The sequence below is a fragment of the Camelina sativa genome, chromosome 6 (assembly GCF_030686135.1).
Source record: "Camelina sativa cultivar CO46 ecotype springtype chromosome 6, ASM3068613v1".
Taxonomy (NCBI): Eukaryota; Viridiplantae; Streptophyta; class Magnoliopsida; order Brassicales; family Brassicaceae; genus Camelina; species Camelina sativa.
Genome location: NC_141885.1, coordinates 27,021,513 through 27,552,372, shown reverse-complemented (window position 1 = coordinate 27,552,372; position 530,860 = coordinate 27,021,513). Strand labels below are relative to the sequence as shown.

The 530,860-nt window shown below is 37.0% G+C and overlaps 102 protein-coding genes, 10 long non-coding RNA genes, 3 other non-coding genes and 15 pseudogenes across 291 annotated transcripts in view; 59 read left to right on the top strand and 71 right to left on the bottom strand.

The window, feature by feature from the left end:
* Positions 1-3,088, bottom strand: part of LOC104793522 (UTP:RNA uridylyltransferase 1) — a 3,257-nt gene extending 169 nt beyond the window's left edge. Inside the window, exons 1-6 of the mRNA XM_010519881.3 lie at positions 1,626-3,088; positions 1,082-1,450; positions 752-975; positions 595-658; positions 316-512; positions 1-231 (exon numbers count right to left, since the gene is read on the bottom strand). The exon at positions 1-231 is cut by the window's left edge and continues 169 nt beyond it. Coding sequence (XP_010518183.1) covers positions 1-231; positions 316-512; positions 595-658; positions 752-975; positions 1,082-1,450; positions 1,626-2,837 — 2,297 coding nt within the window. The 5' untranslated portion in view covers positions 2,838-3,088. The remainder of the gene's footprint in view (positions 232-315; positions 513-594; positions 659-751; positions 976-1,081; positions 1,451-1,625) is intronic.
* Positions 3,089-3,171: 83 nt separating this feature from the next.
* Positions 3,172-4,437, bottom strand: LOC104699465 (putative carboxylesterase 9). Its single transcript, XM_010414769.3, has one exon. The coding sequence runs from the start codon at positions 4,288-4,290 to the stop codon at positions 3,316-3,318; it is 975 nt and encodes a 324-aa protein (XP_010413071.2). The 5' UTR covers positions 4,291-4,437; the 3' UTR covers positions 3,172-3,315.
* Positions 4,438-4,902: 465 nt separating this feature from the next.
* LOC104793521 (putative carboxylesterase 8) lies at positions 4,903-6,364 on the bottom strand. The gene has a single exon (XM_010519880.3). The coding sequence runs from the start codon at positions 6,053-6,055 to the stop codon at positions 5,069-5,071; it is 987 nt and encodes a 328-aa protein (XP_010518182.2). The 5' UTR covers positions 6,056-6,364; the 3' UTR covers positions 4,903-5,068.
* A 927-nt stretch (positions 6,365-7,291) lies between these two features.
* LOC104793520 (receptor-like serine/threonine-protein kinase At2g45590) lies at positions 7,292-10,144 on the bottom strand. The gene has a single exon (XM_010519879.3). It carries the CDS (start codon positions 9,588-9,590, stop codon positions 7,500-7,502), a length of 2,091 nt encoding a protein of 696 aa, XP_010518181.2. The 5' UTR covers positions 9,591-10,144; the 3' UTR covers positions 7,292-7,499.
* A 9,337-nt stretch (positions 10,145-19,481) lies between these two features.
* Positions 19,482-22,342, top strand: LOC104793519 (cytochrome P450 76C3-like). The gene is made up of 4 exons (XM_010519878.2): positions 19,482-20,338; positions 20,476-21,007; positions 21,097-21,375; positions 21,808-22,342. Exons 1-4 carry the CDS (start codon positions 19,941-19,943, stop codon positions 22,141-22,143), a joined length of 1,545 nt encoding a protein of 514 aa, XP_010518180.2. The 5' UTR covers positions 19,482-19,940; the 3' UTR covers positions 22,144-22,342.
* A 412-nt stretch (positions 22,343-22,754) lies between these two features.
* Positions 22,755-25,121, top strand: LOC104793518 (cytochrome P450 76C2). Its single transcript, XM_019226870.2, has 3 exons — positions 22,755-23,369; positions 23,794-24,316; positions 24,410-25,121. Exons 1-3 carry the CDS (start codon positions 22,978-22,980, stop codon positions 25,022-25,024), a joined length of 1,530 nt encoding a protein of 509 aa, XP_019082415.2. The 5' UTR covers positions 22,755-22,977; the 3' UTR covers positions 25,025-25,121.
* Positions 25,122-26,219: 1,098 nt separating this feature from the next.
* On the top strand, positions 26,220-28,311 carry LOC104793517 (cytochrome P450 76C2). Its single transcript, XM_010519877.2, has 3 exons — positions 26,220-26,742; positions 26,986-27,508; positions 27,587-28,311. Exons 1-3 carry the CDS (start codon positions 26,348-26,350, stop codon positions 28,196-28,198), a joined length of 1,530 nt encoding a protein of 509 aa, XP_010518179.2. The 5' UTR covers positions 26,220-26,347; the 3' UTR covers positions 28,199-28,311.
* A 722-nt stretch (positions 28,312-29,033) lies between these two features.
* LOC104793516 (cytochrome P450 76C1) lies at positions 29,034-31,320 on the top strand. The gene is made up of 3 exons (XM_010519875.3): positions 29,034-29,611; positions 29,749-30,271; positions 30,507-31,320. Exons 1-3 carry the CDS (start codon positions 29,217-29,219, stop codon positions 31,122-31,124), a joined length of 1,536 nt encoding a protein of 511 aa, XP_010518177.1. The 5' UTR covers positions 29,034-29,216; the 3' UTR covers positions 31,125-31,320.
* A 391-nt stretch (positions 31,321-31,711) lies between these two features.
* On the top strand, positions 31,712-37,338 carry LOC104793515 (cytochrome P450 76C4-like). Its single transcript, XM_010519873.3, has 3 exons — positions 31,712-32,164; positions 32,531-33,044; positions 33,650-37,338. Exons 1-3 carry the CDS (start codon positions 31,767-31,769, stop codon positions 33,908-33,910), a joined length of 1,173 nt encoding a protein of 390 aa, XP_010518175.3. The 5' UTR covers positions 31,712-31,766; the 3' UTR covers positions 33,911-37,338.
* A 2,028-nt stretch (positions 37,339-39,366) lies between these two features.
* On the top strand, positions 39,367-39,723 carry LOC104699463 (cytochrome P450 76C4 pseudogene; annotated as a pseudogene).
* An 863-nt stretch (positions 39,724-40,586) lies between these two features.
* LOC104793513 (cytochrome P450 76C4) lies at positions 40,587-43,281 on the top strand. The gene is made up of 3 exons (XM_010519872.3): positions 40,587-41,076; positions 41,578-42,094; positions 42,359-43,281. Exons 1-3 carry the CDS (start codon positions 40,679-40,681, stop codon positions 42,974-42,976), a joined length of 1,533 nt encoding a protein of 510 aa, XP_010518174.2. The 5' UTR covers positions 40,587-40,678; the 3' UTR covers positions 42,977-43,281.
* Positions 43,282-43,671: 390 nt separating this feature from the next.
* LOC104774033 (BEACH domain-containing protein C2) lies at positions 43,672-59,131 on the top strand. 3 transcript variants are annotated; one of them, XR_015560053.1, is made up of 33 exons: positions 43,672-43,929; positions 44,297-46,359; positions 46,498-47,282; positions 47,871-48,611; positions 49,030-49,164; positions 49,419-49,523; positions 49,689-49,802; positions 49,905-49,981; positions 50,161-50,242; positions 50,595-50,918; positions 51,232-51,830; positions 51,955-52,039; positions 52,249-52,443; positions 52,639-53,187; positions 53,272-53,415; positions 53,492-53,971; positions 54,190-54,332; positions 54,686-54,755; positions 54,874-54,957; positions 55,111-55,167; positions 55,269-55,337; positions 55,417-55,503; positions 55,608-55,724; positions 55,880-56,029; positions 56,118-56,202; positions 56,293-56,413; positions 56,552-56,648; positions 56,734-56,847; positions 57,109-57,478; positions 57,552-58,294; positions 58,381-58,503; positions 58,674-58,873; positions 58,957-59,131. XR_015560053.1 is itself a non-coding variant. In XM_087455140.1 (32 exons), exons 2-32 carry the CDS (start codon positions 44,349-44,351, stop codon positions 58,719-58,721), a joined length of 8,904 nt encoding a protein of 2,967 aa, XP_087311266.1. In that variant the 5' UTR covers positions 43,672-43,929; positions 44,297-44,348; the 3' UTR covers positions 58,722-59,131. The 3 variants fall into 3 exon arrangements, 2 of the variants coding, with proteins under 2 accessions (XP_087311266.1, XP_087311267.1); XM_087455140.1 differs by having other exon boundaries at positions 58,674-59,131; XM_087455141.1 differs by having other exon boundaries at positions 43,791-43,920; positions 58,674-59,131.
* A 155-nt stretch (positions 59,132-59,286) lies between these two features.
* Positions 59,287-60,276, bottom strand: LOC104793511 (uncharacterized). Its single transcript, XM_010519870.2, has one exon. The coding sequence runs from the start codon at positions 60,093-60,095 to the stop codon at positions 59,388-59,390; it is 708 nt and encodes a 235-aa protein (XP_010518172.1). The 5' UTR covers positions 60,096-60,276; the 3' UTR covers positions 59,287-59,387.
* Positions 60,277-60,468: 192 nt separating this feature from the next.
* LOC109124789 (uncharacterized) lies at positions 60,469-61,707 on the top strand. The gene is made up of 5 exons (XM_010519868.3): positions 60,469-60,654; positions 60,741-60,823; positions 60,970-61,115; positions 61,215-61,350; positions 61,454-61,707. Exons 1-5 carry the CDS (start codon positions 60,498-60,500, stop codon positions 61,577-61,579), a joined length of 648 nt encoding a protein of 215 aa, XP_010518170.1. The 5' UTR covers positions 60,469-60,497; the 3' UTR covers positions 61,580-61,707.
* LOC104699461 (cytochrome P450 704C1-like) lies at positions 61,704-63,809 on the bottom strand. Of its 2 annotated transcripts, XM_010414764.3 has the most exons (5): positions 63,245-63,809; positions 62,883-63,167; positions 62,477-62,815; positions 62,164-62,364; positions 61,704-62,069 (listed from the first exon to the last, which is right to left on the bottom strand). In XM_010414764.3, the coding sequence occupies exons 1-5, from the start codon at positions 63,761-63,763 to the stop codon at positions 61,881-61,883; spliced, it is 1,533 nt and encodes a 510-aa protein (XP_010413066.1). In that variant the 5' UTR covers positions 63,764-63,809; the 3' UTR covers positions 61,704-61,880. The 2 variants fall into 2 exon arrangements, with proteins under 2 accessions (XP_010413066.1, XP_019082414.1); XM_019226869.2 differs by having other exon boundaries at positions 61,723-62,364; positions 63,245-63,796.
* A 218-nt stretch (positions 63,810-64,027) lies between these two features.
* Positions 64,028-66,204, bottom strand: LOC104793510 (cytochrome P450 704C1). Its single transcript, XM_010519869.3, has 5 exons — positions 65,530-66,204; positions 65,182-65,466; positions 64,743-65,081; positions 64,451-64,651; positions 64,028-64,354 (listed from the first exon to the last, which is right to left on the bottom strand). The coding sequence occupies exons 1-5, from the start codon at positions 66,049-66,051 to the stop codon at positions 64,166-64,168; spliced, it is 1,536 nt and encodes a 511-aa protein (XP_010518171.2). The 5' UTR covers positions 66,052-66,204; the 3' UTR covers positions 64,028-64,165.
* A 282-nt stretch (positions 66,205-66,486) lies between these two features.
* LOC104699460 (uncharacterized) lies at positions 66,487-69,515 on the top strand. 3 transcript variants are annotated; one of them, XM_087455137.1, is made up of 13 exons: positions 66,487-66,622; positions 66,717-67,029; positions 67,122-67,201; positions 67,305-67,327; positions 67,499-67,739; positions 67,824-67,919; positions 67,991-68,106; positions 68,197-68,277; positions 68,459-68,582; positions 68,710-68,759; positions 68,852-68,978; positions 69,085-69,182; positions 69,279-69,515. In XM_087455137.1, exons 2-13 carry the CDS (start codon positions 66,719-66,721, stop codon positions 69,393-69,395), a joined length of 1,464 nt encoding a protein of 487 aa, XP_087311263.1. In that variant the 5' UTR covers positions 66,487-66,622; positions 66,717-66,718; the 3' UTR covers positions 69,396-69,515. The 3 variants fall into 3 exon arrangements, with proteins under 3 accessions (XP_087311263.1, XP_087311262.1, XP_087311261.1); XM_087455136.1 differs by having other exon boundaries at positions 67,122-67,213; XM_087455135.1 differs by lacking the exon at positions 66,487-66,622 and having other exon boundaries at positions 66,684-67,029.
* Positions 69,516-69,535: 20 nt separating this feature from the next.
* Positions 69,536-71,373, top strand: LOC104793508 (serine/threonine-protein kinase Aurora-3). The gene is made up of 6 exons (XM_010519867.3): positions 69,536-69,916; positions 70,048-70,290; positions 70,406-70,501; positions 70,586-70,800; positions 70,903-70,975; positions 71,084-71,373. Exons 1-6 carry the CDS (start codon positions 69,788-69,790, stop codon positions 71,183-71,185), a joined length of 858 nt encoding a protein of 285 aa, XP_010518169.1. The 5' UTR covers positions 69,536-69,787; the 3' UTR covers positions 71,186-71,373.
* Positions 71,265-73,762, bottom strand: LOC104793507 (growth-regulating factor 9-like). 5 transcript variants are annotated; one of them, XM_010519864.3, is made up of 5 exons: positions 73,464-73,762; positions 73,116-73,335; positions 72,245-72,739; positions 71,972-72,160; positions 71,265-71,883 (listed from the first exon to the last, which is right to left on the bottom strand). In XM_010519864.3, exons 2-5 carry the CDS (start codon positions 73,333-73,335, stop codon positions 71,474-71,476), a joined length of 1,314 nt encoding a protein of 437 aa, XP_010518166.1. In that variant the 5' UTR covers positions 73,464-73,762; the 3' UTR covers positions 71,265-71,473. The 5 variants fall into 5 exon arrangements, with proteins under 5 accessions (XP_010518166.1, XP_010518165.1, XP_010518167.1 ...); XM_010519863.3 differs by having other exon boundaries at positions 72,245-72,745; positions 73,464-73,759; XM_010519865.3 differs by having other exon boundaries at positions 72,275-72,745; positions 73,464-73,759.
* Positions 73,763-74,625: 863 nt separating this feature from the next.
* Positions 74,626-76,529, top strand: LOC104793506 (fasciclin-like arabinogalactan protein 8). Its single transcript, XM_010519862.3, has one exon. It carries the CDS (start codon positions 74,993-74,995, stop codon positions 76,262-76,264), a length of 1,272 nt encoding a protein of 423 aa, XP_010518164.1. The 5' UTR covers positions 74,626-74,992; the 3' UTR covers positions 76,265-76,529.
* A 483-nt stretch (positions 76,530-77,012) lies between these two features.
* Positions 77,013-82,065, top strand: LOC104793504 (uncharacterized). Of its 2 annotated transcripts, none has more exons than XM_087455134.1 (13): positions 77,013-77,531; positions 77,630-77,808; positions 77,903-78,006; positions 78,173-78,253; positions 78,365-78,465; positions 78,571-78,657; positions 78,802-79,004; positions 79,410-79,611; positions 79,705-79,755; positions 79,865-79,963; positions 80,068-80,127; positions 80,325-80,446; positions 80,704-82,065. In XM_087455134.1, exons 1-13 carry the CDS (start codon positions 77,277-77,279, stop codon positions 81,869-81,871), a joined length of 2,712 nt encoding a protein of 903 aa, XP_087311260.1. In that variant the 5' UTR covers positions 77,013-77,276; the 3' UTR covers positions 81,872-82,065. The 2 variants fall into 2 exon arrangements, with proteins under 2 accessions (XP_087311260.1, XP_087311259.1); XM_087455133.1 differs by having other exon boundaries at positions 77,025-77,531; positions 80,322-80,446.
* Positions 82,066-83,287: 1,222 nt separating this feature from the next.
* LOC147943043 (uncharacterized) lies at positions 83,288-83,765 on the top strand. The gene is made up of 2 exons (XR_015560363.1): positions 83,288-83,435; positions 83,536-83,765. It is a non-coding gene; the product is annotated as an uncharacterized LOC147943043 (long non-coding RNA).
* Positions 83,766-86,661: 2,896 nt separating this feature from the next.
* LOC104793503 (protein LITTLE ZIPPER 1-like) lies at positions 86,662-87,400 on the top strand. Its single transcript, XM_087455132.1, has 2 exons — positions 86,662-86,791; positions 86,930-87,400. Exons 1-2 carry the CDS (start codon positions 86,694-86,696, stop codon positions 87,108-87,110), a joined length of 279 nt encoding a protein of 92 aa, XP_087311258.1. The 5' UTR covers positions 86,662-86,693; the 3' UTR covers positions 87,111-87,400.
* Positions 87,401-87,791: 391 nt separating this feature from the next.
* LOC104793502 (4-hydroxy-tetrahydrodipicolinate synthase 2, chloroplastic) lies at positions 87,792-89,817 on the bottom strand. Its single transcript, XM_010519859.3, has 3 exons — positions 89,333-89,817; positions 88,954-89,037; positions 87,792-88,844 (listed from the first exon to the last, which is right to left on the bottom strand). Exons 1-3 carry the CDS (start codon positions 89,416-89,418, stop codon positions 87,917-87,919), a joined length of 1,098 nt encoding a protein of 365 aa, XP_010518161.2. The 5' UTR covers positions 89,419-89,817; the 3' UTR covers positions 87,792-87,916.
* A 2,783-nt stretch (positions 89,818-92,600) lies between these two features.
* On the bottom strand, positions 92,601-94,278 carry LOC104793501 (AT-hook motif nuclear-localized protein 22). The gene is made up of 2 exons (XM_087455131.1): positions 92,939-94,278; positions 92,601-92,825 (listed from the first exon to the last, which is right to left on the bottom strand). Exon 1 carries the CDS (start codon positions 93,917-93,919, stop codon positions 92,954-92,956), a length of 966 nt encoding a protein of 321 aa, XP_087311257.1. The 5' UTR covers positions 93,920-94,278; the 3' UTR covers positions 92,601-92,825; positions 92,939-92,953.
* A 6,858-nt stretch (positions 94,279-101,136) lies between these two features.
* On the bottom strand, positions 101,137-103,534 carry LOC104784793 (LOB domain-containing protein 18). The gene is made up of 2 exons (XM_010509871.3): positions 102,817-103,534; positions 101,137-101,733 (listed from the first exon to the last, which is right to left on the bottom strand). The coding sequence occupies exons 1-2, from the start codon at positions 103,186-103,188 to the stop codon at positions 101,317-101,319; spliced, it is 789 nt and encodes a 262-aa protein (XP_010508173.2). The 5' UTR covers positions 103,189-103,534; the 3' UTR covers positions 101,137-101,316.
* A 4,106-nt stretch (positions 103,535-107,640) lies between these two features.
* On the top strand, positions 107,641-111,198 carry LOC147943042 (glutathione S-transferase T3-like). Of its 6 annotated transcripts, none has more exons than XR_015559522.1 (9): positions 107,706-107,841; positions 107,951-107,997; positions 108,121-108,171; positions 108,277-108,388; positions 108,478-108,555; positions 108,679-108,797; positions 108,901-108,935; positions 109,052-109,347; positions 110,827-111,198. XR_015559522.1 is itself a non-coding variant. In XM_087453989.1 (3 exons), the coding sequence occupies exons 1-2, from the start codon at positions 109,306-109,308 to the stop codon at positions 110,703-110,705; spliced, it is 936 nt and encodes a 311-aa protein (XP_087310115.1). In that variant the 5' UTR covers positions 109,170-109,305; the 3' UTR covers positions 110,827-111,198. The 6 variants fall into 6 exon arrangements, 2 of the variants coding, with proteins under 2 accessions (XP_087310114.1, XP_087310115.1); XR_015559521.1 differs by having other exon boundaries at positions 109,046-109,347; XR_015559524.1 differs by lacking the exons at positions 107,706-107,841; positions 107,951-107,997; positions 108,121-108,171; ... (1 more) ...; positions 108,478-108,555; positions 110,827-111,198 and having other exon boundaries at positions 108,676-108,813; positions 109,052-109,293.
* Positions 111,166-111,653, bottom strand: LOC147943041 (uncharacterized). The gene is made up of 2 exons (XR_015559525.1): positions 111,516-111,653; positions 111,166-111,364 (listed from the first exon to the last, which is right to left on the bottom strand). It is a non-coding gene; the product is annotated as an uncharacterized LOC147943041 (long non-coding RNA).
* Positions 111,654-113,867: 2,214 nt separating this feature from the next.
* LOC104699456 (LOB domain-containing protein 19-like) lies at positions 113,868-114,833 on the top strand. Its single transcript, XM_087455927.1, has 2 exons — positions 113,868-114,277; positions 114,376-114,833. The coding sequence occupies exons 1-2, from the start codon at positions 113,969-113,971 to the stop codon at positions 114,637-114,639; spliced, it is 573 nt and encodes a 190-aa protein (XP_087312053.1). The 5' UTR covers positions 113,868-113,968; the 3' UTR covers positions 114,640-114,833.
* A 5,782-nt stretch (positions 114,834-120,615) lies between these two features.
* LOC147943040 (uncharacterized) lies at positions 120,616-121,806 on the top strand. The gene is made up of 3 exons (XR_015558876.1): positions 120,616-121,028; positions 121,136-121,222; positions 121,388-121,806. It is a non-coding gene; the product is annotated as an uncharacterized LOC147943040 (long non-coding RNA).
* Positions 121,807-123,925: 2,119 nt separating this feature from the next.
* LOC104793499 (protein BRI1-5 ENHANCED 1) lies at positions 123,926-126,539 on the top strand. Its single transcript, XM_010519856.3, has 4 exons — positions 123,926-124,454; positions 124,879-125,421; positions 126,018-126,213; positions 126,321-126,539. The coding sequence occupies exons 1-4, from the start codon at positions 124,250-124,252 to the stop codon at positions 126,457-126,459; spliced, it is 1,083 nt and encodes a 360-aa protein (XP_010518158.1). The 5' UTR covers positions 123,926-124,249; the 3' UTR covers positions 126,460-126,539.
* A 91-nt stretch (positions 126,540-126,630) lies between these two features.
* On the bottom strand, positions 126,631-126,703 carry TRNAK-CUU (transfer RNA lysine (anticodon CUU)). Its single transcript has one exon. It is a non-coding gene; the product is annotated as a tRNA-Lys (tRNA).
* A 982-nt stretch (positions 126,704-127,685) lies between these two features.
* LOC104793495 (putative protein S-acyltransferase 14) lies at positions 127,686-130,605 on the top strand. The gene is made up of 8 exons (XM_010519850.3): positions 127,686-128,143; positions 128,310-128,535; positions 128,619-128,710; positions 128,982-129,105; positions 129,200-129,285; positions 129,389-129,454; positions 129,541-129,667; positions 130,426-130,605. The coding sequence occupies exons 1-7, from the start codon at positions 127,934-127,936 to the stop codon at positions 129,664-129,666; spliced, it is 930 nt and encodes a 309-aa protein (XP_010518152.2). The 5' UTR covers positions 127,686-127,933; the 3' UTR covers position 129,667; positions 130,426-130,605.
* LOC104793496 (uncharacterized) lies at positions 129,691-131,882 on the top strand. 2 transcript variants are annotated; one of them, XM_010519852.3, is made up of 7 exons: positions 129,691-130,218; positions 130,426-130,766; positions 130,852-131,018; positions 131,098-131,178; positions 131,266-131,341; positions 131,449-131,514; positions 131,620-131,882. In XM_010519852.3, exons 1-7 carry the CDS (start codon positions 130,040-130,042, stop codon positions 131,751-131,753), a joined length of 1,044 nt encoding a protein of 347 aa, XP_010518154.3. In that variant the 5' UTR covers positions 129,691-130,039; the 3' UTR covers positions 131,754-131,882. The 2 variants fall into 2 exon arrangements, with proteins under 2 accessions (XP_010518154.3, XP_010518155.1); XM_010519853.3 differs by lacking the exon at positions 129,691-130,218 and having other exon boundaries at positions 130,457-130,766.
* Positions 131,793-132,862, bottom strand: LOC104793498 (uncharacterized). The gene is made up of 2 exons (XM_010519855.3): positions 132,711-132,862; positions 131,793-132,593 (listed from the first exon to the last, which is right to left on the bottom strand). The coding sequence occupies exons 1-2, from the start codon at positions 132,768-132,770 to the stop codon at positions 131,985-131,987; spliced, it is 669 nt and encodes a 222-aa protein (XP_010518157.1). The 5' UTR covers positions 132,771-132,862; the 3' UTR covers positions 131,793-131,984.
* Positions 132,863-135,518: 2,656 nt separating this feature from the next.
* LOC104793493 (pentatricopeptide repeat-containing protein At2g45350, chloroplastic) lies at positions 135,519-137,457 on the top strand. Of its 2 annotated transcripts, XM_087455130.1 has the most exons (2): positions 135,519-135,968; positions 136,088-137,457. In XM_087455130.1, the coding sequence occupies exon 2, from the start codon at positions 136,102-136,104 to the stop codon at positions 137,410-137,412; it is 1,311 nt and encodes a 436-aa protein (XP_087311256.1). In that variant the 5' UTR covers positions 135,519-135,968; positions 136,088-136,101; the 3' UTR covers positions 137,413-137,457. The 2 variants fall into 2 exon arrangements, with proteins under 2 accessions (XP_087311256.1, XP_010518149.2); XM_010519847.3 differs by having other exon boundaries at positions 135,589-137,457.
* A 71-nt stretch (positions 137,458-137,528) lies between these two features.
* LOC104793494 (uncharacterized) lies at positions 137,529-141,134 on the bottom strand. Its single transcript, XM_087455129.1, has 4 exons — positions 140,203-141,134; positions 139,432-139,692; positions 138,330-139,226; positions 137,529-138,246 (listed from the first exon to the last, which is right to left on the bottom strand). Exons 1-4 carry the CDS (start codon positions 140,627-140,629, stop codon positions 137,759-137,761), a joined length of 2,073 nt encoding a protein of 690 aa, XP_087311255.1. The 5' UTR covers positions 140,630-141,134; the 3' UTR covers positions 137,529-137,758.
* Positions 141,135-144,420: 3,286 nt separating this feature from the next.
* Positions 144,421-146,370, bottom strand: LOC104793492 (uncharacterized). The gene is made up of 8 exons (XM_010519846.3): positions 146,028-146,370; positions 145,824-145,928; positions 145,595-145,742; positions 145,417-145,506; positions 145,261-145,315; positions 145,046-145,168; positions 144,899-144,955; positions 144,421-144,794 (listed from the first exon to the last, which is right to left on the bottom strand). The coding sequence occupies exons 1-8, from the start codon at positions 146,093-146,095 to the stop codon at positions 144,670-144,672; spliced, it is 771 nt and encodes a 256-aa protein (XP_010518148.1). The 5' UTR covers positions 146,096-146,370; the 3' UTR covers positions 144,421-144,669.
* A 47-nt stretch (positions 146,371-146,417) lies between these two features.
* LOC104793491 (uncharacterized) lies at positions 146,418-148,647 on the top strand. 2 transcript variants are annotated; one of them, XM_010519845.3, is made up of 6 exons: positions 146,418-146,672; positions 147,025-147,233; positions 147,329-147,472; positions 147,680-147,888; positions 148,099-148,357; positions 148,437-148,647. In XM_010519845.3, the coding sequence occupies exons 1-6, from the start codon at positions 146,447-146,449 to the stop codon at positions 148,563-148,565; spliced, it is 1,176 nt and encodes a 391-aa protein (XP_010518147.1). In that variant the 5' UTR covers positions 146,418-146,446; the 3' UTR covers positions 148,566-148,647. The 2 variants fall into 2 exon arrangements, 1 of the variants encoding a protein (XP_010518147.1); XR_015560047.1 differs by having other exon boundaries at positions 146,447-146,672; positions 147,329-147,500.
* Positions 148,593-151,288, bottom strand: LOC104699455 (UDP-glucuronate 4-epimerase 4 pseudogene; annotated as a pseudogene). Its single transcript, XR_015560046.1, has one exon. The product of XR_015560046.1 is annotated as a UDP-glucuronate 4-epimerase 4 pseudogene (transcript).
* A 234-nt stretch (positions 151,289-151,522) lies between these two features.
* Positions 151,523-154,401, bottom strand: LOC104793490 (3-phosphoshikimate 1-carboxyvinyltransferase, chloroplastic). Its single transcript, XM_010519843.3, has 8 exons — positions 153,746-154,401; positions 153,414-153,658; positions 153,163-153,316; positions 152,688-152,902; positions 152,487-152,604; positions 152,130-152,340; positions 151,985-152,046; positions 151,523-151,901 (listed from the first exon to the last, which is right to left on the bottom strand). The coding sequence occupies exons 1-8, from the start codon at positions 154,085-154,087 to the stop codon at positions 151,683-151,685; spliced, it is 1,566 nt and encodes a 521-aa protein (XP_010518145.1). The 5' UTR covers positions 154,088-154,401; the 3' UTR covers positions 151,523-151,682.
* Positions 154,402-154,782: 381 nt separating this feature from the next.
* On the bottom strand, positions 154,783-157,623 carry LOC104793489 (transketolase-2, chloroplastic-like; annotated as a pseudogene).
* LOC147943039 (F-box protein At1g30790-like) lies at positions 157,590-158,921 on the bottom strand (annotated as a pseudogene).
* A 2,036-nt stretch (positions 158,922-160,957) lies between these two features.
* On the bottom strand, positions 160,958-163,124 carry LOC104793485 (DNA repair protein RAD51 homolog 3). 2 transcript variants are annotated; one of them, XM_010519841.3, is made up of 9 exons: positions 162,958-163,124; positions 162,701-162,798; positions 162,484-162,607; positions 162,355-162,388; positions 162,192-162,262; positions 161,883-162,109; positions 161,635-161,766; positions 161,470-161,536; positions 160,958-161,371 (listed from the first exon to the last, which is right to left on the bottom strand). In XM_010519841.3, the coding sequence occupies exons 1-9, from the start codon at positions 163,067-163,069 to the stop codon at positions 161,196-161,198; spliced, it is 1,041 nt and encodes a 346-aa protein (XP_010518143.1). In that variant the 5' UTR covers positions 163,070-163,124; the 3' UTR covers positions 160,958-161,195. The 2 variants fall into 2 exon arrangements, with proteins under 2 accessions (XP_010518143.1, XP_087311199.1); XM_087455073.1 differs by lacking the exons at positions 162,701-162,798; positions 162,958-163,124 and having other exon boundaries at positions 162,474-162,634.
* Positions 163,125-163,193: 69 nt separating this feature from the next.
* Positions 163,194-166,388, bottom strand: LOC104793486 (putative tRNA N6-adenosine threonylcarbamoyltransferase, mitochondrial). The gene is made up of 14 exons (XM_087455072.1): positions 166,234-166,388; positions 165,908-166,118; positions 165,759-165,803; positions 165,441-165,515; positions 165,086-165,182; positions 164,902-164,992; positions 164,767-164,816; positions 164,479-164,669; positions 164,296-164,381; positions 164,091-164,166; positions 163,931-164,014; positions 163,735-163,849; positions 163,564-163,652; positions 163,194-163,466 (listed from the first exon to the last, which is right to left on the bottom strand). Exons 6-14 carry the CDS (start codon positions 164,943-164,945, stop codon positions 163,299-163,301), a joined length of 903 nt encoding a protein of 300 aa, XP_087311198.1. The 5' UTR covers positions 164,946-164,992; positions 165,086-165,182; positions 165,441-165,515; positions 165,759-165,803; positions 165,908-166,118; positions 166,234-166,388; the 3' UTR covers positions 163,194-163,298.
* Positions 166,389-166,426: 38 nt separating this feature from the next.
* LOC104699453 (uncharacterized) lies at positions 166,427-167,849 on the top strand. 3 transcript variants are annotated; one of them, XR_015560049.1, is made up of 5 exons: positions 166,427-166,551; positions 166,706-166,756; positions 166,844-166,902; positions 167,005-167,490; positions 167,589-167,849. It is a non-coding gene; the product is annotated as an uncharacterized LOC104699453 (long non-coding RNA). The 3 variants fall into 3 exon arrangements; XR_015560050.1 differs by having other exon boundaries at positions 167,576-167,849; XR_015560048.1 differs by having other exon boundaries at positions 167,005-167,849.
* Positions 167,850-171,003: 3,154 nt separating this feature from the next.
* LOC104793480 (cytochrome P450 704C1) lies at positions 171,004-173,063 on the top strand. Its single transcript, XM_010519835.3, has 5 exons — positions 171,004-171,600; positions 171,680-171,964; positions 172,024-172,362; positions 172,454-172,654; positions 172,759-173,063. The coding sequence occupies exons 1-5, from the start codon at positions 171,079-171,081 to the stop codon at positions 172,945-172,947; spliced, it is 1,536 nt and encodes a 511-aa protein (XP_010518137.2). The 5' UTR covers positions 171,004-171,078; the 3' UTR covers positions 172,948-173,063.
* Positions 173,064-173,587: 524 nt separating this feature from the next.
* LOC147943038 (uncharacterized) lies at positions 173,588-176,129 on the bottom strand. Of its 2 annotated transcripts, XR_015560052.1 has the most exons (7): positions 175,652-175,832; positions 175,277-175,381; positions 175,052-175,124; positions 174,855-174,947; positions 174,462-174,512; positions 174,204-174,359; positions 173,588-174,117 (listed from the first exon to the last, which is right to left on the bottom strand). It is a non-coding gene; the product is annotated as an uncharacterized LOC147943038 (long non-coding RNA). The 2 variants fall into 2 exon arrangements; XR_015560051.1 differs by lacking the exons at positions 173,588-174,117; positions 174,204-174,359; positions 174,462-174,512 and having other exon boundaries at positions 174,586-174,947; positions 175,052-175,184; positions 175,652-176,129.
* Positions 176,130-177,237: 1,108 nt separating this feature from the next.
* Positions 177,238-184,378, bottom strand: LOC104793481 (uncharacterized). 50 transcript variants are annotated; one of them, XM_087455085.1, is made up of 29 exons: positions 184,221-184,378; positions 184,041-184,119; positions 183,779-183,937; positions 183,593-183,673; positions 183,435-183,510; positions 183,243-183,323; positions 183,087-183,161; positions 182,856-182,905; positions 182,708-182,773; positions 182,366-182,432; positions 182,157-182,215; positions 181,897-181,975; positions 181,591-181,646; positions 181,362-181,460; positions 181,224-181,262; positions 181,079-181,127; positions 180,920-180,978; positions 180,737-180,803; positions 180,523-180,609; positions 180,342-180,422; positions 180,185-180,259; positions 180,007-180,087; positions 179,869-179,923; positions 179,126-179,731; positions 178,810-178,955; positions 178,627-178,726; positions 177,871-178,508; positions 177,702-177,758; positions 177,238-177,608 (listed from the first exon to the last, which is right to left on the bottom strand). In XM_087455085.1, exons 4-7 carry the CDS (start codon positions 183,664-183,666, stop codon positions 183,132-183,134), a joined length of 261 nt encoding a protein of 86 aa, XP_087311211.1. In that variant the 5' UTR covers positions 183,667-183,673; positions 183,779-183,937; positions 184,041-184,119; positions 184,221-184,378; the 3' UTR covers positions 177,238-177,608; positions 177,702-177,758; positions 177,871-178,508; positions 178,627-178,726; positions 178,810-178,955; positions 179,126-179,731; positions 179,869-179,923; positions 180,007-180,087; positions 180,185-180,259; positions 180,342-180,422; positions 180,523-180,609; positions 180,737-180,803; positions 180,920-180,978; positions 181,079-181,127; positions 181,224-181,262; positions 181,362-181,460; positions 181,591-181,646; positions 181,897-181,975; positions 182,157-182,215; positions 182,366-182,432; positions 182,708-182,773; positions 182,856-182,905; positions 183,087-183,131. The 50 variants fall into 35 exon arrangements, with proteins under 50 accessions (XP_087311211.1, XP_087311228.1, XP_087311237.1 ...); XM_087455097.1 differs by having other exon boundaries at positions 179,623-179,731; positions 180,197-180,259; XM_087455077.1 differs by lacking the exon at positions 183,087-183,161 and adding an exon at positions 182,997-183,086 and having other exon boundaries at positions 179,623-179,731; positions 181,885-181,975.
* A 438-nt stretch (positions 184,379-184,816) lies between these two features.
* LOC104793483 (protein GRAVITROPIC IN THE LIGHT 1) lies at positions 184,817-187,030 on the top strand. The gene is made up of 2 exons (XM_010519839.2): positions 184,817-185,146; positions 185,440-187,030. The coding sequence occupies exon 2, from the start codon at positions 185,501-185,503 to the stop codon at positions 186,782-186,784; it is 1,284 nt and encodes a 427-aa protein (XP_010518141.2). The 5' UTR covers positions 184,817-185,146; positions 185,440-185,500; the 3' UTR covers positions 186,785-187,030.
* A 324-nt stretch (positions 187,031-187,354) lies between these two features.
* On the bottom strand, positions 187,355-190,966 carry LOC104793484 (methionine aminopeptidase 1A). 3 transcript variants are annotated; one of them, XM_087455071.1, is made up of 15 exons: positions 190,330-190,966; positions 190,052-190,102; positions 189,761-189,946; positions 189,585-189,660; positions 189,274-189,321; positions 189,127-189,171; positions 188,948-189,047; positions 188,772-188,827; positions 188,647-188,688; positions 188,487-188,548; positions 188,298-188,396; positions 188,111-188,184; positions 187,955-188,024; positions 187,796-187,861; positions 187,355-187,712 (listed from the first exon to the last, which is right to left on the bottom strand). In XM_087455071.1, exons 7-15 carry the CDS (start codon positions 188,966-188,968, stop codon positions 187,549-187,551), a joined length of 654 nt encoding a protein of 217 aa, XP_087311197.1. In that variant the 5' UTR covers positions 188,969-189,047; positions 189,127-189,171; positions 189,274-189,321; positions 189,585-189,660; positions 189,761-189,946; positions 190,052-190,102; positions 190,330-190,966; the 3' UTR covers positions 187,355-187,548. The 3 variants fall into 3 exon arrangements, with proteins under 3 accessions (XP_087311197.1, XP_087311195.1, XP_087311196.1); XM_087455069.1 differs by having other exon boundaries at positions 188,776-188,827; XM_087455070.1 differs by lacking the exons at positions 187,355-187,712; positions 187,796-187,861 and having other exon boundaries at positions 187,926-188,024; positions 188,776-188,827; positions 190,330-190,964.
* A 5,036-nt stretch (positions 190,967-196,002) lies between these two features.
* On the top strand, positions 196,003-198,595 carry LOC104793479 (putative pectinesterase/pectinesterase inhibitor 17). Its single transcript, XM_087455066.1, has 2 exons — positions 196,003-197,077; positions 197,749-198,595. Exons 1-2 carry the CDS (start codon positions 196,231-196,233, stop codon positions 198,432-198,434), a joined length of 1,533 nt encoding a protein of 510 aa, XP_087311192.1. The 5' UTR covers positions 196,003-196,230; the 3' UTR covers positions 198,435-198,595.
* A 2,081-nt stretch (positions 198,596-200,676) lies between these two features.
* Positions 200,677-201,483, bottom strand: LOC104793478 (auxin-responsive protein SAUR36). Its single transcript, XM_087455068.1, has one exon. It carries the CDS (start codon positions 201,331-201,333, stop codon positions 200,863-200,865), a length of 471 nt encoding a protein of 156 aa, XP_087311194.1. The 5' UTR covers positions 201,334-201,483; the 3' UTR covers positions 200,677-200,862.
* Positions 201,484-203,299: 1,816 nt separating this feature from the next.
* On the top strand, positions 203,300-205,728 carry LOC104793476 (Golgi SNAP receptor complex member 1-2). Its single transcript, XM_010519831.3, has 6 exons — positions 203,300-203,768; positions 204,247-204,443; positions 204,856-204,945; positions 205,064-205,135; positions 205,222-205,351; positions 205,452-205,728. Exons 1-6 carry the CDS (start codon positions 203,636-203,638, stop codon positions 205,547-205,549), a joined length of 720 nt encoding a protein of 239 aa, XP_010518133.2. The 5' UTR covers positions 203,300-203,635; the 3' UTR covers positions 205,550-205,728.
* Positions 205,729-213,062: 7,334 nt separating this feature from the next.
* Positions 213,063-219,143, top strand: LOC104793475 (axial regulator YABBY 1). Its single transcript, XM_087455061.1, has 7 exons — positions 213,063-213,458; positions 213,582-213,740; positions 213,852-213,984; positions 214,532-214,580; positions 218,217-218,292; positions 218,676-218,753; positions 218,879-219,143. The coding sequence occupies exons 1-7, from the start codon at positions 213,345-213,347 to the stop codon at positions 218,951-218,953; spliced, it is 684 nt and encodes a 227-aa protein (XP_087311187.1). The 5' UTR covers positions 213,063-213,344; the 3' UTR covers positions 218,954-219,143.
* LOC104746297 (DEAD-box ATP-dependent RNA helicase 20-like) lies at positions 215,066-216,984 on the bottom strand. 5 transcript variants are annotated; one of them, XR_015560045.1, is made up of 6 exons: positions 216,668-216,950; positions 216,189-216,445; positions 215,864-216,046; positions 215,691-215,774; positions 215,534-215,577; positions 215,066-215,413 (listed from the first exon to the last, which is right to left on the bottom strand). XR_015560045.1 is itself a non-coding variant. In XM_087455065.1 (6 exons), the coding sequence occupies exons 1-3, from the start codon at positions 216,751-216,753 to the stop codon at positions 216,011-216,013; spliced, it is 387 nt and encodes a 128-aa protein (XP_087311191.1). In that variant the 5' UTR covers positions 216,754-216,984; the 3' UTR covers positions 215,066-215,445; positions 215,534-215,577; positions 215,691-215,774; positions 215,864-216,010. The 5 variants fall into 5 exon arrangements, 4 of the variants coding, with proteins under 4 accessions (XP_087311191.1, XP_087311190.1, XP_087311189.1 ...); XM_087455065.1 differs by having other exon boundaries at positions 215,066-215,445; positions 216,189-216,453; positions 216,668-216,984; XM_087455064.1 differs by having other exon boundaries at positions 216,189-216,453; positions 216,668-216,984.
* A 1,061-nt stretch (positions 219,144-220,204) lies between the features above and the next one.
* Positions 220,205-220,824, bottom strand: LOC104783069 (14 kDa proline-rich protein DC2.15). The gene has a single exon (XM_010508153.3). It carries the CDS (start codon positions 220,769-220,771, stop codon positions 220,367-220,369), a length of 405 nt encoding a protein of 134 aa, XP_010506455.2. The 5' UTR covers positions 220,772-220,824; the 3' UTR covers positions 220,205-220,366.
* Positions 220,825-221,418: 594 nt separating this feature from the next.
* Positions 221,419-223,231, bottom strand: LOC104793473 (autophagy-related protein 8e). The gene is made up of 5 exons (XM_087455060.1): positions 222,910-223,231; positions 222,677-222,734; positions 222,475-222,530; positions 221,907-221,959; positions 221,419-221,813 (listed from the first exon to the last, which is right to left on the bottom strand). The coding sequence occupies exons 2-5, from the start codon at positions 222,714-222,716 to the stop codon at positions 221,594-221,596; spliced, it is 369 nt and encodes a 122-aa protein (XP_087311186.1). The 5' UTR covers positions 222,717-222,734; positions 222,910-223,231; the 3' UTR covers positions 221,419-221,593.
* Positions 223,232-227,442: 4,211 nt separating this feature from the next.
* LOC104793472 (scarecrow-like protein 27) lies at positions 227,443-230,078 on the top strand. The gene has a single exon (XM_010519827.3). It carries the CDS (start codon positions 227,943-227,945, stop codon positions 229,884-229,886), a length of 1,944 nt encoding a protein of 647 aa, XP_010518129.2. The 5' UTR covers positions 227,443-227,942; the 3' UTR covers positions 229,887-230,078.
* A 2,074-nt stretch (positions 230,079-232,152) lies between these two features.
* On the bottom strand, positions 232,153-234,484 carry LOC104793471 (phosphatidate cytidylyltransferase 4, chloroplastic). The gene is made up of 7 exons (XM_010519826.3): positions 234,106-234,484; positions 233,607-233,896; positions 233,324-233,514; positions 233,076-233,200; positions 232,866-232,999; positions 232,656-232,771; positions 232,153-232,570 (listed from the first exon to the last, which is right to left on the bottom strand). The coding sequence occupies exons 1-7, from the start codon at positions 234,376-234,378 to the stop codon at positions 232,479-232,481; spliced, it is 1,221 nt and encodes a 406-aa protein (XP_010518128.1). The 5' UTR covers positions 234,379-234,484; the 3' UTR covers positions 232,153-232,478.
* A 1,253-nt stretch (positions 234,485-235,737) lies between these two features.
* LOC104793470 (vesicle-associated protein 1-2) lies at positions 235,738-238,458 on the bottom strand. The gene is made up of 8 exons (XM_010519825.3): positions 238,149-238,458; positions 237,957-238,027; positions 237,756-237,837; positions 237,490-237,605; positions 237,231-237,389; positions 237,040-237,090; positions 236,481-236,558; positions 235,738-236,197 (listed from the first exon to the last, which is right to left on the bottom strand). Exons 1-8 carry the CDS (start codon positions 238,195-238,197, stop codon positions 236,084-236,086), a joined length of 720 nt encoding a protein of 239 aa, XP_010518127.1. The 5' UTR covers positions 238,198-238,458; the 3' UTR covers positions 235,738-236,083.
* Positions 238,459-240,110: 1,652 nt separating this feature from the next.
* LOC104793469 (SPX domain-containing protein 3) lies at positions 240,111-241,924 on the top strand. 2 transcript variants are annotated; one of them, XM_010519823.3, is made up of 3 exons: positions 240,111-240,737; positions 241,125-241,275; positions 241,374-241,924. In XM_010519823.3, the coding sequence occupies exons 1-3, from the start codon at positions 240,531-240,533 to the stop codon at positions 241,748-241,750; spliced, it is 735 nt and encodes a 244-aa protein (XP_010518125.1). In that variant the 5' UTR covers positions 240,111-240,530; the 3' UTR covers positions 241,751-241,924. The 2 variants fall into 2 exon arrangements, with proteins under 2 accessions (XP_010518125.1, XP_087311185.1); XM_087455059.1 differs by having other exon boundaries at positions 240,186-240,737; positions 241,139-241,275.
* Positions 241,925-242,654: 730 nt separating this feature from the next.
* LOC104793468 (zinc finger protein ZAT4) lies at positions 242,655-244,255 on the bottom strand. The gene has a single exon (XM_010519822.2). The coding sequence runs from the start codon at positions 243,883-243,885 to the stop codon at positions 242,872-242,874; it is 1,014 nt and encodes a 337-aa protein (XP_010518124.1). The 5' UTR covers positions 243,886-244,255; the 3' UTR covers positions 242,655-242,871.
* A 2,695-nt stretch (positions 244,256-246,950) lies between these two features.
* On the bottom strand, positions 246,951-248,712 carry LOC104699452 (expansin-B4-like). The gene is made up of 4 exons (XM_010414755.3): positions 248,428-248,712; positions 248,129-248,241; positions 247,637-247,830; positions 246,951-247,408 (listed from the first exon to the last, which is right to left on the bottom strand). Exons 1-4 carry the CDS (start codon positions 248,573-248,575, stop codon positions 247,084-247,086), a joined length of 780 nt encoding a protein of 259 aa, XP_010413057.1. The 5' UTR covers positions 248,576-248,712; the 3' UTR covers positions 246,951-247,083.
* Positions 248,713-249,164: 452 nt separating this feature from the next.
* LOC104793467 (putative expansin-B2) lies at positions 249,165-250,723 on the bottom strand. Its single transcript, XM_010519821.3, has 4 exons — positions 250,531-250,723; positions 250,296-250,408; positions 250,023-250,210; positions 249,165-249,810 (listed from the first exon to the last, which is right to left on the bottom strand). Exons 1-4 carry the CDS (start codon positions 250,721-250,723, stop codon positions 249,477-249,479), a joined length of 828 nt encoding a protein of 275 aa, XP_010518123.2. The 3' UTR covers positions 249,165-249,476.
* A 1,341-nt stretch (positions 250,724-252,064) lies between these two features.
* LOC147943037 (uncharacterized) lies at positions 252,065-256,609 on the top strand. The gene has a single exon (XM_087456267.1). It carries the CDS (start codon positions 252,068-252,070, stop codon positions 256,607-256,609), a length of 4,542 nt encoding a protein of 1,513 aa, XP_087312393.1. The 5' UTR covers positions 252,065-252,067.
* An 8,362-nt stretch (positions 256,610-264,971) lies between these two features.
* LOC147943036 (uncharacterized) lies at positions 264,972-265,947 on the bottom strand. Its single transcript, XR_015559598.1, has 2 exons — positions 265,472-265,947; positions 264,972-265,382 (listed from the first exon to the last, which is right to left on the bottom strand). It is a non-coding gene; the product is annotated as an uncharacterized LOC147943036 (long non-coding RNA).
* A 2,747-nt stretch (positions 265,948-268,694) lies between these two features.
* On the top strand, positions 268,695-273,008 carry LOC104699450 (protein neprosin-like). The gene is made up of 8 exons (XM_087456266.1): positions 268,695-268,702; positions 270,112-270,274; positions 270,482-270,568; positions 271,617-271,796; positions 271,886-272,029; positions 272,131-272,181; positions 272,278-272,424; positions 272,533-273,008. Exons 1-8 carry the CDS (start codon positions 268,695-268,697, stop codon positions 272,899-272,901), a joined length of 1,149 nt encoding a protein of 382 aa, XP_087312392.1. The 3' UTR covers positions 272,902-273,008.
* A 369-nt stretch (positions 273,009-273,377) lies between these two features.
* LOC104793465 (cyclin-U2-1-like) lies at positions 273,378-274,618 on the bottom strand. The gene is made up of 2 exons (XM_010519820.3): positions 274,001-274,618; positions 273,378-273,894 (listed from the first exon to the last, which is right to left on the bottom strand). Exons 1-2 carry the CDS (start codon positions 274,393-274,395, stop codon positions 273,627-273,629), a joined length of 663 nt encoding a protein of 220 aa, XP_010518122.1. The 5' UTR covers positions 274,396-274,618; the 3' UTR covers positions 273,378-273,626.
* A 2,816-nt stretch (positions 274,619-277,434) lies between these two features.
* On the bottom strand, positions 277,435-279,606 carry LOC104793464 (putative transposase-like protein At4g04430). 2 transcript variants are annotated; one of them, XM_010519816.2, is made up of 6 exons: positions 279,365-279,606; positions 278,803-279,098; positions 278,587-278,719; positions 278,205-278,504; positions 277,912-278,124; positions 277,435-277,785 (listed from the first exon to the last, which is right to left on the bottom strand). In XM_010519816.2, the coding sequence occupies exons 1-6, from the start codon at positions 279,389-279,391 to the stop codon at positions 277,540-277,542; spliced, it is 1,215 nt and encodes a 404-aa protein (XP_010518118.2). In that variant the 5' UTR covers positions 279,392-279,606; the 3' UTR covers positions 277,435-277,539. The 2 variants fall into 2 exon arrangements, with proteins under 2 accessions (XP_010518118.2, XP_010518120.2); XM_010519818.2 differs by having other exon boundaries at positions 278,803-279,003; positions 279,365-279,552.
* Positions 279,607-281,532: 1,926 nt separating this feature from the next.
* LOC104793463 (protein transport protein Sec61 subunit beta) lies at positions 281,533-282,805 on the top strand. The gene is made up of 2 exons (XM_010519815.2): positions 281,533-281,669; positions 282,337-282,805. The coding sequence occupies exon 2, from the start codon at positions 282,359-282,361 to the stop codon at positions 282,605-282,607; it is 249 nt and encodes an 82-aa protein (XP_010518117.1). The 5' UTR covers positions 281,533-281,669; positions 282,337-282,358; the 3' UTR covers positions 282,608-282,805.
* A 268-nt stretch (positions 282,806-283,073) lies between these two features.
* Positions 283,074-285,496, top strand: LOC104793462 (RGS1-HXK1-interacting protein 1). Its single transcript, XM_010519814.3, has 9 exons — positions 283,074-283,434; positions 283,525-283,591; positions 283,697-283,774; positions 283,869-283,921; positions 284,015-284,098; positions 284,604-284,656; positions 284,748-284,812; positions 284,910-284,968; positions 285,132-285,496. The coding sequence occupies exons 1-9, from the start codon at positions 283,168-283,170 to the stop codon at positions 285,219-285,221; spliced, it is 816 nt and encodes a 271-aa protein (XP_010518116.1). The 5' UTR covers positions 283,074-283,167; the 3' UTR covers positions 285,222-285,496.
* Positions 285,497-285,890: 394 nt separating this feature from the next.
* Positions 285,891-287,286, bottom strand: LOC104793461 (GATA transcription factor 2-like). The gene is made up of 2 exons (XM_010519813.3): positions 286,876-287,286; positions 285,891-286,709 (listed from the first exon to the last, which is right to left on the bottom strand). Exons 1-2 carry the CDS (start codon positions 287,092-287,094, stop codon positions 286,137-286,139), a joined length of 792 nt encoding a protein of 263 aa, XP_010518115.2. The 5' UTR covers positions 287,095-287,286; the 3' UTR covers positions 285,891-286,136.
* A 4,433-nt stretch (positions 287,287-291,719) lies between these two features.
* On the bottom strand, positions 291,720-293,134 carry LOC104793460 (metalloendoproteinase 4-MMP pseudogene; annotated as a pseudogene). The gene has a single exon (XR_015559558.1). The product of XR_015559558.1 is annotated as a metalloendoproteinase 4-MMP pseudogene (transcript).
* A 556-nt stretch (positions 293,135-293,690) lies between these two features.
* On the bottom strand, positions 293,691-298,306 carry LOC104793459 (elongation factor G-2, mitochondrial). Its single transcript, XM_010519810.3, has 18 exons — positions 297,793-298,306; positions 297,452-297,673; positions 297,220-297,341; positions 296,963-297,113; positions 296,601-296,672; positions 296,368-296,463; positions 296,216-296,304; positions 296,012-296,078; positions 295,703-295,741; positions 295,557-295,617; positions 295,356-295,465; positions 295,184-295,258; positions 295,014-295,082; positions 294,805-294,926; positions 294,585-294,710; positions 294,270-294,491; positions 294,122-294,182; positions 293,691-294,029 (listed from the first exon to the last, which is right to left on the bottom strand). Exons 1-18 carry the CDS (start codon positions 298,192-298,194, stop codon positions 293,871-293,873), a joined length of 2,265 nt encoding a protein of 754 aa, XP_010518112.1. The 5' UTR covers positions 298,195-298,306; the 3' UTR covers positions 293,691-293,870.
* Positions 298,307-298,418: 112 nt separating this feature from the next.
* LOC104793458 (F-box protein SKIP23 pseudogene) lies at positions 298,419-299,925 on the top strand (annotated as a pseudogene).
* Positions 299,926-300,008: 83 nt separating this feature from the next.
* On the bottom strand, positions 300,009-300,086 carry TRNAR-UCU (transfer RNA arginine (anticodon UCU)). The gene has a single exon. It is a non-coding gene; the product is annotated as a tRNA-Arg (tRNA).
* Positions 300,087-300,224: 138 nt separating this feature from the next.
* Positions 300,225-302,273, bottom strand: LOC104793455 (cell number regulator 6). Its single transcript, XM_010519809.3, has 4 exons — positions 301,931-302,273; positions 301,171-301,285; positions 300,711-300,979; positions 300,225-300,629 (listed from the first exon to the last, which is right to left on the bottom strand). Exons 1-4 carry the CDS (start codon positions 302,039-302,041, stop codon positions 300,390-300,392), a joined length of 735 nt encoding a protein of 244 aa, XP_010518111.1. The 5' UTR covers positions 302,042-302,273; the 3' UTR covers positions 300,225-300,389.
* A 62-nt stretch (positions 302,274-302,335) lies between these two features.
* LOC104793454 (uncharacterized) lies at positions 302,336-306,222 on the bottom strand. Its single transcript, XM_010519808.3, has 9 exons — positions 304,536-306,222; positions 304,176-304,263; positions 303,978-304,053; positions 303,759-303,881; positions 303,517-303,594; positions 303,145-303,248; positions 302,880-302,967; positions 302,701-302,799; positions 302,336-302,604 (listed from the first exon to the last, which is right to left on the bottom strand). The coding sequence occupies exons 1-9, from the start codon at positions 306,070-306,072 to the stop codon at positions 302,512-302,514; spliced, it is 2,286 nt and encodes a 761-aa protein (XP_010518110.1). The 5' UTR covers positions 306,073-306,222; the 3' UTR covers positions 302,336-302,511.
* Positions 306,223-306,601: 379 nt separating this feature from the next.
* LOC104793453 (carotenoid cleavage dioxygenase 7, chloroplastic-like) lies at positions 306,602-309,272 on the bottom strand (annotated as a pseudogene). The gene is made up of 6 exons (XR_015560043.1): positions 308,464-309,272; positions 308,199-308,327; positions 307,983-308,114; positions 307,601-307,876; positions 307,066-307,482; positions 306,602-306,973 (listed from the first exon to the last, which is right to left on the bottom strand). The product of XR_015560043.1 is annotated as a carotenoid cleavage dioxygenase 7, chloroplastic-like (transcript).
* A 3,678-nt stretch (positions 309,273-312,950) lies between these two features.
* Positions 312,951-317,080, top strand: LOC104699449 (putative helicase CHR10; annotated as a pseudogene). The gene is made up of 14 exons (XR_015560042.1): positions 312,951-313,157; positions 313,349-313,426; positions 313,519-313,670; positions 313,783-313,914; positions 314,139-314,319; positions 314,437-314,572; positions 314,669-314,786; positions 314,907-314,996; positions 315,081-315,188; positions 315,271-315,705; positions 315,776-316,400; positions 316,480-316,625; positions 316,708-316,872; positions 316,962-317,080. The product of XR_015560042.1 is annotated as a putative helicase CHR10 (transcript).
* A 283-nt stretch (positions 317,081-317,363) lies between these two features.
* On the top strand, positions 317,364-321,043 carry LOC104793452 (uncharacterized). Its single transcript, XM_010519806.2, has 9 exons — positions 317,364-317,587; positions 318,130-318,192; positions 318,419-318,545; positions 318,706-318,961; positions 319,107-319,235; positions 319,343-319,392; positions 319,485-319,582; positions 319,671-319,958; positions 320,347-321,043. The coding sequence occupies exons 1-9, from the start codon at positions 317,552-317,554 to the stop codon at positions 320,818-320,820; spliced, it is 1,521 nt and encodes a 506-aa protein (XP_010518108.1). The 5' UTR covers positions 317,364-317,551; the 3' UTR covers positions 320,821-321,043.
* Positions 321,044-321,046: 3 nt separating this feature from the next.
* LOC104793451 (E3 ubiquitin-protein ligase BRE1-like 1) lies at positions 321,047-327,601 on the top strand. Of its 3 annotated transcripts, none has more exons than XM_010519805.3 (19): positions 321,047-321,718; positions 322,149-322,310; positions 322,466-322,544; positions 322,654-322,881; positions 322,956-323,117; positions 323,536-323,729; positions 323,808-323,891; positions 324,019-324,138; positions 324,236-324,422; positions 324,512-324,672; positions 324,784-324,855; positions 325,097-325,173; positions 325,534-325,728; positions 325,873-325,945; positions 326,038-326,124; positions 326,349-326,486; positions 326,560-326,762; positions 326,848-327,013; positions 327,154-327,601. In XM_010519805.3, the coding sequence occupies exons 1-19, from the start codon at positions 321,602-321,604 to the stop codon at positions 327,283-327,285; spliced, it is 2,637 nt and encodes an 878-aa protein (XP_010518107.2). In that variant the 5' UTR covers positions 321,047-321,601; the 3' UTR covers positions 327,286-327,601. The 3 variants fall into 3 exon arrangements, 1 of the variants encoding a protein (XP_010518107.2); XR_015560040.1 differs by having other exon boundaries at positions 321,152-321,718; positions 326,021-326,124; XR_015560041.1 differs by having other exon boundaries at positions 321,170-321,718; positions 324,516-324,672.
* A 10,386-nt stretch (positions 327,602-337,987) lies between these two features.
* On the bottom strand, positions 337,988-339,080 carry LOC104793450 (ethylene-responsive transcription factor ERF034 pseudogene; annotated as a pseudogene). Its single transcript, XR_015560039.1, has one exon. The product of XR_015560039.1 is annotated as an ethylene-responsive transcription factor ERF034 pseudogene (transcript).
* Positions 339,081-344,485: 5,405 nt separating this feature from the next.
* On the top strand, positions 344,486-346,610 carry LOC104793449 (UPF0481 protein At3g47200-like). The gene is made up of 3 exons (XM_010519803.2): positions 344,486-344,806; positions 345,138-345,985; positions 346,063-346,610. The coding sequence occupies exons 1-3, from the start codon at positions 344,553-344,555 to the stop codon at positions 346,377-346,379; spliced, it is 1,419 nt and encodes a 472-aa protein (XP_010518105.1). The 5' UTR covers positions 344,486-344,552; the 3' UTR covers positions 346,380-346,610.
* A 2,146-nt stretch (positions 346,611-348,756) lies between these two features.
* On the bottom strand, positions 348,757-349,770 carry LOC104793448 (uncharacterized). Its single transcript, XM_010519801.3, has 2 exons — positions 349,564-349,770; positions 348,757-349,222 (listed from the first exon to the last, which is right to left on the bottom strand). The coding sequence occupies exons 1-2, from the start codon at positions 349,698-349,700 to the stop codon at positions 348,979-348,981; spliced, it is 381 nt and encodes a 126-aa protein (XP_010518103.1). The 5' UTR covers positions 349,701-349,770; the 3' UTR covers positions 348,757-348,978.
* A 732-nt stretch (positions 349,771-350,502) lies between these two features.
* On the bottom strand, positions 350,503-352,840 carry LOC104793447 (thylakoid lumenal 15 kDa protein 1, chloroplastic). Of its 2 annotated transcripts, XM_010519800.2 has the most exons (9): positions 352,476-352,810; positions 352,228-352,356; positions 351,630-351,725; positions 351,468-351,540; positions 351,302-351,363; positions 351,092-351,173; positions 350,915-350,975; positions 350,742-350,804; positions 350,503-350,662 (listed from the first exon to the last, which is right to left on the bottom strand). In XM_010519800.2, the coding sequence occupies exons 1-8, from the start codon at positions 352,599-352,601 to the stop codon at positions 350,753-350,755; spliced, it is 681 nt and encodes a 226-aa protein (XP_010518102.1). In that variant the 5' UTR covers positions 352,602-352,810; the 3' UTR covers positions 350,503-350,662; positions 350,742-350,752. The 2 variants fall into 2 exon arrangements, with proteins under 2 accessions (XP_010518102.1, XP_010518101.1); XM_010519799.2 differs by having other exon boundaries at positions 350,503-350,804; positions 352,476-352,840.
* A 4,715-nt stretch (positions 352,841-357,555) lies between these two features.
* Positions 357,556-359,407, top strand: LOC104699448 (homeobox-leucine zipper protein ATHB-4-like). Its single transcript, XM_019246448.2, has 4 exons — positions 357,556-357,764; positions 357,965-358,320; positions 358,466-358,545; positions 358,902-359,407. The coding sequence occupies exons 1-4, from the start codon at positions 357,689-357,691 to the stop codon at positions 359,221-359,223; spliced, it is 834 nt and encodes a 277-aa protein (XP_019101993.2). The 5' UTR covers positions 357,556-357,688; the 3' UTR covers positions 359,224-359,407.
* A 10,103-nt stretch (positions 359,408-369,510) lies between these two features.
* Positions 369,511-377,028, bottom strand: LOC147943034 (uncharacterized). Of its 2 annotated transcripts, none has more exons than XR_015559517.1 (3): positions 376,928-377,028; positions 376,771-376,840; positions 369,511-371,453 (listed from the first exon to the last, which is right to left on the bottom strand). It is a non-coding gene; the product is annotated as an uncharacterized LOC147943034 (long non-coding RNA). The 2 variants fall into 2 exon arrangements; XR_015559518.1 differs by lacking the exon at positions 369,511-371,453 and adding an exon at positions 374,589-376,619 and having other exon boundaries at positions 376,928-377,010.
* On the top strand, positions 369,593-373,859 carry LOC147943035 (protein ARABIDILLO 1-like). Its single transcript, XM_087453987.1, has 11 exons — positions 369,593-370,966; positions 371,061-371,219; positions 371,300-371,380; positions 371,642-371,773; positions 371,851-372,066; positions 372,144-372,238; positions 372,500-372,563; positions 372,664-372,839; positions 372,941-373,168; positions 373,253-373,337; positions 373,436-373,859. Exons 1-11 carry the CDS (start codon positions 369,593-369,595, stop codon positions 373,610-373,612), a joined length of 2,787 nt encoding a protein of 928 aa, XP_087310113.1. The 3' UTR covers positions 373,613-373,859.
* A 6,647-nt stretch (positions 377,029-383,675) lies between the features above and the next one.
* Positions 383,676-388,934, top strand: LOC104793444 (B3 domain-containing protein REM22-like). 19 transcript variants are annotated; one of them, XM_087455049.1, is made up of 20 exons: positions 383,695-383,770; positions 383,919-384,063; positions 384,185-384,232; positions 384,321-384,378; positions 384,465-384,537; positions 384,630-384,703; positions 384,810-384,942; positions 385,025-385,073; positions 385,214-385,283; positions 385,602-385,668; positions 385,757-385,857; positions 385,975-386,130; positions 386,240-386,313; positions 386,571-386,814; positions 386,939-386,986; positions 387,118-387,184; positions 387,513-387,703; positions 387,828-388,197; positions 388,281-388,390; positions 388,506-388,934. In XM_087455049.1, the coding sequence occupies exons 17-20, from the start codon at positions 387,623-387,625 to the stop codon at positions 388,755-388,757; spliced, it is 813 nt and encodes a 270-aa protein (XP_087311175.1). In that variant the 5' UTR covers positions 383,695-383,770; positions 383,919-384,063; positions 384,185-384,232; positions 384,321-384,378; positions 384,465-384,537; positions 384,630-384,703; positions 384,810-384,942; positions 385,025-385,073; positions 385,214-385,283; positions 385,602-385,668; positions 385,757-385,857; positions 385,975-386,130; positions 386,240-386,313; positions 386,571-386,814; positions 386,939-386,986; positions 387,118-387,184; positions 387,513-387,622; the 3' UTR covers positions 388,758-388,934. The 19 variants fall into 19 exon arrangements, with proteins under 19 accessions (XP_087311168.1, XP_087311173.1, XP_087311176.1 ...); XM_087455056.1 differs by adding an exon at positions 386,427-386,470 and having other exon boundaries at positions 383,711-384,063; positions 385,757-385,822; positions 386,032-386,130; positions 387,526-387,703; XM_087455051.1 differs by adding an exon at positions 386,427-386,470 and having other exon boundaries at positions 383,719-384,063; positions 386,571-386,715; positions 387,526-387,703.
* A 28-nt stretch (positions 388,935-388,962) lies between these two features.
* On the bottom strand, positions 388,963-391,935 carry LOC104793443 (pentatricopeptide repeat-containing protein At2g44880). The gene is made up of 3 exons (XM_010519795.2): positions 389,774-391,935; positions 389,310-389,652; positions 388,963-389,214 (listed from the first exon to the last, which is right to left on the bottom strand). The coding sequence occupies exon 1, from the start codon at positions 391,783-391,785 to the stop codon at positions 389,992-389,994; it is 1,794 nt and encodes a 597-aa protein (XP_010518097.2). The 5' UTR covers positions 391,786-391,935; the 3' UTR covers positions 388,963-389,214; positions 389,310-389,652; positions 389,774-389,991.
* A 115-nt stretch (positions 391,936-392,050) lies between these two features.
* Positions 392,051-393,989, top strand: LOC104793441 (putative ribosome biogenesis protein RLP24). 2 transcript variants are annotated; one of them, XM_010519791.2, is made up of 5 exons: positions 392,051-392,184; positions 392,561-392,672; positions 393,125-393,238; positions 393,338-393,474; positions 393,598-393,989. In XM_010519791.2, exons 2-5 carry the CDS (start codon positions 392,592-392,594, stop codon positions 393,746-393,748), a joined length of 483 nt encoding a protein of 160 aa, XP_010518093.1. In that variant the 5' UTR covers positions 392,051-392,184; positions 392,561-392,591; the 3' UTR covers positions 393,749-393,989. The 2 variants fall into 2 exon arrangements, with proteins under 2 accessions (XP_010518093.1, XP_010518094.1); XM_010519792.3 differs by having other exon boundaries at positions 392,072-392,184; positions 392,571-392,672.
* A 46-nt stretch (positions 393,990-394,035) lies between these two features.
* On the bottom strand, positions 394,036-395,849 carry LOC104793442 (uncharacterized). Of its 4 annotated transcripts, none has more exons than XM_087455038.1 (4): positions 395,125-395,543; positions 394,735-395,025; positions 394,434-394,659; positions 394,036-394,356 (listed from the first exon to the last, which is right to left on the bottom strand). In XM_087455038.1, exons 1-4 carry the CDS (start codon positions 395,236-395,238, stop codon positions 394,292-394,294), a joined length of 696 nt encoding a protein of 231 aa, XP_087311164.1. In that variant the 5' UTR covers positions 395,239-395,543; the 3' UTR covers positions 394,036-394,291. The 4 variants fall into 4 exon arrangements, with proteins under 4 accessions (XP_087311164.1, XP_087311163.1, XP_010518096.1 ...); XM_087455037.1 differs by having other exon boundaries at positions 394,735-395,028; positions 395,125-395,536; XM_010519794.3 differs by having other exon boundaries at positions 394,036-394,659; positions 395,125-395,849.
* Positions 395,850-396,034: 185 nt separating this feature from the next.
* Positions 396,035-396,580, bottom strand: LOC147943033 (uncharacterized; the record flags this gene model as incomplete). The annotated part of the gene is made up of 1 exon (XM_087455058.1): positions 396,035-396,580. A coding segment is annotated over one exon (330 nt), but the record flags the coding sequence as incomplete, so codon positions are not given.
* An 860-nt stretch (positions 396,581-397,440) lies between these two features.
* On the bottom strand, positions 397,441-398,554 carry LOC104793439 (ethylene-responsive transcription factor 13 pseudogene; annotated as a pseudogene). Its single transcript, XR_015560038.1, has one exon. The product of XR_015560038.1 is annotated as an ethylene-responsive transcription factor 13 pseudogene (transcript).
* A 2,991-nt stretch (positions 398,555-401,545) lies between these two features.
* On the top strand, positions 401,546-405,531 carry LOC104793437 (nitrate regulatory gene2 protein). The gene is made up of 4 exons (XM_010519788.3): positions 401,546-403,101; positions 403,192-403,376; positions 403,469-403,692; positions 404,462-405,531. Exons 1-4 carry the CDS (start codon positions 401,928-401,930, stop codon positions 405,246-405,248), a joined length of 2,370 nt encoding a protein of 789 aa, XP_010518090.2. The 5' UTR covers positions 401,546-401,927; the 3' UTR covers positions 405,249-405,531.
* Positions 405,532-406,079: 548 nt separating this feature from the next.
* LOC104793436 (serine/threonine-protein kinase D6PKL1-like) lies at positions 406,080-410,002 on the bottom strand. 2 transcript variants are annotated; one of them, XM_010519786.3, is made up of 3 exons: positions 409,248-410,002; positions 407,335-408,793; positions 406,080-407,229 (listed from the first exon to the last, which is right to left on the bottom strand). In XM_010519786.3, the coding sequence occupies exons 2-3, from the start codon at positions 408,747-408,749 to the stop codon at positions 406,329-406,331; spliced, it is 2,316 nt and encodes a 771-aa protein (XP_010518088.1). In that variant the 5' UTR covers positions 408,750-408,793; positions 409,248-410,002; the 3' UTR covers positions 406,080-406,328. The 2 variants fall into 2 exon arrangements, with proteins under 2 accessions (XP_010518088.1, XP_010518089.1); XM_010519787.3 differs by having other exon boundaries at positions 409,231-409,561.
* A 3,981-nt stretch (positions 410,003-413,983) lies between these two features.
* Positions 413,984-415,502, bottom strand: LOC104793435 (uncharacterized). Its single transcript, XM_010519785.2, has 5 exons — positions 415,289-415,502; positions 414,938-415,058; positions 414,763-414,833; positions 414,562-414,648; positions 413,984-414,461 (listed from the first exon to the last, which is right to left on the bottom strand). The coding sequence occupies exons 2-5, from the start codon at positions 415,035-415,037 to the stop codon at positions 414,129-414,131; spliced, it is 591 nt and encodes a 196-aa protein (XP_010518087.1). The 5' UTR covers positions 415,038-415,058; positions 415,289-415,502; the 3' UTR covers positions 413,984-414,128.
* A 4,651-nt stretch (positions 415,503-420,153) lies between these two features.
* Positions 420,154-421,918, bottom strand: LOC104793434 (phospholipase A(1) DAD1, chloroplastic). The gene has a single exon (XM_010519784.3). The coding sequence runs from the start codon at positions 421,744-421,746 to the stop codon at positions 420,394-420,396; it is 1,353 nt and encodes a 450-aa protein (XP_010518086.1). The 5' UTR covers positions 421,747-421,918; the 3' UTR covers positions 420,154-420,393.
* An 8,944-nt stretch (positions 421,919-430,862) lies between these two features.
* Positions 430,863-432,101, top strand: LOC104793433 (uncharacterized). The gene is made up of 2 exons (XR_769296.3): positions 430,863-431,002; positions 431,153-432,101. It is a non-coding gene; the product is annotated as an uncharacterized LOC104793433 (long non-coding RNA).
* A 1,074-nt stretch (positions 432,102-433,175) lies between these two features.
* On the top strand, positions 433,176-435,793 carry LOC104793431 (uncharacterized). 4 transcript variants are annotated; one of them, XR_002032460.2, is made up of 5 exons: positions 433,176-433,331; positions 434,232-434,306; positions 434,401-434,551; positions 434,760-434,928; positions 435,385-435,793. It is a non-coding gene; the product is annotated as an uncharacterized LOC104793431 (long non-coding RNA). The 4 variants fall into 4 exon arrangements; XR_769294.3 differs by having other exon boundaries at positions 434,401-434,555; XR_015560036.1 differs by having other exon boundaries at positions 434,173-434,233; positions 434,401-434,555.
* LOC104793432 (flavanone 3-dioxygenase 3-like) lies at positions 433,190-435,611 on the bottom strand. Its single transcript, XM_010519783.3, has 3 exons — positions 435,360-435,611; positions 434,754-435,001; positions 433,190-434,649 (listed from the first exon to the last, which is right to left on the bottom strand). The coding sequence occupies exons 1-3, from the start codon at positions 435,609-435,611 to the stop codon at positions 434,073-434,075; spliced, it is 1,077 nt and encodes a 358-aa protein (XP_010518085.1). The 3' UTR covers positions 433,190-434,072.
* Positions 435,794-440,665: 4,872 nt separating the features above from the next.
* On the top strand, positions 440,666-441,839 carry LOC104793430 (uclacyanin-2-like). Its single transcript, XM_010519781.2, has 2 exons — positions 440,666-440,952; positions 441,201-441,839. The coding sequence occupies exons 1-2, from the start codon at positions 440,778-440,780 to the stop codon at positions 441,620-441,622; spliced, it is 597 nt and encodes a 198-aa protein (XP_010518083.1). The 5' UTR covers positions 440,666-440,777; the 3' UTR covers positions 441,623-441,839.
* A 1,777-nt stretch (positions 441,840-443,616) lies between these two features.
* On the bottom strand, positions 443,617-446,806 carry LOC104793429 (uncharacterized). Of its 3 annotated transcripts, none has more exons than XM_010519779.3 (10): positions 446,300-446,806; positions 446,092-446,218; positions 445,587-445,693; positions 445,412-445,480; positions 445,098-445,213; positions 444,963-445,017; positions 444,678-444,798; positions 444,405-444,452; positions 444,205-444,299; positions 443,617-444,108 (listed from the first exon to the last, which is right to left on the bottom strand). In XM_010519779.3, the coding sequence occupies exons 2-10, from the start codon at positions 446,174-446,176 to the stop codon at positions 443,998-444,000; spliced, it is 807 nt and encodes a 268-aa protein (XP_010518081.1). In that variant the 5' UTR covers positions 446,177-446,218; positions 446,300-446,806; the 3' UTR covers positions 443,617-443,997. The 3 variants fall into 3 exon arrangements, with proteins under 3 accessions (XP_010518081.1, XP_087311160.1, XP_010518082.1); XM_087455034.1 differs by having other exon boundaries at positions 444,205-444,326; positions 446,300-446,628; XM_010519780.3 differs by lacking the exon at positions 444,405-444,452 and having other exon boundaries at positions 446,300-446,632.
* A 2,327-nt stretch (positions 446,807-449,133) lies between these two features.
* Positions 449,134-451,217, top strand: LOC104793427 (uncharacterized). Its single transcript, XM_010519778.2, has 5 exons — positions 449,134-449,586; positions 449,662-450,066; positions 450,267-450,359; positions 450,457-450,596; positions 450,670-451,217. The coding sequence occupies exons 1-5, from the start codon at positions 449,158-449,160 to the stop codon at positions 451,115-451,117; spliced, it is 1,515 nt and encodes a 504-aa protein (XP_010518080.1). The 5' UTR covers positions 449,134-449,157; the 3' UTR covers positions 451,118-451,217.
* Positions 451,218-453,360: 2,143 nt separating this feature from the next.
* LOC104793426 (putative WRKY transcription factor 12) lies at positions 453,361-455,554 on the top strand. The gene is made up of 4 exons (XM_010519777.3): positions 453,361-453,944; positions 454,053-454,141; positions 454,410-454,580; positions 455,158-455,554. The coding sequence occupies exons 1-4, from the start codon at positions 453,708-453,710 to the stop codon at positions 455,318-455,320; spliced, it is 660 nt and encodes a 219-aa protein (XP_010518079.1). The 5' UTR covers positions 453,361-453,707; the 3' UTR covers positions 455,321-455,554.
* Positions 455,555-455,951: 397 nt separating this feature from the next.
* LOC147943032 (uncharacterized) lies at positions 455,952-456,576 on the top strand. The gene is made up of 2 exons (XR_015560035.1): positions 455,952-456,080; positions 456,206-456,576. It is a non-coding gene; the product is annotated as an uncharacterized LOC147943032 (long non-coding RNA).
* A 3,489-nt stretch (positions 456,577-460,065) lies between these two features.
* Positions 460,066-461,421, top strand: LOC104793425 (cyclin-U4-1). The gene is made up of 2 exons (XM_010519776.3): positions 460,066-460,573; positions 460,951-461,421. Exons 1-2 carry the CDS (start codon positions 460,233-460,235, stop codon positions 461,210-461,212), a joined length of 603 nt encoding a protein of 200 aa, XP_010518078.1. The 5' UTR covers positions 460,066-460,232; the 3' UTR covers positions 461,213-461,421.
* A 379-nt stretch (positions 461,422-461,800) lies between these two features.
* Positions 461,801-463,395, bottom strand: LOC104699447 (uncharacterized; annotated as a pseudogene). Its single transcript, XR_015560034.1, has 2 exons — positions 462,903-463,395; positions 461,801-462,834 (listed from the first exon to the last, which is right to left on the bottom strand). The product of XR_015560034.1 is annotated as an uncharacterized LOC104699447 (transcript).
* A 352-nt stretch (positions 463,396-463,747) lies between these two features.
* On the top strand, positions 463,748-465,759 carry LOC104793424 (uncharacterized). The gene has a single exon (XM_010519775.3). It carries the CDS (start codon positions 464,429-464,431, stop codon positions 465,611-465,613), a length of 1,185 nt encoding a protein of 394 aa, XP_010518077.1. The 5' UTR covers positions 463,748-464,428; the 3' UTR covers positions 465,614-465,759.
* A 205-nt stretch (positions 465,760-465,964) lies between these two features.
* LOC104793423 (uncharacterized) lies at positions 465,965-470,350 on the bottom strand. Of its 6 annotated transcripts, none has more exons than XM_087455026.1 (12): positions 469,892-470,350; positions 469,021-469,571; positions 468,847-468,936; positions 468,524-468,763; positions 467,995-468,216; positions 467,615-467,918; positions 467,199-467,512; positions 467,001-467,104; positions 466,800-466,903; positions 466,625-466,698; positions 466,459-466,550; positions 465,965-466,286 (listed from the first exon to the last, which is right to left on the bottom strand). In XM_087455026.1, the coding sequence occupies exons 1-11, from the start codon at positions 470,130-470,132 to the stop codon at positions 466,461-466,463; spliced, it is 2,334 nt and encodes a 777-aa protein (XP_087311152.1). In that variant the 5' UTR covers positions 470,133-470,350; the 3' UTR covers positions 465,965-466,286; positions 466,459-466,460. The 6 variants fall into 6 exon arrangements, with proteins under 6 accessions (XP_087311152.1, XP_087311154.1, XP_087311153.1 ...); XM_087455028.1 differs by having other exon boundaries at positions 466,448-466,550; positions 469,892-470,338; XM_087455027.1 differs by having other exon boundaries at positions 466,455-466,550; positions 469,892-470,338.
* Positions 470,351-470,776: 426 nt separating this feature from the next.
* LOC109133384 (F-box/kelch-repeat protein At2g44700 pseudogene) lies at positions 470,777-471,511 on the bottom strand (annotated as a pseudogene).
* A 1,116-nt stretch (positions 471,512-472,627) lies between these two features.
* LOC104793422 (small nucleolar RNA U3) lies at positions 472,628-472,846 on the bottom strand. Its single transcript, XR_769291.3, has one exon. It is a non-coding gene; the product is annotated as a small nucleolar RNA U3 (small nucleolar RNA).
* Positions 472,847-473,673: 827 nt separating this feature from the next.
* LOC104793421 (citrate synthase 4, mitochondrial) lies at positions 473,674-483,852 on the top strand. 50 transcript variants are annotated; one of them, XM_087455007.1, is made up of 37 exons: positions 473,674-474,276; positions 474,401-474,464; positions 474,558-474,639; positions 475,980-476,075; positions 477,049-477,148; positions 477,282-477,321; positions 477,423-477,503; positions 477,593-477,656; positions 477,744-477,816; positions 477,910-477,955; positions 478,036-478,172; positions 478,364-478,432; positions 478,570-478,631; positions 478,775-478,819; positions 479,196-479,258; positions 479,339-479,401; positions 479,490-479,525; positions 479,631-479,707; positions 479,804-479,853; positions 479,935-479,977; positions 480,071-480,197; positions 480,323-480,390; positions 480,522-480,594; positions 480,705-480,755; positions 481,039-481,069; positions 481,194-481,315; positions 481,428-481,496; positions 481,566-481,623; positions 481,713-481,782; positions 481,949-482,092; positions 482,372-482,465; positions 482,550-482,620; positions 482,695-482,746; positions 482,839-482,886; positions 483,074-483,184; positions 483,262-483,346; positions 483,457-483,852. In XM_087455007.1, exons 1-7 carry the CDS (start codon positions 474,202-474,204, stop codon positions 477,446-477,448), a joined length of 483 nt encoding a protein of 160 aa, XP_087311133.1. In that variant the 5' UTR covers positions 473,674-474,201; the 3' UTR covers positions 477,449-477,503; positions 477,593-477,656; positions 477,744-477,816; positions 477,910-477,955; positions 478,036-478,172; positions 478,364-478,432; positions 478,570-478,631; positions 478,775-478,819; positions 479,196-479,258; positions 479,339-479,401; positions 479,490-479,525; positions 479,631-479,707; positions 479,804-479,853; positions 479,935-479,977; positions 480,071-480,197; positions 480,323-480,390; positions 480,522-480,594; positions 480,705-480,755; positions 481,039-481,069; positions 481,194-481,315; positions 481,428-481,496; positions 481,566-481,623; positions 481,713-481,782; positions 481,949-482,092; positions 482,372-482,465; positions 482,550-482,620; positions 482,695-482,746; positions 482,839-482,886; positions 483,074-483,184; positions 483,262-483,346; positions 483,457-483,852. The 50 variants fall into 50 exon arrangements, with proteins under 50 accessions (XP_087311133.1, XP_087311108.1, XP_087311129.1 ...); XM_087454982.1 differs by having other exon boundaries at positions 477,282-477,328; XM_087455003.1 differs by having other exon boundaries at positions 477,282-477,328; positions 480,323-480,414; positions 480,953-481,069; positions 481,949-482,038; positions 482,839-482,987.
* Positions 483,853-484,061: 209 nt separating this feature from the next.
* Positions 484,062-485,217, bottom strand: LOC104699446 (F-box/kelch-repeat protein At2g44700 pseudogene; annotated as a pseudogene).
* A 1,425-nt stretch (positions 485,218-486,642) lies between these two features.
* Positions 486,643-487,891, bottom strand: LOC104699445 (F-box/kelch-repeat protein At2g44700 pseudogene; annotated as a pseudogene).
* An 867-nt stretch (positions 487,892-488,758) lies between these two features.
* Positions 488,759-490,118, bottom strand: LOC104793418 (F-box/kelch-repeat protein At2g44630). The gene has a single exon (XM_010519772.3). The coding sequence runs from the start codon at positions 489,982-489,984 to the stop codon at positions 488,899-488,901; it is 1,086 nt and encodes a 361-aa protein (XP_010518074.1). The 5' UTR covers positions 489,985-490,118; the 3' UTR covers positions 488,759-488,898.
* A 29-nt stretch (positions 490,119-490,147) lies between these two features.
* Positions 490,148-491,896, bottom strand: LOC104793419 (rac-like GTP-binding protein ARAC9). 4 transcript variants are annotated; one of them, XR_015560033.1, is made up of 8 exons: positions 491,584-491,896; positions 491,392-491,479; positions 491,027-491,136; positions 490,862-490,925; positions 490,697-490,761; positions 490,552-490,617; positions 490,232-490,462; positions 490,148-490,190 (listed from the first exon to the last, which is right to left on the bottom strand). XR_015560033.1 is itself a non-coding variant. In XM_087454974.1 (7 exons), exons 1-7 carry the CDS (start codon positions 491,710-491,712, stop codon positions 490,361-490,363), a joined length of 624 nt encoding a protein of 207 aa, XP_087311100.1. In that variant the 5' UTR covers positions 491,713-491,896; the 3' UTR covers positions 490,209-490,360. The 4 variants fall into 4 exon arrangements, 2 of the variants coding, with proteins under 2 accessions (XP_087311100.1, XP_087311099.1); XR_015560032.1 differs by having other exon boundaries at positions 490,862-490,949; positions 491,584-491,877; XM_087454974.1 differs by lacking the exon at positions 490,148-490,190 and having other exon boundaries at positions 490,209-490,462.
* A 784-nt stretch (positions 491,897-492,680) lies between these two features.
* Positions 492,681-494,662, top strand: LOC104793417 (putative casein kinase II subunit beta-4). Of its 2 annotated transcripts, none has more exons than XM_010519771.3 (5): positions 492,681-493,206; positions 493,306-493,524; positions 493,607-493,716; positions 493,805-493,967; positions 494,129-494,662. In XM_010519771.3, exons 1-5 carry the CDS (start codon positions 492,981-492,983, stop codon positions 494,260-494,262), a joined length of 852 nt encoding a protein of 283 aa, XP_010518073.2. In that variant the 5' UTR covers positions 492,681-492,980; the 3' UTR covers positions 494,263-494,662. The 2 variants fall into 2 exon arrangements, with proteins under 2 accessions (XP_010518073.2, XP_010518072.2); XM_010519770.3 differs by having other exon boundaries at positions 493,805-493,970.
* Positions 494,663-496,225: 1,563 nt separating this feature from the next.
* Positions 496,226-497,556, bottom strand: LOC104793416 (FCS-Like Zinc finger 3). The gene is made up of 2 exons (XM_010519769.3): positions 496,919-497,556; positions 496,226-496,788 (listed from the first exon to the last, which is right to left on the bottom strand). The coding sequence occupies exons 1-2, from the start codon at positions 497,026-497,028 to the stop codon at positions 496,614-496,616; spliced, it is 285 nt and encodes a 94-aa protein (XP_010518071.1). The 5' UTR covers positions 497,029-497,556; the 3' UTR covers positions 496,226-496,613.
* A 1,653-nt stretch (positions 497,557-499,209) lies between these two features.
* On the top strand, positions 499,210-501,829 carry LOC104793415 (dolichyl pyrophosphate Glc1Man9GlcNAc2 alpha-1,3-glucosyltransferase). The gene is made up of 4 exons (XM_010519768.3): positions 499,210-500,351; positions 500,766-500,972; positions 501,073-501,310; positions 501,396-501,829. The coding sequence occupies exons 1-4, from the start codon at positions 499,626-499,628 to the stop codon at positions 501,749-501,751; spliced, it is 1,527 nt and encodes a 508-aa protein (XP_010518070.1). The 5' UTR covers positions 499,210-499,625; the 3' UTR covers positions 501,752-501,829.
* A 154-nt stretch (positions 501,830-501,983) lies between these two features.
* LOC104793414 (10 kDa chaperonin 2, chloroplastic) lies at positions 501,984-503,266 on the top strand. The gene is made up of 7 exons (XM_010519767.3): positions 501,984-502,182; positions 502,283-502,341; positions 502,440-502,490; positions 502,626-502,691; positions 502,771-502,821; positions 502,920-502,949; positions 503,051-503,266. Exons 1-7 carry the CDS (start codon positions 502,089-502,091, stop codon positions 503,117-503,119), a joined length of 420 nt encoding a protein of 139 aa, XP_010518069.1. The 5' UTR covers positions 501,984-502,088; the 3' UTR covers positions 503,120-503,266.
* Positions 503,267-503,992: 726 nt separating this feature from the next.
* LOC104793413 (protein TRIGALACTOSYLDIACYLGLYCEROL 4, chloroplastic) lies at positions 503,993-506,194 on the bottom strand. The gene is made up of 5 exons (XM_010519766.3): positions 505,697-506,194; positions 505,245-505,494; positions 504,752-505,151; positions 504,364-504,650; positions 503,993-504,260 (listed from the first exon to the last, which is right to left on the bottom strand). Exons 1-5 carry the CDS (start codon positions 505,966-505,968, stop codon positions 504,081-504,083), a joined length of 1,389 nt encoding a protein of 462 aa, XP_010518068.1. The 5' UTR covers positions 505,969-506,194; the 3' UTR covers positions 503,993-504,080.
* Positions 506,195-509,055: 2,861 nt separating this feature from the next.
* Positions 509,056-510,383, bottom strand: LOC104793412 (putative F-box/LRR-repeat protein At5g25860; annotated as a pseudogene).
* Positions 509,730-517,624, top strand: LOC104793410 (lysine-specific demethylase JMJ25). The gene is made up of 16 exons (XM_087454971.1): positions 509,730-511,792; positions 511,933-512,054; positions 512,204-512,303; positions 512,400-512,538; positions 512,666-512,729; positions 512,835-513,585; positions 513,681-514,010; positions 515,536-515,838; positions 515,965-516,037; positions 516,141-516,226; positions 516,361-516,480; positions 516,579-516,637; positions 516,742-516,849; positions 516,930-517,022; positions 517,122-517,199; positions 517,305-517,624. Exons 1-16 carry the CDS (start codon positions 511,439-511,441, stop codon positions 517,429-517,431), a joined length of 2,907 nt encoding a protein of 968 aa, XP_087311097.1. The 5' UTR covers positions 509,730-511,438; the 3' UTR covers positions 517,432-517,624.
* A 141-nt stretch (positions 517,625-517,765) lies between these two features.
* LOC104793411 (acyl carrier protein 1, mitochondrial) lies at positions 517,766-518,914 on the bottom strand. The gene is made up of 2 exons (XM_010519763.3): positions 518,610-518,914; positions 517,766-518,152 (listed from the first exon to the last, which is right to left on the bottom strand). The coding sequence occupies exons 1-2, from the start codon at positions 518,799-518,801 to the stop codon at positions 517,976-517,978; spliced, it is 369 nt and encodes a 122-aa protein (XP_010518065.1). The 5' UTR covers positions 518,802-518,914; the 3' UTR covers positions 517,766-517,975.
* A 38-nt stretch (positions 518,915-518,952) lies between these two features.
* LOC104793408 (ras-related protein RABH1b) lies at positions 518,953-521,669 on the top strand. The gene is made up of 6 exons (XM_010519761.3): positions 518,953-519,347; positions 520,011-520,081; positions 520,183-520,271; positions 520,456-520,567; positions 520,911-521,001; positions 521,226-521,669. The coding sequence occupies exons 1-6, from the start codon at positions 519,231-519,233 to the stop codon at positions 521,370-521,372; spliced, it is 627 nt and encodes a 208-aa protein (XP_010518063.1). The 5' UTR covers positions 518,953-519,230; the 3' UTR covers positions 521,373-521,669.
* Positions 521,670-523,507: 1,838 nt separating this feature from the next.
* LOC104793407 (uncharacterized) lies at positions 523,508-524,801 on the bottom strand. Its single transcript, XM_010519760.3, has one exon. The coding sequence runs from the start codon at positions 524,514-524,516 to the stop codon at positions 523,605-523,607; it is 912 nt and encodes a 303-aa protein (XP_010518062.1). The 5' UTR covers positions 524,517-524,801; the 3' UTR covers positions 523,508-523,604.
* Positions 524,802-528,445: 3,644 nt separating this feature from the next.
* Positions 528,446-529,105, bottom strand: LOC104793406 (F-box/kelch-repeat protein At3g06570). The gene has a single exon (XM_019226850.2). It carries the CDS (start codon positions 529,103-529,105, stop codon positions 528,446-528,448), a length of 660 nt encoding a protein of 219 aa, XP_019082395.1.
* Positions 529,106-530,860: the final 1,755 nt, after the last annotated feature.

Here is a 530,860-nt window from a genome sequence, read left to right as displayed (position 1 = left end):
TGGCCTTGTCCATTATTATTATCTTCAGGAAGATATGGTTCGAAAAGCTTGGCACATGGGTTACGATCTTGATGCATAATCTCTGCAGCTCGTTCGAACTCTTCTCTCAACACTCTGATACTGAACTTGTCCACGACCCTGCCCAGATCATGGCTCGTCTCAAACGGATCCTCTATGCATATCAAATGCCTATCGTTCCCCACCCTTCTCGTCCAGTCTTTCTCTCGCTTCCTGCAACACATACATTCATTTCATCTGAGATTGTTGCTTCACATATGTTAAAGCAAGTATATTTGAGTTTTTTAAATTTTGTACCCAAGTATGGATCCGGTGCGGACTGACACAACAGTATTGGCATAGTCGTGAGCATAAGCCCAGTAGTTGAAGAATCCCCACACCAGCTCAGCTATGGTCTCCCTGTTACTTGATCCAAAGTTCTCCAGTCTATCAACATCATCAAAGTATGAACACCGGATATTATCTACCCGAACTGAGTATGTAGGCTTCATTTCCTGCACCAAGTAACTCGTAGTTTATATAAAAGAAGACAATTCACATAAAGAGGGTATTGATACTCTATCCTACTCTATACACCTGTAAGCAAGGAAGAATTGGCGGCCTACGCAGCTGCAAGAAATGGATACACATCAGAACGTACCTGCAAAAGTTAAAAGTAATTGAAAGTTATCACCTGCAAGTGTCTTTTGTGAAATCGAAACAACTTCATTCAAATGTATGGTGAAAAACTTACGCGTAGCTGGAGAGTGTTCCTTGATAAGTCTCATTAACCCTTCTCGACTTTGCCCAATGTTTCACAATGAATGCCAACTGCCTTAAACGCACATCTATCCGTGAATAATCTCGCAGGAGCTTTGTGTTTACAACAGCCAACACATTGTTTATGCAGATGTCACAAGATATCCCAGTAACCGGATCCATAAGTTTTACTATTGGAACCCTAGCTCTTGTTAGTGCCTACACAGAAACATGTTTCATAAATATAGGCACCAGTTTTATACAGCCAAAGAAGTGCATTAATACCTAATCAACATGTTTACATAAGTAAAAGCATTTACTTTACCTGCACATTTTGGAGATTATCTGATTCCAAAATATCCGCCAGCTTTAACAACATGTCAGATTTGTTGATATCATCATCATCGATTGCAAGGCAAACATCAATGTCGCTCTTTGGAAAACCAAAAGAGTTAGCACATGACCCATAAAGATACAACTTTGCATGAGGCCATTCTTTGGCAACCAGATTCTCTAGCTGTGCCATTAGTTGTCTCTGCTTTTCCAGCTCCTCTTCTGCAGGAATCAGGGACTTGTACACTGCAATGAAAGGAGCATCATGCCTGTGGATGTCATTTCGACATGCCATATACATTTTCCTCTCTCTTAACCTTTGGGAAAGCAGCCACCGACCCCGATTGTCCACTCTCGATTCCTGATAACAAAATCCCAGTTAAAATAATCTTCAGAACCTAAAAAAGCATCCTTTCTAGTTCGAGAATAGATTACACGAGCTAAAAAAAAACCATCACTAAGTTTTCCCAACAAGTCATTAGTAGTATATAAGAACTGTTGATTTTAGCTAGGCATACATAAAAACTAAAACGTACCTTGTCTCGAGAAGTCTTGCTATTCTTCTTCTCATCTTTGGCGTCCTTATCGTCGGTTTCAGCTTCAAGCAATAAAGACTCAACAATATCTTCTCCAAAATCGTCAACCTCGTCAACACCAGGGCCAGAGTTTCCATTGCCTTCCTTCTTCCCCTTACTGAGCTGCCCCAATTCCTCTTTACGTTCAATTCTGCCACGAGCTTCCTTGTTCAACATTGATAAGGAATTTGCAGCATCAGCTGTTGATACAGAGTGTAGACTTGTACCCTTAGGTGGTCCAGGATGATCAATCTGTTGACTAAGATTGAACTTGCTCTCATTCTGAATAGATAATCCCCTTAACCTATCAGCCTCAGCATTAAAACTAGAATGCTCCCACATTGCTTTATCATGATTATTCCTCTGGAAACTATCATCACCCTTACTTGCTAAATTCATATTATCCCACCCTCTTTGGTTACTCGAAAAGCCAGGAGGAGGAGGAGTAGGAGTAGACTTGAAACCCCTGACGTTGTTCCCAATAGGACCCCAGTTACCTCTTCCGCTGTGACCTCCTCTGAGTTCATTGACATCGTGATTCCGATGATGAGACAAGTTTGGATCCGTGTTAGGATTCAAGACAACGGATTGGGGATGATTCCTCATAAGCTGTTCGTGGTGCTTAGAATCATACATCAAGTTCCCATTACGTAACCCATTAAGGCTTTGAGTAGCATCTCCCGAGAAAGAACCAAAAACAAGCTGCCGAGTCTCTGACTGCGGCGGTGGTGGCGGTAGCTGCTGTTGCTGAATCATCGACTGAATTGGGTGAGTTCCAGTACCAGGAAACCCTAATCTGTAAGCATCTTCCGGAGATAGCCTTTGATTACTATCGAATTGATTCGCAGTGAAAGGGTTGTGCGTGAATTGAGGAAACCCTAACAAATTAGGGGAAAGATTAGGATGAGGAGGAGGTGAAAAGGCGAGTGGCCAAGAAGAAGAAGGGTTATGATGACCACCGGGACCGTTGTTAGAAGAAGATTGCCAAATCGACGGAGGAAAAGGATTCACGGTAGGACCAACGGCTGCAATGGCCGGATCGAGATGCTGAGGACCCCCTTGTTGTTGTTGTGACGGCGAAGGTCTTGTGTTCTGTTGCAAAAGTGATAGAATAAAATCTCCGACGTTATCCGAAGGTGGAGCTGCTGAGTCAGCCCCACCACCGTCCGCCATGGAGTGAGACACTTTTTACGGCGAAACTGAAAACACTTTTTTGCCAAGTCGAAGACCTTTCAGTTTTTCAATGACCACTCCCCCAGATCTCTCTCTCTTCAAGGTTTAACGGATCTCGTGTGTTTTTTTTTCCTTTTTTTATGTATAGGAAACATGATACAGCCTCCTCACACATAAAATCTTGACCGTCCGATGTAATATTTTTTTTTTATTAATTTTTTTTTGTGAAATATTGAATCGAATGAGTGAACAATATTATTATGATTTAATGTGGTTTATAATGAATTTTTCGGTCTTTTTGTTCTTTTTTACATTTTACATACATGCTATATAATGTTTGACGCATCCAATTTTACTATTGATAAAAGTATATAACCAAATACATATAGTGTAACCATGTTCTTGTAATTGTCATATGTATGTATATAAAGAAAAATACTAATGGTTTATGGTTAGATGAAAACTTTAAAAGAATCATTTAATTGATAAAATCTCTGATCATATTAAGAAGAGCAACGGCTCGCCTTGGATCGACTAGCTCAATGCCATGGAAACCGGCGTCGTCAAACTTTGCTTCGACTCTAACTCCAGCTGTAACCAACAGATTCAAGAAATCTTGTTGCCTATCCAACGACGTGTCTCCACCGTAACCGATCACCAAACACCGTCCAAGACGTCCAACTTTCTCCTTCTGCGGCAAGTAACCCTTCGGATTACAGTACCTATGATCCCGATCGACACCTACAGGTAAAGATAGTTCCCACATGGCGTCAAAAGCTGGAACCGGCATTACCGGATCGGCGAAGTTCTTGAGCTCTGACTTCGTCCTCGTTTTGCCGCCAAAAAGCGGTTGGTAGAACACGCAACCGTCTATTTTCAACGGTGTTAAATCGCGGTCTAGCGACCTGAGTGCCAATTGGAAAGCGATGTTGGCGCCGTTACTCGAACCGCAGATGTAGCACCGCGAGAAATCGGCGTAGTCTCTAAGCCAAGGCTCGCCGTTGGCTGAGTCAACGGCTTGTTGTTTGACCCAAAGAAGGGCGTCTAGTGCGTCGTCGTATTGAGCTGGGAGTCTATGCTCAGGAGCTAAACGATAGTTTACGGATACAATGATCACCGTTAGCTCACTTGCCATTTGAGAGCAACCACGGTTATTCGCGGCGGAATCGGCCGGGTAAAGGACCCAACCGGAGCCGTGGAAATGGAGGATGATTGGGAGACGAGCTACTGCGTTATCATTGGATGGTAGATTGGTTGGTCGGAATATACGTATGGCTACACCGGTTTCTTGGTTAATGGTGACGTCTTTGGAGGCGGCGAGCTTGCCAGGGGAGGGATCCGTGTCGGGTTTAACTATCGGCCAGACGAAGTGGCGGGTGCAAGAGCCGTTGGGGTTAATTGTGATGTTGAGGTGTTTGTATGGATCAAATGCGTGACGAGACTCCTGGGACATGGTTTTGGTTTTTCCAAATTGTGTGATTAATAAGAGGTTAACTACGGGTAAAACTTTGATTAATTAAGATGAAATGTTTTTCTGTTCCTATTCTTTTTGTGTGTGTGTATTCTATGTTTAATGGAGCTTAATCTGTGATTAGGATGAATGCACGGATTGTTTGTGGTCATGATTTTACGCACTATAATCTTTTGTCTAAATGAGGAATCAATGTTCTACATTTGCTTGTGTATTTGAATGAGTAAACATCCCTTCAAACTAAATTAGATGGAAATTATATTAAAAAAAAATAGATGGAAACCATTTGCATTTCATTGTATACATGAAAATAATCAATTCAAATAGCTAAGAAACGTAATTTCAAAAAATCTGACAATCTAATCTCTGTACAATTTATAGTTGCATGAGGTGTACATCTAACATTGTTCTTAATGCAATTTCCAAAACAATATATGTAGATTTCTGATCGTCATACCAATATGTTAGTATGTTCACCTACCTACTAATTAAGATGTATGGTTTTGTCGGTGAATGTATATAACGTAATCCCACCGATGGATGATTCTAAGTGAACTCGGCACCTAATGCCTAAAACTTTTTGAACTAGTAAACTGATAAGATACGTCCAGTATTATTATTTCTCGCCTCGGGTATACATATTTTGATAGCAACATGCAGTACATAACATTTTTCAATTCGCCCACACATCATAAACTGAAGTATTTAGAACTTCACTCGAGTTAAAACATCGGAAAAACAAAAACATAAAAACGGATTACTACATGTTGGAGGATGAACCAGTTGAAGAACAACAACTCTTGATAAAGGCCTCAACGGTTTCGTATAAGGCCTTGGCTTTGTTCCCATCAAACAACTCGCAAGCATGAAACCCATCTTCATCAAACCTCGTCTGCACGTGCACCCCGCGTGCTTTCAGCATATCTGCCACGTGTCTCTGACTATCCACTAACGGATCTCCACCGTAACCGTTAATGAGAGTCGACGGGAAACGTCCCATCTTATCCTTTTCCTGAGGCCCACTGCTCTTGATGGGATTGCTGTACACGTGGTCACGATCTACACCGTCGGGTAAACAAAGTGACCACAGCAGATGAGTCGCTGGTAACGGACAGATCTTATCGTCTTTAAGCCGTGACTCAGAATCGGACGGCTCAACACCGCCGAAGAAAGCTTGGTTCATTATCAGCCCTTGGATCTTAACAGGAGAGAGATCTGTATCCACTACACGCAACGCCACGTTGTAGACGATGTTTCCTCCTGAGCTCGAACCCATGACGAAGCATTTCGAGAAATCCACACCGTCTTTCAACCACGTGTCGCAGTCACCACCGTTGGTTGCGCCACGAGCTTGATCACGGAGCCATAAGACTGCTTCGACGGCGTCTTCGTACGCCGCGGGAAGACGGTGTTCAGGAGATAAACGGTATTCGACGGAGAGGATAATGGTTTGGAGACGATCAGCCATTTTGGTGCAAGATTCATGGAACGGAGCGGAGGCGGCGCTGTAGAGAATGAATCCGCCGCCGTGGAAGTAGACGAGGATGGGGAGTTTGGACTCCGGCGGAATGTTCCGGGGCTTGAAGATTCGGATGAAGGTGTTGTTGGTTTGGTTTAGTGGGATGTCTTTGGAGTGCTCCGTTGGGGGCAATTTCGGGAACTCACGGTGTCTGGTGAGTGATCCATCTGAGTTTAGTGTTATGTTGAGGAACTTGTACGGGTCGCTTGAAGGTGGAGGAGCTTCCATGGATGATGCTTCAAAGAAAGAGAGAGTTAGATGTATTTTTTTTGAGGTGAGAAATGTGTGATTATGAAGATGAATTAGGTGAACTAAAGTATACGAGAGGTTGAAAAGCTCAACGTTTTCATTAAAGATTGGGACTTTTCATTCAAAGCTGTAGTTGGATTTGCCTAAAGAATCGTGCAAAATTTGCATATATCTCTCTCTATTATTAGTGTTTTAGATTAAGACTACTCTATACAGTGTACTATCGATTACGATTGAGACTATCGATTACGTTTACAAAAACCTAATATAACGGCTACTATATTATGTACCATAATAATCGACCATATAGTTAATGTGCATTTAAAAAAAAATCATAACTCCTTTCCAGAGCCGGACCTGAGGGCAGTGGGATGAAACATTTCAATAGGGCCCCCACATTTTTTGGGCCCATTTTTTTTTTGTGTGTGATTATATATGATTATTATATATGATTATATAGGAAAATTTAGCATAATTTGTTAAGTATATTTCATAGAAAATGTAAAAAAAATTACATATTTTTACAAAAACTCAAATTTTTAGTTTGTTTTTTGAAAGATATCACACTACTATGTTTGTAAAAATAAATTGTTTTAAATTATGTTGTTATGAATGCATATCAAATGAATGCATATTGTTATGTTGTCCAATGTACAGAGTATAATAACATAGATCAAGTGCTTTTGTATTTTTTGTCAATATGAACAAATTACTCGTAAGGCCGGCCCATCATAGGCAGTTGACCGCTTTGACATATATCTAAGGGTTGATTGTTTTGGTTAAATCTGTAATCGGTACGAGAATTTTTGAAATGAATGGATTTTAATTTTTGAATTTGAACCATGAGGATTATGAGAACATTTGCACAAGTACGTATACTCTGTCTTCTGTCTCCTATAAGTCATAAACTTTAATTGTGAAATACCATTGGTCCAATACCATATTTTAATTTTTGAGTTTGAGCCATGAGGACATTTGCACAAAGTAAATTCTGTCTCCTAAAGGTCATAATAACCTTTGAAATGTGGAATACCAATGGTCCAATACCATGCAAATATTCAGAGCACGACAAAGTGACAATACAAAAATAAAGAGAGTAGATTTGCTCCATACCCTTTTTTCGTACAGTGGGGGGAGACAGGGATGGCAAACATTTTTAAACTTGGTCCCATTTTGTAGTTTTTTCTGCATAGCATTCAGCAAAAGAAAAGGCAATTGAACTCTAAATCATGATCATCTTCTTGATGTCAATTGGAAATTCTTTATTGTCTACACTAAATATGTTAAGCAACTAGATCTTCATAAATATTTGCAAAAAGCTAATCTTATGGAATTTAAGAGTTCCTACAACTCGCAATTGGTTTAGTGTTTTGAACCGGGAAAATCTACACTTGATGACTGAGCTCAATACCAACCCCCAGTGTCACCGTGCTTTCCTCCTTGACTTAAACGGAAAACCCATAGGAGGCGAGGGAGAAAACTCAAACGGCAAGTGCGGAGGCTCAGATGCACCCGAAAGCATCTGAACAATCTCTTTCATCGTTGGCCTCTTAACCGGAGATCTTTGCAGACACAATAGTGCAATAGTAATACATAGAACCGCTTGCTCATTCTCCAAAGAATGTATAGATTTATCAACTAAATCCAACAATTTACCATTGCAAGCCAATTGCTTAGCCCATGATATCAAATTAGCCCTCTCAAACTCTGACATAGGCGATGCTGTCACTTGCAATGGCCGTCTCCCTGAGACAAGAACCAAAAGCAGAACCCCAAAGCTGTAGACATCACATGTCTCAGACAACACACCTCCACCGCCACATTCTGGTGCAATGTAACACACCGTACCTCTCATACTTGGTGTGCTGCTTACTCCACCGCTCTTCTGAACATTCACATCACACCATAAACCAGAATCCTGACTATTCTTTTTACCCATGGCTGATTTTAGCTCCCCGCTTAACCCATCTACCCACCAATCTATACTATTTCTCTTCTTCCTCTTGGTAGGGTTAAGATTCTGGTCACGAACAGAGGAAGCATCATCGTCTCTATCTCTATGAAACCAAGAGTCAATGCTTGAAATTGAGCTTAGCCCTCTTTTCATCTTCTTCTTCTTCTTCTTTCTAGTTAGCTCTTCACAAAACTCTTCCTTCCACCATTCTCTAGGCTTTCTCTTCTTATCTTTCTTCCTCTTCTTAGAGACTGATGATGACCCACCATCACCACCACTGTTGATCCATTCCTTATTGTCGTTAGGTCTCTCTTTCTTAATCTCACTCCCAATCCATTCCATCACATAATCCTTCACACTCCCTGATTCAATCCCTCCTCTGCTTCCACCATTGTTGTCCTGTTTCCACCACCAATCCCTCTTCGAACCAACTTTAAGCTTACTACTACTCCCCGGCGATAACCCCGATGCCGCTCCCGGTGACAATCCCGTCTCCGTCAAGACGCTAACCGCACAAGTTTCCGGCGACGGTATCGATGTCATCATCTCCGGAGATGCTACACCCACCTCCACCGTCAAAACACTAACCGCAGAATTCTCAGGCGAAAGTCTCGATTTTTCCCCCGGAGACACCACCGTCTCCGTCAAGACGCTAATCCCAGAATTCTCCGGCGAGAGATTGACAACATTACCTTCTTCAAACACAGTAATAACGCTTTCAGTCTCTTCAAGGATCGAACCATTATCATCAACAGCAACAACAACAAGATCCTTTCTCTTCTCATCTTCCTCAATCAGAATCCTAGTATCTAAATCCTCAGAGTTTACTCTGGCTAAACCGAAATCTCCAATCTTGGCTTTGAAATCAGAGTCAAGAAGGATGTTACTAGGTTTAACATCTCCATGGATGATGATTGGATCACAAGAATGATGAAGAAACTCGATCCCTTTTGCAATATCCGTAGCAATCTCAAACCTTTTGTTCCAATCCATAAGCTCCTCACATTTACGATCCAAAAGCGCGTCTTGTAAACTACGATTCGCCATTAGCTCGTAGACGAGGATAAGCCTCCGGCCACGACGATCGGATGAGAATCCGAGGAGAGAGACGATGTGAGGAGAGCCGATTAAGTGAGAAGAGAGAGAAAGCTCGTTGTGAAACTCATGCTCGCCTTGCAAAGAGCCAGCGGAGGTGTCCATGACTTTGACGGCGAGTGAATCGCCGCCGCCGTTAGGGAAATCAGCTTTGTAAACAGAGCCGAATCCGCCGTGGCCGAGGTGAGTCGAGTGGGAGAAAGAGTTGGTAGCGCGGCGGAGCTGAGAGTAAGAGAAGCGGCGGCATTGGTAGTGTTGAGGAGACTTGGAGTTGGAGATAAGATCGGAAGGAGCCGTACGGTTTTTGAAGAGTCTCCGGTAAAGAAGCAGAGTGACGAGGATGAGTAAAATTCCGGTTAAGGTAAGAGAACCGGCGATGATGAGTGGAAGAGTTTGGAAACGGTGATGACCGTGGGTGAAAGTCGTAGTCGATGGTAACGGCGGTGGAGAGTGACGAGATGGCATATTTTAGTAAATAAATGAAGTTAAAAGAAGTCTCATTTAATCGGGAGTTTCTTCCATTGAAGAAGAAGAAGGTGAGATGATAAGTTCTAACTGACAAAAATAATATTTTAACTGTATTTTTAATTAAGGGAGGATAATAAAGAGAGATGGTTGTGTCTGTGTGACTGACAGTGTAGAGTTATGGTGACGTGTCGGAGAATAAATGGGCGATGGTGACTATAAAAAAAGTGACAGTCATGTGAACGGATATTATTTGATTACGTCGTTTAGCGGAGACCGGTGGAGATAGTTTCAGTTTTCACCGAGTCGTGTGAGATTTTAAATGAGGGGAGCGTGAGTATCACGCGGAGAGTTTAGGTGAGATTCACGAGAGATTTGGCTCCCTTGTGAAGAGGTCCACTGTGGAACCCACGAAATTTAATTGGAGAAGCGATGGTTAAGTCAACCTCACTCGCCTTTTTTTTATAAAGGAAGCGTGGTGTAACACGCGCGTGCATCATGTGAGTTTTTTTTTGTTTTGGTTTGGAACTATGCGGTGATGATAATAAGGATCCGGTTAATTGGAGAAGCGATGGTTAAGTCAACCACGAAATTTAATTTGATTAGCTAGGACCATTGGTTTAACAGCTAGCTTGAGCATGTGCAATTGTGGATGATAACATAATCGGCAATTTTAGGATTAGACGTTCAGTTTTGTTATTAACTTGCTCGACTAAGATGTTTAATCAATTGAAAAAAAATCATATATAAATACTAGATGTAAGAAGAAAAGAAAAAAAGAAAAAAAAAAAAAACAAAAGGTTTGGTCTATATCGTGATGGTGGCGTCAGGGAAAGGAGGAGGCATTGTTGAGGGAGTAAACGTCTCATAACTCTCCCTATTCTTCTCCCTATTCTTCCCACTCTCACCTTTTATTATATGAGACAATTTTACCCTTACAATTTTATTATTAGATTAGTTTTTTTAAATAAAAAAACAAATCCAGCTTTCTTTCGATCCGAGAGACACCTGACTTGGTTACTCACCTCTCAATTCAGCCGCCGGCGATTCTTCCGTCGTCGGAGCTCCTACTGCTGTCGTTCTTCACCAACTCAAGTTGAATCAAGTTGTTCTTCAAAATGCAGGTGCGTTACTTCATATTAGAGTAGCTTTTGGTTGAATTTGTTTTTGATTTGTAAATATAGAAATTCAGTTGGATTTAGATCGAAGAAAGCTTAGCACATTGGGTGTTTTACAAAGGTTAATAGGTCGATTGAGCTATCTAATAGATAAGAAAGGGATTTGGCTTTCGATTTCAGTGAATTAAGGAGATTAGAACTCGTTTACCATTCGATTCGATTTTGATAGGAGAGAGAGAATGTGAAACTGGAAATACTAGTATATTTAGTAAAACTAGTAAAACTAGTTGTAGGACTAATTATGATTTTTTTATATTGGTTGGTTTGGCAGGATACAATATGCGAGAACATAAGCCTACATTTTAAATGTGAAGGTCGCATGTATAATATAATGTTCAAGAGGAATACAACATTGTTGATGTTAAAAGCAAGGATACAGAGGAAGCTTGGGTTTGTTGAAAGTGACGTTCAGTTGCAGCTGAGCTACAAGCCACTACTGGTAGAAACATTGAAGCATTGTGAGGTAAATGATGATGAGGATGTTAATGTTTATCTAGACTCCGTTAATTATGAGAAGCGAAGATGTATGTTGTTTGTGAATGTCATCCATTCCGAGCCACAACCTGAGCAAGTTCCCATAGTGCCCACAGTTCCCATAGTGCCCACAGTGCCCATAGTGGACCAAAGTTATGTTGCTATGAACTTTGAAAACCAACAAGAGAAGGATGGTGAAATCGGACCTAACACCATTGTTGTCTACGTAGGCAAAGAAAAGGCTGTAGAGGGTGATTCTAATAAAGAGGTTGAAGTTGAATCACGTGATGAAGGTGATGAATATATTGAGCCACGGCCTATTGTAGAACCGTGTAAGTATATTGAACCATGGGATGACGGTTTGGATCTGACTAAACTTCAAGAATTTCCAAACAAGAAGGCATTGCAAGATGTGGTGGATAGAGTTTCATTCGCTAACTGTTTTAGTTTTGAAATAGAAAAGTCGGACAAGGTGCGTTATGTGGTCAAATGTCCTAAAGAAGGATGTAACTGGGGTTTACGAGGTGGTAGGATTTGAGGTACATATATTTTCTCGATTAGACGGCACAACAAGATGCATACATGCTCTCGGGTTAGTCAAAGTTCAAGCAACAATAAGAGAAAAGGCACTCCACAATTAGTTGCTTCTCTTTTACATGGTGATTATCCAGGGCAAATGAAAACTCCACCTTCGACGGCGTTGAGAGGGAAAATTCAAGCTGTTACTGATTTGAAAGGTAGCCCAGAAGAAAGCTACAAGTTGCTGCGATGTTATTTGCACATGTTAGAGAAGGTTAATCATGGTACAAGATCATATGTGCATTGCAATGAGAATAATAAATTCATGTACTTGTTCATAGCTTTGGGAGCTAGCGTTGAAGGATTTAAAGTCATGAGGAAAGTTATAACTATGGATGCAACTTTTCTAAAGAACGGATGTAAGGGTGTTTTAGTTTTTGCGTCGGCTCATGATCCTAACTGTCACCATTATCCCTTGGCGTTTGGTGTTCTTGATGGTGAGAATGATGCAAGTTGGAATTGGTTTTTGGAGATGTTGAAAACCGTTGTTGGGGATTCTTCTGAAATAGTATTTATAACTGACAGAAATACAAGTCTCATAAAAGCCGTAGCTAATGTGTATCATCTGGCTCATCATGGTTTTTGTATATGGCATTTATCCCAAAATGTGAAAGGTTATGCTCGTAACGTCAACAAAGACGTTGTTGCATGGAGATTCAAGGAGTGTAGTAGGTTTTACACAGTGGCTGAGTTCAACATTGCTTACGCTTCTTTTACGACAAGATATCCTTCTGCTGCCAAGTATCTTGAAGAATCTACCCAGAAAGAAAGATGGGCAAGATGTGTTTTCTAGGAGATAGATACAACCTAGACACAAGCAACTGTGTTGAATCGCTGAACAGCGTGTTTAAAGATGCAAGGAGGTACTCCTTGATACCCATGCTTGATGCAATACTTAAGAAATTCTCTGAATGGTTTAATGGACATCGGAAAGATGTTGTGTCTGGATCAGTCGCAAATAAATTGGTGCCTTTAGTGGAGAATTACTTATATGATTTATGGGCAACTGCTGAGAAACTAAAGGTAACAGAGATAAATGGTTTCGAACTTGAATAAAATGTCATTGACAGTGACGTAAAGCTTTATTTGGTGAAGTTGCGATTGAGAAGTTGTAGTTGCAGGTTTTTCGATATACAAAAGTATCCTTGTGTGCATGCATTGGCGTCTTTCATTACATTCCAAAAATATGGAGGTAAGGATATCGAGTTACATGAGTTGTGTTCTAAGTATTATTGGACGGAGCTGTGGGCAATTGCATATTGCAGGACAATTTATTTAGTACCTGATAAGTCTCGATGGGATGTCCTAGATGAAGTCCAAGATATGCAGATCATTCCTCCGGTTCGGAAAATAAAAGGGAGTAGAAAGAAAACAAAAAGGTTTGCATCTGCTGGGGAAAAACGACCAAAAACTCGACCTAGGACGCAGAATAAAAGGCGCAGGAGACAAAAACTCCAATGGTTGTTATTTGGAGATTCTTCTAATGTTCATGTTTGATTCACCTCTTCATGTATCAATTGTGTTTGGTTTGACTAATCTCTACTTTTTATGGCATAACTCCCTCTTGAAACTTAATTTGAAGTCTATTAATATTTTCTTCTTTCAAAAAATGTGTTTATAAGATAGTAGAACTGGCACAACTAAGATAAAACTGGTAAAAATGGTAAAATTGGTACTACTGAAAATAATAAAATTGGTACTACTACCTAAAACCAGTGTTGACAATGAGTTGACAATACATATTGCATAAATGTTCTACATAGGTTTCTACTATAAATGAATAAATTCCAAAATATACTAATTTTAATTTATTTATGAAAGAATCTCAACAAGTGTTTCATTACACTTTTAATGTCTCTTTGTAAATAATAACCAAGTAAGCATGAAAAAATTATAGAATTATAACTTTTAACTTATGAAGTTGCAAAAAACTTGTAATTGTATGATAGTTAAGTTTAATCAACTGTAAAACTAGAAAAAGTACTGCTAAGGTTTAGTATAACTAATTAAAATGAGAAACCTCTAAAGTACAACTATGTTGAAGTTTAGTGCAACTGCATTAATCGGTAAAACTGTGTGTGAACACGAAGTATGAACACACAAATCTTTTACACGTGGCCATGCTTTCGTTTTCTCTTTCTATCACCGAATATTTTCTCCAAAGTGTAGACTCTCATCCGTTGTCTTCTCTCTCCTCATTCTCATCCATTCATTCATTTTCTTTGAAACTGAAAGTCTTCTCTCATCTTGAAAGTCGAATTCTAGATCTATAATTTCTATCCTTCTCAAACTATGGAACAATTTGAGGCCGACCCATACTATGCTGATCAGAAGAGGGCGAGGAAGTTAGTAGCGTTGCGAGAAGCCATAGCCGATGGTGATTTGGGCATGCCTTGAATATGCTCATGTGGCGAACGAATCGTCGAAGAGATCTCTGAAATAGAAACAGAGAAAAAGAGATGGTTTACTTGCGTTAAGTATAAGGTAAATTAAACCAAATAAAATTCAATTGAGAGATCTGAGTATGATGTCTGTTCGTTGATATATTTTGCAGGATGATGGATTGCACATGCGGAAAATTTGGGCTGATACAATTGAAGAAGAAACCTAAAGCTTAAGGAAGGATGTTGATAACCATTGGGAGAGATTGAAGGAATTCGACCCCCATCATACTCAAATCTATAATTTGCAGATGCAGCTTAAGGAGAAGAGTGACAAGATTGCCAAACTAAGGGAGGAGGTGGCGTCGCTTTCCACTCGAGTCGACCTCCTGGATAGATTGTGTTTCGATTGATATTATCTGAGTCGATCTTCTACGTTGGTTTAAAACTTGTTGAATCAGTTTATGTTTCTTATCTTTTATATGAATTCTCTTGTTGAATCAGTTTCTGTTTTTTTATCTTTTATGTGACTTCTCTTGTTGAATCATGTTCTATATTTTTCTATGAATTCTCTAGTTTTACGTAGTTTTACCAAAACGACGAACGACACATCCAAGAAAATAAAATAGTTTTACATAGTTTTACTAGTAATACCAATCCCAAATCCAACAACATAACGAAGTTTTACATAGTTTTACTAGTAACGATGACAAATCAAATAAAATATCATAGTTTTACTACTTCATAGACCTTTTTCTCTTCGTCCCTCTTCCTCCATCTTGGGAGCTACTCGGTTGCTCATCATCTACTGGCGCTTGACATGAAACCAAATATTGTTAACACCTTCTAGTATTACCAAGTTTTACTATAGTATTACAAAGTATTACTCTTGCTCTTTCACAAATACTTTCAACTTTTCGATCCTTTTTTCAAGCCCATCAAGCTTCGCCGAAATGTTCTCGAACTGGGTTTTCATATCCTGATTCATGGTCCTTAGATGATCCACCAACTCAATAGTATCTTCTCTCCGTTGTTCATTGGCGTCTATTTTCTCATTCGCATCGTTTTGTCCTGAACGAGACGCCACATCTGTTGTGTACATCTCCTCCAAAAGTACAGGTAGTCCTCTACGAAGGCGCCACATCCAACTGGCAACTACGACATCATGGGTATCGTCTTCCTCATCTCCTTCCATGATTAATTCGAGAAGAGGATTTTCTTCATCAATATGAGGGATCACACTAGCAATTGCCTGTGTAAACGACCTACTTTAGATACGTTACAAACCAAATTATTCAAATGATTAATAAATTCAATTGTTAGGATAACTAACCGTTGTTGTACCAAGTGTATCACCTATATGCTTTAGAGGAAAACCTTTCTGACCGGTACTCTTAAATTTCCTCCTGCACATCCTAAGACAACTTTCATCCGCCTCAAGAATTTCGTCAACGTAAGTGTTCCCCAAAATTGGAACTGCCTCAAATAGTAAAAACTATACAACAAAATAAAACTAAAATCAGCTTCACTTATAAGAACTATCAACAATGAGAAGACTTCAAATTTTTAACTAACTAACCTCCAATGGAATATAGAAACCTGGAACAGGCCATAACGCATCCTCTTTATGCACGACCCCTTTAAAATGCCTCATTGTATGGGAAATCTCTTCTAGCATGTTATTGAATGATAATCTCCCCCAAGGAAAAGACACACAAAAATCTAGATCATTCACTGCACTTACAACAAATTCATCGATACCCCAGCATCTTTCCCCGAGTATTTTGTATGGCCTACAATGATGCTTCCTAAAAAGTAGAGAACCGCCATCTTCAACCTATCACGAGTACGACCTGGTTCCATTACCTTTAGCTTTTCCCTCACATCTTGAAGTCTAACCCTTTTTTCGTAAAAAATACTTCCTTCGAAACTCGTTACCACCGGCTTCCTTTTAATTAAGTGGATAACACCGACAATTTAATCCAGATATCAACGCGTGTTCTCTCAGACCATAACGGATTGGAACACCATTCACAACAAACCATGCTTCCTTCTTTTTTTCAATTTCTGCCGTTCGAAGTAAGAGCAACCACATTCCCATAAGCTTGTGGTTTGGGTCCCTTGGCATGTGGAAAATGTGCTTGAATTGTGGATGTTTCTCAAACCAATCCCTCTCAAAACTAGTCAGTGGATGCTCTAATTTATCAAGCGTAGTCAAAGTTTCAGAAATATGACACCTTGTCGATAGCTTGATTATCTTGTTGTACTGACTAGGCTTGAAGTACATTCCTAAAGGTTGCATCGCTTCTTTTTCCTCCTCCGATTCCTGCAACTATATCAGTTTTACATGAGTTCTACTAGTTCTACACCACCTAGTTGTACCAGTTCTACTAGTTCTACACCACCTAATTGTACCAGTTCTACATCACCTAGTTGTACCAGTTCTACTAGATCGATTTCAAATTCTAATTTAATTCCGAATGACACAGACTAGTTGTACTTACACTTGCATCGTTGTGCTCCTCGTGCTCCCTCTCACTTTCGCTTGTAATCCTTCTCGAGTTAACTAACGAGTTCGAACTTCCCTCCTTATCTTCTTCTTCTTCTTCTCCTTCATCTTCTTTTTCTTCCCCTTATTCTCCTTCATCGTTTTCTTCTTCCCCTTCATCGTCTTTTTCTTCCCCTTCTCCACCTTCTTCTCCTTCATCGTTTTCTTCTTCCCCTTCATCGTTTCCTTTTTCTTCTCCATCGCTTGATTCCACAGAAGTAGATCTCTCGTTATCTCCTCCTTCTTCATCAACTTCTTCTCGATTACTTGATTCCGGAGTACCGGATTTTGCTTTCTCTCCTCCCTTCGCATTTTCTCCTTCGCCCACCGGATTGGGTTCCTCCAAAACTCGAGTTTCACTTTCTTCCGCCACCGTACTCAAAGCTATCTCTCTTCCCACTGTCGCCGGACTCAAACCCGACACACCTACTTCCGGCGAATCAGATTTTACTTTCGAACCACCATCTCCTTGTGAGATCTTCTTTTCTTTCAAACGATCACTCCTCCTCACACAACCCCCCCCCCCCCCCTTGTTTTCACCATCTTCTTACTCGATTTTTGGTTGATTTCAAACCCTAGTTCTACAGTTTCACCCAAATCGATTCGATTTTCTCGAAGAAAGACGAGAGAGGAGTGAGCGGTTTTAAACATAAATTTTATAGTTTTTTTTTAAAGATACTGATTCAGTTTTTTGGGTCTTAGATCTGATTTCGTTTGGCTGGGTGGATACTACCCATGTATTCTTTAAAATTATCTTAGTTTTCTTTGAACAATAATGTAAAAGACTCATTTCTCGATTTAAAAAAAAATCGAAAATATAGACCAAAAAAGAGAAGGACTTTTGAGATTGTCAGAAATGATTTAAGGAGTTCTCAAACAAAAACTCTTGTTGAGGTCGCTTTTTCGGGTGATGGGATTTTGACCTTTTCATTTTTTTGCCTCTTATCGTTTTGTTCTGACTCTTTTGTTAGATTTTCGAATGTGTGGCTTTGTGTTGGTTTACTTTTTTTTTTTTTTTTTACTTTTTACCCAGTTTTAAGGTTTTTGGACCCGGATTCACGCGCACGAATAACGCTCGTTGGTACAAAACAAAACTGTGGGATCACTTCACTAAAGTTCAACATCATTTTTACTCGCTGGCACCATCCTTTTATTTTTGACTTAGGGGGAAAAAACAAAAAACAAAAAGTCAAAGTTCATCTTCTTATTAGCTAATTAGAGAGCGATTGAAATGAGAAACAATGGTAATCCCACTTGATATTAGTGGGGTGGGTGATTTGTTTGTTTTAATATAACAACAAGGTTTGTATTAAGTATTTTTTTGAATAAAGAAGGGGTAAAGTTGCACTTAGGGGTTTGGGTTTGACTTTAGTAACATCGTCGGAAAGTTGAAAAGGGAATCTATGGAAAACAAAGCCTTTTGCAGGTTAAAATGCAGATTCAGATGTATTTTTAACGTCTGTTTTTATATATTTTAATATGGAGATTGCAGAAGACGAAGAAGAAGAAGAAGTGATGAGTATAACTGTATAAAAATGCTCGTGTGAGTCCACTATTTAACCTAAAACTACAAACAATAATTATCATTAGAACACTAATGTTTTTACTAGCCCGAACGTTATAGCCAACTCTTGTCGGGGCCCGTGACCGTGGTCCCCAACTTTCCACCACCGTTACATAAAAAAAAATATATCCTACTGATGTTCTTTTGTTTTTTGTGTTCCACGACCATCCGAGATTTAGTACTAACAGTTGATACTTGATAAGTAAGTAGTAGTAAAAAAACCCATTTGATTCAAGCTAATTTTTTTTACTATACTACCAACTTTGACCTTTTATTAAATGAGCACAACACCAGATAAATTTACCAATTAATTTAAGATTTTGCCTTTTTGCAGTTAAGAAGATAAAAGTTTGAGTTGTCTCATACATTATTTGACAAAAATATCAAGAGAAACAGTTAAGGGCATGTTTATAGGGAGATCAATTTAGGGTGTTTTTAGAGTATAAATATTGTAAAAATAATGTAAGATCAGTAGTTAAGAACTTTTGTTAAAAAGTTAGTTATTGGGAGAACATGTGTAAGATTTTAAGATTTAATAATATAATATTCTTAAACATATTACAATTATAATAATTTAGAAAATAACATTTTAATTGCAAACTCAAAAAACTTTAACTAAAATTCAAAATACAATACCAAATTTTTATGAAAAAAAAAATATTTTAAGTATTTTTATTTTTAAAAAAACAAACAAACATATTACTTAATTAATTAAACAAGACAAACATTTTATTTAATTAATACATAGATTAATGTCCAAATTTATTCCAAATATTCTCAATCAAATCTAGATTTCGCGAATGAAGAAAATGAAAATGAAACGAAGGGAAAATAATTCTTTCCAATCCGAGTGAGACACGTCTCACAAGATCAGGCCCAAGAACTGATCTAGAATAAGATAAAAAAGCCTGATCTAAAGTCCACTATTCATTAAATCTCATTTTTAAAAAGCCTAAGATCACCCCATCTGTTATCCCGATAAATATGGCCTAAGAGGGGCAAAAACCAGATTGAGCAGCTTAACCTAATATCAAAACAAATACAGCTAACAGTAGATAAAAGAGAGTAACGTACACCTAAGTACATGGTTACGCTGCCAAATACCAGTTAATGTGATGTGGGGTTCAACAGATGAACTATATATAATCTCAGCCGTATTATACCAACGGCTGCATACAATTTTGGCAGGCTGGTTTCTAATCTCCCATGTCTCATTAGATTAGAGTTCTAGAATCATATACTTTTTGCATATGTTTTAAATCCGAATAATTAATGACAAATCAACGTCCAATATACAAGTATTTTCTTCTCTTCATTTAAGCTACATTAAATGTTATCTTCTCTTCATTTAAGCCTACCAAAGTTAATATTTAATTTGTATCAAGTATTTTCCATGTATGCCAGCAATTTAGGTAAGTGTTATATACAAACATATACAACTGGCAACTAATACCGATTGAGGGTTTTGCATGCGAACTTGCTTCTCCATATTAGATAATATCTTTGAATTTGTTGACAATATTCATTAATGAAACTTATATTGATGAATATAAAGTCCATGATTGAGTTATATCTCCAGTTTCCTTATACTCAAAGAGTAGAAAAAAAGAAGAAAACGGTCGTCCAATGGACCTCTCACTAAATCAAGGCATGTCTCTGCCTCTCTATTTCCTATTAACATTCTTCTTTTTCTTATTTACTGCCACCTCAAAAAAGCGGAGGAGCTCTAGCCACGGCAAGAAGCTTCCGCCTGGTCCTCCGACATTACCATTGGTCGGAAACATATTCCAACTCGGACCCAATCCTCACCGTTCACTTGCTGATTTTTCAAAAACCTACGGACCTATAATGAGTTTGAAGCTTGGAAGGTTAACCGCAGTGGTTATATCTTCACCAGAAGCAGCTAAAGAGGCACTTAGAACACACGACAATGTCTTGTCCGCTCGATCCTTTAACGACCCCATTCGAGCCTTTGATCACCATAAACACTCCATTGTCTGGATTCCTCCCTCGGCTCGTTGGAGGTACTAACTCTATCTAAGATCAAGACTATAATTTGATTACTTTTCTTTTTAACTTTTTTTTTTTGTGTTTGAAGTCATCTGTACACCAGACTATAATTTGATTAAAACGAGTTATACGCTGTTGTATGCATCTTCAGGTTTCTGAAGAAAACAATATCGAGATATTTGTTATCACCCCAAAACCTAGACGCTATTCAATCATTAAGGATGAGAAAGGTGGAGGAACTAGTGAGCTTAGCAAACCAATTTAGCGAGAAAGGAGAAGCTATTGACTTGGCTCGTGCTTCCTTTGTCACAGCTTTCAATATCATCTCAAATGCTCTGTTTTCTGTAGATTTGGCGACCTATGACTCGAACTCGTCTCCTTACGATTTCTACGACGCAGTGGTCCACCTGTTGAAGATCTCCGGTAAACCCAACGTAGGAGACTATTTCAGGTATATGAGGTTTCTTGATTTGCAAGGTACTCGTAAAGAAGCAGTGCTCTGCATAGAGATATTGTTTAGTGTTATCCAAGAATTCATCGATGCTCGGATGGCCAAAAGATTGTCTCACACAGATACAGAGCTTAAAGAAGTTTCGAGTATTGATATGTTAGACTTCCTTCTGGATCTCACACAGCAAAACAAAGCGGAATTAACCATCAATGATATCAAACACCTGCTTCTCGTAAGTCTTCCACTAACACACATGGCATGATTAAGATATTATAGATATGCAGTATCTTCAGTTAATCCCCTTGTTTTTTTTTGTGATAGGATATGTTTGTTGCGGGCACAGATACAAGCTCTAGCACAATGGAGTGGGCGATGACTGAGTTAGTCCAAAGCCCGGAGAAGATGGTAAAAGCTCAGAGTGAGATACGGCAAGTAATTGGTGAAAACGGTGTCGTTAAAGAATCTGATATCCCGAGTCTGCCTTACTTACAAGCAATTGTGAAAGAGACTCTTCGATTGCATCCTCCAGCAGCTTTGATCCCAAGAAAATCAGAATCTGATGTTTCAATTTTGGGTTTCGTCATTCCTATGAACACCCAGGTTTATTTCATAGTCTTTTTTTAACACGCTAACATTAATTACCTCTTAGTAACCTAGGATGCACGTTAGTAGTCAGCTTTATTTTTTCGTTTTGATTGTTTAAGTTTGAATTGTTCGGTTCAAGACCCAACACTATTTGGTTGTTTTCGGTTTGAATAGAAAAGTTGAATTTGTTCGATTTGGTTTAGTTTTTAGGTTTTACACAGAGTAAAGTGGAAAAATATGTATTCTAATGATTCATTATGTAAGTTTTTTTTCCTGAAATTGATAATGTTAATCAAACATAGTTATTTTTTTTTCACACACAAAAAGAAAATGATATCAAACGTAAGTTTAAATTTGGTTGTTGTTTGTTTGGTTTGATGTATACATAGAATAGAACCAATATGATTTTTTTTATTTGGTTAAATAGTTCCTTCTCTGTTATTTTAGGTTTTGGTGAACGTGTGGGCGATAGGACATGACTCGAGTGTGTGGGAAAATCCAATGAAGTTTGAGCCAGAGAGGTTTTTGTTACGAGAAACCGATCTAAAAGGCAAAGACTTCGAGCTGATACCGTTTGGATCAGGACGAAGGATGTGTCCGGGAATCTCTATGTCTCTTAGGACAATGTACATGGTGCTTGCCTCTCTTCTCTATTCCTTTGACTGGAAGCTTCAAAACGGTGTCGTCCCTGAAAACATGGACATGAGCGAGGCCTTCGGTCTTACCTTACACAAGGCCAAACCTCTTTGTGCCGTACCCATCAAGAAAACTATGTCTATGTGATTTTCATATTTTTTTAAAAATGTACCTATGTTATTATAGATTCCTTGTGGGGCTAACTCCTATCAAAACATATACAGTTTTATGGACCCTTTCGTATGGCTCTGTACTCTATCCGTCGCTTAGACTGGGACCGACGGTTCTAAATAAAAATAATGTGTATTAATTCTACGTGTGTTTGAAAACATATCTATATTTTAAATTTTTTTGTCACCAAATACATATTTGAATAGATACTTAATATTTTGATAATATCATTGACTCATTTTTAGTTTTTTTACCAAAATCATTGACTCAAATTTTGTTCACATAAGGAAAAACCACAAACATTTTGTAAACTATAAATTGTTTACCAAAAAAAAAACTATAAATTGTTTTTTTTTCTGTAGAGATAATATCGTCAAATCTTGACCATTTATCGACCAATTCAATGTACAATCATGAAACTTTAGATCAACTGCTGAAATAATTGACTAAAGGGTATCTACAGTTTACAATAAACGGCGAGATTGAGTTGCTTAGGTACAAGAGCAAAAAAACATTTTCGATTTGATAACGAAATGGTTAAACTCATTCACGGATACGTGTCTCTTGTGATTGGTCGGTAGTTTTTTGTATTCACTTCATTGGTTGGCTTTAAGTGACAAGTGGCGCCTACTGGTATCAAATTTCTTGACCATATCACCCGGTAGGATGTATTTGGACCGTAAGCAGTATTTTTCATTTGGTTGAGGTATTTGTTTTTTATACGAATTTTTAAAGTATTTAAATGACTTTTTCGAAGCTTTGAAATTTCATCACGCATTGCAAAGAAAATATTACTTGGAGAAAAAAAAAATGATGGAAATTATCTTTGGAGAAGCTCTGTTTCTCCTCTTTTGTTTTATCTTATCAACTTGCCTTATCTTCACCACAAGATCCCGGAGCTCTCGCAAGGTTGCTCCACCGCCTCCAGGACCCCCGCGACTGCCCATCATCGGAAACATTCACCTTGTCGGTAAAAACCCACACCGTTCATTCGCCGACCTCTCAAAAACATATGGACCAATCATGAGCCTTAAATTTGGAAGTTTAAACACTGTGGTCGTAACTTCACCAGAAGCTGCACGAGAGGTTCTAAGAACACACGACCAAACCTTCTCTATCCGTAGCCCCCCTAACTCGATACGGTCCATTAACCACCACGAGGTTTCCGTTGTCTGGCTTCCACCATCGTCGTCTCGTTGGAGGTATAATTTAACATCGATTTTTAGTTTTTTTTTTTAATATTATTATATGCATGAGCTTTCCATCTCACTGATAAATCATTTTTCAAACCAAATAAATATATAAATCACATGATTATATGGGATCTCTAATTCTCTATGTATATAAATATATATATATTTTTTTTTTGGTGGAAATGTATGTAAATATATTGTGTGTGCATGTAGAAATTTTGCAATAATGTTTAAATTCAGTGACCAAAAATAAGGAAAACAATATTATTCCGCTTTTTCTTGGGTAAACTTGTTGCACTGTTTCATAGTCAAATTTGTACACTAATGAATTTCCGTGATTGAATTCCACATGTCAATTTTTGCACATTACGTATGTTTTTTTAATGTTGACTAACAATATGTGGTGATGTTTATTATGTTTTGTTTCATTTAGACTATTAAGAAAACTATCGGCAACGCAGCTCTTCTCGCCCCAGCGTATCGAAGCCACGAAAACATTGAGGGTGAACAAGGTGAAGGAGCTTGTTAGCTTCATGAGTGAAAGCAGCGAGAGAGAAAAAGCTGTTGATATTTCTCGTGCAACCTTCATCACAGCTCTTAATATCATATCAAACATTCTATTTTCTGTCGATCTCTGTAGCTACGACTCGAAAAAATACAATGGGTTTCAGGACGCGGTGATTGGTGTCATGGAAGCTATCGGGAATCCAGACGCTTCTAACTACTTCCCATTTTTGGGGTTTCTTGATCTGCAAGGTAATAAAGAGACTATGAAGGCTTGCTCGGAGAGGTTGTTTAGAGTTTTCCGTGGGTTAATAAATGCTAAGATAGAGGCAAAATCATTGCGTAATAACCCTAAAGATGTCTCGGACAGAGATTTCTTGGATACGCTTCTCGAACTTACAGAAGGAGATGAAGCAGAGCTCAACACTAACGATATTGAACACTTTCTCTTGGTAAGTCTTGCCATTTAATTTGTAGATTTTTAAAATCATGTGAATTAACACGTAAGACATCACTAAGACTTTAACTGTACGTATGTATATCAGGACCTGTTTGGAGCGGGCACAGACACAAACTCTAGTACTGTGGAATGGGCGATGGCAGAGTTACTTCGAAACCCTGAAACAATGGCAAAAGCTCAGTCTGAGATCGACCGTGTGATCGGTCAAAAAGGTGTTGTTGAAGAGTCTGATATCTCGGAACTACCCTATTTACAAGCAGTTGTGAAGGAAACATTCCGGTTACATCCGGCTGTTCCGCTTCTCGTCCCACGAAAAGCAGAATCAGATGTGGAGGTTCTTGGATTCCTCGTACAGAAAGACACTCAGGTTTTGGTGAACGTGTGGGCCATGGGACGAGACCCGAGCGTGTGGGAGAATCCGACCAGGTTCGAGCCAGAGAGGTTTTTGGGGAAAGAAATGGACGTGAGAGGTAGAGATTATGAGCTTACACCATTCGGAGCCGGAAGGAGAATTTGCCCGGGATTGCCTTTGGCTGTGAAAACAGTGCCTCTTATGCTTGCTTCTCTTCTCTATGCCTTTGATTGGAAGCTTCCAAACGGCGTCGTTTTTGAGGATTTGGACATGGACGAGAGCTTCGGTCTCACGTTGCATAAAACCAATCCGTTACATGCCATTCCCGTCAAGAAAACGCGCCATTAGTTAGAAACTTAGTCTTTTTTTCTTTTAAGTACGAACTAAATTTCACAAACAATACAATTATTTACCTGATTTAAAATAAGAAACATTTCAAATGTGATTCGAAGAAGACTTTAATTATGGAAAGAGGTCGACGAAGAAGAGTGCCAGTAACGTTATTAAATTAATCGTCCAATGCAAATGCCTCTCAGCGCATTGTATATACTTGAATGAAGAGTTGCGAATCACATTTTTGGTACCTCGAAAAGCGACGATTATAAGAGGACGAAAATTAATATAATTATTTTATCAACAAAATAAAATAATATGTTCTTAATATTTTCACAGTTTATTTTTCTTGCTATTGAAAGTTTGAGACTAGCTAAACCTTTTACTAAAACCTTCATATTAAATCAGAAATATGCTTTAGGTTTTGTTGTTCAAAAAAAAAAAGCTTTAGGGTTTAGGGTTCTTTATCCAACTATGGGTTCCAAACTTCCAATAAAAAGAAGAAAAAAAACGTGCGGAATATATAAGCCAGAAAAAGAAAAAGAAAAAACAGTTAGCTAGGATCAAAAGAGGAAAGTAACAAGGAAGTAGATGAGCTGTACATGAGATTTCGCGAAAAGGACAGGAATTTTGTTGAAATTTCTGTAATTGGCTTTGTTCTCTGCGGTATCCAATAATTCCAACAAGATAAGATTGCCTGAATATGACACAACACGAATTGAGCATGGATTGATCTTTCGGTTTGTATCTAATGAAATGGGAACATTGATTTTATTAGCAGGAATTGACGATAAGAAAATTATTATACGGCTTTGTCCTAAACATAGACTAACCGCCTTTATGCTCGTTCAATCTTAAATCTCGTGTGACAAAAAGTTTTATTTACGTAAATATAAAATAATTTTTGTATTTTCGTATCTAAAGCGTAAAGGGATACGAATATGTATACAACATCTAATTTTTATGTCATCAACTCATCATACAAGAAACAGAATACACAAAGTCTATAATTATCATTAGTTTTGTTACTTTACCCCAAAAACGTATACGATTTCGTCACGACTGTTCGCGTCCTTACTCACGTACATGTATGTTAAGTAATTATTCTATTCAGACTGGCGTTTGATCGCAATTGGAACCTTTGATTTTTTGTTTCGTGGCAAGTTGATGTCCACCGGCAATAATTAGAAGCCCATGTTGGATAGAAATTGGAGCTGCAAAATAGTTGAAAATATTATTTCTTTTTTTTTTGTCGACTTCAACTATTATTATATATACCTATACCATGCTTAGTCATTAATGTGTAGTTTTTTCTTTTAAATCACTTTAGAAACGCAAATGGACATCATCTCTGAACAAACGCCTATTCTCCTCTTTTGCTTTATCTTATCATGTTTTCTTATCTTCATCACCTCAAGATCCCGACCAAAACTTCGTCAAGTAACGGCAGCACCTCGGGGACCTCCACGGTTACCATTCATCGGAAACATTCATCTTGTCGGAAAGCACCCACATCGCTCATTCGCAGATCTCTCAAAAAAATATGGACCAGTCATGAGTCTTAAGCTTGGATTTTTAAACTCAGTGGTCATAGCTTCACGGGACGCTGCGAGAGAAGTACTAAGAACACATGATCAAATCTTGTCTGGCCGGTACGTAAATGCAGCGGTACAATCCAACAACCATCATGACTTCTCCGTTGCCTGGGTTCATCCTACGTCTACTCGTTGGAGGTAACCGATTTTTTTTTTTTTTCTTCTATAATTTCTCTTTTTAGTAGCTAGGAAGTTCCAGATCTATAAACATGATAATCTTTGGAATCCCGAATCTAAGTTATACTTGTAGTAGGTCCACAATTAGTAAAATTCTATCGCTTATTAAAAAACATCTTTTAAAGTGGTTTAAGCTAATAGCGCTTGAGCTTTTATTAACGGTTAATTATAGATCATCGTTTCTATTTATGTAATGTTTTTCAGAATGTTGAGGAAACTATCCGTGACTCAAATGTTTTCACCACAACGTATCGAAGCCACCAAAGCTATGAGGATGAAGAGGGCGCAAGAGCTTGTCAACTTCATAAGTGAAAGCAGTGAGAGAGAAGAAACTGTTGATATTTCTCGAGCATTATTCGTCACAGCTCTCAATATCATATCAAACATTTTGTTTTCAGTTAATATCGGTAGCTACAATTCGAAAGATTCCAGTGTGTTTCAAGAGTTGATGACTGGTGTCATGGAAGCTATCGGAAACCCAGACCTTGCTAACTTCTTCCCATTTATGAGGTTTCTTGACTTGCAAGGTAATAGTAAGAAGATGAAGGACTGCTCGGAGAAGTTGTTTCAGGTTTTTCGAGGGATATACAATGCTCGGATTGTGGAAAAATCATCTCGGACAAACGAGAAAGATGCTTCGAGCAACGACTTCATGGATGCACTTATCGATCTCCACCAAGGAGATCAACCTGAAATCAACACTAACGAGATTGAACACCTACTTTTCGTAAGTCTTAGCTTATTGCATAACATAATGTTATATTTATTCACAGATATATAATATGTGCTTGTATGTATTTGTTAGGATCTGTTTATAGCAGGTACGGATACAACGTCTAGTACAGTGGAATGGGCAATGGCAGAATTACTTCGATCCCCAAAATCAATGACAAAAGTTCAAGATGAGATAAATGGTGTGATGGGCCAACACGGTGTCATTCAAGAGTCTGATATTTCAGAATTGTCGTATTTACAAGCGGTCGTTAAAGAAACTTTCCGATTACACCCGGCTGCTCCACTTCTCCTCCCACGGAAAGCGGAAACGGACGTGGATATTCTTGGTTTCCTTGTGCCTAAAAACACTCAGGTTCTTGTGAACGTGTGGGCCATAGGAAGAGACCCGAATGTATGGGAAAACCCAAACAGGTTCGAGCCAGAGAGGTTTCTGGGTAAGGATTTGGACGTGAAAGGTAAAGATTATGAGCTTACACCGTTTGGGGCAGGACGTAGAATTTGTCCGGGAATGCCTTTGGCTGTGAAAACAGTGCCTCTCATGCTTGCTTCTCTTCTCTATTCATTTGACTGGAAGCTTCCAAACGGCGTCGGTTCAGAAGATTTGGACATGGACGAGACCTTTGGTCTCACATTGCACAAGACCAACCCGTTACATGCCGTGCCACTAAAAAAAGAGCCATAGGTTAATAATACGTTTTGTTTTGTTTGAATGTAATAATGGTATCACAAACCATATGAATAATCAATCACCAATAATAATAATAATTAATAATTTAAAGACATTGTTTCTGTCTTTTTCTGGCGTTTTTAGTCTAATATTGTAATAGTTTTTTTTTTTTTTCGTATATTGTAATAGTATCAAATAGTAAATGAAAGAAAGAAAAAAGTCCGAACATGCCGTCGATTGCCGACAAAAAAAAAAAAAAAAAAAAAAAAAAAAAAGAAAGAAAAAGTTAGGCTGAACAGAATGACAGAATCATTAAGAGGAAAATACTTTTTAATGTATCTATATAAGATTATATAGAATGGGCGACTTTTTGTTCAGTTGACAATACTATTGGATATTTAGTCAAAGTCAAGCTTTTATCAATGGGTTTATTAATTTATTTTTGTTGGTTGCCGTTTTAGTTTTAGTTTTTGCTAGATTATTCAGTTTTATTATTTTCTTTCATTTTTTAGTTTATTGGTAAACATTAAATGAGTATTCCCGTCCATTAAGATATAATATTTTGATATATTTTAGTCACATAATTAATTATATTTTACATTTAAATATAAAATTGAACCATTCATAGGAGAACAAGTGTAGATATTCCCAGAAATGGTTTGACAATCTTTTTTTATATATATATAACAATGTTCGCTGTGCATCCGTGCCACATTGTTTGCTCAGACGAAACGAAAATTCAATAGCTGGCAAGGTAGCACCCATTTTGTAGATATTTAAAACCTGACAATATTGTAGATATTTATATTTTATACAACAAAATATCAAAATGTAACCCAGCTGGCAAGCTAACACCGACTTGTAGGAAAAGGAACCGATCAATGCATTTTGTGGCTAGTCCTCAGATTCTCTCTATAATAAATATCCTAATTTAAACGAAATATATACATTATATGTGAGACAGAGGTTAATTTCAAATTAGATATTTGGATAACAGTTTCCTATTATTACTTGAGAGCCTAAAGATACAGAGATGGACATAATCTCAGGACAAGCTCTGTTCCTCCTTGGTTGCTTTATCTTATCATGTTTTCTTCTCTTCACCACCACACGATCTCGACAGACCTCTCGCAAGGCCAGCTCGCTACCTCCAGGACCTCCACGGTTACCGATCATCGGAAATATTCACCTCGTCGGGAAACATCCACATCGTTCATTCGCCGAACTCTCAAAAACTTATGGACCAGTCATGAGTCTTAAGCTTGGAAGTTTAAATACAGTGGTTATAGCTTCACCACAAGCTGCGAGAGAAGTTTTAAGAACACATGACCAGATTTTGTCTGGCCGTAGCCCCACTAACTCGATACGGTCCATCAATCACCAAGATGCTTCCCTTGTCTGGCTTCCTGCGTCGTCGGCTCGTTGGAGGTATAATTTTTAATATCGACTTTTTATTTTCACAAGATTTTGTTTCTTACAAGATTTGCAACAAGAGAATTCTTTTTTTGGTTAAAAAGCAATTAATAAAGACCCTGATACGATAACGTTGCTATGTTTTGTTTTAGGCTGTATAGAAGACTGTCGGTGACTCAGTTATTCTCACCACAGCGTCTCGAAGCCACGAAAGCCATGAGGGCGAACAAGGTGAAGGAACTTGTGAGCTTCATAAGTGAAAGCAGCGATAGAGAAGAATCTATTGATATTTCTCGTGCATCCTTCATCACAACTCTTAATATCATATCAAACATTCTGTTTTCCGCCGATCTCGGTAGCTACAACGCGAAAGATTCTACTAACGGGGTTCAAGATACGGTGATTAGTGTTATGGAGGCCGTCGGAAAACCAGACGCTGCTAATTACTTTCCATTGCTGAGGTTTCTTGATCTGCAAGGTAATAGGAAGACTATGAAAGCTTGCACAGAGAGGTTGTTCAGGGTTTTCCGTGGGTTCATTGATGCTAAGATTGCGGAAAAATCATCGCAGAGTAAGCCTAAAGATGTTTCAAAGAACGATTTCGTAGACAACCTTCTCAATTACAAGGGAGATGAAGCAGAAATCAACATTAGCGATATTGAACACCTTGTCTTGGTAAGTCTTACCTTACTGCAAATAATCATGTTTCTTATTATTAGATAATAGAATAATCAATTTTTGAATGAAATATTTTTAATTTTAGTATTTCAACAAATGATAGATCATAGAAAGACATTTTTTAAACTTTTGCAACATTACCTTTATACATACGGATATGGAATCGCATGAATTTATATATGCGGATCTGAAAGGTAGACCTCACTGACATGTGATTTAATTATATTGTCAGGATATGTTCACAGCAGGCTCGGATACAAGCTCTAGTGCCCTAGAGTGGGCAATGGCAGAGTTACTTAGAAACCCTAAAACGATGGTGAAAGCTCAGGCCGAGATAGATCGTGTGATTGGCCAAAACGGTACGGTTGAAGACTCAGATATCTCAGAACTGCCGTATTTACAAGCAGTTGTGAAGGAAACTTTCCGGCTACATCCGGGTGCTCCGTTTCTTGTCCCGAGAAAAGCCGAATCCGATGTGGAGATTCTTGGGTTCATGGTGCTTAAAGATAGTCAGGTTCTAGTAAACGTGTGGGGTATAGGACGAGACCCGAGCGTGTGGGAGAATCCTACCCGGTTTGAGCCAGAGAGGTTTTTGGGGAAAGAAATCGATTTGAGAGGTAGAGATTATGAGTTTACACCATTTGGAGCCGGACGTAGAATTTGCCCGGGATTGCCTTTGGCTGTGAAAACAGTATCTCTTATGCTTGCTTCTCTTCTCTATTCCTTTGACTGGAAGCTACCAAACGGCGTCGTTTCTGAGGATTTGGACATGGACGAGACCTTCGGTATCACTTTACATAAGACAAACCCGTTACATGCTGTTCCCGTCAAGAAACGCGTCATTAATTAATACATGTTGTGTATGTTATTATAGTTGTAAAAACAAAGAAGTAATCTCAAACTAGGATTTAAAAAAAAACCAATGATTCGTTTGCTTCCACGTTTCTTAATTAATGAAACCCTCTGTTTTTTTTTAAAAAACCCTCTGTTTGGGCCTCGGTATCAGCTTTAAACCCTCTGTTTAAAAAAAAAAAAAATAGTTCTCTCCTGAGATGGCTAGGGCTTGAAGAAGTCAAAAGTATCCATACTGATGATATTGGGCCTCGGTATCAGCTTGCAAGATGTTTCGGAGAAAACAACGAAGTTTCTCCAAACCAATGCAGATGACTGGACTAGTTAAAGGGTTAAATGTTTTTTCCTTTCCTATTTTGGTCCAAAATATATCTATTTTCTTTATTACTAAATTTAACATAATGCTAATCATTTGGGGGTACAAATCTAGCTTTATGAGCATTAAATAATTGGCCACGTTTGCGTATCTTTTATATAGATCGTATCTCTTTTAATTGAAAAATCAAAAAACATTTTTTGACTTTTTGTAATGCTGTAGGGTCCTTGAAAAAAACATCGTGTATCTATTTTATGACAAATGTGGGATTTCACTAGTAGAAAATCGGATACATCATCACTCGTATCATTGAGGAATCCACAGATGGAAATAATTTCAGAAAATGTTATGTTCTTGCTCTTTTGCTTTCTCTCGTCATGTTTCCTTATTTTCACGGCCACCACAAGATTCCGAAGGAGCTCTTACCGATCGGCCACACTACCTCCTGGACCTCCACGATTGCCGATTATCGGAAACATTCACCAAGTCGGTACAAACCCTCACCGCTCATTCGCCGACCTCTCAAAAACTTATGGGCCATTCATGAGTCTTAAGCTTGGACGTTTAAACTCAGTGATCATAGCTTCACCAGAAGCTGCAAGAGAAGTACTAAAAACACACGACCAATTCTTGTCTCCCCGTAAATCAACTAACTCTATACGGGCTGTCAATCACCAGGAGGTTTCCGTAGCCTGGCTTCCATCGTCTTCGGCTCGTTTGAGGTATATATAATTAGTACCTAACTTTTTCTTTATGGTACTATTATTTTCTCATGATTCTTTTTTTTTGCTGTTAATTAGAGATTCCATTGTTTCAAATGCAAAAAAACTTACTACTCTTCAACAACTTAAGTATATTATATATATATATATATATCTAATAAATTACACAATAATTACTATTATTCACTAGTGATAAACAATAAACACAAATTAGACTAGATTGTTTCTAGCTAGCTTTTCAAATGATTGTATATGTGTACTACCAAAATCTTGGGTGTTTAAACCTATAATAATTAAATGTAGAAAACAAAAACACAACAAAAGACCTATAAAAGCGGATCATTAACTGTTGTTATGTTTTGTAAGATTGTTGAGGAAATTGTCTGTGAGTCTCATGTTCTCCCCGCAACGTATCGAAGCCAGTAAGGCTCTGCGAATGAAGAAGGTGCAAGAGCTTGTGAACTTCGTGGGTGAAAGCAGCGAGAGAGAAGAAGCAGTTGATATTTCTCGTGCATCTTTCACCACAGTTCTTAATATTTTATCGAACCTTTTGTTTTCCGTCGATCTCGGTAGCTACGACTGTAAAAATTCGAATAAGTTCCAGGAAACGGTGATTGCTGTCATGGTTACTGTGGGAAAACCAGACGTTGCCAACTTTTTTCCATTTTTGGGGTTCCTTGATCTGCAAAGTAATAGAAAGGCTATAAAGTGTTGCACAGAGAGGTTGTTGAGGGTTTTCCGTGGGTTCATGGATGCGAAAATAGCATTGCGGAATGAATCTACTGATGCTTCCAACATAGATTTCTTGGATTCGCTTCTTGCCCTCACCCAAGGAGATAAGGTTGAGCTAGACAATCACGACATTGAACACCTTCTCTTGGTAAGTCATACCAGCATTAATTGAAATAGTCATTTTTTTTTTGTCCTGTAGTTTTGTGATGTCATCAATCGTAATATTCCAACAAATCTTAAGATGGAAATGTCGAAAGTATGATTTGATCTTCATGATTCACCTCTTCCACACTCTTATCAGACTCTTCTTGCCACTTGCCACTAGTGATGATTTCTTTACTAGTGGGGTCTCACATGCATTTGCAACCAATAAATATTTATCTTAAATATTAGATTTATTTAGGACCTAAACATGCATGTCAAAGACCATTAATGTTATCCTAAATATGTACATCAACATTAAAGACAATAAACCCGTCGTAGTTATAGATTTTTCGTACTAAATCCCATAGCCTATCGTAGTTCCCTACTCCCGAGGGGAAGTCGAATCCCCGCTGCCTCCTTGAAAGAGAGATGTCGGCATATCCAAATTATGTAACACTTTGGGAATATTTCAAGTATATATAAAGACATTTACAATGCTTTAGATGTATATTTTCTGTTTATTGAAGTTTTGAGACGAAATCGCATGAATATATATTATAGCGTTAAGAAATGTTGCCCTCATGACGGATATGTGATTATATGTGTCAGGATATGTTTACAGCTGGCACCGATACAAACTCTGGTACTGTAGAGTGGGCAATGGCAAAGTTACTTAAAAACCCTAAAACGATGGTGAAAGCTCAGGCCGAGATAGATCGTGTGATAGGCCAAAACGGTGTCGTTGAGGAGTTAGGTATCTCAGAATTGCCCTATTTACAAGCGGTTGTGAAAGAAACTTTCCGTTTGCACCCAGCAGTTCCCCTTCTCTTCCCGCGGTGTTTGTATTGGAGATTGCACAACACTAAGTAAATAAAGATTTTTGGGGGAAAAATGAAGTTGGTTCCTTTATTAACGATAAAAACATGAGGTCGTCACTAAAACGAGTCACGATTGAGCTCGTCAGTTCACAGGAGAACTAACAAGCTAATAATGACGAGCTCGGAAGCTAAAAGGAATTATACAGAAAACAATAACAGTTTCAAACGCAAAGTATTGCTCTCTGGGTATTGTTCGAGGGTCTGGATGGTGATCCCAATAAATGCTTTCTCCTTTTATAGGGGACTGTTGACCTAGGGGTGTCTAGGGTTTTCGTCGTGAATTCCCGAGATTGCCCTTTGCGGGAATTAGTGGACTTGTTCCCAATCTTGTCGGACCGAGATTGTAATTAATGAGTCTTGTTGGGCCGAGGTTGTAATTAATGAGTCTTGTTGGGCCGAGTGGCATATTGGGCGTAGCCCATATTCAACAATAGTCCCCCCTCTTAGTCCGGAGAGCGGCAGTTCTTCTGCGATCAACGGACGTGCTTGAATTATCTATTAATATGCTTGCTCGGCACAGATTACCTCGGGTCGCTTTTGGGGAACAAAATTGCTACAATGATTCTTCTGTAAATGCTAGGCTCGTCTTCTTGAGAGATACAATGAATATCCAGCGGCTTTTGCTTTGAGTGCAGTATTCGATAAATTTATGGAAAATGAGTAGGTCGTAGATCGAGGTGGTGGATTTTGGTTGCTCCTATCCAAAACCCTAACAGCCGCTGCCGAGAAAGCTTCTCATTGTGAGATCGCCTATGGTCGGTGATCGGCAGGATCTGCCGGTTAATCACCCTTGTTGGGGGCGCCGAGAGTTACAGTCAGTAAATCTGAGATCTGCAGTATCGGTGGGGTCGGCGAAAATGGTTGTTGTGAGGTATTGGAGAGCGGCAAGATGGTTCTCACGGGCATGAGAGTAGAGACGTGAATGCCAATTCTGTTTGCCCGAGCTCGACGGAGGTCGACACCGTTTCTGAGCGGAGGTCGACACCATTTCCACCGTTAACTTACGAGCCTTGCTTCAATTCAGTATTTGATGGTTCTGGTGAGATCGATCTGGACGAGATCGGCGTTGATTGTTTTAGAGGAATCAGAGGCGAGCTTGGCGGTAAGGTGGTTGAAGGTTATGAGCTCGGCGGATCGCGGGAGAGAGGTCGAGATTGGTTGAGCGGCAATGAGCTCGGCAGATCACATGAGAGAGTTTGAGATGGGTTGAACGACAATGAGCTCGGCGCGGTTGCTCGGCAATCTCCTGGACTAAGCTCGGCGCGGTCGCTCTGCCTTAGTCGTGAGTCCGTTCTAGTGGATTTTGAGGGTTGGCGTGACGGAGAAATTGAGATCGACCCAACATGTGTGATGTCAGGTCGGCAGATGGAGATTGGCAAGTGGAGATTGGTAAGTGGATATCGGCTATATGAGCAAAAGAGGTGGTCGGAAATATGAGCGAGAGAGGAGGTCGGCGACTTGAGGTTGAGGTCGCCACCAAGAGTGAGATTGAGGTCGACGAAGAGAGTGAGATTGTGGTCGGCGAGAGTGAGATCGTCATCGTCGAGGTTGAGATTGAGATTGCCACCGAGAGTGAGATTGAGCTAGGCGCCAATAGTGAGTTTGAGGTCGGCGAGAGTGAGATCGTCATCGTCGAGGTTGAGGTTGAGATCGACGAGTGAGATTAAGCTCGGCGCCGAGAGTGAGATTGAGCTCGGCTTAAAGTGAGATCATTGTCGTCGAGGTTGAGATCGTCGTTGTCGAAATTGAAATCGGCGAGAGAGATTGAGATTGCCACCGAGAGTGAGATTGAGGTCGCCACCGAGAGTGAGACTGAGGTCGGCGAGAGTGAGACTGAGGTCGGCGAGAGTGAGATCGTCGTCGTCGAACGGGATTGAGAGGTGAAGAGAGGTCGGCGGACAAGGATTGATGAGTGCTGAGGTTGGTTCTCGCAAGATCGGCGGATTGAGGTCGGCGAGACGCTGCGGGATGCCCCGGAGTTCGACAAATCCTCATTCCAGGTCGGCGCTTGTCCTACCATTGTGGCGAGCTCCGAGATCAACTCTTAAGATGGGTATTCATGATGTGCGCTCGCATTCCACGTCCTCTCATGGGAGCGGCAAGAAGATCTTTGATCGTCAATTTGAGGTCGACACATGTGATAGTGCGGGAGAAGGTTTTGAGGTCAGCACCAAGCTGCAGGTAGGCACAAAGCTGGAGGTCGGCACCAAACTTTAGGTAGGCGCCAAGCTGGAGGTCGGCACCAAAGTTAAAGTAGGCACCTAGGTAGAGGTTGGCATCAAGCTTGAGGTATGCGTCAAGCTAGAGGGCGATACCAAGATTGAGGTAGGCACCAAGCTGTAGGTTGGCGCCAAGCTAGAGGTCGGCACCAAGATGTAGGTAGGTGCCAAGAGACTCGAGTGTTAGAGTGTCGAGCGTGAGAGCGTCGAGCGTGAGAGCATCGAGTGTGAGAGCGTCGAGCGTGAGAGCGTCGATTGTGAGGGCGGCGAGCATGAGAATGGCAAACGCGAGAGAGTTAGCGTGAGAGCGTTTGACTGCGAGGGCGTCGAGCATTAGGGCAACAAGCGCGAGAGAGTCGAGCGTGAGAGCGTCGACTGTGAGGGCTGCGAGCATGAGAGTGGCAAGCGTGAGTGAGTCGTGCGTAAGAGTGGCAAGCGCGAGTGAGTCGACTGTGAGGGCGTCGAGCATGAGGGAGACATGCATATGAGCGTATGTTTGATATGCAGCAAGGCTTTGTGCTTTACTGGAATAAAGTGGTAGCCGAGACGGACTCGCCATACCTTTAGGTGCGGCTTTTGTGTCCGGTTTATCCTGTCGGTGTTTGGGATTGGGAAGAACTTGCAAGCCTGAGCTTGGCTTATTAGTTCAGGCGCCCTCAAGCTAGTGCGAGACTTGCTCCGCTTTTTTTTTGGTTTCGAGATGTATTTTACGGGGCGAGACTTCTCTCTGTTTACCCTGTTACGTTTTTTGAATACCAAATTTTTGGTTGGTAGTTGAGATGTGCTCGTCGTACCTTTTAGGTGCGGTCCTGGTATTCGGCTTACCCTGTGGATGCCCCGAGGTCGGCAAGAGTGTGCAAGTAAGAACTTGGCTTATTCAAACTTGACCGCCTGCTAGCTGAATGCGAGACTGGGCTCGGCTTTTTTGTGCGGATTATTTCACCGCTGCATCCATGTGGAACGCGTTTTAAATCGTACATCTGGCCAGGACGACAATGTAGAAGCTGGACACTCGTTAAGACGGACTCGTTCGAGAGAGCTTGTTTGTGATTAAATGTACTTTTGCGAGTGTAATTTTTATTTTTATGTTTTGTTATAGCTGTGTCTTGTAAAAGGCTGCCTACGTACCCTTGAAAAGGGATCAAACCATTCGTAGTTCAATTTGCGAAGAAAGAGCTCGGTATGACGAGCGTTCTTTTTTTTTTTTTTTTTGGCCCAAGGCGTCTTGTTATTTTTCGATTTGGCTGAGTTCCACGACCGGTTATCTTGATGGATGGTTTAACCTTGCGTCTTTCTATTTTTCTATCTCGATGTACTTGTTAGCCCGGTGCAGTGCATCGTTGAGAGTCAGAGGCTCGTATATGATAATATCATCCCTAAATCGAGACCCATATGCGAGAGCATTTCGGAGAGCTGATATTGTTGTGTCGTCAGCAATCGAGAGCTTCGAGACGATTCTTTTAAACCTCTCCATGAAGTCTCGGAGAGATTCGTCGTTCCGCTGTAACATGTTGCAGAGATCAGCGTTCGAGGCACCTCGAATAATAAAAGTAGAGTGATGTTGGAGAAAGGCGGTGGTCAGCTCGTGATAGCTCCTTATCGAGTTCGGCGGGAGCCGGGAGAACCACCCCAGAGATTCGTGGCTAGATTCTCGACGAATAGCTAGCAGCATCCAGCTTCGTACTCTTCGTCGCTGAAATGAGCTCGGCTGATTGCAAAACTCATTGAAGTTTAAAACGGTTTCGGATCATCTAATCCATTGTACGGGGTGAACTTGAACTTGTTTACGTAACGAACTTGAACGCGGGAGATCCGTGATGTAAACGGTGAGCGCTGGACTTCTTCGAGCACTCGATCAAGGTTGGGGGCGGAGCTCGTGGCTCGGTGGACTCTTGAAGATAGTTCATGGACCATTTCTTCTAGGCGTCGTATGGTTTCATCTTTGAGATCGCCCTCAGACAGTCGGATCGACAGTGTCGGAGTCGGCGGGCTTCCGCTCCTCTGGCCTTGGCCGTCTTGCTGCTCGTCATTTGGCTCTTCTCTACTGCGTCGATCAACGGATCCTACGATAATAGACGCCGGGCGGCGCCTGTGGTTGTCGTATCGGTCCTCCACCGATGGCTGTGGTGGGGGCGGATTCTCGTTCTCGCCGGCGGGGCTGCTGTCGTTTCGGCGCTCGCCCCTCCTTCGCTGGAGCTTGCTCATTTGGTTATGCGAGGCCTCTTGTGCGGCTGCAATCGCCTCGAGCCGTTCGTTTGTTCGTATTTCCTGGCCATCAAGACGATCGAGAATGATCTCCATCATATCATCGAGTCTGTTTCTCTGTATAGGTAAGGGGAGGGTGGCGTTGGGGAGAGTGGTAGCGTTGGTGAGAGCGGCAGTGAGGAGAGCGGCGGCGCTGGTGACCAGCTGGTCTGCGGCAGGTCCGGCTTCGGCGTGTGCAGCTACGAGAGGCTCAGAGGGCGCGTCGGGCGCTGGTGGAGAGATTGTGCTCGGTAGTGAGCCTTCGATTGGGCTCGACAGGAAGTTCGGCAGGGAGCTCGGCGGGGGAGAGTTCGTGTTCTCGTTTGCCCCCATCGCTGCTCCGTTGGCTGCTCTGTTGCTTCATTGAAGTTTTCGCTGGGGTTCGTCATGACTCTTGAGACTTCGAAGAAGTGAGGATCGTTAGTCTTGATTCGTCAAAAGAAACGCTTTACTCTTGCCCCACGGTGGGCGCCAATTGTTTGTACTGGAGATTGCACAACACTAAGTAAATAAAGATTTTCGGGGGAAGAGTGAAGTTGGTTCCTTTATTAACGATAAAAACGTGAGGTCGTCACTAAAACGAGTCAAGATTGAGCTCGTCAGTTCACAGGAAAACTAACAAGCTAATAATGACGAGCTCGGAAGCTAAAAGGAATTATACAGAAAACAATAACGGTTTCAAACGCAAAGTATTGCTCTCTGAGTATTGTTCGAGGGTCTGGATGGTGATCCCAATAAATGCTTTCTCCTTTTATAGGGGACTGTTGACCTAGGGATGTCTAGGGTTTTCGTCGTGAATTCCCGAGATTGCCCTTTGCGGGAATTAATGGACTTGCTCCCAATCTTGTCGGGCCGAGATTGTAATTAATGAGTCTTGTTGGGCCGAGGTTGTAATTAATGAGTCTTGTTGGGCCGAGTGGCATATTGGGCGTAGTCCATATCCAACACGCGGGAAGCAGAAACAGATGTGGAGATTCTTGGATTCATGGTGCCCAAAGATGCTCAGGTCATGGTGAACGTTTGGGCCATAGGACGAGACCCGAATGTGTGGGAGAATCCGAGTCAGTTCGAGCCAGAGAGGTTTTTGGGGAAAGATATTGACGTCAAAGGTAGAGATTACGAGCTTACACCGTTTGGGGCGGGACGTAGAATATGTCCGGGATTGCCTTTGGCTGTGAAAATCGTGTCTCTCATGCTTGCTTCGCTTCTTTATTCCTTTGAATGGAAGCTTCCAAGCGGCATCTTTCCTGAGGACTTGGACATGGACGAGACCTTTGGTATCACATTACATAAGACCAACCCGTTACATGCCATTCCCGTCAAGAAACGCACTATCAGTTAGCCATACTCTCTTCTGTTTGTTTAAGAGTTGTAAAACATATAAATTTTAAAAGTAAAAGAACATCATCACGAAGGTGTTTGTCTCGGTTGTTTAAGTTTGCAGATATCTCTACTCTCTTCCAGTGAATTGACTAGGGTTGAATAAGTCAAAGGTATCAATATTGCTATTGCGGCCTGCGTTATAACTTTAGCTAATACAATGCCAATACATAAAATGACTTCTTATACTTTTTTTCCATTTACATCGATCAAATCCCATAAATTACTGAGTTTTTAAATTCCACTAATGGTATATGTGACTAAATTAGCTTAAAAGGTTTTCTTTTTGTGATATGTTATAAAAGAAAGTAGAGGATTTGTTTTCTGGTGTCAGTTTAACCAATGTTAGAATCCCTGAATATTGAGGAGAGAAAGAGGAAACAGAGCAAGTTTCTCAAAGTAGACAAGAACTGAATTGAACTTTATTTACGTGAAACTTGTTATTTACATTAACGACATAATTGATTTATATAGAAAACAAGACGGACAGTACATCATAATGAGCTGTGTCTGTTTGTACTTGTGACTATTGGATGAAACGACACAAACCAAAACGTAAACGTTGCGACTTTGAAACTCAATTATCGACCAACAACCAATACATCGCTTGTAAGTGTAACCAAGTATATTTCTTATTAAAATTAACATGTAATAATTTCTTAATCCTTTGTTCAAAAGAAAAAAAAAATAAAAAAATCTTAATCATGCCACCTCTGCGAATCATTTAATAATTTTAATTGAAAAAAGCATTCGTTGACTTTTGTAAACGCTGTAGGGTCCTTGAAAAATCTACTTATGACAGACAAGTGGGATTCGCTATTTACTACTAGTAGAAAATCAGATCCATCGTGGATTTGGGATTGGCACCTAAACATTATAAATATGAGTTAATTAAACCAAATAATTTTATAACACAGATGGAAATAATCTCAGAAAATGTTATGTTCTTGCTCTTTTGCTTTCTCTCGTCATGTTTCCTTATTATTTTCACCACCGCAAGATTCCGACGGAGCTCTTACCAACCCGCCACGCTACCTCCTGGACCTCCACGATTGCCGATAATCGGAAACATTCACCAAGTCGGTAGAAACCCTCACCGCACATTCGCCGACCTCTCGAAAACTTATGGGCCAATCATGAGTCTTAAGCTTGGGCGTTTAAACTCAGTGGTCATAGCTTCACCAGAAGCTGCAAGGGTAGTACTAAGAACACACGACCAAATCTTGTCTGGCCGTAAATCAACTAACTCTATACGGTCCATCAATCACCACGAGGTTTCCGTAGCCTGGCTTCCATCTTCTTCGGGTCGTTGGAGGTATAATTAGTACCTAACATTTTCTTTTTTCCAACCAATACCTAACATTTTTTTCTTCCTATGGTATACTATTATTTTCTCATGATTATATTTTTCTGGTTAATTAGAGATTCCATTGTTTCAAATGCAAAAAACTTACTCTTTTACAGCTAAACTATATACTGTATATCGATATTTTTCTATTAAAAACCACAATAGTAGTTATTAATAAAATATGAGAAATAAACAATAAACACAAAGTTATACTAGATTGTTTCTAGTTATATTAGTGTTCACCGGAGTATTATCTACTAGATGAAAATTGTAAACGCAGACCTATTTATTTTGTTCCCTTGAGTTTGCCTTTACAATTTTCAAATGATTATAGTAGTATATATATATATATGTACTCCCAAAATCTTGTGTGTTGAAACTTTAAACCTATAATCATTAAATGTAAAAAATTAAAAAACGCAACGAAGACCTAAAAAGGGATCATTAGTTGTTGTTATGTTTTGTCAGGTTGTTGAGAAAATTGTCTGTGAGTCTCATGTTCTCCCCGCAGCGTATCGAAACCACTAAAGCTCTGCGAATGAAGAAGGTGCAAGAGCTTGTGAAATTCGTGAGTGAAAGCAGCGAGAGAGAAGAAGCAGTTAATATTTCTCGTGCATCTTTCACCACAGCTCTTAATATCATATCGAACATTTTGTTTTCCGTTGATCTCGGTAGCTACGACTCGAAAATTTCGAATGGGTTCCAGGAAACGGTGACTGCTGTCATGGTAGCTGTCGGGAAACCAGACCTTGCCAACTTTTTTCCATTTTTGGGTTTCCTTGATCTGCAAAGTAATAGAAAGAATATGAAGGGTTGCACTGAGAGGTTGTTTAGGCTTTTTCGTGGGTTCATGGATGCGAAAATAGCATTGCGGAATGAATCTACAGATGATGTTTCCGACATAGATTTCTTGGATTCGCTTCTTGCCCTCACACAAGGAGTTGAACCTGAGCTCGACAATAGCGAGATTGAACACCTTCTCTTGGTAAGTCCTACCAGCATTGATTCCACTAGTTTTGTGATGTCATCAATCATAATATTCCAACAAATCTAATTAGACGGAAACTTCGAGGGTACATTTGATCGTTTAAAAACATATGCAATACTTTTTTGGAACATATATTCTGTTTATTAAAAAAAAAGTTCTGTTTACTGAAGTTTTGAGATGAATTGCATGAATTGTTACATATACTTATATATAAAGTCTTCTGAAATGTCAGCGTTACTGATATGTGATTATATATGTCAGGATATGTTCGCAGCAGGCACGGATACAAACTCGACTAACGTAGAGTGGGCAATGGCAGAGTTACTAAAAAACCCTAACACGATGGCGAAAGCTCAGGCCGAGATAGAGCATGTGATAGGAGAAAACGGTGTCGTTGAAGAGTCAGATATCTCAGAGTTGCCCTATTTACAAGCGGTTATAGAAGAAACTTTCCGTTTGCACCCAGCTCTTCCCCTTCTCCTCCCGCGGGAAGCAGAGACGGATGTGGAGATTCTTGGATTCATGGTGCCTAAAGATTCTCAGGTTTTGGTGAACGTTTGGGCCATAGGACGGGACCCGAATGTGTGGGAGAAACCGACACAGTTCGAGCCTGAGAGGCTTTTAGGGAAAGAGATTGACGTGAAAGGTAGAGATTATGAGCTTACACCGTTTGGGGCGGGACGTAGAATATGTCCGGGTTTGCCTTTGGCTGTGAAGACCGTGTCTCTCATGATTGCTTCGCTTCTTTACTCCTTTGAATGGAAACTTCCAAATGGCATCATTCCTGAGGACTTGGACATGGACGAGACCTTTGGTATCACATTACATAAGACCAAACCGTTACATGCCATTCCCGTCAAGAAACGCACTATCAATTAGCCATACTTTCTTCTGTTTGTTTAAAAGTCGTAAAACATATAATAACTAATGATCCTATGAGTTTAAAAATAAAAGAAGAAAGATCATCACGAAGGTGTTTGTCTCGGCTGTTTAAGTTTGCAGATCTATTCTAGCTAGTGAGGTGCCTAGGTTGAAGAAAGTCAAGGTATCAATATTGCTATTGGGCCTACGTTATATCTTTAGCAGCTGATACAAGGCCCATAAATGTGACTCCTTATACTTTTTTGGAGTTTTTCCCTTTACATCGATCAAATCCCATAAATTTACTGAGTTTTTAAATTCCACTAATGGTATTAGTATTACATAAACTAAGCTGGGTTGAAAGGGGGTTTATGATATGTTTAAAAAAAAGAAGAAGAAGAGGATTTTGTTGTTTGGTGAAAGTGTAACCATGTAACCAACACACCAATCACCATTGACTTCCACCTAAACAAATATTACGATTGAAGTTTATGGGGTCAAAATTATAATAAATGTTTTTTTTTTTTTTTCCAATGCCCTAATAACACTTATTGAAAGACTTTGAAAGGTAGATTTAGAAAGTAATTACTTTGACCCAAAAAAGAAAAATATCATAATAATACTTAGTAAAAAAGAAGAAATACAAGTAATTAATTAGTGTTAACATATGGATAGCAAAAATACTTAAATGCTAAATCCCAAAATCAGTAAAAAAACCACAAATCTCTCTCTCTTCTTCTCTTCACTTCTCTCTCTCCCGCGCGCCCAAGTCGCCTCCCTTCGCTACTCTTTCTCCGATCGTCGTCTCCACCTCTCTTTTACTTTCGTCGTCCTCTCAAATCTTTCTCATTCTCCATCTACCTCTCTTTCGTTGCGCAGCCGGAGGATAGATTCTCTGTCCAGATTTGTTGGTCTGCTTCCGATTTATATTGGTTCACCATCCTTATCCGTACATCTCTCCGGTCCGATCCGTGCGTATTCTCTCTTTCCGCATTGATTTCTATGAGCATTTTCTTCTTTCATAGTTCTCGATGATTCCCGTGGAATGATTTTTTTTTTTATACGAATTTCAAAATTTTTCCTAATCGATCCTCGCTAAGATCTGATCTTCTAATTGAATCTTTGCTGTGCATATTATTATGTGATTTGCTCTTTTTTTCTCATGCTGTATATGTAACTCTTAGTAGATCCAAGTGAGTAGTATATCATAAATAGTTTATTTGGTTCAATCGTAGTGCCTTTGTTCTCAACTTTAGTTCTCATCTCCATGAGTGTCGATGCATTTGTCTCATTAGCTAATTTTTTTTTTTTTTTTTACTTAATTGGATGTTTAAACAGGTGGAGGTTGAGAGAATGGTGTGAATGAGTGTACTCTTTATAAGTTGATAGAATGGAAGAAGATGATGAAAGAAAGCTCGCAGAAGAAGCTGATGTTACTGATAACCCTGATATAGCTAATCCTTTGCAGAATCGGATTGAGGCATTTGATATAGGGGATTCTTATGGTTTTATTGCTAAGGATGATACGGCATTGCAAGAGATCAGTTCAGCTGATAGAGTCTTCAAGGATGATGATTTTGAACAAGTGTCTCTGGGAGATCAGGAAAAAGCTGTCAATGAATCACATGGTGAAATTAAGGAGCCTGGAAGCACTTCAAATTCTGATCTTGGGAGGTCTTCTTTTGGTGGCACTGAAGGAGTTACTAATCAGTTGTCCGGGACTCAGGAGATGTTTGATTTGATGCCCATGGATGATGTGCAAAGTGACCGACTTTCTAGCCCTGGACCTGAGAGAGACGCACCTGATCCTATGCAGCAGTCCCTGTCTGAAACTAGTCTGGATTCTTTCCACCATCCAGAATCTGGGTATTCCCCAGTTCACTCCCCGCAGAAACCCAAGCCAAAGGCTACGGTTCCAAATGTTTCTCCAGAGCTACTGCATCTAGTGGATTCAGCCATTATGGGGAAACCTGAAAGCTTAGACAAACTTAAGAATGTTGTCAGCGGTGTTGAGAGTTTTGGTGCTGGAGAAGAGTCAGAGGCCACTGCTTTCCTTGTTGTCGATTCACTTATTGCCACCATGGGTGGAGTTGAGAGTTTTGAAGAGGATGAAGACAGCAACCCTCCTAGTGTCATGTTAAATTCCCGTGCTGCAATTGTTTCTGGTGAGCTTATTCCTTGGCTTCCTGTTTTAGGTGATAGCGTTAATTTTATGTCCCCAAGGACTCGCATGGTTCGGGGTTTGCTGGTTATTTTACGGTCATGCACGAGAAACAGAGCTATGTGTTCCACGGCAGGGTTATTGGGGGTTTTGTTGCGATCAGTGGAAGAGATAATTTTCAAGGATGTTGATATGAAATGGAGTGCTGCTTCTGTTCTGTTACTATGCATCCAACATTTAGCTGGACACTCCCTTAGTGTCGATGATTTACACAGGTGGCTTCAGCTTATCAAAACAGCGATTACAACAGCGTGGTCAAGTCCGTTGATGCTTGCTTTGGAGAAGACAATGAGTGGAAAGGAATCAAGGGGACCTGCTTGTACTTTTGAATTTGATGGTGAAAGCTCTGGCTTACTTGGTCCCGGAGAAAGTCGTTGGCCCTTTACCAATGGCTACGCATTTGCAACATGGATCTATATTGAATCATTTGCTGATACATTAAATGCTGCAACTGCGGCAGCTGCAATTGCTGCTGCCGCAGCAGCCAAGTCAGGGAAAACATCCGCCATGTCAGCTGCAGCGGCTGCGAGTGCCCTCGCTGGTGAGGGTACTGCTCATATGCCACGTTTGTTCAGCTTTTTGTCCGCTGATAATCAGGGAATAGAAGCCTATTTCCATGCTCAGTTTCTGGTGGTTGAGAGTGGTAGCGGGAAAGGAAGAAAGTCTTCGCTGCATTTTACGCATGCATTTAAGCCTCAATGTTGGTATTTTATTGGTCTCGAGCATAGCTGCAAGCAGGGGCTTCTGGGGAAAGCCGAGAGTGAATTACGGCTTTATATTGATGGATCATTGTACGAAAGTCGTCCTTTTGATTTCCCTCGTATATCCAAGCCCCTCTCTTTCTGTTGCATTGGCACAAATCCTCCTCCTACTATGGCTGGTCTACAACGTCGTCGTCGTCAATGTCCTTTGTTTGCAGAGATGGGACCAGTTTATATATTTAAGGAACCAATTGGTCCTGAGAAAATGGCGCGCTTGGCTTCTAGAGGTGGGGATGTTTTGCCTTGTTTTGGGAATGGGGCAGGCCTTCCTTGGCTAGCTACAAATGACTATGTACGTAATAGGGCAGAGGAAAATAGTAATTTGGATGCAGATATTGGAGGATATACTCACCTGCTTTACCACCCTTGTCTGCTAAGTGGGCGGTTTTGCCCAGATGCTTCACTTTCGGGAGCAGCAGGTGCCTATATTTATACTCCATTTTTATTACAATTTTAGCTCAAATGCTCTTTAAATCTGATAACACTAAACAATCATTTTCATTTTCTGGCTGTAATTAGACCAAATTTTTTTACTTTGTATTTTTATCGTGGTTAAGGCACTCTAAGGCGACCAGCTGAGGTTCTTGGACAAGTCCATGTTGCAACGAGAATGAAGCCAGTGGAGTCCTTCTGGGCCCTAGCTTATGGAGGACCCATGTCCCTGCTTCCTTTGACCGTAAGCAATGTGCAGAAAGATAGCTTGGAGCCATGTCCTGGAAATCTTCCATTGTCTTTGTCCACAGTAACTCTTGCTGCTCCTGTATTTAGAATCCTATCAGTTGCTATTCAACATCCTGGGAACAATGAAGAGTTGTGTCGTAATCAGGGACCCGAGATTCTTGCTAGAATTCTGAGTTATCTTCTACACTCACTTGCATCCCTCGACAGGAAGCATGGCGGAGTGGAAGAAGAGGAACTGGTTGCTGCCATTGTTTCTCTTTGCCAATCTCAGAAGATCAATCATGTTCTTAAAGTGCAGCTCTTTCGCACACTTCTATTAGATATAAAGATATGGAGCCTATGCAATTATGGACTCCAGAAGAAGCTATTGTCATCCCTTCAAGATATGGTTTTCACTGAAGCAACAGCCATGAGGAATGCCGAAGCTATTCAGCTGCTTCTAGATGGCTGTCGAAGATGCTATTGGATGATTTCTGAGAAGGATTCGGAGACCACTTTTCCTCTTGACGGGAATACGCGTCAAATGGGGGAACTTAATGCTCTGATTGATGAACTTCTGGTGATTATTGAACTTCTAATGGGAGCAGCATCTCCTTCTTTAGCTGCTGATGACCTCCGTCAGTTACTTGGTTTCATAATTGACAGTCCACAGCCAAATCAGGTAATACGTTTCCTTAGTGTTATTTTTTCCCATTAACACCATTTGACAACGAAAATGGGGAAGTAAAAATTTTCTACCATAGCTTAAAAGATCATTTATAAAAGAACAGAGGGAGTATATGCCATTCAACTATTATATATAATAATTTAGTTTCCCTGAAAGTTTATTTTTCCAATTTTAGTGTACTCCCTATTCAATTACTGTTTGTCTTGGACGGACATTATCTCTAGCGATAAATATGTGTGTTTCACCTGTATTATTTTAGGTTAATTGCATATTTAATGCCAATTCATTTTTCGCCATCTTTTAGTTATGCCGTCCAGTCCTTGCATCTTAGCGCCATTTGCAGTTTGCTTGCACTATCACTAATAATATTATTTCCTGCGTGATAGTAGTCAGAATATGTATACTTCAATTCTGGAAAACCATCTTATAATAGTTTGCATGGTAAAATGTGGGTCAGTTCTAGATATAATGATCTAACAGATTGCATTTCCTTTGTGTTGGTAATTAGAAGAATGGCAATGAATCAAATTACTTGACAAATACGTGCTGTCTGACACTATTTAACCTTTTTCATATTTTTAGGTTGCGAGGGTATTACACCTTATGTATAGGTTAGTTGTACAGCCGAATGCTGCAAGAGCTCAGATGTTTGCAGAGGTATTTATAACATCCGGTGGGATAGAAACACTTCTTGTTCTGCTGCAGCGAGAAACTAAAACTGGTGAGGATAGTGTTTTAGCTATGGGTAAGAGTGGAACAAGGTTATCAACTGATCAAAGTGAAAAGAGTCAGAACAACGGGTCTGGTTCTGTAAAAAAGTTGGATTCCGGTGTTGACCCTTCTGGTCCTGATGGAAATTCTGTTGAGGATGATAATGTAGGGTCTCCGAATGAACCAGCATCAGATCCACAAGAAAATGAGCATGTATTTTCATCTGTCATTTGTGATAATGACTCGATTTCCATTACCAATTCCATAGATACGGAGAGAATATTGTCTGTTTCTGAAATTGGTGGTATAAGTCTTTCGATTAGTGCTGATAGTGCAAGAAATAACGTGTACAATGTTGACAATAGTGATGCTGTTGTCGTTGGGATCATTAGATTGATTGGTGCTTTAATTTCTAGTGGGCACCTAACATTTGATTCGGTTGCCCGTTCTGATTTGACAAGTAACATTCTGGGTAGTGGACTCCATGAAAATGGAGGAACGATGTTTGATGATAAAGTCGCATTGCTCCTATTTGCTTTGCTGAAAGCATTTCAATCTGCTCCAAACAGGCTGATGACTGACAACGTCTATACAACTTTGCTTGGAGCCTCGGTATGGCATGCTCTTGATACCCATTTTGTTTAATCATTTTATGAACAAAGTGATTGAAAAGTATATAGGGTATCTTTTCTGATTGCCATGGTACTACTTTCTTTGACTTGGGTGGAAAAAAGAGGGAGTATATAGCGTTTCTTATTATAAAATAGCGTTGGTATGTTTCTGCATGGTTCTTTCATGTCAACTTTGTACTTCTCTTATTTGTATACACGAAGGTGTGAAACTTGATGAAAGTTGGTTTTAAATCTGGCTCCCTAATATGCTCTGTGATACCATATATTGTCTATCATGATTTACTACGGCTGTTGTGATGTGTGGTTCACATTCATACGCCAGCATTGTCTATCATGATTAGTCTTTAAGATTTTGGTGTGAGGTTAAACTTATAGCGATCACGTGTGCTTTCTTGCAGATCAATGCTTCATCAACAGAAGATGGCCTTAACTTTTATGATTCAGGTCATCGCTTTGAACACTCCCAACTTTTGCTAGTCCTCCTGCGGTCTCTACCATCTGCGTCCATGGCTCTACAAAGCCGAGCACTTCAGGTATATGTCATGACTGTCAAGGAATAAATGTCGTTGTAAAGGTGCTTGTGATATTCTGGACCCTGGGTTAGTATAAGTGTACTAGGAAACAGTATGAGCATTTTGTTCCAAATAGCTGTCAATCTGTCATGAAATCTGATAAAACTTAAGATTAGTTGTCTGGAACTTTTATTCTGCGGACTTTCTTTAAAAGCGTTCACTTCCATTGTTCTATTCATTTGATGACTTTCTGAACTCCCTCTTTCTTTTTTCAGGATCTTCTCTTTTTGGCTTGTAGTCATCCGGAAAATAGAAGCAGTCTGACAAAAATGGAAGAATGGCCTGAGTGGATCTTGGAGATTTTGATCTCGAATTATGAGGTACTCATCCAACTCTAGAACCTAAACCTTTTCAATCACAATTTTGTATTGTCAGTGAGCCCACTAATGCCTTAAAAGAGTATATAATCAACTATGTTAGCTGGTAAGTTGTAGACAAAGTGCCAACAGCTCTGCCAAATTTTGCTGACTTTTGTGTGTACACAGAAAGATGCTGGGAAACAGTCTGCTTCAGCGGGTTCTTCTGAGGTAGAAGATCTAATTCACAACTTCTTGATCATAATGTTGGAACATTCAATGCGCCAAAAAGATGGTTGGAAGGTAGATATTTGTTTTTACTTTCTATTGGCTTACACCTTAGCTCTCTTCAAGCTCCATTGTTTTTAATTATTATTACTTCTGTCATATATTTCCTTCTTACAGGATATCGAGGCTACAATTCATTGTGCAGAGTGGCTTTCTATCGTTGGTGGTTCTAGCACTGGAGAGCAAAGAATTAGGTATTTCCATGTAACTCTTTATCACCTTTCCACGCTTATTTTGAATGACTTCACTTTTCCTGAGGCACTTTTGTACGGTTTCTATTTCGGTTTTCTGAAGATTGGTATGGTAGTTTTGAGTCATTATCTCTAGCATCCTGTCATTTTTTATTTTATTTTTTATCTTCTACTCTTTGAAGGCGTGAGGAGTCATTACCAATTTTCAAAAGAAGACTTTTTGGTGGTTTGCTAGACTTTGCTGCCAGAGAACTGCAGGCTCAGGTAACACCACTTTTCCTGCGTTTTTTTTTTCAAATCTTATAATATAACGAGAAACCAAAATGAATATTCTTTTATACCTTCCATAGTTTCACATATAGCCAACTCCTTCCATTCCTGTAAATACCTTTTTTCAGTGAGCTATTAAATGGCTATATAAAGTCTTTGATAAAGGAAATGTAGAGTTTGTTTTTACAAATGCACAATGTATATTTTCCAGGGAGTTTGCTTGCAAGAAACAATGCTGTAAAGCTTAGTGCTCTCATATTATTCTTTCATGCATGTGTGTGTGTTCACCCGTCTATTGGGATAGAACTAGATTTTTATCTACACAATCTTTTTTTCCCCTCAACAGACTCAAGTTATTGCTGCAGCAGCTGCTGGTGTTGCTGCAGAGGGTCTAGCACCAAAAGATGCAAAGGCTGGAGCAGAAAATGCTGCTCAGCTTTCTGTCTTTCTGGTGGAAAATGCAATCGTGATTTTGATGCTCGTCGAAGATCATTTGAGGTTACAAAGCAAACAAACTTGTACAACAAATGCAGTTGATGCTTCTCCGTCTCCTCTTTCTCTTGTTTCTCTTAAAAATCGTACAAGCACACTGACAGCGATCGGAGAATCGTCAGAGATTTCTAGCAGTCGCGCTTCACTGTCAAGTGATTCAGGGAAGGTCCCTTTGGATGTAAGTGGAAAACATTCTCAAAACACCTAATTTCTCTAATATGGACTTTCAATATTTTGTTTCTCACGTTTTCTTGTAGAAACCACGCTCATACATTTCATTATATTTTCATATGATGTTAATCTGTTCATGCTTCTCTTATGTTCATGATCAATTCGTCTCCTTGTTGGTTGGGTCAATACCTATTTTTTTTATTTTCTTTCATTGTTGTATCTTTTACGAGCATGCCATTTTCAATATCAAATTTTAATATTGTTATTTGGGATTCTTTTAAACATATATATATATATATATTTTTACTTTTCTTTTTCAGATACTCGCTTCAATGGCTGATTCAAGTGGACAGATTTCTGCAGTCGCAATGGAGCGCCTTACTGCTGCCTCTGCAGCTGAACCTTATGAATCTGTTTCCTGTGCTTTTGTTTCATATGGTAGCTGTGCCATGGATTTGGCTGAGGGTTGGAAGTATAGGAGTCGATTGTGGTATGGTGTTGGCTTTCCCCCTAAAACTAGTTCTTTTGGTGGTGGTGGCAGTGGTTCAGACTCTTGGAAATCTACTTTAGAAAAAGATACTCATGGAAACTGGATTGAACTTCCCTTGGTTAAAAAATCTGTATCCATGCTTCAAGCTCTGCTGTTGGATGAGTCCGGACTCGGAGGTGGCCTTGGAATAGGTGGAGGATCTGGTACTGGGATGGGAGGGATGACAGCCCTCTACCAGTTGCTGGACAGTGATCAGCCTTTCTTATGCATGCTTCGAATGGTGCTTCTGTCTATGAGGGAAGAAGACTATGGTGAAGATAATATGCTAATGAGAAATCTAAGTTCTGAACGTTCTTCCGGGAATTCAGGTACATTAGATAGCGGTTCTCTAATGTCTATGCGACAATCCCGATCAGCTTTATTGTGGAGGTAAACTCAGTGACATATTTTGTTGATCTCTTCATTGCCAATTAGATATCCATCTGCTTACATACTGTGTCAGCAATTTTGCACCCTGGTAAAGTTTGACTCTTTTTTTTTTCTTATCTCACAGTGTGCTCTCTCCTATCCTAAACATGCCAATATCCGATTCAAAGAGGCAGAGAGTACTGGTTACTGCCTGTGTTCTCTATTCTGAGGTTAGTTCTTCCCTAATCAGATTGGCATGCTTAATGATATTCTGGTCTCAAATCTCCATGCAGCGATTGGAAAGTTGTCATCTTCCCCTATTTTACTTCTGATGCTGTCCTTAGTGTTTTGGTTAAAAATCTGATGCTGTTCACTGTCCAGGGCCTTGTGTTTTTTCTTTTCCTTCTTCACTTTCTGATTCCAGCACAAATATGTGTAGGTATGGCATGCTATCAGCAGAGACAGAAGACCACTTCGTAAGCAGTATATAGAGGCTATTTTACCACCATTTGTTGCAGTCCTCCGGAGATGGCGACCTCTTTTGGCTGGCATTCATGAACTTGCCACTGCTGATGGTATGAATCCCCTTGTCGTTGATGATCGTGCCTTGGCTGCTGATGCGCTTCCCGTTGAGGTAGCTTAAAGCTGTTTACATTACTCAGTTGCTATCATGGTTCTATGTTTCTATAATGATTACTGTTTATTTCTAGTTGCCGAGATGCCATTTCAGCGCTTAAAAAATTGCTTACTTTTACCAAAGTTTTGTATTAGGTTTAGAATTTTTGATGCTTGATTTACTAAATTGAGTTATCCAATATTTTCTGTTTAGGGTGCTCTTTCTATGGTTACTCCGGAGTGGGCTGCTGCTTTTGCTTCACCGCCTGCTGCAATGGCTCTAGCAATGATAGCTGCAGGGGCAGCTGGCTGGGAAGCCCCGCCACCTCCTACAGCTTCACATTTTAGGCGAGACTCTTCTATGCTTGAGCGTAAGACTGCCAAACTTCAGACCTTTTCAAGCTTCCAGAAACCACTGGAGCCTCCAAACAACAATGCACCACCTCGACCAAGGGATAAAGCTGCTGCAAAAGCGGCAGCTTTGGCAGCTGCACGAGATCTTGAACGGAATGCAAAGATTGGTTCAGGAAGAGGTCTGAGTGCTGTTGCAATGGCTACTTCTGCGCAGCGGAGGAATATCGGTGACATGGAGCGTTTACAGAGATGGAACACTTCCGAAGCTATGGGAGTGGCATGGATGGAATGTCTCCAACCAATGGATACAAAATCAGTTTATGGAAAAGATTTCAATGCTTTGTCGTACAAATTTATTGCTGTGCTGGTGGCAAGTTTTGCTTTAGCACGTAACATGCAAAGATCAGAGGTTTGATTTCCACCTTGGCACACATTATAGTTTTTGAAGGGTGCATACTCTTGACTCTTACTTTTTGGTTCAACTTCTCACCAGATTGATAGGCGTATGCAAGATGATATCATTGCGGCAACTCGCCTATGCTTCGGAAGCCGTGGTTGGCGCAAATTAATTCGTTACTTGGCAGAAATGAGATGCTTTTTTGGGCCTTTTGGAGATGAAATATGCAGCCCTGAACGCGTAAGCCGTGTTTCTTTCTAAGAATCTGGAACATGTTAAGAAGTTTCTCAGTAACGTGATATCTTTAAACATGCAGGTTTTTTGGAAACTTGATTCTATGGAAAGCTTTTCAAGGATGAGACAGTGTATAAGGAGGGATTATTCTGGGACTGATCATCTCGGGTCAGCAGCAAACTATGACGATCAGACAGACACAAAAAGTGATAATGGTAGCAAGGGTTCTGCATCGAATCCTCCTGTTCTTGCTGCTGAAGTTATATCAATGGAAATAGCGTATGAAGATGATGAACATGGAGAGGGTGATCATCTTGATATCAAAGGCCATGCTGAAGAACATAGAAGGGAAAATGAAGAGAGAATATCTGGTTCACATGAGCATGCATCCAGAAATTCAGCAGGGACTAGTGATCCTCGAACTTCAAATGACCATGAAATGGTCCGAGATTCTTCAGCAGTAGCACCTGGCTTTGTTCCCAGTGAAGTTGATGAAAGGATCCTTCTTGAGTTTCCCACATCACTGGTCCGGCCACTAAGGGTTGTGAAAGGAACCTTTCAAGTATGTTCGACCGACTTGAATGTTTTGGATTCTCAACAAGTAGCTAACTCGAAAGTAGTTAATAAATTGGATAAGAATCAACTAGAGTACTTAGATCAAGTGAATTCAAGAATTTTGGCATGTAGACATTATATAAATCTGAATTGGCTCATAATTCCCATATATGCTTTTCTTGTATGGATTTTCTGGTTGCTGATCAAACTGCTGTGCCTTCTCAGATTACAACACGGAGGATAAATTTTATTGTTGACAACAGAGAAAGCCAGAATTTGACTGATCACTCATATGGATCCCAATCACGTGACCAAGAAAAGGATCGTAGTTGGCCAATGTCTTCTCTTCATCAGATTTATAGCCGGAGGTAAAGCTTCATCATTTAAATTCTGTTTAGCTCATGTATTCCTGTTCATTACTTCATTTAATATTCAGATGATCTATTGCTTAGAATTTAGAACTTTTATGTTTATTTAATTAAGATTCATCTAAAGAACTTCTGGAATGGTTTAGACGTGCTTATACTTTAGCAGAATATTTAATTTTTTTGTAGTATTACCTTTCTCTTACCCGTGGAGTTAATCAATCTTTTTCATCGTTACCTGATTTTACTTTTTCGGGAAGTTTTCCTCTTTCTGTATGAGTAGAGATTCCTTTTTGATCTCTCAGTATTAGCATATAAGTACTGATGATCTTTTCTTTGTCTATTTTTTTTCTCAGATATCTCCTGAGAAGGAGCGCCTTGGAACTCTTTATGGTTGACCGTTCAAACTTCTTTTTTGATTTTGGGGTACTGCATCTAAAACCCTTTCTACATACGATATATTTATCTTTCTGACCTTGCCAATCTCAGGTCTCCGCATGCTGTAACCAAATACTTTTCCCAATTTGCTTGTTTAACATCACAGAATACTGAGGGAAGAAGAAATGCATATCGAGCTATCGTTCAAGCAAGGCCTCCTCACTTGAACAATGTTTACCTAGCAACTCAGGTTTCTATTTTTCCCTTGCCAACTTCTTTTGTGTAGCTTTTGAATTACTCTTGGTCCATATTATTCTTCAATGGGAAATTGATAAAGCATATGACTAGGCTGAGTCACTTTTCGTCCTGTGCTGCAAATTTACATATATTGTTACTTTTTCAGAGGCCTGAACAGCTTTTGAGAAGAACTCAGTTAATGGAGCGATGGGCTAGATGGGAGGTACCAATAAACTGCACACTCAGATTTTTCATACATTTTTATATCCGTATCCAAGAATAACATCTGAAACAGAAAGATCTCCATCTGGATAATATCTGCAGATTAGCAATTTTGAATACTTAATGCAGCTTAACACGTTGGCTGGCCGTAGTTATAATGACATTACTCAGGTAGATCTTGTGCTCTTTAGCATATTCCTGGTGAGTATCAATGTCCGTTCTTCCTTGATAGATTTCTTATTCTTTGCAGTATCCTGTTTTTCCGTGGATTATTTCTGACAACAGTTCAGAAAGTCTAGACCTTTCAAATCCATCTACCTTCAGAGATCTTTCGAAGGTGGTATTCTTTGCAGTTTGTTTCCAATTTTAATTTCTTAGCCTGCATATGATGATTCATAAACCTAAAGAATCTTGTTTTGATGTGGGTCTGGATATGTTCAGCCAATTGGTGCATTGAACCCAGAGCGTCTCAAAAAATTTCAAGAGCGATATTCTAGCTTTGAAGATCCAGTTATTCCCAAATTCCACTATGGCTCACATTACTCAAGTGCTGGAGCAGTAAGTTATCTTCTCTATAATATCCTACCACTATTATTGCCATTCCCAATTTAAAGTTTGTGCACCTCTGACTCTTGGAGAGAAGACAGTGCATATTATTTTTGATGCAACTGGATGGAGTTTGTACACTTTTATCATTTATTTCATGTGTGCAGGTGTTGTATTATCTGGCCAGAGTTGAACCGTTCACAACTCTGTCAATTCAACTTCAAGGTGGAAAGTTTGATCATGCAGACCGCATGTTTTCAGACATTCCAGGCACTTGGAATGGAGTTCTAGAAGACATGAGTGATGTGAAAGAATTGGTACGTATTGGTTTTCCTAAAGCATCAAATGTATTTCTCTTCCTTAACAATTCAAGAACTTACCCTTATTGAGCCACTAAATTTACAGGTTCCAGAGTTGTTTTACCTCCCTGAGGTGCTGACAAACGAAAATTCGATTGACTTTGGTACAACACAGTTGGGAGAAAAGCTTGGTATTGTGGTTTCCTTCCTTGTCATAGCCAAAATTTATGCCTGGCATAATAAAAAGTGTGTTATCTGATGCGGTTTTTTTTATCTATCAGATGCTGTAAAACTTCCTCCTTGGGCCAAAAACCCAGTGGATTTTGTACACAAGCAACGAAGGGCTCTTGAGAGCGAGCATGTATCTGCACATTTACATGAATGGATTGATCTCATATTTGGGTAGGTCTTCTCCCTTGAACTGATGATATACTGCCAGCACATTTTTCCTTAACTTTGTTTCCTCCAGCAAAATAATCACAACAAAGTTTCTATGTAAGCCATTAAATTGTTCTACTTTTATTTAACTTATTCGTTCAGATATAAACAACGTGGCAAAGAAGCTATATTGGCAAATAACGTTTTCTTCTACATTACTTATGAGGGGACTGTTGATATTGACAAGATCACGGACCCGGTAAGGCAATTTTTGCTATACTGTTGTAGTTGCTCAGCTTAAGTATTGACGTGTTGACATGACTTGCCGTCTATGTTTGATGAAGGTTCAACAACGTGCTACACAAGACCAGATAGCTTATTTTGGGCAAACACCATCCCAGCTATTGACTGTTCCTCACATGAAGAGGATGCCGTTGAAAGATGTGCTACATATGCAGGTAACTGCTTTTGGTTTTGCAGTTTAGTAAATTCTTCTTTTAAACACCATTTCTTTGAGGGTGAGCTATATTCAAGGTCGATAGGTTCCTTACAACCTTTTATTAAAATAAATAGGGTTTTCCCTGTCTACTGCATGCTTTGTGAGTATGGGGGATTCTCGGGGAAATTAAGACCAAGAAAAGTCTTACGTAGTCTGTACTTTATTTTCTTCATGTTAAATTCACGACGTGTACATGACAGTTGTTTTGAATTTTTGTCAGACTATTTTTCGAAATCCAAAAGAAATAAAACCGTATGCTGTCCAAGCTCCGGAACGCTGCAACTTACCGGCCTCAGCTATTCAGGCATCTTCAGATAGTGTTGTGATTGTGGACATGAATGTGCCAGCAGCTCGTGTTGCACAGCACAAGTGGCAACCAAACACCCCTGATGGCCAAGGTACTCCTTTCCTCTTTCATCATGGGAAGGCAACAGCGACTTCAACTAGTGGATCATTGATGCGCATGTTCAAGGGTCCAGCTAGTTCTGGAACTGGTGACTGGCAATTTCCTCAGGCACAGGCATTTGCCGCATCAGGAATCAGAAGTTCCTCCGTTGTTGGTATTACAAGCGACGGGGAAATAATCACAGGTAATAAGCAAGCATTTATACGGTCCTAAGTTTGATGGTAATGTATTTACGGAAATCATGTGTTTGATAATAGGTGGACATGCGGATAACAGTATCAAGCTGGTCTCATCTGATGGAGCAAAAACTCTGGAAACAGCTTTTGGGCACTGTGCCCCTGTTACATGTCTGGCTCTGTCTCCAGACAACAACTTCCTTGTGACGGGTTCACGAGACAGTACTGTTTTGCTGTGGAGAATTCACAAGGCCTTTACTTCTCGAACAAGCGTGTCTGAGCCATCAACTGGCTCCGGGGCGCCCTCCTCCGCCAGCAACACGAATCTGGCCAACTCATTGGCAAACAAAGGCAAAAAGTGTCGTATTGAAGGGCCGATACAAGTGCTCCGTGGCCATCGAAGAGAAATAATTTGTTGTTGTGTCAGCTCAGATCAAGGAGTCGTTGTTTCGTCTTCTGAGTCCTCAGATGTTCTATTGCATTCCATTAGAAAAGGACGGCTGATCAGACGATTAGTTGGTGTGACCGCTGATTCTCTCTGCATTTCATCTGATGGGATTATAATGGCATGGATGAGTTTGGAAGGTTCTATTAGCGTGTTCACCATTAACGGGGTTCTGATCGCAAAAGCAAAACTTCCTTTCTCTTGTAGCATAAGTTGCATGGAAATATCTATGGATGGTCAAAATGCGTTGATTGGGATGAACTCATGTTCCAGCATGGACTTGTCGAGCAGTAACCATACATCAAAAGATGGCAACGAAATTGAAAGACTAGATGTTCCATCTCCTTCAATTTGCTTCCTCAACTTATACACACTAAAGGTATTATATGAATTCCTCGAAGAGATAAACTAAATCACGGGCGCTAATTTTCTGGTCTAAACAACCTGTTATGCTTTGTCTTGTAGGTATTCCATGTGCTTAAGCTTGGTCAAGGCCAGGATATAAGCGCACTGACTCTGAACATTGACAACACAAACCTATTAGTATCCACGGAAGATAAACAGTTGATAATCTTCACTGATCCAGCTGTAAGTTTTAATCATTTTGAGAGTGTTTAGGTTTAGATGAGTCAATTGCTATGAACTATTAGTAAGTCTCCATCAAAATCAGCATCCTTGATGGGTTCTACGTCAGTTAATCAATACACAAAAGTTTCTATGATTGTACATAGTTTATGATAAAACATGTATCCCTGCAGTTAAGCTTAAAGGTGGTGGATCAGATGCTGAAGCTCGGGTGGGAATGAAAGTATAGAATCAGACCTCATTGTTACACACGGCAAGAAAAAAAAATTGTCGGAAAATCTCAGGTTTGATTACTTGGAAGTCTAAGGTGAAGTAGCAAGCCGTGGAAATCTTAAACTCAAATTGTGAACATGTTTGTTCGTCTGTAACATATGTAAGTATGGTTAGTCCCAGTAAAGTGATTCCGTTTCATCTGCCCCCGTGACATTATTTTGTTCTGATTTCTTCGGTCAATAGTTTTTTTTGTGGAGATGGTTTATAGAGAGATCAAAGGCCTGTTGAGATTGGCGAGGTATACACACCGGAGCTTCCTTTTTTTTTTCTCCCCATTGAGTTTGTTTGTTGGTTATGTCTGTGATAAATTGGCCTCTTTACTGATGATTTTAATATATATTCATTTATACAGAGCAAATTTATTCCTCGTGCATTTATTTTGAGATACAAGCCAAAAAACTTCATTAGACTTTTATAGTAAAAAAAACAATTGAACCTCTCTCATCTCATGTTTCGAAGTTTTACTTCATTTTTTTTCTAATATGCCTTAAAAAGAGAAACTAACTAGTCATCTTTGTGTTCTATCTCCCCAACAAATTTAGCATTGTAATTCTACACGTCTGATACAACTTTAACATACACACGAGTTTTTAACTTTGACATAGTTTCCCCCCCTACAGAGCAGGTGGATACGCAATATTATTATTAAAGTTGTTTGCTTCCGCCCTCTGCACCGCCCTCTGAACAGCTCTTCTCAAGCTCCATTCATAACAGAACTCCAAAGTCAGCCTTAGCGCAGTTCCTAGACCAAGCACCACTATGACTCCAATAATGATGTTAACCGGAAGCGCAGAGACCCCAAGTGTAATGGATATTAACACATCAAGCATTAGACCACCAATGAGAATTGAGAACACAACCCAAAGCGGACTAAAACATCCTCTCTCACGCTCCTCTTGTCTATAGCTAGGATCAATCCTCCAAACCCAGTAATTCGTAGTTGGTTGCGTCTCCGGAGGTGTGACGTTAACAGCCACAACTTGACAGATCTCACACTGATTAGAGCCTTTAGTCCGAAACCAAGCATCAATACAAGACCTATGAGCTTTAGCAAGACCGCCACGACAATGACACCCAAGTTCAATCAAAGCCTCTTCTTTCTCTTGTTGACAAACCCTGCACTGCTCGTGAGAGCTGCTATTCCTAGACAAGCTAACCTTTTTCTGGATCTGAGACACTTCTGTCCCACTTGAATCTCCATTGCAGACAACGATGGTGAGGCTCTGCGCTTCATTCACAGACTCGCTCTGCTTCTGGGCATCCTTGTCCTGCTGCTGCTGCTTTTCAAGGTCACCACCGGAGCTGGAGGAGCTATTATGCATCTCAAATCCCTTATTCCCCCTCTCAATCTCTCAATTCCACAAACCCTAAGAATCCATACGAGTCACAACTCTCACAGATTGAGATTTGGCACTATGTATGGGACCAAGATGACAAAAAAGACAGAGAGATTCAACTTTATTTGACTTAGTTATGTTTCTTTATTCTCTTATCTCTCTCTGTTTTGTCTTTTGATAATTGATAGTTTAGTTAGTTAAAAATAAATGTTATTGGGCTTTATGTATGGGCCTGGACCGACCTTCGTCTTCTCCTGTAAGCTTAATAAATACAACAAAGTTATTGGGCTAAATATATGGGCCTGGGCCGAGATTCGTCTTCTCTTGCAAGCTTAATGAATACAACAAAGTTAGGTCTGCCTCTCGATTTGTTTTAGAGAGAGAGAGATGGGAGGGAAAGGGAAGAAGAGGAGAGAGAAAAACTATTTAGCTGCTCACGGCGGACCGGCCAGACTCCCGCCGCCGCCTGATCGTTCGAAACAAGATGCTCTTCCTTCTAAGCTCCGTATTCTCATGAACTACACCTCACCTTCTTCTCCCCACGGTAAAATTAACAACGATTTGAGTCTGAATTTTTGTGTTGTTGTGATTTCTTCTCTGTGACTGTTTTGTGTCGTCGTCCTCCTTCAGATTCGACTAAACAAGTTGTTGTAGAGAAGAAAGTAAAGAATACTAAAGCCGAAGTCGATGCTACTGTTACTGCTACTGCAACGGTATAGTTTTTCTAACTTCGCTTTTGTAAAATTTAGGGAACAATTAGATAAATCAATGGTGTTTTCTCATTGTCCTGTGAAGGACCTAAACTTCTATTTGCTTTTGGAAATGAATTAAGTGTATAATTAGAATGCGAAACCTTTAGGAGAGTGATGAAGATGATACAATGGTGACGAAGGGAGATGAGAAGAAGAAGAAAAAGAGGAAGAGAAACCAAATGAGTGACCTTCGTTTCGAGAAGGAGCTTGCTGAGTTGGATGGTCAGTCTAAAAGGAAAGAACGCAAGAAGAAGTAAGCTTAATTCATTTTATTCTTTAATGGCCAAATCCTTTGTTTGCTATGTGTTTATTGACTAGGAATCGAAATGTTCTACCTTTTTTTTTAATGCAGGTATTGGGAGGCTAAGAAGCAAAAGAAGAATCAAGTCAAGACTGAAGATACCCTCCGAGAAGACTTCCCGAAGCATGAACAGATCAGATTTGGCGATGTGGTGCAAGCTCCACCAAAGTTGGCTGTTGTTCCAAAGGTATAATAATAGTCTTGCTATATTGTTTCTAATTGTAAGAAAATTTCAGGAAAATAGGTTTTGCTATTTGTTCAAATGATTATATGTGTGTTACTTTTTGCAGGCAAGAAAGTCTACTTTAAGTGCGTCGCAGGAGAGACAGCGATTAGAGGCCATTGATGCTTACAGATCTCGCAAGGGATGGACTGAAAGACCAGGTACTCAGATTCCTGCCGTGGTCATGCAATAAGATGGCCTATGAACTCAATTTTGTAGTGCAACTTATCTACTTTTTTTTGTACTAGCTGGCTGTAAAATTATACGATATTATGTCCTTTTCTACGGATTCTAATATGATAGTTGAGTCATTCAAATATCTTTAAAAGAGGCTTATTTAGCACAAGGAAATTTTTGGATGTCTGATTCCATCTTTGTCGAGCATCTTTGTCTGACTCAATTTTTTACACATTAAGTTTTGAGGTTACATGAAACAGACACTCAGTTTTAAGGTTATATGAAACCAAACACTATTGGCAACTGTTCTGGTTAAATCAAATGTGTGTCCTTGGGATTGCACAGAGATGAAGTCCTCCTTTGATGTGAAGTGTAAGCATTCTCTTGTAACGGACATTGCACACCTCATCAGCCATTTTGAAGCGAAAGAAGTGAAGAAGGGCTATTGATACTATCTTCATTTGCCTGTAAGCGAAATCCTTGCCAAGACAGATTCTTGGACCAGCCTACATACACAGTAAAGAAAGAAAACATCTCAGGTACAAGGAACAAAATTCTTACTCTTAACCACGTAGCATGTCTGCAAGAGAGTGTACAAACATGAAAGCTTATGAATTTGAATGGTGATTCGGGTTGGAACACGCCGTCCTTAAGCCATCTCTCTGGCTTGAAATCCTCAGCATCTTGACCCCAAATGTAAGTCATCCTACCCATTGCATAGGCTATGTAGTAGATATTATCGCCTTTGTTCACTCTGTGGCCATCTGGAAGAATGTCATCACTATCTGCACACTTCATGTCCTTTAAAATAGACCAAGAAAGATTAAGAAAATCTTTGATCCCCATTATTTGGTTCCTATAGCTCCTAAAATGTTCTATCACAGAAGAATCTTTTAGGGTAAGGTTATTTTACCACAGGCACAGAAGGGTAAAGCCTCAAGGTCTCCGACAAGGTTGCATGGAGATAGTGCATCTGGTCAAGAGCCTCGTCAGTTATGCTTTCAGTGAAAACATTTATATCGGTTGTTTTCTCGTGAGTCGATGTCACATCTCTGATTTCTTGTACGATTTTCTCCTGAAAAAGTGTGTTTTTGCAGAGCATGTACAAGAACCATGAGAGAGATGCAGCGGTTGTGTCCTTCCCAACAATCATGAAGCTTAGAATTATATCTCTCAGGTACTTGTCATTCATGTTCTCCGGATCTTTCTCACTCTCCACAAGAAATCTCGATAGTATGTCCTCTCTAACAGCCTAAGGGCAAGCCAAGTAAAAAGTTAAAAACGACAACAAAAAGAGGGTAGGACTTTAGAGAACTTACAGTGTCCTGTTCCTTTGCAAGCTCTTTCCTTTTAGTGGTAATGAGACTGTAGACAAACTTGTCTATAGTAGCAATGCTCTTCTTGAGTCTAGATTGCGATCCAGTGTTGAAAAAACGTTTCAGCTTCCAAAGTGGATCGGTGAATCTGGAACTAGTTGCTACATTACCTTCATCAAAAGCTTTCATGAACTCTTCCCCTTCTTTGCTAAACCCATCCAAACATCTTAACTCCACACCAAAGCCAACTTTAAAGATGGAGTCCAGTGTAAATCTCATCAACATATCCTACAAAACAAAATAGCATCCTTGAGTTTTTGGAAATAATGAGTTTAGTGTGTTAACTTTGATTCGAAACTACTTACTTGAGCATCAAAAGCTTCTCCAGAGAGAGCAAACTCCGTGAGAAAACCTACAAGCTTTGACGCATTTCTCCTAAAAACAGAGCAGCTAAAGTCTCTTACCCTAGTAGAGAACTCAGAGCTCGCAAGCTTCCTCTGTTGTTTCCATTTCTCACCATCAACAGCAAATATCCCATGTCCCAAAAGATCCGCAAGATTTTCATTAGTACTTGGTCCTTTACTATAGTTATCAAATCTTGTCTTGAGAATATGCTCCACGTTACGAGGATCTGCAGTAAATATCTCGCTCTGTTGCGGACTCAAGAACCTGAAAGTAGGCTTTGTCCTCGCGATCTTTGTCTCGTAGTCATATAACTCATGGCTGTGGAAGAAAAGATCAAAGACCGTGGCATGTACGGGAGCATATCTCTTGTCGTTTCTTGATTTTCCGGTGAAGATTTTGATCGTGAGATAGATTGTGAAAGAAAGAACGATGGTGATCGCTGATAGTACTGTAAGAGCTATGCTCCTCAAAATCTCCATTCCTTCTTGTTGTTTCTTCGGAAGTCAACTACATTAGCTAAAGAACAAAGAGAAGAAAGATAGATACAGAGATATAATATTTTAACGGTCACAAGAACACAAGAAGTCAACCTATTCTTCATTCAGTTATTCTTGATTTTATTCGATTTGTATTTCTATCGGGAATGCTGAATTTGACATCCAAACAAATCGTGGTGAGTGAAACTGATTTTGTCGTGTTGATGTTTGCTCATGTAACAATAACAAAAGACAACTCATACTATATGAATAAGGGCCTCAACTTTCTTTATTAGCACGTAACCAAATAATACAAATATCTCTTGTTTTAACTGAGTATACTACAATACAGTATAGATATAAAAAGAGTTTCTTCGAGGTGTTCTTGCAAGTGTTCTGGTAGATTCAAGTGCTTGTCCTTGGGATGGCGCATAGATGGAGTCCTCCTTCGACATGAAGTGTAAGCATTCTCTTATAACACACATTGCTCTTCTCATCAGCCATTTTGAAGCGAAAGAAGTGCAGAAGAGCCATCGATACTATCTTCATCTGCCGGTATGCGAAATCTTTGCCAAGACAGATTCTTGGACCAGCCTACATACATAGTCAAAGAAAGAAAAAACCTCAGGCATTAGAAAATAATGTCTAACTCTAGGCCACATAGTTTGTCAGCAAGAGAGTGTAAAAGACATGAAAGCTTATGAATTTGAATAGTGATTCGGGTTGGAACACGCCGTCCTTGAGCCATCTCTCTGGCTTGAATTCCTCAGCATCTTGACCCCAAATGTAAGTCATCCTACCCATTGCATAGGCTATGTAGTAGACATTATCCCCTTTCTTCACTCTATATCCGTCTGGAAGAACGTCATCAATTTCTGCACACCTCATGTCCTTTGCGGAAGGACCAAAGATAGATTAAGAAAATCTTATGATGATCAATCACAGAAGAATCTTTAATTTTTGAAGAAATTGTTTAATTTACCACAGGTACAGGAGGGTAAAGCCTCAAGGTCTCAGACAAGGCTGCATGGAGATACTGCATTTGATCAAGAGCCTCTTCATTTATACTTTCAACGAAACCATCTACATCAGTTGTTTTCTCGTGACTTGATGTCACATCTCTTATTTCTTGTACGACTTTCTCCTGAACAAGTGGGTTTTTGCAGAGCATGTACAAGAACCAAGAAAGAGATGCAGCGGTTGTGTCCTTACCAGCAATCATAAAATTCAAAATTATATCCCTCAGGTACTTGTCATTCATGTTCTCCGGATCTTTCTCACTCTCCACAAGAAATCTCGATAGTATGTCTTCTCTAACAGCCTAAAGGATCGACAAGCAAACCATTTTTTTCAAAAGGTTTAAAAATGGTAAATGCTATCTTTAATTAAGAAGGTAATCTTAAGAGAGAACTTAAACTTACAGTGTTCTGTTCCTTAGCAAGATCGTTCCTTTTAGTGGTAATTAGACTATAGACAAATTTATCTATAGTAGCAATGCTCTTCTTGAGCTTAGATTGTGATCCAATGTTAAGAAACCACTTCAGCTTCCAAAGCGGATCCAAGAATCTGGAACTAGTTGCAACGTTACTTTCATCAAAAGCTTCCATAAACTCTTCCCCTTCTTTGCTAAACCCATCCAAACATTTTAACTCAACACCAAACCAAACTTTAAAGATGGCGTCCAGTGTAAATCTCATCAACATATCCTACAAAACAAACTCCGTGATAAATAATGAGTTTTGGTCTGATAACTTTGATTCGAAACTTACTTGAGCATCAAAAGCTTTTCCAGAAAGAGCAAACTCCGTGACAAAGTCGACAAGCTTAGATGCATTCTTCCTAAAAACAGAACAGCTAAAATCTCTTAAAACCCTAGTAGAGAACTCAAAGCTCGCAAGCTTCCTCTGTTGTTTCCATTTATCACCATCAACAGCAAAGATACCATGCCCTAAAAGATCCGTGAGATTCTCTCTACTGCTGTGTCCTTTACTGTACTTATCGAATCTTGTCTTGAGAATATGCTCCACGTTACGAGGATCTGCAGTTAATATCTCGCTCTGTCCTGGACTTAAGAACCTGTAAGTTGGCTTTTCCCTCGCGATCTCTGTCTCGTAATCATACAAATCGTCGCTGTGGAAGAGAAGATCGAAGACCGTGGCGTGTACAGGAGCATACCTCTTGTCGTTTCTTGATTTTCCGGTAAAGATTCTGATCGTGAGATAGATAGCGAAAAACAAAACGACAAAGATCGTTGTTACTACTGTAATAGCTACGCTCGTCAAAATCTCCATTTCCTTTTTATTTTTTCTTCCAAGTCAACGTCGACAGCTACTGAACCAATAGAATCTAACAAATAAACAGAGAGACAGAGATAATACTACAGTTGTACTGTTGTACTAATGAAAATGCTCTATACATGAACAAAAAAGACAAAACGAAAACGTAACCTCGGCTGTGTTCCTTCCCGTGACGCGTGTACTCTCTGCTGGATTCGATCGTTCAATTCTGGCGGCTCGTTTCTTTTTGGGCTCTTTTGTTGGGCTCTTTTCTCTTTCAGAATAAAAAGGTCTACAAAATAGGCCCATTCATTAATTAGGTGACAGTACCTTCCTTCTATTTAGAGGGCCCTTTGCTGGGTTGTTATTTGTTTTAATTTTTTATTCAGAATAGAAAAAGGCCTACCAAATAGGCCCATCACTCATTATACATGTGCCAGTACCCTCTTTCTTAGTTAGAGGGTTTTAGACTTTACCGTGTCTTCTTCTTCATCGTTTTCCAGTTGGGGTTTCAATTCGAGTTCATCAAATTTCAATTTTGATTCGATTCTTTTCGGAGATGAATTCAATTTCCCAGCAAAACATGGTGAGTGTAATCAATTTCATCGTCGTAATGCTTTTTATTTGCTTGATTAAAATCGCAAGTGATGATCGATTTCGTTGTCGTTGTTTTGCTTTAGATATGAGTTTTCTCAGAGGTATAATTGATTCGTTTAGCTCGATACTCAACGAAGAAACTAAGCACGATACGAACGTATCATCATCGTCGAGTTCGTCTGGCTCCATGAATGGTATCGATGGAGTTCCGGTTTCTAACGAAAGGGTTGCGTATAAGCTTAAAGGATACTTTGATTTGGGGAAAGAGGAGATCGCTAAAGGTGTTAGAGCAGAGGAGTGGGGTTTACATGATGATGCTCTTCTTCATTACAGAAACGCTCAGAGGATCATGAATGAAGCTAGTTCTACTCCTTCTCCTTCGTATATTAGTTTGAGGTAAGTTTGATTGACTTATATGTTAGGTTGAAAAAAGAGTTTTTTTTTTTTTTTTTTTTTTTTTAATGTGATGATTTTGATTTATATGGTAGTGAAAAGGAGAAGGTGAGATCGTACCGAGAGAAGATTTCTAAATGGCAAAATCAAGTATCTGAGAGATTGCAAGCTTTGGGTAAGCGTACAGGTGACAAAATTTTGATTTTTGACCTTTTTGTTACATATATATATGAAGAAGGACACGTAAATTTATACTGATGGTTGTTTGTTTTGCTTAGGTGTTGGAATGTCTGAGAATAAGGTATTTAATTATCTTGCTTCTTTCTTTTCATTATCCTAAATGTTGGAAGGAGACTGTGATGTTGGTAGATTTTTGAGTGATATGTTTCTGTATTAGGATTGATTGCTTCACTGAATTTGTTAAGGCATTTATTTTAAGCTAAATCCCTGTTTTTGATCCTTGCTTATGTAGAGAACCGTAGCATCTCCGTCTTCAGCTTCAGTTTCCTCTACAGCGTCAAGGTATAGAAGAAGTTCATTACAGAAGACTCCAGTCCCCAGAGGTGGCATTGCAATGGCAAGGAACACTAAAGATGCTGCTGCAAGCCCAAAACCTGTGAAAGAATCTGGAAATGTCCAGGATGATAAGTTAGTAGAGATGATAAACACAACAATAGTGGATAGAAGCCCATCTGTGCAATGGGATGATGTTGGTGAGTGTCATTGTTATGCACTTCTTCTTGTTTTTCCTTTTCTTGACAATATATGGGAAACATACTTATGCTTAATTATTGCAGCTGGACTCGATGGAGCTAAACAAGCTTTGTTGGAGATGGTAATTTTACCGGCAAAACGAAGAGATTTATTCACTGGTCTCCGGAGACCAGCGAGAGGTAAAATTTGCAAGCTTGGTTTCTTCTTAATCTTCTCGAGTGCCATCCTTGGTAAAATTTCTTCATTTCAGGTCTGCTTCTCTTTGGGCCACCTGGCAATGGAAAAACAATGCTTGCCAAGGCTGTCGCTTCTGAGTCACAGGCAACTTTTTTCAATGTCTCAGCATCTTCTTTGACTTCAAAATGGGTGTGTGCTTCTGTCATTGTACTCTTAATGCTTTTATGAAATTACTTTTACAATTCAAACAGACTAACTGGTTTTGCTGTACTGATTCAGGTGGGTGAGGCTGAAAAGCTAGTTAAAACGCTATTTCAAGTTGCAATATCCAGACAACCTTCTGTGATATTTATGGATGAAGTATGTACTTTTTCCCTTATCTGTCTTACAAGTTAATTATGCCGAGAACCTACTCTTCTTACCTGATTTCTAGATAATACCGTATAAGTTGTATTTGACCGAAGTACATCCTGAATCATTATAGTTCATGTTAAACATGTTGTCACTTGAAGGTCTGAATATGTTTTACTCTGGTTATCAGATAGATAGTATAATGTCTACAAGGTCGATCAGTGAGAATGAAGCAAGCAGAAGATTGAAATCAGAATTCCTTATTCAGTTTGATGGTGTGACTTCTAATCCGGATGATTTGGTGATTGTCATTGGTATGAATCCTGCTAATCTTGTCTTTATCAAACCCAATCTTCACTCTGTGTGCACCTCTGAGTATCAGTTGGCATATATTCAGTTTTTGCTTGCCCTAATCATGTATTTGGATGTAATGTTTTGCAGGAGCTACTAACAAGCCACAGGAGTTGGATGATGCAGTACTTAGGAGATTGGTAAGAACTAAGAACATTATCGTCACCAAGATTTTCATATCCACTAATTGCTAAGGAAGTATCTGATTATATGCATTTTATCACTTTGTTAGGTGAAGAGAATATATGTACCGTTGCCAGATTCAAAAGTCAGAACACTACTATTTAAAACTAAACTGAAGAGTCAGCCTCACTCTTTATCCAGTAGCGATATTGGTAAAATTGTCAGAGAAACCGAAGGCAAGCTCTATAGATTTTGTATAAGAAACACAGATTAGTTTATTATTACCACTGGAAGTGTTACAGTTTCGAGTCAAGTAACTAATAAGCTGCCTTCATGTTACAGGATACTCAGGAAGCGATCTTCAAGCACTGTGTGAAGAAGCTGCAATGATGCCAATCAGAGAACTCGGTGCAGATATTCTTACCATCCAAGCAAATAAAGTATGAAACCTCTTTTTAAATCTCTCATAAATCATCAGTTTTGAAGTATCTTTTTGAGTTTGAAAGGTTTGATCAATAAATGTGTAAATGTAACAGGTGAGACCGCTACGATATGATGATTTTCGGAAATCGATGGCAGTGATCAGACCCAGCTTGAGTAAAAGCAAATGGGAAGAGCTTGAACGTTGGAACTCAGAGTTTGGCTCTAATTAAAATTGTTTCTTGGATTGTTTGTTTACTGTTGTAAATTTATGGTATGGTGTAAAGCTAAGAAACAAACAGCAGAACAATTAAGGAAACAAATAAAATGTTTCTACTCTTAAAAGAAGAAAACTGATATTAAGATGGGTAATGTGATTTTGTGGTGCGAGTTTTAATCCGCCTTAAGGTCTAGCAAGTAGTCCCTCTGGTAGTTCCGAAATCAGAAAGAGTGCCGAGGGTAAAATCGTCTTTCCCTAGAGCAGGTTAGAGAGACTTACCACGAAAAGCTCAGTGGAAAGAATTTTGAAATTCAAAATTAGTTTCTCCGCTCTTCATCTCTCTCGCTCTATTATCTTAAACTCATCATTGCTCTTGCTCTCTCGCCGTCGTCTGAGTCGGAAATAATGAGTAAGAAATCGCCAGAATCTGACGCCGACGATAGTGAGAAGCCATGGACCCTGGCAGATTTCCAGATCGGGAGACCACTGGGAAAGGGTAAATTTGGCAGAGTCTATCTCGCTCGAGAAGTTAAGGTCACTCTCTCTCTCTCTCGTTTCCCTTCGATTTTGTTTGAAATTTTCTCTTGTAATTATGAGATTAAGGTAGAGGTTTATGTCAATTTGAGCTTTCGGAAACCCTAATTGGTTACGATTTGGGGATATAGAGTAAGTTCATAGTGGCGCTGAAAGTGATATTCAAGGAGCAGATCGAGAAGTATAAAATTCATCATCAGCTTCGGAGGGAAATGGAGATCCAAACGAGTCTAAGCCACCCGAACATTCTTGGTCTTTACGGTTGGTTCCATGACGATGAGCGCATTTTCTTGATCCTCGAGTATGCTGATGGCGGTGAGCTCTATGGCCTCCTCAAAAAGAATGGTCATCTCTCTGAAAAGCAAGCCGCCACTGTGAGTCTCTCTCCTCCTCGCCGCTTCCTCCTTTTGCCTTAAGATCTTTATCATTTTGTTTGCAATGTTGCTTGTTGTGGTGATATTTATGGCTTTTTTTTCTTAACGATTTCAGTACATTGCAAGTCTTAGTCAGGCACTAGCCTATTGTCATGGAAAATGTGTCATTCACAGAGACATCAAACCTGAAAACTTGTTGCTCGATCATGAGGTATCTTCTGTGTGTTTATTGGTTATATTGAGAACTCAGGATGTTGTTGATCATTAGTAGTATTGTGTCATAATACATACGCAGGGGAGATTGAAAATTGCTGACTTTGGGTGGTCAGTTCAGTCAAGTAACAAGAGGAAAACAATGTGTGGAACCTTAGACTACTTGGCACCTGAGATGGTCGAGCATAGAGATCACGATTATGCTGTTGATAATTGGACTTTAGGTGTATTGTGTTACGAGTTTCTCTATGGTCACCCTCCGTTTGAAGCCGAGAGTCAAAAGGATACATTCAAGAGGTAAGGAAGGAGACGACTAGACTTTTTATCTTTGTTGGAAATGACAGAAGAAACTTAAAACCTCAGCTCCTTGATGAAGTTGTCTATTTAATTGGTATGCAGAATTCTCAAGATCGATCTGACTTTTCCTACTGCGCCTAATGTTTCAGCAGAAGCCAAAAATCTTATCAGTCAGGTAACACACCAAGCTAAATCATTATACCAACAACGACTCTCTTGCTCTTGACTAGTTAGTTAGTTAGTTATTAAGCATTAACATGTGGTTGTTTAAAATCTTTTGCAGCTTCTTGTTAAGGATCCCTCGAAACGACTCTCCATTGATAAGATCATGCAACATCCGTGGATCGTCAAGAATGCAGATCCTAAAGGTGTGTGCCTCAGTTGATGCTATTCTCCCAATCTCAGGACAAAGTAGCTTTTATATGTAATCGAATGTTATGAGAAGAATCTCAGGACAACGTATCTTTATATGTAATCGAATGTTATGAGAAGAATGTCTTAAGAAGTTCAGAGAAAGTACATTCCACCATGTGATATATTATCTCATTTCAGCATATTATAATCTACGTAAAACTCGTGTCTATGTGATTTGACTTCTTCTAACATCTAACACTGAAAGATCCATAGATAGACAAACTAAAAGCATTAAAATCTTAACAATAGTTCTATGCTTCTAGACGCCTGAAGAAAATAATGACAATATCTCCTCATTGTCTTCTTCACCCCTTAAAGCTATGTCAGTAATAGTGGTGTCGGTACTGCAACTACTAGTGGTCTTCTCATCAGAAACTCGGGGCAGTGGAATACCCATGACTAAAAGAGAGAGCTTCTGGTCATCTCCATCTTTGCAAGTCACAGATCTAGCAGCTGTTTTCACCGTTAACGGGCTATAGCCGGCATTCTCATGTGCGATAGTAGTATCCACTGGATGCTTCTTCTTGATACCTCTATGCATGTGTTTATCGCAGTATTTCTGACCAGACAAAACATCTTTGCTGCATCTCCACCTCTTCCCATCTGTTCTTCGGCACCTTCCTGGTTCTTTGTCTGTTTCAACTCTTTGTAAACGAAACCCACCACGATCTACAACGGAGAAAGCAAGATAGAAGAACAAAAATGGTCATGAATATACATTGGAAATGATGGTAAGCCGAGGATTCAAAGGTATTACCTTGAAGAACAGTGTCTTGAGAAAAGTGGATACTATGAAACAAGCCACCATTAACAACATTCATATTCTTCCATTCTCTGCTTCTTGCAATTATTTCATTCTTCCTGTTGCCTGAGAATTGTGCACCTTGTAAGGAACTATCAGATACCTCGGGGAAGAACTTTTGAACAGAAGGTAAGCTCTCATCACCTAGTAATGAAACAATGGAACCTGGTCAAACAATGGAATAGTGAAGAAACGAGTTCTGTAGATATTTTTCTGGTATCATAATACCTTGAAGGGGAACAACACTAACACACATACTCGACTCTTTTTTACTGATTAAGTCATCATAACTCATCTCCATGTTCCTTCTGCTCCTGTCACCGTGACTCACACTTTCTTTTGTGGACTCGGAGATCACTAAAGACGGACGAATGACATTATCACAGGCTCTGGCACTAGGCAGTGAAGCAATGGTAACTACCTGGGCATTACTAGAACCCGACATTGTCTCATGAAGAAGAACACTCTCACTGTCGTTATTTATGTCCAAACCATAAGTGTTGTCGTGTTTTGTTAATGAAGCAGACGACGAAGCAACCTTATAAGATGATTCCACAAGCTTTCTTGAACGTTTACGGCCTCTATGCATGTGCCGTTCACAGTACTTCTCATACAGAAGGACCCTATTACTACACCGCCATTTCTTCCCATCAGTTCTCCTGCACCTTGTGGGTTCAGGTTCCACTGTGTGGATATGGTTCAATCCTTTATCACTACTCAACACTGCAACTCAATAACCACAAAATCAAATACAGACAAGAATCAGTTCAACTGTTAAAACAGAACAAAAGACTCTAATAAATTCAGAGGTAACTAAAGACTGTTGTGTATGTGAATCTTGTCAACTCCCCCAACTCAAAACCCAAGAACCAAAAACATGTTTTAGGAAATTGAATAAACACAATGAAACCCATTAAGCATTTCCACAAGAATACCCCAAAAAATTACAACTATTGAATTAGAACAAAAACTTCTCTAGATTCTAAGGTCCAAGACTTGCTATAGTAAGTGTATGTGAACAAATCTTCTAAATTATGATTCTTTCTTATCTGCTAGCTCAAAAATACTCCTGAAAAGACTAGAATTTCAAGTTACTTACGAGAAGAAGAGGGAGAGTTGTAGTTGGAGGATGAAGAGAGAGCAAGACTGTTCCAAATAGACACCACAAGGTGATGAGGCACACGAAGACCAGCCTCTATGTATCTATACACCAAAGTCTGCATCTGAAACTCCACAAACTGCGCCGCCTTCATCCACGGCCACTTCTTCCTCCTCCTCTCCTCTAACTCCTCATCCTGCTCCATTTTAGGGCTCTGCATCTTCACAACATAAAAATTGGTTTTTTTAATTTCTAGGGAAGATAATTTCAGTTCGAGAAAAAAAGGAGACAGCTTTTGAAACTAGCGACAAAGAGAAGCGAAAAAAAAAAAAAAAAAAAAAAACCTACCTCCCAAGAAGAAAAAAGCTTGAACACAAACAAACCAAACCAGATACTAATAAAATCTCTTCTCTGTTCTTCACTGTTTTAACACAATGAGAGAGAGAGAGAGAAACAGAGGAAGAGGTGAGAGTGTGAAGAGATTTAAAGGCAGTTGTCAGGTTTCTGACAAATGCGTCAGCGTCTTTCAGCCTTTTTTGAATACTTTTCGGACATTAAAAAAAAGTTGAGTTTCCCTCTCGATGCCACACACACAAACACAGACACACACACACACAGAGTGTGATAACTCTCTCTCTCTGCCCAGCTGCTCCACTACATCTCCACGTTCATATTCCTCTATAATATGGGCCCATCTTATCATAAAAGGCCCATTATTACTCCATTAAGTTGGGCTCTACTCTTTTTTTTTTTTTTTCTTTTAGTTATTCAAAACTTGTTGTTGGTTGTTCTCTGATTGGCTTTAAATTATAACATTCTGTTTCCCCTGTTGCCTTTACATCTTGGTCACATTTGTAATAACAATAATAAATCTATATTTTATCTTGGTCACAATGCAAAAAATACTTTATTTATAGTAATATACCAAAAAAGAGTTTGATGTAATGGTTACAAGTATTAGTATCATATATTCACTCACTAGTGGTTTCTCCAAATATTGTCCACACGTGGAAAGTAATGCTTTAACAGCTCAAAATGTTCGTATGATTGTGAGATGGAGTGATTCAATATTGGTCCTCACCGAGCTGTGGATAACCTATTTATATTTAAACCATGAACGTCGGCAGCCAAAAAATAAATATTACAAAACATGTATTTTATTTTTATACAAATTAATTTGTATTAACATCATTATGTATCACACGAAAGTTAATGCGAAATCATGCATAATTAAATTCAGATACATTACAACAATACTAACACAAACCATTAAGAGTTCATACATATTCTTTTTTTGTACGATACAAAAAGTCAGGTTCGAATCATCATCATTAAACTAAGAAGATACACATTCTAGTATCCAAGCCACTCATCCACAACCACAAACAAATTTTCGTATTTGGAACCAAGAGAAACGTTACTGACCATGCACATTATTTTAAACTCATCACAATCGATCGATAATAAATTAAGTTAGATTAAGAAAAACAAGAATCTAAAAGTGTTTTATTTAGGCTAGAAAATATCTGTGTAGATAGTAGAAAAAGAAGCCCAAATTATCTCAAATTGGAAAATTAAAGAACAAGACAATTAAATGGAATGGACTCTTTCTTCTTACAGCTATGTCCGAAAAAGAACACATGGCCCCCAATCCAACCCAACTCTCTCTCACTCTCTTATAAACAACACACATTTCAAAAATTAAAAAAAGGCAAAACTAACTCTAGTCATTATTCTAACCTAACCATGGTTAATAATGTTAACCGTAGTTAACAATGATCCTTCTCTTTCCTTTATTAAACTTCTCATCTCTCACTCTGTTTTCTCCACTTCCTCTGCTCCACACTTTCACTTAAACAAACTCAAACCGTCTCATCATGGCGGCGTCACAGTCACAGACCTTATCACTCCTCGCCTTCGTCACTTTCTCCATCCTCGCCTTCGCTTCAACCGTGAGTAGCCACAACATCACTCAAATCCTCGCTGATTCTCCTGATTACTCTTCCTTCAACAGCTACCTTACTCAGACGAAGCTCGCCGACGAGATCAACAGCCGCACGACCATCACAGTCCTCGTCCTCAACAATGGCGCTATGTCTTCACTCGCCGGAAAACATCCACTCTCCGTCATCAAAAGCGCTCTAAGCCTCCTCGTCCTCCTCGATTACTACGATCCTCTCAAACTCCACGGGCTCTCTAAAGGCACAACTCTCTCCACCACACTCTACCAAACCACCGGAAACGCTCCCGGAAACCTAGGGTTCGTCAACATCACCGATCTCAAAGGAGGCAAAGTCGGATTCGGCTCCGCCGTTTCAGGTTCCAAACTCGATTCTTCTTACACCAAATCCGTCAAACAAATCCCTTACAACATCTCCATCCTCGAGATCGATGCTCCGATCATCGCTCCGGGAGTTTTAACCGCTCCTGCTCCTTCCGCCGCCGTGTCGAACATCACCGGACTACTCGAGAAAGCCGGCTGCAAAACCTTCGCGGGTTTGCTTGTTTCGAGTGGAGTTCTCAAGACTTACGAATCCGCCATTGAAAAAGGCTTGACGGTTTTTGCGCCGTCGGATGAAGCTTTTAAAGCTGAAGGTGTACCAGATCTGACGAAGCTCACACAAGCTGAGGTGGTCTCGCTCTTAGAGTACCACGCCCTCGCTGAGTACAAACCTAAAGGCTCACTCAAGACTAACAAAAACAACATCACCACATTGGCCACTAGCGGCGTCGGAAAATTCGATCTTACTACCTCAACCTCCGGCGACGAAGTTATTCTCCACACCGGCGTTGCTCCGTCAAGACTCGCCGACACTGTGCTAGACGCGACTCCCGTTGTGATATTCACCGTGGATAGCGTCCTCCTCCCTGCTGAGCTATTCGGGAAATCTAAATCAATTTCTCCGGCACCGGCGCCTGCACCGGAAACAGCAGAGGCACCATCTCCGGCGGAAGGACCTTCACCAACCGCGGCTTCACCACCGGCACCTCCAACGGACGATGCACCGGATAGTGCTCCTTCAGACTCCCCGGCAGGTTCAGCAAAGAGTAAGTCGGCTAACGCGGCGGTTGGCGTGAGCTCACCGTCGTTGTTCACCTTATTGGTCACGTTCGCCGCCGTAACCGTCTCCGTGTCTCTGAGGTTTTGAAACCTTTTCGAATTCTCCGTAATTAATTACGCAGTCTGCCACTCCCTCCTTTTGTTTTTATTTTTTTATTTTTGTGGTTCTGTGTTGTTGAGTTGGGATTAGTGAGTGAGTGAGGTTTTTTACTTTTTAATCTTTTTTGTTAATCACATTTTGCATTATTGCTTTCAGTGTTTGATCTGCTCGATTATATTCTGGTTAGATCTTTGGCCTCCAAGCTATATTTTGGATAAAGCTTTCATATTATAATAAATTTTGTACCGACAAATAATGCAGCAAACTACTAGAAGTTTTTAACCTGTGGAGTTTAAAGTTTTATACTTTGAACTACTTTGAGATTAAAAACATCAATAGGTTAAGGTTTAGAATTTGATGTTCTCTCTCGTGACGTGATTGATTTAAAAAGATGCTCTAAATTTTGAGTTTTAGAAAGCAAAAGCAAATTGATACCTTCCTCCTTATTTACCTTCGCCGGCTTAAACTGTGTAATGTATTCCCGGGAAGCAACGAACAAAGCAACATTTCCACTTTTAGACTTTTTACTTGATTTAATTAATAAAACAATGAGAATATTCCAAATTAGTGGGTTACAGTAAACGAGACCGTTTTAATCATGTACAAATCAATTTAAACCAATGAATGGGTCTACATTACACGGACTGTCGAGGGTTGGAAAAAGCTGGCCCAGTTATATTTATTAATGAGAGCGAAAAGGCCCGATTTCTTTTTTCATCATTCTCTTGACACCGACACTTCTTTCAACAATGAAACAAACGTTTATATAATCTGAGAACACAAACCCTATCGTTCTCAACTTTATAAAAACGACGACCATTGTTTCTTTACTTTTTCCGAACGACATAGCGTTTAAGCATCAGTCGTCCTCGAGAAGCTTCGCTGAGTAGAAAATTGCAGAGAGACTCATTCTTCCTCAACTCACTGAACTATTATTATTATACAGTTTAGGGTTTCAAAATCCCCGCCAATTTTCTCACCTTCCACGATCGGAGCTCTAATGGCGTCTACAGCGGCTGAACAAGTCGAGAGAAAAATTGCGTCGGTAACATCAAACCCGAACCCGGATATCAAAGCGGCTGTTGCATCTCGGATCAATAGCCAAAGCGACGCTTCTCCATCTCCCTCGCTCAATTCCAAGGATTTCATCGTCTCCGTTGCTGCTAAAGTCGCCTCTCAGCCGTTGCAGAACTACGATTTAAACGTCTGGGGTGTCCTCACCGCAATTTCAAGCCATGCTCGCAAACGCCGGCAGGTTCGTTTCCTACTCTGCGTTTTTTGTTTTCTGGAACCTGCCCCTAATGTGATTCTCGTTTAAATTTTTTGATTTGATTCCTGATCAATGGCTTATAGGGCATAAATATACTATTGAGTTCTGATGAGCATTGCTTAGGACGGCTACCATGTCACGCCAGTTATCAGGTGGAATCAACTGCAATTAGTGGGAACCATTGTAAGATATACCGTAAGCCGGTAACAGTTGGTGATGGGGATAATACTTCTAGCTCTGATGTCTTTGTGGAAGACACAAGGTTAGTTAACCTCTCTTCTGTTTCAATTGCGTGATTTCATTTTCTATGCAGTTTATAAAACTTAAGCTTATGCCTACTACTCTCTTTTATTCAGCACAAATGGTACCTTTCTCAACTGGGAGAGGTTAGAAAAGAACGGCCCTGCAGTTAGGGTTCAGCACGGTGACATTGTATCACTTGCTGTTCCTCCAGATCATGGTAATAAGTTTTCTGTCCCATAACATTGTGAATTCACATTTTAACTTTTATAGGGGCTGGTTAAATAGATTTGATTTAATTGGTGTTGCTAATGTTTCCAATGTTATGCAACTTTTCTAGATCGATTAACATGTTCACACTAGACCCTTTGCATTTTTTTTTTCAGAAAAGGCCTTTGCATTTGTTTACCGCGAAATACTTGGTAATAATGCTGCTGTTTCCTGCATAAACAGAAAAAGAAAAGCAGGTATAAGTCACTTTACGTGTATATAGAACTAAGGAATGGCATGTCTTGAGGCATTATATAGCATGTGTTTAACTTTATTTACTTCTGATCTGTGTTTTTGCTATTGTGAAGAGGATGTTACTTGTGAAATTAAGAGGCAGAAGGGCATAGGCATTGGTGGTCCCAATCCAATATCTCTGGATGATTTTAAGAGCCTCCAGCGTTCGAACACAGTATGTTCATCATCTGTTTTGGTTTCTATTATAAGATGTAAGTGATCGTATCAATCTTGATGTCATTCTAACTCAACTTTTGTGTAAAATCAATGTTCTATGCAGGAACTGAGGAAGCAATTAGAAGCACAGGTGCTTACCATTGACACTCTGCGTAATGAGTCCCGCTCAATTGTGGAGCACCATGAAAGTGTATGTTGAGTTTTTGTCTTTGAATCTTTGTTGTGGCGCTTGTTGGTTTTGTTATAAAAAGTTCTGTTAAATTATAACAACAATCATGTTTGAGTAATTGGTGAATATATGAGTATCCTTACTGATATATCGTTACATTTGCAGGAAATAAAACAGATTAAAGAATCCACTGCAAAATCATTTCATAATGAACTGGTTGAGCTGCGTGATCTATTAGATGCTAAGCAGAAAGAACTGGCGCAGGTCAACAAATTATCAGCTGAACAAAAGAATTCCATAGATGAACTTGGTGAGAGGGTAAACGCTTCTTTGCAATCTCTCAGTGAAGCAAATGAAATAGTTAAAAGGTAAAGAAATGCTTTTCCCTTGTTGGTTGTTATTCTTATTTTCTTAAGATCATATTTTATGCTAGTACTGTGAAAACTTTAAGTTACCTGTCCCGAGAAATGATCTGCTTCAAACATCTCTACGTTGAGTCCGCCCTCAAAGTATAAACGTTAGAGGTAGGCATCTCTGAGGGTGAAAAAGTGAGGCAGCAGACACTTCGAATGGTTACTTTGGTCTTGTTTATAGCTTCAACATGTATATACACTGATTCTTTTGTTGTCAGTTGGTCTGTGATTGTTTCATGTTCAGAGAATTTTCTTCATATTGAGTTTTTGACCTTTCTGGAATATCTTATGTGGCTTTGCTTTTATAGCCTAAATGTTGCAAATATGTAACCCTAAGTAAAAACGACATATTTCTTTCAGTCAAAAGGCTTCTATAGCTGAACTGAAGACAGGGTTGGATGAAGAAAGAGATCAAAGAAGAGAGGAAAGAGAAACTGCCACTGCTGAACTTAAAGCTGCGATACATAGATGCCAAATTGAAGCTCAGGAAGAATTGAAAAGATTTTCTAATGCTGCTATGAGACACGAGAGGGAACAACAAGAAGTAATCAACAGAATGAAGGTATGAAAAGAATTAGCTGTGTTTAAATTAACTCTTCAGTCTTTTCATCATTATGTCCCTAAAATCAGACAGTTTACTTGACAAATATTTTAGGATTCAGAGAAGGAAAGATCAGTGCAAGTGGAAACTTTGATGTCAAAATTGGTATGTTCTTGTAACGTTTTTCATAATTAGCCTCTTGATCACACAAACCTTGTACTCCTATGTTTTTTTCATTTTGTTGTCATTTAAGAAGTTTTCTGGTGTTTTATAGGAAGATACGAGGCAGAAGTTGGTCTACTCTGACAATAGAAACCGTCAGCTAGAAGCTCAAGTTTCGGAGGAGCAGCTTGCTTCTGCTAATGCACAAAAAGTACCTGACCTGAATGCAATTTCTGTCTTATTTTGCATGGTTCATTTCTCTCTTTTATTCTGAACTAACGGCTTCATGTTTTGCAAAAAAAATTTTTTTTACAGAAAATAGAAGAACTTGACCTTGAAATAAAAAGACTCCAAAAGGATCTGGACAGTGAAAAGGTAAGAATGGAAACAATTTGTGTGCCTTATACTGTTTTCACAGTTTTTCATTAATGACATGCTTCTGTTTCCTACCTCTGATTTCTGCTATAGAATTATGATAACATGTTTTAAAGATTGTGGACTATAGCTAAGACTTCTTTTTGCGGGGTCTCCAGTATATGTTTAAGCTGAGACTGTCTTTGTTACGTTAGCAGGCAGCCCGAGAAGAAGCATGGGCTAAAGTGTCTGCTTTAGAACTAGAGATAAGTGCTGCTGTTCGAGACCTTGACGTTGAAAGACAGAGACACCGTGGTGCAAGGGAAAGAATCATGCTCCGGTAAGAACAGTTACATGTATGGTACAAGAACGTTAGGCTGCTATTTCTAGAGTGCATGGTTGGTTTGCTAACCTACTTTCTGTTTGATGGTGAAAAATTTAACGCATGCATTTTTTTTTTCGCGTTTAAGTTTGTGATTAGTGCCTCTGTAGTTTCCCTGGTTGGAAGGTAGTTTCTTGTTGACAGTGTTGCGTTAAGATGCACTTCACGCAAGTTCGATTGGTTTAACTAATTGAGGACAATGAATCTTCATGCAGTGAAACTCAGATGCGGGCATTTTATTCTACGACTGAGGAGATCTCGGCTCTCTTTGCAAAGCAGCAGGAACAGCTCAAGACTATGCAGAGAACTCTGGAAGATGAGGATACTTGTGACAATACTTCACTAGATATTGATCTTAATCCAATAACCAGAAGTCCCAACAGAGCTAATACTCAGGAAGATAGAAGAGCAACTTACCATTCAAATTGTGCTGCTAGGACGAGCTCGTCCACTTCAGGGAAAAGGTCTACCAGAAATGAAGTTTTGGACACGTCTTGTGAAGATGCAGATGCTACTCAGAAGCATGATTGTGAAATTATGAGTCAGGAAGGCCAAAACACTCAAGAAGCGGAGTATCCAAGCTCTGAAAAAGTCGTAAAGGATGTCTTTGGTTTAGATATAGAAGGTGTTGGTACAGCACCCACTTTGGGAACAGACCCTGTAGGAACAGAGCAAGTTAATGAAACTCAAAGTCCAGGAAATGATTATGAGAGAAGTGATCATCTGAGGAAGTCAATCATTTTAGCTAGTGATACAATGCAAATCGATTGTGAAACTCAAGCACATGACAGTGTTCAGAATCAGGATGATGGAGCTGTTATCTTGTTAAGGAACCCAAACGATCGAAGGGATACCCAAGACACAGAGGGCGTAGGCACTATAAGGACGTCAGATCTTCTAGCTTCGGAAGTTGCTGGGAGTTGGGCTCATAGCACAGCTCCTTCTGTACATGGAGAAAACGAAACCGAAAGAGGTAGAGAGGATGAAGAGAGTCAGACTCAAAGAATCAAGGAAGTGACTGTAGTACACGATTCTGCTGGTCAGGTAGGCGAAAGCCAAACTAAACCGACAAGTTCAGGAATCATGGTCACTAGGGAGGATGATGGTGAGCGTGGAGTTGTTAACGAGCCAATTGGGATCATTGAGCAATTGAAAACAAAACATGCTACTGGTTCGGACTCTGAGACAGAGAGTTGTTCTGAATCTGATGATGATCATGAGAAGGAAAAACACAGTCCTGTCTTTGATTCTGATACAGAGGGTTCCGATGTGAATGATGATAAGGGATCACACTCTTCAAAGCCTGATTCAGAAGGAAGCCATGAAGCTGACGGAGATCTGAAACAAGTAGACACAATGGACGAAGACGATAAAGCTACTTAGCAAGATTCCCTATTCAAGATCTCATTCTAAGTGCATTCATGAACTTACACTCTTTCCAAATCCATCTTGTTTTGTTTTCGTACACACTGGGCTTATTTTTCGTTTGATTTAGAAGTAAGGTGTAGATAACGCAGGGAAAATGGTGATGTTGTAATTTACGTGGAATGCAAAGCTAAAGTAGGCGATTAAAAGAATTGAAAGTTTAGGATGTGTCTACTTCACAACAAAGTCACTCCATAGTGTGATGCAATGATAGCAAAGGTAGAAATGAAGGGGGGCACGAAGGGGCTTAAGCTAAAGAGATGGGGCTAAAAATAGACAGCGGAAAGAGTTAGTCAGAGGAATCATCAATGGTTAATCTGAAATTAAAAGAGAGACTTTGATAGTGAGAGGACGAAGAGAAGCTCCTTTTTACAACCATTTCATCATTATAGAAACAGTAACAACTCGAGAGGACGAAGAGAAGCTACTTTTACAACCGTTTCATCATTATAGAAACAGTAACAACTCCAAAACTTATCAAAATCTTGGCATATCTCTTTAGTGGTAAAAACTCTTAGGATTTTGATTGAGAAGATCCATTGTTGTCTATGGAGATACTGAAAAGGATGGCTATAAATAAATTAGTAGTAGATATAATAATAGAGTTGTAAAGAAATAATAACAAGTATTGAACACTTTTTAGAGAAGCGTGGATGGGGGGGTTTCATTTTAGTGTTGACTATATCTCCTCCAATTCCATTGATGCCTCTTATTACTTGTTTGTCTTTGCATTTTAGTTTCCATGAAAATATCAATACTTGAACTGAGTAGTGTTTATAGTGGTCCTAGTCCTTGCCCTCATCAATTTATTCTTTTTTTCTCCAAATATATCATCAATACATGTAATGAGTAGAATTTGTTTTTGTCAATGAGTCGCTTGATATTTTTATTGAATGATTGTGAAATTTAGATTTATATAAATGTTCCACAGAAACTACTTTGAAGTGTTTTTTTTTTTCTTTCATAAATCTAATGTAGTAAATTTTTGTTACGAGGATGGTAAAAACAAAAATCTTCAGTTTGGAAAATATTGAGTATTTACTGATTGGGCTATAAGAAGAAGAAGAAGAAGAAACGGGATTGGGCATGTGCATGTGGGTTTGAGCATTGAGGAGAAGAAGAAAGGAAAAATAGCCCACAAAAATTCATAATCCATGATGATTGTTGATGATAATGATGAAGAATCCATCGTCGTCGAGTGGGGGAATGGGGTTATTATGGCAAATGGGTATGATGATTGTGGGAAGAAGAAGCCAAATCGGTGGTTTCGTTTTCCAAATTAAATGTGCTTTGGCTTTTGCTTCTACTCCTACTCGAGTACTCCATGACTTTTTACACTACTACATAAATACTCACTCATACATGTATAATATTGCTAAAAAAGTCACTGCACCCGATTCGGTTGTATCCATTTCACACTTTTTTTTTCCTCTTCCTTCCAAGTTTCAGAACCATTCCCTAAACCCCAACGCCCAACCTCCGCTGCCTCACGTGATCCATCACGAGCCATGATTTCCTTTTGGTACTTTTTTCACCTGATTCTCTTATTACTTCCCCCGAAATATTTTCATTTTATATACTAAAATCATCATTCATATGGATTGATGTTTACTGTTTAACAGTCTTCAAGAAAGCAGTCTAGGCGGCCGCCTAGGCGCTAGGCGCTCAGCAGACGTCTAGACGACCGTTTAGACCGCCTAAAATCACAAAATTTTTATTTTAATGTATGGTTTTATTTTTAACTACATATATTTAAAATTTTAAGTTTTATATTCATATAAATGTTTATATGTTATTAATCTAAATTAAAGAAATGTATTTTTACTAATTTTAGTTTATGATTTATTATTATTTATTTCTTCTAACATATATTTTTATATAATTTTACATATAATATCATATACATAATGTTCATATTGTAAACGCCTAAAACGTTTAAAATTCCGACTAGGTGTTCTAGGCGCTAGGCGCTAGGTCACCGTCCACATATCGCCTAGCGCTTTCTTGAACACTGCTGTTTAATATCAAAATTACCCATTTTTAAACGGGTTAAAAGATGAAATATACTATAGAATTGACTTAAGTGTATATTGGCTTTATATCAATATGTAGGTTATAAGAGATCATAAATTATAAATGTATATACGAACTACAGTTACATAATTACTACATGTGTGTTGCGTTTCATATATGTTTAGTTTATAAAATTTACCGAAAATTAATTTTTTTTTTTTTTGCGTATATGATTTCATAATAATGTGTATTTCAATCAAACGAAATGTGTTTTATCGTAGATTTTTAGACTGCTGTCCATAAAAGGAAAAGAAAAAGAGAGTGGTATTAGTTAAAAAATCTTAAGATTGATTACTGGACGGGGAACGACGACAACACATTGGTGTAAGTTAATGAAATCAACTTTAGAATTTAAGAGTGTATATTCAAAACATCATTTTGGAGGATTTGTGATTTTTTAAAAAATTCCCTGTTATTCAATTAGTGATTTTAAAATCACATCTCAAATCCATTGTTATTGAATATGGAATTTGTTAAAAATCATTCAAAATCACTCACAATTTACTGTTATTCAATCAACAATTTGCAAAAATCATAACAAATCCACTGTTATTCAAAACCAAATTCTACTTTTTTATAGAAAACATAATAGGGATTGTGAGAGACTTTGGGTACATTTTTGTAAGGGAAATCCTATTTAAAAAATCCCACCTTCCAAAGTGTGTTTTTGAAGGATTGGTTTAAAAAAAAACAAATTATAATTTTGCAATAAAAACAAATTTTGGGCTCTATCTCTATTATCTCAACCTCTGTTCTATTATCCTCTCTCGTTTACGGAAGTCTTTGTGAACCTAAAAGCAAAGATAATATTATTCAACACAATAATATTAGGAGATGATGTGTATATTGCCCAGACAAGTATTATTGTGTTGGAGACGATGTGTATATTACCGTGAATGAATCATAAAAGCAAAGATAATATTAAAAGCTAAGTTCTCTTTTATGATTCATTCACAATGTGTAATGCGGTTTTTGTAATGCTCATTTGGAGATGTGTGATCATTTGTTATTTTCATGTGAATATGTTTCGTTTGTCTGGGCTGCTCTTGCTACAGACCTTCTCAAGCGAAGCTACACAATGGATCGGACTGTTTACGGAAGTGTATTATGATTTATTCAGGGTAAATTTCTCTGTTTTTGAAATCTTTGAGTTATGTTATATTGTTTTATACGTATTTTATTGTTTTAATCTTTGTGTTATGTTATATGAACATATGTCGTTTCTGGACTTGAGAATCTCTTAAAACTCCAGTTATAAGTCTCACCAAATCTTATCAAATCACAAACTATTTTTTTTTTAAATATAAAATAATAATAAAACCACCCAACTACCTTAAAAACTCATTATAAATCTCCAAAAATCTTGAATATCATAAATCCTCCAAAATCATCCAAAATCCTATTTTGAATACACCCGGTCTTGTTGTTGTGATATGTATTTAACGGAATGATTAACCATCATTAGATATGACTTCAACGATTTGAAAATTCTGGATTTACACTCTCTACCTTGGATGCTTGGGTACGTAATCTTTTTCCCTTTTGAAAAAGAAGGGTAAAATTGGGATTAGGTTTTCAAAAAGCAATATATTAAACCGGAAAAAAAAAAACTTGTGATTATAAAAAGGTTAAGAGAAACACACTTGTACTTGTTAAGAAGATCGAGGTTTTGACGTACTCTTCTAACCTTTTTTTGACTGATTTGGCTCCTTAATAATCATGATTTGACCTTTTGGCAGTCAAAGAAATCTGCCAAATCGATTCATAAACTCAGATAATGAATCTTTATCCTTTTTGTTGTAGTAATTTTTGTAGGTTAATCTCGTCACATAGACGATATAAAATTACTTTCTTACTTTTTGGTGTAAAAAATAACCATTTATTGTTGTTGTAACGGTATTGAAGTAAAAGGAAAATATATACATGTATGCGTGTGTGTCAGTGTGTGTAACGGTAAAATATAATGTATGAACATATTTGGTTGAGCAAGGATAGAGACATAGCTAGAGTTAACAAGCCTGGTTTCCAAATTTGAGTTGAGTTAGGTCAAAGATCCATAAATTTCATTTTATATCTTAAAAAGCTTGTAATAGTAAATTTATTCGGTCAATATGTCTAGTGTATTATTATCATGTAGCCAAATGTTACGCAGATTTGACTAACTGTCACCTTGATTTAAGCTTTCGTACCACCGTCAACATGTAATTAAGTTGACAAACAAACAAAACTTATTATAAGTTATAAACCAAAATTGAATAGTTTTTTTATGTCGTGTGTTGTGTACCTTTTAACGGTGAGTTGTGCTTTTTAGGGAAACCTTTTAAATTATCTTCTAAATAGTTCGTTTAACTAAAAATCAATCAGTCAAAAAAACAATAAAAGATAGACTGATAGAGATATAGAGAGAGAGAAAAATAAAAGCACACTTTTTTTTTTTTTGATATACTTCTTCTTCTCTTCTTCGTTCATCCTCAAAAATTTCAACTTCATCTTCTCCCTCATCACATTTTTCCCTGTCCCTTTGTAATCATGATTCTTCTTTCGCCATCATTACCTTCTAAAGGAGTCTCTCTCTCCCTCTCTCTCTAAAAGAATAATGCAAACACAAACTTTCATCTATATAACGCGTCTATATCTCTCCCCCAACTCAACAAAAACGTCTCACTACTTCTTCTCTTTATCTCTTTCTCTTCTTCAAGCTCCAAAGATGTGTTTGAGTTCTTCAGAACCATTTCCAGACACACCCACGAGATTAGTTTTGTACCTGAAAACACAAAGTCACGTTCGTATCCCTCGTCTCTCCAGGTTTCAATCGCTCCCCATCATCACACATATATACACATCTAGGATATTATAATCGACTTTGTAATTTATTATATGTTCTTTGTCACTATGATGAGTTAATGTTCTGTTTTTTCTTTTCTTGTTTAATAAATATTTCAGGAGGAGAAGGATGTGGCGGGAAGAAAAGGAGATGGAGATGATCAATCAAAAGCTTTACATGGAGAATCAAAACATCATAAGAGAAAACGAGAAACTTAGGAAGAAAGCTCTTCTTCTTCACCAAGAAAACAAAGCTCTCTTCTCTTTGCTTCAGACCAAAAAACTCTGCTCTGTTCCATAAACAAAAACCTTAGACCATCACCATTCACCAGTCACTAAGATCATATTCTTCTTTCTTTACTGAATTAGTAATAATAAGATCTGAGGGCTCCAAGAAAAAGAAACCATAAAATTTTGGTTATTTAAAATAGTCTTCTATCTAAGTGGGGTTTATAATCAAGGGTTTAGTTATTTATTACTGGGTATACGTCTAATTTTTATGTTCTTTTTCTAGTTTAATCTCTCATGTAATCTCTCTGTGTCCCTGAGTTCTTTTGTTAATGGTTAAGTTCATCTATTTTTTTTTCCCTATATTTGCTACTACTCAACAGATCCATAATTGATGTATTCCTTTGTTTGGATAACATTTTACAAAAAAAAAAGATTGACTATTTCTTTTTTAAACCTCTCTCAATCGAAGGAGAAATTTTACACAGCTGGGTACGAACATCTCACGTGACGTGGGTACCCCAATCAACGTAGAGAATCACCTTAGTATTAAATTTTGGATTTTTGAGTATCCAACCAAAAATTTATGATTTTCACATGGCGCTGCCGTGACAGTTCCAAGATGGCGAAGCCATGCCGTTTCAACTCAATACATTGCAAAACATGCATGCCGTTTCGTCCTCATTCCAAAACACTTGAAACAGAGTATGTGCAGAGCATAACGAATCATCAGAGACCAAAACGAGATCAGAAATACGACGAAATCATTCCATGAGTTTCATTCATGAGCTATATAAAAACCAAATGATAGTATGTATAACCTTTGCTTCTTTCATTAAATACCAAACAAAAGGAACAAAGATCCGAAAAAAAAGTATGCTAATATCGACCGATAAGGATAAAATCATCATCATCAAGAGCCTGCACATCTTTCTCACCCACAAAATGCTCTCGTCCAATCTCCTTCACCAGTTTCACAAACTCAAGCCTCTTCGACAAAGGCAATGGGACGTACGGTAACCTGAAAACAGGCCTCGACACTCCAAGCTGAGCCAAAGCAGTGTTAACTCCAATCGGGTTTGGCTCATGGAATAGCCAAGCCATTAAAGGTAAAAGCTTTGAGTTCAAAGACGAGTTCCTACCTTCAAACATCAATTTCCTCATCAAACCCGGAACTAAGTTACTAGTAACAGATATAACCCCGGTTGCTCCATAGTCCCATCTAGAATCATGACACTCATCATCATTCCCACTCCACACAACAACTCCATTCTCAGTGTACTCTTCAACACGCTTGTTCCCAACACATTCCTTCACACCAGCCAAATTAGGATTCTGAGAAAGTTCGAAGATGGCACGAGGAGGTATATCCTGCCCTGTTCGACCAGGAACATTGTATATAATCGTCGGTCCCATATGAAGAACAGATTGGAAATGTGCTATTAGACCCTCAATCGAAGTCTTTCCATAGTAAGGGTTAATGTGAAGAGCGGCGTGCATTCCAACAGCGAACCCTTGTTCAGTGGCGCGGATAGCTTCTCTTGTTGAATTGCTTCCAGTGTTTCCAATGACTTTGATGCTTCCACCAAAACAGTTAACAGTATGGCCTATGAGCATAATGTGTTCGTCCCAGCTCATCAACTGTCCTTCACCAGTCGTACCACCAACAATAACACCTCCAGCGCCGTTTTGTATCTGAATGTTCACTAAGTCATCATAGGCTTCAAGGTCGAATCTTCCATCAGGTAGATACGGTGTTTTGATAGCTGTGATCACACGTAGAGCTTTAATGTCGTCTGTATTAGTCCTGACAAGCGAAAGAAACAAAACAAGTCCCAGGTATGAAATAAGCTTCCAGAACAGAGAGTATACTGTATATAATCATGGAGATATAACGTAGGGACCAGCACACAAACCTGTTTTTAACCTCCAAGCTGCGCATAGGGAGATGAAAATTGGGTACAACAGCTGCTTTTGGAGAGACCCATTTTGAGCTCCTTCTGTTGTTATATCAACACATTACAAACCACATTAGATTGACTCCATCAATATGCCGGACAATATTTCAATGATCATAAAGCGGTTTAATTGCAATTGATATCTGTTAATAGAGAAGTGAATCCCATGATGTAGAAAACTATCTAGATACAATAATCTAAAGCCAATTCCAGATATCAAGAAAAGCAAAAAAAAAATACAAAAGCTTTGCAGCAAACTCTGGAGAAGATTATATACTATGAGACAAACGTTTACATATCTGCAGGCAAAATATAACAAGGAAAATGAGAAAAGAACCTCTTGTCGCCATTGAATCGCTTTGGGCAGGGGAATTGTAGAGCAGAGTCCATAGAACACAAACCATAACCTTTTAAAGCAGCCATCTTTGAGAAAACAGAGAGGAACGAAGACAAAAATTTACCAACTCACAAGTCACAGCAACAAACCCCGCGACTCCTATGATCAAAACGTCAACAGAGAGAGGTGGTGTAAATCAAAAATCAGTTGGCGACGACGATGATGATGCTAAGGATGAAAATAGTTCCAATGATGGTTGAACAGAGAAGAGAAACAATCGAGCTCTGGTAACAATGGTGGATGAGCATAATGAGGAAAGACTCCGATAAGAAAAGAGCGAGCAGTGTGGATTTTTGTGTAACAAGGAAGAAGAGAGCGGCGAGGAGCTTCAGCTGGAGACGGAGGAAGCAAATATTACAAAGCTGCCCTTTAGGGTTTTTGTTTGTTTTGTCTCTCTCTATCTCTATCTCCTCAGATTTTGCCACGTGGATTAGTGATTCGATACACAAATTTAAGGTCCAATTTTGGTTTTTTAAGGTTTTTTTTTTAATATAGCATAATCCTCATGGTTATTGTTTTATGATTTTAATGGATTTGGAAATCCAAACAAAAATAATGTGTTATTTAATTATTGATTTTAAAATACTTATTAAAATTATGTGTTATTTGTTTTATTATTTATAAATACTTGTTAAAATTATATGTTATTCATTTAATGATTTGTTTTTGGATTTTAAAATCTATATTATGTTTTAAATAGCTTTGAATGGATTTGATAGTATAAAATAAAATGATTCAAATCCAAGATAAAACATGTTATTTCAAAATCCATATGGATTTAGAAATCATCTCTCCCGATAACAACTTCTTAGTTTAATATTATGATTTTTAATCTTTTTCATATTAGTACAGCATATTTATATCAATTAATTCAACGCACGTTCGTGTTCAAACACGGTCAAGGTTAATCGTGACTGCTCTATATGTTTTTTTTTAATAACCATATTTATAAACCTCAATTAATACTAAAACTCTCCCTCCTGAGCCCATTATAGGCCCAAAGTCCACAGGTTTAGACCAACCGACGAGCACTCTGATGAGTGATGACCATTACAGGCCCAACTTCCCCAATACTGAAGTCTGAAGCCCGACTCATACTTAATTACTGAGAATCTAATAATAATTTTAAATATCTACAAATATATATTTGCCTCCAAGATACCATAGAATAGATACATGTTTTTATTGTTAGGTTATGTATTTGTGGATGTGTATTTTGATTTGCTCAGTGTTGGTAGAATTCTAATGTATCAACTCATGTATAAGATTCTGAATCAATGAATGGATGAGGTGTTAAAAAAAAAATATACATGTTTTTTAATTATGACACTGATTACATGTCCAACAATAGACAAGATTTTGGCTAGTCCCGTTAGTATTCTAAACACAAATATTTTAACTTTGAAGTTAATAAACAAAGGATAATTTAGCAAAAAGTAACAAATTCAATTTCTAAACTTCAAACTGAAACATACAAATTCCCTAATAGCAATATATATGTTGATTCGGATATGAAATTTGCAGTTTCATGAAGAGATATCGACGACAACGGTGCACAAGGAACGTTATCTTTTGATTGGGAATCTCTAAGCAATATCCGGTTTGTTTTCAACATGAAGGGAGTTCAAATTGGAATGCCTAGGCAATATCTTTTTTTTTGTAGAATGTGAATTTTCATTAATGAAAATAAATTGTACTGGGTACAATGGCTTTAATACAGTAGATATTCCTCGCCGAAAAAATAAAAACGAGGATTAATCTGAAATACAAAAGCTTTTAGAGGAATCTAAGTCAACTCTGCATTGCGTTTTTGAAGTTCTTCCGATGCCTCTTAGTTATGATCGCGTCCCAGACCAGTCTGTCCATTTGCTTGAACAGGAGATGGGGAGGTGTGGTAGCACTGTTGTAAGGCATTTGCTTGAACAGGAGATGGGGAGGTGTGCCTAGGCAATATCTTTTGCAAGGCTAATGTTAGATTATCACTCTCTCTTTCTTTGTAATATGCATTTCGTTCTTTTTAACATATTTAATTAACAAAAGTTCTTATTTTGCCTTTGCAGCTTTAAAATTCGACATGCAGTTTCTCGATCAATAAGTTTGTTTTTCTTAGTTCATGGTTAATAAACATCCAGCCAAATTTGAATAAATATTTAGCCTCTTTCAAGGATGAACCATCAAAGAGGGAGGAAGATCAAACATTAGCATCAAATACTTAAAAGTTCCTTTCCACGTTTATAAATGAATAAATAAAATTCATATTCATACTTGACATAGTGACAGGAAGGAAATATAGACATCAATGTCATTCATTATGCATATACTCTCATAGTCTCATTGAGCCATATAAAATTATGAAAAATGGTTGCATCAAGCATTTACAGAATATTTTCATTTTTCAAAATCTTGATCGTCTGTTGTTTGGATAAATATCCTTGTGATTGATAATAGTTAAATTAGGATAACAAAAATGACCGATCGATCATATATAGATATATATAATCATGGGTTATATATAAAAAAGGGTGGAGTATGGTTATATAAATGCAAAAGGAGAGAGTGAGAGGGAATGAATGATGGGCAAAGTGGGAGGGAGGTGGCTTTGGAAGTAAGGAACTCTCTCTCTCTCTTTCTTCTCACACTTTCACTCATCGCCTCGTAAAGGAACTTTTCTTCTTTCTCTCTCAGAGACACGCACGTGCGTCGGTGCATCACCCAATGCTCTTCTCTTAATTGCTTTCTCATCTCTCAAGTTTTAGTCGTCGATGTATGTAATCATCATTTTCTTGTTCCAAGTTCTAGAATCTATTTCTACCTGATTTTCCTCTTGTATATGTAACCGAAAAATGATTATTAAAAATATTTTGAGTTTTAATACTACTTATATACAAAAATTTCCGTGTAAATGTGTAAATGTAAGTATATGCCAAATGCAATCACCTTGTTCCCAAGTCTTGTTCTTGTCATTATGCTTCTTGCCTCACCATTTTCTTACCAACCTCGGAACAATCATTTCTCTTTTTTTTTCCTTATTATTTTCCCACTTAATATTATAAATATCTATAGCCGTTTAATTTTATAAAAATAACCGTTGTAAAAATCTTTGAACGCAAAACTATACAGCCAATGTGATTGAGTTTATAACGGATATGAAAAATTCATTATTTGACCTCTTACCAAAAGAGTAACGGAAGAAAATAACAGCTTAACATTGTTAGTAACCTGTTTAACCTTTCATTGAAATCATAGCTTATGCTCTATATATAATTCAACATAGACGTAAAGCTAATAATCACCAACACATGAATATAAAAACTCATAAATCAACAATTTATAATCTCCTAGTCAACGCAAACACACAACCCTCCTCCCAAACCTAAAAACCGATCAATACCATGACCAAAACGATTCTCTTCGATTCACACGTACTACGAATCTGCGTCAAAGACTACAATTATCTTTAGAAAACAAAGAAGAAAGAAAAAAAAGGAAATTAAAATTTGACAGAAGAGAGATTATAAATTTAAAACAAGGAACGTATCTAAGTACTTGTTTTTTGGGGATTTAGAAAGATGGTCTCGGAGTTCCCCAATAAGCTTCAGCTGGCAACTGAACAGAATTCATAAGATTAGGAGGCAACCCTTGTATAAACGACGTCGGATCTTGCATCAACTGTTGTTGCTGCTGCTGCTGCATCTGATTCTGAGTCTGCGTTGGCGTTTGCGTCCCACCACCCATCGCTGCGTTTCCATCGATATTATTAGCAACCGCTCCAGCCGTTTGCTCTTCTTGATCATCTTCCTCTAACGGCAACCTCTCATACGCAGCGTTCCCAAAGGAAGCTGCCATAATCACCACAGGTCCTGAAGCCATGAGTGGACCAACCACGCTTCCTCCAACGACCTGTCCTTGACCACCGGCTAAGTAAATCGTTAGACCTGACGCAGCTGGTGGAGCCGGTGGAGGAAGGAAAGATCCCGAGAGAGAAAGAATCTCGAAACGTCCATGTAAGTTAACGACTGATGAGCCACCACCAGGTACTGAAGCCGGTTGTCTTATGGTGACGTTCGTAACGGCACCGTTTCCGCTAAGAACGCAGATGCCACGTTGGCGACGGCGAGCAAAGACGGTGACGCTCTCCATGACGTCACATCCGTTTGCAACTTCCATGACATGAGATTTGAGAGCGTTTGCGCTGTCCCGAGTAATGATGATTGGTGGTTTTGGTTTGTTCTTGGACCCCGCTGGTCTGCCACGTGGTCTTCTCGTGATATGATTATCACCTCCTCCGCCTCCGCCGCTTTCTCCGCCTGAGCCCGGAGTGTTTTGATCTTTCCCGGCAGAAGAGTGCTCGTTGGGATCGATCTCAGCGTCTCTGTCACGTTTTAGCCCGCCTATTCGGTGCTGGTCGATCTCGTGGCCGTGGTTCTGTTGCTGCTGCTGCTGCTGATGCTGGAATTGATGGTGTGGGTGAAGATGGAGATCTCTTGAGAGAAAAGGAGGAGGAAGAGAGCGAGAGACCTGATCCATTAATTATTTCTTGATTGGAAAGCAAACAATTGAAAACCCTAATTAATTAATAATCTCCTCTCTCCTCTTCCACTCAAATCAAAACCAATAGCTTAGCTTGACGATGATGTACAAAATAGAGCTCAATTCAATTAATGAAGGGAAGAAAAGATTGAAAAGTTTTAAAGAAGAGAGAAATTAATTAAATGGAAGAGAGGAACAACAAAGTCATGTACATGAAAAATGAAACTGGAGCTGGACTAGTTAATACAAGAAGATGAAGCTTTGTAAGAAGAAGAGAGGAGAGAGAGAGATGGGTTTAGGGTTAGGTCTGAGAAGAAGAGGAGGTTAAGGGTTAAGAGAGTATTCAGATGAAAGATGATGAATGGGTTTAGTTTTGGTTTAGATAGACAGCGTGCCGCATGGGCGGTGTGTGGGTCCTACCTACTGTGTCACTTTGTGGGCTCTACCTTTTTTTTTTCTCTTGTTTGTGTAATAATTTTCAGTTGTGTGTGTTTGTCTCCCTTTAATTGTAAAAATTAATACAAGGTTTTTTTTTTTTAATTCTTGAAAATATTGGATGAGGTTTACTAGATACTCCTATAGTCCATGGATGCGTGAGATTATATCAAACATTATAATGGACACACAAATTGAAGCGCACGAGTCTATAATCTATATTGAATCATAAATTGTTTAGTTTTTTTTTTTTTTTTTTTAATTAAGCTGATGATGATCCTGTTGCATATATGCATGATTTTGTAGGTGGTACATGCCATTGTGGCATTGTGTACGGTCTTTAACTACATTTTTTTTCAATTCACGAGTCTTTTTTTTTCTTTTTCTTGCCAACAATCACGAGTCTTTTCTTTTATACTAGTACTGTGTTTCTTGATGTAACGGTAGAACAATAAAAACAAAAAACAACAAAAATTTTATTCACACACATTCAAACTTTTATATAGAGAAACGGAGAAAATTATAATCTTCAGTATATTTTTGTATACAATAAGGTGGGTAGAATTAAGAAGCTTATCTATAGATATTTTCCTACACATATATTAATAAAAGAAAATTGTACTATATGCATGTGTCAGTTTTAATTTTGTGTTTATGTATGAGAAATTTCGATTTGCCTTGATAGGACAATTTTTAAATAACCATTAAGGAATAAGACTCCATTGCATAATACAATATTGCATACGAATTTTTTTCTTTGTTTTCACATTACTGATTTGTTTATTTTTTGTTAACAAAAAATAATTTTAAAACATACATGTGTCCGCATATAGTATATATATACGTACGTTAAGATTAATTAAAGTGCATGAAAGTTAGTGACAAATAATTAAGAGTTGAATTGGAGAAAAGAAGATGAAAAATGTGAAGAAGAGACGTTATTGTGGTTGGATGATGATTGATGACAGAAACAGTTTAAATTATATATTTCACTTAAATCTAACAGAACCACTTAATTCTATAATGTATATACATACATACTGCTGCCTTGAATTATACTATTCTGAAAATATGGATACTGTTATTTTATTTCATAAATTTTAAAAATAATATCTGTGTTCTTCAATTTATGTTTTAGTAATCAAATTTTTCTTTTATTTAACGTTTTGTATCAGAGTCAAATATACGTGTTACCAGTCATATGTTTGGTTTACAACATCAACTGGTCGTTGGCTAATAATACTACACGTTTAACATCAGTTTCAATTTAATTCGTTCGTTTGTTGTCTAATTCAACTCCATAAAATTTATGTAATTTTATATAGGGATATATATATATATATATACACAACTTTGATATTAGTAACCAATTAGACAAATCAAGTAAAATTGACTTTAAATTCCTTTTATGACCATAAAGCAAGTAACTAGTTACTTACCACTACTAGGACTAGTAGTATAGTATTATAATATGTATATATTCAGAGATTAATTATGTTGGGTCGACAAGGCAGATTCAAGCTCGTAAATCGCGTAAGCTTGGGGAAAGACTAAAGAGACAGGGAAGTGGAGGAAAGAGAGGATGACAGGCGCGTCAGACGCCGTTGGATGTTTGTTCCCGTCGGTTGCGATGCCTTCACGTAACAAGACCAGCCAGCGAGGACCAGCTCACACTCGCACTTGCAGCCGCTGGCTGACACGCGTGAAGGCCTTCATTTAATTGTGGTAACTAATTTACTTTTGAAAACATTGACTCAGTTTCAGGATGTGCCTGAAACTGAAAGATCAGATTCAGAAGGGTGGCTTTCACGTCACGATGCGGGGGAATATTTTTTTGGTCACCAACGGGTGTGTTTTCACAAAAATATATATTTTCTACATTCGAATAACTTACCTTTAAATATGTCAAAATTGTCAAATTTCCCAAGAATATGTAAAAGCTTCTTCAGTTCTTCTTGTACTTCTTCTCACCCCACCAATGTAACATTCTCCGGACAAGACATCTCAAAAAGTGTTTGACAGTGCCACTTCTCATGACTTTCTTGTTTTCCACTTTATTTGTTTTCCTATTTATATATACATTTTATTTTATTTTAACAAATAGTTAGAATCACGAATAACTACAAAAATATAAAAATGATGCATGTTACGATAAGAAATATCTCAACTCTATATACAAAAATAACATACGTTTTAGAATCGCTGGAATCGATTATGTGCTTAAAAAAGGTTTAATCAACAAATTTAGTTTTCATTACCAAAGATAGTACTACTCAATTAATGCTGGATACTGAAAGTTTGAAGCTTGTTAAACGTTGGGCAGATAGACCAGCATTAAAAATTGTGCTCTCTTGATTAAATCTTGTTTTACATGTATATCTAGCTTGAATAACTATTTTTATGCGATTCATTAATTATGTCGGATTATTTATATACTCTTTCCGTTTCAAAATATAAGATATTATAGCAAAAGCACGCATAATAAGAAATGTTTACTTTTAAAAAGTTTAACCAATCAGAAACAAGACTGCATAAAATAAAAATATAAAAGTAGTCTAAAAGTTACCACAAAAATTGAAAACATCTTATATTATGAAACAAGCAAAAACCTCTAAAATATCATATATTATGAAACGGAGAGAATATTAATAATATGGCGGTCTGTATATTAAAATTATGTATACATAAATAATACTATACACATGATCCCTTAAGTTTCATAATGTCTACCAAAAGGTCCTTAGCTTTTGTTTTCTCTTGATTCCATATTATATACTAGTACATGATATATAAAACAATATTCAACCAATATAAGAAAAACAAGGGTACGTATTCTTTATAGATATATGATGATTGGCGAACAACCTTGAGGAAATGCCTCAGTCTATATATATAACACCATTACAACTATATAAAAACAAATATGTGGGCTATATGTGTTTGTTATGTTTACATATAGTGTGTACCATGGTCGATAATGTTAACACATTTTTTATATTATAACGTTCATAAACATATGTCATCTAGGGGTCTTTCGGTGATCAGCAAAAGATCAAATACTAAGTATTATGCAAATATTATGAAAAAAGAGTATGGTTTATGAACGTCGGCGATCATCCCGCTAGTAAATAAATCCAATGTCGGCGACGGCGATCATCCGCTAGTAAATCCAAATTTTTGTTGTTCCACTTTTAATTTTCTTTTGCCATTCTATTTATATGGTGTCTTAAATCATACTTCCTCCGTTTATTTTTACTTGTCATTTTAGAGATAATTTTTTGTTTTTTATTACTTGTCGTTTTGTATTTGTAATGCAATTTTATATATTAAATTTTCAATTTTATTCCTAATTTTTAGATTATTAATTATTTATATTAAATGAAATAATATATTAATGAGAAGTAAAATAGAAAATTTAATTGTTTTTTAATATGTCTGAAATTGTCTAGAATAATAAATAATATAAATCAGAGGGAATATGTATTGTAATGAATACAAAATACGAATACGTATACTGCTCGTGTAATTAATCACAAAGAGAGAGAGAGTAAAATGTGTGTTGACCGCATGGGAAGAAGAGAGATATGTAGGTTGAATCTGAAACCAGGACGTGTGGGCGTGATTCTCACCCACCCCCCGCGGACATCGGACTAACCACTCACATCTCACGTTTTTTGTCTTCACTTGAAATCCAATTAGGATGGGCCATGTGGCTCTGAAACCCATGTTAAGATATTCTAAACTAATTGTTTTTTGAATAAACCAAAATCTGCAACCATTAATACCACTTGGATCATTACTCGCTAAAGCCTAATTAACATGTTATGTAAACCCCCATTTTGCAGTTATCAAGAAATTTTGAGAATAACTAAATCTTTTTTTCTTTTGCTTAAAGGAATAACTCGACATTTGGACTGTTGTGTCTGTATAATCTCTTAGCTCAGTGAAATGCATATGCTCATTAATGTTCACATCTTACCTTTTCTTATCCTGTGTATCCAGTTAATATTTTTCGAAAAGCTATGGACTGTTGTGTGTATTATCTCTTAGCTCTCAGTGTTATATTAAATCGAGACAGCATAATTGTATGTGACAATATAAAAAGAGGAAAGTAGTATTTCCAAATTGCTATATTAAAAGTATATATCCATTTATAAGTATAAGATTACATTGATAAACAATTTAGGAGGCATTTGATATAATTATATCTTCAAAATATTCATGAATATAATTCACTATGTAATCGGTTATTTAAAGTCACTCAACATAACTATAACGTAACCTTTGTAGTCTCTATAAATATGAAATAATTTTGTAAGCAAACGAAGAACAAAACATAAGCATTGACATGCAGTCTCTTTGGTAGGGTAATTTTGGAAACTCTGTTTTCAGAAAATTTATAAATCTTGTAGAAAGGATGTAACTTTCTCGATCAAATTCTCAAACTATGGAATATGAAAATATCGGTAAGTAGAAATGAAAAGCTAATGGTTTGATTAAAGTGAGAGATAAGGACGGACGTGTAATATAGACAAAAGCATAACATAGCTCGATGCATTTTTTGGCACCCAATAACTTTTTAATCTATTACGTAAATCCATATCGGAATTTGTCATATATGCTTTGCTTTTTTGGATATGTGACGTTATGTGTGTAATATATATATATATATATATATATATTAAGGACATATAACTCGCAATGGACAAGTTCTTTATGGCTAAAATGTTGAAGGAAGACAAAAGATATGTCATCTATTCAATTATATATTACAAGATATTACCAAATGTCATTTTCTAACCTAATCAATCAAGTTGGTGTTTATCATCACCTTAACAAAAAAAACATCATTCGTCTAAATCTTGCATACCATTCCATATTCACCCGAGACTTAACTCAATTGAAAGTTTTTTTTTTTTTTTTCCTATCTACGAAACAATTTATATAACCACTGAAATCAAGAACCGTCGTTTAAAAAAAAAAAAAAGTAATTATGCGATCCACCCTGAGTAATTAATTAATTATGCGAATGGACCCCAGGTCCACAGCCGAGGTTGTCATGTGATGGACAGCGATTAACTTGGAATTATTAATTTTCTTTGAATCTTCTTTTGAAACGAACATATGCCTCGAGAACTCGGTGCCAAAATGTCAACGATTCTCTTAACATCAACTTAAGCATCAAAGCACGACGCATTTGGATTATTTAATTAAAATGTTATTACAATCATTATCTTCTGATTAATTTTTGTTTATGTTGTGGGGCGTTGATTATGGTTCTTAGTTACTTATTTAAATCGACCGTAGAAACTATCATCTGTTCTCGTACGACATTATATTCAAATTTATGATAATTTATTCGAATATTTTGTACATAATGACAAACAAACAAAATTCAGAGATGAAGGTTGAATATTAACCAAAAAGAGTGATATGTGTAAATGGCTGTCTTTAAAAATTTACATTATTTTTGTTTTCTTCAGGAAAAAAAACAGAGAAAGCACATAGTTATCATATTATTTGAAAGAATAAAAAAAAATACACTAAATTTCAGTATAATTTCGTAGAGATTATGAAAAAAATAAAATTCTAACAAACATCGATAATTGAAAATTTGTTATTAGCAAATCTGATCAGAATAACGAAGGAAACATAGGTAGCAATTAGCAGAGAGAGACAAAGAGTCAAAAAGTTATATAATAACATTCAATATATAAGCAAATTTGGGAGATAAAGGTACAATTTAATAGTTATATCAAGATTTATAGATGCAAATATTTTACAGGAGAGAGCTCCGACATGTAAGGAAGTGCAAGCTTTGTTATTCTAATCTTGCAACATTCAACAAAATGATTGCGTTTGATGTCGCTTAATATTAAATATTATGCATGAGACGAAATAATTAAGAAAATAAAAAGTGAGTTCGATAACGAAACTAACAATAAGATATTTATATAGACGAAGTTAACTAATAACTAGCTTTCTATATAGTACTATAATTATACGAATTAAAGAAGAAAAAAACAGTTCACCTTTTTCCCCTGGCTTATTCATATAGTGATATAGATTGATTAAAAAGTCTCACGTACACGAGCTCTTTTATATAATTACATGAAAATTCCCGTCATGTATATGTGTACTATACAACATTGAACTAAAAAAATACTACTAAAATACGTCTACGTTATCGAATTTCGAAAAGAAAAAGAAAACGAAATTCCCGATCTATTAAACCATCATTACCAGTCATGAAAGTTTCCGACCTTATCAAGCTCAACCAAATCCATTGCGACTTGCGAGAGTATTAAAACTGGTCAAGGCCCAAAAGAATGCAGGACGAGTAAGAATGTATGTAGCACCAACAACAAAACAACACAAGTTTAAAATCGAAATTGTGTTGAGCTTGATAAGGCCGTGAATTCTCTTCTATGAAGAAAAAAAAAGCAATAACATACTCGTAAATCAGCTAGCGAATAAGTGTTGAAACAGTTAGTGCAAATTCACTTTTTCGAACTATTAGTCTATTGGTTGTGCTCCTTGCAAATTTTGATATCTGGATGATTCGTAGTTTAATTGTATCATATATGCTATAAGTTTACAACTCTAGAGTGTGAGGGGTTAAAAAAGAGCTTGACAACAACAACAAAATGAAGGTTAAAGCCCACGATAACAAAGGGCCTTGCGAGAAAATCCCCCAAGGCAAAAGTATGAACGAACTATGAAGATATCGACAACAATTTAGTAAAAACGTAAGATTGAGTTATATTCAGACTTAATAATAGGTGAAAAAATATAATGGCAAATTAATAAGATATAGTCGTAATAAAATGTAAATGTCAGACAAATTACAATCAACATTTCCTTATAATATTCAAAGAAAATTAAATTTTATTGAATAGTAATTTAATTTTCCTAATAACAAACAGGTAGATGTAACGATCAAAAGATTCAAAACCAACTCATCTAGACATAGACCGAGACGGCGAATCGTCGGTGGCTGCTGGCGGAGGAGATCCTTGTCTATGGAGGAGTTCATGTGCTAATGCATGAAGGTCACTGTTTTCACCACCGAGCCCTATGGCGGCAGCGGACGAAGATGACGATGGTACACCGTATTGCTGGCGTGGATCAACGAACCTTCGCTGTTGTGTGGCCCATGCCGAAGACGGTGTATTTTGATCGAAGATGGAGGCTAGATCGTAGGTCGAGGGTAAGGGTGAGACTGATGCAGGTTCGGTTACGGAGAAAGGCGGAGGAGGTGCGAAAAAGAGCGGTTGCTGCTGCGATAGAGGCTGTGGCCGCGTTTGTGGTTGAGGTAGCTCTAGTGATGCCAAATGGGCTTGTAAGTAAGAAACTTCTGCTTGTAGATTCACCACCTATGTATACATTTTACGAGTTAGAAAAAATATATAAAATGAAATCTCTATCTAATTTATGCCTTGCAATTTCAGGACATTACGTGAGGATGCGACTAATTTATGCCTTGCAATTTCTTGCCAACATAATACGGTTAGTTTGATAAGTGAAATTTCTATCTCTTAGTTTTTTTTTATACGTTTAACGTGAGAGTTTTAACTATTCTAAAAATGGTTTATACGTGTTAAATTTTAAAACTTCTGATTTCATGTGACTGATTACTTATCTAAAAGTTTAATTAATTACCCTTTTTATTCAGCTTGATTTACTTTATCATTCAGAAATCGAATTTCGAATAAATGTATTTTCGATTGTTAAGGTTGTTTAGCCACACATTTTATGTAAAGTATTTTAACATAGAGATAAATTTTTTAAATGACACGCATCGTATAGATTCATCCCCTTATCACATGAAATATGGACATGCAGTAACAGTTAATGAAACTAATTAAATGCGAAGAAACAAAATAATGTTTATACACAAAATAAATAATAATAATATAGTGGGAAATTCAAAAATTGGTGTATCTACGTATTAACACAAAAAATTGTGGCCCGACCAATTCCCGAAAACCAGCAAAGAAACAAAAACTCCATAATTTTGCAATGGGACTTGTCACGACCGTATCATTTTTATATAATTGCATAATACATTATTTTAAGTGATTTCATAAGTAATTAACCAGACAACCATGCCTTTTTTCCTTTATACTCAAAGTAGACGATTAGATAACCAAGAAAACTCAAGAAAGTGACAAACTCTCGAAAAACTCAAGACGATTTCATTTCATGCACCCAAAATATTGTTCATTTCTAACCTAATTTACATGACTATAAACTTATATATATATTCCCTAACGAAACTGAAGTTTTGCTACTTTGGAAAAGAAAAACGTAACTGTCATCAAAATAATTTTTGGTTAGTTTAATTCTTTTTTTTTTTTTTTGTTCAAAAGGTTAGTTTAATTCAAGAAGTATGTTTCACATATAGTGATTTCCATCGCATTTTAATAATTCTTGACGGAAAAAGGTTAATTAATTACCTGTTGCTGAAGAGCAAAGATGTGAGCGACGCAACCATAGATAGGGTCCCTTATCCGAGCCTGAGCTTCATAGCAAATAGTTACGACAGCATCGGACCTTCGATGAACTGGTATGTGCAAAAGAAGCTTCGAGACGTTACTGGCTCCGAACACTTTGTGCACCGCTGCAAAATAAGCCGAGCCTTGCTCGGAGTCGAAGTAGGGTGCAAATATACATCCCGGCACACACTTTCTCCTTAGAAACTTACAAGCACCACATGGGCCACCACCCCCACTGCCACTACTACTTCCTCCACCCCCGCTGCTACCTCCTCCACCACAACCACCACCTCCGCCTCCCACGGCAGTGATTGTGTTCCCACCACCGCTCATGATCACCCCCCCCCCCCCCCCCCACACAATTTAAACGAGTTGTTGCTCTCTTTCTCTCTTTTGTTTAGGGCGTTGAGAAAAAAAAATTGAGATTTAAGTTTGGTATTGTTTGAAGAAGAGATGAAGATTTGAGAAAAGGGAATCAAGAGAGGAGAATTAGGGTTTGGTAAGAGGAGAGAGTATAGAGAACAAAGTCTTTAAAGCTACGCGAGGACAAAGCTAACCAAAAAAAAAAGAAAAAAAAAAGAAGAAGAACCATCTCTCTCTCTCTCTCTCTTTTCTCTCTTTCTAGCTATCTCATATTTAGTTGTTTGCGTGAAGCAAACATGGGATAAGCGTCTTCTATTATTATTTCTCATAAGTTATATAACCTTTAATTACACAATTATATCATTTATAAATCAAAAGAGACATAAAAAGGGAAAAATCGTTTGATTATCTATTTCCCTTGGAACATCTCGTGATAGAATTTTATTTTCCAAGAAAAATAAAGTTCTTGCTTTCTCTCTATTTACTGTGAATTTACATGTGAATTTAATTCTTGGAGACATCTCACGACTTTAATCATATATATGAACTACGCACAAGATGGATAAATAAATAAAATAAATTTATATCATTAAATTATTTATCAAACTATGACTTGACGTCTAATTAAATTAGGCCATCAAAAATAATTATTTTTATAAAATGCAACCATTAAAAATTAGTACTATTTTATCCCAAATTTAATAGTCACAGTGCATAAAGAATGCTAGGTCTTAGTTAAATTCTTTAATGATTCGAATTTCCAAAATTTGTATTATCGGAATAATAATGCAAAAGCGTACGTACGTCACTGGTGAAAGACCTTCTCAAGTAAATGGATAAGAAAACAAAATCACTATTTAGCTAACGAAATAGTTAATTTGTTACGCATACTAGAGCATTAATTAACTATGTTAACTCATCCATTCCCATATTTACTTTACGTTCTCTATCGATAATTACCGTAAAATGTAAAAAGAAGGTTAATGGATTCGATTTCGGTTAAGTAACGAGATCCAAGTGAACCGAAGTAACCGGGAGTCAAAATGTCTAAAATCTCTCGGGTTGAAAGGAAACCAAAAAAAAGACGTAGCTACGTGTGCCAATAGTAGAAGTACACATGGCGATAGTGATTGTAACTGCCTAAAGCGAGTGAAATAAAAACGAATGACGTCATTCGTCACGTAGGTCCCACGCGCCGTTCCCTTAGAAAGTTAGTAACGCTCTTTTGCTTCTCCAGTGTCTCCTCCACGCGTCTGTTTTTTTTTTTAAATCAATTTTTTTTAATCTTTAAAATGTGTATATAAATTATAGTATAACTCATTTTATAAGTTAAAAAATGAATTTTGTTGTAATTAAGAAAATAAAAATAAAGTTTAAATTAAGGACGTTTAAGTTAAAAGAAAAAATGAAGGACGTTGATAATTGTGAAGGATGTTTCCATGAGGAAATGCTAATAATCAACGATGATTAATCAATTCAATAGTATCTAAAGCTTGCTCTTGAACTTTGAGAGTCATATATATTTCAAATTTTCAATTTTTAGTTTTAGGTAAAAAATATGGTCGACCACAAAATTTTGTTTTGGGCATGAATGCAAGAGTCAAAAGACGATTCTTAATTGCTACCATACATTTCATTCTTTTTCAGTTTTTTTTTTGTTAGTGATTGTACTTGTCATAAACATCTTCGAATTATATGTAATAGCGTAATAAATTAGAAATGAGATATATATTATACAGAAGGTGGAAGTGACATGGTACGTCAAATCTTGGGGATGTACAAAAAGAGTCGAACATTTTCGATCATACATAAATTATTTAATTCAGTATATTTTTCTCATAGGTTGTTTCTTTATAGCTCATTTTATGTTTTAATATACACATAACATACTCATGTTATCATTAATCACTTCACTTTTGTTGATGAAACTTTGTCTTCCACTCGTGCAGTCAAGCCCTAATTCGCTTATCTTAATTAACATTCTCGTCGAATTTGGTAAAGGATATACTATAAATATAATCTGTCTTACATTTTAATAGATGTAATTACACACATGCATTATTTAACTCATATTCATATTGTGGGTTGATCCTATCATCCTAATTCCTAAGACTCTATTATTCCTTTGAACTCTAAAATCCACCAGTCAAAATCTACTCAAAATAATATTAAAAAATTATCCGGTGTCGCCTAAAAACAAGGCAACACGATTTGTTATAAGAGTTTAAGTGGGAGCTGATGACACAGATATACTACTAATCTTTAATTAAATATGCTTAATATTTTAACAAAATGATCATCAGTACAATCTAGCTACGGTAATTTGACCCGGTTGGTCACTTACTCGTAGCAACTAACAAACTGTTTTTTTTTTTTTTTGCGTGTGCTAAATTATCTGTAAGAATTTATCGTAAAATATATGTATCGGACTACTTATTTAGCTGTAGGTTTCGGTTCAACCAAATATATATGGGTTACAAGGAAGCTTTTGCTCATCAGTAACAGAAAATCTAGCTAGCTATTACTAATCGGAATGAACTGTTAAAAGTTTCCAATGTCACACGTTAAGTAATTAAGGCCCAACGACTTTAGTCAATGAGTGGTTTGTCTCCGTATTTCATAAACTGACAAATGATTCCTTAAATGTAGAAATGTTTTTTTTTTTAAATTATATTTCAAAAAGTAAAAACTGTTTTACAACTAGTGCATCATTTTGATGATCTTTTCATAAAATAAGGCATTTTAAATTGTCAAAATCTAGTGCCTAGCCATGTAGAAATGTTGCCTTAGATTAAATTTGTATATTAAAAGTTTACATACTACTAGTATATATGCTTAAACTAAATTATAATTTATATAAACACAATCCCAAAATTCTTGTAACTTGTTTATGTAACCACAAACACAAAAACACACGCACACGCATACATATAAGTTCCTTTTAAAGTCCAATTGATGAAGAATAATAAATGACTAACTAGCAAGAAAATATGTACATCTTATTCATAGAGCTTCTTTCTCAAAATCATAAAACAAAAGTACGTAGGAGTATTTTGTTTGATATAATAATTGGCCCATGGTCGGATAATTTTCAGACAGTGGTTGTATATCAGACGTAAGACCGTTTTCGATCTATAGTTCTGGTCGCAAAATCAAATTCGACAATATTGTGGTCAAATCTCAAAATTCTTCATTATTTTTCTCGAAGCATATCATCATAATTTATGGGGCTTTATAATGATAATATATAAAAATAAAAATCTGTACAACAGAAAGATTTCAAGCAATCCTTTAATTAAGTAAATTGTACTATTGATCGAATAAATAATATAAAATATATAGTGTTTTAATGTTTAAAAATAAAAAAAGGAAGTGGTGCAAGATTAAACAATCTTCATCATCTTCTTTTTAAACAAATTTGCATATATGCACCTGAATTTTGCTTTTCTTATGGGCAAACTCTGTTTAATTAGTAATCACATAAACAAAGTCCACTCGAACCAAGTTTGACTGCAGATAAGTAGACTTTGTTCAGGTGCAGAAAAGTAAAGCAAAATTCAGGTGCATATATGCAAAATTGTTAACCATGATATCAAATGAGTTAGAACTTTCTTTTTCTTGAAAAATAAAATTTTCAAGAATTAGAATTCACATGTATACATAAAATACATAAATTCTTGGAAGATAATGATGTAAAATCATAAATTCTTGGAAGCTAATGATGTAAAATAGAGTGTAGAGAGTGAGAGAGTCTCTTATGGATTAGATTAGCAGACAAGAAACCGAACGGCGCGATTCTCTTCTCCAACGCTCTCGTTTCCTACTTACTCTTAATTAAATTACCCAATATATATATATATATATATTTATTTATTATGGATGCTGATTATTATTAATATTTTTTCCAAAAATTCATCTTGGTAACGTTGAATTTTGTCCATCTTTATTTTTAGGAAATCTATTTAAAACAGATCATAATGTATTTTCGCAGTAAATAAATATGAATTTAAACTAAAAGAACTATGGATAACGTGATTTTTATATATTTTTACGGGATTGTTAACTGGTTTTGCAAAAAAATAAAAAATGTCTGGTTGGCAAATATTGAACGAAACATAAGTACAATTGTGATCAATGCATTACAAATGTTAGACCATAGATACAATAAAAGGGGTTTGGTTATAGGCTCACTATTAGAGAAGGGATGGTGAGGTCAGGTAAGTGACTGATCGCTTAGAGCATGATTAGTGGGGAGTACTCACAAAGTTACTCCACTATTTGGGCCCCAAAATAATATTAAACAACCCAAAAATGGGTCCATTATCGAAGAATCGATACCCTGGGAAGGAGTTTGAGCAACACTTGAAGAACGCTACGTGGCGACTTGTGAATGGGTGTTTGTTAAATATAAAAGCGTTTTTTTTTTATTTTTTACTCATTTTCTTTTCTTTTCTTCCCCAAAGTCTCTCTCTCTTCTCTCTCGAGAACTCCGGCGAAAGAAATGGCGATTCATATGTAATCGGGAAAAGAAGAAAGAGAGAAGAATCGAGTTATCAATTGGATTAAGCAGTCTGCCCAAGTGATCTTCTTCATTCTTAAGGGTTTCGTTCCTATCCTTCTAGGGTTTGTTCTCTCTCTCTCTCAATCCAATTGCATCGCTCTGTTATTCTTTTTCTTAACGCGTCGCGTCTCTGATTTTTTTGTTTTGTTTCTTCGTCGTCTCTTGTTGCAGGTTTTTTAAAGCAAGTTTAATCTGATTGTCGCTCACACGGCCTCTAGGTGAGTTCCTCTTCTAGGATTTGGCTTTGATCTTTCGGTGATTGATTTATCGTGTTGCTTCCTCTGTTTTTTTTTTTACTAACTTGTTTCTTCTTCTTCTTCTTCTCCTTCTGTCTCTCGCAGGTGCTTTTTGGAAGCATGGCTTTCGTCTCTGAAATCTCAACTTCTTCTAGGGTTTGATCTCTAAATTGATTTCTATTACATAGGGTTTTTTTTTCATTCACTCGAATTCCTTATATTTACTCATATTTCTATTATTATATTTTTTTGTAAATCCAGATTGATTGATTGCGGAGGATAACTGTAGTATTGATCGATCGGCGATTGAGGAGGATACTAAGATCTCTCCCTGATGGTTTGATTGAGGAGGAGGGCACTAAGATCTTCTTGGGTTTTTATTCATTCTTGTCACTCTCTGTTTGATTTTAACGACTTCTTTTCTTTTTTGGGGGGGTCTCACTCTCTCTCTCTTTGTTGCAGGTCTTCTTTTGGAATTACTCCCGAACAGCAAGCTTTGTCAAAGGATGGATCACAACTAGCAGCAATATGAAGGGACAAGTAAGTTTGCAGCCATGAGCTTAGACTTGCTTATTATATATATGTCTTGTTATTTTGTTTCTTATCTCTTGTCTCTAGCTAACTTTTGGTATGCATGTTTTCTTTTCTTTTTTGTTGCATCAGCCTCAAGGATTTGTCTCTTGACTAGCAGATAAAGGCATCAATGGAGATGATGACTTGCCAAAGCGCAAGACCTTTTGTGGTTTCTGGGACTAAGATCTCTCGGTGATGGTTGAGAAAGAGTGGAGTCTTCTCTTTGTTTGTTTTCCTAATCTCTCCCATATTTACTCTCTTTTTTGATATAGTGAAATAACTGTTGATATGGCTTTTTTATTTTCCTCTTAGGAGTTGAAAAACCGACGACCATCATTGTGGCTTATGTAAGTTAACTGATTAACTATGTTCATCTCTCTTTCTTCTTTTACATGAATTTTGAGATTTACCAAGTTATACTACTAACCCTGCTTCTGATGATGTTTTCTCTTTCTAGTTTCAGCTGATTTGTGCACAGGCTCTTGGATTGCCATTAGAGCAGCCAAAGAGTGTAAACATGGAGAGGTTGCAAAAGGTGAAACTTCGTGGGGCTCTTTAAGCTCCTCTCGAAACCACCAGAGGTTTGCTTTTTATTATGAGATTATTCTGTTGTTCTTGTTAAGAGTACAATGTTTTTGTTTCTGTTTATGTGATTTATATTGACTATTTTTACATGTTTGTGCGAGGTCAAATGGAGATCATTTGGAATGATTATTCATGAAGCGGACTGCAGCGTTTTGGATTCTCTTATTTGAAAAGGTATGGTACGACAGCTTTCATATGTTGTTGATAGTTATTGTTTGCGATTGTGTGTTGGGATGAATTAGTGTTAGATTAGGTAATAGTCAAGTCAGGACATTGATGATTGCTTTTTTGTTTGTTGGAGTTCTTAAATACGAATAGTACTTGATTAGAGAGATACTTGTCGAGTAGGTTGTTTTAATGTAATAAATTTGTGGTTGTTGTAGTTAATTTACAACCATAAATTTGAAAACCCAAAACCACTTGAGCTCAATATAAACCCTCCATGTTAGCACTAACATAAACCATTAACTTTTTCTATACAAACCCTTTTCTTTTAACATCAGCTTTCACTAAAACAACCAATGGATCCTAGAAGCCTTATTCGTAATCCACATACATATTTTGTTGATCTTATGAATTCTCAAAAAGACTCTAACTCCCAAGATAATCCAATTCTTCCAAATACATTCTCTTCTCAGCCTGTCCACTTTACCCAAACCCTCTCTTCTCAGCCTGTCAACTTTACCCAAACCCTCTCTTCTCAGCCTGTCAACTGTGGGCCTAGATTCTCTTCTCAGCCGTTTCAGTTTAGGCCGGCATCTGAAGATGATGATTGTATCGAGGTTGAGGTTGATGAGGATGAAGAAGACGAAGGAAGGGGAATAAGAAAGCGGTGGACTGCAGAGGAGGATGTTAACCTCATAAGCGCTTGGTTAAACACAAGCAAGGATCCAGTTGTAAGTAATGAGCAGCGGCTACAAAGTTTCTGGAAGAGGGTTGCTGCCTACTACAAAGCTAACTATGGGTCATCTGTTTCAAATGCAAGAGGGCCTACACAATGTAAGGCTAGGTGGAGCAAGATAAACCATGGAGTCAATAAGTTTGTGGGCTGTTACGCACAAGCGAGTTCAAGAAGAAAGAGTGGAGAATCAGAAGATGATGTATTGAGCATGGCGTATGAGCTTTACAAGAACGACAAGGGCAAGCCATTTCTGCTAGGACATTGCTGGAGGGAACTGAAGCATGATCAGAAATGGATCACGGAGGAGTGTAGCCATAAGCGGACTAAACTCGCTTCAGATGGAGCAGGAGCATCCTCACCCGGAGAGTGCAATGATGGAGCTGAGATGAGGCCTCCGGGGGTTAAAGCTTCTAAGAAAAAAGGGAAGAAACCGGCTGTGACTATTGATGTAGAGGATGGTTCTGTTGGTAAGCTAGACAAGATCATTGCAATGAAAGAACAAGAACAAGCGGCTAAAGAGAGACACGGCAAAATGAGACTGCTAGACAGCCTCCTTAACAAGACTGAACTAACAAGTGCCGAACAACTTCTTAGGGACAAACTCGTTGACCAAATGTTGACAAACACTTAGGTTTGGGTTTAACTCTTTTGTGTGTAACTATCCTCTTTTGTGTTTAACTCTTGTTTTCATTAAACTTATGCTATATGTTGTTTGTTTAACACTTGTTTTGTTTTTTGTTCTTTTGTTTCAGGTTTTGCGACAACAAATTAAGGTGATACGAGAAGGGAAACATGTGTTGTCAAAGACATAGATGTGTTGTGTTTACACCCGTGGAGGGGTGTTGTTTTTAGTTGTTGTCTTGTTGTCTTGTTGTCACGGGTCTGTGAGTTGTTGTCTTGTTGTCTTGTTGTCACGGGTCTGTGAGTTGTTAACTCTTTTGTAACCCGTGGAGGGGTGTTTTGTAACACGGGTTGTGAGTTGTTGTCTTCTGTTTTGTTTTGGTTGTCTTGTGTCTTGCAAGGACAGTCACAGATTTGTTTGTGTTGTTTTGTCTTTTGTAAGGGTTGTATTGCCCACTTGGTACTTTGTGTTTGCTGTTAAGACTATATATTCACTTCTCCTACTCTTTCATCGTTTTACATCAATGCTTTCTGATTATTCTCTTCCGATTATTCTCTTCTCTTTCATCCTATCTTCACTTCTACTACTCAACCAAATAAAATTTCCTTTGCTCAACCTTTTCACTTCTACTACTCAACCAAATATACCTTGTAACCTAAACCCTTTTCCTATACAAAATAAATCACACTTCCCATAAGCCTTCTACTATATCCAAATTGCAAAAAAATGTCTAATTGGAGTTCCGATCAAGAAGTTGATGATATTGTAGAAGAGGAAGTTGATAGTATAGTGGAGATGATCCAATACAACTACACTCACCCATATGTACCACCAGCTCCAATAATCCGAAGAGTGCACATTGAGAGAGACCGTGAAGAAGGCCACACTCGGTTGTGGAATGATTATTTTAGTGATAATCCAACTTACACTAACGCTATGTTCCGTCGTCGCTTTAGAATGAACAAACCATTGTTCCTTCGTATTGTTACCGCTATTGAGAATGGAGTCCCATACTTCAGACAAAGGCGAGATGCTACTGGAAGGCTTGGTCTTTCTGCACTTCAGAAATGTACGGCAGCTATTCGTTTGATGGCTTACGGATATACGGCAGATGCGGTGGATGAATATTTACGACTCGCTGAAACAACCTCCCACAAATGCCTTCTACATTTTGTTGAGGGAGTTATAAATTTGTTTGGCGACGAGTATCTGAGAAGACCTACACCGGAGAAGGAAGCGGAAGTTCTCATGTCGATTTATCATATTCTACAGATATCCCAACAAATCTACATAATATGATGGGCATTCGAAATGATGTTCATGATACACAAATGCATGATCTTTTGCAAAAAGACTTGATTGAGCATATCTGGCAAAAATTTGGTGCAACCGCACAATAAATCTTACTCCAAACTATGTTTAATATGTATAATATTTTGAATTTTATAAAATATGTTTACTATTCCGTATTTTGTAAAATATGTTTAAGTTTGTAAAATATTGTTTTCTATTTTATGTAATATAAAAAATTTAAATAATTGTTTTATCATTTTAGATAATTAAAGTTTGATAATTAATAAATCAAAATTAAAAAATTATTATTTAAATGTTTGAGTAACCTCTTTGTAGTTCTCTAGTAATAGGATAATTTTACTTAGGTTCTCTTAGAGTTACTTAACTTAATTTATGATTATTTATATAATTAATTAATGTAAGAGTAACCATGGTGGGTTACTCCACTAATGATGGGACAGTGGGACAGTGAAGTCATAGAGAGAGAGGACGCGAGTCTTGTTTGGCCCACGTGTCTGGATTTTACGACGTGGCTTTGTTTTGGTGTAGTGTGATCTGAGAAGCAAAACGTACCTAGCGGTTGCTCTATCGATCTCGACCGTCGATTCTCTTTGCCTCTTTGACTGGAACTTTTTTAGAGAACAATTTTTTCCTCACTCGCCGCATTCAAGCGCGTGCTTTTCAGTGTAGTGTGTCCCCTTCTACAATTTTATCTTTTAATTTTTAGTTTCCATATGGTTGATAGAAATGGAAACATGATTTCTTGATTAACCTTTAAAAGAATTTTCTGAATAAATTGTTATACATTCTTTTCTTAGACTAAAATTTATTTTTCATTCGTAAAAAAAAAAAAAGCAGTGAAAAGAGAAGTCTGGATCGAAAGTGAGTTATGTCGGGTGGAACAGAAACAAAAAGGAAGGAGAGGCAATAAAGAAGGTCAAGATATTGGATTTTCAAATCTCCCTGCACGTATGCTAATCGCTTTGACTGTGATCGTGACCGTGATTGTGATAGTGGAGAATGGAAAAGAGAGATATTATTAACCTGTCTTGTCTTACTTACTTTACAAATGCTATACTTATTGAATACTTCACATGGTTTTTGTGTTTGTGTGTGTTTCAGTGTCAATTGTGCAACGTTTTGTCGCAGTCTGGTTTATCTAAACCAACCCTCGTGATGATGTGCTGTTATGTATAGGGTTATGGTATGAAATTATGAATCAGTCGACATTTCAAGATCTCTCTCCTTCCTACATTTTCAATGTCTATGAGTTCATGTGGGGATATCTATACATACATGTATACACTCAAGTCCGTCTACATACGTAAAGAAAGAGAGTGAGTGTGACAGGAGATGTGATAGTATGAAAAGAAATGTGCATGGGGAGGGCCCGCTAGGGCTAGAATATATGTACGTAATTTTTGAAAATGCAAAGGGTTTTTAGGGTTATGGACATTTGAGCTAGATGAATCGATCACACGTGGTTTGTGCTCTTTGACATCGATCTTTTCATCATTGCGTATATTCATATCTTCATGACAGTATACTAGTTTAGTTGCGTATACATACAATCTTGTGAATAATTGTCTTTGCTAGGCTTTCTTTAACTTTTACACTAAATATCTAGAACATGTTAGCAGAAGATCATTTATAACATCGAATTTTGGAACCCATATTAATTGTTCATACGAAGATATATTAGAATTTATATAGTACAAGAGTAGTATTCACGTAAAGACCAAGAAATAAAAAGATGTGAAATGAATAAATAAGCGGCCGATCATTCAATAGTATACAGAAACTTACATTGACAGTCAAAACCCAAACACTTTTCATTTATTTATATAAATGTTGAAATTAGTTCATCGAGTTGCCTTGATGTAAATAAACAACCCAACTCCTTCTGTCTCTCTCTCTCTCTCTCTCTCTCTATCTCTACTCCCCCCCCCCCCCCCTCTTTTTCTATCTCTCTTTACTTGATGATGACCGGAAACTTGAACGGCGGTGGAAGAGGAGGAGGAGAAGGACCGTGCGGGGCGTGCAAGTTCTTGAGGAGAAAGTGTGTGAAAGGGTGCGTTTTCGCTCCATATTTCGATGCAGAGCAAGGCACGGCGAGGTTTGCAGCGGTTCACAAAGTGTTTGGAGCCAGCAATGCCTCTAAAATGTTACTGAGATTGCCTTTGCACAAGCGATTTGACGCAGTGATCACGCTCTGTTACGAGGCCATGGCTAGGCTTCGTGATCCTGTTTATGGCTCTGTTGGCCATCTCTTCTCTCTTCAGCACCAGGTTCTTCATTCAAAACATCTTTTGTAGAACACAACTTAATGACTTATTATATATATATATATATATAGAAACTTACAAGCAAGACTGTGTGAATTTAGGTGATGAATCTACAAGCAGAGCTTGCTCATGTTCAAGCTCGTCTTTCAACATTTCAGCACTTTCCTCTACAGTCGCCACAGCTGCCGTCTATCGATCTTGCGCATAACAATGTATATCCGATGGAACAGCCGAGTAACTTGGATAGTGCGTGGGAAGAAGAACATTTACCTCAAGGTGGAATTGAAGATGGGGAATTCCAAGAACTGGCGATGCAGTACATCTCAAGGTACTTACCAGCGGTCAAACTTCCGGCTGGCACTTAGGTCAAACTACAAGTCAGACGTATGTATCATAGCAATGGAGAGTAGGAAAAAAAGGGACGAGTCTCCATTCCCAAAGTTGACCATTCCACTTAAGATCATTACTATGCCAATATGCCCATCTTAAGAGATATATATAGCTAAAATTATGTATGCATGTTAGAATTGGTTATTGCATGGAGTGTTTCTTCGATAAATCTGGTAACAGAGCAAACTCGTTTTAAGAAAGAAAACAAAAAAGATAAGATAAGATCTTATGCGTACCACTTAAGATTCAATTAGTGTAGAGCCACCAGATAGGTATCCAAGATGCAATGAAATACTTGTCGAGCGTGGAATACATATACCTATCTTTCTTGTAAAGAGAGCTTATATAGTGCACTGTACAATGAAACTAAGGTAGACTCATGCATAGAAAGGAAACGCATGATGAGTAACGCAGAAACAGAACCTGTTTAATTAGGGGAACTCGCCAAGAGATTAGAAACAGAGTCTTAAATAGAGAGACAGAGAGGGTATATGAAAGTGACATATTAACTCTTTCTCATGAAATAACTGCAAACACCATAAACTCACTAGAATAACAGATAACAGTTTCAATCCTGGTTTAAAGCATCAGTAGGATTCAGAGATAAACATATACTAATGGAGTTTAATTGGTCCAAACATATTTTAGTCCTCTCACAAACGATGAGGGGGGACTAAACCAAAGATTTTCGGAGTTTCATTGGTCCAAGTCCAAACTGATTGGTTTACAACAGGAAACAATTTTAGTTGCCGGAACAGTACTATAGTATAGTAGTGATGCTTCAAACAGTTAAACCAGACTGAGAGATACGAGATCCAACACCTTTGTTGGGCCTCGACAATTCAATACCACTTGAAGCCCAAACACAAAGTCAGCACAAGGTGACAAAGACAAAAGCAGTCTCCTCTTCAAAACAGATGAACGTTAGTAGTACGGTAAAGACGCTCCACTCCAGTGCAAACAGGTTCAACGTTCTGCAACCTCAAAGCGTTGAGTCACCAACTACAGCTGGAGGATAAGGTTGCTTTAGTTTGTGTCTAGATTGTTCTACACTTGTATATAAAAGAAGAGATGTAAAGATCTAATAAGACAGTCAAGCAAAATATAAAAGTGTTATTCAAGTTTCTCCCTTTGTCTCTCAAATTCGTTCATGGTATCAGAGCCACTGTAAACCTTCACAGGTAAAACAATGGCGACCTATCCTTTCCCGGATAATGTTCATGTTTCAAGTTCTGTTACACTGAAGCTCAATGACACCAACTACTTGTTGTGGAAGATACAGTTTGAGTCCTTACTGTCCAGTCAAAAGCTTATTGGGTTCGTCAATGGAGCTGTCACGGTTCCAGCCCAAACACGCCTTGTTGTCAATGGTGAAGCCAGCACCGACGTTCCGAATCCTGAGTATGAAGCTTGGTTCTGCACCGATCAGCTCGTCAGATCTTGGTTGTTCGGTACTCTATCAGAAGAAGTCCTCGGTCATGTCCACAGTCTAGCCACCTCACGTCAGATCTGGATTTCCCTTGTAGAGAACTTCAATAAGAGCAGCGTTGCCAGGGAGTTCTCTCTCCGTCGGAGTCTCCAGCTGTTGTCCAAACGAGATAAGTCTCTGACTGCCTATTGTCGAGAGTTCAAGACCATCTGCGACTCTCTAAGCTCCATTGGGAAACCGGTGGACGAATCTATGAAGATATTTGGGTTCCTCAATGGTCTTGGCAGAGAGTACGACCCGATTACAACGGTGATACAAAGCTCTCTGAGAAAACTTCCAGCTCCGACCTTCAATGATGTCATCTCGGAGGTTCAAGGGTTTGACAGCAAGCTCCAGTCCTACGAGAATACATATGCGACCACACCTCACCTTGTCTTCAACACGCAAAAGACAAATCCTTCTGATCCACAGTACTCGTCTACACAACGAGGGAGAGGCAGTCGCTTCAATCAAAGCAAGGGCAGAGGAGGCTACTCAACCAGAGGTCGAGGTTTCTCGCAGCATCAGTCCTCTTCTCAACCTACTGGACAAAGACCAGTCTGTCAAATCTGCGGTTGTGTAGGACACACAGCTATCAAGTGCTACAACAGGTTTGATAACAACTATCAAACCGAGGTTCCTCAGGCCTTATCTACTCTGCAAATCTCCGATGACACAGGTAGGGAGTGGCATCCTGACTCTGGTGCTTCCGCTCATGTCACTTCCTCTACAAACATGCTCCACTCTGCTTCTGCCTACACTGGGAATGATACGGTTCAGGTTGGTGATGGAACCTTCCTTCCTATCACTCACACTGGATCGACTACCATCTCTTCATCAAAAGGTACCATTCCTTTAAATGATGTTCTAGTTTGTCTAGACATAAAGAAATCTCTTCTATCTGTGTCCAAGCTTTGTGATGATTATCCGTGTGGAGTATATTTTGACTCTAATAAAGTATGTGTTATTGATATCAACACTCAGAAGGTAGTGTCCAGGGGTCCTCGTAGTAGTGGCCTGTATGTGTTGGAGAATCAAGTGCTTCAGACATTCTATTCCAATCGACAATGTGCAGCTAGTGAGGAAGTTTGGCTTCATCGACTTGGTCACTCTAACAACAAGATTCTCCAGCAACTTCAATCAAGCAAGGACATTCAAGTTAATAAGAGCAAAACAACCTCCATTTGTGAGCCTTGCCAGATGGGGAAGAACTCTAGATTAAGTTTTTTTACTTCTGATTCTCGTGTTTTGAAACCCCTAGATCGAATTCACTGTGATCTTTGGGGACCTTCACCGGTTGTATCGAACCAAGGTTTTAAATACATTCTCTCGATTCTCCTGGTTTTATCCTCTACGAGCCAAGTCTGAGTTCTTTACTGTCTTTACTGCCTTTCAAAAATTAGTAGAAAATCAGCTCAACACTCGTATTAAGGAGTTTCAGAGTGACGGTGGTGGAGAGTTCACAAGCAACCGGCTCAAAGCTCATCTCAGTGAAAATGGTATACATCACAGAATTTTGTGTCCTTATACGCCGCAACAAAACGGTATTGCAGAGAGAAAGCATCGTCATTTGGTTGAACTTGGTTTGTCAATGATGTTTCATAGTCACACTCCTCAAAAATTCTGGTTAGAGGCGTTCTACACAGCTAATCACATCATCAACGTGCTTCCCACCTCTGCTCTGCAAAATGTAAGCCCCTCTGAATCTTTGTTTCATCAAAAACAAGATTACTCGTCCCTGCGTGTATTCGGATCAGCATGTTATCCATGTCTGCGACCACTTGCAGAAAATAAATTTGATCCTCGGTCATTGCAATGTGTCTTCGTCGGTTATCACAGTCAATACAAGGGTTACAGATGCCTATATCCACCAACCGACAAAATCTACATCTCCAGACATGTTGTCTTTGATGAGGAAGTTCTTCCATTCAAAGCGAACTACAAACATCTGGTGCCGAACTACAAAACTCCACTTCTGCAAGCCTGGCATGCTACTGATCCTCCCTCCAAGGATCCAACACCTTCCTCTCCTCAATGTCTATCGAAACCTGTGTTTACTGAGGTTCAGAATCAGGTTCCAGCTGTCGAAGAACAAGGTCATATAGACAATGAGCATGATCAAGGAACTGGTCATATAGACAATGAGCATGATCAAGGAACTAATACAGAGGAGTCTGACGATAATGTTTCAGATCATGAACAGGTTGTTGTTGAAGAGCATGGTCAAGACCAGGACATCAATGCACATCCGATGGTAACTAGGTCCAAAGCTGGGATACACAAGCCTAACACTCGGTATGCTCTTGTTGTCGCTAAATCCATGCATAATGAGCCCAAAGGCATTGTCTCTGCTATGAAACATCCGGGGTGGAATGATGCTGTTATGGAAGAGATAAGAAGAATTTACCTGCTCAAAACTTGGTCTCTCACTCCTCCAACCGAAGATATGAATATCTTGGACTCAAAATGGGTTTTCAAAACTAAATTGAAACCTGATGGAGAGGTGGATAAGCTAAAAGCACGTCTCGTTGCTAAGGGTTTTGGTCAAGAAGAAGGGGTGGACTACTTAGAAACATTCAGTCCAGTGGTTCGTACTGCTACCATTCGACTCGTTCTCGACACTGCAACAGCACTTGGTTGGCCCATCAAGCAACTTGATGTTTCAAATGCCTTCTTATATGGTGAATTACAGGAACCTGTCTATATGTATCAACCAGCCGGATTTGTTGATCCGGACAAGCCTGATCATGTGTGTCGTCTCACAAAGGCTCTCTATGGGCTAAAACAAGCTCCACGTGCGTGGTTTGACACATTCAGTAACTTTCTCCTTGATTTTGGGTTTGTCTGCAGTATGGCTGATCCTTCACTCTACGTTGATGACATTCTCCTTATAGGAAATGATCAACAACTTCTACAACAGTTGCTTGAGTCTCTCAATTCTCGGTTCTCTATGAAAGATCTTGGTCCACCTCGCTATTTTCTTGGCATAGAGATTGAGACGACTAAGGATGGCATGTTTCTGCATCAAACTGCATATGCTTCAGATATACTCTTTCAAGCTGGAATGGCAGAATGTAACCCCATGCCAACGCCACTTCCACAACCGAATGACAAACCTGATACAAGACCATTCTAAGAACCTACCTACTACAGGAGCTTGGCTGGTAAGCTGCAATATTTAACTATCACACGTCCTGATCTTCAATACGCTGTGAACTTTGTTTGTCAAAAAATGCATGCTCCAACCAACTCCGACTTCAGTATGCTCAAACGGATTCTCAGATATATAAAAGGAACTCGTGCCATGGGTCTACCAATCAAGAAGCATGGCAATCCCACACTATCAGCCTTCTGTGACAGCGATTATGCAGGCTGTAAAGAAACCAGACGATCAACTGGAGGATTCTGCATCTTCTTAGGCTCCACGTTAATATCTTGGTCTGCCAAAAGACAGCCAACAATATCAAATTCCTCCACCGAAGCAGAGTACAGAACCCTCTCAGTTGTCGCAAAAGAACTCACTTGGATCTCATCTCTGCTCCGTGACATTGGTATATCCCAGTATCAACCAACAACGGTCTTCTGTGACAATCTTTCAGCAGTATATCTCTCTGCAAATCCAGCTCTTCACAACAGGACCAAACACTTTGATAAAGATTTTCACTACATTCGCGAACGAGTGGCTTTGGGGTACATCGAGACACATCACATCCCAGCTCATCTCCAAATTGCTGATATCTTCACCAAGTCATTATCCAAACCAATGTTTGATGATCTTCGACGCAAACTTGGTGTGTCCTCTGGTCCGACAACGCCCACGCCAAGTTTGAGGGAGAGTGTAGAAGACAAGGATCCAACACCTTTGTTAGGCCTCGACAATTCAATACCACTCGAAGCCCAAACACAAAGTCAGCACAAGGTGACAAAGACAAAAGCAGTCTCCTCTTCAAAACAGAGGAACGTTAGTAGTACGGTAAAGACACTCCACTCCAGTCCAAACAGGTTCAACGTTCTGCAACCTCAAAGCGTTGAGTCACCAACTACAGCTGGAGGATAAGGTTGCTTTAGTTTGTGTTTAGATTGTTCTACACTTGTATATAAAAGAAGAGATGTAAAAATCTAATAAGACAGTCAAGCAAAATATAAAAGTGTTATTCAAGTTTCTCCCTTTGTCTCTCAAATCCGTTCAATTTTGACCTTTTGTTGTTCCAAGCCAGCTAGCCATGATGCTCTGTTGCTCTCAACGGAAGATGCAGCCCAGTCCCAACGTAATATTTTGTTTGTTACCGTTGTGATAATTGATATATATATATATATATATATATTAAAAAGGAAATTAAACAAACAAAGACACATCTCTTAATTAATTTGCTTAATTATTAATTAATATATGACCGTTGTGATTATAAAATTTCCTTTTTTTATTTTGAACCGTTGAGAGAGCCCCCGTACGTGTGATTAACGCTTCCTTCTTCAATCGTCCTTTTTTGAGAGAGAGAGAGAGAGAGAGAGAGAAATCAAAACTCTCTGTTTCTCGCTTCTTCATTCTTCCTCTTCTTCAAAACCCTATATATATATATATCTTTTTGTAAGAGTATGTATTTGATGATCGATAATGAAGTAGTTCTGTGAATTCCGATGGATGACGATGCAATATCTCAGAGTATACATCGTTGGAAAAAGCCGATGATGATCGATCGATCTCTGCAATGATCTCCATCCATCCGAAGAGAGGAGGTTCTTTTAATAGCCCTAATCATCATTGATAAATTGGATCGTCGGTCGCGTCGGAGTGAAATAGATCCTGTAAAAAGAAGACTTATATTAAAACGACGGCGTTGTAAAAACATTGGGCTTTGCGAGTCATCGATCACCGAGTCGCGACGATGCTCTCAGGTCATGTATATCTATTATCTCTCTGTTGATTTTATTTTGTTTTTTAATGACTAATGTATCATTCTTTTGTGAGCAGTGAGTTAATTTTCCTTATTTTTTGTTTTCAGTTTAGTGGCTTCAGATTGGATGCAGACACAAATTAAAAGGTCGAGAGGTCCATCCTCTTTTTTCTTAAGATATCACAACACACACAGGTATACTCCCTTTTTCCCTTTTTTTCTTAAAAATAGTTTAAGAATAATGATTTTGATTTCTAAACTAAATGTATATGATTTTTCAACTGCTTTTTTTTATAATTGTTTAAAAATATTTTAATAAAATAAATATTCAAACTAATTAAAGTGTTACTCATCTTTGAGGAATGTGGACCGTGTGGTGGAATAAATTTTGAGGAATGTGAAGTGGTTTCTTAGAAGTGGAAAAGTTTATGACTATATATATACGTGCAAAAGACAAGCTTGACTTGTGTTCGAATGTTTGCATGGACATGGCGGCAAAGCACGCGCCCTGGTGGCCTGCAACGACGTGACCGATTGCGATTCTCACCACATCGTATTCACTTGCAACGCTATCATCGCCGAATACGGATCACGTGCGAAGTCAAGATCGAGTTACAAAGACGTACGCCTTATCCTCTACGAAAGAGGTCACGAGTCCAATATTAAGCCTGAAATTAAAGAGGTTAATTACTTCAATCGTATCATTAAACTCCACTTGGACCAAGGCGTGTAGATTTATCGGCATTTTTTATTCAAGAGTTAGACTAATTTAGTAATTTTACAATAGAAATCTTAAGTCATAATTACTAATTAAATCTTCCAATAACAAAATGGGTCAAAAGAAACCTTTTGCATGATAAATTTACTGATCTCTCATGGAAACGTCGAGAGTGATGACAGCTACATGCACTTGGACTTGGAGTTTCAATTTAGCCGAAAATGTGAGCCGGAAGTTTTTGACTGCCTCCATTTAACATATTTTACTTAAAAGAACACATTTTAAAATATATATTTGTTTTTCTTTTCTAAAACTATCATTTAGTACTTGATTTAAAAATTCAACCGATTACAAGAAAAAAACTGCATAAGACAAATATTCATAAAAAAATAAATTTATTTAAAGTGCATAATAATGTATATAACAAATTAAACCATAGTATCTAAAACATCCTATATATTGATTACTTTAAAGTTCAAATGGAGTATTTATATGTTACTTCAAATTTTTGTGTTTATAACAGAACTTTATTAATCAGAATATCATTGAATTCAACGGAAAACGCAATACCTTATGAAAATAACATTAAAGCATCTTGCTTTTTTCAATACATGTCATAAACTTATAAACAATACAGTATTTTGTAAAGTAATCAGTTTAAAAAAAACAGATACTCGGTAATTAGTTTGTCTGTATATATTATTAGGCCGTCAATAATACTCGAATTAATAATATAATCTTGAGTTCATATTCGTCTAATATTGTTTTATGGACGAAGCGTGATGTGAATTGTGAACCAGACCCAAAAGAATTATTTAATTTGTGTCATACGTCACGCGCATTCACTAATAAAGTAATAACGTCAATATATAAATATAGATAGCTGTGATCGATTTTTTTTTTTAATTTTTTTTGGGGGTCTCATATACTACTAATATATTAGCTGTAATCGATTTAAAATTGAATTAGGGGGTACTACTATACTTGTAAGGTTTAGAATAGCCATCTACGATATAGACTTCGGAACGTAGGGATCATCGATCCCCCTAAAACTATAGTACTGTTACTGTTGTATAGTCATAGAGGGTGTTTTATAATTAGACAAATATATTACAAAAATATGGAAATATCGAAGCCTCAAATCACCAATGTCAACAAGAAATGTTTTCTCTTTTTTTCCTAAAGATTATGTATTTTATAACGTGAAAATTCGTATCCGAAACTCAAATATCTTACGCATGCTTAATTAGATCAAAAAGTCACGATATCAATTAACTCAACGTTAAAAAAAAACTAAACTAAACGTAATACAGACATTTTTTTTTTGTTCAACGTTGTAATAAAACATCCAGATCCTTTGTAGATTGAACGAACGAACATTCAAATACTGTTCCGGATAAGTTTTAACGGATTACAAGAAAAAACAAAGTGTTCCCCTCTGCTTATTTGTTTTTGCTATACAGGCGAAAAAACGAAAACTATCAAATCATATAATTGATTAGAGTTTTTTCTTGATTTTTTTTGTCTTTCTTTTTCATTTGTTACTTTTTGTTTTTGTTTTTTTTGTTGTGGTTGTTGGAGGTTGAACTCTTAACTATTTAGTCTTACAAAAATAATATATGTAATGAAAACGAGTTTTTGTTTGGTATATATCTCTCATATGAAATTTCATACTATATATATATGCATACTTTTTGGACTTGGAACAAGAGCGTCTATGGAAACTGGAATTTCCTAGATTAGCAATTTAATTATAATTAATTCTAAAACTGTCTAAAATGAATGGCCGATCCAAAAGGTTAAAGTCAATTATACAAAGGAAGACAACGAGAAAAGGAAGAAAGAGAGGAAGAGAGTTCGCAACATCAACAAAGCAACATCCCGAAAATAACGGTAGCTCTGTGGAGACACACACACACACACAAAAAAAAAAAAGAGATAGTTGCAGGATCATGTGCCACGCCTACGCTTTCTATTCCATTCCATCTCATTCACGCGTTTTATTTCTTTCTTTCTCATTCATATTAATTAACTATATATATGTAATCACAATCCTGCTAATAATATCCCTTAATCTATGCCTAGAACATGCATACTACTATAATTTAATACATTAGATCGCACCACTAGAAGCCAAAAAAGTGAAAAACTATACTAGTAGTAAAAAAAGAAGAAGAGAAGAAGAAGCTCATGATGATTCGTACGAAGAGGATGAAAGAATGAAAAATAACGGAATCCAATAACAATGTTTGTAATAAACGGACATAGAATGTGAATTATTTATATAAATGATCTGTAAAAAATGTAGCATTCGATTATAACGGATATATAAATTAATATAATAAAACAAAAATTTGTAATAAAGAGAGAAGAGGGCAAAACGGGGAACCTGTCACGCGGATAGGTGTGAGAGAGTAAATGACGTAGGTTCCGTTATTTAAGAACCCCTTCTAGAGAGGTTCCCACACACCAGAAGAGAGAGAAAGAGAGAGATAGAGAGAGAGATGGGGAGAGATGAAGAAGAAGATGAAAACGGAGGAGGACGAGAGGGAACAAAGCTCGTGGCAGATGAAACGGTCCCGTCCTTGTTGTTGGACGGGACAGGGTTGGTTTGTGTTACGGGAGGTACTGGTTTCGTTGCTTCTTGGCTCATCATGCGTCTCCTCCAACGTGGCTACTCCGTTCGAGCCACTGTTCGAACCAATCCAGGTTCGCGTTCCTCTTTATTCAATTATCATCATTAATTTGTCAAAATGCGAATAAAATTGTTCTTGTCTTATATATATAGCTGATTGGTCCGTTTTAACATATATAAAGTACATAAATAGAAAGATTGATTATAGTTTAAAAATATATATATAGATATAACATTTTAAAGTTGATTTTTGGATCGACAAATTAAAATATATATTTTTATGGATGTGATGAATTTATTGTACTCAGCTGGAATTATCTGTCAGTTTGTAGGATCTTGAAGCTCCATAGCTATGTCATGTTACATGCATCTTCTTCTATACAAAGTCAACCATATTTTTCTATAATTAATAACTAATAACCAACCATACGATATAAATGTTATATGATTAATTTCATAATTTGTTTATATATCTATTGTATTTTATGCATATTACAGAAGGGAATAAGAAAGATACAAGCTACCTAACCGAACTACCATTTGCATCGGAGAGGCTTCAAATTTTCACCGCTGACCTCAACGAACCGGAGAGCTTTAAACCGGCGATCGAAGGATGCAAAGCCGTATTCCACGTGGCTCATCCTATGGACCCGAGCAGCAACGAAACCGAAGAGACCGTTACGAAACGCACCGTTCAAGGTCTCATGGGGATACTCAAGTCGTGTTTGGACTCTAAAACCGTGAAACGGTTCTTCTACACGTCAAGCGCCGTAACCGTTTTCTACAGCGGTGGGAACGGCGATGGAGGAGGAGAAGTGGACGAGAGCGTTTGGAGCGACGCGGAGGTGTTTAGGAATCAGAAAGAGAAGAGAGTGAGCAGCTCTTACGTTGTGTCGAAATTGGCGGCGGAGACGGCGGCGCTTGAGTTCGGCAATAAGAATGGATTGGATGTTGTGACTCTCGTTATCCCTCTTGTCGTCGGACCTTTTATATCTCCGTCGTTGCCTTCCTCCGTCTTCATCTCTCTCGCCATGCTCTTTGGTACTTAATTCTTATAACCAATAGAAAAAATATTTCTTCTCCATGATTAGTCTAGAGCTAATTATAAAATATCTAACAATAAAAATTTTAACTACTTTGATTATACGTAATATAATGTAGGTAAAGGTATTAAAATTATAAAACCTAATATTATAAACTTTTTTGTTTATCAAATAAAGTAAATTCATAGTACTATAGCTGGCTAGCTAGAGTAGTACTTAAATGGTTCACCATGTATCGTGAGAGACCGTAGCTCGAATTTTATCATTTATAATACTTATGTTTGAACTGCCTGCTACTTTGTAGACTGTTCTATATTTATGTTTGGATATTGTGACTATTAAAAATGTAAGTTTTCTAACTTTAATCAAAATATATATACGAAAAAATGAAGGAAATAAAATTCTACTTATAAACTAATAGAACTTGTTACAATATGAGTAAACAAGTAGTTTAACTATTAATAATATACCGATAGAATGCTTTTTTTTTATGTGCGTGTTAAAAGTTAAAACACGTGTAAACATGTGTTTTCACGAATAGTGTTTTGAGTCACACTATTCACAATAACAATTTACCCTTTTTCTTGTACGAAGGAAATTACAAGGAGAAGTATCTGTTCGATACTTACAATATGGTGCATATAGATGATGTGGCAAGAGCGATGATATATTTATTAGAAAAGCCAATCGCGAAAGGGAGATATATATGTTCGTCGGTGGATATGAAGATAGATGAGGTGTATGAGTTCTTGTCTACGAAATATCCTCAGTTTCAGTTACCTTTCATTGAGTAAGTAAAACTTTCACAAGTATAATATTAACTCCAAGACGTGAGCATATGTTGTTAATTTCTCTAGAGATTTTGATTTACTATGTGTTTTATGTGGGTACGTAAAGTTTGAAGAATTACAAAGTAGAGAAGAGGATGAGTCTCTCGACGAAGAAGCTGAGAAGTGCAGGGTTCGAGTTCAAGTATGGAGCCGAGGAAATATTCAGTGGAGCTATAAGGAGCTGCGAAGCCAGAGGCTTTCTTTAAAAATTCTTCGATGATTTAATTTGTGTTAAAATTTTAAATTTGTATATGAATTGAAAATATATATATATTTTTTCCCCCTATTGGCCATTTCCGTTTTGTTATTTTGTAGACGGAACGGAAAAAAAAATGCTAAACTCCATATTACATATTGGGTTTTAAAATAATAATAAACGCCCACCGTGGGGCTCGAACCCACGACCACAAGGTTAAGAGCCTTGCGCTCTACCAACTGAGCTAGACGGGCTTATTGTTAATTCCTCCATATGTAAACCATATTACCGCTATATTTTGTTTTCTACAATTTGAGAATGATCGTATTTGAAGATGTTAAGTATAAAATTAATGGTTAATCTCTATCAGGCTTCCTCAAACAATAGTATAGAGATTCTGTTTTCTGAAGATAGGTTCATATCCGTAATATCCGTAATGATATATCATCCAAATTTTTTAGTTAGCTCCAGAAAAAAAAAAACAGTAATCATGATCACCTTTAGTTTGATATACCATTAGATTCATCACAAGCATAAATTATTATTATGTAACAATAATCATGGTTTATTATTTTGAAATTGTAATTCTCATCACCTTTCATGCTATAAATAATTATTCACTCATCCTCCATCAGTACATCCCAACATTTAAAAGTATACTTTGTATTGATTTTCTTACATGCAAAACATTTGAAACGTTATGGTGAAAAGAATTTGTTTCTAAATTTTATTTTATATACATATATGTTGAAAACTTACATTTTTAAAGTTTCTTTAACATATTTTCAATTAAAATTTTATTAAATTGAAAACTTTAATAAACCTTTTATTGTTTGCCATTAAAAAAAAACACGACGATCAAAGTCATCCTGGATGCCCTCAACCGTAAAAATTGAAATCTACGAAAAGTTTATGCTAGAGAATGGAATAAAAGTAGACCGATCAACTACTCACGAATAATCAACCAATCTATTAGAACTTACGTTAAAAATTTAACTATTGTTATTACAGTTTTATTTATTTATTCTATATTTTACATATATTAATATTATACAACAAAATAGTTATTTTAGCTTAACCGGCGCCTGTTGAGCGTCTTATTAGTTTCTTGGTCTTAAGTTCGAATCCGATACTCTACGTATTATTTTTGCATTTTCCTTTTTTTTTTTTTTTATAATTTTTAATTTTCTTAAATTAAAATTTAAATATAATAACAAAAAGAAGGCCAAAATTTTTAGATACCTCTGAAAGCGGAAAAAAAAAAAAAAAAAAAAAACGTCAGGTTCGAAGCTTCGCCCTCGTTGATGAGTTCTGTATCTGACATATACTAACATAACATTCCACATTTGTCTCAATAAACCCTTTTGAATCATCCTCTCTTTAGATTTCAGATAGAATCCTCTTTCGAATTCGATTCCCCATTAGCAACAAACCGGAAAGATTAGATTTTATTTGTTTTGTTTCAAGGGATCGGTGATTTGAATATGCATAGATCTGGCACTACAATGGCGTGGAACGTCTTCAAATTCTGTACAGCTCTACGAGGGCTCGGTTCGATCATGATCCTTCTGGTCTTGGGTGTTGTTGGTGTAACATATTACGCCGTCGTTTGGACCAATTACGGACCGGCACTATCAGCTGGAGGGCTCGATTCTCTTGCTGCTCTTGCTATTATACTCCTTTTCCATTTCTTGGTAAACCCCTCTCATTCCACCTTATCTTTACCCTTTTGTTAATCCAACTTAAAAGCTTCCTACTTTGATGAACTCTTCATCTTTAATTTTGTTGGTTTCAAGTAAACTTTTGTGTTTGATTGCTGAGAAAGCTGTATAACAGTGTGTGTGTGTGGTATTGTTGTAGTTGGCAATGCTTTTGTGGAGCTACTTCTCTGTTGTGTTTACTGATCCTGGTGTTGTGCCTCCTAACTGGAGGTTAGCTTCAGACGAGGAACAACGAGGTGGCGAGTCTGATCTGTTAAACAGTTTGGAGTTTGGCGGGTTGCATCCCGATTCTTCCAACCAAAGAACTCGGTTTTGTAGAAAATGCAGTCAACCTAAACCTCCTCGTTGCCATCACTGCTCTGTTTGTAAGATCACACTATCTCTGTATATATCTTTATAGCATTTGTTAAAGGAGCAGGAAGCTGATTTGTTTTTTCATAAAATCTAGGTGGTCGATGTGTGTTGAAAATGGACCACCATTGTGTTTGGGTTGTTAGCTGTGTCGGGGCACTTAATTATAAGTATTTCCTTCTTTTCTTGGTAAGTCTACTTTGATCTATTTAGTCAGTTTCCCTTTTATGTTGTGATCTCTGTGCTTTGCTTTTCCCCATGGAAAGGTTCAAACTTTTTTAGTTCTCTCTCCTGATTTTAGAGTTGAATTTGTGCTTAGAGAGTTTCCTTTAATGTTGTTTATCAAAATTAGAAAATTTGTTTTTGGCATAGGATAGATTTATGTGTGTTTATGCAACCATATGATTGAAATTATTCCTCTTTGTGTCATAACTAAGTTTTGTGTGTTTCAAAAATGCAGCTTTACACCTTTTTGGAAACAACTCTTGTGACTTTACTTCTCATGCCGCACTTCATAGCATTCTTTAGCGATGAAGAGATACCTGGAACCCCAGGCACCCTTGCTACTACTTTTCTTGCATTTGGTACGTTTCCTGTTTCTGGTGTTACTATGTTTAATCGATTTTCTCGGTTCCACTTATCAATCCATCTCACAACGTCTCATCATCATTACCGCAGTTTTAAACCTGGCATTTGCTTTGAGCGTTATGGGTTTCTTGATCATGCACATCTCCCTGGTTTCCAGCAATACCACAACTATAGAGGTATATATATATGTTCTTGTCATTTTTATCACTATTCTCTTAATAGTTTAGTGCATCACATGGTTAAGATATATTTGGTGTATCTTATTGACTTTGTGAACAGGCATATGAGAAGAAAACAAGTCCAAAATGGCCATATGACCTCGGTCGAAAGAAAAACTTCGAACAAGTAAGTGTAGAATTGGATTGGGTGTCAAGTTTTGTACTTGTCAAGTTCTTTAGTTCTCTCTCATGTTGTAATCTCTTTTTGTTTAGGTATTTGGTCCAGATAAAATATACTGGTTGATTCCAGCATACTCAGAAGAAGATCTAAGACGAATGCCGGAACTTCAAGGGCTCGAATACCCTTCCAAACCGGACTTTGATTCCCAAGATTTCTGAAGTAAGAATACTTTCTTTACTGTAACAATACCCTTAGAGATGACAGTGACAGAGACTGAGAAAGAAAGACCATGAAAATGACTTTGGAGGAGTAAAACCTACTCTTAACTTTAAAAAGACTCAGCTTCCAGCTTACACATCTTCCCACGGATAGAAGAAAACGCTTAGACTAAGTGCAAAAATCAGATGATATTTTGTAATTTCCATGTGAATATTGATTAGAGTTAACAATGTTAGAGCACGTTGAAATAGAATCCTCCCTTTGGTTACGTTACTGATTTAATTTTCTTAAAAGTCTATTCCTTTTGTTAAAACCTTCAAGGCTTGCCATTTGATTTTTGTGGTAGTAAAAAATAAGTAAAAATTCACAAGGATGAAGAATGTTGAAGAAGCTTCTAGGTTATGGTGTAATGACACGTGTCATAATCTCAAACGTTCTTTTCTGTTAAAATTGGGGTTATATACATACAAAAAAAAAAAAAAAAAAAAAACAGAGGTACTCTGTTTGGGCTCTTCTCAAATACTCTCGCAAGTTCTCAAATTCTCTACAAGGTACCCTCTTTGCTGATGTCTTTGTTCGAACTCTTCGATTATCTTATAGATCTATAGGTTGTATAATACTCTATTTAGAGATTTAGTGAAAAATTTGTATTCTGTTTAGCTTGTTCATTGAGATTCGCCTGGGTAAAAAATTCAAAGATGGGTACAGAGAAGAGTTTCTGAGCTCATATTTACTGTCTAACTTGTTCTAAACAAAAGGACTGCAGAGAGAAAAGGAAAATTTGGGGAAATGGGAGATCCATTTGGTGGTAGGTTTGGAGGATTAAGAGGTAGCTTGTTTGGAGGAAGAGATCCTTTTGATGATCCTTTCTTCTCTCGACCATTTGAGGATTTGCTCCAACCAGCCAACAGTTTCAGTTCAGGTGCTTCCTTTAGTAATAATGCACAGAAGAACAGTGGTGGAAGAAGTGGGTTAACAATTGAAAAATTACCATCTGATGAAGAAGTAGAAGAAAAAAAAGATATTGGGAGTGATGAAGAAGAACATATTAGTTCAGTGAATCAACCATCTGTTGAGCACCCTGAAGATGATTCTGATGGTAACTACAGAAAGTGATTAGATAAACTTTGTTTACGGATTGTATCTAATTACAGCTTATGTGATTTGCTTGGTGGTTGTTGTAGCTGAGAGGAAGATTCAGAATGTGAATCAAAGGAGTGATTTTAATCGAAGAGAGGGTACGCAGTCTCGAGTTCACACGTTCAGACATCACACCTCTAAGGTTACATATGGTGGCATAGATGGTGCTTGCTATACATCTACTCGAACCAGAAGAAAAGGCAGTGATGGAGTAAGTTTGTTTCTCCTTTTCGATCCTTCCTTTAATGGAGGTTTCTAGATGGTGCGTATTAATTGGATTCTGTTTCTAGATGGTGGTAGAGGAAAGCAAAGAAGCTGACAAGACTACAGGTGAAGCGACTCATAGGATCTCCAGAGGAATCAATGATAAGGTGATTGATGTTTTGCTACATCACTTTTTGGTTCCACCAAAGTTAACTCTTTAGATGTGTCTGAGTCTGGTTGTTTGGTGTATTCAGGGTCATTCGGTTACTAGGAAGCTTAACTCAAGTGGTGGCATTGAGTCGACACAGACTCTTCACAACCTCGAAGAAGGTCTGCAGAAATGTACACAGCCTAATCAGTAAGTTAAGCTCTTTGAAGGAAAATTGCAAGCAGCTAAAGAAGTTTCTTTGGTTTTTTTTTTTTGTTTCTTGTTTCAGAAGAACTAAGTGGCTTTGAAGAAGCATGGAAAGGCAATTCATCTCTTACCAATCATGAATCCAGTGGTTAGCAAACTCTTTATCTCATCACTAATCTTTGATCTCATTCGGTACTAGTCCATTTTACTGAATTGTTTTTGTTCCGTACTATACTATACTACTATGTTGCAGGCTTTGATCAAAGTTTTGGAGGGTGGCGTCTCCCATCTCTGGACCAAACTCGTCGTCAAACAGACCAAACTCGGGCCGGTGTAAGCACTTCTGCACCAAGAACTAAGAAAGTTGTTCGAATCAACATTGAATGATAGAATCATCAGAAAAACATCTATCAAATATTCAATATCTTTATGTGTAATCAAATAATGTTGTAGATTATCTTTATTCGAGGATGATATAAGACAATTGATTATGAATAATTATTTTGAGTTTTGTAACTTTTTTTTTTTTGGACAACCAAGTTTTGGTAACGTATATACATCTTTTAAGACTCTACAAAATGAAGGGGGTGCAGAAACGGTAGAAGAGGAAATTCAAAATTAGCGTCTGAATAAATGCTCTTCTCCCGATTGATGATCCACGTGTCTAATCCAACGGCTAGAAATTTTCCTCGAGTCATTACGCTGGTGGCCACCAGTAGCACCCACGTGTGCTATATCCAACCCTATACCAACCGGCAGAATTACGGATCTCACTACACGTGTCCCTCCTTTTAATACATCGTGCCATTTAAACCCAGAGATCGCTCTCTGCGTGGCGTTTTTACACACCAAAACGGCACCTTTGCTGCTCAGCTTCGCAAACCTCAGCGTTCTAACGAACTCTCGCCGCTTCGAGTTCACCACCATGAAATCTACGCCGTGAAACTCCTCCACCGCGTTTTCCACTGAGTCGTCTCCGACCACCACAACCTCCGTAGACTCCGTCGAAACGACTCCTCTCATGGCCAGCACGTACTCAAGTTTAGATTGCTCGTCGGGTACTATACACACGTGTCTTCCGCACGTGTGAATTGCAGCGACCGCGAGTCCAACGCTAGTCGCGATAGGATCGCCGCGTGACCATGTCTCAACGATGAGTCTCGCGTTCCATCCAGCCGCTGTAGCTGATAAAAACTCCGCCACTCCTGATTCCTTGTAGCTCTTACACTACACAACACATATTATAACATTATTAGACATGCAAAACTATATAAAGACAAAATCATATAAGTATAATAACTAAGCATGTATAAAAAAACACATAGAACACAAAATATCACATACCAATTTGACGGTGTCGATGTAGGCGTCAGAAGCAGTTTCCGGCGACCAGACAAGCTTCATAGTGAAAGTGAAATGGAGTTTGATGATTTAGGAAAGAAGACGAAGTGGTTAGGTTTTATAAATGGACAAACCAAGCGTTGACATTTGCTTACACTAATAACAACGTGTCAATTGGTCTCATTGCTCCTATTTATTACTCCTTATTTATCCTTACCATCCTTTTTTTTAATAAACAAAAATCGGTTACTGGTTATTTCGTCAATCAATATAGTATAACTCTATTTTTATTTTTTATTTAATTCCATTCTATGCAAAAATCGAGAATTTATGTCGTCGATTTGCGTTACCCCATTCTTTTGACAACCTGTATTGTAAACCAAATCTATTTATATATACAAACTGTAAAAGTTATCTGTTTGTCCAAAAAAAAAAAAAACTGTAAAAGTTATCTAGACATGATAATTTAATTTCTGCAGGTTTTGTTAAAATACTACCTAGTTGAGTGCTTTATTTCATTTTCGTCAAAATGGTACGTAGAGTGTGAAAAAATACGTGTAGTAAATCAAAGAATAACTTCTGATTGCTGATATTGTGGACTTAGTAAGATAACTTGAATAATTACATGAGATGGGCAGCTACTTTCTTTGATTTTTCTTGTTCTTTTCTAAATTTTCAATCTTTGATTTTTAGCCTTTCTAGATAATTATACCGGTTCATATAGCTTTTTCTTTGGCATTCGCTTTCATTGTGCTAACCAACGAATGTATAATAGTTAAAGGTTATGTAAGAAGAATTAAACATATATAAACGTAATTTATCGCCGGCTAATTTGTTTTATTATGCCCGTATCACATAAGCTAACGGGTATGCGACAAAGACATCTATAAATTACGTACAAGATATTTGTTGAAGATATCTACAAATTATTAATTTAAGTTAATTATATAAGAAAAGACTTCTGTATAGTAGAAATTTGTCTTGGTCTTAGGTTTCAACGAAAAAAAGATGAAGCAAAAACTATAAAATCCCTGCCTTGATTTATCAAAAATGATCAAAATCCGCCAATCAGAGTCTTACAATCACTTTGTAATCCAATTATAAGGTGAAATAAATTTATTAAGCCAATAAATATCTCATGTTACCAAATATAATCATGATCAGTTCACTGATAAAACTATGCGATTTAACTAAGCCGTTAAAATCGCTGGAATTACAAATAATAAGTGTACATGTGCATGCATGTGTGCCAAAATGCGTAATGAATTGAAGCCCATGAGTACAATTTACGAACTTAATTTGCATAACTATAGCAACTTAAATCTAATACTCTTAATTTGCATAACCATAGCAACTTAAACGATCTAATAATACTATAAAGCTTGTTAGTATACTGTTTTGGTCGAGACATGCCTGTACCATGTCTCCTGAATTAGTACGAACAACCAAATAGAGAACAAATCAAACACTCTTAAGCTTAATCATTAAATTAAATCATCAACTCAAGTTGACATGATTTCACTTAAAAGTTAAAAGTAACGATCAAGTAGACGACAAAACAGCGCTTTAGTTTTAATAAAAAAGACGTACGCACGATATTTAAAATTGCAACTATGCATTGAAATCTTATGATATGAATAAACAAAAGTAATTTGATAAAGGAAAAAATGTACGATATATCGTACCACTCCATCCTGACTACGACTTATGCAAGAAGTCAATGCTTATCGCACTGCTTACTTATCAATTTAGAAAAATACTTGCTCTTTTGTATTCACTCCGTTCCCTTTCAACCAATCAGAATGCTATACCTAATATTTTATATAAAAAATAAATCAAAATTAAATTTAAAAGCAAAACTAATTGTGGAAACAAATTCTGTATACTTTTATTTAAAGAAAGTTAAATATTGTCTTGGTTTAGATTTTACAATTAAACGAGATTATATATCGGTTTGGGTTTATAAATGAGAATTAGGGTTTAGATTTTATAATTAAAACGAAATTATATGTCGGTTTGGGTTTACAAATGAGGTGGTTAGGGTTTAGATTTTACAATTTGAACAAAATTATATATTGGTTTGGGTTTACAAATGAGATGGTTAGGATTTAGATTTTACAATTAGAACGAAATTATATGTCGGTTTGGGTTTACAAATGAGATGGTTAAGGTTTAGATTTAACAATTAGAACGAAATTATATGTCGGTTTGGGTTTACAAATGAAATGTTTTGAGTTTACAAATGAGATAGTTAGGGTTTATATTTTACAATTACAACAAAATTATATATCGGTTTGAATTTATAAAAGAGCGGTTTAAGTTTCTAATTTTATAATAAATGTGTACAGATTTTATCTCCCTATTTTATAAGAGGGTGAATGAAGAGGTGAAACCCAAGTATTACTCATTAATTTATATCTTATTATCACTATCATTTTTTCTATTTTCTATACATAATATATTATTTCGTACATATTTGTTGGTGGACATATTATATAATCCAACTTAAACTCTATGATCCAATCCAATTCGTCTAGAGTGAGGAATATCCTTCAAATTCAAAAATTTGTTTATTCTATTATCTTATTTTATTATCTTTAATGTCTCTGTTAGTACGTATCATTTAATAATTAAACCCCAAATTAAAACAATTAAAACATATAGAATACGACAAAAACCTTTTACAAGTATTGGGCTTTTCGATAAGTATACTAATATAATATGGGCCTTAATAAACAAAATTTTAAACGACATCGTTTAAGTGATTCTTGTATAGAGACTTCAGATAGCCGTTAAAAAGATGATAAACCCAATCCGGTTTTATTTATGTATCTTCAACAGAGGAACTGGTGATGCTTGTTTTCGCGAGTTCTCATCATCCATGGAGTGTTCGATTTCAACCACTGTTCAACTCCTCGGATTCTGCAAAAATTCGAAAGATGTCAGCAAAATCCACGCGGGATTGATTACTTCCGGATTCATCAAAAACTCTAATCTCACTACGAGGATCGTTCTCGCCTTCGCCGCTTCTCGATATCCGTATCTCGCTGAGTTTGCTCGCTGTGTCTTCCACGAGCATCACGTATGTTCATCTTCACAAGGTGGAGAGGTGGAGGATCCGTTTTTATGGAACGCTGTGATCAAGTCTCACTCTCATGGAACAGATCCAAAACAAGCTCTGCTTTTGTTCTGTTTGATGCTCGAGAATGGTGTTTCCGTGGACAAATTCTCCATGTCTCTTGTTCTGAAAGCGTGTTCGAGGTTAGGTTTTGTAAAAGGAGGAATGCAGATTCATGGGTTTTTGAAAAAGACTGGATTTTGGTCGGATTTGTTTCTACAGAATTGTCTGATTGGTTTGTACTTGAAATGTGGATGTTTAGGTTTTGCACGCCAGATGTTTGATAGAATGCCGCAGAGAGACTCGGTTTCTTATAATTCAATGATTGACGGGTATGTCAAATGTGGTTTGATTGAATCCGCGCGTGAACTGTTCGATTTGATGCCAAGGGAGTTGAAGAATTTGATTTCTTGGAACTCTATGATCAGTGGATATGCTCAGACATCAGATGGAGTTGATATAGCGTCAAAGCTGTTTTCTGAAATGCCTGAGAAGGATCTGATTTCGTGGAACTCAATGATCGATGGATATGTAAAACACGGAAGAATCGAGGATGCTAAAGGTTTATTCGATGTGATGCCGAGAAGAGATGTTGTTACTTGGGCTACCATGATTGATGGGTATGCAAAGTTAGGTTTTGTTCATCAGGCTAAGACTCTGTTCGAGCAAATGCCTCATAGAGATGTTGTGTCATATAACTCCATGATGGCTGGTTATGTTCAGAACAGGTATCACATGGAAGCTCTTGAGATATTTAGCGACATGGAAAAGGAGAGTCATTTGTTACCCGATGAAACGACTTTGGTGATAGTTCTTTCTGCGATTGCTCAACTTGGCAGATTATTCAAAGCCATGGATGTGCATTTGTACATTGTGGAGAAACAATTCTTTCTAGGTGGAAAACTAGGCGTTGCTCTCATTGATATGTATTCGAAATGTGGAAGCATACAACATGCCATGTTGGTTTTCGAGGGAATCGAAAACAAAAGCATTAATCACTGGAATGCCATGATTGGTGGGCTAGCTATTCATGGTCTTGGAGAATCCGCATTTGATATGCTCTTGCAGATCGAGAGACGCTCCATAAAACCAGACGATATCACCTTTGTTGGAGTGTTAAATGCTTGCAGCCACTCTGGGTTAGTGAAAGAAGGTATTCTCTGCTTTGAGCTCATGAGGAGAAAACACAAGATAGAACCAAGACTGCAACACTATGGGTGTATGGTTGACATACTGTCGAGGTCCGGAAGTATAGAGCTAGCCAAAAACTTAATAGAGGAAATGCCAATTGAGCCAAATGATGTCATATGGAGAACGTTTCTCACCGCTTGTAATCACCACATGGAGTTTGAAACGGGAGAGCTTGTCGGAAAACACCTTATTTTGCAGGCTGGCTATAACCCGAGCTCATATGTGCTCCTCTCTAACATGCATGCTAGTTTTGGAAAGTGGAAGGATGTTCGTAGAATTAGAACGATGATGAAGGAAAGACAGATTGAGAAAGTTCCTGGATGTAGTTGGATTGAGCTTGATGGAAGAGTCCATGAGTTCTTTGTAGATAGCATTGAAGTTTCCAATACATTGTAGATAAACGATTGTTCAAGGGCTTAATCTTATTCTGCAATTCCTTTACATTGCCATACATGAAGACAATGTCACAACATATGCGCATGTTGGTTGGTTGGTTTTGTGCAGCTAAGATATGTCTGAAACAAAAAAACTTCCCACAAGATCACCTAAAATGTCTGAAAAGTGCTTGTTTTTACAGCCTAAGTACATCAGCTACAGTTACAAGGAGATAAGATTGTTACATCATAAACCGATTTTTCAGATCCCCTATACTGAACCTAAAACAGAGTTAACATCAGGGGACCGGTGATAGTCTAAAACCTTGGTGTGGACATCAAAAGCAAGAATCTGGTTAAACGGGAAACTAATAATTCGCCGCGAGTTTATTGAGTTCTTGCATAACATCTTCCATGGATGGCCTTTGGTTTGAGGATTCATGAGTGCAGAGAAGACTAAGTCTAGCGAGCAGAGCCGCTTCTGCTTCCGGAAAGTTCCTTCGAAGATTTGGATCCATGAAATCTTCATTCAGTCTTCCTGACTCTACAGCTTGCAAGATCATCAGATGGCTGATTTTGCTTTTACCACTGAGTATCTGCAGCAGAATCATACCAAAGGCGTAGACATCACTCTTATCAGTGAACCTTCCTGTAGTTATGTACTCAGGAGCTAAGTATCCCATTGCAGCACTTGCTTTAAGCTTGGAGAAAACAATATCATCCGTGAAAAGCTTGTGAAGACCTGAATCCGCAAGAGAAGGATTATACCAATGATCAATGAGAATCTTCTCTGCAGATAGATTCTGGTGAACTATTGCAGGCTTGTTCCCATTTTCGCCATGTAAGTAAACAATCCCTGAAAGAAAGATAACAAAAGAAGATTACACATACAAAAAAAACCGAGTTTAGTTTGAGAAAGAACGAATCGCAGAATCTAACCTCTGGCTATTCCATTTATGATGGAAACTCGAGTAGTCCATTCAAGAACCTCGGCAGTCTCATCCTTCACGTCAAGATACTGCAAAAGGTTACCGTTGGGGACAAACTCATAAATAAGGAAACATTCTCCGCGTCCTTTGGAGCAGCAAAACCCTCTCAACCTCACTAAGTTCTCATGCTTCAACAATGTCAGCATCTTCAACCCTTTGAGAAACTCAGTTTCATCGGATTTACAGCTCGATTTAGCTATACATTTTACAGCTGCAACAGAACCATCTCTTAGAATACCTTTATAAACAGAAGAGACATTACTCTTCCCCAACAAGTTAACCTCAGAGAAGCTCTGAGTAGCTCTCTCAATCTCCTCAAGATTGAACATAAAGCTCTCAAAGACTTCTTGAGACAATGCACTGTTGTTGTTACTGTTCTGTCCTCGTCCTAACGGATCCCAACCACTCGCGTACTCTAAGCTGATCAGTGGAGAGGAGCTTTTTCTTCTAGAAGCTTCTTTGAAATTGTACTCAGTGCTAATCCTACCGTCCATAGCATCAAGACTGCTTCCAATCTTCTGTTTCCTTCGTCTGTACCATGTGAATGTCGAACCACCGAAGATTGCAACTGCGAGGATTGAACCAGTGAGTCCCATGACGATACCGAAAGGTGAAGACTTTGAGGTTTTTGATGAACACCCGCCATTGTTGTTACTGCAATTGCTTCGTTGTAAATCTGCAGACTCTGGTTTGACGTCAACGGTTGTGAAATTCTTTGGGTTTGTTGGGTCTGGCCGGTCAAGGTTCGGACCGTTTAAACCGGTGCAAGCTTTCAAATCCGTGAATCCATCTCCGCATAAACCGTGATTGTTTGAATACTGGAATCCATTGTTTAGCCTCTTCAAAGCTTCATAATCCCCAAAAAAAATCAAGAAACAACAAGTGAAAAAAAAAACATCTTTTAATGAGGCTGTAAAATCCGATTTCGGTTTGGTACAGATTTTTGAATTGGTTATCAATTCAGATAAACCGGATTGGTCAGCCCTAATCTTTAAGTACTCTTAAAGAATCAATTAATAATCATAAGTACAATTAACAGAAACTTATATTACCAGAGGGAACGAAGCCGGAGAAAGAGTTATTGCGGATGTCGAGAACTTCAAGCAAAGGAGCACCGGCGAGTTTCACCGGAACAGGACCAAAGAGATGGTTGAAGCTCAAATCAAGCCTAGTTAACGTATTAATATCACCTAAACTCGCCGGAATGGCACCGGAGAGTTGGTTATACTGTAAAGCCAAGACAGTTACCTTCTTGAGAGAACCTAACTGCGTCGGTATGCTCCCACTTAACTTGTTGTAACATAACTGAACAACTGCAAAAAAAAAAAAAAATACACCCAACAAAACATAGTTTATTAGTAGATGCAAATTTTTATTCTTGAGCTTTGGTTTTTAGTTTTTAGTTTTTTTTTTTTTTTTTTTTTTTCTAATCTATGATCAAAAAGCCCGAATAAAATACTTTTTGGGGGTTTGCATAAAAAATAGTGAAGATGTACAAGGAAAAAAAAAAAAAGAGTTTCCCTAGTTTCTAGGAGAATCAAAAAATTCAAACTTGAATGGGTACTCAAACAAAAAGTTATTTTACCAATGTTATAAAAACTTGATTGGATGATTAGATGAGTTTTTTATAGAAAAAAAAAAATTAATCAAAAATCTATAACACCCATTTAAAACTAAATAAACTCATTTTAGCTTATTTAATAAACCAAACTTGACCCATTTAAGGTCTTTTGGCTGCAATAAATGAATTATTAGTGAATGAGTTTAATTAAAAACACATGCATATATATAAAAAGACCTACTATATATATACATATACATACCTTGAAGATTGTCTAAGTTTCCGATTTGAGGAGGGATTTCACCGGAAAGATTGTTGACATTGAGGTACAAATCCGTGAGGAGAGGCAAATTTGAGATAGCCTTAGGAATCTGACCGGTCAAGGAGTTGAAGTGAAGGTACAAACCGGTTAAGCTAGTGAGAAGACCGATTGAAGGAGGGATAGTTCCTGTGAGACCCATTCCTTGAAGAGATATGTTAGCAACACGGTGGTTTCCGTCGCAAGCGACGCCGTCGAATGAGCCTAGGGAGCAAGGGTCGGCGTCGGGAGTCCATGAAGTGAGGAAACGTTTTTGAGGGTCGAGAGAGGATTTGATGTCGAGGAGAATGTCAAGCTCGGAGGAGGAAGACAGTGAATGATGAAGGAAGAAGAAGAGGATGAGAAAGAGTGAGAGTGGAGGAGAGACCATGTTTGGTTTGGAGAGAAGAGAGAGAGAGAGAGAGTGTGATGAGGAAGAAAATGACTTTCTCTCTTGTGGTTTTGAAGCACAATTGTTTGTTTGTCTATTGTATTAGTAAAATATTATTCTTCTTGATTGTTAATAATACTGAAAAAAGCGTAAACCACAAAAGTGTAGATATCGTAAAAAATAATAATAATAAAGTTAGTTCAACAACGAAAATGTAAAATGATAAAATAAGCAAATTATATTAGAGTCATTATATTATCATCACATATTCATAACTCTAGTATTATCTATAGTAGTAATTAGTTCAAGAGAAACAATAAAAAAGACGTATTACTTATCAAAACCGATATAAAAATTTTATTTGCTCGTTAAAAAAAAAGGAAATCTCAAAAACTTTTACAACACTATTTTAGTTGTTTGTTCATGTTACATCAAGGTATTCTACAATTACATTCCTAATCTATCAAACCTTATATATATACAGTTTAACATTATTTTTGTGTGTGGATTGTTTTTGAATGATTAGTAAATATATTTAAGCTTATTTGGAATTGAAGGGAAACAAAAGAGGAGTCACGAAAACTGAAAATATAGAAGTCCACGAGTGAGTTCATTTCATTTTCAGTACTATCTACGGTAAAGACTACTTTTAAAGACTTTTCAGAGAAAAAACAATAATAGTTAGGCGAATCTTTAGCTTTTTTTTTCAAAATTGAAAATGATACCATTCTCTCTAGATTTAATGGTAAGAAAAGTTGTTTCTTTTTCAGTGCACCAGCTATATAAATTTGTACTTTTTATATCATTGTTTTAACTTTTCATATATCCATATAAAAGGTTATATGCTACCATTAGTATGTCTAAACCAAAATAGTTGGATACATGTTTTCTTATAAAATTTTATTTGTAAGTGAATTCATAAATTGATAATCAATCCACTTAAAAATTTGTATCATTATTCAAATAGAAAATGAAAATATTTACAAAAAATAAAATTTAAAAAACTGTGTGACTAGGATTCCTATAATTAACTAAATTAAACCACGACTTTGTCAGATTATCATCTGTAAAATGCCCTAAGGTATGACTTGTACAAGAACCTGATAACCAGCTTTACCTGTTTACATAGAGAATAAGGTACAAAGATAAATGGGATTTCTTGTGATTATAATTCCATTAAATTACTATATTTGAATGCAAATAATTGTTACATGAATAAAACAAGGAATAGCTTATATTCTATTTCATATATAAATAAAATAGAATATAAAGAGAAAAAGGCATCCAAGAGGCATGGGGCTAAGAGTACATCAAATGGGACAAAGAAGGTGATGGAGGCAAGTCAATAGAGAAGCAAACATGTGAACATTTCTTACTCAATTTTTTCTAAAACATTTTTTTTTTTAAGTTAAAAATTTTAAAACATGTGAACTCCTGTCTGAGTTAATGTTTTTGCTATCTTCTTGATCTGGTCATAGCAAAAGGTAAAATAGACCAAACACCTCGTTCTCCTCTAAGTATAACATGTGAATTTACAGGAACAAGAAAGACATAAAGCAAGAGAATAAAGCAAAAAGGCTATAAGGCTACACTTGAGATATATCTATATATATATATATATATATATATTCCATTTTCTCTGTAATCTTCTTACTTCGTGGGTAGTGGTGGATGATTTTTATGGTGAGGTGGTGGATGATATCTAGCTACACCTATATATATTTATATTATACTATATATATAGAATTAAATCATCAAGTGTTATCAAAAATATTGTGTGCATGATGATAACTTAATTAGTTCAGTCAATTCTCTATATGATGACAGTGTTAGACCATAGTTGAGTTCCTAAATTAACTAATTATGATTTTTTTTTTTTGCTAAGCAATATGATATATTTACTTCACTTATAAAACTATAATAATAGGTAAACACACTTGAAAGAAATATTTTATGACCAAACTAGCTGACATACATCTACTATATAATTAAATATACTCCTTATTGTATTTGCTACAGTATATAAGAAACAGTAGTGTGATAAATCCCTTGGACAACAAAAACAAACAAACAGTAGTGTGATCGATATGATTTAAAAGTCACGCCTTATATTTGGATCGTCTCCAGAGAAAACCCTCACACGTTATCTTAACCCAGCCTGTCCCATTTTGTTTGAATGTATGAGATCGATGTTTCATATTTTGTTACAAATTGAATAACATCAAATATATTTTTTTTTATGAATAATCATATGTTGGTACTTGGTAGGCACCGCATTTTACTGATATATCAATCCTTGTTTTGTTTTTGAGCAAAACTATGAATTTTGTTTTGTTATATATCGTGTCCATTTTTGAGTGGAACAATTGCCGTTTTTTCTATATTGAAAAATAGTGTTTTTTTTGTCCTTCTCGTATTTATACGTTGAAAACCGAAACTTAACTTATATGTGTTCGATGTGTTCTTTAATTTATTTAGATCTATAAAATTGGTCCAAACGCTATATGTTGTATAGGCGTGCCAATTAATTATCATGTGTGATCAAATGCATCAAAACAATTTTTCTTTAATTATAAGATTAATATACTGGTTAAAGTTGTTTCGTCACATATATCAAATTTGCGGTTCTCATTTACGTTAAATAGTTAAAACTATTTATAATTACAGTAAATAAGACTTTTTTTTGGTCATATTCATAAAAAGATAAGCTCCACTACAAAAAGTTCCACAAGCTGGAAAAAAAAAAATCACATTTCAAATTCAGAGAATTCAAATATTAAAAAGTTTCTTCTATCTCACCTAACACGGGAAGACAAAACGAAGTAGTGTCCATGATAGAACACAGAAAGACAGGTATATAAGCTCCATGATTACAATTTTTTTATACTGTATATAGAAATTATGCGAATAACAGAAACAATCAACTTCGTTCGTAGAAAACTTATATACTTGTGTCAAACAGATATCACATAACATAACTATTTAGAATAGTATGATTATGGAAAATACGTTCGCTTATTTGTGTAAATAGTTTCAACTCTCAGCTTTGTCAGATATTTCTGTTCTACTGTATGCCATATATATCTGCATAGTTAATTCGTAATGATAGATCACAATGTTCCACCCCAAAAATGATGTAGAGCACTAGAGCCCTAATAAAATTAGTTCAAAACATTTTTAAATTAGTCAATATTTTAGAGGAAATTTTTACAAGGTTTTTTGTCAGGTACTTAATTATTATATTGACTAGGAAATAGTACATAAGAAGAAAAAAAAAATATGATATGAAAGGTCTGCATCACGGACATCGAGTTTTTTGTTGGAGACCACAAAAAAACAAGCAAGTCGAAGACAAGATTCAAGTATAATGTTTCAAAAGCATACACTAATTTAATTAATGAAATTACGTCGTATTATATTCATTCTCTGCTCTAACTGAAGAGTCGAATACTGCTGCTTACAAAGAAGATATCACGTGACCGAGACAAATGTTCACTTTAAATAGTTAATTAACAGAGTAATCTCGTCGACAATACATATCTTTTACGAATTTGTTCTCTTTTTTGCTTTCACGGTTCTCACTCTTTTTTTTATTCTTGCGTTTCTCTAAACCTTTTAAAGAATCCATGCTTTTTTTTCATAAAAAAAATTCTGACATTATGATACAATCAAAGACTAATGATACATTAAAGATTTAAAGTAGTATTTGATAACTGCAGCTTAAAAGACTAAATCCAGCTTTAAGCATATGCATAATTACAACTTTTCAGAGCAAAGAAAAAGATCATTCATTGTTCCTCATATCTTTCGTATTGGGCCTTGAAACACTCCGTAAAAAGGCTAGTACACTTGGTTTCTTTTAGCACACATGGGCGCTCATGTCTTTCGACAACAAAAACACCATAATCTCGATTGTTCCGATAAACTGTCATATGTGCAATTGGAGACATTGAGACATTACATAATCAGAGTTCACAAGAATCTTCACAGTCATTGTCACAGAATCCTGTGAATCTTCGCATGATGTTGAATCGTATGAATCAGAAAGGTATGGATTGCCGATCAGGCCAAGACTCGATCTTCTGGAAGTAATCCACAGGCACTACACCATCAATGCCTTCAGTCAAAATCACTTTGTTGTCTGAGACGTAGAACGTAATCCCATCTGGATATATATATTCACAAGTATTACTGAAATGTTGGATCTTTGATGGACACAACACTTATTTTTAAGAACAGGGAATTAAGGTCTCATGCTAAAAGTAATACCTTCAAGAGCTTTCTTCATGTCGAGGAAGATCAAAACATTAACATTCCTTCTCATGCCTTCGCCAAAATCATGTAAAAACTTGGAATCAGATAAATGTGCATATTGCAATAATGCAGAACAAACAACAATAGGATACAAAATCTTACCACTAATCACTTCAACATCTGTTGGTAAGCCACAAGAGAAGTGAACATGCATTCTATTCATGCGCTTTAAGCCCGATGCCAAGATGGATTCCAAATTCTTCCTATAAGTTCCATGTACACACACTGCCATTACAGAAATTTCTAATTAACACAGAGCAACAATGCAAGTCATACATATAACAGAAGTCACAAGTAAGTGTCCTACTAGTTAGTACCTGGAGCTTCTTCTGGTGACAGTATTGGTTTAAGTAACTTTTCTGACTCCACCGTCTGCACACAAAGACCCAAAATAAATGGAAAGGTCTCAACTTTCAACACATAAGATGAAGATGAAAAGAGGTAAATGCTAAGAAATGTTTAAAGTTAATTACCGTGATGGAGTGGCCTTGGTTTGCACGGATCAAGAGCTCACCATTCTCTTCCAAGAGGCTAAAACGTTGTTTATTGTCTCTTCTCACAGCCTGCAAATTTAACGAAACCATTACAAAACTCAATTCAAACGAACTGCAATCGAAATTGCTCGTTAAGTGTTAAGAGAGTGAAACTGACCTCTCTGATTTCATCAATCGTGTGTGACTTCAATTGAACATTAGCATTCGTTTTCAAATTAAGCTTAAGTAAATCTTCAACTTTAACAAAACCATCACCTCTCATGTTCAATCTAAGCTCAGTAGCCATATGTCGCAAGATTCGTGTCCTAATTATACAACCAAATACGAGTCAAATCAAGCTATATATCTCTAAAATACATCTCGAATCAGTAACGATCGCAACTTACAAAAGTCTTCCAAGCGCATCAATATTATCTTCACCGCCACCGCCGCGGCCATGAGGTCTGCGTCGATCGTTCTCTTTATCATAGCCTGATGATCCTCTACCGCCGCTACATCAATCAAAATCCGAACACTAAACATCACATGAATCAATGAGGCAAAATCAAAAGAGATGTTGAGTTTTTAAATATTGAGAAAACTCGATTCACCTTCGGCTAGATTGAGCGAAGGAAGATAAATTAGGTTTTCTAGAAGAATTGGGTACTGAAGCATCCATGAAAGCAGAAGGAGCAGGAGACAATTTCGGGAAGATACAGGCACTACTGCTCAAGGTCAGAGCTTGAAGACGACGCCAAAAAAACCCGACCAGTGTGGTATATTGATACCATGATCACCGATTAAACCGGTTCATTATCGTGAGAGTTCGGTTTAAATCAACAAACATATCTATTGGGCCTTTTGTTTTCTGGCCCAGTAACAAGAGAAATTCGCGTCGTTTTTTGTAATTAGATGTTACATTAAAAACGTCACGTAGTTTGGATCCGTCTCGGTTCTGGCGGGTCTACTCAATCCTCCTCCTCCTCCTCCGATCAGCGATTGCAATTGAAGGTTTGTTTAAACGAAATCAATGGCTTCCCGGAGAGATTATCGGAGCATGAGATCGTGTAGCGGATGGCGTCGATTTCTCTTACTTATTCCTGTGCTCTTTGTTCTTCCTCATCTCTCGTCACTTGTTGATTTTTCTTCCGATTCGGTGAGGAACGATTTGCAAACCGTTCGTAGTAAGAAATTAAATCACCTCGTGCTCGGTCCTGTAGCTGGTCAAGGCTTGCCGGATCGATTACATTGCCGAGGTTAGATCTTTTGCGTATTCTCCTATTTTTAGGTTTGCTTAGAAGCTCACTACCTAAATTGCTAGAAGTTCGCAATTAAGCACTATTTTGGTATAGGCACAGATCTGAATCAATCAGCATCTTCGATTTGTGTTCAGAAAGTGATCTGAGTAATATTTTTAGTATAACTTGAGTGTAGAACTCAGGACTTTGTCTTTATGACCATTTGAATGAGATGTCATACACTTGGTTTGTTTTGGTTTGCTTCACAAACGTTGTACCATTGTTTTCATTCATTGGAATATCTCTCATTGTATGCTTTTTTAGGAACTGCAATTTGGGATGACAGTGTTGTAAATTGTCTTTTGTTTAGGCACCAAGGCTCTGAACAAGACTCACACTTCAACTTCTCATATGTCTGGTGCTGGAAATAGTGTTTCTTTTGTCACAGTGTTTACTATTTATAATACTACGGTAGATAATTTGAAATCCTCCAATATGGTTTCTGTTGTTGGGAATGTTACCTACAGCAAGCCACAGAGGTCAATGGCAGTTCTAAATGCCTTTGCCAACTTCATTCAGGTAACTAACATTGCTGAGTTTTCCTCTAAATTTTGAAACTTTTTGGTGTTTCTTAACTTCTGCGTCTTCTATCTGATACAAAATCTGGTTTTTAGGTGACTATGCCCAAGAGCAATGTTGTCATATTGACTGATCCAGCTTCTGATCTCTCCATCCAACAAAGCAATGTGGTGGTACAGCCTGTTCGGGGTGATTATTCACGGGGTAACCTGATGCTTCAAAGAATCAGGTCTTACATTGTAAGAGCAAAATCGCACTGATACCTAGGTAGAATAAATTTGTTGCGTTTGCCTATCTATCTATTTCTTTGGCATCCATTTCTTAAGACCCGGCCTAAGTTTCCTTTTAATTCGTTCGTAAGGAAGTGTTTAGTAAAGTACCTGAGTTGTTGAGAGTAAACAAATGCTCATTGGGTCATGATTCTTGTTAAAAAAATGATTCTGCAGGCCTTTCTTGAGATGAAGCTCGAGAGGAATGAGGGTGGGATAAACCACTATATATTCACTGATTCTGATATAGCTGTGGTTGACGACATCGGGACTATATTTGACAAGCATCCAAGCTTCCATTTAGCACTCACATTCAGGAACAATAAAGATCAGCCGCTGAATTCAGGATTTATAGCAGTGAGAGGCACACGTGAAGGGATCCTAAGGTTTGCATCTATCCTTTTCTCTCCTAGTTGAATTGAAATAGAATCTCTTATGCTAGTTAAGGAAATACGCGTTGTCTCTTTGGAAGCAGTATGTGAACCTGGTATGAAAATCAGCGTAGATGATCACAAAAAAACTGATTGTATCCTCTACTGAAAGTTATATACTCAGCATATTGATGATGACTTTGTCTTCATGTGATTCAAATGCAGGGCGAAAGTTTTTCTAGAAGAAGTCCTAAAAGCATACAAAACCAAATACATGAAAGCTTCGCGCATGCTTGGTGATCAATTGGCTCTGGTATGGGTTGTAAAATCTCACCCTTCCTTTGACGCAAAGAGATTTACAAAGCCACAAGCATTCACACAAGAAATAGCTGGAGCTTCAGTGCTATTTTTACCATGCGCTCTATACAACTGGACACCTCCTGAAGGTGCTGGTCAGTTTCATGGCATGCCATTAGATGTCAAGGTACACTCTAAATCCCTAACCTTAAAGAAACCATCACGAACCCTTTCATCATATTCTCACTACTGTTAATAAAACGCAGATCGTTCACTTCAAAGGATCAAGAAAACGCCTAATGCTCGAGGCGTGGAACTTCTACAAATCTACTTCAAACATTCCAGATATGTTATGTCTTGTTCTAGGTAGTGGAAGAACTAAATACGATTTCTAAGCCTAACTGTTGTCGAAGAATAGACTGTTTTTGTGATTTTCTCTTTTATTTAAATCAAATCAACCACTACAACAGTTACGTACCGGAGAAGTAAAATAAATAAATTAAATTAAAAATAACCGAATGGGTCTCTCTCTGTGTTCTTCTCACTCTCTGTTACAACAATCCCCCAAAATTACTCAAACAGAAGAAAAAGGAAAAAAAAAAAAAAAACAAAACAAAAATCAAAAGATCAATGATCGATCATCATCTAGCGGCGGCTTTAGAGTGACCGGAGGAGGAGTAATAACTCAAATACCATCTGACAAACTTCTTCAAACCGGTCTGGAGATCAGTGGTGGGTTTATAACCAAGCTCACGTTGAGCTAAACTAATATTAGCATGAGTAAACGGAACGTCACCGTTTCGTGGCATCTTAATCACATTCTTCTTCGCCTTCACTTTCAACTGCCTCTCCAATATCCTCACCAGATCTGAAACCGGCACCGGCGACGTGTTCCCTAGGTTAAACACTCTCAACTGCGCCGGACCTCTCTTCTTCCCTCCTGTCCCCGTACTCTTCTCCGCCGTATCAAGCGACGCTAAACATCCTTTCACTATATCGTCAATGTAAGTGAAATCCCTAGCCACCGTTCCGTGATTCGCCGATTCGAATATCGAAATCGATTTGCCTTTTAGTATATCTTTGGTGAAGAAGAAGTAGGCCATGTCTGGCCTTCCCCAAGGTCCGTACACCGTGAAAAACCTCAATCCGGTTAGTGATAACCCGTAGATGTGGTTGTAGGTGTGGGCGATCTCTTCGCCGGCTTTTTTAGTCGCGGCGTATAAACTCGCCGGTTGATCTGTTCTATCTTTCTCCGAGAAGGGGACTTTCGTGTTGAGTCCGTAGACGGAGCTAGACGAAGCCCAGACTATAGCAGGCTGTGGATTCGCGGATTTGCAGATCTCGAGGAGATTAACGAATCCGGCGATGTTGCTGTGAACATAAGAGCTAGGGTTTTCCATTGCGTACCGTACACCAGCTTGAGCTGCTAGATGCATAACGTGAGTGAAGGAGACGATCTTGAACAGCTTACGTAGCAATTCGACGTCGTTTATATCTCCTTCGACGATGAAGATACCGCTTCTCTCTAGCAAAGCTTGTCTCGCTCGTTTCAGGGATGGATCGTAGTAGTCGTTGAAGTTGTCTAGACCGATTACGCCGTCTCCTCGGCGTTTCAATGCGGCGGAGACGTGCGTGCCGACGAAACCGGCTGCTCCGGTTACTAGAACTGTGATTCCGTTGGTTGTTGAGGTTCGGATACGAGCAGAGGATCGGATACGTTTTTCCCAAGCGGGTCCTCCGTAGGTGTAGGTACGGAGTGAGCGGCGAGATGGATCGGAGGAGGAGGAAGGGGAAGGGTTGACGGAAGGAGGAGATCGGAGGAAGAGTAGAGAGATGAGACAGAGGAGGAAGAAGGAGAAAAATGCAAACTTTGTGAGATAAGATTGGAATCTGAGACGATGCAAGTATGAAGATTTCTCCATCTTGAATTTGCCTGGGCTTGAAGGTATCATCTCGTCTAGACGCGACATTTTTTTTTTTATCTCCTCTTCTTCTTCTTCTTCTCCTTCTTCTTCTTCTTCTTTTTAATGGCAGCTTCTTCTTAGAATCTTCAGGTTTCTTGGAGGGGGATTAAATTAAATGGAAGGTTTCTTTGTTATGACTCCAAAATGAGAAACACGAATATTATCTTTTTTATTATATTTATTATATTCGAGGATCAAAGTTTGTGTGTGTGATAAAAAAAAAGAGGGACACTGTTGTAAAATTTTTAAATTAGAACATGGGGATTGAAGATTTTAGAGATTCAAATCAAGGGAGAAGAAGAAGAAGAAGAGAGTCAAAAAACAAGTATTTTGATCTGTTTGACTTGAATTTAAATAAATAAAAAATGAATAGAAAAGATGGAGATTTCTGTTAATAATTGATAAGTTTTTTGACTGTAAAAAGTTGTTTGAATCTTCTAAAGAGACTTGAAATTTCTTTTGATTGGTGAATAAAAATACTCCAATATTTTCGGGAAGCCTCTGATCCCAAAAGGTTTTTGAATTTGAACCAAAAGTTTTCAACTTTTTGGTTAATAGGTTTGTTTTGCGGGGATAGTTGTTAAATAAGCAAAATGGACTCTAAATTTGAACAGAAGGTAGGTTGTTAGATGACCCTAAATCCTATGTTTATTCGTTTTCCCTGAATGGTGGTGTAAGAGATATTTTGGGCTCTTCAAACTTTGGTTTTAGTGCTTTCCTCTATAAAAAACACGATACTCTAAATTACTATACATTTCCAAGAAACCAATTCTCTAAATATGGCTCTTTTGTACAAAGCCATTAGGTGTGTGTAGGGTTAAAAATCATGGTTTAGTAGTGAGTTATAAACCAACTTTTTTTAAAATGGCTAAACAATAAAAGGTTGTTGGAATCACAAGATGTTTTTTTCTTTTTATTATTAGAAAAGGAACAAGTGAATCAAAGGGCTATAATGGCACTCAAGGACCCCATGTGAGGATTTTGATTACATAAGACAAGAACATGTCCTCTTTTTCTCCTTTATGAATTGGCATAACATGTCCCCGTGCCTTTGTCCCTCTTTCAGATGTATCTACTCCAAGATCTACTCTCTTGTCTCTTTCTCATTGCTGTTAAAATTCCAAGACAATACAATACTATACTATACCATTTAGCTCCCTCTTCTTGATTGTAAGGCTATGTGATTCGTCTGTGATAACGATTTGAATGTGTTAGAGATGTGGTTCTCGAGCGTTGCGTATTTTGTATGCGATTGTCCAAACGTGTAAAAAGGCAATAACACATTTACCATACAGAATCAGAACAGAGTTGATATCAAAACGGGCTAGGAGCCGAGGACAGAATTGGCTTGGTCAGCCCATCAAAACAACACTAAATACAAGTGTATATAAAGAGCAAAAACTGATTCAATGATTGCATCTCACTCGGTTCCAGTACACACACAAACAATACTCTCGGTTTCTAATAAATGTTACAGAGGCAAGAAACATGAAAAACAGATAAGTAAGCATTGGATCGAAAAAGTAAAGACAGTGGTGTTTAGATTGTTTAGTGCTTTGTGATTCTTTCAAGGACTTGGAAGTAGTCAGGGAAAGTTTTTCTTGTGCAACCAGGATCTTTGATGGTGACCGGAACATCAGCACAAGCTGCAAGAGAGAATGCCATTGCCATTCTGTGATCATCATATGTATCAATCTCCGCTGGTTTCAGCTTTTTTGGTGGAGTTATCACACAATAATCTGAACCTTCTTCCACTGTAGCTCCCAGCTGAACACAACAAGAGCAAAATTTGATGCACCGATTTACTTAGAACGAGCATTACAAACCGAGAAACGAGGTGGAAATCTTACCTTTCTAAGCTCTGTGCAAATGGCAATCATCCTTTCTGTCTCCTTTACTCTCCAGCTAGCCACTATATTGACCAAATATAATGAACTATTAAGTGACCATGAATATTGAGAAACACTAATCTAAAGAGGGTTTTTTCTTACTTACCATCTCTAATGGTTGTTGGACCATCGGCAAAGAGAGCAACGACGGCAAGAGTCATGGCTACATCAGGCATTTTGTTCATGTTGACATCAATAGCGCTCAAGTGTCTCATTCCAAAAGCATCTCTAGGTGGTCCTGTCACAGTCACACTGTTCTCTGTCCAGGACACTTTACATCCCATTTTCTCAAGAACCTCTGCGAATTTCACATCTCCCTTGAGACATCACAAAAATTTGAGTTTAGATTCTTCAAAATAAGTTCACACAACTTGACATAGCCTTAGAGAGACAAAAGTTTGAGCTGATCGAAATTGCATTATAAAATTAGTATCATCATGATGATTCAGAGTAGAGATATTACCTGCAAGCTGGTCGTTCCACAACCCTTAACAGTGACAGTCTCACCAGTAATGGCAGCACCAGCCAAGAAATAACTAGCACTAGAAGCATCACCTTCTACGTAAGCATTACCCGGAGACCTGAATCATTTCACCATTTTAGTCATTATATTGTCAATCTAAGGTTTGTGATTTCAGAAAAGGAAGAAAAGAATAACTCTTACTTGTATTTTTGCCCGCCCTTGACAAAGAAACGATCCCAGCTATCACTATGCTCGGCACTAACCCCGAAACGTTCCATCAACTTCAGTGTCATTTCAACATATGGAACAGAAATCAATTTATCGACTATCTCAATCTCGACATCTCCAAGAGCTAAGGGAGCTGCCATGAGCAGAGCAGTCAAGTACTGACTACTAATTGATCCCGAAAGCTTCACCTGCAAATGCAATATATGTCCGAGGTTTCAATCAAGAAATCATACAAGCAAAAAGGTAATTGAGAAAGAAAAGTAATCTTTACTAGATAAATCATTTCCACACCAAAACCAATTCCTTTGCTTTTAGGATCTATCCGCTAACAACAAACTAATAAATGGAATTTTGACAAGCTAAGCCTAGGATGAAAACACATTGCTGCAAGTGTTCATAAAATAAGTGTCGAGATTCAAAATCACACATGCCATTTGCAAGATCTCACCTTTCCCCCAGGAAGGCCACCATTAGCGTTGACACGAACAGGAGGGCAGTTAGTTCCAAGAGTACATTCAACATCAGCACCAAGCTGCTTAAGACCAACAACCAAATCTCCTATAGGTCTTTCTCTCATCCGAGGCACCCCATCAAGCACATAACTGGGATAAACAAATCAAAAAGATAAATGTATCAGCACAAAGCTCCATTCTATAAAAATCAAAAACTCACTCAGAAGCATCAACTCCTATAATCTACCTTGCATTGCCACCTGCAGCAGTAACTGCAGCGGTAAGTGGACGCATAGCAGTTCCTGCATTTCCGAGGTAAAGTTCGATATCACTCTTTGCATCTACGGAAGCTGGGAATATCCCACCACATCCTTCAACTACGGAACGATTGTTCTCACTGTCAGTTTCCACAGTAAGCCCTAGTTTCTTCAACGCATCAAGCATGTAATTGATGTCATCACTGTTCAACAAGTTGTCCACTACAGTAGTTCCCTAAAACATGACAGCCAAAATGGTAAAGTACCTATCTTTCATTCTCAAGCTAAGAAAAAACGAGAGAAATCCGAGAGATATGTATACCTCAGAGAGAGCGGCGAGAAGCAGAATCCGATTTGATAGAGACTTGGAGCCAGGTAGCTTAATCAGACCCGAGATTTCTCTAATGGGCTGAAGCACAATCTCCGACGCCTTCTCAGCCGTGGAAACAGAAGCCATAACCTTAACAGGACGGATCCTAGAACCCCCGTTTAGCATCATCATCCCAGTCTTCTTCAAACCCAAGGACGAAATCCGATAAGCACGAGGCTGCTGTTGCGTCTTCAACGAGACTGATAAGGGCGATTTGTGTTGATTGGATTTTGAAAGATTGGAGATAATGAATGGGTTTTGCACACCATTGCAGATTCTGCTAGCTTGTGCCATTGGAGAAAACTTGTTGTTAGAAAGATTTGATCTTTCTCAACTCTGCCTTGGTCTAATTACGCAGAAATTTCTTGGTCTAAATCTCTGATTACAGAAAATGAAATTTATAAACTTGTGTTTACTTTGGCGGCTTTACACTTTTTGGGGAGGGTTTGGGGGGGAGTTGGTAAGAGGAGAAGGCATCCATCAAAATCTTTCACCAACCCAACTCTTACGACTCTGGTCTGGTTTGAGAGCGTTTATCACACCCAATTATAACATGACACGTGTTAGTTAGGTGTTCACGTCAACAAGTCGAGAAAGCAAGTGGTGGTGAGAGAGAGGCTCTTTTGTTCTTTGGTAGGTGAGAGAAAGATGTTATTTTTAATTGGGCCTTCAGAAAGTTAATGGGCTTTTCTAACAAAAACCCATGAAAATTGGTTGGTTGACAATAACGACTTCTTCCTTTTTTTTAGTTGTGAATATTTGGAATTGATAAATGATAAGTTAATTAGGAAATTATGTTATGTGAATTAGGAAAATTTTGAGAACCAAAATGGAAATACATTTTTTTTGCGAAAAGGAAAAATTCAACCATAAAAAGTAAAACAAAGTACAGAATATATCGAAATAAATCAATACAAACTTATGTTAAATACAAGAAAACATAAAGCATATTTTGAAATTTCTTTATTTGGCTGTACGAAGATATGAGATACTCTGTTTAGATAAGCGACTTAGCTGCATCAACCATAGCTTCAACGGTGATACCAAACTCTTTATAAAGCTTCCCTGCTGGTGCACTTGCTCCAAACGTATCAATTCCAATAGATTTCCCTTTCCTTCCAACAATCTTTCCCCATCCAAAAGTTGATCCAGCTTCGATACTTACTCTAGCTGATACATCAGATGGCAAAACACTTTCTTTGTATGCATATGATTGCTCGTCGAATAGCTCCCAACACACAAACGAAACCACTCTCACTGTTTTGCCTTCTTTCCTTAACTCCTATGCAGCTTGAGCGGCAATCTCTAGCTCTGATCCGGTTCCAATCAAGATCACATCGGACTTGTTACCGGTTGAGTTGTCAGAAACGGTGTATCCACCTTTCTCGACGCTTTCAATTGATGTTCCTGGAAGCTGAGGCAGCTTTTGTCTAGATAAGGCTAAGACAGAAGGTGTCTTACGTTTTGTGACAGCGATTTTGTATGCACCGGCTGTTTCGTTCCCATCAGCTGGACGGAACATCATGATGTTAGGCATGGCACGGAAACTGGATAAGTGTTCGATTGGTTGGTGGGTTGGTCCATCTTCTCCAAGACCGATGGAGTCATGTGTCATAACGTATATAACACCAGCTTCAGATAAAGCTGAGATTCTCATTGCAGCTCTCATGTAGTCAGTGAACAAAAAAAAAGTTGCACAGTAATGGATGAAACCGGGGCTGTGAAGGGCAATGCCATTGCAGATAGCTCCCATTCTATGTTCCCTCACACCAAACCTAAGGTTTCTTTCTTCAGGTGTATCTTTTTGGAAGTTTCCAAATGCTTTAAGCAATGGTATTGGAAGATGCAAGGTCAGCACTCCCACCAAGGAAACCAGGCATAACTTTGGCAAGTGCGTTAAGACATTGCTGAGACAGGTTTCTGGTGGCATCACCTGGAGATTCTGGTGTATATGTCTGAAAGATACAAATAAAGTTGCATTGAGTAAACAATGCAAGAATACCAATTACAAGTTACAAGTTATACTTATTGGAAGTGCCTTCTCCTAACCGGTAGGCAATTCACCCGAGATAATAGATGTCAACTCTGCAGCTTCCTCTGGGTATTTCTTCTCATAAGCTGCAAACTTGGCAGTCCAATCAGATTCAAGAGCAGCCCCTTCTCTCGTGTGATGGCTCCAATGGCTAGAAAACGTAACAATTATAGTAATTTACCAAAGCAGAAACAGAAACAGAAGTGTGGTTATACTTACCTTTTGACATCCTCAGGTACTTGGAACGGCTCATATGGCCATCTAAGGTTATTTCTGGTACCCTAAACTTCTTCTTCCCCAAGCGCAGCTCCATGGAGACTGTATGAGTTTGCTTTGTTGGGAGAACCATAACCAATTGTAGTAGTAACCTAAACCATACCACAAAACAGAACATTAAAGGCCTTGAAGATCAATCAAACATTGCTTAATGAGTTCATAATGGCTAACCAAAATTGTAATGATACCTTAATCAAAGTGGGCTTGTCTTTTATAGCCTTAGCTTCCCTAATGGCAGCACAGATCTCATCATAACCATTGTTTCCATTCTTTACCCAAATAACATGCCATCCAAGAGCTTCAAAACGTTTGTCCACGCTCTCGGTAAAAGCAATATCTGTGTCTCCATCAATGGAAATGTGATTGTCGTCATAGAAAGCAATGAGCTTTCCAAGCCCCCAGTGGCCAGCCAAAGAGCAAACTTCATTTGAAATCCCTTCCATCTGACAACCATCTCCAAGAATCGAATAACTAACCCAAAATAGCAACATATAGATATCAAAACTCAAAACCAGAGAAAGATAACAAATTAAGCAAAAAAAAGATTCAAAAATCTTACGTGTAGTGGTCAACAATCTCATTGTCAGGTTTGTTGAATCTCAGCAAGAGCTAAACCAACAGCATTTGCAATACCTTGCCCAAGAGGACCTACATGTATGCAAAAGCAAACAATGCAAATTGCAACGATTGAAGGAGAAGAGAAGCTTCTTTAATCGCCATGAAACCGTAACAAACTAACCAGTAGTGACTTCAACACCAGGAGTCTCGAAGTTCTCCGGGTGACCAGGAGTCTTACTTCCCCATTGACGGAAGCTCTTCAAATCTTCTTCCTAATAAACAATTCCAACACTATTTACATCAATCCTAACTTATGTCTCTGATTCTGACGAAATTGATAATCAGAGGAAGAGATGACAAAACAAACCCTAACGCTGTCGTAGCCAGCAAGGTGAAGCAAAGCGTAGTGCAACATGCATCCATGTCCAGCAGAGAGAACGAAGCGATCACGGTTAAACCAGTAAGGGTTCTTGGGGTTATATTTCATGAATTCATCGTACAATATATGAGACATTGGAGCACAACCCATAGGAAGACCTGGATGACCTGATTTGGCCTTCTCAACCGCATCGATCGCCAGAATCCTGATCGTATTCACCGATTTATCAACCAGAGACGAATCAGTGGTAGTCTCGATCGCCTCTACGGCTGCTGCACGAACGAGCGCTGGGCGGAGAGAGTGACTGCTTGTGGAGACACTGCGTCGCACGGTTGCGATGGTGCGTGGGCAAGTGGCTTTGAGACCAGAGAAAGATGGTACGGAGACACGGTTTTCAGAGCCATTCTGAGAGATAGTTCAGGTTAGGAGAGCTTGAGAGAGTGCTAGAGAAGACGTAGAAGCCATTGATGCTCTCTGTTTGGATTCAGAAAGGACACAGTCTTGACGGCCGTGATCCTCTACGGCTTTAACAATTTATCAAACCTTGTATTTTTTTTTGTTTAATTTTCAACTAATCATTGAATTTTACGCTAATTACTAATTTTAGACCCTATATAAATAGTGAAGTGAACATTATGGAGATCGAGCGTTTGTTCACATCAAGAAGACATGAACATGATATTCTCAATGTAACCTGGAAAACACAAGATATCACGATCTTGCTTCCCAATTCCATGGACACTTCTAAACCCATCATCGGCGATCCCTTCGACTTGTGCACTTCTGCAACTCTCTTGGATCACATCGCAATAGAAAACAGAAAAAGGCTTAGATGATTCTAACCGGTGCGAGACCAACATGACTTCTCCGGTATGAATCTCTCCCGGACAAGATGGTCTCTTCTCCCTAAGTAAAGCTTCCCACTCACAAGGCACAGCGCAAGCCATGTTATTCCACAACTCCTCTTTCTCTTGAATCCACACACGCATCTCATTATACAAGTAATCACACTTTATTCCTCCTAAGTTCTCCTTGGTGATTTATAAAGTTCCAACATTTGATATCGTCTTTCGGTGGTGCGTTAATAAACATCATTCTCTCGAATCTAAGATCGAATCTAGCTATCTTCTTGCTATCTCCAACTCCGTAGTATATAGAACCATTGATGCAAATTCCGCCTTGTACATCTGTGTAAGGCTCTCCAGGGGAGTTCTCGACCCTTCTCCAAGATCTGGGTTGAGATCGAGATCCCAGTAATGTTAAAACGAGATGTTCTTGTTTTATGTCTGTTCTACCGCGTTTGTGCCCATCATACATCATCACACACAACACTTTGTATTCATCTTCCACCGGATCGTACCCGAGACGTGCGTGCGCGACTCTTCCGTTGGCTCTGAGTCTCTGACACGGGGCAGTGTCATCAACTGTCGCGTGGTGGGATTACAAATAGCGATTGATGAGCTACGTGTGCAACACACCAGCCCGTTCACGGGGGGATATGTGATGTAGTAGGGCCCGTAGGAGGCATCACATCTGTTGTTGTACTTGTAGCCGAGATCCGAGATCGTCATGTCGTGTCTGGCCACAACCGTGGAGGATTTGTCGTCGTGTTCAGGGGATGAGAAGATGAAAAGCTTCCCGGAATCCAAGTCTTCAAAGGTTACAAGGAGACGAGGCCGAGTCCTTGATCGGATAAGAAAGGCGTCGGCGAAATCTTTACTATGGATGGTAGAGAGCCACAGCTTCGACACGGATCGGAACCTCATGACAGATTTAGCCGGAAGCCTCGATAGTATCTGGAAGGTGAGCTTAAGGGGAAAGGTTGTCGTGGAGTTTCCTGCACGGTCTAGGTTAAGTGATGTACACGGTTGTGAATCTTGCATTGCGGCGTGGTAGTGATTGCCCTAGAAACATAAAATCCCATTCCCATAGATATATATATATATATATATATATATATATAACACAAGGCATATTTTACTTATTTCTTAAATAGAAAATGGAAGTTTCAGTGCCGGGTCGGTCTTCCTTTTTTTTTTCTTAGTTCCACATTTTATTTATTTATTTTGTCTATGGAAATTGCCAAATTGGAAAGTGTTACTGTGCTATACATGCATGCATGAACTTTTTTTGTATACGCAAATATTTTTGGTCCGCTTATTTCTTGTATTCGTTAATTTTATTATCAATCAAAGTATGTATATATACCTCTAAATGTTACTAATTATCGTTTTCAATAGTATTAGCAATCGTCATTAAATAACATAATTGTGTATTATTTATTACGTACTATCGTTGTATCACTATATATGTTGATGAGAGAAAATAATTTGAAAGATATTCAAAATTTAACATATTGAGGATAAGTTAAAGGGAATTACTCTTTAATTATTTTCCATAAAATTTTTCACAATTAAAAAATATACTTTTTTAATACTGAAAAAATACATTTTCCTAATAATACCTCACACACACACACAGGACACAGCAATCAATTAGACTACGAATTAGATAAAAGACTAGTTGAGAGTTAAGAGCACGTACGGACGATGCCTGACAGCCTCAGACGATAGAAGTTCAACATCGATCTTCTCTCTTTTGGTATGTAATGGCCACTTGATGAGACATTGAAGAAGGACGAGGGAACAAAAATTTATACAAAAATGCGTGCATATGTTTTATTTTATAGTATGCTCTTTAGTGGTAAAAGATCTCAGTTTTTGTCTAGAAATCCATATGCTTATATATATACAGACTTTATAAGTGGTGCACACAATAAAGTAAAATAAAAAGACATTAGTATCTCGTTTCTCGTCGTATGTATATAGTCATATCCCTTGCAAAATACACAAGTTTGAATGCTGTAGTTGTTAACGGCGGGAACAAATTTTAATCGTCACAGCAACATGAATGAATGAGAGAAATTCAGCTTTATGCAGGATATTAAAGTAGATGGACCAAAGACAAAAATTGTCAACTACTAAGGGCTATATGTTAAATTCTTGGTGTATTGATTGCACTTACGAATCCCTTGTATATATATCAGCTTAGAGAAAATGGAACAGTTAATATTGTAACTACCATTCATTTACCCATCTAGCTAGCCATCAAACGGCTATATGCATAACTTTTATTACATGGAGAGAAATGGATTTACGCTAGCATTGAAATTTTTGGTTGATGTTGAAAATTTTACCTATTTAAATGAATCAGTTATTATTTTGACCAACTCAATTCCCACATTTACCCATCTAGCCCATGAAACGGCTATGCTTAAATTTACATACATGAAATGAATTTATGTTGGGTCCCATTTATGTTCATATATACACGGCATTGAATTATTATTATTATTACTAATTACTAATTATATTGAAAATATAGCCATTTTAACGTGTACGGTGATTTTCTTGCCAGCTAACGTTCGCGATGTTTCTTCACAAAGAAAAAAAAAACGTTCACATTGTTTTTATTTATTTATTGTTCAAAATATATGAATTTGTAATCATTGCATACATGGTTGCCTTCAGCCTCGGCTTCATTGTATTCATTCATGTTGCTGTGACGATTAAATTTTGTTCCCGCCGTTAACAACTACAACATTCAAACTTGTGTATTTGCAAGGGATATGACTATATATACATACGAGAAACAAGATACTACTAATTAATGTCTTTTTATTTTATTTTATTTTATTGTGTGCACTACTTATAAAGTCTGTATAAAAAGCATATGGATTTCTAGAAAAAAATGAAAATATAGCATACATCATTTTAGAAAAAAAAAAAAAAAAAAAAAAAAAAGAGAGGAAGAGATTATGAATCAACCAATTAGATCTCGTCAAGCTAAAGAAAATCTGACCGTTGGATTCAGAAAGGACACAAACTTTGACGGCTGTGATCCTCTATGGCTCTAACAATTTAACGAACATAACTTTTTTTTTGGTTCAATTTTCCAAGTCAAAAAAGCCATGGTCATGACTGATAACAAGCAAAGGGTTGGTGAAGAACATAATTGCTTTAGATTTGAAGGTTGCAATTATTTATTTAGTCCGGTATTGACCAGTCTAAATCATGCACTTCAACCGAATCAAGAACCGAACCAAAACTAAACCGGAGAAAGCTTACTCATGTACTTTGTGCCTGTGTTGTGTGTTATTACATCATCTTGACTCTTTTGCTGCTTGAGGATGAGTTTCTCAGACCTCTACTAGTTACTGTGTATGAAGCCGAGGCTGAAGGCAGTGAAGGAGACTTATCAATATAGGCATAACGCTCATCACCGTTCCAATACAGAATGACTCGGTTGGTGCACGAATGAGACCAGCTATCGCCTGAAAACAGCACAAGATTGAACATTTAAGAATCATTACAAAATGAGTGCTGATGATTATATAGCAACCTAGAGACAGTAGATTTGAGTTTGGTTCACCTAATGCTAGAGCTAGTTGAAACGAGCCTTCAGTGTACTTTGTGGTCACCTGGTTTAGTAACACAACCTGAGATTGGATTATAAAGAGTTTATCATGGAACCTCCTCCACTTAAGTTAGTTCAGGATGTGTTGTGATTCAGATCACTTCTTGCAGACATTCTTACCGCAAGTGAGAACTTTTTGGCAAGCTTCATGAATTTAAGAGCCATTTCGCTGAGCACTCGAGTCCTCTGGACCAAGTCATCAAAGTCCTGACGGAAATGAAACGTGATGCTGTCAACGATTACCACTTTAACCTGCAATCATAAAAGATTCAAAGAGAGTCTTAGTGATCGTGGAATAATGTTTCAATAAACTTGTAGCAGCAAGATCAATGGATGTCAGAGTTGAACTAATACTCGTATATACCTACATCTTTATTTTCAGAGATGAACTTGTCAAGATGGTTAACCAAAGCGATTTGCTCGGTGTAACTGCAGACACGGAAGTAGAATATGTTCTCTAAGATATCTTTAGGTTTCATTTGAACTTGATTTGCTTTAAAATGTTTATGCATGTATCCTGTGTATTCTTCCATATCCTCTACACAAGCTTCTGCTATCTGTAAAGCACGTTCCACCATGAAGCTACCTTCTGTATCTGTAATATCCCCAGGCATCAACAACCAAAAAAGAGTAATCAACCAAGTCATTCATCCTCGTTTAACTAAAAGAAAACATACCGATATATATAGCTTTCCCTCCAAGACCACCAAACTCACGAGGAATCTGAACATTCACAGAGAGCTGGATCCTAAAAAAAATCAAAATCGAAGTTAACCTAAGAGCAAAAACCCGATACATTCACTCACAGTAGAGGAAACCAGAGAAGCGGATAATATTTACCCAATCTGAGTCTTGCCAATCCCTGGTACCCCACCTGGAGAAAGAAAGGATCACACTTCTTGTTGCCAAAATACAAGAAACAGAGAAAAGAAACAATCAAGATGTTATCAAGATCACACTTCTTGTTACCAATCTCTGTAACATCCCTACAGCTTATCCCACCACCCAAGATGTTATCAAGATCAGAACAAGATGTAGTAATCCGCGGCAAAGACTCCTCTTCGTGAAGCATATCCCAAGCGTTCTTTGCTCCTTTGTTTGTTTATAGATAACAAAACGTATCCTTTAGTGAAATCATCCATCATCATCATAAGAAGAAGTTCCAAAGGAGTTCATCAAACTTAGCATTGATGAGAGAACGGTTTCCATTGCAAGAATTGGATCCAGAGGATTGATTAGCCAACTTCAAAATCTCAAATGCTTCATCTTCTGTGATATTTGCATCTGCTCATAAACCCACAATAAGGTGTATATAAACCCTAAACATCATCAACCCAGGAGGAATCGATTGCGATTTACAGAGTTAATCATGAAACGATTCGAGATCTCCTTCAATTCCCCAAAATTAAAAACCCTATACGAAGAACAGATTTAGAAATTCACCTCGAGCGAGATCAGAAGAAGAGACGGAAGAAATCGAAGACAGACTAGTGTAACCGGCCGATATAAGCTTTCCTCTAATCGAAGACGACAACGCTAACCTCCATGCCTCCATGACTGTAGTCGATTTCGCCGGCGAGTTGCGCCGCCCAATTGAGAGTGTGTGTGTGTTGGCGCCAACTAAATAGATAAAATAAAAGTATAATGAACCGGACACGGTTTAGGTTAACCGGGACAAATAATTGAACGAAATTGATTCAACAGATTAACCGGAAATAGCGTTTGTTACTCGGTTACATAATATACACATTGAGAGACGAATAAAAGCTACAATGTTATGGAATTTATGAGACTATCTTTCTTGCTACGTTTTGTGTTTGTTGTTGAAGAGAATCATCTGCTCGGATGATTGAAGTAAGTGACGGGTGAATCCTCGCAGTTCTCATCGAACGAGCTTCGCTTCTTCCTTTTGCGTACTCCTCTCCAAGAGGCCACCTCGGTCGAAGATCATACTACATTCATTACATCAATCACAAAGTTAGAAACTTTTCATCTTTCTAAGCAACAGAATCTTTAAAAGTATCTCAGAGTTTTGTTTTAAAGACATACCACGTAATCATCTGGTTCAATTGTAGGTGGAGGTGGATCGTATCTTCCTACACGAAAATGCTCAAGACCAGTCCAAGCCACCATTACTCCTGGAGAGATTATTGAATTTGTTAATTTCTCTTCTCTGTATATCTAATTCGATCAGACAGGAGAATCTCACAATCCATTTACCATTGTCTGTGCAAAGGCTAGGAGGAGGGCAAACAAGTTTCAGGTTTTTGTTTTCAACAATGTGACTGAGTCGAAGTCGTACATACTTGTTTGAAGCAACGCCACCAGAGACTACCTGAAGATAAGTCAATATTAGTCTAGAAGAAGCGTTGTTCAAGCAACACGGAGGTTTCTTTTTCCTCATTATAGCCCTCACCATATGTTTTATAGAAGGCTCTAGTTCTAATGCCCAGTCTATTGCTCGCTCACACTTTTCCTCAAGATGCAAGACAGCTACTCGCTGGTTCATATAAATTGAACATGTTTAGAGATCAGCATTTTTCACAAGAACATTAAAAACACTGATTGATTTGTACCTGGAAAGAAGCGGCAATGTCAGCCCGGTTTCTTCTGTCTTCGTTTGTTGCAGAAGAGAGGGGGCATTTACAATCGCTGCACATCCAGCAAAAAGACCATCATTTTTTTTTAAACAAAGCTTTCTCAGATGCAACATAACTCAGTGAAACATTACATTTAAGACATCCTAAGCTGATTATAAGATCTAACTATTTAAAACATTACATTTCTTTGGCTTCAATGGCTAGCCTCACTTGTGTCTTCAAACCAGCATAAGAAAAGTTGCAATCTTTATGATTTTTCATTGGAACCTGATAAACATCGTAATGTAACATAAATGATTCTGACTTCGAGTAGAACAAGAATAGGTAAGTTGTTTAAACTAACCAGCAAACTAGTTTCACTTACATTAAACTTAACAGACTTGGCATCACCCTCCAGAGCAAGTTCTTCAACAGCTGGTCCGCCACTTCTACGCATATCAAGGCCGAGCCATTTTGCTGTCTTGTCAAATGCTTCACCTATAGCATCATCTACAGTAGTCCCAAGTTGTGTGTACTGACCCAGCTTATGAGCAAGAACAAGAAGATTGTGCCCTCCTAGACAGAAAAAGGGGCAGTACCGTTTAGACAAAACCTAAATACCATTGCGAAATTGTTTCTGCTTTAGAAAAGAAAAAAACAATAAGCAACGTACCTGATATAAGCAATGCCATAAAAGGAAAGCTTAATTCCTGTTCCACTAGTCTACAGAGACAAATCAAAAGCTGATGAGCCATTCACAAAACTCAAAGTGCGAGCAAAAACAAAAAGCGAGCATATTAAGCAAGACCTAGCTACAAGGGCATGAGCCTCCATGTGATGCACCCCAACCATCGGGAGATTGAATTCACCAGCAACTCTTCGAGCCTTCCGTACACCAACTGTATGACTCAGAAAGAAACACTTAATGAGGACTGTAACCGACACTAGTTATTTCAAGAGTACAAGAGTGAATACTTTTTACTCCAACTTACCACGTAAACAGAGGCTCAAACCAGGTCCAATGGTAACAGCAACAGCAGAGAGATCCTTCTCGGTCAAATTGGCTCTATCAAGGGCGTCTTGCACAACCTGGAACCAATATATCATCATTTATTGTCCGAATGCTGAAACCTATGCATATCTTAGGGTGGAAAGAAGCAGCTGGACCATTGTATATTGATGCAGGAGCATGTCATGGAATTCCGAACAAGGAAAGAATCAAGATACTAGAGAGGTATTGAGTAATGAGGGAAAAAGAAGTGTATAGAAGTATAACCTGATGGATAACCCGGTATTGAGTGTAGACTTGCAATGCTTTCTAATGAGGAAAAAGAGGGTGTATATTACCTTACCAATAACCCGGGAGTGTGCTTCTTCAGCCTGTTTAGGAGCGACGCCTCCATATTGAGCAAGCAGGTCTGCCTTATGTCGCCAATTCCAAGATCAGAACATGTAAAAACTTGACGAGTTACAGTATATAAAGAAAATAAACTTTGAATTCCAAAGAGAGAGAGAGAGAGAGAGTTAAAAAAGAAGTGAAAGGCTTTCTTAGAAAAAACAATGTCTTCAAGTCACATTAGTGTTGAGTCTTGTAAAACATGTAAAGGCACTGCCAAAGAATCTTCTAATAGCTGATAATAAAGCAAAAGGACTGATCTTTTTTACCTGAGAAGAAATGACTTGACTAAGAATTTCACCATTACCTCGCACCTAAAACCCCCCACACAAAATTCAGTTCACATAAGTGTAAAAGATAAGGGGGGGGGGGGGGGAAGAAAAGAACAAAAATGGTGATTAACTAAAAAGGGACTTACGATAGCAGCAGCAGTGTCGTCGCAGCTCGTTTCAATGCCCAGAACAACCAAATTATCATCAAAATAATTCGAATTTGAGAAAACTCTTGCTCCGGTAGAATAAAAACGCGTCCTTTGAAAATTGGGTGAAGGTGATGATAGTGGAGAGGTTAATAACGGTAAAGTTGGGGATTTGGTTTTAAGTTGATGGTGTTGTTGTTGTTTTGGTAATCTAAAGAGAGAAGGATTAGTCACTGCTAATAATACAGAGATGATTCCAGAAGGATAAATATTGAATCGGGAGATCGCCGGAGAAAGCGTAAAAAAAGAAAGGCGAACCATTTCACCTGTCTGTAAGTGAGCCCAAACAAAGAAAGAGACGAGACGGGGGAATTAGCGCTGTGCGGAGAAGATAGAGTTTTACAGTACAACAACAACAACAGGCGCGTGGTTCACTTCCGAGTAGGCTGCTGCCCAATCCCGGTTTAAGTCCAAACCGAATTCAATTTCGGTTTTGGGTGAACCACTGCAATTGGGGAATCAATTTCGGTTTTGGCTTCATTCTCGCTTTTGTTGATCCTCTCTCTCTCTCTCTCTGCTCGATTGATTGCGATACACAAAAGGGAGAGGGGAGCGATGTCGTTGCCACTACTACGGAAGCTGAGGTATTCTCTCAATCATTCTCATGTCACAATATTAGAGAACCCATTGTTGTAATTTCTTCACTAGATACTGACTGCTGTATGAGAGGAGGTTGATCCTGTGACATGACAGCTACGATCATCAGATATCATTTCTTGAATGCTGCATTTAGTGCAGGTTGCTCTCAACTCTGGGAACAAACAACCAAGAAGAACAGACTTTCTTCTGGTACCCTTGTTTTTTATACTACTACTTTCTCGTGTAAATTGGGAGATGATGAGACATGGATATTATTGGTTATTGGTTCTTTTGTAGCCCAACGCAAATGCTTTTTAAAGGCTCAGCTGTGAACTTCTCAAGAATTTTGTCCTCAGGTTAAGTATCCATCCATGTTTGCGTTTTCATACACTACTCAGTGTTCTTCTTAACTTTAACTCATGTCTTTTATCTTATGCGATTTTTATCGGCATTGGCAGAGGCTGTGCAGCACGCTGCTATAATCGCTGAGGCAATCTTCACGATTGAGAAGCTAACTCATTTAGAGAGGATTCTTCCCTGGTAACTAAGGTGGAGAGAGATAAGTATAAATCTGTCCTTGAAGATGCAGGACAGGTTCAGTGGAGGTATGCATGGTCACCCCTACAGACTTCAACTAATTATTAGGGAGGGAAGGTTTATCGGCTGAAGACTGAAGAGACGCTTAGGCTTTATAGTTACAATGCTCTTTGTTCAACATCTCTTTTCCCTGAAAACTTTTAGTACGTACTACAAGCCAGAGGAAGATAGCTTCACTCACGCCTTAAGATCTCATAACGACATGGCTTTACCACGCGGGTTTGCATTGGAAATATACTCTCTGTGTACTCAGGACCGCCTGTTATAGCCTTTCCAATTTAGAAACTGGGGATAGTCGTGCTCCTACTGGGGAACTGGTTCAATTCCTGGGTCTAGGAGTTCTAAGGGTATGTCTGAACCATCAATTTGTGTGCCTCCTTATAATCTATAAACGCTTTTACACTCTGGCATCATAATTCACTTTACATCTAGAGGTTCTCTACAGGTTGATGAATCGCTCAGAGCAGAGGAGATTGAGATTTACTATGATCCAGGAGAGCTGTTCGTGGGACTACTCAAGGGACCTTCTAATATCAGAGACCAAAACCACAGACGGTGGAGACAACACTGCAGAAAGCCCACTCACACAATAAGAAAAGTTAATGGTCTATAAAAATAATAGCAGAAAGGTATATTGTAAAGAATGATAGGATAGTACAACCGATAAACTACAGCAAGAACTAGAATAAGGCAGTTAATTTTATTACCTGGCTGACCAATTTCTAGCAGAGCACAACCTTTGCATCAACCCCTTTATGACGATCATCCATGAGAACCACGTTCAACATTTCGGTTGATAATCAGGTTCCAACCACATGGCCTGAAAATAGAAAAAAACAACAAAGACTCAGAGAAAATGAAACATGTATAGCTTACCATCTGACAGAGAAGAAAACCCAAAAAAAAATTATAGTTCTCTCATATACGGTAATGTGTATACCTTTTGTGATAGTATGACATGGCCAGCTGAGAAACATTACATTCCCAGCTGAGAAACATGTGTATACCTTTTGTGATAGTATGACATGTTCTTACCAATCTTCTACGCACTGAATCATCCAAATCCGGTGGCTTTTTAGTAGCTCCTGCAAAACATTACATCCAAGCGAATGATAAGGGCAAGCACAAACAGAACCTACCAACAGAGTGAAGATTATATTTGATAAAGACTGGAATCCTACCAATGCCAATCACCAAATCATCAGATGTAGCGGTCTCACCTGTTACATTTACACATCTACTGATTAAACCTTTCAAACTCAAAGACACTTCAAAAATTGATTCTCGAGACTTATATAAAAAGAAAAAGATTTATTACTTTATTTGCTTGGATGGTAAGAATATCTGCACCGAGTTCTCAGATTGGCATCATTGCAGCTTCTTCACACAGTGCTTGAAGCTCGCTTCCTGAGTATCCTGTAACATTAAGAAGCTTATTAGTTACTTGACTCAGAAACTGTAACACTTCTACTGGTGATAATAAACTAATCTGTGTTTCTTAGCAATTGGTGGATATGAAAATCCTGGTGACAGATAATGTTCTTACCAATCTCCTAAGCACTGCATCATCCAACTCCTGTGGCTAGTTACTTATTAGTAGCTCCTGCAAAACATTCCATCCAATTAAATGATTAGGGCAAGCACAAACAGAATATATATGCCAGCAGAGTGAAGAATGGATTTGATAAAAGACTAAGGAATCATACCAATGCCAATCACCAAATCATCAGGATTAGAAGTCACACCATCAAACTGGATAAGGAATTCTGATTTCAATCTTCTGCTTGTTTCATTCTCACTGATCGACCTTGTTGACATTACACTATCTATCTAAGAATCAGAGTACAGTTCTCTACATAAACAAGGATCAAAAATAGGATAATAGTATGCAATTAATGCCTTAACAAATTCATTGAAGCAATCAATCCTGATACAGAAACATATCACTTATAAAATCTACCAACATCACCATCACCTTCCAGCATTTAGGATAAAGAAAAAAGAGAAAGAAGCAAGACAGATACCTTATTTCTGGACACTCACAACACCGTTGATGCTAGAAACAAGCAAAACAGACATTAACAAATCACGTATGGTATTGAGAGAAGTCAACTTACATAGCTACAACCATCCCCTGCAACTAATCCTTAGATCACAGATCATAAATCGCTTGCAAAACACCTACAAAACAAAGAAAGAAACGTACGGTACAAAACAAAACAAAAAGACGTGTAAGAATAAGAACAAAACTCCTGCAGAAGTGTGTCCATCAAAGCCATCACTGATCGATAAAAGCATCATCCAAAACCTGAAACAACATAACGAAGAAGTAAAAATCACATGAACATAATAAAAAGCCTTAAAACGATTCAGTTTAGAAACTTAGAAACCAAACCCTAGAAGAGCAATATGAATGAGAGAGACAAGGATCAGTCAAAGCCATCACCGATCAAATCGTACGATCCTCCTCCACAAATCTAAGCAACAAAACAAAAACGACTAGTAATTAGTAACATGTAACTAAACAAACCACCAAATCAAAGAGAAAATTCAGAAGCAAAGAGAGATCCGTTTAGAGCAAAGAACCCGTGAGAACGCCTGAAGACGTAACCGACTGGAGAGGAAGGTGATGATCAGATCCATAATTCTCTTCTGAAACACCTGCAAGGCGAAGAAAGAAACGTAAGGTACAAAGCAAAATAAAAAAGAAGAAGTTATAGACGTTTTAAGAGGACGAAGAAAACAAGACATAGCACAGAGTAGAAGCGTGTCCATCACTATCATCATTGATTGATTAAACCAAACCCTAGAAAAAAAATAAGCAAGTGGATCGAGTCAAGAAAAAACATCAGAAACTAGTTTAGAAGCAAAGAAGCGAACCACCGATCGAAGCGACTGTACACTAGAGATAGGAACGAATACGAAAATTAAAAAAAAAAAAACAAAACAAAACGAAGCAAATCAGCGATCGATCGATCATAGCAATCATCAACCACGAGGAATCTAAAACAACAGAATCACACAAGTAAAAATACACTTTATTAAAAAGCAAACCGTAGATTCAGGAGTGGAAGCGATGATGATCGGATCATATAAGATTCGCTTCCAAAACACACACACCTGCAAGAGCCAGACAATAGAAACTTAACTTAGGGAACAAATAAAAAAAAACAGAGACTCGTTAAGAAGAAAGAAGAACTCAACTGAGGAGAGAGACCAACCCTAGAGGAATTCACAATGGAGTAAAGAACATAGAGATGATGATCGGTTTGAAACCAAAATCAGAGACAACAAAATAAAAAATTAACAATACAAGAAGAAGATGAAGAAGATAATGGGGTTTACAAATAGAGAGCGTTACATAATAATGAAGAGTGAAACATTTATTTATAGATAATGGACTCAGGACTCGTATATTTATTTCCTTTTCCTTTTTTTTTTACTACTAAGTAAATACGAATCCTAATTATATTTCTTTTTTTACTATTATTTTAGTTTCTTTGTTATTTCCTAATTTTCCTTTTCCTATGATTTTCCCTTTTTGTTTTTAATCACAATGGTTATTTCCTTTTTATCTAAGCTATTTTTTTTGTCACGAACAGATTTGAACCGTTAGATTCATCTCTAACTATTTTCTTTTCCTATTTTCATATTTTCCTATATATAAATGGGCTGGACTTACACTACTCCACTAACGTATATTGTGAGTTTGTGACTTACTAAAACGTTGTCGTTTAATTATTTTAAGTTTCTTTTTCAATTTTATAAGAGAAAACAGCCCACCAAATTGTATCCACCACAGAGAGTTACACGCGTGGCACTGGCATAGATCATCTTCATCGTATAAACAAACTGTTATCACCCATCATATAAAATATTATATCTTCTCTGTCTATCTCTTGGTTCAGTAGCCGTTGTCGTTGACGTGAAAGCAAATGGAGATTTTTAGGAGCATAGCTGTTGCACTAGTAACAACCATCTTCATAGTTCTTTCTTTCACTATCTATCTCACGATCAGAATCTTTACCGGGAAATCACGAAACGACAAGAGATATGCTCCGGTACACGCCACGATCTTCGATCTTCTCTCCCACAGTGACGATTTGTACGATTACCACACAGAGATCGCGAGGACAAAGCCTACTTTCAGGTTCTTGAGTCCAGGACAGAGCGAGATATTAACTGCAGATCCTCGGAACGTGGAGCATATCCTCAAGACAAGATTCCATTACTACAGTAAAGGACCAAGTACTCGTGAAAATCTTGCGGATCTTCTGGGACATGGTATCTTTGCTGTTGATGGTGATAAATGGAAACAACAGAGGAAGCTTGCCAGCTTTGAGTTCTCTACTAGGGTTTTAAGAGACTTTAGCTGCTCTGTTTTTAGGAGAAGTGCATCTAAGCTTGTCGGTTTTGTCACGGAGTTTGCTCTCTCCGGAAAAGCTTTTGATGCTCAAGTAAGTTTCGAATCAAAGATAACCAGACAAAACTCATTATTTCTAAAAACTCAGGGATGCCATTTTGTTATGTATGTAGGATATGCTGATGAGATGTACACTGGACGCCATCTTTAAAGTTGGGTTTGGTGTGGAGTTACAATGTTTGGATGGGCTTAGCAAAGAAGGGGAGGAGTTTATGGAGGCTTTTGATGAAAGTAACGTTGCAACTAGTTCCAGATACATTGATCCACTTTGGAAGCTGAAATGGTTTCTCAACATTGGATCACAGTCTAAGCTCAAGAAGAGCATTGCTATTATAGATAAATTTGTCTATAGTCTAATTACCACTAAAAGGAAAGATCTTGCTAAGGAACAGAACACTGTGAGTTCTCTCTACCATTTTTAACCTTTTGAAGAATTGGTTTGCTTGTCGATCCTTAGGCTGCTAGAGAGGACATACTATCGAGATTTCTTGTGGAGAGTGAGAAAGATCCGGAGAACATGAATGATAAGTACCTGAGGGATATAATTCTGAGTTTCATGATTGCTGGGAAGGACACAAGCGCTGCATCACTCTCTTGGTTCTTGTACATGCTCTGCAAAAACCCACTTGTTCAGGAGAAAATCGTACAAGAAATAAGAGATGTGACATCAAGTCACGAGAAAACAACCGATGTAGATGGTTTCGTTGAAAGTATAAACGAAGAGGCTCTTGATCAGATGCACTATCTCCATGCAGCCTTGTCTGAGACCTTGCGGCTTTACCCTCCTCTTCCTGTGGTAAAATAAACAAGTCCTTCAAAAACATTCTTCTGTGATTGATCATTATAAGATTTTCTTAATTTATCTATTGGTCCTTCCGCAAATTAAGGACATGAGGTGTGCAGAAATTGATGACGTTCTTCCAGATGGATATAGAGTGAGGAAAGGGGACAATATTTACTACTTAGCCTATGCAATGGGGAGGATGACTTACATTTGGGGTCAAGATGCTGAGGAATTCAAGCCAGAGAGATGGCTCAAGGACGGCGTGTTCCAACCAGAATCACCATTCAAATTCATAACATTTCATGTTTGTACACTCTCTTGCTGACAACTATATATGTGGCCTAGAGTAAGGCATTATTTTTTAATGCCTCGCCTGAGGATGTTTTCTTTCTTTGACTATGTATGTCGGCTGGTCCGAGAATCTGTCTTGGCAAAGATTTCGCATACAGGCAAATGAAGATAGTATCGATGGCTCTTCTGCACTACTTTCGCTTCAAAATGGCTGATGAGAAAAGCAATGTGTGTTACAAGAGAATGCTTACACTTCATGTCGAAGGAGGACTCTATCTATGCGCAATCCCAAGGACAAGCACCTGAATCTACCAGAACACTTGCATGAACACCTCGAAAAACCTCCTTTCATATCTATACTGTATTGTAATTCTTCTATTTTGTCTTTTATATAAGAGCGGAAACTATATTTGAATTCAAAATTCTCTTCAAGACGGCAGCACTTCATATGATAATGATGATTTTACCCTCTGCACTCTCGTTAATTTCGAAACGACCACAATGATCAGTTTTCTTCTTTGAAAAGTTGAAACATTTTTGATTGTTTCTTTATTTTTGGTTCTGTTTCTTAGGTTTCTTAGCTTTGCAACATACCTCAAATTTCCAACAGAAACAAACAATCCAAAAAGAAATTTTAATTGGAGCCAAATTCTGAGTTCCAACGTTCAAGCTCTTCCCATTTGCTTTTACTCAAGCTGGCCTGATCACTGCCATCGATTTCTGAAATAACTACTCTGTGAGCTTGCCTTTGGTTTCTCTGACAATTTTATCAATGTCGCTACCGGATAAAGAGTGAGGCTGACTCTTCAGTTTAGTTTTCTGTCAATGGTACATATATTCTCTTTATTAGCATAGCATCAACAACTGCTCCGATCTCAGCTCCAATCTCCTCTGGCAAGAACACGGCACAATTATCTCAGATCCAATCTCAGATTAACAGCGGCTCTTTTAGGTAAAGAATATTACTCTCTTATTTCCTTAATTTAGGTTTGTTACATAGTTTGCCTTATATAGGCATTACATTGTTAGGGTTTTACCCTTGACAGCTCACTACTCATATCACACATCATATGTGTCCAAACATTCAAACCTATTGCTGAGTTGTATACGATCCGTGCAGTCCTTCATTGCTTTCACTTTATTGTCTCTGATTTCGTCTCTTTGTGCAGGTGTAGTTAGCCGTTGAGAGGAGGAAGACTTTGTCTGCGTATTGGGCCTGACTGCACTGCTGGACACATTGGGCCTGTCTGCATTGTTGAACTTGGGCTTTTGCAATGCTGGACTATTGTTGGACCGAGGTGATGTACAGCCCATTGTCTCAGTCACTTCAGTCGTCGGTATCTCTTCGACTCCTTCATTCACTGTTTTACTTCTGTGAATCTGAGATTAGATCTGAGACAATTGTGCCGTGTTCTTGCCAGAGGAGATTGGAGCTGAGATCGGAGCAGTTGTTGATGCTCTGCTAATACTCTTCACCTAACAAAGTGATAAAATGCATATAATCTGATACTTTCCTTGGCAATTGGTGGATATGAAAATCCTGGTGACAATAATGTTCTTACCAATCTCCTAAGCACTGCATCATCCAACTCCTGTAGCTTGTTACTTGTTAGTACTTAGTAGCTCCTGCAAAACATTAGATCCAAGTAAATGATTAGGGCAAGCAAAAACAGAATATATATGCCAACAAAATGCTTGAAGATCGCTTCCTGAGTATCCTGTAACATAAAGGAAGCTTATTAGTTACTTGACTCGAAACTGTAATACGTCTGGTGGTAATAACTACTCTGTGTTTCTTATACAAAATCTATAGAGCTTGCCTTCGGTTTCTCTGACAATTTTATCAATGTCGCTACCGGATAAAAGTGAGGCTGACCAAGGATCAAAAAGAGGATTTTAGTATACAATTAATGCCTTAACAAAAACTTATGTTAAGAGGATAACCCTGGAGTGTGGTTCTTCAGCCTGTTTAGGAGGGACGAAAACTTATGTAACCTATTTCATCATTTTGGTAGTTACGTATGTCGCCAATTCCATAAGATCAGAACACATATAGGTGAAAAATTAGACCAGTTTTTATATAAAAGAAATGAACTTTGAATTCCAAAGAAAGTAAAAAGGAAGTGAAAGGATTTTAAGTCATGGGAGAGACGATATAAGCCTACTTTGCCCCGAGGTTAGGAGAATAGCATCAAATCAATTGAGGCACACACCTTTAGGATCTGCGTTCTTTCTTGACAATCCACGGATGTTGCATGATCTTATCAATGGAGAGTCGTTTCTGAGAGATCCTCCTTAACAAGAAGCTGCAACAGATTTTAAACATCCATATATGTTAATGCTTAATACCTAACTAACTAGTCAAGAGCAAGAGAGTCGTTGTTGGTATAATGATGTAGCTTGGGTGTACCTGACTGATAAGATGTTTGGCTTCTGCTGAAACATTTGGGGTAGTGGGAAAAGTCAGATCGATATGAAAAATTCTGCATACCATTAAATTGGACAAGCACAAGCTCATCAGGAGCTGCGGTTTTAAGTTTCTTCTGTCAATTTCCACAAAGATAAAAAGTTTAGCCGTCTCCTTACCTCTTGAATGTATATTTTTGACTATAACCAATATAAACACATAACATACCTCATGATCGAGCAACAACGTTTTCACTTTTCAGGTATGATGTCTCTGTGAATCACAGATTTCCATGACAATAGGCTCGTGCCTGACTGAGATTTGCAATGAACTCTGAAATCCAGGAAAAGATAAGAGAACACAAAGTTTAGGAAAGATCCATTTGATTTGTCCACAAAGATGAAGCAAGCTAAGCTAATTTAATCACTTGCACAGAAACAGATAATTCCAATGACAATTATCCAGTGCCAGAAACAGATAATGCAAATGTGGTTGAGAAGCACGCAGAACCAACATTGCAACGAAATGATAAATGATCTTAAGGCAGAATAATTGAGATAGGAGAGAGAGAGAGAGAGCAAGCGAGGAGGAGGAGAGACTCACAGTGGCGTCTTGCTTGCTTTTCAGAGATATGGCCATTCTCTTTGAGGAGGCCGGAAGATTAGAGCTCACCACCATGACCATGAGCATACTCGAGAGAATCAAGAAAAAGCGTTCATAGTCGTCATGGAACCAACCGTAGAGGCCGAGGATATCACTTTGAGCGCCAAACTATGAACTTGCTCTATATCATATATGTGAACAAAATCGCAACAACCAATTAGGTTCCTAAATTTCTAGATTTTGATGGTAAACATTGCTATCAACTATCAATTTTAAACATTATAGGTAATTCATTAAACACAGAGACATTTGTTCACCAAACCCGGCAAACAGGTCGTGATGGGAAGTAAGGAAGTGCTATTCTCATCTACCGTCCATATCAATCCAAGAATGTTAAAAAAATGAGAGAGAAGCTGGAATAATGATGGGATAGAGCAGAAACCGTTCCGGGAAGATCAACAAAAAAAAAAAATGGAAACAAGACTGCTATAACATAGTGTGTCACCATCTATCATGCACATATGGCCTTTATGCTTACCACATTGATCACATAAACTATGTGATCAATATGCTACAATAAAGCTCATATGTCTCATTTATGTGATCAATGTGATACCATAAAGACCATATGTGTATGAGAGATGTACACACTATGTTACCAAAACAGGCTTGTTTCCATCTTTTTTTTTTATCGAGCTTCATGAATATTAGAGCCATTTCGGTGAGCACTCGTGTCTTCTTCTTCTTCACCTTCAAAACCATGGCAGACCTGCACAACATATAATAAGAAACCATCATCGTTCGTTAGTTTACAGGAGTCTGAAAAATAGAAATCCTAAAAAAAATCCCCAAACCAAAATATTATGTAAACCCTAATAAAAATCCCCAAAGTCTGAATTACATTATTGAAACCACGACCCGCAAATAGAGAATTAGAAGATGGTTTGTTGAAGTGAAAACCCCAAAAAAGTAAGTTTCAAACCTTTTACAACGCTCCTCCGCTTAACTTATTCTATTATCATATATCCCCAAAATTCGCAACCAATTAGGGTTTCCAAAAGCTCAAATTGACATAAACACTACCTTAATCTCACAGTGACAGGAGTAAATTTGAAACAAAATCGAAGGGAAACGAGGGAGAGAGTTACCTTAACTTCTCGAGCGAGATAGACTCTGCCAAATTTACCCTTTCCCAGTGGTCTCCCGATCTCGAAATCTGCCAGGGTCCATGGCTTCTCACTATCGTCGGCGTCAGGTTCTGGCGATTTCTTACTCATTTTTTTTCCGACTCATACGACGGCGAGAGAGCAAGAGCAACGATGAGTTTAAGATAAGAGAGAGAGAGAGAAAGAGACGAAGAGCGAAGAAACTAATTTTGAATTCAAAATTCTTCTCTTCACTACAGAGACCAGAGACCGTTTCGTAAGTCTTCACCTGCTTTACGAAATGACGATTTTACCCTCAGCACTCTCTCTGAGGGTCGTGTCTCGTGTGCTAGACCTTACTAGACTTAGACTTGCTAGACTTGCTAGACTTGCTAGACTTAGACTCACACTCTACAATCACATTACCCATCTTAATATCAGTTTTCTTCTTTTAAGAGTGGAAAAAATTTTGATTATTATTTTTTTTTTTGTTTCTGTTTCTTAACTTTTACAACCATACCTCAAATTTACAACAGAAACAAACAATCCAAGAAGAAAATTTAAATTGGAGCCAAATTCTGAGTTCCAACGTTCAAGCTCTTCCCATTTGTTCTGTTTCTTAGCTTCACTCGAAACTGTAACACGTTTAGTAGTGCTAATAATTTAATCTGTGTTTTTTTATACAAAATTTATGGAGCTTGCCTTCGGTTTCTCTGACGAATTTATCAATGTCGTCGCTGGCACTTCAGTTTAGTTTTAAATAGTAGTGTTCTGACTTTTGAATCTGGCAATGGTACATGTATTCTCTTCTCCTAACCAAGTGATAAAATGCATATAAACAGATACTTTCCTTAGCAATCGGTGGATATGCAAATCCTGGTGACAGACAGAGATAACGTTCGTACCAATCTCCTACGCACTGCATCATCCAACTCCTGTGGCTTCTTACTTGTTAGTAGCCCCTGCAAAACATTACATCCAAGTAAATGAGTAGGGAAAGCAAAAAAAAACAGAATATATATACCGATGACAATCACCAAATCATCAAACTGGATAATGAATTCTGATTTCAACCTTCTGTTTGACTGATCGACCTTGTTAACATTATAACCAGAGTAAAACATTTTCAGACCTCCAACTGACAACATGTTTATCATGAACGATCTGTTCGAAGTTACGTTGTTGCAGCCTCTCTCTTTTCTTAAAACTTTTTCCTTATCTTGTTCATTATGCAACTTACGACCTATTTATACTTAGGTTAATGTTTAACCTATAGTTTGCAACAACACTAAACCCAACACTTAATGGGCTTGATTAACACAATAGCCCAATGGCCTTTATCCCTTAACAACAACAAAAAGTCTTCTCTTCCTCTTCTCTCTCAGTCTCGTGGCTCCTTCTTCTCCAATCTAAGGACTCTTCTGATTCTTTCTTCTTCTCTTTGTGAATCTTGTTACTCTTTCTCTCTTTCAAGTTTGAGCATTAATCAAGGTTTGATTCCAACACGATCACGATTCAGGTAGCAGTTCCGTCTCAAATACAACTTACATGGTATTGTCTAAAACTCAGGTAAGAGTAGGCTCTCTCTCTACCTAATTAAATTAACTTATACGACATAAAAGGGGAAAAGTACATACTTCTTCCATTAAAATCACAGAAGGTTACCTGGATATTGCAACTTGAAACAGCGTTTAACTAGTTGTTCAGCCCACCTGAATTAGTACAGAAAAATCAGTTAGTCTGTTTAAATATTTAGAAATATTTCAAGAAGCTTTAAGTGTGCACTAACATAAAAAGCACACACCCATTTTGACGACAAAGAAATTTTACCTCTAGCTGGTCTCCGGAGTGCAATGAACAAATCTCTTCGCTTAGCTGGTAATACAACCATATCCAGTAAAGGTTGTTTGTTTAGCTCCATCAAGTCCAGCTGCAATAATTAAGCAAAAGTGTGTTTCCACATATTGCATCAAAAATGGAAACAAGAAGACAAAGCATAACAATGACACTCACCAACATCATCCCATTTCACAGATGGGCTTCTATCCGCTATTGTTGCGTTTATCATCTCTACTAACTTATCATCGTGGACATTTCCAGATTTTTTCGCAGGTTTGCTTGCAGGAAACTGAAGCTGAAGATGGAGATGCTACGGTTCTCTACATAAACAAGGATCAAAAAGAGGATTTTAGTATATAGTTAATGCCTTAACAAATTCAGTGATGTAACCAATCCTAAACAGAAAAATATCACTTAAAAACCTACCAACATCACAGTCTCCTTCCACATGTAAGGATCAAAAAAGAAGAGAAAGAAGCAAGACAAATACCTTATTCTCAGACATCCCCACACCTACCACACAAACCCATGATGTACAGACACAGAGCTTCCACTTTGCAACATTCAAACTCCTATGCAAAGATAATTACTTCATCTCAAGCATAGGTGATTACTATTTAAACCATAGAAAAGATGCAGACTCAGTAACAGACAAGGGGAAAGAAAGCTGATCACATCTCCATGAAATATAGTAGTAACCAAAAGAGAAAAAGATAAACAAAAAACAAATAAAGTTACATCCCACGATGCCACTAAAACAAAAAAAAAGGAGCATGCGTCTTTTGCATTGTCAACAGAACTACAATGAAGGGAAGTATTATATACTGAATAAAAAGAAGCTATCACCACAAGCATATGTAATTGGGATCAAACACTAGGAATAGAATCATCCCTATTAAGACAACCATTGAGAATAGAATCAAACAATATGACTAGATGCAGCATAAGATAAGCAGAGGAAAATGAGGAAAGAGACCAGATAGTGACCTGATGCTTTTATCTTATAAAACCTCGACTATCTATAACAAAAGACAAGGCCTTCGACTTAAAACATAGATGTCAGCGTCACTAGAAAGATGAGCACATTACTTGAAACCTGAAACATCCAATAAAAAATGACTAAATCATGTTGAAAACTCCCTGATGGCACAGTCCAAACCTCAAAATTCAGTTAATAGAAAAAAGAAGAAGCTAGTGAGGAAAATATATGAAAACAAACTCGAAGAAAGCTACCTGAAGATGTAGCACAGAGAAGAAGAAAAAGATCCATCAAAGCATCCTCCACAATCTAAAATAACAGAGAGAAGAGAGGTAAAAATCGGATGAACATAATAAAAAAAAGCCTTGAATGATTCAATTTAGAAATCTAACCCTAGAAGAATAACATGAATGAGAGTGACAAGGATCCGTCATAGCCATCACCGATCAATCGTAGAATCCTCCTCCACAAATCTAAACCAACACAACAAAAACGACAAGTAAGTAATTACTTACAAACCAAACTGAAATTTCAGAAGCTAATAGAGATGCGTTTAGAGAAAGGAGGAACCCGTGAGAATGCCTGAAGATGGCGTAGCATGTAGAAGAAGGTAATGATCAGATCAATAATTTGCTTCCAAAAGACCTGCAAGAGGAAGAAAGAAACGTAAGGTACAAAACATATAAAAGAAGTAAAAAGATGTGTTAAGAGAGGTACAGAACAAAACCCCTGAAGAGTGAAGACGTTGCGCAGAGAAGAAGCGTTTCCATCAAAGCCATCATTGATTGATGTAAACATCATCCAAAACCTGGATGAAAAAAAACAGAACAATAAGTTAGAAACCAAACCCTTAGAAAAGAAACAAGCAAGTGAAAATCCATGTAATTTGAAGATACCACGCTTGTTACCTGGCCGCAAGCTTGTAGCTGTGAGTTACTATATACTCCATTCCAATTGGAACCCATGAGAACGCCTGAAGAAGAGCAGTCAAAGACCTGAAACAACAAAAACAACACAGAAACAACAAGTAAATAACATGTAGCTAGAACAAAAAAGCCACAGAAACAAAGTGAATATTCAGAAACAAATAATAGAGATGTGTTTAGAGGTACAGAACAAAACCATGAGAACGCTTGAGGACGATCAGTCAAAGCCATCAGTATTGATAGAGAAAAGCATCATCCAAAACCTGAAGCAACAAAAACGACAAGTAATAACATGTAATTAAAAGTATAAACACAACATAAACAAAGTGAACATTCAGAAACAAATAATAGAGATAAGTTTAGAGCAAGGAACCCATACAAACGCCTGAGGACGGTCAGTCAAAGGCATCACTTGTCGATAAAAGCATCATCCAAAACCTGAAATAACAGAGCGAAGAGGTTAAAATAGAGTGAATAAATAGAGTGACTAAAAATGATATGTTTAAAATGATAATCTTGGTGACGATAATGTTCTTACCATCTTCTAAGCACTGTATCAGCCATCTTCGGTGGCTTGTTAGTAGCACCTGCAAAACATTACATCCAAGCAAATGATTAGGGCAAGCACAATCAGAACCTACCAACAGAGTGAAGATTATATTTGATAACGACTGGAATCATACCAATGCCAATCACCAAATCATCAGATGTAGCGGTCTCACCTGTTACATTTACACATCTACTGATCAAACCTTTCAAACTCAAAGACACTTCAAAAACTGATTCGAGAGACTTATTTAAAAAAAATCTTTGTTTATTACTTTATTTGCTTGGATGGTAAGAATATCTGCACCGAGATTCTCTGATTGGCATCATTGCAGCTTCTTCCCACAGTGCTTGAAGATCGCTTCCTGAGTATCCTGTAACATAAGGAAGCTTATTAGTTACTTTACTCAGAAACTGTACCACTTCTAGTGGTGATAATAAACTAATCTGTATTTCTTAGCAATTGGTGGATATGAAAATCCTGGTGACAGATAATGTTCTTACCAATCTCCTAAGCACGCATCATCCAACTCCTGTGGCTTGTTACTTGTTAGTAGCTCCTGCAAAACATTACATCCAAGTAAATGATTAGGGCAAGCAAAAACAGAATATATATGCCAACAGAGTGAAGACTGGATTTGGTAAAGATTAGATTAGCAGGAATCACCATGATTCCAACACCTAAAATTTGAACACCATTGATGCCAGAAACAAGCAAAACAAACAACCGTCTATGTGAATTCACTTGTGCTGCTTCATATTTATATGTTAAAAGGTCAAAAATCAAAATTTTGTCACCTGTACGCTTACCCAAAGCTTGCAGTCTTTCAGATACTTGATTTTGCCATTGCAAATCTTCTCTCAGTACGATCTCAACTTCTCCTTTTCACTAACCATATAAATCAACAAAAAAAATCAAACTCATCACGTTAAACTCATTCCAACACCTACAAATACGATCACCGTCAGTGCCAGAAACAAGCAAAATAAAGCAGGCCGTGATAGCATTTAAATCATAGAAATAAGGCAAAAGCAGAGAAAGGCAAAAATAGAGATAAGGAGAAGGAAACCTGATCACATCTCCACCAAGTCCAGCTACAATAATTCAGCATAAGTGTTTTTCCACATACTGCAACAAAAAAAACAAAATAAGAGACATGAGAACAAACCATATACATCACCAGCAATAGCAAATCTCTGAAAGTCATTAGGGGGAAAGAGAAAAGATGTAACCTTACCTAAATAGATGAAAGACGATTAGATATCAGAAGAACCTTACCTAAACAGATGATAAACGAGAAGATGAGATTCAACATAGCATCCTAGTGCCTCGACCCGACGACGATCTGCATCAAATAGAGAAGATATCTTTTAGCTTATATACAAAAAAAAAATCTAACATAAAAATTTTGTCCAAAGAAAACATTAGCTGATCATAAAGAACACTAAAAATAAAACAAAGGGATAGAAGAGAGCGTCAAAGAGGTAACAGACTAACAGGAAGCGACGACATATCAAAGGTGTCCTTCAAAATAACTGACACATTAACAGAACAAAACAATTTGTGGTTGTAAATTTGTAATAGAGAAGATGATAGTAAAAGATGTAGCACAGAAGAAACCTGTAAAGATGACAGACCAGAAGAAAGATTTGCATATAACTATACTTGTCCCAGTGCCTCCACGATCTGCATCAAAGAGAGAGAAATATATTCAGATTTAAGCGTACCAAGAAAAACAAGTTAAAAAGAACGAAGTTAAAGAACAAACTCGTATAGGAAAGAATTTGAGGTGCATCTCTGTGTGCACAGCAAGAACATCTGGGAAACACAACAAAAAACAGAGGATCAACCATAGACAATATTAAATAAAACAACCGATAGGCAAAAAGGTTTATAGATGCGAGGTAACCTGAAAGTTAAACTCCCACACAGTAAAGAGAGACTAAGATGTTAATTCACATATATAGAACAAACAATCGGCTAAGAGGATGAACACTACCTGAAATTGTAGCGCATATAAGAAAAAAATGATCCATCAAAACCATCAAAGACCGATCAAAGCATTTTCCACAATCTAAAATAACAGAGCGAAGAGAGGTAAAAATCGTATGAACTTAATAAAAAACCTTTTAAGGATTTAGTTTAGAAAACAAACCGTAGACGAATCACATGAATGAGAGTGACAAGTATCAGTCAAAGCCATCACCGAACAATCGTAGAATCTTCCTCCACAAATCTAAACCAACACAACAAAAAAACGACAAGTAACATGTAATTAGAAAGAAAACAATCAAACCAAACTGAAAATTCAGAAGCTAATAGAGATGCGTTTAGAGCAAGGAGGAACCCGTGAGAATGCCTGAAGACGTAGCAGCATGTAGAAGGTAATGATGATCAGATCAATAATTCGCTTCCCAAAAGACCTGCAAGAGGAAGAAAGAAACGTAAGGTACAAAACATATAAAAGAAGTAAAAAGATGTGTTAAGAGAGGTACAGAACAAAACCCCTGAAGAGTGAAGACGTTGCACAGAGAAGAAGCGTTTCCATCAAAGCCATCATTGATTGATGTAAACATCATCCAAAACCTGGAAAACAAAAAATAAAAACAGAACAATAAGTTAGAAACCAAAACCAAACCCTTAGAAAAGAAACAAGCAAGTGGAAATCAAATGATCGATTCTAAAAAACACCAGAGACTAGTTTAGAAGACCAGCCACCACCAATGCAACAAAACAACGAGTGAAGATACTGTAATAGAGAGAGAAACGAAACCCTTGAAGACGTAGCACAGAGACGAAGCGTGTCCATCAAAGCCATCATCAGCGATTGATAAAACCATCATCCAAAACCTGAAAGAAAGAAAAACAGAACAACAAGTTAGAAACTAAACCCTAGAAAAGATGGCATGAACATAATAAAAAAGCGTTGAAGGATTCAATTTAAAAACCAAACCCTAGAATGAATGAGAGTGACAACGATCAATGTCAAAGCCATCCCCGATTGATATATCGTATGATCCTCCTCCACAAATCTAAACCAACAAAACAAGAAACAACGTAATCAGAAGAAAGAAAAACATCGAACCAAAGTAAAAGTTCAGAAGCAAATTGTGATGCGATTAGATAAAGGAACCCGTGCGAACGCCTTAAGATGTAGCAGCATGGAGGAGAATCAATATGCGACGATCTGATCATGGTTTGCTTCCGAAACACTAACACTCGGAGAGAGACTTCACAGAGAGGAACAAAGAAAAAATAAGAAAGATGTGTTGTGAAGTGGTGATTAGGGGTAAAAAAAAAAAGAGTGAGAGCATTATTTTATAGATGAGTAATGCAAGCCATCGACGGCTGAGATCTGATTGTACAAGTTTTAACGATCGAGATTAAACTTACAAAGTCGGTAGTCAAAACTAACTTTGACTTTTTTAACGCGTTTGTGACTTTTTTTTCCTTTTCCTTTTCTTGGTAAAATTGACCGTTAGCTATATTATTTCCTTTCTTCTTCTAAAGTTTAGTAAACATAAATAAATGCACTTTCCAAAGAATCTAGTACTATACTAGCTAATCTAGTGAAGGAAAGGACTACTGAACTTTACCTGAGAAAAAATGATTTGACTAACAATTTCACCATTACCTAACGAACGATAAAGAGAATGAAAGGACCAAATACTAGAGATTACAATTCGGATTTGAGAAAATTCTTGCTTCCCAATCCGGTTTATATTCGAGCCGATTTGAATTCCGGTTTTGGCTGGACCACAGTTACTGGGAACCCTCTGACTGGTTTAGAGGTTTTAAAAGCAAGTAGAAGAAATAATGAATGAGAGAGAGAGAGAGAGATACTTTACCAATTCGTTCACTTCCTAAAAAAGTATAATACCTTTCTCTCTGTATATTTCATTCACCTCCGGCTAAATCTCCGGCGAAGGATCCGACCGTGAGCTTGATGTTTCGTTCTCCTCTACTTATTTGGCGTGAAAGCTGATCAAAAGCTTAGTTGACTCTTGTCTCGCGTAACTTCTTTCGCTTGTCTGAAAAGTGAACACGGAACACATCCAGGTGATCTCTTTCGTTTCCGATCTCTTCTCTCTAGATTCAGATGTACTTCTTTGTCAATTGCTAAAATTTGTGATTAGAAAATTTAATCTGGGAATGTGCAGTATTAGAAAGATCTTTAGGGTTTTGATAAATTTCACATTTTTCACTTAGAGATCTGTAGTAAAACGAAGAAGGTCTTAACTAGAGAGTTTTGCTTTTGGTGAACTAGTTTTGTTTTCAAAATTGAGTCTCCTATGAACACAAGTTTGTTTCTGAGACAAAAAGAACCATTTTTTCTTTTTTTTTTTTTGCAGGACAAATTTGGATTAGAGGGAGAGGTTAGGAGAATACATTTATAGTTTGGTGGTTTCAAGTATGCTACCAAGTGGGTTGAAAGAAACCCAACTCCGTGAGAGCAACAACAACAACCAAAAGGTCCATCCTCAACCAATGGAAGAGTCTATCAATCAGAATCCTGAAGCTATGGAAGCTCTTATTTCCAATCTCTTTGGAAACATCTCTTCTTTGAAATCTGCTTATATCGAGCTTCAAAGTGCTCATACCCCTTACGATCCTGAGAAGATTCAGGCAGCCGATAAAGTTGTCATTTCTGAACTCAAGAATCTTTCCGAACTGAAGCATTTTTACAGAGAGAATAATCCCAAACCTGTTTGTGTCTCTCCACAAGACTCTCGTTTAGCTGCAGAGATCCAAGAACAGCAGAGTCTCTTGAAGACTTACGAGGTTATGGTGAAGAAGTTTCAGTCTGAGATACAGAACAAGGATTCTGAGATCACTCAGATGCTCCAGAAGATTGAAGAAGCTAACCAGAAACGACTTAAGCTTGAGAAGAATCTCAAGTTAAGGGGTATGTCTACTAACGAAGGTTCTGGTGGAGATAATGGGAATTTGCAATTTCCTGACTTAACCACTGAACTCTTCATATCTACTTACGAAACTGCTGCCAAAGCTGTTCACGATTTCTCCAAGCCGCTGATCAACATGATGAAAGCTGCTGGATGGGATCTTGATTCTGCAGCCAATTCCATTGAACCTGATGTTGCTTACGCCAAGAGGCCTCACAAGAAATATGCATTTGAATCATACATTTGCCAAAGGATGTTCAGTGGGTTTCAGCAGAAGAATTTCTCAGTTAACTCAGAGAGTACGACGGTTATGGCTGATGACGACACTGACACCTTCTTCCGCCAATTTCTTGCTCTGAAGGACATGGATCCACTAGATGCTCTAGGGACTAACCCTGATTCCAACTTTGGTATATTCTGTAGGAGCAAGTATCTCATCTTGGTCCACCCAAAGATGGAAGCTTCTTTCTTTGGAAATCTAGACCAGCGTGACTACGTGACAGGAGGTGGGCACCCGAGGACCGCGTTTTACCAGGCCTTCTTAAAACTTGCAAAGTCGATATGGATCTTGCACAGGCTTGCGTACTCGTTTGATCCAGCTGCAAAGATCTTCCAAGTGAAAAAGGGTAGTGAGTTTTCTGATTCATACATGGAGAGTGTTGTGAAGAACATAGTTGTGGATGAAAAAGAAGAGAACCCAAGAGTTGGTTTAATGGTTATGCCTGGGTTTTGGATTGGTGGCAGTGTGATTCAAAGCCGAGTTTATATTTCAGGTGTGAAGGTCCTTGAGTGAAGGATCTCAGGAGGAACTGTCACTTTGTTGTGCAACTTTTATTTCCTCTTTGTTATAATTTATATCCTTAGCAACCCTGCCTACCTGTATCATCTATTTATTATCCCAAAAAAAAAAGTTTTATCTTCACAATCCCTTCTCCCTTGAAACAAACTTACAAAAGTGTGTACGTGGGAAAAATGATATGAACTCTCACAAAAAGTGAGTCTAGTTCTTATAAGGAAATAGTTGTGCTTATTTCACAAAGTGATAAAGAGATGATCTGACGAGTGACTTCATTCATCCGTTGCGAGTCACCAAAAGTTTTAATTTTTCTGTTTTACAAATCTCCCAAAATCACCAAAAGTTTTTTCTTAAAATCTCACCAAATCACATATTATTTTTCTTTTTCTTGAAATAAAACTTCACATTGTATTGGCAATACACCCCCCTAAGTATGTCCCGGTGATCTTAGTCTTGTGATTTGTAATGTATCATCTTTTAGCCGACGGTAATAGATGAATCCTATCAGAGAATTATGGTTTCTACTTTCTACTTTGACAGATGATTAGTAGTAGTGAAAACTGTAGCTAGACAAAGCCGTTTTTTTACGATTCAGTCAGATAAAAACAGGTTTCTAAATAATAAAATTACATAAACAAAGACAACAAGGTGACAGATATCAAATGGTCTTGAATGGCAAAAAGATGACACTAATATTCCAAAGTTTACGAATCAAACCCAATGAATCACAAAAAGAAATAGGAACCATGCCCCTTAAATCACTAGGTAAGCCAAGGGTATACATCCGGCGATGAAGGAAGCCTCGCCGTTAAAACCTCAACACCTGTCTCCGTTACCAAGAGGGTATGCTCAAACTGAGCGCTGCGTTTTCCATCTGCAGTAACTGCAGTCCATCCATCAGGCCATGTTCGATCCCGCCATCCCCCTATATCATGACAATGTCCTTGTGTTAAGTAAATGGAGTAACAAGTTTAAACTTTTTAACGAATGGGAAAAAAAGAAACTCACCTGCGTTGATCATTGGCTCGATTGTGAAAGTCTGACCTGCTTTCATCACTCCAACTGCTTTGTTTCCTGATTTTGAGGTTAGGGACATTTACAATGGAATAATAGACTAACAAGACAACAACATACAATGTCACGAAATTCTAAAATAACAAAGGATACTTGCATAGTGAGGAATGTTTGGGGCACAATGGAAGAGATCTCCAATACCATGACCACAATAGGATCTCACCTGTTTAACCACAAGTAAGTTTTTTAATTAAGCAGACAGATGCTATGATGATCATAAACAGCCAAGAAAGAAAACCAAGACTTTACCACTGAAAACCCAGACATTGTAGCATGGCGGTTGACTATCTCTCCGATTTCACGAAATCTTACTCCGGGTTTAACTGAAAGAGACAAATCATAGAAAGCATCAGCATCTCTTCTCAATTTTTTTGACATAGACTACAGTCAAAACATTAAAGCTTAGAAGTTAGAACAGGTGTAACTTAGCACCTACCAATTGCTATGGCTCTCTCCAGGCACTCATATGTGCACTTAACCAGTTGACGTGATGCTTCGTCGACGTTTCCAACAAAGTATGTGTCATTAAGGTCACCTACCCAAACATCATTCCATGAGACAGCATATCTCAACAGGTAACATAAATAAGAAAAACTATCAATTTTTTTGCAGGAGATAATCTTACCATGGCAACCTTTATAGTAGACTGTTACATCAACATTTACTATATCACCATCTTCAAGTTTCCTGAAGCAATTAAAGCATGAGTGATTAGCGTAAAATTTCCTAAGTCCTTTTAGCTATGTTGTTAGAAAGGTTCAAAAAAGTCTAGATAAAAAGCATACCTCGCATCAGGAATTCCATGACAAATTACTTCATTAACAGATCTGAAAGGGAATATTCAGGACATACACTTTAGAAGTAGAGGGAAAACATGGTAGAGGTAATAATGTAGACACAAAAGAAGTACCTACGTGCAGCAAGATTTGGGAAAGAAATAGTAGTTGAGGGGCGACGGATATCCTCCTGCCAGAACATAAGATTATACAATAGTTATAGTGTTTCTGTGATGAACTTGAGTGATTGACTTTCGAAAAGGGTAAGATAAAAAATAAAAGTAAACAATAAATCCTAGAAGACACAAACCTGCTGCAATAGTTGCTTCATGAACTACTCGATCAATCTCATCAGTAGTCACACCGGGGCGAATCACCCTAGCGGCTGCATCCAAGACCTCTCTGGCAATCTGAGACCAGAAGATGTTGTAAAAAGATCAGTGGGAATCCAATGTCATTACATGAAAGAAAGAAAATAGCACTACTAACTTTACAGGTTTCTCGCAATGTCTGGATTTGTTCGGGCGTTTTTATCTACAGGACAACCAAAAGACATTGTTAGTGACCATGAGATAAAAAAATTTGTGTTCAGGACAATTGAATGAACAAAGGTTAATGTATTAAAGCATCACTAACCTCAACAACATGTTGTAGATCACTATTCGGCTCAATTTTAGGAGTCCCCTGAAGAAAATGGTAGAAAGGATAACATGGAATATTAGAATCTATAAACTCATAGCAAGACAAAGTAAAATCTACACAGACATAGTACAGGGAACTGTTTTATAACAACTCAAGTCAAAAGTACAAGTCTTGAGACGAAGCCATTATTAGATAAATAATCACTACACTATCAAAGTCGAATTAACTCGAGTTCAACGTTGCTAGTAGTAGGGTATTGGTGCAGCAGAAAAATAAATCCAGATCACAAAATGGTGGGCACTTACATCAATTGCCCAGTCAGGCTTATCAATCCCAGCAGGCACAACACGCTTGGTAGATATAGGATATTGCTTTAGGGGCCTACAAAACGCAAGAAGATATAAGAAGTCCAAAATCAGGAAGAAGTAACATTACACAACATCTAATCAAGAAACAACACTGGGAAATATTGGTTACAAACCCAGTCCAATCAAAGTGAGGAAGCTTAGGTGTTCTAGCTTGGCCTTTCTTCACGCAATAGAGCCAACCTTGAGAAATAAGATCAGAGTTCTGATCACCGGGAAGGGATTTGGCAAGTGAAGACAGCTGAGCTTTCACATGTACTGATTTGTGCGAGCTCCAAGCTGCCTTGAAACATTCTTGAGTGCTGTAACCATAAGAATGGAAAGATAAAAAAAAAAAAAAAAAAAAAAACTTTGGAAATAAATATAGACTCGCCAAGTAATCAAAATGGTTAAAGCCAGACATATACCAGAAAGAGGCTTCTTCACGAGGAAGCTTCAAGTCTATGCATTTCGGACACCTGCCAACATAAACAAACAGTTCATTCCAAATCAAGAGCCAACAAAAACAAACATAAAACTATATGCCCAAATACAATATCAATAACATCTGAAATCGAAGTGGGCATCAGCATCCCATCCCCCAACCTAGCTTAAGAGCAACAGTAATCGGAAAAATCGAAACTTTGGAGCTAAATCGACACAAACTATGCAAGTCAAATAGAAAGGAAGAAGGGTTTTTACGTACTGAAGATGGGCAGGCTTCTGGCAGCGAGCACAGGAAAGAGTCGCAATGGTCGATGCATCTGATTCACCGGCCATTCAATTTTCCTGATCGTTGTATCTAAAGCCTTGACAGTTCAATTAGAGAACCAGCTCAAAATCGCCGGTCTGAATTTTGGAGAGAGAGAAACAGAAAAGAGGAGACGAGAGAGAGACTCTAGGGTTTATCGAAGACTTGATGATGTTTCGGAAAATTAACATATCTCCAAAACGACGTCGTGTTAAAAAAATATATATATTCTCTGTTTAACTGGTTTTTGATGACACTACATAAAACCAAATAAACCAACCTAACCAAATTCTTTTTTTTTTTTTTTCTTCTGATGTCAAAAAAAACCAAATTATTTTTATTGGACTAAACTAATTATTATTTGAATGTGACAAAGGCTTTTTTATTTACTTCTATACTTTTGAATGTGCCAAGTCCATGGCCTGCCATCTCCAATACACAGTTACACACACTAGTAAACAAAAGATTAATTGACCATCTAAAACGATATTTAACAAGTGTAAAAAAACAATCAGTTAGACACATATGCTTACCCTTAGGCAAAAAGGTCAAATGCCCACAGCCACACACAAAAAAAAAAAAAAAAAAAAAATTAGGCCACATAATTATATAAAGATTAAGCTCATATGTTTAGTTTAGTATGATATAATTTGATTTTAATAGCATTTTGTTGGTAAATATTATATTCTATAGAAAATTTTATATCTTGGTTAGCAAAATATATATATATATATATATATAAATTCTTTTTTCTATTTTGGTTTTCAGTTTTTCACTATAAATAATTTTTTTATTCACTATTGTGATATTTATATAAAAAAATGTCGCCCTAAAGCCTCCTAGCACGGCATTGTTTCATGCATGCGGACTTGTCTCGTACATGTATTCAAATTTCAATCACGTGAAATTGATTTATCTCTTACAACTTGAAAGTAGGGCTGGGTATTTCGGTTTAAATTCTGGTTCGGTTAGGTTTGTTCAGTTTTGGTAAAACTCTAACCAAACTCAACCGAAGTTAGTTTGGTTTGGTTTGGTTTGTGTTCAGGTTAGTTTATGTTTGGTTCGGTTTGGTTTTAGTTTGGTTCGGTTTTAATTCAGTTTAAAAATCAGTTAATGTAATAAAATAAAATTGATTATGGTTTTATAATAGTTAATTAATCAAATAAATTAAAAAGCCAGAAAATTAAAACTAAATACCTAATATTAAATATAATTAAATCTATATTTATATTTAGGTTTTATTAGAAAAGTTAAAATAAAGTAAAATAAAAACCTAATGCAAGTGGTAATAGGTAAGAAGAGCACATACTTCTAAATTTAATAATATTGTTAATTAATTTAAGGAACACATTGGGTTATCGGTTCGATATAGTTTTAAACTGAACCGAATCGAACCATTTGGGTTGAGAAGAAATATAACCGAATGGTTGGAGTATATGAGAGGGTTTGGTTTGGGTCAGTTTGACGGTTAGTTTGGTTTGGTTCGGTTCAGTTCGATTTAAATGCCCACCCCTACTTGAAACCATCTAGATACTTGAAACCATCTAGAAAATAAAATGATCTTGATTTTTTGGATGTTAAATTTCCGATAATTGAAACAGTTTCCATTTTCGTAAATAAGAATTAAAGTAGATATTCATCTGGAACAAAAAAAAAAAGGTACACATGATTTACTTGAAAATCACGATAAGCTATCCAAGTTTATTAGGCTTTAGCTAAAATAAATTATATGGAAAGTATTAGTCTCATCGTGTCAAGCTAAAGAATTTGCAATATATATAGCGTATACAAATCAGTTTTAAGTTTTATATGTTAAATGATACCTAAAATTATTAGTGTATTGTGCTTATACACGGTTTAAGTACTCGGACAACAACAAATATTTGTAAAGAACAGTTTATGCGAATGGCGTTGGCAAATCGCAACACCTAGTTATGATTTGTAAATAAAAGATATGGATAACAACAACATAATCTAAAATGATTACCATCAAGGACCGATCGAAACGAAGACAGCCAAACAAAGTCTTTGCGGGCCTCGAACGGAAACTTGAATTATAAGTAATCACTAATCAGTACCTTATAGTCTTTATACTAAACTATTCTGGAAACCCGAATATTCCAATTTATTAGTTAAAACGAGAAAGTTTCAATTTAATATTTGTACGTCCTTTCGATAACGAGGTTTTAACGATCTTAATTTAAGTCTATCTATTATTGCTACACCTACTTCTCTGTACCTCTTTTCTTTTGCGTGAAAATTTTAAATACTAATGACGTCTTCATTTTATATAATAGATATGATTAACACATATGGTATATACTTATCTATTACTATAGATTAGATGGATTTTAACACATATATGCACTGCCGCATGTAGTTTAAAAATTGATCTTGATTGCTTAAAATAGGTCTGAACGAACATGACTCCTGTTCGTGTACATATTATATATAAATCGGCTTTGATTGTTTTTGAAATTTCTAAAAACCGGTTCATTCTAGAAAGGTCGTTTACAGATTACGTAAAGATTATAATTAGTTTTCGTTTTAAAATTTTGGTTTTTAATATTATTTTTCCTCTCTAAAATCGTTTAAATTTAAGCAAAGAATTTGTCTCTTCGATGGTAAAAGCATCATAATGTGTCCTATTAGGAGAATGTCAACAGAAAAAAAAAAAGAAAAAAAAAAAGTCCCCGTAGAGGTGAGAAATGTCGTCAACCAAACCGTTGTTTTTAAATGGTTTGTAAGTATATTCATGATGTAATCTTGTCAAAAGAGTATATTATGATAGTACTCAAATTGGTGATAACCTCTTCAGCATTTGATTTTTATTCTTGTTGTCTCTAAATAAGAAATTTCTATGGATAATCCATGAGAAGACTAATTAACGTCCAGAGTCAAATCATAGCGTTACTTCGTCCGCAATTATTTTATTCAAAAACAATTAATTTCGTTTACCAATAATAAAAGGAACGTGTTATTGTTTTGTGGTCGTGCTTAAAAAGTCAACATAGACCAAATGATAGTGTTGGTAATCTACTCATGGATTGAGACCTCTCTACGGTTTCTGCTAGTTTTTGAAACCTCGTTTCTTCCGTCGACGTTTCGTGTAACGCACACTTGCTTTGAACGAGGACGTTTCCCAAATCCGTAGTCTAATCTATGTACAACACAATTCTTTTTTGAAATTTGATATTAACCATAAACAAAATAAAACAAAAAAGGAGTCTGTGAGCACAAAAGAAAAATTCACATTTTGGTGTAATTAGAGATGCTTATAACTTATATTTTCTTTCTTGAGCAGGCTATTGCGGACCTCCCAACAATGACCACAATTTGTGATGTCTAAATCTTAGAGCATGTGCATTCATATAGATGGAAATGCTATTAGCCCGCATATATCATTGTCTTGTGTCCAGAGTCTCGACCAAGCGATGTTACATGTTTAATAACTATATACCGTGTTACTTTTATATATCAACGTAATAAATAAAATAAAACCCCATGAATCAACCTATAAATATTGTAAGTTTAAATTATCTAAACCATTCTTGAATTCCTTATTTATACTAGTTCTTATAGTGCCAATAACTTTACATATAATATGAAATGATATATAACTGATAAACATATCACGATCGATAAACATATAATGATATATAGAAGATACTTATAAATTTATCACATCGTCCAAGTCACACGCCAATTCAACTCAACCTACGGTATAAAGTAAGTTGTCTTGGATTTATATAAGCGATCTGAATTTAATATATATATATATATATATTTTTTTTTAATAAACTAAATATTTTTAAGAATAAAAAAGATTAACGTATGACTTTGACGATAATTGTGCCCAACGGTAATTACATATTTGTAACAACGCTAAACCTAAATAACAATATGTACATTACGTTAATTACTTATCAATTTTCATTCATTTTACTGTTGTCGGACAACTTTTCTAGTAATAGAAACATATATATTTTTCATTTTTTTTGGTAAAAGGAAATATATATAGGTGTGCATTGCATGTAACCAATTCTTCAACATGCAGCTTAATAAATAAGATTTTGGATGGATATGATCATTAGTATCTTTCTTTTTTTTTTTTTGCTTTTAAATATTAGATGGCCAACCTACCATCGACATAGTCTTACGTATCCTCGATTTGTTTGCTTTTTAAAAAAATAAAACACATACTAATTAAATGGTTGAATCTATTATAAACATGTTTCCTTAACAACTTAATTAGTTTAAGCACAGTTGACATACGTTTTAAAAAATGTTTTCCAGAGATCGTTGTTCCATTCTAACCACCAAAATGCCATATATCAATCTATCTATTCAAACATGAACTCTAGCTGGATTATGTTAGATATGATGATTATGTAGTTAGTTGGAAGAATTAATATGTATATGTTTTCCCATCTTTACCTTACTTTCATTGACTTAATCTAGATCAGTTACATAGTAATTGTATTTTTGTCGTAATAATATCAGTGGATACAAGCGTGGCTCGTTCACTTGGTAATTTTGGAAGGAATTGAGTTCTCTTGCATCCGAGTTCAAAGTTTCTACTGAAAAAAATGATTTACATCAAGTATATATTATCACATATTGGTTTCAGACTCAAGAAGATTATTAAGCTTAACTTAATATTCATACCAAAAAGAAAAGATTATTAAGCCTAAAAGGTGGAATTTTTTTTAATTTTGGTAGTTTTTGCGTATGACGAAAATATTAATTATACAACCATAAAACCTTTTAGAATAATCTTCTTTTGTAATCTGGTTATGTACACGAAAACTACCCAAAAAAAAAACAAAGTTCGCCAATTTTCAAACACTTATATATCACCTAGTAACAACATGTAACCCGTGATAAGATAAAACGTACAGAATATCTTTATTGTGAACAACAACAACAAAAAAGTATCTTTTTCGCCATTATGGTCTACTTTAACTTAATATTTATTTTTAAAAAGGAGAATTTGCAATAGACTTGTACAATTGGCCACGGCAAAGGAATCGTTTATTGATAAAACGATAAAACCAGTGAAACTTCGAAGTTAACGTTAACTGTTGATTAGTCTTTGTGGATAGCGATTACACAGTCTCTGCATTAATTACATACATATAATAATTTTTAATATTGTACGTCGCTACAAACTAATTAATTTGGCATGACTTTGAACTTTTTTAGTCTCCTTTTTTTAATAGACTTTTGAGAATTCGATTAAATCCCAAAGACGCGTTTATGCCAGTTATGTATTTATGTTATTGAATTTCAGGACTAAATAGATATAATCTAATAAACTAAATATATATAATCTAATAAACTAGAAGACATTATTAATTAATATATAAAAAGTAGTAGTATTACTATTAACTAGTTACGTCTTCTAGTTCATTCGTAAACCGTACCTATTATTTACTTGCGATCACATTTAATCTGTGTCTAAAATTGTGTACAAAAATCGGTTGTGGAGTGTCTTTTTTTCAGACTATTATTCAAAGTCACTTCAAATTGTATCGTAGTTGAATCACAGCGTATAACACACGTCAAAAAGGATAGCTCAAAAAAAAAAAAAAATCAACAAAGAGAATCTATGACGGCATGATCGTTACCACTCCATTTGTTGATAAACATATATATATATATACTTATATTATTTTGCCTTCGAGGCTTCAACTATAATGAAATCACATATTAATAAATTTATTTATTTGTTTAAATAGGAAAAAGCAAGTATCATCCCGCATCTATATAAGCACATCGATTCAATACATAAATCTCATCAATCCAATACCTTCAAACACAAACTTTTGTTTTCGCAAAACATTTGGTCTTATAATGGCTTTTCGAGCTTATATTACTACCTTTGTGCTCTTATGCATTCTCGTGGCATCGACCGTTTCCGGGTACAACCGGAAAGACGTGAAAGCGTGGTGTAGCCAAACTCCAAACCCTAAACCTTGCGAGTATTTCTTAACCCATAACTTAGACAACAAACCCATAAAGTCTGAATCTGAGTTCCTCAAAATCTCAATGAAACTCGCATTAGACCGAACCATCCTTGCGAAAACCCACACGTCTACACTAGGACCAAAGTGTCGCGACACCCGCGAAAAAGCAGCTTGGGAAGATTGTATCAAACTCTACGACTACACCATCTCTAATATCAACGAGACAATGGATCCAAACGTGAAGTGCTCGAAAACCGACGCGCAAACATGGCTCAGCACGGCTCTAACCAATCTTGACACGTGTCGAGCTGGGTTCGTTGATCTCGGTGTTACTGATATCGTCCTTCCTTTGATGTCAAATAATGTCTCAAATCTTTTATGCAATACACTCGCCATCAACAAAGTTCCTTTCAACTACACCCCACCGGAGAAAGATGGGTTCCCGTCGTGGGTCAAACCCGGTGACAGGAAACTTTTGCAAACCTCAACGCCAAGAGATAACGCGGTGGTTGCGAAAGACGGGTCTGGTAATTTCAAGACGATAAAAGACGCGATTAACGCTGCTTCCGGAAGTGGTAGGTTCGTGATATATGTGAAGCAAGGCGTTTACAGTGAGAATCTTGAGATTCGAAAAAAGAATGTTATGTTGAGAGGCGATGGTAAAGGAAGGACGATTATTACCGGAAGCCGAAGTGTTGGAGGAGGAACGACAACGTTTAATTCAGCTACTGTCGGTACGTAAAGTTACAAAACAACAAATGATTAACTTTGCTTATTTTCGTGAGATATAGTAAGGTTTAGTGTGTCAGCATTTGAACTGTTACGTGCATGAACACACCAAACAAGATAGCGAAATTGAAAATGATATAAATAAAAGAACCACGTCACTGCGTCTTATATTTTGTAGGTTCAAGATTTTGAATTTAGTCTTGAATTTTCTACAATCATAGCCGTAGGTCCAGATGTTTAATATTTTTCTTACAAATGAAGTGGCAATCTTATGATAGACATAAGTCAACGTAGTTTTTTTCCTACTAATGTTTCCTTGGTTATTTTGAAATGTACGCAATTCTCCATTATTACTCAATAATTTACAATATCATTAACATGACAAAATTAAATCTCTTAGATAATTACTGAAATGACATAATAGTTTCACAATTTCGTACGTTGTTATTGTCTTCCTTAACAAAATTATATAAATCACATTTTGCAAAATTATTGATAATATCAAAAATTATTGATAGTTCATTTTTAATTTGACGTTTTACAAAATTCTACCAAATTAAGTAAAGTTGCAATAGAGACATACTTTATGATAATGTATTAGATTTATAATCCCGTTTAATTAACATTCAATTAAAATGTAAAACAAGAATTAACGGTTTGTCTCACATAATTGCAGCGGCGGTCGGAGATGGTTTCATAGCTCGTGGGATCACGTTCCGAAACACGGCGGGTGCAAACAACGCACAAGCGGTAGCTCTAAGATCCGGGTCGGATCTATCCGTTTTTTACCAATGCAGTTTCGAAGGTTACCAAGACACACTCTACGTGCACTCGAACCGTCAGTTTTACCGCGATTGCGACGTTTACGGAACCGTCGATTTCATCTTCGGAAACGCAGCCGCGGTTCTCCAGAACTGCAACATCTTTGCACGTCGCCCACGTAGCAAGACCAACACAATCACTGCTCAAGGAAGATCAGACCCGAATCAAAACACGGGTATTATTATCCACAACTCCCGGGTCACCGCAGCTTCTGATCTTCGACCTGTTTTGGGATCCACCAAGACTTATCTAGGTCGACCTTGGAGACAATATTCTAGGACGGTCTTCATGAAGACATCTCTTGATAGTTTGATCGATCCACGTGGCTGGCTCGAGTGGGATGGTAACTTCGCTTTGAGGACTTTGTTTTACGCTGAGTTTCAGAACACAGGTCCAGGTGCTTCAACCTCCGCTCGGGTCACATGGCCTGGATTCCGGGTCCTTCGTTCTGCTTCGGAGGCTTCCAAGTTTACTGTTGGTACTTTCCTCGCCGGTAGCTCTTGGATTCCTTCCAGCGTACCGTTTACATCTGGTCTCTAAAAAATTAATATACATTATGATGCAAATTAAGCTGTATATACGACACAGTTGATTCGTCTATTATAAAGAATAAAGATTGCTTGTTTCATTGTAAGAAGTCTTTATTAGTTATTTCATGTATGTAATTTCATTTTCTTTATAAGGCCCATTAAACTTCTCTATGACCCAGTGTTACAAATACTAGCGAAGCTGGATTCGTTCAAAAAATTTGAAACCATTTTTTTTGGTTAATATGATGAAACATATATATATATATATATAAACTGTTTAATTATAACGATATACAGAGACGAGAGATCTCTTTTTTGCTATTTGTTTTTTAAAAAAAATTTGGTAGAGAGAAAACTCTCGTTATAAAAGAAAAAAGAATAAACTTAAATTATTAAATACAAATATGTCGCGGTATTGTAACTCGACGAGCATTCTCGGAAACAAGTTCAGCAACACAAGCCGGTCTATCCTACAACAAGTAAAACCCCAACCCCAGAAGTTCGCTAATCTTTTTTTGCTATTTATTATAAGGATGTAACTTATTTGTAAGTTTAATAAATTAATTAAAACAAATTCTCACTAACTATTTGCCTCGTGTAGGTACAAGTTGGGTTTATTTTCTTTGTATGGGACCCAAACAGCTAATGGTTACGACCACACATGCAAATTAATGTCAACTCAATATATAAATCTTAATATTGGACCAATCTATAACTCAACCTATGATGAAAATTGTCTCATTACAGATCTTCGACTATTACACCTGAAAAGGAAAGATCGCACCAAGCCACCAATAGATATATATACATATATATGGTCAAGTGGAGAAAGTCATTCCGAGAACCGTCGCATGTATTGTTTCCATAATTTAGTATCATCAATTTACACTTATTTCATTGTATTCAAGCAGTGCCCGAACCCGCACGTCGTTTTTTTTTTTTTTACAATCATACATGCATGATTGATTGTAACTTTTCAACATAAGAGTACCAATTTACCCTATTAGTAAATATGCATGTGAGATGAGTGTACGGGTTATTATTTTTGTTAACATTTTTGATTCGTCTTTGAGATTAATTGTGATAACATGTACTGCGTAAAGTGCATAGATTCTCACTACGTCAGCCATTTTTTTGGTAAAACACGGCTGCCTCTTTCTCTCAAGACTACGTTATGTAGATATATAGGTTGAAGGAGAATACTTATTGACAAATGACAGCTAACAAGTTCAAAACATTCTTCTGTCTTCTTTTTCACAAAACTAACTGCTAATGAATACATATACATGGCATCGATATCTTCAAATGCATATGACCACGGATACCTTAACGTGTAATGTTTTCTTCCAACCATCGTATACCTTAACGTGTAATGTTTTCTTCCAACCATCGTATTTGACTTTTTTAGCTGAAATTTTGGTTACTAATGTTCCTCAAATATTAGTGATGAAAAGCAGATAACGTAAAGTCAAATATTTAAACGAGCTAGATTCGTATATCAATTTCGTGCTATATAAATTTGACATTATAATTTTAATTATAATTAAGCACTTAACATCGGTGTCTTATGCACTCTACTTATGGACGAATCGTCAGTATATGACATAAGAAATTGAAATATCAATTTAGTATTCTCTCATAATTCATTTGATCACGAGTATCCAAATATAGTTTTCATGCATTCGTCATTATTTGTACGTTTAGACAGACCGAATATTTGTAACCAAAAAGTCACTTGGAACATGTTTAGTTAAGTGGTTTGTACTAATAATATTTTTCATAGTATAAATTTAAACAATTCATTGTATGAACATTAGAGACATATGTAACCAGAAGTCAAAAATATATAAATGAATTAGTTGTTCTTTCGGATATCAATCGCATCCCGACGCTCGTTTTAGATTTGAACATCTTTCACGTCAAAGTGTTTCGTATCCAAATCAGACAAGGCAACCACAAAAGCCAAAATGTTTTGTCGTCTAACCTAGCCACACTTAAATAGTATTCGAAATATATTTCTTTTGGTAGAAGTAGTACTATTCGATAAAGATTTAGAATCAAGTTAGTGGGAATAAGCAAGCAACAAACAAATCCTTGCGGTTGATAGCTAAAAAAATATTGAGTACGTAGACCACAGAATAGAATCGTGTTACACTTTTCCTTTGCTGTTCATCACCAATTCCATTTGATCTTTATATCAATGTCCAAAGATAATAAATATACCACTAAGTGTCCCCATGCTTATCACATCATTTATCAATAATCACAATTAGACTCAATAATTATTTACATTATCATCTTACTGTATAATTGACTATATATCACAAGAAAAGAGTAAAGTGACAAAAAGTAACAAGATAGGAAAATGGTAAATTAAAGGGAACAATATCTACTAAAAAAAGGTTGAAAATCCTAAGAACTTTTTCCATAAATTGTCTTCAATTGCGGCAAAGACGGCTCCATGGAAATATCCGAGAACTTGATCCGGATGCGATTCGGGTCTTGACCCGTTCGAAGTCAGAATACAAGCAAGGAATAGTGATACCACCTTCGTGGCAGAATCCATACTCTTTTTCGGATTCTTTGAGCAACTCACCGAACAGAGGATGGTTAAAGTAAACGATGGGTACCAAAACTCTGTGACAGTCGCCGTCTGTTTGACCCACGTAGATCGCCAAGTGCCCCTTTGGCACCGGGTCGGGTATGCATTCGGATCTTTCCGTAGACCTGAAATGTCTGAAACCTTGCTTGAGACGTTGTCCCCAGCTTTTGAGTTTTGCGAGTGGTCTCAGCTTGCAAGCTTGTCGTGTCGAGTGTACCCGGTTGTAACCAGAACGTTGGATTCGGGTATTCCGAAGGATCCATCTAGAGACTCGTCTCCCGATTCGAAACCCTATGATCTTCCTCATCTTCTTAGCTAACTTTAAAAACAGTATTGTCACAAAGCTATACTCTTTGAAAGATCTGAGACATATCGGAGGTTAAGAGAGTGAAACGAGACAAGAACTAACGAGTCAAATAAAGAGTGATTCATTTGGACGACAAGAAATAAAATTATCAATCACTTTTACATTTCTAGCAATTTCCCTTGTAAAAAATATGAAAAAAAAAATCAGAATCTTGACGGCGGAATAACCTATGGGATAAATCGACGGCAAGAATGATGTGAACGGAAAAGGGAGAAATGCTTTGTAGTTTGTAAACGTTAATAAAGAAGAAGAGGTCAAGAGATGAGTGAGTGAAAGACAAGAGGATTTTAATAAAGGAGTTTATTTATGAAGTCTAAAATAAATGAGCGGTTAGATGAAGACTTCATCCTTTTGACCGTTGGATTCAAAGCTAATTAAAACTGCAACATTTTCTATATATTGCTTGGCAAATAGTCCAAAGTCCAAACCCGAAGAATCTTACATTAAATGCGACACGTCCCACTTAACCGTTAGCCTAGGTTTATCGTCATCTATGAACGTTTTGGGATGGGTTATATCAACCACAAAAAATAAGTAGTATAGCGTATAAAAGCTTTAATTACACATATATTTACTCATGGTTGAGTTTGAATCTGACTGAATAAGTTAGTAAATAAAGGCCTAAAATAACATTTATTATTTTGGAAATGTTTTGTCGGAGCTTCAATACTGTTTAAAACTTTGAAGATGAAGACAGAAGACAAGTATGCCACCACACGTGTGCTGGCCAAGTGGGACAATTTTTTTTCTAACCTATTCGATAACACTTACACGAGATCAAATCCCCACCATCTCGTTTATCTATTTGTTAGTGATCATCTACTGTATTTTTTTCTTCTTTTAATCAGGGTGAGTGAGTGCCCCAGTGATCATCTAGTTGGCTGTGATTTTGTTAAAATATGCATAAATATAAAAATACGATCCAAAACAAAATGTGTACGGTGCGTCCTCTTGTTGTTACTTGCGTACGTTTATAATGGTTAATATAAAAAATCATATCAGGACAAACAAACTTTTAAGCAAAAGCGAATAAAGATAGATCTAGTTTTGAGTAATTGGGGGAGATTCACTAAACGTTATGGTGAGTGATTTTTCCCACGAATAATTTTCTCTATATTTTGATCTACTTTACACGTTCATGTTGTAATTTAAGATCGTGTGTTTGCTGTATCCAAAAAAAATCCGTTGAAGTTCAGAGAAATCAAAACAAAACTGAAAAAAAAAAACCCAAAAATTATCGACCAAAAGAAAAAAGCACATGGTATAATAGATCAGTATTGCACTCTAATGTCATATTAGCTAATAAAATTAAATATCAATTTTTTTTAATCAATGTAATATTGTACTTACACAATACACACTACATTACTAATAAAGCAAAAAACAAAACCCCGACAATGCATACACAAAAATCCAATATTCCTTAAGATCAATCTATGTTTTCAACCGACAGTTTTTTTGCATAATATATTAATCATACTTAATTGTTGCAAAGTCCGTATCCTAGCTAAAAGACGTTTAAACGTTCATAATGAGATATTACCAGCTGGAGAAGATATTCGTTTTTTCGTGATCATATTTTTTCTTTCTGCCCATCACTGTTTACCATAATAAACCCATATGGTTTTGTATATTAGTCGTCGCAATTAAATGTTACAATTGGTTATCAGTTATATAATCTACAGTAAAAAACCATGATTTGATCATAAAAAGTTAATTAAGCATAATTTGCGAATCACAAAGAAAAAAAAACAAATTGTTTTGGACCTTTCGATAATAATGGGAATCTGAAAGAAGTTTGTTCCAAACACAACACTTCTCTCGATCGTGATCGTATGGAATCTTTCCCTGTCCCCAACTCATCATCGTCGTGTTTCCGTACAGTTCGTCGTACGTACACGAACGTGTCACTCACTGGTCACCAACTTACTCACCATCGGCTTAAAAAAAATCAACTTAGCTAGCTACTCGAGAGTCAAATTAAGGCCTACCAATAATGGGCCTAAATAAGCCCATTATTTAAACCCCAAGAGTAAAAAGGCCCATAACTAGTCGGGCGAAGAAGCAGAGGAGGGAAGAGATCGGATCCTCTCTCTCGTTTCGTCGTAGCTTCTAAATTCATCAGTTTCAGTCAGAATCAGATCGTCGCTGTACGGATAGCTCCGGCATTGGTTCAAGGCGGAGCTGGCGAGTTTACCTGAGAACGGAGAGGTTACTGATCTGAATTACTGAAGATCGGAGAATGACAGAATCGAGTTTGGATCTGCAGGAATCTGGTTGGGAGGAACTTCGGCGGGAAGCTCGTAAAATCGAAGGCGATCTCGATGTTAAGCTCTCTTCTTACGCTAAGCTCGGCGCCAGGTTTACCCAAGTCGGTTCGTTCTTCTTCCTCTTAGCTTTGATCATGCTCTCTGTGTTAGAAGCTTTGTAATGTGATACGGATCGATGAATGAATTTTCGATATGATCTCTCCAACGGATTGAATTTTGATTGCTATTGTCTCTCATTCTATGTTACGATGCTTAATTCATATCTTTGCTGTAGAATGGATAAATCCGAATGTGTTTGTATATAATGTTCTCAGCGGGTTTGTAAAAATTAAGGTCAAGTAGTGCTGCAATTGATAGTGCTTTTCTCAGATTTTGTGTGATTTTTTTTTCAATGTGTAATCGACTCTGCAGAAAGGGTTTTGTGTTTAAAGCTTACTGTGTTTTGCATTTAGCTCTCAAGCTTTTAAGAATCGCATTGTTGTAGCACATATTGCTCTACTTTTTTAATGAGTCATTGGCAAAGTGTTGAAATGCAAAGTTCAGGTGCCTTTCTTTTACGAGAGTTCATATGTTTTGGTTTCAGGATATGTCGACGCTGGATCTCCAACCGTTGGATCTGGAAGATCATGGAAGTCCATGGAGATGGAAATTCAATCGTTGCTTGAGAAGTTGTTGGATATTAATGATTCCATGAGTAGATGTGCTGCATCTGCTGCACCCACAACGTCGGTTACCCAAAAGCTTGCAAGACACAGGGATATACTTCATGAATATACCCAGGTTTTCCAATTATCTAATAGCTAGCCCCTTCACCTAGATTTCTTTTGTTGTTTTCATAGTTTTTAGTGAATTCTGGAGTAACTGCAATGAATAGATCCGGCATCTCAAACTTGACAATTCTGATCTCAATGCTACTACTAATGCAACAATCTTCAGCTCAATACCTTTGTAGTATATGCATAGGGTAGATAAGTTAATAGATGTCTTTGCATCCACTGTTTTGGTACCATGCATCCAAGATTTAGTGATACAAGATGAGTAATTGCAGTCCCATTTTCTTGTAAAAGGCAAAAAACCTTAGCACCAGTGTGGCTTTTGTTTAGTGATAATTATGTTCCTGTAGTATCATGACGTTATTGTATTATCTGACATGTATTCCCTCCTATAATGTATATTCATGTATATTTTCTAGGAGTTTCGAAGAATAAAAGGAAATATAAACTCGATGAGAGAGCATGCTGAGCTTTTAAGTTCTGTCAGGGATGACATAAGTGAATATAAGGTAATGAGTCTCCTAAAGTATTTTCGTTTAGAAAACGAAATTTCTTATGATTGGAGATACGCATTCCTTCTATGCGCACATTTTGATTGAAAATTGGGTTCTACTTTTGCTTCTGCAGGCTTCTGGTAGTATGTCACCAGATGTGCAGGTGCTAAGGGAGCGAGCTTCTATCCATGGAAGTATATCCCATGTAAGATACTTTGTGTAGTCATGGCTATTAGTAGCCCTCTTTATAATGTAATTCGTATGATGAGTTTATGGAGAATTTGGCTGCAGATTGATGAAGTCATTGGTCAAGCTCAGGCAACAAGATCAGTTCTTGGCTCTCAACGATCTCTGTTTTCAGATGTTCAAGGAAAAGTAAAAAATCTCGGAGACAAATTCCCAGTGATTCGTGGCTTACTTGGTATCTCCATCAACCTCTCTATATGATATCTTCAGTTAATTAATCTCATTAACCTTCTATAATCCTTAAGCAAATTTTGCTTTGATATTCGATTTAATAGGTTCGATTAAAAGGAGACGTTCTCGGGACACACTTATCCTCTCTGCTGTTATCGCTGCTTGTATGTTGTTTCTTATCATCTACTGGCTCTCGAAATAAACAGTATGTTCATACACCTAAACTATAAAAATGACTTTGCCTCGGCATCTCTAGATCGAATTTTTCCAAGTTTTTTTCTTCTTGCTTTTGTGTTTTTTGCCATTTTGTTGGGTTATGTGTTTGTAGGACAATATTATACACCCTGAATTATAAAACAAAAGTAGCGTAAAATTCGAAAACTCAATTTTCACAACATCGAAGGTCAACAATCCATGTGACATCATTCAGGTACTTGCTTTTTTTTTACCACACGCTTAAATACTTCAATATGGTCCAACATACAATGTGGTCCAATACACACTATGCTCTGTTTTATTATGCTAGATTTTTATTACTCTCACAATCCTTTAGTTTGGTCCTCTCGACCACAACAAGTGTACGAAAAAGTAATCCAACTCATAAATCCATCTTTCAGCTTACCATTTACATCCACTCAGAATATCTAAAGGCCACCCTCTGTTAATTTTGGGTGGGGATACACTTCACTAATGATGATCGAGTCCTTGTATTTATTTCACTCCCTCCTATATGTCCTACGTATAGTTTTAAGAAGTGCTAATCAATGTGGTTCGTAACTTCGTACCGGTTTAGAGAATTTGTGGTGGGGCAAAGCCCACATATCAACTTTATCTAGCTTTGTTCAAAGAAAAACAAAAAAAAAAATATATATATCAACTTGACCTCTTCGTCTATAGCCAGGCCGGAAAGTTTTCGTCCCTAAAAGATATATGGTCTAGCGTGGACCTATCAAAAAGAAAATTGGATGAAAACGGTTAGTCCATTATAACACATATCTATAATCCAATCTATGAATAGATAAATAATCGACTAATAGTTATAGCGTATATAGTCTCGTACGTGAAAGATATAGGCTAAACGAGGAAAGTAACCAAGAGTTACTCCTACGCATGATTCGTTAACTAATACTAATTATAGTTTGAATATATTGTTTTTGAAGGGGTGGAGATTGAAATTTAGCTTTTGGCTTTTTGCTTTACATTGGCTGGACATAGGACTAGGAATCAGAGGCTCTTTTTAAAAAAATTAAAGCTTGTTAGATTCTACGCTTCCCAATGGGAGACCGTTTCTTACGAATTTTCAGACAATAAAACACTCGAAAGGATCAGAGGAGGTTCAGTTCCTCTTTTTGGTTAAAAGTGAAAAAATAATAATGATCATAATTTTTCTATAGTATAGTACTAAATTACTAATCAACCATTGAACCATCACCTATATTCGATAACTCATGGATCGGGGATTCAAACAATTAGGACCCTACCCCAAGAATTATTTTCTACACACCCACTTTAATTTTACATACTCCTCTTCTTTAATGAAAGGACGAAACTACCCCTCTAACAATTTTTAAATAAAAATCGAACATTCTAGGTGTACCAGTTGCACTCGTTGTACTAGTTGTACAACAGTTGTACCCCGCATAGTGGGATACGAACCATGGGCGCACGCACGTGCGCATGGAACTCGCAACCATTGAGCTACTGTGTTTTTCGTTGAACACTTACTGGTTTAATTATATTTAACTTTTAACAATCTTCATTAAGGGTAATATTGTCTTTTTAACATTGAGGAGTTTTTGAGAAAATATTTTGATCAAAGAGGGGATATGAAATTTTAGTCCAGGAACAATCAGACATATGGAACTCATATATAGAAACAACTCTTCTTCTATCTTTATTAAGACTCATAATTTTGTTCAAATAATTAAAATGTACAGAGATTTTTTAAATATGAGATTCATACTCGTTAATATAGACTTGGATTGTTAATTGCACAACATTCTTAATTTTGTATAGTAGATTGTAACTGCCAACTCAGAACATTAGCGGTATATTTTTCGTTTGTATATATAATAAATATATAATCACGTTTGAGTTTACGATTTGCAAACGATGTTATGTCAAAGACTGAATGTGTCTTTAATGTAACAAAACAGAAATATTATACTACTATATGTAAACACATACATAAATGCCAGCAAAAGAAGAAGCAAGTTATCGTTAATGTCGTCAATGCAATAAACACATTAGTATGGTTGAAATAGTATGGTCAAACCATTAAATGGTAAATTGAAAATAACTGATTTTTGAAGATTTATTCTATTGAACATAAAAACTAATGATTTATATATGATTGATTGACGAGGATCCACTCCTTGATGATCATTTATGAAAACAAGGAAGTGCAGCACTTCAATGTTCATTGATCAGAGATGAAATCGGACTCATCTAGTCATATTTTTGCATTCTTGCCTTGATTAGGCTTCGCTGAAATGTAGGACTAAGCATCAAAATATTAAAAAACGTAACTAATATGTATATCTATTAGACATATATTAAAAACTAATAAATATGGAGGGAGGGAGAGAGAGGCTTTAATATGTCCAATTTGGCATGTTGCTGTGCCCTAACAAGGAAATGTGAGGAGAGAAAATAATGTAGGTGGCAGAGAGAAGCCTGCGACATAACGACAAAGAGACGGACCATAGGGTCGGAGCCGAGGAGCCTGGACGCTCCATAAACATGCTTAACCTATTAGCCTACATGACTCTACCCTATGAGCTATTACCTACCTACTCTCTCTCTAGCTCTCCACTCCGTACTCTTCTTTAATTTTACTTTTCCACTCGTTGCAGTAAAAATTACTGTAGACAATTTTAAATACACATCCATACATCCTTGAGTTTTAAAAAAAAACAAATAAAACATTCGTACACACATAGGCTAGGTACTAAAGGGGCACGCACGAATTTAATTTTTTTTTTTTTTTCATTTAAACTTTTTCTAAATAGAATTGAATATTGATACACAAAATAATATTCTCTTCATTTTGTATTCTACTCCCTCTCTATGATAAAGATTGATGTTTAGAAGCTTTTACACATTTTAAGAAAACAATAATTACTGAGTTTAAATTTATTTTTTCTTTTGACTAAAAATATATATAATTTAATTTTAAACCAATAATAATTCAAAATTTTAAATATTTTCAATGATTACTTTTTGAAGTTTACAAAACTTCAATATTTGTGGGACAAAAAATATTTCAAAACATCAATCTTTATGAGACAGAGGGAATAATAGTTTTGATTGTAGTTGCACGATATCAAGATATGAATGAGTTCAAAGTTCAAACAACTGATTTTTTTCGTAGTTGGGGATAATATGGCTTTGATCAATACAATCGTTTTACAAGATATGGATTCATGAAACATCTACATATAGTATTGTCAAAGTGTAAACATTCCAAAAATTTATTCAAATAATTCATATTGTTATCAAAACAATATTACATGTGAACATCATTCTCATTTACTCACTTTTAGAGGTTGAATCCAGTCGTAAACTTTTTGTTTTACCCACACTGTCGCTTTCCTTGATATCCGAGAATTTGTTACTCCATAATTTACTGAGGCCAATTATATAAGAATTATGTAGAAAGCGGAATCTTACAAAAACCCATTTGCTTTTAATAGTTTTATGAGATTTTCACAATCGTAGTTTTGTATGAAAAGAAGACGGAAATAGAACTGAAGAAACCCTACAGTCTTCACATCTACGACCTTTTTGAAGCACAGAATAAGTAAATGCTTTATTCACACACATTTATGTATGGATATAGGAATGTGTGTATACTTTGAATAGCCATTATTCTTTGTTCTGCGCAACAGCCCATTTCTAACTCATCCCTGGTAAGTAGCAAGCGTAGGCACATTTTTTGTTTAATTTTTATAAACAACCGAGTTTCTGATTTTAGATGCGTACACTTTTAATCCGTAACTAGAATGGTTCATAAAATACTGTATATTTAACTGATCATACAAGTAGTCTTTTCTCATAGTCTTTAGTAGCTAAATTGAGTTGAGTGAAACAGAAATAATAAAAGTTACCCATGAAAAATATGAACACTTGGTTTTTATCTACTTGGTCATGTATGTTAATTTGAAAGCAAAATCAAAATTACAATAACCATTAAACCCTATCTATATATATACTCTATAGTCAAAAACTTTGCTTTAATATAACTGGTCAGCGAAGATTGAATCGTTTATAATAGTGAGATGATACATTAAATTTGTCAACATATGTTGATATTTCTTATGTAGTGATGGGCTTTGTCTAATTTTTTTTTTTGTGAACTTGATTAGTCTCTATTGATCTCTAAAGACAAATGATGGTTGACTTACATTGACACCAATCTTCACCCTCAAACATGTGGGGTTCAGTTATACCTTTACAATTTGGATGTTTGTGAAAAAACAAAATTATAATATATTAAGTAAAAGATAATATACTACTACTATTATTCTAAAAGGGAAGAAGTCCCCAGACAATCTATTATGTACACACCATTTGAAGAATTAAGTTCATTTTAATCAGCGCATATGAATTAACTGATCATACATAACATCATTGGCAAGTTAGTTACTTTTTAGAAAAGTAAGAACTCATCAAGAAAATTATTTCATAATCATCATTGCATATATATATATATATGAGAATAGATTAATTATAGCTTCCATTAAATTGTATGTACTTTCTCATTAGATGTACAAATAGATTGGGGGTTTATGGCAAAAGCTTTTCTAAACCAATCAGAAAATAAAAGAATAGGGGAATGTCAATGTCACCTATGATCTCATCAGTACACACATGCATATACACATATAAAATTCCAATACATCTATACGCACCTACATAGGTGTACGATCTCTAGAACTCCCATCGCCCAAATTGTAACAAAAGTGTGGGCTAACCCTAACAGTATATACGTTTCTAATAAAGCATGACCAACATTTTCAACTTTATATCTGCCTTTATTACACCCAAAATTATGCACGCCTATACTCAAAATTCCGCCTTAATTATAATTGCGTCTTTGGTCGACATTACCTATATATATAAATACCAGTTGCTATATTTCAGCCTTTAATTTCAGGGCTTGATTATTCATAATGTGCTTTGCGGTTACCGGATGTTATGGGTTACAAACCAAAATAATTTGCTCGTAAAATTAAGCAATATTAAACTCTTAAATGTTTTCTTAGACAAAAACTACGATTGGCAATAACACGACTAATCACGATTGATTTTGCATTACATAATCTAATTCCATGAGTTTGACTGGTATGTTAGTACAATAACAAAATAGTTATTAGGTGAATACATTTGAACTGGATAAAATATCGAATAATAATTGTAAAATATTGAAGGGCTAGTTTTATCAAATTAAACTTGATGAATACCGTTAAAATATAAACATGTTATATACCTTTCATCTCCTTTGATTGTTTGGATTCCTAGAAAATAGCCAAATATTATTTTCATTGACATGCAAGGAATTATGGTTGGACAAACATAAATACAAATTACATAGCATCATTTCGCAAGTAGATGCATAGATATTTTCTCAGACAACTATACTTGAAATGAGAATGGAATATTTTCGAAAAACATATGTAGGTTTCAAATTAATTACGTGTGGAGTTTTGTTCGTGGCTTTCACCAATATGGTGTTTCTATATGTACGTACATATACATGGCGCTTTTGAAACTATCATTCAGAAACAATACATTCATAATAATATATTTGTTGTTCCCTTTTTTAATTATATGTTAATTTCACAGAATTTATATTAGTATGATGATGTTCTGTTTTTAATCTGGATTCAAAAATCTGATAGAGTGCGTAATTGAGTTATATATATTAAAACAAAAAAACTCGATTAACCAGCATCCGGTTTAGAAGAAAGTTTAAATTAATTTACTTTCGCTATCAGGGAAAGTCTAGACTTGGATGATTCCAAATATTCAAATAAGGAGAAAAAACAATCATATAATTGACTAAAAAGGCTAATGATAACCAATCAATAAAAATGGAGCATCATGTTTATCTCTACATATACAGACATATATGATACATACAAACAGAAAATGTTTCTTAGTGTGTTTGATAGGACAAAAATTGAAATTAATAAAATGGAAAATAGAAAAGGAATTATATAGAGAAACGAGAAAAAAAAAAGTAATGGCAGTGGTAATTAAGGAATGACAACAACGGGTGAATGAGGCGACGCTTAATCACTCCCATGCACACGTCCCTTTCTTCCCCCCACCTCTGCCGCCCTCTCTCTCTCTCTTCTTCCATTGGGAACTGCGAATTCTATTGTCAAAAGCATTAAAACTTTTTCTCTTAAATATTTTTAGCTTCGTCGTTTCTAAACTTACGTACAACGTACATTACATGTGTCATCACGTGCAACGCCAACCCCAAAGCCTAAGCTCGCGAATCTTCTAATATTATGCCTCAATCGTCCCTCGTTCATACTACATCCTTACTCCTAATATTTCAAATTGTGAAAAGATCAAGTAGAGTTTTGTAGTTTAGTGATAATCGCTATATTGATCGAATCTCATACTTTTGTCGTAATTTATGTATATATGGGTATATTGGCATCTATAGATTTTATTTCTTAGTTACAAGAATTAATGTTTGTTCTAGTATATAGAAACACATGAATGCCAATTGCAAATATTCTAAACAACATTTTCATGTATTGGCACATTCTCTTTTAAGTTCATTGCAAATTTCAGTTTGTAATTGTTTGAGATCAGATAGAAAAGAGTCCGTCATTAAGCGGTATTATCCTTAAACTATTTTGTTATCAGTCTTGTCTCCTTGTGACCACAAGGCCATCTTCTTAGTGGTACAACGGAATTGTATGATTCAGTCTACGTTTTCTAGTAAGGGGGAGACCGCATGGTCAACCGAGTTTCTAATAAAGGCATTATCGAAAACAAAATCCGATATAAGATGTTGACAACATATATTTAGTAATAACTCGCATCCTTTGACTAATTAAAGAGTATAGTATATATGTTGCTATGATCTCAGTTAAAGAGTATGTTGTTATAATTAATTAAAATAAAATATAAAAAAGTAGACCAACTTTTGATTAATCTTATGGTAAATTTCCATAACAGAAAAACATACCAGCTTTTAATTAACTAAAAAAAAACAATACAATATACACAGAAAATTTAGTTACATTAGTTATTAATACTTATACACCGTCGCATTTATTACATCATTTAAATTTATTAGATTTGTATTATCGATGTACTAATGACCATTTATCGATTTGTATTCCGTTCATTCAAAACCTAAACTATGTACAGTATATTTTATTTTGCCCAAAGGAGAATTTCTAAACTCTGTTTTTAAACTCTCAAACTTAAATTTTTCCATTCTCATTTCAGCTTTAGATCCTACTTTAAGTTGCATATAGTGTCCAAAATGTTTTTTTTTTGGGCTGAATAAATTCTATATTTATCCCAAGAAAATGGAGAAGTTCTTAATAGAATTGTATAGGTAAATAAAATTTTAATACACAATAATATATACACAAGATTGCCCAGCTCTAATAGTTAAAAGTAATTTGAATAATTAGCTTAAGCAAAAACATTATTAGTAGACGACCTAGAGGCTACAACTAGAGCCTTGGTTGTTTTTTACCTCTAAATATATTAATATCTCGTTTTCCCTTCTCTCTCCTTTCACCTCTTCTCTCTCTCTCTATATCTTCCTTTGTGGTATATAATACACAGCAACCCAACAATCAAGCAGATCAGATCATGGTGGGGTTTTTTATTTTCTCCTTATCAAGAATCCTCTGATCAGTCAAATACCCATCAATCAATCAAATCTAGTGTCTTCCCCTTCCTCAGCTGTCTAAAAAAGATCAGCTTCTAATTTTTTCCTCTTCTTAACAAAAAAGATGTCTATGTCGTCTATGTCTTCCCCTTCCTCAGCTGTTTTCTCACCGGACCACCTCTCTCCTTCTGACCATCTCTGCTATGTCCAATGCAACTTTTGCGACACCATTCTTGCGGTAAATACTAACCTCACTTCGATAGTTTCTCTCCTCATTTTCTCTCCTCCATCTTCTCATCTTCTTCATCTACATCTAATTAGGGGGGTTTTTTAATTCACTGTTTCTTGTATGTGTTTATAGGTTAGTGTTCCCTACACAAGCTTGTTCAAGACCGTCACTGTTCGATGTGGTTGCTGTACCACTCTCCTCTCTGTGAACATGAGACTTGTCCTCCCAGCTTCTAACCAGCTCCAGCTCCAGCTCGGTCCTCACTCTTACTTCAATTCCCAGAACATTATGGTACATAACAACATTTAAACACATAACCTTATAGGATCTCATCTAGCTTATTGGAACTATATATTAATATATATGTCTCAAAGCCTCAAGGGTATATATATGTTATTGTAGGAGGAGCTAAGAGATGCACCGTCTAACATGAATATGATGATGATGAATCAACACTCTAACATGAATGACATACCATCTTTCATGGATCTTCATCAACAACATGAGATTCCTAAAGCACCTCCCGTTAACCGCCGTAAGATACTATTTACTCTCACTTTTTAGGATTTTTCAACTTCTTTGCAACCTTATTTATAATTTGGTTGTGATGATGAATCACCATTTAGACATGCATAGCCTTTTTTTTTTTTCTATTAACCGACACCGGATCTTGTTCAAACCCTAAAATCATTGAATTATGCATAGGAGGAGATCACCTAAGAGATAGTTTCTGTAGATTTAAAATATTCATCGACGACCCATGGCCTTTTGTATGTGTTGCTTGTCTACACATCCTGGATGGCTTTTAGCGTCTATAAACATATTAAAGTGACGATAAATAGAAAAGGGGAGATAGATTCATAGATCCCCCGGAAATCTAGCTAAAGAGAAAGAATCTAAGTAATATGTTAGAAGATGTGTTTGTCTTTCAAAAAAAAAAAAAAAGCATGATGAAGTGATGATGGGTTAGAGAGAGAAAAAATAAAAAGACAATGAAAGTAGTTTTAATGAGTGTTTGTCTCTTTCTGTCTGAGTTTTTGTTTTTTCGCTTTGTCTTTGCCGTTGAATTTCGCCATTGCCAGCTCCAGAGAAAAGACAGAGAGTCCCATCCGCATATAACCGATTCATCAAGTGAGTCTTATTTAATTTTTTTACAATCATTCGTATATTCTAATTCGTAATTGTCCCAGACATTTATATATCACTACAAGAAAACAAGCAAATAGCGACTGCACTATTAGTCACTATTTAGTCGCTAAACAGTGTGTTACGACTAAATAGCGACTAAAACCAGTAGTCGTAAATCGAGAGTCGCTAAAATAAATAGTCGTAAAATTAGTCGCCAAATAGCGACTACATTACGACTATTTTGCGTAGTCGTAAATGTAATCGTAATATAGTCACTAAATTTAACGACTACACTACGACTATTTTACGACTATTCTAAATAGTCATAATGTAGTCACCAAATTTAGTGACTAATTGAGGACTAATTTATGATTATGTATTTAAACAATATTGTATTTATACAGCATTATATATATATACTATTTTGATAATATATATATTTTATTAATTATTTTTAAATATATATAAGTTATTGGAATGAATTGATATTAAAAATAAAAAATACTATATTTATTATTATGAGACCATAATATCAAAAAAAAACTGTATTACAAAATAAAACTAAAAACATAGTTAAAAATAAGAATACAAAGAATACATCATACTACTAAAAAAAGAAAGTAAATATTGGAAATGCACAAACATCAAGGGTTAATGTTTGAAGCGACGGAGAAGGAGGTTGCTTTGCTTTCCCAAGAAGTCTTTTGCTTTTGAGATGAATGTTGAAGATTTTGACCTGAAGCAAACTGCAAAGACCGAGACAAGGAGAAAGGAAGCTGAGCTGATGGAAGCATTTCTTAAGGAACTTAAGGCGAGGGAGAATGAGCTCAGATTGCCTAATGACACCATCAGAGAGAAATTAGCTGAGCTGGAGAAGAAATAAGTTTGCTTAAATATACATAAACTGGATTTAACAAACACAAACGAGGGAGAATGAGCTCAGGCTGCTTACATACCTTGAAGCGAGGGAGAATGAGCTCAGGTTGCTCACATATACCTCCTAAACTCGATTTAATAAACCCAAACAACTTTGGTTAACAACTGTGAGTCTATATGGTCACATGAATTCTCTTATGAACTGGATTCCCTTGGACTTAGCTCAAGCAAATATACCTTAGCCCTGGAGCGCCCAACATGAGAAGGACGAAATAGATATTGCCTATTCAGGTTACTGACTTCAATAGTGTCCATTTTAATCTGTAACATCGAACAAGAACCAGGAAAAAGAACTTAACAGCGAACAAGAACCAGGAACAAGAACTTCACGAGCAGAACTCAAGCGTTACCTATAATTGGTTGGGCATTGACATGGACGATTGAAGGTAATAAGTAGGAAAGAGTCTTTCCAGAGCCAGTTTCAGCAATGCTAATAAGATCACGTCCCTTCATTGCCATTGGCTAGCCCTGAGATTGTATAGGCGTAGTAGGTTCAGTTAAACCAGCCTTCTTAATCTCTTCCAAAACATAATCTAGGCCAATCAAAAAACTCTTATCAGTAGATATATACAAAAGAACTTACATAGACATGTAAGTGAAACTGATCACAGTCTAAATCAAATGAAACAGAAGTCAAATCCAGTAGTAGTTCTTTTGGATATGAAATCAGCTTACCAGGAAAGCCAACATCACGAAAACTCTTGACAGGTTTGGTAATATCTCAACAACAGTAATTTCCCTCAGCTTACGATACTCTTCAACTTCTGCCTCAGTCATAGCCGCCACAGCCTGCGATTCGACATAGAAATTCTTCTCGAAAGGAGTCAAACCATCCAAATCTAGCTTCCTTGGAGAGTCATTGCCATCACTATCCTTTTTCATGCTTGATGTATGACTACATGAGCTTCCGTATGATGAAGCCCCACCAAACCCTGAGTCACTAAGAACACACAAATTTGAAAATGAAACAAACTCTTCTTCTCCAAAAGTAAACACCACAGAGAATCGAAAACGCTTAAAGCACACGAATTCGATCAAAATTAAGCCGGACTGGCTTCATACTCGGTACAAAGGAAGTGTATAGAGCAACTAAGTGGAAAAAAAATTCTGAGTTTTATCAATTTCAATACGAAAGCAACCACACACACACTTACCTTCGACGGTGTGTTGTATTCAGAGCGGTCAGCATCAAGTAATTTGGTTCGTTCTCGGAAGTAGTCTTTACGGGTAGGTTCCTCATGTTCAGGGATTCGACAGTGAATGAAGCCTACTCCAGAGCGTGAGTAATTACGAGATCTGAGATCCGCAAAAATGCTCTGGTACCAGATCTAAAAACTTGAGAGGATGAAAACAACGACAAGATGAAGATCGAATAGAATGAAACAGCGGGCGGAGGAGAGAAAGTTAATCGGCTAAAGAAGAGAAGGGGAGAAAGTTAATCAATCCCTCGTGAAGGAGACGAAAGAGAAACAAGAGCTGGAAAAAACCTTGTCCGTTGGATTAAATTAATCAACGGTTGATAGTGTAATCCATGTGTTTACATATCATCCAATAAAAAGCTTTCATTATTTAAAGAGTAATTTGTTGGATCAAAACATATATACTTTGCAATTCTGGGTTCATAATTCAGGAAATGACATTTGAAATTTATGATTTGGGACTTGGGGTTTTGAAATTTAGAAGAATATTAGACTTGATTTAGATTTAAAAATATTTTTTTTTAGGTTTTAAAATGACTAAGTTTAATAAATTTTGTAAGTATATAGTTTTTGGAAAGACTGATTTATATGTAAATACTAAATAGTTTTACATCTTGGTTTTATAGATATTCAATGGCTATATTTTGGGTGAATGATCTATGATTTAATTTCTATACATGAATTATAAAGGTTTTAAATTTAAGGTTAAGGGTTTTTGAGCATAAGTTTTGGGTTTGGGGTTAAGTGTGTTGATAAAAATATAGGATTTGGAAAACTATAGTTTTTTGGGGTTAAGTTTCGAAAAATTAGTTATATACATATATATAATGGTTATGGTTTGGTTTTATGGTTTTTGAATTAATTTATAAGATTAAGAATTTAAACTTCAAAATTTAGATTTGATGATCTAGGTTTTGAAGTTTGGTTAAGGGTTTGGGGGTATAGGGTTTAGGGTTAAGATTTAAGATTTGGGGTTAAGTTTTGAAAAATTAGATTTTCTTTTAAGCATTAAAGCTTGGTTTTATGTATATATAAGAATGGCTATGTTTTAGTTTTATGGTTTAAGAAATAATTTCTAATATTAAGAATTAAATATTCAGGATTTAAACTTTAAGTTTATAATTTAGGTTTTGGAGTTTGGTTAAGGTTTTGGAGTTAAATTTTGAAAATTTATATTTTCTTAAATAGTGACTGATATACGACTTATTGGCGACCTTTACCATGAGTTGCATCTTAGTCGTTAATTTAGCGACTATTTAACAACTATATGTTCTGTTATACAATATAGTCATAAAATAGTTATTAAATTACGACTAAATTACCGACTACGGTAAGTAGTAGCAAAATAGTGACTATTATACGACTAAATTTTTGTAGTCGTAAAATTGTCGCCAAATAGTCGCTAAATAGTGGCTAAAAATGGCGACTACATATGTCGTCGCCATTTGTAGTCGGAAAAAGCATGTTTTCTTGTAGTGTATGCCTTGTCACTTCTTTGTTTTAGGGAGGAGATCCAACGCATCAAAGCTGGTAATCCTGATATAAGCCACAGAGAAGCCTTTAGTGCTGCTGCCAAGAATGTAATCTTCCACATCCCAAAATTATATATTGGTTGAAATAAATGTCATCAACCGAAAGACTCCAAAACCCTTTGATTGTGTTCAATCTATATTTTTAAAAAACGCTAAAATCTAATTAAAACTTCTATTTCTAGGGCTTTTGTTGTTTCATTTGACAAGAGAAATTAAACGATTGATACAACTAACATCACAACTTGGTTAGATTGCAGGTAGAAACTAGGGTTTGGTTTAATGTATGCGTATATATAAATATATCTGCTTGTATATATATAGATAATAAAGTCATATGTAGGTATAGCTGAGATTAGGAGTAAAGAGTTTTTGTCGGGTTATAACACAAGTTGACATGTGTCTTGTACGTATGTTGTTTATGTGAAATGCAGTGGGCCCACTTCCCCCACATACACTTCGGGCTCGTGCCAGACAATCAACCCGTGAAGAAAACCAACATGCCCCAACAGGTAAACCCTAATCTGTCGACATACACCTTACATCTTTTTATATGTTTGTGTAAGATATCTACAATAATTCCAATTGAGTTTGATCATATCTTAAACATGGTGTAAATATATATATATATATATAGGAGGGAGAGGATAACATGGTGATGAAAGATGGGTTCTATGCTCCTGCGGCTAACGTTGGCGTGACTCCTTACTGAAAAGATAAATATAATCGATCGACAAGTGTGGGAAATTGAAATCCAATTTCATAAGGCTTATGATGTTCAAAAGTTGGGTTTCTTTTTCTTTCTTAAACTTATATAAATTAATATATGCATGCATGTGTCTTTTTTCTGTTGTTGTAATCAAAAATCTTGCTAATTAATGGGGCGCTGTTCTTATGTTACATTTCATCTGCAGTTGTTTCATTTACCACAATGTTTTATTATTTGACTCAGAGCCGAATTTTAAAATTATTATTTTATACCAAAATGTCTTTATTCATTTTTTACACCATCGATCACCACATATAAAAGAAAACTCAAAGGAAATTGTAACTGGCACTTAATTTTAAAGCTAGCTTCTTTTGTTATTTATTTCATATCATCGCAAACTTAACCTCCGGAAGGAAATATATAAATTTGCTCCCCTGAAACATGTAACCATGTGAATCTATCTAAATTTCTCCGTCCAAAATCTGCCACTCTTGAGATGGTCTTATTGGTCTAATGGTTTTAAATAAACAATTAAACAGTATATTAAATACGAACTGTCAAATGTGTAAGTCGTTGTGCAATAGAGGGAATATAAAAGTATAGCCGTTGTGTAGGTTCATGAGAGAGAGAAAAAAAACAAACAATATATAGTAAATGGGTCAACTGACTGTATGTAAATTAGGCCTGCTTATAAGTCGGCCCATTAAGGTTAGTGACGAGGTTTCCTTAGCTATTGTTAGACAATACTACATGGTGATCAAGAACCGGTGATGATAAATTGATGATCAGTGTCCTTATCAATCTCTCATAAGCGAAATCTGCCAACGGAAACTGCTTCTTAGAACTTTTCTCTTTAGTCTGCGATGATCTGTATTTCATTGTCTGATCACCGTACTATACATCTCGAACAAGAGTTCCAAAAGAAATGCAACGTTTCGTTACTTCTATACCGGACCATCCAATTTCTAAGTACTGTACATTATACCGGTTTTTTTACCCTATCGCTTTTCTATTTAATGTGGTCCATGTCAATCTGGACTTATTGGGTCATATGGGCCTATGCTGGGTTGGATAATAGTTAACCAATGGGAGACCACAAAGAGACCTTCTAAAGCAAATAGAGGCTTTGATGAAGCAAGAGCACTGGAGCGTGTGTCATTCATCTCTAATTCTCTATTACTGACCGTGACTTTATTATGGACGAGAGCTATCAAGTCAAAATCTAAGAGAACTTATTAGTATTAATAAAAGAGATACATTAAAAGATTTCATTAACAAGCTCAAAGATTACATCAAACTCAATATGAGAGAACAAAAGGTTGGAAATTAATTTGCATATTTCTCATAAAAACAATAGATAACAGTAGAAACAAACATAGCAAAGCCAAAGAGATTTTTCTTTTAAATCTCAAATCTTCAATCACATTGGAAACCGTAAGGAAGTTTCTTGCCACAATAGTTCAAGAGCAAGCTTAGATCAATTGGAACATTGAGATTAATCCCCACGACATTGGCTTTAATAGCGGTGCAGAGACAAACCGCAGCTTCGAGATTAGCAAGACCTTGAAGAAGTGAACAACAAGGAGTCTTAGGTGGAGAACCAATAAGAACGTTAACTAAACCCAATAAGTCTGCGCAAACACCTAGCTTAAGTGTGTCGGTAGGACAAGTGGGTTTAACCGCAGAGTCCTTCTTTGGAGACTTTGGGGGTTTAGTGGGTTTAGGAGTAGTTGGTGGACATTTTGTGGAGGTTACAAAAGTGAAGAAAAGAAGATTAAGTGTGAGAAGAAGAGCTGTAACTGCAAGAGCCTTAGAAGCCATAGAAACTTTTTAGTTAATGTTTTGGGATGAAATGTGAAGGAAGGAGAGATAGAGAACATGGTTTATATAGAACAAGTTATTTACATATACAGAGAGATAAAAAGTAAAGCATGTGAGTGACTGAAGAAAAATTGAGTAAGAAACAAAACTATCCAGCTAGTTGGCTTTTGCAACTTGAGGCCATGAGATTGATTAGACTAATTTTAGGAATTGTATATTTTTCTATCATAAATAAGGAAACGACAAGATGTTTCTCTTGTTTGTTTGCGAATGTAAAGGCTCCACAAACTTTGTTGAGCCAGAGTGTCTCTCTGGGAGGGATGTATCAGTTTCGGTGTAGATTATAATGTACGTTGTTTGATAAGACATTATTTTTGCATTGCATTAGTCCCCATTCCTTTAGATTTTTTATATATGAACTAAAAGTTTCCACATCCAACTGGACAATATAATCCCAAAAACAAAATCCAAAAAGTCTCATCATTACACTTTTCCAACATTTGGGTTGGATTGATCTGGTCTAGTATATCCCAACTTGTAGATACATTCTAGAGAGGTATCCAGAAAAAGATTCATGCAGCATCACCAAATGGTACCAGTCTAATGAACTCGTTTTAGAAGCCACAAAGAAAATTGCAAGATGATACTAATACCAAAGAAGAGAATATTTAAAAGATTAGTCTATGTACATTTAAAGAAGTAAAAGAAGATGGTAAATCACAAATTGTTTTGAGGAATGATAAGAGATTGAGCAAACTATAAATACAAATTGAAAAGATGGAAAGCAAATAAAAAGTGGCCGTTTCTCAGGTAAAGGGATTATTAGATTGGAGAAGCACCAAATGTGTTCTCGCCACTGTAAGTGATGTAAAGGAAGCCATCTTCGTCCTTCTTATCCTCGTAGACACTTGACATTAGCTCTCCAGTAGGAGGAAGAACATTGTCTACGAATATGAAGATAGCCTTCTCGGCGCTTAGTTTGATCCTCTTCCGAATCACATACACAAACTGACCAACTGTTAGGTCTGATGGCACAAGGTACCTACATTTATCAAAAATCCAAAAGTCAATTCAAAACTCCATACTAGTGTTCAACATTGAAACATAACAAGTTAACAAGATCAAAGGTCCTTACTTTTTCTTGTCTATATTTGGGACTTCACTTTTCTCAGCCTTTTCCACAATCACCTGCAACCAGTAAAAATAGTGATCAGAAACTTGAAGAAACAAACAACCAGTATTGGACTCTTAAACAATCAAGCTAATGTTATGTGTAACAAATTTCTTGGCAAATTATGAATTCCAATCGAAAAGGAACTTGTGATCAGCAACATACATCCATCCCCAATAGTCCCTTTATTGTTCCAATGAGATCATTAATACGAGCTAAACTACGAATTGCACCACAAAAGGTTCATGTTCTTGTTAGTGCAATTGAATGCACCATACATTGTGATACATACGCAAACACAAGTAAACCTTACAAGAACAGAACAAAACAACCGAAAAAAAAAAAAAAAAACAAACAAAGACTAACAGTATTGGATTCTCAAACAAACTAGCTTAATGTTCTGTAATAATTCTTCGCTGATTATGATTCCAATCCAAAATTTGAAACAAAAACACACGCAAACACAAATCCATCACCACAAGAAAACGTCACAAGAACAGAACAAAATCTAATAAAAAATCAAAGAACTAACCGGAATCCGGTCAGGGTACTTCTCCCTGATCCTTCCAGCTTCAGCCTTCCTCTTTTCTGTACCCCACAAAAAAAAAAATAATAAATAAAATAAAATCTCTAAAAATCTCAGATATTACACATATATGAACGCTTATTTTATATACTGAAACCAAAGCTAAGATAGACAAAAATCGAATCAAGTAAAGAAAAAAAAGACTAACCGAAATCGTTGTCCAGCTTAAAGCTGCTGCCTTTATTCATCTTTGCTTCTGGAAAAATCTATACAAACGGAGGAAAATAAACGAAATTGAGAGACACAAAAACCCTAATTTTGTTTCAGCACCCAAATCCAAAAGCCGCGTCTTTTTTTTTTATCGGAAGCTTTGGATACTAACTAATATTGAAGCAATTGAAACGAGACTAACAGAGAGATAGATATCAAAAGAAAACTTACAGAGATAGAACTTGAGGGAACGGATAAGGATTGAATTCTTGAAGAAGATACAAACAAAGTCAAAAAAGCAAACCTTTTTTTTTTTCGTCTATGATTGGATAACGTTAAGTGCGATGAATGATTACACCTGTATATTTATTATATACACCTTGCCGGGTGTCGTGTTTCGTAATTAGACACGTCAACTTAGCTTGTTCTCCAAACAAAAATCATTCCATTATTGGTACTTAAATAAATATATATTATTATTAATAAATAAATATAAAAAAAACATAAAACCAAACGAGAATTTTTTTAGTTCAATTTCTATAATTTTATCTTTGACTAGTTCTAATAATATTATTACGCAATGTTATAGTACTTATTTAAATTTCGATGTACAGTTTCTTCCTCAGACTCTTCCTTTTTAGTGGAGGGCACGTCTGTCTGGAGATTTGGTTTTCTCCCCTTGTTTCTTTTCTTACCTATGATGTTGATTTTTGTTTGTTATAAGTAATGCGAAATTACGCGATGTTTTATAGTTTTCACTTTTTGGCTCGGATACACGAAATCGAATCATAAGGATAACCAAGCTTTAATGGGCCAAATTAATTAATAAGTGGGCCTATTGTAGGTTTACCATGATTACGAGGTTCGGTGAGACTAAATATATAAGGCCCATGCCCAAAAATATATTTATCTAAGGCAATAATTTTTTCTTTTTTTTGTTAATTTCAATTTTTTTTTTTTCAACCATTGGGCCACAACTGGCCGACCTATTAATCAAATTCCTATATTCCTAGGAGTGGGAACTTGATCCCGGATATAATGGTGCCTTCTACAAATAGATTTACCTTCTGCCACTACACTAAAGTCACTTCACCTTTAATTTCAATCTTTTTGTCATCGTTTTTTTGTATTTGCTTCAATTCGTGGTGGTTATCTCAATAATACAATTTGGTTCAATTTACCTTTGTGATTCCTCGTTATCCTCGACTGTGCTGCAACCGAAAGAGCCACCATCTTTCTCCAGTCTCTCTAAATTGCTTACATTAATCTTTAGTTCATATTTTGCAACGAGCATATAATAAATTTTCAATTTGAATGTTTTTTTCCTACTTGTAATTTGTTTTAAATTTTATATGTGACTCCTCATCATCTTTGACTCTAAGGGAGCCACCATCTTCCTCCCGTCTCTCTCCATTGCTTAAACTCTCCATTGCTTAAATTTATCTCTAGTTCATGTTGTTCCATCTTCCTCCCGTCTCTCTCCATTGCTTAAATTTATCTCTAGTTCATGTTGTTCAACCATCATCTGATAAATTTCCAATTTGATGATTCTTTCCCACTCGTGATTTGTTTCAGTTTACCTATGTGACTCCTCATTATATCATCTTCGACTCTGCTGCAACCGAGGAAGCCACCATTTTCCTCCCTCAATAAATCTTGACTATATTTCATTTAAAAAAAAAAAAAAAAATCAATTCTTTTATCACACAATGATAGCAATCGTTTTGTGTATTTGCTTCAGTTCGTGGTGATTCATCTTATTTATACGATAATGAATAAATCGAAAAACATATTTTTTCGTTCTCTTACCAATTACATATGACCTAATCGAGTTATTTAACCAAAGTCTAACAAAAAGAGTTATCAAGACTCCAAAAACATAATAAAAATTTAGTAATAGAAATGTCAAGGGACATAAAACAATGAGAGATATATATATAATAGGAGCACTTGATCATTGCCAAATGATTAATGGAGAATGTATGTAATTGTGCATCGTATAGTTTTATAATTCAACTATGTCCCTAGATTTTAGCAATACTAATTAAGTTTTTTTAATAATGTATTAATCGATGATTATCTTTGTTGTTGTGTTGGTCGTTGTCTTAACAAAAAGAAACCATATATTATAACCATTTAGCAGCATTATTGTATTTTCTGCCATAATCATATAAATCCAAACATAAACATCGATACAACTTTCTTTATCAAAAAAAAAAAAAAAAGCATCGATACAACTATGTATGCCATTCATCTTTATTTAGTTTTTTTCATAATTTCTTTACGATATTTCTACAACAAGACCTAATTATCGATATACCGTTCCTATATACTAAATATATTTTTCTAAGTGATCGATAATAGTAAACTCTGCGCAAATGTTCCTAATTAAAGGTCTGAAGCCTGCGTGTATGAGAAATGTATAAGAAGTTAAACATTAACTTAAATAGATATTATAATTTAAATATTTAATATGAACACAAGTGGCACGTTAGTGGTGTCCCTTCTTTAGCTAGTCATCACCTCCAAGATTGAATAAGCAAGTTGGTAATTTGTATTCTAAAAATAACAAAAAGGCACGAAGAAAATAATTTAATGCTCTCTATACACATTTTGTTTTTAAAGACAGAGTTACAATTAGTAGTGGTGGAAACTCACATGGAGGTTTGTGATTTGTCTTGGGAAATAAACCATGTCTCTCATAATGACAATGCTCAAATAATAATATAAGTATGCATTTTTATAATAATCTGAATTATATATTTTCTGGTTCAAAACATAAATTTATGGTTAACTCATCAAGGCAACACTGATACACAATAATAACATAATAAGCATGTCTACTTTACATTCATACACAAGCAACCAAAAATTTCAATCTTGTCTTGGAAATCCAGCTGCACATCTCCTTGTTTTGATTTTTATTTACTCCACTTAATGTTTTTAATCACTTGTTTATTTGTATGTATATGTAATGACCACTTGATTTATTGGTAATGCTATTTTGTTAGATACGGAATAAACAAGATGTTAGCGTGATCCATGTTATGTCATCGAGGTGTTTCATTACCACGAATTTTCTTAGAAGTTGTTAACAACATATTGGGACCGTGCGATCAATTTGATTTGTGTTGGCAAGAAAAACACTGTTTTATTAGTAATTTTAAAATAAAGTTTGGTTTCCAACACCTAATGTAAAGAGTTGATTAAGAATGGACAAAAAAAAAGTCGATTAACTACTTAATGTACTTTAGTTATTTAAACACAATTAAGTAGAGTGGAAATTTTAAACTTAGCACTGTCATTTTCATTGACCAAAATTAATATACTACTATCAAAAAAGCATTTAAAATAAAAATAGTATAAAAACTACTACATTTTAAACAAAACAGTGGATATACTTTCAACATGCTTGATTGCTTTCGCACAAAAAAAATTCGCTTCACACTACCAAAAAAAAAAAAAATCGCTTCACAGATGGTTGCAATTATAAAATTTAATTTTCGTAATATATAATGGATAAAAGTAAGGTTCGAATAAAATAGGTTAGTTATTTAACTAGCACATGTTGATGATTAACAACTTTGAGTTGATTGCAAAAGAAAAAAAAGAGTTAAGTTTTTTTAAAATCACGAGTTAAAGTAATCGATAACACCACCACCATCTTAGAGTTAATTTAAAATAGAGAGAAAAAAAAAAGAGAGAAATAGTTCCAACACTAGTTAAGTTAGAAATAGAGGCGATGGGAGGATCTTTAGGGAGAGACAAAACAAAACATCTCAGCCGTTGAAAGATACTATTGTCTCGATGTTTTCAATAAAATCTTCAAAAAGCCAACACAGAGGAGGGAGACACTCAAATAGAGCACCGGTCCGTCAGATTCAGTTTCGAAAACCAGGCCCCAAAGCCACCTGCCATTGCTGTTTCCCCTGCAATTACCATATCGTCCCTATCTCTTTTCGTAGTCCCTTCCTCGAAACTAAGGGTACAATTGGGAATTACATTGATAATTAGTAATGAACCATCTGCGTCAGTTTCGTCTTTTTGCTCTGTTTCCTCGGCATATGTAAGATTTTCTTTAATTTTTTTTTTAAAAAACACTGTTTCAGTTTCAGATCAAATGACTTCTTCCTATTTTTTTTTTCTCTTTTATATCTTGGAAAAAGTAATTCGAAATATAAAGTACGTAAAAAAAAGGGAAAAACATTTGAATTGAGGGGTGGGTTTTTTTTTCTTTTTCTTCCGAAAGTAGTATTTTTTGTTTGTATGTTTGGAAAAAAATAAAAAATAAAAATGTTGGGAAAAAAAATCATGTGATATTTTGTATTAGATTACTTACTGAAAATTCGACTAATCCGTATAAGATCAATTTTATTATAAACAATCTCGACTATATTTTGTTATTAGCGTATTATCTTCTACCAAATCAATGAAAAGATAATGTATAACCAACTACAGTACTTTGTTGTTTTAAGATTTTACAAGTAGATAGAATTAGCTAGTAAACATTATAGTACATAAACCCCCTAGAATAATCGTACGATTGATAGAAGTAACATTCTAAATTTTTTTTTTTAGAAAACAAGGATTTTGAAAGTTTATTATTACGGCCAAAAAATTGAAGAGAGTAAGACAAATTGCAAATAGGGGGGAGACTGGAGAGTAGTGTCACGCGCTGCATATTGCGAAGAGAGGGGACTCGACAATGATGGCACAAGAACACGGTACATATATATGTAGATAAGTACATCCACAGACACAAGCCACACATAGAGGTCGAGAAGCAACCCAAAAAACACACACAGATACACACACAAAATAAAATAAAAATGAAAATTCCATTGTTACAAAAAACCAAAAGATTTAATAGTTAGAGAGGGAGAGACTGTAAATGTAAAATAAAAAAAAATAAAAAAAAGAGAGAGAGAGCATTGATGAAGACCACTTTTTATATATTGCACGCATCCATATAACAGCTACAGCATCAGAGAGAAATAAAGAAGAAGTGATTTTAGAGAAAGAAAGAAAAAAAAAAAAAAAAGTTGGGGCGCCAATTACAAGTTTTGAGCTTTGCATGTGTTTCTTTCTTCCGTACATTTAAACATCTCTCTCTGCACATAACCTCTCTCTCTCTCTTCTTTTGTTGTCTTTCTGTTCTGAGATCTCTCTCTCCTTTCTCTCTAGGGTTCTCTTTTTTTTTTTTTTTCCTTCTTCTGGGATTGTTTTTGTTATATTTGGGTTACTGTCTGTGTTGAGAGGAGGCGATGCCCTTATCCTTTGAAAGATTTCAAGGGGAGGGGGTGTTTTGTTTTTCTTCTTCTTCTTCATCTTTCTATCCAGATTCTCATAAAATCTGGTTAAACAATCAAGAAGACAAAACCGGAGTCAGAGAAGCTAAACAAGAAGAAGATCTTGGTTATGTTGTCGGTTCTTTTTTACCGGAGCCGACGTCTGTCCTCGACGCTTTAAGGAGTCCTAGTCCTCTCGCCTCTCATTCTTCAACCACCACCACGCTGTCTTCCTCTCACGGCGGTGGTACAACCGCCACCGCCGTTACCCCCGGTGATAATAAATGTAGTCAGATGGGTATGGATGATCTTGATGGTGTTCTCTCTGCTTCTTCTCCTGGTCAAGAACAGAGTATCCTGAGACTTATCATGGACCCGGGTTCTGCTTTCGGTGTTTTCGACCCGGGTTTTGGTTTCGGGTCTGCTTCTTCTGGCCCTGTCACTGATGATAATTCCAATCCTCTCTGCAGCTTCCCGTTTCAAGAGGTCACGAATCCGACGGAAGCGTTGATCAATCCAACGACGAGTCACTGTTTGTTCTCTTCTAACCCTCCGTTGTCTCCGCCGGCGAAACGGTTTAATTCCGGATCTCATCATCATCAACCCGTTTTCCCTTTCTCGGATCCGGATCCGGTTCACGACCCGGTTCGTCGTCAGCACCAGTTTCAGTTCCCGTTTCAGTTTCATCAACAACAAATCCCGTCTCCTTCTTCTTCTTCGGCGGCGGTGGCTATGGTTCCGGTTCCGGTTCCGTCTCCTGGAATGGCCGGCGATGACCAATCAGTCATCATCGAGCAGCTGTTCAACGCGGCGGAGCTTATCGGAACCAACGGAAACAACAACAACGGCGACCACACCATTCTCGCGCAAGGGATATTGGCGCGGCTCAATCACCATCTCAACAGTAGTAACCACAACCACAAGTCTCCGTTTCAGAGAGCGGCTTCTCACATCGCTGAAGCTCTCCTCTCACTCATCCACAACGACTCGTCGTCGTCACCACCGTTAATCACGCCGGAGAATCTGATTCTTCGTATCGCCGCTTACAGATCCTTCTCCGAAACGTCGCCGTTTCTCCAGTTCGTTAACTTCACAGCGAATCAATCGATTCTTGAGTCGTGTAACGATTCAGGGTTTGATCGGATCCACATTATCGATTTCGATGTTGGTTACGGAGGACAGTGGTCGTCTCTAATGCAAGAACTCGCTTCCGGAGGAGGTGGAAGAAGAAGAAACAGAGCATCGTCTCTTAAATTAACAGTCTTTGCTCCTCCTCCTTCAACAGTCTCCGACGAGTTCGAGCTTCGATTCACAGAGGAAAATCTCAAAACTTTCGCCGGAGAAGTCAAGGTTCCGTTTGAAATCGAGTTGCTAAGCATAGAGCTTCTTCTAAACCCAGCTTATTGGCCTCTCTCTCTCCGTTCATCGGAAAAAGAAGCAATTGCGGTGAATCTCCCGATAAACTCCGTCGTCTCCGGTTACCTCCCGTTGATCCTCCGTTTCCTCAAACAAATCTCACCAAACGTCGTCGTTTGCTCAGACAGAGGATGTGACCGTAACGACGCGCCGTTTCCAAACGCAGTGATCCATGCGCTTCAGTACCACACCACTCTGCTTGAGTCTCTTGATGCTAATCAGAACCAAGACGATTCGAGTGTAGAGAGGTTTTGGGTGCAACCTTCGATTGAGAAGCTGTTGATGAAACGTCAACGTTGGATTGAAAGATCTCCACCGTGGAGAAGCTTGTTTACGCAATGTGGGTTTTCTCCGGCGAGTTTGAGTCAGACGGCGGAGGCTCAGGCGGAGTGTTTGCTGCAGAGGCATCCGGTTAGAGGGTTTCACGTTGAGAAGAGACAGTCATCACTTGTCATGTGTTGGCAAAGGAAAGAACTTGTTACTGTCTCTGCTTGGAAATGTTAGATGAAGAATGAAACCTACACAAAAGAAAAAAAACCATTCAAGCTAATTTCTCTGTTTTTCTTCTTCTTTAATTTTCTCAGATTTTAAAAATGTTGTTATGTTTGTTCAATGGTGGTGTTCTTAGTTTCAGACTTGTGGTGTTTTAACATTTTAAGGAAGTAAGGATATATAATCAAAAGTCTCCTTTTGTTAGATTTTGTTTTTGCTCTTTCCGAGTTTATGCATATAAATCTCTTATCCAAAAATAGAAATATGCAAAAAGAGGTATGCTTAATTCAAATCATGTGGATTAGTATTTGTTATCAGGATCTTCATAGTCTACGTTACTCGAGTTTATGCATATAAACATTCTACTTTGGACTAAACTTGATTTGTGGAAAACTCTATTGAAGAGCCTATTCCATTGTTAAGGTTGAGGTCATATGAAAGGATCATACATCAACTTTGAATTAAAAACAAAATTATATTGTTATTATATTGTAATGTAGAATTAGTGAATACCCACGGTACATGGACATTAAGAACCAAAAAGTGAAAGCTAATTGAATTTATTCATATGGGTTATTGGAGCTTCCAAGGTTGAATGTTTGTTTAATCGTCTCGGGTCCCTAACGGATTTTTTTTTTCTTCTTTCCCTCAGTTATGGCCATGAAAAAGTTTATTTTTTTCTGTCATAAAAAGGTTAGCACTTTAATTTGCGTACAATGTTTATTTAGATGTGTAGGGATTAAATGTATTCCTACGCTTTTTTAGCTTTTAAATATACAAATGCATTATTGTAATACGACTTTTGTTCGTGAAATCACATGGTCCGAAAGTCATTGGTGCTTTGATATTATAATCTCTTCATTAATTAAATTGGACGGTCTTGATTTCTGACCAACCGCTTCATTTAACAAATATCAATATAGTTTTATTATGACGTCAAAGTATATTATTTAATCATGATCATAACCCGTAGTAGCTAAAAAACGTGTAATTTTTATAGATTGGCTGGATTAAAAACTACACAGATTAATGTCTGCTTATATCAATTATTGTCTTCCTTATTTTACTAAGATCTATATCTAATCCACTAGCATCTTTACCTAACTATTAAAACACTCAATAAAGTTTTGTTTTTCGGGTGCGGTTAATTTTATAAGAAAAGACAATGTTAAATTTTGTTCTGAATTTTATACTACTTTCGGCTTTTATTGCAAGAATAATTTTTACGAACAAAAAAATGAAATATTGAAAGACCTTTCCAAAGTCATGTTTAGAATTATTTTAAAATTAGAAAAAAAAAAGTAAACAGAAACGAAGAAAACAAATTTAATATAAAAAGATTGGTTGTGCCACCTCCTCTAGTAGCGGATCGAGGTTTGCATGTTACTTTGTATGAAATGTTTTTGTTTTGGTTGCCTAATTTCGAAATTATCAGCTTTTTGACAATATAAAAAAAGCAATCAGCTTTAACTTACAACTTTAAAAAACTAAAACAAAAAGACATATACGTCATCAATAAGATACATACTATGAGAATTTGAAACTAAGAAATATAATAACGTGAATTAAAACATGGAGCCAAACCGACAACAGACACTTTTGTCTCCATGACTGCCAAAGAAAGCTTCATAATTTTTTACTTTTAGTCATTAATTAAGAGAAACACCGGTTCATGCACACCCACCTACGTGCTTACATATTACATCTAAGTATTTCTTTTCTTTTTCTTTTATAGTAGAAATTTTATTACAAATATTTTTTCTTTGTGACAATTCATAAGAAAGGAATAAACTTTGATAGATACAAAATCTTAGGCTGATGCTCCCTCCACCAATGTCTTCGTCTTCCCAATCATTTCTTCCTTTTTTTTTTTTGGTTCTTCTTTAAAAATAAATTAATTTACCTTTTTATTCTCAACTCGATTTATAAAAAGTCTGCTTGGGAACAACGCATTCTCTATCAACCCCACATCATTTTTAGTCATCTTTTTTAAGTTTCTTTTTTCTCATGAACCTCTTTTTAGGTTTTATCCATTTTCTACGAAAGAAGACAAAAAAATAAACAAAACATAAAAACCAACAATAACAAAAAGTATAAATCAAAATCTTTATATTGTAGAAATAGAACTCAAAATTATAGATATCCAAAACAAAAAAAAAAAACATATATTGGGCAAGTTTGGATTGAGCAGCGTCAAGGGTCATGGTAGGTAGACCTATCAGTCAATTACCATCAAAATAATTGCAATTCAGCATTAATCATGTTTATGGTAGTTTAATAAAGTCAAAACTCTATACATTTATTCATAAATATAAAGAGTTCTTAATAAGCTTACAGTTTATCTAACAACTTAAAACATGAATATCACTGACTACCAAAATATGCACTCCTAAAGACTGCCCCTTTTGGGTCAACTATCTAACATAAACCAACGCAAACCGATTGTTACATCATACCAAGAAGCAACCTACCGGTTGCAATCAGACATAAAAAGACCCAGGCTCTGCTTTCACCTCCTACGGATCTCTCGAAGGCAACAACACTGAACACTGCCGTGGAAATGCTTGTAGGTTTCCTGAAGCTATGGAACATCCGGTAGACCAATCAAACTCCGTAAAGTCTTAAGGATGTTTTGATGAATGAATAAGCTAGTGCGCCGGTGAAAATGTAGCTATCAACTCTATCTAATATTCCACCTGCAAGGATGGAGTGAAGGAAATTAGCAGTAGCGGGAGTGAGAAGAATGGCGTTGATTTATGTATGAACTGGGGGTGACTTTACCATGTCCTGGGATGAGTGAACCAGAGTCTTTAACGCCCGCATCACGCTTGATCATTGATTCAGTAAGATCACCAAAGACCGACCCAAAGAAGTTGAGAAACCCAAAAGCTATTGAGCTGAGGAAACCAAAAACCAAATGAACCAGTTCAGAAACAGAGAGATAACGAGAAAAACCGAGTTTTGATAGACCAAAATGAAATCTCTGAGTACCTGAACAGAGATTGAGGCCAACTGAGAGATTTAGAGAGTATAATGGTAATGGCTATACAACCAACAAGTCCTACAAAAGTCCCTTCCCATGTCTTCTTGGGACTGATACTAGTAAGAGGTGTCCTACCAAAAGCCTGCACTTTTTATAGTTTAAAATCAACTTCAAAGTGGTTATAGAGTTATAAAAAGAGGCATCATTATTGGTGTTACCTTGCCACCGAGAAAAGCAAATGTGTCTGTCGCAATTACACCGCTAAAAGAAATCAATGTTGCCACAAGTCCAACTGTCCAATGAGCTTGACCACCAAGAAGAATTGGCCATGTCCTTCCGATACCTATTGAATGGAAAGAAAGAAAACAGGTTAAAAGGACATAAGAAGTAGGAGAGAGAGCAGAGAGCTTTGCCTCAATAAACTGAACATCTGAGATATAAAGGAGAAGAAAAGGCGAGAGCTTGCCAGTGTTGAGCGCAGGAGCAGCTAAACCACAGCGAAGCTTAACCCAGAAACATGGGAGATAACCACAGTAAAATAGACCAAACATTGTACTACTCAGCTGAGCAAAACGCGGGGAACCTCTCTGTACTAACAATGCTATTGCAACAACAAATGCTGCGGATGTCACCAATATATCAATGTTACCAAAGTACCTAAAAAAGATTTTCATGTTAAATAAGATAAGTCATATCACATTGATACCAAGATAAAGCTTCGAAGTAGAGAGCGTTTTAGCTAAACTCACAGAGTAAGTAATGGCATAAGGGCACATATAACTGAGCAAACTCGAGATACATATCGTGGAGGAGGTGTCATTCCTTTAGCTATGCCTCTACTACTAACGAGCTCGAAATATTCGCGGGAACCGATAAAAACAGAAGCTGCTAAAGCTACTGTGAAAACCCATCCTCCAGCTAACACAACACATCCAACAGGTAATCCAATACCAATACCAAAGATCACTCTTTTCTTAAGCTGGCTTGCTTTCTTCTGCTTATCTTCCACATTTTGCAAGTAATGGATTCTATCAATTCCCTAAAAAAGAATGAACAATTGAGGAATCATTGAGGGCTCACTCACTTGACAATGATCAAATCCCTAAGAGATTCACATCCCTAAACACTATCAAGTCACTTCTCAATTAAGCTTAAAAATTGAGTCTTTCTATCTCTCTATCTCGGCCAATGTCAACTTGCTTCATCTAAAGTTACAGATTCGAGGAGAAAAGAGCATAAAGTTATTACCTTTGAGTTGTCATCATCACCAAGCTGGTCCGATTCAGCTCGAGCAACGGCTGTGAGTAAACGCCGTTTAACTGAAACTCGACCAAGGCCTGAACGAAACAATGGTTTGGTATTATCGTTGACGAGACGTAGACTCGAATTTTCCGAGGAAAGGGGAAGAATTAGGGGTTTTCTAATTCTACGGCAAGGGCATGTACAGAGAGAAGTCGATAAAACCGGTTCAGCAAAAGACGCCATTGCTCCTTTCACCATGACCCCAATATTTAAACCCATATGATATGATGATATGGAAAGAAAAGACTCAAAAGAGTTAAGATGAAGTGAGTTTGTGTGTCTCTGGGATCATATTAATGTTATCTTATGTTAAATTATTTAATTTGAAATTAATCAATTATTACCACTGAATTATAGTATTTAAATACTACTTTAGGCTTTTCATTATAAATAAAATATACTTATCTCTTATATATTTCTTTAAAATTAATTTCTATTTTAATTCAGAAATTATTTATGAAAATAATTCATAAATACTTTTAACATTTTTTTTAACACCACTTTAAAATTTTAGTTTAAAACTTTAAATGTTAAATTTACAATATGTTTATTTTAAATGAACGGATAACCAAATCCCCCAAGGTTTTTGTTTTCAGACTAAAAGCCCCCAACCCCAAGGCTTTGTACTCAGATCAGCACCTTTCGGCATTAGAAAAAAACAGAGCAAATTACGAGATAACTCGGTGATGACTCGGCAGGATGGATGAGTTTTTCTCTGTTGCGAGTTTCCACAACGCCATCGATGATCGTTTTGATATAAGTCTTTGCCACCGGATCTTCTTCACTCCCGACGATCCAATATATTAGGACGACGACTTAGCAGCAGCTACTAAGAACCTCTCTGAGATCATAGCAGAAATCGATCCGGATCTGATCATCATCGGCTTAACCGGAGAAGACAACGAACTACTACTTCATCATCATTATGACATTATCGTACGTACTCTAACATGGTTTAGGGTTTTGAAGAATGAACTGGAAGAAGGGAAGAAACGTTAACTAACATCAGAGAGACACAGTTCTCTCATTTATAAATAAAGCAAAAATAATTTTAGAGGTTCAAAAGAAAATAGGAAATCTTCAAATTCACAACGGTCAGATTAGACTTCATAAGGAAATTTATAATTAAGATATAATGCGTTTGTTGTTATTTCCTTTGCCTGGTTATGATACTATGATATAATGTAGGAGCCAGCCATCTATTTCGCTTTGGTTAGGATCAGTGCTGCAATGACCCATTTATCCGAAATCTTGAATTCTGACCACTACATAATCCATGGCTCTGAGGGGAAGGAATGTGTTTCATGCTTGTTTGTTGAGGCGATAGATAGAGAATCTGCAGATATCAACCAAACACTTACGCCTTCACAAACACCACTTATATTCAGAGAAGCAAACAGGAAAAGAGTTTTGTCGATTATAAATGCAGTGAGAGGATTCATCGTATACCAGACTGTGTGTGTCAACGTGGCCGTTATGTCTCCTGTTCAAGAGCCCATCTTGTTTAGACTGTTTTTTTGTGTGTGTGTTTGGTGCTGTTCTTATGTGCTTATGGAATCACACAAGTGCGCTGTTTCCTTGGTCGTAAACAGAGTAACATTTATTTATTTGTTTTAAGGAAAACATTACAAAGATGTGACTAAGATAGAGAAAGGAGTTAGTGGAGAGAAGAGAAACAAACAAACAAGAGTCTTTGAGTAGAAAAAAGAGGTAAACAAAAGGCGCATGTGTAAAAAATTCTAAGTCTTTAACGAAAACGCAAATAAAATCCTCTAAACGTTCTAAGTTGAGATTTTTCATGTGAAGACGACGATAAAGACAGAAGAGAAGATGATGTGTCCTCCCTCCTCAACACAATTTTTTCTTTCTATGTCGATGCTGTTTAAGCACTTTGAGACTTGTGGGGTTTTCGAAACGGATAAGATCATGTGCTCTTCATAATGTATCCCATGATTAGACCGATTAGTCCGACCAGAAGAACGTACATTAATGGGATTCCCCCACTCTGACTTCTCTTGCTTTCCCGCTGCAACTGATCCTGCAATTTTGAATCTTTTTGTTATCAGAGAGGCTCTTGTTTCGCCAAACAAGAAGCAGAAGCTTATGGTATGTAGACTTAATTGAGCTTAAACCTAACTACTCATATAACAAGAACATGGCTACTTCTCTAGACCCATGTAAGCTAGTAATGAAAGTGCTTGTCATGTTGCTAATTATCAATTATCACCCATCGCAGACAAATATTTCCTTTGATTCTTAAAACAACCATCGGGAGGAATAGTTTCAAAGGATACAACAAGGATCCGGTGAAAGTTGCTTACCAATTCTTGTTGAAGCCTGTTGTTCAGTTGAAGCGCAGAATTCTTTTCCTCGGTTAGTCTTGTGACGAGTGCTCTTGCCTGATATCAAACAAATCGATAGGTGTCAAAATTACATGTAACAGAATGACCACTCAGGTCTTCTAACTTCAATGGTAAAATTGTGTCAATTAATATAGCTATTGAAGTAGGTTAGACTAATGCAATTGCATGCATAAACTGATTAGTAAAAAAAGCTAAAACTGCAGAGCAGAGGAAACCATATTCATCTAGACCACAGACCTCAATACTGCTAACACATTGGTCAAAGGTTCAAACAAAGTAAATATTTCACTTATAAACAGAAAGAAGATTAAGATAATTGGCCTAGTAAGTCTTGAGAATTTCACGTCAAGCAGTGTATAATACAACTGGAATGATCTGAACTTAAGCAAAAAGAGAATTCCATAGGTTTGAATGGTAAACTAATGTAGGTAGCGTAATGGTATAAAACTCATGCATTCTTATCAAGCCAAGGTAGCTCAGTTTTCATGAAAGTGTATCAGATGGGTTATTAAATTACCTCAGATGAGTTATCCTGAGCATCAAACCTGTCCGCGCTAAATCTTGGAGCCTAAAATTAAAGAGGATAACGCAAAGAAATCAACACAAGTACTAGAAAAGGAAAAGAAACATGTACGATATCTCTTCTTAGTTAAAGGTTCTATTTTTCATAATTAGCTATATAAGTAATAAGAAGAGATGTAAACTTACAGCAGTGAAGTCAGAAGCATTGCCATTATCAGAGACAGAAGCCCTAGGTGAGGAGCCCTCTTCAGATCCTTCTCGAACGGGTGATGGTGGTCGTGGTGGAGCAACATATACAACTTTCAATTTAGTCTCCTCAACTCGATGCCCTGCCTCTTTGCTAAACTGCAATGTTCATTATTACACACAGCGATAAGTAACCACATATTTCTATCATATATTCCAAATCAGAAAGTGCTCAGACAATAATAATGAGAATGAATACCATCTCATGAGTAACATCCTTGGGGGTGGCTCCGGGACTAGCGACTACACATTGAAGCAAGAACTTGTCTTTACACTGCATATCAGCAGGAGCTTCCTTTTGAGCTTGCATGGTCACTAATTTTACAAAGACAAAAACCGGTTAAAAAACCATCAATCCCATGATCCCAAAAACTAACTAGTAAATTCCTAATCTTCTGCCAATTGTTTTCCATTGAGATCAATAACGAAATGAAGAGACAGAGAGAGAGAGAGAGAGAGACAAACCTAAGACTTCAGAAGAGGATCTGGGATGAACAACACCGGTATTAGGCCTAACGCAATACTTCTTTGGATTCGTCGTCTTAACCTTTTTTATGAAAAAAAAAATTGACCCATGAAAACATTAAGATACACACCAAAAACATATCTTCAAGATAAAAAGAGAAAAATTTGCAAAAAGAGGAATTCAAAAAAGTGAAAATTCACCTTGAAGGCGACATAATTGTCAGTCTTGTTACCAAGATAGAGAGAACAAGAGATCTGCTTCTTCAATTCAACTAATATACATCAACAACGATTCAAAAACCATTAAACAAGAGTAATTTGAGGAAAACATTAGTTAGATCTAAATAAGACATACGCGAATGATTGAAAGAATTAGGAAAAAAAAAAGCTTACAAGGGAACTGAAGGTCGACAGGATCGATGGTGAGAAGCTCGTTACTCATTTCTGATGAGATCGCCGGGGGATGTTTTTATTCTCGATTCAATTGATTAATAACGAAGAAAATAAAAATCAAATCTTTAAGAAGCCAAAATGAATATTTGGTGCGGTGACTCTGTTCTCCGGTGGTCGTCAAACAACAGAGAGAGAGAGAGAGTAAAACACGTAGACAAAAGAAAGAAGAAGAAGAAGAACAACGTGGGACAGCAGCAACGTATGTCTTCGATCTATCTCTTTGCCGTCTCCTTAAAAATAATTTAAGACCGGAGGAAAAAGACTCACATAATATTATCATTATGCCCTTATTCGTCTGACTTCTCAAGGAGCGTGGTCAGGGGTATAATTGTCATTCCCTCTCGAATTCTTTTTCTAATCTTTGACCAGCGAAAAACCACGACTTTCGTTTTGATTGTATATTAAAAATAAATAAATAAACATTTAATGTATTTTGTCTTTCCCTATAGTCTCTTTTTTTCTTATCGATTCCTCCTCCTCTCTCCAAATATATAGCGCCTAAATCAATAAAATGGAAACTACATAATTGATCAAATTAGTAAGTATTCTCTACAATAAATTAATTAAAATTAATATTTTATAAATTTCAAAAAATAACCATTGAAAATATTTTGATTAGGTTATGGGAGTGTTTTCAGATCTATTAAGAAAAACCAAGTTATTTTAGTATGGTTTTTTAATCTATTTTTTTTAAATTATTTTTTTTTTTTAAATAATGTCTACACCTTGCACTGGATTTTGGACAAACTTTAATTATTTTGGCTATCCATTGTTGAAGCCCAATCATATACAATGGGAATTTTTTTTACCTTGGATGCGGTTACAAAGAAGAGCTTCGGATTTAGGGGTTTAGGGCTTTGTATCAATGTTTGATATCGCTAATTTGAAATTTATATAATCATTTTAAAATATATATCATTTTTTATCATTATATTAATCTTCTGAATTTCTTATAAATACAATAATATATTACAAATTGTTTTATAAATGCAAAATATATTACATGAATATATTGAAATTTGCATTTTTTTTTACCTATAAATTTGATATTAGCAACTTTTTAGCTGAGATATCATGTGACTATTAGAAAATTTTAGACACAAGATTTAATTCAGTTTTTTTTTGGCTATTTGTTGGACTACATTCTTTTTTTTGTGCAAAAAAAATTATTGATGAAAGAAAAGGTAAAGCAAATGTTATATTCTTACTCTTTCAAAATTAACGAACGACTGGACTTTGTCATGCATTTCCGTATGGTTTTTTGCATATCATTGTCTCCAAATAAATGAAGCTTATATATATAATATATTCCATCGATTTAGTATATTATAATATTTCAATACTTGTAATTTCAATGTTTTGTTTTATTATTCCATTGTTTCAAGGCCCAAATATAGAAGCTTATATATATTTCATTAGAGTTTAGTTTTTTATGGACTTATATAGTGATGGATTTGTTTGTATTTGGGCCTTGAAACAACGAGTCCATCTTAATGGGAATTGTACTACCAAACCTTTTCGTTGCTACAAAAACCAAACAACAACGGATGCTTGATTGATTCTCTTGGAATCTTTGAATTATCATCGTCTATTGACTTTTTTATAACTCCACGAAGATCTTATTATTTACCGTTTTAACCCTGAGTTCTGGTCACGGGTCCAGGTCATTTTGGTCACTTTCGTCTCCTCTAATCTCACAAAACATCCCGGCAATTTCTTCCTGTCTTTATGCACGACGGTCTCTCGAGTACGCGACTCTCTCACAGTCACATCAACAGCATGCATTTCTCAACAATTAATTAAAAGGATTAATAAAAAAAGTTGATCGAGGAATCAACTTAAAATTCTATAGTTTATACCTTCGAGAAATAAAATAAAAAGATAGCATGAAATCAACAAAACACATGTAATATACCAAACATACCATAAAAGGTCCGGTCAAAAATAAAATTAAAAAAAAAAAACCCAACAAATTTCAAACATAATACTCAAAGAGAGAAAGAAGTTTAGAGACCGAATATACCAAGGATTTTTAATCTTCTTCTTTTTTTTTTTTTTTTCTTTTTTCTACATGATCAAACAACAACAAACAATAAATCCATAACCTTTTAATTTTTATTCATCTCTCTTTATTACATGCCACATTCACACAACACATCGTCACGCCAAAGCTAAGCATATCCTCTTTCATATTCTTTTACACAACCACTATTTATATATCTCTATACTACCCTCTTCCTTCTTCCTCCAATCTCATTATCTTATTCGTTTCCTCCCTAACCAAAATAAAATATAATAAGAATTTGAGTTTATATTTTTTTGATGAAGTTTGGAAAGAGGATTAAAGAACAGATACAAGAGTCGTTGCCGGAGTGGCGGGACAAGTTTCTCCGTTACAAGGAACTCAAGAACCTGATCTCTTCTCCGGCTCCGGCTGAATCTATATTCGTTGGTTTGTTGAACGCAGAGATCGACAAGTTTAATGCCTTCTTTGTGGAACAAGAAGAAGATTTCATCATCCACCACAAGGTATGAATTATACAAAAACATATTAGTTTACCGAGTCAAACTGATCTAACTACATATAGTGTTTCAAAAAATGTAGGAGAAAATAATTCTTATTTTTCTACTGGTTGATATATATTATAACTATAAAATGTGAAAAATTAATCGATCTGAGGATGATTTATTTTATAAAAGCGAGACTGACATATAGAAATCATCCACCTAGATTTGTTTATTTGTTTTGTCTCTAATACTAACAGAAACTTGGATTATTATGTGTTATCTGGTGAATTTTTAAATGTATTTTTGTGGAAGTTTCTTTACATATTATTATAACAATACATATGTGAACTCAATCTTTTAGATAGAGTGGGATATTATTATAAATATGATAATATACAATATTTGTAGGAATTGCAATACAGGATTCAGAGATTGGTTGAGAAATGTGGAGACAATGAAGAAATGTTTAGATTGGAGATTGGTGAGATCAGAAAGGATATAGTCAATTTCCATGGAGAAATGGTTCTTCTTGTCAACTATAGTAACATCAATTACACTGGTGAGTGAGTGACTTTGCCAAATCCTTTTTTTTTTTAGCAAACTAAGAAATGTTCAAAATCTTGATGATTGGAGAGAAACACATGTATGTATCTATAGGATTAGCAAAGATATTAAAGAAGTACGACAAGAGAAGAGGAGGAGGAATAAGATCACCGTTTATTCAAAAGGTTCTTCATCAGCCTTTTTTCAAGACTGATCTTGTTTCAAGACTAGTGAGAGAGTGGGAGACGACGATGGACGCGGTGTTTCCCGCGACGGTGGCTGAGGAAGGTTACGAAAGATCTGCGGCTGTGACTTCGGCAGCGGCGGGAGAAGGTATATTTAGGAATACTGTTGCCGCGTTGTTGACAATGAGAGAGATGAGAAGAGGAAGTTCGACTTACAGTGCATTCTCACTTCCGCCGCTAAATATTTCGGACTCTGATCTTGTTCTCCGATCTGTTCACCTCTCTTCTCCCATACCTATTCCTTGATGATGTTGCTAATGCTAGCTAAGGTAGTTGTTTGTTCACTCAAGTCTATCTTAATTAGAACACAAAAAGTATATTCAGCTTAATTATCCAGGAAAATGGCATTTATCGTAATATTTATTTTTGTAACTCTCTTTTTTATTACCTTGGTATTATAATGAGCATATTTTTTTTTTACTTGACAAGAGTAAAACGCCTAATGATTGGGCCAATGATTTCTATATTGGGCCATATTTTACAGACAGACCCATAATGATTTCTATATTGGGTCACATGTCACTCAAGTTCGATTCGTAAGAAGTGTATTCTTTTGTTCTTTTTCTTTTTTTTTTTTGTCAAACTAATAAATTTATTTATTTTTGGCAATAAGCCCAGCATCACTTCGGTTGGCCTTTAGTTTACTTAATGACTTCTAATTTGTAAACAATAAAATCCTAGTAAGTAGCCCACCAAATTGCTTGATAGGACTAGTTGAACTATCACAACAACAACTCGAATCACAAACTTTGTTGATATCTATTGATTCTCGAGTGGTGATTATGATGAAAACATTAGTCATTGAGTTTGTTTCCAATCATAAGAAAAGAATAAAAGTATACGTGAAGAATAATTCTAAGTAGGTGGGTAGCTCACATAACCCAAAACCAAAGGGGCCAAATTTGATTCTACAGTGAAAATGATATAGAAACTAAAATAAGAACACCAATAAAGTTTTAATTTTCTTCTCTTTTTAGATTTGACTTTTTTTTTTCTCCCCTAATAGTAGGCGAAAGAGATAGACGAAGTGGGCACTCTTTAGTTCTCTAGCTTCTAAAATTAACAGTAATAACCTAAAATTGATACAATGTGATTAGATTATCTTTAAAACAAAAAAAAAAAAAAAAAAAAAAAAACTTCACAAATCCACTAAAGAAAATTAAAGCTCTCTGATTTAGGCCAACACGACGTGAGGCTAGTAGTAGTAATGGAAACAACTTGGCGTTAGAACATGTAAAAGTAGCCTCCTTTGATTTTTAGTTCGATCAAACCCCCCAAGAAAAAAAACAAAAAACAAAGAATAATAACAATAAAAAAGATTTTAAAATTTTTGACAACCCGAATCACGCAAAGTCTGTTACTTTTTTTCACCATTCATCGAACACCAAAGAGGTTTCATCTTCTTCATTAGGTGCAGGAAGATTAAGATCAATCGTCCCCTGTTTCATTGATACTTCTTCTTCTTCTTCTTCTCTATGGATTCGAACAATTTGATTTACATTCAATCTTCCTGGTCCGATACTGCTTCCGTGAGATCTCTTATGACCTCCAAGTGCTTGTCCTGAAGTGAAAACCCTAAAACAGATCGGACATTCATGAACTCTCTTCTCCGTGATAATGACTCCTCCATGAACGTACTCTGTTTTAGCTTGCTCTGTTTTCGTCGTGCATGCTTTGTTCTTCTTGTGGCTTGCTCTGTGTCCTCCTAATGCTTGATAAGATTTAAACTCTTTACCACAAGTCTCACACTTGAATCTACCTCTTCCTCCTCCTCCTCTGTTCTTGCTAGATTTGTAATCTTCGCATTCATGATCTGACTCGTCATCATCTTCTTCTTCTACACGTGTCTTTGTCTTCTTCCTCTTCTTGTGTTGCTTCCATTTGTCTCTAGATAGCATAATGAGACAAAAGGCGAGATCTTCCTCTGTCGTTGTATCAGAAGCTGAGCTGTGATTGTGATGCTCTGGCTCCGTCACTACTAACTCACCGGGTTGGCTCGTTTCAAGCTTCTTAAAGTCGTCGAAATCGAACGATCCAAGTTTCCGAGTCCGCTTAGATCGTCGCCGAGTTGGGTTAATCCTCGACGACTCGGTTTCGCTTTCAACGTCGTCGTCTTCCGCAAAATCAAACTCCAATCCATCATCATGAGTACTACGGTTCCTCTTTAAATGATCAAACTCATCAGACGAAGAAGAAGCATCATCCGACTCGGTGTCGTGGGCACTGAGTTGACTCGGCCGCTCCTCTTCTTGTTGCTCACCAGTTAACTCGTAAAGTTCAGGTTTTTCAGAAAGAGTAAGCATGTGAGATCTCATATGACCACCTAAAGCTCTTCCATTGATAAAGCTCTTGAAGCAAAATCTACAATTGTATCTCTCCATCTTCAACACGACGATACTTACACAAGTGAGAGAGAGAGAGAGAGAGAGAGAGAGAGAGAGAGAGAGAGAGAGAGAGAGCTGTTTTGTGGTTTATATCTCAAAAAGAAAAGAGTAGAGAGACTACAAAAAGAGAGAGTAGGTGACAAAAAGCATTCTTCTTCTGCAATGCAACCAAACGAACTAAAGAAAGAAGAAGACGAAGAGAGCACAAAAAAAATATAAAACTATTAAACTTAAATTTTTTTTTTTTTTTTTTTTAAACGCTCTTTCTCTCTCTGTATACTCTCTATATTTATAAAAAATCTTTTGAAACGGAAAAAAGAAAGAGTAAATATATTTGTTTCTGTGTTTGAAAATAATAATCTCTAATTAAAGCGTTTTGCCATGAAAGGGTGAAAGAAAGGACAATGTAACATGCGAGCTTTGCCCGTTTCTGCTTACTACAGGAAAAAAGTTACTTTGAATTTCCGAAAATACCCTTCTGCTCAATCGGATTTAAAATAGCAAAAGTTCTATTTTAAACACCTCCGAAACGAAATATCAGAAGCAACGCAGCTTAGTTTTACCTATTTTGGGAGGTATAGATAATTACTGCAAATACGCCAAAAATAATTAACTTCTACGAAGGGTATTATCGTCCTTTCCTTTTTTTTTTTTTTTTGGTTGTAACGACGAGTCGGAGAACAAAGGAACAAAGCGTTGCCCAAATAAATATGAGGGGGAGAATGTTAACATTTTTATTTGTTTTGATTCAGTTTGCGACAGCCACGTAGTTATTCAAAACGACGGTTTCGTGACTCATCCATCACCCACCAGTAACTTTATCTCTCTCTACTGTTAAAAACAAAATACTACTAAAAAAGTTGAGGTTTCGCCAACTGTCAGTGACGGTATCATCTCCTCTCCTCCTCCTCAGCTATGTTAAAAAAGCCGGCTTACTTAACATTTGATTATCTCATCTAATCTTAATTTAAGAAGTCCATTAATCCCTCGAATAATACGATTAATGGAGAATGCAACAAAACAAAACAAAAATGTGTTTAGTGGATTTTCTCCTTTGATTTTGGATTTTTCCAAGTTAGATATTTAATAATAAGAAAAAGTCAAGAATCCATAAATTCCGTTTTATCAATATAACACTGCCACACGTTCTTGTTTAAGATAGACATAACTTGAAGATTACACGGATTTGATTAGACGATAGATATGAGCTTAATTGTCGTTTACATACTACGAGTAACCAACAATTAAAAAAAAACCGCACAGCTATCCACTCTGAAAACAAAAATCATAGTTGTGTGAGAAAATTATAGTTGTATGAGAAGTCTGTCAGTTAGGCTTTGACCCAACTGGTTTATCTGGTAGTCAGAAATGCAGACGTGCTGACTACTCCCTGGCATTAGTCGGAAAACATTCCAAACTCAGGACAGACATTGTGGTGGTCCTTTAGGAAAAAATCTATTTTGAAACATTTCGGTGCGTTTTTACTAAAACTGACCGGATCAGCCACAAAAAAAAAAAAAAAGATTTAATTGTTAAGCTACAAACACATCTAATTTTGGACCCACACTAATATTGACGACTCTGGTTTAATACGAACCTAACCATCATGGCACTTTTAATTTCTTCTTTTTTCATAACACTACTGTATTAAACGTGATCAACAACGCACAACGATCATGTGATATTTGTCAATTCATCGAACCTGATCATTCCAAGATTCAATCATCCGTTAGTGCAAAACAGTTTGTACATATAGGAGTTTGAGTCTTACTTATAGTTATAACAACAATTAGTAATAAGTCGGATCACAAATACTTAAAACTAATTAATTAAAAGTTCAACGTTCCACAATTTTGTCGGTTACAAATGCATTCAAAGAACTTCCGTAGGAAGGTAATTTAACAACAACACACAAAGACTTTTTTTTTTTTTTTATTATTCTCACTGAAATTTGGAAACTAAATTTGTGGAAGCAATTCGTCTACGCAAAGTGTAAAGTTACGATTATTCTTCAATGGCATGACTTAATGGTGGTGCCAAACCACTTACGCCACTCTCTCTCTTAAAGGGCCAAAAAAACTCGCAACTCCTTTAATTCCTCTCGTTGACTCGTCTCATTATATAGTAGACCTTCAAATTAATATTTTCTTGTTAACTAAGTAGTATATGCAAGCATATGTGTTACTTATTATTGTCAGCATCTTACATCCTTAGATGGTGGTAGCTTCTTCTTCTTTTCTATACATATAGGTTTATCAATTTGGTCGATGAATAAATTGAACTAGCAATACTCTTGATGAAGTCAACTAACAAGAGGCGTAAAATTTACATAAAACATAATTGCAATATAGAGATTACGTAGGCTCATGTGTTGTTATTTATTATTTTCATAAATATTCAATTGAGTGAAGATATAAGTCAACTAAAATGGAAAAAAATAAATTTTTAAAAGTTGTCAATGGAGTGACAAGTATGGCCGGTTCTCCAAATCGCCTGAAAAGCGGCGTGAGCATTCGATGTTACAAGTCTTTTTTTGTCATCCAAATACGTTATTACGAGTTTAATTTACAATATTCGTTTGAAATTTATTTCTTTTGGTAACATTCGATGCTTCTCAACTTGCATAAAAAAAGTCCTTTGATATATAGGCCCATTAGAGATAGAGGGAATTACGACTTTGATCACTTAAATTGAATAGGCTAATCTCTCAAAATTTTATCATAGTTTGATTCGAAGTGATGTATCTGTTTGTATATGGGAAGTGAAGTCTGGCAGAGGTAGGATTTATATCTAGTCTATCTACAATACCAATTTCTTCTAATATTAATGGCAAAGGGTCTACGGTGTATCAATTTATTTATTTATGTTTTTTTCCAAATGTAGAATTAGGATTCGAATTGGGATATAATCTTGAGATTATTTGGAAATTAGAACAAATCAATTCTAGTAAAATGATTAGTCTAAGCATTCTACTTTTGCTTTCATGCTTTTTTTAGTATGCACTATGCAGAAATAAGTTGATGGATTTGGTATTCGTAAGTACCTCTTAACCAACTTGATAGTTATCATATTGGTGAAAAGAGCCCTGATTAATTAAGTCATGTATCTTTCCTATTATCCATTACTTTATATTATAAGTTTTCTATATCGTTTTCTGACTAGGAAAAAGTGTTGAATTACAAAATGACAGAAATTCTAATGAAAGTTAACAATTGAACGGTAAGTTTCGTCGGCCTTCCAATATGTCGGAATAACATTCTGAGCAACGACTACTTTATGAGACTCACGAGAGGTAAGTCTGATGTTGAATGGACCTTTTAGAGCACTTCCGGAGTTGATCTTCCATACGGCAGACCTCATTTCTTGCATGGGCATGAAGTTTCTGCCGGCCGGTTGAATCTCAACGGAGGCCAAATCTCCATCGCCATCTTCATACTCGACAACAAATGCAATGTAGTATGGATTTGCCCCAGCGTCCATTCGGAAAGCTATGTTAGTTCCTCGATATAAACACGCCGTGCTGATAATTAAAAAAATTAAAATCACAATTTGTATTGGTAAGAAGTAATAACAAATTACTTAGATATGAGAAATATTTTAATTGAATAAATTTTTGTTTAAAATAACAATAAACGTTAAAACTAGTTATTGTTGATTTATGAATTTTTTCTTGTTAAATTAATAATATTTAATACAATTTTTTTTTCAAAGACATAAAAATTATATAAAATTTTCAATGAGTATGTACCGTTTGTAGTAAACACGTAGAACACCAGCGGATCGAAGTCGATAGGCTTTGCCAGGTTTGGCTAAGGCACCCGTGGCTCTGCCGCTAAGATCGAAGTGGACTGCTTCGGAGGAGCAAGGACCACCGGGACACTCGTCGGTTATCGTCACCGTTATTGGTCTCCCCGAGCATGCTGGATTCCCGCTGCACACAATCTATATAATAAAGAAAATGTTGACATTTACAATATAGTTGATAAAATATAAAATCTTGTTGTAACCATATCATATACACTCAGACTTTCATATCTAATTTATTGTTTTCCTAAACAAATGCAATTTGACCACAACCAAATAACTTAATGTTCACTCTAGACTTATACGTTACCTTAAAAAAAATTAATTCAGCCAGCAAGAAAGACATTAATTCTTCTTTTTTTTGGGGCAAGAAAAGACATGAATTCTATGTTACATACATTACTATTGATCTTGTCCTATATATATTCATACGAACCCGATAACATGTTCCACATCCTGATCCATTGTTGAATAGTGAAGGGCCTCCGGCTGAAACCATCTCGTATAACGGTGGATTAGCAACCGCGGAACCGTACCCACAAGCTCCTCCTACATATATATATATAAGCATCATGTTCAAAGGAATTACTACTCTAAAAAATTATGTATTTATGCTTTAACAAATATGTAAGATTATGATACCAAATATAAAACATATATATTTGGTATTATAATACATATATACTCTAAAACATATATATATATATATATATATATATATATATTATAACGTACCGGTACTACCGGCGCCTTCAGGTTCACCGTACCAAGTAACACCGGCGGCCCCCCATCCAGCAACATCTATAGTCTCATTTTGGCAATAACAAAACTTTATTGAGACTGCAAAAAGAGCCAGAGCGAAATATTTATGTGATGATGCCATTGATCCAGCTACTTTGTTTTGTATAAACAAAATATAGTATAAGCGAATGAATCGTCAGATGACGGAGATTTTTATATTGGGTTTTGTGGAATACGCTCACGAGTACGTTTAACGAGTACGTTTAATGTTTAAGGAAATTGTATAGTGGCAAGATAGTTATAAGTGAATCTTGGTATATATATGGAAGTAAAGCTCTCTAATTTAAGGGAAAGTAAATTTGAAATGAAGAGAGTAAGATATGCATTGAAGAAAAAAAACTTATGTTAAGGAAAATTTGGCAGCCAAGTTCAAAGTATAATTTATGTCAAAGAAATTGAATATAATTAGTTAACTTCTTATAGATTTTTTGGTAGAAATAACATCATATTTTGGGTCCACAAATAAATAAATCCTCATATAAATTATAATTACATTGGTTATATAAGTCAATTTTCTAAAACTGCTATTTTCTAAAACTGATATATATGAACTATTTTATTAAGTTTGACAATTGACTAAAAGTTTTGGTAAATAATAATAATAATATAATTAAGCTTACAAAAATAATATATGATTTATTTCTGATGTTTGAAGATTGGTAACCTCTTAAAGCATAAAAATACTGTATATACCCTTTTTCATCTAAATATTGACTGTATGATATGAATGAATGTTACAAACCCTCATACAGTCATACATATCAGAACAAGAAATCTCATACTATTAGAAGTATGAAACACTGAAACAAGTTAAATCTGATACTAATATGAAATAAACATACATCTTCCACTAAAAACAAGGTATTATTGTGTCACTATACATACGGTATTGAACATTCAAGTAAGAGATATAACATTTTAATTTATCAAGAGATATATCATTTATCCTGTAGATATATAATAAGTACTTTTAGTTCCAGCGGCTACACTTGAAAGTTCACGTTCGATTTGTACTTGGCACCGGGTTGCCAGCCGGCCGGAATGACATCGGTAGCCACAACAGTCTCGCCGGAGTCCAGTGAAGTCACTCGAAGAGACAGCGGGGCCCGCAAAGGTGACGACACGGCCAGCTTCCACACGGCTCCCCATAAGTGGCTCATAGATATCCATGTGTCAGAATCTAGAGCTTGTTTGAGTTCGACTCGGCCAATTTCGCCGTCTCCGTCTTCATACTCAACCAAAGCCGCGAAGTAGTTAGCGTTTGAACCTTCATCCACTTGAAACGTCACCGTTTTCCCAATATAGTTGCACTCAACTCTACAAGCACAGAAACATTACACACGCATCAAAATTTAAACTATTTATCAAAAAAAAATTCAAATATTTAAACCTCAGTAATTATTATTAATAAAATATAATTTTCTTTTGCCCAAAAAAAATTTAAAATTTTCTCTTCTTTTTTTTTTTTTAAGAAAAAATAAATAAAGATATAATTAAGTTGTTAATGTGATCCTTAGATAAGTATATACTTTCTGTAAAGAATCTCCAAAACTCCGGCACCGCGAAGCTGGCTACTCTGACCAGAAATCGCCATGGCACCAAAAGCTGTACCACTCAAATCGAAATGGACCGACTCTGTAACGCATCCAGGACACTCGTCTGTAATCACCACCGTAACCGGATTTTTCGAACACTCCGATTTCGAAGTGCATTTTATCTGTATGTACAGATATGAGTATATAAGCTAATCTTGCATGTATTTCAAATCTCTTCTGCTTCATTCATTCTAATTAGTACGTAACCTGGTAACATGCGCCACACCCTTTCCCTGACTTGAATAACGAAGTACCTCCTGCTGATACCATTTTCGAAAACGGAGGTTGTGCTAGAGCAGTTCCATAACCACAAGCCCCACCTTCATAATAATTAATATACTTTTGGTTAGTAATTTAATTAAATATATCGCTAGTTACGTGCTTGTTTATCTAGAGATGTAATTGACATCAAACATGTATATATATATATATATATATATACCGTCGCTTCCGTATCCGTTGGGGTCACCATACCATGTAGCTCCGGCGATAGACCAATCAGAATTGCTGGTCGTGACGGCTGAAACGTTGAGTTTCTTGGGGCTAAAGCAATGAGTTAAGTTTAAGAGAAGACAAGTTAGAGCAAAGAGCACGTTCACGATCATGTAATATCGTACTACGACAAGAACTGCCATTGCGATGATAATAATAAGTAGCTAATGAGGATGACTTGTGCTACGTACGTACTTGTTGGACATGGGCTACGCCCCAATATGCCACTCGGCCCAACAAGACGAATTCTGTGATTCCGGCCCGACCAAAATGGATGCAAGTCATTAATAATCCGTAAAGGGCAATCTCGGGAATTCACGATGGGAACCCTAGAAACCCTCGGTCTACAGTCCACTATATAAAGAAACAGTACTCGTTGGAGAAAGGAGGGAGACTCGCGTACAATACCCCGAGAGCAATACTTTGCGTCTAAAAACTCTTGTTATTCTCTGTATAATTTTCTGTTAGCTTCCGAGCTCGTCGTGACTCACTTGATAGTTCTCCTGTGAACTGACGAGCACGATCTTGACTCGTTTTAGTGACGACCTCGCATTCCTATCGTTAATAAAGAACAAACTTCACTCTTTCTCCCTAAAATTGATATTTATTTAGTGTTGTGCAATCCCCAGTACAAACAATTGGCGCCCACCGTGGGGCGAGAGTAGAACACTTCCTTTTGACGAATCAATACCGACGGTCCTCACTTCCTCGAAATTTCAAGATTCATGACGAACCCTAGCGACGATCTCAACGAAGCAACGGAGCAACCGACGGAGCAACTAACGGAGCAGCGATGGGGGCGAACGAGAGCACGAACCGTACCGCCTCTACCCTCTTCAACCGTCTCAGCTGAAGGCCCCTTGCCGAGCACGACACCTCCGCCAGCGCCCGACGCGTCCTTCGAGCCTCTTACAACTGCTGCAGCCGGACCCGGACCTATCACCGACCAGCTGGTAACTAACGCCACCGCTCTCCTCAGCGCCGCCCTCACATGCACTGCCGCTCTCCCCAGCGCCACTCTCACCAACGCCGTCGCTCACACCAATGCCGCACTCCCCAATGTTTTGCCCGTCCAGAGGAGCGGGCTCGACGACCTGATGCAAGTCATACTCGATCGACTCGACGGTCAGGAAGCACGAACAAACGAACGGCTCGAAGCAATCGTGGCGGCACAAGAAGCATCGCAAAATCAAATAAGCAAGCTCCAACAACGACGGAGCGAGCGCCGGAGCGAGAACGACCATGGCGAGCAGCATGCGAATCCACCGCCCCCTGCGCCGCTGTCCATCGAAGAACGCTACGAAGGCCACAGACGCCGCCCAGCGTATATAGTCGTAGGATCCATCGATCGACGTAGCAGGCGGGAACCAGCTGACGAACACCAGGACCGTCAAGGCCAGCGGAGCCGAAGCCCACGGACTCCAACATTACCGGCCCGACGGTCTGAAGGAGACCTCAAGGATGAAACAATACGGCGCCTCGAGACGATGCTCCACGAGCTCTCCTCGAGAGTACACCGGGCGACGAGCTCCGCTCCCAATCTCGATCGAGTACTGGAGGAAGTCCAGCGCTCGCCATTTACAGTACGGATCTCCCGCGTTCGCATTCATTATGTGAACAAGTTCAAGTTCGCCCCGTATAATGGATTGGATGATCCAAAACCGTTCTTAACTTCAATGAGTGTTGCGATTGGCCGAGCTCATTTCAGCGAGGAGGAGTACGAAGCTGGCTGCTGCCAGCTATTTATTGAAAACTTGGCCCACAAGGCCTTAGGATGGTTCTCCCGATTCTCGCCGAACTCGATCGGAAGCTATCACGAGCTAACAACCGCTTTCCTACAACACCATTCCAAGTTCATGATTCGAGGTGCCTCGAATGCCGACCTCTGGAACATGTTTCAACAAAACAACGAGTCACTCCGGGAATTCATGGAGAGATTCAAAAGAATAGTCTCGAAACTCTCGATCGCTGACGACACAACAATCTCAGCTCTCCGTAATGCTCTTACTCACGGTTCCCGATTTCGGGAAGACATTATCATCCACGAACCCCTATCCCTGGACGACGCGTTACACCGCGCCAACAGGTACATCGAGCTGGACGAAGAAAGCGCATCGAGAGCGAACCGACCATTGCCAGAACCGCCAACCTCAAAGTTGGTCAAAGGAAAGGAAAAGGCACAGGATGAGCATCATGAGCCTCGTCAGCACTTCGACAAGGAATACGCTGATAAGCAGGAAAAAGCAAAGAAAGCTCAAGCCTTCGCTGTTAGCGATCAGGACCCCCAAGCGTCATCATCGAAACCCTGGAATAACAAATGGGTCCGGGACCCATCGGGTAAGGATGGAAAGAAGTACTGCAACTACCATAAACGAGCAGGGCATACCACTGAAGAATGCCGCACCCTCCAGCAAATACTGCTGGATAAATTCAAGGGAGGCCACATTGACGTCGAACACGAGCGACGACTAACAACAGCCCACAGGGATAATCAATTTTTTAACCCTGAGAACGAGAACCTCAGTAGGCAGTACAGCACAGCTCCCGCGCCACAACACAGCACAAGGGCCCTACCCCTGCCCCCGCCCCCAGCACCAACCCTTAAAAGGAACCCCGAGCCGGCCGACGACCCAAACGCTCCAGCTCCGCGTCAAAGAATTAATATGATTATGGGCGGCCTAACGACTTGCCGAGACTCAGTGCGTTCCATCAAAGCTTATCGGCGGGGACTAGAAGTGAAGCGGGACTGGATGGCTCAAAGTACACCGCCGACCACAACCTATGAGCCGATCACATTCACGGAAGACGATGCGTCAGGCCTAGCCGGGCCGCACAATGACCCCCTCGTGGTCGAGATGACAATTGGTGAAAGCATAGTCACCAAAATCTTGATTGATACTGGCAGCTCGGTAAACGTCATTTTCAAAGACGTACTAATTCAGATGGAGGTAGACCTGCGAACGGCCGATCATGACGTCCAACCCCTCACAGGCTTTGACGGCGACACGGTTATGACAGTTGGTACGATCATGCTACCAGTCTACGTAGGCGGAACGATGCACTGCATCAATTTTGCCATCATCGATAAACCAATCGTCTACAACGTCATCCTGGGGACTCCATGGTTGCATAAGATGAAAGCTGTGGCGTCGACGTACCATCAGTGCGTAAAGTTTCCAACCTCAAGAGGAATATTCACGCTACGAGGAGACCCGTTGATCGCCAGAACTTGCTTCATCATCGAACGACAACAGCGTAGCGCCCGCACCTTCGCAATCTCAGACCCCGCCAAGCAGCCAGATGGTCGTGTCCGTCCCAACACCGAGCTAATCATCCAGGTAAACATCGACCCTTCCAACGCGACTCGTTGCGTAGGGATCGGTGCCGACCTGCCGCAGACTATCAAGGACGAGCTCGTGAAGTTTCTGTCCCAAAACGTCGAAACTTTTGCATGGAGCATGAGCAGTATGACCGGAATCGATCCCAACATAACATGTCACGAACTCAATGTGGATCCAACGTTTAAACCGGTCAAGCAAAAGCGAAGAAAACTCGGACTAGAGCGTACGGCCGCCGTTAACGAAGAGATCAAAAAACTACTCACGGCTGGGTCCATCAGAGAAGTCAAGTACCCCGACTGGTTAAGCAACCCTGTAGTTGTGAAGAAAAAGAACGGCAAGTGGCGGGTGTGCGTCGATTTTACCGATCTTAACAAGTCATGCCCAAAGGACAGCTTTCCTCTACCAAGAATCGACCAACTGGTCAAAGCGACCGCGGGGAACGAGCTTCTATCGATCATGGACACATACTCCGGGTACAACCAGATAATGATGCATAAAAACGATCAAGAAAAGACGGTCTTTATTACCGATCAAGGCACTTACTGCTACAAGGTTATGCCGTTTGGCCTTAAGAATGCTGGTGCGACCTACCAACGCCTTGTCAACCGGATGTTTGCCGAGCAGCTCGGCCGAACAATGGAAGTGTACATCGATGATATGCTGGTGAAATCAACTCACGCTGCCGACCACGTTTCACATCTCGCTAAGTGCTTTGAAGTTCTCAACCGATATAACATGAAGCTGAATCCAGCTAAGTGCTCGTTCGGCGTAACTTCTGGAGAGTTTCTAGGATACCTCGTCACCAAGAGGGGTATCGAAGCTAACCCGAACCAGATTTCGGCGCTTACCAACCTACCATCTCCAAGAAATACTCGAGAAGTACAACGACTTACTGGGCGAATTGCCGCCCTCAATCGATTTATCTCACGATCTACCGACAAGTGTCTACCGTTTTACCAGCTGCTTCGCAGCAACAAAAAGTTTGAGTGGGATGATAAGTGTGAGTCTGCCTTCCAGGAGCTCAAAAACTATCTCGCTACTCCTCCAGTCCTAGCTAAACCTGATCAGGGGGAAACGCTTTACCTGTACATCGCTGTCTCCAGCTCGGCGGTCAGTGGTGTACTCATTAAAGAGGACAGGGGAGATCAGCATCCCATTTTCTATATGAGTAAAAGTCTCGATGGAGCTGAGCTCCGATATCCAACCTTGGAGAAGCTCGCCTACGCCGTAGTTATCTCGGCTAGGAAGCTACGTCCATACTTCCAATCTCACACTATTGAAGTCTTAACTAACCAGCCGTTGAGGACCATCCTGCACAGTCCGAGTCAATCAGGTCGCCTGGCCAAATGGGCAGTGGAATTAAGCGAATATGATATCGAATACAAGAATCGCACTTGTGCGAAATCTCAAGTACTCGCAGATTTTTTGGTTGAGCTCTCCCCTGAACTAGAATCAGGGGCTCCGCGCGCAGAGAACTGGTCGTTACACGTCGATGGTGCTTCCTCCCGACACGGCTCTGGGATCGGAATACATTTCGTTTCGCCGAGAGGAGAAGTACTCGAACAGTCATTCCGGCTCGCCTTTGCTGCCTCAAACAACAAGGCCGAGTATGAAGCCCTGATCGCAGGAATGAGATTGGCAGGTGGAATCGGGGTTAAGAAGTTACAAGTTTTTTGCGACTCGCAACTAGTAACTCACCAGTTCAGCGGCGATTACGAATGCAGGAACGACCGAATGGACGCTTACCTTAAGGTTGTCCAGGAGCTGTCCGGCTCATTTGAGTCGTTTGAATTGACGAAAATCTCTCGTAGCGACAATGCTCCAGCTGACGCCCTGGCCGTCCTCGCTTCAACATCCGACCCCGACCTCCGTCGAATCATTCCTGTCGAGAGTATTGATCAGCCGAGCATCAATCTCCCAACGAACATCGATCCCATTGGTCAAGATCATAAAAAGAAAAAGGTTATGGAGGATGCGAGCATCAACATTCCATCCTCAAAGAAACAAAGAACAGGTGAGGGTCCTCCCGTGCTAACATTGCGTATCTCTGAACCATCGGCTGGTGCGCCATCAACTTCTGTTAGACGCACGACCGAGCAAGAATCCACCGAGCTGATATCCAACGAACAAATAGCTGAAGAATCAGAGTCCGCCGAACAAGAATGCACCGAGCTGATATCCAACGAACAAATAGCTGAAGAATCGGAATCCGCCGAACAAGGATCCACCGAACGAATATCTGCCGAACGAGAAACAAGACAAGCATCTGCCGATCACGAGTCCGTCAATCAAGGGCAGACCAGTTCTGAACCAAAAGAACGATCATATGACTGGCAAGCAGATATCCGTTCCTACATCGCTGATGGCATTGCTCCGTCCGACAAATGGGAAGCTCGGCGCCTTCGGGCCCGCTGCGCACATTACACTCTCTTGGATGGTAACATTTTCCGCTGGACTGCATCTGGCGCACTTTTGACCTGCATCGGTCCCAAAGAAGTCGATGACGTAATGAGAGAAGTCCACGAGGGTTCCAGTGGAAATCATTCTGGGGCTCGCGCGCTCGCAATGCGCATACGCAACAATGGTCATTATTGGCCTACTATGAACGATGATTGCGAGAAATTTGTCGCAAAGTGCGAAAATGTCAGCGCCACGCTCCCATCATCCATGCGCCGACCGAGCTCCTAAGGACAACAACACCGCCATACCCCTTCATGAGGTGGGCAATGGATATCGTCGGACCACTCCCCGTTTCTCGTCAGAAGAAATACATCCTGATTATGACGGATTATTTCACGAAGTGGGTCGAAGCAGAAGCCTTTGCCAAAATCGGAACTGAGCAAGTCCAAAAGTTCGTATGGAAAAACATTATATGTCGACACGGACTCCCGTACGAGATCGTCACTGACAACGGCACGCAGTTTACCTCACTACAATTTGAAGGCTTTTGCGCGAAATGGAGAATTCGCCTGAGCAAGTCTACTCCTCGCTACCCACAGGGAAATGGACAAGCCGAGGCGACCAACAAGACAATCATTGACGGACTCAAAAAATGACTTGAGGATAAGAAAGGTCTCTAGGCTGACGAACTCGATGGTGTCTTATGGTCGCACCGTACCTCCCCCCGCCGATCTACAGGACGGACCCCGTTCTCCCTTGCGTACGGAATGGAGGCACTTGCACCAGAGGAAATTAGCGTGCCAACCCTGCGACGCTCTATGCTCGTCCATAATCCTGCTCTGAACACAGAAATGATGCTCGATACTCTAGATATTCTCGAAGAGGAGCGCGGCAGAGCACTCATCCGAATCCAGAACTATCAGCAACAAGCGGCGAAGTTCTATAACAAGAAAGTCAGGCCTCGCCACTTCGATGAAGGAGATCTCGTCCTCAGGAAAGTCTTTGAAAACACTGCCGAGCTCAATGCCGGTAAAATGGGCGCTCAGGAAAGTCTTTGATCTCCAAGGTTGTCACTCCCGGCGTCTACGAGCTCCTCACCTTGGATGGCACTCCCATCCCCCGTTCATGGAATTCCGGAAACCTGAAACGTTATTACCACTAGAAGACAAAGCATCAAAAAAAAAAAAAAAAAAAAAAAAACGCTCGTACTACCGAGCTCAACTTCTGTAATACGAACTACGAATGGCTTGATCCCTTTCCAAGGGTACGTAGGCAGCCCGTCAGAAGGCACAGCTATACCAAAAAAAAAAAAAAAAAAAAAAAAAAACGCTCGTACTACCGAGCTCAACTTCTGTAATACGAACTACGAATGGCTTGATCCCTTTCCAAGGGTACGTAGGCAGCCCGTCAGAAGGCACAACTATACCAAAAAAAAAAAAAAAAACAATAAAATAAAAACAAAAGTTTGAAAACTTTAAAACAAAAAAGAGCTCTCTCGAACGAGTCCGTCTCAGCGAGATGTCCAGCTCTTACATCGACCCTCTGGCTAAGGAAACGATTTAAAACGCGTTCCTCATGGATGCAGCGGTGAAATAATCCGCACAAAATAAGCCGACCCAGATCGCATTCAGCTAGCAGGCGGTTAAGTTTGTATAAGCCGGGTTCTCACTCGCACTTTCTTGCCGACCTCGTGGCAAACACAGGGTAAGCCGGACACCAGGGCCGCACCTAAAAGGTATGACGAGCTCATCTCGATTACCACCCTAAACATTTGGAATTCGACACACGTAATAGGATAAGCCAAGAGACGTCTTGCACCGTAAAGTACAACTCGATACCAAAGATAGGAAAAGCGCAATTTTATTCCATAACCAAAGAGCAAACAAGTTCAAAATGACAATTAACAAAAGGCCATGCTCGGCACAAGTTCAAAATAGCAATTAACAAAAGGCCATGCTCGGCACAAGTTCAAAATAACAACTAATGAAAGGCCATGCTCGGCATAGATTCAAAACAAAACAAGCAACATAAAGCCACGCTCGGCACAAGCATCGCGCACAGACGATCAATCATGTATCCCCAGATCAGCATTAGAGGGCACATCGAACTCGAGCTCATCGACCGTCTCCCGAAAAGTTCGGCAATCGTTACGTAAACCTTCCAACGTGTCCAGTGGAACGTCCACACCTCTAGCAGCCATGCTCTCGAGGTACGTGCAGATCCCTTCAGCACGGTTGCCCTCAACAAAGATATGGTCTGTGCACTCTAGCTGAATAATGTAACGACGCAATACGTCGATCCGAGTTCGGCAAGCATCGATCTCCGCATTACTTTCGAAAGGTCTAGTGTTAAAAGGTTCAAGATCACCCTCTTCGAGATTAGGAATCTCCACTGCAATCACTGCCGCTTCACGACGAGAACGCTCCTCCAGCAAACGATCCCATCTCCATTTCGGAACGAAGAACCCCTCTTCGATCATAGTTTCGAGATACGCAACAGTCCCATCCACACGATTAAACTGGAAGCATAGCTCGAACTTACGGCGCAAAGCTAGAGTGTAGGTTCTCAACCTCTGGATCCAAGCACGATAAAACTCGAGCTCGGAACGAATTACATCATCCGATCTCGCAGCAAGCCGCTCTCGCGCTCTTCTCAGCCAGGCCGCTCTCGTGGTTACAGGCATAATGCCAACCTCAAACCACTCAGAACCAAAAGAGAGATTTTTCCTCCTAAAAAAAAAAAAAAAAAAAAAAAAAAATGGTTAGAAAAGCGGAATGGCAAGAAATGAGCATTTGAGGAGCAATTTATAGAACAAAAGTTACAATTTTCAAGGTGAAGTGGCCAATACAGTGACCCTCGAAGACCACATCCATCAAACGATCAACGCATGTCAAAAAACGAGAGGATAAAACATAGCAAAGTTCCAAAAAGGAAAAGTACAACGCCTAAACGGCTCAATATCCGGTCAATCCAACGATAATGCAAGGTCCCAAAAAGAAAATACATCGCCTAAACGGCCCAACATCCGCTACAAAACGGGAATAGGTTCTAATAAAACAAGATAAAAGCAAGTCACTGCTCGGCAGCAACCTGAGCGCCCGAGCGCGCAGGTGCCCCTGCCATGACGACCTCCTCTCCTACAACCACGGGAACCTCCGCCGCCTGAAGGTTCGTAGGAACGATCGCGGTCTCTGGGAGAGCCTCGAGGTCGCTGTCCGAAACATCGGCGATATCGAAACCAAGAACCTTGTCCTCCCACATCTTCACGTCAGCCTCCAAGCCGAGCAAAGTCTTCGACGGAATGACCGTACCACTCTTCACCAGCTCCTGAAGACAATCATAGGTGCCGCTCACCTGGCTCAAAGTCAGAAGAGACTCCTGCGCCGCTCTGTTGTCAATAATATGCCTCCTCATCCTCTCAATACGAGACCTGTAGCCGGCAACCTCGACATCGATGCCATGCCGCTCCGCTTGCAGCTGCTGCAACTGCGCCTTCTGAAACGCGTGATCAACCTCGAACTGCTCAAGACGAGAGCGGGAAGCATCAAGAGAAGCCTTGAGATCGGCCACTTGCTTCCTGAAACCGGCAGTTTGCTTCGTGAGAACAGCAGAAACCCCTCGCTCTTTATCGAGATCCTGCCGAAGCTCCTCAGCCGATCTCCTCGATGGTTCAGAGGTACGAGAATCAGCAAGTTGCTTCTCCAGCTCGGCAATGCGACACTCATATGAGACGACCATGCGATTCACGCCACCACCATCCTGAAACGCAAGAAATAAAGAATCAAGATAATAATTGGGAAAAGTCAATCAAGAACATAAAGAGAAATACCAACCTGGAAGTGTTTCCGAGCCCACGACCGATACAGCTCGGGATCATAGAGTGAACCCACAGAGGGGAGCGGGTCGAAGGAGCCGCGAACCTTGCTAGCAAGCTCACCACAAGCAGTAGCGTTGTTGATAAACAACTCATCCTTTGTCTTGTAAGAAAAGGAGAACGAATCATCAATCTCAGTGGTGTCGCGCGGTATGCCATCCCTCCTAGATCTCTTGGATGATTCGGGCTCGGGAGCAACCACCTCACTATGAGAAGCTCTCTTCCTTGATGGAGTAGGACGTCCAGAATCAGCGACGACGATCGCTAGGGCATCAGAAGCCTCGCCACGTGACTTCTGCGCACACGGAACGACAACAGGAACCTTGGCAGCTCTTTTGTCGGCGCGGGTAGCGGCCACCTCCGCCGATCTCAAATCTCCTGCAACTCGCAGATCGACACCTCCGCCGGCTGACGGGTCAACGACTTCAGTGTCGGCAGCACGCGAAGAAGACCCAGCATCAACGGCCTTCTTGAACTGATCGGCGTATCGAGGAAGACGAGTGTTAACTTTTCCCATCCCTAAGCGCGGTAGACCTAAAAAGGAAAACAAAAGTGTGACGACCCAATAACCACCAAGGAGAGCAACAATCGATACAACAGAATAAGCAGGAAACTCACGAGATCTCTGAGTAATCGAAGGCCAATCAATCGCCCCTCTCGCTCTAAACTTCCTGAGATTGTCGAAAAAACCTGGAGGATGAGCACGCAAGCGAACGACAGGCTCTGCAAGCAACAACAAAAACAAGATAAGTGTTAGAAGCCAATCAAAGAAAATCAACAAGTAAGGATAAGAAACAGCAAAGCTACCGGGAACCATATTCCACACAGTAGCATAAAACATATCGAGGTTGTCAACCGACGTCTCATCTAGCTTGACAAAGAAAAAGTAACGCTGCCAATGACGAATCTTCTTCTCAGCTCCGGTGACGATCTGATAACCTGATTTAGCACTAGTATAAAAGTACCCCTGACTACCTCTGACTTTCGTAAACCTGGTAGCCTCCTCAAGGAAATGTATATCAACCTCTACGCCACAATCGGTACCCATTATCGCCAAACCAACTGCGTTGCGAATATCTCCCACAGAAAGCTGGGAGATAGCTATCTTGCGCCTCGCGCAGTAACGCGTCAAAAACTCCGGCAGAGGAAACCAAAGACCACAATCAGTAAAATAATGCTTATAGAGGGCAATAAAACCCGCTGGAGGCGTCCAAGGACGCTCGTGGGGTTCAGGAGATCGAAAAACCAAACCCTCGGGCATCTTACACCACCGCATCATCTCGGCAATGGTATCTGATGTGCACAACGAAGGACCGTGATCTGCCGGACCGGCTGAAAGACTGGCACCAATCGATGCAGCACTAAGACAAAAAAACAGCTGAACGAGGACCAGTATCCTCGGCCGGGACAACGACCATAGGACTCCCACCGGAACCACTGTCGCTATCTTCGCTGAATTCGAGAATATCAGCGAAATCGTAGTCGTTAGTCAAACTATCAAAATCTCCACACTCTGCTCCAATGTCAACACCAACGTCATCGGAAGCATTTTAATAGCCGATACCAGATTCCCTCGTGAAAGCGCGTCGGATCCCCGCAAGAGTTTTACCACGCGCATGTATTGGGACCTGCGGCCGAGATCTTTCGTCCTTCCTGGATGTCGGTCTGCAGCGGGAGAAATCAGAACCAGTAACGAGTTCATCGATGCCGAGCTCATCACTCCTAAGTTCATTACCATGGCCGAATTCATCGGTTCGATACTCTTCAATCACGGGCTCGTCGACGCCGAGCTCGTCGTCATTGCAAACCTCGTTATGCCGCACTTCGATCCTCAGGGAGGCAGTCCCGAAATTCTCGACACCACCTTCAAGAGCGGCGGACCTGCCGATCTCAACCGCATTCCCGAACCTTGTCTCAAGCCGACCTCCCATCATCAGATCGGCATCACCATCATCGGAACCAGCGTCGTCTTCACCACCGCAAAAAACCGCATCGGGCCTTGCCGACCTCGAAAACCCCGAATTGACGATCCGCACTTGACGAATGTCGACCTCCTGAGGCCGATCGCAAAAATAGAACCGACCATCGGTCTCGCTGATCTCGCCTTAGCAAACTCTGCGCGACGACCTCCGACTTCGCCACTACCGAGCTCGCTACCATATAATGGATCTGCATTCAAGTCAACAAATCCAATGCCGAGCTCGGCGATGCCAGTCCCGAATCTTTCGTCGACCTCGGTTCTCCTCGTGCCGAGCTCGGCAATGCCGATCCCGAATCCTTCGTCGACCTCGGTTCTCCTCGTGCCGAGCTCGGCGATGCCAATCCTGAATCCTCTGTCGACCTCGGTGCTCCTCGTGCCGAGCTTGGCGACGCCGATCCCGAATCCTCCGTCGACCTCGGTCCTCCTCGTGCCGAGCTCGGCGATGCCGATCCCGAATCCTTCGTCGACCTCGGCTCTCCTCGTGACGAGCGGGTCCCCCCTCAGATCCGAGCCGACCGCAACACGAGCAGCAGTCCTGATCTCGCCCGAGTCCAAGCTGATCTCCTCATCAAATTCCGTCGATCTCCGCCCACTGATTTCCGACGCACCTGCTTTCATGCTAAGCCGAGCACAACCGCCGAACTCTGAATTACAAGCATCAACGGGCGCCTGCCGATCTGAAGCGATCATCGGTGACCACGAGAAACCCAACAACGAAAACAGCGGCCGAGCTAGGTCTAGAGTGGGTGCAATCGAAAATAGAGAAAAGTACAGAGAGAAAGAAGTAAAAACCTGAAAGTAACAAGAGAAAGAAGAAATTACCTTTTATGAAGAGGAAGTAGCAAGTGAAGAAATTGAGAAGGAAGGGGATGCATAAATAAGTAATAAAATGGAAAAATTACTGTCAAATCCATCATCTCAATCCGCGATTCTCTTCTCTTTTTCGGGAAATTCATTGAAAGTCGCATTCAAGATAAAAACCGCAGGATTTTCCCAGTATCTCTCGAAAAACGAGCCCATAAGCAATCTGAGACGATCTGCGCCGAGCAGGCATATTACAAATAAATCAAGCATGCCCGCCGATCGCAGAAAAACTGACGCTCTCCAGACTAAGGGGGGGACTATTGTTGGACATGGGCTACGCCCCAATATGCCACTCGGCCTACAGTCCACTATATAAAGAAACAGTACTCGTTGGAGAAAGGAGGGAGACTCGCGTACAATACCCCGAGAGCAATACTTTGCGTCTAAAAACTCTTGTTATTCTCTGTATAATTTTCTGTTAGCTTCCGAGCTCGTTGTGACTCACTTGTTAGTTCTCCTGTGAACTGACGAGCACGATCTTGACTCGTTTTAGTGACGACCTCGCATTCCTATCGTTAATAAAGAACAAACTTCACTCTTTTTCCCTAAAATCGATATTTATTTAGTGTTGTGCAATTCCGAGTACAAACAGTACTTATACTAGTAATTGTAATTATTATTGGATCGATCGAATCCCGTGAAAGACTCTATTTACGCCCAACTGTTTTAATCCATGTGTCACTTTGTCTAAAAAAGTAAGTAACTAAAGACACGTGAAGTCTTTTTCCTATTTTTATTTTTTTTGGTTTTACTTGTAAGGGGGGTCCAAATTCCAATGTGACGGTTAACAGTTAGACCCATAGTTTACGAGGCTGAGTCATACGGTGTCGTATTGCGATATTAATTATTCTTTTCCCCCTAAATCAAGGTCATTTGGAATTATGTTGATGGTGAAATTTGTACGTTAATGTAGCCGTTAATGGTGGTTTGCTTGGTCGTTGAATCTTAATCGCACGGTTCAAAATATGCCTGTAAAAAGTTCTTTAACGTATTTGAAAATAATCGCAGATGTGTAACGTAATTCTTGGCCTGAATCAGGTTCGTCATGAAGATTTACTTAAATTAAAAAGGAGGAAAATAATATGAAATGTGGATTTCACTATTCTTCAGATTAACACTATTATAAAAAATTTCTATCTATAAATAATAAAAATACCGTTAAATTTTCACCGGTCAAAGTTGTAGAATTTATATTAATAATTTAATATACGTACTAGTATACTATTAATGGTGGGGTTTTTTTCGAACATTGATCAATATTTGTTAGGCGAGTGATTAGTGGTGGAAACGAGACTGAACGTTAGAGAAGATTGAGTCGATGAGCTAAAAGCTTATTGAGTTCATGGTTCGATTTGTACCGCTACGTAACGTCTTGTCGAAATTATATTTTCTAGAATCCACTAGATCGTAGCTGTTTTCACGAATTTATATACGAATTTAAGTATGCCAAAGAGAATATTGAAGTCCTGGTAAATATACGTATATTCACGCGAGGCAATTATTAGACATCATATCAACACCACCCATCGTAATCTTATCTTTAGCAATCTTTTTTTCTTTTTTCTTTTGTCAAACTATCTTTAGCTATCTATCTAGTTCGAAGGATTATAGATCAAATGATAACGTGGTGGCCGGAGATAGAGGTGGCCAGAGGTCGGCGGTGGTCGGAGGTCTGCCCTGGCCGGTTGACGGAGGTTGGATTGATTAATAGGGATGGTGTGTTGTTTTGACTTGAGGATACAATGGTCATTAATATACAAAATATACAGCATATGATAGTTTGATGGTTATAATAGTTAGATAGTGAATTAAAGATTTTTTGTTGGTTATTGGTGCTAAATTCCAATTATAAAATAAAAATACAACATAGAAAAAAAAGAAAGACATTACTACTACTCTATTTGACTCTGTTTTTTTTTGAAGTTTTTAGTATCTAATCTACCTACTCTATTGCTCCCCCATCATCATCATCATAATTAATTCCATACCTTCAGACTCTATACTGTAGACGACGAAGCGATGAGGTTTAACAGGCATACAATTTTTGAATTCTTCTTCTTCTTACTTTCTTTGTTTCTTGAGAGATAAAAAATATGAAACTCTTCTTCTTCTTCTTACTTTCTTTGTTTCTTGAGAGATAAAAAATATGAAACTCTTCTTCTTCTTCTTCCTCTTCTTCTTCTTCTTCTTGATTCCAACAACCACATCATTGTCAAAACTAATGCCAAACAAGAGCCTAACGATTGAAACTTCGAGCCAAGGGATTTGAAAAGTGGCATATGATAGATGGCATTAGTTTTGTGTGCGGAACACCATGTTGAGGGATGAGTCTTCGATTTGCCCTGCAAAAGAGAAAGACGAAAAGAGTGAGACTAAGATGATGAAGAACAAGAAGATCGGAAGTTAGTCGGAGAAGAAGAAGTGGTCGTACGGAGAAGAGAAAAGAGGAAGGAGAAGATTGCTATTTTGTTGTTGTGGATTAATAAGACTAATGGGCTGGAGTTAAGCCCATTTAAGGTTTGTGTATTTAGTGTTCTTTAGACTATTAGTAGTGTTAGGCCCAAAATAAGAGTCTTGTGTTGTTTACTTAGTTTAACTAAGGAAGTTGATGAAAACCTTAGTTAGACTAGAGTAGATAATAGTTGTTGGAGTTGTTAGTGGCTAATAGCTAAGGTAGGGTTGTGTAAGGTTGCTTGTGTCCAGAATTCTAATGTCTAGATATAATGATGTAATAGTTGCTAAGTCTAGAGTCTAAGTGAATGAGTGTAAAAGAAATCTACTATAAGTATGTAATGTGTGTGAAGTTGTAAAAGGATGAAAAAAAGAGGATGAATGAATGAGAGTTCTAAGAAAATTGAGTTCTTTGAGTGAAGAAAGAAAAGAAACAAACTTAAAATCAAAGTGAAAATGTCAACACACCAATCTGAATTGTGGCGGTGATAAAATTCGTACTTGGTTAGGTTAATATGAAGATTACATCTCATTGCATCAACATAAATTTGCATTTAAGAAACATCTAATTAACCTTATTGATATGAAAACATAAATTCACTACAAATAAGCAAAAACAAAGCAGAACATAAGCAAAAACAAAGCAGAACATAAGCAAAATATTTGGTAAACTATAATACATATTTTATTTTCATGTATGTATTCTATGACATAATAAAATAGTTGCTAATTATTACTTTTGAAAATAGTGTGATAAAAACAAAAGTACGGATACAAAACTCTCATGTATAATTTGAATAAATTAATAACCCTAGCAAAAAATATTAGTGGGGACAATTCGTCATTTAATGGACTCGAACCCCTTACCTCAAGGGAATTGAAGACAAATCTAAAGCCAGTTTGCCATTAGATTGGCAAAGGCTGATCTCCACCTTCTTGGTGAGTCTTCTTTTGTCTTGCTTTATCTATAAGTAGTCAATAGTCACTGAGACTGATATTAAAAGCATTTGGACATGGGAACTTTTCTCAGATAAGAAGAAAGATATAAGTGCTCTGATCATAGGATTGACTTTTGGAATCAGCGTTGTGCTTCTTCTGATCACTTTCCTGGTCTTTCTTATATGTTTGGTGATGAAACAAAAGCCAACATAAGCAACCGTAGTCGTAGAGCCTAATGGTATATACATCACTTTCACTTTGTAACCCTCAGTTCTTAGTTTAGTTTAATTTAGATTCAAATATTATCAGTACAAGGATTCTTATATTCCATATTTGTTTGTTAGTTGATGAAACAGGGAACGTAACACAGCGAAGGCTGTTTGTTTGTCTACTTGATTTCCATGATAGTATGTGAGCTTCCCGAGATCACTCATTTCAAACTTGGCGGTCATCTCCTCTTTGAATCTGTTAATGCGGTATAGATCAGTGCCTGTGACAAATAAATCATCGACGTACACCGCTATAACAAGAAGACCTCCTTGTTCCTCCTTTCGATAGAACACTTGATAAACTGCAATTATGTAAGAATATGATTCAACTTGTTGTTCCATGCTCTAGGTGCTTGTCGCAGACCATACAAAGCTTTGTTTAATTTAATAAACCTAGTTCTCACTTCCTTTCTTCTCAAAACCCTCTGGTTGCATCACATACACACTGTTTCTCTTAGTTCACCATGGAGAAAAGCCGTTTTAACATCTATATGATGAATCCCCCAGCCGTTAGACGCTGCAAGGTTGATAAGTAGTCGTATGGTTGATAAGTAGTAGTCCTCGAAATCTACACCATACCATATTGTTGTACATACCCTTTAGCATATCAACAAGTCCGACCTTGTATTTGTTGATACTTCCATCCGAGTTCCTTTTGAGCTTGAAGACCCACTTAAGACCAATCGGTTTTGCTCCAACCGGCAAATCAACAAGGTTCCCAAGTGTTCAACTTCTCTATTCCCTTGTCTCCTTAGCGTTGTAGAAACTTCTTGGCTCATTATTTATTTAAGCATAAAAGTAGCATCTCTCCTTATTCAGCCAGTAGAACATAGTCATGAAGATGCTTAGGTTTGTTGATCTATCTCTGTGATTTCCTCATAATCGGTTGTGGCTGGTGTTCCTCTTCAATCTCGGCTTCTCTATCGCTTCCAACTTCTCTATTGGTTTCAGGCTCATCACTTCTTTCTGAATCTGCACTCTCATTCTCTTCGATATACTCATCCCCACTCTCATAAGTCTGTTTCTCAAGATTCTCCCTTGCTTCTTCAATACCATGATTACCAAACTCACCAAGAGTGATGCAGTCACTACTCTGTTCTGTACTATTTTTCCTCCATTTCCACCCTTTAGTTTCATCAAAAATCACATCACGACTTACTATAATCTTTCGATATTGAGGATCAAAAAGTCGATAAGCTTTGGATCCCTTATGTAACCAGATGAACGATCATCCTTGATCTGTCATCAAGTTTCCTCAGCAATGGCCCCCGTCAATCTTTGCATAACTAATACACCGAAAGATTCTTAGATGATCAATATTTGGTTTCTTAGTTCTGAAAGCTTCATACAGAGTTATATCCTTGAGTGCTCTTGTAGTTAGTGTTTCATTTACTAACTGATCTTTTCCCCCTTCTTTCTTATATGCTTGTCACCGTGGCTACTTTTAGTCTGAAGTGATCCCCTTCTTTCTTAAAGGTATGTATGTTTAAGTATGCAAAGGAGGCAAATAAAGCTAAGAGTATAGATGGCTCATTCTCACCAGCTTGGATAGGTTTTGGTAATTCCTTTGCCGCCCAAGAGGAGGGTGACCAAGCCATGTCGCACAGCTTCTAGGCTATTTCCAGGGTAATCAATTTACTCTTGATCACTTTAAAACTAGTAACTGTAAATTTGTTACCTTGTATCTTTTTCTTTTTTGGAATTTTTGTAAACTTGATTTCTACCACGCCTCTCATTATTCTTAGGGATTCCTGCAATCTGATGATATTGAATATTGATTTTGTTGGTTTGATCTTCAATTATTTTATAAACCTTTGTTTCATTCCTTGACAGTTTCAAATATATGCTGAAATTGATTTTGTTGATTTGATCTTCTTTCTTTTATCAACTCTGATTCCTTCTGTGACAGTTTTTTTTTTGAATCTTTAATTTCTGCTGAGATTGATATCTTTGATTTTATGGAGCCTAATTGTTTGCTTCTTTGACACTCAATGAATGGAAATGTTTTTTGTTCAGCCTTTTTCCCGTTTTTACTAATTAATTTATGTTTCCTTATTTGACAGTTTTGTTATGCTGATATTAATTTCGTCGGTTTGATGATCCTTCTTTATTTTACAAACTCTGTTTCCTTTTTTGTTTGTTAACAAACTCTGCTTCCTTTTTTTTTCCTCAAAAGTAAATTTTATTAATTTAGCAAATGTTTTTACACAAAGCTTCCAATAACCAATTTGGCTTTACTACAAAATTAACATAATAAGCATTATCAATACATCCATACTTTGCTAATGCATTTGCTACACTATTACATTTTTTTTTTGCAAATTTGAAAGCAGTTTGTCGTAATAGTAGGTTCCACATTACAAATTCTGCTTCCTTATTTGACAGTTTGGAATCTTTATACAATACCTCCTATATATTAATGCTGAAATTGATTTCGTTGACTTTACCTTTTTCTTTAGTTTTGATTTTGTTGACTGAAATTCACTTCATTGATATAATTTTCTTTGATTTTATTAATTTTGTTTCTTCTTTGACACTCAATGAAATATATATACAGTAAAACCTCTATAAATTAATAATGTTGGGACTAAGACATTTTATTAATTTATAGTGATATTAATTTATCTATAAATTAATAATTATTATTTTATAGTGTAAATTAATAATTATTAATTTATAGATATATTTTTAATTGTTTATTTTTAAAAAAATTATGAATTGGAACAACTATAGCAAAATAAGATTAAACTTTCGGTTGTTATAAATTTTATGGTTTAGGAATTGAACTTGTAATATTTAGAAAGCACTATTTACAATAAATTACAAATATTATAGACAAATTGACTTATACACATGAGACACATAATTCAAATCTATGAATAATAATATCAATTCTCCTATTTTAATAGTCTGTCAAATTATCAAATTGTAAATGATGCATATCTAAAAATTAAAACTTTAAATTTTAATTATTTGTATGACATGTTATAAAATATTTTAGAGATATTATTATAGGTTGAAAATACAACATTACAATTGTTCTATAGAATTGAGCTTTAGGAGAAACATACACTATTATATCAGTATATATATATATATATATATATATATATATATAAATTTACATAATTATTAATTTATGATATTATTGGGACCATATTTTATAATGAGATTTCGAAAAAATTATTATCTTATTATCTTATCGAATATTGTTAATTTTTACACTGGTCCGACTTGAGACCAGCAAAATTTATTAATTTATAGTGTTTATTAATTTATAGAGTATTAATTTATAGAGGTTTTACCGTATATATCTATACAACCATATTTACCTGTTCTCAAATGCATATTTCAGCAGGCCAAAAAAAAAAAAGCGCATTGCTGTGAAATTACTGAAAACATAAAATGGCAGCCACTTCAGTTGTGTTTTTCGTATTGACTCTGTTAATAGGGTTTTTACGATAGTTGCAGATGCAGCACCAAAGAATGGTAAACTATTCGGAGAAGAATATGGTTTGGAGGAGATTGAGAAGCAACTTAAAGCTATAAACAAACCTGCAATTAAAAGTTTCACAGTAATTTAGTTTGACGATCTCTCTTTCTCCAATTATATTAATCGTGTGATTTTGTGCATGTGTTGGCTGTGTGTAACCTTCTTCCTGATTTTAAATATTAACTCTGACACGTTTCTATGATCTCATGTCGCCTCATTCTAGGATTTATTTTAGGTTCTTGTTAAAGATACTCATATTTTGTTTCTTTTGTCGATTCTTTTAAACCAGACAGACCGTGGTAACATCTTTGACTGCGTGGACATTAACAAGCAGCTTGCCTTTGATCACCCTTTGCTGAAGAATCACACCATTCAGGTTTTACTATTATCTTTTTATATAACACACTAGGTAACTACCCGCACTATGTGTAGGATAAATCGATTCAAAGAAAATTATTATAAGTAAAATTATTATTCTAGAACCAATATTTATTTGTGTCAAACATAATATGTAACTGAAGTTTTTTCTTTATTTATTCAAAGCTGTGTTTTTCGTGTAAAAAATATTTTTCATCTGTGAAATCTTTAAATGTGTAAGAATACATTTCACCCGTGTAATTATAACAATTTTTTCATAATCTAATAATCACTTATTTTAAATATATTATGATTTTTTTTTGGGTACTAAATTTATTTATAATGATAAGGGTTATTGTCTCATTCTTTTTTAATAGCACATAGATTAATGTAGAATTAGAACGTATATTCCTATTCAGTTATCAATATTTTCATTTTTAAATGAATAATCACACTAAATGTTGAGATTAATTAGTTTACATACTTAGATATATTATATAAATAATCACACATCATGATATCCCCTAATTTGTTGTGATTTTTATATTTATATATGAATATATATAAATCTATATTTATTGGGAATTAAGTTTCCTTTAATGAGTTGGAGATAATTCAGGGGTAATTTATTTTTCTTTTTATAATCAATTATAATAACTATTGAAAGTTTGTTATTTAAATTATTATGGTAATAATACTAACATAAAAAATAAAACATTTATATGATTTTGTTAATAAGTTATATGTTCTTTATTTTTATTAACTTTATATGTTTTTATAGCCTTTTTAAGTTATTTCTTAAAAATAATATAACTTTGACTTGTATATTTGTAAGTAAATTTTAGTGAAATTTTAACTTAAAATAGTATGCAATTATTTAATTAGATTTAATATGTGAAAATTTAAGGTTTTTTTTGCTAAATGTGTCTCGAGCTTCTGGCGGCGACACATCAGCTTTTTCAAGAAAGTGTTTCTCTGTTAATATATAGGGGATATGTGAATATAATGTATTTAGGTTGGTATTTATGTTGACACATGTGAACCACAAAAAACATGTATTTATGTAGAAGGTCCCAAATTTGGTTTCGAAAAGAAAGAATGCTCCTATTCGATTTGAGTGCCCACACGGGACAGTGATTGTCAAGAGAATTACAAAGCAAGATCTCCTTAGCGCACACAAATTGAAATCCACTGGATTCGAAAGTCTGAGTCTCCAAACCAATGGTATACGCCCAAATGGTCATCATGTAAGTCCTTTTAAGCTACCTTTTTTATATATATGCATGATCCAAATGTTGGTGTGATCCTTACTTCATTCCTTTTACCACTTACTTAGTCTGCAGGGCTAGGATACAGAGGCCAAGTTTCTGAAGCTAGTGGACATATAAACGCATGGAGTCCTGGTGTGTCACCTCGTCAATTTAGTCAAGCACGCGTTTTGGTCTCCAGACAGTACAATAGTATCCAGGCCGGTTGGCAGGTTCTAAAGTTACATTTCTCTCTACTTAAAATTTGCCAACTATATATTTATTTCATTTTCACAATTAGATGATTTTTGCTTATGTCAACGAAAACTCTCAGGTCTACCCAGCTCGCTGGGATAACGACACTCGCTTCTATACATACTGGACAGTAAGTTGGTTGTTCAAATTTGTTGGGTTGTTGTTTAGTTAAATATGTGTTGAAAAGTGTTTTTGGTCAAACACTTTTCATATGAACATTTTACAGGCAGATGGTTTCAAGAAGAGAGGATGTTTCGATATGCATTGTCCTGGTTTTGTCCAAATTAGCCGAACAAATCCACTTGGTACTTACGTTGATGCCTTTTCTGCACGAGATCACAGGCAGTATTACATAGATGTCAAGATAAGCCGGGTATAACGTTTAAAAAAAAAAAAAGGCATCATCTTAATTATCTTGTTATATTTTCATCAGTCCTAAATCAAGCTTTTATTTAACAGTAATATTGTAATTTTTAAATAGGATCCACATTCAGGAAACTGGTTGCTATTTTACGAGAAAGAGGCAATCGGTTACTGGCCTAAAGAATTGTTTACAGCACAAGGCTTATCTCAGGTAGCATCATATGCATCATGGGGAGGAGAAGTCTATAGCCCAATTGGTGAGAAGAGCCCACCGATGGGAAGTGGGAGTTTTGCACAAGAAGGGTACCAAAGAGCGGCTTTTGTCAATGCCATTAAGGTGAGGGATGGTTTATGGAGACTTACCAAACCAGTCGGTGTGAAGGTTTACGCGGATCAACCAAAATGTTATAATGCAAAATATTTTACGAGTAGTGATGGTGAACCTTGGACCACTTCTGTGTTCTTTGGAGGTCCTGGGGGTTGCTAATTAAGTTCAGTTCCTTATGGCTAATTGTATACTAATATCTTGGAGAAATTTGAAGAATTTGGATTAAGTTTATAATGGTTATTAAAATAATAAAAATATTATCTTTAAGTTAACGAGAGAGCCTTCTTGTGTTTTCTTGTATCAACATTGTGTCTTTTCTAGAAAATTATCTAGACGTATTCTGGTAACAAAATTTTCGAAAGTTGTCACTCCATGGAAATAATATTTTCCTTTATTAATCAATTTGTTTGATGATGACTTATGAGTTGAACATGACCCTAAAGATTACCAACAATCTTAACAAATCTAATGCATGACAAGTATTGTCTGAGGTTTCACAATCGCAGGCATAAATCTTAATCAATGGATTTGAGTATCTCTACAAACCAATGATTTTGTTTGTTTTGTCTAAACCAGTTTTAATAGTTCACATGTCTAAGAAGGTAGTAGATGACAAAAGAACAGATTAACAAAGATTTTCTTTTGCAAATAAAAACCATATTTTCTTAAAATTCAACAGATACATAGAATCTACATTGCTGATGCACAAAATACATACAACAGCAATCTCTATATATTTTCTTCTCTCTATTTACATTTTACATTACAAGAAAACCCAACCAACAAGGTAATCAAAAAGTCAAAGGCCCCTTCTCAAAAGCAAGAAGACAAAAAAAAAAAAAAAAAGATTTACGAAACAGAGTAATACTAGTTCTTGTTCTTGACTACAACAAGATTCGAGAAAATTGATGGTGTTTAGGATCTTGAACAGTTTGTCTGGATTTAATTTCCTCAGCGCAACGTAATGCCTTTTCAATCTGATAGCCTCCTCCAATACTAACTTCTCTCTCAAGGTGACTACAGTAACTCTCGAACACACTCACATTCACATGCAACTTAAATCCCATCAAGAACAAGAACTCTATCTCCAAATTGTTTAAATCTTCTGTCTCTAATCCTCCTACTTTCGCAAAGTATGAGTTTCTGTAATTCCTGTAAGAAACAAAGACAAAGCAAGATGAGTTCACAAACAAAACAGAGGATTTTTATCTATTTGGAAATATACAAAAAGTTGTTACTGGAGAGGTAATAAACTTACATATCTTCGACGTATTTGGAAGCGATCATGATAGTTGTGATGAGGAGACGATGTACATTGGTAAGACTGATTCTGAAACCTTGGTTATTCTGACAGAACCGGTCAATGTAGACATAAGCCACGACGTAAACCGATGGACCGGCTTTGGTGTACCGAAAAATCCTCTCAAGGTACGATTGAATAGTCATATCAGGAATCTCCCGGCAATCAAAGACACGTGTCTTACCAAAACCACCGTAGCTCCGGCTGATTCTCTCGTTCCAAGCCAAAGTCCGCTCGATCAGAGAAGAGAGAACAGAGATGACGAGAGGTGTGTTGGAGTTGGAGTCATCTTGGTAAGAGTATGAGTAAAGGTCTGATCGGAGCTTCCTAGGAGAAATCGCTAGAGAATCCATATATATATATATATATATATCGGAGAAACTTTATGGTTTTTTTCAAGAAACTGAAACTGAGTATGAAAATGGGAAGAGGTTTTGAGAGGCTTTTTATATACAGAACAGAACAGAGTGGTCAAGAAGATGGAGAAGAGTAGCTTTCCGATGTAGGGTAACTTCCTCACCTCTTCTTATTTTTCTAAAAAAAAAATTTATTTCTAATGTTTATAAGTTAGTAACTATATAGTATAGTGTGTGACTGTGTGTACTGAATATTTATTTAATAGTATTAAAACATAGCTCGTGCAACTACGAAAGTTCAGGTTTTATTTTGAAACGTAACAATATCCCAGATTTGGAATCTCTTTCGTCTAGATAAAGCAATTTAATTTTCACCTACTATAAGAAAACTTAACGAAACAAAATTAAATAAAGTTTGTTCTTTAAAAGCTTTTTGTTGGTTATAAATACAAAAACTCAACCAACGGTAGCGACTTGGTGGTAAAAAAGATGTGGTGTAAACTCACTCTTATTTGGATTTGATTCTTACACGTCAAAAGTATTACTATCATAAATTCATAATCTAAGTTCGTTAAAATATTTAGTGATCAAGGATCTATATATTCGACATGTATGTTCATCATAGAGATTTCAGATTAGTATATTTTGATCTAGACTATACCCCTTGTAATGTTGTCAAACAAAATCATGATCAGTTCATGATAAGACATGTTTGAATTCATTTTCGACTTTTCTACTCTCTTTGGAACGCAAACTTGTATAGTAGTAGATTTTATGACAAAATGAACATCTTTTTCAAAACATGATACAGTATTTGCTAGGCCACTGAAATAAAATAATGTAGTTGACGATTGTAATTTTTAATACATTAACTAAGAGTGAGAGGACACAGTAATACTACTACAGAATTTTATAATATGGGAATTTTATCGAAAAGAGAATCGACATAGGTTTTTGGAGTCATATGGAAGCTGTAGAGAAGTTACTACAATAAGTAATTAACTAATATTATTATTCAAACTGAACCAGAAAAAAATGTGTAAGAGCAACAGCTAAGCTTTTGGTTAGATATTACATATTTTATTCACATGATAGATATTAAATCAAATGAACCAAGTTCAAAATTAGGAAAATTAAATTAAAATAACGGAATCTGAGACTCAAATTTATGTAAGTAAGAAGACTCCGCCGACAGTCTATAGAAGACGGTGAAGAAGAGAGAGAGAGAGAAGGAGAGAGATGTCAACTCAACATCGGTGAGACTCTCTGGTGGAGCCGAAGGGTTTTAGGGTGATTGATTGGGGCTCACACACTCGCTCATGTTATTATTATTATTTACTTAAAGAGTGGTTTTTAACGCGTGTCACTGTTTAGACACACGTGTGAATTTCGTCAACGTCGAGCGTCGTGAGTGTGGGAGCTTTCGAAAGATCCACAAAGGACACTCTCACACGCGTGTACCGTACATCCATATATTTGCAGCATCAATATACCAATTGTAAAAAATCAAAATAAATCTAAAACGTAAGTTTTTTTTTTTTTTTTTTTGGGTCAAAAAAACGTAAGTTTTATCTAAAGGATATTGCAGTGGACGAAGCGGATTAATCCATTTTGCAAACATTCATAAATTTTGGTCTATAATAAATAAAAATAATAACTTTATGTAATTATGATAATAGACAAAGTATGTTATTATGATAATAGACAAAGAAATAAAAATAATAACGTACATCTTAAAATAGACTATTTGATTATGAAGTATTAATTTATGGGTTGAAAAGGGCGTCATGATTTCAAATGCTAATAAATAGCAGTGTGATTTCACTATCTTCGTCGTGCTGTTCTCTCTATTCAAAACGAAATAAATATGTTACTATTCATCCATATATACATAATTGTCATCCTTACCGCATCTCTGCTCGACAACTGCAACTCAAACTGCAGAAATAGTACAAGTTTCTGATCTTCGGGTACAAGTACAACCTGGTAACAAGATAAACTTGATGGTTCATTTTATTTATGTTCCTCTGGCTGTGGTGAATATAATTTAATACTACAAGTTATTTAAAAAAAAAAAAAAAAAGGAAGAATAGAGAGATTGAAAGTGTTGGAGGGACAAAATAAAGTACACGTAATAAATTGAGATAACCACCGCCACCGCACGAATTCGTTTGATAATAAATGTGCCCAAAAAAGGGACCCCGTTTTGATTTTATTTTCTTACACACACAAAACAAAATATCGTCCTGTCAAAAATAATTTACTACATCATCATTTCCTGAATCAATTATTTTTTTTCTTCTTTCTTTACTATTTGTACCTTCCCCCACCTTATTTATGACATATCCTTGTCATTTTGAAAGTAAGAGTATAGTGTGAACATTGATCTTCTAAATCAAATAGTATATATGAGAATGTGTGATCCATTCGATGATCCAAATAACGAGTATTTCGACAGTCTTTTTGGTCATAAAATTTCATCATTTATACTTTTAGCTTTTATCAAGTATTATATATACGGAAGGATTCATCAACTTATGAGAAGGAGGTTACTTGCACACGACAGAAATTCAAGCACGACGCTTCAACAACAAGATTCCTATCTCACTTTATGGTTCTTTCACTTTCATTTGTCATGAAAGATTCATTCACTACAAGAAAACATAGCCGTTTCCGACGGTGAAATCAGTCGAAAATCAGTCGGAAAGAGGCATTTCCGACCATTAACCGACCACTGTAAATCGGTTGGAAATCGCTGGTCGGAAATTTATTTAGTTAGAAATCGGTCGGAAATTTCCGACCGAATCGTCGGTTGAAATTCTGTTAGGTAAAATCGGTCGGATTTCGGTTAGAAAAATACCGACTAATTACCGACGGCGTAAATCGGTCGAGACTGTATTACCGACTGTTAACCAACCGTTTTAATTTCCAACCGATATTCCGACCAATTATTTTCCAACCAAAATATTGTCAAATTAATGTAAAATACCGAAAATAAAAATTAATAAAAAATAAAAAAATACTAAATTAATTAAATATCAGAAAATACCAAAAATATATAAATAGAAGTTATTGTCAATTAAACCACATTAATAGATTCTTATATTAACCGTAACTAATACAACCAAAAAACCAGCCAAACTAAAACACTTTAATTTTGAGTTTCATCATCATCTTCTTCTTCTTCAGCTGGAAGACAATAACATCCTTCAAGTACTGGATTGTCTTGGTATCTTCCTCTTTCTCTTTAACTAACTCAGAAATCTTGTTGTATGCTTCTTCTAACTTCTTTTCATGGTCCAAGCTGGGTAAGAAGGGAGCATCTAACTCTTCATGATCTGGGAGAAATCCAAATCCAAATCGATTACCCTTTTTTTTGGGTATTGCCTGAGAATCAACCAAGAATAATGTAAAAAATATGGAAACATCATGTTAAAAATCAAATAGTTAAGAAGTGTCAAGTTGATTTGGTATGGTAAAAAGCATGTTAAGAGAAAAAAGGAATCCCCGCACCTTGCGAACCAAATCGTTTATCTCAGGACAAGAGAGAGGCTGAACCAATCGATCTTCAAGTGGCTCTTTAGATTGGAGGTCATTCACCTGTTCTTTTAAAGTCTCCACAATCTGCTTAGCCTTCTTGTAGACAATCTTGCCAGTTTTCTTACTTTTATAAACATCCTCAATGAAAGCCATCATATTAGGCTCGACTCCACCATTTTCAACAGTCTTATATACATGGAAAAAGAACATGATTAATATGCATTTGAATGATAATTCTTAAGAAATGTAAAGAAATTCAAAATTACCATTTCATCTTTACGCCTATAGAATGATTTAGCTCCATTGAAGTGCACTGGAATTCCTTCACCATCTGGGTTGCTTCTCCTTTTTTGTGAGTTTGTTGATGCCAATCCTGCAACTTTCTCATCACACCAAATATTAATGTACCCCTTCCATAAATCATCTGTCATATGTATAGGTTTCTCTTTATTGCATTTCCATTTTTGTTTCCACTCAGCTAAGTTCTTAGAGAAGGAATAGGCAGCTTGTTTCTCAAACTCTATCTCAACTATTTTTGTTATGATGGGATCCCAGTTAAACTCTTGCTGAACAAAAAAAAACACATGAAGTAAATAACAAGAGAAACACATGATGTGAATCAAACATATATTATAGAAGAAATCTTACCGCAAAAGCTTGAAACCACCGTTTTTTAGTCTCAGGGGGAAGAGAACGATATGTCAAGCAAGCAGGTTTGACATCTGTTTTTTGCATTCTCAAGATAGACTTTGTAATTACACCATATGGATCACGCTTAAACCTACACAAAACCAGTTAATAACATCAATAACTAACCTAATCTAAACTAAGAAATCTTACATATAGGTTTAACTTATAATTTACCAAATAGCTCCTCGCTCCACTTTGGAATGAAGATACTTGAGAGTTTCACGTCCTGGAGCAATGAGAAGGTCCTCCACCGAAACTGGTGGAACAGAAACATTTGCATCGGCTGGTGGAACAGAACCGTTTGCATCGGCTGGTGGAGAGACATTGGTTTCAAAGTCTGGAATACTACCTGTCTGGTCTTCACTTATGATAGGCCTATAAAAAGTGTCATACTCTGGTGTTGAGCTACTATACTGTTGTGTACTAAACTGTTGTGACATATATTGAAGAAATGCATTACGATTGAAGTTCTACAATGAGAAAACAAAGCTGTTAGTAAAAAATAATTCAAAATAGAACAATTAGACATCAAATAAGAGAAGTTAAAATATGAGAAGCCTAAGTCCCATAATTCGCTTATAGAGAACAAATAATCTTACAGGGATGTTCAATTGCTAAGGTTGTAGCCTTAAAATTACAAATAATCTTACAAATAATCTCATGTGTAAAGAAGAACAACATGAAAGTGTAGCCTTAATCCAAATGGGAAGCGTAATAAGGGTAAATAAGGGTTTACCGGTGGTGGGACTGGTGGGTTCGTCATGGAGGAGCGGCGCCGACTAAACGGTGAAACGACGGCAAGCAAACGCCGAGTACGCGGCAAACAACGGTGGATCTGCGAAGAGACTGTGAAAAGAACTCCTAGGGTTATGAGAGAAGACGAAGAAGAAGAGACTGCGAAGAGGTGTGGAATCGTGGAAGCTTAATTAGGTTTATCCAAATATTAGTGCTTTTAGACAATAAAAAATGGGCTAAATCGAGAACACACTGGCCCATTAGAGGCTTTATACATTAAACAATGGGCTAAATAAGTTTAAAAGTATATTTACAATCACAAGAGATATTATATTTGGACTCGAGTACCAACCTTAAACTTAAACTAATTCTATGTAATTTCGTTTTCCTAAGTTTGAAAATTTTTATAATCAAATTCAGTGGATAAACGTGCTTTTTGTGTTAATCAAACTTCGTATATTACAATATAAATTATGTGAACCAAACATGACGAAACTCAATGATACACTTTATTACATCCAACAAAATGTTACAGAATTGAAAAAAAAAACAAATTACATTCCATTAATTAATCAGAATCAGAAGAATATTCAGATGATGATGCTGAGTCGATATATTCTTCAAATTCTTCCAGCTCAGCATCAGAATTTTCTAATATCTCGTCAAGTGTGTTTTCTTCTAAACCGATCAAAGCATTATTTTCCATGGAGATATCAGTAGAATTTAAAATTCCAGTAGAGCTTTGTTGCAACGGATCGACCGTTTACCGACCGATTCGCAAATGGTAATAAGTCAGTCGGAAATTGGTCAGAAATTTATAACCGTTTACCGACGATTAAAGCGGTCACTTATAACCGACCATTTATCGACCGAATTTAAAATCAGTTAGAAAGTTGGTTGGAAAACAGTCGGTTTTTACCAACGGATTTATTGGTCGGTAATTTCGTCGGTAATTTCCGACCGATATCCAACCATATGTATCTGTCGCTAATTTTCGACCGATTACCAACTGTTTTTAAATTGCGTCGGTTAACGGTTGGAAAATGGTCGTGTAATTAGCCGACCAATATATCAGTCGGAAATTTGGTCAGAATTGGTGATGTTTTCTTGTAGTGATTACTCACCCTGCTTTTTTCAGTCTTTGTTTTTTTATGTCTCTCTCTTCCCAAAGCTTAATAGTGCCTATGGTGCCTATGGCACTAGTGTAAACTTTCCTCTATATTTAATATAAGACCGAAAAAAAAATATATATATATATATATATATACCGAAGGAAAGAGTATACATATGGTAGTATATAGATTCAACAAAACAAGAGCATTACTGCTTTCCGATAGTAAATATACTATATAGCATTGATTGATTGGAACACATGAATGAAAATAAGATTTTGGAATGGATCGATACGTACGAAGGTAAAAAAACAGTCGCACAGTATATGTCGACTCTGTGGCCGTACACAAAAAAATGTCAGGCTTCCTTCCATAACCTTATGCCCCGATAGATATGCATCATTACACTCTCTCTCTCTCTCCCTCTGATTCACATATCTGTCTCCATCTCGAGATTCGTGTTCCAGATCTAATTAGAAGAAAAATAGATGAAAATGCTTTTAATGTCTACGTACTTTGGTACGTACGTACGTGCCCACGTACGAAACTTCTTTCATGATTCACATTTTTCCCCCTCCGGTTTCTCCATTAGTTGTTTTAGTATATTAAGAAGAAGGAATTAAAATCACCTATAAACTTTTTAAGAGACTTTTCTGGCTTAGATTGTTGTCCTTTGATTTAGGGAATCAAAAGTTATACTAATGAACATTAATTTTGCCTGTAAAATCATACCTTTCACTTCAAATCGTTTCTCATAAGACCTACAAATAAAGTGAATGATTACACACAATCAATCTTTTAGGTTGAATATAAAAAAATATGTCCCTACTTAAATTTAATTCTATTCAGCAAACATTTCTTTTAAATTCTTTAAATTTTTCTGTCGTGCAAAAAAGTCATGGACTTATAGACGAGTAAAGCGTTTGGGCTTTTTGGGCCTTAATTTTAGGCTCTAAATTAATTTATATCCAAACTCTCCCCCACTAACGCTTTAAGAAAAAGCTCTGATAGTTACGCTGAGGTGGCAATATGTGATTGGCTAAAACATTAAAAGGTGCGTGGCGAGTGTTTCTCGTCTTGCTATAAGAATTGTTAAAAAGAGTTGCGGTCAACTCCGAAGGTCTTCAAATCTCAATTCTCTACACGTCTCGTATCATTCTCGTCGTCGACATCAGAATTTCTAAGCCGAATCAGGTGTGAGTCTTTTTTTGTTATCGTTGTTGTTTTACGATCCATGTCTCTGATTGCTAGATCTATAGGTTATTATTAGATCAGGTGTTGTGCGTAGATCTGATAATGAGATCTCGATGTTGAATCGGTGTTTTAGGATTTTCCGATCTGGATTCGATTTTTTTTGCTTTTTTCATTCTAAATGTTGCCTACGCATATGTGAAATTAATGAATTTTGCTTGCTCATTGTTGTATTATGTCTCCATGTTTGAATTTTGACTCGCTGTGTGGATTATTTTGCATTGCTCCCATCTAATCTATCTTTGCATGCTAATAGTTTTGTAGAACCTATAATGAAATCGATACTATGTGCTTTGTGAGTGTTTCAATTTCAATATACATGTACCAAGTCTTAACATGATTGCCAGAGCTTATAGAATTGGGTTTAAACTCGAATTTGTGTTGAGTTTTAGCTAAACAGGGAATGGAACAATGTGCCAATTGTAGTTTAATTTTGGTTAACTTAGTTGTTTGTTTTGGTTAGGATGCAAATTTTAAAGGCTATAAAACGTAAAATATCTTAGCTTAATGGTGTTTAGATGTCTCCTTTCTATTTAAGATAAATCTTTTGCTTTCAATATTGTAATATACAAAGTTGTTAATGTCCTAACTTTCTTACACTGTATCTCAGATAGTAAAGAAGAGAAGCAAGAATGGTGGGAAGTGGTGCTCCACAGAGAGGAAGTGCAGCTGCAACCGCAAGCATGCGTAGGAGGAAGCCAGGTGGCGGTGCTAGTGGAGGAGGAGCCTCTGGTGGTGCAGCTGGATCCATGCTTCAGTTCTACACCGATGATGCACCCGGTCTCAAGATCTCCCCTAATGTTGTCCTTATCATGAGCATCGGTTTCATTGCTTTCGTCGCTGTCCTTCATGTCATGGGCAAGCTCTACTTTGTCAAGTGATGAGAAAGAGATTATAGTTTGAAGAAAAAAGACTCCCTAAGTGAATCCTAGTGATCAAAATATTAGACAGTGGTTTCAGTGAATGTTTTAATTTTGTTGTTTATTACCTGAGTATAAACGATCTCAACCATTCCAGTTTGTTGACATTCAAAGTTTCAATATTCTTCACACAAGTTATAGGCATGAGTTACTTATACACTTCTCAAGTGGGTACTGTTATCATAATTGTTTGAAGTATTCAACATGATCTTAAATACAAACGAGTGCAATAGTTGAGGCTTAACAGTTAGCACGACCCTGATTAACTAAAGATGTTAAAGTGTTCAGCCATACCAAAGAGCAATTAAAACAAAAGAAAGTCTCTAGAGTTAATTGAACAATTAAGAAATAAAGGGGAAATGTTGGAAATAATTGAAACTTCAGGGGCTTAAGTTGTCAATTTTGAAACAGGGCCCGGTTAAGTATATTCGGGTCATTAACTGATCCACCGGGTATTCTTCAGACCTTGAGCCAAGGAAGGAGAGAGAGGTCGCAACCCAGTTTTGGAGAGATCTTTTCTAATGACAACTTTGGGAGAATCATCCTCAGAGATGAACGACGCGAATCCGCCGGCGATTCCTCAATATTCGCCAGTTCATCCGCCGGAGTATCAGAAGATCGCAACGACGACGGTGGAAAATGCGGCTTCCTGGATCGATGATGCACTGCGTCAGGCGCTTGTGTACCAGAAGACGATCACGGAGACGGTGGATTCTACCATTGACGCCTCTAAAGCTCGATTGTCTCAAATTCGAGACACTTCTGTAGCTCACACGAGCCAAACCATCGTAAGCTTTTACTACGAGCCCCTAATTTTAATTGGAATCCAAGCGAATCTGGGAATTTCACAACATGTAATCGAGGTTTTTGTGATATAGGATTCTCTTCGAGAGATAGCTTGTGAGTATAACGTTTACGAACAAATGGTGTTTGGGAAGATTAAAGGTCTGTTCCACTTTCTTGGATACTTCGTGTTGACTATGTTTCATCTCTCTGCTCATAGGTATGTTTCCACTTTCTTGGATACTTCGTGTCAATTTTTGTATGCAGATGGTGTGAACGTTGCTGCATCTCATCCGGTTATATCAGGCACTTTGGCTTTTGGGGTTGGGATTTTTGCTCTGAGAAGTACGTTTTCTGTATATTCTTATCTCTCTAGAGTTCAATCTTCTAAGATGTTATGTTATGGACTCTTTTAGTGATTTTTCTTGTTTGTTTGCAGAGACGAGAAGACTTGTATATTACAATACTGTACGCATGTTTGTAAGTGAAGAGGTCAGTGTTGTGCAGCATTTGTTGAATGTATAAACTGATCTGTCTGTGGTTAAAGCTGGTTTTTGAGTCTTGACCTTATATTTTGATTTGCAGGCTTTGCTTTCTAGAGCAGATCTTAAAGTAAAAGAGTTGCGACAATCAATGGATCGTCTTACAGCCCAAAGTGAAAAGTTAGAGGTAAGCCCCTTTCTTTGCTTTAAGAGTTGTTCGTTTTCAAACTTTCGACATGGTGAGGTTTTACGTTTTTGGAGAAGACTTCCTATGGTTTACATTTAGTTAGCTAGATTACTCTTTTTTTTTTGGTTTGCTTCAGCATCCCATAATCTTTGAAATAGAATGTCTGTCGAGTAGTAAAAAAATTGAAAGGGTTTAGCTGTTTAGGTTTCGTACAGCTAGGTTCTGCCTTAGATTCCTTTGGTTGAATGGTTCTAGTTGCATCGAAATTAAAGATGTTTCATTCAGGGATGAAGCAATATAGAGAAAGTATATTCTTTAGTCTACCTCTTCTCGTCAATGTAAAGAAGTTGATTTCTCATGAATGCGACAGATCTCTATCTTAACCTCTATCTATAAATATATATACCCTTGATTATTAGTCAATTTTGTTTCAGAGATTTAAAAGTCTGTTGGAAGCTATTATTGGATTATGGTTTTTGGATTCGTAACAATTTGATTGTTTCAGAGAGTTGCAACTATGGCAGAAGAGGAATTGATTAGAGGAAGGATGAAACTCAGGTTTATTATCCAGACGAAATACAAGATCAGTATATTGGATATGCATCAGCTATGAATAGTATATTAACTTTCTCCATCTTATCTTACACAGACAAGCAGGCAAACAGATCAGAGGTGCAATCCACTCAGCCTATAAGATTGAAAAGCAAGCAGCAGGTATGTTTTTAATACCCTTCTGTGTTATAATGCCACGGTTTGTGAAACTAAAGACATCGATAAATAGAAGAAGAAAACTATCATTTTGTATATACAGGTTTGAAAGATGTACTGAAAGAATTGCCAAAGAGGGAAGCTTCTCGATTCCGCTCTCAAGTAAGTTTTACTTATCTATAAGTCTCTATGCTAGTCTAGGATATAGTATAGGAGCTCGATCTGGAGTTAGGAGCTGATGACTTAGTTTAGAATAAATTAGCATAAATTAGCAAACCAGTTATATACATTGTATAACGGAGATATCTTATTTGTTCACCCTCAGATATCGAACCGCGCGTCTGAAGTGAAGCAAGAGAGAAACGCTTTGACAAAGGAAGTGAACAAAATCAGCAACTATGGTATCTCCGTATGAGGCAAACTAAACCCCATTTTCGAGTTACAAAATTTGTTTACTCTTGGGTTCTTAGATGATGGAGCAAAATTACACAATAATAATGTCTACAACATGATTCGAATTTTTTTTTTTTTTTTTTTTTTTTTTTGTGTCAAATGCCAAAGATGCCTCATGTTTTCGAGGGCTTTAGCTCTTTGGCAATAGTTAAATCTCCCATGAAGGTGTATTCTTAAATCCAGTTTTCACTTTGAATTTTAACTGAAATCAATTCTTATATAATCAGTTTTCTTCTAGTATCGAATTCCAATTTCACTAAGTACATCTTTTAATTTAAAACTTTCAATGAGTTTATCAATTTCGTAGTCTAAAGTAAAACAACGAGTTTTCATATTTTGGCACCCCGAATGAATTCGGATTTAGGCCTTAAATCACAATTTCGTAAACCGGAACCATAGGACTTTATGATCTTCTTCGTCTTCCGGTTCGTATCTAATAAATTTGGTCGGAACGTGAAGTCGCAATAAGGGTGCAAGTAGATAATATATACTAAACAACTGAACGCTGACGACGTTTAGTGTAAGCGGAAATTAATGTAGCTTTTTCTAATTCATCCTCCGTAAATTATTTGTAAAAATATATTTAAGGGTTATGACTGAAGTAATAACGTAGGAGAAAAGGCAAAGCAAAGATATAAAAATTATAGTAGTAATTACCAATTAAATGAGGTTGATTTTGCAACGTTCGATTTTAAACACTAAAGAATTTTTAGGCTCCCATCGTCGTCGGTCACGTGATTAACGCCGCTAGGATCGCGACACGTCATCATCACGTGACACTATCCCAAAAACCCAACCCCAAGAACCACAAAAAGAAAGAAAAAAAAAACCTCCGGAAAAAGAAAAAAGTAACGACGAGGGAAGTGAAGTGATGATACTAAAACGGATGGTGGTGATGGTGATGAAGTTGAACTTGTTGTGGTTGTCTCATAATCTCTTTCTGCCGTCGAAGCTCCATAACTTTCCGGTGAGAGTTTGAATGCTGAGTCAAAACAAAAGTAGGACTAGAAGCCGGTCTATATTCCGGTACAAGTCTACCGGATTTAAACCGGACTCCACAAGCGTTACATAGCGTTTTAGGTCCGAGTGGTCCTGTCCTCCATTGTGGCGTCTTCTCCGATGCACAGTGAGTACATCTTCTCATCCCTCCACCTTCCCCTGACTCCGATGACGACGACGGGTGTCTTCCACCTCCGCCGCTGGATTGTTCTTTCTTCGGCTTGAATTTTGCGGCGTTGTGAAGCTGCTGCTGTTCGGATTCCTGTGGCATCGGTGACCATGTTCCGGCGAAAGGAGCTGGAGCTCTTGATCGTTTGCTTCTTGGTTTCCCGGGAAACGAAGTCTCGGTTTTGACTGAAGTCATGGTTCCTCCTATTGGATTCGCCGGGAAATCAGCCAAAGAGTCGTCGACGAACTGCGAGAGCCATTCGAGGTGAGCTGCGTCGTCACTCTGCACACAAAACCAAATACAAAATCTTTAAAAAATCAAGAAGATGATCGATTTCGAAATTGGTCAAATCTTGAAAGAGAGAAAGAGAGAGAGAGAGAGAGAGAGAGAGAGAGAGAGAGAGAGAGAGAGAGAGAGAGAGAGAGAGAGAGAGTTTTATAAAACGTACGGGAACGCAAATGTCGTGGAGGAAGGAGTGATGATCGGCAGAGGAAGGGAGATGGTGGTGGTGATAACTAGGGTTTTGAGGAGGAGGGAAAGAAGAAGAGGAAGTAGCGGCGGTGGAACCACCGGAGTTAGAAGAGGCGGAGAAGATGTCTTCGTTGGAGAAATCAAGAAGGTCGTCGATTCGAAGTAAGTCTGGTGAAGATAAGCCATACACGTCCATCTTATGATCTTTTCTCTCTTTCGCTCTAGAGCTATTGCTGAAGAAGACTCTCTGACTCTGTCTTTCTCACTCTCTGTGTGACTGGTTAGAGAAGAGTCTTTAATAGGGGAGATGATGAGAGAGAGGGTAAGAGAACGTGCAGAGAGAGTGACCATGCACCGTGAGTGACCGACTCGACCTTATTCACTTCTCACTTCTTTAATTTTATTTAATTGTCCACCTTTATCTATAAGAAAAAAAAAAAAGAAGAAGAGAGAGTTAAAAGTTAAAACTATGCACTTACTTGCTATTGTTATAATGATCAATATTGAAGTTAATTTCCTAAGTTTATAAAGGAATGAATGTGTTTTTTGTTATTTTTTCAAGGTGTTTAATTATAATATAGGCAGCCCATCCACGATTGAAACCGTAGTAAAAAAAAAAAAAAAAAAAAGATCAACAAGAAAAACGATGTGTTGATTTTGAGGTGATGATAATTGATGAAGTAATTTTTGTATGTTTTCACCTTTCTTTCTTTCTTTTGTTGGTCAAAACTTTTTCACCTTTCCCCTCGTGATTTTATTAAAATAAATTTGACGAAGCCAACATACGTTGTAGCTTAAGTATAAGTAATGTTTTTTCAGCAACTTTTTTTGGTGTAGACTGTGATCGAAATGTGTGGTTACGTTTTTGAGATTAGCTACATGATCAATGATTCAAGTGGATTGTTATATAATTTACTCGATCTCATTTTCTTTTAATTTAATAGTTATGGATTTCCAGTTTCCATATCCAATCAGGTGGGAAATAAAGTTAGAGGTTATATATATTCTTAACATCACAGACGATCATCATTGATTTAATAGTTTCTAATTTATTAACACAAAACTATTATTTGATTTAAGAAAAATATCACAAAATTTTTCAAAATTTCACCACATTTAACTTCGCTTTTAACATTTGTGATATATATCACCGCATTTGAGCTAGAGAATTATGATATAGAACCAGACCATGAGTGATGAGTGTATAACTTCAAATTTTGTTTTTTCTTATAGTTACAAAAAATCTTTTCAGTCATCATATATATACGTCTCTTTCATTGCTTCTGTACTATAATATTGTGTACGTATTATTTACTTATTTAGTGGGTCTATGACTATCTATCTATATCTGTGCTCCTTTTCTCTTTCATATATAATCATACGCATGTCCGTATATGAAACTTTATTCGTTATTTCATTTATGTACATACTGTATATATTAAACCAGAATTGACAAATTTGCATTGCTCTTCTGCCGAAAAAAACCTGCCCCATTGTCGAAGTAATATGTGTGTACATATACTTAATATGAGCTTAATTTAAGCTGAAAACAAAAAAAAAACTTGAAGTGTTATCAAATAAGGTTAATTAGCGGAATAACGCACCGTATATGCTGCAGACGAATAATTGAAGAGGGCCAATTTGTCTGAATTATTTTATTTTTTTAAAACGAGTAAAAAAAGTTGTTCGGCGGATAAACGTCTATTACTATTGATTAAGCTAATTTTACCCTCTTTCACTTATTTTTGTTTTGTTTTGTCGAAAGATATGTAGGGCATAACACATGCTTTATGGTACGTACCGACAATTTTAGTAATTGACCTATCCATACAAAGTTCTAATTAAAGATAAATTTAGTTTCATCTTTTACGAAAATAAAATAAACGATTAGTAAAATGAAAAGGGTAATTTAACAACGTGGCTGCATGTGGGGGCCATAAAATTGCAAAAGAAGAATAATAAGAGGATGCATTAAAAAAGTAACAAAAGAGTAATAAAGAATATTTTTTTGGAAATGAACCTCATAAGTCATACGAATGTAAGTAATAAGTATGAATTTTGATATGTTTGAATTGAATATGTTGTGCAACACCGTGCAATTTTCCCAAAACATTGAGATATTAATTAATAACTATTGAATGATTTTGCACGAAAAATTGTATTATTTTAAGAATGTACACAAAACTAAATGAGTTTTAATTAAAAGAGAAGGGAGAAAGAAACGGGCCGTGTCGTGTGACGCTTGCTAGGGTTTTTGATCACATTGAGATAATTTTAAAAATACTATACATAACACAAAACTATACTAGTACTATGAGTTATGGTGAAATCGTAATGTATTTTTTTCTTTTTAAAAATTGTTACCAAACAAAGTGACTACGCACAAGGGACCAACCCCACTGCACATTCAGCATTAATTAAACACGATGGCACGGAACGAGAGGTTATATGAGAGATATTTGTTTTTTATAAATATTTTTTTTCACTTACAACCGACAGTGTCTTTTCCAGCTGTCACCTTCTTCTTGGCTCAGAAGGTTCACTTTCGTACTCGCTAAATTTCATGTACTCATATTTTACTATTTATACCATAATTTACCCAAGAAAAATTTAGCTATTTGCCGCAATAAGATAGGAGTACTATATGTATGGTTCCCTCAAAACAAAAAAAAAAAATAATAGGAAAAAAGTACATTGACGTACGGTGGCACTAACACTTTTCTTTAGTCTCTCTCGTTATTTGTCCAAAAGAAAAGAAAAAAAAAGTCTCTCTCGTTCAATTAGAGTCTCACTTTGTTATGGTCTTCTTATTTGAAAACTTTTTTTTTTCTTTCTTTTTTGTAGTTTTGTTGCCAACAAAAGAAAAGATGGTAGTATAGTTATTATAATTGACTTACGGATTTGATACTCCCCAAATGTTGTGGTCTCGTGACTCTAGTAGCGAAGTAAGCAAGTGACCACTAAGAACGCTCGTAACTCCCATATATATTGACATTATATTATATATGTTAGCAACGAATATATATATGTCATTATTGATCTTACTAATACTATACCACTAAACTTTTTTATTTTATTTTTGGTTTATTCTTTTGATTTTTTTTGTTTTCTTGAATCACGTGACGTGACAGAGGACGGTGATCCCAAAGTAAACAGCAAGAACACGTGCGGCCTCATGTGCCCATAATGACACCGAATATTATTATAAGTTTTTTTTGTTCTCAACAACACTCGATCTTTTTTTTTTAAGTCAAATTTTAAGAGAAGAATATGAAGTTAATATATATAAAGAAAAATAAAAGGAGACGTTTTTGGTTTTAGATAAATAATCTCTTCTGACGAATAACATGCAAAGATGATAGACCATATGCTCTTCCCTTTATCCCTCTTGTCTCCTTCTTTACTTTTTCTAATCTTTCAAGTGTTTATAACAATTTCCTTTATCATATTATCTAAATTAACTACACTTTTTCATGTAAAACCCAAGAATGCTAATTGATGTCTATTTGGATTAATGGTTATGGGACTTACTCTTACATAACCTTAAATATTCTACCTAACGATGAAAATTGATGAGCCTACGACTTATCTATATGTATAGAGAAAAATAATAGCGTAAATATAACAAAACAAGATAACGTATAAGAGATGTGTCGTTGTGACAAAACAAAAAAGATTGCTGTTAAGCAATAATTTGTCAAATGAACTATAGATTCCGCCCCAAATATAGGGAACCAATGAAGTTGAAGATGATCAATTATAGTTAGAAGAATGCACATAGATAATATTTATTGTCTAAGCCAATAAAAATTAATTGCGAACACAAGAAACAATTTCAGAATATTGTTTTTTACAATCATCAGGATTCAAATATAGCAGTATGAAATCCATCAAAAACATAAATAATCTATATTTACAGTCTTTTAGAAGTGTGCATAAAAAACGAATAAAACTCAAAAGTACGTAGCGATGCAAACAATTATGTGTTACCAAAGGCTAGTGTGAGACTTTTTTTTTGTTTCTGTGTGTTTCAAACGACAATTGCAATAGTCTTTGTTAGGCACTTAAAATATTCCCCCAAATAATGATGAATACGAACAAACCCCAAATAATGATATAGAGAGAAGAAGAAGAAGAAAGCGATTAAACCAGGCCGTACCGTTAATATGATTATGGGCCATGGAGCCTACTTTGCTTTTCAATGCGACAACGACAATTGGGGATAGAGATATCCAAAGAAAATGTGTCGGATGTCTTCAGTTTTTTTTTCTTCTTTTTCTTTATTTATATATAATTTAATCTCAATTTGAGAGACAAAAATAAATGTTTCACAAAGATTGATGTTTTGTAAACTTCAAGGAATAATCATTGAAAATATTTAAAATTTTGAATTGTTATTGGTTTAAAATTAAAAATATCTATTTAGTCAAAAAAAAAATATATATTTAAACTCAGTAATCATTGTTTTTTTAAAATGTGTAAAACATCAATCTTTATAAGACAGAGGAATAATCTTTAAAGAATTTTCTGTACGATATTAACAAACCAAAAAAACAATATCCGGGTTTAAAGAATCCTCCTGTGTGTCTTTTGGTTATACCTATTCCTAACAACAACAATTGGTATAAACGAAGTGAGCTGAAATTTCTTCAAACAGTAGGCCAAAGTTAACAACTTCTTCCAAGTACCATTACGTTTAATTTATCCAACTAATTGTGTTAGCTCTGGTCTCTCGACTGAGATCTCAGTTTAGCATCATCAGCAGCAATCCATTGGGTTGGGCCATAAATTTCTCAAACCCAATCTTAATGGACCTTGTTGTTAAATGGAATAGTCTTAAACATTTTAAACTAAAACATAAACATAAAAGTGTAACCAGTCTCCTATGTGTGTATGATTCTATACATTTTCAGATTTGTTTGAACTTTGAACTAATCATATTCCTTTCTTTTAATAAAGAAATTGTATCCAGTCTATACGAACCTACCAATTAAGAAAACAAAGAGCCGCCATAACAGTAGTCAAAGTCGAATAGATGATTCCTTCAGACGGCCGCATCATCGAACCATCAGCTAGGTTGGTCGTCGAAGTTTCTGACGCAAGTAAACTACTTAACGTAAAATTAGGGTTTGTTCCGTACAATGACTGTACTCCAACGACGTCGTCCACGTTCAAATTCACTTTCTTGCTCCTTGGCTTCAACGTTGGATACATAGCCGCGTCTTTCACCGAGCTATGCCCTAGTCCAAGCACGTGACCTATTTCGTGCACCGCCACAGATTCCAAATCCACGGCCACCCTTGATTTCTCCTCATCGAAATCAACGGCCCACGTCTCCGCTTTATCCAGATGAAGCCTACCGTTCTCCGGCGAGAAAGTGTGCGCTAAAACACCTAAAACGCCGTCGAACGGCTCTCCGTCGCCATGATCTCCGGCGAAGAATCCGATCTTGATGTCGGCGTCGACGTAGTCCTCTGTCTCGACGAAGCTAACAGGGATCACCGAAGCCCACTTGGCGAAAGCGCGTCTAAACACGCGCCGTATCTCTGTTGGTGTCAAGTAAGGAGTTAGGTTATCCTGCGAGAAGGCGTACGTGAGGTTCAGTGGGGCGTCTTTTGTCCACCTGGGACGCCCGGGGAAATACACGTATTTTTTTCTTGTGTGAAACGGTGCCGTTTTGTGGTCCACCACGTCATCAGGGAATCCACATCTTGGTAATAGAATATGTGACAACGTGTCGGGATCAGGTTTCCCGGTTATCGGTAGACCGAGATTTTTCTGGTAACGAGAGAGAGCTTGCACGAACGAAACGTCGTCGACGTCGTTGTTTTGAGGGAGGTAACCGTACCGTTGAAGGTGAAGTTTGATCTCCGGTATAGAAACGTCAGGGGTTGGGTTGTTCGTGAACTGAGTTGGGTTTCGAGATTCGATGGTTTGTAGTTTATGGAGATTGAGATAGAGAAGGAAGAAGGAGAAGATGGTTGTGAAGGGTTTGCGATTGCATGGAAGATGATGATGATGCATGGTGTGATGTGAAGTGAAGAGATGTAATTTTTTTTTTTCTTTTTTTTTTTGGGATATTGGTTGAAGTTGCGTGGGGAGGGAAAAGCTATGTTATAAATATGAAAAAGATGTTGGTTTGATGGGGGCTGGACCGTTTGGTTACTAAATGTTATATACACTGACTTATGATTAGTTTTGTAGCAAGTTATTTTAGCTAACCAAAAACACACCAAAATTTGGATTCGACTTGTTGAATAAAAAGAAGAAAAAAAGGATTTGATGTTGACTGTTGAATATAAAAAGATAACATTTGATTAATATTACCAAAAATAACAGTATTATCCTTTGAAGAGGTCATAGACTTCAGTGGTCATAGCATCATATATGTTAAGGAATCAAAATACTACTATCCAAGGAAGCAAATATTGGATATAGGAGAAAAAGCAAAAAAAAATATAGAAATAGGAGTAAGAGCAACAACTAAACCGAAGGGTATGATGGTAATTTTAAGGGAGATGAGATGTCGTCGTCACCAACTCCGGTTGAAGAAGAAAATAAAGGAGTGGCTTTGAGATGAAGTTATAAAGAAAAAAAAGTCTGACGTCGTCTGTTAGAGACTGTTTGTTGCATCTTCTACCCATTCTCTTAATTGTTGACGTGAATACGACTCTATCCATCTCAATTATTGTTGTTGTCTCGAACGATTTTGTTTTGGTTGGCTCGTTGTTGAAAAATATTTGATGGTTTACAATTTTCAAAATGATGAGTGGGACTAGTGGAAAATAGAGATAACAAAAAATATGACCTACCTAATGGCCCCAGTAAACATAGTGATTTTCTTCTGACAAAGCCTATTAGGCAAATTTATGGTGAGTGATTTTGTTGATGGTTCTGTGAACCGTATAAAATAATAATGTTGGACTTCTCAACAAGATTATGAAAAAACAAACTATCTATCGAGGGCTTTGATTATTCAGCAGCTTTGCTGGCGTTGTAAGCACTGACGAGCTGTGCCTGGACTTCGTTGGACACAGCACTATGTTCTTTGTATTCCATCGTGAATTCTCCTTTTCCTTGAGTCATGGACCGGAGAGAAGTGGAATAGCCAAACATGTTGTTCAAAGGCACCTGTTAAAACACACAACGACATTTACACTCTTAGTTAACGGTTTCAAAACTTGGTGGGGGAAATTTGTCTATCGTTTGCTTTTGCTTCTTACATTGGCTGTGATTACTGAATCGTCACCCTCTTGATCGTTTCCAACGATTATACCTTTCCTCCTGAAAACAAAACAAGAAGTTGAGTTATTATATTAAATAGGACAAGGAGAAAAGGTATTGTTAAAGGGTTTAATGTTTGGAGCTTACTTGTTGATGTCACCAGCGACAGTACCCTGAAACTCTGTTGGTACTTTCAACTCGACCAACATCACAGGCTCTAGAATCACCGGTCTCGCTGCTGTGTAACATAGTCTAAATGCGTATATTGCAGCCATTTTAAATGCAAGTTCACTGGAATCGACGGCGTGTGCTGCTCCATCTGTCAATACTATTCTGAGATTTTCTACAGGGTGACCAATTAGTGAGCCCCTGCAATGGAATTGCGGGTTTCACAATCACTTACAACATTTCCTCAACCAAAACAAGAGGGAAAGGAGAATTGAGAAAGACAAGACCACTCACGAGTTTGCAGCTTCTTTGAAACCTTTCTCAATTGCTGGGATAAAACCAGACGGAATTGCTTGCCCAACAATCATGTTTTCGAATTCAAACTTCTCTTTAGAACCCGGTGGAAGTGGTTCCATGTACCTAAAAATTATAATAATTTAACCAGACGTGAATCGGTTTAGAAAGGATCCAAATTACATCATTTAAGCACTGTAAGTCTCTTTTTTATACTCACCCTGTAACCCTACCGTACTGACCCGCTCCTCCACTCTGCTTCTTGTGTAAGTAATCGAACTCAGCCCGCTGAGTAATAGTCTCCCTAAAATTGACACGGGGTTTGCCCACCGTCGCATCAACCTGTTTGAAATTTCCAGAAATAAGGGATTCTGACGAGTGACGAGAAGAGATGAAGTAAGAACGTCATGTAGGCTTAAAGTCAGGCACCTTATATTCTCTGCGGATGCGTTCAACATAGATGTCCAAATGCAATTCCCCCATACCAGAAATAATGGTCTGTCCCAAAAGGATACATGGAAGAATCAGCAATGTCGAATACTACAGGTGAAATATGAGAAAGGTGATGAGAAGTAACAGCGTTCTTTAAATGATGATACCTGGCCACTCTCGGGGTCCAATCCCACTCGGAAAGTAGGATCCTCTTTCTGGAATCGATTCAATGCTTTTGAAAACTAACACATGAAATATATATCAATTGCAGATTTCTCAAGGCCAGAAATTAAAGGAAACATGTGATTGTTTAGTTACAAAAAAAATCACAGTAGTTACCTGTCCCCCAGAATCTTTTGAAACCGGTTGAACAGCTAATGACATAACAGGTTCAGGAACACTCATCGATGTCATTGTGTACTTCACTGATCCATCCGTAAATGTATCACCTGATTATGTATTGAGGTTAGAAAATTGACCCAACAAGAAACACAATATCAGAGTTTCATCCCCGGAGCAAAGAAGAATTTTCTATTGTACCTGATGCACACTCAACACCAAACACAGCTACGATTTGTCCAGCGTGTGCCTCTTGAATATCCTGAAAATAGAATAAGAATTTAGAATCCAGTCACATGGCACTAGAGCTGCCACAACGGAGCTACCATAAATAAACTTCAACTAACCTCCATATCATTCGAATGCATACGGACCAAGCGAGGAACCTAGATCAAGAGACAGTAAACAGCCATTAGGTAAAATCAAGTATCACAGGGAGGGAGTACTTGCAAGGGTTAAGAGAAAAAAGATGACAAGTAGTCTGAACTTCAGATATTTTGCATCTATGATTATGTTTACATGAAGCAGATGAAAAATTGTATTAATGTCAGGCCAGGGACAAGAAAACGTTACTTCTTCAGTGTAATTTGGTATATATTTATGCACAAGACTTCATGACTTTAATCTCAAAGCAATACTAAGATCCAAGAACTAACCTTAATTCTTTTTCCAGTATTGACATTTATGATAAAATCACCCTTCTTAATCACACCTTCATAGACTCTTCATCAACAAACAAAAAACATGAGTTAGCATTCACAAATTCATGCATAACAGAAGGGCACAAAATACTTTTATTATTCAGAAAGCATCCCATATATATATATATATATATAGTCAAGAGGGAGTTCAGCATTCACCTCAAATATGTCAGCTGACCAAAACGACCCTCCTCTAGTTTGAAAGCCAGCGCCACAAGAGGTCCATCTGGAGATCCAGTCAAGGTTACCTGAAAATCATTCCTTTAGAACCGACATATTTCTCCTATAAAATGAAGTTACAAGTTGAGTACCCTCTCTTCATTATTTGTCTGGTCAAGAGCATAGTTATTGACTTCATTTGGAGAAGGGAGATAACTTATAACACCATCTAGTAGAGGTTGTACTCCCTGCAGACAAAAATTAAGGGAGCACGGTAGATGTTGAAAATTTTTTCACACATATACAACAGGACAAAGAGAAACGTAAGTGAATATGTAATCCAAATTTGAGCAAATACAATCTTTAGATTCAAATATTCAATTACCTTGTTTTTGAACGCACTACCCATAAATACAGGAACAAACTTTTGTGCTATGGTAGCTCTACGAATAGCTTCCTGCATATATACACAGCAGGCCAAAACAGTTACAGTAACAAAACTGCAAGTAAAAGAGCAACTAAACGTAGCAATTCATGGCCGATAGAAATGAAAGATAACACAATGAAATTGAGTCAATGCCTAAGGCAAGTTAGGAACCGCATGATTCAACATTCCCTCAGGATTGATATCTGTTTAAGTGAAATCAACGATTTAAATAACATAAGTTGCCAACAATACCTATCTATATTTCGGGAATTATCCTCCTATGTTTCATGCGAAGAATCTGAACGAAAAAAAGAACAAACCTCAAGCTCAGAAGCAGATACAGGCTCATCGTTTAAAAATTTCTCTGCGAGTATATCATCAACTTCAGAGACTGTCTCAATCAATTCTCGCCTCTTGTCTGCGACCAAACCTTCCAAATCAGCAGGAATATCACCAGCCACAACATTCTCACTGCAATTTACAGAAAAACCAAAAATGTCACAACATATAAACATATACATGTGCCCCATCTACAACATAAGCAATTCTTAAAATAATGAATATAAATAACACAAACCCGCTGGATCCGTGGTAGAAATTAGCTTTCACATGAATAAGGTCTATAAGACCCTGGAAATTTTCTTCTAGACCAATGGGCACTTGCACAGCTGCACTATGATGTCTGAGCTTAGCTCTTGCCTAGTGAGAAGTAAGATAAAAAAAAAAAGAAGTTACAACCAGTAAAGCTATACTTGATCAAACTCACTCAGTAATTAAAGCATAGAATGATCAATAGGTTTAACACGCACTTGGTTCAAGACTTTCCATGGATCTGCTCCCATTCTATCAAGCTTGTTGATAAACGCAACTCTGGGGACTTCATATCTCCTCATTTGCCTATCGACTGTAATAGACTGACTCTGTACGCCACCAACACTGCACAGAACTAGAATCGCCCCGTCTAGTACACGTAGAGCCCTCTCCACTTCAATGGTGAAGTCAACGTGACCAGGCGTATCGATAATATTAACCTGAACAACAATAAATAAAAAAAAGTGAAATTCAATAGGATTAAGACTTCGATTTAGAGAAGTAAACGAATCTGAAAAGAAATCGAGAATTACAGAATCAGCAAGAAAGATCTCATCACCTTGTAATCCTTCCAAGTACAGTAAGTAGCGGCTGATTGGATGGTGATACCTTTCTCTCGCTCTAAGTCCATGGAGTCCATTTTAGCTCCGACGCCGTCTCTGCCTCTAACTTCGTGGATCTCATGGATCCGACCCGTATAGAAAAGAACACGCTCAGTCAAAGTAGTCTTCCCAGAGTCTATATGAGCAGAGATCCCGATGTTGCGAAGCTTGTCCATCGATTCTTTCCACCATGGTTCTTTCTCATCCTTAGCCGCACGAGCAGCTGTTCCGGCGGAGAAATGACGAATCAGATGGAAATCTCCGGTTAAAAGCGCGGCAGTAGGAGATGACGACCGTTTGTTTGACGAGAAGAGCCTCAAGAGGAGGTTAGGGGCCGGAGAAGTCGGAAACCTCGCCATGGCTATGAAGAAGAGAGACGAGGGTTTTAGGAAAAATGGGTTTGAGTGAGAGAGAGAGAGACTTAATCCGATTGATAATATCAATATCAATTTTTTGATTATGGTTCGGTTTGATAATATTATGGTTCGGTTTAGCGACATCTATCTAAACCCGATTAGTTATTAGATTCGGGTCGGGTCAAATCTCTATCGTATTATAAATAATTTTTTTTTTTTTTGTTAAACACTGATGGCGAAACGCCGCAAGGGTTTCATCAATACAACGATGGTGGTGGATTGGGGAACGCTTCCGAAGGATATGTTAGAGCTGATTTCGAAATCTCTAAAATCTTCCTTTGATCTTTTCCAGTTCCGTTGCGTATGCTCTTCATGGCGTAACGCCGCCAAGCCGAATAAACGCCTTGTACTGTCACATCATGACTTTCCGAGCCACCCCGACGTCGTCTTCTCATCAGATACCACCGGCTAAAGGTTCCGCCTCTCGCAGCGGAGTATCTTACTTATCAAGCCTAACTATGAACAGGCGGAGGGTTTGATTGGTGGATGGCTGGTCAAAGTCGAGGAACATTCTCATCTACCTCGTAAGTTGAGTATCCATCCACTGAGTGATTATTCAGATTTACATCGACATTTCCCTTGCCTTCTTGATATGACTAATTTCAAGGTTCGTGAATTGGGTCGTGAATTCGGGCTCCATTACTTGGATGCTGATGATGGTCTTCTTAGTAAATACAGTCCACGCGTTGGAAAAACTGTTGTCAAGTATCTAGATGATAGTGATGAGGATCAGTCTAAGTTTGTGTTGCTTACGATTAACAATTCTGGTAATCCTGGAAGGTTAGCTGTGTATACTTCTTGGGTTCAAGCATGGACTGTGATCAATGACGACATGCCTTCTTGTTATTTTTGCGATGTGATTTTGTTCAATGGATGTTTCTTTGCGGTCACGAAAGATGGGACGACTATGGCTGTAGATATTCCTTCTCTGAAATTGACAGTACTGGCCGCAAGTCCTGTGTTTGGCGGTGGCGGTGACAAGAAGTTTCTGGTTGAATCCTCTGGTGTAATGTTGCTGGTCGATATGATAAGCAGGGAACTTGAATCAGATGACCTTCTGAACTTCGAGGAAGATGATATCCAGCATCACGCTTCTGACATTATACTGCATAATATAACCCACAAGATTGAGGTCTTTAAGTTTGTGGAAAGAGACAAGAGTTGGGTTGAGGTTAAGGATCTTGGGGATAAAATGTTGTTCCTCGGTGATGATTCCTCATTCTCCGCTTCAGCTTCTGATTTTTTACTTCTCTATGGTGGAAGTGTCTTCTTCGACGGTTTCGTCTTTGATTGGGAAGACTTGAACACCATTAGTGATGAGAATTTTGGAGTGTGTGATTTTATGTCTCAGGAAATGATGCTGGTGAGCCAACACCATGAGTATGCCAAGCTGTTGTGGCCTCCACCTTCCTGGATTACTGATAGGATATTATGACCTGAGAACAGAGGCCAAGTGTTGGACTAGTGCTAGTAAGGTCAACTCGTCAAAGGTTTCAAAACAACAAGTATCTGGATTAGTGAAAGTGAATACATTTGTCAATTCATTTTGGTTTCCTAAGTTACATCATCAATGTTTTGAGTTAAGTCTAGACCTTCATCTTGATTATGATGTGATGACCAATAACAGAATATTTTAGGAAAAAATAGTCGGGAAAAATGTTATTCTTTCTGCAATTTATTTACTGGAATTTACGATTTAGGAAACTATAAGCAAAAATTCTAATTTGTTTTCGTCAACTTCAGCAAAATTTTACTTACACACCCGGTGGGACTCTAACCCACAATCAAACCGTTTGATTAGAAGTCAAACGCCTTATCCATTAGGCCACGGGTGCTACGGTATCCTCTTTAACAATTTTGTAAGTATTGACTAACAAAATAACGAACAGTCTGAGTACGAATCAATTTAAATCATCTAGTGTTTAATCACCAAATAGTTCAGAGACAGATAGTTTCTACCTTCTCACAAGAGATTCAGTGAAGTCATGAATTAAGTTCTGAAAAATGTCAAGTAAATAATGACAATTGTTCTTAGAACAAACTTTTGCATATTTAAAACCTAAGGGCAAATAGAATCATCTGGTACGAAAACTTCTCTGCACGGGATAAACAGCTTTAGAGCATATATGGAACGTTTCCTATAGAGGGACCATCTCGAGATCATTGTGTTGGCTTTTGGCAGATGATGGGGACGAAGACGAAGAAGATGAAGCGTCTCTTTTCTCCTCGGTGTTCATCTCTTGAACCGGGGGAGGATCCATTGTAGTTGATGATGAGGCTTCCGTATCAGAAAGATGATTCTTCATCTCCCTGTGTTCCTGGCACAAAGCACACCAGTGCAGGCAACAGTGAACCATGCAATGATCACAAGGCGCATTCTGCAAGAATATCACAAAGTTCAATCAGAGATCATATCTGAAATATTATGAGAATGACCTTACGCGTGTTCTTTTGCTTACCTTGAGATGATATTTCTTCTGGAGTTCTTGGCGGAACAAACCTGAATAGATTCCACACATCCACCAAGCAAAGAAGAGGCCTTCGCATATCACGACTGTTGTTTGAGGATCAATGTAGCCACTGAAGAGTGCGGTTACTGCTGCAAGTGCCATACCTCCTTCGACACATATTGCATGGCATAGACATGCTTGGTTCCAAGGAATCTCTTCCCTCACAGCTTCAACGTTACGCCCAAACAGTACACACGGGCAAAAGAGACCAGTCCTGCCTGCAAAATCACACAATAGCATTGGTTAAAAATGTCCTCAGAAGTGATTATCATCCATTAAAAAAAGAATCAAGAAGCATATCAAACTACAATTGAGAAATTTCGCCAAAAGTAATATGGAACTCATGCACAAGAAGAGGTGATTAAGGATCATACATCTGGACAGTTACAAAACAAAGAGGGAAGCTTACAGCTTTCTGGATCTTCAGCACAACCAAAAATGCCGGTGGTCCAGTTTTCATCAGAAGGAGGCTCATATGTCTCAGGTAGAACTTGCATACATTCATGGCACTTTCGAACATTCAACTGTAAACAATTTAAAACAAACAAAAAAAAGCAGTCTAGATTGTAAAATTTGTAATGTTTAAGCTCAGACGTATAAAATGCCAAACCACAAAGACTCCCATAATAAAAAAGAAATTCAAAAATCTCATATAAAGATAGTCTCGAGTTTCTCCATTCCATCACACATTCTCATATGGGAAACTTCAAAGGAACGTTACCAAACTCTGGCCTTATTTTGAGACTAATCAGTGTTGATACCAAAACTTCAAAAGAAGCAGTAGCTATATATGTTCATGCCACTAAAGATACAAACAAAGCTTTTGCTATATATCACATCACAAAGATCTATTGCAGGACAAATCAGGAGAAATCCAACATTTGATCAAAGAAATCAAATCAACAGAGACTAGTTACAATAATCCGCAATCAAATAGGACAACGAATCCATCTAATACACCTCATCGAGAGGTCTAGATCGACACAAACAACAATTAGAATCAGCATAGACAACAATCGGAATCAGCTAGAACTCTACCACCACAAACAGATGATCAAAACCATGAAATCGACAGATCTGGAGAAATTGCGAGATCGGAGTTGTCTAGAAACGTGCGATAGAGTAATGTAGAGAGAGAGAGAGAGAGAGAGAGAGAGGATCTAAGGTACCTGAGGAACATCAATGGGTTGGTTGAGTTCGCCGGGTGTGATATCTTCTTCGACAGGAGCCTGCTCTTTCCTCAATTTCACGTAACGCGAAGCGGCGTTTCCGTCCGCCATCGAAACCGGTCAAGGAGTGTAAAGCGAAGAAAAGGGACAATAGTAGTGTCACACCACCAATGAGGTCGCCGGAATCGAAGAAACTCTCTCTAACAACGTTTTGTTTCGATACGCGTGTGATACGTCGTGACTCGTCTCTATTCTTCTATGTGAGAAAAGTCTTTGATCATCAAAAAAATAAAAAAATAAAAAAATAATAAAGGTAACAAATCCGAAATATAGATGCCACGTCGTCGTTTTAACCATCTTTAGACGGTGTACATTAAAAGCTATGTGCTATGATGAGTCTATTACTTTTAATGAAGAGTAATTAATTAAAATTGGGATTACAACAACAAACCAACCAGTCAATCAAATTTTTCAAATGATGATACAAATCTTTATGGTAAAAAACTTATCATGTGTTATTGTAAAATCTCAGACACTTCTTGCATAGAGACTAGAGAAATAACACGAAACTAAAAAAAATATCAAGACATCCAGTGCTTTGGTGCCATTAATTCACGATCTCCACTAGAACCTTGAGATGCGATTTTTTGAATCCGAGAAGAGAATTCTTCTGCCTGTTCAGTGTTTCAACAATAATTAAGTTAACACAATTGTAGTTTTTGTAAACAATGAGAACAAGACAATTAATTTACTTTTTTAATAAAACTTACTTTCTCATCAATCCACATTAAGGAACTGAGTTGATTGTTCAAGATTCTTACAACTACATCCAGTGGACTCATCCCATCTATTGCTTCAAGTTCTCCTCCCTATTTCACACATAAAAGTTTACGATGTATCTTCACAGGAAAAAAGTAATAGTATGTGAGAGAAGTTACGACGTATGTACCTGGTTTGCATTTACAGATTGTATAATCGATCTGATTTGTTCAGTCATATGCTCCAATTCTCTTTCTACAAGCTCAGACTGTTCATACCTGGGATGAAAAAACAAAGTATATTGTAATAAAGCATATAGGATGCGCAAGGTAGAGCTAATTCTAAGCAAAGATCAAATCATATTTGTTTCCGTGTCTGTGGTTTTTCTTCATTATTCATCACATAGTCTGAAGCAGAAAGGTGATGATGGTGGAAAGACTTAGAAGAGTACTCACATTGCATCTCTAGTTGATGCTGCTTCATCGTCAAGAAGTGATTTCCGCTCGTCATTATATATACGCTCAGCCTCTTCCTCCATGCTTTGCAAAGCCTTGTCAACCTAAAACACAAACACGGAATTCAGATGATTAGCACAGTGGCTTTGGCATTTACTTGCCCAATTTCGAATTAAGCAAGGAAGAAGGTAAACGATCTCCATGTCAGAAAAATTCAGATAAAAAAAGAGTGCGACAGTGTGGGACAGTAAATAATGAACCAAGAGAAATTCAATTTCCCACAGATGAGGCACAAATGATTTCCCGCTGCATGTTACAATCAGGGACCTCATTTACAGATTGACATAGAGATATAAGACTTATATCGCATACCTCTTGCTGATGAGTCTCGATTAATTCCAGCTGACGTTCCAAGCTAGATTGGGTTTCAACCACTTTTGCAACTTCAATCTGTTTGTTGGTGAAGTACACAAATAGAATGAGCTATTATACAATATGGGCCTATATGAGCTAAGCATGCAAACTAAAAGGTCTGCTCAAAACAATTGTCTCTGAAGATTCAAAACAGAAGAAATTTTAACAGAGACTACATAATATGACAAAAGTAATTTCACCTCAAGTCTTAAAAGAACATCACGGTTTTGCAAGATCCGCTTATCCCACTCTGCTATTGCATTTGCCTGTTTCCGGAATCTCCCTGTGCGTTCTTGTAGCTCAGTATTCCACTCCTTGATAATCTACAAACGTCAAAAAAAAAACAACATTTGAATATTATGTATATAAAATGGCAAAAAAAGATAAATGTCGAACTGAATAAGAGGGCAAAGATTTACCTCCTCAACAGTTTTGCCAGTTATTTCAGATGGCAGCTTTGGAGAACCAGCCACTGGAGCAACAGCTGTGCTCGTCCTAATAAATAACAAGAAACATATAACAAAGTAAACATCAGCTACAACATAATCGAGGTGAAGGTCGAACATGTACAGCCGTTTAGGTCATAATGTGTTGGTCAAAAAATGAGAAGAGCATACCCACTACTCGAAGCCACAACAAGAGATGTCTGTGTTGTAGCAGCAGAACTGGTAGCAGGAGCAGTAGTAGAAGTCGAAGATGGAACACCTGAACAACAACAATAGTACAATACTTCTCTCAGAAAGAAAAAAAGAACTATAGCTTCTGATCCGTAAAACAACTCGACAGGTATGTATTCATGTCATAGACTATATGCAGAAGGCAAAACCAAAGCATAATGAGTAAGGTCGATTAAGTACATCAAACACATATCTAATCCTAAACAATGATTCCCATAACTCTTATTTCTAATCATCGAGACAAATGGGATAGGCAAAATCACAAACAAATCCTGAGACAATACATAAACAACAACTTACTGAATGAGAATGTAGGAGTAGTGGTTTGTGGTTGTGAAGATGATGCAGGTGTTGAAGTCTGGGGTACAGCAAACGCAGTAAAGGAGCTACTAGATCCAGCGGCAGGAGTCGAGCTAGCCAAACTAAATCCTGCAGTACCGAATGTAGCAGCAGAGCTAGCCGGAGTGGTGTTGGTGGCAGATGAACTCACACTAAAAGAAGGGAAACCCATTGTAGAAGCTGCAGCTGAAGAAGCTGGTGCACTAGTAGCAGCGGGAGTCGAAGAAGAAGAAGTAGTAGTAGTGGTGGTGGTTGCAATAGAAAACACTGCTCCGGGTGTGCTAGAGGCAGGTGCTGCTGAGCTTCCGGTTGAAAGGTTAAAGCTTGAACTTGCGGGTGGACCAAATGAGAAGGAGGAAGAAGAAGAGGAGGAAGCTGATGAAGCCGTTTGTGGAGGAGCAGAAGCAGTGGTGGTAGTTGTCGAACTTGCTGTGCTTTTCAAGAAAGAGAATCCGGTAGACGCGGAGAAAGGAGAAGCTGAGGCAGGCGAGGGATTAATGGTAGATAATCCAAACGGGGACGGTGAAGAAGCTGTTGCGCCTGACGAGGACGATCCAAAGAGAGACGGAGTTGAACCCGCTGCCGAAGATGAACCAAAGATAGACGGTGACGAACCGGCTGCTCCAAAGATTGAAGGTGAGGAGCCAGAGGCTGATGAGGCAACAGTGAAGGAAGGTGTCGAGCCGGTGGCTCCAAAGATTGAAGGTGAGGAGCCAGAGGCTGATGAGGCAACACTAAATGAAGGTGTCGAGCCGGTGGCTCCAAAGATGGATGATGAGGAGGCAGAGGTTGATGAGGCAACGCCGAAGGGAAGTGACGAAGCGGTGGCTGAAGAAGGCGCGCCGAAAAGAGGAGATGTTGAAGCAGAGGCGGATGAGGATCCTCCAAAGAGAGGTGAACTCGAGGCGGAAGCAGATGAAGAAGCGGAGAATAAAGATGAGGAAGATCCAAAGAGAGATGATGAACCACTACTCGCTGAAGCCGGAGAAGCTCCGAAAAGAGATGAAGACGGAGCTGCGGAGGAGGAGGAGGACGGAGCTCCGAACGGAGAAGAACCAGGCTGAGAAGCCGAGGAAGTCACGAATCCGAAAGGAGAAGAAGCAGGAGCAGCAGCAGAAGCAGGAGCAGCAGCAGATGAACCAAACAGAGACGGCGCAGAACCAGATGAAGAAGCATTGGCTCCAAATCCAAATGAAGGAGTCGAGGAAGCAGAGGATCCGAATCCGAAAGAAGGAGTCGATGAAGCAGAGGAACCGAATCCGAACGAAGGAGTTGAGGAAGCTCCGAATCCAAAAGATGGGGTTGTGGAGGAAGCAGGGGTTGATGATGCTGCGGTGGATCCGAAACCAAATCCGGCGGAGCTAGGGTTTGAAGATTGGTTAAATGAGAAAGATAACGGAGAAGTGGTAGATGCAGCAGAAGATGAATTAGTTACGGAAGAAGATCCGAATGAGAAACCTCCAACGGAATTGGATTGACCAAACGAAAACCCCGACATGGCGGTTACTGATCCTCTTCTTCTCTTTTCTCAGTGGTTCGCTCTCTTCTTCGCCGGCGTTTGAATAAACAAAAATAAGGGGTTTTGCAGAAACCCTCTTTGTTCGAAAGAGGCTTTGTTGTTTGTAAGTAGGAGCGTCCAGTCAACGCTACCGGAATTATGGTCAAACAAGAAACAAGTAATTTATTCTCGGCCCAGCCCAATAATATGATGATGACGTGTACTTAGATATAGTGTTCAAAAGGGACCACGTAAGCAGTTAGTGTTCCCTTATTGGTTGATACTTAAAATATATAAATATTTTCTTGAATAAATTTTTATGCAAAGTTACACATCTTTTCTGTCAAAAAATGTTTAACCTTGGTCATAAAAGACTCAACATTAATTAAATACTGTATGACAAAATGTTAAGAATCATCTGTTTGAATTTTGATATATATATGAGCATAATATAGTATAATGTATTTTTATTTTCAATTCCTGTGAAAAATGCCAAAGGTTATATTTTATATTGAAACAAAAAAAAAAGAACAATATAACACGAATAATTTAATTATTATTTTTCCACTATACACTTTGTTTATATTATTTACTATAGGCTTTCATTTTTGTTTAAATACAGTGTACACTATAGTACAATAACTATGGCTGAACAATTTCAACACCTTATTTTCTTTACAAAGTGTACCAAACAGAAAAATATCGTAAAATTTATAAATTTACAAGTAAATTGAAATAAAATCATTATCCACAAAGCTCAGTCGCTAGTCCATAAACCGTGAAAACCCATTGGAAATGTCAAATTCCTCGGAACCTCTAATCTCGACACGACCGCATCGGATTCACCCATCTTCTTTGCGTCCAATATCACTAGGTAACATCTCTCCACCGAAACCGCATACTATAAAAAAAAAAGTAAATGACTAATTTGTATTAGTACAAAAACCACTTAAGAAAGAAGCGAACAGTAAAGTATTGTATACACGTACGTACCTCGACGACAACAATGTAACCATCGTCCTCTTCTACTCCTTCCTCGTTGGAGTTTCTTGGGACAAACATGGGCTCACCAACGAATCTTCTAGCTCCGGTAGACCACGTACGGACGAGGTTCGAGTCTAAGTCAAACTTCACGACCATGTCGAATGGGAAATGGGGAAGTTCGCCTCGAGTTCCTGACGAGGCTGCAGAGTACATGTACTTGTTCTTTTTCCCGGACCATGATGAGTTTATGACTGGAAAATCTGACGGCTTGTTCCAGCCGTTTAGAGGCTCTACATCACAACTCTTGCAGTTTCCGACAGGGTCCAAGGTCATAGACACCTTAACTAAATGAGGGAGTAGTTTGTCGTCGTCGCCGATTTAGATTCATAACAGAAGGATCTAGCTTGTTACTTTGCCAGTCGTAGCCTGTAAGATTATTATTATTTTCAAAAATGTTTAATAACAGTCTTTTGAACATTTAAAAGCCCCAACTTGTGAAAGGGGTTAATTACGCTTTCAATATGGTGTAGCTGAACTAACGTACCAAACATTTTTTGGAAATCGAACCAGCGGTAGGAGCAAGCGGAAGCTTGTATCTGAATCTTTAAATCGCCGTTGTCCTCTCTAGTCTCATAAGCGTTTCCGGAGTGAATTAGCCATAATTGAGAAGACACTTCGACAGGAACTCTCCAGTCTCGATGATCTCCCATAGTTTTATCTGAAAATCTTGGGAGGATATAAATCGGGGAACTCTCGTTGCTTGGATTCAACGATAACGCTGATACCATCGGTGATACTCCACACATCGCCGCCATGGAACCTGACAATATATTCATCCACATAATCAGTTTTTTTCAACCGTAGTATTACTCTTCTTGTAAATGATTTAATTTGTAACAGAAGTAGTTAGTTAGCTTCTATTATACCAATTGGATCAAGCTTCACGCGGTTGGCAAAGAGTATGTAGTGAGTATCCGTGAAGGCCCAATCATGAATCATCATGTGATCATCGATCTTGAATTCTCTCGTTTGTAACAACTTGAATTCCGAATCATACTCTGTAAAATAGTAATTTTGCATTATAATAATAGTAGAAATTTATTTTAAATAATGTTTCTAAGAAGAATCAAAAGATTAGTTACCACAAAATGTGAAGTTGCTTCGAGGTAAAAGCATATCTTCAGCGTTGCAAGTGACGGTTAAAAGTCTATCTCTTCGACCGTCGACTTTGTAATGTGATAAGAACCGTTTCGGTGGCATCTTAAATACACCTAGATAATATATAAATAAAATTTTAACCATATAGTTTACGTTACATTAATTAATATTACTCCGCTGTCTGAATAATGGACTACATGCTTTTAATTTAACTAAACTTTACTTTATTAGCTAACACAAAAACATTACCTTGAAGTATGGGTTTCAACAAATCTGCGGCTGTGTCCCATATATCATGACCAGCAAAATCTCTGTCGGAAGAATCATCATCATCATCACAACCGTTGATGACCTCTACGTCAAATCTTCCGACGGTATCCAACGATCCAGATTCAATCTCGTACGGCTCACCACCTTCCCATAAACAAAGTAACCGCCCAGCCCATTTCAAAACGCTAGTATTAGCCACGTTCTTCATCACTTTCGTGTTTCCAAATCTCTTCCCACCTTTCAACACCGAGAAAGGACCCCTGTGAGTGAACCGCCACGTGTCAGTCACGGGATCGTGCTCTTCTTCTTTAGCTTCCGTTTGAACGTACTTCGCCGTGAAAGTTGCTTTCCGTTTGTTTCCGTCGATGTGAAACGCACGGAGATAACCGTGACCGTCTAAAGGATGAACCGTTGAGCCATAATCGTCAGTGAATAGTCCTGGACCGGCTAAGTAATATGTACCGGAAGGGAAATCAACCGGTATTGAACCTTCGATTGTTTTAATTACGACCGGTTGGACTGTCTCGGAACGCTGTGACACGAATAAAGATTGGTAGTCACGGAAAGCTGACGACGTGGACTCGTCGATGATTGTTCCGGTACGTCCTAAACCGGTTTCTGGTATAGATATTGATATGGCTGCGCGTGGCGGGGCAAGTGGTGGTGGAGCTTGGTGATGATGAATCGATGGAGGATTTAACGGTGGAAGAAATTTCGGCGGGATAGGGAGAGACATTTTGGTCAACATTTTTTTTTTTTTTTTTGTAATATGTAAATTATAGTATATAGTTTTCGTTCATACACGCAAAGCATATGTTATATATAGATTTCATACCCTTTTTTTTTTTTTTAGTAAATTGAATGGATACGTGGATGTGTGCATGTTTAGATACTATGGTGGGGTAAAAAAGTTGAGTGATTTTTGTGGAAGACATGAGCAAATTTGGACATCGAGAAAAAATCGAAAATGGCAGACATAATACTAAGCCATTGCTTTATGTTTATTTAATATAAATTTTAACTTAGTGTGATTAGAACTTGGAAGTGAAAATTATTGCGTCACACGACACATGTACCGATCATTAATCAAAATACTTTTAGTTGTTGCTCATGAAACTAACAAAATTATTGTTAATATTCAGTCATAATATTGAATTGTTGGTTACAAGAAATACGTGTACATCAAGATAAAAGAATGAAGCAGACAACGAGAACCGAGAAGTGATCACCGACACTTCACAAGTTGATCCTAATGATAGATTTGGACATTTTATGTTGTATGTATGCGTCTTGTGGATAATTATGTTGTAATCAATTTAAAAACTAATTAAGAGTTCCTTTTTTTGACAACTTATAATTAAAACTTGTTTAAAATGCCCACTACCATGTCGATTTATTTTGTGCATTAATCATTTAATCTCATTGGTTAAATCAACTAATATTTTTGTTTTAATGAAGCTTCAAATCGACCCACTTCGATTATAATAAAATACTTTTGAGAGTTGAGACTGATACATTATTAAATTATAAAAGAAACTCATTGTGTTTTCGGGTTTCAACGTTAAAATCATAGAACCCTCATTCATATGTCTTCAGTTTGGAGAACATTTAGAGACAAGTCTTCGGAACAATGATCTTCAATAAACCATGTCAAACCATAGGGCGCCCATATTTTATAATTTATATAAGTATACGCCATGATATCGATTTACATGTTTTAATTTTGAACATTATGAAAGCAGCTATATATACTTGATAAACATGTGGAGTTCGTAGTTGTAAACCGTTAAGCGTATTCTTTATATATATAGGATTTTGCAAGTGTTTATACATACAAGATATATAAAAGAAAATGGTAAGAGATTCTAGTAGATAAAGCTAGATAGTAGATACAAAACATATTCTAATACGTCCCTACGATACAAGGTGCGCTCCGCAAAAGCCGATCTTAACAAAAAGTGAGTTAAACCGGGTTCGATCTAATTTTTTTAGTAAGACCATATGCAAGCTGGTTCGTATAGAGGATACTAAAAAATAACCCGATTGAAATTGTTTATAAATAAAACCTTAAGCGATGTGTTTCGTAAAAAACAGATTGACACTAAGATATCTAATTAGCTCCCATAGTCCCATATTGTCACAAAATATAATAAGAGAACTGAGTTTTGCTAAAGAGAAATGAGAACTACGTATTTTATTGCCAATCCTGTTTTTCATTATTACGATGTGTTTCGTAAAAAAAGAAAACGCATTGCTTTAGGATAACATATTATCATAAAAATTATTTAGGATAACAAAATTCATATGTACTAGATGGAAGGCGCTAGCTAGCTAACAAAATCTTGTAAATTATGTCTGTTAATTAGTATCTTCTAAATAAAACAACATCATGCATGGAGATGGCATGAACAAAACAGCTTTCTCCAATTATACTATTATGTTAAAAAGTCGTATTTCTTGGGTACACGCGAAACCAATATGGTGCGATCAGTCGGTGAGATATTGACCGAATAACAAATGTGTTGTTTTCTTGTTAAAAAAAAGATTTACCGTACGTTGATATGCAATTATTTTAGATACTGTGACTGAGGTCTTTCGCTGGGTTACGTACATGACCAGTTTATCATGTGTAACCCATATAAGAGCAAAATTTACTTAAGGGATACGGCAACAAAATGGATCTATGTGTGATATGTATGCGTTGAAAACATAGAGATGGATCCTTGTTACCATAAAGCACTCGAGAGGAGTTTAAGACAGAGTGAATGGAGGAGTAATGGTGGGAGAATATACATTATGTTAGTGCTACGACCAAAATATTAAATATTTTAAGAGAGTTATGATGATTATAAGTTTGATTAAATGTTTAATCTTCTGACCCCATATTGCCAACGATGGAATCAAAGGTGATTGACGTAGGTCCTATGTGTCTCTTCTCATCATTTTGAGGCCGTCGATGCCGAATCTGTTGACGTCACCACATTCACTCACACACACACTGACACACTTGTCTGTATTTTGGAAGCCTTTGCGATTATTTCCCCAATTAGGCTTTCATAGAATTATCTTAGTATTTCCCCATATGATTTTTTATTTTATTTTTGTTTGTTTGTTTTGTTATGTTTGGTTAAAAGTTCTCCAATACGATTGCTTGTTCACCAAATGCATAATGCATGTTGTATAAGTTTTATATATAAGAGGAACACTAACACTAAAAGTACAACTGTATTTTAAAGTTTAATCTAATAATAACTAGAGAATTAATTCCATATAAAATCTCAATCTAATTTTCTGAAACATTTGGAAACAACCAAAATTATTTATTAAGATTTAATTGTTGATAATGAATATATGTGATTAAAGTCGTTGTAAGCAAACATAAATAGTATAGACTGGACTTCATATGATGAATTATCAACCAATATACATATCACTATGATGTCATTTTATTTGTTATTTTTTTAAAATCGGATAAAAATTTATTATAGTTTTTCATAATAATATTAACACATAAAAATATATTTGTCTTAAGTTAAAAAAATTATTGTCCATATATAATAATACATAAGACGCGTATGATTAGTGTATCATATTGATCACATAAACCCATATGTGAAAAACCTCAATTCAAATTCTTCAAATGCTCAGATACTTCAAACGATGGTTAATATATCCAAATGTTCAAAAGATAGACGTTAGAAGACTCAAGTTTGGATGTTGAGTTTGTTTTAGATAACGCTCAGATACTCCAAGCTATGGTTAATCTATCCAAATGTTCAAAAGATAGGCGCCAAAAGATTCAAGCTTGGATACTGAGTTTGCGTTTGATATACAATTATACAAATATAAATCACGACATGATAGAGATTGCTTTAACACGACATTATACAATTGTATAAGGTATAAATATTATTTAACTACGACATTTATAATCAAGGGATGGTTTAGCATAAAGTAACATATTTAATTTGCAAACTTAATTAATTAAACATATAAATTTTGTAACAACGATATATATCTACATATATACAATAATGTGGATATGAAATTTGCATTCTCATTACGAAAAATCAACGACCGCTCACAAATTTACGTCCATCATATCACCATTTGCTTATTCATATCTGATATATAGATAACTTAACGTTTGTACAAATTAGGTCCAATTATGAAATGAGTGATAGTTGTGAATTCTTTTAAGCAAATAAAATATACATGCCGGTTGTTTAAATTCAACAAAGTTTTCGGTCAATCAAAACCCCACAATTTAATTAAACTTATTTCCATTGATATAAGGTTAGTGTTATCTACTTATCCATCAAATACTTAACATGGTTTGGAGACATACATGTGTCACTGTTAAGATAAAACGACGTCGTCTGAGATCTAAATTCATTTTCCGGTCTCTTAGTCAATTCCCGGTTAAACCGGTCCCGGTCTGCCTATGATAAAGAAAAAATGTCGAAAGAGAGAGTTCACCGCCAAAAGTCCCTTCCTTCGACGATGAAGTACGAACGGCGACTCGAAGCGGCGGCGAAAACTATACTCGAGAAGGAGGCGCAGTCACCTCCGGATTGTAGAGAATTTGGGGTCACGGCGTCTAAAGCGTCACCAAGTCGAAGGTGTCTCTTGGCTTATAGGGAAATATCTACTCGGCGTCAATGTCGTTCTCGGTAGGTCTTCGAATCCATTACAGATCCTTCTTTGTGCGCAAAGTTTAGGATAATTCGACTAAGAAAGTGCAAATATCAAAGTAATCGAACGTTTTTGATTCTAATTGCAGGAGACGAGGTACTGCCATCGTTTTTGAAATGTTGTATTGTTCTAATTGATTGTGTTTAGTCTAATCAAAGGACTGAAACAGATGGGACTGGGAAAACTCTCCAGGCAATTTCTTTCCTGAGTTATTTGAAGTTTCATCAAGACTTGCCTGGGCCATTTCGTGAGTCACTGAGATCTGCTTGTCACATTTTTTATCTAGTTTCTCTGGTTAGTATACAAGTTCTGATATCATATGGGTTGATTTGTTGGCAGTGGTGCTATGTCCCTTAAGCGTAACGGATGGTTGGGTATCAGAGATAAATAGGTTCACTCCAAATCTTGAACTTCTTAGATATGTTGGTGATAAGGATTCCCGTCGGGATATGCGTAAGTCAATGTATGATCATGTCAAGAAGAGCTCTAAGGTGAGTTTTGAACCGAGTTATTGAAATAGTTAAGTGATACTCAAAATTGTTGTTCTTTTGGGTTTGGAAGTTGTGTGTATTGTTTATATCCTTATTTTTTTCATGTTTTCAGGGACATTTGTTACCGTTTGATGTGTTGCTGACAACATATGACATAGCACTGGTGGATCAGGACTTTCTTTCTCAAATTCCTTGGCAGTATGCTATAATTGACGAAGCTCAAAGACTCAAGAAACCCAACAGCGTATGCCTAACTACACAATCCATTGATTTGTGCACTGAATGATAGATAATTAGTTGCTCGATATCATATGCTTATATTGTACCATGATAGATTAGACACCCTCTATAGTCTATAGGCTTCTATAGTTAAAAACCTGTTTGGTTAGTATTTAGGTTGTGTCACAGGTTCTGGCATGCCACTAGTTTTTGGGAAATCATCTAAGATAAAAATTGGCTATGTCACAGGTTCTTTACAATGTCTTACTTGACAATTTTCTCATTCCACGACGTCTCTTGATTACTGGCACACCTATTCAGAACAATCTTACCGAACTTTGGGCTCTGATGCATTTTTGCATGCCACTAGTTTTTGGGACACTGGATCAGTTCCTTTTCGCATTCAAAGAGCCTGGGGAACTTTTATCAGGTTCGCTCGCAGAAGCCCTATAGTGTCCTACGCACTTTGACATTTTTGTCTTGAGATTCATTTCTGAAGATGTAAAAAGTATCAACTAACATGTGCATACCCTCTGAGTTAAATCAGGTCTTGATGTATCAAATGACAAGGAAACATATAAGAGTTTGAAGTTCATCTTAAGTGCCTTTATGCTAAGGCGTACAAAATCTTTGCTCATTGAGTCTGGAAATCTGGTGTTGCCTCCTCTAACGGAGCTGACTGTGTAAATTTTTTGACCATATTTGGCTAATGTTCTTCAGTCTCCAGTAAAAGTATCTATATTGTATGATTATCTTATTTTACTGTATTTATATAATAGAATGGTTCCACTCGTCAGTCTTCAAAAGAAGATATATACTTCCATATTGAGGAAAGAGCTTCCAGGTCTTCTCGCACTGTCTTCTGGAGGAACCAATCACACGTCTTTGCAAAATATTGTAAGTTAGTTTCTTATGTCTATATCACGCGGCTCAGTTTATTTCATAAAATGCTTTTGCTATGTATTTGGTGAAAGATATGCGATTTTTATATATCTCCCAATCTGTTTTGTTGAGCAGGTGATACAGCTAAGGAAAACATGTAGCCACCCTTTCTTATTTCCAGGTATTGAACCGGAACCTTTTCAAGAGGGCGAACACCTTGTTCAGGTATCCATTAACTACTATCCAAACAGTTCTCCTATACGTTCCATAGAATAATTTTTTTGTTCATTAACAATTAAGTACTGACAGGCGAGTGGTAAGCTTTTAGTCTTGGATCAACTTCTTAAGAGGCTCCATAATAGTGGACATCGTGTCCTCCTGTTCTCCCAGATGACTTCTACACTCGATATTTTACAGGTTTCTGTATAAAGCTTTTTTGTTTTCTATAAGGTTGGTGCAACATAGAGTACACTGACAATGTAGCTTGTACCAAATACAGGATTTTATGGAGCTTCGTAGATATTCTTATGAGCGCCTTGATGGATCAGTACGGGCTGAAGAACGTTTTGCTGCAATAAAGAGTTTCAGCACGAAAAAAGAAAGAGGATTGGATTCTGAAGCTGATGCAAGTAATGCCTTTGTTTTTATGATCTCAACAAGAGCAGGGGGAGTCGGTTTGAATCTTGTTGCTGCTGATACTGCACGTTTTTTCTGGCTTTTTTGTCCTGGTGATTTCTTGCGGAAATGGAAAGATAAGTATGATTTGTTTCAGTGCTTTCTAATGTTTTTTTTTTTTTTTAATATGCAGGTTATATTTTATGAACAAGATTGGAATCCGCAGGTGGATAAGCAAGCTTTGCAACGAGCTCATCGGATTGGACAAATCAGTCATGTTCTGTCTATAAACCTCGTTACTGAACATACTGTGGAAGAGGTCTGCCGTAGTATTTCCAATCACAAAGTCATCTAAAAGGAATATCATATTCTAAATGCGCATGTTTCAGGTTATTTTGAGGAGGGCAGAGAAAAGTTGCAGCTTAGTCATAATGTTGTGTGAGATACTATGGAAGAGAAAGAAGAAGATCGTGGTGATTTGCGGTCTCTAGTGTTTGGTTTACAAAGGTTTGATCCTGGGGAGATTCATAGTGAAGAATCTGATGACCTGAAAGTGGTAGAAATAAGTTCTCTTGCTGAGAAAGTTGTTGCAATACGTCAAAACGTTGAACCAGATAAGGAAGCAAGAAAGTTTGAAATTAATACGAGTGACACTTTGCGAGGAAATTCATCATCTGCAAGTCTGGATTTCGAGCTTGATGAAGCTTCTTACCTTTCATGGGTTGAGAAATTGAAAGAAGCCTCACGATCAAGCAAGGATGAAAAAATTCTGGAGTTGGGAGATAGAAAGAATTTATCCGAGGAAAGACATCTGAGAGTTGAGGCTGCAAGGAAAAAGGCAGAAGAGAAGAAGTTAGCCGATTGGGAAGCACACGTTTATCGGTCTTTGTCTGTGGAAGAACCTATTTTCCCTGATGATGTCGACTCTAGCTCAGATGCAGGATCTGTTCAATTTGTTTATGGAGACTGTACAAATCCATCAACTGTCTCTCACGAGCCAGCAATCATTTTCAGGTAAAACTCTGTTTAATTGGTCTACTAAACTACCAAAACTCAAGTAGCTCTAAAACCTCCAAAAATTTATTTATGGCAGCTGTGTTGATGACTCTGGAAATTGGGGACGTGGAGGAATGTTTGATGCTCTGTCAAAACTTTCTAATACTGTACCTGATGCGTACCATCGAGCATCTGAATTTAAAGACCTTCATCTTGGAGACCTGCATCTCATAAACGTTGATGGTCTGGAACTTTTTTACTGCGATCTTCCTTTTGGATTTTCTAATAAGATCATCGAGTTCTCATCTATATTTGTGTTGCGCAGACAATGATGACCAGAAAAACATAGAAGATAGTAGACCTCTATGGGTGGAACTGGCAGTTACACAATCTTACAACCCGAGGCGTAAATTCCCACGTAGTAGCATTTCAATTCCAGACCTTGAACGTTGCTTGGCTAAAGCTTCATTCTCTGCTTCTCAGAAATCAGGTACTAAAAACTTAATTGCTTTCTTGCTCTTTGATGTCTTTCCTCAAAAAGTGTTCCCAACGATCTTTACTTTTGTTTTCATTCAAAAGCTTCACTCCACATGCCTCGTATTGGTTATCAAGACGGATCAGACCGATCTCAATGGTACACTGTTGAGCGTCTTCTTCGCAAATACTCCTCCATCTTCGCCGTCAAAATATTCGTGTAAGTTTTATTCGTTATCTTTCTTTGGCCATTCTCTTCCATTCGATTATTACAAACTCCAAAGCAAACTCATCTCCTCCATTTTTGTTAATTTTCTTGCAGGTACTACTACCGCCGATCTCACTGATGTTTGATCTCGTGGAAAACACTGTTTTAGTGGAGTATTTGAGTTGTTTTTACACTGTACATTATTTGCTTTTGGTTGTGGATGTAATACGATGTCGGTTTGATGTTGTAAGGCCTATCTTAGGCCCATTAAATCAGCCCATATGTAATAACTATATTAGTATATCTTATTAATCTTGATCTCTGAGCCAATGTACACCTGTCGCGTCAACACTGCTCCTGGTTCCACGTTGGTCGTTAAAATTAAATTGAAATCGCGTTTTAATTATTTGTTCGACAGGTTTCTTTTCCCCGCGGCTAAGGAGATGATCCGAATCGTTGAAGGTGGCTTGCCGTCGTCGTTGTGCGTATGTTTTGTTTTGATCCCACATTCCTAAAGCTCCAGGTACCTTTTCATGCTTCCTCAATTCTGATAAATTACTTGATTCTTCTTCCTGAATCTGTTCTTCGCAAACTCGTCGGCGATTTTTTGGATCCGGTCATCAAATTCGTTGTTTATTTGTAACCGGTGTAAAAAATTAGGGTTTGGCGTCCATACGTAGAGCTTTTTGTGTGTTTCACTTGCATGTTTCTCAATTTTCTAAGGTTGCTTCCCAAACAATCACTTGCTGGTTTTCATTTTTTTTTTTCACGTGTTCTTAGTCCTTTGATGATTTCGTCTAAATCTGGTGTTTTATATCTTATCTTCGTTTAATCAGGTTTAATTCGCTGCTTGTTTTTTTTTTTTGCTTTTCGTTTATAGAGAAACATGTAGGGCTGATTTCGAAGTTTAGGAAATTTTATTTTGAAATTGATTGTTTGGAAAAGCAATCAGAGCCTCAGAGGCTTTACTTCCTTGTAATTCTTCTTCAATAGTTGTTTAATCCTTTCATTGGCAGGAACATATTTGTGGCTTTGATTTGATTATATGTTTGTTTATATTGTTAGAAATTGATCAGAATGGGAGAAGCTGGTGAATCCAGGGACGGAGAATCTGCCACGCCTCTAGTTGTAAGTGTTGTGCCCGATGACTTCCTTTATACTTCCTTTATACCTATAGTTGCTTTATGCTCATCTTAATGTGATTCTTTTTTTGGGGTCTACTTTACGTTTTCTTGGTAATAAGGTTTTTTTATTGACAGAAACACTTAAGTTGATTCAGATGAGAAGATTAGTAATGTTTGGTTTTGTATGCATGAGAATGCTATTCTAATATCAGTAATTTTTCCGAGGACAGGGTGGTGAAACTGGGGACAATGCGGTTGCACCACAAGTGTTTAATTCTTTACCAGCTCTCAATGAAGCTGCTTCGTATATAACCCAAGCAACGTCTTACTTGGGCAGCTGTTTTTCTGACTATTCAGGTACTCTTTCTTTCCATCGGTTGATGTTTTACTCGGCATGCCATTATGGTAAAGTAAATGCTTAGCATATAGATATTTTATGGCTTTAGGATCTCGTTTTGTTACCATTACATAATTCAGGCTTTTGCTTAGACTCTGTTCTTCCATTGTTTTTCTTCAGTAGAATATGGTGGTAAGGATTCGTGTAATTCCATTTCCCACCCCCATGAGTTGATACGATCAACATCAGAAGTTGACGGAAATTCTCCAGTAAGTGTATGCATTTCTCCTGGTGAAAGGTGTTCTACTTCGTCAGAAGCATCTACATCTGCTGCCAACAGCCCATCTAGGGAATCTACAGTCTCTCTGCCGCAGGCAACAAGTGCAATTGTGACAACGAATCGGTTTGACTTAAATGGAGTTTCGATGTTCCAAGGGTATGCACAAATTCTACATACTAAGAGAAATGAAAAATGTTAATACCTATGAATATGTGAAGCTTAAACAATACTTTAATCTTTGTACACTACTTCTTGTCAAGTTTTCAGCTTTTGGGTGATTGATATATTTTCTTCCAATCAGGCTCATTGAGCGGGCACGAAGGACTGTCCGCGGCTCAGCAGATGACATAGGATGGTTACAGCGTGACCCAGAGATGCCTCCTGTTGAAGATGGAACTGATAGGTTCAATAAAATTCTTGATGACATCGGGTATGGATTGTTTGTTGTTGCATGTTTCATGTACTTGGGCATTTTAAGATGCTGTTAAACTTCCTGTTTTTACTGAATTTCTGAGTTGATCTGTTTTTATATTCCAGGCATGGTGTACACAGGCTTCCAAATACAGTTGTTTACTTATTGGTTCCAGGTAGCAATTCTGATTCATTGCTGCCAGCCACTTAGACTACATTACTCTATATTGTAGGACTCACAGAGTTTGTTGGAAATAAAAAATTTCAGGTCTTTTCAGCAATCATGGACCTCTATACTTTGTGGATACGAAAACAAAATTCTCAAAGATGGGTTTGGCCTGTCATATTGCGAAGATTCACAGCGAGGTGATCATAATTCATAACTAATTCAACTTAATTACAGTTACGTTTGGTGTATAGCATACTAATATATGGAAAAATTGTTATATATCAGTCGTCAGTTGAGAAAAATGCAAGAGAGATAAAGGAATACATAGAGGAACTCTGTTGGGGATCTAATAAACGGGTTCTACTTCTTGGACATAGCAAAGGAGGCATAGATGCAGCTGCTGCTTTATCACTATATTGGCCTGAACTAAAAGATAAGGTCGCTGGGTTGGTATTGGCGCAGAGTCCATATGGTGGAAGTCCAATAGCTACAGATATCCTCCGTGAAGGACAATTAGGTGATTATGTCAATTTGAGAAAGATGATGGAGATTCTGATCTCCAAAGTCATAAAGGTTTGCAAACAAGTCTCTTCGTGATCTAACATAGTCGTTTCAGTTGCATAATATCGGCTTCTTGTGATTCCCTGGTAAAATCCGTAGGTTAGGTGGAGCCGAATATAGGGGTGAGAAACTAGGGATAAACTTAAAAATAGCACTTAGATCATATACTAGCAGTACCCTGCGATTTATTTTTGGTTGTATATATGACCAAAACATTTATATCGAAAACTTCATTTCTAACGGATAGACTCAAAAGGTATATAAGTAAGTCTGTGTGAACATATTAGTGACGGTTGCAATAAATTATCTAAATAGTAGATATCATTTGGATATTTCACATAAACTTATATTGTTACATTCCTGTTGATCTTTCTGATGAATTCCTTGGATCAATGTGAAGGGTGACATTCAAGCTTTGGAAGATTTAACCTACGAGAGAAGAAAAGAGTTCTTGAAGAATCATCCGCTTCCGCGAGAACTTCCAACAGTTTCATTCCGCACTGAAGCTAGCATTAGCCCAGCGGTTCTAGCCACTTTATCACACGTCGCACACGCTGAACTTCCTCTCACAAACCAAGCCGCAAAACTCCCAGTGGTGATGCCGCTTGGTGCTGCAATGGCTGCTTGCGCTCAGCTGCTTCAAGTCAGATACGGTGAAAAGAGTGATGGACTGGTGACTTGCTGCGATGCAGAGGTTCCTGGTTCTGTGGTAGTTAGACCCAAACGTAAGCTAGACCATGCCTGGATGGTCTACTCTTCCTTGAACGAGGTTCCTTTAGAAGCTGATGCTGCTCAAGTTTGCGAAGCTCTTTTGACTTTGCTTGTCCAAGTTGAAGAAGAAAAGCAACGTAAACTCTCGACGAAGATTGATTGATAAAAGAACTCCTATTAACAAAAATTTGTGTTCTTTCTACTTTTGACTTTAAATTGTTTTATTTGTGTACTGTATTTTTCGTTTTATTTTCTTTTCGTACGAATACAAACCATAGACTTTTTGTATCTCTTACGTTTTTTTCTTCTTCTTTTACCTTTGTATGATTTGATTTAATTGTTAAAACATTGTGAAGTTATATATAATAGGAAAATTTGTATATTCACTCAACGAACTAAGATCGTACGGCTCGGATGGTTCGAGATTCTATGGACGGCCGATGCGTTATATATCTTGTAAGCGGCATATTAATTTATTTCCGAAATTACCCTCCAGATGTTCACGAAATTACGCCATCGTACTCGAATTAACTTCAACTCTTTCTGTCTCTCTCACTCTTGTTTTATTTTTCTCTGAGTGCTGTGTGTTCGGGAGAGAGTGCTTTGGGTGGGACTTAACCGTTTGTGACATCATCTTACGAGGATCAAACCCGGTCTCTGTGTGTTTTAGATAGGATTAGAGAGTGTGGTCGAATTGGAAAACCGGTGAGATTAGGGTTTCTTTTGTAATTCCGGGTGGGGGAAGCTGCGGGAGCAATTGAATTACCTCGGTTGAAGCAATCACGTAGCTTAGATCGTTTTAGGGTTTTCTCATTGGGTGAGAGTTTCGATTTTTTTCTGGAGTTTTGATTAGACTTGTTTTTGTATCCGAGCTTCCTCAACTCAATCTGATGATGATGTGAGAGAAGCTTAATCCTGTTGGCGATTCTAGGGTTTTTTTTTGAATGGCGAGCGCAGGTGAGCCGGACCGTAAAAGGCGTCACTTTAGCTCGATATCACCCACAGAAGCGGCAGCCGCCGTGAAGAAACAGCCTTTCTTTTGGCCCTCCTCCGAAGACAAGGTATTTTCTCTTCATCCCCCTTCCGCTTGTGCATGCCCCTTTACATCTATGTCCCTCTGTTCTCTAACTTATCCAATCAAATTAGATTTCTAGCTATCAGATTCATATGCTGTTTTAGCATTGAATGTCTTTGTCCTAGTTGTTGCTGTTTTATGAATTTGATTTTAACTTCATTGTCGTCTGATTTTATAATTGCTATGAAGATATTAACCCTGAGTTTACTCGATACATATGTTGTCGATCTAATCAATTCTTTAACTTTCCAACCCCTTAGACCATGACTCGAATTTGGTAGTCTGTAACGAATTTATGGATTTGTAAAGCAATATATATGCTGTTTTGCTATTTCAGTTGAACTTATCACTGTTGCCGGTTTGTAATAGAGAGATTCTGGCTCTCACTTAAGGGGTTTTGTTTTCGTTTGATACAGCTTGATACTGCCGTTCTCCAGTTCCAGAATCTGAAGCTGTCTCAAAAATTAGAGGCTCAGCAGGCCGAGTGTTCTATTCTTGAAGATAAGCTTTCTCAGGTCAAGGAAAAACAACTACCATACGGTTCCAGTTTGAAGACTGTCCATAAGTCTTGGGAAAAGGTAACATTGAATTTGCTTTAAACCTCTCTCCTCCTACCCGCCATGCCATTAAAAGACTATAATAATACTAAAAGAAGTAAGAAGAAGTGATTACCAAATTCAGTTGCTATTCTGGTCTTTTTTTCGAAGAGATCTAATTAGTGCTTTTGTAGCAGCTTACAGCTGCAGTGGAATCATGCTCCGTTCGTGTGAGTGATTCAAGCAGCGGAGCTCATAGGTTTGTAAACAAGGAGGGTATGAACAGCTTTGCCCACCTCTTATTCGTTCTGTTAGTGCTAAGCTCTAGCTAAAATTTGGTTTTATATGTTACAAATATGACTTACAACTTAAATTTGTTTCACAGATGGGTCGTCTCTGGCCGTGAAAGACGATTTCATCAACCGACTACTCGAAACTGGTGCGACTGAGAGCTCCTCATCTAATATCTGCTCGAATGGGATGGAAGAAAATAAAGTGAATACGTCAAGCCAGTTGACGCAAACCTTGTATAACCTAGTAGCCGTGACTAATGATTTGAGGTGTCTGAAGGATGAATTATATCCCTCAGCTCTCAGAACTGGTCTTGATAAAGGTATGCATGCGTCTACTACAAGCTGACAAGCTTGTATTAACCCAGGTCTGATATGAAATTGCCTTCTTTTATAGATTTGTGCGGACAGCTAGCGATGAATGAATTGGAACCAGAAATTAAAAGTGTCAGGGTGGATCTAGATGATGTGCTTGTGAAGTTCAGATCACTTTCTAGAGAATTGCAGACTCATCGTGATGCTGATGCTAAAGTCAGAGTAGACCTCAAACGAATTAGAGGTAGCTACTTTGTCTCTTCTCATTTGAATATTTACTATTACTACTACTTGATAGAGCCAGCTGTTAACAAGATATGTAGTTGTCTTCTTGTAGAAGATATACTCATAGTGAACTAATTATACAAACCCTTCTGAGACATAACTTTCTTATCTTTATTTTATACCATTTGGGATACCCATGTTAATATATTTCGATACATTCTAGTAGATTAAAAGAGCTGGTAATTCTTTGAAATTGACATACATATACAAAAGCGAAGCATCTTTAATTCTGGAAATTAATTACCTATATATACCTTAAGAACTAGTCAGTAGGCAGATCAGAGATTCAAACAGAGTTGAATTAGTTTGCATGCCCACTTATTGCTTTTTTGCCGGCTTTATGAACTGACATTATCTTTTATTTGATCTTATCGAAGGGGAGCTAGAGAATGAGGTCGTGGAGCTTCAACAGTGTAATGGTGACTTGTCAGCATTGAGAGCAGAAAGGGATGCAACAGCGGGGGCGTTTTTCCCAGTGTTGAGCCTTGGAAATAAGCTTGCTACCAGCGATAGGGAAAGGGATAAACAAAGGGATCTGCAAGACATGGAAACAGTTCTGAAGGAGTTAACGGTAAATTTGCTTTTCTGGTTTTGTGTTTTCATTGGTAATGCTTTGAATTTTGGTTTGATAAAAGGCTGGATTTTGTAGGTCCTGGCTTCAGGCAGGCTACAAGAGCTAAAAGATCTTCATCAGGAGAGGACAAAAATGCTTGAAAAAATGAGTAATTTACAGGTCAGTCTATGATCCAGTTGCGGTATTTACTTATACTAGTTTATTTCTGCAAGAGTTTTGATGTATGAAAACTTGTGGAATTTAGCTTCCTCCTATTGCTAAAACTGATATAAGAGTTTTCTAACAGAACAAGTCAAAGTCTGTGAGGTGCATCTCATCTTCTCAAGCCTGCCTTTCTTTGAAAGACCAGCTTGAAAAATCCAAAGCAGCAGTTTTCCAGTCTATGGCTTTACTTGAGAAACTGCAGGTTATATCTGGATTACTATTTTCGTTTTTGAACCTATCTTCATAATATTTATGTTGTATATTTGGTTGTGAAGCTTTCCTCCATTCGAAAATTTCAGGTTGAAAAAGATAGTATAGTCTGGAGGGAAAGGGAGATGAATGTAAAAAATGAACTAGTTGATGTTTCTAGAAGGACTTCTGCTGTTACTGATTCTAAAATGGCCACTTTAGATGTGGAGATACAGAAACAACTGGATGAAAAAAATCGAATCAAGACTAGGCTGGGAAATATAACAAGAGAGCGAGGTCACACATTGATTACTTTGACTTACAATTATGTGTGTAACACCCGCCCCTGTTTCACATGGAGTCTGATTAAGTGATTTATGTGTCAGGTAGAAAAGAAATCTTTGCAGATATGAAGGCATTAATATCTTCATTCCCAGAAGAGATGAGTTCCATGCGAAGTCAGTTAGACAATTATAAAGAGACTGCTGGAGGTATTCATTCTCTGCGGGCTGATGTCCAGTCCCTCTCTGGGGTTCTATGTAGAAAGGTGGGCAACAATTTTGATCAGTGTTTTGACCCAAAAATATGCTGAACAGTGAATGATGTATGCTGTTACAGTTTATGTTTTTCTTACTTAATAAGCCTAATTGGTGAACAGACAAGAGAATGTGAAGCATTGCATTTGAGATCAGCTGATTATGCTTCTCAGCTAGGTGACCTGAATGCTACGGTATGATGCATTATATTTACCTTTTTCAGTATACTGCCCATCTCTTATGTGTTGACGGTATTGATATCGGTTATCGTTATCTGCATTATGTCAACCTTGTTTTAAAATATATTTCTTGGATAAAGAATTGCAAAAAGACAATTAGCAAAGTAAAATTTGTTAAATTTTGTTGTAGTTTTTGGTTGGCAAAGAGGCAGTTGTTATGTTCTTTACTTCCAAGTAATATGAGTCTGTCATGCAGGTTCGTGATTTGAAGAACAGTCATGAGGAGTTGAAGTTGTTTCTGGAGATGTATAAACGTGAGTCCACCGATCCGAGGTAAGCTCAACTATATGTAACAAATCCAGTGGTCGCTATCCACGATTTTAATTATTAGAGAAAAGTTTTCTTACCTTCCCCTACGTTGTGGCCATATATGTAGTATAATAGTGTTATCAATCTTGCCTTTAGACCGAACTATCCAATCTTGCTGAAAATTTGCTGCTAACTTTTCTTGCGTTCTGGAAACTTATGTTCACTTTGCTAGTTTATTCTTCACAAATATTTTACACTTCCATCAGATGAAATTCTCTTTTGGTTGTTAGTATATTTTTATATTCGTATCTTGGCTGAACACACGTTATTGTTATGCGCTTGGTGCATTGCCCTAAGTATCACTGGGATATTATGCTGTGGCAGGGACATAGCTGAAGCTAAGGAACGGGAGTATAGGGCTTGGGCTCATGTTCAAAGTGTAAAATCCTCCCTTGATGAGCAAAATTTGGAGTTGCGGGTTAAGGCAGCAAATGAAGCGGAGGCAGTTTCCCAACAAATGTTGGCTGCTGCCGAAGATGAGATTGCTGATTTAAGGCAGAAAATGGATGATTGTAAACGGTAAATAATTCAAACTCGTTTCATGCACTCTCCTCTGCTATGTAGAAGACACTGCATATTCATCGAAATCTTTCTGCGGATTGTTCTTCGATAGGAATTCTTTGAGACTGTTTTCTTGACAGGGATAGGTCTTGTTTGTTTCAGGGATGTCGCAAAGCATTCTGATATCTTGAAGTCTAAACATGAAGAACATGGAACATACCTTTCTGAAATACAGGTTTGCGTATGAAATTTCTTGTTTCTTTGTTTATAACATATTTTAAAAACCTTGATGTTGGGTATCGATTTACAGTAACTATCTTCTTTTAGGCAATTGGAAGTGCCTACGAAGACATTGTACCACAAAACCAACAGCTTTTGATTCAAGTTACAGAGAGAGATGACTATAACATCAAGGTGTTTATTCCAAACTCTTCTTGTTCCTCTAAACTTTACACTTACACGTATATCTACTAGTGTTACAATAAGTTGGAGATTGATGGATTGTGTTAATGGCCTGGGCCAATTTCTGTTGTTATATACCTTATATGTTATGCAAGAATATCATGAAATAAGGATGGTTTGTTACTTGGATCCGACTATGAGATGTAATTTTTTATGCTCGTCCATTGTTGTTTCAGCTTTTCTTGGAAGGCATAACTTCAAGGCAGATGCAAGATATGCTGCTTATTGATAAATATATTATGGATAAGGATATACAGCAAGGCAGTGCATCTGCTAGTTTCTTATCCAAGAAATCCTCAAGAATTGAAGATCAGGTATACCTGTGTATACACAAATTGTAAGACCCCTTATTATGAGACTTTGACATGAAGGTGCCTTTTCTTGCAGTTGAGGTTCTGCACAGATCAGTTTCAGAAACTAGCGGAAGATAGATATCAAAAGTCTGTTACTCATGAAAATCTGCAAAAGAAACGTGCAGACGTTGGGAATGGCTTGGAACAAGCTAGGTCAAGGCTGGAGGAGTCACATTCTAAAGTTGAGCAAAGCCGGGTGGATTATGGGGCATTGGAGCTGGAACTTGAAATTGAAAGGTAAATCAAGTGTTCCCTCCCACTTGTCCGTTATAAAACAGTTGTTGGTGATGAGCAGCTTATTATTATCTTCTGCATATGTCAGGTTTAATAAAAGAAGGATAGAGGAGGAAATGGAAATCGCCAAAAAGAAAGTTTCTCGTCTTCGATCTCTCATAGAAGGATCATCGGCCATTCAAAAGCTCCGACAAGAACTCAGTGAATTCAAAGAAATTCTTAAGTGTAAGGCCTGCAACGATCGCCCAAAAGAGGTAAGGGGACTCACTACTCTCCATTGTTTAGATTTCAGCAAGATGCTTAAATCATGATGTTACTGATTTTTTTATTTGAATCTTGAATCAAAACTGCGTGTGTTCTGATTGGTTTTGGTATTTTGTTCTCAAAAAACTAGGTGGTGATCACGAAATGCTACCACTTGTTTTGCAACCCATGTGTGCAAAAGCTCACAGGAACTCGACAGAAAAAGTGTCCGACATGCTCAGCCAGTTTTGGACCGAATGATATTAAACCTATCTACATCTGACTGAACCGAAACGCTGTGAGCATAGATGTATGACGATACTGTGAAACCACAGGGACTTCTTTTCATATAGATAAAACATTAGATCTCTCTGTAATTATTACTCTCGTTTTTGTACTGGGAAAGATCATGAAGAATAATGGGATATGGCAAATCAGTGTTTTTGAAGATAACATTGTGGGATTTTGATCATGTGATAGAGAAATAGGTAAGAATCTTAACACTCTTTTAGGGTTTATGTCTTATCCTTCCATTTTTGTTTGTAATTGGGAATATGGTTTCCGCAATTGATTTTTAAATAATCTTTTTTTTTCTTCCTCTTAGTTGTATTATCCAATCGTGTGTTATGTTCTACGATTCTCAATTTAGATATCATGATGTGGCAAAAATCTTGGCTGTTCATTCGTACAATTTGGGATGAATCTATAGATCAACAACTGATACAAACTGTTGAAAACATATAGTGTGAAGTGTGTAGGAAGCGCCCGCATACTCTAGTGATCGACTACTCTACATTTATACAAAAGAAAAAGACTTGATTCATTGTCGATTTTATATATAAGAAAAACGACTACACAAAACTCTTACTAAGAAAAAAAGACTATTAAGAGCATCATAAATACTTTAAATTTTTTGAACCAACACTTAATTTGGAATGGTATTTTGCTTTTCACTGTTTTTTTTTCTTTTCATATTGTCTGAAGACATGATCATTGGTATTGCCGCACATGTTCTTTTTCTCTTTTCCTTCCTTTAAAAAAATGGCTGAGAGGTGAAAGAGTTAATTTATTTGAAACAGATGCTCTTAATTATTTTCTTCTTATTATTCTACTACTGCTTTCACTTTCAGTTTGGTCTTTCTAATTGCTTGCTTTTTCTTTTTTAAGCCACTTTATTCCCAAAGATAAAGATCACATGTTTTAGCTCCGTTCTGGTTCTATCTCTCGATCTATATATACATACATATGTGTATCACTAATCAGATTTTAAAAAGTCTTAAGTGCTGAAAGGTAGAAATATATGGTTGCGTCACGAACAAGATAATTAATTATAGCAATATAAAGACAGAAAAAAAAAAACGTTTTCATACAAGGGAAGTCCCGATTAGATAACAATGTATAAGAAAAATAAAGGAGTTATTGTTGTAAAAATAAGAGACAAGATTGTGTTCTCTTCTTCTTATTGATTCAATCGAATAGAGGTTACATATATATATTAGTGACAAACCCTAAGTACAAAACCAACTAGGAAATAGATAATAAGTAATGGACCTTCGGTCATGGGCCATAATCTCTAGGACGCACATGGACCGGTATGGGTTGTGTATGGGCCGGTTATGGATATCCACATCCAGTGTTTTACAACACTCCCCTTTGGATGACATAACCGTGCAAGTGCAAGGAAGGATCTCGGCAATGCGCTTGGGGGTGCTGCCTCATTAAAACCTTACTAGGAAAACCCATTGGGACAAAACCACGGTGAAGGAAAAAGAGTACAACACGCATTACTCCTCCTATTCCAATCATCCCTAGAAGTCCTTAAGTCTCTGCATTCCAATCTGGTGCGTGAGCTTCTTGAATGTTGATGTCGGTAATGACTTTGTGAAGAGATCGGCTGAATTATCGCATGATTGAACTTGTACCACTTGAACTTCTCCAGCCTTTTGTAACTCGTGTGTGAAGAAGAACTTGGGTAAAATGTGCTTCGTCTGATCTCCCTTGATGTAGCCTTCCTTAAGCTGTGCGATGCAGGCCGTATTGTCTTCATAGAGACCCGTAGGCTCCTTATCGTCGGCCATGCCACAATCTGATCGGATGTGTTGAGCCATTGACCTCAACCACACACATTCACGGCTGGCTTCATGCATTGCTAAGATTTCGGCATGATTAGATGATGTAGCTGCAATGGTCTGCTTCATAGAACGCCACGAAATAGTTGTACCACCGTGTGTGAACACATAGCCGGTTTGTGACCTAACATTGTGCGGATCCGATAGATAACTTGCATCAGCAAAACCAACTAAACCTTCTTTGTTATGGTTAGTATAATATAAACCCAAATCTAACGTTCCTTGTAGGTAACGTAATATATGTTTAATACTGTCCCAGTGCCTTTGGGTTGGACAAGAGCTAAACCTAGCTAGGAGGTTCACGACAAAAAAAATGTCTGGTCTATTGTGGCTAGCCAAGAACATTAACGCTCCTATAGCACTGAGATATGGCACTTCCGGACCGAGAACTTCTTCATCGGCCTTCTTCGGACCAAATGGATCTTTATCCAAATCAAGGCTCCTCACAACCATCGGGCTAGTCAATGGGTGAGCTTGGTCCATATTAAACCTCTTGAGTACCTTTTCAGTATATGTCATTTGATGCACAAGGATTCCATCATTTATGTACTCAAGCTGCAATCCCAAACAGAATCTTGTCTTGCCTAGGTCTTTCATCTCGAATTCTTTCTTTAGATATTCGACTGTTTGGGTGATTTCCCCAGAGGTTCCTAGGACATTCAAATCATCCACATATACTGCTATTATGACAAACCCTTTGTTTGCAAACTTCTTTATAAATATACATGGACTGATGGGATCATTCTTATAGCCCTCTTTGGCTAGGTACTCACTTAACCTATTGTACCACATTCGCCCACTTTGTTTCAGTCCATAAAGGGATTTGTTTAGCCTTATGCAGTATTATTCTCGAGAACCGCTCTTATCTTTGAGCTCAATACCCTCTGGTAATCTCATATATATCTCATTATCCAGTAGACCATATAAGTATGCGGTTACAACATCCATTAACCGCCAATCCAGCTTTTCTCTTATAGCCAGACTTATTAGATACCTAAAAGTCGTTGCATCCATCACAGGGGAGTAAGTCTCCTCATTATCTATTCCTGGTCTTTGAGAGAATCCTTGTGCCACAAGCCGTGCCTTATATCTGACGATTTCATTATTCTCATTTCTCTTCTTTACAAAGACCCACTTATGTCCAACTGGCTTTATATCGAATGGTGTCCTTAAGATCGGACCAAACACATTCCTCTTCTTTAAAGAGTTTAACTCCACGTCAATGGCTTCTTTCCATTTTAACCAATCTTTACTTTGAGTGCACTCTAATATAGACGTGGGTTCATGATCCTCATTTATCTCAAGTGCTACCTTATATGCAAATATTTCATCAATGTCGACATCTTTACAGTTCCATTGTATTCCAAACATGATATAATTAATTGAGATCTCATTATTATCAATACCTTCAGGACCTTGAGGTTCAGCGTCCCAAACCTCATTCGGTGCTTTAGGATTTGCCGCGGCCATGTTTGTTATTTCCTTAACCTCGGTTTGATTTGTACTTTTCTTAGATTTCCGAGGGTTCTTATCTTTGGAACCTAATGGCCTACCTCGTTTCAAACAGGTCTTAGACTCTATAGCAACTTGCTTATTGTGTTCCTTCTGAACATCAATACGTACTGGTGTATTACAAGCTGGTATGTACGATTTAGTTACTCTCTTTGGGCCAGCAAAGGAACCTGGCAATTGTATAGCTAGCTTTTGCAAATGTATAATCTTTTGGACCTCTGCATCACAGGCTAGAGTCTGAGGATCTAGCAAATTCAAGGATGTTTGATTCCAAGTTATTTTTTTAACCAGCTTGTTATTCTCTCCACCTAACATAGGAAATTCGGATTCAGCAAACTGACAATCCGCGTATCTGGCCTTAAATAAATCACCCGTAGTTGGCTCAAGATACTTAATAATGTGGGAGAATCATATCCAACATATATTCCCATCCTCCTTTGAGGTCCCATCTTATTTCTCTGTGGTGGAGCAATCGGTACATAAACGGCACACCCGAATGTTTTGAGATGGGATATGTCTGACTCATGACCCGTTAATAGTTGGGATGGTGAATACTTATGTTCACTAGATGGCATGATGCGTACTAATTCAGCTGCTTGTAATACTGCGTGTCCCCAAGCCGACACAGGGAGCTTCGACCTCATAAGCAATGGTCGAGCAATCAATTGAATACGTTTAATGAAGGATTCAGCTAATCCGTTTTGTGTATGGACATGTGCCACAGGATGTTCCACACTTACCCATGGACATACAGTATTCATTAAACGTTTGGGATGTAAATTCACCAGCATTATCTAGACGTTTAGTCTTAAGTGGAAAATCTGGATAGTGGGCTCTTAGCCGTATTATCTGGACCAACAATCTAGCAAACGCAAGGTTTCTAGTTGACAATAGACAAACATGCGACCGTCTGGTCGATGCATCGATTAGAACCATAAAGTATCTAAACGTCCCACATGGTGGGTGTATTGGTCCACATATATCTCCTTGTATCATTTCCAGAAAATGCAAAGTTTTTTTATTTACTTTTGCTGGTGATGGTCTTATAATAAGTTTCCCTTGTGCACATACTACACACGTGAGATGTTTAGGGATAACTTTCCTCTCCTTAAGAGTGTGCCCATTTGAATTCATTATAAGTTTACGCATCATGTTAGAACCCGGATGGCCAAGCCGGTCATGCCATAAAGTGAACTGTTCATTGAAAATCTTGTTAATTGCCAAGTTAACCTCTATCATATTAATCTTAGCATGGTAAATACCAGTGGCTAGTGCAGGTATAGTCTCTAGGACTTTCTTATGTCCTTGGGTGATTTCTGTAATTTCTAGAAACTCTTTGTCTCCTTCACCCTTTGTCTCAACATGGAAACCATTCAAACGAATGTCCTTAAAGCTCAATAAACTTTTCCTTGAGTTGGGTGAATACAAGGCATCACATATTTCAAGATGTGTGCTGTTAGGTAGCAAAATATTAGCCTGGCCGTAGCCTTCTATTAGGCTTGCTATACCCGCAATTGTACTAACATTTGCACTTTTCATAATGAGATTAATAAAATATCTCTTATTTTTCAAAATTGTGTGGCTGGATCCACTGTCCACCACAAGTATGTTCTTGTCCTCAGCCATTTCTATTATAGACAAAAATTTATGTTTTAAACTTTAAAGTAATAAAACAAGCAAATATATTGAAAAAAATAAATAATTTGAATTTAAACCAAAATAATTATCCAAAATAATAATCCAATCAAATGCAAAACATAAAACCACAAAATTAAATTAAAACAACATTTGAGTTTAATTATTCTCTCCTAAACAATCGGAGGTTTCATACTCTAGTTGGTCATCATTCTCATAGTCGAAATCCCCTTCACCATCGAGATGAACCAAGTTAGCTTCCGGATTTTTCTTTAGACTTTCTTGATAGAGATCAACAAGGTGCTTAGGAGTTCTGCATGTCTTAAGCCAGTGGTTCTCCATACCACATCTATGGCAAGTAGATTTGGTCTTAAATTGTGGTTTAAATTGTCCACGGCCCCTTCCCCGATTACGGCCGAAGCCGAATCGGTTTCCACAGCCAGGACCACCACGTCCTTAATAGGTCCCACGACCAGGATCACCACGGCCACGGCCATACTTGTCCCTATGGACATAGTTGGACTCTTTAGTCTCTTTCGGCTCTTTAGGCTCTTGAGAGTTTTTCTTTGCCAAATCAACCTTATGAGCTTCTGGTAGTGGAGCAGTACCAGGAGGTCTCAATGCACTATTCATCATCAATAGCTCATTGTTCTGCTCAGCAAGCACCAAACAAGAGATGAGGTCCGCATATGTCTTAAACCCCTTTTCACGATACTGTTGTTGAAGCAGTATGTTATTGGAGTGAAAGGTAGAGAATGTCTTCTCTAGCAGATCCTTCTCCGTAACCTCAGTACCACACAACCTTAAAATCGACACTATCTTAAATAGTGCTGAATTATTCTCGTCCACGGATTTAAAATCCTGGATCCTTAGGGTTTTCCAATCAAATTGAGCCTTTGGTAGGAGCACCGTATTTTGGTGTCCATATCTGCTTTTCAGCTATGTCCAAAGGTCAAGAGGATCTTCAATGGTGAGGTACTGTCCCTTGAGACTCTCAGCAAGGTGGTGGCGTATATGCATAATCGCCTTATACTTGTTCTTCTCAGAACATTCAACATCTTCCTCAATGCACTCACATAAATCCTTTGATTTCAGATGGATCTTAGTATCCAAAGCCCATCGTAAGTAGTTGTCTCCCGAAACATTAAGAGCAACATAGGAGAGGTTGTTGAGCTTTGTCATCTGCATAATACAGAACAAAACATCTGATAGTTAGCATGCAGTGTTTGAGACCGAACCATGCAATCAACATTAGGACATGCGGTATTTGAGACCGAACCATGCCATCAACCATTAGGTCATGCGGTATTTGAGACCGATCCATGCCTTAATTTTACACTCAAATTTTGTGGCTTATGTATGCATGCAAAGACAACAAACCTATATAGATACTAGCATGCAAAGATTTATTTTTTCTTAAATAATTTTGAGTTTTAGTAATTTTCCTTTTACTAGATTGGATTTCCTTTTCTTAACATTGGATAACAACAAAGTTTTTAGGAAATATTTCTTAAATAAGATCATAATTATAATTAATTTAGAAGTTATCCAAATTTATTATCTGCAAATACTTAATAATTTTCGATTTTAATTTCTTAGCTTTTAGGGTTTGAATTTCTCAAACACCTAAATCGGATTTAATCCTTAGAACAATTAGTTTAAATTTTATTCTATGAATTTCGGATTTGATAGTTTAGTTCTAGGGTTCTTATGCAACAAACAATCAATTCAAACAACCCTAAATTTTTAATCTTAAGCAATTTGAATTTTAGGTTTTAGTTCTAAGGTTTTATGCAATGAAATTCTCAAACAATCAAACAATCATGATCGGATTTTAGTAATAGTATAAACAGTTCAATTGCAATCAATCTAAACAACCTACAACAACCGATTTTAAAGTTTTAAGTTATAGGGTTTAGGATTTTCGAAACTTATGAACTTGTTTGTTTGATTTTGTACTTGTAGGTTTATAGTTCCAATAGATTTAAGGATCAAGTTCGAGAGGTTTGATTTTATTTACCTTCCACCGATTTGGGGTTGAACGGATTTGAACCGGGAGCTAAAGACCTCGGTTGTACCTTGAGCTGATCCACGAACCTCGGCCTAGATAGGAGGAAGAAATCACTAACAGGAGCTGCTTCATGAACAGGAACAGATCTCCGAACACTCCTTTGATCACGAACAGGAACTAGCCGCGAACACCGATGAAACTGATCGCCAGACTTGGACGAACAAGGAATAAAAGCGGCAGCGGTTTTAGGGTTTTTAGGTTAAGGGTTCTTCTCAGCTGGCTTTAGAGCTTCGTACTGATAACGTGTTGTAAAAGTAAGAGACAAGATTGTGTTCTCTTCTTCTTATTGATTCAATCGAATAGAGGTTACATATATATAGTAGTGACAAACTCTAAGTATAAAACCAACTAGAAAATAGATAACAAGTAATGGGCCTTCGACCATGGGCCATAATCTCTAAAACGCACATGGACCGGTATGGACTATGCATGGATCGGTTATGGATATCCACGTCCAGTGTTTTACAACGGTTATGTTCTTTTATTTTGTATGTGTTTATAATATGCTTTTCTTGTTTGTGTTAAAAAAAGTCTGAAGATAAAAAGTAAAACAAATTCTTAATAATACGTGTATATACATGAACAAAGTAGGAATGTAAGTCTGAGGATAATTAATTCGTATTTCAAATGTAAATGTGATTTTCCACACGTATAGAAAATATATTAGGATTTCCATTAGATATTATGAGCAAGGCTCGATATATTTGATTCTTAGTCCATAAATTATACTAGTAATTAAAAACAGAAAACATTGTTTAAGCCAACATATATTTTTTACAATATGTTTTCGAAACATATATGTAAATTATATACATTAGAGTTTTTTTAAATGTAAAAGTGTAATAAGAGTAAGAAAATAAGCTTAAATCAACAAGAATGAAAATAAGGTTACAGAAAATAAGTGAGTGAGAGAGAGAGAGAGACTGTCAACCTGCATTTCTCTTTTTAAAGCATTTTATTGACGAAAGAGGAAAACAATCATACACTTAGTATCTAATGACTTTTCCCTAAAGCACTTCATTTTCTTTAATCTTATTGTCGACTCCAAATTTACATTGATATCACCATTACCAAGGTTATTCACGAGACAAGATCTGTTTCAGATCAAATAATTGTAAATAAGTTTGCGTTCTATTTTCTTCAATTACTTAATTATTAATCAACGGGAATTAAGCTGATCCTAGACCCCGTCTTTTTCTTTTAATAATCATTAATTGGGTATATCTTGTCACTATAATCTAAATTAACAATTCAGAGACTCGAACTAGTTTATACATTCCAGATCATTTGCTTTCTCTTGGTACATAGGGTTCTCATTATCTTTCACAAATAGATGATATTAGTAGTTTAACACATAAATAGTAGTAAAAAAAACGAAACAGAAATAATAGAGTAGTCGTAGCGTCCAATAATACGGAACCATAATATATAGTGGCAGATATATAAATATATTGGACTTAACTAATTAATAGTCTGTACACATAGTTAGGTTTGCATGCCACAAGATGCCAAACAACAAATTCACCCTCTTGTAATTTGTCAGTCAGAGTATCGTCCAAACGATCCAGGTACATACGTATATATACATATCTCTTTCTTTATTTATATATAAGGAAGTATTCTACATATATACTGTCACTTCTATAATTTTTATTGTCGCCATTTGACATATTGTATCTTACAGAACTGGACTTAATATTCGTCGATTCTATAATATTTGTATATACGTGAGGTAAGAAACGTTTACTAGCTTCAGTTTTTTGCTCTGACTGCGTATATAATTTAATACATTATATATGCTTTATGCCTTTAGATATATAACCCAAGTCTTTTACATATAAATATATAATCCAATAACAATCAGAAATATCCAAACAAGAGACACAAATGGTAGATTAGGAATTGTGGAAGTTCGTTACCTAACGTGTGTGTATATATAGAAGTACACAATATATATAATAATTCATAGGCTGCTATAGAATGGAGAGTACTTAATTAAATACTCCCTCATTTTATTTTGTAAATTGATTTTTTAAAGTTATTCACTCATAGTATTAAATAACATTTGATGTTAACTTTTTCTAATCAATTACACGACAAAACCACACCTCATTAAAAAATTTGTTATTATTTTTATACAATTCAAACCTTAAAATCATGAGAGAGTATGCATGTGTTGTAATTGTCTACATAGAAGTATAGAGCATATAAACATTCAAACCTTAAAATCATGAGAAAAATAGAAAATTAACCCAACATTTAATTATTATTACTATGTATTGAGATAATGATCATAGTGAGCTCACTTGTACACCCACTACGTTTCTATTTAATGACCTGTCTCCAACTATCCCTATGTCTCACCAAATCAGTATATATATATATATATATACATGTATATTCGAATATTATTACGATTGTCAAGGGGCAATTATAAATTTAACCTTACTTCACATTCGATATGAAAGGACGAATTCTAATATTTCCCACTAAATCAAAAATATAAGACTTAATCCGAATTTGACTGTGGACGATGAATCTATTTCTGAAAAACCATGTATAACGACGAGGTTGATGTGGAGTTTGTTTTTTTTGTTTAGTAATTAACTTACTTACGTATGAGGAAATCGTTTCGTGTAGTGGGGTTTCACTTATTTTTTGCCATTTACTGTTATATGTTATGACAAAAAAGTATTGTCAAATAAAAAAATATTTTATATATAACAAAAGTTATTGTCACTCTCAAATCTAAGGGTCCAATATGTTTGGGAATCAATAACAATAACAGTCTTAAATTGCCTCATATATAGTGGTGAACAAAGTAAGGTGTTGGCCAAAAGCAATCACCTTATTACAGTTTATATTCTTTCACTTTTGACAAATATTAAAGAAGTGGACAAACAAACAAAGTAAAAACACTATAAAATAAAAATATTAATGAAAATGTAAAAATCTTATATAGAAAAGATGTAAGACATCATCACCATGTGACTCATGTTATTTTCCAACACCTAGAATAGTTTTTTTTTTAATAATTAAATAATTCATCAAAAGTTTATCTTCTTGACTGTCAATTTTCACAATCATCATCTCATCAAAACCTCATACACTACATATATGACATATTAATCCGAAAAGAAAAAGTTAGTTATAAAAACTAGCTAGGCCAAGAACGTGGATTACGTGTTACTGCGTTAATCATTAATGAAACCCTTGTCAAATATGCATGTTAAATGTTGTTGGTAATAAGTGAACAATATAATGTATATATTTGATAATAAGTGAAAAAAACTTACTAAAGTAAATGTATAATTTGTTGTGATGATGCTTAAGAAGTTACTAAAGGACTGCATCTTCATGTATTTTGTGAAACCAAGTATAATAACGAAATTATAACTCAAATGTATGGATGATAAACTTTTAAATGATATACAACAAATTTCCAAATTCTAGCTATTACTATAATATTTTGACCGAGTGTTAAAGAAACAATTGGGTTTTATTACAATTTTTTGTTCTTTTGGTTCATTTTTCGTAAACTTAATTATAGTAATATTCTGCAACTTCTTAACATGCTCTCTCGTCACATTTATATTACACAAACACACTTTTTTTTCTAGAAAATCAAAACGTACCCGTTTCTTTACAAAAAAAATCAATATCACTCAAGCTGGAAAATGAAAAATCAAACTTAAATAGAGAAATTGAAGAAGATGGTGAACTAATCAAAGTGTTAGCGATGGAGCCTCTCGAAAAGGGTAATTTATTTAGTCATTCAGACAGAAAAAACGGCTCTTCAAGCCGAAACCCAGCATCGGCTCCACAGAGTTGCCACGTGGACGAGTAATAACAAAACGTTTCGTTTCGTATCATCATCTCATTCTCATCGGTAAACAAATCCGGCAAATCAAACAGCTTCTCTTCGTCATTGTCTTTGTCCGTACACGACGTCGTCGAAGCACAAGAAGCTTCCAAAGACTCTTGACTTTGTGTGGTGGTGCTTGTGTCCGAAGAAATCACCGTCGCGGCTCGACTCGGCTCGGCTTCAGCTAATTCAGCTACTTCCTCCACATCGTTGACCGGATCTTGCCAATTGACGGCGGCTAGAGAGGCGGCGGCTTGAATGTCTTTAGGAGAATTTGTGACTGGACGAGGAAGCTCGCCGGATAGCTCGGGAAAATTGAGGTAAGCCGTTGTACCTTTAATGGCTAAAGCGGCTACGTCGTGAGCTCGAGCTGCCATCTCAGCCGTTGGATAAGTGCCGAGCCAGATTCTTGATTTCTTCCTCGGCTCTCTAATCTCCGACACCCATTTCCCCCAACTCCTCATCCGTACTCCTCTATACGTCGGATGCTTATCTCCGCCGTTGATCTTTCGCTTTTTTCCTCCTCCTCCTCCTCCTCCGGTTTGATCATCGTCTTCAACCGAGGCTAATATTGATCTTCGAGATGCTTTTCTTGTGGAGTTGTCTTCCTCATGGTGAGGGAAGTTAGATGATGATGATGATGAAGAAGAAGATGATGTTGTAGGTGAAGAGGACAATGAGGCGGTGGCTGAGACGGTGGAGATAAAGGTTACTTGAGAAACACTACTACTCTTCTCTATGTTGATTTGTCTTTCCATTGTAATGAGAGCTTTAGAGAGATGGATGGTTGCACAAAAATAGATGTGAAGTGGGCTGTATTAATATTCTCCTCCACAATCTCTTTTTTTTTTTTTTTGGCTTTTCTATATAATAACGAAAAAGGAAGAAAAATAAATACGTATAAATTAAATGTTATTTTTTCAGTATAATAAATAAATCGAAGGAGGCAGTATGGATTGGGGTCCATGGAACAAAAAAGATATTATTGAGATTCACAGTTTTAGCGAACCAGTTTTGTTCCATGTGAAAATTAATATATGCGACATGGTTTTATTTATTATGTGTTTTTCAAAACAAATTATAATGTATTTTTTTATTAGAAACAAAGGAACAAAAATTTAATTCGCATGGCAGTCATTGAATAATTATTTTTATTTTTAAAAATTCACGTCGTCTAATGTGGCCCGACCCTCGTGCATGTGCGTCACCTCTCAACACATGAATTTCCCATCTTCCACTTTTATTTCGTCCAAACAAAATTGTGGTTAGTGTCACGTCGTCATATATTGAAAATTTAGGACCTATTCTTTTCTATTTCTCGTAGACTTTTATTTTTTTTCGCAAATATGTTTGATTGGTAAAATTAAGAAATAGAGTACGATGGCAAAGACTCGGATGCAACCCCCCGTACAAAAATGTTGTTTCGAATATATATATATATATTTAATTCATATACTATCACTTAAATGAATTATGTTATTTTGTGATTAATGTAAAATTTGATTGAGCTGTAACTAATACTTTTTCTCGTGCTCAAATTTAGAAGCACATTATACAAAAACAACTCTTACTCGATGGATCGACATAACTATATATACTCCAAATAAAAACTTATTTTGTGCGGTACGTAGTAGGTCTTGAGTATATGAAAGACTTGTTAGGTCTTTTTTAAGAGTATTTTAAGAACGTACTTTTTTCCGAGTTAATAATCCTAAAAATACGACTTACGTACGATAGTAATTAATTTATGTCCGAATAATCCAATTTTATGTCTGCCAGTGCCCGAGGTATTTGATTACACGTGCCGATAATAAGTAGAGTACGATTAGTAAAATCAACACAAGATTCATACCTCCTTGACCAAGGCATTAAGCCATCTCTTTCAATTAGTTTTCAGAATTAAATGTCATTAAGCTTTTTGGTTCCTTCTCGAGAGGAAATAAAAAGGCATGGAGGCATAATTGAGATGGCTGTCCACGTCATAAGATTTTTAATTAATACGAATGGGTCGAGGGTATTAAATTCTGATTAAATATAATACGTACACGTACCATATCAAATTTATGTGAACATATATGTATGGAACTATATATAGATTTATGTTGGAGTATATTAATGTAACACTGTTAGTACGTCATATTCGATTCGGCGCCATCATAATTTAATTACGAAACCACTTTATTTTCATATTTATTATATATGGTCATTGGCCACCACAATTAATAGAAAACACTCTCTTCAATTTGTTAACTAAAAAAGTTCCCCAGCTGTGATTATACAAGAATCATTGAACAATGAACGACATTATTCACACGTAGATGTATACAGTACGTATACATATACACATGCAGACATAGATAGATTCTCTACTATGTATGTACTCATAGTTATGATATACATGGAGCTAGTAGCTTAGTACTGTCCACTTCAGGAAAGTGTGGCTATTGTTTATTTAGAATCTTTTCAGTTGATTGAGGAATATTGACCCCATTAGCTCACACTAATCTGCAGGTTCTCATCATTTGTTCTATTTATATAGTCCAATTTTATTTTATTATATACTACATTATTATACATCCGATCCTTCGTTATTATAAATTGACATTACGGTGTGCGATAGCTGCGATGATGGTACGTAGTAGTAAAATCATGAAATGATGAAAATTGTACATGTTGAATAGCGTTTTTATATTGTAGGTACATAATATATAGTAGTAGAAGAATAATGAAAGTGAAAATAATGACAATAGTACTGCAGGTGAATAACGTCAAAATATTAGTTCTAGTTAGAAATTGACACAAGTTTGATTGTTGTAAAAAAAACCAGAATTTTTATATTCGATCAATGATTTATGTTAATATATATTCGCGCGTATTTGATCCTAGCATTTTGGGCATTAGCTGGAAATTTCAACACGAAGACCGACTTTTATATCGTATATAGACGATTCGTACTGTTGAATGTTGATAACGTACGAGTGTGTATTTTATTTTTCCGTAAGAGATTAATTGGTAAGAAACAATTTAGGAATTCAAAGTATCGCTCAGTATAAACTGAAATATTAAGACTTATATACATATAGACTACAGTGGGTGTATGTTTAAATAAATTAGGAAATTCGGTATATTTCTATATATATAGTGTGAAAATAAACAATGGTAGGTTTGTAGGGTTGAAATAATTTAGGAAATGTTGTAAATTTCTATATATATAGTTTGGAAATATACGACGGTAGGTTTGGAAAAAAAACATAATGTTAGCTGTGATTGAGCTTGATAGATTAAAAGAAAAAAAAAAAAAAAAAAAACTAGTTTTCTACGCACATACAATTGTAAGTTGTAAATTTGTAATTATGCAGATAGATACAAAATAAAAGTCTAAAACTATAAAGAAACGGCGAGCAGAGGTTGTGGGAAAATCTGCGAGCAAAATACGATGATTGACGCGAGATTTGATAATTTTTTAGTATAAGTCAATGGGCACACATGGATGGCGCACATGTCACTCATTTTTAATTTGTACAAAATTAAAATATCAAAATTTACTTATGAGTTTTCAACAAAGAAAAAAAAAACATTTTGTTAAAAGGAAAATGCGCTCATCCACTAAATAACATTTACCATTGGGAGCCTTGACTCTTGAGAATCAACATGCAAGTATGCAACCAAATCATGTAGTAAAGAAAGTTCCAATTAAATTGTCGCCCTCTGGTTGATATTTGATAATTAATAAAGTGATCAACAGTGGAGGTCAGATCTCAAACCAGGTATGGGTACGTGTTTTATTTATAGAAACCTTTTAAGATACTGACAGTCACATTTGATAAAAGGTAAATTTTTCTGAATGTAACCACACGGTAAGGGAAAAAAGTGGTCCTAGATCGTCAATCTAAATGCATTATATTTCGTCAATAAAAATGATTTGTATATTCTTTTTCATATATTGAAACTATATACATATTTGATTGTAAATATTATAGCAACGTACACATATATTAAAGTACGAATATGTGCATATAATGCATCGCTACGTATCAAAGGGGTAAGGGGGAGGGGTTCAGAAACTTAAATATGATGTTCCCTCTCACTCTTTTGTTCATTCATTCTCTGTTTCCCTCAAAAAGAGGTAACCATTCTAATACTAAAAATAAAGTAAAAATAAGTTGGAGTTTGTTTTCATTAGACGATGGAGAAGAGTCATGATGAGAGACTTATTGCTTTTCTCGTCAATCCAGCTAGTATTTATTTTATTTTTAAAAATTAAAGATTACTAGTAGTATTTAGATTGTAATAAACATTCCGTGTGCAAGTACGTAGTTTACTTTCCCCTTGAGTGAGGAACTCACGTAGTAGAGTTCATTTAGAAACAGAAAAAAATTATAAACTCTTTGTCTACATTGAATTATACGATATTTTCTAAATATAAATGTCTTGTTTTGTATTTCACAGCTCAATATATTGCTATATAAAGTGGAAATCAACCCAAAAAAAAGTTAAACTATTTTAGGAATATTTCCAAGAATTATTTTTGCAAAAGCCATGTTACTTGCGTAACTTGACGATGACAAAGCTTTGTCAGCTAAAAACAGGATTGTAATCCAAGGAAATGTTTTTTCTTTGTATTTTCCACTGAAATCATAAACGTATCTATCTATCACAGTCTTTCTTGGTAATTGTGGAAGTTCGTTGAGTGGTAACATCCCCTTTGGGCCACACCAGTTCAGATCTTCCAAATCTTGCTTTTGGTCCGACTGAATATCATTATACTTAATTACTTATATTAATAACAACACGGCTATAATAATTAATATATTAAAACGCATTATAATTTCAAAGCCTTTATGAAAACATGTACTGAAATTTTCTCTTCGTGTTATATATAATATAACAAAGGACTCCTTGTTTCCAAAAGCTTTTTTTTTTCTTTTGCATTCATATGCGTTTACATGTGTGACGAAATCACATTTTCTGTTAACATTAAAACAAAATCACAATTATGAAATAAATCAATAAAACATTTTTCCTTTACTATAATTACAAAAATACAAATGTAAACGACTTTAATGATCATAAGTGAATGATAAGGAAGCCATATATAAGTGATAAATCTAAGACTAAGCGACATCAAACTTAATAATAAAAGCCATGAAACTTTCTATATTGAATTGCAACCCATAACAATAATACTAATAACGTTGGTACTCTACATCAATATTTCCGAATATAAAGATAAAGAGTTTTTACGAAAAAACGGAGACGATAGACCTTTCGTGAACACCTTTTCTCATGGTTAAAAGTTAAAACTAAATTACGACTTAATTTATAAAAAAAAAAAAAAATCCAATCATTCAAGGGAAAAGGTATATTATATAGAGGAAGAATTACAAAACTAAGAGAGAAACAGATCTACATCACATCATTTGTATATCTATTAGTGGGTGCCCTACGAATTGTCTGTCTCCATAATTTTATTTGTCATATTAAATTGTATCATTAAAGAGACAAAATTTGATAATGATCTACTTTTCTTCTCTCCTATTTTTCAACCCACGAATAATTCTTGAAGTTTCTGCTTCTTTATTTACTTTTCATTAATATATTTCCATCTTTATTTTGGATTATATGCTCGCTCTTGTAACTTTCTCGTTCTTTTCTCACATGAAAATTAATATTTATAGTCAGTGAAAATTAAATATTGTAAATAGCCAATGATGTGTCATTCCATACGGTCATGAGAATCTTGTAGGTCTAAGTCTTGGTAAGTTGATATTTTTGTCAACAAAACTAATCCAACAACCGCTAACTCTTTAATATTTCATTGGATTCGAAACCGTAAATTAACAATTAACATCGTTAGTATCATCACCTGACGAAATAATTATTTGCTTATGATTGGAACGAATAAAAGAAGCGCCGAAATTGTATAGTTCCCGATCCAAATGAAAAAACATTAGGGGCAGACTTAAAAGTCCAATGCCCAATAGGATGATGGGCTCTAAGCCTCTAGCAAGAAAAAACATGAGAAACTTGTCTGAGGAAGATCAGATGGTCCAGTGTGTTCCGCGTTCTACTTTCACTCCTGACAGCATAATTCTTTGCCCGAAGGATAATTTAAACACAATAAAACCAAATAAAGGAATTAAAAAAGTTGGGATGAATTTCCCCAAGGCAGAAGCAATATAAAAATGCTTGAATTGGATAGTTTCATACTCACGTCATTCTCCTTTTGTGATCTTATATAAACCTTTAGTTAACCTCGTATTGTAACAACCCATGCACAATTAAATATATACAAAGAAGCCAACGTGCCTTTTAATCCAAATCTCGTCAGCGTTGATATGGGGGATCTAGAACAAGGAATACAACTAGCCAAGGACAATGAAGCTGGAACTGGTAACGTGGGTAGATGGAGTGCTGAGATTTCCGGTATATGGCCTTCTCCGTTTAGCAAAGAGTACTGTTGCATCTATAGAGTGCCAAACCGGCTACGGAGAGTGAACCCAGACGCATACACTCCTCAGATGCTTCTCATTGGTCCACTTCAACATTCTAAGAAAGCTAAAGCCCTTGAGCTCTCCAAAACCGATTTAAGGTACGTACACGTGTATATATATATAAACAGACAATATATAAGCTAGTTTAATTTCTGATTCTGTCTTTGCTCTTGTATGTTACGTTTACATATATAACATGCTAAATCATAGCTTTATAGTGTTTTTATGTTAATAGATAACTTTTTTTGTTCCTAATAGATATCATGTAAAAGTTTTGTAGCCAAGTAAAAAAAATTTCAGCTTGCGTTTATAACGTTTGTAAACATAATTTGAAGTAGTATTATACTATTTTCTCTGTCTTTGAAGCATACAGATTTTTCAGTTTTTAAAATAATTTATTATGATGCTAATGCGTTTGGATTGTTCCAGATATCTGGACTATATGAACATGGAGCTTCACAAGAAGAAGTACCTTGATGCTATTAAAAAAAAATATGGGAAGAAAATTGTTGATGATATGAGTTCAATCATAAAAACGAATGAAAGATTTATAAGAGAAAGCTACGCCGAATCAACGGAATGGATCAAATCCCAAGAGTTCGTATTAATGATACTCCTCGACTCGGTGTTCATACTAGGGTTCTTCATTCAGACCGGAACTACTCAAAACATCAACAAGAAAGAAGAAATACTTTTCCATGAAGAAGACATTCTTTTTCAGGAGCCTTGTCTTATAAACACTATTTTGGAAGACCTAATCTTGCTCGAGAACCAACTCCCTTATGCCCTTTTAGAGGAACTCTCCGAACTTTTTTTATTAAATCTTGAAACCAGGGAAACGATCCGTGACATTATCCTACGAGCGTTTAGGTTGGAAGGAGAGGTCAAAGAAGGAATGAAGTTCCGACATTTTACAGATTTGTTTCGACGTGTCCGTGTGGAAACACTTTGTTTGACAAAAGAACAAATCAAAAGCGCAAAGGCTAAGCCATCGGAGATCATAAAGAGTCTGCACAACGCAGACAAACTAGACAGTGCTGGAGTAGATTTTGCGCATCCTGATAAGATAAACGATTTCTCATTGGTTATTACTTTCGAACGAGGAATCTTGAAAATACCTTGTTTCTTAGCGGACGACAACACCGAGAGGGTTATGAGGAACTTAATGGCGCTCGAGCAATGCCATTACCCTCTCACTGCTTATGTTTGTAACTACATCGCTTTCTTGGATTTTCTCATTGACACCGATCAAGACGTTGACTTGCTTGTCAAGAAAGGTAAAACACTTTTCAATTATGAAAATTTCCTTTTTTCAGTTATGAGAAACCCATGCTCCACATTTTTTCGTCAACAGGAGTTGTAAAGAACTGGTTAGGGCATCAAGGGTCGGTGGCGGAAATGGTGAACAAGCTATGTTTAGGGCTTGTGGATTTTGGATCTCACTATTACAATATAGCCGAAAGACTCAACAAACACTACGAGAGTCGTCGCAATAGATCCATCGCCACACTCCGGCGAGTTTACTTTAAAGATCTTTGGACAGGAACTGCCACCGTTGCCGCCATCGTTATCCTCGTGTTGACTTTGATTGGGACGGTGGCTTCCGTTATCCAAGTGGTGCAGAACAGCGATAAACCTTCGCCGCCTCCAGCTCCGTCCGGAAGAACATAGATTGTTTCTTGTTGTACTACGTACACGAAACAAAACAATATCTGTTTTTCCTTTTCTCCCACACAAAAATTTGTTTAATTTGCTATTCTCTTTAGCTCGACTTGATTCCTCTCAAATAATGCTTCTTTTCATATTGTTTATTTATCCTCTCACGTCTGACACTTTTGTTCCAGTTTGACTATGTATCTTAAGTTAATAATAAAGTATTTGGTTGCTTAATAACAATAAAAATTTGTTTGCTCAGAACTAAACGATCTGAAGAATACATAGTTAATTGTAAATGTCTCTCTGTTTAATTATGACTCTGTAAAAAAAGAGCTAGAATATCATTCAGTTTTTGAATGTTTTGGTTTATGAATTATAGAAAAAAAATCCAAAAGAGATAGAATATCATTTGATCCAAGCTTAATACAATATATATATATATATAAACTAATCTAGGGTTTCCTTAAAAAGAGATCGAATGTCATTTTTTTTTCTATATAGTTTTGTCTTTTGCTATAGATAACAAATAAACATACACACAAATCACCTCTTCCTTGAATCCATTTATATTCTCAAAAATCACTGACAATGGATTCAAGTAGCCCACTTGACAGAATCCCAATGTTATCAGATTACCTTTTGATTCTGATAATATCAAGCTTGCCCTTCAAAGATGCTTAATTTGAAGACAAGTACGTGTTTTGTCGAGACGCTCTGGAGAAACATTTACCGGGAAGCTCGATAAATCTCCTTTAATGAGATTGAGATCGTGCGGACTTACCCCGACATCGACAATGAAGAAACCAAAAGGTGTAAGTTCGTTCGATATACGATGGAGTGGGTTTCAAACTTTGCCGGTGGATTTGTCGATACTTTCGAGCTCACTTTCTCCAAACCGATCGGTTTTGAAGCAGATATGAATTCATTGATCGAATTCGCAGCCATCGAAAAGGTCAAGAATCTTGTTCTTGATTTCTCGGACCGGCTTTGGGTTAGCAAAGATGTAGTAGAAGAAGAAGAAGATGAAAATATGACTCAAATTCCGGAGAGCTTCTACAAAGTAACCAGCCTCGTAACGTTGAAGCTACTCGCATCAAGGACGACTAAAAGCAAACATGAAGACCAAACGGTTGGTGCTGAAGACGAATCTTGAACCTAGTGAGTTCGCTGGAATCAGCTTCATGATCAATAGTTGTCCATATCTGGAAACCCTGACTTTCGAATTAGTTGTTACTACTACTGTCGAAATGATGGCACCTCACATTGATCCGGAAACATATTAGATGAGTTACTACTACATGCAGTTACAGGTTCTCAAATATCTGATTCGGCTTTGTAGTGTGTGTTGGAACGGGTGGATATCTATACCTGCCTATGCGTCTCGGTGAGAGTCAACTGCATCGTATACGTGTGGTAGCTGGACTAGTGGCACTAAAATTCAGGAGGGGCTCAGAGCGGTTGATGATTAATCAATATGAATCTTGAAGAATTTCAAAGTTTATTAATATTTCGAGTGTGTTTTCGAATTTACAATTATTTTTCATTAAAAAAAAATTCCCCAATGTTTTTCATTAAGTAATTTGTAATCGTGTTTGACAAAAAAAAAAGTAAGAAAAAAATGTAATTTGTAATCGCACAATTGTAATTTTTTTTGTTTAGGCTTAATAGAAAAAGATTATAAAAAAAAAACAAATAGACACACAAAAATTGTTATATTTACATGGTCGAATCAACTTAACTTAATTGAACACTTTTTTTTTTATGTAAATTTGTTTTTAATATGAGATATTACAACATGATGGAACAAGCTGAGACTGTTGATTATGGCTCTAAGTCTCTAACTTTTGCAATTTAGCCAAGAACTTAGATATATACTACGAGAGGATCTTATTCAACTTTATGAGAATACAATACCACAAAAAAAAAGGGCACATTTTTCCCCACTTTCCGCAAGTACACTTCAAAGATGTTTGGAACAGAACTGTCACAGCTGGTACGTAGGCGCCGTTGTTATCTTAATTTGACCTTAATTGGGACGGTGGCGTACGATCTTCAAGTAACACAGTTACACAGATCAATTACAATAATCTCTCTGATTACAAGTAAGGAACTAAACTATTATATATATATATATATATATAATTCTTACAATGTATTTTCATCCATTCTGCAGAGGGAAACTCAAAATGAAATTGTTTGCTTTTTTTTTTCTTCTATGTATGTAAGAAATCTTCTACAATTGTATGTAATAATATTCGTTTATAATATTTAAGTAATAATCCAACTCATAATTATAATTCAAACCCTACTGTCTACATATTTATTAGTCAAGAGTCATAGTCTTACTCCACTCATTTTCCTTATAATGCCCTAAAATAATAATAACCAGATAAATTTCAACCACATAAAATAAAACATCCTTCAAAATGGTTTGCCAACAACAAGAATATATCTCTGTAATGAGAAAAACATGTGATGGTCCATTCCACATGACTGGACGATCTCCCCCTTATTCATGAAATTAAAGAAAAACAACAACGAAACTTTATTCAAGAAACCCTTTTACGTTGATACAACAACAACAAAAGGGTTTCATGACCTTCAAACTCCCAGATCACTCACGACGATCACGGTGGGCTGCTGATGCATTGCCTGCTTTTGGCCTCCGGGTTTCAAACCTTCTGCAGTACATAGGACGCCCATCGACGGTAAAGCAAACCTTCTCATAAGGCCCCAGCACAATGTTTGGTATGTTAAAATACCTGAATATCACTTTCCCAAACAGATCAGTCTTACCCAGCTTCCTTGCTGCCCCTGGTCTGTTCACATACACTCCCTCCACGCTCATTGGAAACAAGCTAATCATCATCATCACATATATATACACATCAGTGAACCAATTTAATCGTACGTGTAAGAGATATAATAGACTACCAAAAAAAAAAAGTAGAACAAATTGTTTGAATATGATGTACTGTGAGATGCAAATCGAGATCTATTAGACATATAGCTTTTGAACAAACTAAACCAAAATCGTTATCCATCTATCTAAAGTCTTGGTAGAGGTGTGTCTACCCAACACATGAGTCAAACCTTCTATGACGCAATGTAACGTTATCTTTTTGTGACCAATCATTTGGACGAACTACCAAAAACCTATTAATCATTTATAGATTTCATAGAATAGGGTTTCACTTGCCTGTCGAAGAATGCGAAGATCTGGTGTTCTGAGAGGGGAAAGCCATTGGAAAACGTGAGGAATAGAGAGCGTGGTTCATTTGCCGGCACAAACGGCTCCGCTGATGATTTGATCACAGATCCTGTCGAAGTACTCATGACGGGTTCCCTTTCTCTCTCTCTTCTTCCCTATCCTATACAACACCACAAGTTCTTTGTTTTGCTTTTATATAGCCTGATACGTCCGGATGCAACGGTTGGGGCCTTAGGGGTTTAAGTAAGGAATTGATATCTTTTTTATTTAATGCATATTATCAAAAAGATGATAAATTTTTCATTTACAGTGTGTACATGCATGTACTTGGTAATTTATCTATTACAGCTATTATTTATTCTTTTTGTTTTGTTGTTGTCCTTTTAAAGATAATTTCCTCGGTTTTGTCAAATCATTTGATTTTATATATCTTCTACATTTTGTAAGATCCTGATTCTTCTTTATGAAAACATAAGTGTTGTATTCAGTTATATACTGTATTCATACAATATTTGTAGTTCTTTTTCAAAAAAAAAAAAAAAAAAAAAACTCTTGTGCCAATTTAAACTATCAGAAACAACAATTGAAAGTTGGCTTCTTTTCAAGGAATCAAATAAGATTATTTACGTGCATTAGTAATTTATACAAACTAGATCTTGTTAAATCAAAATTCATGAGATTTACAAGTAAATTAAGTTCCGAAAAAGTTTTCATACTTGTGATTCACACCAATAGATAAAACAAAAACCAGTAATCACCACCTCCACGGAGACGGAGCATGTGGAAGTTAAGTAACATACATAATCTCGCAAAGGTTATGCTTGAGATTAGTTATATATTACACACACTCTCTGCAACAACATGCACAAATAAAAGCTTTAACAATGTTCAAACCTCTAAAGAATAATCAGATGAAGAAGACTCCCATAATCCAATACTTGTGATTCACACCAATAAATAAAGGTAAATCAAAAACAAGTAATCACCTCCACGGAGACTGAGCATGTGGAAGTTAAAGCATACATAATATCTCAAGAACAAGCTTGAAATTAAGTAGATTATATACACATATATCCTCTATAGCAACCTGCAAAAAAAGCTTTAACAATGGTCAAACCTCTTGAAAATAACCAGATGAAGAAGACTCCCACAATCCAAAGCTTTACATTTCACAGTTTTAGTTGCACAGCAATGTGTCCCGCGTTGCATTCCCAGTGGTCACGTTAATCCTAACGAGTCAAAGAAAAGCAAAACACAAAAACAATTTTACTCACATTCTGCTGATTTTTAAGACAAAATGTAATATGGATTCTTAAAGATGAGAGTAGAAGCATTTTACCCATCTGCGATTTTGCAAAGGTATTCTCGTTGATCATCTCTTAGAGGGACATCAGTGAAGTCTAAATCCAAATCAAATACATACAACAAGAAAAGGTATCAAACTTAATTTATGTGAAGCTCAAAGGTAACAAAGAGATGTGCTTAGTGTTATTATGGAAGTTTTTCTTCTTTTTACCTGCGCCTGTAATGTTTGATCCCTTGAATGATGTGTTTCCAGTAGCAGTCGCTCCTCCCAAGTTAGCGTTTGTTAAGTTCACCTGCATGCAAAGATATAACATTGTTAACTATTCACCATTTAATGTCAAAGATCTGTTTGTTTTCCCTAGATTTATACACATTTAGGTACATATATACATTGACACATATGTGTAACATTGGATACAACCTTTGTTACGTTTGCCAAGGAGAAATCTGCACCTCGGAGATCAGCTTCAGACAAATCAGCACCTGGACTTACGAGAGATGATAAGAGTTATTAACATCCATGAATGACAAGTCATCTCTATTACACAGTTCTTCTACTACCTCAATAAAAAGAATAGCGAACAAACCTGTTAGATCTGCATCAAAGAAGCTAGCACCTAACAACTTTGCACCCTTGAAGTTAGCTTGCCTTAGGATAGACTGCGGAAAAATGTCATCACAAAGATTATGATGATTACACGAAAGATATGTTGTTCAGGACAACAGTCTAAAACTGAATAAATGTATACCGTCTTGAAGTCCTGCCTGATGAGAGTCTGGCCACTGAAATCTTTGCCAGACAAGTCCTGTCCCCTGGTGACTCCTTGTCCATAAGGACCTCCACCCTTTGAATTTCATCCAAATCGAGAATAATATATACGTTAACCCATAGAAAGAACATCTTAGTCACAATGAAATGCAAATTACCAATGTCCATCATTGGAATGAAATCCATCTAGCTTCTTAAATCACAAAGAGACTAAATAACATAATTCAAGAGACACTTAGGGCAATTTTAAATGGTAAACTAAACACCACATCATTCAATCATTAGATTGCCAGTGAAACTACAGAGGGAAGACTGTTTCAACTTATCATTGATTAGTTTCTAACAAAGAAAGTGCCAAATATCCACACTTAATGATAGATTCCCCCATAAATAACAACAATTAACGTCTCCTCACAACAACTTCTCTATATTGATCTATTCATCACTTGCCTATATAAAGTTCCAAGCTTTATTAATTTATACCAACTGTGTACCAACATATACAAGCCCTTTCTCTTTTCCTTAAAGGTTCTATACAGAATACAGAGTTAAAAGGAGATAAGAAACAAAAGGTTTACCTTAAAAGCAAGAGCAGGATCAACAAAGAAGAGAGAAACAGAGACAAGTGCAAGTAGACTTCTCTTTGAAACCTCTTCTCCTAATGACAAAACCACACTTTTCAAAGGACTAACCACTTCTTTTCCTTCCTGCCCAAATAACAAAACACCGCAAAAAGAAGGACTTTATTTCCTCTGGGTTTTTTTCGATTTCAATCAACACACGTTTCGAAAGGGTTGGAGACAAAATAAAAAAAACCGGAGATTACCTGTGAGTAACGAAGGGGATAATGAGAATTGCGAGAAGATAGAGAAGTAGGGAGTGACGAGAGAGATGGTTTTGGAGCGATGTTGCAGCAGGAGAACAACGAGACTTTGCTGAGAAGAACTACCATTGTTTTCGTTGATGTGTTTTTTTAAGTGGATGAGCCAAAACGACTCCTCCTTCTTGTGGATAAAATATATTTTTTATTATTATATGACCGGTGCAAATACGTGAGAAAAGGCCCGCTTTAATTGAGCCCATTTAGGCCCAACATATGTTGTCAAGTAAAAATAGGATGGTACACACAATGACACACACAATCCAAAAACGCATTGGATCGATTAGATTAGAGGCTGTTGTTGTGATCATAAACATCATGAGAGTAGGAGCCAGAAATGTAACTCGTCTGGTTGGGTAGCTCGTTTCGCATCAAATGATTGGTGTCTGGTGAGTGAGAGACAACGGGACACGCGCCGGGTTGGTGCGAAGATACATGACAATAGTATGTGCGTATGAGTGTATATTATTTAAACTTTCACTTGTGAGGTCGACACGTGACTTCCCACGTGAATGTCTCTGGTGGCGTATCTAATTCAAATTCCTTTTTTTGCTGTTTAAAATTTCTCCTCGGTCCCAATCTTTACTAGGACATCTTTAGTCACGTGGCTCTCACTCGCCCTGTCTCCTTTGTTAGCTTTTTTTTTTTTTTTTTTTTATTCTTGAAGCTTTATTATGCTTTTCAGCCTTTCGATTTTAGGATTTTGTAAAGATTGCTAAAACGGAAATAGAAATACGTTAGATTCTCTTGTCTTTGTTTCTTATATAATATTCTTGAAATTTCGTCGATTTTTTTTTAGAAAACGAAAATTTTGCTCTGATAGAATTTGATCTAGTGCTTGATCACCTACGCAATACTATTCGTCTATTTGAGAACACATATACTAGTGTTTATTTCTCTATTTAGAAAAATCTGATTTCTGCATCACTGCATGCATTTGAACAGCTGTTATTCCGAAATTCTAAAATCTTACAATCATGTCCAGAGCATAGCCTTGATTTTTTTTCTCTCCAAAACGTAACCATATGGTATTCAGTATTAATAAACAAATTGCACGAATCAATCAAATCTTGGACCGGACCAAGATAAGTGACGGGCGTCCCACGTGGACATGTGTAATGATTTCGAGTAAATTGTTAGATACGTCGTTACAATCATGTGGTACAGTACATGAAAAAAATAAAATAATTATTTTGTAATGATTATATTCGTTCAGCGAACAATTATTGCTGGATCAACATTATTAATAGAGTAGTACTATCTACATTAGTACTATGGTTGAATAATTTTTTTTTTACGTCATTGATGGTAAATTTATCTGTGTAAAACAAAAAAAAAAGTTGACGAACAGACTATGAAATGTTACTTATCAAAAAAATATATATTCAGAAGAGATACTAAATTAATATTACAATCATATATGAGTATTATGTAGACTTTTTAATTATAAAGCGGGCAGAAAAAAACATGCGTATAATCATGTGTATAGAAATTGACTTTCACACAATGAATTTGTTTGAAAAGGAAAACAAATTCAATAAAGCTATCTCTCTAAGAAATCAAATCAAAATTAACAAGCAAAAGCGATTAAAATTTCTTGGAAAACAAATTAGGGTTTTTTGCTCAAGAACAAGGAAGAACTAGGATTTTTGTATTAATTGCTGGATGTCTTACAATGGAGTCTCTTCCCTTTTATACAGTTTCGTTCGACTACAAAATATATCAACTTTCCTTATAACCCGAAATAAGATATGGAAAGCTGCCACTTCTTCCTTAAGTCGGTCGTCAGGCGAACTGGGAAGTCGGCTCTCTATCACTGGATCTCTTTATCCGAACAGGCCTCAAATAGATCATTAATTAAGACCGTTAACCGGATTCCCGATTAACTAATCGATTTATCTTTCCGGTTTAAATTAGTATATCGGAGTGCTAAATTCCGCATCAACAATGTGCTTATAAATTGGATCTAGCTAATAAATTGTTTTGATTGTGAAATTTGAGAAATCAGACAAATAAACCAAAAAAAAATAGGATCTCGAACTAATTTATATAAATCGAGAAGGTGATAAATCTCAGCTCAAACCGAATCTAGGAAAAATGAAAGGAAAACACATGCATCCGGAGAGAGCTTTTGCACATGGTTATGGTCTTATGGACACACACGTGGGACCATAGTTTTTATCCTCTTTTGAATAAAAGATGTCTCAAAATTATTGAACTCATGATAAGTAAATATTTTAATATTCATGCTTGATTACTTCATAAGTCTCATAATTTTATATTCATGCTTGGGTTAACTAAAGAAACTCGTTATTGGTGGTGAAACATGGGCTTAGGTTGCTTTGGTCGGTTTTCATCGGATCATGTTCTTAGCTGTCTCTTACCAAAAATATAACTCTTTAATTCCCTCGCCATTTTGTTATAACATACTTAAAATAAATAACTATACCAATAATCATAATCTAAATCAAATGTACGTATATTAATATAATAGATTGAGTTGTATTTTGTAAAGATTGATATTGAGTGGGTAGTATTTGTTAGGTATTGCAAAAAGAATATGAGCCTCATAATGGTTTTGTGTCCAATACTAATATTGTAGTTGGAGGATTATTTAATGAATTACAGTTTCCTTTGTCGTATTGATTTCAAAATTTTGTTTTTTTGTATTGTTCAAAGTTCAAACGTTTCTGTTCTATACACATTCGCGCATCAACGCTTTTAACATGAACAAATAAGTGCGTGATGTATACGCGAGAAGAGTAAGGATTTTAAGTAAGAACCACCGAGCCGGAGAGAGAGAGTATCCAATGATTACAGAGAAGTGGATGTCTGGTCGTGGAGGAACAAAAATTACGCCGCACGAGTGTGGTCACTGGCGGGGACCATGTGCTGCCCGCCACGTTGGCAAACTTCCCACGTGAACCCCTTCCCGTTTCCCACGTGACCTCCACCGCTACTTCTGAGTTCTTTTAATTTTTATTTTGCTTCAGTTCCACACAGGCACACACCGTCACACGCTCTTTATAGTTTATTCCATAATTTCACATTCACGAACATGTACAGTCCTTGCAGGACAAATTTAACTGATCATGAAAGAACAAAAAAATGGATTAATTTGATTTCAGATTACAACTTAATTAATTTAGTCACCAACTTTATATTTATATAGCATTGTACGGTTCATAACTAAACCCATGTTATTTTAGTTAGTCCAAGGCAATACTATTAATATATACATAACCTTTCGTATTCGTAGTAGTGTTTATTTTAAAAATGGGTTTTAGATAGAAAATTAGAGTATACTCTTTCAGTCCTTCAAATATTGATGTTATGTGATTTTTTTCATTCTACAAAGATTGATGTTAAACCACTATTAATACTTTATATGTCCCTAATAAATAACACTATCACACATATTAAAAAAAAGTTTAATTTTTATTTGTAAATTAATTTACAATTATTTTTTGGTAAATAGAGAAACCATAAATTAATTGATAAATGACATTTGTCAAAAAGCATCAAGTAATATGATTGTTTTAATTTTTTAATCTACAAAATCAATTTTTGAAGGACAAAAATAATTTTTATAACATCAATTTATTAGGAACAGAGGAAGTATTAAACTTTAAAAAATTCAATAGTCATTAGTTTATAAATATATAATACTTTTTAGTAAAAAAACTTTATTGTAATTAAAATTAATAATAATTATTTCTTAATTTCTTAATTTCTGTAAAATCCCTCTAACATCAAACTTTGAGGGAGTAATATTTTGTATAATTATCCTTTTCAGAATTCAGACTACTATTACTATCAAATCAACCAACCAGTTAGCCAAGGCTCCAAATCAATTACCGGAAGAAAAAAACCAAAAGTTTCCAAGAAAGGGTCAAAGCAAGTTTTTAAGAGTCAATGAAAAAGCATGACCGCATTGATTGAAGATACATAATAAAGTCAATACATATTCATGATAAACAGTTTTTTTTTTTTTTTGTCAATCATTCATGATTAACATTAAGAAAATATTGTTGGAAGTAAAACACACATTAATTTGTGGTTGAAAACGTTAGTATTTTAACTTTAAAATTAATTAATTAACAAACACGACCTGTCTTGTCTGTAACTCTCAAAGAAACTGAAGTAGTAATAATGATGGCATTATCAACAACTTTGAAAACAGAAAGCAAAACATATTGTTTCAGTGACAGGAAGTAGCCGTAGTAAACTCTACCATACCACCACTAGTCTTTTCCAAATGTCCGTTTTATATTTGACTTGGCCATAATAATCCAATGGAGAAAAACACTTGAAATTCGCTTTTATTAGTTGACCAGAAGAATTAGTACTACTAATCAAAGGGAGAGTTTTTGGAAAAAGGGAACAAGAAATGAATTGAAGATTAATTAGAGAATCAAATGCACATTGTTGGGTTCACAGGTAGTCTGAACCCCCATGCAGTGTTATGTTAGGCTCTGTGTAACCTATCAATACGAAATCGTTTTCTGACTACCATACCCATTTTGAGCCCCACGCCATTGTCTCCCGCTCCACCTCCACGCAAGGCTACCTCGCGTTTGTAGTTCACGAGCGACCCCTACTTTAACTTCTACATCTGTGATCTGTCTGTCTTTTTCCTCTTAAATTACCCCCTTCTCATGGTTTAAGAAATAAAACAATTCAAACAAAAGATCTTGTTATATTAAATATTTTTAGTAGATATAAAAGCGTACGTGTGCATTACTTTCCAAAAGTATCAAGTTTGCATTATGAATTAATTTTAGAGCATTAAGAAATAAATGATTATTAAGAGATGAAAGTTAAAAAACGTAAAACAAAACCAAATAATACTGTCAAACACAATAAAATATCTGAGATTTGGTGTATTAAAATGCTAACGTCTGTAATTGACTTTTAGGAACAAAAAATTCATTTGTTTAAAGAGCTCAACGTATTATTGAAAAAGAAAACGCATTGGACTTGAATGAGTTTTTTAATTTTATTTTTCTAGCATTGGTTAATTTTATTTTATTTTCGACGAGAGAGGAGCAGGTAACAGTATATATCATCATTGAAATTACAAGGGTCTCTCTGACATAAGTCATCATTGAAACCCCAAGCCCCCCACCATACCTCCTTCTTCTTCTTCGTTTCCTCACATGCACAATCAGATTAATAATAGCCATCCCCAGAAGATTCATCACAACTCTTGGACTCATCTATTTCAGTCTTCTGGTAATTTTTTTTTTCTTTCTCTTTTTCGTTTTATTTGTATTTTGTTTTTAAGAACATTCAATGTGTTCTGCTCATATAGACTTAGACATATCTTCGGATCTATATGTCTCATATAATAGATCCGATCCTTTTTTAATAAAGATATAATTAGTTTTAATTATTTCCGAAATTGTAGCTAAAAACGTTTTTGATTAATGTAGGAATTAAACGTACAACTACAGAGAGAAACTCCGACGCCGGATCTTTTCTAAGAGGTTTCGACGTAAACAGAGCTGCGTCTTCGGTGGTGGCGGTAGTGAACTTGGAAGAAGAAGCAGCCGTTGTTTCGTCTCCGAACAGCACCATATCGAGTGTGAGTGGGAACAAAAGGGATCTTGCGGCGGCGAGAGGAGGAGGAGAAGAGCACGAGGCAGAGAGAGCTTCTTGCTCACACGGCGGAGGAAGCGACGACGAAGATTGCGGAAACGGCGACGGGTCAAGGAAGAAGCTACGGTTATCAAAGGAACAAGCTCTTGTTCTCGAGGAGACTTTTAAAGAACATAGCACTCTTAATCCGGTTAGTGACATTTTTAGTAATTTAATAGTTGCATATTTTCGTAATTTATGACTTCATATTGCATGGACGTCTTTTGATTGGCTTCTTTCTAAAAGAAACTAAACTTGCTTTTACTTTTATTTCCTTGAATAATCGGACTGGGCAGAAGCAAAAGCTGGCTCTAGCAAAACAGTTGAATCTAAGGGCAAGACAAGTGGAAGTGTGGTTTCAGAACCGAAGGGCAAGGTAAAGAAATTGCCTTTGTTTTCTAAGGGTATTACTGGGAATTTGAGTATTACAAAAACCTTAGTAATTGCTATGATGGGGATATAATTGTCCTTTTATGACCCATAAAGTGATTTTCAGTTCCCCTGTTCTAAAAGAAAATCCTAATAAGATCTCTGCCTCTGTACTGTCACATGAGAAGTTTTTTTTTATTTACTTTTTTACTACAGCGCCTTAAAGACACATGCATGCGTACATATTAACACTCCACTTTTGTCCTTTTTTTTTTGGATTCTTCTGTTTTCTTAATTAAGCTTTTAGCTTGTTAACTGTTATTTTTCACTAATTAAGATGATTTTTTGAATATTTGAACATAGGACGAAGCTGAAACAAACGGAGGTTGATTGTGAGTATTTGAAAAGATGTTGCGATAATCTGACGGAGGAGAATCGACGGTTGCAAAAAGAAGTGTCGGAGCTGAGGGCGTTGAAGTTGTCTCCACATCTCTACATGCATATGACTCCTCCTACTACTCTCACCATGTGCCCTTCTTGCGAACGTGTCTCCTCCTCCTCCTCCTCCGCCAATGTGACTGCCGTTCTTCCTCCTCCTGCTACGGTGGTTGGGCGGCCAAGTCCGCAGCGATCCACTCCTTGGACAGCTATTTCTCTCCAGCAAGTGCAACGATCAGGTCGCTAGTGATGTTTATTTTCGGGTAGTTTGTAGCTTAGAATTAAGATATAAAAGTAATGCAAATTTTAAAGATTAGCTTCAATTTGTTGAAAATGGAAACGAAAAAAAGGTTCGGTTTGAAGCTCTAACTCTTAACATTGTAAAAAAGACTTTGACAATATGGGAAAATTTGACACTACCTAGCTTTTACGGAAATGGTTTATAGATGAGAGAAATTGGATTAAGTACCCCGAAATGTCATTTTTTTGGCATAAAGGCCTTTGTTCCATTTATTCGAAGATCCCTTATACTTATACTTATGGAACGTGTGTTGTAGTTTTATTAGCTAGTTTCCTGACTCCTGAGTATAGTAAAAGTTTGGGAAACTAGTGAGTCGTTACAACTGAATTGGTTTTCTCATTTCTGACCTGTAAAAGGATTAGCCTTTTCAGAATTCAATTTTGGCCAGTATTTGTTTATTACCTCCAAGATTCTGAGAGAGATTAACAAAAGAAAAAAATATTGTATAATAAAACTTGATGGGCTTAGATAAAGATAAACCAACACTTTTTTTTTTCTTTTATTATGGTGGGCTTTTTGCCGGCGTTATTTTGCTATGCATAGATGTTTTTTTATATATATATATATATACAGTATCTTTCGTTGGGTTTTAGAACCGACACTTCAGAACGGATCAATATGTTGTTTTTCTTTTGGGACATGCCCAAAACGAGATGATGATGAAAGGCTTCGTAATCTCATATATAGATATACAAACTCTCTAAAAAGACTAATAATAAAACATGGACTATAAAATAAATATTGAAAGTGGCTAACATAAGATGACAATAATGAAAATTGCTTCGTTAAATGTAAGTAAAACAAAGCCTAAAACTTGATACGTACATAATCCTTAACTGTCCTCTTTTATATTTTGATGAGAATCCCAAGTCATTTTTTTTTGTTTGGAAGTTTTTATTGCTCTGATCAAATGGAGGAGAACTTATAATTTCTTGTCGGTACTCTTAACATTGTGTGCCATCGTCGCCTAGAAGTAGGTCGACGGTTTGTTACATATTTAATTATTTATCTAATCCATGTTTATATATATTGGTGATGTTGATTGGTTCTTTGTGTCTTTTTTAAGAAAGATCTGTGTGAGGAATTTCCAAACATCAGTTTTAATGAAACAAAAGGAGAGTGTTCCAATTGGAACATAAATCACTTAACAAACGAATTATCAATAAATAGAAGTAATTCATAATCTTACACCTAATTAATAAAATTATTGGCCTACACGGTTTTGGGTCCAAATCAGCTGCTCGTGAGGTTAGTCTCGAGCCACCTCCTTTTCTGTCTTCTTTGGCTTGCCCCACATTTTTCAAAATTTCGTCTCTCTCATCTCAACAATTTTCAATTTACTATAAGACACCTTCAAACAATAAATGAAGGGAAACGGTATGATATTGCATATGCTGACAACAATGTCAAAATTAAACTCTCACTATAAGTTTTACCATATGTTTGTACTGGAGATTGCACAACACTAAGTAAATAAAGATTTTCGGGGAAAGAGTGAAGCTGGTTCTTTAATTAACGATAAAAACGTGAGGTTGTCACTAACACGAGTCAAGATTGAGCTCGTCAATTCACAGGAGAACTAACAAGCTAATAATGACGAGCTCGGATTATACAAAAGACAATAACGGTTTTACACGCAAAGTATTGCTCTTTGGATATTCTCTCGGGTCTGGATCCTTTTTCCAATAGATGTCTCGAGCTATTTATAAGCGAATGTAGAGTTAGGGCTCTCTAGGGTTTTCTATGTGAAATCCCGAGATTGTCCTCCGAGGTTGGCCCATTTTCTTCTATCTCTGGTGAGTCTTTGTTGGGCCGAGTTGGCATATGGGGCAAAGCCCATATCCAACAATAGTCCCCCCCCTTAGTCCGGCGAGCGAGGTATTTCTGCGATCGGCGGGCGTACTTTGAGTCTTAACATATGCCTGCTCGGCATTAGGCGTTCCAGACTGCTTCAAGAAGATCTAACTTTGTGCGGTGATGGTTAAAGCGATAGTTTTTGCTGAGCTCGGAGCTCGTTCTGATGTTGTATGCGTTAAGTGTGTTGTTCTGGAGCGCGAAGCTTGTATGAATGTTATTTGTCTTGAGCACGTCTTTGCGGAGCGTGGCGCCTGGCGCGTGGAGCGTTGAGCGTGGATCTCATCTAGATGTTATGCGCCTTGAGCACGTTTTTACAGAGTGTAGTGCTTGATAATGGATCTGCAATGGTTGAGGACGGAGTTGCCGCACATAGTTCGTAACCAAGGATCAAAGAAATTGAGCCAGACCGGCATGCGGAGATTGAGGTCGGCGAGCTTGAGATTGAGGTCGGCGAATGAGTTTCAGGTCTCCGAGTTTGAGGTCCGCGAGCGAGAGAGTGAGATTGAGGTCGCCACCGAGAGTGAGATTGAGTTCGGCGCCGAGAGTGAGATTGAGGTCGGCGAGAGTGAGATCGTCATCGTCGAGGTTGAGGTTGAGATCGGCGAGTGAGACTGAGGTCGCCACCGAGAGTGAGATTGAGCTCGACGCCGAGAGTGAGATTGAGATTGGCGCTGAGAGTGAGATTGAGCTCGGCTTAAAGGGAGATCATTTTCGTCGAGTGAGATTGAGGTCGCCACCGAGAGTGAGACTGAGGTCGGCGAGAGTGAGATCATCGTCGTCGAACGGGGTCGAGAGGTGAAGAGAGGTCGGCGGACAAGGATTGATGAGTGTTGAGGTTGGTTCTTGCGAGATCGGTGGATTGAGGTCGGCGGGACGCTGCACGATGCCCCGGAGTTCGGCAAATCCTCATTCCAGGTCGGCGCTTGTCCTACCATTGGGGCGAGCTCCGAGGTCAACTCCTAAGATGAGTGTTCATGATGTGCGCTCGCATTCCACGTCCAAGCTGGAGGTAGGCACAAAACTGGAGGTCGGCACCAAATTTGAGGTAGGCGCCAAGCTGGAGATCGGCACCGAAATTGAGGTAGGCACCTAGGTAGACACCAAGCTGTAGGTTGGCGCCAAGCTGGAGGTAGACACCAAGCTGTAGGTTGGCGCCAAGCTGGAGGTCGGCACCAAGCTGTAGGTAGGTGCCAAGAGACTCGTGTGAGAGCGTCGAGCGTGAGAGTGTCGAGCGTGAGAGCATCGAGCGTGAGAGTGTTCAGCGTGAGAGCGTCGAGCGTGAGAGCGTCGAGCGTGAGAGCGTCGATTGTGTGGGCGGCGAGCATAAGAATGGCAAGCACGAGAGAGTTAGCGTGAGAGTGTCGAGCGTGAGAGCATCGAGCGTGAGAATGGCAAGCGCGAGAGCGTTTGACTGTGAGGGCGTCGAGCATAAGAGCGTCGACTATGAGGGTGGCGAGCGTGAGAGCGTCAACCATGAGGACGGTGAACAAGAGGGTGGAGAGCGTGAGAGCGTCGACTGTGAGTGCGGTAAGCACGAGAGTGGCAAGCGCGAGGGAGGCGAGTGTGAGAGAGCTTGAGGTAGGCACCAAGCTTGAGGTAGGCGCCAAAATGTAGGTAGGTAGGCACCAAGCTTGAGAGTGCAGCTCGGAACCGAGAATGAGAATCGAAAGTATGAAGGCAAGCGCGAGAGCGACAAGCATGAGGGATGCGAGCAAATGTTCGTTATGCAGCTCAACTTTGTGCTTTACCAAAATAAAGTGGTAGGCGAGACTGACTCGTCGTACCTTTAGGTGCGGTTTTTGTGTCCGGCTTCTCCTGTGGGTGTTTTGGGTTGGCAGGGACTTGCAAGCCTGAGCTTGGCTTATTAGTTCAGGCGCCCTTAAGCTAGTGCAAGATTTTCTCGGCTTTTTGCTTGGTTTCGAGATGTATTTTACGGGGCGAGACGTGTCCCGGTTTATCCTATTACGTGTTTCGAATACCAAGTTTTAAGGGTGGTAGTTGAGATGAGCTCGTCGTACTTTTTAGGTGCGGCTCTGGTGTCCGGCTTACCCTGTGGGTGCCCCAAGGTCAGCAAGAGTGTGCAAGTAAGAACTTGGCTTATTCAAACTTGACCGCCTGCTCGCTGAATGCGAGACTGGGCTCGGCTTTTTTTGTGCGGATTATTTCACCGCTGCATCCATGTGGAACGCGTTTTGAATCGAACACCTGGCCAGGGTGACGATGTAGTAGCTGGACATTCGTTAAAACGGACTCGTTCGAGAGAGGTTTTTTTTTTTTTTTTTTTTTTTTTTTTTTTTTTTTTTTTTTTTTTAAATGTCTTCTTTTGAAGAGTTGATGAGCTCGACAAGTGAGCGTTCTTTTTTTTTTTTTTTTTTTTTGCTCGCTAATGATATTATGATGTTTAACTCACCGTTGATCTTCGGTGTTGAGCTGCGAGTTGGTCGTCGATGTCAAGCTGCGAGGCCATTGTTTGGGTTGGGTTTATGGATAGACCATTGCGTAAAACCGAAACTGTGAAGGTTTGGGGAGCTCTTGCATGAACCCGACTCCTACGTGGGTGGTTTGTCGTTGGATTGATGATCGGCTTGCAGGTAGTAGAGACGAGGTTGGTAGGTCGACAACATAGATATGTTTGAAAGGTCAATTGTTTGCCAGGTCGCCAAGTATGAATGTTGGGAAGATCAGAGCTAGTGAGGTCGTTTCTCGCGATATTGGAGATATCAGAGGGTAGCGTAGTGGTTTGGGCGAGGTCGCCATTGAGAAGGATCAAGAAATGATGGGTTTGCGCGCAACTGGTAGTGTCGCCGCTATTGAAAGAGACTTGTTGAGAGGTCGGCACGCGGGGTTTAGTTGCCGCGAGCTTAGCTAGACTTCCCACGAGGTCGCCTGTGCTGGTGTTAGACGAGCTGGAGTGCGGCGTGACCGAGACTTCGCAGATCTGGGTCCTGTTAATCTACGTGAAGGTGACGAGGGCAAGGGAGGCGCTACTGAGGGTGTCGCCTTCACAGGTCGTCGGATCGGAGGCGATGCACATATGGTCGGAAAATGATTAGTTGAGGTCGGCGAATCGCCTATTCTTGATTGGCATATGTCCGGTACTTGGTTGTGTGGCGATGACGAAAATGCAGATAGGCTTGCGATTGGGGTTTCGCGCGATCAGGATTGAGATCGGTCTTTCGAGCATGGAGGGGGATCGATTGGAGAGGGTGAGCGGTTGTGCGTCAGAGTTGGCGAAATCGACACTATGGGTGAGGGGGTCGGCCAATGGAGGTCGGTGGGGCGTTGTATGGTGCCCTAGAGATCGTCCCTGTGTGGGCGGCATATCTCCAGTCCATGTTGGCACTTGTCTAACCGTTAGGGTGAACTCCGAGGTCGGCTCATAATTGGAGGTGGCGAGGTTGACTATACAAGTATATTGGGAGATATGAGCGAGAGAGGTCAGAGGTTCGACAGCTCTCTATTCTTTTTACTTTCTTTTTTTTTTTTTTTTTTTATTTATAAAGAACAAAACCTAGCCGCCGCTCGTCGCTTCTTTGCCGATAGTCGGTCGGCAGGATATTCCGTTGACCGTCGATCGAGATGACCTGATGGTGGTCGGCGGTGGCCCTGGTTCAGCCCGCGCGCACAGATTTTGAGGTCGGCATCATAAGAAACAAATCTGAGGTCGGCATAGGGCCACGAGGGCGGAGAGAACTCTACAACGGGGGTTGGCGCGGGCTGCAAGCGGATCTTCCTTGGAACAAGATCGAGAGGTTGAGGTTGGCGAGGATGGCCATCATGAGGTCGTCGCCAATCTCGGCTTGGGCGGCGACCGCTCTCGAGGTTGGTCTCGAGGTTCGTTGGGTGGAGATGGCTCATGGGAGCGAGAGGGGAGGTCGGTATAATGAGTGTGATTCTCGCTTGGTTGGGAGTGAGGTAAAGGTCGGCTTTGCGACCATGAGGTGAGATAGGCAAAGGGATGGTGAGCTCGAGAGTGAAGGCATGAACGCTGGTTTTGGTCATCGTGAGATCGACACCTCTCGTGAGATTGGTACGTTTCGAGAGATCGATATTTCTTGCGAGGCTGCCCGTGGTGATGCTTTGTTAATCGGAGGGCGGAGCGACCGAGGATCTGCCGATCTGGATCCGGCTAGCTTTGAGACCGATCGGGAGGATGTGGAGCTGAGCGGTGATGTCGGCTTTGGTTGTCGCGAGCTTGGCGACACCTCTCATGAGGTCGGCACTTCTCACGGTGATGCTTTCGACGGTATCGATATTGATATTAGGGAATAGTGGAGTTTTGGTTTCAGCATCAAGGGTTTGACCGACGATCGTGATTTTGATGACATTCTTGAGTTTGGTGAAAAGTGGTGGTTTCATGGATCTTTCTTTGGCTAACGAGAGGCCTACTACATCACCCATGGCTGTTACAGGAGGTAGAATGGGCACTTTGAGCGCTCCCAAAGTCGATGGTGTCTCGGTGCTTGTTCCTCTATTGTTGGAGTCAGTTGATTTGATTAAGGTAAGCTTTTTTATGTTAGAGCGCTCCCCCTCCTTCTAGCGCCAGGTCGGCATGTCGCTGCGAGGTATTTGAAAATTTTAAAAGACTAGCTCTCGCGACATCTGCGAGTTCGTCATGAATTTTTTGGGTTAGTTCTAGGAGGGCTAGGGAGGTATCCTCGAGCCAAAATATTGGAGAGTTCAACCAGGTTATGAGCATGGCGTCGTTCGGCTCTCTGTTTGTCCTGGTTTTTGAGATGTTCGATGATGGTGACCTGCAGTTGCATTTTCGTTAGGATAAGTACGTAGACGATGTCGCCACTCGTTGTCGGCAATAGCTGGAGCTAGGGTTTGACGATGCTCGTCACGTGCGGAGGCAAAAGGTTGAATTGGCACGTCCGGCGTTTGAGCAATGGTAATGTTGTTTTCTGGTGCCTTCGATCGTTGTTGCATGGTCGGCGCCCCGAGCGCTGGTAGCATGGTGGCAGCAGTTTCTTTTTCACTTGCTTCCTCATCATAAAAGGTAAACTTTCTCTCTCTATTTTTTTATTTTTGTGTCTATGCTTTCTCTCTCTTCTCTCTTTTGCTTGGTCTCCCTCTTAACCCTAAGCCGACGCAGTCCATCATCCTTTGTGTGAGATCGCCCATGGTCGGCCGACATGATCGTGTTAGTTCGATGGGTGATTATAGCGACCTTGAGATAGGTGAGGATGAGGTCGGAATTGTCAGAATCGGAGGTCGGCATTTTGAGCCGAGGTCCATCGTGGGCAGCAATCACATGGAATCTCTAAGATCTGCGGTCGCAGGTTCCGACGAGGGTACTCACGAGATCAAAGCCACTTTTCTTGGGGCAACCTCAATCGAGGTAGATGCTGAGCTCGGCGGCGAGCATAGGTCAGCGCAAACCACTAGCAGGTTTGACGAGAGCGGTGTCGGAACACGGAACGATGGAGATTTCGATAAGCGGAGGTCGGCGCTGCTCTCTGGTTCTACCAATCGCGAGGTCGGCAATTATGGATTGGAGATGGTTAGTCGCTACAATACGGATCGAGGGAGCGATCTGGATTTGCTCGACAAATCTGGTAGTTTTCGTTGTATTGAGAGAGATCAGAGAGATGCGAATGAGGTCGGCATTTCCTCCATGGTCGGCACTTCCCTCGAGGTCGGCGACGCTGGAGCCGGAGGTCGGCACAATCGGGGACTTGTGTGTTCAACAACTTCTGGCGAGGTCGCCATTTCTCGCGAGGTCGCTTCTTCTCGCGAGATGAGCAACGCGCGAGCCGAAGGTCGGCACGATCATGGATTTGTAGGTCCGGACATTCCTCGTGAGGTCGCCACTTCTCGCGAGGTTGGTAACGCTGGAAGTCGGCGCGATCAGGGACTGACGGAAATTTCTTGTCTTCGTCCCCATCGTTGCTCCGTTGGCTGTTCGGAAGTGTTGTTGAGATCTTCGCTGGAATTCGTCATGAGTCTTGAATCTTCGTGGTAATGTGGACCGTCGGCTGATTCGTCAAAAAGAAGCGCTCTACTCTTGCTCCACGGTGGGCGCCAATTGTTTGTACTGGGGATTGCACAACACTAAGTAAATAAAGATTTTCGGGGAAAGAGTGAAGCTGGTTCTTTAATTAACAATAAAAACGTGAGGTCGTCACTAACACGAGTCAAGATTGAGCTCGTCAATTCACAGGAGAACTAACAAGCTAATAATGACGAGCTCGGAAGCTGAAAGGGATTATACAAAAGACAATAACGGTTTTACACGCAAAGTATTGTTCTTTGGGTATTCTCTGGGGTCTGGATCCTTTTTCCAATAGATGTCTCGAGCTATTTATAAGTGAATGTAGAGTTAGGGCTCTCTAGGATTTTCTGTGTGAAATACCGAGATTGTCCTCCGAAGTTGGCCCATTTCCTTTTATCTCTAGTGAATCTTTGTTGGGCCGAGTTGGCATATGGGGCAAAGCCCATATCCAACACCATCTATTTTTCAGTATGATTTCAACTAACTCTCAAAGTACATTCGTCATGGGCCGGGCGAAAACTGTAAAATAAAAAGTATAGTGAAGAAGTCGATAAAAAAGGAAAAGAGTTGTACTAAGAGATGCCGATTCCTATATTCAATAATCAACATGGTCAAAACAACTCAACATATATCTCATTCCTTTCTAAATTCAGTACTTCCAAAAAGAGTAACCTTTCTAATTTCTTACCATGATAGATGCACAAAACCAAACCTCGATTTATTAAAGTCCGATCTCTTAGTCTTCATTTCAACCAATAACACAAAAATATACGAATTAAGTAATGATACACACGACAAATTTCGGGAACTATTATGATTATGAAAAGTAATACTAGTATTTTTTTCGTTTTGTACTGCAAGTTCTGATTTCTAAATTTCTAATACTGCAATGGTAATAATTAATACTCTTTCGACTCCTTTGGCTCTTGTTTGTATTGTGGAGATTAGTGGAGACACAGCAATCTGGTAGACTTAGTTTACTAAAGTGATCACTAACAAAAGGAATAATATTAATATATCTGAAATTTCATCCACTGTGATGTTCACATGTGGCATTGTTCCTTTGTTGTTTCACACTACTTAATGATTTATTTTGTTTAAATGCATAGTCATAAAAGGAAATCGACAAGATTTGTTGCATACTTTGATATGGTATGGATTAACAATATTTTTTTCTTTCTAAAGAAATGTATGTTTATGTTTTACTTAATAACATATATTACAAATCTAAAATGAGTGATTTGAGAACTAAAGCCGAAAAGAGTTTTTTTTTTTTTTAAATGAATGATTTCAGAACTAAAGTATAAAAGAGTGATCACTATAAAATATGTAAATTCTCAACTTTGCGTTTTTGTGAACTAAAACGATTTTTTTTTATATACATAATTCATTTTGGTTCATGAACTTGGAACATAAAAAAAAAAACAAAACGGATATTCTTAAAACCTCTGTATTAGAAATAATCTTTATTTAATTTTGTTTCTACAACAATTCTGTTTCTTATTATTTAGTTGTCCAAACCCCAAACATTTTCGTAAAATCAACATTTGTCTGACAAAAATAAATAAATTAACTAATTAAAAATGTACATATATAGGAAAAATTTGACTAGTTATACTATTTATTCTAAGATATAAGAAAATCAAATAATGTATTTAAATCAATAAAATGCAGAAAATCAGATTATAATTAAAAAGGTAAATACAAAATCAATAGAAAGAAAGAAAAAATAGACAAAAAGAAAAAAAAAAAAAAAAAAGTAAACCGTGCAAAGGAGGTGAATTTATGGTCTCTCTCTATCATATTCGTATATGAGCTGTGTTTTCATCACACGAAGCCCTCTTCCTCCCTCAAAGCCCCGACCCGGAATTTTCCAATTCCCCTCATCATCTTCATCATCTTCTTCTTCTTCCTCTCTCTTTGTGCCTCACATAAATATAAAAAAAGGGGTCTTGAGAGAGAGGTCTTCTTTACTTGAGAGAGGTCTTTTTGGTTTCTTACAGTTTTCGGGTTTCGCCTGAATTGTCTCTGACCTTCACTCTTTCTCTTTACTTTGAAATTCCCATTGATCTTCTCATTTTGTGAGTTTAATGTCAATACAAATCTGTTGAAGAAAGGTCAGAGATTTTTTGCTCTTTTTCGTCTATTCGAGGGTTTTGTGTCTTCGGTTGAGCTCTTGAAATTTCGTATTTTATTTATCTAATCGTTTCATGTAATGTGTTATTGATTTCGATATGGTAACTGGGTTTTGATTAGTCTCTGAGCCATCCAAGCGAAAAGCTTTAGACTTTTTGTTTCTCTTGTTGCTGCTATTGAAAGATCTGTGTCTTCGTACCCTTTGTGATCAGCGTTTTCAAGGTTGAGACTTGAGAGAGATATTTTAAGCAAAAATTTTGGATTTTTATTCCGGTAGCTGAAAGAATAACTTATTGCGCTTTTAGATTATATCTGATCAAGACAATGAGCCGTAGGGTAAGGAGAAAATTGGAAGAGGGAAATGGGAAAGATAAGGTTGTTTTGCCAAGTTATCCTGAGACTAGCGATGAGGATTTAGGAGTAGCTCCTGAGATTCTTCTTCATGGTTTTGTTGATTGGACTAGTCTGCCTTATGACACAGTGATTCAGTTGTTTACTTGTTTGAACTATCGCGATCGAGCTAGCTTGGCGTCAACTTGTAAGACATGGAGAGGTCTTGGTGCTTCTTCTTGTTTGTGGAGTTCTTTGGATCTTCGTGCTCACAAGTTTGGTGCTACAATGGCGGCTTCTCTTGCTTCTAGGTGTGTTAATCTTCATAACTTAAGGTTTCGTGGGATTGAATCAGCTGATTCCCTTATACATCTCAAAGCAAGGAATCTACTTGAATTAAGCGGCGACTATTGCAGGAAGATCACAGATGCTACATTGTCAATGATCGTGGCACGTCATGAGGCACTTGAGAGTCTCCAACTTGGACCAGACTTTTGTGAGAAGATCTCTAGTGATGCTATAAAAGCTCTAGCCTTTTGTTGTCCAAAGCTTAAAAAGCTTCGCCTTTCCGGGATTAGAGATGTTACTTCTGAAGCCATTGAAGCTCTGGCCAAACATTGTCCACACCTCACTGATCTCGGGTTCTTAGATTGTCTTAACGTCGATGAGGAGGCTCTGGGAAAAGTTGTATCTGTTCGGTACCTCTCTGTTGCTGGGACATCAAACATAAAATGGTCAATTGCATCGAATCAATGGGATAAGCTTCCGAAACTAACCTGTTTAGATGTCTCTAGGACTGACATTGGTCCCTCCACAGTTTCTAGGCTCTTGACATCGTCGCAGAGCTTAAAAGTATTGTGTGCTTTAAACTGTCATGTCCTCGAAGAGGATACAAGTTTCATCAGCTCCAACAGCTTCAAAGGAAAAGTCATACTTGCTCTGTTCACTAACGTTTTCGATGGACTTGCTTCTATATTCGCCGGTTATACAAAGAAACCCAAGGAGATCTTTTCCTATTGGAGAGAATTGATGAAAACAACCAAGGATAAAGCCGTTGATGACATTATGCTTTGGAGCGAATGGTTTATCTCTCATACGCTTCTACGAACTGCAGAGTGTAATCCACAAGGATTGGATGATTTTTGGCTGAATCAAGGAGCCGCATTGCTGCTTACTTTAATGCAAAGCTCACAGGAAGATGTCCAAGAGAGATCAGCTACTGGACTTGCAACATTTGTAGTTATTGATGATGAGAATGCTAGTATAGACTGTGGAAGAGCTGAAGCAGTTATGAAAGATGGAGGTATCCGTCTTCTTCTAGAACTTGCTAAATCATGGCGAGAAGGGCTTCAGTCAGAAGCTGCAAAGGTTGCTTCTTCTTTTTGTCTTGTCATTTTTCGTACTGGAATGTTGATACTATTGACTGGACACACTAACATTTTTCTTTATTTGATTGTTTTAGGCTATTGCAAATTTGTCAGTAAATGCTAATGTTGCAAAGTCTGTTGCTGAAGAAGGAGGAATCAGAATTCTCGCTGGTTTGGCAAAGTCAACGAACAGACTTGTGGCTGAGGAAGCTGCTGGTGGACTATGGAATCTCTCTGTTGGAGAAGAGCATAAGGTAAGTCCTCCAATTATCTATAAGAATCTTGTTGTTACTCGATTTTTCAGCACACATATATATATTTTTTTCTCTATTAGAATGCTATTGCTCAAGCTGGAGGAGTGAAGGCACTGGTCGACCTTATATTTAGATGGCCAACTGGCTGTGATGGAGTCTTGGTACGCTTTCGCCACCTTGAAGCTTCACCCTTTTTGTTTTGTTTCTAGAGATACAATCGTAATATCCATACCTCTACAAAAAAAAAAAATTCATTACTAAATTTTAAAACCCTGCTTTAAACGGAGAAATCTTAGGATGTTTATGTGAATCCATTTGTAAAGAAGTGGTAGTTTGGACAAATCAATCTTCAGTTAGAAAGTGTCATTTTTGGATATTTCCCTTCTTTCTATATGGAGGATTTACCTAATTTATGTGATTAGGAACGAGCTGCGGGAGCATTAGCAAACTTAGCAGCAGATGATAAATGCAGCATGGAAGTCGCAACAGCGGGAGGTGTACATGCTCTTGTGATGTTAGCTCGGAATTGCAAGTACGAGGGAGTGCAAGAACAGGTAAATTCCGTTTCTTTGTTTTACAATATCTCTTTGTGAGTTGAGTTTGGAGATCTAACTGTGTTCTGCTTTTCAAGGCTGCTCGTGCTTTAGCTAATTTGGCTGCTCATGGAGACAGCAACAATAATAATGCTGCGGTTGGACAAGAAGCAGGCGCATTAGAAGCTCTTGTCCAACTTACACAATCGGCTCATGAAGGTGTTAGACAAGAAGCTGCTGGTGCGCTATGGAATTTGTCGTTTGATGATAAGAATCGAGAATCTATCGCTGCAGTTGGTGGCGTTGAAGCTTTGGTATGCTTCCAATTAGTTTTAATTTGATAGCATTGTTCATATGTAATGGGAATTGATCACTTTTGTTGATATTTTAGGTGGTGCTCGCGCAGTCTTGCCCAAATGCATCAACAGGTCTTCAAGAAAGAGCTGCTGGTGCACTTTGGGGATTATCTGTGTCAGAAGCAAACAGGTGCTAAAAACATCTTAATCTAAGTTTTATGTGTTGCGTATATAGATTGTCACCTGATTTGTTAAAGATTAATGCAGAAGCATAACAAGGCAACACCATCTTGCTTTAACATGTTACACATGCTGATACCTTTTATTTTGCTTGCACTAAGTTATGGCTTTGGTTAGCGGAGAAGTTTAAAGGAGTTTTTTTGATCAATTTATTGTTACTGTCATTTTCCTTGATAATAATCCTGCCATTGCTCTTTCTGATTTCCATCAGTGTCGCAATTGGACGTGAAGGTGGGGTTCCACCACTTATTGCACTTGCACGGTCTGAAGCCGAGGTAAGCAATTTGTTCTGAAGACTTGTGGCTTTGAGCTTAGTCATTAAGGGATAATCTGAGAAAATAAAACCTCAATGTGTTGGCTTTTTATCTTCTTCAGGATGTACATGAAACTGCAGCAGGAGCTCTTTGGAATCTGGCTTTTAATCCTGGTAATGCACTCCGCATTGTTGAGGAAGGAGGAGTTCCAGCTCTTGTTCACTTGTGTTTGTCTTCCGTCTCAAAAATGGCTCGATTCATGGCTGCATTGGCTTTGGCATACATGTTTGATGGAAGGTATATTCATATATTTAACTCAGCTAATAAACATTCCAAAATTCTTTCCGACTCTTACGGCTTTTGATATGTTTTCGATCTGAATTATCAATTTGCAATAGGATGGATGAATACGCTCTGATGATCGGAACTTCTTCATCAGAAAGCACATCTAAAAGCATTAGCTTAGATGGGGCAAGAACGATGGCACTTAAAAACATTGAAGCTTTTGTTAAAACTTTCATGGATCCTCAAATCTTTGCAGCTGCTCCTGTTTTATCTACTCCTATTATGTTGGCACAAGTGACAGAGAGAGCTCGCATACAAGAAGCTGGGCACTTGAGATGCAGGTTAATATCTTTGCCTCTCTCAGTCTCCATTGTGGTTTGATCAAGAACTGATTTGAAAATTTGAATATATTGCTTTCTTTGCAGTGGGGCTGAAATTGGAAGATTTGTAACAATGTTGCGCAACCCTAATTCGACACTCAAAGCATGCGCTGCGTTTGCACTTCTTCAGGTATGTTATGTGAAAACAAAACATTGTGCCGTGTTCTCTCTGTTGTTGGTTAACAACTGATGCATTTTTTTTTCTTGTTGTTCTTTCTGGTCAAACAGTTTACAATACCAGGTGGTCGTCATGCAGTGCATCACGCAAGCCTTATGCAGAATGGGGGAGAAGCAAGATTTCTTCGTTCTGCAGCTGCTGCTGCAAAAACGCCTCGTGAAGCTAAGATCTTTGTGAAGATTATCTTACGCAACCTCGAGCATCACCAGGCGGAATCTTCCATTTGAGCCTTTTAGAAAGAAAGAAAAAATGATAGTGCCATTGACTTAGAAATTACCTCTGTATCTCATCGAATAGACAAGAAGCTAAAGCCATACTGCAAAAACCAAACTTCTCAAGATGCTTTTATCAGATCCAAAGAATGTCCTCTCTGTGACTTGTGTTCGTCTTTATCACGTTTTTGAGAAATTTTCTGTAATAACAGGTCCAAAGGATTAGGAAAGTGGTTTCTATATATCCTATCTTCTTTCATCATTCCTTTTTGGCTCTGCCTCTGTTCATCTTGTGACATTTATACTTTGACTTTATCACACACAAAAAATGTTGACTTTTTCTTAATACGGACTACGGAGTTACGGACGGTGCAAGTGTTAGCTGAATTGACCTTAACACCCTCCTCTCTGTTATGTCCCCTCAAATGAATCATCAGAGACTAGTTTAAAAGAATGTCACCACCAACGGTACTGCAACCACTAGTGATCTTCTCATCAGAAACTCGGGACAGTGGTACCCATGACTGAAACTGAGTGTTTCTGGTGGCCATCTCCATCTTTGCAAGACACAGACAGTTAACGGGCTAGAGCCAGCATTATCATTCATGTGCGTTAGTAGTATCCACTAGATGCTTCTTCTTGATACATCTATCTCTATGCATGTGTTTATCGCAGTTAGACAAAGCATCTTTGCTGTTTCTCCGCCTCTTCCCATCTGTTCTTCAGCATCTTCCCGGTTCATTATCTGTTTCAAATATATGTAAACGAAAATTGTTGGTGCGGGATTTAGCACCCACGACATACCGATCTAAACCGAAGGTAAACCAAATAGACTTTGCACATTAACTAAAACGAGGGACCCCCTTTTGGGCTAGCTAAACTGGCCTATAAGCAGAAGCTCGGCGAAGTCACTTGACCGACCTCCGAGACCGCCCCCTAAGCCCGACTTGATCATCAGAAGAGGAAATTTACCATATTTGAAGATCAGAGATTTAAGGAAAATAGACTTATTTTATAATCAATGTATTCATATAAATAGGGAGAGATCCTCTCATTGTAAAGGATCCAGCAATTAATACAAAAACCCTAGTTCTTCATTGTTCTTGGGCAAAACCCTAACTTCTTTCTCAAGAGATCAGAACCCCTCTTTATTTTCTAGTTTTAATCCATTGTTTTAGAAGGAGATCTTAAGTGAATTTGTCCCCCACTCAAACAAATTCATTGTGTGAATTCTACATTCAACAATTGGTGCCGCCTGTGGGGACCCTTACACAAGTTCTACGTTTCCTCTCTCTACTACCAAACCTAAGACAAACCAGAAGATCAAGTTCAACCATCCAAACTGCCTCCTTGCAAAGCGAGTTCCCGGCAGTTCCCGACGAACTAGAAGACGAGTAACCTATCTACGCATTGCGCCGAACAGTAGCTTTCCGTGGAACTAGATTTCGTTCCAATCCGAGCTCTCGTCTGAATGATATTGCAGTTTATCTGCAGCATACTTTATCCTTCAAATATAGATTCGTTTGTTTTCAACCAGCCAGCCTCGGGATCGATTTTCCGGATGCGTACAACGAATCAGGTCGTGAATAACCTATCTATGGATTGCCCTGAAAATAAGCTTTCCATAGAATTCAATTTCGTTTTAATCGGAGTTTTATTCAGAGAGATATCGCCCTCTCACTGCCGCATATTCTATATGTCGAAATTAGTATAGATCTGAAGGGTCCCGACCAGTCGATCTCCAAGACGATTTACCAGTCGACTCCGCCGAACTGGGTTATGAATAGCCTACTCATATATTGCCCCGAGAATCATCTTTCCATAGAAACCGGTTTCATATTGATTGGATATGTCTGCCGAAAAATATCACCGTTTGTCTGCAGCATACACAATCTGTTAAAACACAGATCCGTCTTCATCGCACCAGGAAACCTTCGGGATCGATTTCCCGACGAATTACTATGACCCAAATTACGCACAACCCATCCACGGATAGGCCTTAGAGTCAAATTTCCGGAAAAGGCGACCTCAACCCAATCCAAAGTGTCTATCGAAAGTTATCGCCCTATTTCCGAACTGACGCATCCTGTTCAAACTATAGCTGTCAGTTCGTCATCCCGACTTGGAGAGCAGTTTGCCACCGATCTAGATGCAACCTAGAGCCGGCATCATATCATTCTGAAGCTAAGAGGTTTATCTTCCCAAAAAAGCCAATCTCAACTCAGTCCGAAATGTCTACCGAAATTAATCACCCTACTTCCGAACTGACGCATCCTGGTCGAAAGTCTAGCTATCAGTTCTCCATCATGACTTGAAAAGTAGTTCGCCGCCGATCTAGAATGAAACAAGAATCGAGATACATATAAACTTGAAGCTCCGAGACTTAGCTTTCTAACAAGATCGACTACGCCTCAATCGGTGCTCTGTATCTCAACTTGCGACCAATTTGCTTGAGCAGATGCGGCCTGTCCGCAATTGTTAGATCGTCTTACATCATGACGATATTCCCAGCAATCAATATAGAATATGTAGTCGATCTGCATATCAGTTTGAAGCTCCGAGTCTCATCTCTCTTATGAGACCGACCTTGCCTGGAGCCGAGCTGTTTCAAGAAATTTATCACAAATTTCCCTCAACAGGTGTAATCTGTCAGAACTCTATCGACTTGCGAAAGCAAACCGACTTTTAGCAACGTTTCCCATCGATCTAGAAAGAACCAGGTGTCGTAATGCATATACATCTTAAGCCTCGAGTCTTATGTCTTTAAAGAGATCGATCTCGCCTCAATCCGAGCTGTTTCAAGAAATATATCACAGAATTCCCTCAACTGGTGTGATCTATCGAAACCCTAAAATCGCAGATCCGACCTTTCAAGAGAATCGACTTCGGAAGCATTTTTCTATAGTTCTAGAACGAACCAGACGCCGATCTACATATCAAATTGAAGCCCTGAAGCTTATCTTTCTAACAAGACAAACTTCGAGTTGATTGGCTATTCCTCGCGAAAGATATCACCGTATTTCTGGAACAGGAACATTCAGCCCGAAACCAAAAAAAAAAAAAAGAGGAAGCAGATCCACTTTATCAGTTCGCCCTACTTCATGGCTAATTTCGAGCAACCTAGATGAAACCTGTAGTCCATCTACATATCAATCCAAAGCAACGAGGCTTACCTTCGCAACAAAATCGACCTTGTTTCAGCCTCGTAATTCATGAGAAAGCTATCGCTACATCTTCATATTACTAGCAAAATCATAAACTTCATTATCTCAAGACGCTTGGACGAACAATGGAGAAAACAGTAACAACCAACAGTAAATTAATCAATACCTTTCTACTCTTCTTTGGAAATTATCTTCAGCTCTCAACAGCTCACTACAGCTTATCAATGGGATTTTTGTAACTCGTCCCAAAAAGCGGAGCCATGCCTTGCTTATAAAAAAAAGGGACCAGTTACGAACTCGTTAGTTCTTAATAAAAAAAAGCCGAGCCATGCCTCGCAAAAAAAAAAAAAGAAAAAAAAAGCTGAGCCATGTCTCGTATAACCTCAGTTCGGGACTTCGAACTCATTAGTGCTAAAAGTCGGGCTCCACGCTTGCCAATCAAGAATGAACATCCTTTTAAACGGACATTTTCAGTTCGTCTTTTGGACAACTTTTCAGTTCGTCCTTCGGGCAACTTGAGTCTCAGTTTGTCCTTCGGACAACTTCTCAGTTCGTCCTTCAGAAAACTTTTCAGTTCATCCTTCGTCCTTCGGACAACTTTTCAGGTCATCTTCTGACAACTTCAGTTTCAGTTCATCCTCAGACAACTTCAGATTCAGTTTGTGTTCAGACAGCTTCAGTTTCAGTTCATCCTCAGACAACCTCATATTCAGTTTGTGTTCAGACAGCTCCAGTTTCATTTCGTCTGTAGACAGCTTCGATTTCAGTTCAACTTCAGATAGCTCCAGTTTTAGTTTTTCTTCGGACAACTCCATTTTCAATCCGTCTTTAGACAGTTTCAGTTTCAGTTTGTCTTCAGATAAGTTCAGTTTCAGCTCGTCTGCATACAACTTCGATTTCAGTTCATCATCAAATAGCTTCAGTTCTGTTTGAATCTTTGTGAGTCATACAAAATCTTTCGACATCCTGGCCAGATGCTCGACTCGCGTCAAACCGCAAAAGGGGAATAAGCCGAGCCCAGTATCTCGCTCCCCTCAAACTTTTAAAAGGGGAATAAGCCGAGCCCAGTATCTCGCTCCCTTCAAACTTTTAATCGAGGAATAAACCGAACCCAGAGTTTTTATTTCGCACCTCAAACTCTCTGACGAGAGATAAGCCGAACCCAGAGAATTTTTTTTTTAATTGTTTCGCAAGTTCCGGTTTGGACGGATATGTAAGCCGAACCCAGAGTTTTAAATTTTGCCGTCCGACTTCCAAACTGGAACAAAGGAGGTAAGCCGAAGTCCCGTACTTCGCCCTCCGCCAAAGCGCATGTACGCTTGGGTTAAATTACCCAATAAGGATTACTCGATGTAAGCCGGGAGACGTCCCGTCTCGTGTAAAATTCCGAATAGAGTGAAAACTTTATTTCTTGCAAAAACAATTCGTCCATATAAGACAACTTCTCAGTATGTTTTCAGACAAGTTTCCAGTTCGTCTTCGAAAAACTTCTCAGTTCTTCCTTCAGACAACTTTCCAGTTCGTCTTCTCAGTTCTTCTTTCAGACAACTTCTCAGTTCGTCTTCGGAAAAGTTCTCAGTTCTTCCTTCAGACAACTTTCCAGTTCAACTTCGGAAAACTTCTCAGTTCGTCTTCAGACAACATTTCAGTTCGTCTTCGGAAAACTTCTCAGTTTTTCCTTCAGACAACTTCTCAGTCGTCCTCTGACGTTTCAGTGCCAGGTCTTCCTCAGACACCTCACTTCGAGTTCATCATTCATTTCGGAGACCACAAACCTAAATAGTCTGCAAAGATTGAGCTTCCTCTTCCGGAATTGCGAGCTAGCTGGTCAGTAATGAAGAAAGCGACCAACTTACAAAAAATCATTATGATATGCGACACGTCTCAACTTGGATTAGCAACTGCTATGGTGCGTGATGTGAGCACGAGATCGGACACGCGTCCAGCAACGCTCGAGCCAGACCGGGACACCTTTCGGACACTCGTATCACTCGCGGGAAAAACTCAGACCAAGAGTTCATCCAGGACTTCAAGAAACAAGATCAACCACTTCGTCCAAGCATTCGTCCAAGAAGACTGAGAGATCGACGCAGCCAAGGCAACCATCGGCGAGACCGTCTGTATGAGGGTGCTAAAGACGTTAGGATCATGACTCGTACTCTTTTTCCTTACTTTGGGTTTTCTCCCATGCGGTTTACCGGAGAAGGTTTTAACAAGGCGACGAGTCCTGACGCACAAAATCAGTTCGCGTGCTCGGAATTCAGTTTTTCTAAAGTTTAGATCGAATATTTTTTCCTATAGTTCGGAAACTCGAATGGATAATCGAATCTACCGAACTGGGGGGGACTAATTGTTGGTGCGGGATTTAGCACCCACGAAATACCGATCTAAACCGAAGGTAAACCAAATAGACTTTGCACATTAACTAAAACGAGGGACCCCCTTTTGGGCTAGCTAAACTGGCCTATAAGCAGAAGCTCGGCGAAGTCACTTGACGGACCTCCGAGACCGCCCCCTAAGCCCGACTTGATCATCAGAAGAGGAAATTTACCATATTTGAAGATCAGAGATTTAAGGAAAATAGACTTATTTTATAATCAATGTATTCATATAAATAGGGAGAGATCCTCTCATTGTAAAGGATCCAGCAATTAATACAAAAACCCTAGTTCTTCATTGTTCTTGGGCAAAACTCTAACTTCTTTCTCAAGAGATCAGAACCCCTCTTTATTTTCTAGTTTTAATCCATTGTTTTAGAAGGAGATTTTAAGTGAATTTGTCCCCCACTCAAACAAATTCATTGTGTGAATTCTAGATTCAACAAAAACCGCGACGAGCTACAACGAAATGAAGAATTTCAACAAACAAACCTGCAGAACAGTGCCACTACACCAACAAAACAACATTGCTTATAGAATACATAAACAGCGTACCTGCAGGAGCTTCTTGTCCAGCTAGTCATGGCATCAACAATTAGTATCACTTCTGTTGGATTCAGAAACTTCCTCACTGTCTTTTAGTTTGTCCATCATGCCTTTATCTATCTGTCACAAAGAGTCAATTTCATGAATAAATTGAAGCTGCAATAGATTTATGATACAACAATGACTCTTAAATATGAAAGATTACCTGAAGCCTCCCTGCAGTATCCATGAACTACAGAAGTCTTTTTTAGCTTCTTTTAGGCCTTGCTTATTAGCTACACATCTGCAGATTTTACATCAGTCCCTGCTGCATAAACCGGCACACCAACCTGAAACAAAGAGAGCATTAGGGCATATTGAATATACAGAAACGAATATCATCACATGTTCACACAGAGGGAATATTGAATATAAGCACTCAAGCGCTCACATTTGGAAGTTATAAAAGGTATATGCATAGAAATAATGAACCGAAATAACTACCTACCACTAGATCTAGCTATGCTTGAAGGTGTCAATTCACCATATATCTTCACATGGTATGGTAGACGTGGATGATAAACAGAAGATAAGTGTGAGTATCATGACTAAAGCTGCAATAGATTTATGATACAATGAGTCTCAAAGATGAAAGATTACCTGAAGCGAAGCCTCCCTGCAGTTCTCCCTTTTCTCTGTCCAACATATTTAAAACCAAGAATAAGACAATCAAAATCGAGTTTATGAAATGCTTTTCGTCTGTTTAATGATTGTTTTCACCAGAGCTGTAGGAAGTACATACTAAGCTCACCTTAGTTCTGAAACTAAGTCATATACAAGATGTTAAGAATATCTTCTTCGAGAAAAAATATAGAATAGAAACAGCGTACCTGCAGCAGCTTCTTGTCCAGCTAGTCATGGCATCAACAACTAGTAACACTTCTATTGGATTCAGAAACTTCCTCACTGTCTTTTATTAACAACTAGTAATAAGGACATGGTTGCGCTAATTAATGCACGAAATTCTGTCCTCAAGTCCATGAGTTCACTCTTGATGCCGTCAGCCTTAAGTATCATCATCTCCATCTCCAGCTTGACTCCCTATTGTAAACAAATTCACAAAGCCTAGGTCAGAGACAAACAATTGACGAAGATATATGAAGAAGTTGTGCAACATTGATATAGATTAAGTAGATGTTTTGAACTAAATGCAAATGATAAGAACACATAGGCATTACGCAAGAAGACACAAATAGGGCAACTCACAGTGTAGATTAGACATCCCTCTCTGAGGCGGTAGATGCGAATACAGTTTTCACCAAATCAACTGCTTTGGCTCCTGAAACTGAAACAAACAACTTAATTATTCATTTTTTTTAATGCTAAACAATAATGCGTAAAGCCAAAGCACGAAATGAAGAATATCAAACAAACAAACCTGTTTAGGTAGCACAAGTAGAGAGTCTTGAGCTGCTTGTCAAGAAAGACATGATGATGATGATGAGTGTGGAGCCTGAACCTTGAGCACCGTATCCAACTCCCTCATACATATGATCCAACAGCGTCGTAATTAACACACACACAGACCCTTTTCCTGCATTATAAATCAAGAATAAATATCACATATTGTTGTACCTCTTCTACAGTCATATCATAACCAAAAAAAAAGAAGAAGAGCACTTTACCTTTCTCGTCCAAGCCCTCTTAGAAATAAAACGTTTTGGAGAGAAGCTGGCCCATTGCAGAACATGCTCATCTGCTCGTAATTTTGCTGATGTTGATATATCTGCAGGACACCAATCACAGAGAACACTCTTACATAAGTCTTTCAGATATCGTTTTAAAAATACATATATCTGATATATGCAAAGGACGAAAGATATTTGATCAAAAGATCAAAGGAAACCTTATCTAGTGTCTGGATTTGAGAACCTTCTGCAATATTTTCACATCAGTCTGAAAGCCAGAGGAAGCCAACACAGCTTTTTTGCCTGTCTTCTCTGCAAAAATTAAAAGAAGACAACAACTTAACAAAATGATAAGTAGGTAATGATAGATCGTGAAACCAACAACAAATACCAAGAAGCATCACCTATTAGCAAAACGCCAAGAAACATCCCGGGTAACTCTTCCTCTCCAGCCACCTAATTAATTTAGCAAAGTGTAGATCACACACCTCTCCTCCGGCCATCACAATTTCACTAGCTCATCATGTACGATCTGAAACATAGCCATGAGAAGCCACACCTGAGTATTATTGATACCAAAACGATAGAGTGAAGTGAAACAACTATGAAAACCGGAAACAATGATCACATGTTAACAAAACCCGTGAGTAAGCTTGAAGAGGTACCCATGAGAAGAGTATGCAATGATCCGATCATAATTATTAGCTTCCAAAACATCTGCAAGAAGAAGAAGAACAAAGCACCATAAGGAACCAAACCAAAAAAAAAAAACAGAGAGTAAATAAAAGAAGAGTTAAGAGGAAGAACAAAACCCTTGAAGACTTTAGCATATAAAAGAAGCGAAGCGTGTCCTCGTCTCCTCTTGAACATAATAAAAATATTTAATTTAGAAACCAAACCTTAGAAGAGTAATATGAATTCGAGTGACAACGATCAGCCAAAGCCATCATTGATCCATTGTAGGATCCTTCTCCACACACCTAAACCAACAAAACAAAAAACAACAACTAGTAAATCACATGTAATTAGGAAAAACAGAGAGTAAAAGAAGTGTTAAGAGGAAGAACAAAAGCGTGTCCTTGTCTCCTTGAGACATCACCCTCATCGATGAAATCATCAACCATAACCTGAAATAACAGAGCGAGCAACAACTAAATCACATGAACAAATTCATAAGAAAGAAAAAAATCAGAGTGTAAAAGAAGAGTTAAGAGGAAGAACAAAACCCTTGAAGACGTTAGCACAGAGAAGAAGCAAAGCGTGTCCTTTGTCTCCTTGAGACATCACACTCATCGATAAAAGCATCAACCATAACCTGAAATAACAGAGCAACAAGTAAATCACATGAACAATTTCATTATGAAAAAAAACAACTTGATGAAATTTAGAAAACAAACCCTAGAAGCCATCAATCGTAGGACCCTCCTCCACAAACCTAAATTAAAGCAACCAAAAAAAAGTAAGGAAACAAAAATAGCAGACGACGGGGGGTGAGAATTATAAACCAAACCGTAGGAGGAGTGAGAATTCAGAAGCCAGGGGAGCGGGTCATCATAGACTCGCTTCCAAAAGACCTGCAAGAAGAACAAAACAAAAACAAGTTAGAGACTCGTGAAGAAGAAGAAGAAGAATAATAACAGAGCGACACATGAACATAATAATAAAAAAGCTACAGATGCAATTGAGAGAGACGACCAAACCCTAGAAAATTTCACAAGTAGGAACGAGCGATGAATGATCGAGTTGAAAACAACATCATCGAGTCATGGACCCGTCGGGATTAGAAGTATACCACATCAGCTTGCTTTTCAAGTTACAAAGGAGAACCAAAAACGAAAAAAACAAAAAAAAATGGAAGATGTGAGATGTTAGAAGTAGTGGAGCGTTACTGCCGTATTTATAGAGAATATAGTATATGTCGGTCATGATTTAACCTAGCTATTATTTCCTTTTCTATTTTTGAACCGTTATATTCATTAATCTAGGGTTTTCCTTTCTTTTTTTATTTTGCCCAATTTTGATTACTGATTCCTGATTAACATGAACGGTCTCATAAAATATTTACGAAACAAAAGAAAAGGAAATTGACAGCTGGACTTTGTAGATTTAATGCTGATGACCGTTAAAACATATATGCTTTAGATGTCGACCGTCTATAAAAAAAACAAATTAGTCACAAAAAAAAAGGAAAAGGAAATTGGGCCAGCTGGACAAAATAGTCAAAGTTGTTTTTGACTACCGACTTAATCTTACCCGTTAGAACATGAATAGGATTAGATCTCAACCGTCTATAAATATAACGTTCTCTCTCATTCACATCTTCCTCACTATTTTTCTTCTTCGTTCTCATTCCTCTCTGAGTCTCTGTAGTGAGGCGAGCGTAAAGTCTCTCCGCAAGCTCTCTCGTTTCGTTGGTTGGTGTGGTGGACCAGGATTCTTCTAAAACTAGTTTCTGATGTTTTTATTGAAATCTATTATCTATTTGATTTTCAAACTTGTTTATTTTTTTTTCTAGGGTTTGGTTTCTTCTAACTTGTTGTTCTGTTTTTTTTTTTTTTTTTTTCAGGTTTTGGATGATATGCTTTTTATCAATCGACGATGATGGCTTTGATGGAAACGATTCTTCTTTGTGCCACGTCTTCAGGGGTTTTGTTCCTCTGACTCTCTAGTACAGAACAGCATCTTCATCACTCCTTCGTTTCGTTTCGTTGGTGGTGACCTTCCTAAAAACTAGTTTCTGATGTTTTTTTATTTTTTGAATCGATTATTGGATTTTCTAGGGTTTGGTTTCTTCTAACTTGTTGTTCTGTATTTTTTTTCTTTTATTTTCAGGTTTCGATGATGATGATGATGGCTTTGATGGACACGAGCTAGTCTCTGGTGTCTTTCTTTGAATCGATACAGTTGCTTTTTTTTTTTCTTTTTATAGGGTTTGGTTTTTAACTTGTTGTTCTGTTTTCCTTTTCAGGTTTTGGATGATGGCTTTGACTGATCCTTGTCACTCTCATTCAATGTTGCTCTTAAGGGTTTGGTTTCTAAGTTTCTAATTTGAATCGTTCAAGGCTTTTTATTATGTTCATGTGATTTTTACTTCTTTGCTATGTTATTTCAGGTATTGGATGATGCTTTTATCGATCAGTGATGGCTTTGATGGACTCCTTCTTCTCTGTGCTACGTCTTCATGGGTTTTGTTCTTCCTCTTAAGTCTTAATACATCTTTTACTTCTTTTTTTCCTATATAAGTGAATTTTAATCTCAGTCTCTCTTTTTGATGCAGATCGAGGAGGCACCTGGTTTACGGACTGTGTGGGAGGTTCAAATGGAAAACATTGTGGGAGGTTTAACTTTCAGGTTTGACATTATGATTTCTGATCAGTTTGACTTTCAGGTTTGACATTATGATTCCTGCTCAGTAATATTGGCTATTGTTGATACTCTGTTTCTTGTGTGTTCCCAGATGTTCTTGATGTGTACACACACATTCAGATGAGAGATGCTCCACAAATTCTTTCCTAGACGAGAGGAGAGTTTGTTTTTAAGCTTTGTCCTTTGATGTAGATCCTCGAGGCAATGGTATTACTGTACAGGAGGTTTGAATTTATAATCCCTAATTATATATTTTGGTACGTTTTGGTTCCCACTAAGTAATTAAGTTTATTGTTCGTCTTGCAGGTGGTGTGTTGGAAGTGAATCATGGAGGCTCCACCCGCTTCTGAATTGAGTAATTAAGTTTATGCTATTATGATCGCTCTCACTGATTTGTTCTCCCTCCTGATTTTTTACTTTGGTTTTTTACTTTTCGTTCTCGTTACTTACTAATTTACTTGGTTGTTTTTGTATTGCTTTGTTGTTTTGATGCAGATCGTCGTCACAGTCCAGGCACTAGGATTGCTTTGTTGAATTGAACTTTTATCTTCTCGTCTAGAATCAGGTAAGGTGCATCAAAACAACTTTAGTATGCATGTGATATTGCTTCCGAATTGTATTTTAGTCGAGGTTGTAAAAGAGAGAAGCATGCATGTGATTTGGTCTCTTGCCGTATTATCTCTGTTGGTTTCTCATGGTTACATCTATATTTCTAGTGTTTAATCATACTCTCATATGCTTTGTGATGGTGGACTGTGCCACTGGGGAGTTTCTCTACATTATTTTGCCATGTTATTGAAAGTTTCATTCCAGGTTCAAAGTAAGATCGTTACTGATCTTCCTAGTGAGGCTAACTAATTGGTCTCTTCTCTTTTCCGTGTAGAGGTTCTATAGGAGAAAAGCTTCTAGCTAGCTCTACCAATATGATTCATACAAGTCATAGAAGAGAGGTACATGTTCTTCTAAATCTCTATGATTCGCTTTAAATCTACTGAGTTGTGCTGTGTGATCCGAAATTTCTTCTCTTCTAACTCTCAGAACGTTGAACCATTATAATGGCGACAAGAGAGCAAACAAGTCAGAGAGCGAGAGGTGTCTCAACAAGTTCGTGTTCTACTAAATCCTCTGCTTCATCATTTGTAAGTAAAAAGTCTCTGTTTAACTATTTCATTATAGTTAGAGAATTTTCTTGTCTTCTAACACTCAGAACCTATTGACTGATTTTTTCTTGATACCATTAATGGTTTTGATTGCAGGTCTGAGTGATGAGTTAAGATATGAGTACTAAATAATCATTTTTTGTTCGATTTGAGGTTGATCAAAAGTTGTCTGATGATGAATCCATATGCACAATGGCCAGAAAACTAGTCACACAGTTCTCTCAAGCCAAAGGCAATCATCAAAAAAGGGAGGTGACAATCTTAATAATAATACTTGATTTCATGCCTTCTTATATGTACTAATATACTTCAGAAAGAAAGAAAACTAAACGAAACCAATGCTTTCTGTTATTTACTGCAGCTTTTTGGCTGCTCCAGCTTTGCCTGCACTGCGCCATCAAAGAAGTTACACTACCACATCTGCCAAATTTTCAGGTAAATACCCTTCCTTTATCAGAGATAAGCATCAGTTTAGAACAGATTCATAGCTTAATATTATTAATCTACAAAGGACCTAGTTTCTAATTACTGTAACGTTTACGCGAAAGCTCGATGGTCCAACGATGGAAACAACCCTCTTCTTACTCTATAAGTAACCTCAAAATCCTCTGCTTTTTCCAAATTAGAAATTGCGTTGACTCCCAGTAATTTCTCAATTCAAGAAATATCATCTTTTTTTTTTATTTGTGCAGCTTCGGTCCCTAGAATCAGATCAAGGAGATGATCACTCAAAAGTAGAGACTGTGTGAAACTTCCATGTATGATATACTATGAGAAACGTCCAAGAAAAAGAAGACCTCAAGGTTTTGGGAAAATCGTCAATCACTATTGTTTAAGGTCAGTTACTTTGAACCCTTGTTATTGTTTCATGATAAAAAGCCGTGTTAGAACCAGTAGCCTACAACACAAATGAACGCAAGCTCAAGAAATAACAAGGTAACACCCAAATTCAAAAATACCCTTCATCTAAGAGAGAGAGTATCATGACTTTATAACAGACTCATAGCTTAAATGAAACAGTTTGACTAATCTGCAAGGATCTCATTACTTACTGTTGCAGGAATTTCATATATTCAAACAATGGCAAGGGCTACAATAGCTTCAAAAAGTGTGTAAGCAGATTTGAAGCTTCTTTTCACCCATATACAAGTTGTATCTACGCATAAAACACTTTATATTTCATTCCATCTGATCTTCCTAGTGAGGCTAACTAATTGGTCTCTTCTCTTTTCCTTGTAGAGGTTCTATAGGAGAAAAGCTGCTAGCTAGCTCTACCAATATGATTCATACAAGTCATAGAAGAGAGGTACATTGGCCCTGTTCATTTCTTCTGACATTAATACTTTGACTTTACCACACCCACAAAAAGTTGACGTTTTCTTAATAATTCGGACGGAGCAAGTGGAAGCAAAATTGACCCTCCGCTCTGTTATGTTAAATCATATGGGCTTTTTAGATTAAGCCTAATGGGCCTAGATACTTTACTTTTAATATTATAATCTAAAAACACGTAACATCAGAATTGATGAGTGTGATTTAATATATACGTCCGACATTGTTTCCCTGCTGAGTACCTGAAACGTGAATTCACAGAAGCTCTTTTTTGTTACCTTTTTCATGTATATGTAATGTAGTCCCCCGGTGTAGGTTGTATTATTATCTCTCTCTCTCTCTCTCTCTCTCTCTCTCTCTCTCTCTCTCTCCAAAACGAAGATCTCAAAGCCAAAACGAATTAACGGAGAAGATGAAGACTCAAGGTTCCAACGGAGATCTCATTCAGAAGTTCTTTAGGGTGTACATACCAAACTTCACCGAAGATAACATGGTACTGGTTTACATTCTTGCTCTGTTTTTGCAAAGTCTTGTCCTTTTTTCTGACTTAATGAGCACAATTTCTTCGAGTAAATATTAAGAGATGTCTGTGTGTTTTCAATTGTTTCTATCTACAGAATCTACCTTTTGTTTCGGACAATACCTCAGGGATGCATCTTCCTCAGAAAGTGACAGTTAAAAGCGTGTCTTCGGGTAACATCTGGAGGATGGAAATGACAACGAACGGTGAGAGTGACGCTGTGTTTCTCCGGGACGGATGGAAGAAGATCGTCAAGGACGAGAACATCACGGAGCCAGTATTCTTGGTCTTCGAGTTCGATGGTTCTCGCTTGTTCCACTTCTGCGTGTACGAGCACAGTTCCATGTGTAAGAGGACGAGATCTCCTATGGAAAAAGAAGTGATTGATGTGGAGAGTGAAGAAGAAACTGAAGATGATGATGAGAGCACAAAAGAGTTTGATGAGTCGCCAAGAAGGAAAGAAAGAGGTATCACATATTAAGACTCTACATTTTTGAGGTTTATATGAGAATCAATTGACGTCTTTGTAACTGCTCTGTTTCCGAATCAGGTGGTACAAGTAGGCAACGTTTGAAGACGGACAGTCATAAGGTTGATGAATATCTAGACGACGAACTTAATCCGTCTTTTCCCGTTGATATGACTCAGTCAAGAAGTACGGTATGTTATCAATTAAGCAGAATTTGATAGTTCTTTTCAAATGACTTATATGGTTTTTTGTCATTTCATTATTTTGATTCTGAGTCCATCAACTTGACCTTCTGATGTTGCACAGCGCATACCGTCGCTACTTATAAAGGACTACAACTTGACATTTCCAAACTTGGTTACTGTACGTGACAAGAATGGGAAATTAAAGAGGAAAATCTTGGTTTGGAAGAACAAATCTGTGTATCTCAGTGGACTCCGCAGTTTCATCCGAAGGAATCATGTGAAGAAAGGTGATAAAATGTTCTGCGAACTAAAGATGGTTGATGGTTATCAAGGTCTTGTTCATGAAATCAAGGTCCATATTATCGAAGGCTGATCTCGTCCATTCAAGATGGTGTTACTTCTTCTATCTTATCGATGACTGAAATATGTTTAGCTTATTAATGTCAGTTGTGTTGAACATGTTAGTTTCGCATTTGTTTCCTAATGCATTTCACAACAACACATTGCAACTTGCAACTTTTGTTCCCTACATAATTTATGTGCTTCTCTACGTTTGTTCCCTACACTAGTAAGGCTTCTGAATGTGCTCTGCGTTACTAAAACTTGTGAGAAGTAACTAAAATATGCTCTGAGGTTTTTTAAAGTGTTTATGTTACTCGTTAATAGTCATATCATTTGCTTTGATTAATGTTTCTGTATCACACTTGTCGAGTCGCTGCTATACTTGTTGTCAGTCAGTCTCAGTTCAGTCCTCTCTCCCCATCTTGTAGTTTCTTAATTTCCTTGCGTAGCGCATCTAATTTCGCCTTTTTATTGGCGATCTCTTCATCCTGTACGGACGAAAAAATAGTGGAGGATGAAATCTCTATTCATACCAACAGTCCCACACGAAATTAAAAAAAAAAAACTCAATGTTCAAACCTACCTTTGCGATGTATGCAGCAAAGAGTGTCTTGTCCATTTCTTCTCTCAATTGACAGAGGGTAAGGAGCCGCACCAGGGAGGACAGGATCCGCAGGAAGAGGAGCACCAGATTTGTCGTCTTCCATGATCTTCTTCTTCTCTCTTTTCTTTCCTGCTTGATAATCCTTCTGTGATTCGGGGTTTAGGGGTTTTTCAGGCACACAGTGTGCCGCACACTGGTACTACAGTAGTACACTGCACTCTGATCGAGATGATGCAACTAATCCTTACATATCTTTGATTCAGTCTTTTGCTATCCCATTCATGAGCCAAAGCTTCAGATGCTAATATCTTTGTTCCAAGAGCTGCAACGCAACAAAAAAAAACTCCCAAAATGAAAACTTGTGTCCAAGGATTATCAGAGACCTTAGTGCTATATACAATTGCACAGAATCGATATGGGTTCAAATTAGACAAAAGCCATACCTAGTGGAGCTGTTTCATAGCACTGCAGAGACATACCAAACAAAGAACTGGATATGGAGCTTTTTTTAATTTTCCACTGTTGAGGAACATGGAAGTTCTCTGAGTCCATTGGTCTGAACATGGTAACCTCTCTTAGAATGCTACTACTAACTCTTAATGGCCCAAGTATCTCATATTGAGTAGCATGTGATGAACTAACATGAAACTGTGAGTTACTTTCACCAGTTGGCTTCCTCCTCTTTCATGTGCATAAGCAGCCTCTCGAGAACCATATGTATGCTTTGCCGATGAGGATGGGCTGTATCTCCTGATATAAACTCAGAAACGATATAATTTATCTCAATCAAGCTACAACCAACCTCTTTCTTGGCTTCGTTCTTCCTCATCATGTTTTTCACCATCCCGAAATCGTCCCATCTTTTATCTGCAGCGTACAAGTTCCTCAACAGAACATAATTCCCATCATTCTGAGGCTCCATTTCAACTGCCTTCTTCAGAATTCTCTCAGCCCTTTCTATATCCTTGTATTGACCACATGCAGACAAGAAAGAGCTTAGAATTATACCGTTTGGCTCAAAAGGCATGTTTGTAATCAAATCCTCTGCTTCATCTAGGTTCCCTGCTCTGCCAAGTATATCAACCATACAGCCATAGTGCTCAATTTTAGCATTCAGGCCAAATTCTTCTCTCATCACGTGGAACCACTTTCTTCCTTCCTCCACTAATCCGCCATGGTTACAAGCTGAGAGAACTGCAAGCACTGTGACCTCATCTGGCTTTACTTCTTTCAGCATTGCCAAGAATAGATCCAAAGCTGCACGTGCATTCCCATTCAAAGCATACCCATGTATCATAGCATTCCAAGAGGCTACTTCTTTCTCTGGCATCTCATCAAACATTCTTTTCGCCTTCTCTATCTCCCCACATTTCGAGTACATATCAAGAACTGCAGTACACACTTTCACCTTCTTATCGAGATTTTTCCTCTGCACAAAATGGTGACACCATTCACCCAGACTGAGAGCACCCATGTCAGAAATAGCTGGTAGCACACACACAATAGTCACATCATCCGGATCTAGAGAGGTGGTTGCCTGCATTTCTTGAAACAATCTTACAGCTTCAAGAGGTTTTTGATTCTGACAGTATCCTCCTATCATTGTATTCCAAGAAATTAAGTTCCTTTCCGGCATAGCATCAAACAAAAGCCTCGCAGATTCTATGTCATTGTTGTTGCAGTAACCATGTATCATAGTGGTCCACGTGATAACAGTTTTATGAGTCATCTCATCAAACAATCTTCTGGCAGAGGTCATATCACCAGACTTAACGTAACCATCCATCATTGCGTTATATATTACAACGTCCTTGACTTGAGGCATCTCATCAAAGAGCTTACTCGCCAAATCCAGCTCTCCACACCTAACATACCCACAGATTAGAGCCGTCCAAGAAACCTCACTTCTCCGAGGCATTTCATCGAACACGTTCCTCGCACATCCCATCTTCCCAAATTTAGCATACATATCAACAACTCCAGTCGAAACATACATATCTGCACAAAACCCAGATCTCCAAATCTGGCTATGCAACTGTAGACCTTGGTAAACACACAAACTCAAAGTACACGACTTTGTCAAAGTCGTGAAAGTAAAATTGTCAGGAGCAAAACAAGTCTCCTCCTTTCTAAGATCTCTGTAAAGAGCAAACGAATCAGTATACTGACGAGTTTCAAGATAGGCCTTGATCATGGAGTTACAGAGGAAACTGTCTTCTCTGTGAGGCCTTTGATCGAACAACTTACGGGCATAACAAATCCCAACAACCGACGAAGAACAAACCAAGAACTTGGTGAAAATTTGAACGTTGGTCTCTATGGCGTGGCGGAGCATGAAAGCATGAATCTGAAGAAGCGAGAATCTGCCGTGGCGATGACATTGTTGGAGAAGATTAAAACACTTTCTCTCAGTCGGAAGCCATAGCGGTTGAGTTTCTCGCTCGTATAACGTCATCGTCTTATTACAAAACTATGAGCTCAATGCTCTGTAAGTCTTCATCGACCATAAGTCATCAATTCATCATCATCAATTCATCATCATCATTTAAAATATGCAATGCCTTTATTACCAGAAGGCAGAAATTGTAATTTCAATTTTCTTCTTAAAAAACAAAAACTGAAAATTTGCGTTAATGGGCCAACATATATGTTATATGGTTTGCATAATTGTTGGGCTATGGGCCTATAATGACAATAAGGGCAAGTAACAAAACGATGACGTTCAGAGGTTTACATAAACCCTAATCGTCTTCTTCTCGCGGCTGGCTACTTTGTCTTTAGAACTCCTTTCTTCGGGAGGCTCAAAGCGAAACCTGTTCTTGAAATCGCTCTCGCTAATTAGAATCACCTACAGGTTTGTCGTAAATTCTCAATATGCTAATTTCCAATTCATTCTCATTACCTATCTCGTTCGTTTGTTTTTTTTCGTGTTATGATTCTTCATATCTTGTTGAAATCTAGGGTTTTAAAATGTTCATGATAAATAATCCTAAGGTTCTCCTGCTTACTACATCCGTGGACAAGTTTTTGAGTTGTATACTGAAGTATCTCTTCATAGAAACCATAAGTTCTGATAAAAATTGAAACTTTTATCTTTCTTTCTGCTTCTTACTTCTTATTTATAAGTCAAACATCTTTATTTCTAGGAAAGTAGATTCCTTTCTCTGTGTGTTGGTTGTGATTTTTGTGGTTTTAGTTTCAGTTTTACATGTCTTTTAACTTTGGTACAGTCTCTTGTAGGGGTTTCCAAGACGAGGCAAAATGAGATTGGTCAAGTGTTGGTTTTGCTCGTCCACAATATATCCTGGACATGGTATTCAGTTTGTCCGCAATGATGCCAAGGTAATTAATTTTACCATCAATCTCTATTACCCTGCTTGAATCTTTTGTATGGTTTAATTGATGTGCATTTGTGGTTTTGAACATTTTCAATTTTTTGCTTTGGGGTAGAGATATGTTATGTTCATGAGTTCATCATATTTCCTTAGTCCTAGCTAAAGGAAATTGTATGGTTCTCTAGCTTAAATGACCAATTTTGATGTCTGTCGTTAGTTGGATGATTGTTTAGCTAAAGATGACCAGTTTTGTCTATTCTTACGATTTGGTTAGTGTTTCCAAATTTATGGCATCTTTGTCTAGGAGTTTAGTATATAAGAGGCCTACAAATGTTCTGTTCTTTTTTTGAGTGTAAACACTACTACTAACCAAGCATCTCATTCTTCATGTTATCGGTTAGCTTTGTTTCTTATGCATATTGTGATTGAGTTACAAACAAGCTATCTTCTCCTTTGCAGATTTTCCGGTTCTGTAGGTCGAAATGTCACAAGAACTTCAAGATGAAGAGAAACCCACGTAAAGTGAAATGGACTAAAGCATTCAGGGCGGCACATGGAAAGGACATGACTAAGGTACGTTTTAAGTTTTTATGTTTCCCTAGGGTTATCTAGTTAATAATGCTCGCAGCTCACCATTCTGCTTGTCTTTCTTTGTTTCCTTGACCCTAATAGGATAAAACATTTGAGTTTGAGAAGAAGAGAAACAGACCTGAGAGATATGACAGGAACGTAACAGAGAATACACTCAAGGCTATTAAGAAGATAGATAAGATCAGAAGCACTAGAGAGGCCAAACATATTGAAAACAGGTATACTTTCCTTCTTCTTCTTCTACAAATCCTTGAAAACACTGCTTGTATGAATTTGAAATTAGACTCTGTTTTTGATTATGATTGTTTTGTTTTTCTTTTCTTTTTTTGTGTGGGACTTAGGTTGAAGCCAAACAAACAGAAGAAATTCAATGAGGATAAGAAGGAGCTAAATAACCAGATTGATTTGGTCCGGGCTCCCGGAGTTTCAGAGAAGGTCAAAGTTGTTGTTCCCAAAATTAAGTCTGTTCAAAACGAAGCCATGGAAGAGTGATTTTCTGTGGAAACGTTATGATCCATTTAAAAGCCTACTCACTTACTCTGAAGCTGGTGTCATCTTATAAAAAGCCTTACTTTAGTCCATGAGTTTTTTTAATGTCTTCAAAAAAGAAAGTTTTGGTTTGTGTACTGATAAAATGACTTTTAAGTTACTTCATTTGCAATGTATTATTATTTATTACTTTCTGATAGAAAACAAACAGAGTGGAGAGTAATATTTATTATGTCTTTGTCTTCTTTGGTGTTATGTTTTATCTTTCGTTTCATATAAGCTATGCGCAATGTAACATAAGCTAGACAAAGTGGCATTTATCATGCAAATGTTTAAAAGACATCCATAACATCAATGATCTCAAAGTGCATTTGCAAATCAGGAAGTCTACCAGAAAAATAGAATCGTTCAGGAAGTCTACCAGAAAAATAGAATCGTTCAAGGACCTGTAGTTTCCCACCGGAATTTTCAGTTTCAGCTTCGAGCAAACGAAGTAACTCATCTTTTTCCTTGCGAATCCAGCCACGCTGCTTATCACACCACTGCCTAGGAGTTCCATGAATGACAATGCGTAGCGAGTCTGCTCGTTGTGCAATGCGTTGAGAGATTCTCTGCACGAGATTGTGATCAGTAATGTAGGCACCAGAAGAGTTCAGTCCTACATCGATATAATGAACTTGAGAAATACTGTTGAGGAAGCTATCTTTGGAGGCTGGAATGATCTGAATCTTGTCATGCTGGCTCATAGGTTCGGCAAAGTTTATATCCAAGGAACTGATCTCACTCATGAGCTGGTTTATCACAACTCCACCTTTGCTAAACCCAAGAACAATAGTTCTGGGACAGTGATGAACTGATGCAATCTGGTCTATCAAACACACTTGTTTGCCTTCCTTCAAAATGAGGTTCTTTGCCTGGTTTTTGATAAATCATATGGTCAATATATGAAAGCTTAAGAGAGTAAATGATGGAATAAACGAGAGAAATACCTCATGGAGGCAACTAGATAAGAGGGAGACAATTGATGAAGAAGCTGGGAAGCCAGTTGGGAGATAAGATTTTGGTTCTTCCCATTGATTCACTGATGGAACAAAGTCCTTGTAAATAGCAAATGGTCCATCAAAGACAGAAGCTTCAACAACCCAAGCATTGACAGAGTTACCAAATTTAGAAACAATGATCTCAGCTACTTTCTGCAGATCATAGAGCCTCTCAATCACAGGACTCCCAGTGTCTTGAACTCTGTCTCCATGGAAGAATATTGCATTTTCAGAAGGCACCTGCTGATTAAAAAAGTATGAAGCTTTTTCTTAATTGAGCATGAATTAACAATTTTGTTCCGCAAACTAGGAACAGGGAATAAAGAAAGTGGCACTCACAGTCAGGATTTTGGAAGAGGAAGATGAAGAAAGGCAAAGAGATGCTGCAACTCTGTAGTAGTTTACAGTACTAGCATCCAACGGAATCTTCAAAACGCCGGACCATCGTTCCATGATCAGACAAATTCTGATTTCGATTCCTTAACGAGTTAATCGATTAAAGACCGTGACTTTGATAACACTCACTTGGGAATTTTGACGAACATGTTGTGTGCGTTAAATCACAAGGACTACGTCAACAGATGCGAGTCTACTAAAAGTCTCTGTTCGTCACACTACTGCTTAAGAGCTTCTTTAGATTGGATATTAATATGGCATGTGATAAGACACCGGATGTGTTGAGGATGCTGATCATGGAGGTTGAGCTTTATGGGTTAAGGCTAAAGACTCAGGATCAGGAGGGTCTTGTATTGGTCTATGGATTTTCTAATTTGGTTACGTTTTTTATAAATAGAAAAAAGGATTCCCTAATTACATAATGCTATGACAAAACAGTGATTGTAATTATTTGATGTTTTGAAGTTTTTTTTTTTTTTTGGTCAAAGAAGGTTTTGAGTTTACTTTGTGTTTGATATATCATATAGTTTCAATAAATTAAACTTTCAAATCTCTTTTATGAAAAGTTAAATAAGATTATGGAGTGGTATATGTATGAGACTATGCATTAAACTCAAAAGGATGGTGTAAAGTTTGGTTTATTAGGTTGCAACGTGTACTAGAGAGTCGGAGGGTTTTGATTGTTGAACTAACCTTAATAGAAATCCATGGATTGTCAAAATAATCTTTAAAAAAAACACAATAAGTTGAACTAACAAAAAGCTCAAGCCAACCATACAGAAACCGTAAAATACACCTACCAAAAACCATATATGATATTGTACACAATAGTATTTGTAATCTTGCCACTATATAAACTCAATCGCACATCTTTAAATTTCTCATCAGCACGAAGCAATACAAGTGAAGCATTTAAAGGAGGCTTAGCCATAATCAGAGATTCATTAACACACCCAAAAATGGCATCATACAAGTTCTTTCTCATTGCTTTTTTAGTGAGTCTCTCTAACTTTAATACGATCAACACTTGCTTGGCCTCACGAAAACTTCTCCAGCAACAACCTCTTCCTCAAATTCCAAATCTGCCTATCCCGACAATGGGGTTACCTCCATTGCCATCAACATTGCCACAACCGACTTTACCAACTCTTCCAACAATGCCCACTGCAATGCCTCCATTTCCAATGCCATTAGCTTTGCCACAACCAAACCTTCCCACGATTCCCACTGCAATGCCTCCAATGCCAACTTTGCCTTCATTTCCAACAGTAATTCCTTCTCTTCCGACTAATCTCCCATCCATTAATATTCCGTTCTTCTCCCCTCCGCCTTCTACTACTACATCGAGATCGAGTCCTTGAATTATCACTCCATGTGATTGATGTATCTTTTTATTATATTATTGTTGTACTGAGTTGTGTCATTATTCTGGTGTGTTTTGGTTTGGTTAGTTACTCATACGGCCGCTTGATGCTTTGTACCTTTAATATACTTCTTTTTTTTTTTTAATTTCTGTTGTATTTTGTAATGTTTTGTGTGATATAATAGCCTATAAATAATCATTCAAGATAATTTGTTTCTTTCATAAAAGATCGGTTGAGTAATGAACCGAAAAGATTAAGAACCAATCATAATTTCCCATTGCTTTCATTTAACCAAAGCTTCCTAGTGTGGTTGGACCTAGATACTTAACTCTCAAAATATACATATATATACTGTAATATAACATTTTTAAACCTTTAAACTTAATTTTAAAACTACATATTTGTAACGCATATAATGTATATCTCAAATCTTAGCAACAAGGGCTGCGGAAACCAAAAAAAAAAACAGGAGAAAGAAAACGTGATCATTGTGATCAATACCAAAATAATGCGTAACTGTTCTCGTAACGTAGAAGCAGCCCATCAACTTCAACTCCCACACAACGTGTCATGATTTTTGCTATTCCAAGCTGAAATCGAAAGATTCGGCCACCAAAAGAAATGTCTTCAATATAGGCCTATCCAACTTCCTTAAGATGCTGACAATCTAAACAGTTCAAAGAATTTCCAAAAATGGTAGAAACAAAAAAAGACTAGCCGTATAACAAAAATGGTAACAAAAACGCAATTGTAAAATTGTTTATAATCCTCTTGGCCATTTTCTATTATATATAGATAGATGCACCCATCATCGAGTCAGGTGGCATCTATATATCTAAAGTTGTAGTATTTAAAGTCAATTTGTTAATAATCTATGGAATCGAAAAAAAGAAAGAAAAAAAAAAAAGACCTCCATATATATATTTTCCATCACATTACATAAGATCATATGATCAAACCTCCTGAGTCATAGATCAAATGGTTCGTTCATACAGCAAACCCGTTAAACAAATATTTGCTTATTCAATAAATCAAAAAAGAAGCTTTACTTAAAAGTTAATTAAAGAAATTAATCATGTTTGATTATCAAAATAAGAACACTCAGATTGATCCATTAATAAACTACCATCGAAGCAAAACTGATCCACCGAGAAATCCAACTCCGGAACCACGAACCTAGACTCGCCTTCTTCCGTCTTCTGCTCCGGCGACAACTGTTCGGAAACACTCGGCTCCGGCGAGCGACGGCGAGGCCTAATCCTAACCGGCTCGTATTTACAAGACCCAATCAAATGCGGGAAGTTAAGCTTAGCTTTCGATCCCCTAAGCTGAAACGCCGCTCGGTCGTAAGCAACCGCCGCGTCTTCCGGCGTCTCGTAAGTCCCGAGCCAAACCCTAGCCCCGTTCTTCTTCGGGTCCCTAATCTCCGCCGCGAACTTCCCCCACGGCCTCCTCCTCACCCCTCTGTACTGCATCCCTTTCTGCCTAGGCGCGTGCGATCCACTCGCCTTCGCCGTAGGAGGCTTCTTCTTCTTCTTCTCTTCTTCTCTAACGAAAAGCTCGTCCGTAGTCGTCGTCGCCGGAGATGATGATGAAACGGGGGGAGGAACGACAGGTGTCCAGCCGGAGCTGACGGCGTCGCGGAGAGTGTTGTAGATAGCCATGTCTTGTGAGTCGTCGACACTTAACGGCAAATCGCTCCAGTTATCGTTTAAGATAACGTTGCTGAAACTCGGGTTACGGAAGTACATCTGTGACTGTGAGTTAACGCCGTTATTCACGGATTCAGATGAGCTTATTAACGACGAGTCGCTGTAATTAAAACCAGACATTAAAAAACTTAACTAATGATGACCTTGATGATGAGAGTGGATTAAGAGAGTGTTTTTTTTTTTTTTTTTTTTCGGTTTGTACAGTTAAGATTGTGTTTGTTTTGGAAATCGAATGAAGTGAAGAGAAATTATATATACTCGTGGAGGAGTTTATAAAGGTAATGGATTGAGAGAAGGTCCATGGAAGGTTCTTTAAAGTACTGAAACGACGTCGTTGATTTATAATAGTTGTTACGTTCTTTGAAGATTCGTTTTGTTTGTTTTTTTTTTTTTTTTTTTCCCTTGCCTCGTTCTTTGTTAATAATAGAACAGTGACAAAATATTTTGTTTGGACTATTGGTCTTTTTTGGTCTTTCTTTTTCAATCGAATATGTATGACAAAATATTCTGTACCTTGATGTCAAGTCAAAAACGGTATATAAGATCAAGAAGATATCGTCTTTGATCAAAAAAAAAAAAAAAAAGATCAAGAAGATATCGTATTATTGTTATTTGTTGATGTTATTACCAAAATCTGTAAGTTATTTAAATTTTAGTTTAAGAGAGTAGGTCACATGTGTATATCATTTGTGTCAGGCTACGAGAGCCTAGCTAGGCCGAATATTTTATAAATGATCGAATATAACTCTTTCAATAATTTTCTCGAATAACCGATTGATCACCAATAAAGAAACGGAAGGTATAAAAACCAACAAACTAACAAATTTAAAACGATTGGAAGGAAGTTTACTTAATTTCGACCAATTTAACTAGCTTGTTTTGGTTCATGCATGATCCAAATTTTCTATCTACAAGACATTCTCTAAACTCATGTAGTATATCTCTTTGGAAATTTATATGTAAATCAAAATCAAATCACTGTTTTATATATTGCTAAAAACATATATATAAATACTTGTTTTTCTTGTCACTCGATCATCCTTTTTATTGTTTATTATAGTCAAACTATATAAGTTTTTCAATATTAACTTCATAAGCTTTTCGATATTCAACTCGGAAAAAAAAGAGAGAAGAGAAGAACTTGTATAAAATACTTGAAACGTGCAACACAACACAGGAGTGCGAAGTCAAGAAAGCTATGGAAATAACAAGATTAGTTAACGACGAGTCTAACAAAATTATATTACTACATACAGTAATACATCATTTTCTCGGTACGAAAATGAATATAAGATATAAAATTAATCTACTCTCATATGGAATGGAATTGAATATAATCAATAAACAAAACATAAGATTAGATCTTCGTTTTCCCTCTATGAATAAAGTATAAAAGCTAATTAAAAACCATTAAACTACTCCCATTTAAAAAAACAAACGAATAACAAATCGAAAGGACACAATTTTCACGTGCTAATTGTTTATTAAAATATATAATTAAGCCTGACGACAAAAGTTAAAAAGTCGACGCACTATGACTGTCAAAGACACGTTTTGTTAGTTGCCATTTTTGTTTTCATTCACTCTATTTGTTTTTTGTTCATTTCATTGTAACATCTCTATAAAGTAGCACAATATGATAAAACGTTTAAATAAATTAAATCGAGTATTTTTAGTTATCCGAATCGAATATAATTAAAAACAGTGAAGATACGTTGGCACTCTTTGTCTGTGTTACGTTATTTTACGTATTAAACTCAGCAGTTTTGTTGTATACGTGGGGAATATGACGTACGTAACGTAAGGTTCTTCTATGTTATAGATGGTTTCTTTCAATAATGGGCCAACGACCAAATAAGTGATATTAATTACCTTACGAAAGCCCGTTAAAGCCGGCTCAATCAAAGTCAAGTGGTGTAGTAATGGGACCAACGTCCAACGCAACGATTTATTAGACTCATATCTTAAGGTATAGAGAGACAATAATATATCATAAAAGACAACAGTCCACTCCACATGGCTGCTCCGGACACCTAACTATAAAGACGCAATGTTTTTAATTAAGATGTATGATTTGTTTTTCAACTATTGATTCGTTTCAGCATAAATCTTTATTTAAGAAGAATCATTGTAGAAATGTGATTCTGTATATCGTAGTATCGTGAATACCAGAGTGTAGCTAAACCAGACATCATTAACACACTTGGAAAACAAATTAACCACTTTTGATTCACCTAGAGAATAAAATTGACATCACAGCTGTGAAAGCGTTAAGAACAAGATCTATAATGAATCTCTAGAAATCTAAAACTTAAAGAATATTCGTAATCAAAAGATTACAACCAAAAAAAGATAAAGATAATACAAAAAATTGTGCTTTTTAAAAAAGGGAAAACAAAAAAAAAATAAAAATCAGTTGGGTCATTTTCGAAGGTGTTGACGTCTCCACCTACTTTATATTAATTCTTATCCATCTTTATTTTCCTTTGTATTTTTACTTATTCATCTTGGTGAACGTAATATATATATATATATATATATATATATATATATATATCACTACGTTTGATAATTGATGATTGTCGAATACAAAAACAAGGTGAAATATGATTTAATAGTTTCAAGTGTTTGCTTAATCAATTACGAAAGAAAACAAAGTAAGCACGTTACATTTACGGAAGCAACCAAGCATGCATGATGCATCCATTAATAAAAGAAGGCGAATTAGATGCTCGTTCGGGGAGCATCGAAGCTCACTTTAAAAAAAAAAGATAGAACAATTTCTAAATATACTAATACTATTTTAAGTCTGATTTGTATTATTCTTTTTCCATGTAGTTGTTTATTTTTTTAACTTTTCACCGTTGCTCATGAACCTCTTTCCAACGACATTTTACACCGTTTTTAAACTCCGAGTGTAAACATCCTGCCGTTTTAGCCAACGATTCAATGACTTCCCTAAAAACTCATCTATTTCCATTTTCTGATTTGCAATTCCGTTTTAATTGTCCTTTAAAATAATACTAATACTCCAACTTTGGTCTTTCCAAATTTAATCCACTACCTACCCAAACCACAACAATAAAACGACACAAAGCATACTTTAATATGATTTATTTTTTATTGTCATTAAATACATCTACATCAACCGACGCACCATCTTAAATCTTATGATAATCAACATAAATAAAAACGGTATTTTTCAAATATTTAAAACTCTTTTATACTGGTGGTCAAATTGGTATACTGCATTAAACTATAACTTGGTGGGAAATCAAAATTTCTTTTAGTAACAAAGTGGAAAAAGAAGAAGAAAAAAAAACACTAGTCCAGATGAATGACAGTCACTGACTCGTTATCAGTACTCAATACTCACTGGGGGACAATTAAAATAAAATAAAATAAAATAGAAAAAGAAACCTTTGTATTTTAAAAGAAATAATAAAAGTGAAAAAAGATAAGAAAATAGTAGAGACTAGAGAGAGCAATGTAGTAGTACAGTCAAAGAGAGTCCGATCAAGTGGAAACAGCTAAGAAACTTTCACCCCATTCCTTTTTTCTGTGATTCTCTATTGAAAAATAATAATAATGGAGAGCACAACCGAGGCGACTCCACGCGCCGCCGATCGTTAGCCGCCGTTTAAGTTAACTCAGCCGAGAGAGAGAAACCATGGGATGTGCAGCGTCGAAGCTCGATAATGAAGACACCGTACGGCGGTGCAAAGATCGCCGCCGTCTCATGACGGAATCTGTCAACGCTCGACATCACCTAGCTGCAGCTCACGCCGATTACTGCAGATCGCTTCGTCTCACCGGATCTGCTCTTTCATCATTCGCCGCCGGCGAGCCTTTAGCTGTATCAGATCAAACTCCGGCTGTTTTTCTCCGTACTCATCCTCCTCCACCGCCGTCGTCTCAACACTCTTCCGCCAAGTTTGTACCGCCGTCACCTGCTCCTTCTTCGGTCTATACTCAACCGCCGGCTCCTCCGTCGCGGTCTCCTTCCGTTGCTAGCTCGAAACTACCTCCGATTGTTACAGCGCCATCTAATCGGCGCCGGAAACAGCCACAGCAACAACAACCTAAGTTGCCTCATATTCTCTCGAGTCCTTCGTCTAGTGAGAGATCCAATTTCATGCCGAGCTTTTACCCTACTGCTTACCAGAACTCTACTTACTCAGCCACTCCTTCTCAAGCTTCTTCCGTGTGGAATTGGGAGAACTTTTACCCTCCTTCTCCTCCTGATTCTGAATTCTTCGATCGGAAATCTCAAGAGAGGCAACAACAGAACCGCTATGAAGACGATACCGAAACAGAGAGATCGGAGCATGAGTTTTTTCATATGAAGAAGAAGAAGCAATTCGAGTCTATGAAAGGTGCGGTTGAGGAAGAAGAGGAGACTGAGAGAGAGGAGGTTCAGTGTAGCGAATGGGAGGATCATGATCATTACAGTACGACGAGCTCATCTGAGGCCGCGGAGGAGGAGGAGGAGGAAGAAGAGGATAGAGAGTCAGTGTCTGAGATTGGGACGCGTTCCGATTTTGGATCTTCTGTGAAGACGAGTTCGATGAGACGGGAGTACCATCAGAAGCCGCCGCAAGCAATGCCGCAGGAGTATGGAGGAGGTGTTTCACAAGAGAAGTATGGCAAAGCAGATGACGCGACGACGTCTTCTGGTAGCTACCGAGGCGGAGGAGAGATGGTGGTTAGGCATAGAGATTTGAAAGAGATTGTTGATGCTATCAAGGAGAATTTCGACAAGGCGGCCTCTGCTGGTGACCAAGTTTCTCAGATGCTCCATCTTGGCAGGGCTCAGCTTGATCGCAGTTTCAGCCAGTTGAAGAGTGAGTTTGCTTGATAGCTTTGAATTAGCTTAATTATGAATGCAATTTGGAAGTTGATTTGGTTTTGCATTGTGAATTTCGTGTGTTTAGAGACGGTGATTCATTCGAGTAGTGTATTGAGCAACCTGAGCTCAACCTGGACCTCAAAGCCGCCATTGGAAGTCAAGTACAGGCTTGACACTACCGCATTGGACCAACCGGGCGGTCCAAAGAGCCTCTCTTCCAGTCTAGACCGCCTCTTGGCATGGGAAAAGAAACTCTATGAGGAAGTCAAGGTAGGTCTCTACTGTTTATTCAATTTCAGTTTTTTGTCATTTCTCGTAGGTTTTGGTTTCACTAATTATTGGAGATACGAATGAACTTTCAGGCTAGAGAAGGGTTGAAGATTGAGCACGAAAAGAAGTTGTCAAAGCTTCAAAGCCAAGAGTACAAGGGAGAGAATGAGATTAAGTTAGACAAGACAAAGGGTTCTATTACGAGGTTACAGTCTCTTATAATTGTTACTTCTCAGGCCGTCAGCACAACGTCTAATGCAATTATCCGCCTTCGAGATACTGATCTTGTCCCGCAGCTCGTTGAGCTCTGCCATGGGTAAGTTTCATTGTTTGATTGATCTAATTTAGCTAATTGTGTATCAATGATTATATGATATCATATGCGCTATTAGTTGCACTCCTACCAGCTGCTTGCATTGATAGGTCTGTATCATAATTTACTCGTAGAAGAGATTAGGTATATGTCCACCAACTTTCACATCTTTAAAAGGATCGTGTGGACTCATCAAGTAGGTAAACATTAATTAGTTGAAAATTGATAGCTTCAGCAGTTAGTTATCCCATGCCTTCTTGAAGCTATTCTGTAGAAATTGTGGATTCCCTAATATGATTGGCGGCTTCTTAGATTGAGACAAAGATCCTTAACTCTCTTAAATATTGTAGGGTGTTGGGCTTTTATAGCTTATCCTGACCGAGTAACAACTAACAAGTAAGCTACGGAATTGGTGATCATGTCTTTGCCTAAATTACACAGGCTGAGTATCATGAGTAGGCTTATTGGCTAATATCTAGGTCTGATTTCTAGTATTCATTGTGGTAAATAGAGATTAGAGATAGATCTTCCTCAATGTGATTGGCATGGTGATTTAGAGCCTGCATGTTAAAGGTCCCTACCCAAGTTTCAAGTGTGGTAGTTGTAGTAATGCCAAAATCAAGAGAGTGATAAAAAACCATTTTGACCAATCTATGCTAAGAGTCTAAGGATTATGCTTCAGTACTTGCTTGCGTCCATCAATTGTGCAGTAGAGGCATTTGCTTTAAACATCAGAAAGTTACACACTAATCTCTGATATTTCCTTGTGCAGCTTCATGTACATGTGGAAATCAATGCATCAGTTCCACGAGATTCAGAACAACATAGTACAGCAAGTTCAGGGGCTCATTAACAGGTCAGGCAAAGGGGAATCAACATCTGAACTGCACAGACAAGCAACACGTGACTTGGAAACAGCTGTGTCTTTATGGCACTCTAGTTTCTGCCGACTGATTAAATTCCAAAGGGACTTCATACATTCGGTTCAAGCCTGGTTCAAGCTAACTCTTCTTCCAGTTTGCCAAGACGACAATCCCAGTCACAAAGAGCCAGTAGATGCCTACGCATTTTGTGATGAGTGGAAGCTTACTCTAGACCGAGTCCCAGACACAGTGGCTTCCGAAGCAATCAAAAGCTTCATCAACGTTGTTCACGTGATATCCGCGAAACAGTCCGAGGAACTAAAGATAAAGAAAAGAACAGAGTCAGCATCAAAGGAGCTTGAGAAGAAAGCTTCCTCGCTTAGAAACATCGAAAGGAAATATTATCAGTCGTATTCCACGGTCGGGTTTGGTCTCCCGGATTCAGGACCAGACAACGGACACATATTAGACGCTCGGGACCCGCTCACGGAGAAAAAGTTGGAGCTAGGAGCATGCCAGAGAAGAGTGGAGGAAGAAATGCTGAAGCATTCCAAGGCAATAGATGTAACAAGAGCCATGACTCTGAATAACTTGCAGACGGGTTTGCCTGGTGTGTTCCAAGCATTAACGAGTTTCTCTGCTCTGTTCACGGAATCCTTACAGACGGTATGCACTCGTTCATACTCCATCAAATAGCACACTAAATTATATAGACTTTTACTACACTATATAGTTGGAAAATACAAGACTATATAGTTACAATTTTCCTATTTTTATTTATGCTTATTTCGGGCTTGGTTGTTTGATAGATTTGCTTGGATATTGTTTATTTCTGCAAAGAAAATGTATATATGTGAAGTCTCTAGGACTTGGCTTTTGATTTCTGGTTATGAAATGTGGGGATTTTTGTTCATGTAGTTCTCAGCTACATGTTCTAATGAAAATGAATAAAAGAACCAATCTCTTGCTTGTTCGTTAATGGTGATATATAGTCATAGCAGATGTTGATTACAAATCTAAGACGGACCTTGAACTCTCTCCTTTTGGCATGAAACCGGTCGGTCGGTTACTACTTATGTAAATGTCTCTAGTCAGTGGGTCCTGTTTTCATCGGATTCCCTGAGAAAGAGTTAGGATCTTAGTTTGACAAGTGATCATTTTCTGTTTTGTCTGCCGCAATTAAAGTTCTTGGTAGACTAGGGTCTACGGTTTACAAAAACAAGCGTGGCTTATATCTCTTGATCGTAGCCGATTCTCATGTTGTAATCTGTAATATATTACAAATGTGATGTTGAGATCAAGCGAATATCATGCCGACACTTTTAAAGAAAAGACACATACAAATGCCAAAATCAGTTTCAGTTTTGGGATTAGAATAAAAATAATTGAATCGTTGATTCGTTTTATATCATAACAATTTTTTGGGACCACAAAAAAATGTTCATATAGATGTAGCCAACAAAACATGGCAGTGACATTGACATAACGAATCTATTAGTTTACTATGGATACCGACAAACCTAACAGTAGTACCAAAGGAGATTTCTTAAATAATTTCTGACTTGGGGCTTTCCATGTCCTTACAAAAGTTTTAGTTCCATGGAAGAAGATTTAATCTCCATACAAAAAGAGAAGAAGATAGACCTAAGTTACTATGAGAAATAAACCCCCACTCCTGATCTACTAAAGATTTAGGCATGGTTACAATATATATAGCGACATAAGAAGACTAAAAATGGCTAAAGAAGGAACCAGAAACACAAACTCTTGGAAACATTAGAAAAACTCAAAGTCTAGAAATTTACCACCAGATTTCGTGTCTGCTGCTGCTGCTGATACTGGTGGTGGTCCCATCATCCGTTTGCTATTACTACCAAAACCAACTGGATCAATCGGTCCATACTTTGGTGGCGGTTCGGTCTCCATTTGTCTCGGTACTTCAGGAGGAGTGCTACACCTTATCAATGCCCAATTCACACCTTCAAAGAATGGATGCTGCTTTATCTCTGTTGCTCCTCTTTTTGTTCCTAACCTGTTCTTTGGATCTTTCACCAGTAAAGCTTGTATCAAGTCCCGGCCTGCATAGCTAGTCGCTGGTGACTCTGGGAATTTCAACTGTTCTCCAACTACATTGAACAGAGTAGCTCGGTTTCCTGATCCTTTGAACGGTGTTTTCCCGTATAGGAGCTCATGCACAAAGATACCAAAAGTCCACCAATCCACTGCGCTTCCATGTCCTTCTCCTTTGATGATCTCTGGAGCTAAGTACTCGTGGGTTCCAACAAAGGACATGGACCGTGTATTTGGTTCAGCAACTAGCTCTGGGAGAGCACCGGAGTGTGACTTGAAGAAATCCGTCTGCGTTTTACGGGACTTGTTCTTTTTGTTCTTGTTAGGGAAGATGCTGCGTGATAAGAAACATGAGGGCTGGATGATGCAAGCTGATGTAGGCTCCATACAAGTGGGTTGAACGCAGAATGCGCCGCGTCTAGATGGATCAGAGTCGAATGTTTTGATCAGTGTTGGAGAAACCGCGCATCTCAGGGAGAGATCAAAGTCAGAAAGCATTATGTGACCGTCATCTCGAACCAAAACATTCTCAGGTTTCAAGTCTCTGTAAACAACACCGAGCATATGGAGATACTCTAGCGCTAGCAACACCTCTGCAGCGTAAAACCTGGCCAAAACAAATAAATGTGAAACATCTAAAGAAAGTGAGAAAACAGTGAATGATACTAAAGCTTTCTGTAATATTAAAAACCGAGAGAGAGAGAAAACATACCGAGCAGCATACTCCGAGAAATGCTTCCCGGGTTGACGTTGCCTTAAAGTGTGCAGATCACCTCCAGGGCAGTATTCCATGACCAAACACGAGAATCTGTCTGTCTCAAAATGAGTGTACAATGTCGGTAGAAACGGATGATCCAATAGCTGTAAGATATCTCTCTCGGTCTGAGCTCGATTCAACTTCTTGCGGTTCTCAAGAGATGCTTTATCCATAACTTTCACAGCAAAATGGCACCGAGTTCCGCTTAACTCAGCCAGATAGACACTCCCAATGTCACCACAACCTAACCGTTTCAGCAACTTGAAGTGGCTCATTCCCAAAATCCCATCTCGAGTCCTGATAGCCAAGATAGCATTCCACCAAGGATCATTCCCTTTGTGTGGCTTATTAAGGCTTCCAGTGAAATTGCTCCAGCTGCTCTCTTCGCTTAAGCCGCTACTATCGCTAGCTCTGCTTGCACTCGTCTTGGCACTTTCAAACGAATCCAAAACCATACTGATACTCCTGTCACAGTAGTTCTTGTCCATACTGAGCACAACATCGCTCCTCTGCGTAGTACTTGTTGCAGAAGAGCTATTAGCAATACTCATAGCCCTGGCGAAATTCATACTTTCAACACTACTGCTATGTGGGCTCACACTGGTACTGGGAGGCAGAGAAGCATCCCAAACGCATTCCTTGTCTGAATCTGGCGGTAGGAGAGAGTTTTCTGTGTTCTGCGATGCACGAGCCACAGAGAACGGGGACACCGATGTAGCAGGTTCCTCGACTATGCTTTCTGCAGGTGAGAGTATTCCCGGGCTTGGCTTCTTCGGAGGCACGCAGAGGGAAAGATCTTCGATGAAGGGACCTTTAGTAGTAGTAGTAGTAGAAGACATACCCTTCATCAAGCAAACAGAATCAGGTTTGGCTTTTTCGCTGATGGGCACATAGACAGTAGTAATAAGATCCATGTCGTCAGGCTCTGGAGGATGACTAACTCCACGGAAGGAGCTAGAACCAGCTTCCTCAGACATATCATTGCTTCCTTTACAAGTAACATCATCATCAGCAGCCCCAATCTCTTCAATCTCCAGCAAAGGGTACTTGGCTTTCATCGTTCTAACAGAGGATACAACAGGCTCGAACTCCTGAAAATCATTCATGTCACCACCAAACTGAGTCATAATCACATCCTCTCTATGCACATTAAGAACTTGGCTTAGTTCTCTCCCCAATGTCGTAGTAGGATTCACAGATCTTCCGTTGTTGTTGTAACGGGCAGCTCGTTCCCTCAAAGTCTCCAAATGCATACTCGGGGGATCTCTAGTTTCAAAGTCCATGTATTGTCTACTACTGGATAAGTGACCAGAGACAGGACCTTTACTAGGAAGTCTCTTGAGCTCAGCAACTCTTTCCATTTCCAGCATTCATACGAGATCTTTAACACCAACTCCCAAATCTCTCTATATCCCTTCAAAGGCCAAAAAAAAAAAAAAAACTAAATCAAACTCTGACCTCAATTTAACATAAAAGCACTAGAAAGATACAAAACAAAACCAACCAACAAATTCGGGACCATATTCTAAACTCTTGTCGGCGAATAAACGAAATAGAATAGAGATTGAGAACACGTGATTTAAGGATAAACATCAGGATGACTAACTCTCATTTATGGATTCAAGACAAAGAATAAAGAGCACGAGTGTGTGTATTTGTGTCCTAAGATTTATTCGCCATAGTTCGATCTGAAATATACAGAAACCTTGTCGAGAAAACATCAGAGGGATTATAAAAACTTGGGTTCTTAAAAAAAAAAAAAAACTTAAGCTATCTATCATTCAACAGAATCGATCAAAAAAACCCAAAGAGAAAACGACAAAGGAAAGAGATTTCGAAACAGGAACTAACAAAGATTGAAGATTTACCGGCGAGAATCCCGAGATCGAGAGGGGGGTTTAGCCGGTACAATGTAGCTGATACAGTGAGAGGTTATATAACCGGAAAAATGGTTTACAAAGGCGGAGACTTTCTGGGGGAAAATTCAAGAAATCGGATTTAAGCAGAGAGAAGGATGAACAAAGAAGAAAAAGAGAAAACCCCTCTCAGAAAAAGGCTCGAGAAACGAGAGAGGAGGAGTCTGGGATTTGAGAGGGTGGGAGTGGTGAGAGAGCTCAAAGGCTTTTGCTTTATGTGTGTGTGGGCGCTATCTCTAGCTTTTGCTACTGCGACTACTGACGGTAACGGAGCTTTTTTTTTAATTTAATTTATTTTTTAAAAAATTAGCAAAGAGAAAGCGGGGCCCGGTGAGTGTAGGGTCCTGTAATTAAAGTAGGATCCACATGTGTTCCTTCTTGTACCTACAAAATATACAAATTTCTTTGAGACGTTTTTCTTTCTACTTGTTAATATACTCTATTATGCTTCTTGATCAAACCGTTTTGTTTCTTGCAAAAAGAACGATGTAATGTAAACCAATATTGGTTTTCAAAAGTGTTAGATTCCATTATCTTGGATTTATTCTAATCAAATATACTGTAAGTTGTGAGAGAGATGACGAGAAAACTATTCCTTTTGTTGATGATGTGTATAATATTATAATACTATATACTAATAGAAAGATAGAGAGAATAGTGAAAGAAAGAGAGACAAAGAATCAAAGACGCCTTGTGGATTTGTGAACAAACCACTCTTTTTTGACCCACCATCGCAATATATCTATTCATTTTAGCTTTCTCTTATTTTTCTCACCATTTCCCATCACTTTTCTTCTTCTTCTTTTCTTTTCTTTTTTATATTTCCTTTTTGTTTTTCCTCTACTCAAGATTTTGTCTTCATTTGAACCATGTGTTCTTTGAATTTATATTTTGGTAGGCACTTGACGAGAGCAAGTGAAAAAAACAGAAAGAAAAACAATGAGTGGAGTTAGTGCTGCTACCTATAGAAATGTGATAAATAATAAATAACAAGAAGATAGTGGGAGAACTTGGATTACGTAGTGATATATACAAATATAGATACCACTATATATTGTGAATCATCACATATGATATGCATTTTAAACTTTTAAATTCATTATGATGAGTTTTTCATGGGTTTTTTTTTTAAATGAATAGAGACTTAATTATAAAGTTACAAGTGTTGTTCTTCAAACAAATCATTTAGCTAGGGTGAATGATTTGTTTGACACTATATAAATGACACATATATAATGACACATATATATATATATATGCCAATCCATTGACACTATATAATGACACATATATATGGCAATGAATTGAGTTTCTTCAAAGAGAATATATATTACTAATTATATTAATCTTGTCTTTCCAAATCCACTAATTTTGTCTTTTCTATCTCTTTATGCAGATAAATTAATATTGGAACAGTTGAGTTTCAATTGACATTATGTGCTTGAAAGCAATGATTAGTGGACACAGGTGTTTTTGCGAGTAATAATATTTTTTAAAAAAGGTTTGAATCATGGAGTATAATATTGTCTTAATTTCAGCAATAAGAATAGTAGTATAGTTTTTGATTAAGAAAATAATGCTTGCGACCTGGACGCTCTAATCATGGTGGGCTTAGTGACAGATGCTTTATTTGTCTGCAAAGCAAATAAAAGCTGCGACGATTAATTTCTTGTTCAAGATTAATTAACATGTACACTGCTAATAATGTATTTAAAAATATCTTTAATAATTTCGAAAGCTGAGTTGAAAATTCTTCGAACAAAAGAAAAAACAAAAGAAATAATAAGCAACAGAGATAGTTGTCGGCTTAGGGAAATAAAAGACGATACTACCATTATGTAGGAAGACGTTGTTATTCGATCCGAGGATCGTCGCTGGGTGAAGGGTGAAAAAGGTATTACGGATCAGGTGGATTGCGCATGGATTGAGGAGATCTATGTTTAGGGACAGTTTTATCTTCTTTTTTTATCACTCTAACCAAACGGTCCAAAACACATGCAGTGTCTCGTCCTTTTTTTTTTTTTTTTTACTTTCTTTTTCTTGTTTTTGTAATCGCTTAAGACAAATTATACTTATAGTATCGATCAAGTCCTATGCTTTTAACTGAATTCTTGTCTCTCACAAATCACAATGTTCATAAAATCATACAGTGAAAAAAATTCCCATGAGTTTTATTTAAAATGTAACATTTTGTGAAACAAGAAAATTGTTTGATGATGGTTTCTTTAGATTTCATCAATCTTAAGACACGTTTTTAAGGTTTGTTGAGCTGATACAATGTGAATAATTTTATAGAAAAGTTCTCTAAAACGCAACGCATACAGTTTTGTATGAACATTGATTAATCATTTTCTTCTTTTTCTTTGTCAACCATTGAATAATGATATTGATATTCGGTTTTTAATTGTGTTATCTCATATATAGTCTCTAAGTTCTACAAGTTTCTTTTCAAATGGTAAACCATCTACTAAATACCAATCCCGTAAGTAATGATTGTTTGATATTTAATTATGTGGGTGTATTAGTTGGTTATATATGAATGTGGAATTAATGGGTGTGAATGTGGGGTGCTAACTATATGGTATCTTTATAGGTGGGGCTTGAATCTGAGCCCCTTCTCTTCTCTTTTTCCAAAAGCACTAAGAAGAAGAAAATAAAGAAGGGGTTTGAAACTTTGAACACCAAAATAGACGTATCGAAACAATACAAAGGGAAAAAGCAACACACAATTCTTAAATTTCCTGATTCCATTCTCATCACATTCTCCTCACTCACATCATTAATATTGTATTCGTATTCAAAATATTCCTCCATTTAGTTGAATAAGCATGATTGGTCATAGCCAGGTCTAATGGTATGATTGATTTGGAATCAGTTCTGAAAAGTTTGGCCAAGACTAATTCAATGTCTTATATAGGTGCATGTAGAAAGTTACCATATCTTTCAGATACTTATCAATTGTGAACTACGTTCAACACTATTTTATATACGTTCCAGTCTACACATTTTTGGCATGGATGATTTACGTTTTATCGATCCACCAAGAACATTTATAAGAACTATGAATCAATTAAAAGATCCATAACATCTAAATTTAAATAGACTTTGGCAGCCCACGTGATTTAAAATGGCCCTAAATTTGCATTCAATCATGATTTAGACCAAGCCCATCTATTCTATTAAGGCCCGTAATCTTTCTGTTTTTGTTTAATAATCGACTCTTTGATCCTTTCTTTTGTTTAAACTTTAAAGTAAGTATTCTTTCTTTTGTTTTTTTTTTCTAATCTTCTTACAGTGATAAAAATTATATAATTAGTCAGCCATAACTCATAAGAACGATTAAATCATCATTGTAATTAAATCGCTTAATTTGATGGATCGGTCATGTTGAATATAATTTGGGCAAAATGGTAGTAGTAACATTATACCGTTAAAAGGCTGCAAATGGTTGCATAAAATTGAAAAAATGAGTTGAACAAAATTGAATTGGAAAATATTCAACACATTCATCTCCAAAATAGTGGTTGAACAAGTTGAACTTTTTTTCTGTAGAATTAGTTTATTTTTCCAAATTTTGAGGTTGAATGAGTTAATAGATTTTTCCAACTTTTTCAACATCTTCCAATCAAATGGTGAAACTTGGTTGAATAATTTTTTTCAACTCCTTCAATCTTTTCAATTGTGCAACCATTTCCACCCAAAGATTTATAAACATTTAATTAACTGCAAAGATGTACAATGATTAGATTTTCATAACATAACGTTTAGGATGTGAAAAAACGACACGCGGCTTGCTTTAATTTATCTAATGTGGTGATTTTAGTTTACTACGTCTCGTAGTTGGTTTATCACTTGTTGACGTACGTTGTGGCCGGTAATATAAATACAAAGAAGCTCGGATATATAAGACTTAAACCTTATCATATGTCTAATTTGATATTTGTCTAATTTGATATTTGATTTGATTTAGACATGTATAAAATAGTGACAAGAGCTTCACCGATCATGCAATCACCACCCTAACTTCTCAACAAGTCACGATTTAGGACACGTACAAGGTGGAAAAACTGGACGGTGTCAAAATTGGGTCCAAATTCCAGCTAGGATTTAAAGTGCTATCAGTAATATAATCCATCACATCAATGAACTTTTGGCACGATCAACAGAAAGCACTACTTCACGTAAAATCACATCATTCCCAAATGGAAAAAAACAAAATCTTATTTGGATCGAGCAAAGTTGAGTAATAATCCACGACTTTCAACCTTTCAATTTCTTCAATCATCTCTATAATCATTATTGATGTAAGAAGGATACGATATTTTTCCCCTAAGGTGCTCAAATGTGGATGATGAGCCAAACAAAAAACGGCGGTCTTTAGAGAAAAAAAAAAACAGATTTTGTATTGTGTTTTCTAGCCTTTCCGGCCAAAAAGGTAAACTTACGAGAGTAAAAACATCAACACGAATGTGATTTACTTGTTTTTCCACTTGGCCTTATTGTAAAATTACCAACAAATGATTTTCATTATTTGTGTCAGTTATTGTAAATGATTTTAAAATTTTGATATCATATATGAATAAACGATAGTCTGATACTTAAAAAAGTTATCAATATCTCAATATATTTTTAATATGCAAAAACTGTTTTCAATATCTATTAAAATCATTTTGGTGGTTTGGCTGAAATCAAGAAAACAATTATCTATTAAGCATGCAACATAGTTTAACAATCTCGTTCATTCTACAAAAATCGAAGACAACACACAATCAAAACCAAGGTCAATAATAGCTGTAACTGCACTCATCTTTGCTTCAAAACTTGTTTCAAAGCTCATCGTGATGGCTTGCCTCTCTTCTTACCGCCTCCTTTCTTCTTTCCTTTATTCTTCTTTTTGCCATTTTTCTTCTTTCCCTTGGACTTGATGCCGCCTCCTTCACCACCTCCTCCCATGTTCTCCCTCTTACAGTGTTTCTTTATCTTGAAATCTCTGTCATTAGTTATTGAATTACCGGGATGTAGCAAATGCCTAACATCAAGAACACCGCCCTTGAAATGTCCTACAGTAGACTTCAAGACTCTCTCTTCTGGCGTACGCTTCTTCTCTACGGGTTTCCTAGTACTTACACTCCCAAACTGTCCTCCAAATCTCCCAAGAATCCTATTCTGGAAAACAACCCAAATAGCAAGTGAGAAACCAGATGTCGTCGTAATGGATCAAAAAAACAAAACAGAGCAGTTCATAATAATGTAAAAAAAAGTTCACCTGGTCCAACATCTTCTCTTCTCTCTCTTTCTGTTTCTTCATCGGTACTAGCGCTACACTCAAAGGTAGCCTCTGCTTCTTTTGAGGCTGCAATATATAACAATCAAAGGGTTATCGCATATAAAAAATCCTAAATGATCGAAACAGGTGTCTGACTAACAGCAATAGTTTTCACACATTTGTGTAAAATAAAAATCTAACCTTTCCACCAAGTTCAGTCACTTGCTTGTTCTCTAATGCTTTCTTATCCTTCCATGTCATATGCGTAGAGGCTAAACAACAACAACAACAACAATTCCAGCTGAATGTGACCAAAACACTAACAGCAATAATAATACACATAGCGAGAAGAGAGAGAGAGAGAGTGTGTGCTTACCAAAGAATTTAACATCTTTCATAATATTCTTAAAGCTCATATCTTGATTCTTAGAAGCCATGCCTTCCTTCTTCTTCTCCATTGGCTTACGATTATACATTATTCTGATTTTGATTTCTTTCTGATACAAATTTCAGAGAGAGCCGAGGTTTAAAAGCAATTTAAGCTTGAATACGTTTACCTTAAAACAATACCATTCGAATACATCACCTAGTTCCGATTCCATATCTTTGAATTGGTTTACATTAAAACAATACCATTCGAATTTGGATTATAGATTCCGACTAATTCTAGAATCTCATCACCTAATTCCTCCTAAGACTACATGCTCTAAGAGATTGAATTACTAACCTGAGATTCTGAGAGGATTATGCAAAATCACGATCGTTCTGAGATGGAGAATGAAGGAAGCTTTGCACAGAGCGTTGATTGAACAAATCAAAAAAAGGGGTTAAGGGTTTCAATGGCCGATGCGGCGGAGAAGGAAGGCTTCGTTTTTTTTTTTTTTTGTCTTCTTTGATTTTTTTACTTTTTTTTTGTTGCAAAAGTAAAAGCTATTGGGCTTGTGGGCTTTTTAGTCAAAACTTCAACGTTTTATCCCTTACATTTTTTTCCAATGATACAGTATTATAAATTTATAATTAGAGCATCATTATTGGAAAATCTTATGAATGAGATCCAAAAATAAAATAAAAAATCTATTATTTGGTTCAGTAAGAAGAGAATTGTTTCTTCTGTTGCTTGTGTAAGCAGCTATTCTCAATAAATATTAATATGTATCAATTTTTGAATAGCTACAATTAATTGTAATTAAAATAATATATATATATATATATATTTTAAAAGGAACGTTCGGAACGATGCTGGGCTAATGATGGTGTTAATAGCTCTCTCGTTTTTACAGCTTATATTATCTCAATTTTTATGTTTTAATTATATACAGCATGGTTTATACTTAATAATACCAAAATACTGCTACTTGATCAATGTACTTATTTCTGTTACAAGTTTGATACACACACGTGTGACTATTTTGTTGACGGATATGAACTTGCATATATGTAAGTTAATCTTAATATTCATTAATTGTCTTTTCAAAAACTTAGATAATAAAAATGTTTTCCTTCTTTCCTTGCCAACTGACATGTCGAACTAATTACACAAGAGTGAAATAATAACTAGGAAGTATTTTATGATTTTTAAAGTCTTCTTTTTCTTATTTATTATATATACGAGAATACACACGTGATATGGAAATCGAGAAATAATTTCATTTTTCGGAAAATAGACCGACGACCACATATTATTGCTGATAAAGGATTCCAAGATGTCAGTGAATGAACTGACGCTATGACTGCACAAACACAACCTACAAAACAAGATAATGGGACAACTATAACTACTGCAAATCGACAATGGTCTCTACCACCTGAAGGATGGCTTAAATGCAATTTTGATAGTGGATTCATTCAAGGAAGAGCTTTCACAACTACCGGATGGATAATACGAGACTCGTGTGGTATTGTGATCTTATCAGGAAGTGCTAAACTTAAACAATCCCATACTACCTTACAAGCAAAAGCTTTAGGTTTCCTGAATGCACTGCAAGAGGTTTATTACCGAGGTTATCATCATGTTTGGTTTGAAGAAGATAATTTAGATCTTGTAATATTGATCAATAAACAAGGAGATCATCTACAGCTGGGTCCACTTCTATGTGATATCCGATTTTGGATGTCAAAACTTCCCCTATGTTTCCTGGAACAAGTATCTCGAGACATGAATAAAGCAGCAGACAAGCTTTCTTCTTATGCAAACACTATGTCAAGTACTTATCAAACATTTGATACCTTGCCTTAATGGCTGCTACAATGTTTGTAATACTCTAATATTAATAAAGCAAGATGTTAAAAAAAACACACACACACATGATACATTGCATTTGGTATGTCTTCCTTTTCTCATTTATATTAAAGTCGTTAATATCTGATGGGGAATGTGTATACAGACGCATGAATACATGATACAGTACATTGCGTTGGTCGGATATTGGGGAGTTATTATCAGCTGTTGTCTTCTACACGTACTAACGTACGACTAATTAGCTTGTAAGATTTTTCAAATACTATTTAATTTTCAAATATACTGTTCACACCTCACACCTCACACCTCACACCTCACACCTCACACCTCACACGTCGTTGGGACTTCGACTGGAACTGGAAATGTTGAAGTACGAACTTGAAAAAGAGTAGACGACTCTTTTCACTTTGTAAACCATATCTACTTTATAGATTCGTTTTCAGAAATCAGAACGCAGGGTCAGTTCAGTTAGACGATTAAAAGAAAAGAAAAACAAAACTTTTCCTTTTAAAGAAAAAAAAAATGAAATGTGAACGTGTAAAAGTATTGGATCAAGAGTACAAAGTAAATGTGAAATAAATAAAAAATAACATAGCCTATATAATCTTCAATTAATTTTGAGTAAAAAGCAAATTGTTCTAAAAACTAATACACCGTGCATTATCTTAATATGCAACACATTTTTTTTTCTTGGAACTAATTTACAAAACCGTAGTTGTTTGATAATAATATAATTGACCAAAAAATTTGCATGAGACGACTGAAATGAAGGTGAAAGTTGGGTGAGAGAGATTAGGACATGCACTGATTTTCATTGTTTTGACTAATTCTATTGGGTGGGCACACAGCCGCAATTTTGCACAATGTTGAGATGTAGGAGGCATAAAGCCATACACACATGTACATATACACGTACACATTCCTCTACCTATATATCGTTTATATACTCATATACTTTGTCACATATTTTAATTTCGTGTTATGTCAATTATACGTCATCATCTATTTGTGTATATTTTATGATTGCTCTTTTTTTTTTACGATCATGTCATAATTTCTTAGAATTGTTAATGATTTGGAAGAATTTTCTTGAAAAATAAAATAAATAGAAGATATAATAAATAACTAATCTTTTTCTATGTTTTACCAACGAATAATTATGGCTAAAGAGTAAAGTACGAAATAATGCAGTAGTGTTTAACTATTCAATCATCATTTTCATCAACATCCCGTCAACAAAAGAATAATATAATTTAGAATTTGTAATAAAGTACCTAGTTGTTGGCGACTTGGCGTGTTCTCCGCATGGCGTAGGCGTAGATTGTTTTTAGTCCTTGTTCAAAAGTCGGCTGACAGCTCTAAGATGACATTTGTTTGCATATGAACATATCACATGATTCACGTATATATTTTTTTTGGATTTCGATTAATATTTTGAACTTGTCACCGTAACTTTTTTTTTTTAATTCTTTTGTATTTTTTTGGTATAATCATGTATCAAGCGCAAGTTAGAATTTGTGTTCGACGCCCAAAATAACTTACTAGTTCTATAAAAAATGTAATATGTACTTTAGAACTTATATTTAGGGGAACAAATGTTTTTTTTTTACAAATACATGTCACCTGACACCTATGTACACTATACTATACGTTATGAAACTGATGAAAGTTTTCTACGATATCAATATATACCAAACGAAAGAAAGGGGGGGGGGGAAATCGATGTATAAAATTTCTAACAAGAAAAACGAAAGACATACTAAAATTTGTAGACATACTAAGTGTAAATGACTTATTATATTATATTATATATGTAGATGGTATACTCTGGACCAGTGTTAGAGAAAATGCACACGCGAACAGGAAAAACAAAGTTTTAAAAAAGAGTCCCTTTTATGAATAAAATTTGAAACTTTTTATGTTAAAACGAAAAAGTGGTCGGAAAATATAGTTGAAGTGCTATAAGGTGTCCACGATACCAGGAAACGGAAAAAGTTAAGTAGATATATTGACCTCTATAATCTAACTTTAATCATTATAGAAAATGAGTGAAACTTCAATATAAGGTTGATGATCTAAAATATGTGGCGGTCTCCATATTAATATAATTTTGGATCATTTTAGGTATGGGTCGGTTATGCGATCTATTCACTTTTGTACATCTATATTTGAGACTAGGACGTGCCTATATATGTAGGTATACGGCTTGGATCTCAGGCCATATATTCTCCTCCCATTTGACCACAAAAATAGTGATGCTTTGGCCGCCGCTCTCATGTCTCAGCTAAGGGATTTTTTTTTTTTTTTTTGTTGTTGTTTGAATAGAAACTATATTTAATTTTGATGACAATGTAATTCATATGATTAGAGTTGGTAAAACATTTAACCTAAGTACAAATTAAACAAAACTAACCTTCTACCATTTCCAGGTTTTCTTCTCCTTTTCATGTGCAAGATATGCCTCATCTCATATATTTATTTTTAAAAAGGATGTTTCTACGTTATTTTCGTGTATTCATAGTTTGAATTTTCTTCAAAACACAAAATAATCAAAAATTATGTAATTCTAATTAAGTGAGAAAGAGATATACAGTATTTGCATAACATATAGTTCTAACAAAATGCTATTTGTGTATATAAACTAATTAAAATAACATGACATTCTATTTCTATTGAATATACATGAAACACTTTTATGCCAATAGAGTTGAAACGAAAATGAACAATTTACGAGTAAACAGTTAATTATAAACACAGTATATTACAACGATGACATTCGCTCCCTTCCCTTCCGTCCATCACGTCAGCTACTTGTTGTAAACTCTTTCCTTTTAACTTTACTATTAACCACTACTCCAAAGATTGAACCCAAAAAACTTGCAGCCTTAAATTGTAATGTATAGCAATTTATTTCATCCTTTTTAGATAATTTCATAAAACGTATATTGGATAACGTTAGCCTTTGCTTCTGTATTAATGAAACAATGTCGCTCATAACAAAAACGTTTATGTTTTTTTTTACAAAAAGAAATATATATATATAACGCGTCATTAATCATTTATGAATGAGGAAGTTATACGGTAAATAAATGGACGGCGCATGTTGCGTGTTTTCATTTGGATTTTAGATTTATTTCTCACAAGTAACTGAATCTTTTTGCAAGGTACAACAGATCCAGTCAACTTCTTTAAACGGTCGGTGCTTACGTGGCACCATCATTTGATATATTATTCTCAAATTTGGACGGAGATAGGGATACATTTGTCTTTTCACTTCTTCCCGAGTTAAGACAATTTACGCCTTTAAGGCGAGTGTTAGAAACACATGCTCTCGTGCGACTAAAACTTTATGATTGATCATGACCACATTAATATTTTGCCAATTTTTTAATACCAAACAAAAAACAGCATATATAAAGTATTTGAGATTTATACGGAGCTTACAGTACATTTTTTTCGCTCTTTTAGAGCTGTCTTCTACTTAATTTGTTGTTCGGTTGTTCCTAGTTCTACGACTAAGTTAGAGATCTGTTACTTTGTTCAAAAGTTAAAATCGTACGTTTGAGAATGTCGAATGAATAAAATCTAAATCTTCATCTATGGAGAACTCTCCGAGCCGTCTCTCTGAATGGACACGTGGAGCTCACAAACCCGTCTACCAAATGTAAATACGTTTTCAGCTCGTGACACGTGGCCACATTGATTCTACTCAAGTACGGCGAGTCACGGCTGCTCAGCCGAAGCTCCTTCCCGACCTCCGCGTAAACCCACGGCGTCTCCTCCACGCGTCTCTGTATCCAGCTCGGCATTGCTGACGCTGCCGACGACGACATCTTCACGTTGTCTTGCTCTCTGTTGTCTAAAACGACTCCAGGAACTTTGGTGATCACGTCATCGGAGTTCACGATTCTTAGAACCTTGGTGCCTTGCTTCTCAAGGAGTTTCCTGAAGCATCTGTTTCCGACACGTGGGCCTCCGAAGGATATTACGGTTACCATGGGCGCACGTTTGAACGTCGTCTTGATATCGTAGGCAGCTAGTGTCGCGATCGCGGCTCCAAGGCTGTGGCCGGTTATGGTTATACTCAACGGCTCGTCGCCGTAAGATTGGAGTAGCCTCGAGATCTCTTCTCTCACCATGTCTCTCAAACTGTGAGCACCTGAAGAGTACAAGCTTAGAAACCCGCTTTCGACCATGGGCCCAGAGTTAGACCCGTTTAGATTCGGTCCAGTGGGCCCATTAGGGAGATGAGTCAGCGTTGCGCGAAGGTTCTCTAACCACTCGAGACACGTGGCGGTTCCACGGAAGGAGATGACGACGTCTCTACGACCAAGCCGCGAGATCTCTTCTTTGTCTTGGCAAACTGCCACGTAACCAATCCAGCTGGATTGTGTAGCCATCCAACTTGGCGCTTTCTCAATCCAACGTGGCAAGTTAATACCTGACGTGGCACGGAGGTTCTTCGTTAGTCGATAACCGGAATTAGGCAAACCGGATCGGTCTAACAGAGTACTCCTGGGAAACCGGCATGTCGCGTACGTGGGAGACGAAGGATCGAAATCGAATGCTTGGTAAGCCGATTCGACGAATTGACCGTACCGGAGAATCTCTCGCCGGAGATTATCGTCCAATGGGTCTAAAAGACCATCCCAATTTTGAAGCCCCTGGTACTCCATCCATCTCCGGCCAAGCTTAACCGGAAAATTAGAACCAGAGGGGGAGGATTCGCTGGAGATTTGATCTTGGTTTAGTAGCAAACTCTCCCAGGTTTCTGGTTTGGGTATAACCGGTGGTCGGGAAGTAGAGATTGTAGGAGAAGGAAGAGTAAGTACACATCGACACTGACGATTCGACGTCGTACCATTTATATAAGACACAGCGTCGTGTTTTGGTAGTGAAGGCGTCACTACACTATGCGGACGTATGGGAGAAAAAGATAATCTCATTGTTTGAGAAATACCTTTAATTTTTATAAAATATTTGATCTGGTTAATCAAATTTTTCTCTAAACTTTGTATAGAGAATATATAGAGAGTTTCTTGAAGATAGTTTTGGTATGTGAAGTGAAGAAGAGAGAGAGGAAACGAGTTATTTTTATAGTGGGAGAAACTGGGATGTATAGTGGAGTTAGAGAGATTGTTGAAAAGGAAAGGACTGGGACTCTGAATTTTGTGGACTATGCTAATATAAAGTATATAAATTTATATCTATAATGCCCACATACACAGTTGTATTCGTTAGTGTGTTCGTAAATCTCAATTCTCAAGTAGTTTTCGTGTATGTAAAAGCAATAAATATACCAAATATAGAAAGCTAACAATAAGCTGGGTTTTGTATTATGATATATATTTATTTTATTTAAGATATTGAGAACAGTCTTTGACGAAATTTGTTTGACAAAGTTTCATACTATTATATATATAAATGATCGATCATATATGGTTGGTACACATAAGCTCTGTCTTTTTTTTGTTACTTAACTAACATGCACTTAGAAAGAGAATGTGAAATCAAATATTTGAGATCATCATTAATGGTTTCTACGTTACTTCTTTTTTTTTTTTCAGTTCATTTGCATACAGCACCAAGATTTTGATAGATGACCAAAAAAGTTAAATGTATGACAATGAGAGATACAAGAGCAGTGATGGACGACTGAGATGAGATGAGAAGAGAAAGGAGTGTGTATCAAAATAAATATCGGACCGTCGCTTCATAACATGATTTTGATGGGAGTAGACACGTGGGAGTTCTCGAATGATACGGCTCATAAAGTGTATCGACTCGGCTTATATCGTGTGGTTATGTTACCCAAGGCACCGGCTATATAGCCAATTCGCCGCAATTGGGTGATGAAGGAAAGTACGCACGTATGCACCTTCCTCCTGCATTCCCCACGCCCTTCTACCATCTTTTCTCTCGAATATATAACACCAAGTTTCATGTTTAGGTATATATATATATATATATATATATAATCATGTACCATATTTCTATGTATGCAAGATACTCCTTTAGAGAAAAAAAAACACACATGGTATACATTTTTTGGAGATATACAACTAAATAAAATTTCAAGGCATTTTTGTCAAATCTGCTATATTTTTTTAAAAAAATTTCAAATGTGCCATATTGTTTTCAATCTTACGAAATGTGCTATATTTGACATTATGGCATAAATTGTTGTCCACCAAAATTAAAACCAAAAAGGTTAAAGTTGTCCACGAAGGTTGAAGTTGTCCACCAAAAAAGTTAAAATTGTCCAAAAATGTTAAAGTTGGCGAACGAATGGGTTATTGTCTTAAAAAATTAAAGTTGTCCACCAAAAAGATTAAAGTTGTCCACTAAATGTCAAAAATGTTGTCCACCAAGTCTTTCAATTGTCATCGATGTGACACATTTGGAAAAACTTAATCGATTATGGCAGATTGAAAGAGAAAAACACTTATGTGGTTGTTAATAAATAAACGTTTGGTCAATCTCTAATTGGTTTTCACTAATAATTGATGTTAACGTAGCTAGGTAGTGGAATATGTTTTGATTTGAGTTTACATAATTAATGAAACCATATTGCAACCATTAATATGGTAATACCATTTTTTCTTTCATTTTCTTGGACAATTGCAACCCTATAAAAGTGTCATGGTCGAGCACTATGCTATTGTTATAATTTTATTCAATTTTTTTGTTCATCAATATATAAAATGTTGCGATGAAATTTAACTTATTTGCCTATATATATCACGGGTTATATATATATAACAAGTCCAAGTGAATAAGTTAGAGTGATATGTTGATCGGACAAAACGAGGAATAGATGAAGTGCAACGTGAATTACTTACTATTTGACATCACATGTGTTATTCAATAACTTATAGCTTCTTTTCATTTATAAAGCGTATTACACTCTTAGCTAGCTGTTTAAACATAATGAATATTTTTCTTTATATTGTATTCATTACCGTCGTGATTTCTGAAAGAATGTTTTAACTCTATATCCTTTTAAGCATTTCACATTACTATACATCATTTCAAATGTTACCCACGTGGGACTCGCTAGCTAGTAATAAAACAATTTAGCTTCTCAATATATTCTTACATATTATAGGTTATTTGAAGTAAAAAAAGAGTTATGTAGAAAATAAAAGTCAGGAACTAACTCAAAGAGAAGAGTTTCAATTTACACGATAAACCATAAATACAAGGGAGGAGAAGATACACATGGAATGCATGGAATATATCTTCGTCAGTGATAGGATCAAAATACTTAAACAATTAAAGTGAATTGATGTTCCAACCAATTGGGAACTAATTTCCTATTTCGTAGTAAACAAAAATTGCATGCACAACTTTAGGTCTATTGGTTTATAACACGTACTTACATTCCCCCATTTGAATGTCATCGTTTTGGATATATCAAACCAACGTGACCATTCATATATTTGTGGACACAAAACTACACACCACAAAAGCCATTAATTAGTTTTTTTATAATATGATTTTCTTTTTTTCTCTTCACCCTTTTCGCCGATGGGACTATTTCAATGTCATTTACGTTGGCCATTTCTCCTTTCGGGACCATTTTTCCACGTTGTTACGGGAGAAATTAAAGAGTTTATTTTTTCTTTACCCAAAGAAAATTAAGAGGTAAATTTTAAAGGAGGGCAATAGAGATGAATTGAGTGATGGCGATGACATATACTTTGGTTTTGAACTTTTCTAAACGTCTAAACCGACTATTTCGGCCTAACCATTTGTAAAGTGAACCGACCAAAGATTGAGAGATCAATGTAGATACAGATTTCTACGCGATGAATGTATATATTTTAATTGTCATACATAAATTGATGATCTTGTTTACAATTTTATGGTTGGTCTCTTTGTATAGTAGAATAGAACCAAATCTTGCACCTTAATATATTTATGGTATATATTATTTATCATCCAATTCCAGTCACCCCCTACTCCTAGGATCAGCTACATATTATTATGGATTTCTTATATGTTCTTACACTAGCCAGATACGTTTAAATATGCAATCATTAAAAAATATGAAACAAAAATTACAAATTCATGCATAATAAGTAAACCAACTCATAGTAGTTTAGTGGTTAAAAGGAATACTATTATATGATATCTAGATAGCAAATATATAGACTTTTTAAAAAAATACATTAAAACCTCTATAAATTAATAAACACTATAAATTAATCAATTTTGTTAATCCCAAGTCGGAACAGTGTAAAAAATAAGAAAATTCGATAAGATAATAAGATAATAATTTTTTTGAAATCCTCATGTAAAATATAGTCCCAATAATATCATAAATTAATAATCATGTAAATTTACATATATATATATATATATATATATGCTGATATAGTAAATTATGTTTCCTTTAAACCTCATATCTATACAATAATTGTTATGTTGTATCTTCAAACTATAATGATATAAAATATTCTATAACACTTCATAAAACAGCTAAAACATTTAAAATTTTCAATTTCTAAATATGCATCATTTACATTTTGATAGTTTGATAGACTATTAAAATACAATAATTGATATTCTTATTCATAAATTTGAATATTTATGTCATGTGTATAAGTGAATTTATTTATAATATTTGTAATTCATTGTCAATAATATTTTTTTAATTATTTCAAATTTAATTCTAGTACCATAAAATTTACAACATCCAAAATTCTAATCTTATTTTGCAAAAATTGTCTCAATTCATAATTTTAAAAAATTAAACAATTAAAAATATACTTATAAATTAATAATTATTAATTTACAGTATAAAATAATAATTATTAATTTATAGATAAATTAATATCACTATAAATTAATAAAATGTCTTGGTCCCAACATTATTAATTTATGAGATTTTACTGTACATTAAGTGTGTCACATGATGATTAATAGTTAATACTTAATAGTATAAGTTATTTAATTCGAATAATAACATTCAAAAAAAGGCAAAAAAGGCAATCCTAAAGTTTTGACATATTTTCGTTCAAAATATATATATTTTTTGACACATATTATAATTAAGTATGATTAGAGTATAGTTATACAGTTTCTAATCTGGTTCTTTAATTAAATAATAAATATACAGTAGTCTCAAATGAAAAAATTTCATCATCAAACTGAAAATTTGTTAAAAAAAATAATTGGATATTTAAGTGATACTGGTTTAATCAGTACATATAACTATAGATATATCTTAATAACGTGAATATTATTGTCCTATTACATATTTATTATTTTAAGATTTAAACCCTGGTCATATATAAAAACCGTGTTATTTACCTTTTTCTTACATAAATAATAAATTCCACGTGCTATATTTAAGCAACAGCGATATTTTTCATTGCTTTGTTAAATAAAAAAGTGTAAAATCCACAAAAGCCAGATAACATTGTCCGGCGCGTCTCTCAAGTCATAGCCGAGCCGATAAAAATCATCAGAAGCCAGCTAACCAACTTCTTTTTTGGGTGAATTTTTCTCATTTATTTTCTAAAAATATCGTAAAATAGTGATTGCATTACTACATATGGCGAATTATCAAGGGAAAAAAAAAAACTAAATGTGGCGATTAACAGGATTAAATAATAATGTTTAAATTCTTATCTAATTGCTAGTTTTTGTTGGATGTGTTTGATTTATTGGTGAATTATTTATATTTGGGTACTGGAAATCATCCTATTGTGTGGTATAAATATGTTCAAGTCAATTGTTAAAAAAAACAAAAAGTGTAATACAGCAAACATAATTTAAAGATTACAAATTTCCAAATGATTCTTAACATTACGTACACCAAATTACTCAACACAATAGTTAGATGTTTAAGATAATATCTAGGAGGGAATAAAATAAAATATCAAACAACCATCATAACATAAAATGAAATTTTGCGTAATTAATTTAGGGAATAGTGACATTAAGCTTAGATGAAAAATGGAATTGTTTGGGATATTTACTTAATTTGGTAATAAAGAAGCTTCTTCTACCATGTCCCAATTGCCTCCAATAGTATCTCTTCTACGCTCTTGAAATTTTTAAATATTGAATTATTTTATATAATTCTTTTGGATTCTACTTTACAAAGTAATAATAGCAGTTTTTTCCTTTAAAATGGTAAAATAATATCTAAATGGTCTAAAGTTACTGAAATTTTGTGCGTTTGTTACTATACGTACTTAAGTTTTCTAACAAAATAACATGGTTCGATTGAAACAAAAGTCATGAAATAAGGACTATTCAAAATTAGTAGTTTTCTACATTTGTACACATTATTAGTACATGTACCATAAAATACAAATTTAAGCTCCTGATAAAAGTAAGTCTAAAAATTGTATTCCGCTCTTTATTAACACTTTTGCTTATCTATCTATCATTGATACTTTTCAACAAATGAAAAATGCATCTACATTTAAAACGAACAATGCTAAGATTATTTATAAGACATTTTCAAATTATAGAAATTCTATGGACCAGATATTATTTAAATATAATCTTCACTGAAAAAGTTCGTTTGGGATTGTGCTATTGGATGAATTTAATAATTAAGAGAGTTTTGCCAAAGTAGACACAAGCAACAAAGGTGAATTGTTGAAAAACAAAGTGTCCACTTTCCTCATTATTTTCTTGTTGACTATTTTTCTTTTTCTATATCCTTTCACCAACCACTTAAATTATTGCCTTTGATGTTTATTATTTTTATTTCCTTTCCTCCCAAATGATTACTTGATTCCTTTTTTTTTTTTGTAAGACCAACTAATTATAAAATCATTTTTTGTTATATGTGAATATGTATTTTTAAGTAATAAATGCTCATTATATGTTGCTTGATTAATGATCGAAACCAATTCACACTCGCTGATTTTTTTTTTTGCAAAATTCACACTCGCTGATTAAATGCAAGAAATAAATGAAATTGAAGAAAAAAAAGAGTAAAATTGTTAGGAGTATCTTTAAAAAAGTGCGAGCTAAGGCTACATAAAATCGGTTGAAACACTTAATTATGAATCGAAATCAAAAATTTCGAACAAATATAATTTCGTCGTTGTTATAAAAAAACACAAGTAAATCGTTATCACACTTAATGCTACTTTTGACAAAAAAAAAAAAAAAAAAAACTTAATGCTACTGAGAGTGTTAAATCCAGTACTATATTGTAATAATTGTACCATTAAACAACATTTTCAATTTTTCATCCTTATCAACATATTTTACGTACAATGTATTAGTAACTTTGTATCAAGTATCAACATACATATTTATAGTATACCATTCTAATGCCATCAAATAGATAATACAGTATTAGAATGTTATAATATTATATAATTGATGGCATTATATAAATAATGTTGATACTATTACTAATACAAACTATACAGTATACTCTTCAACATTTGTGTATTTTTATTATTTAATAAACATATAAAACTTTTGCAATTATATTGTATGACCACATCAGTCAACAGAGCTGGTCCAAATCCAGCCGTCTTTCGTATCTGACCAAAGTCCATCAATTATCACTCAAATCGTACTTTTAATTTACATTAGAACTAGTTTGTTTTGTTCTACATAATTAATGTAGCCACCGTCCACAACAATCAATCTCATAACTCATTGCTAATTCAATACAATTACCAAATAAAGTATTTGAGTGTATTGGCCGCAAAAATGACCAGTTAGGAAAACCAGCTAGCAATAATGAAGGTTGAAATAACTAACACACGTCTATCTTAAGTCCTATAAAGAGATATGACTTGGTAAAGTAATTCATATAGAGTATATACACTATAAACTATATTTATCGCAATATACATTTATTGTTATCTCATACTATTATTAACTGCACAACCTTATCTTCAATAGTTAAACACAAATTATCATTATGTATATTAAAAAAATTAAATTTTATCATAAACACAAACTATCTTCAGTTTTTTTCTCCAAAGTTTGTTATTTACACTTTTTTGGTACCATGATTACGCTTTTGTACAAACTATCATAGAAAAGCTGTTAAGCTATCTATATAGAAAGAAAAGTTTGTTTAATGTATCCTTCTCGGACTCGATAATTTGTTTTTCGTTTAAATACAGTAGTACATGATGTACATCCCTCTTGGATACTTTACAAGCGAGAAATCAATTGGATCCCCTTTCGGAAACCAAAGTTGAACAAGAATTTGGGCTCCCATCGTTTTTTGTAACCCAACTGATTTTTTCTTCCAGATACTCATATTTACGTTTTGGGTTTAGCCCAACTGAGTCAATATAATAATATGTTTTTTTTTTTTTCTCATCCGATCAGAGATATATGGCCGTCGTATATTATAGTATATAATAAGTTGTAACAGGCTAACAGCTGGCTATTTGATATCCATATTTGTTATTATCTAAATTGTTACAACAAACGGTGGATTAAAAGTCCAGAAACAAAGAAGCGGTGGATCCGTTGCATGATGCGCCACTAGATTTACGACTACTTTTTACGATTCTATCATGAACTATGAACTAGATACTTTAACTGTGGACTAATATTTAAATATGCATCATGAACTTCTAATATTATTAGCGTTAGTTATGGCAAAAGCTTCTATATATGGATCATCATTTCATGGTAGCCCTCATTACGAATTTTTTTTTGTTAAAAGTAAGTCATTGTAAATAAGTTTGAAGAGTTTAGATTAGAGTTTGATTCCTTTCGATTAATTTTTTAGTTACATTTTATCATCATGAACGTTTTAATAATAGAATTTTAGTTTTCAAAATTTGTGTTAATTTCGGCATATAAAAGCCTTCACTTTTAGTATAAAAAAGATGGCGACGTCTCTTGTATCGGACTCCTTTCGTCATGAACACACTGGAAATAACAAGGGTTCAAAGGAGTTGATCGCACTGTGACTCTGAGTAATATTCTGTGACAAATAAAGAAAAAAGTGGAACTCGCTAACTTTTATTTTTGATACACCGTACGTATATTCAAGTAATTAAATAATCTGACCATTGCACTTGACTGGACAAGTGGACAGCGGTATTGGCAAAACTATCGTACGTACGTTGTTTCTTGTTTTGGAAATAATACTAGAACAAAGCAAGATAAATAGAATCTACTACGGTGCCTGTCCTCAAATTCAAAAACATTAAATACCAGTATACCACTCTTGCAAACCGACAGAAACGTTGTGAATTTATATATATTTCTTACCAAAATAGACAAAACTTGTGCTGTCTCTTACGTCTCCCCTCGAACCGTCTTGGTTTGGTTGGTTCTTTGTATCTTGCATTAGCATGTAGGAAATTATTAATAATTATTTTTAAGTAGTTCAATTGAAGCTTTTAATATAGATGTAGAAACAAACAAAAGTGATGGAACCAAATTGTCCGTGCTGACTATTAATATAAACCATACGAATGCAAAATTTATTTAAAATATTTTGTTTGACCTATTATGCTAACAACCCTATTGGTGGAATGACGCATAATGTTGCCAAAACGCATTCATAATTTATATAACACAAGCTGATTTCGTTCAACTTGTGTACTTTGCGCCGTTGAAACAGAGATAGAAGATTCATGCACGCCGGTTGATTTCATTGCACTTATATATTATTCATGTATCTTGAAAAGTGATGATCAGGACTAGTATATATATTTATATACATTGTATGCATGTAGGTACGTACTTAGACACTGCTCTTGCTCAAATGCATATATACATTCAAGTCCGAGCTGGAGATTTCGCATCTTAGTTTCAATAAACCTCATTCTTTTAATTTTGTTTTCTTCTTTTAATTTCCTCTATTGATATGTTCTATATGTGTTTTTAATGTTTTGCAAAGTGAAAAACTCAATAGTTTTGTTTTGGACTGATGAGTGTGAAGTTTAAAATGCATGGATGTGTTAAAAGGGTTTTCATCATTTGTTTTCCGTGATTTGAACTACATACTTTAATTTCTTATTTTTCCCCTTCATTGTAGATGTTTTAGTTTATGAATCCTCTTGTATTTTATTTTAGTCTTTGCCGAAAAACTGATTTTGAGAAGGAAACAGCTAATTACGGTTATTTTTGTTTCTTTGTTTTATATTTTCATTTACTTACTATACACGATGTGTGTGAATTGATAAATTTTCATGTAGCTACATAATTGCAAGACCAAGTGATCAGAGCTATTGTTATAAGGTAAGCCAAATTAAGAAACCTTTTTTATTTATCACTAATATAATTTTTTACTCCCAATTGTATATACGTAGTAATTGGGGTTAAAAGAAGGAGGGTCTAAACCTGCGTGTTTCTGTTTTGTTAACCCAAGTTTTTGTTTCTGTATTTTAGGGTTCAAGGAAAGTTAATATCAATTTTGTTCAAAAGGTAAAACATCAATGTACGTATACATTGATTCAATATACACTGTATTTTCTTCATCGTCAAGGTATATTATAAACACTAGTTATTTATTATGTATTTTTATTTTTGTTGAATGCATGCATGTTTTTTTTTTTTTCCGAAAAAAGGTGAATGCATGCATGTTGATGTTGTCTATATATGTAAAAGCCATTATTCACCGCAAGTAGGCCGTTGATAACTTACCGTTTGGTAAGTACACTGGTCACTGAATTAGTTCAAGAAATTTTATCCAGTCGGAACATATATTGGTACAACATCTTTTTTTTTTTGGTAAAAATATTTGTCCAAAATCATTTATACTAACACTTACTCCATCTATTTCACAAAAGTGTCATTTTAGAGTTTTTTCTTTGTTTCACAAAAACTGTCAATTTATATTTCCAATGTGATTTTTGACATTATATTTTCTAATTTACCCTTAATTAATCCAAAACTCTTTTTATTAAATTTAAATGATAAATTATTTATTAAATAGGGGCATATATGCATAATTCAAGTTTTTCTTAATTTATGTGAAATGACACTTTTTATGAAACAGAATCAATAATTTGGTATAACAATCCATGTACTTTATATATATATGAGATTCAAATAGAGTTTAATTTAAAGATCATTCTACTTAAATTCGTAAGACGTAATATGTTTTTATGCATGCTAAGTAATTAATTGAAATATTTCCCATAACTTTCATTGTAACTTATTTATTTAATGTAATATATTACCTTTGAATTGTTGGCAGCGAGTTTAAGACCTTTTGAAAATGCAGTTTGGAGAGCTTTGTTTCACGTATTGTAAATTAGTATTTTATTCACCTGTGAAAAAAAAAATTATTGTAAAATTTAATATTTCGTCTAAAAAAGTTAACTGTTGGGCTTAATATCTCGTCTAAAATAGTTAATTATTGGGCTACAAACACGATTACAAATTAATATTTCGTCTCAAAGGTGTAAAATTTTAAACCATCAGCAAAATCAGTTCTGGTTGAGTTGACCAAAAGGTCCAAAAGGAAAAGAAAAGGTAAAATGAGGATAAAATAAGAAGGCTGGTTGTGGTAAAAAAGGTAAAAGAGAGAGCCGACATAAAGTGTCTGAATGGTACAACGTATTTGGTTGTGCGGGTAAAGCGGTTTTATTGTGTGGTATAGTTCAATTGCGGTTCGTACAGGAGAAAAATATTGCAGGATAAGTGCGGTTTATAGAAAATAAGTGATATGAAATAATGTTTGATTGGTGAAAAAACTACTAGCAGTATTGTTAATAAGAAGATTGTTAAACATGTTGTTTTACTTATAAAACAATATATTCGGTTATATACACACACATATATATATGTATAGTATTTTGAAAAAATGATAAAGATATGAAACGATAAAATTGTACAATTTTGTATATAATTCAATGAAGATGTATAAATTTAAAATTAAAGTAAACTGGATAAAAAAAAATTAAAAATAATATATGGAAACCCCATGATTTATTATATACTTAACAGTTTATATTAATATGTTTTTTATTTATATAAATCTGTTTTTTATTTATAGAAATCTTTTTTTTCTATATTAAAAACTTATTATTTAACATTTTTTAAAGAAATAAAGTCATAAATTAATTAAATAAAACAAGTAAATAATTATTTTGCTTTACTAAATGCGTTTTTTAAATAATACGCTGGATAATTGATATTCATGCAGTTAATTTACCTTGTTGTGAAAAATGCACTTAGTTATTTGCACTTTTTGAAGAAAACACAAACCACTCAAATAAACTTGTGACTGGTAACATTAGCTATATTTTTTTTTTAACTCGGCAAATAGGCAGTTCATAGTGCTTCCAATCACTGCCAAAGAAAAACTGAAAAAGAAAAAGATATGCGACGGTAAATGGTAAAGTACCTACGGTAAGAAAAAAAAAAAGGAAACTCGATAATCCCGTAAAATCGAAAAAAAAAAAACAGAGACGGCTAGAGAAAAAAAACTGGTATGCGACGAGGAGAAGTCGCCGACGGAAGCGAGAGGCTAAGGCCGTAGTTACGCGCGACGGTATTAGTCTCCCGCGACGTTGATTAGTGTCCTCCGGAGGATACTTATGTGATCTTTTGTAAGATTCTTGTAAGTAATTGATCTCATATGCTCTGTATCAAATTCGATAGACTTTTTTTGTAAGACTCTTTTAAGTTCTGATATAAATGATTCTTATAAACAAGCACTTTGCTTACTTGAATCGTAATCACCGTTTGATCGAAAAATTACTGTAACCATCGGTAGACGTTGTACAGATACATAATTTGTGATGAATTTCGATTATTATTATTTTTTGTCTAAGTTTTGATAAAATTGATTCTTAATTATATAGCACTTTGCTTACATGAACACCGTTATGTCTCAACTTATGAACTATTTGTGCTTCTGTTCTTACATGAATCCAAAAATCTCACGTTTTTTTTTTTTTTAAACTGATTCAACAAACAATGGTTGATTTACAATATCAAGAAAGCAGAGAAACTAATTACACACATATATGTTTCTAATTAAACTTCTAAGTATATTACAACCACTGCATGAGAAAACAGAGATCGAAAGGCATTAGGGAAAATAAAAAAAGTAACATCTTATAATATTTTTCATTGAGCTGTTTATGTGAATGTGAATATAAACAGTGGAAAAATGTTCTTTTGTGATACTTTGGTGATATTACATAGATTAGATACATCAAGAACGGATGCACATATATAAAGGACTACTAAAATCCACAAACGGGAAGCTTAATTATTCAAAAGACGAAACCATGAAAATTGCCTTGTTGAGTTCTGTGGTTTGGTTGGTTGGTATATCTCGTCGCCATCATCATCTTCAGGGAATGCTCTTCTTTATTGTATCAATGAACCTTTGCTGTATAAAATCGTTGCTTGAGATGTATTCAAGAAAATCGTTGAAACTAAACTCTCCGTAGGCAGGTGCATTGTTGTTTTCGTTGACGAGCTTCGGTGCTGGGCTTATTTTCTTATGCAGAGGTAGACTGTGTAGACTTGCAAAAGACAGCCTTTTGACATCTTTGTTCACTGTCACACGATGAATCACGCTCTTGTATATCCCGTTGCTCATCACTTCTACTTGATCTCCCAGCTGAACTATCAAAGCTCCTTCAATGTACGGTACGCTGACCCAGTTTTTGTTGCAGTCCATTATCTGGAGCCCCTGGCTACTTTGGAGTAAGATGGTCAGTGAGCTGAAGTCTGAGTGTGGTGGCATTCCCAAGGCGATTTCAGGTTCTGGACATGTTGGATAGCAGTTCACTGCCATGACTTGCGACCCTTCTTCAATCTCTTCTTGTAAGTAAGTTTTCTCCAGTCCAAGGCTTTCTGCTATAGCTTCTATTAGTTGCTTATGTAGCACATGTGTTGCCTCTGAGTACTTGCCCACTTTATCCCTGAAAGGACGAGGGAGTAAATCAGAAAATAATATAAGTTTTTCATTCTAAGAGAGAGCTAGGTTTCAGATAATGAAGCTGGCCTAAAGATATGTTTAACTTACTTGTAGCATGGAGGATTTGATGGCCACATATCAATCCACTTTGAGAGTGGATGAGAGTAATGCTTGATGAAATCTCTCCAGTAGTGAACACTGTCTGTTGAATGGTTAAGGCTTGTGCCATACCTTACTGGCTCATGAACATTTGCAGACACAAGAAGCATCTTCTCCTCCACAGGTAAGTCAAAGAACAATGTTGCTGCGTCTAGGGCATCTTTAACCACTGATGATGGTGTTCCATGGTTTATAACCTGTAGGGAAGTATAAACGTTATGGCTTTATCTCTTAGTTTTTTTAAAGAATAAGATGGCTTCAAGTATAGAAAACATGCATGCATGCAATTTGTGTTTTCATTTAAGACTGGGATTGAGGATTTTGTCTTTTCTTTATTCTTCTTTCCCCTGTTCAGGGAGTTTGTTCCACATGACATTAATGCAAGAAGACAATAGCCGTCTTTCTAATTAGTCATATATCCAAAGTGTGATTGGTAGAAGCGATAAGCTCACTCTAGGACTAGTTCTAGTGACTGGGCATGGGAACGTTTAGACTGAATTGATGAAAACATGGACATGCATGATTTGGATGAAATATAGCTAGCAAATGTGATACCTGAAAGAAACCAAACTCCTTGCAGGCTATGTTGATCTCATGGATTGCACGGGATCTAAGCGAAGGTTGGTGTAAAAGAGAGAAATCAATGACAGGAAGTGTAGTCTCAGTGGTGCCTAAGCTTGAACCAAGAGCTGGCCTTTGCGATGGGGGAAGAACGTAACGATCAGGGACTTGAGGCACACCCGAATTGGTAAGTGCCATTGCACTTGTAAAAGAATCGTCTAGCAAAGTCTTTTTTGTTTCCTCCATTTGTGTTTGCTTTTTAGAATTAGCTTAGCTAGAATGATTCTCTGGTAAGTAATCTCAGCTCCGTTTTATTTATTACTACTACAGAGTATGCAACATGCATAGCGTGTATATATACATGTAACATATACGGTTTAAGTGCTTCTAGAAGTATATACTTTTTCTTTATACAAGTATCCATTAAATATATATATAAGTCGACATTTTCTTATATTCATTTTTATTTTGTTTTATTTTGCTCGTTCGCTTACGGTTTTGGAAACAACCTGCAGCTTCATCTTTACATTAAATGAAGTGTGACAGATCAAATTGTGGGATATGGATGTGAATTATATGAAAGCGTATTGACACGTACAGTACGTCTTCATTAAGTTGCATCTTTTTGCTGTTCTGGATGGCTTTATACATATTATTATATAGTCCACATGAGGATATGACAGGTCTAAAATGTCATATATAACCGGTGGTTTTGTTTGGACCTTAGAACCGGGGACTAGGTTTAGCAACTCGTTTTCTGTTCAGGGGGCAAGATAGTCTTCTTAAGTTAACGGATCAGATCAAAAGTACAATAACGTGTTCTCTGGTTTTAGGTTTACCGCCATATTCATAAAACAAAAGGTGAAGGATATTTTGGTTTCCACTTTTGGGAAGAGAAAAAAAAAACATTATATGAGTGTTGACGTCAGTAAAGAGGATGAGTATCGGTCGAGATTCATGGACCCAGCACTAAATAAGGATGTTGTAGTCACTACTGGTTACTTGTATCATTTATTCTAACATGTTAGTATACTACAAAATAAAAATAAAAATAAAAAAAAATAAAGAAACGGTATTTAAGGGTGTTGAGAATTGGGAAAATAAAGATGCATGTTAAAATGCATCTGTACCCCAAACCCAAAGAGATGTCTAATGCTGAGTTGGTCTTTCCTCTGGTCGAAGGTGAAGAGTTCCTCCTCTAGCGTTGGAGGAGAGAGAGAAGTAAGAAACTACTTCTGACATCATTCGTATTCTATAGGCCATCTGCATTCCGGGAATACATGGGGTGTTCTAAGTTTTTTTAAAATAAAAAATATAGAGAACAGTGGTTGAAGAACATGTTGGTTCTTGATGTAGAACTGATTTTGGGCCAGTTCTTAGGTGACGTGGCAACTCGTGAATGGATACAATTTTTTGCAAAGCAGAAAACATTTATTTGTTTTGGAGGAATTTTAGTATAAGTTTTTTAAGTTTGCAATTTAAATGTTATTTTTTAAAGTTTTTAAAATTGTAATATGTTTAAGATTATTATATTATTAAATCTAATGATCTTAAACATATTTTTTCAAAAACCAACTTCTTAACAAAATATCTAAACCAATGATCTTAAGAACACCTAACAAAGTTATCGAAGATGCCCTTCGTAGACAAACTACTAGAGAGATCATTATTTATTTATTTTCTATAATTGAATCAAAAACTCGTTTGGTTAAGTTCTTTTATGGGCCGAAAGAAATGGGCCGATTATGATAACGGGATTTGATGGTGGGAGTGGAGTAGCAGTTCTTTTGTTCTTTTATGGAGGTGAAGGATATTCATAAAACAAAAGGTGAAGGATATTTTGGTTTCCACTTCTCGACTCTACATGCTTTCATAATTGGATCATTTTCATTTGCTAGGAAGTCGTAAGTTTCGATTTGCCACGACTTTTTCTGAGTCATTTTGGATCTTTTTTTTGTCATTGACGTGTATAGCTTAACAAGACTATGTTAATTGTTATGTATGTAGCTGTCACGGAAATATTGGGTAAACAATTTACCTTTCTAAAGTAACTATTTCCAAACGTGGTTAAAAAAGAACAAGATTTGCTATATATAGTATTAAGAATAAAACCAATTCAACATGTTTTAACTTATAATATTATAATACAAAATTCCATCATATTATTTAATTACGAATGTGATACATATTATTTAAGTTTTATTTTTTTCTCCCCCTTTTGAAGCTAATGGATGACACGATAATAATTAATCAAAGCTCAACATGGTACGCTCTGGACCGCCTCTAGAAGACCCCTCTAAATTTTGTTCTTTTTTACGATCTCCTAAAATCTGTTTTGGTCAAAATAAGTAAGTTGATAGGTAATAAAATACTTAAGTGATTATACTATTTGGTTTATGTTCTTTCATAATTGACCATTTCGCTTTTATGAGTTACTATCAAAATTGTTGGCTTCCTATGTATGTATCAATGTATGTATTCATATTTTTCGAATATTGTAAAGATTTGCTTCACACCTAACACCATATACCCATCTTTGGTCATTGACAAGTATATTAGAACGTGTTAGGCATCTTCCTACTATTTTGATATTACCTAATTCCCAATTTTATTACAAATTTTTAATTTCTATAAAAGTTAGGATGTCATTTTGAATATATATCTGTTCATCTTTTTGTTCTTGTACAACTTATGACCCAATGCCTTCGGCGATTATTTCCAATCTGATTACTTTTGAATAATGAACTTAGTCTATGGTCAAACACCTTGCTAATGCACAAACCATTGACACAATAATGAGTAGTACATAAAACCCCTTCATATGTTTTGTGATTCAACAAAGAAATCTTAATTTAAGGAGTTATATTGATAAAGTCTTGTTCAAACTCAATCTACACAAAACCCCCCATTAAAAAAAAAGTTTGAATGGGTGAGAATAATTATATACCAATTAGACAAACAAAATATAAAATCAAAAGAATACTACATGAAATCACATATTTGAAAACATTGTTGTGATTCAGCCGTGTACACATTTAATTGTATTTTTGTCTGAGATTCTAGGAGAAAAAATATAGCTAAAATTCTTTTCTTCAAATATACTGTTTTTAAGGCATACGAACAAAACTTGTTTTCAGGAAAAAATATTTAAATTTCTAACTTGTCTCCAGAATCTGTAACATGTTAATTAAGTGATAGACACAATACATATTCTTGTCAACTAATAAATACAATAGTTATGATCGATATACATTATCTGCATCGTACTTATATTCATACTAGGTGATACCCTGTGCTACAGCACGAAATTAAATATTTTGTTAGTTATTTTTTTTGTAATTTGTATTTTTTTAATGTAGTTTTTTTTATTTTGAAGTATTTTCTTTGTTTGTATAGTGTTTATTAGTATATTTGGGGTTATATAGTGAATTGGAAATCTTAATAGAGTAAGTAGTTTGTAGAATATAGTTTTTCACAGAAACAGATACACCGCAATATTGGATAATAATTTTGTAAGATAATAGACACTCCGCAATATCGGATAGTAGTTTTGTAAGAGGATAGACACATCGCAATATCGGAAAGTAGTTTTGTAAGAGGATGAATTTTTTTTTTTTTTGGTTTGTCGTCAAAACAGGAGAAGTTGCTTGTTAAATTTTAGTGTGAGATATTTCAATAGTTAGGAAACCATTGTATTTATAGTGAGATTAATTATATTTAGGTTATTATTTATAAGTTAATATTTGATATATCAAATCTCAGCAAAATTGTGAAAAACCCAATTTAATTTATAGTTTGATAAAAATACATGTTTTAACGGATTTAACTCAAACTTTTTATATATTTTAAAACTTTTAAGAGTAAAAATATTAATATTACTTAAATATTTTATATAGATTTTCAATATATTATAATATTTTAAACTTTTGACGGAGTTCAAATATTTATAATAATTTAAACATTCTATAAAAGTTTAAATATTTATAATATCTTAAACTTTTTAAAAAAACGTAAATATATTATTTTATGTTTACTTTTAAAAGTTTAAATATGCTCAAATATATAACCAAATTAAACTGTTAAATTTGGATACCTGATAAATCAAGCTTCTTGCTCATTTATACTTAAAACATATTAGTCATATATTTATAGTGATTATCAACCATATTCTAAAATATTTAGTCGATGTGGGATATACAATACACCTTTTTTATAAATTAGTTTACAACTTTACATATATATAATTTCTGCGTTTTTTATTATTTCCATCTATACTAATCATAATTAATTATTATAATTTTGTTAAGGAAATATTGAAAATCTAAACTAAATGATGATTTTTTTATATTTAATTGTATTAAGTTGATTTGTTGTTTCCGTAAATCACAATATAAAAGCAAATCAAATAAGTTTACATATATATACAATTTCGTATTTAATCTATTAATTATTTTGGAAACAACAAAGTCACAATTGATAAGTATTAAAGATTTCTCATTAATATTAATATTCGTAATAATTATAGGGATTAAGTATTGTAGTAGTTAATATTTGATATTACTGAAACCATTAAATACTCTGATACCAGTTTCCTTATTTATAGGGATTATACCTCTGTTTGGTTGTGTGTTTAACTATTCTTGAATCAAATAACATACATGATCCAAAAATTATTAATCTGGAGAACAAACAGATCCACAAATTTTGTTTCTTTTATTTTCGGTTCAGAGAGGATCCGCGTCCCGACCCGGTTAGTTTTAAGTGATCGACCCAAGGGTATAATGGTCATTTAGATAAATCAAAACTATAAGTTAATTTAATTAAATTAAGTGATTTTCTAATCATTTTTTTAATGAAAAACCTACTAAAACAAAAAAATCATGGTCCAATTTAAATATAGTGAATACTTTAGCTTTAATAGAATAGATTAACAAACCCATGTTCTCAGTACACGTTTATGTAAAAAAACATAAAAAGCCAAATAGGAAGAAGCCGTCAAATAGGGTGATGGGTTTATATATAATTTACATCAAAGAAAACCATCAACCAATTCGATTAATTTGACGAATTTTTTTTTTTAAAAGAACAATTCGATTAATTGATCCATTCCTTTATTATATTTTTGTTTGAATATATAAGACTATAAGAGCATAATAGTTACGCATCATGACAATGTCTTAGAAAACAAAGAAATGAATAAAAATAAAACAAAAAAAAAATGAAAAAGAAAGGATGAAGTTGTTGAATGAGTTGGCGAGGCGGCGACTTTTTCATACATTCTATTTACTTAATTCCCATAGTCTTCCTCACATATCTTTGTTATATAATAAGACACCATAACCATTACTTCTCTTCATACTCTCTATCTTCTATACACATCTTTACAATAATTGTCTTTCTTCTAATCACAACATGGCAATGAATGGTTTAACCAAGATGGCTGCAATTGCTCTTCTCCTGGTCATGGCCATCGTCCCAGCCGCAGTCGCTGTGACTCACACGGTCGGAGACGCTTCTCAATGGACCAGTGGTGTGGACTACAAAGCTTGGGCTACCGGAAAAACTTTCAGAGTTGGTGACACTCTAAGTAAGTTATTGTTGTTCGGTCCCGTTAACTTATATATATTCAGGCTCAAACTGAAGTTTTGTAATTAGTAATCTTAAAATTTAGTTTCATATTTTCTGGCTTTGGGGTTTATGATTTAATCTGATAACCAACCTGAAAGTAAATATAGTTTTGACGAAATCGAGATAACGTATTACGCAATGAAGCTCTCTCTACTTAGGGTTTTGTTTCTTAATGTTCTAATATTTTTATATGAATGGAAAACGCAGAGTTCACGTATGGTCTTTCACACTCAGTGAACGAGGTAAACAAAGCCGGTTACGATAGCTGTGGAGGCACACCAATCGATACCCATTCTGGTGGAGACACAACAATCGATCTCGAGACAATAGGAACAAAGTACTTCATCTGCCCTACCTCTGGTCACTGTGAAGGTGGCATGAAGCTAGCCGTTACTGTCGTAGCCGCTTCTACCGGACCTCCGGCCACTCCTTCTCCCCCATCTTCAACTCCGGAAACTCCTACCAAACCGGGCTCACCGTCGGCTGACGGAACACCCCCGACCACACCCACACCTGATTCAGGGTCAACTTCTCCTCCTCCACCAAAGCCAAGTGGTGCGTCTAAGGGAGTGATGAGTTACGTTTTGGTCGGAGTCTCGATGGTTTTGGGCTATGGTTTGTGGATGTAATTGGTTTAGAGAGCCAGGGTGGAGTCAGTGCTTTTGCTTTTTAATTATTTGGGTTTTGGTTGTAACTTTTGTATAAGAGAATTTGGGTTTGTGTGCCACGTCGTCCGAAGCACTTCATTATTCGTAGGATTTTATTATTCGGCATTTGATTATCGTTATCATGATCATCACATTCACTTCTTCTCTTGTTGTATAATAAAAATATTATTAATTTCCATCTTCTTTTCCATTCGTGAGGAACCACTCTCCAACATTCGTGATCATACGTTCTTTTCTGAATTCTCCATATATTTTATCTTTTTGGTTTTGGAATCACATGTAGAGTAGTTCTTCCTCAACCTTCCCCCTCCGGATTCATTATGACTTCTGAGTAAATTAATTAATTTCATTATAATATTATGTTGTCTATAATGGCTGAATCAACAACAACTAAGAGACATTAGCAATGTTTATTCAAATGGCAGTTGTTACTGGAATAAGAGATTATATAAAGGTATGCAACTTGGCATAGTTAATTACTATTAGATTAGCTGTACAAAAAGCTTTAGATATGTACATTGACGATATATATATTGGTTGCAAATTTAACTACCCTTGGATATAATTCAGGCAGGGTATAGTATAGATCAAATTAGGTTGTCTTATTTTTTTTTCTGACAAATTTTGTTAAAAGACACAAGCAGCCGAAAACGAGAATCATGGTAGCATTGGATTTTTATGCAGAGTACTCCTGCCACCAAATATGATTGGAAAAAAAATATTAGAAGCTTGCATGATCAAATTCATGTCCTTAATTAGTCAATCAAAAAATCTACGTCCAATTTTTAGACCACATGAGACAAGATGTGCAGAACACAAACCTGAAGGCAATGCCAATGGAATTTGACCCTAATTAAGAGTGTCTTTTAGGGACATAAACCAAATATATTAATCAAGAATAGGCGACTTTTTCACATATTCCCTTAAGCTTAATTTTTCTCATTCGTCCTTCTCACGCCTCTCGTTATATAAACCATTAAACCAACACCATTTCCCTATTTCTCATCTTTGCATACATTTGTTAATTAACATATCTCTCCAAGTTCAAACCAAAACATGGCAACGAATGGAATTTGTCCAAGATGGCTGCGGCTATTCTTGTCCTAGTCATGGCCCAGCGGCAGTCGCTGTGACTTACACTGTTGAAGACTCTAGTCAATATGGGCCAGGAGTGTGGACTACACAGCGTGAGTAATCGGGAAGACTTTCAGGGTTGGTGACACGCGAGGAATTTTTTTGAGATAACTTATTGCACAAGAAAATTCTAACTTCTTTTCAGCCAAGTGGAAAATGCTTTACTAACGGTTTGAAACAGAGTTCAAGTACGGTCCTACACACTCAGTGGTTATGTGGTCAACAAAGCCGGATATGATGGCTGCGACGGCTCCTACGCATCTAAAAATTTCTCCAACGGAGACACCAAAATCGAACTCAACACGGTAGGAACAAAGTACTTCATCTGTCGTACACCTGGCCACTGCATCAGTGGCATGAAGCTAGCCATCCCACTGATGAAGTTGGAGTGGGAGGAGGGATGATCCCAGTCATCACCACCCCTTCCCTCCTCCCACTCCAACCTCACCGCCGCCCTCACTTCCTGTCGCTCCTCCTCCCACCTCAAAAGAGGAGTCGCCGCCATCTGATGGAACACATGGCCAATTTGAAATTCTCCATTTCACGGTTGTTATGGTCACCAAGGTTTAGGAATCACAGAGCATTCGTGTATTCCACGTGATGATTGTGTAATTAAAATGAACTTAATAACAGATTAGTCAGACTTGTAAATCTGATATTTATGTTCGTTGGTGAATAAATCGTGACTACTTGTGAAGGCCATCTCTGTTATCCGCGCACAATATTCACAGCTAGAAACAATAAAAGCTTTCAATCTTAGCATTTTCTTAAATACACAAACAAATGAATCTTAACCCCATGTAAGAGTCCTTGCTTTTGAATTTAGAGAAAAACCAACTGATTTATTATCCATTCCCACACACTGACACCATTACCCAATCGTCTTACGTACATCAATCAACACTAAGAAACCTAAACAGTTGCTAGAAAACAAACCCATTTTAGCTAACACACTCCTTGCAACCAAAAACTCCCAAACAAACTGACATTTATGATTTATGGCAACCTCTCTCTCTCTCTCTCTTTTTCTTGTTTTTTAATATAACAAGTAACTACTCGGTGTTGGAGTTGTTTCTTAGCACCACCAAACACAAGAAAAGGTCAAAGAAGCGAAAGCATTGACGATGAAAAGTAAAGAGTGAACAGAGCAACCTCGTGTTATTAAAGTGGTTAGAAACTCTTCTTCTTATTATTTATTATCATCATAAGGGCTGTTGAGTGAGAAGAGCGTAGGAGGGTAAATCCTCAAGATGCATAATGTCTTCCAGCATCAGCTCTCTCTCCAGCTGTCTCCTTGTTGATTTCATCACCGTCTGTTTCACCCACAATAACATCATCTCATATTACCAAATTAAGTAATATATTGTTATGACCAAACAAAATATCTTCTCTTTGCAACAGGTTCTTACATTGAACTCCATGTATGAGGCGCGCATTGAAAGCCATTGCTGATCCATTAGCTTGAATGCAATGCAATAAAGAAGGTCAAAGGCATATTCGTTCTCTGCCACCAAAAAAAACACACACTTATCTAAATCAGTGTCAAAATCCAATTAAAGCACAATGCGTGCAAAAAGGCTTTTCAATTTGGCATTGTGTGAGAGATTACCAGAAAGAAACTTCAGAAAAGTTGCCCCAACAATTGTTCGTGGCTTTACTGTAAGAGTTTAAAAGGATATAATTAGTGAACCCATTTAATTATCTCAATACACTACTACTTATTATCAGAATGACAGGCAATCAGCAATTTTGAGACTGCTTCCTAATGCATGCAAGAGGATTCTATAGTAATGGATTTCCCAATTTTATGGCTTGAGAAGTCAATAGCAACAATAATAACAATCATGAATCACGATAAGTAAATTCCGGTGACTGTGTATACCTGCTTCAAGGTCGAGCATTTGTATGAGCATGAATGTTAAGTTGATACCAGCAACAGCAAAGGGGTATTCCCACACAGATCGATCCCCAACCTGCTTCCTCAGAAGGTCCTGAAAGGATTTCTGCAGCATATAGACATGTGGCGTTTAAAACTAAGTAACGAAAGTGCAAGTGAAGCAGTGTCAATGTGTAATCGAGAAATATCTGATGCATGTTAAATGTAATTTTTGAAGGAAATTTAGCTCATTCTTTTTCTGAGATGCTTGTATCTAGTATATAGGTATACCTGAAAGTTCCTAGCGAAGTACAGCAAGTTTTCAAGAGATATGAAACCACCACCCCTGCCAGATGCACTGTAAGTTAAAGTGTACAGCTGCAAGAATAATTATAACACAAATGACGAGGAAAGTCAGTATTATACCTAAAATCTGTTGATGGATCTTTGCCCTGCCAACCCATCTCTTTCCATTGCTCAGATATTAATCCATGAAGTTCTTCTTCAGGAAAGGCAAGTTTCCACAGCTCTCTCAGAGCTTCCTAAGAGCGTATAACGAAGCAAAAAAAGTAATCATCAAAGCTGATTTCATTTCGATTTATGATGCTCTCTTACAGTAAAAAGGTCAAGGGATGAAAAGATGCAGCATGCTACCATCTCCAATTGATGATTTAAGCCCAACTTTTTAATGAGAAATCGTAAGAGCTTTAAAACCCTAAAGGAAACTACGGAAAGTGTACCTGATGCAGGGGTATAGTACTATCATAGGCTACGTCAATGCGGCTCTGCAAACTTTGCAAGCATTCCTCCTGCAAGTTCCAAAATAGGGTGGAAGTTATTGGATACTTGTAGCCACCAAATGACAAACACTGTTATGTTATTGTAGTGAACTGGAACAGTGGAAAAAATGAGTACCTGAGCAGGTGTTAGATCAAACGTGGAATTTGCGTCACTATCTCTTCTCTGAGCACAGACACAGGATAGACCCCTGCCTAACCAAGCTGCTGATGGCACAGCCTCAGCTGTAAGTAAACAAATTAAACTGGCATCAAAATGGAGCTTCAAATGATTTTCAGAAATTGATTGAATGTCTGAAGTAAGTATAAACCCGCTACTCTAAATCTCTAACACATACAACTAATTTACTAAGCATAAGAAGACTACAATACCACCATAAATATATACTAAGGTTTTAACACACATACTCCTTAACTTTCATCTTTCACTACCTAAACCCTAGAAACAAGCTGACTAATCAAAGACATAGAATCCAGAAACCAAGCAATGGGCTCAGAAAACTCATTAGCATGAAACACAAAAATTTCACCGCAGAAAGAACAAATGCAACCACCAGTGAAGATAGATAAAGGGACTGAGAGATGTAGAAATCTCTATGAAACACTTAGAGAGATGAAATTACCAGAAGATGGATTGTAAACGGTTCCTCGTTCGAGACCCTGAGAAATCCTCCTGACAGCTACGAACGAGCCTTCTCTATCATCCATCTCTCCGATTCACCTCAGAATCTTCCCATCTCTTGTATCACCCTGCGAACAATCAGATAGCTTCATCAGCAAAAAAAAAAAAAAAAAAAAGAAGAAGAAGAAGTGAGAGAAGAATTCAATCACCGTCGAGAAATCGCGAACTCAAACCAATCGAATCAAAAGAACGATCAACCTCTCGAAACTATGGAAACAGAGAAGAGAGAATCTTGAGCGCAACGAAGAAACAAACTATGGGGTTTCCAAGATCTAGTGAGTGCCGCCGGATTTTATCGGCGATTGAGATAGTAATCGGACGGCGAGAAAAAAAAAAAAAAAAAAAATCTCCTTATTTGGCCGTTTGTTTCTAATATTCTTTAGTTTCCTTTTTTTTTTTTTTTTCTTCTGGGGGTTTCACAAAAAAATAAAATAGGAAAATGAGAATTTTATAGTTACGTCATTGTAACGACGGGCAAGGCTGGTGGGAGAGTACAGGTGGCATATATATTAGGCTGGAGTACCCCCCGCGCGTGTACTTCAATCCTTATCAGCCTCGTCACAAGCTAAAGGTGACAAGTCGGAGAAAAAAAAAAAAAAAGGTGACTGACTGGTTAGGTCACGACGCATTGGTTATTTAATTTTGCCACTTAAGTCAAACGTCAACGACTTCTAATCCTTTTTTTATTAATCATTCATACCCCTATAATATATGACAGAACAAAAATATAATATGGTGGTTGAGCTAAAGCTGTTATAATTAGTTCAACAAAATCATTATAAATGTTATTTCAAATGTCAAATTGCATGTACATAATAATAATGTCATTGTAGTTTTAATAATGAGTTTAAGATCAAAATTACGTAAAAATGTCATCACGGCGCCGGTCGGGGACAATTGCAATAGGCATGGTGGGATGGGATGGGCCATGTTTACGTTTTGATGGGTGAAGTTTAACTAAAAAGCCGGCCTCTGTTATAATTTACTCTCTTTGTTTTTTATGGTCCACGAGATTGTAAATCAATCATATATATATCGAACATGCATGTGACATGTCTCTAAGGAGGGTTTTTTTTTTTGAGTTTAATTTTTATATTAAACTTTTTTTGAAATATGCTGCATTTATTACAGCTGAAAATTCAGAAACAAACTCCTTTTTCACATTCTTTCATTTTTTTGTATAATATTGCTGAAATCTCTAGATTTCTAGAGCTTACGGTACGTGTAATCTATTCTAGTCCACGTGATTTAGCGTGAATGGAACTCATTACTCATGACTGGTCATTAGCATTCAACACTTTGGACGACCACATCATTCACACTCCTTTTCAGAACATTCTTTTCTCTATCCAACTAAATTAACAATTTTCTATTCAATTTGGTTATTTGAATTCTACTTTAGTGTTTTCCTAGATCTCAAAGTATGAATATACAATAGTTTTTATACCTACAAATTAGAAAGCGATTATCCTTTCGTGGTAGGAAAGGAGCACGAACATATATAATTATTGCCACCCCTTTACTTGAACTTTAAGTAATTGCTACAAGCCTACAAGCTTTTTCTATCTACGTGTATTATCAAATACCATACATATCATGTCAGTTTTTTTTAAAAGTTTTTTGTTGGGTTAGCGAATTACATACATATTATTTTCTATGAAAGAAGTCTGATCATCATACATTCATGCGTACGTAATGATCATCATAACTATAATCGCGCGCAAGGAAAAGACTCGAAGCATGGCTCCTCACTTTCAAATAATCATGTCAACTACTTTATCGAATTGTCTCATAAAAATATCTCATATATTGGTAAACCAACCATATAATGCTATCTAGCTCAGATATGAGTTTAGTTTTAGTATTAAAAGTGAAATAATTATACATATCTTATGCGTATGCATGAGTCACTGTATAAAATTGTCAAACCTATTTTCAAACCAAAACTTACAAAACAAAACCTAAATTTTCTAATCAAAAAAATTCCGGAAGATAACATATGACAGACAAAACTATAAGATTGGTCTTGAATGAGTAACATACAATAGTAATTATTGACTAGCAAAACCAAATTTGCAAACTCAACTATTCAAATTAATTATCCTCATTATAGAAACAATAAATAAATAGGAAACTATGAAAAACTATGGCGAGACAACGGGTACAACTACCGTTGCACCAGTTGGAATATATATCTTCTTTTGATTCTCAACACTGATTTACTTTAAGATTTGGTCAAAGCTCTTTAGTTTATGGCCTTCATGTAATGTTTCTCCCGCTGTCGAATTTGTCAACTAATTATTTATTAATATCAATGTTTCTTTCCTTTTAATGTATATATATTTTTATGACTTTCCTTTAGCTTTACGCCAAAAAATAAATTAAAAAAACCTACTCTCCGATGACCTCTGTCTGGTCATGCTTCATTCGCCAATGCATCATTTTTATAGTTTCAAAACAATTATTAGAAACTAAAACCATCAATCCAAAAAATTCGTCTTAATGTTAGTTTTTCAATGTCTTGAACTCTTGATCTATCCAGTATGCATGTAGTATATTAGTAGTACTAATTGATAATTAATTAATACACGAAAAGTTATCAACATTGTTTTAAAAAAAAAGAGATTGAAAAAGTCATGATTACACCTTTTTAAGCTAAAAAAAGAAAGAAAGAAAAAAGACTACTTTTAAAAACACCTCGTGGTCCATTAACTTTGTCGGCCTTAAAGGAAACGTCGATCACCAGTAACCTTCCTAGCCAATCACAGTTTATTTCCCCAAAACAAAAAAAGATGCTATATTGATATTTTCCACCCCTTATTGTATGATCGATCATACTTTAGACAATTAAAAGGCGATATTGAATATTATGGGCCTAGGCCTGTATCAAAGATTTATCTACTTCTAAATATTATGGGCTTAATTCTGTAACAACGGCCCATTTATGTATCAACATTGTTTTCAACGCGATCCAAGTAAATTTTGTGTTTCTCTCATCTTCTTCGATATGATTCTCCAGAAAACGATGCAAACGCCATCTCTCCATCTCTGCAAAAGCTTCACTTCTTCTTCTCCACTCTCATGTCACAACCACAATCTATGCTTTGGATTTCAAAACGCTCTTCTTGTTCCTTCAATCTGCAATCTCCGGCGGCGAAACAATGCCGGCGAGAGAAAAATCGTGGCGCAGGGATCCAGACCAAACGACGGAAATAGCCGTCCGGCGGGAAACAAAGGGAAAGTGACTATGAAAGGTAACAAAGAGAATACATGGAGCGTAGATAACGAAATGGCGGAGAAGGATAAGCGTAAGGTGAAGCCAAAGGGAAGAAGAAGAGGGAAGAGGTTAGGTGGAGGAGGAAGGAAGGGTAAACATGGTAGGGTTTTGGTTTCGGGGACGATGTTGATCGAATCTGAGACTGTTCTTCAAACCCAGGTTTTCGTATTTCTTCAATTTCTCAGATTTCGTCTGTGAAATTAGCTGTATTGTGATTAGAAATTGATTTCGTAGGAACCTGTGATTAAGCCAGTGTGGAGGACGTTTGCGAGTAGTGTGAGTGGGATTTGGAAAGGTGTAGGAGCTGTGTTCTCTCCAATTACTGCAGAGATGGAACCTATTGAAATTGGGAAGAAGAATGAGAGTCTTTATGATTGTTATACTCTTACCAAGATTGAAGCTTTACCATCTCCTTCTAGAGGAGCTACTACTGAGTCTGTGATACAGAGGAAGATCAATTGGGTTACTTTGAATCCTCATGGAGAGTTTTTCCAGGTTGGTGAGAGTAAAGAGGAGATATTGGTTGATCACACTGGTGTAGATAGCCGTTTGCCTAAGTTTGAGTCTTTTAACTTGAAAGCAAGTGATGTCATGGAAGAAGATTCTATGGTAGACGAGCCTGGACTCGTTTACTTTGAGGTATGGCTTATTCTTAGAACCATTGGTTGATCATCTACCTTACATAGTTTTCATGGCAACTACTAGTCTAGCTCTCATTCTCCCTTCTTTTGGCTGAGATAATGGATGTTGTTATTGTCTTTGTGGTGGTGGGGTTAGAATCGGTTTTTGTGCATTGTCTAGGTTTCATCCGTTAATGTTTCCATTTGTGTGATACGCAGGATGGATCATATTCCAGAGGTCCAGTTACAATCCCTGTTGGGGAGATGAGTGAATCGAACTATTACCTCACACCAACTTTCAAGTTTGAACAGGTATGGCTATTTTGGTCTATTTTAATATTGTCAAGTTTGGTTCTTTTCCGCGTTTTGCGAGAAAGGGAATGGCTCATTGCTCCTTCTTCTTGTCCAGTGTTTGGTGAAGGGTTGTCATAAGAGACTGAGAGTAGTCCACACAATAGAATTCGCCAATGGTGGCGCAGATATACAGATAATGAGAGTTGGTGTTTATGAGGAACAGTGGGTTAGTCCTTCAAATTATGAAGAACAAAGGTAACTCCGACCTTTGATTTATCATTCTCTATGGTATGTCAGTATCTCTGACCCTTAACGGTTCATGTCTCAGTGACAACGACGCACCATTGGAGTTGAAACCATTCTCACAGAGGCAACGTATACAACCATCAGAACTGACAGGATCGTGGAAAGTATTTGAAGTAAGTGCAACTCCTCTCTATGGAGATGAAGCCGAATTCGAGCAGCCAGGTGAAAGCACTCCAGTTGTGTACCTATGCACAGAAGCCCTGAAGAGAAGGAATTTACCGGAAACATATGTGTCATTTGGAGAGGAAGAGATGATAGATATGCAAGATGTGTCTGTGATGTGGCTCCCAGGTGGTGTGACTGCTTACGTGGATGTGAAGAAAGATGGAGTCTTGTGCGTTGGAGTTGGATGGTATTCAGATGAAGGGATCAATCTTGTGATGGAGAGAGACTATGATTTGGATGGGAATCTTAAAGAAGTTAGATCCAAATCCGAAATGAAGAGACGATGGACAGAAGAGCCTAAGTAAAAAAAATCCTCTGTTTCAGACTGATGTTTTACTCATTAGTACATATAAGTAACAGTAGCCGATGTTTTTGGTAAAGCAATAAAATTGTCTTTTTTACTAATGGACGTCACCATTTAAACAACCGTACTGCCCAAAAAAAAAAAAAAAAAAGAAAAACCACCGTACTTATGCCGGCGGCGTAAGTTCCTCCGGAGAAAGTTTATCGAACTTGTGCCCTAACTTGGTAATTTGCTTGATAGGCCAATTGGGCCCGAAGTTTAAAAAATTGGGGCTACGGTTTATTACCCACTGGATCTTACCCACATAATTCATTACTTCAATTGTTAGCTTAGCTGGATAATTAATTAATTATCCACAAAGTTTGACTTTAGAGTTAAAAAATAATATGATATTAGAATCCGTAATAAACAAACTATAAATAGTAACGAATGTGTTAAAGTCCTTTTGTGTTTGATAACTAAACTGATATTTGGGTGTATACGTATATGCAACTGACAAGCTCGTCTTTTCACCTACACTTTGAATTTCAAAGAAGTAAAAGAAAAAAAAAATGGAATGAAGAAAAGAAAACGAAAGGAGAATGGAAGAGGGGAGACAAAGTGGGAACCTACAAGAGAGAAAAAAAAAAAAAAAAAGATGCCTTAGAGAAATCTCACCATCATTAAATTTGGAAAATTCCTTACGGATTTGATTGAAACGTGTAATCATTGTTGCATGGAATTCATCCCCCTATTATGTTAATTATTAAACTACTTTAATATATAAGTATGTCTCTCTTTGTCTCTTTTCTCAAACTATGATCTTACAATTTAATCAAATTTCCTCCCCCTCTCATTTGTATATATTTGATTAATTATGTTTAACATAATATAAAGTTTTATTTGTACGAAATCATTAATCCAAAAGGAAAACGATAATATTCATACATAAACAAACTAGAAGTCCTTAGCTTTTGAAACTTATTTTTTCTACCTGAAAACCAATAATACTCTTGGTGTCGGTAACTCGGTAATCATAAGATAAATAATAAACTGATGGTAATATATTTTTTTTAATGGCTATTTAAGCAAGTGTTCCTCCTAATAATGATAGTTAATTACGGAATAGAATTGGACCGGTTACATAAAAAAAAAAGTAAAATTTAATCCACTCAGTCGTCATGTTTTATATGGGTTTGTCAAGAAAAATAAGATTAAAAAATGTTATACTATATGCTTTTTTATTAGTCGTTGTTGCTTTGTGTTGCTATTGTGGAGGAAGTTGGCCGGCTCTTTTCCTGGGGTGTTTGTTTATGTGTTGTTGTGTGTAGTTATCAGTTATCACAGTAAGAAGTCATTTTGTTTTACACACCACACGTTTGAAAATACAATTATCATGTAACGATGATTATATATATATATATATATATATAGATAAATTTGATTTAGTTTAGTTAGTTAGTTATCTACAAAGAGTTAAACAGTAATCGGATTTAAATGATCAACCAATTATATTCAGCCGATTAATGGGTCGATAAATATACAATCAGTATAAATAGATGAGAGAACAATGTTTACATGTTTTGGGTAATCTGATTGATAATGTCTACCGAGTTTTGGTTTTCGAAACATTGTAATGCATAATTTATTGTTAATTGTGACTTTTCAATAAATGATGTAAACATATAGGCTAATGAAAATTATTGGGATTAATTTACAAAAAACAAAATAATTAGGAAGGTGGATTCGACATGATTTTTGGGAAGAGGTAACTTTTGTGGGTGTCGTTTCCATCATCAGCTTTAGGACACATCTTGAGATGGATGGAAGCTTTGATGTACCTCCACCACACTCGATTACCTTCTTGACAATTTTCTCTCTCTCTACATCTCCAGAAATTTAAAACTGTCATGTGAAACGAAAAATGTGTTCCTTTATTTATTTATCTAATAAATAAAACATCCCAAATTGTTGTCAAAAAAAAAAAAACATCCCAAATTTGTTAATTTGTTAATATTAAAATCTTTACGTGTCATTTAAATTTATTAGATTTTTGATTTCCTTAGGTTGCTTCAGAAAGCTGATCATGATAATAGTTCAAAACTCCCAACCTTCTTTTGGCCTCATTATGGAATGGTTAGGTTTATAATTAACGATGTAAGTTACTTGCTTAAGCAAATGAAAGTAGAGTCGTTAATCATCTAATTAAGTAGACAATAAGCGGTGATAGGAATATAACATTCGGCATCATTATCAATATATTGTAAAATCGTTGGAAGGAAGTCGTAAATAAAAAATATATATCATGGAATAGATTTTAGTTTTGTTAGCGATATGATCTATAAACATTAGAACACCTTCACATGAAGTTGACTGCCAAAGACACGAATGGTACAAATGATATGCTTGGAGGGTCTTTGACACGTGTGGGGGACATACATACGAAACCCTACCCTTCTATATGAAAGCAAGAGAAGATAAACCGTCAAAGTAACATATATAGCTTTGATCATATTTATAGAAAAGAAAAATAAGTGTCATACACTATTTAAATTTGATACACAATAGTCAACAAAAAAATAAAGAACAGGAAAGATTTAAGAATAAAAACAATGGAAGGAGGAGGAGGAAGAAGAGTAGTAGTCAATAATTACGATCTACACCAAGTAACATCGTCGACGACGACGATTCAAGAGAATATGAACTTCCTCATTCCTTTTGAAGAAACCAATGTGTTAACCTTTTTCTCTTCTTCTTCCTCTTCTCTCTCTTCTCCTTCTTTCCCCATCCACAACCCTTCCTCTAGTACTACTACTCATTCACCTTTAGGGTTTTCTAATAATCTTCAGGTCTTTGATCTCTCCTTCTATACACAAATATATGATGATCTTGATTAATTGTATTTTAACTATTGTTTGACTGATCTTAATTTGGAAAGTTTAATATGATTTTTGTAGGGTGGAGGAACCTTGGGATCAAAGGTGGTTAATGATGACCAGGAGAATTTTAGGGGAGGAACTAACAATGATGCTCATTCTAACTCTTGGTAATTTATCTCATTAGACTCGAAGATGAATCCTTTTTCTACTTTTTTTTTCTTCGCCGTGAATCTAATCATTAAAGTTATGAATTTATATTTCCTTTTTTTCTATCCAATGTTTTCGGTACTTCAACATTCCTCCTGCAATTTGTTGAGTTTCAATAGAGTTATAAACTCTCTATATACACAAAGACTTATGACATAATTAGATTAAACCTTCTTAATTAAGGTAAAAATAATGTTTCTAATACATCATAAGAGTTATTGTTTGCAGGTGGAGATCAAGTAGTGGGAGTGGAGATATGAAGAACAAAGTGAAGATAAGGAGAAAACTTAGAGAGCCAAGATTCTGTTTCCAAACAAAAAGCGACGTTGATGTTCTCGACGATGGCTACAAATGGCGTAAATATGGTCAGAAAGTTGTCAAGAACAGCCTTCATCCCAGGTAGGCTTTAACACCACCACATACATGTGACTGACTAATCAACCCTATTAGTCTTAATTAACTTTACAATAGTTTCCTAATATAACATTTGCTTACTTAGACACTCGATCGTATAATCACATCTATTGATGCATGATTGATATTTTCGTAAAAGCTGAGGTGAGGAACTTGATTTTTGGTGCATCATAATATTCTCTCATTAAACTCATGTGGAACCTTAGCTCAACTGCTCAAGTACTAGACATGACTGTTTATACCTTCTTATACATACATATGTATTTCATATTTAGAATATTTATTGTACGTAGGTTACAGTTTAATTTAGTATGTATCGTACCGTACGTCCCTCGAGGGATGTCATCATCATTAAGAATGCAAATAATATTTTTTATTTTTACCTCTTTTTAATTTTCATTGTGCCATGTGATCTACACATATTTCCAACTATCTTTTTTTTTGAATAATTTCACACGTTTGTTAATTCCTTTTTTTTTTGTATGATTAATTGAATCTAATTATTTGTGTCTATGTGTACTACTAGTGAAAGAATAATAAATATGTGGAAATATATATACAGGAGTTATTACAGATGCACACACAACAACTGTAGGGTGAAGAAGAGAGTGGAGCGACTGTCGGAAGATTGTAGAATGGTGATTACTACATACGAAGGTCGTCACAACCACATTCCCTCTGATGACTCCACTTCTCCTGACCATGATTGTATCTCATCTTTTTAACCTCTCTCTCTCTCTCTCAATCTATATCTATATATAGACAGATATATAAATATATATGCACATACAGATGTACGTGTGATATATTGCCTAGCTATTTGATATTGCATGTATTCTTCATGAGTATGTCATCAGATATTTATACACATATTCTTGACTTGTTGCTTATAGACTTGTGGGTATACATGATATGTAATAGTAATATATTGAACTTTGGTAGTTCATTTTGGTTAAAAACTTTCAGTGTGATAGATTTTTTGAGTTCTGGCGCAGAAAAAAATTAAATTTTGTTAAAGTGATTCTGAAGAAAAATACTTATCAGATGAAGACCACATCATATTCTTGCATAATAGCATATTCTTGACTTGTTGCTTATAGACTTATGGTATACATGATATGTAATAGTAATATAATTGGTAGTTCATTTTGGTTAAAAAATTTCAGTAGATTTTTTGAGTTGTGAGGCGGTGGAAAGATGAAATTTTGTTAAAGTGATTCTGAAGCAAAATACTTATCAGATGAAGACCACATTAAATATACAGGTGCATGATCTTTTTCTTTAATAGTAAAATGAATACTCGAACCACGGTTTGTTTAGACAGGTTATATGTTCCCAAATCTAATACGATATAATAACTATTGTAGTTTTATATATGAGCCATAAGAAAAAACACCAGAAGCTTCAACGTTTTATGCCTTGTATTTGTAGAATGTTTCCGATCCTGTCGTGACTTAGTCTCTTCCGACTACTGGTTCCTCTGATGTAATATCTCTTATCTCTTTGTCTTTGTTGATTTATATTCTCTCTCTGTCTATTGTGTTCATCAGAGATCTATCAAGTTTGATTACTCATTTATATTCTCTCTCTGTCTATTGTGTTCATCAAAGATCTATCAAGTTTGATGAGCGGAAAGCTGAGAGAGCTAGGCAGATTGAGCTCAAAAAGAGCAAAAAAATCTGCTAGACTGAGCAAGGCCGCAAAGGCAAAACGCCCAACACAATCTACTAAAAGACTGGCTACTACTAAGAAAAGTTTAAGAATTTTAAGTTGTTTGACTACTGTTAAACTACTGTCTTTTAATTAACTCTCTTTTTAGAGTTTGACCATCTGTCTTTTAACTCTCTTTGTAGAGTTTGACTATATGTTTTTGCAAGTATGGAACCAAATTTTGAATTTGGTAGTCATTTTGGTTAAAAAAATTTAGTGCGATAGATTTTTTGAGTTTGAGGCAGTTGAAAGAAATTAAATTTTGTTAAAAGTGATTTTGAAGCAAAATACTTATTAGATGAAGACCATATTAAATATATAGGTGCATTATCTTTTTTTTTTTAATAGTAAAATGAATACTCGAACCACGGTTTGTTTAGACATGTTATATGTTCCCAAATCTGGTACGATATAACTACTGTAGTTTTATATATGAGTCATGAGAAAAAACACTAAAAAGGAACAAAGGTCAAAAGTTTACAACTACAAGTAGTAACAACACTCAAGCCAACCTAGCTACAAACTAGCACACATGGTCCTATATATATCACATTATTATTTAAATTAGGGTGTAATCTAGCTAGCTAGAAAAACTTCTCTCCCTCTCTCGCCTAATGATGAAGATGTTATACTACAGATGATTGAATCATGCAGCCGGAGCGTAATCATAGATCATATCGTCGTCATCAATCATCATCACCTTGGTTCTTGAAAGATGCAAATGCATTGTGACCATTGTAATAGAGAACCAAGTCAAATACTATAGACGACATCCTCTTTTCTTCTCTCTACTTAGTGCAAAAAATCGTAAAGAAATATACAACTTGATTTGATTATTATACGTTGAGATGGTTACTTGTTGTATATACATTTATAGATGGTAAAAAGCATATTAAATGGCGAATGCCCAACTCGCTGAAACTGAGTCAGGGCATGTGACTCGCTGCTTATCATGTGTGCCAGACACAAGTGGAGTGTGAGTAAACTGAGTAAGCCACCTATTTTGTGCCCTGACACATCTTTCGCTTTTTGTACATACATTATATATTGGTCCACCTCTTATTACACGATATGTTTAACACACTTCTCATTATATTATGATTTTAATGGAATAATAAACTTTTTTCAAGTAAAAGAGAGGAAGAAACGTAAAGTTCTTTTTTTTTTTTTTTTGGATTTTAGTAAGAATTATAGGGTATTGATTCCCTCAACCAATAGCAACATCATGGCATCGTGCATGGAACCTTGATGGACAAGAGGAAAGATTTACGATCTGATGTCTAGATTTGTTTTCGTTTATCTTTATTTCAACATTATTATGATCATTCTTTGTTTTCTCTTGGATCAACATTACAAAAGTTTCTCTATAATTGGTTTTTTGGGAAAAGTAAAAGAGATATTTTCCTAGATTTCTTTGGGTTATCTTTCAATCAAACATTATTGTAGAGTAAAGATCATTTTTTTTTTCCATTGGGGTTTTTAGGAAAGTAGAATCATACTCAATAAAACGGCCTCTGTTAGGCCCATAGTCGGTTCAAAAGATAATCGTGAAGTGGTAAAATATATAAACGAAACTTTGAATTTTTGTTGTTTTGTCCCTCTTTGATCGTGATGTGAATAATTTTTGCTTCTTGGGCCCTTTTGTGTAAGGCAACAACAATGACAATGTTTGTTTCTGCGTCTAAACCACAACGATTTTGGTTTATTTTTTTCGAGGATATTTATAAGAAAAATGTCGTATGCAACTTAAGATGAAATGGGATATGTAGAATAGTGAGGCCCACCAAATAAAAATGGATTGATCTGATAATATCTTCATAAAATCCTCAACAAACAAATATATATGATTTGGTATGATTTAAACAATATATTTTGAAGAAAAAAGAAAGAATTGGCCTTGTAGAAGAAAATAAAAAATGCTTCTTTCGAATAAAATAAACTTTAAGTTCATAAATGAAATCGGAATTATAAAAAAACTGTACATATGTAACTAAGAAATGTGGTTCATCCTTCTATGATTCAAAGACAAAAAATTATGCATTGACTAGACTAGGCGTATACTATATATATCAATATTTATATGTATTCTAAAACGTAAATATTGTTAATTATATAATTATTTTAATCTTTTTAATTTTTATTTTGTTGATAACAGAGAGTATTTGAAAGATGGGGAGGGGTCACATGGAGTAGCACATGGAAACTGGGTATGAAAAAGATACGAGACGCGAGAGACACGTTACGCAGTTATTGATGATCCCCAAATGCCTCCAAACAAAAAAAAATTACTACTACGATTAAATAAAAAAAAATCTCTTTATTCTTGGTTCTCTCACGGGACATGCTTTACTTTTTCATCACTCCAATCACAATCAGTTAACATCTAACCTGGCTGTCATGTTAAATTAATTGTTTTTTCTTGTAAGTTCAGGTACTAATCAAGTATACGATCGGTACTCGCATCATACGAAAGCCCCCAAATAAATAAAAATAACGCAGGTACATTATACAAGCATATAAACTTTGTACTAGTAAAAGTTCGTATACTTCAGTTTGTAGTAGTTCATGAGTGGATGAACTATATTTTTGACGTTTGATGTTTAATGTTATTCGGAAAATTATTAACGATATTAGAAAAATGCATCATTCGATTGCATGTTACGTACGTAGCATGGTGAAGTACTTACAAAACATGAAAAATGTAACTCTATACAAAGAAAAAAAAAAAGTAGAGAACCAGTATTTGAAAATGCGATAATCTAGTTCACGACGCTGTGTTCCTCGTATTTTCATTTCGGTAAGCACGATTAAATTTGAAATATTCCAAAGGGGATGATCATTGATCGCACAAGTTGACATATCGTGGTCTGTAAAGTAAAGTAACAAAAAAAAGATCTTAACGTGAAACCTCTTTTTTTTTTTTGTGTTGGTCTTTTAAACTTTTTTGGGTTTGCTGTTCTTAGAACTTTGTCTAAATGCGTCCAAATTAGATGTCTTACTTTGCATCTTAGATTTAGATCGATCTACTATGTAATTTAGATCTTATATCTTTTCGGTTCCTAGCTATCAATTTTTTTTCTTTTCTTTTGGGGGTTATAAAGAAAGGATTAAATTTGATGTTACCAGATGGGAATTGATTCACACATTATTAGAAACACATGCATTTCGTTAGATCACTATCGTCGTGACTTTCTAAATTTAAATAAATTTTCCCCACATGTCATGTAACATGATGAGTATGGGATCCCATCTCCACATTACAAATCAAAAAAATTAAGACAAAAACATAATAATCATACATCTTTCTCGTATATTCACATAATACTCCTCGTATATATTTTTTCACGTATGAATTATCCCAAATTAATCATATTACATATATAGTTTCATATATTAATTAGGATATGTACGTTTATCTCCTTCGATTTGATATATCTTGTTTGATGTATTAATAATGTTTCCCTCTTGTTAGAACTTAAGTTTTCAAATTCAATAAATCATTAACCCAACTTCTTTTATAAAAACCCCACTTTTCCTTTTCTGTTCCATATACTAATGAGTTATTTATTGTTTCATTTTTATTTTCTTTTGGTTTTTTGGGGTTCCACCGCCGACGGTGATAGCACAATTGAGTAAATGACTAATGAATGAATAACACAACTGAAAATTTCGAAAAGCGACACATTTCTAAAATTAAATTGGATTAAAAACACCTACCGATTTAATAAAACTAGAAAGAAAAAAAAAACTTAAAATACTTAACACTAATTTACTAAAATAATTAAAAAAAAATTCATAATAACTACCCAATATAACGAACACACGCCATTAACAACAGAGCAGAGCGAAGAGAAGACTCTTCTCCATCTCATCACACAAACAAGTTCTCTTTCTCTCTCTCTCTCTTTCTCGTACACACAAAAAAAAATGGCGGAACTTGAAAATCCAAGTGTAATGTCGAAGCTAATAGCATTCTTATCTTCATTGCTAGAGCGAGTTGCTGAGTCGAACGATCTGACCAGACGAGTCACGACTCAGTCACAGAGGGTATCGGTGTTCCACGGACTGAGTAGACCGACCATAACGATCCAGAGCTATCTTGAGAGGATCTTCAAATACGCGAATTGTAGTCCGTCTTGCTTCGTCGTGGCTTACGTTTATCTCGACCGTTTCACTCACAGACAACCTTCACTTCCCATCAATTCCTTTAACGTTCATCGTCTCCTCATCACTAGTGTCATGGTCGCTGCTAAATTCCTCGATGATCTGTAAGTCAATTTTAACCTGTTGAAATCAAGAATTGAACTCAGAATTCACTATCACAATCAAATCCCCTGTTTCATAACTGCTCTGTTTCTGAAGTTTTGTTTGAATCTCAAGAAAACTATAATTTCATTTAATTTTTAATTTATGATCTGAGTCTGTTTATCTCAACCACAGGTTTAGTTTCAACTGTGAGAGGATTGAGTATTTATTTGGTTCAGACATCATACTGATAAATCAATCAATCAATCAATCACTTCCCCTGTTTTATGGCTTCTCTGTTTCGTCCGTCCAGTGAAATAAAGATTCAATTTTTGTAAAGTTTTTTGTTGAGTTGACACTGATTCACTCACTAAACACTGAATATGGTAATTTGAAACAGGTACTACAACAATGCGTATTACGCGAAAGTGGGAGGAATAAGCACGAAAGAGATGAATTTTCTAGAGCTGGACTTCTTATTCGGGTTAGGGTTTGAGTTAAACGTGACGCCAAACACATTCCACGCTTACTTCACTTATCTTCAAAAGGAAATGACTCTTCTTCAACCTCTCTCTCTCGTTGTTGTCCCACCATCAAGATCTGTCATTACCTTCATCAATGACGATGAAGCTTCTCATCAGAAACAGCAACTCGCTGTCTGAGTTTCCACAACAAAATTCCAAAAAAACCAAAAAAATCTTTTTTTTTTTGTCTCTTTTCCAAAACATTTTAATCATTTTCGCCCTTTTTTTTATAATGAATTTGTGTAGATGATGTAGAGATTAGTCGGCAGGGACTCTTATCTTGTCTTAATCAATCTCTGATTAAGAATAAATAAGAAAATTCAAAATCAAACCAGTAAGTTCTTGTCTATCTCTTTCTCTGTCACTCTATCTCTATCTCTATCTCTCTCTCTAAATATATATTTAGTAATATAGATGTGGACAGATGAGATAATTCATCTTTACAGACTGGCTTGGCTAAAGAATTTAAATGTCACTAGTGACCCCTCTAAACTTATATATACATAACTGAGATTTATATATATGTAATATGTTATTGTTATTTGTTATGATTGTTTATGTTTTGTTTTGTCTGATATTCAAATTTTACCCATGTCAGATCAGAAACATGGGTTAATAATAATAAGTTATACAAGGTACAATAATTGGGATTGGTGAATAAGATTTGTTGTTTCTGGTTCTATAAAGGGAACAAAAGAACATGTGCAGAGCAGAGACGACAGAGTGTAACGATAAAGAAATTACATTCAAGTAGCCGATCTTGAAATAGGCTAAAAGAGACTGTGACTTGTGAGAGCTTTTACAAATAATGCTAACTGACAGAACAAAACAAAAAAAACTTACTTTTTGACTCAGGTTTCTTTAAATGTACTACTCAAGAACACAAACCAATCAAGATAGTATTAACTATGTAGAAAGTAAAAAAAAAAGAGAGGGGAACTGGAATATGAGACTGTAACTTGGGATTTTATGAGGTGGTCGTGGTACTACTTCTTAGAGGATAGATTCTGATTTTCTTGGCATGTTTTCGGATTAGTCTTGGGATTCTCGCTACAGCGATAGGTAATACCACAGATAGCACCATGAAGAACAAGCCTAATCCGAGGTTTGGAGAAACTGCAGCCACTGCGAATCCATAGGTCAAGGCAACAGCAGTCAATGAAACTTGCAGCTCAAGGTAGAAAGGGAGACCTTTTGTGAGCAAAGAGATTAGTTCAATAGAAGTGAATAATCCGATCGAGTTTAAGAAGATGAAAATGCCGTAAGAGACCCAGCTCTTTGATCCCATTATCGTTGTTCCAGCGTAGTAAACCGGTTTTGTTATGTTTCCTTTCAGATCAGTTACTTGACAGAATCCATCAATGCAGTAATCTTCTTGCCAGACACCTCCAGGTGGACTTAGAACGGCTTGATAAGTCGCTGTGGCTATCAGAATCGCGATAACATTGCGAACGTCCTTAGGTGAGACTCTGTCTTTCTTGTACTTGAAGTAATCTAGCCATTGCTTGTGAGTCATCAGGCAGGGATTCTTCTGACGGTGTTGTTTCATTTTCTGTCGTTGTTGTAGATTGTCTTGTGTCGAGATCTCTTGATCTTACAGCTCCTGATTTAATGAGGATCTGATGAATCTCCACGTCTTCTGGTTCACCTCCAAAGTGAAGTAACACATCAAGAGGTGTGAAGCCATTGGAGTTTAAAGAGTTCATTTCAATAACATTTCGTGGGATTGTGTTATTAGAGCCAAGCAACAAGTCAATCACCTGCAAATTGTAATCCACAAAATCAAAAACTAAATTCGAAACCAACTTAAATTAGAGAAGATTGATACCTCGTACTGTCGTTTTTGAACAGCTAAGTGTAAAACTGTGTTCCTTCCATTGTCTTGCTTATTCAACACACAAAGCTTATCAAATTCCTTAAGACGTTCCAACAAAACAACGAATCCATCAAACTGATAGTACTTAACCGCAAGATGAAGCACGGTCTCTCCAGGGGCAGTGATTTCTTCAAGAGACTCCGGATTTGCAGACACTCACTCATCAAGAACACGAACTCTTCCTCTCACTCTCTCTTAGTTTCAGGACTTCCCTGACGAAACTATAAAGTGTCCGTACATGGAGGCAACGTGTAACGGCGTTTCTTCGCCGTTTACAACAATAACTTTCGAGAATAGTAGGATCGGATTCCGTTGATCGGAGTAAATACTCGACATCTCCTTTTCGAGCAGCCTCCATTAACGGATTCTTCTCCATCATATCTCTCTCTCTCTTTCTGCTAAGTCAAAAACCTCTTTGCAAGAGATTTGAGGCATTAAAAATTTCTCTTTCCGCTAAGTCAAACCTCTTTTGCAAAGACTTTGATTTGAAACATTAAAAACAGATGTCCAAGATATGATTTTCAACTATGTTTAGTCAGTCAGACAGAAACAAAACATGTCAAACTCCCAACGTCATACACAATCTTGATTTTATTAATCGAAAAGTCAAATTTATACGACAAGGACATTTTCACATAGAAGCCTTGTCAAAATATATTATCAACATAAGAACACACACAAACAAACGATATGACAAAAGAGATAGATGTCTCAAGTTGCGAAACCTAACTTGAGAGTTGAGACACTTGTTGTGTTATCTACCACTTGTAAGATTCCTTGTTGCATAATAATAGCCCAATTCAAGTTTTAAGCCCATCTATCAAATTGTGTTAATATCAACAAATCATTAATCTCATGATATTATTATTAACAAAAAGACTTTACTAAAAAAAAAGAGTAGAAACGCCAGAGAGCAGCAAGAGAGAGAAGAGTCCAAAAAGTGGGGAAGAAGAGGCCAAAAAAACATAATTAAGCAAAGCAGTTACAAAAACGGCAAAAGAGCGGGTTCGCAAGTCTACCCTACGCCACCTACCGGCTCCGTGAAACACGGCTCACGTTAGCCTCCCCTTAACCATGATGACCATGACCACGGTGGCTTCGTCCCCGAAACCAGCCGCTTTTTCTCTTTTTTATTTTCCACCGATACAAATATCATTATTATCCCACGTGTCGTCCACGACGGTGTGCCCCCACCACCCGCCTCCGCCACCACCGCTTAAGGCTTTCTTCCTTAATTATTACCAACTCTTCTGCTAATGTACGCTTCTATCTAACCTTATCCTCCGCCACCAACTTTTATCATACGCATCTCCTCCACTCTCTCTCTTTTTCCTCTCTCCCTTATCTCTTCTCGATATTACGTGATATCGCCGCCGCGAATAGCCATCCTTCCGCATCACAGCCTTTTTCTCCTTCCTTAACGAGATCTGATTTTTTCTTTCCTCAGATTTTGAATTTTTTTTCATCTATACCGTTCCATGTCCGATCCGGATTCTCCGATGAACCACGATCCAATTCCGGATCCATCACCGGTTCGGATCCAGTCGTCTCCACCGTCAGCTCTCGTCCCGCCATCATTATCATCTCCCGCTCAAGACGATGCCTCAGCGGAACCGGTTTCCGTCACAGATCTGAAGAGCGCCTCGATCCCCTCCGCCGCGTCTAAGAACTCTAGGCGGTTACCTCCGCCGTGCTGGTCGCTCGAAGAGACGGTCGCGCTAATTGACGGATACAGAGACAAATGGTACGCTCTGAACCGTGGAAACCTCAAGGCGAATCACTGGGAAGAAGTCGCAGACGCGGTTGGTACTAGTTGCCCGGACGTGACGCCGAAGAAAACCGCGGTTCAGTGCCGTCACAAGATGGAGAAGCTTCGTAAAAGGTACCGAACTGAGATCCAGAGAGCTAGATCTGTGCCGGTGGCGAGGTTTATATCGTCTTGGGTTCATTTTAAGCGGATGGAAGCTATGGAGAATAGACCAGAGATCAAACAAGGTAACGAAAGTGGTGACGACGAGGATCACGACGACGGGAATTACACAGCTCGGTATCAGTTTAAAAACGGCGGAGGAGGAGGAGGAGGAGGAGGATCAGTGGCAAGGACGACGCCGGGGTTCTTTAATAGGAATGGTACGGCTGGATCTGGTACTAGTAGCGGCGGAATTCGAATTCGGATACCGACTGGAGTGAGTCTAGCACAGCCAGGTCCGAGATTTCCCGGTAAGATTGATCAGAAATACACGGCGAGTCCGAGTTCAAATCCGAGACCTGGTCGTGGTTTAGGAGTAGGAGCAGGAGGAGGATCTAGTTACAGTGCTAGGGTTGGTAGAATTCCTGAAGGAGGAGGAGGGAAGAGAGGGAGAGAGATGATGATGATGATGAAGACGGAGGAGGATGATGGTAATGGTAATGATCCAATGGTGGAGATAGCGAGTGCGATTAAGCTGCTTGGAGATACGATGTTGAGAACAGAGCAGACGAGAATGGAGATGACTAGAGAGATAGAAGCGATGAGGATGGACACAGAGATGAAGAGGACGAAGATGATATTGGAATCGCAGCAACGAATTGTGGAATCCTTTGCTAAGACCATTGCAGAGAATACGGAGGAGAAGATGAAGAGGAAAGCTCGAAGAATGGCTGCTGCTGACTCTCTTGATTGATAGTAGACTTCTAAAAGGGCGCCATAAAATTATGTGTTATCGAAAGAGCTTTTATTAGCTCATTGCATCTTTCTAACACAAGTAATGTATCCTGCTGCTTAAATTATGTATGTTATTAAGTGTATAAAATTGGGAGTTCCTCAGTATCGTTTATTGTTCGTTTCCGACATTAATATACAGAGGATACAAATCTTGATATTAAAGCTTCGAAAGTCACGTCAATGGAGTAAATAACCTCTCATTGTCGTCTTCTCTTCAATAGAGAGCTAAACACAGAGCAAGCATCATATCTAAATAAAGAATAATGCAATAAGCTGAGAAGACCTTAAAACTTGGCTGAGAATATTATTGTTTTCTTGAAGAAATCTTCATAAAACTTATGGATCAATTAATACAATTTCGTCCATTATTCGAGAGAGAGAGAGAGGAATGAAAAACTAAGAGATAGATACATCACAAGTCCAGCAACTATGAACCATCTCTCTAAAACTCGAGCTTATCATCCCATCCGAAAAAAAAAAGATGCAAGTGCGGTTGAAGATGCAAGCACATCTTATATTCCAACAGTCTCACAGAAGCTGGCTTTAATCCTCCTTTCGCAGCTGGTAGCTTCTTTTCTGCACAACTTTGCATGGTACAACCTCCTTTTGTAGCAGCCTCGGTAATGTGAAATCTGTGTTTCATTTACAAACTTTAGCACACATTTTGATCCATAGTTCCGGCTCAGACTTTTCAAGATGTGATTCATGCACTGTCTTCTTCTAACCAACCATATATCCCACAAAGAAGACCAAAACAATGCACAACTAATAAAATGGAAAGAACCAAAATTACCACTCACTCACATTCAGTAGTATGATCCTGGACCACCACCAGAGTAACTACTACCACCCAAGCCACGGCTTGAGTAAATTGAAGAATACGAGCTACCTCCTCCCTGCAAATCCAGTAATTTGTTACACAACTTCACTTTCCAAAATAAAAATAAAAGAACATTGTGAAGCCACTTACATCTCTTCTGGGTAGGTCACCACCATAGCTACTAGAGGAGCACATTCCTCCTACATCGCTGCCACTATAAGAACCTAAAGAAAAAGTAACATTATGGAATTATAGCCATGTTAGTGTTTGCATCTCAATAAAGTATTGCTCTATGTTAGTCACAACAGAAAGCTCTGAATCAAACCTCCTCCATAATCCATTCCCTGACGACTGCTGTATGGGCCACGCGATTCATGACTTGACATAGAATTTCGGCTGCTTCCATACCCTAGACTAGATCTAGGAATCCTACACCAAACATGGAAGTAAGAACAATAAAACATTTGGCACAAAGAGAATTGTTACCACAGAGATAACAGAATATATCCATAAAAAGAGAACATACCGGTCCCCATAGGATTCCGCATATTGAGAAGGGCCAACATCATAGTCCAGACGGGCTCTTGAATGACGAACATCGACGTCCGCATAACGAGGAGGAACGTCATCCTGAATAATGAACACTCGTTAAAGTAACCAATCATATAGTCTAAAGATATAAAATTAAGAGAACAAAATGGTCGGAGAGAGCAAGAAACCAGACCAATGCAGCATATGGACGCTTTGATCCAGGAAGAGGTTCATAAGCGCGAGGTCTTCCTTCACTGTAACTGGGAGGTCTTTCAAATCTTGAACTGTAAGGGTCATCCACGTACGGCCTCCTCATTTCAGAGCGAGACGAACTTCTAGGAAGATCTGAATAACCAGAGCTACGAGGCGCATAATCATCTCTGTAAGACAGATGTCTCTCAGGAGAAAGCCTTGAACTATAGCTCACAGCTGGTCTGCTTCTTGGAGGAGGAAGATCATCACGCCGACCATAGTCCCTCTTCAAGCTAGCCTTTGGATACAGAGGAACTGAAAACACAATATGGAAGATATGATCAGATAAATCAACACAAAAAAAGTTCAAGTAAAAAAGGATAACTAAACATGGAAAAACAGCAAGTCCAGTGGTACCTGGAGGTCTTCTATCATATGACCTAGCAGGTGGTGGCAAAGGCCTGACTCTTGCAGGTGGAGGTAGAGGTGGGCGTGGACGTCTTCCCCTTGATCCAGCCGCTCTCTTTGCACTAGAAGATGGGGCCCGAGATCCAACGCCTCTAGCACTCCGAGAGGAAGGAAGGCTACGGGGTGGAAGACGAGCAAATGAACTCCTTCCAGACCGTCCAGTCCCATGCCTAGACCGCTGGTCTGAGCGACTGGACTGCCTGCTTTTACCTGCTTTCTGAAGTGGTCTAGATAAGCGTGCTCTCACTTTTGCCTAGAAATATAAAAGAGAATTAGAAAGCAAAAATAATACTTGCGTAGATATGGATAAGGAATTAAAATATGAATACCTTGTCCTCCCCTTCGCCTAGCTCTGAGTTGTTGATGAATTTGGCACAGCTCATAGCAGCATCATGAGTATCAAAAGTTACAAAGCCAAAGTCTTTCCTCCTTGCTGATGGCATATTGCGAGCAAGCTCAATCTTTTCTAGTTTACCATATCTTTTCAGAAGGTCTCTAACACGTTCTTCATTCCATGAAGGTGACAGACCATCAATGAAGATAGTCTTAACCTGTAACACCAGTAAATAAGTGGAATTAAGTACTATGAGCAGATAGATATAATAGATTCATCAACAATCAATAATCCAGAATCTAGCATGTCGTTAGAGCCAGAAGGAAAATGTATTCTGAGTCTGTTTTCATTATTGGTTTTGACATTATTCTAAGTAACCATCCAGAAACGGTAAAATAAAACCTACTATCCTGCAAAGAGAAAAGGTGGCAACCACACCTCCCCCTTTAAACTCCTCCATCGCTCTACAGAAGACATGGTAGGATGAAAGTTGCAAGAAATAAATGATCCTGCAAAGTGAGTACCTGCGCCATTATCTCATCTTCTGGGTCTAAGAAAGAATCAGCAAAAGAGACCTTTGCAGGCTTCTCAACTCCAAACAGCACATCTTTCTTGAGGAGACGTTTGTGAGCATCCGTGGCATCTGAGCGAGAAGAGAATTCCAAGAAGGCATACCCTCGATTCATGTTGACATTGTTGCTGTCCTCTACCAACGTTATATCATCCACATTCTCAACTCCATAGTGTTTCAGCTTCTCCCTCAACTGGAACAACAACAAATACCTGATGGTCAGGATATCCACGTACTGTGGAGTTGGGTTTAATTGGCATATCTACGGACACTTACAGCTTCTAGGGTCCATGTCTTGCATATGTTACCAATGAAGAGGGTGTCATTATCCTGGCTTGCAGTTACACCACACTTTTTACCATTGATCTGCAGTCCCAATGACCAAGATCATGATATAGAATGTAAAGCTACACAAACTCTCCATCAAATACTAAAGTGTAGACAATTTACCATTGGGCTTTTAAGCTCTTTAACAGCTCGTTTTGCCTGTTCCACAGTTGCAAAACGCAAGAAAGCAGAACCCTTGCTCTTCTTTGTCTGAGGATTCTTCAAAATCCTAATATCAGTCACCTCGCCAACATGACCAAACACTTTCTTCAAGTCGTCCTCGGTAGCACCTCTGTCCAAATTTCCAACAAATATTTCGAACTCCTTACGCTTACGTCTATCATGGAGAACATCATGATGCTCTTCTTTTTCCACATCGACAGTGTCTCCTCCATGTTTGACATCTTCATCGGCATGCTCATCATCATGCTCACTCTCAAGCTCCTCCGGACCATCTCCAATCTCGTCCTCAAACTCACCAGCTTCCTCCTCGACCTCAATCTCCTCGTGCACTTCTTCTTCCTCCTCGTTAACCAACTCAATATCATCCTGTCCCAATTCTCTCTCTTCAAACTCCTCCCCCCCATATTCTTCAGCCTCATACTCTGGTTCATTGTCATCTAAATCCAATCTTTCATCTTTTCCGAAATCATCCACAGAATCCTTTATCTCCTCTGCGAGCAAAAGCGAGTAAAACATCTAATACTATTTCGAGGTACCCTAAAGTTTGTTCAGAGTTAACAACCCCAGAAGATAACGTCTATCTTCCACAGAATCTAGAACAATTATCATCCATATTAAATCCAAACATTCCATAGTCAGATACAATTATTCTTATTCTGTTAATCTCTATGGTCAGATATGTAGGTAGTCTAAAAAGTCACAAACTTTCGTCAAAGCTAGACTTAGATCCATCAAAAACAATGAAACGATACTACGAGTAAACTAGATAATCCCAATATAAAACGAATCAAAATTTTCAAAAAAAACTTACTTTTGGACGGAACAACATCATTCGGATTAGCTGCAGCTACAGAATCATCAATTGGATTCTCTTCCTCCAAAGTTTTATCTACCTCCTTCGCTTCCACAGCATCGGAGCCAGATAGCTCACCGATATTAACAGATTCTTCATGGGCAGATTCCATCGGTGTACTCTGAGCCTTGACCGCCGATCTCGTTAGCCTCCCGCCTCTTCTCGCGGCGCCTCCTCTCTTCACAACCTTCGGTGGCATCGCTATCGTATGTTCTCTTACCAAAACAGGACAGATTAACCCAATTCGAAGAACAAAGAACAGAGCAAGGCCACACAATTGTCGGGATCGAACAACCCCTAGCTCAGCGGATCAACAATGGTATTGAACTCGAGATAGAGAGAAGGAAACCCTAATTAACGGAGAGATGATAGCCTGCGCTTGTTGGACTAAAAATAAATTAATATATATATATATATATATATATATATTATTCCTTATTAAAAAAAGACGTGGCTTTCAAGCTTTTATTTCGTTGTTTGTAAACCTAAAACGGTACGAAATATGGGATTTTGGCCCAAATTAATATTCTACGCGTTAATGGGCCTTTTTACTCAATATAGTTTGACCGAGTTTTTCAAACAGAGCACGATGAAAGTGAAACAGAACAAGATTAATGAATAAAGCGAGATATGAAGAAGTAAAAGCAGTAGCACACTCATAATCATGTAAAGAAACTATATTATAATTCATCAGTTTCATGAAAGAGATAGGCAATACTGCAATCAATATAGCCTAAGTAAGTTGACAAGGTTCTGCAGTTACATTACATGAACCCCTTCTTGGCTCCTATTATTCTACACCAAAGAGAAAGTAATACTCTAGACGTTCACCATCAACAATGTCTAAGCCGAAACGGACAGACAACAACGCATTATATAGCAATGAGGAACAATCCCGAGAAGTTGAGAGGGTTCTGCAGCTCCATGAATCCCTACATGCAAACCAATCATTGTACACCAAATCTCTTTGCTTTCACGATTAACAGGACTTGGTTTCTCCCATAGAATTGCCAACTTCCCATAGTATTCAGCTATTCCAACGCATTGAGATTTGCCAAGATCAAAACCATAAACCACCCTCCATATCATCAGTTGAGTGTCATACCACATTAACCCGAATCTAGAGAAGTAAAGGTAGAGCACATTGTCAATCACGCACGTTCCTGAATGCCGCCAATTATCTTTAGGCATCTCAGATCTCTGACAAGAACCATCTCTAGTATCGTACGAGGCCATACCTTCACGAGGACATAGGACATAGAGCATAAACCTGCGGAGAGTGTACCAGTAGACGTATAAGGGACGACGAGAGATTTCGTCCAAGAAGAAGATATAAAGAGAATTTTTTCCGAGTAAAGATCGAGTCTCGTGAATCTCAGGCGAGAGAACAAGACTCCTCATCTTCTTGGAGACGCAACAGAGGATTGGGTAAAACCGTTTTGGTACGCGGGCTAAGACGTTCAAAACCATGTCCAGTGGCAGTGACAAAAGCGATATTGGCGATGACAATGAAGACGACGGTGGTTGGTTGGTTTTTCGCGGTCGTTCGTCGGCGTTAGAAGCGGCGAGGTTTGACATCGAGTTTAGTTTGAAGGAGAAGATTAATGGAGAGAATTCAAGAAATCTTTCACAGCAATTGAGAGATTTTTTAATTCAATTTTGGTTTCGGTTATATATCGGCTATATAGCCAAAAACAAAACAAAAACCGGTTTCTTTTTTTCTCCGATTCAATTTTAATCGGTTAAATCCGGTTTATAATATTTTGTTCGTTTACGCAGTAGATGTTAAGTCTTTCTTTAGTATATAATGAGCGGCAAAAGATTATGTCTAATTATAGAATGTAACTCAAGAATTTAATGATCTGTTACTTTGTTGTGTTTTTGAGCTGCGTTTTATATACACTGAATAGCTCCAACAACAATGAATACAGTATACCGCAACAACAATGACTAAATCGAGAGTTGAAAAGAACAAGTGAAGTGAGTGAACTTTTCAAAGGGATCGAGGTTTAATTCAATTTGGTTTTGCTTATATAAGCCAAAATCCAAATTCCGGTTTATTTCTTCTCCCTAACAGTTTTAGTCGGTTAAATCCGGTTTATATATGTTGTCTTAGACTTTTCAACTTTCAAGAGTTTTTACAACATTGTATTTGCAAGATGTCCAAATCTGGTGTTCCATCCGGTTCCGGTACCGCGGTTAAACTAATTTGTTTTCAGATTTTCTTGGTTAGTATAATGTAGAAACAAAAAAATCAGAGTATTATTCGGTTTAAGAGTTTTTATTTGAATCGGTTTAGTAAACCGTACTGATGTATCCACAATATGTCTCTCGTGTTTAACACTAAAAGAGAAAGACAATGCTCCTGCAATCTATATACGCCTCTAGGAACAATAACTAACTGCAACCAGACCAGCATAGGCTTTGGTTTGTCAAACTCAACTGCCTCTGATCAAACAAAATGCAACAAGGTTTGTTGCAACAAATGCAATTGCCATCTGGATACCTCCAGCTTCTTTGTTCCAACGAGTCATGGAAGATATTGACATGGTATGGCTGGTTCTTTTATTTCTAGGTTTTTATGATCTACAAGGTTTTAAATAGAAAATTTACAAATCACACTCTAGTCTTTCTGTAGAAGCAAAAAGTAAATTAAGTTCGTTGGGCAACTCAATAAAGATAAAAATAAAAAGGAACCTGTCAGACCACCGTGCGAACACCCCGGCCAGGTAGAACCGAGCCGAGTAACGATCCTCGACAGCATCAGATGCGTCCTAAGACTATCGTTGGCCATCAATAACGCTCTGGTCGCACGGTCGTGGTTCATCAACCAGGGTTAAGGGGCCTGTCTCCTTAGAAATCAAGGAAACAGAGGTACGTCCTATAGGAAAGATCCTGTTCAAGTAAGGTCGTGACCATTGTTGCTTTGTGACCATATATAAACAACTCAGTTTCCTCATCAGCTTCTCGATGTGGGATCTAAACACTAATAAGAAAAACAATAACGGGCTAATTTGTCCAAAAAAACCTAGGCCTATTCATTTTAAATAAAGTCCTTTAATGATTTTAATATATAGTACCACCAACCAACCACACTGAAGAAAAATAGAAAGGATGGATTATATACTAACACTTTGTACGGCCAATACTACTACATTTGCATGATTGGAGAAGGTAAGATTACCTCATGCTTCCAGAAGTGCCTTTTAACGGCTCGAGCAGTATCATAAGGATACAGACCATAGACATTTAACCGTTAGTCTTATTATTATTACTCAACTTGTTCTTCCACCGTGCTGCAAATTCCCTTTTCTTTCTCGAATCTGGCATGTGAAGGCGCAGTGTTAGAACTCCATTGAATAATTTGTTACCCAAAGGATAATTTGAATCTAGCAGAGAAGACAACCAACTCTCTAAAAACTCGTGATAATAATATATAAGATAAAGTGATACACAGTTGTATTCAACTTGCATAGACATCCAACATCAATATATCACTCATGAAAAAACACTAATTATCTTCTTGGTAATAATAAGCTAAATTTACATGAAAGAAATAAGACTGCAAAAGAGAGAAGCTTTAGGAGAGAAAGCTGCTGTTGGAAAGAGAGGATCTCGTATGAAATAACTGATAAGAAGAGACACGTGGGGGTACACGTGACAAGAGGCTAAAAGAGACAGGACGATGCCGCTTCATGTAAAAGAGATTTCTTATATAGAGAGAGAAGAACACACAAGACGAGAAGATTAAAAGATTCATCTTCTTCTTCCGTTCTTCGAGAGAGAGTCTAGTCTCTAGAGATAGAGATGAGATTGAAACAGAGAGCTAGTGAGAGAGTTCTGGTTTTTTTTGGGTTATTTCTTCTCTTCTACTTCTTCTTCTTCTTTCTTGTTCATGTATCTCGAATTGGGGTTAATTCGAGGGTGAGAGTGAGTGGAATCTTAATCACCTTTGTAAAAAAAAAAACACAAGTGCTCTTGATTGATTACAGTGAAAGATCGTAAGGAGGGTAAATTCGTCATTTAATAAAAGGGTTGTGAACTCTCCTTGGGAATTAAAAAAAGAAATTTACGAAACGTTGCGTTGAAGGGAGACCTTTTGAATTCCTTAAAAGTTTTTTTACTTTCCTTCTCGCTGTGGTCTCTTACCAGTAAAAAGTGCTAGTACTGTGATCGGCAACAAAAAAAAATGAGTGAGAGAAATCGACAAAATGTGATGGTGGAGATACAGAGAGAAGCAATGGACCCTAACATATTTCGAGATCGGGATGCCGCTTGGAGAAGGCAAATTTGGCAGAGTCTATATATATATATATATATATATATCTGCTCGACAAGTTAAGGTAAACTCTCTCTCTCTGTTTCCCTTCGATTAAAGTGTAGAGATTTATGTCAATTTACATAGAGTTGTGAACTCATGGTGTTGTTCATGTTATTAATGTCATCATAATAATAATACACACTCAGGGCGACAGGAGAGATTGGAAAATTGCTAACTTTGGGTGGTCAGTTCAGTCAAGTAACAAACAATGTGTGTGTGGAACCTTAAGATTACTTACTTGGGCACATGGGATGGTTGAAAAACAGAGATCATGATCAAGCAGTTGATTAACTGTACTTTTAGGTATGTTGTGTGTGTTACGAGTTTCTCTACCTACGGGCACCCTTCATTCGAAGCCGAGAGCCAAAAGGATACATTCACGAGGGTAAGGAGACGACTAGACTCTTTTTTTTTAATCTTTGTTGAAAATGGCAGAAGAAACTTAGACCTCAGCTCCTGATGAGCTTGTACTAATTTAATTGGTATGTAGAATTCTTCAGATCCATCTGAATTTTCCTACTAGTCCAAATGTTTCAGCATTGGCCAAAAATCTCTTTATCAGTCAGGCATGTTAGGTACACCCTGTAAGTGTATGTGGGCAAGCTAAAGTTGAAGATGAAGTTCAGGAAGCTGTACAAAATATGTCTGCACAAGCTTCTGTCTCGGCACAGGCGTTTGATGTATGCACAAGCGTCTGTCTGATAAAAGAGCATCAGAGGCTTGTTGATTTTGTTTGTATGTCTTGGTTTTGAAGATTTATGAAGATATACTTAAGACACGTTTTGGGATATTACTTGGAGGTAAAGCACGAAGAAAAAGGAAGCTTGAAGATATTTAGAAGATTTAATGGAAAAGGGAAATATTCGTTAAACAAAGAATAAAGTTAAATGGAATATTTCCTCTTGATTTTAGGAAAGTTGTTAGCCTTGGGAGAGGTACGAAATCCCTTAAATATAGAAGGTCTAGGACTTAGAAACTTATCTCTTTAGAACGTGAAAAAGAAAGGAAAAACCTTGTATGCCTTTTGGCATATTTGGGGGAAAAGGGTGAGGGTTTTTGTTTCTAAGTGAGAGTCATGGGTGTAGATCAGTGTTGTTGATCTTAGGGATCTCTTAGTGGGTTGGGAATAGATTGGGAACAAGCTAAGAAAAGATTTTTGGTTTGTGTAAGTCCAATATTAAACACTAACTGTAATTGTGCTCAAGAAATATTACCAACAAAGTTTGAGGACGTAGGCATTTGCTAAACCTCGTTAAAAATTGTGTGTCTCTTGTCTCTTCTACACTAACACACCCAAGCTAAATCATTATTACCAACAGTGTGACTAGTTAGTTATTAAGCATTAACAACTTATAGTTGTTTCAAAATCTGTTGCCGCTCCCTCGTTAAAGAGGATCATCTCTCAGACATGACTCTCCATTGATAAGATCATGCAACATCGATCCGTGGATTTTGTCAAGAAAGAACGCACCACACCAACAAAACAACAACATTCATAATCTTCCATTCTCTGCTTCTTGCAATGATTTCATTCTTTCTGTTGCCTGAGAATTGGGTAAGGAGATTATCAGATAGAACTTTTGAACACAAGGCTGTAAGCTCTCATGCATCACCTAGTAAATGTGTTTCTCTATTAAGTCAATATTTATAAAAGAAAATTGTGATATATAGTTTTGGAACAATAAAATTTGTCAAAATCTGTATATGTTGTTACTTGTTGTGTAGGAGCAATGGATGGATGGTCATCGTGCGTGATGGAGTCTCTCATGTCTCGTGTATGGCAAAGAATCCGAATTCACTCAAGGGAATCGATGGAGTTAAGTAAGTATATGCATATATGCATTAGTTGGTTTGATGATGATGATTTTTGATTTACTTGGTTTTTCATATGATTTGATGATGATGATTTTTGATTTACTTGGTTTTTCATATATATATGCATATATGCATTAGTTTTGTAGTATTAAAGCACAAGGACTTGCTCAAAGTTTGGTCATCTGTGTAAAGCTGTCCGTTATAACTTATACGATTTGTTCTAGAAGAAGGTAAGCTCTCATCACAACGAACTATCTAATCTAAGGGTGATGGATTTGTTTATACAGTACGATTTTTTTTTTTTTTTTTTAAAAAGAAAACAAATAATAAATAGAAAATGAAATAGGAAAAATAGCGTTAACATAAATATCTCTAGGCTCTATAGGCTCTAGGCTAACGGTCTCATAAAGAATTTACCAAACAAAAGAAAAGTGGATTTTGCGAAAGAAAGAAAAGGAAATTGCCAGCTGGACATTGTGGGTTTAATGATGACCGTTAAAACATGAATACTTTAGATCTCGACCGTCTATAAAGAAAAGGAAATATTGCCAGCTGGACAAAAGAGTCAAAGTTGGTTTGACTACCGACTTAATCTCACCCGTTAAAACATGAATAAGATTAGATCTGGGCCGTCTATAAATATAATGCGCTCTCTCATTCACACCTATCTTCCTCACTATTTTGTTTCTTCGTCGTTCTCATTCATCTCTGTAGTAAAGTCTCTTAGCTTCTTCTTCTAAACTAGTCTCTGATGTTCTTTTCTGAGTCGATCCTAGGGTTTGGTTTATAACTTTGTGTTCTGTTTTTATTCTTCTAGGTTTTGGATGATGTTTTTCTCAATCAGTGATGATATCGGCTTTGAATTTTGATGGACACGAACTAGTCTTTGGTGTCTTTCTTTGAATCGATCATTGTATTTTCACTTGCTTGTTTTTTTTTTAGGGTTTGGTTTATAACTTGTTGTTCTGTTCTTTTTCAGGTTTTGGATGATGCTTTTCTCAATCGATGATGAAGGCTCCGATGGAAACGCTTCTTCTATGTGCCACGCCTTCAGGGGTTTTTTTCCTCTTGACTCTCCAGTACAGCATCTTCACTCGTTCGTTTCGTTCTTCTAAACTAGTCTTTCTTTTTTTATTTATTTGAATCGATCATTGGGTTTCTAGGGTTTGGTTTCTTCTAACTTGTTGTTCTGTATTTTTTGTTTCTTTTCAGGTTTTGATGATGATGATGGCTTTGATGGACACACGAACTAGTCTCTGGTGTCTTTCTTTGAATCGATACAGTTGCTTTTTTTTTTTTTTTTTTTTTCTAGGGTTTGGTTTTTTTAACTTGTTGTTCGGTTTTTCTTTTCAGGTTTCAGGTATTGGATGATGCTTTGATGGATCAGTGACGGCTATGATGGACACGCTTCTTCTGTGTGCTACGTCTTCTTTGGTTTTGTTCTTCCTCTTATGTCTTAATACTTCTTTTACTTTTTTTCTATATAAAAGTGAATTAACATCTCAGTCTCTCTTTTGATGCAGATCGTGTATTCGTGTGATGGCTTTGACTGATCCTGGTCACTTTCATTCAATGTTGCTCTTCAGGGTTTGGTTTCTAAGTTTCTAAATTGAATCGTTCAAGGCTTTTTTATTATGTTCATGTTATATTTACTTCTTTGCTATGTTATTTCAGGTATTGGATGATGCTTTGATCGATCAGTGATGGCTTTGATGGACACCTTCTTCTCTGTCCTACGTCTTCATTGGTTTTGTTCTTCCTCTTTAAGTCTTAATACATCTTTTACTTTTTTCTTCTATATATACGTGAATTAACATCTCAGTCTCTCTTTTTGATGCAGTTCGAGGAGGTTCAAATAGAAAACATTGTGGGAGTTAAACTTTCAGGTTTAAACATTATGATTTATGCTCAGTTTAATACCTTAATATTGACTATTTTTGTCACTCTGTTTCTTGTGTGTTCCCAGATGTTTTTGCCGTGTACACACACATTCAGATGAGAGATGCTCCACAAATTCTTTCCTAGACGAGAGGAGAGTTTGTTCTTATGCTTTGGAGGCTCCACCCGCTTCTGAATTGTCACACCTCCTCGGCTCTTCCTACAGTTTGATTTTACTTACTTGTCCTTGTGTTGTTATTTGTAGATTCTGGTTGCTGATGATCCTATTATGATGATCGCTTTCACTGATTTGTTCTCCCTCCTGATATTTTACTTTGGTTTTTTTCTTTTCTTTCTAGTTACTTACTAATTACAGTACTTGGTTGTTTTTGTATTGCTTTGTTGGTTTGATGCAGAACGTCGTCACTGTCCAGGCACTAGGATTGCTTTGTTGAATTGAACTTTATCTTCTCGTGTAGAATCAGGTAAGGTGCGGTGGTGTGTGACATTCTTCTACGGTATGATTTATATAACTTTTCCTTGTGTTGTTGGAGATTCTATGATGATGGATGATTCTATGGTCGATATCGCTGATTTGCTTCTTTTTTCTAACGTCTATTAGGGTTTCTGCTACTAAGTATGGGCTCCTCTGATGCACAAGGCTGGTCATGTGGTTTATTTCAGGTACTTCCTCCTCTTTCCCTTTGGTATATGTCTGCTATTTTAAGTTTTGGATTGTGCCACATCAGGGACTTTTCAAACATGATTTGGGAGTTTTAAAGAGAAAACATTGTGTAATTTACATGTCAGTCTCTCTTTTGATGCAGATCCTCGAGGCACCATGTTGACATTTCAGGATCTTACTCTCACTTGTAAGATCAGTTTCTCTCATCTCTCTATCTCTGTTTTGGACACTCTGTTTTGTTCATTGAATAACAAGAAAGTTAGAGAACTTAGAGAGATAACACAAAGAGATTACATTTTATTTTCGGATCTCTAGAATACTTTCTTACAACACACACATCATACTTATACTACTTCTACTAGTTGCACCTCCCACATGTTCCCATACTTAAGACCATCATGACTCTTACACATTAGACCACACTCCTAGTTACTAACCCTTACACATCATAGGTTTGCTTTCTTACACAAGCCACACTACTATTACAACAACTCTCTTAGCTAGGCTTTAACCAAACAAATGACTAAGTCACAACACAACTTTCTACTTTGTCTTTGTTGCAGATTTAATCAAGAACTCAATTCTCAACACACCTGGATTACTCTGTGGGAGTTTAACTTTTTCAGGTTTAACATTATGCTTTCTGCTGTGTTTAACTTTCACGTTACCTTAATATTGTTGATAATCTGCTTCTTGTGTTTCCCAGATGTTCGTGCTGTGTACACACACATTCAGATGAGAGATGCTCCACAAATTATTTCCTAGACGAGTAATTGTTCTTAAAATTTGTCCTTTTTAATTTGTTTAATTTTTGTTGTACGCTTAAAACTGAAAATATACCTCTCTCTTGGATGCAGATCGTGGATATTTTCTCGTCTATCATCTGTTTAGAGGTAAGGTTACATCTTCTTTTTTCCCGTAATGACTTTCAGAGATTTGCTATTGTTGGTGATGTATATATGATTTGTTCTCATGTGTGTTCTTATTTTGTTTTCCAGATTCTTTTTTTGTTGCAGTATATGGAGAAACACTTATGCTGAATTATTGTAGCTAAACTTGATGAAGATGTGATCAGGTTTCCTTCTCCTTATCTCTGTTATGGTTACCTCTGTATTTCATGGAGATGTTATTAGGTTTCCTTCTCCTAATGACTTATGCTTAATTATTGCAGATGGACTTGATGGAGAGATTTGTTCACTGGTATCTGGAGACCAGCGAGAGGTAAAATTTGCAACTTTGGTTTCTTCTTGAAATTATTTTTACAATTCAAACAGACTAAGTGATTTTGCTATACTGATTCAGGTGGGTGAGGCTGAACAGCTAGTTTCTCTGGTGATTGTCATTGGTATGATTCGTTTCCAGCTTCAGTCTGTTGGCATATATATTCTGTTTTTGCTTGCCCTAATCATATACTTGGATTGTAATGTTTTTTTTGCAGGAGCTACTAACAAGCCACAGGAGTTGGATGATGCAGTGCTTAATTAGGAGATTCACCTATTCCTTACGTTTCTTTCTTCCTCTTGCAGGTACTGTTTCTCGATGCTACTTCTTTAGGCGCTCTCAAGGTTTCCTTGCTCTAAACACATCTCTACAATTTGCTTCTGAATTTTCACTTTGGTTTGGTCGTCTTTGTTTCCTTCTAGTTACATCATGTTACTAATTACTTGTCGTTTTTGTTTTGTTGGTTTAGATTTGTGACAAGAGGATCCAACTTCCAATCATCGCTCCACCAGCTTCTGAACTTAAACTCCTCCTACGGTTTGATTTTACTTTACTTGTTTGGTCTCTCTCTCTCTCTCAATTTAATTACTTTTCTTCTTACTAATGCGTTTCTGCTTTTTATTCTTTGATTTGATCCCCTAATTAAAGTAATTTTCTTCGTTTTGCAGGCTGTTTTTGGAAGCTTATTATTTATGATCCCATCATCTCCGCTTCTGAATTTACACTACGTCGCCTCCTACGGTTTGATATTTTTTTGTTTTACATTTCCTTCTGTTGTTTGTAGATTCTGGTGGATGATGCTATTATGATCGATCGCTGATTTGGTTTTTGTTCTTTTAAATGTCTCGCAGGGTGCGGTGCGTCTGCAACTAAGTATGGGCTCCTCTGATGTGATGCACAAGGTATCTATTTCCTCCTCTTTCCCTTTTGGTATATGTAAGCTATCTCTTTTCTTATTATTATTTTTTTTTAAATACAATTGACTGGATTTTGAGTTTTGGACTGTGACTAATCAGGGACTTTTCAAACATGATTTTGATCTTTCTTATTGGATGTTTCAGTTTTCAAGTGAAAACATCTCTGTGTCTCTTTGATGCAGATCCTCGAGGCTCGAGGCAATGGGGATCTTTCTTTTTTTTTTTACTTGTCCTTCTAATGTACTAGATTCTTCTTGATCTTATGCAGTGCCATCCTTGGTAAAAAAAATATCATTTCAGTTATGCTTCTCTTTGACTTCAAAATGGGTGTATGATTTTACAATGTCACTGTGCTTTTTATGGCTTCTTGAAATTGTTTTTAAAATTCAAACAGACTTAAGTGATTTTGCTGTACTGATTCAGGTGGGTGAGGCTGAATAACTAGTCTCTGGCGATTTTCATTGGGCTTGTCTCGTGTTTGATGCTAATCCATTGGGTTGGGTGATCTGATCTATGCGTTAACCAAGGGGGCAACAATCCATCCGGTTAGATGGCTTCAGATGCAAGTTTTGTTGTATTTTTCCTGTGTGATCATCTAGTTTTTTGAGCTTTAATTTGCGTCTCAACCTCATTCCAACTAACCTTCTTCATATGCAGGTTTGATTTGTTTTTTGTAGTCCAATTATGATGGAGGGAGCATTGCATTCCCAGTGGTTCTTGTCACAGGTAATTTTAATTTGTTTCACTTAACATATATGAGAAATTTTTATAATTGACTCTTATTGTTTGATGCAGTCTGCAGATGCTATGATGCCAAATTAAATTACTCAGCCGCTGCAGGGTTTGTTCTCAGGTCAGACCTCTATTTCAATTATTATTATGCCAAAAACTATTGATATGACCTCCTGATGATTTTGTCCTTGTTTTTGCATGTCTCTATAGGTGATGAACTTGATTGATTGGGGATGTTAAAGGCTATAAATAATGGTACACGACATGATTGACCCAGCAGGTGAGTTCTAACTCTGTATCTATCTATGCAAGCTAGATCCAAATGCTTTACTTAACTTGATTTTTGAATTTGGTGTATGCATAGTAGTACTAAAATGCTGCTTGAAAGTCAGACACCTAATGTGGTGATCGTTACACCTACCTGTGTTGATTTGATTGCTGCACAGGTGACAAGAGGTGGAAGACAAGTGAGTGGAAGTTTCAATCTATGACATTGTGGTGTGGGTGATGTCATACCTCTCAACATTGGCAATCAGGTGGGTGATCTGTTCTCTGGTTTAGCTGGGCCACTCTAAAGTCTGGCTATTCAGGTATTCTCTCTTGTATTTATCTTGAATAACTGTTGCTTTATGGTCATTCTTTGCTTTATGGTCTTTTACTTGTATCTTTATAAGCCAACCAACAAGACTGATGAAAGTTTAATCCAGACCTCAAAGTTTGGTCTATCAGTCTCATAGCTTCTAGTAACTAGTACCGCCATAAGAGATTTCGATGACTAATTTGTTTTTCCCTTCTCCTAGTTAACGTTGTATTGTCACGGGGACAGTCTACTAAATATCTCATGTTGACCTCGTCTGATTTGTCTGCAGATTGTTCCGAGGATATGGTCACAGTGTTGTGCGCAAATCTGATCCAAGATATGTTTTCCAAAGACATTCACCTGATGAGCCTCTTTTCCAGCTGGTACTTTTTTTATTTCCTCTTTTCTGTTGCGCTCTCAAAATTCTATCCATGTCAAGTGGCTTACAAATCCTTCTTACTATGTAGGTGTCAAAGCTTTACGGAGTTGTGCCACACATTGGGGTCTTGCTGAACCACTATGGTCTAACAGAAACAAGGTAAGAAGCAGATATCTCTTCTAAAGTATCATTGCGCAGTTACTCAAAAATACATAACATTGTGCGTTTTATAGGTACCACACCGTGCTCTTTGGTGTTTCAAGGAGTCTTGCCATCTGCTCTCAGGTATCACTATATTTACAGAACACGCCTTTGTTTCTACACACCATTTGACACAGAACTCATATTCTCTCTATTCTCAATTGTGTTTGGTTCAGCTTAGATGAGTCTCAGGCACATTCATCAGTCAAAAGCCTAACTTTCAGGTCTGCTTTCTCCTATCAAGTATTATAACATGGGAACGAAAATAGTCAAAAACCTATAAAAAACAATTCTATGTCAGCCTGTATGGGTAGCTGCTTGCGATGTAATTTCATCTCTCTTCTCACTTTTGGGACCAACAGATAAAAGTGATACTGTTTTTTAGGACTCATAATTTTTTTCTTAATGCAGAGAAACCCTTGAAGGAGATGTTATGATACTTGACGTACCTCAACTAGTCAGGGAGGTATCAAACATATATCAACAAGCTCGTGTTCTTCTGAATTCTCTGCTTCACCATCTGTAAGTAAAATTCCCAGATTATTTCATTACAATTACAGAATTCTTTTGTCTTCTAACTCTGAGAATCTTTTTGCAAGTGTGGATCGGAGGACCTTGTTGTGTCCATGGCGTTTCTCTTCAACTACTCCCATCTTTGTCAATTAATTTGACTTCCAAGTAAAGGTATACATATTTCATTTGAAAATTCATAAAAAACTGAAAATTCAAGCTGATTCTTGTAAGTGAGTGATGGTTTTTTTAATTTCATGTGTTGCTTGTCTCACTGACTGCAGGGAGATCATCATAAAAACTAGAGACCATGTTCAACTTCAATGAAACCTAAGAAGTACCACAAAGAAGTACATTACATGTACTACCATGTACGCTGATTTGGTGCCTCTCTTTGCAGATGCTTGACTACAATGTACGCGGCAGTGATAGGAGGAGCCTCTCAGACATTTTGTTCTGTTTGGTTTAGTAGATACACAGTTTTGGTTTTCATTTGAATCGGTTTAGTAGACAGGGACAAGAGAAACACATCAACACACAAACTTGCTAACTGCTAATGTACAGTATCTTGCAATTTAGATTAGGTGGAACAGAGCAAGTTGCTGAAACCGCAACGATAATGACTAATTAAAGAGCTGAAGAAGTAAACGCATCAGCACATTCATAATCTTGTAAACAAACCGTATTGATGTATCCACAATATGTCTCTCGTGTATAACACTAAAGGAGAAAGACAATGCTGCAATCTATATGAGCCTCGAGGAACAATACCAAGAAGTTGAGATGGTTCTACTTACAGTCAAATGAATCCTTACTTCACTCCTATCCAAAACAATCATTGCACAGTAGGCAGTACCAAAGAAAGTACTAAGCAACAATAGATCTCGAGTTAACCAACCGACAGACAATGGTGAAAACTAAAGGTGCGAGGAACAATCCTGAGAAGTTGGGAGGGTTCTGCAGCTCCATTGAATCCTTCTTCACTCCTAGCCAAGCCAATCATTCTACACCAAATCTCTTTGCTTCCACGACAAAAATGACTTGGTTTCTCCCATAGAAGCGCCAACTTCCCATAGTATTCAGCCATTGCAACGCCTTGAGCTTCGCCAAGATCCAAACCAAAAACCACTCTCCATAGCCTCAGTTCAGTGTCATACCACATTAAACCGAAACGAAAGAAGTAAACGTAGAGCACATTGTCTATAACACACACTCCTGTGTTCCACCATTTTCCAAAAGGCAACTCAGATGTCTCGCAAGAACCATCTCTAGTATCGTAACATGTCAGGCCTCCAAATAAGCTTACAGCACAAACCTTTCTGTCTAGTGGAGCACCTGTCCCATGAATCCATATGCGACTATCTTCTTCATGGGGACTCGGAGCTCTTTCCCAAGCTTCCGTCTTTAGATCAAAGCTTTCCGCTGTAAGCTCGTCTTCTCTGCATCCTCCAATCACATAGATCTTACCCCCAACTAGTGCTACGCAATTATACGTTCGGTTCACTAGCAAACTAGGTCCTTGACGAACCTTTCCAGATTGGGTGTCAAAGATCCTAAAGCTTGATGAGCGATGATTAGTTCCGGGAATGAAGAACATCTTAGGACCAAAGGCGACGACGGAAGCAGAGCGACGACAAGGCTCGGGAAGGAAAGAGAAATCGACGGAGACGAAGACATTCTCGGTCGTACTGTCCTCAACCCTGCGGAGACTGAACCATTGATAAGTCCGAGTACGCATATATTCTTCATCCATAGTTTCGTCCATGACGCAGATATAAAGAGAATCTTTTCCGAGGGAAGATCGAGTCTTTTGAATCTCAGCCGAGCGAACAAGACTACGCAAGTTCTTGGAGACGCAACAGAGGATTGGGTATAACCGTTTTGGTACGCGGGCTAAGACGTTTAATACCATTTCGCGTGGCAGTGACGTAAACGATGACGGCGATGACATCGGCGGTTGGATGGTTTCTTGCGGTGGTTCGTCGCCGTTAGAAAGGTTAGTCGTCATGGAGTTTAGTTTGAAAGAGAAGACTACAGAGAGATTAAAAAAAGGAAACTTGAGAATGAATAAAAGATTGAATTGCGATTTTTATTCAATCTTTGTTTCTGTTTATATAGCCAACTAACTAACCATAACCATAACCGGTTTATTTAATTCTTAGTTCTTGATCTGAGGGAAACAATCTATGAGATTAAAGAAGAGCATGATTGTTAACATGGTCTTGCATCATAAACCGAGAGTTGAAGTGAGTGAACTTTTCGAAGGAATTGAGGTTTAATTCCAATTGGTTTCGTTTATATAAGCCAAAAACCAAATTCCGGTTTATCTCTTCTCCCTAACAGTTTTAGTCGGTTAAATCCGGTTTATATTTGTTGTCTTACACCTAGATGAGCATGAGACTTAGCTTAAAAGATCAAACTCTGCTACAACTCTCTCTACTACAAGATCAAACTCCTATAATGAAACATACGACTAATCTGCAAATTTTGATCTGCAGGAGTTGTTCATAGAATAAAAAGTACACAAAAAAATATTTTAAATATCTTATATCTCAATTCTCAAAGCTAGAGATTTGAGAGTAAACCATTCAAAGAACATGGCATAAACCAATCTTTCTCTTGAGTCTTTGTAGTAGGTTGTAAAATTACTTTTATTAGCTGCATCCAACACCGCTTTAACGTTCTGAAAAATCATCATCATCATGATCACAACACTTTAGCAGATAGAGCTGCAAAGTATTTGGTCTAATTGTAAAATGTAAATTTGGAGCATCGTAGTTAGCTACCAGTTATGTTTGATTCTTAACATGGTTCTTGATCGCGTATACAGCGAAGAACAATCTTTTAAAAAAACATACTTGTTCTGTGGAGGCAGGATCAAGAAAATTTCATCTTATAGACCACATTATTGATGTGAGATTCCTAACATTCAGGAGACATAACAGATTGGTTCATTATTTTCAACCTAATTTTGATTGCAGTGAAAATATAATGTGGCAAAAGAACCATAATCTCAACCTTTTGATTAGCAATGTTTTCAAAACATCTGCTACTCTGTAACTCAATGGTCTAGCCTATTGTAATCTTCTTGACCCGTACTTGGCCTTTTACTCGTATTAACAAGAGCTGACCGAGTTTCAACTTTGTATTACAAGATGCCCAAATCTGGTTTCCATTGTGTTCCATTTCATCCATCTTTTGTTTTTTTTTTTTAATTATCTTGGTTAAGAAAATGTGGATACCATCAAATATTGAGTATTATTCGGCTTAGTGGATAACACAGTTTTGTTTTCATTTGAACCGGTTTAGTAGACAGGGCAAGAAACACATCAACTCCTATGTAACTGAGTGAATTACAAACACACAAACTTGCTAAGCAAATACTGCAAATTAGATAAGGTGGAACAGAGCAAGAGGCTGAAACCGCAACAATAACATCTCTCGTGTTTAACCCCAAAAGAGAAAGACAATGATGCTGCAATCTATACAGTCAAATGAATCCTTACTTCACTCCTATCCAAAACAATCATTCTACACCAAAGAGAGTGCTAAACATTTATTGTCAACACTAGATCTAGAGTTTAACCAACCGACAGACAATGGTGAAAATTAAAGGTGCGAGGAACAATCCTAAGAAGTTGAGATGGTTCTGCAGTTCCATTGATTTCTGCTTCACTCCAAGCCAAACCAATCATTCTACACCAAATCTCTTTGCTTTCACTACTAACAAGACTTGGTTTCTCCCATAGAAACGCCAACTTCCCATAGTATTCAGCCATTGCAACGCCTTGAGCTTCGCCAAGATCCAAACCATAAACAAATCTCCATAGCTTCAGCTCAGTGTCATACCACATTAAACCGTAACCAAAGAAGTAAACGTAGAGCACATTGTCTATAACACACACTCCTGTCTTCCACCATCTGCTAAAAGACATCTGGGATGTCTCACAAGAACCATCTCTAGTATCGTCACATGTCAGGCCTCGAAAAAAGCTTACAGCACAAACCTTTCTGTCTAGTGAAACACCTGTCCCATGAATCCATATGAGACTTTCTTTGTTATGGGGACTCGGAGCTGTTTCCCAAGCTTGCGTCTTTAGATCAAAGCTTTCCGCTGAAATATCGTTTCCTCTGCATCCTCCGATCACATAGATCTTACCGCCGAGTATTCCTACGCAATTGTACGTTCGGTTCACTAGCATACGAGGTTCTTGACGAACCTTTCCGGATTGGGTGTCAAAGATCCTAAAGCTTGAACTTGAGGAGCCATCATTAGTTCCTGGAATGAAGAACATCTCAGGACCGAAGGCGACGACGGAAGAAGAGCAACGACAAGGCTCGGGAAGGAAAGAGAAATCGACGGAGTCGAAGACATTCTCAGTCGTACTGTCCTCAACCCTGCGGAGATTGAACCAGTGATAAGTCTGAGTCCGCAGATACTCTTCATCCATAGTTTCGTCCACGACGCAGATGTAAAGAGAATCCTTTCCGAGTAAAGATCGAGTCTCTTGAATTTCAGGCGACCGAACAAAACTACGCAAGTTCTTGGAGACGCAACAGAGGATTGGGTATAACCGTTTTGGTACGCGGGCTAAGACGTTTAAAACCATGTCGCGTGGCAGTGACGTAAACGATGACGGCGATGACAATGAAGACGACGGTGGTTGGTTGGTTTTTTTGCGGTGGTTTGTCGCCGTTAGAAACGGCGAGGTTAGTCATGGGAGTTTAGTTTGAAAGAGAAGACTACAGAGAGATTAAAAACGGAAACTTGAGAAGTTGAGATTCGATTCTATTTTTGTTTCTGTTTATATATAGCCAAAAAAACCATAACCGGTTTATATATTTTGTCTTCAACTTATAGCTTATTATTAGAGATAGAACCAGTTTCCAAACCAAAACCCTTTATTATAACGTAACAAGAGTAAAACTCTCAAAGAGAACTAAGTTCTCTCTTCCCTCGGCCTAACCCGATCGAAACCTCCAAAGCACTTCTCTAGCTTGGATGAGTCTTTACAACCTAGTAGACTTCATCTCTATAAACCGTAAATTAAAACCCTATGAGAAAAGGAAATAAGAAAATAGAAATTATCCTAAATAGCAAAATAGAAATATTCGTAACATTAACAAATCTCTCTACTAACAAATCTTTTGTTTCTTAGTCTTTGAAGACAAATTATAGATTTCACATTTTTCTGCAAAATCATCATCATAATTCATCATCACAAGTATTTTACAAATTGTAACTCAAAGTCAAAGCATTAACTCGATGGTTCGTTTACCTGTTGTGTTTTTGAGCTGCACTCTTTATAAAATATGCTAATGCTCCTATCTCCTTTCTTAGTTCTTGACCCTAAGGTAACAATCTATGAGAACCATGATTCTTAACATGATGCAAGCACCTGGATAAATCAAAGGGGTGTAAGCTTGTCAACTCTTAGATCTGCAGGACCAAGAAATTCATCATAACTTGCTATTAATTAGTAATATTTGACAATCACACAAACTTGCTAGGAGAATACTGCAAAATCGATTAGGTGGAACAGAGCAAGATGCTCAAACCGCAACAACAAATGACTAAATCGAGAGTTGAAAGAACTAAACACATTCATAACCTTGAAAACACATTGTACTGATATTAAACATAATGACTAAAAAGCTCATAGAAAGCACTAAAACATCATCATTTACTAAACATCATCATCTATCGTGAACAAGGGATCTCGTGTTTAACCAAGAGACAGACAATGACTCATGTTATAGTCGCGAGGAACAATCCGGAGAAGTTGAGACGGTTCTGCAGTCCCATGAATTCCTGATTCATTTCTATCAAAACCAATCATTCTACACCAAATCTCTTTGCTTTTAGGACAAAGAAGACTTCGATTGACCCATAGAAAAGCCAACTTCCCATAGTATTCAGCCATTGCAACGCATCCAGCTTTGCCAATATCCAAACCATAAACCACTCTCCATAGCATCAGTTGAGAGTCATACCACATTAACCCGAATCTAAAGAAGTAAACGAAGAGCACATTGTCTATAACACACACTCCTCCCTTGCACCATCTATCTTTAGGCAACTCAGGTGTCTCACAAGAACCATCTCTAGGATCGTAACAAGTCATGCCTCGACCAGAGATTAAAGCACAAACCTTCCTGTCTAGTGAAAAACTTGCCGCACAGCTCCATACAAATCTCCCATCTGCCTCAGGAATCGGCGCTGCTTCCAAAGTTTGCGTCTTTAAGTCAAATACTTGCGCTGGAATCTTGTCTTCTCTGTGGCCTCCGATCACATAGATCTTACCGCCGACTAGTCCTACGCTATTGGATTGTCGCTTCACTAGCAAACTAGGTCCTTGACGAAACTTTCCAGATTGTGTATCAAAGATCAAGAGATTTGTTGAGCGAATATGAGTTCCGGGAATGACGAAAATCTCATGACCAACCGCGATGGTTGAAAGAGAGTAACCACAAGGGAACTCGATGGAGTCGAAAACATTCTCATCAGTCGTACTGTTCTCAATCCTGCGGAGAGCGAACCAGTGAGGAGTCTTGGGGTCTGTAGATTTGTCCATGAAGCATATATAAAGCGAATCCTTTCCGAGGAAAGATCGAGTCTTGTGGATCTCAGGCGAGCGAAGTAGACTCCTCAAGCTCTTGCATACGCAACGGAGGATCGGGTAATACCTTCTTGGGACGCGGGCTAAGACGTTCAACACGATGTCGATTGGAAGCGACGAAAACGATGCCGGCGGTGGCTGGTTGGTTTTTCGCGGTGGTTCGCCGCCGTTAGAGACGGCGAGGTTTGACATCGAGACTAGATTAGGAGTGAAGAAGACTCTTCCACAGGAATTGACGAATTGTGGTTTTATTCAATTTGGTAATAACCAATACCCGGTTTATTTCTTCTCCGGTTCAGGTTTATTATGTTAAAACCGGTTTATCTTGAACTTGAAACTCAAAAGGAGCCGAACGTTTGTTTCAACACATTTACATAGATGAGACTTAACCACTTTAGCTGACGACAAAAAAAAAAAAAAAAAAAAAAGACTTAACCACTTTAGCTTAAAAAAACACTGTTAATACACTCTCTACTACAAGATCAAATTCTCGTAATGGTTGATCGTAGAAGAAACACACTAGAAAAATTTAAAAGAAAGCAAAGACCATAGATTTTTGAGTAACTGATCAAAGAACATGGCAGAACCCAATCTTTCTCTTTTGCTTCTTAGTCTTTGAAGGAGGCTGTAAGACTACTTTTATTGCCGCATCAAACACCGTCTTTACATTCTACAAAACCATTATCATCACAAGTCTTTATTTACAGCAATATATTTGTCTAATTGTAGAATGTAAGTCAGGCCCTAATGTTTAGTTACCTGTTGTGTTTTTGAGCTGCACTCTATATAAGCTAATGCTCCTATCTCCTTTCTTAGTTCTTGACCCTAAAAAGACCAATCGTTGAAATTATTAAAGATTTTGATTCTTAACATGGTTCTTGATCATACATTTAAGGAAACTTACTTGTTCTGTGGAGATTGTACACGCACCAGGATAGTTCATTGGGAATTGCTTGTCTTCTCTTAGATCTGCAAAAACAAGAAAATTTGATAAACCATTACATCTCTTACTCTTATTGATGTGAGGTCGAGACATAACGGATTTCACAGATTGGTTCATATCTTCAACCTAGTTTGGTTCCAACGAGAACTATAGGCACGGTCGGGGCATAATGTCTCAGCTCAGGAACCCACTGCGAAAGAAACCGATCCACAAACTACTGAGCTGGTGTGAGGAAGTTAGATATTTAGTGAAAATATAATGGTAAACAGAACCATAGTCTCAACTCTGGACCTTTTTAGCAATGTTCTCAAAGCTAGGCCTGCTAATAAGTGAGAAGGCAAGAATGAAAACATCTGCTCCTCTGTAACTCAATGGTCTAAGCCTATTGTAATCTTCTTGACCTGCAACATAATGTTAAACACCCAAAACATATACCACAAGACTCATAGTTGACTAAAATTTGAAAGTGAACTCAGGACCAAAACAACTTTGCATCATGTGGCTAACACAGATTAGTGTAAAGATTCAATTTTCTCAACTACTTAATAAGTTCAAAACTGAGAGAATTAAACAAAGTCAAAAGTAACAATTCTCTTAGTATAGTGTCAAAAAGACAAGAACAAGGTGGACATTTAGTAAAAAAAAAACATATTTACCAGCAGTATCCCAGAGACCAAGATTGACAGTTTTGCCATCGACTAAAACATTTGCACTGAAATTGTCGAACACTGTTGGAACATAATCCTGTAAATAAGGAGATCAACAGTCACCAAAAAAGCCATAAAGAAAAGCAATCCAAGAAAGAGAGAGAGAGAGAGAGAGAGAGAGAGAGATGGATATATGTATACAGTGGGAAAAGTGTTGCTGGTGTAGGAGATAAGAAGACAAGTTTTGCCCACAGCTCCATCGCCAACAGTGACGCACTTTATAAACGTTGTATCTGTTGTTGTTGATGTTGCAGCCACTGAAGCTGACATCGATTGAGAAAACTCTCTGATTTTTTACTTACCTTTTAACTATTTCTCTCTCTCTCTCTCTCTCTCTCTTTCTGTACCTCTGGTTTAAGTGAAGAAGGAGAATGAGAGACTTCTTGAGAGGAAAAAGCTTGCAAGATTTTTGAAAGAGTGGAAAAAAAAGGAGTCAACTTTAATTTGAGCTGTCAGAGAGGCAAAAAGCCTAAAAAAGAGTATTTTTAATTCGGTGGGTTTGTTTTTTTCCCCATTTTTCAAAAATACATAAGACTTTTGCTTTCCACAACTCTTCTGCACCCATTTCTTCAATTTGACTTTAAAAAAAAAAAAAATCAAATGTCCAAACTTATTCAGCAAAATAATGTTATAAGTTGCGTTTATGAGTTACATTTCCTGATTTCCACAACTAAATTTACAAGATCTTAAACTAATTTAAATAATCTCTAAACTAATTTTAAGTTTGGACAATAGATCGACCAACCAAAACATATCACCATTACCAAGCAGGAAAGGCACAAGTCAATTATTACGACCGTGTTGATACAAAAATAGAAAAAAAGTTTAAAACTTTATGATTTCTTTCTTCCTAAAATTTACTCCTCTCGTGTAGTTTGATGTTTAGGATTTTACACACATATTAAAATAAAGGAAATATATAATTAATTTTGTTTTCTGATAATTTTTTTATTTTATTTATAACCTTTTGTAACTTATTTTTTTAATATTTTTTTACTTTCACACTTTCTCGTTCCATACATTCTACAACATCAATAATTATTAAAACAAAAATTTATTAAAAATATTCAAAATATCAATCTTTGAAGATAAATATTATTATCTAAAACGTTAAATTAACTATGTGAGAGAGGAAGTAATTTAGAAACATCATCATAGTAAAAAAAAAAAAAAAGTACAAAAGGAATGTTTTCTTCTATAACTACTGTCAGTATCATACGGCCCAATAAGAAAAGCCCATTTGTAAAATCATAAAATTAAAAAGAAAAAAAAAGGATGAGCAGAGGGATAAAAAAAAAATCAAAGAGAACAAAACAAAACAGTATTAGAGAGAAGAGAATGACAAACAGGGAAAAGCAGAGCACTCTTTACCTCTTCTCTCTTTCTTCTACTCTGTGATCAAAAAAATATCTTGAAACCCTAGATTTCTCCGCCTCTCTCTCTCTCCTTGTGTTCTGATGATAAGAAGAAAAAGACGACTTTGAGAATCTAAAAGCTTTGATTTTTTTTCTTTCCATTGAGGGGGATTGAATCGAGTTATGTACAAGGATCGGAGCGGAGGAGGAGGAATAATGGGTGGTGGTGGATCATCGAGATCGGAGATCCTTGGTGGAGCTATTGATCGGAAACGAATCAATGATGCTTTAGACAAACATCTTAAGAAAACTTCACCTTCTACATCTAGGGCTTTCTCTTCTAAGGATAAAGATTCTTTCCCTTCTACTTCCACTGCTAAACCTCAGCTTGATTCTCGCTCCCCCGATGGTTAGTTTCTTAATTCTCACTCAATTTTAGTACTATCTCGAGATTTCCTGATCTGGGTATTCATAAAGTTTTGTTTTTTTTTTTGTTTTGGGTTTGCAGTTGAATCTGATACAGATAGTGAAGGATCAGATGTGAGTGGTTCAGAAGGTGATGATACATCGTGGATCTCGTGGTTTTGTAATTTGAGAGGGAATGAGTTTTTCTGTGAAGTAGATGAAGATTATATACAAGATGATTTTAATCTCTGTGGGTTGAGTGGTCAAGTTCCTTACTATGATTATGCTCTTGATCTTATTTTGGACGTTGAATCATCAAACGGTTAGTGAAAAAAGTGTTTTGATATAAATTAGGCTTTTACTTTGTCTCATCTCTTTGTGGGGAATTTTCTTTATGGGTTTAGGTGATATGTTTACTGAAGAACAGAACGAGATGGTGGAATCAGCTGCTGAGATGTTGTATGGTCTTATTCATGTTCGTTATATTCTCACTACTAAAGGAATGGCTGCTATGGTAAGAAACAAGAGTTCTTCTACAGTTTCTATATCTTTGTTTCTGATTGATCGTTTAAATGATGTATTTTGCTGAATCTCTTTTGTAGATGGAGAAGTATAAGAACTATGATTTCGGGAGATGCCCGAGAGTTTTCTGCTGTGGACAATCTTGTCTTCCGGTTGGGCAATCTGATATCCCGAGGTCTAGCACAGTGAAGATATACTGCCCAAAATGCGAGGATATTTACTACCCGCGTTCTAAATACCAAGGCAGTATCCTTTTTCCTTTGTTCAAAAAGGCATTAAATCTTATATATAGCATAACATGATGCATTCTACTAGCGATTAGCTTGTCTGCTTGCATAACTCTTTGTAGACAAAGAGTGTTGTCCTCTTGTCTTAGTGTTTTTTTTCCTTAATGCTTATTGCAGACATTGATGGAGCTTACTTTGGAACTACTTTCCCTCATTTGTTTCTCATGGCCTATGGGAACATGAAACCGCAGAAGCCGACTCAAAACTACGTTCCTAAGATCTTTGGCTTTAAGGTACACAACAAGCAATGATACTCTCACCAGTCCTGTGGTTGAATACAGTTCTGATGGTCACGGGTTTGAACTGGATGATACTAAACTGTGGTTGGGGGATGAGAAGAGCTAATGAGAAAAAGGTCGGCACTTTTAAGTCTTTCACTATGTAATCTTGGAAGTTCAAAGTAGAATCTTCTCTATAGAACCGTTCTTTGGTGGATACATGGGTCTTGGGAAATTCTTTAGCTGTGAGTAATCAATTAAAATCATTTACCAGATGGGTGGATTTTGCGTAACTGTTGATTATAATTGCTGGGAATTTTATGTGTATTCTTATCTTAAAGTTTCTTGTGTTATACGGAACTAATCACTGGAGAATCGTGTTTTGTACTTTTTATACGTCGACAAGTCATGCGTTATATGCGTAGTTTTGTTACATGGTGTTTCAGTCCCCTCAATATCCTCCTTAAATCGTGGACAATCAATAATACATTGACAAGTTGTTGAATTATTGAAAGATAAAGATTGATCAAACGTGTACCAACTCCATTAAGCAATTGCCAGTTGAGCTCTGACACTAGACTTTAACCAACACTAAAGAATCATTGAAAGATTCATACAAATTTAAACATATACATAGCTTGTTTTGCAGTGAGACCAATATTTGGCTCATGGACGGTAAATGTAAATGCTCACAATTGGAGGAGCTATTTTACCTCGATAATCGATATCATGAAGGATATTTATTAGATGCTAGCAGCTGAAATCACATTTGCTTCATCAATTTCAAATACAACTTCCTTAAAACCGAGAATCCTAAAACTCACCATTGCCCATCAAAGGCTTAAGGCTTCAACAACTAGAGCTGCAGTCAGTTTTGATACTGATCTTAATCCAAACCAAAGCACTTAACCATTTGCATCTCTTTAAACCCCATCCCAGACACATTTTTGTTTAACCCTTCATTTCATGTCTCATCTGTGCTGCATACATGCACTTCAGGGATCCATGAAAAAGAGGAAGCAACTGAATCTGTCTTTTTTACCAAAAAAAAAAAAAAACTGAATCTGTCTTGAGATAGGGCTTGTAATTAGAGGTGGGAAATTTTAGAAGACTGATGGAGAAAGATCTCAATCAAGAGAACTCGGTATGCAAACTTTAGAAAACTTTGGAGGAAGCCAGGGAATCTGTCTTGTTATAGGGCCTGTAATTGAAGCACAACATGTCAACATCTACTGCCTTCTCCATCATTCCCTTACCGTTAGAGACGAACTAGAGGAAATGAATTTATATGGACTGCCAAATATACCATTAAAATGAATCTGATGATATATACTTGAGGATACACCTTGCAACAAAGTTAGGTATTATATGAAATGAAATAAGCAAAATTCAGGATATCTAAAAAATGCATAAGGAGACAAAGGGAAAAGGCCCAAACTAAACGTGCATAATGAACACTTGAAAAAGAACATAGATCTATATTGTATATTGTATTCTACCGTTTCATTGCGCTAGTTAAGTTAACAACCAAAACTTACATAATTAAATTTTGAATGTAATAATAAATAAGGTTGTTGTTAAGAAAGTCAAAGATGCACATTTTCTTCATTCCTTATAGAACAAGTAAACGAACATAAATTAGTACCCATGAGGCCATGATAAATTACAACAAATATATGATGACCTTTGATTAGTTCTGGCTACTTATTTATGTACCTACCAACTAAACTACTCTTCATAGAAGGTGGGAAGTGTCAATGTCTTAATAATGCATAAAGGCTGCTTGAGAAAGCCCACTTTAGGCCCAAAAAAGAGCTGTCACTTTTCCACATTTAAAAAAGATTCACCGGAGTTCTTTAGTTATCACCGTATATTGCATACCGCCAAGAACAATCGAAAGAGACTAATTTGTTCTTCGAAATCAAAACAAAACTTTCCAATTAAACAGCTACGGAAACGAATTATGTCGGTTTATTAAGAAACGATCATACGAAGATAAAAGAAAATTGAATTTTTATTAGAACATAGTTATTATGCTCTGTTTCTTCTTTATGAAACACAATCGAACAAAATTTCAACCCCAAGATTACAAAACAATGGAACCTTTTCTTCTTACACTCTCTCTCTGTCCCTTCCCAAAACTCCACATTCATTTACATAAAACCAGATCTACAATGTTCTCAGATTCCGATCTGAATCCAACATAGAAACAGAGCAGAAACTTTTGCAGCTCTTGGGGAGAGAGATATTATGAGTGTGGTTTAAGAAGAAGGGTTTTCTGATTTGAAGGATGATAGATTTTAAACAAAAAAAAAAAAAAAAGGTATACAAAAGAAAAAAAAACACTATTTGCTTTCATATTTATGTAATAAAATTTTCTTCTACTAAGCCACCACAAGAGTTCCTGCCCGTACGGTGTTACCGGCGACGGATTCTTTAGTTTCAGACGAAGAGTTTTTCCGGAGAGATCTTGACGATTTTCTCCACTTTCTCTCCTTGGCTTCATCAGATTCAATCTGTTCTTCTCTACACTCTTTGCTACAAAAAGCCTTGTCTCCTCTGTAAATCACAAACAAACAAAAAAAAAATCAGAACCAGACTAAATTATATCGCTTTCAGAAGAAAAAAAAAAAACCCAGATCCAGAATCTAATGTAGCGTATTAGAAAAAAGTTTGAATCTTTAAGTACCTGTACATGAAGATATCGGAGTTAAGACCAAGGTGTTTACGGCAAAGAGAACAAGATTCCAAAAAGTGTGGCTCTTCACAACTCAAAAAACCAGAGTAATACGAAGCCATTCACTTATCTGATCTTCACAAACAAAAAAACTTTCGAATTAATTTACACGAAAGATAAGCAAACTGCGAGAGGATAATAAGCAGATTCGAGAGGAAGCAGAAAAAGAAAGAGAGAAGGAGGAGGAGGAAGAAGCTGATTGATTTGGTGCTGATATATAAAGCCGGAGTTTCGGACTTTCTCATTGACTTGAGTGGCATTACCTGTGTCACGGACCACTTTTGTTACAGTACTCTACGATAAATCCTCACCGTTCATCGTAACCGAATCTCCCGTCTCGAAAGATCTCTACGTTAAAGTTCAATCATTCATTATACTACTACTTTTTAATTATATTATCATTATTGTTGTCTTTTTTGTGTTGGGTGAAAAAATTCTTTTTCTGATTATTTTATTTTACCTCTCGAAAAGTTTAAATACAATGTATCAGACTCTTATTCCGTACCAATTATTACCATTTCTTTTGTACTATTTTCTTTCTATATTGTAAAAACGAATTTCGAGTAAAAAAAAAAAAGATTAAGCAAGCATATAAATTTGTTTCTTTGGTATCGTCGAGCAATAAAGAACCATACACAAAGTTTTATGGGAATACAATAATTTGGGTGGATCTGGTTGGAGGAGGGGAATCAAACAAGTCTTGCGTTTTTGTAAGATTCGTTGGCCACAAAACAAATAATAACATGCATACCGCATGATTGATGGACTTTTTCCATTTTACATTTATTGAATCTTTCTATAATTTTTTTGTTTTGCTGATATTTTTCACTACTAAATTAATTTTGTATTTTTAATCTGTCTTCTCTCGTGTGTGTATGTACTTTCTTCTTAGGATTCATTTCTCCTGGACAATGTTTCATTCCATGTGTGTGTACATGTGTAACTGTGTAATTTATCATCACCTCTCATTTTTTTTTGTTTAATGCTTTGCTTGTACTTGTATGTTTTTCGTTTACTTCTTCCTCTCTAGACATATACTGGATAGTAACGTTTTTTTTATTTATTATTATTTTTACTGTAGTAGAGTCAAGAAGAGTGAGTATATTTATATTAGTGTTTTCAAATGAGACAAAAGCAACTTCGTACACGTGTACTGCTCCAGGTAAAAAAAGTATTCCAAAGAATCTATTGGATGAACGTTAAATCTCATACATGGACATACGTATATATAATAGTTAAAATCCTCTTAGTTGAAATTCTGTATAACGTCTTCGGCGCAATCTTTGTTAAGAACAAAACAAAAATTACACAAATACGATCTACATAAATTAGTCATAAACTTACACAATAAGATCTAAGTAAGTCATAAAAGTTCTAGAACATGTGTCCATTGAATAAATGTATGACGTTTGTATTTGTAGCAAGAGCGTGACCGACCTATTTTATTCATTTATTATTATTATAGTATTAATGTTAGAGTCGGGAGTTTAATTCTCGTTTAATAATATTAAATCTGTGTAAACTATACGTGTCACGTAGGTTAAAATATCAGATACCGACTTGAAATAATATTTTATGATTATAATACGGATCTTTCTATTCTAATAACACGAAACAGCAGATTTCTGACTTTCTAAGGTAAGAAACCACTATCATAATTTATTCTATTAAAATAAAGATCACGTCAAGAAAACTGAATGTATCTGAGTAAGCAATGACTCACATTTACAAACGGCTAACCAATTATTAACTTTTTAAAAAATTAATATTAACCTATAATATATACAAACACACACTCAGGCCTCAGCTCAGAAAAACAAAAAAGAAGTTGTAGTAGTAATAGATACAAAAAAAAAACAGATGTTTTAGTAGTGGTCAATCAATAATAATAAAGTGCCAAAAAAAAAAAGAAAAAAAGGAAAGAAGTAGTAGTAGTATTAGTATATAAACATAATTGTGAGCACTGGACCACACAACTTGTCATCTGTCGATACAACAAGGCGTCGGAGTTGGGAATATCAAACGAGCTGACTCAGACTGTATTCATTAATGGGCCCCACCATCACCTCTCATTAGGCCCAATTATCAACGTCCATGTCTCTCGGGCCCATGACAGCTCCCTTTGTACCCCGTTTGCCCTACCCTCCCCCTCTCTCTTATTTTGACACGTGCGGTGATCCTCGCTCGTGCGCCAGCTGTGATCGTAGTTCCTCATACGTGGCGGTTTGGTGGAGGGTCTTTAAGATGTTTGTTTTGCATGGGGTTATTAAATCTGCTGTTTTGTATTCCTACGGTTCAGATATGATCTCAGATATTCGGGTTTGCAGAAAAAATCGCAGCCGTTGGTTAATTTCATATGGTCTACCTATAGCCAGTAGCCAATAGCTACTTCCTTTTGGGCGGTTGTCAAAGGTAGGTAGTAGGAATTATTCACACAAATCTAATTTATTTCTAGTTAAACCGGTTTAAACCGATATCAGTAAAGTAATTCACACGCAGTGCCATGTCATATATTACGACCATTTACCTAGTGCCATGTGTACAACGCCACGTAAACCTACTTTATCAAACGGGCCGAGTCATGGTCCAAATTAGGCCCATATCACAATGGGTTTTGTAAATCAACGGTCGCTAATGTTATCAGTCTATCGGTGCCGAGATGGATCACCGGGAGAACAAGGACCGGCGACTTCTGCTCTGGTTCTTCGCCGTGGCCACCGCCGTGAAGCTCCTTCTCATCCCGTCTTACAGGAGCACGGATTTCGAGGTACACCGCAACTGGCTAGCTATCACACACTCTCTTCCTCTTACCAGATGGTACTTCGACGAGACTAGCCAATGGACTCTCGATTACCCTCCGTTCTTCGCTTACTTCGAACGCTTCCTCTCTGTTTTCGCGCGTCTCGTAGATCCCAGGATCGTGGATCTTCAATTAGGAATCGATTACGGTGCCGAATCTGTGATTTACTTCCAACGAATCAGCGTAATCGTCTCGGATCTATGTCTTCTCTACGGTGTTTACAGATTAACTCGGAAACTAGAAACCATGAAGCGGAACCTGATCTGTGCATTGGTGATTTGGTCTCCGGGGTTATTGATCGTAGATCATATTCATTTTCAGTATAATGGATTCTTATTGGGTTGGTTGTTGCTTTCGATTTCGTTTCTTCAAGAAGGGAGAGATCTTTTGGGTGGGTTCTTATTCGCTGTTCTTCTATGCTTTAAGCATTTGTTCGCCGTGGCTGCTCCGGTTTACTTTGTTTATCTCCTTAGGCATTATTGCTGGTCCGTTTTAGTTACTGGTTTCCGACGGCTTGTAACCGTTGGTGCGGTGGTTGTGGCGGTTTTTGTCGCCGCTTATGGACCTTTTATCTACCATGGACAGGTTAGTGTTAGTTCTTCTTTCTTTTAATGGAAGAAAGTTTTGTTTTTTTTTACAATGTTGGAAAATATTGTGAAATTCTTTACGAATGTTAGCTGAAGATTCTATTGTGCTTATTGTCTTTAGGAGATTTTAAGTCGTTTTGTCCTGCTTGATTTGGAGCAATGTGTTTGAATTTGGTGCTGGGAGAACTTATCTCACTGTTTACATTGTGAAACTACTGTTATAGAGAACTCTACTCTCTCTGTTACTTGTCAATTTCATGAGTGATTGTCCTGATTGGATAGAAAGCTAATGCCATTGTTGAGATTAACAGAAATCTAACCAAGTTTTATCAGTGAACCTTTTCCTAAATTGATTTGATTGAGAAAGCATCTTATGGTTTGCTGTTTCTTGTTTTCTCTCGTTGTGTTGCAGATACAGCAAGTCATTAGTCGGATGTTTCCTTTCGGGAGAGGATTGTGCCATGCATACTGGGCACCTAACTTTTGGGTTTTCTATATAATACTCGACAAAGGGCTTGCCTTTTTGCTACGGAAGTTCGGGTTTGATATTCAGATTCCTTCTGCTTCTTTCACCGGTGGTTTAGTTGGGAATTCTTCACCTTTTGCAGTTCTTCCGCAGGTACTACACTCAGTTGATCATTCTGTTATTTGTTTATCTCTGTCATGTCTCATGAATGTTCTGCTTGATCTTATTTCTCTTGGACTTGTGCAAATGACAGATCACCCCATTGACAACACTTGCACTGGTATTACTTGCGATATCTCCATGTCTGGTCAAAGCCTGGAAAAAAACACACCCGGGGCGTGTTGCTAGATGGATAGCGTATGCATACACATGTGGTTTTCTGTTTGGATGGCACGTCCATGAGAAAGCATCACTTCACTTCACCATCCCACTTGCAATTGTTGCAGTGCAGAGTGTAGAAGATGCTAAGCACTACTTTCTTGTTTCGATAGGTATATGATATCCTCCTTCTAACCAGCACCCACATTTGTGCATAACCAATCATTCCATGTACTAATCTCTTTATTTCTCCTGCAGTTTCTTGCTATTCCCTTTTTCCACTCTTGTATGAGCCACAGGAATACCCGATCAAGGTTCTGCTGTTGTTATTGCATTCCATGGTAATGTGGCTCGGCTTTACAGCTCAATACGCAGATAATAAGGCTCAGAAGAAGGAGAGTGGTGAAATAAAGAGCAAGTTTAAGATTGGATGTTTTGAGAAGTGTTATCTAATGGGTTTGTTTATAGTAGAGATGGTGTCTCAATTCTTACATCCGTATTTTCTAGGTGACAAATACCCATTTATTCCTTTAATGTTGATCTCAACATACTGTACCGTTGGTATAATGTACTCTTGGATTTGGCAGCTCCGGAGGATCCTGATCCTGACATAGTTCTTGTTCTAGTCATTTGAGGTGTTTGAATTTAACACTACGTTAAGCATAAATACAAATGGTTTTCTTACTCCAAAATACACATGTTAGCTTAATAGAACAACAAATTGACAATTCTCAGTTTGACAAAACATAATAGATTTACATCGGTTTGGCTTTCATAACATAACTCTGGTCTAAATTGAGATTTTCGGTTTAATATATAACATTAAATAGTTAAATGGGCCGTAATGTTGGCCCATAAGAAGAACCAACGAGAAGAGTGTAGCCAAAATCGCGACGGAGGAAGAAGAAGATCTTAGCTGCTGCTTCTGCAAAAAAAAAACCTTATCCTGCAATGGCTTCTACTTTCGTCTCTCTACCAAAACCTTTCTTTGCTTTCCCGGTCAAAACCAGTAGTCCTCCTACAGCTAACAACAACAGGCTTCTTGGTAATTACATATCTCGAACTTATTATGTTTGTTCCCATTCGGATTTGATATATATATATTTTTTTTTGTTCATGGTTTTTTTCCGCTCGTTTATCTGCAGGAAGTCAAAGAGGTTGTCTTAGAATCAAAGCTATTTCCACCAAATGGGAACCTTCAAAGGTACTGCCTTTTCGTTTAATTTCATCCGCAAATGTATAATTGGTTTCTCTGTTTTAAATTGGTGACTAATCTTTGTGTTGATATGATAACATTTGCAGGTTGTTCCTCAAGCAGACAGGGTTCTTGTTCGTCTTGAAGATCTTCCTATGGTCAGTTTAGCTCCTTTACTGTCTGAAATGTCATTTTTATTATCAAGAAGCAGTACAAGTAGAAATCAAATCAATTGCCAAAGAAATTTCGAAAAAAACACTTAGTGGCTCTTTGTAACTTGTTTTGTCTTGCAGAAATCTTCAGGTGGAGTTTTGTTGCCTAAAGCAGCTGTGAAGTTTGAGAGGTACCTAACAGGAGAGGTAAGTCATTCCTCCTTTATGTTAATATATGACTTAGCATATTTGATTGAATAAATCAAGATTAGAGTATCATTTTTAGGTTATCTCTGTTGGTTCTGAGGTTGGACAACAAGTTGGACCTGGAAAGAAGGTAATGGTTTCTTCTTAACTCAAAATTCGTAGTCATCATCCATTGTGTAACTTCTGTAATTTTCTTCTCTTTATATCTTTCTCCTTTGCCTATCACAGGTTCTGTTCTCTGACGTGAGCGCTTATGAGGTGAATTCAGCTTCTCTGCAGTGAAATGTTGATCAATTGTTGTTGTTTTTGTGCGGTTTTTAGGAATGTAGAACTGAAACATCTCTGAATTTATTACTCAGGTCGATTTGGGGACCGGTGCTAGGCATTGCTTCTGTAAAGAGAGTGACTTGTTGGCCCTTGTTGAGTGAAGTCTTTTCCAAGAGTTGTCCAAGAGAGCGAGAGGAAACATTTAATGATTTGAAGTTTTTAGAAGTATCTTGTAATTGTCAGACTGCAATTGTTGTTTTCTGTTAATCTTTCAATTTGATATCAATTGAGATCACTTTCAGTTTGAATTCTGACATGCTTAAGACAAAATGTATTGAAAACAAGAGAGCCAAGCAACCCTTATGCATCAACCATCCTGTTTGAACAGTTCCTCGCTTTCCAAAACCTGGTCGAACAAGGACCAAACTTCAGTTTTTTTGCCATACTTGAGAAGGTCCAAGAGTTTCCGTGACATTAACCAACTCTAAATTATTGTAACACTTGATAGCTTCATCCTTGCTCGAACTAGTACTCCATCCATGAATGCACTAGTCACAATCGCAACATATCATATCTAGTATCGTAGACGTGAGTTATCCACTTAAGCTCCGCCAATTTCTCATAGGCCTTTTCTTCATCCCCTCGACGCAATACCCCAAGAATCAGGTACTTCTTCACATCAGATCAATCTATCGAATAACTGAGAAGCCTTGTCAAGGTTTCCTTGATCCAAGAAGCCGCGAATCAGATCGCTGACTACAGTTGCATTGCACAGAAAACACGCCTTAGCTATAACCAGAGCTTCATGGACCCTCCCGGTGTTGACCAAACCTTTTGTCAGAATCCTGTATGTGTGGTAGTCGGGATCAATACCTCTGTTGGCGTGATGGAATAGTTGGAGTGCTTCTTCTACACGATTCTCTTCACAATGAGCTTTGATGATGTGTTTGAAAGAGAATGTTTGGAATAATGTTAGACTCGTTGAAGAAGTAGTGGAACAGAGCAATAGCATAAAAAAAATGATCTTCAAAGAGTTGACTAAAAAAGACTTGTTGCTAATTTAAAGCATCTTCTGATACAAATGTTAACTGGTTGGTACACACACAAAAGGAGGATACTAAATCAAAAGTCAAAAACTCTCAGCTCGATCATGCCTTCTTTTCTCTTTGGGGAATACCAAGCCACGATTTTGCCAGACTCAAGAAGCCTCAAGGAGTAATTCAAACTGTAAATTAGATCTTCCATTCGTGCAGCACCTACCTGAAACTGCGAGTCTACTTGGAAAACAATCGGACCCGCAACCTGCAAAATTATTGCAGAAAACAAAAAAAAAACAGTGATTGATATACATTCTTTACAATCAAAGAAGACTATGCCTTTTGATATTTGTACAAAGGATCATTACCTGTTGCTGGAAAATCAGGTTGAGTCTGGGAGACCACAATGTGTCATCTGAGTTGTTACTACTACCTGACGATCTTCGAAATGCATGGAAGATTTTTTTAGCAAGAGCAGAAGCTGAAGGCAAGTCCACGCGAGCATCTACTCGTGTTAGATCGCCATACAACTTACTAAACCGTCCTTTTTGGAATGTGTAACAAGCAGAACCAAATACGTCTGCGCTTATCGGACTACGCTTCTTGCCATTAGCCAACATGCCTCGGCCTGTGATCCAAGCTGCCAAGCTGCTACCTAGAGAGTCAACATTGAGAACTCAGCATTCAATTCAAAGGTCAAGAAAAAGAAAAAAGGAAAGAGACTTCTTTAAGCGAACGGGTTTTTCAAGAGAGTACCTACTATTCCAGAAATTGCTGCATGAGGCTCCTGTAGACGTACATCATAAGGCAGAAACACAGGTGCATCCTCTTCTTCTTCTGTCTTGTCTTCTGTCTTGACTTCTTTCTCTTCTGACCTCCACAAGTCTCTGTTAGCCTTGTAAGAAACTGCAGCCTTGGCGCATAAACCAGGCATCAAAGAAGTAGGAGCATCACCAACAGTCTCAGCAACACCAGCACTCACAGGCTGAGGATTACCCCTGCTTTTATGGAGACCAAACCGGTAACGAAGCCCTGATTCTGGAACAAGTGATGAGACGTCAACGTTTAATGATTCAGGAACATCCCAGAAACGTCCTTTATTATCCAAAAACAGATCTGGCCAAGCTGCTTCCACAGTGAGATCATGCTCCTCAAGCTGCTCATCAGCTCAAACTAAATCAAATTAGAAGTGGTTTAAAACATACAAAAGAATCCATCATGGGTACAGTAGAGAGAGAGAGATACATACCGGATGAACCAACATCAACTTGTTTCGGAGTCCCTTTTTATCTCCAAGGCGTTCAGTGCTAAACAAGAGAGAAGAAGAAGTACCCAACGCAATCTGAGTCCATAAACCAATAGAGTAAAGGGATTTGTCAACAAAGTGTTTTGCTGTATCTTTGACAACTTGAAGATCCCACTCTTCCGCATTGCTAATATCTGCTTTGATATCAGAAAAGAGCTTCCTTGGTTTAAACTGCCCAACCAATCCTAGCCACCTGAGTGAAAAATGCCAACCAGACCTAATCAAATGTCTCATCAAACCCAACACCTAGAAAATAACAAAAGTGTCCAAATTGGTTTCTATTTCACAAGTTTGAATCTTTTTTTTTTTTTTCAAATTCGCAGCAAAGACCTCTAAGCATTACTTACTTAAAACACCACACAATCAAAGTGAAGAGAGGTTTAAAAGATAAGTACCAGTTGTTAGAGGAAGGACTGAGCAAGAGAGAATTGAGAGAGAAAGAGCCAAGTCTCTTGTCAGAAGCAGGAGCAAAAGCAGGAATGATTCCAAGAGGAAAGCCTTCGCGAAGCAGAGAGAGCTGTTGAATCCGGTGAGAGCGGCTGGCTCGTGCTCCATCTACGGGGAATGGCTCACCAGGAACAGAGCGAACCGTGCCTTCAAGGGTTTGTGGTGAAGAAACGTTCTGGTCCCAAAACCCAGAATCGATAGCTGAGTTGAGATTCGCCATTTTTTTTTTCACCTTCTTTGTCTTCCTTTTTGTCCTTCCTCCTTATCTCAGAGACACCACCCCTCTTTTGTTGACGAAGCTGAGGAGTGAGGAGGCAAAAAGGGGGGGGGGGGGGGGTTTAAGCTTTAATATGGGCCTTTCTTTCGGCGTTATGGGCTTCTTCGTAGGCCTAATTCGTAATTACTAATTCCCAAAAAAAAAATCAATTTCTGACCAGGATTAAACCGAAGACTTGTGTGAGTTGTATACAATATAAATAGAGGATGTGCAATCAGTGAATGTTCATAAGGGTCCAAATTGGATAAACATAATTTAAAGTGTTTTTTAAGAATATAAGTTGACAACTTCTAAACTAAAAGTAAATTTATATAAAGAATTAAACAAAAATCATTGAAAAACTAAAAATTAAACAATCGGACACAAGTCACCAAATCCAACCTAGCATCTTTCCTAACCTTTCGTAATCGTTCCATGGTTTTGACTGCTAAACCATTAGTCTCTGAATTAAACGACATTATAGCTTATGACTATCATTTAATTTTTAAGACTTTTAACACAATAAAAAATATGTTAGATTTGATATCTATTTTTGTCACCTTTATACAGTATCGTGCTTAAGGTGTTGTGGAAAGGGCATTTGCCCTAAACCACCAATTTTTTTAAATTTATTAAGCCACATTTTTTTCTATCTAGGTATATATATATATATCTAAGTTGATAACATAAATATGTTCGTAAAATGGTGTTTTGTTTGAGAAATCTATGATATAATTACAAGAAAATTAATATTTTTTATGTATAAGGAAATTTTGGCACATAAAATAATTATGTTTTATAGTTATAATTATAGTATAAAAATATTAATGGAAGACAATTAATAAAAAAAGATAATTAAAAATAAAGAATTATGTTTTGGAATTGTGGCTAAAAATATTTTTAAGAAAAAAGATAGAAAAGATTGGATAAACTATTTTGTTTTCCTCTTGATATTATTGTTGTCTTTGAAATAAAAAATATATTTTAATATTAATATTTTAATATTTTTAATAGTAAAAGTCACAATTTTTATCCACCTTAAACTACAAATAGCCTGAGCACGACTGACGCTCTATAATATAATCAAATATTCAATTTTGAGTATGGTGTGGAATTATTTAACCGAGATTCAGTGGCACATCCAGTTTTAGTATGGTACGGAACTATAGTTAGTATAAATTAAACAATTTATTATAAAAAAATGTCTAGATCAATTTTTGTTCATTTTTGTAGATTAGTAAAATGTTTGTCCACGTCTATCTTTACCGTATATAGAAGAACTGTTTTTAAAAATAAAAATTTACTATAAAACAAAACTTCATTAGTACAAAAAAAAAATTAGTTAGTAGAAAAATCATATTTTGATTCGATCCATTGTTTGAGTTGATCATAGATCAAAACTGATTTTAATTGATTGACTATCAAACTAATAGTTGAACTGATTTATCGTTAACTTTAAATAAATTTTTGTTAATTTTGAAATTGCAGCCGGAAAGTTGAAATCACTACTAAGTAAATAATAAACTTAAAAGACATAATATTTGATCCTCCATAACAGCAGAAAGCTAACTACATTCTTCACTAATTTCCAAAATATGATTCTTTAACATATGATTCTAAAGACTATTATTGGTTTTACATTATGTGACATGAGTACGATCATCAAATTGTGAGATATATAGATGATTAGATGTGTTGGTTAAATCCATTGAAATTTGGAAACTTACGTTACTTATTTTTAACTTTTGTTCAAAAAAAAAATAATAATAAATAAATAAATAAACGTTACTTATTTTTAATTAAAACTAAAATTCTAATTACATAAGGAAAAAGTTGAGATGTTGCTAACAGAGAAGACATCATTAGCAGACATCGATTAAAATATCTTTGATTAGTGGAAAACCAACCCACTAAAAATACTTTTGGCTTCATATCCATAACAAATAGGTTTGCCAAAAAAAAAATTAATTAATTTTTGTTCATTTTTGTAGATTAGTAAAATGTTTGTCCACGTCTATCTTTACCGTATATAGAAGAACTGTTTTTAAAAATAAAAATTTACTATAAAACAAAACTTCATTAGTACAAAAAAAAAATTAGTTAGTAGAAAAATCATATTTTGATTCGATCCATTGTTTGAGTTGATCATAGATCAAAACTGATTTTAATTGATTGACTATCAAACTAATAGTTGAACTGATTTATCGTTAACTTTAAATAAATTTTTGTTAATTTTGAAATTGCAGCCGGAAAGTTGAAATCACTACTAAGTAAATAATAAACTTAAAAGACATAATATTTGATCCTCCATAACAGCAGAAAGCTAACTACATTCTTCACTAATTTCCAAAATATGATTCTTTAACATATGATTCTAAAGACTATTATTGGTTTTACATTATGTGACATGAGTACGATCATCAAATTGTGAGATATATAGATGATTAGATGTGTTGGTTAAATCCATTGAAATTTGGAAACTTACGTTACTTATTTTTAACTTTTGTTCAAAAAAAAAATAATAATAAATAAATAAATAACGTTACTTATTTTTAATTAAAACTAAAATTCTAATTACATAAGGAAAAAGTTGAGATGTTGCTAACAGAGAAGACATCATTAGCAGACATCGATTAAAATATCTTTGATTAGTGGAAAACCAACCCACTAAAAATACTTTTGGCTTCATATCCATAACAAATAGGTTTGCCAAAAAAAAAACAAAATCCATAACAAATAAATGTGATTCATTCTAAACTGATTTTTTTTCAAGTATGGCTGATTTAGTTAGATTGACATTTTACTTAATTTTACATCCTCTTCTTTTCTCAATTCCCAAAGTCTGCATCGACCTTAACTTTATAAGATACAATGCAATTCAGAAGAAGCAATGGTTATTATTACAAAGGACTCACTCGACAGAAGGCTCCTAGCTAACATAAACTTCATTTTCTTATAACGAAAAGTCAGGGTACCATATCCGAAAACTGAAAATTCGAAAAACACTAAAACTCAAATCAAACCTAAATTAACCCAAACCCAAATTCAACTACAAGGAAATGTGAATGATCACAAGAACAGGATTTTTAATTTAGAGGAACGCTTAGGCAGGCCAAGAATTAGGTAATCCATGAGTAGCAGTTTCTTGTAGTCATCAGCATCAGTTTCGACTTTCAACACTTGTAGACACTGCATTTCCCGCAAAAAGCACTTCACTTGTCTCACTTCTCTACCACTTCCTCTAAACCCATATATCTCCAACACCTTCACTGCTTCATTTCGATCAATGAAGACTCCCTCACTACGTACACAGCGCAAGCCCTGGAGGAACCATCACAAACATATATATACAGAGTTAGAGGATGGTACGTATGTAGTACTTGACGCGCAAGGATCGATGTGGATTGATTATATTTGCTTATATATTAAGTTTAAATTTAGACACCTTGAGGATCAAAGTCTCTAGCTTTGGGGATTTGTTGAGCATCCGCCGAAGCACTTCCCAACCTTGTTGTGTATTACTCTCAAAATGAAGCTTAACAAGGTTTGAGAAGAAAGGTAATGCCACACATCTTGAATACATATCCTGAAACGACCAAGACAGTAAACAACAAACAAGTGATCATGATCAGACCAGAAAAATGATACTAATAAGACAAGGAAGAAGAGAGTATATCAAACAAAGATACAGACCTTAACAGAAGCAGAAGCCAGGGAAAGGGTCTTAACGTTGCGCATCCAATGCATGATCGTACACAGATTCATGTAAGCTTCATATTGCCGTTTCAGTTCGACTGTTCAGTTAATATGGGATTGGAATCCAAGAAAACATCTAGTTTGGCTTCAACAAGGGAATCCACGAATTTGGCAGTAGAACAGGGAGTAGGAGCGGAACCAGAGAAGTCGAGGTAAACAAGACTTGGTGTGTTGATCAATCGCATGATGCGACAGTGTTCAATAGTGTTGTTGTAGTTCAATGTGAGTCTCTTGAGGGTTTTGTGGGATATAGAGTATATTGTTCTATCATAAAGTGGGGTACTGCAGTAATTCAAGAATAATTCCTCAAGTACTGGACAACCAGGAAGCATAGTATCACACAAGGTGTCGCAGGTATACCAAACTGCATGGAGAAAATAGACTCTTTAGCACTGGAAGAAACACTTTTTCATAAATATGGGTTCGATGTGGACCACGCTCTATTTCTATAGTTAGCTTAACCAGCGTCTTGATTGTGCAAAAACTAGTAGTAGGCATTCCTTGCCAACCAGTGAAACCTAATGGAATACGCAGATCAAGATCCACGACACCTAGTTCCAGGTTTCGGTAGTAGCAGAACTACGTGGACATTTCAGTGAGAGTTTCTTTACGGAGTTGCAACGCGAAAGGGTTTTATCCACAAAATCCCGGAAGCTCTCCTGAACATCTCCCCTCTCTCTTTTACCCTCCTCGGGATATACTAAATCTGAGTAGTCGAAATGTAAATGATGTTGAGATGCAAAGAGTTGAAACATCAATGGAAACAGATACCGCCACCTTTTGGAGATAAGAGATGTAGAAGCAGCTCGTTTTGTAGGAAGAAAGGACAAGATCTTAGCAAGTATCTCATCTGGAAACGAGTTGATGATTGAATCTCTAGAGCCAGATTTCACTTTTTTGGTGTCCATGAGATCCACAAGCCCTAGACGCAGTCAAAAATAGAAGAATATCAAAGTAATTAATTAGAAGATAGCACAGTTAAGGTTTATAAAACTCTCCTAATTAACCCAATAGCCAGCTAATTAAGAAGCTTCCATTATATTAACCTCAACATCAAAACGATGTGGGTAATTTCAAAACGTTGTATCTAGCTCCTATCTTCTAGCGCAAGTAAACACTGTGTATTCTATTCCTATCTAGTGTCCCCCCAAGTAAACCCTAAACCCCAACTAAGTTTGTGATTCGAAGAAGATGACTCGTACCTTTTTGACCTAAATCGTGCTTTTCCCAAGTGCTTTGACCTAAATTAATTAACGAGTTTGGCAAAGATTTAAAGAAGTAAATGGGGTCGTGTTCTTTGCGGCTCTAGTGGTCTACTAATATATTGGTAATACAATACAAACCCATTAAACCAGACCGGGTCAACTGTGACATTGATTGAACCAAAAAAAAAAAAGATAATTAGAACGAGAGAGAGACGAAAATTAATTAATTTTGTGAGCAATTAAAAAAAAAGAAAGAAAGAATGGGCATTTACTAGCGAAAAATCAAAACTTTTACTTTGTTTATCGGAGGAACCATTCAGTTTCCAAAAAAAAAAAAAAGTTCTACAGTAAAATCTTCCGAGTGTCTAGGGTTTTTCGTTACTGTGTAGTTGAGGGGGACTGGGGAGGGATCGAAGAATTGCGCCGAGGAGGAGGAGGAGAGTGTGAGATTGTTTTTTTTTTATATTTCCGATATGGATTCTGCGGAGGATGTTGCTATAGTGGTTGAAGAAGCGAACGGTCGCGGCCGTAGGATTCGGAGAGCTTCTACGAAGATAGCGAATTACGTTGACCATGTCACTGACGACGACGAAGACCAAGGACCCAAGAAGCGAAAGAGGGCTCCGAGAAAGACACAGCACAAGGTAGACGAAGGTGGTGTGAAGGACTCGGAAAAAGACTTATTAATCGCTGAGGATTCTGGAAACCTTGGGGCGAGGAGGACTCGGAAAAGGAGGACTAATAATAACAAGGATGAAATCGACGACGGTGAGGTTACAGATAAGCCGAACAAGAGATCGAACAACAGAGCTAACAAAGACAACACGGTTAGTGATTTCTCTCTTGTAAAATATTTAAAAAGGTCTCCTTTTTTTTGTTCTCATCATCATCAATCGTTGGTTTAAAATTACTACTCTACCTAATCCCACTACTTTGGGGGGGGGGGGGGGGTGTATATATTTTTTAGGATAATGCTGAAAGTGCAGAGTCCAATATGTGTCATCAATGTCAAAGGAATGATAAAGGGTACGTTGTGCGCTGTCAGAACTGCAAGACGAAACGTTTTTGTCTCCCCTGCTTGAAAACTTGGTATGTCATATGTTTGCTCTTCTTTTCATCATAACATTTTTAGCAATTTATTTTTGGATTCCTGTTGAATCAGTGGTTATAAATTTCATCTATTTACAAACAGAACGCCCATTTCCTTTATTGTGGTCTTCTTGTGTTGGATTATTCAGGTACCCCAACATACCACAAGATGATGTTGCCACTAAATGCCCATTCTGCTGTGGTATTTGCTGTTGCAGACGATGTTTGCGTCTTGATAATAAGATACACGTAACTTTTTTTCTCGTCTCTTGCTTGCTTGATGATGTTTTTCTATGCTTTTTTTCTGAGCTCCTTAGCATGATTGATTACTTGAATGCCATGTAGGGCATAAATCCGAATCTCGAGGTCAGCAAGGACGCCAAGATTCAATGCTCTAAATATATTTTGCGATGGCTTCTCCCACATATGAAGGAATTAGTTGATGAACAACTTGCTGAGATGGAAATTGAGGCCAAGATATCAGGTACTTTCCATGCTTATTGTGTTTCTACTTGTTGAAAGTAATGATTTTTTTTTCTATGTTAGAAGCTGGAAGCTGATTACCTTCAAGGATTAAGAATATATCTTAATATTGTTTAATTTTTACACAGGACTGGAGTTTGAAGAGGTGAGGCCCCTAGACGCTGAATCTTTCCCTGATGAAAGACTATACTGGTATATTACCCTGATATTTTTGTTTCAATAAATTTGACAAGTTCGTATCTCATGATGCTGTTGGTAACTTGATTCGTTTTTTGTTTTAACTCCTTGGGATTACAGTGATATCTGCAAGACTTCGATCTTTGATCTCCATAGGAGTTGCTCGGCCTGTCCTTGTGATATCTGCCTTACATGTTGCCTTGAGATCCGCAATGGAAAGGCTGAGGCATGTCAGGAGGATGTGTCCTGGAATTTTGTTAACCGAGGTTTAGAGTATGAACATGGAGACGAAGGCAAAGTTATTGATCAGCCGGATGATGATGATAATCCTAATGAGAAGCCAGATGATAAGCCGGTTTGCAAAGACCATATGAATGACCCATCTTTGTGGAAAGCAAATGAAGCTGGAATCATTATTTGTCATTGTGGTGCTGAGGGTTTAAAGTTGAAACGCCTACTTCCTGATGGTTGGGTATCTGATTTGTTAAAGAAAGTAGAAAAACTTGCTGATGCCAGCGGCGAGCTTTTGGATTTACCTGAAACTGTTTTGGAGCAATGCCCTTGTTATAAGTCTAATGGTCATATTGACATGGACAATGGTGGTAAACTGTTAAAGGCTGCTTGTCGAGAAGGTTCGGAAGACAATTATCTGTATTGTCCAAGCGGAAGAGATGTTCAACAAGATGACTCGAAGCATTTTCAACATCATTGGGTAAAAGGTGAGCCTGTGATTGTGAGGAATGTGCTTGAGGCTACATCTGGTTTTAGCTGGGAACCAATGGTAACGTATCGTGCCTGCCGTCAAATACGCAGCACCAATCATGAAACACTTCTAGATGTTCTTTCTACTGATTGTCTGGACTTCTGTGAGGTCAGTTTTTCCTCAATGAAATATGTGTTCGGTCCATATCTTTTCGTAACTTCTTATAATGCTCATCTGTATCTAATGACTTTTAACGGATGCAGGTAAAGACTAATCTTCGCGACTTCTTTACCGGATACATTAAGGGCCGATATGATCGAATGGGTTGGCCACAAGTTTGGAAACTGAAAGATTGGCCTCCATCTAAGGCCTTCGAAGAAAACTTGCCACGTCATGCGATGGAGTTCTTATGCAGTTTGCCTTTGAAGCAGTACACTCACCCTGATAATGGACCATTGAATCTGGCTGTCAAACTGCCTAAAAATTGCTTGAAGCCAGACATGGGGCCAAAGACATATATTGCTTATGGATTTGAGCAAGAGTTTGGCCGTGGAGATTCTGTTACTAAGCTCCATTGCGACATGTCTGATGCGGTTAGTACCCTTTACGTTTTTCTCTTTTCTCGTGTTCATTTCCATTTCATTGTTATATATACTTGTGTCAATTCTTTTGGTAGTTTCCCTTTCATAATGATTTCAGAACCTTCTAAAACAACAGAATCAGATAACAGTAAAATCTTTAAGTATATCAGTTCCACTTAGTTTTTCTTAAAATTAAATATAGGATTAGTTGTCTCTTCTTCATTTACTGGAGAACTTCATTTAAATAGGCTTTAGTCTATCAACAAAACTCTTCAAAAGTCCAAATTGAGCTGTCTGAGGGTTAATTACTTTTTTCCTTATGGGCCCACAACCATTTTTTTTTCCTTTATGGAAACTTTTTTTTTAATCAACCGGAATTTACTATGGTAAATCCAAAATTCTGCTCTACCGAAGATAAGAACGGCCTTTGCTAGAAGATTGAAAAGACAGATTTATGTCAACATTGCTTTTGCTAATTCGAATTGAAGGGTGATATAAAATCGGTCTATTTCCGACATCATAAACCAGAAGAAAATTTGTTTGTTACATGTTCGCGCTGTGGGTAATCCTTACCGTTGAAGTAGAAAGACCAACATCAATCTTGTTGGGGTTTGTGAGTAATTCAATCACTCAAATTCTAATTCCACTACCTTTTTTCCAAAGCTAAGAAATTCTCAATTTGATAGGGGATGCAATAAAAATGTTAAGAACCTTGAAGAGTACAATGCCAAATTGTAACAATTTTGTCTTCCTACTGGTAAGCATGCAATCATCTTATATAAAAGGGATTGTTAAAGGTTATACTCATCAAAAGAGTATGCCCTGTTCTTTTATTAAACGCTGCGACAGCGACATAATGAAACAGCGTGTCAAGAGATGTAGCAGCTGTGTTAAATGACACTTTGAAAATAAAAATTACAGATGACAACCATTGAGTCCCTACGGCATCACATTAATGGCTGAAAATATTAGTGACTTTCAATCTTCATTAGTGTTTATTATGTGTGACACTTCTCCTCACTACTTGAATTTGGGTTCCTATTTATAAGGAACCAAACAAACTGAGTTTCTATGTATGCAATGAAAAATGCAAGCATGGTTTGGATAGGATTTTTTTTTACCTCTGTTTTTTTTTTTCATTTTAAGAATGAAATTATCTACTGACTAGTTCCGGGTTCGAGTCCCGAGCAACCTACTATGGATCATATTCATATCATTTAGAAAAAATATTCCTAGAGCAATTCTATATTCTAGGTAGGTGGATTAGCTTCTAATTTATTTAATAAATAAAAAAATTTTATGAATATATAAATTAAAAGTTAAATTCAATTCGGTCAAAAATTAATTTTAATAATAATTTCTCTCTCTCCGATATATACTTCATATCATATGCTGCTTTTTTTAGTGGTATAAAGCAGCACGTTGTCATATATACATTATTTTAATAATAATTTCTCTCTCTCCCTCTCTCCCTCTCTCCGAGTCTTATCTAATTCTTTTCAATCCTATTTTATATCCGTGTGTTGGTTATTTTCAGGTGAATGTATTGACGCACATATCTGAAGTGGCCATTAAAGTGGAAAACCAATCTGGAATTGAAGAACTGAAAAAGAAGCATGCTGAACAAGATCTCAAAGAGCTGTATAGCTCTGTAGCTAGCTATAACAAGGAGGAAATGATAAAGATTCTTGTCAAGTCTAAACAAGAAGCCGAAAATGTTGAATCTGATGATGGAGCTCTCTGGGACATTTTCCGTAGAGAAGACATTCCCAAACTAGAAAGTTACCTTCTGAAACATTACCAGGAGTTTAGACATTTCTACTGCTGCCCTTTGCCCCAGGTACACTACTATATTTTGCATTTTTCATGTCGTTCTTTCTTCAATAACATATAGTATGTAGTGTCTCTTTGTGTCCATTCTCTCCTCCACAGATATTTGTATGCTCATCCACCTTCTTTTTTTCAGGTTTCTCATCCGATACACGACCAGACCATCTATCTAACACGATATCATATCAAGAAGCTGAAAGAAGAATATGGTATGCTGAATTCTTACTAATAATCAAGCACATTTTCCATCTTAAATTTCCACATTATCTTGACAGTTCTCTAGTCATATATCTTTGGGGCTGTATTCTGTAGGTATTGAACCATGGACCTTTAATCAGAAGCTTGGAGATGCTGTCTTAATACCTGTCGGGTGCCCGCATCAAGTCAGAAATTTGAAGGTGATTTTTTTTTATTTTACTAGCTTAATTAGGATACAGTGGATTTGAGAGCAACTGTGCTTTTTTTGTTTTGTTTCGGAGCATAAGTAAGGTTCATCAGTTGATCATTGTACTATTTCTCTTGTGTCTTGCAGTCCTGCACAAAGGTAGCGCTTGACTTTGTCTCACCTGAAAATATCAGCGAGTGTTTACGCTTGACAAAACAGTTTCGTCTACTTCCACCTAATCATTTTGCAAAAGAAGACAAGTTGGAGGTATTTTTTTGTCTTAATTCCTGGTTGTTTTTGGAGCAAAGTTTCCAACTCGTCTGTAAATGTCATTGTTTTCAGTTTCCCGTGTTTTGCTTGAACAGGTTAAGAAGATGATAATCCATGCAGTCGATAAGTCTCTCAGGGACTTAAGTGGACAGGAGTGAGTTTTTTTTACTTCTCTTCTCACTACCTATCTCAATCATATCAGTCAAATTGGTTTCTTTTTGTTTTAAGATTGAGTCTTTTTGTGTTGTGTTGGTTCAGGTATCCAGAACCCGAAGAGAAGAAAACATTTAAGGGAGGGAAAAGTAAGGCAAAGGGGGGAGCCAAGGGAGGTGTTAAGGCTGCCAAAAAGTTACCTCGAAGTGAAAGGTGAGCGTATATAGCTCTCGTCTCACTACTTCTAAGAAAACATTAGTAAACAGAGTTTCTCTGCTTTTGTGTTGGTTCAGGTCTTTGGAAGCTGAAGTGGAGAAAAAAGCTGAAGAGGAGAAATCAAAAGGGATAGTCGATAAGACTCTCGAAGACTTACCTTCAAGTGAAAAGTGAGTCTTTTACTTCTCTTCTTACTCTTAAAAAAAAACATCAGTAAACTAGGTTTCTTTTTTGTCTAAACTGAGTTTTTTGTGTGTGTGTTGGTTCAGGTCTTGGGAGGAGAAATCAAAGGGGATAGTGAATCCAATCGATAAGGCTTTAGAAAACTTGCCTCCAACTGAAAAGAAGTAAGCGTGTTTACTTGTCTTCTCACTACCTAAAAAGCATTAGTGAAACTGAGTGTTTACTTGTCGTCTAAAGCTGAAGTTTCTTTTCTTTTGTATCTGTTTCAGGTTTCAAGAAGCCGAAGGGGTGAAAAGAGACAAGATAGTAAAGACATACGAGCGGAGGAGAAAGCGGACAGGTGAAGAAATCAACGCAAAGACATTATTAGCAAATTTACAAGCGGAGAAGATGTAGGAGTAGTGGTAGTAGTCTTTTGTTGTAGCTTTAGCCAACTCACTAAGTTAAACAGAGCACCAATGGAGTGAGTGAGTGTGAGAAGATACTTGCCGTTAGTTACTTCTAATCCAACTTTTTGGCATATTTTGTATTATCTCCTTAATCTACTCTGATTCTATGACGTAACAGTTACCTTATTTTCTCGAGATAATTGCTGGAGTTAATCAAAATAATAAATCACCGACTTGAAAATTTTGAACCGAAATTTAGAAAAACTAATTAAAATACAATTGTTTATGTTCGTTCAGAGAAGTCAATCCTAAACTGGATTTATTTATTGAAATCTATAGAGTAGACTTGAAGAGAAGTTGTATTAACCTCGAGAAAGAGTGTCAACTTTCACAAGATTCAAGCAAAAAAGGGGTTTTTCAAAGAAACTGAAACTGTTAAAAAGAGTCAATAACAACAATGCTCTCAAAACAGAAGTGAATTTATTTGCAAATCCCATTCTCAAGAGAGAAGAAACAAAATGAGAAACCATGAGGAGAGAGCACCACAGGATTTAGCTAGACATTGGGTGATTGTAAACGTATTCAATGGCGAGAGTGCAAGAATCGATCTTGTCAGCTTCTTTGTCTGGGATTTCCAGCTTGAACTCCTCTTCAATAGCCATCACTATCTCCACTGTGTCCAAACTATCTAACCCCAGATCGTTTTGGAAATGTACCTCAGGAGTCACCTGCAGTTTGTTATCATAAAATTCATCAACGAAATAACCCAACCTCAACAACTCTTAGAGAGAGAACTGAAAGATTTGTATGTCTTCAAACAAAAAGGATTCATCAAATGTCAAATCCATTAGATCATCAACCAAATTAATGGAAACAACAACAACAACAAAAATCTGAAGCTGTCGCTTCTGACAATAAGCTAAACTTACCAGACCATTAAGAATCAGTTAGCCTTAAATTTTCAAACAACACCTAAAGCAACATATTTTCAGATACCATTTGGTGTATATTCCCACTAGATCAATACGAAATCAACCAAAAGCTACAACATTGACAAAGATTGAATATTTCAGTAATGAGGAAAAAAAGAAAAACAAAGATAGGAACCACGATTCGATCCCCATACATTGCAGGTCTAAGCCGAAATCTTAACATTTAGCTAAAATATATGAAGATCGAGCTGACCTTAGAGGGATCGACTTTGGGGAAGCTCTTGACGACATCAAGAACTCTATCAACGACCGCTTCTCTGCTGAGATGATCATCGTTCGAAGAAAAAGACCGGATCGAACCAAGGAACCCAATTTGAGACTGATTCATTCCTAGGGTTTGAACCGGAACCCTCAGCTGACGAAGAACTGCATTTCTCAGTGCCATTTTCGTCTCTTCTTCGAGCTCGAGATTTAGGGATTTGATGAGACCACAGAGGTGAAGAAAGGTCCAAGGTTCTTCAGGTCATAGAGAGAAGACACGTGTGTCACGTGCCCGCTTACTACTATAAGGCTAGGCCAAATCCTTACGTGGGCTTATACATGGAGCCCATAATGTATTAAATTTTCTGTAATTTGCAATCCTCTAAGTTTCTTATATGTTGTAATTTATCTCAAATAGTTTATAATTTCACAGAAAGGACCCAATCTCGAATAAACCAGCAACTTGGTAATATCAAACTCAAACTACTACAGTTTATTTGCAATTCCATAGCGACGGGATCTCTCCGGTAAATATCGGAAACTAGTATTCTCAAGCGAGCGAGATCTCGACGTTTCTCAGATCCGTTCCGGCGAGTTAGATCTTTGAGGAATCATGGCTCCGGTCTCGGCGCTCGCCAAGTATAAACTGGTGTTTTTGGGAGATCAATCCGTCGGCAAAACCAGTATCATCACTCGATTCATGTACGACAAGTTCGACAATACTTACCAGGTAATATGATTTCCATTGTTCAAATCTAGTTGTGATCTCCACGATGCACGACGTTGGCTTGTGCCGATTTAAGTCGGGGACGCCCCAGGGTTTGATGGATTTTGAGATCCGTTCTTCATGGACGGGAATCGTGTTTTTCAGTTCCTAGTTCTAAATCATTCTCTTGATCTGGCGTTTGATTCTACGTAGTTGTGTGTGTGTGATCTGATTTGTAGACCGTGTTTAGTCAATCAGTAGAACGTAAAATCACCTTGAATGATCATCGTTTTTGTAATCGCTCGCTTTGTTCAGTGCCAGAGTTTTAAATCGTTCTCTTGATCTAGCGTTCGATTCCACGTTGTTGTGTGTGATCTGATTTGTAGACCGTCGTGTTTAATCAATGTATAGAACGTAACCATCAGCTTCAATGATCATCGTTTGTGAATTTTGGCTTTTGTAATCGCTCACTTTGTTCAGTGTCATAGAAGATCCAAGTAACATATGAGGATGCTTCCTTGATCTTTGTTATCATTATTTATTTACTCGAATTTGTTCTCAATTGCTGAATAAAATTATGTGGTCTTGATCTGTAAATATGATAATGACGTTTGAGCTCCTGCTAGTAAGTGAACTGTAGTTGCTTATAATCATTATACTCACTGTTCTTTGTTTCATAATCCTCAGGCCACAATTGGTATTGATTTTCTATCAAAGACAATGTACCTTGAAGATCGAACGGTCAGACTTCAGCTATGGTAATATCTTGAGCCTCTTTTGGTTTTCGAACGCTGAAGAATATAATTGCAGATTGATCATGATTTGGTTATTAACATTAAGAGACGAAAACATATGACAGGGATACAGCAGGGCAAGAGCGATTCAGGAGTCTTATTCCGAGCTATATCAGGGATTCGTCTGTTGCTGTTATTGTGTATGATGTCGCAAGTATGCGTCTCTTCACCCTTTCTCTGCTTTCTCTCAAACAACATGAATATTTTTCCCATATCTGACATGTTGTGGCTGTGATATTCAGTAATCTTATGAGTTCATGCATTTTGATTTCTTCTCTTTCTTGATCCATCGTGCGTTGTGTAACTCGATATTTATTTGGTTTTCCACTGTTATATAGGCAGGCAATCCTTTCTAAACACTACTAAGTGGATCGATGAGGTTAGGACAGAGCGTGGTAGTGATGTGATAGTAGTGCTTGTGGGAAACAAAACTGACCTTGTGGAAAAAAGGTAATAGTGATCCACTATCTCTTCTTTAACATGTTTATTTTCAAACTTTGCTATGCAAATCACTATTCAATAGCAGTTGGACTAAAAATTTGGTAGCCCTCCTTTCCCGGTCTGGTTTTGTAAGTATGTTTCCGATACAAATGAGTTTCTTTTTGGATTAAACCGCTTCTTATTTTCTGGTGGTATTGAGTATGTTCCAAACGACCCTACAAGATAATAAATGGAAAATCATTTGGTGCTCAACTGCATAGGGTTTCTTTATAGTCAACACGCTTTGACACTTGATGGTGCCTACTATTTGTTCTGTCAATGGGTCTTTAGTAATAAATTGTTTGTTTCTCAGGCAAGTGTCAATAGAGGAAGCAGAAGCCAAGGCTCGTGAACTTAATGTAATGTTTATCGAAACCAGTGCCAAAGCAGGCTTCAACATCAAGGTAACAAAGTTTTTCTCTTCGCCTATTTCTGAGGGCTTCTTGAACAACAAAAGATTGTTGATTAACCTAGACTTTTATACCCACCTGCTAGTTGTTATATCTTTCTATCCGTATGGATCTCTCGCTGATACTGTCGCTGAATAATTACTACAAATCCATAACGCTATCAATCCGCGCAAATCCTGTTTTTGTTCTAATGTTTTAAACCCTTTTTCCATTGATAGGCTCTCTTCCGCAAGATAGCAGCAGCTTTGCCCGGAATGGAAACATTGTCTTCGACAAAGCAAGAAGATATGGTTGATGTCAATCTCAAGTCTTCCAATGCAAATGCATCTATGTCTCAGCAGCAATCAGGAGGATGCTCTTGTTAAAATTGGCAACAGCAACAACAAATCGATAGAGAACTATAAGACAAACAAAAAAAAAAGTCCCTCCAGCCTTCGCATTATCCAATCCGTTATTGTAAAATTTTTGCCTGCTTATTCGACTTTTTTTTTTTTTTACTTTCATCAGGTTGTTTTAAGAAAGACTTTGATTTAGCTATGGTTTGTCCCTAACTCTGATCTTTTGTGGTCTTTTGGAGCTTCAAATGCTCTCTGCTTCGGTACTTTTGTTTACTATTGTCTCAGAACTATGATTTGTCAGTCTATGAATTTTAGTTACATAAACACACTCTTCTCGTTTCTTCCTTCCATGTGAAGACAGTTGAAGAGAGAAGAATGATGCATAATAGAATTGTTTTTATGTTTGACCCATATCATAAAGAAACAGAGAATTAATTTCGTACACATGTTCGTTAGGTCAGATCACTTAAATGAGCTAATTAAATTCAAAGTCTCACTGTTCCCAGGTATTTTTCTCCAGTTCCACCTTGAACCTTGTTTAAAGAAAACCTAAACGAAAAAAACTTATTTTATCTTGGTGAAAAGCTCTGATGGGGATTAATGCAGTAATGCGTATACATTATTACTCAGCGATGATCTCATTCTTACGGTGGGATAGTGCTGCATTAGTAGATATTAGCGTTAAATAACTATGAATTCGGCTAGTTATTGCAAAAACAACAACTAACATTTACAAGTTGACGGGACGTACTTCCTCAAGTGATTAGGAAAAGCTATAATTCTTTATAATGTCAATACTTAATTATGACGCATACATTTCGAAAGATAGATAGAAACTTGTAGTAGGAGTGGCTTTCTTTTCAACGCACCTGAAAAGTATTTTCATATGTTCGAACCGTCCAACTAAATAAGTTATTCGAAACTTTTGTTAGAGTTGTTTCTTAAATGACATTCATAATCAAGTAATCATCCATAAAATTCCTCATACATAGTACCAAAGACAACTGATAGCTTGAATTTAGTCTATTGTACCAACTAATAACTAGAAATGAATTATAAAGGGCACTTTGTGTGCTTTATTTGAATTTTCCCACTCTCAGCAAACAACACATAATTCGCAATAATGACAATAATTAAAGAAGAGACCATCTAAAAAAAAAAAAGAGAAAACAGAATGAGTAAGTTGAAATCAATGAAGATGGTATGTAGGTGAGAGGAGAAGGTAGAGCCACGAAAGAAGACTACAACTATTTCTCAACAAAGCCAAGCCAAGCCACCACACGTTCATTAAATGCCAACTTCCCTTTTATGACCGTTAATGCTCTCTGTCCTGTAAGATTAGACGATGAAATATCAAATTACAATTCAGCCCATCCATAGAATGATCGTATTTGCATTGCTCCTCAGTCCTCCTCACTCACGGCTAAGGACCCATCGAATTTAAAATTTGGACCCACTTCGTATATTATGTATTAAAAACTCCTTTTAGTCTTTACCCTTTTAAACCTTTGAAACTCCTCCTCTTTACTTACGACGGTACTACTTGGAAGATCTTACCAAAAGTCGTCGAAACTGATCGAAACTGAGACCTATGTTATTATTGGACCTATATGCCCGTTTTTTCCCCTAGCTTTCTCTATTAGGTTTTGATGTGTCTAGTTAATTAAGTGAGACTAGTAAATTGGGAATTTGTGAGATTTTTGGTTTAAATTTTTGACTTTGCCATGTCTAATGTCTAAAGAGAAGTGTTGTCAGAATTTTGTTTTTCTAGATTAAGGGAAACACAAGGGTATGTCACATTTATTACCATTGACACTTATTTTTTTTTTCTTCTTCTAGATTTGAAAACTTCAAAAGAACTGAAAATATATTACAATTCTGACATGAAACTAGTCATAGTTTTTTTCTTCTTTTATTATCTGTCATTTGTACACCCAAAAAAAAGTCATTTAAAAAAAAAAAAAAAACAGAGGCACATTAGACCAAGACGACATTGTTCTTCTAATCTCTCCTAATTATTTTTTTAAAAAAAAAAAGAGAAAAACGAATAAATCTTCCTTTTAATATACACAATCAGAAAACATTATTATTATATATAACCAAAAATGGTAGTTTCATTTTTTTTTTTCTGCTGTTGTTGGTATAGTAAAGTGCACCATACATTATATATAAGTATGAATCTTGTGAGGGGTATTTAAGGTAATTTCACAAAAGAACGGTCAGATTTTAATCCCAACCAAAAAAAAAAAAAAAAGAGAATCAACGGCGGTGATCAAGTCTTCCTAAATCAACAAGCTTCTTAGACCGGTTACCACAAAAAGACGCCGCCGTCGAAAGGTGAGGATTCGCCGGTGATTCGGAATAACCAAAATCCGGCAGAAATCTTCCTCTCCAGTTAGATGGTTTAGCTCTCACTAACGGACTCAAACAAAAAGCCATCCCTGAAACGCTTCTACCAAACCCAACCTTTCTCCTCCCCGGAGTTCCCATCGCCGGCGTTCTTCTTAACCTCCCTGGTGATTCCTCAACTGAGTCGTCGTTCGTCGTTGATTCTCCCGCCGGCGACATTCCTCTGCAGTATCTCTGTCTAGGTCGATTTTGATGATGATGATCGGACTCTGCAGCGATCAAATCCTCGATGTAGCAGGTCGTTGTGTTTGACTGTTGCTTCTTCGATCGAACTGAGAGAACCTTAGAGAGCCATGACCTTGACGTCGATGTTGACGACTGAGAAAAGACAGTGGACGCGTCGTCGCATGAATCACGACGCGAATCGTAAACGTCAGATCTCGTCGGTCTGAAGAAGCTTGAGAAACGAGATAAACCGCTTTTTTTGTTCTTCTTAAATGATGATGATACGAAGACTTTTTCCGATGAGGTTGAACCTCTTCCTCCTCCGCCTTCCAATACTTGCGGCGTTGAGAAGAATCTGTTGTTATTAGAAGAAGATACTGCTACAGAGTCTACTCCGGCGTCTGATTTTCTCGGAGCAACGTAAGGAGAAACAGAACGAGGGAAAAGCAGAGGAGGGGGTGGAGAGATACGAGAATGATGATCGTCGGTTTGAGAGGCGGCGGTTGAGACGGCGAGAGAGAAGAGACGTTCGCGGAGACAAGAAGCACAAACGCCTATACTGCTACTGAAATCTACTGTATGTCTCTTACACCTCATCGGAGACCCAACCAAAAAAAAACAAAAAAACAAAAAAAAAGGTTCGATTTTTTTGAGAAGTAGAAGAAGAAGAAGAAGATCTGATAAATAAAAAAGATTAATTTGTCTTCTTCTTTGAGAGAGAGAGAGAGAGAGAGAGAGAGAGAGAGAGAGAGAGAGAGAAAGGATCTTCTTCTTCTTCTTTGTCTTCTTCTCTGAGATTTTCTCTCTTTTGGAGAGAGAAAGGATCTTCTAAATGAGAGAGAAGACAATCGCCAGAGTAAATGAAGTTTTTCTGATTTCTTTCTTTTTTTAAGAAGAAGAAATTTTTTCAGGTAATAAAGTCTTGACACGTTAACCATTGTTTTTTGCTAATAAAGATGATTATACATTTTATACTTATGGTTAAAGATAAATTATGTATACTCTTTTTTTTTTTTTTTTTTTAAATATAATTAACGTCACTATAGTATAGAGTAGTATTCTTTATGGGTGTGCTTTGTAAGTGGGAGGATGAACATTTCAATTGTTTTCATCATAATTCCATATTGTCGTTGACATTGCTTTGCCAAAACAAACATCACTTCATCACCAAAACGGGTGTTATATATAATGTAATGATTAGTTATTACTTTCATATCAATTGGGTTTATGTGTAATCATTACTTTAAAATATATGTACAACTACCTTGTTAAACAAAACTAAACGTCCTCTTAATTTGACTCACTAAAAGTCTAAAACCATATTTATAAAAACTAAAACGTATTTACTTAAAGACATCGTATGTCAACGTTATATATTTACCAACAACAATTTTCATTCGGAAAACTACCAAATTAAAGGTCTTTGGTTGTTTCCTTTTTGTTTTTGATTTGCATAAATTAAAGGACACGTTTAAATATTGGATATATATATATATTCTTATAATTGTTAAGTGTATGACTAATTTTTGTTATCAGTCTATATATATATATGTGCGTTAATACATATCTTGAAATAGTTAATGATATCATTTTGTATATGAACATGATCGGGAATTCAAAGATACGGTACGAATCCAATTCAAGATATATATGGAAAAGTAATCCCACTTTCTCTTACTACTAATCATTTAAATTTACAATCATGAAAATAATTTGTTAGTGGGAGAGATATTGGGAGGACGAACAAGTAAAAACAAAGATATCAACTTCATCCCCCGATCAAATGTAAAAGGGAAACGAGGCATGTGACGGCAATGGGAGCTCGTGGATGGTGGAAGCCTACAAGTGTTTGGTGATATACTAGACGTCGTCGTTTTCCCTCTAATCCCACACACACACGCTTGTTCGTCCGTTTCTTCTTGGGTTAGTAGCACGTGCCCTCCCCTACCCTATTATTGGGCTTTTATAATGGGCTCAACATCATGTTGACGCCACCATTATTTGCTTACGGGTCTTAACTCTTAGGGAATGTATTCAAAATAGAATTTTTGAGGATTTTGGAGAATTTATGAATTTTTGGATTTTAGGAGATTTTCCGTAAGTTTTTAAGGTATTTTGGTAGATTTGTTATTATTTTCCATTTTAAAAAAAAAAAATTTATGATTTGATGAGATTTGGTGAGACTTTAATGGGTTTTTAAGAAGATTGTCAAGTCCATAAACGAGAATATAACATAGCAAAAAGATTTTTGGCAGTTTAATCTGAATAGTATAAACTCAAAGATTTAAATTGAAAGGTACAAACAACTTGTATTCAGGCAATTTGATTGACTCCATCCACTAAGAGCCGCAATAACAACTTGTGTTCAGGCTCAGACCATTGTTTATATTGACCTTTAGCTTTCACATCTTCTATATCTCCCATTGTAGCTTGGAAACTAAAGTCATACAAAAGAAACAAAAAAAATTGTAAGCAACCATTAACTACGTACAAACGTTAATTACAAAGTGGTGAATGAATTTGGTCACGTTACTGTTTTCTCACACCAAAACAGAGCAACACTCCACCGTGAATGAATTTGGTCACAATCACTATTACCTCTGTACAACGAGAGAGAAGAAGAGATATATAAGATAGAGGGAGAGAGCCCAAAATTTGTTTTTATAGCAAAATCATAATTTGTTTTTTTTTTAAACCAATCCTACAAAACCATTCTCCAAGGTGGGATTTTCAAAATAAGATTTTTCTTACAAAAATGTATCCAAAGTCTCTCACAATCACTATTATGTTTTTCTAAAAAAAAAAAGAATTTGGTTTTGAATATTAGTGGATTTGTTATGATTTTTGCAAATTGTTAATTGAATAACAGTGGATTGTGAGTGATTTTGAATGAGTTTTAACAAATGTCATATTCAATAACAATGGATTTGAGATGAGATTTTAAAATCACTAGTTGAATAACATTGGATTTTACAAAAATAACAAATCCTCCAAAATCATGTTTTGAATACACCCCTCTTATAAACTGTTTTAGTACGAGTTACTCTGCAATGAATTCAACCTTTAGGTAATGGTGAACCACCTATATATATATTTTAGCTAACCGTTCTTGACATCCAGGTTTATGGTTCTGCTGAATCAGACATTGACGCTCTCTGCATTGGTGCTTTCTTCTTGAGGGATATTGATGAGACAAGTTGGAAAAGCTTGTCTGGAGTTCCCGCAAATAAATGCATACAGCTTGGATTAGTGCCTTCCTTAGAGGTAGCAGAGAGATTCTTGATTCCTCCAGCATTACTGCTATAGACCATGTCAACTTCTGTTTCATTTGACAAAGGTTAAAAGTCTTACTTTCTCAGTGTTCCATCTGACCAAGTAATGGTTTTCTGTAGTGTTATATATATCCTGTTTGGTTATGCCTTTTTTAAGTCTTTGGATCTTCCCTGAGGTTTATGTGCATTGGATTTTACCCGAGAAATGAGGTATTCCGAGTCCCTTTATGATGTTCTTGGTCTTATCTCACACACTTACTGTGACCAATTTCAGGATTAATCGAAACCCAACTTCAGTTGGAAGAATTTGTTTTGAGCCCTATCCATATGCAAACACATACACTTGGTTCACCAAGATAAACCTTCAGCTGCTAATCAGTAAGATCTCAGTAATTGGGTTAAGTCACGTTTCCCGTTGTCTTATGCTCAAGGTACGGCACTTGCATCTTTGGTTCAACTCTTCCAGTCTGATATATCTTACAAACACTCTCTGCCTTGTTCTGTGGTCTGTCTCATAGTATTATGGCCTTTGCTTTATTCCACATGTTATTTGAAAATCTCTCATCTCATATAATCTTTAATGCAGATAGAGGAAGTCTATGGCATTTGCGATCCAAACCCAACACAGTATGTCGAAACCTATGCAAAGCAGCCAAACATTGTGCTTTACTGGGGATGTTTCAGACATTGAATATGTGCAGACAAACTTTCTTAACAGTGGAAGCTTCCAGGGACCAGTTGGTAGGATCCATTTATCGGTTGTGAAAGCATCCCAGCTGCCTTTGGAATGGTGATTGTGCTAGCAACAACAGAAGCAAGAAGGTTACAAGGACTTGTTGGAGAATCAGAATCCCGGAAGATAAGCAGCATTGGAAGAATGTATCGGTTTACTCAAAGCATATGCCCGGTTATGTGGTTGGGATATAAGAAGATGGATAACAAAGAGGCTGAGGGTAAAATGTTAGGTTGTGTAATGATGGTTTTGCCTTTCTGTTGGCCGATAAGTGTGTGCCTGTGAGAAACTACTGTGGTTTGATTTTTTCACTTGCTAATTTGTAAATGTCTCCTGACCAAATCTAGTTGTTATATTTTCTCAGTTAGTTTCCTTTTGACATGAAAAGATTAGAAGTGAAACAAGAGACAAAGTCATTCTTCTTCACACAGTTGCATACACCAAAAGAACACAGACAACCCCAACAAAAACAAACAACTTTACCAGAAGAAGAAAAAGAAGAGACATGATGTTCATACTCATCAAAGAGTAGCAGCAAGAGCCTTGACTAGATTAGAATCTTTAGGGACAGTAAGCACATGATCAAGCGACTCAACGATCCCCCAAATTTCACAACTAGTGCGTTTATCAAGCGCAATCACGGCACACCAAATCATCTTCTTGTCATCGCAATCATCATCATCATCATCATCATCATCATCACAAGGAAAATTCTGAGCCCAGAAAGCAGCAATCTTTCCACGGAAATTAGCCAACCTAATCTGATGACAACTATAACTGAAAAATCCTTGTGGCAAACCCATGAAGTTTCTCCAAGTGGCTGACTGAGTGTCATACCATCTAAGAAATCCCAAGAAAGCAGAGCACAAAACATTATCGATCTCGCAATAAGCATTTTGACTCATAAAAGCACCCATCACCCGATCAGCCTGTTCCCATCTAGCTTCCTTGGGATTGTAAGCCATACATCTACTAGTCCAAGGCACCACGTGCAACTTCCCGTCAACAAATTCGCTGTTGCCGGCCGAAAAAACGCCTTTATCCTCGCTGTAGTTGGCCGGTAGAGTATGCCAAGTTTGTGTTTTTGTGTCCAACACCTTAAAGAAGGCTTTAAACAAGGCTTCTCCGGTGGAAATAAAATGTTCTTCTTCTTCTTCGTACCTTCCTACTACATATATCATTCCATCACGGGCACTAGCGGAAACTGAGCTTAGCTCCACGCCCAAGTTCGGAGCTTTGCTCCACGTGTGAGTCCTGCAATCCAGAATCGAGACGCTAGAGAGGGCTGGGGGATCTTCGTATCTGGAACCGCCTATGTTGTAGATCTCAGAACCGACCGTGACGAGATTCCAAAAATTCCCAGGAGGAGAATCTGAAATTGGGACTCTAGACAAAAGGTAGCCACTTGGCTTCTTCTCCTCCTCCTCCTCCTCCTCCTCCTCCTCATCATCATCATCATCATCATCATCATCATCATCATCATCATCATCATCATCATCATCATCATCATCATCATCATCATCATCATCATCATCATCATCATCATCATCATCATCATCATCATCATCATCATCATCATCATCATCATCATCATCATCATCATCATCATCATCATCATCATCATCATCATCATCATCATCATCATCATCATCATCATCATCATCATCATCATCATCATCATCATCATCATCATCTTCATCATCATCATCATCGCTGGTTAGGGTTTGATCAGGTTTCCGGCTGAGGGTGAACCAGTGATAATCAGGATCGTCCTCTATGCACACATAGAGACAACACTCGGTGTGGCCGGAGAGAGATCGGGCCTTGTAAAGCTCCGGTGAAACTAGGAGAGATCTAAATCTCTTGGATACGAGGGAGAGAGTCGGATAGTACTCTCTTGGCACGCGTGCGACGATGCTCAATACTAAGTCATGCGTAAGAGACTCAAACGTAGTAATCGATCGTGATCTCTTTTTCCCCGGCGGCGGCGACGACGACATCGTAGATCCTCTCTGTTTCTTCTATGGTACACTGCGAGAGTTACAGTATATATCACACTCCCAAGTCACGTGATTATTTTTATATTGGGTTCATTCATTATTCGATAAAATTACTAATGTGTATACAAAAATTGTGAATGGGAAACTTCTTCATTTTATTAATGTCGTCAACTCCTACTTGTATATACTATATTTGTATTGATTTCAGACGAATATAATATTATGTATACGAAATTACGAAGTGAAGTTGGGGTTGGGAAGTGGTACAATTGCAAACAATTCAGATTAAGAGAGGGAGAGAGATGTGTTTAGAGGTTGAAGATGGCAGCACCACTTGAAGGCTTTTTTTAGCTCCATATCTTCTTCCTTCACAACTCCTTTCTCTACTCTCTTCTCGTGTAGTATTTCTTTCTACTGTAAATGGGAATACCACAATTCCATTCTTTTTACTCCCAAAAACATGACTCAATAACATTAGTATCCTAAAACCGTAAGGAAGCTTTTTATTTATTACCTTAACCAAGGCCACTGCGCCACCTCCCCCATCCAGCTCCAGTTAATCTTGCTCCCAAGTGCTCCTGGGAGATATAAAATGTGTGACATACCTGAGCCATATATGAAACTGGGAGATATATGTCTTCAGTGTTATCTTCCCAAGCCACCTGGAAGTTCATGATCAGATTTTTTTTGGAAAAATCGTAACAAGAGGACGAATATCACTATTGACTGAGAGACTGTTCATGAGACAGATATAAACACTGTAGCCGCGGAAAGACTGAGTGATGTTCCGGAGACAGATATAAACACTGAAAGAAAAGCAAAACAAAGAATACATGTTAGGACTGGTTCTTGGATGAATCTGATGTGTAGAGATTTGCAAGTAAAGTGGAATACGTTATAGGAATCCAAGAGGTGTAAGGATGATATCTGTTGCAA

Bases quoted from the DNA above. Each gene is read 5' to 3' on its own strand.
- LOC104793455 (XM_010519809.3), bottom strand. From the start codon at position 302,041: ATGGCGGACGGAAACGCCGCTTCGCGTTACGTGAAATTGAGGAAAGAG. The intron at 301,286-301,930 runs GTACCTTAGATC...AATTGTTTACAG, and splicing joins AACCCATTGATGTTCCTCAG to TTGAATGTTCGAAAGTGCCA. The intron at 300,980-301,170 runs GTAAGCTTCCCT...GTGATTTTGCAG, and splicing joins TGCTGAAGATCCAGAAAGCT to GCAGGACTGGTCTCTTTTGC.
- LOC147943035 (XM_087453987.1), top strand. From the start codon at position 369,593: ATGAGCCGTAGGGTAAGGAGAAAATTGGAAGAGGGAAATGGGAAAGAT. The intron at 372,067-372,143 runs GTATGCTTCCAA...TTGATATTTTAG, and splicing joins TTGGTGGCGTTGAAGCTTTG to GTGGTGCTCGCGCAGTCTTG. The intron at 372,840-372,940 runs GTATATTCATAT...AATTTGCAATAG, and splicing joins GCATACATGTTTGATGGAAG to GATGGATGAATACGCTCTGA.
- LOC104793510 (XM_010519869.3), bottom strand. From the start codon at position 66,051: ATGGAGATTTTGACGAGCGTAGCTATTACAGTAGTAACAACGATCTTT. The intron at 65,467-65,529 runs GTAAGTTTCGAA...TTTGTTTTGTAG, and splicing joins GAAAAGCTTTTGATGCTCAA to GATATGTTGATGAGATTTAC. The intron at 64,355-64,450 runs GTCTTTTACACT...CTATGTATGTAG, and splicing joins TCAAATTCATAAGCTTTCAT to GCTGGTCCAAGAATCTGTCT.
- LOC104793508 (XM_010519867.3), top strand. From the start codon at position 69,788: ATGAGTAAGAAATCGCCAGAATCTGACGCCGACGATAGTGAGAAGCCA. The intron at 70,291-70,405 runs GTGAGTCTCTCT...TAACGATTTCAG, and splicing joins CTGAAAAGCAAGCCGCCACT to TACATTGCAAGTCTTAGTCA. The intron at 70,502-70,585 runs GTATCTTCTGTG...ATACATACGCAG, and splicing joins ACTTGTTGCTCGATCATGAG to GGGAGATTGAAAATTGCTGA.
- LOC104774033 (XM_087455140.1), top strand. From the start codon at position 44,349: ATGGAAGAAGATGATGAAAGAAAGCTCGCAGAAGAAGCTGATGTTACT. The intron at 54,756-54,873 runs GTACTGCATCTA...TTAACATCACAG, and splicing joins ACTTCTTTTTTGATTTTGGG to AATACTGAGGGAAGAAGAAA. The intron at 54,958-55,110 runs GTTTCTATTTTT...TTACTTTTTCAG, and splicing joins ATGTTTACCTAGCAACTCAG to AGGCCTGAACAGCTTTTGAG.
- LOC104793443 (XM_010519795.2), bottom strand. From the start codon at position 391,785: ATGACGTTATACGAGCGAGAAACTCAACCGCTATGGCTTCCGACTGAG.
- LOC104793475 (XM_087455061.1), top strand. From the start codon at position 213,345: ATGTCTATGTCGTCTATGTCTTCCCCTTCCTCAGCTGTTTTCTCACCG. The intron at 213,985-214,531 runs GTAAGATACTAT...CGCCATTGCCAG, and splicing joins AGCACCTCCCGTTAACCGCC to CTCCAGAGAAAAGACAGAGA. The intron at 214,581-218,216 runs GTGAGTCTTATT...TCTTTGTTTTAG, and splicing joins GCATATAACCGATTCATCAA to GGAGGAGATCCAACGCATCA.
- LOC104793424 (XM_010519775.3), top strand. From the start codon at position 464,429: ATGTCCGATCCGGATTCTCCGATGAACCACGATCCAATTCCGGATCCA.
- LOC104699460 (XM_087455136.1), top strand. From the start codon at position 66,719: ATGAGTTTTCTCAGAGGTATAATTGATTCGTTTAGCTCGATACTCAAC. The intron at 67,030-67,121 runs GTAAGTTTGATT...TTTATATGGTAG, and splicing joins CCTTCGTATATTAGTTTGAG to TGAAAAGGAGAAGGTGAGAT. The intron at 68,583-68,709 runs GTATGAATCCTG...AATGTTTTGCAG, and splicing joins TGATTTGGTGATTGTCATTG to GAGCTACTAACAAGCCACAG.
- LOC104793519 (XM_010519878.2), top strand. From the start codon at position 19,941: ATGGACCTCTCACTAAATCAAGGCATGTCTCTGCCTCTCTATTTCCTA. The intron at 20,339-20,475 runs GTACTAACTCTA...ATGCATCTTCAG, and splicing joins CCTCCCTCGGCTCGTTGGAG to GTTTCTGAAGAAAACAATAT. The intron at 21,008-21,096 runs GTAAGTCTTCCA...TTTTTGTGATAG, and splicing joins ATATCAAACACCTGCTTCTC to GATATGTTTGTTGCGGGCAC.
- LOC104793476 (XM_010519831.3), top strand. From the start codon at position 203,636: ATGACAGAATCGAGTTTGGATCTGCAGGAATCTGGTTGGGAGGAACTT. The intron at 205,136-205,221 runs GTAAGATACTTT...ATTTGGCTGCAG, and splicing joins TCCATGGAAGTATATCCCAT to ATTGATGAAGTCATTGGTCA. The intron at 205,352-205,451 runs GTATCTCCATCA...TCGATTTAATAG, and splicing joins AGTGATTCGTGGCTTACTTG to GTTCGATTAAAAGGAGACGT.
- LOC104793516 (XM_010519875.3), top strand. From the start codon at position 29,217: ATGGACATAATCTCAGGACAAGCTCTGTTCCTCCTTGGTTGCTTTATC. The intron at 29,612-29,748 runs GTATAATTTTTA...GTTTTGTTTTAG, and splicing joins GCGTCGTCGGCTCGTTGGAG to GCTGTATAGAAGACTGTCGG. The intron at 30,272-30,506 runs GTAAGTCTTACC...TTATATTGTCAG, and splicing joins ATATTGAACACCTTGTCTTG to GATATGTTCACAGCAGGCTC.
- LOC104793521 (XM_010519880.3), bottom strand. From the start codon at position 6,055: ATGGAAGCTCCTCCACCTTCAAGCGACCCGTACAAGTTCCTCAACATA.
- LOC104793435 (XM_010519785.2), bottom strand. From the start codon at position 415,037: ATGTATAATCGTAAGCCAATGGAGAAGAAGAAGGAAGGCATGGCTTCT. The intron at 414,834-414,937 runs GTAAGCACACAC...GTTGTTGTTTAG, and splicing joins GAAAGATGTTAAATTCTTTG to CCTCTACGCATATGACATGG. The intron at 414,649-414,762 runs GTTAGATTTTTA...TATATATTGCAG, and splicing joins TGACTGAACTTGGTGGAAAG to CCTCAAAAGAAGCAGAGGCT.
- LOC104793520 (XM_010519879.3), bottom strand. From the start codon at position 9,590: ATGCCATCTCGTCACTCTCCACCGCCGTTACCATCGACTACGACTTTC.
- LOC104793442 (XM_010519793.3), bottom strand. From the start codon at position 395,238: ATGGAACGATGGTCCGGCGTTTTGAAGATTCCGTTGGATGCTAGTACT. The intron at 395,029-395,124 runs GTGAGTGCCACT...TTTTTTAATCAG, and splicing joins CCTCTTCCAAAATCCTGACT to CAGGTGCCTTCTGAAAATGC. The intron at 394,660-394,734 runs GTATTTCTCTCG...ATCAAAAACCAG, and splicing joins TATCTAGTTGCCTCCATGAG to GCAAAGAACCTCATTTTGAA.
- LOC104793414 (XM_010519767.3), top strand. From the start codon at position 502,089: ATGGCTTCTACTTTCGTCTCTCTACCAAAACCTTTCTTTGCTTTCCCG. The intron at 502,342-502,439 runs GTACTGCCTTTT...TAACATTTGCAG, and splicing joins CCAAATGGGAACCTTCAAAG to GTTGTTCCTCAAGCAGACAG. The intron at 502,692-502,770 runs GTAAGTCATTCC...TATCATTTTTAG, and splicing joins AGAGGTACCTAACAGGAGAG to GTTATCTCTGTTGGTTCTGA.
- LOC147943042 (XM_087453988.1), top strand. From the start codon at position 109,695: ATGGATCCTAGAAGCCTTATTCGTAATCCACATACATATTTTGTTGAT.
- LOC104699452 (XM_010414755.3), bottom strand. From the start codon at position 248,575: ATGGCATCATCACATAAATATTTCGCTCTGGCTCTTTTTGCAGTCTCA. The intron at 247,831-248,128 runs GTTCGTATGAAT...TTTATTATATAG, and splicing joins GATGTGGAACATGTTATCGG to ATTGTGTGCAGCGGGAATCC. The intron at 247,409-247,636 runs GTACATACTCAT...TTTAATTATCAG, and splicing joins CTACGTGTTTACTACAAACG to CACGGCGTGTTTATATCGAG.
- LOC104783069 (XM_010508153.3), bottom strand. From the start codon at position 220,771: ATGGCTTCTAAGGCTCTTGCAGTTACAGCTCTTCTTCTCACACTTAAT.
- LOC104793478 (XM_087455068.1), bottom strand. From the start codon at position 201,333: ATGAGGAAGATCATAGGGTTTCGAATCGGGAGACGAGTCTCTAGATGG.
- LOC104793486 (XM_087455072.1), bottom strand. From the start codon at position 164,945: ATGGTTGGGGTGCATCACATGGAGGCTCATGCCCTTGTAGCTAG. The intron at 164,817-164,901 runs GTCTTGCTTAAT...TTGTCTCTGTAG, and splicing joins GCTCATGCCCTTGTAGCTAG to ACTAGTGGAACAGGAATTAA. The intron at 164,015-164,090 runs GTACAAATCAAT...TATATGAACCAG, and splicing joins ACATTGCCGCTTCTTTCCAG to CGAGTAGCTGTCTTGCATCT.
- LOC104793444 (XM_087455042.1), top strand. From the start codon at position 387,623: ATGAAGACTCAAGGTTCCAACGGAGATCTCATTCAGAAGTTCTTTAGG. The intron at 387,704-387,827 runs GTACTGGTTTAC...TTCTATCTACAG, and splicing joins ACTTCACCGAAGATAACATG to AATCTACCTTTTGTTTCGGA. The intron at 388,198-388,280 runs GTATCACATATT...TTTCCGAATCAG, and splicing joins GCCAAGAAGGAAAGAAAGAG to GTGGTACAAGTAGGCAACGT.
- LOC104793496 (XM_010519852.3), top strand. From the start codon at position 130,040: ATGAAGAATGTTGAAGAAGCTTCTAGGTTATGGTGTAATGACACGTGT. The intron at 130,219-130,425 runs GTACCCTCTTTG...TCTAAACAAAAG, and splicing joins GTTCTCAAATTCTCTACAAG to GACTGCAGAGAGAAAAGGAA. The intron at 130,767-130,851 runs GTAACTACAGAA...TGGTTGTTGTAG, and splicing joins CCCTGAAGATGATTCTGATG to CTGAGAGGAAGATTCAGAAT.
- LOC104793419 (XM_087454973.1), bottom strand. From the start codon at position 491,712: ATGTCAGCTTCAGTGGCTGCAACATCAACAACAACAGATACAACGTTT. The intron at 491,480-491,583 runs GTATACATATAT...CCTTATTTACAG, and splicing joins CCAGCAACACTTTTCCCACT to GATTATGTTCCAACAGTGTT. The intron at 490,762-490,861 runs GTTGAAGATATG...TTGTTTTTGCAG, and splicing joins TCTCGTTGGAACCAAACTAG to ATCTAAGAGAAGACAAGCAA.
- LOC104793507 (XM_010519863.3), bottom strand. From the start codon at position 73,335: ATGCAGAGCCCTAAAATGGAGCAGGATGAGGAGTTAGAGGAGAGGAGG. The intron at 72,746-73,115 runs GTAAGTAACTTG...GTGGTTATTGAG, and splicing joins CAACTCTCCCTCTTCTTCTC to TTGCAGTGTTGAGTAGTGAT. The intron at 72,161-72,244 runs GTATTATGATAC...TTTCATTACTAG, and splicing joins TAGTGTTGTTCCCCTTCAAG to GTGATGAGAGCTTACCTTCT.
- LOC104793465 (XM_010519820.3), bottom strand. From the start codon at position 274,395: ATGGATTCTCTAGCGATTTCTCCTAGGAAGCTCCGATCAGACCTTTAC. The intron at 273,895-274,000 runs GTAAGTTTATTA...TGTTTCTTACAG, and splicing joins TCCAAATACGTCGAAGATAT to GAATTACAGAAACTCATACT.
- LOC104699448 (XM_019246448.2), top strand. From the start codon at position 357,689: ATGCACAATCAGATTAATAATAGCCATCCCCAGAAGATTCATCACAAC. The intron at 357,765-357,964 runs GTAATTTTTTTT...TGATTAATGTAG, and splicing joins TCATCTATTTCAGTCTTCTG to GAATTAAACGTACAACTACA. The intron at 358,321-358,465 runs GTTAGTGACATT...CGGACTGGGCAG, and splicing joins AACATAGCACTCTTAATCCG to AAGCAAAAGCTGGCTCTAGC.
- LOC104793434 (XM_010519784.3), bottom strand. From the start codon at position 421,746: ATGAGATTATCTTTTTCTCCCATACGTCCGCATAGTGTAGTGACGCCT.
- LOC104793454 (XM_010519808.3), bottom strand. From the start codon at position 306,072: ATGTCGGGGTTTTCGTTTGGTCAATCCAATTCCGTTGGAGGTTTCTCA. The intron at 303,595-303,758 runs GTGAAATTACTT...ACCAACAAACAG, and splicing joins ATGTTCTTTTAAGACTTGAG to ATTGAAGTTGCAAAAGTGGT. The intron at 302,605-302,700 runs GTAAGTTTTATT...AACACTGAACAG, and splicing joins TAATGTGGATTGATGAGAAA to GCAGAAGAATTCTCTTCTCG.
- LOC104699461 (XM_019226869.2), bottom strand. From the start codon at position 63,763: ATGGAGATTTTGAGGAGCATAGCTCTTACAGTACTATCAGCGATCACC. The intron at 62,816-62,882 runs GTAAGTTCTCTA...GCTTGCCCTTAG, and splicing joins TTGCAAAGGAACAGGACACT to GCTGTTAGAGAGGACATACT. The intron at 62,365-62,476 runs GTAAAATAACCT...TCTATTTTAAAG, and splicing joins TTTACCCTTCTGTGCCTGTG to GACATGAAGTGTGCAGATAG.
- LOC104793503 (XM_087455132.1), top strand. From the start codon at position 86,694: ATGTGTTTGAGTTCTTCAGAACCATTTCCAGACACACCCACGAGATTA. The intron at 86,792-86,929 runs GTTTCAATCGCT...TAAATATTTCAG, and splicing joins CGTATCCCTCGTCTCTCCAG to GAGGAGAAGGATGTGGCGGG.
- LOC104793515 (XM_010519873.3), top strand. From the start codon at position 31,767: ATGGAAATAATTTCAGAAAATGTTATGTTCTTGCTCTTTTGCTTTCTC. The intron at 32,165-32,530 runs GTATATATAATT...ATGTTTTGTAAG, and splicing joins TCGTCTTCGGCTCGTTTGAG to ATTGTTGAGGAAATTGTCTG. The intron at 33,045-33,649 runs GTAAGTCATACC...TATATGTGTCAG, and splicing joins ACATTGAACACCTTCTCTTG to GATATGTTTACAGCTGGCAC.
- LOC104793480 (XM_010519835.3), top strand. From the start codon at position 171,079: ATGGAGATTTTTAGGAGCATAGCTGTTGCACTAGTAACAACCATCTTC. The intron at 171,601-171,679 runs GTAAGTTTCGAA...TTATGTATGTAG, and splicing joins GAAAAGCTTTTGATGCTCAA to GATATGCTGATGAGATGTAC. The intron at 171,965-172,023 runs GTGAGTTCTCTC...GTCGATCCTTAG, and splicing joins TTGCTAAGGAACAGAACACT to GCTGCTAGAGAGGACATACT.
- LOC104793485 (XM_010519841.3), bottom strand. From the start codon at position 163,069: ATGGAGGCATGGAGGTTAGCGTTGTCGTCTTCGATTAGAGGAAAGCTT. The intron at 162,799-162,957 runs GTGAATTTCTAA...GTTTATGAGCAG, and splicing joins TTCTTCTGATCTCGCTCGAG to ATGCAAATATCACAGAAGAT. The intron at 161,372-161,469 runs GTGAACCAAACT...TGCTGTTTTCAG, and splicing joins TCAACTAGCTCTAGCATTAG to GCGATAGCTGGTCTCATTCG.
- LOC104793498 (XM_010519855.3), bottom strand. From the start codon at position 132,770: ATGAAGCTTGTCTGGTCGCCGGAAACTGCTTCTGACGCCTACATCGAC. The intron at 132,594-132,710 runs GTATGTGATATT...TGTGTTGTGTAG, and splicing joins ACATCGACACCGTCAAATTG to TGTAAGAGCTACAAGGAATC.
- LOC104793493 (XM_010519847.3), top strand. From the start codon at position 135,589: ATGGAGTGTTCGATTTCAACCACTGTTCAACTCCTCGGATTCTGCAAA.
- LOC104793484 (XM_087455069.1), bottom strand. From the start codon at position 190,403: ATGGCCGGTGAATCAGATGCATCGACCATTGCGACTCTTTCCTGTGCT. The intron at 189,322-189,584 runs GTAAGTGCCCAC...CATTTTCTTCAG, and splicing joins AGCCTGACTGGGCAATTGAT to GGGACTCCTAAAATTGAGCC. The intron at 189,172-189,273 runs GTTAGTGATGCT...GTTGTCCTGTAG, and splicing joins ATCTACAACATGTTGTTGAG to ATAAAAACGCCCGAACAAAT.
- LOC104793461 (XM_010519813.3), bottom strand. From the start codon at position 287,094: ATGGACGTGTATGGCTTATCTTCACCAGACTTACTTCGAATCGACGAC. The intron at 286,710-286,875 runs GTACGTTTTATA...TTTTGTGTGCAG, and splicing joins TCCACGACATTTGCGTTCCC to AGTGACGACGCAGCTCACCT.
- LOC104699465 (XM_010414769.3), bottom strand. From the start codon at position 4,290: ATGTCCCAGGAGTCTCGTCACGCATTTGATCCATACAAACACCTCAAC.
- LOC104793448 (XM_010519801.3), bottom strand. From the start codon at position 349,700: ATGAGTACTTCGACAGGATCTGTGATCAAATCATCAGCGGAGCCGTTT. The intron at 349,223-349,563 runs GCAAGTGAAACC...GATGATGATTAG, and splicing joins ATCTTCGCATTCTTCGACAG to CTTGTTTCCAATGAGCGTGG.
- LOC104793411 (XM_010519763.3), bottom strand. From the start codon at position 518,801: ATGGCACTGAGAAATGCAGTTCTTCGTCAGCTGAGGGTTCCGGTTCAA. The intron at 518,153-518,609 runs GTCAGCTCGATC...AACAAACTGCAG, and splicing joins CCAAAGTCGATCCCTCTAAG to GTGACTCCTGAGGTACATTT.
- LOC104793472 (XM_010519827.3), top strand. From the start codon at position 227,943: ATGCCCTTATCCTTTGAAAGATTTCAAGGGGAGGGGGTGTTTTGTTTT.
- LOC104793426 (XM_010519777.3), top strand. From the start codon at position 453,708: ATGGAAGGAGGAGGAGGAAGAAGAGTAGTAGTCAATAATTACGATCTA. The intron at 453,945-454,052 runs GTCTTTGATCTC...TGATTTTTGTAG, and splicing joins GGTTTTCTAATAATCTTCAG to GGTGGAGGAACCTTGGGATC. The intron at 454,142-454,409 runs GTAATTTATCTC...TATTGTTTGCAG, and splicing joins GATGCTCATTCTAACTCTTG to GTGGAGATCAAGTAGTGGGA.
- LOC104793427 (XM_010519778.2), top strand. From the start codon at position 449,158: ATGATTCTCCAGAAAACGATGCAAACGCCATCTCTCCATCTCTGCAAA. The intron at 450,067-450,266 runs GTATGGCTTATT...TGTGATACGCAG, and splicing joins CTGGACTCGTTTACTTTGAG to GATGGATCATATTCCAGAGG. The intron at 450,597-450,669 runs GTAACTCCGACC...TTCATGTCTCAG, and splicing joins TCAAATTATGAAGAACAAAG to TGACAACGACGCACCATTGG.
- LOC104793495 (XM_010519850.3), top strand. From the start codon at position 127,934: ATGCATAGATCTGGCACTACAATGGCGTGGAACGTCTTCAAATTCTGT. The intron at 128,144-128,309 runs GTAAACCCCTCT...GTATTGTTGTAG, and splicing joins TACTCCTTTTCCATTTCTTG to TTGGCAATGCTTTTGTGGAG. The intron at 129,455-129,540 runs GTAAGTGTAGAA...CTTTTTGTTTAG, and splicing joins GAAAGAAAAACTTCGAACAA to GTATTTGGTCCAGATAAAAT.
- LOC104793449 (XM_010519803.2), top strand. From the start codon at position 344,553: ATGGGGGATCTAGAACAAGGAATACAACTAGCCAAGGACAATGAAGCT. The intron at 344,807-345,137 runs GTACGTACACGT...GGATTGTTCCAG, and splicing joins CTCTCCAAAACCGATTTAAG to ATATCTGGACTATATGAACA. The intron at 345,986-346,062 runs GTAAAACACTTT...TTTCGTCAACAG, and splicing joins TGACTTGCTTGTCAAGAAAG to GAGTTGTAAAGAACTGGTTA.
- LOC104793513 (XM_010519872.3), top strand. From the start codon at position 40,679: ATGGAAATAATCTCAGAAAATGTTATGTTCTTGCTCTTTTGCTTTCTC. The intron at 41,077-41,577 runs GTATAATTAGTA...ATGTTTTGTCAG, and splicing joins TCTTCTTCGGGTCGTTGGAG to GTTGTTGAGAAAATTGTCTG. The intron at 42,095-42,358 runs GTAAGTCCTACC...TATATATGTCAG, and splicing joins AGATTGAACACCTTCTCTTG to GATATGTTCGCAGCAGGCAC.
- LOC109124789 (XM_010519868.3), top strand. From the start codon at position 60,498: ATGGGAGGGAAAGGGAAGAAGAGGAGAGAGAAAAACTATTTAGCTGCT. The intron at 60,655-60,740 runs GTAAAATTAACA...GTCCTCCTTCAG, and splicing joins CTCACCTTCTTCTCCCCACG to ATTCGACTAAACAAGTTGTT. The intron at 61,351-61,453 runs GTATAATAATAG...TACTTTTTGCAG, and splicing joins AGTTGGCTGTTGTTCCAAAG to GCAAGAAAGTCTACTTTAAG.
- LOC104793479 (XM_087455066.1), top strand. From the start codon at position 196,231: ATGGCTTTTCGAGCTTATATTACTACCTTTGTGCTCTTATGCATTCTC. The intron at 197,078-197,748 runs GTACGTAAAGTT...ACATAATTGCAG, and splicing joins GTTTAATTCAGCTACTGTCG to CGGCGGTCGGAGATGGTTTC.
- LOC104793462 (XM_010519814.3), top strand. From the start codon at position 283,168: ATGACAACTTTGGGAGAATCATCCTCAGAGATGAACGACGCGAATCCG. The intron at 283,775-283,868 runs GTACGTTTTCTG...GTTTGTTTGCAG, and splicing joins TGGGATTTTTGCTCTGAGAA to AGACGAGAAGACTTGTATAT. The intron at 283,922-284,014 runs GTCAGTGTTGTG...TTTGATTTGCAG, and splicing joins GCATGTTTGTAAGTGAAGAG to GCTTTGCTTTCTAGAGCAGA.
- LOC104793511 (XM_010519870.2), bottom strand. From the start codon at position 60,095: ATGCATAATAGCTCCTCCAGCTCCGGTGGTGACCTTGAAAAGCAGCAG.
- LOC104793518 (XM_019226870.2), top strand. From the start codon at position 22,978: ATGATGGAAATTATCTTTGGAGAAGCTCTGTTTCTCCTCTTTTGTTTT. The intron at 23,370-23,793 runs GTATAATTTAAC...TGTTTCATTTAG, and splicing joins CCATCGTCGTCTCGTTGGAG to ACTATTAAGAAAACTATCGG. The intron at 24,317-24,409 runs GTAAGTCTTGCC...TATGTATATCAG, and splicing joins ATATTGAACACTTTCTCTTG to GACCTGTTTGGAGCGGGCAC.
- LOC104793430 (XM_010519781.2), top strand. From the start codon at position 440,778: ATGGCAATGAATGGTTTAACCAAGATGGCTGCAATTGCTCTTCTCCTG. The intron at 440,953-441,200 runs GTAAGTTATTGT...TGGAAAACGCAG, and splicing joins CAGAGTTGGTGACACTCTAA to AGTTCACGTATGGTCTTTCA.
- LOC104793459 (XM_010519810.3), bottom strand. From the start codon at position 298,194: ATGGCGAGGTTTCCGACTTCTCCGGCCCCTAACCTCCTCTTGAGGCTC. The intron at 296,673-296,962 runs GTTTGTTCTTTT...GTATATATGCAG, and splicing joins TATCTGCTTCTGAGCTTGAG to GAAGCTATTCGTAGAGCTAC. The intron at 295,083-295,183 runs GTATCATCATTT...CTTTTGGGACAG, and splicing joins TGGACCCCGAGAGTGGCCAG to ACCATTATTTCTGGTATGGG.
- LOC104793425 (XM_010519776.3), top strand. From the start codon at position 460,233: ATGGCGGAACTTGAAAATCCAAGTGTAATGTCGAAGCTAATAGCATTC. The intron at 460,574-460,950 runs GTAAGTCAATTT...AATTTGAAACAG, and splicing joins GCTAAATTCCTCGATGATCT to GTACTACAACAATGCGTATT.
- LOC147943037 (XM_087456267.1), top strand. From the start codon at position 252,068: ATGCTCCACGAGCTCTCCTCGAGAGTACACCGGGCGACGAGCTCCGCT.
- LOC104784793 (XM_010509871.3), bottom strand. From the start codon at position 103,188: ATGAGCGGTGGTGGGAACACAATCACTGCCGTGGGAGGCGGAGGTGGT. The intron at 101,734-102,816 runs GTAATTAATTAA...ATGTATACATAG, and splicing joins TCTTTGCTCTTCAGCAACAG to GTGGTGAATCTACAAGCAGA.
- LOC104793436 (XM_010519786.3), bottom strand. From the start codon at position 408,749: ATGCTGGAAATGGAAAGAGTTGCTGAGCTCAAGAGACTTCCTAGTAAA. The intron at 407,230-407,334 runs GTATGTTTTCTC...TGTTTTGGCCAG, and splicing joins TTCTCGGAGTATGCTGCTCG to GTTTTACGCTGCAGAGGTGT.
- LOC104793470 (XM_010519825.3), bottom strand. From the start codon at position 238,197: ATGAGTAACGAGCTTCTCACCATCGATCCTGTCGACCTTCAGTTCCCT. The intron at 237,390-237,489 runs GTATTCATTCTC...TGAACATTGCAG, and splicing joins AGGATGTTACTCATGAGATG to TTTAGCAAAGAGGCAGGGCA. The intron at 237,091-237,230 runs GTAAGTTTACAT...CTTTAATTTTAG, and splicing joins ATGCTTCTGACTTCACTGCT to GCTCCAAGATTTAGCGCGGA.
- LOC104793421 (XM_087455005.1), top strand. From the start codon at position 474,202: ATGCCGCTTGGAGAAGGCAAATTTGGCAGAGTCTATATATATATATAT. The intron at 476,076-477,048 runs GTAAGTATATGC...GTTCTTTTTCAG, and splicing joins AAGGGAATCGATGGAGTTAA to GTTTTGGATGATGCTTTTCT. The intron at 477,329-477,422 runs GTGTCTTTCTTT...TTTTCTTTTCAG, and splicing joins GACACACGAACTAGTCTCTG to GTTTCAGGTATTGGATGATG.
- LOC104793415 (XM_010519768.3), top strand. From the start codon at position 499,626: ATGGATCACCGGGAGAACAAGGACCGGCGACTTCTGCTCTGGTTCTTC. The intron at 500,352-500,765 runs GTTAGTGTTAGT...GTTGTGTTGCAG, and splicing joins CTTTTATCTACCATGGACAG to ATACAGCAAGTCATTAGTCG. The intron at 501,311-501,395 runs GTATATGATATC...TTTCTCCTGCAG, and splicing joins CTACTTTCTTGTTTCGATAG to TTTCTTGCTATTCCCTTTTT.
- LOC104793499 (XM_010519856.3), top strand. From the start codon at position 124,250: ATGGGGAGAGATGAAGAAGAAGATGAAAACGGAGGAGGACGAGAGGGA. The intron at 125,422-126,017 runs GTACTTAATTCT...TCTTGTACGAAG, and splicing joins CTCTCTCGCCATGCTCTTTG to GAAATTACAAGGAGAAGTAT. The intron at 126,214-126,320 runs GTAAGTAAAACT...GGGTACGTAAAG, and splicing joins TTTCAGTTACCTTTCATTGA to TTTGAAGAATTACAAAGTAG.
- LOC104793494 (XM_087455129.1), bottom strand. From the start codon at position 140,629: ATGGTCTCTCCTCCACTCTCACTCTTTCTCATCCTCTTCTTCTTCCTT. The intron at 139,693-140,202 runs GTATGTATATGT...TTTTTTTTGCAG, and splicing joins AAACTTAGACAATCTTCAAG to TTGTTCAGTTATGTTACAAC. The intron at 139,227-139,431 runs GTAATATAAGTT...GGGATTATGAAG, and splicing joins CTCCGGCTTCGTTCCCTCTG to CTTTGAAGAGGCTAAACAAT.
- LOC104793464 (XM_010519816.2), bottom strand. From the start codon at position 279,391: ATGACGAACCCACCAGTCCCACCACCG. The intron at 278,720-278,802 runs GTAAATTATAAG...GGTTTTGTGTAG, and splicing joins GTGGAGCGAGGAGCTATTTG to GTTTAAGCGTGATCCATATG. The intron at 278,505-278,586 runs GTAAGATTTCTT...TTTTTTGTTCAG, and splicing joins GGTGGTTTCAAGCTTTTGCG to CAAGAGTTTAACTGGGATCC.
- LOC104793502 (XM_010519859.3), bottom strand. From the start codon at position 89,418: ATGGCTGCTTTAAAAGGTTATGGTTTGTGTTCTATGGACTCTGCTCTA. The intron at 89,038-89,332 runs GTTCTTTTCTCA...ATATAACAACAG, and splicing joins CGATTCAATGGCGACAAGAG to AAGGAGCTCAAAATGGGTCT. The intron at 88,845-88,953 runs GTTTGTGTGCTG...TTCGCTTGTCAG, and splicing joins AGCTTGGAGGTTAAAAACAG to GACTAATACAGACGACATTA.
- LOC104793417 (XM_010519770.3), top strand. From the start codon at position 492,981: ATGTACAAGGATCGGAGCGGAGGAGGAGGAATAATGGGTGGTGGTGGA. The intron at 493,207-493,305 runs GTTAGTTTCTTA...TTGGGTTTGCAG, and splicing joins TGATTCTCGCTCCCCCGATG to TTGAATCTGATACAGATAGT. The intron at 493,525-493,606 runs GTTAGTGAAAAA...TTATGGGTTTAG, and splicing joins GGACGTTGAATCATCAAACG to GTGATATGTTTACTGAAGAA.
- LOC104793463 (XM_010519815.2), top strand. From the start codon at position 282,359: ATGGTGGGAAGTGGTGCTCCACAGAGAGGAAGTGCAGCTGCAACCGCA.
- LOC104793437 (XM_010519788.3), top strand. From the start codon at position 401,928: ATGGGATGTGCAGCGTCGAAGCTCGATAATGAAGACACCGTACGGCGG. The intron at 403,377-403,468 runs GTAGGTCTCTAC...ATGAACTTTCAG, and splicing joins AACTCTATGAGGAAGTCAAG to GCTAGAGAAGGGTTGAAGAT. The intron at 403,693-404,461 runs GTAAGTTTCATT...TTCCTTGTGCAG, and splicing joins CTCGTTGAGCTCTGCCATGG to CTTCATGTACATGTGGAAAT.
- LOC104699450 (XM_087456266.1), top strand. The intron at 270,275-270,481 runs GTAATTTAGTTT...CTTTTAAACCAG, and splicing joins CTGCAATTAAAAGTTTCACA to ACAGACCGTGGTAACATCTT. The intron at 272,030-272,130 runs GTTCTAAAGTTA...GAAAACTCTCAG, and splicing joins GTATCCAGGCCGGTTGGCAG to GTCTACCCAGCTCGCTGGGA.
- LOC104793408 (XM_010519761.3), top strand. From the start codon at position 519,231: ATGGCTCCGGTCTCGGCGCTCGCCAAGTATAAACTGGTGTTTTTGGGA. The intron at 519,348-520,010 runs GTAATATGATTT...CATAATCCTCAG, and splicing joins AGTTCGACAATACTTACCAG to GCCACAATTGGTATTGATTT. The intron at 520,082-520,182 runs GTAATATCTTGA...AACATATGACAG, and splicing joins ACGGTCAGACTTCAGCTATG to GGATACAGCAGGGCAAGAGC.
- LOC104793468 (XM_010519822.2), bottom strand. From the start codon at position 243,885: ATGGAGAGATACAATTGTAGATTTTGCTTCAAGAGCTTTATCAATGGA.
- LOC104793441 (XM_010519791.2), top strand. From the start codon at position 392,592: ATGAGATTGGTCAAGTGTTGGTTTTGCTCGTCCACAATATATCCTGGA. The intron at 392,673-393,124 runs GTAATTAATTTT...TCTCCTTTGCAG, and splicing joins TTGTCCGCAATGATGCCAAG to ATTTTCCGGTTCTGTAGGTC. The intron at 393,475-393,597 runs GTATACTTTCCT...TGTGGGACTTAG, and splicing joins GCCAAACATATTGAAAACAG to GTTGAAGCCAAACAAACAGA.
- LOC104793447 (XM_010519799.2), bottom strand. From the start codon at position 352,601: ATGGTAGTTCTTCTCAGCAAAGTCTCGTTGTTCTCCTGCTGCAACATC. The intron at 351,174-351,301 runs GTTGTATCCAAT...CTTTGCATGCAG, and splicing joins CCTTGGCAAACGTAACAAAG to GTGAACTTAACAAACGCTAA. The intron at 350,976-351,091 runs GTAAAAAGAAGA...ATTTGGATTTAG, and splicing joins ATCAAACATTACAGGCGCAG to ACTTCACTGATGTCCCTCTA.
- LOC104793481 (XM_087455082.1), bottom strand. From the start codon at position 183,666: ATGATGTTTACATCAATCAATGATGGCTTTGATGGAAACGCTTCTTCT. The intron at 183,511-183,592 runs GTTTTGTTCTGT...TTCCTCTTGCAG, and splicing joins AACGTCTTCACTCTTCAGGG to GTCTTTTGGGAAGCGAATTA. The intron at 183,324-183,434 runs GTTCCTCCTTGC...GTGTTGGTTTAG, and splicing joins GTCTTCAGGCATTCTCACGG to ATTTGTGGAGGAAGATTCTA.
- LOC104793451 (XM_010519805.3), top strand. From the start codon at position 321,602: ATGGCGAGCGCAGGTGAGCCGGACCGTAAAAGGCGTCACTTTAGCTCG. The intron at 323,730-323,807 runs GTAAATTTGCTT...TGGATTTTGTAG, and splicing joins CAGTTCTGAAGGAGTTAACG to GTCCTGGCTTCAGGCAGGCT. The intron at 327,014-327,153 runs GTAAGGGGACTC...TCAAAAAACTAG, and splicing joins GCAACGATCGCCCAAAAGAG to GTGGTGATCACGAAATGCTA.
- LOC104793429 (XM_087455034.1), bottom strand. From the start codon at position 446,176: ATGGATGATAGAGAAGGCTCGTTCGTAGCTGTCAGGAGGATTTCTCAG. The intron at 445,694-446,091 runs GTAATTTCATCT...GTTTACTTACAG, and splicing joins CGTTTACAATCCATCTTCTG to CTGAGGCTGTGCCATCAGCA. The intron at 444,453-444,677 runs GTATACACAGTC...AAACTCTTACAG, and splicing joins AATGCTCGACCTTGAAGCAG to TAAAGCCACGAACAATTGTT.
- LOC104746297 (XM_087455063.1), bottom strand. From the start codon at position 216,753: ATGAGGAACCTACCCGTAAAGACTACTTCCGAGAACGAACCAAATTAC. The intron at 216,454-216,667 runs GTAAGTGTGTGT...GTGTGTTCTTAG, and splicing joins AATACAACACACCGTCGAAG to TGACTCAGGGTTTGGTGGGG. The intron at 216,047-216,188 runs GTAAGCTGATTT...TGATTGGCCTAG, and splicing joins TCGTGATGTTGGCTTTCCTG to ATTATGTTTTGGAAGAGATT.
- LOC104793423 (XM_087455026.1), bottom strand. From the start codon at position 470,132: ATGCCACCGAAGGTTGTGAAGAGAGGAGGCGCCGCGAGAAGAGGCGGG. The intron at 466,699-466,799 runs GTTTGATTCAGA...CTTTTTCTTTAG, and splicing joins GGGAATGGATTATGGAGGAG to GTTCTTATAGTGGCAGCGAT. The intron at 466,551-466,624 runs GTAAGTGGCTTC...CTGGATTTGCAG, and splicing joins GTGACCTACCCAGAAGAGAT to GGAGGAGGTAGCTCGTATTC.
- LOC104793506 (XM_010519862.3), top strand. From the start codon at position 74,993: ATGGCGGCGTCACAGTCACAGACCTTATCACTCCTCGCCTTCGTCACT.
- LOC104793473 (XM_087455060.1), bottom strand. From the start codon at position 222,716: ATGAATAAAGGCAGCAGCTTTAAGCTGGACAACGATTTCG. The intron at 222,531-222,676 runs GTTAGTCTTTTT...TGTGGGGTACAG, and splicing joins TAAGCTGGACAACGATTTCG to AAAAGAGGAAGGCTGAAGCT. The intron at 221,960-222,474 runs GTTAGTTCTTTG...TACTGGTTGCAG, and splicing joins AGTACCCTGACCGGATTCCG to GTGATTGTGGAAAAGGCTGA.
- LOC104793501 (XM_087455131.1), bottom strand. From the start codon at position 93,919: ATGGATCAGGTCTCTCGCTCTCTTCCTCCTCCTTTTCTCTCAAGAGAT.
- LOC104793491 (XM_010519845.3), top strand. From the start codon at position 146,447: ATGGCTTCCCGGAGAGATTATCGGAGCATGAGATCGTGTAGCGGATGG. The intron at 147,889-148,098 runs GTTTGCATCTAT...ATTCAAATGCAG, and splicing joins ACACGTGAAGGGATCCTAAG to GGCGAAAGTTTTTCTAGAAG. The intron at 148,358-148,436 runs GTACACTCTAAA...AATAAAACGCAG, and splicing joins GCATGCCATTAGATGTCAAG to ATCGTTCACTTCAAAGGATC.
- LOC104793492 (XM_010519846.3), bottom strand. From the start codon at position 146,095: ATGGATGCTTCAGTACCCAATTCTTCTAGAAAACCTAATTTATCTTCC. The intron at 145,743-145,823 runs GTAAGTTGCGAT...TTGTATAATTAG, and splicing joins GATGCGCTTGGAAGACTTTT to GACACGAATCTTGCGACATA. The intron at 145,316-145,416 runs GTAATTAACTTT...CTTTGTGTGCAG, and splicing joins ACCAAGGCCACTCCATCACG to ACGGTGGAGTCAGAAAAGTT.
- LOC104793413 (XM_010519766.3), bottom strand. From the start codon at position 505,968: ATGGCGAATCTCAACTCAGCTATCGATTCTGGGTTTTGGGACCAGAAC. The intron at 505,495-505,696 runs GTACTTATCTTT...TTTTTCACTCAG, and splicing joins AGTCCTTCCTCTAACAACTG to GTGGCTAGGATTGGTTGGGC. The intron at 504,651-504,751 runs GTACTCTCTTGA...TTGACTCTCTAG, and splicing joins AGCAATTTCTGGAATAGTAG to GTAGCAGCTTGGCAGCTTGG.
- LOC104793452 (XM_010519806.2), top strand. From the start codon at position 317,552: ATGTTTTGTTTTGATCCCACATTCCTAAAGCTCCAG. The intron at 319,393-319,484 runs GTAGCAATTCTG...AAAAAATTTCAG, and splicing joins TGTTTACTTATTGGTTCCAG to GTCTTTTCAGCAATCATGGA. The intron at 319,583-319,670 runs GTGATCATAATT...GTTATATATCAG, and splicing joins TTGCGAAGATTCACAGCGAG to TCGTCAGTTGAGAAAAATGC.
- LOC104699456 (XM_087455927.1), top strand. From the start codon at position 113,969: ATGATGACCGGAAACTTGAACGGCGGTGGAAGAGGAGGAGGAGAAGGA. The intron at 114,278-114,375 runs GTTCTTCATTCA...GTGTGAATTTAG, and splicing joins TCTTCTCTCTTCAGCACCAG to GTGATGAATCTACAAGCAGA.
- LOC104793469 (XM_010519823.3), top strand. From the start codon at position 240,531: ATGAAGTTTGGAAAGAGGATTAAAGAACAGATACAAGAGTCGTTGCCG. The intron at 240,738-241,124 runs GTATGAATTATA...CAATATTTGTAG, and splicing joins ATTTCATCATCCACCACAAG to GAATTGCAATACAGGATTCA. The intron at 241,276-241,373 runs GTGAGTGAGTGA...ATGTATCTATAG, and splicing joins TAGTAACATCAATTACACTG to GATTAGCAAAGATATTAAAG.
- LOC104793467 (XM_010519821.3), bottom strand. From the start codon at position 250,723: ATGGCAGTTCTTGTCGTAGTACGATATTACATGATCGTGAACGTGCTC. The intron at 250,409-250,530 runs GTATATATATAT...ATTATTATGAAG, and splicing joins CAACGGATACGGAAGCGACG to GTGGGGCTTGTGGTTATGGA. The intron at 250,211-250,295 runs GTTACGTACTAA...CTGTACATACAG, and splicing joins GGTGTGGCGCATGTTACCAG to ATAAAATGCACTTCGAAATC.
- LOC104793410 (XM_087454971.1), top strand. From the start codon at position 511,439: ATGGATTCTGCGGAGGATGTTGCTATAGTGGTTGAAGAAGCGAACGGT. The intron at 512,055-512,203 runs GTATGTCATATG...TGGATTATTCAG, and splicing joins CTCCCCTGCTTGAAAACTTG to GTACCCCAACATACCACAAG. The intron at 516,227-516,360 runs GTGATTTTTTTT...TGTGTCTTGCAG, and splicing joins ATCAAGTCAGAAATTTGAAG to TCCTGCACAAAGGTAGCGCT.
- LOC104793490 (XM_010519843.3), bottom strand. From the start codon at position 154,087: ATGGCACAAGCTAGCAGAATCTGCAATGGTGTGCAAAACCCATTCATT. The intron at 152,047-152,129 runs GTAAGTAAGAAA...TGGTCAATATAG, and splicing joins TCCAACAACCATTAGAGATG to TGGCTAGCTGGAGAGTAAAG. The intron at 151,902-151,984 runs GTAAGATTTCCA...TGTTGTGTTCAG, and splicing joins TTTGCACAGAGCTTAGAAAG to CTGGGAGCTACAGTGGAAGA.
- LOC104793471 (XM_010519826.3), bottom strand. From the start codon at position 234,378: ATGGGTTTAAATATTGGGGTCATGGTGAAAGGAGCAATGGCGTCTTTT. The intron at 233,897-234,105 runs GTAATAACTTTA...ATTCTTTTTTAG, and splicing joins GTGATGATGACAACTCAAAG to GGAATTGATAGAATCCATTA. The intron at 232,772-232,865 runs GTACTCAGAGAT...TGGTTTCCTCAG, and splicing joins TGGCCTCAATCTCTGTTCAG to CTCAATAGCTTTTGGGTTTC.
- LOC104793418 (XM_010519772.3), bottom strand. From the start codon at position 489,984: ATGTCAAACCTCGCCGTCTCTAACGGCGGCGAACCACCGCGAAAAACC.
- LOC104793483 (XM_010519839.2), top strand. From the start codon at position 185,501: ATGCTACCAAGTGGGTTGAAAGAAACCCAACTCCGTGAGAGCAACAAC.
- LOC104793504 (XM_087455133.1), top strand. From the start codon at position 77,277: ATGGCGTCTACAGCGGCTGAACAAGTCGAGAGAAAAATTGCGTCGGTA. The intron at 79,756-79,864 runs GTATGTTCTTGT...GGTGTTTTATAG, and splicing joins AAACTTTGATGTCAAAATTG to GAAGATACGAGGCAGAAGTT. The intron at 80,128-80,321 runs GTAAGAATGGAA...TTGTTACGTTAG, and splicing joins AGGATCTGGACAGTGAAAAG to CAGGCAGCCCGAGAAGAAGC.
- LOC104793432 (XM_010519783.3), bottom strand. From the start codon at position 435,611: ATGGAGGAAACAAAAAAGACTTTGCTAGACGATTCTTTTACAAGTGCA. The intron at 435,002-435,359 runs GTATCACATTTG...ACTTCCCTACAG, and splicing joins AGGAGTTTGGTTTCTTTCAG to GTTATAAACCATGGAACACC. The intron at 434,650-434,753 runs GTAAGTTAAACA...TCGTCCTTTCAG, and splicing joins TCAAATCCTCCATGCTACAA to GGATAAAGTGGGCAAGTACT.
- LOC104793416 (XM_010519769.3), bottom strand. From the start codon at position 497,028: ATGGCTTCGTATTACTCTGGTTTTTTGAGTTGTGAAGAGCCACACTTT. The intron at 496,789-496,918 runs GTACTTAAAGAT...TGTGATTTACAG, and splicing joins TCCGATATCTTCATGTACAG to AGGAGACAAGGCTTTTTGTA.
- LOC104793517 (XM_010519877.2), top strand. From the start codon at position 26,348: ATGGACATCATCTCTGAACAAACGCCTATTCTCCTCTTTTGCTTTATC. The intron at 26,743-26,985 runs GTAACCGATTTT...AATGTTTTTCAG, and splicing joins CCTACGTCTACTCGTTGGAG to AATGTTGAGGAAACTATCCG. The intron at 27,509-27,586 runs GTAAGTCTTAGC...TGTATTTGTTAG, and splicing joins AGATTGAACACCTACTTTTC to GATCTGTTTATAGCAGGTAC.
- LOC104793407 (XM_010519760.3), bottom strand. From the start codon at position 524,516: ATGAGGTGTAAGAGACATACAGTAGATTTCAGTAGCAGTATAGGCGTT.
- LOC104793406 (XM_019226850.2), bottom strand. From the start codon at position 529,105: ATGATATATGTAGTAGGAAGGTACGAAGAAGAAGAAGAACATTTTATT.